The sequence below is a fragment of the Manis pentadactyla genome, chromosome 5 (genome assembly GCF_030020395.1).
Source record: "Manis pentadactyla isolate mManPen7 chromosome 5, mManPen7.hap1, whole genome shotgun sequence".
Taxonomy (NCBI): domain Eukaryota; kingdom Metazoa; phylum Chordata; class Mammalia; order Pholidota; family Manidae; genus Manis; species Manis pentadactyla.
The window spans coordinates 141,025,572-141,572,725 of NC_080023.1; the positions used below are offsets into that span (position 1 = coordinate 141,025,572).

General features: G+C 41.0%; 5 protein-coding genes, 1 long non-coding RNA gene and 1 pseudogene across 9 annotated transcripts; 4 read left to right on the forward strand and 3 right to left on the reverse strand.

Moving 5' to 3' along the window:
- The first annotated feature begins 161,765 nt into the window (after nucleotides 1-161,765).
- Nucleotides 161,766-196,855, forward strand: JAG1 (jagged canonical Notch ligand 1). Its single transcript, XM_036876195.2, has 26 exons — nucleotides 161,766-162,310; nucleotides 162,700-163,005; nucleotides 171,617-171,668; nucleotides 176,848-177,102; nucleotides 178,820-178,880; nucleotides 182,748-182,878; nucleotides 183,129-183,248; nucleotides 183,687-183,800; nucleotides 185,037-185,150; nucleotides 185,744-185,857; nucleotides 186,260-186,306; nucleotides 186,641-186,814; nucleotides 187,205-187,355; nucleotides 188,199-188,363; nucleotides 188,832-188,945; nucleotides 189,473-189,586; nucleotides 189,674-189,787; nucleotides 189,929-190,045; nucleotides 190,530-190,557; nucleotides 191,005-191,090; nucleotides 192,205-192,318; nucleotides 192,956-193,065; nucleotides 193,158-193,391; nucleotides 193,594-193,725; nucleotides 193,912-194,062; nucleotides 194,893-196,855. The coding sequence occupies exons 1-26, from the start codon at nucleotides 162,230-162,232 to the stop codon at nucleotides 195,348-195,350; spliced, it is 3,657 nt and encodes a 1,218-aa protein (XP_036732090.2). The 5' UTR covers nucleotides 161,766-162,229; the 3' UTR covers nucleotides 195,351-196,855.
- A 14,954-nt stretch (nucleotides 196,856-211,809) lies between these two features.
- LOC130683984 (protein SLX4IP-like) lies at nucleotides 211,810-215,099 on the reverse strand (annotated as a pseudogene).
- On the reverse strand, nucleotides 212,009-432,854 carry SLX4IP (protein). Of its 3 annotated transcripts, none has more exons than XM_057502726.1 (8): nucleotides 431,744-432,854; nucleotides 410,076-410,130; nucleotides 301,717-301,806; nucleotides 296,724-296,844; nucleotides 237,336-237,413; nucleotides 234,404-234,492; nucleotides 232,134-232,200; nucleotides 212,009-215,118 (listed from the first exon to the last, which is right to left on the reverse strand). In XM_057502726.1, the coding sequence occupies exons 2-8, from the start codon at nucleotides 410,100-410,102 to the stop codon at nucleotides 215,114-215,116; spliced, it is 477 nt and encodes a 158-aa protein (XP_057358709.1). In that variant the 5' UTR covers nucleotides 410,103-410,130; nucleotides 431,744-432,854; the 3' UTR covers nucleotides 212,009-215,113. The 3 variants fall into 3 exon arrangements, with proteins under 3 accessions (XP_057358709.1, XP_057358707.1, XP_057358710.1); XM_057502724.1 differs by having other exon boundaries at nucleotides 232,131-232,200; XM_057502727.1 differs by lacking the exon at nucleotides 232,134-232,200.
- Nucleotides 432,855-433,005: 151 nt separating this feature from the next.
- On the forward strand, nucleotides 433,006-449,879 carry LOC130683857 (uncharacterized). 2 transcript variants are annotated; one of them, XM_057502729.1, is made up of 3 exons: nucleotides 433,006-433,101; nucleotides 439,657-439,715; nucleotides 449,475-449,879. In XM_057502729.1, exon 3 carries the CDS (start codon nucleotides 449,518-449,520, stop codon nucleotides 449,668-449,670), a length of 153 nt encoding a protein of 50 aa, XP_057358712.1. In that variant the 5' UTR covers nucleotides 433,006-433,101; nucleotides 439,657-439,715; nucleotides 449,475-449,517; the 3' UTR covers nucleotides 449,671-449,879. The 2 variants fall into 2 exon arrangements, with proteins under 2 accessions (XP_057358712.1, XP_057358713.1); XM_057502730.1 differs by lacking the exon at nucleotides 433,006-433,101 and adding an exon at nucleotides 444,313-444,411 and having other exon boundaries at nucleotides 439,668-439,715.
- LOC130683856 (uncharacterized) lies at nucleotides 444,202-444,411 on the forward strand. Its single transcript, XM_057502728.1, has one exon. The coding sequence runs from the start codon at nucleotides 444,202-444,204 to the stop codon at nucleotides 444,391-444,393; it is 192 nt and encodes a 63-aa protein (XP_057358711.1). The 3' UTR covers nucleotides 444,394-444,411.
- Nucleotides 449,872-455,929, forward strand: MKKS (MKKS centrosomal shuttling protein). Its single transcript, XM_036876190.2, has 4 exons — nucleotides 449,872-450,877; nucleotides 453,064-453,239; nucleotides 454,164-454,274; nucleotides 455,161-455,929. The coding sequence occupies exons 1-4, from the start codon at nucleotides 449,893-449,895 to the stop codon at nucleotides 455,599-455,601; spliced, it is 1,713 nt and encodes a 570-aa protein (XP_036732085.2). The 5' UTR covers nucleotides 449,872-449,892; the 3' UTR covers nucleotides 455,602-455,929.
- Nucleotides 455,930-515,228: 59,299 nt separating this feature from the next.
- On the reverse strand, nucleotides 515,229-526,326 carry LOC130683949 (uncharacterized). Its single transcript, XR_008998085.1, has 3 exons — nucleotides 526,179-526,326; nucleotides 525,622-525,680; nucleotides 515,229-515,373 (listed from the first exon to the last, which is right to left on the reverse strand). It is a non-coding gene; the product is annotated as an uncharacterized LOC130683949 (long non-coding RNA).
- Between the last annotated feature and the right edge of the window lie 20,828 nt (nucleotides 526,327-547,154).

The window sequence follows — 547,154 nt, forward strand, 5'->3', positions numbered from 1 at the left end:
CCTTAGATTTGACTTTGTGAGTAAGAGGAAATGCCGTTGGAGGATTCCAAGCAAGTAAGTTACATGGTTCGGCTAATGCTTTAAAAAGGATCGTTCTGGGTTCTTTGTGAAGAAAAGACTATGGGGGCACAAAGGCTGAAGCAGCATATCAGTCTTGTCAGATGGTAATGGATGTAGTGAAACGGTTGCATTCAAGGGATAATTTGAAGTTAGCTTCCATGGGGTTTTCTGATGAATTGGATGTGAGTTGCGAAAAAGAGAGGAGTTAATGACTGCTCCAAGTTTTTTATCTTGAGCACCTGAAAGGATCGAGTTGCCACAACTGAGATGGGGAAGCACAGGGGTTGAACAGGTTGTGAGAGTTAGATCTGAAGGACAGTTTCTGTCCTCTAAAGTTTGAGATGCCCATTAAATATCCATATAGAAACATTGAAAAGGCATTTGAATATATCAATTTGGAGTTTAAGTGAAAGATCTGGGCTAGTAAATTTCGACATCATAAAGATATAGATGCTATTTAATGCCATGAGACTTAAGACAATTAGCCAGAATGTGGGTGTAGATGGAGAAGAGGGTCAAGAACTGAACTGGTGGGGGAGGAGAGCCCAATATTTAGAAGATGAAGAAGTAAAGCAAAACCAGCAGAGGACATCAAGAAAGAAAGTCAATGAAATAGGAAGAGAATAAAGAGAGACTCATGCTGTGGATGCCAAATGAAAAGAAGTATTTTAAGAGAGGCCTGAGAGACTGCAAGAGACATGAGGACATACATCTACAAAAAAATTTCACTGTGGCTTTATTTATATACCCCTGAAATGGGAACAACCTAGATCTCCATCAGCAGGAGAACGGATAAAGAAATCATGGGGTAGTCACACAAGGGAACACTACTCAGCAGTGTAAAAGAAGGAGCTACTACTACCTGACACAGCATGAATGCATCTCCAGAGATAATGATGAGCAGGGTAAACCAGATGCAGAAGAGGACATACTCTCTGATTCCATTCATGTGAAGTTCAAGGGAACTCAAAACAACTGCACAGGGACAGACTGCAGAACAGCAATTCTCTCTGGCTTGAGAGGGGTAGGAATAGGGTTCAAGTGAACTTCCTGGAGGAATAGAAATGTTCTGTGTCTTGATCTAAGGAGTGGTTACATAGGTATATACACATGTAGACATTCATCAAGCACAGTCTTCAGATTTGTGTAATTTACTGCATCCAAATCATACCTCAATAATAAAACAGGGTGGAGAAGGAGGGCATGCTAATGGCATCGTATACTATAGGATGGAAAGACAAGAATACAATACATGGTCTTGAAGAGCTGATTTATCAGATCCAAAATAGATAATGCAAATCCTTCCTCTTCAGAACAAGAAGACTGCAGAGTTATGTGTTTTTACACTCCTTTCCACAGAACCACTGCTTCCTCTGCCTCCCATCAAACCCACTTCAGCCAACGGTCTCCACCTCTGCTAGGCAACTAGACTCCACAACTTTAGAAGAAATAGGAAAAAATGTTGAACAAGTTGCCTTGGCAAGCAGAGCCTTTATATGGCTGGCCCCTTGGCTCTGTGCTCGTCTGTGTCTCACCCTCCAAGTTACCACCACTCCTCCAGATGCTGTTTGCCTGAACCTTCCAGCACCTCTCTGCATGCCTTCCAGGGACAGGGCTGCCCCTCCCCACCAATTCTCTCTCTTCTTTTCAACTTCTGACCTACTTCTTATGGACTTGCATACTTGCTGGCATCTAACTTTTAGTAGGCTTCAGGGGTCCTAACCTATGGTCTGGCTTGAGCCTCAAATCCCTGCCACCTCATTGTTTCTCTGAAAGGACACCCCTGATAAGGTTCCTAAGAAAGTATCAAAAATTTTCTCATGAGTAGAGAATCCTTCCCCAACTCCAAAAATGAGATTTATCAGGCTGTTAATTGTTAAAGTCAAAACATTATAGTCAGGGCCTAGAATACCTTCCATCAGAAAACAGAGAAGAGAAAGGAGTTTCAACTATGAATAAGATCACAAATTGTACACATACTTACTTCCAGATGGAACCTTATGCTCCATGGTAAGGTAAGCTCTTTTTCTCTGGCAGGACTGTCTTAAACTGAACAGTCTGCTTTGGCTGCCAACTTTTTCAAAGACCCAAGAAGATGATAACTCTTAGGCAATTCTGAAAGAAGTCACTTCTGGGCAAAAATTAAAAATAACTTAGAAGCCAAAATGTAATCTCACAAATGGGACATAGCTCCCAGGCTGACCCATTCCCAACTCTGTCTACCAAACCATCCCATTTCCAGGTCCCTATGGTCATGGGCAGCAGATCACAACAGTCATGTGTTGGGCTGACTCAGGTTCTCCATAAGGAGAGTTAAAGGGGAACATGGCTCAGCATTAGATCAAGTACAGACTAAAGTTCAATAGCGAGAGGCAAAGGACAAGGAAAGTTGATGAGGTTTTGGCAATTAATATTACTGTTCTTGGATTGTTTCTAGGACCAGCATCGTGAGCATGTGACTCATGCAGTCATACAAGGCTCCATGTTAAGAAGAGCCCCACACCTGGCTTATGTTCCACTCTAGCCATCTTGAAACTGCGAATAATTTTTGAACAAAGACCCCACATTTTCATTTTGCACTAGGACCTGCAAATTACATGTCCAGCCCTGATTGCTTCAGCTCAGCTACCAGCAAACTAAACATCACTAGTTATTTTTTTAATTACTCCACTGTGAGCCTTCTCTGCAGTAGATTCAAGTCAATAAATTGAGAGGCACAGATCCACACACAAATATCTATGGAGACCACCTTTACACTGTGTAATTGAAGGAAGATATGTTGGTTGGATTTCCAGACTGGGACATTCTCCACTGAAAACTGGGAAAAAATAAGTAAGTCTCTATAAATTGAAGGTCAAGATCATGGATAAGAATGTGTTTAAGACTTCAAATAAAATTTTCATTTGTGGCTTGGAAAGAGCATTAAAACTATATTACTGCTATGAAAATATCCCATCAGTAATAATGCTGATGGTTGAAAAAACACATGAAACCTGAAAAATCTACAATCCATCACTTATCAGAGGTAACATGTGGTAACGTGGCTAATCTAAGTTACAAATTAACTTCTGCAGTGGCACAGTGAAGCAAAAAAACAGAACCTGGGTAACCCACTGAATAATAATTGCTTCTTTCCGTTTCCCCCAAAACTAAGGGATATGTTTCCAGAGAGGTCCATCTGATCCCTTACTATTCCTCCAACTTTCTCTGTGTTCTCATATCAAGCTCTTCTAAACACTCTCCTCCTCTATAAAGTCTTCCCTGGCTGTAAAAGCCATTCAGAGTTTTCCTCTTTACTATCTCCCCTCCTTTAAGTAAATCTGTGAGCAAGTAAAGGCTCTGTTGGCCCCTGTCAGCAACAAAGCCAAAGGGTGTGGGGCAGAGAAGGTGGACCTTGGTAGCTGGGCTCGGTGCCTGGCTACAACCCTTTTTATCACCCACAGTATAATCCCTGTTGTGGAATTCACCATCGTAGCCTTCCCATGGCCTTCATTCTCCTCCAGGTCTATTTCCTCCCCTGCCCCTTCACTCTCAAAGATGACCTCTCCACCTACTTCCCTGGGAAAATTGAGAACATCTGATGAGAACTCCCACGAGTTTCCTCCCAAGTTCCTTAAGTTTTCTTTGGACCATCACCCAAACTTTCTTCTTTCCCGCCCATCTGGGGAGAAACTTTCCCTGCCACATGGGCAGGTTAACCCCTCACCTGCCTCCTGTCATGCCGGCGCCTCGTTCCCGGGACTGTGGTCTGTTTTTCCTCTCCATTGGCTACTTGTCCAATTGAGGAACCTCAAAACAGGCTCAGGTCTTCTCATCCAAAAAGAAATAGACACATGAACACTCCCTCTGGATCTACTCTTTACTCTCTAGCCTCCCATTTTCTACCAGTCTCCCTCTAATCTGCTTCCTCTTCTCTATTTTTCAATAAAAATATTTATATTTCACTGTAGTCGGATTACCATCAAGCATGAAATTTAGAAGGCACAAAATAAAGGAGAGGCCCTTTCCCCAGGCTCGTGCTTCCTGGCTCTTCCTCTCTTTTGCCTTTTGTATTTGTCTTCTCAAATGTCAAATAAAACCAAAGGCCTCGATTGCTGTCCATCCTGCTTGCAGTCCCAGAAGTACCCTCACCTCTCAAGGCGAACCCTTCTCTCCGATGGTTTCTGGGAGGTTGGTTTCCCTCCAACTTTGCCTCCTGCTCATTGGAAGTATCCTGAAGTGTTTTTTCCCTATTTGCCCAACACTTCATGGAGATTACTCCCCAAAATAGCAGCCTCAGCCTGTTCTTTGCTCACTGCACTCTTTATCCCATGATGATTCTCATTGGCTCCCATCTTCACTGTGTATTTCCCAAAGGTATATTCCTTATGATGCATTCCTAATTTCCAAGCCCACATTTCCAACACCTACTAAACACCCCCAGCCACCAGCCAGACATCCTTCTAAGTGTGGCCCACTGCCTCCTCAAGGTCTAGTTAGCCAAGCAGAATTGGTATGACACAAAGAACACTTTGCTTAACTTTCAGGAAACTTCTTATATGATTCTTGCTGGGGGCAGAACTAGTGTCAAATTGAGATTCAACAGGTCTGCAGGTGGAAGCAAACATGATTTTACCTGGCTGAAGTATGAGTGTGAGACAGGGGACAAGGCCAGATTCTGACTCAAAGCCACTAAGCTTGGCACTGAATGTTGCCTTTGGTCCTCCTAAAGTTTACACTGTGGAAGCCACCGATAACAGATGGAGACATCACCAGAAATTAGACAAATGTTCACACACCAAGAGATAGAAAATTAAGTACTTGTTTTGGCTGCAAGTCAAGGCACAATGGCATTGCATGAAGCAGGAAGTGATGGGGGAGTCTGGCATGGCTGCAGGGAATCAAGAAAAGCTGTGACCTCTTTTCCACTTATTGTTCATACTGTAAGTGCTTTACTTCCATCAATTAAAAGACCCATGTGGACTCTGTCCCTCCAATTATTTGTGGGTCTGTTAAGCATCTCCCTGTGATCAAGACTCACTTTTCCTCTAGGATAAACGTCTGGATCTGCTTTCCTAATCATGGCATCCCCAGATCCCAAGGAGCTCTGTGAGTGATACTCTCCGGGAAGATGCTGATACTAACATTTCCTTCCCTGAGTTAGGAAAGTTAAGAAGAGTTAATAAATTTTGGTCTGTGCATGTAACCTCCCTCCGACCAGAGGGTGAAAAAAAAAGTCTCTTTGTTGAACAAAGGAGAATTAAGAAAAGCTCCCTTCCTCCACCGGGAGCCTGGACTCCTCATCCAAAGCCTCACCCCAAAATCAGGGAGGCCTGGGCCCCTGGGATGCTTACCACCCCTCCGGGCATTATCTGCAGCATTCACAGCTTCCGAGTATCCTAATCGATTCCATATTCCAGGAGGCTCTCCGAGGGGAAAGGTAATCATTCGCACACAGTCACCACTCCATGCTTTCTTTCCCACTGACATCTGCCTGCAGTGGAGAGCAAGATGGGAATCGAGTTCTGCGCTCCCCCGTGACGTGTGGCTCCCTGGCCTTGCTGTGGCAGTGAGCCATGCACAGAGCCGTCTTCCCAGAAGAAAGCACAGAGCTATGGGATTGCCTTCTCCCAGCTTAAAAGCAGTATCTGATCGAAGCCACATCATGGCTGTTAAAGAAAGAAAAGGAAAAGGAAGGTTCAAACACCCTTCGTTATGAGCAGTTACAGGGAAGCCTTCATGAAGAGAAACATAATGGAATCATTCCATTACTGCCCCCTAACTACCATTTTGTATCGTTTTAATTCAGAACTGTGTCAGCTTTCATCCCATGAGGAAGCTGAAATGAAGAGTAGACAACCCAGCTGTGAAATGTTCAGGGCTTAAAGCAAGTACTGTTCCCACCACACTGAGCCATTTGCCTGACTACCAAGCTCTGCTTCACGCAGTGCAGACTGTTTAACTCTGCCACACCCAACTTAACAGAAAGTCCTGAGTCTACTTCTAGGGTATTTCCTAAACCCAGCCTCTCCTCATCATCTTTACCACTACCATTTTTAATTCAAGGCACTAACATTTCTTAGCTGGAATATTACAATCAGTGGCCAACCAGGCTTTCTGCCTCATACCACCCCCATAGTTCATTCTGCACTGCAACTGGAGGGAGTATTTGAATGCCTCAATTACCTTTCAAAGGCTTCCCATTGTCCTTTGAATGAAATCTAAGCTCCTTACCTAGGCTGCAAAATCTTCCTCCAGCTGCCCCTTCCTCCATCTATATCTTTATGCCTTAACACTCTCTCCCTTGCTCCTATGCTTCAGCCACACTGGCCTCCCTGCTGTCTTTCTATGACACCAGGCTCTTTCCCACTGTCTTAGGTTGGGTTTCCTAGTAGTAGAGCCTGTGACTGGAGATTCTTGTACATTTGGTTTATTGAACAAAGGATCTCAAGACAAAACTGCAGTGAGGGAAGCAGAACATGAAGTGGGAGGAAGTCAAGCATAGATTTGCTCCCCACTAGAGACCAGGTTCAGCCTGATGATCCGCTAGCATCATTTTAAGCAAGAGGCCAGCATCTTATACCACTCTTGTATCAGTCAGCCATTGGCTGTGGCCTACCCCCAAGGGAGGACATGATCTCAGCCATTCTCCTCTAGCTGAGGGCAATTGCATTTGGAAACAGATAGCAGCCAACACTCAAAGCAGCAGAGGGATGTGTTCCTGGGCCCAGGGAAGAAACATCAACAGTTCAGGCTGGGCACCAACAGTTTAGCTGGATTCCTCTTAAGAACTTGTTTTAGCGATTCCTTCTGCCTTGAACACTCTCTTGCCAGATCTTCATGTGTCTAGCTTCTTGTCCTTCGCATCTCGGCTCAGATGTCATCTTTTCTGATACAGCTGGCCATCTAGCTAAAATGGCCACACCATCCTCCCAGGTTAGTCTTATTATCATATCCTTTTTCACTATTTGAAATAATATTTCCTGTTTAATTTTTTGTTACATGTTTATTGTATGTCTCACCTATTAGAAGGTAAAGTCCATGAGATTAGGGACATGATCTTATTCACCTATCTACCTAGTGGTAAAGCCAGAAGATTCTGGAATCAGACATCCTGGTCCAAATTCTGACTCCACAATTTACTATGTACACTTGAGCAAGTTAACATATTATGTGCCAGATTAACAGGGTTATTAGGAGGATTAAATGAATTGAAGCAAGTAAAGTGCTTGGAATAGTGCCCAATACATCTTAATCACTTGATAAATGCTAGCCTAGAATTTCTTGGTGAACTAATCAATGAATGAATAAGTGAATGAACGAATGAAGTAACTCTTTGGCAATTCAAGCTGCCAAGTTGCTTTGCATATATGATAGGTTTCAAAGGCCACAGGCTTTACTTTAATTTAAGGGTATACAAATTGTTATGCTCTTTTTTACACATCAGAAGGCAGCCCAAATATCCAAATCATTTCTTTGTTTCTTGATGATGCCCAAAACCAGCTAAGACTCCCATCTTGACCACACTCACTGCAAATCTGTAGACTTGAAGATTCAGTTTCCTAGGCTGCAGCATGCTAAATATTGAAGGCAAGGCTTTCTTCTCCCCAACCATAAGCAGTCACTGTTCCAACAACCCTTGCTACCCTCAGGCCAACACGGCCATGTGATTAAATAAACTGGCTGCATCAAGAGGAAAGGAAGTTTTCAGTAAGCTTCAGCCACCAAATGAGCTGTGGTTTTGTCTGTGGCCTGGGTGAAATGGGCAAAGGAGCAATTAGTTCAACTCTTCCCTTGCAAGAGAGGTTTTATGGGAAGTAGGAAACAGGGGCAGTCATTAAACAAATATAAACTGACCACTTTCTGTGAGCAGGCACTGTAGGGAACATAAAGATGAGCCATGACAGAGGATGAAGTGAAGAATAAAAGACCCAGTTCATAAAGCAGTTGTAAGGAGGGGGAGATCATTTTATTCACCTAAATCCTTCTTAAGGAGGCTATTGTATATTTGTTCAGATGAAAAGGTCTGACATTCAAGATTTATGGAAAAATATCAAGACCGAATTTAAGCCACCAAACTGCTTTGGGGAAAGCAGGCAATGTGTTTGTCTCTAAGCAGGGGGAGGAGGAGAGCAATGACAAATAAAGGAGGATTAGGAGGCAGAAGAAAGCCGGGAAGTCATTAACAGCTGTCCACTCTGTCATTAGACAAGACGCCTAAATTCAACAATGCCTGGTGTGAGGGGAGGTTTTGTAGAAGGCAGTGAAGAGGGTCTGGGTTTCTGGATCAGCTGACTTGAAGTGACACGGAGACCAACACCCACTCTGTAGGACAGTGGAGATGGCGGCACTGACGGAATCTCAGGAGAGTGCTGGTCTTGGCCGCCCATGAGATGGGATGGGGTTTGTGCCAAGTTAACCCAAATCTCCAAGGGGTCAGGAGGGGACAGTAAACATCTGGGCTCAGCAGACATCTACATACCCTCAAGCGAAAGGTGCAGGGCAGATACCACGTCTCGATGCCAATCTCAGAGGCCTTGTTTTCAAGTATGTCCTTCATCATGTGCCCAAATCTAAGACAATGGGCCATTATCAGAGTGGCTGAAGGGTCTGAAGTAGCACAGGGGAGGGCAGGCCTGTGGAGATCGCTAGCCCCTCTTCTCCCTGGGTGGTCTCGCTCATTCTTCTCAGTTCCATCTGGAGTCTGAAGAATCCTCAGCCCAGATCCCTTGCAAGCTCTAGAGCTGCACTGGGGCATACAATAGCCACTAGCCGTATATGACTATTGAGTACCTGAAGCACAGCTGGTACAACTGAGCTACTCAATTTTTTAAGTTTATATTTAATTTATTTAGATTTTTAAGAAATGATACTCAGTTCCAATTTTGAATGTGATCTGTGTAAGGTTGGAGGCCCCAGAGGGAGGGGTGAGCATGTCAGACGAGCTCAGCCCTCACCAAATAAGGAAAGGGGGCAGCAAAGCCCCCAACCCCGGCCTAGTAAGGGAAAGAGACCAACAGATTCCCGCCTGATGACGTGCCAAAATCCCCAGGTGCTGCCCCCTCCCAACCTGGAAAAGGAGTAGTAACTTTCTAGTCCTTTGTCTACTGTAAAGGCCAATGACACGTGCCTTAGGCTAGCCAATCCTCGCACCACTGTAGACCTATGATCTCCCTCCCCCTAACGTCTTTATAAACTCACTGCCTGCCCTGCTGGGCGCGCCTTCTCTGAACATCGCGCAGGATTGCGCCCTATTAAACTTTTGGCTCCTTTGTTGCCTCCTCGCCTGGTCACTTCGGCTCGATTTTACCTTACAATCTACTTTTTCAACCATAAACTTTTCAACTACAAATGAAAATTTAGCACCCAAGTTGAGATGTGCTGTAAATGTTTTAAAAGATTTAGTATACCATATGCCCTATGCACTCCCTTAGGGCAAGGCCAATGACTGTCTAGGTCATGATTGCATCCATCCCCTGCAAAGCTCAGCAGGTGGCAGGCTCTCAATAAAGACTGGAAATGAAGGAAGGAGTAAATGAATAAGTGAATGACTCACCTCAGGCATGGCTGAGAGCTCATGGATTGAAGGTGGTATTGACTTTTCAGTATCAAGGTTAACTCAGATTTTTTCCAGTGTAGTCTGATGAGTGAAGTTGTTTAGGCAATTCTAGAGGAGAAAGGTGTTGGGGGTGGGCTGGCAACAAAAGGTAAGCACAGGTAAGCAGAGAAGAGACATTCCAATGTGCTCCCCTGGAGCTGCCAGCCTTGAGGAATAGAGGGAAGTCGGAGTCACACCTATAAGGCCATGGTGTGGAGACAGGAAAACGAGGTTCGTTCCTCCCTATGCAAAATGAGCTGGAGATAACCAAAATTCTATGGAGGATCTACCCTATGGATTAGGGAGGTTGGAGGTTTTATAGCCGCCTCATTGAACCACACCCTATTCAGCTTTGCGATGTGGCCTCTTTGCTGTGAAAAGCTCAAAGAACAATTACACAGAGCCAACCTAGGTCAACAGGAGCCATGGGTGGATTAAGCAGGGACTGAAGAGCCTCTCTGAGCATCAATTGAAGCAAAATAACAATCAGTTTACAGATGCAAGAGAAAAATGGACTGTAGAAAGTCAGGCTCTATCTAGAATTGAGGCAAGTGAATCTAACTTCTTCATGTGTAGCTTTTTCAACTATAAAAGGAAATTTATTATCCAAATTGAGATGTGCTGTAAATGTAAAATACCCACTGAATTTAGAAGATACAGGCCTAAATAGTACCTGCAACAATAGCCGTGGCAGTAGCTAATATTTACACAGATTTATACGGCACATACTATGTAACAGGAGCTACTTTAAGTATTCTCTCTCTTCTTTCTTGTTCTCTTTCCGTATATACATGTATACATGCAATTTACATGTATTAGTTTTCATCCTCATAGCAATCCTATAAAGACATAATTATTGTCCTACCCATTTCACAGATGAGGAACTGAGACATGGATTGGGATTCAAACCCAGGCTGTCAGTTGCACAATCTACGTTTTTTTTTTCACTGAATTGAGAGGTATTTATATTTTTAGTTTTTTAAGGAACCTCCATATTGCTTTCCACAGCAGTTGCTCCAATTTACATTCCCACCAACAGTGTAGGAGAGTTCACCTTTCTCTGCACCCTCACAAACATTTTTTATTTCTTGTTTTTTGGATAGTGGCCACTCTAATTGGTGTGAGATGATTTCTTGTGTGGTTTTGATTTGCATTTCCCTGACACAGTCTACATTTTTAACTAACATGCTATTTTATCAATCATAGGTCAGGGAAGGGGGGTACAGAATCCTTACTTCAGGCACACAAGGTCACACTTAGCGTTCATCTGCACAGTGTTCCATATCTGACAGTTTATCCAAGGAGCACTTGTGGGCAAGGGAAGAGGCAGGCCTTCTTCTCTTCCATAATTGTAACCATATTCATTCACCCCTGCATTGGATGTGTGGATTCATTAAGCTCTCTCTTACCTGTGCTTCTATTCATCTTAGTCTCTTTTTGAGAAAAAAACTCCTCTTCTCTTTGCTGCTATTGCAAAGTTAGAAACTATTAAGAGAAATTGGTATCTTTGGAGGGCATTGATTCTGAGTTAATTGAGGGTCAGAGTTGCGTCTTCCACTTCTGCCTCCCTCGGCCTTTAACTGAGACACGAATCTAGCCAAGCACAGATTGGTAAGGGAACATGGAAGAGGGCCCTCAGTTGGCAAGGTTTGAGGAAGGAGGGGAGTGGGAGTATGGGTGAGCTGATATAGCTGTAATCCTTAAAATCTTGCCCCAAATTAGACCGTAACAAGTAAACAAACAGACCTACTGCTCCCTTCCTCTGATCAAGTCCCTTTCAATTTGGGAGGGTATATTTTGCCAGTATCTTTTTCTTCCTATTACATAAGAAATATGATGCTTGCAGTAGTTTCGGAAAGAACTAAATTAACAAAATCAAAGGGAAGATACAAAATAAAACCTCTGGTAACTCCATGATCCCCAAATTAACATTTTGAGAAAGAGAGACATAGAAGGGACATGATGTCCATCTTCAAATATGTGAAGGAGGAGCATGTGGCTGAGAGACTTCCTCTGTTTTGCTCATTCCACAAGAACAGAATCAGAGGGATATCATTTAAGGAAAATTTCAAGTCAATAAAAAAGAACATTTTCTAGCCATTAGAGCCAGTCAAAAATTGAATCATCTCCTTGAATGGTTTTGGATTCTAGTTTAGAGAAGTAAAGCCCTCAACCAAAGATTCCTGATCAATCATACTAGATCCTGTTTGCAATTGATGACCTCTAAAATTTCTCCCAACTCTAAGATTCTATGATCTTTATATCACTATCATATTATTCTTGAGATACAATTTATATACCACAAAATTCAACACTATTAAGTGTACAGTTCATTTATTTCTAATATATTTGAAGAAATGTGCCACCCTTACCATTACCCAGTTCCAGAACATTTCCATCACCCTTGGAAGAAACTCCTTCCAAGTATGAGGGTTCCTACTTTCCCACATCTTAGCCAATGCATGTTATTGTCTGTCTTTTTTATTATAGCCAAGGAATATACCCAAGAGAAATGAAAACACGTTTAAACAAAAACCTGTACACAAATGTTTATAGCAGCATTATTTATAATAATCAAAAAATGGAACAACCCAAATGTTCATCAACAAATGAACAGATAGATAAACAATCCTAGTCAAGTGTGAAGTCATATCTCTTTGTGGTTTTGATTTGCATTTCCCTGATGACTAATGATGTTGAACATCTTTCTGTGTGTTTATTGGATATTGGATGTCTTCTTTGGAGAAATGTTTACTCAGATCCTTTGCTCATTTTTTAACTGGGTTGTCTTTTTTTTGTTACCTTGTAATAGCTCTTTATATATTCTGAAAGATCACTGGTATATCTGACTTTCACTATAAGTGAATTAATTTGAAGCCTGGAAAAATAAGCTAACTTCCTAAGAACAAAAACTAGCAAAGCTGAATCAATCTGTGACAGAAAAATCTCACATGAATTGCCAAGGAATAAATAAACTATGAATATTTATAAAGAGTTACATCCATATCTTCCTTAAGCCCCTCCCAACCCACCCTATCTAAAATCCCAAAAGGCACCAGGGTCAACTGGTTTCAAAGGTGAATTTTTCAAGAGTTTTGAAAACAGAAATATTTCTTTCCTGTACTATATAACATGTTTTAGACTCTAAAGAAAGAATATCACAAATTTTTTATGAAGAGAACATAAAACTGATACCAAAGTCTGAGAAAAAATATCCTAAGAAAAAAATTATAGAACTTATTTATAATATTGATATGTAAAACCCATAAATTAATACTAATACATGTAATTTTGCATTGCATTAAACAAATAACAAATCATGACTTACTGGAATCATAAGATTATTCAATTATGAGAAGTCACAACATAATTTAAAATGAAAATAGCTAAAAAATTTAATATATCAGTAAAAGCATTGAATAGAAACAACATTTATTTCCATTTCTAAAGAAGTCCTTAGGACCTCTAAGTTGAACAACATAGTACCACCCCACATCCCTATACAAGCTAAGATCTGCAACTATAAAAAAGATTGCTTGTAGGAAAATAGAACTTTCATGTACTTCTGGTGGAAGTTAAAACTGGCCAAATCACTTTGGAGAGTAATTTGGCAGCACCTAGTAAAACTGAAAACTTATGCACTATCACTGAGAAGTTCTACTCCTGGACACATATTCTAAAGAAATTCTTGCATATGTTTGTAAACAGATATTCCCAATTATTTCCATTACAAAGCTCTTTAAAATAGGAGAATAAGCTCTAAATTACATCAATGGAAAATGAATAACTAACATTTGGTATATTCATACAGTAGAATACTATGCAACTGTTAAGATAATATAACTCTCTATATACAGTCATATAGAGGTCCACACAAAATGTTGATTAGAAAAAAAGCAAGTTTCAGATGATATACACCTTGATATCTATGTCCAATTTCCAAACACAAGAATGAATATTATATATTATTCATTGAGACCTACATATGTATATGCATGCATTAAAGTGGAACGTAAAAGATACCTGCTCAGTTCACATTTTCCTCTGAGTTTGTAATACTTAATTTTTCTCATTTAAATTAGGATGAAGCAAATGGAGCAAAATATTTCTGATCTTCAGTTCAAACTGTTGGGCATATGAATATGTGCCCTCATTCATTGTTCTTTTGACTATTTTTCTCATTTCTCAGAACAAAAAATCCTATTATAAATTAAGTACAAGAAGAAAGTCCCTTAATATAATACAAATACATATATTTCATATCAAAAATCAGCACTATTGTTAATGGTGAAACACCGAAAGTGTCTCCATCAAAATAATTTTTTAAATAAGGATACATAACTATTAATTAATGTGGGCCTAGAGGTTTCAGCTATTATATTATTTAATTACTTAACCAAAATAAAAAGTATGTGTGTATAGGTTGTATGACTGTATATACATGTGAATGTGTATATGCATGTGTGTATATGTGTATGAATATGTACATATGGTGTGTGGGGGTATATGCATTTGAGTATATATGCATGTGTATGTGCATACATGTGTGAGAGAATAAGTATATCTGTGTGAGGGTATGTGTGAGTGGGTGTATATATCTGTATGTGTGTATGCAGGTATCTATAAATGTATGAACGGATATATCTATGTATAAGTGTATGTGTATGTTTGTGTATATGTATATATGTGCATTTGTATGAGTATGTGTATATATGTATTGTGTGAATGTATGAATATGTGTGTATACATATATAATGTAGCATGTGTGTGCATGTATGGGTATGTGTATATGTACATATGCACACACACACACATCAAATAGGAGGAAATACATATCAGGTGTCCCATATGTTCTTGTTCTGTCTTTTCAAATAGATTTTATGCCTTTTAAGGTCTAAAGCTGTAACTTGTATTTCTTTTGGAGTTTGCATATATGAGTTCTCAACCATGCTTGTAGAATTGAATTTGGCACCAGTACCTCTCAATTTCCATGGACCGGTAAGAATTCACAGACCAAACTTAAGGGCTGTTTTTTGCTTGGTATAAGACAGCTTGTAGTCAGAATAAAATGCAGAGAATAAAACCCTAGAGATGAGTTTATTTTAAAATTTATATAAATGTAGAAATATTTATTCCATTTTCTAGAATCCATAGCAAATATCAGGTACCAAGAGTCTATAACTACCTGTATGAATTTCACAATTTTTCAAAATCCACTTAAATTAGTTAAGGAAAAAGAAAAGAAGCTTTCTTGTACATGACCCACTTTATTAGCCAGAAAAACAGAAGACAATCTATTAGGTGGACCTTGCCTCCACTCTGAGCCAGTGGGTAACTCACTCACTTAGGTGAAGGTGGCACCATGAGGCCAGTGAAGAGGAATTCCCTTCATGGACCTTTTATAGCAGGAGAGGGAGATGGTGCTGGCAGTGAAGGACAAGACCTTCTGGTCTTCTGTGGGAAAGCTGTCAACTCACAGGTTCAGCCCACAGGATAAGAGGGTGGGGTCTGCAGAGGATTGTTATAGCCCAGGCCTGAGCAGACATGCTTAGCGATGCAGCCCACTAACAAGGAGACAACAGCGATGGCTTTTGTTCTGTAGGCCAGCAAAGGCAGCCAGAGCAGGAGAGACTTCCAAAATCAAGAGAGACCATTTCCTCACAAAAGGAGAGGTTAGTCTCTTATTTTCTTTTCCCCTGGAGGCTGAGTCAGGCAGGAAAGCAACACCCTGAGGTCAGCTCTAAGTTGAAGAGGTGAGAGCTTCATTTAGGTTCAATTCAACAGGCTGCAAGACATGCACAGCCCAGATGGGTAATAAACCAGAAGATCCGCAGCAGCAAAAGGAATGCTTTATTCCCAAACTTCACTTGGAGACCAAGAACAGTCTCTTGCATTTCAGCTCAGACTCCCCACCCAGCAAACCAAGCTGTGTTCTTTCTGGGTGGCTGGCTTAAAGAATAGTACATTACAGTGGAAACTCCCATTTACTTCATTTACTGCCATTTATAATATTTTCCACTATTTGGAGATAATGAATTCATCCTTTTCTTTTTTCCTTTTTTTTTCCTTGTACCAAACATTATGCAGGCCACTACAAGAGCCAAATGTTCCAGAACCCTTCTCAAATGTGTTACCCTTCATTTTCTATGATAGTGGTTTCTTTGGAAAGGTCCCAACATCAACCAAATTAACAATGCTGAGAATAAACTCAACTGTCACCTTCATTCCCTTTGAACAGCCGCGAGGGAAAACGCCATCTTCAAGAGCCTTTCCAGTGTGCAGGCTTAAGGAAGACAGGTTAATTAAAGCTGCTCCCAGAAAAACAACCACTCACCACAGACAGTTTTCCCCCAACCCAGCCAAACTCTGCATCACAGTTATAGACAATCTCCAGTTTATCTCAAATTCATTTCACATGCAGGACCGAAACCATGAATTTTGTCAATGAAATTATATCCCTGCAAATTGCCCAGCTGAGGGACTTTTTGGAAGGATGTTAAGCAGGAGTCTTAGCAGGAGGTCGGAGAGAGAAAGGAAAATTCCAGGCCTCATTTTCCTTCACAGAGGCCTGGTGGTTTTCTTAATGCAGGAAAGGCTGGGCATGCACTGCCTATGCATATGCGCTGCATGTGTAGAAAAAAACTCCTCACTCAGAAGCTTAATTCTTACTAAATAACAGCCTCACAGCAAAGCATGATGAACAAAGACACAATCACATCTCTTTCATTTCTACACCCTGCAATCCACCAGCAAAACTGGAGCAATAAATATTTCTACATCTCTTTCCTCTTTCTTATATTCTGTCATCATTTGCTTTGGCAGCAGCTACTGACTTGGGGCCAGCAGGAAAAGAGGACATACTGAAACAGGAAAAAAGATGGCAGCCAACTAAATCCATCACCAAACCCTAACTGGTAAAGGAAATTGGTACCCAAGTTATGTGATTGCTACTGCTCATAGTCCAGACGCTGGGTGAGGCTGGAAGAGGTGGCAGAAAATCACCATTTCTGCACCACTAAACATGTCTATGGACAATTCTTCACCAATGAGAGAGGGAAAGACATTGACTGTTTTCTGAACTTGATGGATCTTTGGGAAAATGTTTGCAGCATCCAGCAGCACTCAGCCCTTCCCTACTCCAAGGAGGAGCCATTTTTCTTATGTCTCCTTCTCTGTTAAGTCTTTGGACATCTGTGCAGGTAGCCTACATACTTCCTGCTTCAAGCAAGGCAGAGGTCCCCATAGTAGATGCTTCAGTGCTTTCTAGGGTATGTCTTTTTCTATTCTATTACTTTTAACCTCTTTATGTCTTTATATCAAAAACATACCCCTTATAAATAAAACATAGGTGTTCATTTGTTCACCTGACAATCTCTGCCTTTTAATCTGAGTGTGTAGTCCATTAATATTTAATGAAATCATTGATATGGTTGGGTTTAACTATATACTCCTGCTATTTGTTTTCTATTTGCTATGCTTTTCTTTGTTACTTCTTTCCTATTTTAATTTGGATTGGTCAAGTATCTTTTAGTATTCTGTTTCAGCTATTCTACTATATTTTTAACCACCATGAATTAATGTTAGACCATGTCACATCTAATATATGAATCTTACAACAGTACTCCTTTTACTTCCCTTCCATTTTCATGAGACTGCTATCACATATGTTGTCAATATCAGAATATATTGCTCATTTTGCTTGAAATAGTAATGATCTTTTTAAAAAGAAAATAGGGGAAGAAAACAAACTAACATATTCACTGTTTCTAAGTCTTCGTTCTTTCCTGGAGAACACTGAACTTCTACTTCCCTTCAGTTGTTCTGAACTTTTCTTCTTTGAAAATAAACCTAAAGCTATATGTGATAGAAAGCTAATGCAAATTGGTACCTGCATGAAGAACTAGCTCTGGCTATGATCAGTAGTGATGTGCAACAGCCTCTTGTGATCATGAATACACATACTGCATGAATGACTTCCAGCACGGATTTTTAGGGTCTATTTATTCTAGAAGAAAGAAAATCCAGGGGTGATGGAGTAAGCCTCAAAAGGCTGTCAAGAGTGAAATAATTTATTCTGAAAGTTAGAACTAGGATCAAAGGGTTTAAGAAATCAGCTTAGAAGCTGATTTACACTCAAGCTAAAGAACTGAGATTATTCAACATGAAACAAAATATGTTAAAAACCACTGATTCCCCATGACAGGGCTACTCAGGCTGCAGAGGTAGCATGGCACAGAGGTTAAGAGTGTGGGACTCTGATCTCTTGAGTTCGACCCCTACCTCACTACTTACTGGCAATGCAAACTTGGGCAAGTTAATTAACTTGTCCTTATCTGTGAAATGGGCATGATGATAAATCCACTTCAGATGATTGTTGTAGAGGGAGCAACTATAAAACACTTAGAACAATGCCTGCCATAGCCCCAGTATTCAATAAATATTAGCTCTTACTATCTTGTCACTTGGTGACCCTTCATGTTGTTCAACTCTAAGATCCAGTTTTGTTTTGGTTTTTCTCTCTTTTATTATGCTTGGAGTCCAAAATAATAATCAAACATTTGCTTTCATATCACTGCTTTCCTCTTTCATCTAACCTCAATACAAACTTATGAAACACGCTATAATTTTTGCTTAAATTCCTCATCTGCAAATCTGAAAGGAGTTATTTGTTTCATTGAAATATTCTACCAAGACAAGAACTATAGCAAACAAATATTTCATATCACATTCCCAGGTCAGTGAGAAATCAAATACCATACACAAACACAAACTCCTTGATGTGTACTCTTGAAAAGTGGTCAGACATGAAAGAGACAAGACTTGGTCTTACAATGACCAGACAAAGAGAAATGAGAGAACCAATTTATGGTGGTGACCTATACAGTCCACTAAACATTGGAAAGAACTTTAAAGTTCTAAACCATATTCATGATAGGACCCACTAATCTCATTTTACAGATGTCATAACTGAAGTTAGAGAAGTCTGTCACTTACCCAACTTCACACAGATGGGGCTCACATAGCCATAATCCTTCCACCACAGCAAATGCTTTATCATGTTCATGGGCAGCAGGAGAGTAGAGACACAGAATATCCCAGGACCTGGATAACAGAAACAAGCTTGAATAGGCTCATTTAATGGATATCAGGCATGCAGGCAACCAAAAAAGGGAATTGAGTGACATCAGGAATAAACCAGTCATAGTGTGGGTTCCCCCAAAAGTAGACATAGTCAGGGACTAATGTCAGATAATTGATCTGGGAAGTACAGGGACCAGCAAGAGAGTGGAGAAATCAGACAGGGAAGGGAAGGAAAGAAGGCAATGAAGTTTGCAATATCAAGCAAGTTACTACTATGGGGAACTGGAGCTTAAGTCCATTGGTGAACACTGGGAGTCAGAGGAGAGCCAGGAACCTCCAAGTTATCCCACCCAGGGAAAGGGAGATGGGGTGTTTACAGACCAATTCAATCTATTTCTTATGTCAGGTAATGATTGAGGGCCACTACCAAGGGTGTTAATTTCATGGCACTCCAACCTGCATGAGAATAAGCAGAGTGGCTTTGATGGCAGGAGAATGCTCTCAAATGAAAGGAAGCACCAGTGCTGGCAGTTGAGAGTTGGGCCTGTATACATTAAAATAGTAAAAACCAAAGTCAGGAATTCACCTTGATAAATATCAGAAATGGTAGCTTGATATTCTAAATTTTGCAAACAGTTAAAGCTAAGAACAGAAATCATCGATTCAGCTTTACAGAAACCATACAGATCGTCTTGATCAGCATCTTCATTTTTATACTGTGGTCACCAAGGTTCAAAAATAAAATTGCCCTTGATGCTCAGTGCACTAATGGCAAATTAATATCCCATGCACTTGAACTCTAGTATTCTCACCCATTGCACCATGTGGAGAACTGTGATATACTTTATTCCAAAACAGATCTAATCCAGATAAGTGCAACAAAAGGCAAAAAAATCAATCTGAGGAAATGGATGGAAGTCTGGGATTGCAACTTAATATAAGGAAGAGGCAGAGAGAGAAACAGAAATAAAGACTCATGAAAGGAACTCTTATACACAGTTGGTAGCAATGCAAATCGGTGCAGCTACTTTGGAAGACAATTTGGGTGTTTTTTAAAAGGTTGATTTAGGTTCCAGTATCCCACTAAGGAGATGGAATACTAAAATATATACTTAACATACAATCCAGCAATTCCACTCGTAAGGATTTATCCAAAAGAAATGACAACTTACATTCACACAACAACCTATATGCCAATATTTATAGTGGCTTTTTAATAGCTATCCAAAACTGGATACAAACTGCCAAATGTCCATCAACACCAGAATAAACACAGTGTCATACATCCATACAATGGAATACTACTCAGAAACAAAAAGGAATAAAGTACTAAAACACACAACATATGTGAATTTCAAATGCATCATGCTAACTGAAAGATGCCAGACTCAAAAGACTATACTGTATGATTCCATTCATATGACATTCTAGAAAAGGCCAGACATATGGGGAAGGACTGACTAGAAAAGGGTAGCACATGGGAATTTTGCAGGTGATGGACACAACTGAATTCTGTTGGTGGTCACATGACTATGTACATTTGTCAAAATTCACAAAATTATACACCAAAAAAAGAGAATCTGGCTGTATTTTTTTCAGATGAACCAATTTGTTTTTTAAAGAAAAAAAGAGGCAATGGTAGGTTCTGACAGGGGCAAGGAACCTCAAAGTTGAAAACCAAGCCGAGGGAACTGGGGCTGAAAGTTCTGCACTCTTGTGCTTCAGCCATTGGCAGAAACATCCCAGGCCTTTTGTAACTGAGACGTTCCATGATGAAAGCAAAAATATTTGCAGACTAACAGATTCTTTGAACCTCCATGAGACTACACCTCCAACTCTATGACAGAGCCAAATCATGTGAATTGATTGCAGTCCAGTACCACAAAAATGATAATCACTCAATGAGATAAATAACAAAATTTTTTAAAGCAGAATATCAGACTTTTTTTTAAAGGATGGAAACATAACATCCACCATGGAGACTACGAGTCACGTGGATGGTGAAACTGTCTTCGACTGCCCATGAAGCATGTAGGGTAGAGGAAGAAACACGGACTGTGGAACCAGACAAAACTGTATATGAATTGCAGGTCTGACCCTGGCTCCCCACATGATGATGCAGACTGAATTTGAGGCCTCAATTCTTCACCCTCCTCTGAACTATCCTTCACCTCATAACTCCATAGTTCTCCCCCTTCCACTATGGGCATGGGTGCATCCCTCACCCTTGACTTCAAGGTTAGTGAGGAGACATGCTTTGGCCAATGAAGTATGGATGAAAGTGACAACATGACAGCTCTAAGGACCCACCCTAAGAACTCGTAAGTTTCTGCTTGCCCTCTTATGCTTTTACATCTCCATGAAGAGAGCTTCTCCTGTGTCCTTGGATGAATTTACATGACACAGGCCATCCCAACCAATCTCCGGACCTATGAGCAAGAATAAATGAATTTTGTTTTGAGTCACTGAGTTCTGGGGTGATTTGTTATGCAGCATTACTATGGCAATAGCTAACTGATACAAGGATCTCAAGTTAGTACCTTTATCCTTTATACTCAAGTGAGCATACAATTTATCCATTCATTCAACCAAAAACAGTTACTTACTGAACACATATAACGTGCTAAGAATAAGAGTAGCTGCTGACATGCTGCAGGGCAATGAGCCTAATTACCTCTTTTAAGTGTGATCCAAAGATCACTGTTGTGTGAGTCCAAATGAGGTCACTAATGCAGCTCTAAACCTCCTCCTCCTTATACAAGAAGTCCAGCACATAAGATGATTCCTATCAGGCTCTGAAATGATTTGGGCTATAATCACTCTAACATCTGCCCACTCCATGCTCTGTTGCACTTTACCCCCACCGATTCCCACAAATCTAACTTAGCTTTACTGAGCTATGTTTAAATATGTTAGAATATGTTAAAATTCAGTACCACAGCACTGTAGGTACTGAAGCATTGAGCTCTGGCAAGCACTAGACACATGTGCCCATTTAATCAAAATTCAGTCCTTCAAGTGGTCAATAGCCCCATGAAGCCAGTGAGTACACATATAGAACAGCTGTATCATCACAGAAAGTTCTACTAGACAGTGTCCACTAGAGCTCCAGTTTTCAGATATAACCCTTTTATTTCCAATGGCTCATATGTGCTGCCAGTGTTATGTGCCCACATCCCTGCTAAACCCAGGATCAGCATCAATGCAGTCTCTAGTGCAGAATCTGCCTCTTCATGCTGTTTCCTTCTACTGGAATGATACTCACTGGGGTCTCCAGAGTCCCTCCCTGAAGCTTGGGTTCTGGGTAACCCTTCCCCCTGCCAAGTTCATTCCAATTCAAAAGTTATTTTTCTTCTGCAGGAAACTTCTAGACTCTCCTGAAAATCAGTTAATATATATATATAGCAACCTAGAGGAAGAAAGGTGACCCAACTTCTCCTGTCTGATGTATTTGCACCTCAGATCCAGCTAGGTAGGACTGAACTTACATGGAAATTATAATGTTCAGGTGTTGAGATGAGCAAGAAATACAATAATGTGTATAACATGTCCAGTGTAGGACTAGTAGCATAGTAGAGATCAAAAATAATGCTGCTCCCTCTACCATATCAACTGTATTGGAACTGGGCATAATTTCCTGATGCTAGACACTGGCTGATCCCATTATGGTTCACAATTAATGCTCACCCAGACCAGTTCACGGGTGATGGAAATGACAGCACAATCAAAACTCTCAACTAGGACTCACAATTGTTTCCCTTCATCTGTACCAAGCTCTTATCTTCTTGCCACTGGAAGAGAAGAAAGAGAGATTCCTGACTGAAGGTTCCCAACTCCAGCTGGATGGCCACTAAATGATTTCACATGACTGTAAAGGAATATCCCCAGTCATTCTCCTGGCTCCCTGGGAGGTGCCTTCAGAAATATAACAATGCGGCCATGAACAACATCTCAGCATATCAACCACCTCTATACTGATTTCATTTATTAACCTGTGGGGTTTCTTAAAAATATTACAATAGAAGGAGGTGGAATTGGGAAGAGAATGAGCCGCCCTGGAGAAGGAACAGTTAACTCAGGACAAAGCTTCAGGAGGGTTTCTGCTGTGTCTCTTCTAAGCTCTTCGGAATTTTTGGTCTTGGACAGATCAGCACAGCACACTGTTCCCAAGTTTCCAACCCCAAAACATTTTTCTTAATTTTAAATCTTTTAAGGAGAAATGCAGTATTTGCTTCATGATTTTTTACTATTGAATATGATGGGAAGAGAATGCTAGTTCCTGACTCCTGTCCCTCAAAAAGAAGTAAGGCCAATGGTAAAAGCTGAGACTTTGCTTTTTTCTACCCATTTATTGAGATTTTCTAAGTATACTGCTCAGAAAATATCCCTATTTGAAAAGAACTTCACCTCTGGTACTTCGGCTTTGATGGCTAGATCTGAAAAAAACACATATAATTCTAAAGTAAGGAAACCCTCCATCCTTCCTAGATTCCAGAACCTGACTATCCCCAGACACTTCCTCTTGGAGGAACAGGAAGAGTACATTTGCATTTGCCACTCCCTGCAAATGCTGATCACCAGACCGAACTCCTTTGAACAGGGCCTTTCAAACTCCAAAGCATCTCATAATAACATACATTAAATTTTCCACCCAATGGGACTAAACTTTTGTTTACTCCATCTTCTTTTGAATTTAAATTTTTCTCCATTTTATTTTCTCATTGTGACATGTTTCTTTTCTTTCTTTTTCTCCCTATACCTTTCTTTTCACTTGCTTCCCTTTCTGTGATACACAAGAGCCCGGCCTCTCCCTTGGTCTTTCCAAGGATCTAAGTAAACATCTGCCCAGAGGCTCAAGTCATAAACGTAGGATAAATCTTTAATTCTTGCTTTCTTTCATGGCCAACATCCAATCTGTCGATATGGCCTGCCAAATTTACCTCCAAAACATTACCCAAATCCATTTATATCTATTTTCTCTATTGTACTACCTTGCTCCAAGACAACATTATCTTTTTTGTGACCTACTGATTGGTCTCTCTACTTCTATTTCTATTCTACAAATCATTCTTCACAAAGCAGTTGGGACAATCTTTTAAAATATATACAAATTCATTTCATTTCCCTGTATACACTTACCAATGGTGTCCCTTGAGACATAATAAAATCAACATTTCTTAGAACACCTCACCTTAGCTCTGAAGAATCCAGCCTGCATCTACCTTCCTGTCTTATCTTCTGAACTCGTTTCCTATCATTGTCCCCTTGCTACACTCCAGCCCACTGGCCCTTCCTCTATGCTTTGAATTTACCAACTTCCTTCTTATCTTAGGACATTTGTGTTAACTGCTCTCTCTGCCTGAAAGTCTTCTCCCTTAACTCTGAATGACCAGCTCCTTCTTGACCTTCAAGTCAGTGCCATTTCAGAGAGGACCTCCCTGACCCACTCAATCTAATGCAGCTCTCCAGTCATGTTGGATTCCATCCCCCAACATATATTTTTATAGTGCTTATTACTAATATTTGCTAGTTTTATTTCTTTGCTTATTGTCTGTTCCTCTACAGCAGAATGTGAGGCCCATTAGAGCAAGTATCTTATCTGTCCTATTTGTAATGACATCCCGGCACCTAGAACTGTGACTAGCACACAACAGGTGTTAAATAATTATTTTCAAATAAAAAAGTGAGTAATCTTCCCAGAGTATTTTCTACTTCTAATCTGAAGCTGGAGGGTGAGGGTGGAGCAGGGGTGGAACAAGGAATAGGCTGATTGCTTTGAGAAGATATCCTTTTACCTCAACCAGAGAAATGAAGTCACTCTTTAAATAGGAAAGGAAGGGAAATGAAGTTAACATTAATTTAGTGCTTACTCTGTGCCTGGCATTGTGCTCAATCCTCTAGATGCATTTTATCATTTAATCCTTACAATACCCCTTTGAGTGGGCACTAGTTTTATTTAAAAAATAAAAAGCTGAAAGTGACTACAGGAGGAGTTGCATTGTCCTGCCCAGATCCCATTTAGACGTGGATACTGCAAATAGCAGCTGCTAATGCTCAGAGCTGCCCCCTTCTCCTGAAAACTGCCCTCTTATGACAGAATCACCTCATAAGGAGATTGAACCCCTCTATGGCAGCCCCTAGACAAAAACTGACTAACACAGGGTGACAAAAAGTGACCCCTTGAGACCAAGTCTCCGGTACGATTTGTACTTCAGAGCTCCCTGTGGGACCATGCCAAACCTAGATTCCAGTTAAGCTAGATTCTACATTCTTGCTCAGCATCTTCCCCTTTCCTCTCCTGCTACCATCATTCTATTTCAAATTTCTCCTGAGAGTGCTCCCTTAATAAATCAGTGGCACAAAAGTCCCCACCTCAGGCTCTGCTTCTAAGGAATTTGATCTGAGACACTTAGAGAGAAGAAAGCACATAGTCAAGGTCAGAGAGTAAACAAGTGGTCCAGCCAGAATTCAACCGCAAGCCTGCAGGAGCCTCTGGGCTCACCACGCACTGCACTGACCCTTGGAAGTTCCCCTTCGTGCCTTTTGGAAAGACTGCCATGGACCATTCTGGTGTGAGAGTCTAAAATATGCCTAAAGGCAAAAAAAAAAAACCAAAAAAAACCACAAGACTGTAACAGTGGTTAGTGCCCCTTCTTGTCCCAAAATCCATACAGCCTGCAGCATAAAGGGGGGAAAAAAAGAGACATAAAGGAAAAGAGAGCAATGGGGTACTTAAAGGACTGGCTCTGTGACTTTCTTATATTCAAGAAGCCAACTCTCTATTCTGTGACCTTGAACACACAACTGAGCTCTCCTTCTGAGTTTCTTCATCTGTAAAATGAAGATAATATCTATGCTGCACAGTCATGTTACACTGTCTGGTAGGTAGTAGTTGTTCAATTAATGGAGCTATGTTCCAAAATGTAAGTGTTACTTCCCAACTCCTAGGTTTTCCTGAGATTCAAGTCCTAGGTGTCCAAAGATATTCCCCACACCTCCCATTTCTCATCTTCTTTTCATGGAGGTTGATTTTTGGTGCACAAATAATAAGTTGGTTAAATCAGTTAAGCAAAGGCTGGGGGCTACCAAGGAGCTGGGCACTGAGGGGAAGTCACCTTCCTGGCTTTAGTCTGAGGCATCTAGCCCTACATGAACATGTTATAGGGAAAGAGTGCTGGTATTCACCTCTCTCAAATGATGATACAAGAATTAAGACAATGGTCCAACTGTACAGAAAGTTACAGATGTATCTTCTTGGCAGATATCTTGCCCCTTTGACATAGGAAAAGGAACTGAGCACACCTCAAACTCATTTAATGCCTTTTAAATGGCTGGTTGAGTCACAGAAAATACCATCTTCATTATCATAGTTATTATCCCCAATGCCAAGTACTTTATCATTATTCTGTTTAATTCTTACTACAGGCCGGTATTGTTTACCACATCTGCCCATTTCCAGAGAAAACAGAGGCTTAGAGCAATGGTCTTCAAATTTTGGCAAGCACTAGAATCACCTGGAGAACTTTAAAAAATATAGATCATTGGGCCCCATCATCAGTCTCTCATTCAGTATAAGTTTGAAGAGGGGGACCCAAGAATTTTCATCCACTGCACTTTGAAAACCACTGATATGGAAGAATTACAAAACATTTCTAGGACTCCAACCCCTCAAAGAGTCTGTTTACATTTTGAAGCCTCTGCTCTTAACCATGGAAGGAAAATTCTTGCCTTTTTTAAAGAAAAACTTTCTTCGGTTTTTCTTTAAAAAAGAAAGTTATCAATTTATATGCAAAATTATGTATGCAAAATTACTCTCCTGGAAGTCATGGTGGGACAACCCAGCCCGACTGTGGACACCTGGGAGGGCAAGCCTCTGTGAAGTCCTCTCATAAATCCTATGCCTTCATTTACATTTCTAACAATATTTTTGAGCCCCTCCTCTCTGCCAGGCACTAGATTAGGTAAAAGGGAAAAGATAGTCATAGGTTCTGGCCTTGTAAAACAGATAGTCTTTCAGATGGACTTGAGGAAGAACAATTCCAAATTTTAACATGGAAGGAAATCTAAAAGAAAACTTTATCTGGGAATTCTGGTTAGGGCTCATATTTTTTTTTTTGTAGATAATTATTTTTTATTGAAGGGTAGTTGACACACAGTATTACATTAGTTTCAGGTGTACAACACAGTGATTCAACATTTATATACATGATAATTCTAGCTACCAGCTATCACCATACAAAGTTGTTACAATATTTTGACTATATTCCTTATGCTATACATTACATCCCAGTTACTTATTTATTTTACAATTGGAAGTGTGTACTATTTTTTTTTTGAGAGGGCATCTCTCATATTTATTGATCAAATGGTTGTTAACAACAATAAAATTCTGTATAAGGGACTCAATGCTCAATGCACAATCATTAATCCACCCCAAGCCTAATTTTTGTCAGTCTCCAATCTTCTGAAGCATAACGAACAAGTTCTTACATGGAGAACAAATTCTTACATAGTGAATAAGTTACATGGTGAGCAGCAGTACAAGGGCAGTCATCACAGAAACTTTCAGTTTTGCTCATGCATTATGAACTATAAACAATCAGTTCAAATATAAATATTCATTTGATTTTTATACTTGATTTATATGTGGATACCACATTTCTCTCCTTATTTTTATTATTTTTAATAAAATGCTAAAGTGGTAGGTAGATACAAGATAAAGGTAGAAAACATAGTTTAGTGTTGTAAGAGAGCAAATGTAGATGATCAGGTGTGTGCCTGTAGACTATGTGTTAATCTAAGCTAGACAAGGGCAATAAAACATCCACGGATGCAGAAGATTTCTCTCAGAACAGGGGGGGTGAGGTTCTAAGCCTCACCTCTGTCGGCCCCCTTTTTCTCACCTGATGGCCCCCCTGCGACTGTGCCTGTCTTAGGTTGTTCCTCCCTTGAGGAATCTTACCCGTCTCTGGCTAACCAGTCATCTTCCGGGGCCATACAGGGAAATGTTAAGTTGGTAAGTAAGAGAAAAGCCTTATTGTTTGAAAAGGTTAGCTTTTTACTTCTTTGCAGATTTATGCCCTGTGGCTTCTATGTAGGGCTCATATTTTTAATGCTTAATATATTTATATACATGGCATAAAATTCTAAGGGTACATAAGGATATACAGCAAAATATGTCTCTGATCCACTTCTGTGTCCCAATAACCCAGTTACCCAATTCTGCAAGAAAATGTTATTTCCATTTTGTGTATGTGTGTATCCAAAGATATTGTATGCACAAAGAAATACATATTTTTCTGTTTTACAAAAAAAGTACAATTTGTATTGTACATTATCACAATACAAATTTTTCTGCATCCTGCAATTTTTTTTACAAGATATCTTGGATATTATTCCATAGCAGTACATAAAGAAAGATCTATCTCGGAATGGGATTAAAGATGGCAGCGTGAGAGGAGAGACAGAGGCTTCCTCCTAAAATTGGATACAATCAGAAAATTTAATTGGCGCAACTAATCCTGAGAGAGCAACAGGAAAGAGGACGGCATCAGACTGCACACACCTGGGGAAAAGAACAGACCTCAGCAAACGGGGTAACGTACCAGAGCTGTGGCTCTGCAGGACCCGAGCCCCTCCCCCACCCCAGCTCACCGGCGGGAGGAAGACAAATGGAACACGGAAGGAGTGGAAGGCTTGGGACTGCTGAATACCTAGCTCCGGAGATCTGCTCTGGGAGCACAAACCTACATTCATGGTGCTTTCATGAGACTCTCATGACTACCAGGTTGTAAAGTTAATACAGGCAGAGTTCCTGGGGAGATTGGGATTCTGGCTGCTTGTGGAGAGCAGGGATCCATATCTGGCTGCTCTGGGACAAAAACTTACACCTGTGTGACTGGCCCACTGGCTCAGGCAGTGGAGACAGACACAGCAGCCAGGAGGCGGGTAACAGCTCTTTCCTCCCCCCAGGCAACAGTACCGCTCCCCTGCAACCCCCGACATTGCTTCACGGGCTCAGCAGCTCCAGAATAGAGCTTCTGGACACTAGAGGGCACCATATACAAACATGAAAAGCCAAAGGAACCTTGTCCAGAGAAAAATTGTTAATACAACTCCCGAGAACTATTTAAATGATATGGACCTCATGACTCTTCCTGAAAGGGAGTTCAAAATAAAAATCATCAACATCCTAATGGAGGTATGGAAAGACATCCAAGAACTCAGGAATGAATTCAGGTCAGAGATCCAATCATTAAAGAACACAATGGAGGGTATTAAAAGCAGGTTGGATATGGAGAAGGAGACAATAAATGAAATAGAAACTAGAGAAGAGGAATACAAAGAAGCTGAGGCACAGAGAGAAAAAAGGATCTCTAAGAATGAAAGAATATTGAGAGAACTGTGTGACCAATCCAAGTGGAACAATATTCTCATCATAGGGATACCAGAAGAAGAAGAGAGAGAGAAAGGGATAGAAAGTGTCTTTGAGGAGGTAGTTGCTGAAAACTTCCCCAATCTGGGGAAGGACATAGTCTGTCAGGCCATGGAGATCCACAGATTCCCCAACACAAGGGACCCAAGGAAGACCACAGCAAGACACATAGTAAATAAAATGGGAAAGATCAAGGATAAGGAAAGACTGTTAAAAGCAGCCAGAGGCAGAAATAAGATCACATACAAAGGAAAGCCCATCAGGCTAACATCAGACTTCTCAGCAGAAACCTTACAGGCCAGAAGGGAGTGGCATGATGTATTTAATGCCATGAAGCAGAAGGGCCTGGAACCAAGATTACTTTATCCGGCAAGATTATCATTTAAATTTGAAGGAGGGATTAAACAATTTCCAGATAAGCAAAAGCTGAGAGAGTTTACCTCCCACAAACCATCTCTGCAGTCTATTTTAGAGGGACTACTATAGATGGAAGTGTTCCTAGAGTTGGATAGCTGTCACCAGAGGTAGTAAAATCATGATAGGGAGGGTGGAGCAGCTGATTGCGAGGAAAATGAAAAATTAAATTGACTATATCCCCAAAGCCAATCAAGGGATAGACAAAAAGTACAGAATTTTATACCTAATATATAAAGAATGAAGGAGGAAGAAAAAGGAGGAGAAATAGAAAAGAACCTTTAGATTGTGTTTGTAACAGCATACTAAGTGAGTTAAGTTAGACTCTTAGATAGTAAGGAAAGTAACCTGGAACCTTTGGTAACCACGAATCTAAAGCCTGAAATGGCAATAAGTACATACCTATCGATAATCACCCTAAATGTAAATGGACTGAATGCACCAATCAAAAGACACAGAGTCACTGAATGGATAAAAAAACAAGACCAATCTATAAGCTGCTTACAAGAGACTCACCTCAAACCCAAAGACATGCACAGACTAAAAGTCAAGGGATGGAAAAAGATATTTCATGCAAATAATAGGGAGAAAAAAGCAGGTGTTGCAGTACTAGTATCAGACAAAATAGACTTCAAAACAAAGAAAGTAACAAGAGATGAAGAAGGGCAGTACATAATGATAAAGGGCGCAGTCCAACAAGAGGATATAACCATTCTAAATATATATGCACCCAACACAGGAGCACCAGCATATGTGAAACAAATACTAACAGAACTTAAGGAGAAAATAGACTGCAATGCATTCATTTTAGGAGACTTCAACACACCATTCACTCCAAAGGACAGATCCACCAGACAAAAAATAAGTAACGACACAGAGGCACTGAACAACACACTAGAACAGATGGACCTAATAGACATCTATAGAACTCTACACCCAAAAGCAACAGGATACACACTCTTCTCAAGTGCACATGGAACATTCTCCAGAATAGAACACATACTAGGCTACAAAAAGAGCCTCAGTAAATTCCAAAAGATTGAAATCCTACCAACCAACTTTTCAGACCACAAAGGTATAAAACTAGAAATAAATTGTACCAAGAAAGCAAAAAGGCTCACACACACATGGAGGCTTAATAACACGCTTCTAAATAGTCAATGGATCAACGACCAAATTAAAATGGAGATCCAGCAATATATGGAAATAAATGATAACAACAACACAAAGCCCCAACTTCTGTGGGACGCAGCAAAAGCAGTCTTAAGAGGAAAGTATATAGCAATCCAGGCATACTCAAAGAAGGAAGAACAAACCCAAATGAATAGTTTAATGTCACAATTATCAAAATTGGAAAAAGAAGAACAAATGAGGCCTAAAGTCAGCAGAAGGAGGGATATAATAAAGATCAGAGAAGAAATAAACAAAATTGAGAAGAATAAAACAATAGAAAAAAATCAATGAAACCAAGAGCTGGTTCTTTGAGAAAATAAACAAAATAGATAAGCCTCTAGCCAGACTTATTAAGAGAAAAAGAGAATCAACACACATCAACAGAATCAGAAATGAGAAAGGAAACATCATGATAGACCCAACAGAAATACAAAGAATTATTAGAGACTACTATGAAAACCTATATGCTAAGAAACTGGAAAACCTAGAAAAAATGGACAACTTCCTAGAAAAATACAACCTTCCAAAACTGACCAAGGAAGAAACACAAAATCTAAACAAACCAATTACCAGCAAAGAAATTGAAGCGGTAATCAAAAAACTACCCAAGAAAAAAACACCCGGGCCAGATGGATTTACCTAGGAATTTTATCAGACATACAGAGAAAATATAATACCCATTCTCCTTAAAGTTTTCCAAAAAATAGGAGAGGAGGGAACACTGCCAAACTCATTCTATGAAGCCAACATCACCCTAATAACAAAACCAGGCAAAGACCCCACCAAAAAGGAAAATTACAGACCAATATCCCTGATGAATGTAGATGTAAAAATACTCAATAAAATATTAGCAAGCCGAATTCAAAAATATATCAAAAGGATCATACACCACGACCAAGTGGGATTCATCCCAGGGATGCAAGGATGGTACAACATTCAAAAATCCATCAACATCATCCACCACATCAACAAAAAGAAAGACAAAAACCACATGATCATCTCCATAGATGCTGAAAAACCATTCGACAAAATTCAACATCCATTCATGATAAAAACTCTCAGCAAAATGGGTATAGAGGGCAAGTACCTCAACATAATAAAGGCCATATACGATAAACCCACAGCCAACATCATACTGAACAGTGAGAAGCTGAAAGCTTTTCCTCTGAGATCGGGAACAAGACAGGGATGCCCACTCTCCCCACTGTTATTTAACATAGTACTGGAGGTCCTAGCCACGGCAATTAGACAAAACAGAGAAATACAAGGAATACAGATTGGTAAAGAAGAAGTTAAACTGTCACTATTTGCAGATGACATGATATTGTACATAAAAAACCCTAAAGACTCCACTCCAAAACTACTAGAACTGATATCGGAATACAGTAAAGTTGCAGGATACAAAATTAACACACAGAAATCTGTAGCTTTCCTATACACTAACAATGAGCCAATAGAAAGAGAAATCAGGAAAACAATTCCATTCACAATTGCATCAAAAAGAATAAAATACCTAGGAATAAACCTAACCAAGAAGTGAAAGATCTATAAGACACTCTTAAGAGAAATTAAAGAGAACACTAACAAATGGAAACTCATCCCATGCTCTTGGCTAGGAAGAATTAATATTGTCAAAATGGCCATCCTGCCCAAAGCAATATACAGATTTGATGCAATCCCTATCAAATTACAACATTCTTCAATGAAGAAGAACAAATAGTTCAAAAATTCATATGGAAACACCAAAGACTCTGAATAGCCAAAGCAATCCTGAGAAAGAAGAATAAAGTGGCGGGGATCTCACTCCCCAACTTCAAGCTCAACTACAAAGCCATAGTGATCAAGACAATTTGGTACTGGCACAAGAACAGAGCCACAGACCATGGAACAGATTAGAGACTCCAGACATTAACTCAAACATATATGGTCAATTAATATTCAATAAAGGAGCCATGGACATACAATGGGGAAATGACAGTCTCTTCAACAGATGGTGCTGGCAAAACTGGACAGCTACATGTAAGAGAATGAAACTGGATCACTGTCTAACCCCATACACAAAAGTAAATTCAAAATGGATCAAAGACCTGAATGTAAGTCATGAAACCATAAAACTCTCAGAAAAAAAATAGGCAAAAATCTCTTGGACATAAACATGAGTGACTTCTTCATGAAAATATCTCCCGGGCAAGGAAAACAAAAGCAAAAATGAACAAGTGGGACTATATTAAGCTGAAAAGCTTCTGTACAGCAAAGGACACCATCAATAGAACAAAAAGGTACCCTACAGTATGGGAGAATATATTCATAAATGACAGATCCAATAAAGGCTTGACATCCAAAATATATTAAGAGCTCACGCAACTCAAGAAACAAAAAGCAAATAATCCAATTAAAAAATGGGCAGAGGAGCTGAACAGGCAGTTCTCCAAAGAAGAAATTCAGATGGCCAACAGACACATGAAAAGATGCTCCACATCACTAGTTATCAGAGAAATGCAAATTAAAACCACAATGAGATATCACCTCACACCAGTAAGGATGGCTACCATCCAAAAGACAAACAACAACAAATGTTGGCGAGGTTGTGGAGAAAGGGGAACCCTCCTACACTGCTGGTGGGAATGTAAATTAGTTCAACCATTGTGGAAAGTAATATGGAGGTTCCTCAAAATGCTCAAAATAGACTTACCGTTTGACCCAGGAATTCCACTTCTACGAATTTACCCTAAGGATACAGCACTCCAGTTTGAAAAAGACAGATGCACCCCTATGTTTATCGCAGCACTATTTACAATAGCCAAGAAATGGAAGAACCTAAGTGTCCATCAGTAGATGAATGGATAAAGAAGATGTGGTACATATACACAATGGAATATTATTCAGCCATAAGAAGAAAACAAATCCTACCATTTGCAACAACATGGATGGAGCTAGAGGGTATTATGCTCAGTGAAATAAGCCAAGCAGAGAAAGACAAATGCCAAATGATTTCACTCATCTGTGGAGTATAAGAACAAAAGAAAAACTGAAGGAACAAAACTGCAGCAGAATCACAGAACCCAAGAAAGGACTAAGAGTTACCAAAGGGAAAGAGACTGGGGAGAATGGGAGGATAGGGAGGGATAAGGGCAGGGAAGAAGAAAGGGGATATTATGATTAGCATGTATAATGTGGGGGGTGGAGGAAAGGGGAGGGTTTTGCAACACAGAGAAGACACGTAGTGATTCTACAACATCTTACTATGCTGATGACAGTGACTGTAATGGGGTCTGTGGGGGGGACTTGGGGTAGGGGAGAGCCTAGTAAACATAATGTTCTTCATGTACTTATAGATGAATGAAAACAAAAAATAAAGATCTATCTCATTCTTTTTAACCACTGCATTATATTTTCATAATATTGTGTGCCATAATATATTTATTTAGTCTTCTATTGATAGGCATTTAGAATTGTTTCCAACCTTTTGTAGTTACAGTGACAGAATGAATAACTTTGTGCCTTCATTATTTCACTTGTGGGTATTTCTGTAGGATAAATTCTAAGAACTAGAATTCTAGGTCAAAGGACATTTGCTGTTGTAGTAGCTAGTACTAAATTGTCCTCCCCAGTGTTTGTAGCAACTCACCTGGCCACTAATCATGTATGAGCATTCCAGTTTTTTCACTTCTTTTCAACCAAGTATAGGATTAAACATTTACATGTTTGCTAATGTGGAAAGTGAAAATTATCTTATTATAGTTTTAATATGCATGGACAAGGTTAAGTGGCTTTTTATATATGCAAGATAAATTTGTTTCATTAATTTGCTGTTTAGTGAACTATCTTACTAGATCATTTGTTCATTTTTCTTTGCTTTGGTCTATTCTTATTGATATGTAAGCACTCTTTATATATTACAGAAATATCTGCTTTATCTGATATGAATTGCATTTTTTTCCAAATGTCTTTTATAAACCGACAAAAAAAATACAGTTAATAAAAGGAACTTTCTCCAATAGCCCATGAACTACCCCCTCTACTGAAATAAATTTGAAATGAGTAAAGGACTTTGGATCTAGAAGCAGATAATATTAAAAGTATATGAACAGACAGTTTTTCAAAGAAGAAACACAGATGGCCAATAGGCATATGAAAAGATGCTCCACATCACTAATCATCAGGGAAATGCAAATCAAAACCACAATGAGATATCACCTAACACTGGTTAGAATGACCACTATCCAAAGGTCAACAAATAACAAATGTTGGTGAGGATGTGGAGAAAAGGAAACCCTCTTACACTGTTGGTGGGAATTCAATTTGGTGCAGCCACTGTGGAAAGCAGTTTGGAGGTTCCTCAAAAAACTAAAAATAAAAATACCATATAACCCACTAATTCTACTTCTAGGAATTTACCCCAAAGAAAACATCTCCGATTCAAAAAGATACATACACCTTTATGTTTATTGCCACATTAGTTACTATAGCCAAGACATGGAAGCAACTGTAGTGTCTAGCAATAGATGAATGAATAAAGAAAATGTGGTACATACACACAGTGGAATATTATTCAGCCATTAAAAAAGAAATCCTGCCATTTGCAACAACATGGATAGACCTAGAGGGTATTATGCTAAGTGAAATTAGCCAGGCAGAGAAAGACAAATACCATACAATTTCACTTATAAACAAAACAAAACAAAATAAACAAAATAGCAATAGACTCATAGACACTGAGAAGTAACTGGTGGTTACCATGGGGCAAGGGTTGGGGTGAGTATGTGGAGTACATGAGGGGAATAAACAGGCACAAAAATCTCAATCACAGTAAAAAGCGGTCACAGGGATGGTGGTACAGCACTGAGAATATAGTCAATGAATCTGTAACATCTTCTATGTTAATAGATAGTAACTGTACTAGTTGGGGTGAGGATTTAATAATCTGTATAACTGTTGAATCACTGTGTTTTATACTTGACACCAGTATATATTGTATATCATACTTCAATTTTAAAAAAACAGTTTAAAAAAGGAGTATATAACTCCATTCAAATAACAGTTCTCTAAAATTGTGTCACAAGGCAAAAGCTCCAACTAGAGCACTTGACGATAATGTATGGAATTTCATTCAATCCCCGAACTAACAGAAAAGAATCTCAGTGTGGCAGACATGAGAAGTGACAGAGAGGGGCCACTTAGGGCCACTGTCTCAGCAGGTGTCAGAGTGGATTACAGGATGGTCTTGGGAAACTTTCTCCCTTGTTTACTTTCAAATGCCTTTGAAAGCCTTGGGAAAAGCGTAGATAAGAGCAAACAGGGCTAGAGAGGGTGACTCCACCAGCCATGGGGGCTCATGTGGGTCTTTAAGAAGACTTCCTGCTTCCATTCCCCTACCGTTTAGTCCCAAATACATTTGCAAACTGGAAAAGAAAACAGTATGAGTTACCTCCACACATGTCCCTGGACTTCCGGGCTTCATTTTGATGGCAGCTTTCTTTTTCAATTCAACAAATATGTCTCACAAACAAGCAACTTTCTGCTTCAGCACAGGTTTGCCAGCTCTGACTAATGCCAGAGCTGTCTGGACTTTCCCTTACTCCAAATTAAGGTTTTCTTAAGCACTGCTTTCAGGAGGTGGAGGTTGCTCCTGTTTATTTCTGATGACCAAATTTAACAAAGTCTACTGGCTAAGAAAACACCACATAAGCCTCTAAACAGCAAGGAGGCTTAGGAGAAGCCTTGAAAGAAGATAAAGCTCTCAACAGGCACCAGTGTCCTGGGGTTCAGATCTTCAGCTCAACCTAGAATCCACACTATGGGGGCTGAAAAATTGAACTCCTCAGTCTCTTTGAAAAGTGATCATGACAGTTTCTTCTGAAAAAACTGGGAACCAAGCCCCTAGTGGCTATGGAGATCATCTAAAAGTGTACTCACTGATCTGCAGTTTCATGGCTCCCCTGCACCCTGCCATAGAGCGACATCCCCAGCAATGCAGAGGAAAACGAATCATAGGCAGAGCTTATGTTATGCAAAAGCCAAGATGTAACTTGAGAAGTTTGGTGCCCCAAAAGCAAAAAGATGAGGTAAGTGTTGCTGGCTTCTGTTTCTTCTCCCATGGTTCCCCCCATAGAGCTCAGCACACAGTAGGAGTTCAATGGGCAAGAATGACCAAGTAGGTCCTTCCACAAAATGCCCCAGATGTTTCCAGGAACATTTTCCTCTCCCCTGTGTTCCCATGTCATGCCCATTCCTTAAGGACCATTGATCTGTTAGCTTATCTCCCATAAAGTCTTCCTGGCTGTTGATTTTAGTTCTTGTTGATCTCTGTGCTCTTCCTACTTACTGCACAAGAGTCTGAACAAATCCAGCCGCTAATATAGTTCACTTTGTGTAATAATAGACTTCTTTGCGCATGAATCTTAACATCATAGCTACAGGAGAAGCTCCTTAAGCAAAGGAATATTTATATTTGTATATCCCTGACAGCATATTGGAAAAAAATGCATTTTGCTCTCTATGGTCCAGGTTTCTCATGCTATTCCCTCTGCCCAAATACCTCCTTCCTTCATCTTTCTTTTAGGCCTCAGTTTAACATCTTCCATTAGGAAGTCTCCTCTGAGGCCCTGTAATTTCTAAGATTATTGCTGCCATGTGAACTGGACTATTTCTGTATCAGTGAGTGATTGCTACACCCAAATCCCCCCTAAAACTCAGTGGCTTCAGACATGAGTCCTTGGGCTGTGCCCAGGTGTGCTTGCTCATGCACCAGGGGCACCTGTGTGGGCACTAGCTGGTCTAGGATGGTCTCACCTGGGCTAACCTGGCTCTGGTCCGTGTGTGTGTGCGTGCGTGTGTGTGTGTGTGTGTGTGTGTGTGTGTGTGTGTGTGTGTGGTCTCTATCTTCCAGCAGGCTAGCTTGAGCTTGTTCACAAAGCAGATAGGCCAGGTTATGAGAAAGAAAAAGGGGGCAAGGGAGCGACCTGCATAAGGCCTCTTGAGGTCCAGGCTGAAAACTGCCACAAGGTCACTTTTGCCACATTCTATCGGTCAAATAAATTCACAAGGCCAGTCTCTATTTAAGAGTGAGGAGATGGACTCCTCTTGATAAGAGCTGCTGCAAGATCACATGACAAAGTGGTATAATACAGACAGGGGTGAAGACTGGGGCCACATTTACATTTAAACTATAATAGTCCCCTTACCCGACTACAGACTCTTGAGGGCAGATGCATGGCTCCATTCACTGCTTCAGTTCCAGCCCCTAGGACAAGACCGGCACAGTGCACTCTTAGCTGTCAGATGAATATATGAATTAACCAACTGAAAAGAAAGGAGGGATGAAAACTCATGACTGAGCACCTATGAATAGTGAATGTTTTACTTAATCCTCCCAGTTTATTTCATTGGTTCCAAGAGCAGAGATTCAGGACTATTCTGCCATGGGTATTGTCTACTTTTAACTATGGCTTTCTATATACCAGGCACTATTCTAAGTATTTATTATGAATCAATCAATAAATTGTTATACAAATACTTTAAGTTAGATATTGTTGTTATTATCTCCCAATTAACAGATGAGGAGACTAAGGCACAGAGAAATGAGGTAACCACAACCTCACAGCTCAAAAAAGCACAGCTGGGATTTGAACCCATCCCATCTGAGGCCAGTCAACTCTCTCAAGCTCTACACTACATTGTGTCTCAAGATGTGTGGTTCATACCACCTTTCCCCAGCTCAGGTAACCAGACGAGTTCCCTACATCACTGGAGTCGCCCAGTATGGTGGCCACTAGCCGCATGAGGCTATATAGATTTAAATTAATTAAAATTTAATAGAATTTAAGGTTTAGTCCCTTTGTCATCCTAACCACATTTCAAGTGGTCAATAGTCCTGGGGGCTATGGCCAAAACAATGCAGGGAACATCTCCATCATCACAGAAAGTTCTACAGTACAGCATTGCTCTAGAGTATTCTCCCCTCAGAGAATCTCCCTGAGATCATAAGGAGAAATAAACCTGAAGAGGGCACATTAAGATCAACATAAGATGTGCTGTCATATGCCACTTACCAGCTATGTAGGAAATTGGTATCCTGAGTCCTGGAGGTCTTGAAAGTAAATAAGAGCATGTAGGGGCCACTGAAATATCACAAGTTGTCACACTAATGAATATCACTTGGGTTTGCTATTTTGTTAAAGTGCAGAACTCATGCAAATGCAAAAAGCAACCAGTTTTCCTGAACCTATATAATTTGATGTCTTAAGAGCTCTATGCCCTGGACCCCTATTCTCAATTTACTCAAATGTAAACCTATATACACCCAAAATAGACAGGCACTTATTTTCTGAATAGGGTAAAGTGCTAACAATGGGGGTGAGGGGAAGGCAGAACACAGCAAAGACCAGGGAGAAACTTCTCGGGGTGAGGAGTGGGAAGAGCTAAAGGGCAGGATCGAAAGGGACTTGGAGAACCTGACTCACAGAACCACAGACCTGGCCAACCCTTCTTGTCTCCCTGAATTTCACTTTGAATTTGATGTTTAAATAGTTCCAAATGGCTGAGGAAATTTCAGCTACACTATATAAATACTGCTGTTTGTTCTTCACTCACTCCTTTATTTAAATCTCATGGTGGGCTCTGAAAATTTGTTTAGGTTTTCCTGAAAGCCTACTTGGCATTGAAAGTTAATAACAACAGTTGAAACTTAGAATATTGCATTTCTTTGTGCTTTTATTTGCAACTTCCCACCAATATTCTAAGAGCAAGCACCGCCAAGCCAATAGATGACTCTTCTTTCTGCATCTGGGCATTTCCATGTCTCCTAAACTCCTGAGGAATTACAGTGAGCCCTTGAGGTCTTCCTTGAAGAGGATCCTTCTGGTGTGTCAAAAATCTATCCTTCATGTTTTGAAAAATAAAGAAAAACCAGTATAAAGGACATGCCATAGTATATGGATTGACTTCAGTATCACCCTTTTTTATTACAAAGTCTGCTAAAAAGTGCCCTACTTTTATGGTTTGCAAAACATGATGAGTTTCCAAAAACTAAACCTCAACCCACTAATGGTTTATAATAGTTTAATAATCTGATCTATTCCTTTACTGCAATTCAGCCCCTTGCCTTTCCTCTTCTTCTTAGAATATAATTAGACCTGAACTCAGATGGCAAGAATGTAAAATCTCTTTAAAAAAAAGAATAGAATCTGTGGAGGAAAATGTACTACTAATTTTAGGATGCTCAAGTTGACTTGAACAAGTTTAGAAAGTCTTTGTGGTTAAAACCCCACCTTTCCCACTCAGATGGTCATTTAATGCCTGCCATATTTCTCTTAATACTATAAGCCCCATACACCCAGACACAACCACAATCTCAGCTTTATCAGAAAAGCTTGAAAGGAATATGATCAGTGGCAAAGATTAAGGGAGCTTTGCAAACAGTGGAAGGCATGTTCCATGTTAATTGCCAATCACTTTCAGCCAATACGCATAGTGACGAGACAGCGGGCCTTATCTAACAAGAAGGGGATCGTCCCACTTTTCTGGGGTAAAATATATCTAAACAGAAGAATTACCTACCAATCCTAGGTGACTAATTTCTCTATAAATATATTATTGACATAATAGAGGCCTTTTTAATGGGATTATAACTACCCAGACAGCTGCTCAGCTAGTTGCGGAGAACATGGTTGACAAAAAGATTTAAAAGAAAGAATAGAGGAAAATAGCAAACCTCCAGTCAGGCACACTTAAATGACCTCATTGCTTCAAAATAATAGGATCACATTGCAGATATGAAAGGAAAAGCCAGTATGCTTAAAGCAATCGCTTTTTGCATGCTCTTCACCCTTTCTCTCCAACGGCTCCACTGAGAAGCCCCTCCATCCCTGTGCCAGAAGCAGCCCTGCAAAAGCCAAGACTCCATTGTCTCTTACAGTGTTCCTTAAAGGAATTATGTTTGGATTTAAAAGGTCTCTGAAGTGGATATGTTCTTTGCTTCCACGGCCAGGCATACTTTTATAATTTAGTTGAAATTCTTTCCAAGTTCTACTGAAAAAAAAAAAAAATGCAACTCTCTGAGATGCCTACTCTTCTAGGAAAAAAAAATAAACACATACAGAACAGACCAAGGAAAAGAAAAATAGCCTTAGCATATCTCTTTATTGTTGCCATTAAGAAAAACAATGTAATTATATAAAAATATATGATATATTCTTTTAAGATTCATAAAGAATATCTTTAAATAAGACTTCAGAAAACACAGAGCCAAATTCATGACTTTATTTCCTAATATTTATCCACAGTGTCTGATGACTTACACATATGAGGCACTTATCACATTCAATCATTGGATAACTAGAAATCCTATGGAGAATGAAACAAAGTACATTCCTGCCCTCAGGAGCTTCCATTCTGTTGGGGTAAATGCCTTAGATTGGGACTCAAGGGAGCGGAGTCTGAGATGGGGATTCTTGTGTGTGTAATTCACAAGGGAGGACTCTCAGGTGAAACATGGAAGACAGTGAGGGACACAGCAAAGGGCAGGAGAAGGGAGCTAAGCAGGGATGTGGGTTCCGCTGACTGCACAGAGAACTCCGGATGTGAGAGGAGCCACCCCACCAAACTACCAGTCCTCCTGTTCCTCCCAAGTTAGCAGAGGTGATGAAGCAAGCAAACTTTAAAATCTCAAAGGCATAAAAAAACAGCAGATCTGTTTGTTTTTCTTGCTCATGGAATTGTTCAAAGGAGATTTTTCTTGATCTGGTAGCTCTTCTTCCAGACCTGATCCAGGAGTGAGACTCCTTCCATCTGCGTGCTTCTCCAACCTCAAATACACAGCTTCCATGGTGTAAAGAACAGATGTGGAAACCCCACAGAGGATGCCCCTGGGAGCATTTGAGAGCTAGGAAAGAGCACATATTGCTTCCACCTACATCCTACTGGCCAGAATTTAGTCAATGGCCAAATTTAATTGCAAGCCTAGAAAATATAGATCAGTTATGTTCCAGGAAGAAGTAAAAGCACATTTGAGGAACATCTAGGCAGTCTCTGCCTCTCCTCTCTAACTCTGTGTTCAAAGAAGGCCACAAAAATGGACACACAAGTGCCAAGAGAGAGACAACCTTGTCTGGGCTATCTTGACCACTCAGAGGCCTCTCGCCTTGCCTAGTGTGAGGGATAAGGCAGAAGAAAGGTCCATTGTACCTGCACAGGGCAGGCCCTGTTATTTCAAGTTCTTTCAGCTCAGACAATACATCTTCCAGGCCTTTGGGCAATTTCCTAGTGTTAACTAGGCTATGAACCTGAGCCATGGTAGCCTGACTTTGGGGAACTACAAGATTTTGCATATGGCTTGGTAACTCACTTTTCCACTTTAAGCTTCAATTTCCTGATCTGCCAAGTGGGGCAAAGACCCAGTGTTATCTACCCTACACTGGACTTCTTTAGAGAGCAAATAAGGAAACAAAGTCTCAGAGAATTTAAGAGTTAGGGCCAAAGTCACAAAAACTAATTAGGGATGTAAGTAAACTACAACTCAGATTTTTCAAGTCCTAATTTGGGACCCTTCATCAACTGTGAATGCTTGTGGGAGATTATAAATCACTGCCTACATGTAAGGTAGAATTCTTCCTATTGCACACATCTAGGTTATTATCACTATCCAGAAGGAAATTAGGGGATGCACAAAGGAAGATTCCCCAATCAGCGTGTGACAAACTAGTGATATTATGAGGCACCACCAGCTCTCAGAACATTACTTTAAAGCCATTAGCTTATTCATCAGACATGCCTGTTTCCTACTGAGAAAACGAACATTCCTTCCAAAAGGAATGTTTGCAGGCTAGAGCAATCAAGTGACAAGAAGTAAAATCACAGCAAAAATCAAATGAACTAGAAATCTTGCATAGAAGCCCTGAGACAGGCTGGCCCAGTGGTTCTCACCAGAGCTGCACATTAACATCACATGGGGAACTTTTTAAAAATTACTGATGCCTGAGCCTCACTCCAGATGAAGTAAATAGGCTCTGGGGTAGGGCCCACATATCAATTTTTTTTTTAACATTTCCTAAGCAATTCTATTGCACAATCGAGAACCTCTGGTTCTCACATTTGCATCTTCATAATAGCTTTTTTGGAGAGCAGGAGCCCCTTGGAAGGACACAGGGACCTGAGTTGGCAAACAAAGAGGTTTGAGATAGGAGAAGAGAGGCTGAATGATGGAACAGATACATGAAACCCCCACAAAAAGCAGGACAAGGCTCTGCCTCCATGCTCTTCCTCCTGCTGTGTCCCACCTGCTGGAATCATTCCTAGAACCATCCCCAGCCTACAAATTGTTTCTGACCTGACATCACCAGCATGAGTAAGGTTCTTCAGGACAGGAAGCCAGTGCTCAAGGACACTATTGATGACAGTGAATAGGAGATAGCTTTTCAAGGTAAGATAAGATGAACCCCCATTTAGTGAGCACTTACTACCTCCTAAGTATTAGGCAAAGGGCTTCACATGCATTACCTCATTTAACCCCATGACAACACTGTGAAGTAGTACTAGTGACACTCATTTCACAGAAGGGAAAGCTGAGACTATCAACAATTAGATAACCTCCCTCAAGTCATCCAACTAACAAATAGTAGAGAGCCTGGCTTCAAGTCTAGACTGCCCACTTTCAAAGTCTTTGCAGTTAACCAAAAATGGCAGCTCAGTATAGAGCCTTACTCAATGCCTCAACCCCAGTCATCCATCAGAGTTGGAATAACATAAAGGACAGAGAGCAAAAAGGTTGACATTTGATTTAAATAGAACTTCCTGAGATTGTAAAGGCTAGATACAGCAAAAAACCATTAACATCAGAAAACCAAAAGTAAAATTATAAAAGTCCTTGAAAAGCCAACTGCAATACTTCGGCTGCTCCATTCATACCCAAAGCAATCAGCCTTTTAAAAACCTATATCAGATATGGAAGAAGGATATAGTATAGTGCCCACCCTAGGAATTTTGCTGAGTTTCTTTTTTCTTTCAAGAAGACAGTGGAAACCATAGGCTCAGAGCTGACCTTGGAAAATGAAGACATACATAGCTTCCAGCTTTGGAAATTTAAACTCCATAAAGGAAGGTAGGACATTCTAAGTCCAAGAGGTATTTTTCTTTTTTACATTAAAAAAAATAGACTGAAAATATTGGGTTCTTTTTATGGAGAAAAGGAAAAATCCAATGTGTTTGGAGGAGAGCTAACTTGATCAAGGCTCATCTGTGGAAAGCTTTATTATTCAAGGATCTCAGGACTAAATGGTCTACATTCCAACAAACCAAACCAATTATATGAATATTTGTTTTAATGAACTATATGTAAGCCAACCAAGTGTGGTAGACAGGTTTCAAAAATGGCTTCAAGTCTTCACCTCTCCCTGGATCTCTGCCTTTGGGTGTATAATAGTTCAGTGCCTGCCTCTTGTCCCTGGACTCAACCATGTGATTTTTTTGGTCAATTAAATACCAGCAGAGGTGACGTGAGTAGAGGCTTAAGACTTGCATGTTTCCACTTAGTCTCTTCATCCTCTGTTTTACATGCAAGCATGCCCTGGCTAGATTGCTCAGGGGACAGACTCTTGTGAAGCAAACTCCCCTCGTCCCAAAGCCTCAGACATGTGAGGGAATCCAACCAACATCAGCAAAGCTGCCCAGCCAAATGGAAACTGGTAACAGGCATAGGAATGAGCCCCACCAAGCCCAGCTCAGATGAGCAGAACCAGCCAGCCATGCCACAGGTTTGTGACACAAATGTTCATTGTCATATGCATCTCAGGCCTTGTGGCTACTTGTTATGCTACATTACTGTGTCAGTAGATAATCAGTAAGTCAAGTAATAAAAGTTATATTTGGGAACTCCCACCTGAGGGTTTCAGCCCTGGGCAAGTTCACTCTGGATTTGGTGAGACCAAAAAATGACAAAGGAATGTTCTTGGGGTAAAAGGGTTTATACCCCGCTTTATTCTCATGGTGGCAGGTCAAGCACTAGAACCCCGTCTGCCTCAGGGCAAGTCTGCATGCAGCAAGCTGGTCTCTGCCTCTACCCCTGCAGCCCCAGAGCACTTGGCAGAACTCTTTATATACAGTCAACAATATTTCATTGCCCACACATATGCAGGCTTGCACCTGACAGCACTGCACATGCACAGTGGGCAAGGAGACCAGGGTCAGGTGAGAATCCTGGCCAGGGAACTTCCATCTTCTCTACAGTGACCATTTGTAGATTACAAATTCAACCATTGTTATAAATCTTCACTAAAAGGTATTTCCCCAACACACACACTATTTCCCTTAGGCCTGATTTTCTACTACCTTTTGGGCTATTTTGAGAGTCAAAAACTTTCCTGTGTCTTCTGTCAATTCAGCTATCATCACAGCCAGACCCACATACCATGTCCTGGATTCCAGAGCTTTAATCTGTTCTCTCTTCTCTACACACCTGGAAGCTGAACTTGTTCACAGTACCAGCTACAGAGCAGGCACTCAGTAAATATTACTTGAATAAATGAAACCAGAAGTAAGACTGTCCTTAAATGGGGTGTCTATTGATATCTGAAGTATCTGTTGGTCTCTTTTGGTTGTTAGTGACAGAAACCCCAGGTCAGACTAGCTTCAGCAAAAACAGTTGTTTAACTGGTTAATGTAACTGAAAAATTCCATGAGTGACTTAAACTAGTACTCAAATAATGCCATCCCATTAGCACCTGTTTCTCCTTAGATCTTGGACCTCCTTTCCACTTTGTTTCTCTCTTGAGCTCTGAGTGGTACCCCAGAAGCTACAGTTTTAACATCCTTCCAGCAGAAAAGAGAGCAGATATCTTTCCCCAACAGTCCTAGAAAAGCCTTGATTGGGTCTCCTTGACTTGACTGTATGACATGCACATCCCTATACCAGTCACTTTGGTTGAGGCAATGCAGTGTTCCAATTGGTCAGGGAAGAGAAACAAATGGAGCATAAGTCCCCTGAAAGGAAATGAGGGTGGGTTCAAAAAGAAAAAAATCCTGATTAGAGTACGTGGATGCTGCATCTACTCCAGTGTCAAATCAACTAAACTAAGAAAGGAAAAGCATATATGAAATTAATAAACACATACACACACACACTGTATTTGACCCCTCTTGTGCCTTACCTACAGTTTCTCCACCTTTCCATTACAGCATTGCTTCAGCAAACAGATACATGTGACATAACCTGACACCTCACCTCACCTGCATTGCACACCTCTCACTTTTTTGTCCTGGGGCTTTCTCTGCTATAGCCAAAGCAGTGACACCAGGAACCCAACCAGCCGTTCTTATATACACAAGCCTAGAAGCATGAGGGAACTAACAACCCACGGGACATCCTTGACAAAGAGGGATGGGAAACAGTTGACAAATACTCTCGCCTTCTCAGAAGACAATCCTACATGGCTTCTGGCAGGTCTGGCCTGAGACCTAGGTGCACACAGCAAGAACCAGCTCAATAACCCTGGTACTGGCTTTCCTTCTCTCGTAGTTTCACTCTCCCTACTCTCTTATTCCTGCTTTCTGGGCTTATCTCCCAAAATAACTTACCTGAACACAAATCCTTGCCTCAGGCTCTGCTTTTCCATAGAATCTCTAGGCTAACCCATGAGCATACACACACACACACACACACACCCTTAACTATCTGAAGGAAGCTAAGGAAACAATAACCTATTCCTTTTACTCTTCTTTCAGCTTAGAATCCCTTCATCCCATCCACATTCTTTTCTGCCCATCTTCAATTGGACCTCAATAGCTTTATGAGGTGGTTCTATAAGAACACATAATTTGCTTGAAAATTCCCCCCAAAAAATTATCTTCTGCATCCTGAGAAGGGTTCAAGTGTTACAAAACAGGAAATAACAATAGAAGAAGACCAGGAAATGAGAAAGAAGGAAGAGAAGGCTTGGGCCTTAAGGGGTAAACAGGATTCCCATATGCAAAGAAGTGATGTGTGGACTACCTGAGCTACACCTGAAGCGTGGAAGGCACCACTTCCATTAAAGCTGGAAAGCAATCTGTCTCCCTAGAAAATAGAGATAATGTCATCTCATGACATCACGTCTGCTCTTCCAGAATGCCTGAGTTACCACAAAATAGGTGGAAATGGTATCTATATCACCTAACCCACAAGGCAAGCAAAATATGACTCTTCCAAAAACTGCAGAAAAAGCAAAGATCAAGACATATTTAGCATCTATGACACATATAATACAAATCAATTTTTTTAAAGCACAAAGATCCAATAGCTAAGTAAGCAAAAGATGAGAATAGATGCATCATCTGAGAAGAGAGAATTAGGTAAAAAAGGGGGGAGTAAACCTCGTTAGTCAAAGATATGCAGGTTATCCAACCTTCATGCAAACACACATGAAGAGATAATGTTGGGTTGATTTGATGATAGCTGGTCCCTCTACTCCATGGGGATGGGTAGAAATAGACTCTAAGACAAGAATCAAGTCATGGGTCAGGGAATCACAGACAATAAATACTCATAAATGTACAGTCGAACAGGTCTTTCCCAACTTCTGAATTGTGGATGGTCCAAGGAATTGGGAGACTCATGCCTGATTACTCTCCAAAAATTTAGAAGCACAGGCTTTTGGACTATCAGAATTACTACACTAACAGGACCCTCAAGAAGCAAAACCAAAGGAGAGAAGTCCCAGTGCATAAAAATGCCTTCATGGGCATACATACATGCGTTCTCAGATAATGGTGTCAAATGGATTTGGCCATGGACAGGACATGACCATCTCAGAAGGTGCCCAGCTTCCTACTTTTGGACCCAACTGAATAGTGAGTAGTAGTTAGTTTCAACTTCTGGATAACAAAGTTTAGGCTCCAGACTCCGAAGTGAAGGGCTTAGAGGAAAGGAGGAGCTTGGTTAAGCCAGACTGCCGTTCAATTTACTGAAAGCTTCAAAATATTACCAACTCTCTGTTTGAAATGCGTCAGCAACGGTTCATTTTTTTTTCCTTTTATCAAAACACATTTAGACTGTGGTGAATGACAGCATAAATCTTAAATAGAAAAGATACAGGAAAAAAGACCACCCGGGTAGAACATAACTGTAAATGTGTCCATAAAACTATATTTGAATTCTGATCTTATACACAGAAATGCATTTAACCTTCTCAGCAAGACGCTTTCACCAACTTCCAAAGAAAGTGTTACCAATTAAGCTAAAGAAACTTTAAGAGTCAATTTTAATTACACCAAGAGATGCTCCAATCACTTCCCAGCTCCAGTTGAAGTTTTTACTAGAGATGGCTGGAACCAATTTATGTGCTTTTATGTTGCGTCTAGACTTTAATAAGTGGTTTAAGCATGAAGCAAGCCGATGCCAGCATCAAGCAGGCTGCAGTGGGTCTTGCACATAGAAATACAATAGTCCTCAGGTTCCTTCCTGGCCCTTCTTGCTGCTGAGAACGTCTCTGCCATGTGGTTTCAAAAGTAAAAGGACCCAGCCTCTGTGATGAGTCACCACCTTTTCCTTTAACCTAGTTCAAGTTTTCCTCTGCCTCGTCAATACCAAGTGCCTCATCAGATCATTCACTCCAGCTTTTCTCTCATTCTTAATAAATGGGGGAAATGGAGATAAATGATTTGGAGACAGGTGTGCTCACCAGAGCAAGCACCTGGAGGGCATAGTCCAGGTTCTGTTATCTGCTAGGAAATGAACTTTAGGAAGCCAGGTTCCCCCCACCCCACCCCCAGAGCCTCCATTCACACATCTGTAAAATGGGATTCCTACATTGAAGGTTTCAAGTGGATGAAGCACAATACTCTCTGCCATTGGTCAGGTTCCATGAGACCAGCTGAGACCAGGATTCATGTACCTGTGATCATTTTAAGTGCTTTCAGGAGATACCAGTTTGGGGGGCACTGGGCAGGAAAGGGAAGAAGCTGAGCAAGGGTTGAAATTTCCTGCAAATATCCAGCCTTTGGCTAATCTACAGCATAAATTATACTTCAGAGCCTGTCCTGCTTTCATAGCCCCCCACTCTCAGTCAATCCTTGGCTACAGAGGGCCAAGTTGGGATGAGCAAAGAACATGCACTCCCAGGCCCTCATGGCTCTCAGGACAGGAAAGGCAGCTCCAAGTGCCCAGAGGTAACCTTCTAAAGGTCACAGATTCCAGCTGTTGGCAGAAGCTGGCACAGGTGCATGCAGCAGGTAAAAGGGATCTGGGCATGGCCCGATGTGCACCCCCACTTTGCAAAATGTGTTGGGGAAGTTTCATACCAATAGCAACTACTACTAACATTTTTTAATATTAGGTATCTCTCAAGAAGCACTTTACATCCCTTAGCTAAAAAATTACAAAGTATGTTTAGTTACCATCCCCATCATACAGATGAGAAAACTGAGGCTAAAAAGGACAAAGCGAATTGCTTGCACATACTCTCAGAGGTAGGAAAGCTGGGTGAGAACCCTGTTCCTGTAACTCCAGAGGCCAAGTTTCCACTATTATTTATTGCCATCTCTGGAACCTCTACATATAGAACCAAAGGGCAACCATCTTCACTGGGACTGAGCATATAAAGGGAATGCACACAACTGGCAGATTTTAAACAACTGAATAAAACAAATTTCAAACAAAACCCTTTAGCAAGGCTTATATAGCCCAAAGGCAGAGAGTCTGCGACTTCTGAATCCTGCTCATATCAGTCTTATTTTTCTCATTCGTATCAGAGACTCCATAGAGATTGTGGCCAAAATCCACTTAGGTTAAATGTTTAAATCTTTAGGGCCCCTATTTCCAATATTTACTGCCACAATAGGAAGGTAATCTGTAGGAGGAAGATGATCTCCTGGTTCCACGACCATCATGCATATTAACTGGAATGTGGAAGGGGCCCCTGGAGTTGTTCAGTGTGTCTGCTCTGCCTGGATCTCACCATCTTTGAGAAGAATGAGACAGATGGCTGAGTTCAATGGATTTATGGAGTTGCCTCCTTTTGATCTGACACTGACCTATTGACTACAGGTTATCTTTGGTCATTACTGTATATCACATCATTGCTCTCAGACAAAAGCAACCTTTTAACTACTAAAATCAACCATGTGTAGACTTAAATTTTCAGAGATTTCTATACCAGTGTGCAAAGGTACACAGTAAGTGACAAGTTTAGATCAAACCATATGAATTTGCCATTTCTGTAGTTTAAAGACAGTTGAATATCTACAGGTTCACATGGTTCAACCTCAGAGGTCACTGAGAGAAAAAGAAAAAAAGATACCTCTTCAGTAAATCTGAGTTATGGAAGAGGCATCTTTTGTAATGCCATGGTCCTTTAAATAGCTGAACCATGTGCAACATGAGTAAGTGGGTACAGTTCTGTGTTAAAGCCACTGCTGTCTTTCACGAGAGTGGTGGACAAATGACAACGAGTAACTCAAACTGGGAGCAAACAATCTACAAACTTTGGACCAAACATTTTAGCCAAACAAGGAGGAAAAGAGATTGATTTGAGTTTCCTCTAATTCACCGTATGAAGGTGCTAGTAATTGGTAAATAAACAGACCAAAGGAAGGTGGCAAAAGAAAGAACAAGAAATAAGTCATAAGCCTAGAAAATTTTCAGATTGTATGAACGTACATTTAAGCATCCAACCCCCTTTTCTCTCACATCTGCTGCTGCAGCTTATTATAAATTACAGTAGTTCCCCTTATCCACAGGGGATAGTTGCAAGACCCCAGTGGATGCCTGAAGTCATGGATTGTAATGATCCTTCATATGTATGATTCTACCTATACATACATACCTATGATAGTTTAATTTAAAAATTAGGCACAGAAAGAGATTAACAACAATAACTAGTAATAAAACAGAACATTTGTAACCATAAACTCTAATAAAAGTTCTGTGAATGTGGCCTCTCTCTCAGTATATCATATTGTATTTTGTACTCTACTTACCCTTCTTCTTGTGATGATGTGAGATGATAAAATGCCTAATGTAATGAGATGAAGTCAGGCGAATGACGCAGGCATTGTGACATAGTGTTAGGCTACTACTGACCTGATGAAATATCAGATGGAGGATCACCTGCTTCCAGATGATGCTCGACTGTGGAAACAAAACTGCATGTAAGTGGGGACTACTGTACACATATCATTTTAAAAAGGCTATATTGCAGCTAACCGGTGTAGTTATGAACCCTGAAAACACTTAAAAGCAAAATCAGAACTGTCCTGCTCTATCACTAACAAGAGTTATAATCACTAAACCTTAGGTCTGAGAGTTACAGAGCTTCCACTTCAGGGCATGGCAAATGGATTTCAAGGGAGAGCCTGCCTAGAGCACTGAGTGAGGGAATCTGAGGTCTTGTTTGGGCTGCATGGAAAGCTTGCTTGTCTATCAAGAACATGGGAGGCTCAGTGGTCTTACACGTACCACATATTTGTCAATGCTGAACCTTCTAGGCCTCAGTTTACTTAACAATACAGGAAGATTCTTGAACTACATGATATCTGAGAATTACTCCATGTTTAACACTTTGGGGGTTTTTTTATAGTTAGTGTAAATGCAATCTCTTTTCTGATAGTCTGATATTCCTAAAATTCTATTATTATCATGAGATTCTCAGGTGCCCAGAACTTTTACTGCAAAAGGACTACACGAGCAATCCAACAACAGCTACCCCACAACTTATTTCTTCATATTTCATTACCATTTGTGCCCTCCTTGTGCCTCAGTTCAGACCCATCCTATTATGTTGTGTTAATAATGACTAATAACAACAGGAGCCCCCCCATCACACCCTTAAATAATACCCCACAAGGCCTTGTTACATTCCCATCTAAATTCCTGCAGAAAATTCAGTGTTGTGCCACTGGTGAGTATATTAACATCATCCCCATTACCTTGGAAGTGTCCCCATTTAGGTTATTGAAGAAACTAGATGGGACATGTGTCTCCTGACCACATCATATTGATTAGCTTCTTCCACACAAATATGGCAAAAGCAATAATGACAGGAGCTTGAAATTATGGAGTCCCATGTGCTGTAGGCCCTCAGGAACATAAACCCATTTAATTCTTGCAACATCCCTGAAGTTGAGTGTTTGTTCTAGACAGCATGGGGTATACTTAGATCCACTATTCCTGCAATCCCTGTACCAGCCAATGTTCCATCAAACAAGACCTGGCCCACTCCAGAGGTTCATTGAAGGAAGTTGAATGAAGGGATATTCACAAACCATGGTCAGAGTTAAAGGCACCAACTGGGGATGCAGAAGCGCCCAGGATCCAGCAAAAGTGGGAAGCCATTAGCCTTCCCTGGAGAAGGTAGGCTTGGAGAAGAGGACTGTTACTAAAATGATAGAGCGAGTTGTAGCCATGGGAGAGGGGCTAATGCACGGTGCTGGGCACTGACAAAACCAGAGCCAGATGAGGAGGTGGGAATTAAGAAAAAATATCCCAACTTCTCTCTCCTCCATCATTTGATCCCCTTCCAGTGCTCCCCATTAGCTAAATCTCATAGGAAATAAGAGCAATGAAGAACAGGCAATATAGTTTATGGAGATCAGCCCCCAGGGCATATAGCAGGGCAAAGAATGGAGAATGGATTTGGAGGAGCAAATGGAGATTATCAAGCACAGTCCCCTACTGAACAAAGTAACCATGTTTGACATCATGTCACTGTGTTGGCCTGCCTATTGCAGACAGTTCCAGGAATTGGATCCTGAGTCAAAGGGAACAATCCATAGGCAGAGCTAGCTCTGAGGAAGCCCTCCATGGGCACTCTGACCAATAGGGGGCTCTTTACTGGGCAATAACCTGATTCGGTGGGATCCTCTCTGTTGATGAGGTTTGAATCCGAAACAAGGACAGAGAGAGAGAGAGCAGTTAACAGAGTGGAAGACAGGAAAACACCATGAAGGCAGAATGGAGACAGGCATATGGAGAGATGAGGAGATGAGAAACCATGCCACGAATATGGCAGGGCCTCCTATTAAGGGACTGCTCTATCCTGCATGGTGAACACTGGCCATGCTTCCTTAAGTACCTGTGTCTCTTATAGTAATCCCTGATCTCCAGGGTAACCTGAGCCTGCCTTTGATCCTTACAACCTAAATGGTTTCAACCAGCGAAATGCAATTACCCCGATTTTTACAGTTGAGCTAACTGAGCAAGAAGAATTAAGAATATACCTGAGGTGACACAGAAAATAGGTACCTACAAAGGAATTCAAAACCTAGTTCCATCTGTCCCAGGAGCTCTCCGCTAAGCCACATTGCCAATTGCAACCCAAGACAGGGCTGTCCCAATAACAGAATTAAAGGACAGTTTTCTGATTATCCCAAGAAAACGCTCCAATGATTGTAGAATTTCTACCACTACCATTTGATAAATGTCCACACTATTTTTTTTGGTCTGGAGTTCATAACCTTTTAAGAGCCATTCATAATGGTTTGTGTAACTCAAGGATAATAATAACACCATCTCAGTGATGTTGAGTCCTGGCTAAAAGTCTTTCTGGAATGTAAGGGAAAGATAGTTCACGCTAGTTTCCATTTCCTTTCCTAGATCTCTTGAGACCTGGATGTGACCAAGACATGCTTAGAGCAGTGTGCGACACTTCTTCCACAACAAACAACACTTGAACTTCGGAAGGACAGAGCTATTTCCATTATATGTGTAATAAAAAATCTCACCTTCCATGGCTTCAGCTGGTAGAAGTAATGGAACCATACTTACATAGTGATGTAAGTAATATAAGCACAATAGAACAATCAGAAGACAGCTGGGCAGCTGAGGACTGGGAAATGTGTGGGAAAAACGTCAAGATCTGCAATAGCTTCTAGACCTCCTGTCTCATGGAGGTTTCCAATCTAAGACAGTGTAAGTAAGAGTCCCATAATTCCCAAATGGTCCTCTTTATGGTCCTGTCATGAATATGAAGGGAAAGTTCATTTCCACAGGTCAAGCTCTGAAATGAATGTTGAGAACCCAGTTCAGCAGTGGAAAAAGCTCTAGAATATTTTTCCTCATTCAAACCAGGGCTTCCTTATCAAGTTCATCAAAGCATTTTTTTTAAAAATACAAATGTCTTACCAATTTGCCCAGGAAGAATAAATCTTCACAGCCACCTCAAAGGCTTGACAACTTTGATTTTCATTGTGTAGAGCTGGGTGGGTCCCCCTGAACTGGGCTTCCTAAAGAGACCCAGCCCTCCACACAGTCTCAGGCCTGCCACTCCAGCAAGTGTGATCAAAGGGGGAGGAAAGCCGAGCCACTGAGCCTCAAGGAATAAAGCTAAAACAACAGATTTGTTTCTTGGATTCTATCTTAAATAAGTTCAGAGTGTTTAAAGCCCTGTAAGGAAATGCTCTGGGGCCCTGGATGTGAGACAGGCACATCTAAACCCTTTCCCAAGAGGAAATCTCTCACCTCGGTGGGGTAAATTAGCTCATTAAGAGCAGCCAGAAGCAGGCAGGAAACTTGGGAAGCAGGAGCTTTAATTCAAAGCACAGAAAATTATAGATTTCTTTACACATTAAAAAAGCATTTATCTTGGCTAAAAATGAAACGACTTTTCAATGATCAACACATGGTTTAAATCTGCTTTGCTAATTTATATCTATCCACCAGTCTGTCTCGTCATTCTGCTACCAGGAAGTTCAATTACAGTCAACAAATCTTTGTTGAACACCTACTATGTGCCTGCAGCACATCTGTGAGTTGCATAAACACTATGAACAAAAAAAAATAGAAAGTAGGTGTCTACCTTCTTGTTCAGGAGGCAAAACTCATTTATATAAAACTGGAAAACATTTGCATTTCACTTCTCAACAGAGAGTACTTTTGATATACCAGCCATTGAGCTCAGATGGGAATAATGCAAAATGGCATGTTAAAAAGTGCTTCATTCAGTGGAACCACGTGCTAAGATGTATAGAGGGAGTAATGGGTCAAAGGGAGGCAGGAAATAGAACAAGAGAAGGTAAAGTTTCTCTGCAAGGTTTCCTAGAACAAACAAGATCTAAACTGACCTAAAGAAGGTCAGTGTGAAATAGCAGCAAGAGTGGCCTCCAAGATCTGGCTTTAGTCTCTGCTCTGCTCTTGGGCCTTCAGACTATTTCATTTCTCTGGGATTTGATTTCCCCCTTTAAAATAAACACATTGCACTTGAAATCCTTTATTCACTCATTCATTCACTATTTATTCAGGCCCAGCTATCCATACCAGACTGCCTTAACTTTTTAGGTTGAAGGCTTGCTTTGACTCAATGCATGAAAGAAAGGAAAGATTTAGATTCGCATGGTGCCCTGACAACCCCTGTGGTTGTCTCCTTGTCATTCACCAAGCCATCAAGGCTGGCTCTGGAGGAGCACAACACAGGACAGGTAGAGCCTGTTGGGAAAAGGGGTCAAGAAGAGTGTAAAATACAAGGAGTTGCAGGAGAAATGCTATGACACCAATCATTTGGCATCTAATGGGTTTAGGTGTAATGAGATGGGGTGAGAATAAACTTAAATGGGTGGCGATGAGACTCACAGGCAGTGGAGGGACTCAGAGGAGAGCTGCCACTTTGCTGAGTAGAAAGACGTGACCGTCCACTTGAGACTGGCACAAGTGCCCTAAACAGTGTGGCCAACTGACAAGAGGCCAGGAACAAGAATTGGGAAACTCAGGACTTGGACCCAGTACTGTTCCTGGATGACTTCATCTACACTACTTGGCTCTGCTGAACTTCAGGTTCTACATTAGTAGAATTGGGAGGTTAAAACACATGTAAATATTTCCCCTCACATCTCAAAAAGATTTTGGAAAAATGAGTAATAATGATTATATCCACTACACTTGATATACTGATTTTATACCAGTTTTCACGTATTAGCTCTGGGCAGAGTCAAGTCTGGCTAATTTTGTTTGAACATAGTACCAGCCTCTTTGAAAATGGTTACCATGTGCAATTAGGAGTTTAAAAGTATCTTGTTTGATGACATTTGAGAAATTCCACAGCAACCTTTGGGTGTGAGACCTGTACGTCTAATGCTGTGTATGAGAGCACAATAGAATGGGCACATTTGAATGGGACATACTTCGCTCAAAGGATTTAAACCATAATTGAAAATCTCACAGTCTGCCATGCTTTTGATTAAACAAAATGAAGAGTGACTATCTGTGCAGCTTTAGGCATGTGCCCCTCCCATTTGACACGTCTATACACTCTGTTAATGCCATTGCCGGATATGAAAGGAGTTCTCATCAAAGGCATGCCCATTCCAGTCGGAGGCAAACATCATGGTGGTTTATAGAAAACTTCCTTTCTGCGGTGACCCACAACCTACACAAAAGGTCAAAATCACTTAAGTTGCTTCAAAACGGACAGTGGTGATACAAGCCAGCAATGTGGTGTGGATGGAAGCCCATGCAATTCCTTTGTAAGGGGCAGAGCTAAGTAAACACTGCGAACGCCTGCTATTGTTTACTCTGATACCATAGTCAACACTTTGGAATCATTAGCACTAGGCTCTTGGGCAAAGCTGTTTTTTATAAACTCTCTTTTTCACATTCAAGGTCGACTCCTTCTATAGCAAGCAGATCCATAACCCCAAAGGCCACAACCTCCCCTCAGATACACATGTTCAGCTCTCACAGGCATCAACAGGAGGGTCTCCTGAGACCCTGAGGCAGGATGGAGGTTACCTCCTTCTCTCTTCTTCTACCAGAAGATTACATGCTAAGGAATCTGTTTGGGTTTATCAAATACAAAAGGCCCAAAGCAAGAAGTAATACATTTGAATTGAACCACAGATGATTCCCAAATTTCTTGACCACAGAAATGTTATTAATGTCAAACAGCATAACTAATTGGAGGCAGGTTAAATTATCTTCTTACCATGCCACACAACTTATGATACAAAACCTTCTGCTTCAAGTGTCACCCATGTACAAAGAATGTAGTGGTCACATATTATCAATGGGACTTAATAAACCAATCACTGCAACACAGAACCATCCCGGCTTCCATATTTCTGCAAAGATTATATATATATATATATATATAAATGCTGTTGGTCTAGAAGGCAGGAGTCACCCACCGTAGCCATCTAACCAGTGACCCCAATTAGTGGGGTGACTGTGAATCGGTGAAGCTCTCTGACATGTGTTTTCATTTCTTTTATTTAAAAAATGACCAAAAGGAAGCACTCCATGCTCTAAATTCTGTGATGTCTAAGACTCAAATGAAAGAATGTAACTGCACCAGACAATAAGCATTGCTAGAGGGAACTATAAACTCAAAGTAAAATAAAACCTCTGGGATGGTATGATTATCTTCAATTATGAAGGACAGGACATTAATCATTAACAGTGCACCACTGGCAAAGGGAGATGAATTAAATAAGTACTAAGGTGACTTTCTGGGCTGTGCTTAAAGTTCAGCCCTAAGTACAACACCCACCCGAAGAATTAGCTGGATGCGTGAGCATGGCCAGCCGAATCTCAGCTGCCTGGGATTAGGGAAGGCAGTGAGCACAGATGCACAGCATGTCTAGGAAATTCTCCAAGGCCAAGACTTGCATCCCAGGCCCTGCGATAAGACAAAGAATCCCTTGGCCCCATTCATGTCATCCCTTCTTTTTTTCAATAGGGAGCTTCATTTGCAAGTCATACAGGAGCTATATTCTGCACAAAGGACGGATGCCCTAGTCAGCCTCAGAAGACCCCTCAACAAAGAGACCCCCCTGAAGTACAGAACTGAGAATTGCTTCAGTGAGGCCTAAGATTATATGTAAAAATGCTTCCAATGAAAAATACCTCCCAATTACTAGGAAGAAAACAGTGCATTTCACCCACGACACATACACACTAACTAGGCAGTTTCTGTCATCCTCAAATGCTTGTTCAAAATGGGGGAGGTAAAAGTTTACCTACCATGAATAAAAGTAGTATCCCAAGGATCCTGGTGGCAATGATCCTTTCCATGGGAATCCAAATTCTATGGACTGGATCATCTGCCCAACTATGACAGTCATCGACTGATGGATCAGTCTCAAAAACCGTGTGTTAGGAAAGGAAGTCAAGACACAAAAGAATATATACTGTATGATTCCAATTGTATGAAATTCTTAAACAAACAAAATGAATCTGCAGTGACAGAAATCAAAATAGGTGGTATTGGCAAGAGGAGAAGGACTGTCTGATGAGGAGCCCGAAGGAATTTTCTGGAATAACAGAATTGTTCTGTGGGTTATAGTGGGTATGAATTTTGTCAAAAATGATTGAACTCACATTGAGTATCTATGCATTTCGCTCTAAGTAATTTATACGTCAATTAAACTGCTAAAAAAAAAAAGACCACCTTGGGGCAGGAAATGAAAATTTATAGATGAAAATGACAATATTCTAATCCTCAAGAACTTTCCAATAATGAGGGAGACACCACCTATCTGACAAGGTCAAAGAATGTGGGAGGAAAGGATGGAGTTGCTGAACATATTTTATAGCATATATGTGGCCTCCTTTTTTTAAGCTCTGAGAACTAAAAAGTACTTTTTTTAATCAGTTGAATGGGTAATCCTCAGTCTAAATAAACTCTTGGGATTGAGGCGGGGGGGGTGGCAGTATGGGGGCAAATGTGGCTGTCACCAGACAATGAACATCAAGATGATAAACCCTGATGTCACTATTTTGGTGTGGGCCACTTTACAGGTCACTTCCCAAGAGCTTTAAGTTTTAAGATTATCCGTTGCACTCAGGTCATGAAGGCCCACAAATCTCTGTAAAGCACAGTTTTCATGGGACCTGAGGACCATGAAAATGTCTCTCCCACTGCTCTGGCCCTATATCCAAAATGCCTGCCTCACAGGCTCTTCTGGGTTAAAATACACCTGGGATACTTAGGGACTCAGCACACCATACCTTACCCACAACCCACCTCTCTCCCTTGACGTTTAGAAACTTAGTCTTCCCTTTGTCGAGATACAGCCTCAAAAGACACCCTTCTTATCCTCTCATGCACTTTCCAGCTTTATTTCCTCCATCCTTAAAGACACATCTCAGCTGATAAATTCAAGTTTCTTCCCAGAGTCTGAATCTCCAATATAAGTTGACTTAAATTCCTAGAGCCTGAGAGGCAGGCCGGAGCACCGTAAAATGTGGGGATCAGGCAGGTGCAACCAAAGGGCTAATGAAGAGATGGGAGCCACGCTAACTCCTAATCTTTCAGATGACTCCTCTGCAGCCACTGTCTGTTGGCCATGAAGACCTCATGGAGGCACCATGCTGGAGCTGCTCAGTCACTGAGCGCCCAGGCGAGCCACCCCCACAGGTCACCCTGTCTCACGCGTACACAGCAACAAGTCAGCCTGACCAGCACAATCAAACCCACCTCAGCCCAACAGAAGATCTGAAAACTTTCCAAAAATGAGAAATCACAAGCGCGGAGAGGCAGAGTTGTGTATTTACCCTTTTCATGGAAACAGAGAAAGAAAAAAATTCAATCGTGAGAATAAATCCACCTGTGAGTTCCTATCTCTACTGAGGTCACCAAAAATCCCTCCTCTTTATTTGCAAACAGTTTAGAAGCTACTGAAGGAAGTCAGCCAATAAACGCTTTTCAAACCAAGATGAATGGCTGATTTGTCATCTGGGGAGGGAAAGGGGAGCCTGCATACCCCATGCCTCCACTAAGGAAGCAAACCAGAGGAGGTGGGGCGGCTGATTTATGGCGCTGTGAGGAGGCTAATTAGAGCCTCATGGAGGGAGATAAGAGGGACCAAAGGCATTGGGAAAAGCAGAATGAAAGGTTGGGACACAGCACAGGACACAGGGCGAACAATGAGCTGGAGAGGAGAGGGGGCTGCAGAAATCAGCTCCAGAAGAAAAGACTACATGCGGCGTCCAAGAAAATCGCACGTGTGGCAAGCTCCTGGAAGCCATAAAGGCCCGTGTTCCTGCAACTCAGATAAGGTCTGAAAACAAAGTCCTTGTGGCTTAATTTAGAAAAGCTGCTTCGCTTTCCCCCGCCAGTGATTGCCCGCAACTGGCCAGCATGGCCAGGGTCACCCAGCACACCCTCCATTTCCTTCCTTTCCCAGTGACCCTATCGAACAGTTTGCTCTTTGGTTCATAGATTGGTGTGCTGAGCAGAAAAAGTCATCCAAGGCAATTTCTTGGGTTTTCGCTTGGGAGGTGTGCCCTTGCACCAGGCATGTTTGTTTGTGTCTCTTAGACGTCCTGAAGCGGGGAGGAGCCATCAGAGACACAGTGGGGCTGCACGCAGGCCTGAGAAGAGCCAGAGCAAGGAGCGAAGGCCCTCCAAGCCGCATGCTCCTGAGGGAAGCCAGGGCAGGCAGTGCTGGCGCGGCCCCTCAGAGGTCAGGCCCCGCGTGAGGATAGGACCCCAGGAGGTCAGGGCCACGGGAGTGTGTCTGGAGAGGAGGGGGTGGGGAGAAGGAGAGGGCGACCTGCCTTACTATCCCGAGCAGAGTTTCCTCTTTCCGGGAAGGCTGTGCGCCACTGGCAGCGCGCATGCGTGTGCGTGTATGAAGTGCGCGTGCGTGCACACGCGCACTTCAGCAAGTATTCCATCTCCTCTCATCACTTTGAAAGGATAAACCTAGGGATCGGCTACCTTTATTGGGGTGTTGTGTTTAGGTGCAGGAAACATAGCCAGATTCCCTCAAGCCGTCTGCCTAAAACACAGCAGTCTTCTTCTCTGTGTCATATTAAAAATGAGAAGAAAGAAGGCAGAGGAAGAGAAAGGCGAGGAGGGAGGGAGAAGCAGAGAAGAGAGAAGGAAAAAGGAGAGGAAGGAAGGGGGAGGGCAGAAGGGAGAAGAGAAATAGAGAAAGAGAGAAAATGAAAGAAAGCAGGCAGGCAGCTGGTGCAAGAAATAAGCAAGGGTCTTTTCTCCCATTTTCCTGTCTTTTAATAAATCACTGTAGCGGCCTGTGACAGCTCTCTGTTATCCCTAAATGCTCAAGCAAACAGCTTTTCTTTGAGACTATTCAAGTGGCTGCCAGGGCGGCTGGAGCTGGGCAAGTGCTGCAGCCCGCAGACTGCCCCCCCGGTAATTCAGCGAGAAAAGCAAGCATGAAGCCAATATTCATGGCTCAGGGTAAGAATCGCCACTGCACAATGAAACGGTAATGAGCCCGCTCACAAAGGAGCCAAGCCGGATAATCAGTCTTTAAGGAGGTGGTGGGCACACGAGGCTGCCAGGGCCGGAGCGGGCGGCCCAGGCATATGGCCCCCACCCGAGGACCTGCCCTCAGCCCCCACCATCTGCGGGCATCAGTAAGAGGCCGGCTGGAAACCAAGGGAATCTCGCCAGGCCCTTTTCTCCCTCTTCTCAACCACTCCTTTCCGTTTTGTCATTTTGAGGCCTCAAGAAGCCTAAAATATGAGGACAAAAAGCCATTTATAGCCACGGCCCGTATGCTGGCTTTTGGATGAGTTAGGGCAGAGGCCGGCAGATGGGGAGATAGAAGATGCAGCAGCTGTGGTGGGCATCCAGCTCGATGCACGCAGAGGTCGGGTACCGACTACGTGAGGACACCTGAGCAGAAAGTCGCCAAAATAACAAGGATTGAGGGGTAGAATCAGACACTGGGCATTTGTAAACGTCAGTAGTTTCACATATACAAAGGAATTTGTTTGACAAGATTTCATTTACTACACTTTTCTTAGTCAGAATTTTTAATATCCTCAATAAAGTTTGACTCAAAGAAGGGTCCAAGTTAGGTGAAGCCATTAGAGGAATAGCCCCATGGGAGCTGCATTTAGATGGCTATGGCCACAGACTTGTTCTAAGGTGACTGATGTCCCTGGATTTGAAGAGGATTTTTTCTTCAAAACCTCTAATCTAATCCCATCCTGGGTTTTCTACCTGTGTCTGTTTTGAGATTGGCCCATACATAGGCAGCTGTCCATAGAGTTTCTGATTATTCTAGATAGATCTGCTGTCATCATCAACATCATCATTAACATTTGAACTCTAGTGACTGCAAACTTAATTTAACTGATCTACAATTTCAGATAAGGGGTGAAGGGAAAATAAGGGCAAGCAATGAACTGAAGTCCAAAGCCCTGAATCCTTGCAGAGCTGAGCTACACCTTGGTTTTTGGTTCTCTAATAAGCCGTTCAGAGAGGCAAACACAATCCTTTAAGTCAGTCAATCTCAACCCAACCCCACACATTCTGATACGTGGCCTGGGGGTGGAGAAGCCCAGGCATCTGCATTTTTTGAAGCTCCCCTGTGAGATAAAAATGAACCAGTTGCTCTGGAGATAATCATTCATGATGTTCGTAAGGACATTGTATTGTTTGGGGAAAAAACTCTCAGCAACCCCTTTACATTGAAAGGAATAAAGATCATTATATTAAGATATGAATACAGCACATGGAAACACACAGGAGATTGAGGAGGAGGATAGGGCTCTCGAGGGAAAAGAGACAGCGTGAGCAAAGAAGCATACAGCAACTCATGGACTAGTAGTTGGCAAGAATACAGTGATGTGTGGAGGAAATTCAGCATGTTGATAAAGGGCTGGGAAGAGGGTTGTGGAATCTTGAATTCCCTGCTCAAGGCATGAGGTTAAGAGCACAAGGGCTCCAACCACCTCAGTTTAAATCCTAGCTCCCCTACTTTCTAGCACATGAAAACTTGGTCATATTGCTAACCTTCCTTGAGCCTCAGTTTCCCCATCCATAAAATGGAGGCAAGAAAAGTACCTATCTTGTAGAAGTAAGTGGGACATTCTGTGTAAGAGTTGAACATAGCATCTGGCACATGAGCTACTATTATTATTATCATTGTTATTACTGTACTATTTTCTATTGTCATGGCAACAAGGGAATACAATTCTGTTCACAGAATGCTTTGTAGATGCACTGGTCTCTTCACATATTATCTTATTTAATTTTGTAACAACCCAGTTGAATAGGCATTATTATTGTTATTCCCAATAAACCAATTGCCTCTCAGCATAGTTGAGTACCATGTCCAGGTTCATACAGCAAGAAAGTGGCCAAACTGAGATTCAGACCCTGAAACTATAAAATATTCTAATGGTAAACTGAGGCCAATTTACAACAAAGTGAAAAAAGCAGAAGTTTTAAGAACACCCAGCCTGACTTGCCCAGGTGCTTTCAGAGCACTGAATCTAATTTTGCATTCACACTTTTGTATTCTTTTTCTTAAAGAGGGCTCCTAAATTTGTATAAGTTTAGGATCCACCTCGATGATAAAATAGGAATGGCATTGTATGATCAGAACTGTGTTCTATAAAATGAACAAGGGTGACCAAGGATAAAGTGATAAGAGGAAAGCCAGGAGAAAACGTGTTTTGTAGGTAGAGATAAAGAGTTAAACATTAACCACAATGTATTTGACAAGACCACAGACCAACCAGGTAGAGATGTCGCAGATAGTTGTAAATATAGGTCAGGAGAGCAGGTAGTACAAGAGATTCAGACCAAGAGTAATAGGGTAGGTAGTGATTGACACTAAGAAAAATTATTACCCATAAAGACTGTTTCAGAGCTGTGCTGTCTAAAATGGCAGCCACCAGCCACATGTGGCTATTTTAATTTAAATTAAATTGTATGTAAACTATGGCATAGGGAATACAGCCAATAATGTTGTAAAAGTTTTGTATAGTAACAGATGGTAGCTACACTTACCATGGTGAGCATTTCATAATATTTATAAATGTTGAATCACTATGTTGTACACCTGAAACTAAGATAATATTGTGTGTCAACTATACTTTAATTTTTAAATAAATAAATAAATATAAAATTCAGTTACTCAGACCCACAAGCCATATGTCAAGTGCTCTGTGAGCAGCTATGGTATCGGGCAGTATTCCACCATTGCAGAAAGTTCTATGGGACAGTGTTGGTCCAGAAAGTCAAAGATGGGTAAGGACAGGCTTATGGGGAAATAGGCTCACAAACAAATGGAGGGAGAGGACAGTGAATAAAAAAGGGAAAGCAGCCTGAAGAATCAGGAGGAGAACCAGGACACAGAGATGCCAGCAAGGAGAATTTCAAAGGAAGAGTTTATTCACCAGCTTAGCAGTTAGCAGGAGACAACCTCCCAGCCCAGAACTGACGCACATCCACACTAGCTGCTTCCAGCCCCGCTGTCTTACACTGTTGGGGCTGCTATAACCAAACACCACAGACGGGGTGGCTATGAACAACAGAGATTCATTGCCCACAGGTTCTGAAAGCTAGAAGTCCAAGACCAGGGCCCCATCATGGTCGGGTGGGGGCCGTCTTCCAGATCACAGGTTTCTTGTTGTATCCTCATGTGGTGGGAGGAGCTAGAGGGCTCTGTGGGGCCTCTTTAATAACAGCACTCTCAAGGGCTCCACCCTCAGGAACTAATCACCTCCTAAAGGACCCCCTTCTAACACCATCCCACTGGGTGTGAGACCCCAAACATGTAAATTTCAGGGGGACGCAGACTTGCAGACGTAGCCCTCCTGCCTTAGGGCTGCCACAAAGACCTTGGAAAGGCACTGTTTTCTTACAGCCACAAACCTGCCCTGAACTTGGCCCTGCCCAGAAAGAAACCTTGAGAAGGACAAACGATAGCTGTGGTTAAAGAAGCAGATGCCCAGAGGCCTGCTTCTCCCCCCTTCCCTCAGCAGAAGCCTTTAAAATTGTACTCAAATGGACCAGGCACACGCCTGCCCGTGCCAACACACACCTCTCCAACAGGTGGCTGCCTGCATACCTATGCAACTTCCTGTTTGCTTGTGCAATTACCTACAATTCACATAAGAATGCATGTTCTAAGCACAGCCTTTTCAGGCCCGTACATGTATGTGCATATTTTGAAGGTGCAAATGAGGCAGTGAGCGTAGTTTTTGAATGTAGCCCTAAGGGGTACATTATTCTGATCAGCACTAACATAGCCGTCCTACAGTAAGGCATCAACTTTAGGCCCCACTACAGGCAACAATGTTAAACAAGCAAACAAACTCACTTTCCCCATGTGGCTCAAAGCGTTTACTTTGCCTTCACTTCTGTCTCCTCCTATTAAAGTTCCACTGACTTCAAAGGGCTCACCTCATCCTAGCTCTCCAAATCCTTTGCCAGACTCCTGCCTCATATCCCAGGTATTTACATAAGTATCTGGGCCTGTCTCCCCTTCCTGATTATGACCTTGTCTTTCTAAACTGTGTCCAGCCCACAGAGTTGTGCATCAACAAATTGAAATGCATTCCAATTAACCTTCTCCTGGAATGCGTTCCTCTGTCACAGAGTCTGTAACTGTAGCAGAGTCCAGCTAATTGTTCAACAGACCATTTTCTTTTTTCCTCCTAATACAGCTGAACCACATTTCCCAGCCTCCCTTGTTGTCCTATTCAGACATGTGACAAAGTTGTGTCCATTGAAAAGGGGGAAGAAGTGATATGTAAACACCCCCTCCCCCTGCCACAAGTTGAGATGATTAGGAGATGTTCCCTCTACATATTTGCTCTTCCCTCATCTACTGGCTAGAAACAGAAGACTCAGGGGAAGATTCTATGGCCTTGAATGACACACCGACTAGATAGAAGGAGCCTACCTTCCTGAATGGGCAGAGCAGAGCCCCTCCCCTGCTCCCCCACCCACTCTTATTGGACTGTGATAAAAACAAAAACCAAACCTTATTTGTGCTAAAATCCTGATATTTAAGGTTTGTTTACTATAGCAATCAGCCTACTCTGATGTAGTAAATGAACTGCAAAATTTCTCCCAACTATTTCTTTGCCATCCAATGTGATTGAGTAGCTTCTTTCATCAAATGTTGGAATCTGTTTTCCATCCCTTGATCCGAAGATTGGCCTTGCTTTGGCAAATGAAACACAGCAGAAATGACCGTGTGCCATTTTCAAGCCTAGCCCTCATCACATGCTCTGGCACGGATATAACAAATGATTGGTAATTAGCTTATTGAACCCTGCCAATGAAAGGATGCTTCTCGAATCTTCAAAGTTGCTTTTAAAAGTGTGTTCTCTTCAGAAATTTAGCCATTTCTCCCAACAAAATGTATTTAGCTGGGATTTGTTATGTAAATGATTCCTTCAATGGTGTTTTCAGAAGGATAAAAATGAAAAACCAACTTTAACTCCTATTCTTTAAAAATATTTCAGAGTTCATGGTAATAAAGGCTGGGAATGTTTGAGAACTAAGACTGACAATCACCTCTGTGTGTGCAAAGACAAGGAGGAAATTTGGTGGCTTGAAGCCTCCTATTTCACATATGGTCTGAAGACACTCAGTGGGAATCATAGCTGCCTTTGGACAAGTCTGGTGTTTTTCTCTGCAATGATAACCATTATACCTAATAGCAATATATCTTTATCCTTTGTGGAATGATGTAAGACATAACTATAAATAACATCTTCTCATACATTCACACCTAAAAAAAGCAGAAGCAAGTTTGTCCTAAAAGCTACATGTTTGGTTTAACATTGTTTCAATATTAGCTCACAACAACACTAAGCATTACGCCATTCTATTGATTATTTGAATTACATTCAGTTTTTCCACTTGTTTGCAAGGTCTCCTTGAGCCACCTATTTTTGGCTGAGAGTTTTTGCAGTGGTTCCACTCAAGGAAGTACCCACTTGCTTTGAGTAGCACTTCTTGTCTGCAACAGTGATTCTCAAGCTGTAACATGCATACATAGCAAGATCGGAGATCTTGTTAAAACCTAGATTCCAGTGCAGTAGGTCTGGGGTCAACTCTGAGATTCTGCATTTCTAACAAGCCCCCAAGGGATGTGGATGATGTTGGTCTGGACTGCACAAGAGTCTAGAGTGGATGTTTGCTATAGTGTATTTTCCAACACTTAAAATTTTACCCAATGGAATGTGAGGATAAAGCACATGGGGATCAGGCCAGGAAATAGGCAGTGTTTTGCATAACACCAATAGTTCACTCTGATGACCAGCCTGTAGTCAGTCCTGTGCAGTGCCAAAGGTGTCACCTCCTAGTCATTTGCTGAATTAAACCAAGATGTTTATTTGTGGTGACACAGGAACAGTGTTCTGAGAACATCTTCACATTCTAAATTCACATCTAAATCCTTTACATTCTAAAGAGGCTGAATTCTCTCACTCCTTTCTGCAATTCCATTTCCTTGCCTTGCCTATTCCAACTACCAACCTGCCATCTTGAATACATATCAACCAAGGCTAAGTAACACAGGTCTTATCTACTGATTCAGGCACTCATGGTAAGATATATATACAAGGGGCTCTCTTGTCCCCTCCTGGCATGAGCCAGGAGCTCTATCCTCTCACTGTCTCTCTAAATAAAAGCCTCTCCCTGGCTCTCCTACCTTGGGTGTTTGCTAAGTTCATTCTTCAACTCTGCAAACAAGAACACTGGCATCATCTTTGGGGACTCGTCTGGGATCACTTCGGAGATGGGAGCATCCTCTTCAAGTTTAAATCCAGACATGCCTCTGGCCTGTATTCTAAAGAACTGGGAGCAATTTGATCCCCAGACTCACAGACTTATCTTCTGTACATAAGCCTGGCCTCAATACAAACTCTCTGATGGAGAAGCTTGGCCCCTGAGAGAAGTATACAATATAATAAGGTTATGCAGCTAAATATATTTTGATGCAAAGAAGGAAAATAGTCAAAAGTCCCATGGACTACTACAATATAGAACTAGTTTTATAAATTTTTTGGTAAAAAATCTACTCTACTTATTGGGTTCATCATTATCTTCAAAAATTGGGAGGTTTTTAAACTAGACTACCTGAAACAGAAGAAATTTATCCTCTGCAATACAGCCTGGCTTTAAATGACTGGTTCTAGAACTGTACTTGCATTTCATTACCAGCCCCCTAGACACACACAGTTCCTATCAGTTCAGAGCCTTCATCAACCCTGTCATTCGGGGGCTGTCTAAACCTTAACCCAGTTATAGTTAGCCCACTCTGCTCTCCCTTAGAGTGTATTCTTGAAAACTGAGATACTTTTAATCAAATAAGCTAAAAAGAAAGAAGGCAAATGGATATCAGTAACTTAAATCTTTTTATTAGTTTATCTGTCTATGTATATGTTCTTTTACAATAAGTATTGCTAACTGTAGTCATTACATCTCAATCTTTATGTTTGTTTGTGTATCCAAGTGTGTAAATGAAAAATATTTTTCTACCTCCAGATGGTATTAATGAGTTAATTAATTTAAAGACAAGAACTTGTAAAAATTGGGCATTCTACCACTTCCAGAAAATGCTAATAAAAGATATTAAGCATTAATGTTAATTTAAGTTGAACTGAAATGGACATGTCCTTATGGTTATCAGCTGCCTGAGTTTACCTAAAGTCATTTCAGTTGATGTTATCTGTTAAATCTTTCAAGAAAAAATGCTTAAAGACTTGACTTTGTCTAATGTTTGGTAAAAGTTTTGTGAGCATGGTTGTTAGGAATGAGTAAACTAAGTGTAGCAAGTAAACATCTTAGTAATAGTGTGTTAAAGGATATTACAGTTTGTATACCTACAAACAGCCTGAGAATCTTTGTGGTAACCTTAAAGTTTTGCCAAGTTAAGTAAACATATTTTCTGCTTAGTGAGAGATTGTGCTGTAAAGCACATGGTTCCAAAAATTATAAAATGTGTTCATAAATTTGTTAATCTAAAGAATGCTAGAGTAATGGTTTACAATGGCCTACTTCTCAGTGTTCACTGAAAATGAAAGTTCCCAAGAGTTTTAAGTTCTAATTAAAACTACTTAATAAGGAGAACATTTCTGCATGCCAAAGAATGTGTCTTTTGATAAAAGAAGGTAACTTTATTCTAAAGTATAGCTGTTATAAAAAGAAAGAACTCTGAATGTAAAAAGAAAGTTGTAGAAAGTTTATGAAAGAATTATTGATATGGTCATGCTATGTGAAATTAAAGCAAATGAGTCTTGATATCAAAAAAAAAGATATATATGCAAGTTGGATTTTTTTTTACCCAGCTGTTTGGTCCACCTTCCCACTTGATCACAGTCCCTGCACATGGGATCGGGAGTACTATTGGGAGGCACATAGAACCAACCCAACAGGAGACTATTTCAAAGGAGCTGTAACCTCTGACATTTGGTATAAGCCCTTAAATGAGAATGTCTCTCTGTTTCATGATCACAGTGTTTGGATCAAGTGGGATTTTTTAGCCAATTCCTCTACCATCTCAGAAGGCTTATTCCTTAGTGCTTGCTACAAAAAATGTGGTCATGGATTAGTAGAAAGATCATCAATTGAGTGATAGGAAACTGGATTCTGGTTCCAATTCTGCTCCCTAATTAGCTAGGTGAGTTTATGTAAAACATGTTGTTTCCCTAAGCTTCACTGCTACTAATTATAAAAGTAACTTTCCAGCTCTAACTTTCCTTCCAGCTCAGACATCCCTTGACCTGAAATGCCTCCAGACCAGAGGCTGCTCACAGCAAGAGACCCCACAGCATGAAGAGCCCTTGCAGCCTTACTCACTTCTTTACATAGATCCTTGGCCACTGCACTTCAGGCAGGAAGAAATGCCCCGAACATCTTATGCCAGCTTTTTCACTTTGCACCAGAGGAAAACAAGGTCCTAGGAACAAGGTAACTCTTCCAAGGTCACATGGCTTGTCAAGGGCAGAGCAGGAACTTGAACACAAGTCTCCTATCTCTCAGTCCAGCAGTCTGCATGACAACCCCTGAACTCAAGAAGCTGGTCTTTGATCAGTCCCATCAGGATTAAAAGGTTCCCCTCTGTGCTGGCTACCAAAGCCCCTTAAAAGAGAGAAGTGTTCACATACTGGCAAATCTGCCGAAAGCACCACACACTCAATCTTCTCCACATTTCTCTGCAGTACTGACACACAGGGAAGGCTCTAAACATCTGTTGAATGAGAGAATGAGGGGCTCTTTTGCCTAATAATTGTCTCTTATTCCAGGGACATATTGGTAGGGTGTTAGAGTCTCAGTGTGTATGGCAGGGACTTTGGTGCGACTTCCCAAATTCCCTCAGCATTTTTCTCTAATCCCAAAGGCTGCTTATAAGCAAATAGGATGGCTCTCCTGGGGGCTTCTTTTACTGGCCACAAGATCATGATCAGCCCAAGTGCAGGTCATCCCAGAAGTGCTGGAAAGTGAGTATCCCTAGAGTGACCTCAATCAGTGACACATAATGAGTAGGTGGATCAATATCCCAGCTTCCCCACCCCTTGGGTGGGACAACTCTGAGGCATGTTCTGCAGTGCCCCAGAGTGCCATGGCAGGATTGGGGTCCAGCTGCCCACTGCGGTAACTGGCTTGCCATTTCTTTCATTTCTTCCATCCCTCCCCTACCAGCACTTCCTGGAATCACTTCCCAAATAAATTATTTGTGACAAAACCCTTATCTTGGGATTTGCTTCTGGGGAATCTAAACCAGGGCATGGGGATATCAACTTGGTGAAAATAGGGGTCCCTTAAATTCTTTTTGACATGATGACTTTTTAATATGGTTTCCCCAAAAACAGACGCTGAGAAAAGAACTTGGTTGCAGGTAGTTGATTTGGAAAATGTCCCAGAAAGTAGAAGTGTGTGTGTGTTGGGGGGTGTGGGGGAGGTGGTGGGAGACAAAGAAGGGAAAGAGGGAAAGAAAGTCAGTACAAAGAGTGTCCATGTTGGGTTGCTATGGGAAACTGTGGGTGCAGCCTCACCAGGGGTCCCCTGAAAAGCTGTGTGGAACACACCTCAGAATTGTGCACTGGGGGACAAGAAGCTGGGTGCTAATTCACTAACACCCCTCCTGGGGGCATTAGTCCCAAGTTCCCTAGGATGCCCTGCAAGCAGGCCAGGCACACCTCTGTGGTCACAGAACACCCTCACACAGACACTAGAAGCTCTCACTGTGTAGCGGAAGTGACTGCAAGGGACCTTCAGGGAAGCAATAGTGTCTGACAAGAGACTCTGCTTGCAGGATATTTACTACATCAAAATCCTGTTCTTCTCAGAAATGGTCATATTCGTGTCCCCAGAGGCAACTTTGAGTCTCCCTAGGTCAGGGCTTGCCTTGTTTTGGCTTCCCTGAAAGGTGCCCCTGAATGCTATCAGGGCCTAATGCAAGCTCCCAGCTAAACTGAAAAACAAGTGAGATGAGAAATGGACCCAGTAGAAGAAAAATGAGCCTGAAAACTGACATGCTCATGTGACAAGCTAAGCTAAAAATGCTCAGCCGCCACCAGTTCCATGCCTGCCGTGTCTTCAACACACTCTCCCAGGGGCCAGGCGGCTGTCAGGCTCGCAAGACTCAGGACTGCACAGGCCCTTTCTTTGATGCCTCCCTGTTCAGTGTCACTGAGACCGCCAGATCAGAGGGCCCCGGGGTCAAGGCACTATCAGGAGTAGGGTTTCTTAAGTGCCATGTGTGAGACACCATCTGACACTGTTTATAGATCGATTTAGCTCCTTTTTGACCACAGGACAGAAGTTAAAAGCATTGATCTTGGAACTCAAATGTGTTAACTTCTGAAGTGATGTTTGAATTAGGGTTAAGAAGGGCCCAAAGTTTTGATCTGCTGATTGGAGAGGGAAAAAAAAAAAGAAAGGGAAGGGACTGAAAACATTTTTTTTTCAGGAAGGAAATCAGGATATTTTGACTAAAACCAAAAGACCGGCTTGTAATGAATCTATCAGCTTTGGGGTTGACAAGACATTGCTGCAGAGGTGTGTGAAGTCTGAAGCTGCCAAAATGTGGATGGTCTACTAAAATGCAAGTACTGGTTCTCAAAGCCTCTCACTGAAAGAAGTAGCTTCCCTCTTCAATAAGTCAAGGCCAGAGCACCCACTGGATTCAGATCCAAAGAAATCACATAAAAGTCAAATAAAGCAACATCTCATGCCTAAAAGTTGACCATCAGTGATAGAATCGTTGCACAGTAAAAAGATGCAAACAGTGTACAACTCATGTTGTTGGAATTTGGCACTCAGCCCCTGAAATGTCTTTGGAATCATAACACAAAAGATTAGCAAATAAATTTCCCACACTTTAGTACACCATGTGAAAAAATGCCTGTAATCTGTGTGTTACGTAGTACGATTGACAGCTTTAACTGATGTATTTCTTATCTACTTATGTGGCATAATAGGAAGCAGTGGCAATTAAGATAATTAGATATGAATAGGAAACAGCTCTTCTGATTAGAACCAAAGCCTGAGCACGCTGGATATCGAGCACATGGGAATCAACGGGTGTGGCATGTTATGAGCCGGCACAGCCACACTTCTGCAAGGCAACGATGACTATTGCATCAGGAATGAGTATGGGGGATGACAAGGTGCTGGGTCCCTTTTGTATCATTCAGAAAGAAGCAAATGATGTTCAATAGAGTTTGAAAAGTTTGATCAACTATTGTGTTCTAATTCCTTTAAATTTAACAAAGTGAGTTAAATATGGGCTAAGCTGTATATCCAATAAGCCAAAAGCTCACAAGAGAGGAGTTTGTTGTGCAAATAGCCAGCCCAGTAATAAGTGGACCAGAACCCCAGGAAAATTAATGAAATGATGTTTGTGTGTAAAATATCCAGAAGGAAAAGTATTGTGTTAATACGAACTAAGAAGTAGTTATAAGCAACAGGTGTTTTAAAACCATTTTGGACTCTATTTATTAAGATATTAAGAAGTAATAAAAACCTAACACTTCTCATAGGCTCTGAATTAAATGTAATGTGGGCACCCATATTTCACAGGATCGAGATGTTTGCTAGAGATAGCTTTGTACAGTCTTTGTGTCTCTTATAAATTATGTCATATAAAACTTTTACTTCATTTTGAGCTCTGGATATAAAAATGGAAACTTTGCTCATTCATGTAATTGTTCGATAAATATTTGTTAGATATCAACAATGGTGTCTTACCAAGATACACATCTGGAGAAGTCCAAATGGCCTGAATCTACCTAGATGGCAGGGACACTTTCCAAATGACCAGGTAAGGAACATGCCCAGATGGTCTAACCATGTTGAAGGACATGTGTGTGTGTGTAGCAGGGAAAGGAAGGAGGTAGCCTGTATATGTGTATGTGTATATCACAATAGAAGGGCTTAGAATTGATCGTCTTTCAAGTCTTAGAACAATCATTGTGGTTCAGCAGGATGAAAATTTAGAATGTAGACTTTGATAGCTACTAGAACTACATTCTCTGAGAACCACTGAAAAGCTATTCATTGGCCAATTGTTTAGTGATTATGAAGTACTTATTAAGTACCAGGAACTATTCTAAGTGCTAGAATTACATAAAAGAACAAAGACAAGATTCCTGCTCCCTGGTGTTACAATCAAAGTAAGTCTGAAAACTTTTTAGAAACAAGTACAGTTTCTCACTCATGTTTTCCATACAAAGACTTGATATAAGTAAAATGCTTACATGGCAATCCCATCTGAACAAGGCTGAATTCTCTTCCTGGGAAAATGATGTGGGTTGAGAATTACAGAAAGTGAACTATCTCACACATAATAAGAAAAAATCATCCATGTGAGTGAGGTAACTCTTTGATAACTCTTCTCTGGACCTTTAAATGATCTACTCCAAAAAACAAAGTTGAGGTTGCTTTTGTTAAGAGTTCAGAGTCAGCATTTTGAGGTCAGCTGTCAGGCATGGGACAAAATTATGTGTACCAGGAGTAGTTGTTGAACATGCCAGCCAAACAGGAGCTGACTGTTCTTGAATTTCAAGCCCACTTCTGGCCTATTAAATCACTCTGCCTGCACTCTCTTCTCTCCTAGAAGGAAGGCATCTTAATTCTTTCATATTTCAAAAGGCCTATTCGTACAAAAGGTAAAGACCCTACAGGTGTACAGAGCCTCCTTGGGAAGGCAAACACAGAGAGATAAAATTAGAATGTTGGACTAAGTGAGATTTAAAGATTCTGTATTGGTATACAAAAATCTGCTCCATGTAATTATCAATCACCTATTTTTAGCAAGCTCTAGACATTGCGGCCATTTACACAGATATATAAGACTCTGACTTCAACAGCCTCATATAGAAATCTAGAAACATAAGATGATGCATGAAAGGTAAAAAAAAAAAAAAGCATGTAAAATCAGAATGCTATAAAAGAAAGGGGAAGGGGAAGGGAAAAAAATAAGTTGCTATGTGAGTATATAAAAAAGTATATGTAATTATATAGAAGAAGTTAAATAGTCCCATCATACCAGGAAAACAAGTAGTTTATTCACACCATACTCTACCATTTATTTACTCCCTGTGTGTAGATTTACTTCTTTGAGTCACTGGGTTTGGCAGATGAGGTTCCTTCAGCCCACCTGAGTTCACCTGCACTGCAGTGGACAACTTTCATTCAGGCTGGCATCTCTCCACTTGTGTGTGTAATTACTTAAAGACAAAAATACGGTGCCCTGTATGTACACAGGCAGTCATGGTAGTGAGCAGAGAAAGCCAGACAAGGTTTCACTCTTTAAGGAAGAACAAGATTGTCACAGAGTGGCTGGATATCTTCCTGCCCCATGAGTGGAGCATCAGTAGCAATGGTTGGAATGTTTTTAAGGGAAGAAGGTTTTCAAAATGTGCATGTGTACACAGCAAAGCCTGCTGATCCTCTAGTGGTGGGTGACAGACATTGACAAAAAACTTGAGTCATTGAATATTTTGTGTTTGCCAGTTCCATATAATTCTCTTTAGCTCATGGGTTTCATCTGGATAGTTTGATGTAAACCAAAAGCTACAAATACTTTAATAAGAATAAAATACAAGCCCCCAGACTACAGTTCTCCCACTCAAATATCACTTTCATCTTCTCTCTACAAATACAAATGGCTTTACCTTAAGGGAAATGAACCTTCCCAATTCATTGCATGCATGGCACCATACACCTGTCATTATCCAATTCTCAGTTTATGAATAAGCCACAGAACGTTTTACAAGTGTAGGGCAAGCCATTTTGCTGATGGGAACATTAAATTGCTTCTCCTTGTTTATTTTCAAGAATGGGGTGTCTCCATAAACAAGATTGGCTGGGAACTCATACAAATTTCCAATCAACACTGGTCTTTGAAAATTCGCAGTATCTCTTGTGAACAGTTCAATTTACAGAGTGTCAGCTTCCCACTTGCCTTTTTTAATGTCTAGTAATTAGTCACAAAGACAGTCCATCAGGACTCTGACCACTGTGTAGTGGAGGAAGCACCAGATGCAGGTAACTCTTAACCTTGCTCTTAAAGGCCACTGAGAATACTTCCATTACACCCTTTGAAACATCTCTGGGATAATGGCGGGTCTACTGAAAAACAGAAATCCTTTTTCTTTTCCCATTCTGTTTTAGAACTATAATAAAAGAGGTTTTCCTGGTGTCATGACTATTGCCAAAAAATAATGATAATCCTTATGTAATATAATGGCACCCATATCTATATAACACCTCTGCCTTCCAAAAGCTCAAAGCACTTACATGAAGCACTAACTCTATGTATCACTTCCATCCTCACCAAGGTAAATATAAGCATATATGCAATCCTCAAGTATGGGACAGGAAAACGGGGACAGTCAGAGGTTAAGTCAACCCTCTGAGGTTGCACAGTCTGATTAAGGGTGAAGAGGAACTCTATGCCTTCATTCAGTGGGCTGCTTTCTCTTCTCCTACTAAGATTCCAAAATACATAAATAAAATTAATCTGACACTTCTGTGAAATGAGGAATAGTAATCGTTACTTATGGCATAAAAAGTATTTCAAACTCTCTTACCATCTCATAACAATGCACACTGTTTAAGAGCTTTTAAAAATGTCAACTCCTTATTTCTAGATGAAAAGCAAGTCTAACTTGGAGACTCAGCACCAACAGGTACGTAGGCTAGGGGTTAAGAGAACAGGTAGAGATCCAGGTGTCAAGAGTGTTCGACCAGCTTCCAGGGGCAAACTCCAGACAGGCTCACAAAGGAGATAGTCTGCTCTGCCTAGAAGTCCTTAGAAAAGAATCTGCCTCCACTTGTGAGTAAGGCAGAATGACCTGTCCCAGATAAGCGACCTTAAGTGCATACATTAAGTTGAATTGAGAAATTGCTGATATTCACCTGCTTTCAACCTACAAAAATGGATACTTCATATGATTCAAACTATTACACTGGGGATCCCTGAAATGTACTTAGGAAAAACATCTCAAAAGCATTAATACTAAGAGTCAAGACAGACTCTGCCTTTGAAACACAGCCCAGGGCTTTAGATGAAAGGGACAAACTGGATGGAGAATTGCAATTGAAAAAATGCACCAGCTCATAAGAAGCTTAGTGAGAAAGGGTGTATTCCCACCACTGGAGCAGAAACTTCCTTTCCCAAGCCCTTCTAGGATTTTGCCTTTCCTATTCATCCTTTCCTATCAAATTCATCCTTTAGGTAAACACAGGAGGGATTAAAGACCTTTAACTGGCTTTGAGAAAGAAATGGTAATCTGAGATGCCTGGGGAGGAACTATCTTGTGTCTTGTGGGAGAGAAGCAGGGAGAGAAAGTGGAAAAGAAAGAACTGTAGGTTGACAGGCTGTTCCCAGCCAAAAAGGAGAGCATTCCGGGGCAGGCATGATTGTTAGACCATTCACCCAAGTACGGCTGTGAGCTATAAGCAAGCCGTCTTGGATTTCTTCGTCCACCCCAGCCTTCCTGTGTGGAGTAGGGAAGTTCAATGGCATCCGAGAGTCTAGATCAGTGTTTTCACACTTCAGCATGCAACACTATCACCTGGGGTCTTGAGTGGTAGGTAGGGGGATCCCACCCAGAGATTTTGATTGATCCGGTTGCAGTGGACCCTCACAAGATCCCAAGTGAGCTGATACTGCTGGTCCAAAAAGCACACTTTGAAAACCACTAGCCTAACTTCCAGTTAGATGCAATTGCATTACATCTTCCTGCCATGCAATGCAATAACCTGGCCATCTGCACATCCAGAAGCCACCCATGACACCAGAAGGATGAGCCAAAGAGAGAACAGTGCCCATAGGATTGTGACAACAGGTGCTGAAACTCTGGCTTTGGTGCAGCCAAGTTGCAACAAAACTGACTCTATGCAACTTGTATTAATAATAATAGCTAATAGTTATTGACTAAGTTAGGCAGTATGTCAAATCTCTGCCCATATTATCTTTGCAATAAGTGTACTGTTATTACCTCTGTTTTATAAATGTAGACTCTGGGCCTTATTGGGTTAAGCCCATTGTCACTCACCTGGAGAATGGGGGAACTGGGTATAGAAGCCATGACACTCTGAATTAACCACTGTACCCTGTACTTCCTGAACCCCAGAAACCGTAGATCAGGAAAAGAGATATCCACCTCCAGTGTTCACTGATAAAGGAATAAATATGAATGAATTGGAGGCCACAGCTCTTTCTTTGCTCTACTCTCTTTTGTCTTCTCTGAGTAATGCAAACATTCTTTTCTGGCCCCATTTTCTCCTTGATCTTACTTGTTAACACGTGGGAAAATGCTTCATGTGTTAAAGTGTGGGAGATTGTAGAAGGGGTGACCCACTCCCAGAGGAGGTGTCTTAGATTTACTTATCTTTCCCTCTTGAAACCAATACCTAATTCAAATTCCTTATAGGAACATCACCTGGTGTTTGGTGACTCCCGCCCCAGAAATGTTATACTTTGGGGCACCAAAGGGAATTGATTGCAAGGGGTAGGACACCTTGAACAGAAAAGCTTCTTGACTTTATGACACCCAACTCTTGCATTGTCTGCCCCATCTCTTTGATGTTGGAAGACAGAAGGTGGGAGAATGGAGTTGCAGAGATCCCAGGCTCTTATCTGAGTGGAGAATTGCTTTCATTGTCACTACTTTGGCTTTGATATGCTACTTAACTGGTTTCATAACTTGCTCCTTCACCCTGAATTTCCTGCTTTATAGTTAAATCTGGAACATGGCTCCCAGAGCTACTTGCCTGGGACTCTAAATGTCTAGGGTAGGAGTTGATGGAGCCTCCCTCTCAGTGGGACAATGCTGAGCTTTTCCCAGGAGTTGGGCTTCTGGCTTACAAAGTTCAGGTGCAACTCATGGATGCAACTGGGGAAAAATCTTCAGGAACCTTTGTCATACAGTTGCCTTGGGATCACTTGTTCCAGAAAAGTGATGCTCTATTGTACTTCTACTGGATTCAGTCCTTTGCTTCCTGGACTAAAGTACACAGACGAATGATTACCCATCTGCTTCCAGGGACACATATCCTATTCTCCTTAGTAATACATTGTGCTCAAACCAATCGGCCTTCATACTGACCATTTTCGAACTTGTTCAAATATGTCCACATTTAAATGTCATACACCCAGTCACCTAGCATTTCTAGATGTTTATTCTATAGCTGTACTTGTGTATGTGCAAAATGAGGTATAAAAATTGCTTTAATACCAAAATAGCAGGAACGTCTAATCCATCTGATCTAACAGTAAGGAACCAGCTAAATGAACTACAGGTAATCCATGCTGTGGAATAAAATGTGGTTAAGGTGAATGAGGCAATCAACCTGTACTGATATGGAACAATCACCACAATGCACTGTGAAAGGAAAATATAGAATTTTATATATAATATGGCACCACTTGGGGAGGGGGGGATGTACATATGTATACCTATATATGTATGTGTATATAAACATGTATAAGATGGAAATAGAATATGTTTCCAGCATATCTCTGGAAGCAACCACAAGAAACTGGTAATGTTGCTAGTTGCTTCAGGATAGATATTAGATGATATGACGTAGCGTGGCTAGCATTTAGTCATCCTTCCTGAGAGAACTTAAAATGGATTTTGGACATCATTTCGTGTGATCCAAAGTAGATTCAGCATGGAAAGGTAACAATATGGAACTCGTCTTATGATTATCCTTGCCTCTGCCCAGCCACAACTGGAAGACACCCCCCAACCCCAGAGGCCATGCTTGCTGGAAACAACCCTGGTAAACACACCATCCACTTCAGTTTCTGTCAAGCCCCCTCTTCAGTATTCTACAGCAGAACTTTCCTATGGAAACTGCTGGCTTTTAAAAAGAGAAGAAAAGAGATGTAGATGCATCAAGGCAAAAATGCCAAATCCCAGAGGGCTTTGGGAGGTGCCCACAAAGGGAAGCAATACCTTTGTGTGAATGCAGTTGGAGGGACTGAAGATTCAAGGGCCACATTTACTAAAATGGAGAGCTGCTGGAGACCTTGAACTTCTGTGAAGAAACTCTTTTGCAAAAAAATGGCAAACCTATGGTAGTTACTCTAAATATAGGAACATTTCTCAAAATGTGTTTCTTAAACTGCAGGCACTCTACAGATTTTCACTGTACCTGTATTCAGTTCCAGCCCTCTGGTATGTTCCTTCATTTTTTTTTTTCCTATTTGCCTCTTGAGTGCATAAATACAGCACCATTTACTGGTACCCTATTCTGAATTTGGCAAGCACCAAAATCACAACTCTTTTAGAAGCAGAGGGGAAATGACAGATTGCGACTCAGGAAGGAAAGGGGGTTTGTCCAGAGTCCTGTAAGAGCATCGTTAGAGGCAGAGTCTTTGAATCTTTCTCTCCTAAAACTTCTAGTCTCTCTCTGCTGGCTCTTTTATTCTGGCATATAAGTAAATTCATATTTCCCTCCTACCCTTCCCCCTTCTATAACCCATGCACACTTTTCAGTTACTGACTTCCATATCTTCTCTCCAACAACAGCCTGGATTGTTCCACCTACACCCCATCTCCTCTTCCTCTGCTAGTCTCCTTACCCCTGCTGTTAAGCTACCCCACCAACCCACAGAAAGTTCTCTCTCAAAGGGTACCTGTGACCTGTGACTGGCAAACTTTACAGTAAAGCCATTTTTTTCCTTATCATAAGAATATCTCTGTGTATGTGACACCCTTAGCACTTGCTCCTTCACCGCCCTCCATGAGTGCCCTCTCTCCTTACTGCTCCCTCTCAGTCTCTCCTTGGCAGAATCTCCTTCCTCATTCCGCTCTTGAAGTGCTTATTCTCTGTCTCCTTGACTCCTCTACACATTTTCCTTGGCTCATTTATTCCTATTCATTTTATTTCCACTGATGTACCAGTGGCTTCCAAATGTCTTATCTTCAACTTCAGTTCTTTCAACAATCTGGAATCCAACCTCCAATTTCTTATGGAATATCATAAAAGGAATATCATTCCTCAGGCACATCGAACTCCACATGTGCAAATATCTGGACACACCATCTTTCTTCTCCCCCAAACCAACTGGTAGATTCCCTATTTAAGTGAACAGCGACAACAGCTCCTAGACACCAAAGACTGAAATTTGAGTCATCCTCAGCTGGTGCTTCTTCATAAACTCACATTCCATCCCTAGTCACCAAATCTTCATGCCACTGTCTCTGAAATGCCCTTCTAATCTGTGCCATTTTCTCCATTCCCAGGGCCATTATCTTAGTTTACATCATTATCCCTGCTCATTATTCTATCACAACAGTACCCTAACTGTTGTGTTGCCTGCCCCCAATCTCTGTCCTTTCCAACACCTGCCATTCAGCAACTCAGCCTTTCATGTCCAAGCCCCTTGGATGACTCAGCATAAACTTGAGATAATATTCAAGCTTCTAACATGGTCTACAAGGTTCTCATCATCTTCCCTCTCTTACTTTTCAAGCTTCGTCTGCTTCTCGCCTACCTCTACCTATATTGAATAACCTACAATTCCCCAAAGTTCCAGCCTGCAGCCTGTCATCATGTGCTATTGCTCCTGCCTGTAATGCTCTCACCTGCTCATACACCTGCCTAACTTTTACTGTTCTGTGAATTAGCTCGATTATAATGTCCTCTGGGGGCTCTCACCACAGTCTTCCTCATATCAATTCCAGCTGAATTAGCTATTGTCCATCTCCAACTCCATGATCCTCTGTGCTTCCTTCTATTTTTAATGCTTCACACTGCACTAAAAATTAGGATGCACTAAAATTATTAAATGCACTAAAAAACGTTCCTTTCCATTTTATCCTTTCTTCTCCTAGAGTTGTAGCTCCATGAGTAGAGGGACTGTTTTTCACTTCTCTTCCTATCCCTACGGGCTATGTATCATCTACCACACAATTAATACCCAGTTCCTGAGAAATTATTAAAGATTAGGATGTCATTCTTCCAATTTATAGAACAGTATTCTTTACACTACACCTAAAATAACAATTGACTGATTAAGAGGAAAGTATATCAACAATCAACAGTGATCTGTAAAACATGAGATTGTCACATTATTCAAAAATGTACCTGAACAAATCTTCCATGATTCCAAAGACCCAATAACTGGAACTGTGTTCCCAGAACTGATTTAATTCTTATTTCATATTGTGTCCTAAAAACTAAGTTATTCATTCAAGTATTTATATAGATTGACTTCTTATTACTGATTAAAGCTGGGGATGCCCCTTCTGCCTAGATGAAATCACTGGGGTTAATTTCAAGGATGACATCTTTAACCATTCTCAGGTACAACTACAATTTGTAACAATAAGAGTCTGATGCCTAAGGTTCTCATCAGCAGAATTTCTCAGCTAACTGGCAGGTTATTCCAGTCCTTGGGAACACCCTCATTTGTCTGTCAAGACACAAATGAAACACTTTGAGTAGTTCTCTCATTCCACACCGTCTCCTCTTCTTCCACCCTCCTACATTTGCCATGAAATGTGGGGTTCAGCAAGCCTGATAAATCATGCTTAGATTTAATGGAAGTTTGCAATATTCCCTTTGCAGATTTCATTCCGTAGGACCAACTTATAGGGGAGTCTGCATTAGCATAAGGATATTTGGGGGCCTAAATAATGAAACCCATCTAAGTAGAGATCAAGATGGAATCATATTATAGCAAATTTAATCATTAAACAAACAGAAACCACCTGCAAACAGCCCACTAATGTCCAGAAATTAATTTGTGAATAGATTTATTTAGAAATAAAATTTATTTTCCCAAAGAAGCTAAGCTATACATCAGGAATCCCTTCCTACCATTTAACTCTGATAGAATTGAAAAATCCAGCTGCCATATCCAACACCAGGTATATGAGCAACAACATAATAGGTCCAACTTCCAATGAGCAAAGTATCTGATTTTCCAACAACCCTTGCAGAGGGAGAAACCATATTTGGGGGGGATAGGGAGGAAACCCCCAAGATAGGGCAAAGGGGAGTTTGCATGAGCTCTAGACTGCTGGGCTGGAAAAGCTGTTTCCTGCAGCCAGTCACATCCCAACTGGGCATTTGCACTTCAGGAGGCGGTGCGTAAAGCTAAAAGGAAATTCCACAGCATCAGACAGACCCAAATTGAGGGACATTCCACAAAATAACTGGCCAGTATTCATCAAAAATATCATGAAAGACAAAGAGGGACTGAGGAACTCTTCCAGATTAAAAAATACTGAAGACATGTTAACTGAATGCAACATGTGATCCAGGATTTTCTTTTGCTATAAAGAACATTATTGGGACAATTAGGAGAGTGAATGAGGTCCGCAAACCAGAAAATAGTACTATGTCAATGTTCATTCCTGATTTTGATAATGGTACTACGATTACACAAGAGTGCCCTTGTTGTTAGGAAATATGCTGTGAAATATTTAAGGGTAAAGAGGTATCCTGTTTGCAACTTTTTCTTGAACAGTTCTGGAGGTAATAGCTAGCTAGCTAGCTGTCTATCCATCTATCATCTATATGAGAAAAACAGAGAGTGGGTGGGTGGGAAGGAGGGAGGACTAGAAGAATACTGAATATGAATGTGAAGGGTATACAAAGAATACAAAGGTATTCTTTGTGCCATTTTGCAACTTCTCTGTGAGTCTGAAGTTGTTTTTAAAAAAATATTTTAAGGAGACTCCACCATGTTCTTATAATTCTTAATCATATGGCATAGTTGTCAGTCATCTGGTCTTGGGAGCTAACATACTTTGTAAATTTTTTTCACCTGAGTAACAATTGAGTGATGCTTACAGGCCCTCTAAGATGTGAGGCCACCCTTTTGAAAGTGTGTTTGCCTCTGGTTTTTTGCTGAGCTGTCTCCTAGTGGGAAGGTAGAACCAGCCTGCCACTTGTAGCTATCTCCAAAGGACTCATTGGTGTGAGTGTTCTGAACTGAGCTTCCCATTTGAAGGTGTAAGCAACATTCAACATTTCCACCCAAAGCTTGGTTGAGCCTGTTTAATTTGGCTATCCCTTAGTTTTATTCTGCTATGCTTGGATAACTATGTGGATCTATTTACAGCTTTCTCTATTGTCTAAGAATGTGGCTTTGGGACAGTGTCATAAAGGCTTATTTCCAACATGGGCACTAATGATTTATTTATGATACCTAGATGATCCACCCCAGCCTCTCCCCTGCTCTTCTCCTGCAGGATCATCAGTGCCATGGGCCTTGGGCTGGCCTCTTCATTCCAAGCAGCTCACTCAGACCACCTCTGTTGGGCCTTCCTTCCAGCAGCTATCATGGTGAAATGCTTGACACAGCCCTGCTCAGGCTTGTCCACCTGCCAAGATCAACATGCAATATGTACTTCTGGGTTTTTTAGAGCTGACCCCAAAAATATCTATTTACCCAGACGTTGACATTCTCATGAGTAACGGACAAAGCTCCAAGGACACACTGTTGGTGACAGAGAGGAATTCCGAATCCCACTCAGAATTTCAGTTGGACAGGGACCTAGAGATTGTCAATTCCAAACACCTCATTTTAGGATAAAGAAAATGGGGCTGCAAGCAGTGAATACCTTGCCAGTCAAAATCAGCATTAGAGCCCAGGTACTCTGTCTCCTGGATCGGTTCCTTTTGACTCTACCTGAGGAGTGAACGCACTTGGGTGAAATGGCCCATGGAGGCTGAGTTATTAGGTGGGTAATGGTGAAGGCAGCCTCCCAAATGCATACTTTGGGATTAGAGGCAATATTTCCAAATCCTTTTTCGGAGTCCTGCATGAAGAAACCTCAAGCCCAGGATTCCAGCCAAAAACAATGATTTTCAAGTCCCTATGAAATCCTGGATGGATGTTTAATGGGCAACGTACTAGCTGACTCCCGTGGCAGATGTGGGTCTCAACAGAGCTCCAGAGCTAACGCTTCAAAGACAGTGGGTGTGTGGGTGTGAATCTGGACCACACCACACACAGTGGGCCATTTGCTCTTATCAACAGGATGCGTGAGGGCAAGGGGACATGAGGGGAACTTGTGAAAGGTAATACAGAATGATGTGCCCGCTATTAACTTGATTTACACATTTCTCACAGCTTCTAGAGAAGCTTACTTGGAAATTTTACAGAGAAACTTCCCCAAAAACATACTGCAAAGGGATATTTCATACTCTCCAAATAGTACTAAACACAACGAATAAACTGATTAAGTAATTCATTCATTCATTCATTCAATCATTCAATCATTAATTATTCATTCACATAACAAATAATTATTGACTTCTACCTTGTAATAGGGGTCAAGATGGATTACAGTGAGGTCCACACCCTCAAGAAGCTCACAGTTCTAATCTCCTTAACATATAAAGAGTTGATGTAAACTATAAGGAAGAAAAGCAAACAAACTGAATTATGACCAGGCATCAGGGAAATCAAATTCAAGCAGTGAGATACCTTTTCTACTTATCAGCTCAGCTAAGATTGAAAATACTGATATTTTCCAGCATCTAACAACTGTGGAGAGAGGCTTTTTCAATCACTGTTGGTGCTGGGAATATAAAATGAAACCCAATTTCGAGAGAGCAATTTGGCAGTATCTATCAAAAATTTTTAATGCACAGACCCTTTCACCTGGTATTTCAACTTGCAAAAATCCATCTTGACTCCTTCTCATGCCATGAAGCTTTTTTGCCTCCTTCTAGGAACAGGAGCAAGGATAACTCTGGGGAATCATTCCCCTTCTCCATCTCTAGCTCATGTGTCAAGGGGGCATAGGGCCATGTCTGACTAACAAAAGCATTACATTCCTCTAGCCATAATCACTGGTCCAGAGATGGGCATGTGAATCAATGTGGCACAATCTGGGCACATTTCCTGTAGCTACTGAAGAAAATCTGCCCTCTTTTTCAATGGTTCTGGAGCTCTGGGAACCAAACCCTAGAGCTATTAGCAGTGTTTTGCCACTGAGAAGGAAGGCCTTGAGAATGGAGCACCATAGAGAACACAGAGGTGGGAAAGGGGGACAGGTCCCTGTAACACATCTTGAGCCCCTGACAACTGATTCTAAAGTCAGATTTAATCTCAGCCAATAAATTGCTTTTTGTTTAAATTAGTTTGGGTTGGGCTTTCTATTGCTTAAAACTAAAGAAGCGCAAGAAGACACACTCATCTGCAGGATGACTAACACATGTGTACAAAGATAATGTTCACAGATAGTCACTGCAGAATCCTTTGGTCACAGCATTAAAAATGTCAGCATCTGAAGTATTCATCAATATGAGAAATGTTTCAATGACTATATATAGTAAATCCAAACTATACTGTGGAATATAATGGTATCATATTATTGGAGGAAAAAAATAAATCATAGGACAATACATATAATGTGATTTCATTCATTCAAAAAGGTCCATGTAGGTATGTGTTCGCATGCATTTATCATTACATACATATTTTGGTGAATGCATTTACTTTTGGGAAGGGAGACCATTACAGACCATAAGGCAGAAAGATAGCTGATAAAGGAGAGTTTAATATTTTATTCTTTTTTCTCCTATAGCATTTAAAATGTTTATCAAAAAAAAAATGAAAGAGGAATCCAGACACAAATCATGGCATATTCAAAGGCAAGACATTGCTGAAAGAGAGCACTGAAATGTCCTGCATTGGGTTCCTCCAAAAGCCAACCCCAAGGTAAGGACTCCAGTGCAAGTAATTTATTTGGGAGGCAATTCTAGAAAATGCTGGTAGGGAAGTGGGGAAGTGAGATAGAAAAGAAAGGAAGCAAATAAAGGAGGCATCAAGTCCAAGTTACCACCAACAGTAATAGGAGCTTACTTTCTAGGGAACTCCATGAAGGAATATGAAGCATGTGCCTCAAACTCAAAGTTGTCCCACCGAAAGGAGGAGGAGCTGAGATATTTATACACCCATTATTGAAAACATTAGTGAGAGATGTTTCTGGAGGCTATTAACTCCCTCTCACTTCAAGTCATGCAGGAGCAGGTAGTTACAGAGGCCTTGGGCAGGGAGGGCCAGGTGCTGGCATTTGGAGTTTGGATCAGTGTACATATAAATGTTAAGTGTCAAGGAAATGTGCATTAAGCACAGAGATTGTCTGCATGGAGTACATATTCCACGACTGATAAAGAGCTTGGTGTATAGGGAACAGCTCATGTTGGAAGAGGCGGAGAAAGAGAGCTGTGAGATTAGGGTGAGGATGGGGGCTTGTGTCAGTGAAGAAATCTTTTCCACCATATTGGCATCTTTTAGACAATGGGAAGTTACCAGCAGGTGTAAGTAGCAGAGTGTTAAGATCAAACTCACAGAAATTCATTTTAAAGCTGCAGGTCTAAATGTGGAGGCCTTGTATTTGAAACATTGATGTGTAAAGTTCTACTATTGTGTGTGTGTGTGTGTGTGTGTGTGTGTGTCACAAGTGACACTCGCCCTTTCAACAAATATCTATGGAGCACCCACTAGGAATATCTACTAGGCCCCAGGAATATGTTTTCAATAATTTTTTAAGGAGAGTTTGCAAATGATTTTTACTAATGAAATACAGATCATTCCAGAATCATCTGTGATACAAGTTCTATGTGCAGTTTCACATGTCATCTTGGGTGGGAGCCCACAGCCATAGGGTGTCATGCTAGCCATGAGTGCCCCCCAAGAATGTATCCTACACACGAGCATCAGCTGCCAGCATTAAAATTGTTAAGAAATGTTGATTTTTAAAACTAAATTAGGTCACAAACTGGGGACAATTAGGACAATCGGGAAGATTTTATTCCAGTCCTCCAAGAAAGAGATAACAGTCTTGAGCTGAGGCTGAATTTTCAAGCACCGAAGGGAGAAGATGAATCTGCCATTTCTGACCTGACTGGGTCCCTTTTGCTCCCGACTCAGCCCCTTCTGTGTCTCAGAAGCCTGACCCCTGTGGCCTCAAGCTCTCAACTCCTTCGCCCTCTGATTTTTGGTGGATCTTGGCCAGCGGGAAGCCGGCCCCAGTAGGAGATTAGAGGATGGAAGGAGGGAGGGTGTCTGGGCCGTCACTTCCCCGGCTGCCCTCCTGCCCCAGCACAGCTCCCACCAGGTCGCTCTTCTTCCACGGTTCCAGTATCACACAGGAGGTGCTTCCCAGAACACCGCTGCCGCGCTTCTCCCTGATTTCCTAGGATGTTAACGGCATCCCAGAGTGGTCCCTGGGCCTTTATTCCTTCTTTAGCTTCCTCATCCCTATTCTGTAAGCGGGTTCTTCCTTAAACTCTCTGCCATTCAGCTCTTTGAATGTTCCCTGCAGGAACTGTGATTTCTACAGGGAATAAGATTGTTCCCAAGGTTACTTGGTTAGACTTCATGATCAATGGGATGTGTATCTGGGAAGTTGGGGAAGAGGACAAAAAATAAAGACTCCCCAGGTTCTGGCTAGAACAGTGAGGCAGATAGAGGGAGGTGTCAGGGAGGAACCCAGGGAGTCACAAAGGAGCCAGCAGGTTGAGAGGCAGCAGGAGGAAGGAGGGGACAGGGCCAGGCACAGGTGGTTAGCATTGTGGATATGTTGACTTGAGTCTCCAGGAAGAGATGCTGCCATTGGAAGACAGGCACTAGAGCTGGGACTGAGGCTGCAAACAGACATGGAAGAATGCAAAACTATTAAGAAAACCTCAAGCCAAATTTGCCACTCAACATCTCCATCCTTTTTTGTCTGCTTTTGTTTCTCCATCAGCCCCACTTCAGCCCTCCCCCTCCAACCCGGATTCCCCATATTCACCCAAGGTTAATATGCATATTTTCAAGCCTCCCTCCCGCTTTTCCATCACCAAAGATTTTCTAGTTTCCAATCTGGGGAAAAGTCCAGGCCACAGGATGAACATAGTCCATTATCCTGGGGTGTCAGTTTTACTCAAAGATTTGAAGGTGGGTGACAATTTTAAATTGAATAAAATACAAATATATTATGAAAAGGATGCAAAATTCCTAGCAATTTTTAGTATATAACAAACCTCCAAAGCATGCCCCACCAAAAGGTTCAGTACTTAGTGGGAAAGTTGATCTAAATCAGTGCTTTTCTGAGCACTATGACAATGATGGGAATTTCTGGACATTGGAGGGCAAATATTTGAAAGGCAGCAAGACTTATGATACCACCATAAATCATGTCTCTTTGGCCCACCCAGACTCCATATTACCACAAGCCTGTGCGTTAAATGACATTTCCCTGTTTAGTTGCCTTCCCTAACTTTGGAACTTGGTGCATAAATTACATTTCAGACGATGTAAGTCCATCCAAGACAAGCCTTTCTTAGGTTTTTCTGTCATACACTATTTTAAGTGTAACATATTTGCTCTCTTCCTGTGCAGAACATACCTCAGTTCCAGAAAATATTCCAAAGGAGAGGGGAAAAAATTGCATGCACTAAACATTTGGCACCTGCTACACTCACCAATAAATCTAAACTGGACAACTTGACATTTCCTCAAATAAGACCCCACCTCTCAAAGAACATTTGTCCTAACATGAAAAACAATAAAAGCTGATAGAATGCAAAACATTTTCCCTTGTCTAACTGGAGAAGCAAAAACAGAAGTAATTGCTTGCTCAGGCAGCACTTTGAATCATTCCACAGTCCCTGTACATTACAATCCTATTCAAATGGCATCAGCAATACTTTTTAATCATGTTCAAATTGGGAGAATTTATATGCTCTCCCACACTCAATTTTTGAAACTTACCTGCCCAAAGAAAACTGCACTCTGATCTACTTAAGCATTGTATATGCCCAAGTGAAGGCTGTGGAACTCACTGCATCCTTTTTTTACTTTGTAAAAACACACTTGTCAGTTCCGGCCTTAGAAACAATTCAACTTATAAACAATTTAATGGAGGTTTCCTGTCTCCTCCTTTCCCCTCTAACATGGAGCCTTCCTCCGTTGTTTCCAAAGGAGACCTCAGCTTCCCCACCGAGCCCCCACTCCCACAGCACCCCGCCCCCACACCTCACTGCACAAGGGCTGCCAAGTTCTCCCAAAAGGAGGAGGACAGGATATGGCAGAGCCTCTCCATTAAATTGTCTCACAAAGGCTGAGAAGTTTGGGCCTCAGCTGCCTCTGAAGCATTTTCATTCCAGCCCAGCCACCTGGGGTATCCAATAGGTTTTTATGATGGCTTGGGTAGATAACTGTCCCTTGGAACATTGTTCTATAACAAAAATGCATCCAAAGTTCCAAGGAGCTCTTGGAACAGAACATTCTCGCATGACAGGACTTCTGTGGCCTACGTAACATGTTGGAGACTTACATATGGTTTCCATGGACCCACAAGATTTCCTGGGAGTTCCCTAGCAATGTCACCAAAAATTAATCTAGAGGCTTTGAGGAAGGGCTGGGAAGATCATCCACTTGCTTAAAGCAGTAGCAAAGGAAGAGGGAAAATGTTCATTCTTTGGATTTGATTTTTGTTATTTTGTAAAGTATCTGAAATAGCCATATGGGGGAAAATTTGAACTCTTGGACTTCCTTCGTTTACTTCATGGCTTAATATGTTATTTTGAATTCTATCTGGGAAAACCAAGCTTAAAATCTTTTAACCATCTTAAATAGGCTTCAGGGATGGAGGGGGAAAAAATCAATATTTGCACAAATACCAGCCTTGGCTTCTGCACTAACTGATTAATATTTGGGAGTCCATTTTCTCATGAGCTGGGTTTGCCTAAGGTTTCCTAGTTTAACATTCCATGGTGTCATTTCTCTCCCATCTTCATGCATGGCTCTTCAATGAGACCTTCCTGCCCTAGATGAATCTTTGCCAAGATTCCTCCTGGTTTAGCCATAAACACAGCTGTGCCTCTTGGATCCATGCATTGACATCCCCAGAACCTAATGAAGCAGCAGATAACACAGAGAACCTCAGCAAATACTATCTACAAACCTCAGTAGACAAACTCTGAAAACCTCTCTGTAACCACTCACGATCTAATGTCAACATTCACAATATTCGAAGTTAGACAACCACTGAATTCCATCTACCAGAGGCCAAACAGTTGGCAAAACTCTCCTGAATCATCACAGTGCGATAAAGTCTAATGTTGATATTATTTTAATTCCTTCTATTTTGGAAAACAGGTAGCATGATGTCTTAGGTTTGGAAAATGGAAAGGTCAATATCTGTCAGTTGGTATAAGAGAAAACATTTAGTTTCTGTTTTGCTTGTCCTTTGTGCCTCTTCTCTCTCTCTCTCTCTCTCTCTCTCTCTCTCTCTCTCTCTCTCTCTCTCTCTCTCACACACACACATACACACACACACACACACACACACACACACACACACACACACACACACACACACACACACACACACAGAGTCCCTCCACTGTGCCAGAGTTTTCAACAGTCAAAGCCTGCTGAGCATTAAGCCAAGACTTGCTTGGCAGGGAGGTTTTGATTCCAAGGAACTTCAGATAAAACAACCTGCTAAACCAAAACAGCTTGCCTGGGCTTTGGAATCAGATAAAATATGGGTCAGTAATCTGTGGCCTATGGGCCAAAACTGGTGCACCACCTGTTTGTGCACACCTGCAAGCTAAAAATGTTTTTGCCTTTTTTTAAAGTTGAGAACATTTTTTAAAGTGTAATAGTTTGAGACACATGAAAATGTTATGAAATTCAAATTTCAGTGTCCATAAACAAAGTGTTTTTGGAATAAACCTGCTTGCTTATATATTGTCTATGACTGCCTTCTCATGACAACAGAAGAGTTGAGCAGTTACAACAAGGACTGTACGGCCCACACCTGAAATATTTACTGTCTGGCCCTTTATTGAGAAAGTTTACTGATCCATGAGCTAGACCTACATTTTGGTTCTGCCACTTAGTATGTCCATGGCATTAAGCAAGTTTCTTGACCTCTGTGACCTCAGTTTTCCTTTCTAAATTAACTGTAATGACATGTAACTGGTAGGTATCTAAAGTGATGCCTGGAATCACAGATATGGTTTCTTTGCCTCATCTCCTTTCCCATGCCTTTCTCTGTGGAGCTGTCAGAGGCATCAGGCCAACAGACGTTGGCAAAGTTCTAATTTACAAAGAAGGCAGAGCACACCATATCTTGGTTGCAAGGACCAGAGCAGGGCTTCTGGGCCTGTTTTAGTAAAAGTTATTTTTGGCCAGTACCTGGACTTTTTATTATTTTCCTTTCAGCGGAGGTTAAAGCAGATGTTAACGAATTTGCATCTACTACTTTTTCTATTACAGTCCTGGGAAACTCTTGACCAAGAGGGAAGTGTTGTTTTAGTTGTTAAACTGATAAACCATATAAAATAAGTCAATAAGTATTAAAATTTGGAGGATGCAGACATCCCACTCCATGGAAATTGGAATTATTTAGTTAATATGCAATTACTGCAAAGCATAACAACTCCCACAGTGAGAGCCCCAAATCACAAGGTCCTCTGAGACTTCCCTGCTGTTCTTCAGATCCCTCTGCCCACTTCATTCAAAAATTATTTTACCGCTAAGTCAACTCAACAAGGAAAAAACTCTGAAACCAACCGAGCAGATGATTTCTACCTCAGAAGAAAACCGCTATGTTTGGAGAAATTATAGTTCAACTTGGGTAGTTTTCTACCTAATTGGGAGGCAATGTGCTCTTGTGGAATGAACTTTGGAAGTAAGTAAGCCTGGATTCAAATATCAGTGTGTGTCTCTGACTGCTCTGTGTCATCGCCCACCTGACTTTCTGAGCTTTACTCACCTTATCTGGACAATAGGGGAATCATTTTTAACCCACAGGGTTGGTAAGAGATAAAATAAGATAACTTATACAGCAACTTATGAACTTAAGAGCAATGCTTGGCACATAACTGTTGTTCAGCTATTGTTTGTTCTTCCCTTCCTTCCCTGATTCTAAATTGAATCCGGGGCTCAGGATTGTCTCTGTCTAGAATGCCTGCCAGTGAATGCCAGAAACTGTGGCCATATGCGAGATCTCATTACTCCTTGCAATAGCCCTACATGGGTGATATTTCTAGTCTCACCTTTTAGATGAAGATATTGACTGTACCGTCCTGAAATAGTTATGTGAAAGTACTCTATTCAGTTTGAAGAGTATAAATTTAAGAACTGGAGGCTCAGCTGACCAGCGTTGTTACACAAAAACTGCCAATGATATCTAGGGCAGTGAAGGTGGACAAAATAATAATCTTGCCAACCTTCAAAAACCTTTGACTGAAATATAATAAGCTAAAAATACACTTCAGGATACAGTTCAGTGGATTTTCACAAGCTAAATACATCCTTGTAACCAGCACCAAGGCTAAGACTGGAGGAACTGGACAGTTTCCTTCTGAAGCAGAAATCATCTGCTCCATTGGGCTCATAGTACCATTTTCCTTGTTGAGTTAACTTAGCAGCAAAATTATTTTTGAACGAAGTGGGCAGAAGGATCCAGAAGACAGCAGGGCGGTCTCAAAGGACCAAGACAAAGAAAAAGAATGGGACCTGCACCCAAGGAGCTGTGGTCAAGCTTTCTGCTGCTCACTCATCTTCCAGGAGTCACCCACCACCATCCTGACTTCTAACAGCACAGATCAGCAGCTCCTGTTGCTGTACTTTATGTAACTAAAATCATAGTGTTTTCTCTCCCATGTCTGGCTTCTTTTGTTCAACACTTATATTAAATAAGATTTACCTATGTTGAAGGGTGTGATTTAAGATTACGCCATTTCCTCTCTATACTGTAGAGGACTCATTTTGTGAACATGCTACCTTTATTTATCCATTCAATTGCTAATGGGCATTTGAGAAATTTCAACTTGAGGTATGTCAGCACTCTAGTACATGTCTTTTGGAGACTGATTTAGGCATGTTTATTGAGTAGACACCCAACAGTTGATGTGCTGAGCCCTGGGGTAGCTTACCTTCAGCTTTCATAGGCACTACCAAGCATTCTCCCAAGGGGATGTCTCAATTTATACTCCCACTAACAGTGTCCTATATCCTTGCCAACTGTCAGAATCTTCCATGATTTTCATTTTCACCATTCTGATTACATCTCCCATTTTCACTTCTGTCCCATACATATAAAATATTCAATGACAGGATGAAAGATAAGAAGTGGATACGAGGAGAATGAACTAAGGGAACATCACCAAGACTCCATGAAAAACAGGAAGACCAGGGACATGTGATTAACTCAGGACAGCAGCAGCATTTTCAGTTGCTCATGGAACTCACTTGAGTGCTCAGTGACTCAGCCCCTCCTCTATGGTGCATTCAAATTACATTTTTGTAATGGGATCCTATTTTTCCATCATCCCACATTTTAACATCAGAATTGCATTTTCTTTCCCCCACTGCTTGGGTCTCCCAGGATAGCCTTTAATGAAATTTGGGATATTGGCAAAGAACAAGTAGGAGAAATAGGAGAAGACTGGGCTCCAGATTCAGTAACAGTCAATAAATGTAAGTACATGCTGCAAAATGGGAAGGAGCGGAGAGGAGGAGCATGGGTTTTGCCCAATCTGTCCCATCTATGGAGGCCACTTTGTTGATACATAGTAATAGGAACACCTTGCATTTGTACAGCCTTTCTCAATTTATAAAATGTTCTGGAACTCTATGGAACACCTGGAAAGAAACATCCTGTGAAAGTAACAAGCAGAAAGGCTACACCTAGCTGGCTTCACCTCAGAACCTTTCTGCAGTAGTCAGATAGAGGCCATCCTAAATAAATGTGAACTTAGGATAAAAACAGGAGCAGACACAAACTCTTTCTCTCTCCCAGTCCCCATGTTCTGTCATGCCAGCTGACCTTGGGGAAAGCTGAAAATGGATTTCCTTCTTGCCCCCCATGACATTTCCTGTGCCTCTTACATCCCTACCCCCGACAGCAACCCAAGGCGGTTGCAGTTTTGCCACTGAATGCCCTTTAGCACATGACCCGTGCTCCATAGCTGATAAAGACAGCCAATACTTGCTGAGTGCCCAGTACCTGCCAGGAGTGTGCTAAACACATTACATGCATTATTTATTTTGATTTGACTTAATCCCCACAAAGTTCAGAGTCCATGCAGCACATAATTCACAAGGTCTGGTGTGAATCCGGGTCTGCTCCTCCAATGTCCAGTGGCCTTCCTTTTGGGCCATGTGATCCGTGGAAGGCCATTCTTCTCCCCTCTCCAAAACACACTCCTGCCTACTGATGCTTAAGGCTCCATAACTCTAACTTCTTCTCTGTGTCAGAAAGGTGTTCGTGCTTGTTTGATGCATTAATGTTTAATGAGTGCATTATCAAACATTTACCCCTTAAGGGGAAATGTGTTGAGAAAGAAAATCACCCTTTGTAACCTGGGGGCCTAAATAATGGGCTTCTGAGAGGTCAAGGAACATAAATTGCTGAACAATTTTCCCTGCTCTTTAGACCCTCTAAGTACAATAATATTTTTTGTAGATTCCCTTTGTGGTAACTCTCTAAGACTCTGAGGCAAAAACTAATTCAGCAGGTAGGAATAAGGTTTTGGATAAGACCCCAAACCATTCCCCCAAACCCAGCACACTAGAACACATGAGCTTCTTTGCATTGTTTACTTGGAGCTAAGTTTAATTATCTTATCCAACAATGTATGAACCCCCAAGTGAGTACAGTTTAAAGACAAAATAGACATTTGAAAGGGTCTTGAAAATCAGTGGTTGACAGAGGCCCAAGGGGCCACACAGCCCACGGGGGTACCATGGGAATATATGCTGACGGCTGGTACCAGGGGAAGCACAGATTCCTCGGCCACCCAGCCCTGGCATGACTGAGGCGGTTAGAACACCTCTTGCTCTTGGTGTTAGATCCCCAACTCCTACCACCACCAGCAATGACCTCAGGAGTCTGGCTTCTGTCTACTTCGTGTGACCCATCTGCCACCTGTCTACGTGCCAGTCATATCAACACCCCCAAGCATTGACAACACTCATCCATATTCAGGCCTTCCCCTGCCTGCCCTTCTGCCAGGAAACATTCTCCAGCCCCTTCTTAGCTGATCAACTTCCTCTCACTCCCTAGACCTCAGTTGAGATTTCTACCAGAAACCTTTGTCAAGTCACCACATGTGAGTAAGATCCCAGTTCTCCCAGTGAGCTCCCTCGCATTAACCATGTCCATCCTTCAGCTGACTATAATTGCCTATTCATGGATCTATACCTTTGCCTATTTTCTTCACCAGGTGTCCACATCCTAGAATGAGGCCTCACCCACAGTCAGCACTAAAACACCTTTCCACGTTGAATTAACTGAATAATTTGTTCGTTAAACTAAGATCATTTCCTCTGAGCAAACAACAGTAGATCCCCAAGCGGCCTCCAACCACTTAAAACAAGCTTGCCATTCTTGCAGGGTAGAAGGGAGAAGAGAAACTTAATGGAGAGGAGAAAGCCTATGCTCTGCAAGACCAGATAAATTAACTTTCCTTAGCCAACAAGTAAATACAGGATTAGCAGTCATCAGGCTTCCAAAACTCCCCTTCGTTGGCTTGTGCAAAATGCATGGCAGTTCTGAAATGTCTTCTATTTTCCCAGACTGCTTTTGTTGCTTAATTGTTCAGCAAAAAAAAAAAAGAAGGAAATTTGGGCACTCCCAAGTCTCCCTCCCACGGAAACCTGTTTTACTAGATGCATTTTATACCGCTGCAGAAGGCCCCACAAGGAACTTGTGGAAAAGGGGCTAACAGCCCTGCATGCTTGCAGCTCCAGAACACACAGCCAGGGCTCTAAGAGACTCCTGTTTGGGTGTTTTCCTTGTGTTCCTCATAGAGCTGCTGTGTCATTAACTGAACTTGTAGTTTGGTGCTTGTATAAAGCATTCCCTTTGTGGTTCACTCCCAGTCTTAAACTTTGCATGTGACCACATGTAAATGTGTATTTTCATGGTCCTATAATCTCAGGACTTTTAAATCTCTGTTGCTTAAAGGCATACAGTGAGCTGGAGCGGAAAACTCGGGAGGTTCCTAATCAGAGCAGTTTATGTGCTGGTTCTAAGTGGCTTCACAGCTTTGGTTCTTGCAGGGACAGAGGCACAGCAAAGATATGGTCCTGGCACTTAATTAACTCTTCAGGGCTAAACAAAAATTAAAAAATCATTGCAAAACATGCAAAATTTTTCTATTTAAACACCCTACTTGCAGGTACCTGTATCTGCTTTCTCACTGGAAGGCCTCCTTCTTAAGAGTCACTCCTCTTCAGGCCACCTTTAGAACTGATTTTTTTCCCCAAGCTTGCAGGTCTCCTTGGAGAATCTTAATGAAAAATGGGGTATTAACAAAGAAATAAACCGGGAAAGAATTGGACTCTGGATCCAGGCAATGTGCTCTCTTCATGTTCTTCAGAAAACCTTTCTTATATCCTCTTTGAGCACACATTTTTTTACTCATTTCTCATTCTTCATTATTGTAGTTGAATATTTGTGGATCTAGGACAAGAGCAAAAAGGTAGGCGAAATGCAAAACCAAAATCTTTTTTGATTTGGATTCTGTTTTTGTCAAAATTAGGCATCATTTCTTTGGCAATGACCACAGAGTATTATGAATCAAAAGAGTATTTGCAAGTACTAATTTGATGAAAAAGATTGCATCTACCTATTTAAGTTTCCTATACTCAAAACTCTTAAGACATTTTCCAACTGCAAGTGTAATTTCCATATGCACAAACTATCTGTTCATTAGGCCAAATGGGATAGTTCCTTTTTTCTACAATCCCCTTTAGTATTTATTTCTCTTCCCCTTTTTTCTATTTGTTTTTTGGTGTTCCTTTATTTTTAAAAATCCATTCATTCCCAGAAGATGATTATAAGGAAAAAACAGGCAACAGGTTTTGAAGCTCAGAATAAAGTCATATTTAAGATATAGTCACACAATTCTACTGAACTAGAAAACAACTGCCCGATAGATTTGCTCAAGAATTCAGAAGCTGATGCACCAGACCACTATGCCCTGGGCTCAAGGACCCCCAACATTTTGCTCAAGGTCTTCATTTCCAGGTTTCTAGATTCTGCATTCAAGAACTCCAGAGATAAGGAATTACATTTCTAGCCATCACATTTCTAGCATAGGTTTATTTGCAGTGAAAATTTCCCAACCAAGGTTTGGTTTGTTTTTTTATTTGGGTTTTGTCCATTTGTTTCCTCCTTGATCTCTATTTATACTGGGCAGATCATTTCTGATCCAAGTGAACCATCTCACAAATAGCCCTGTTAATTTCAGCTTGGTAGATTTAGCCCAGACTGGCCTGTCATGACCTTTCGATTTTAAGTCAATCTTAGAGTTAACTTAAGTCCATCACCTAGAAATCGTGTTCTCTTTCAGCACTGTGTCCACCACACATTTCATAACCATGCTCTCAAATCTTTGTCTGAAGCTCTTATACCAGTGTTGGTAAGGGCAGGTCAAGAAACAAGCTTTGGTGCCCACTATTATGGCTGGATTTTAAAAGACTGGGTTTTTATTGATGCAGGTCCTCAGATGGATATTAGGGAGGAATTTTGACAGTAAAAGCTGGTGAGGGATGATAGAGGAGTTGTCTTTCCAGCACTTGAATGGAAAGGCTTACAAGCAGGGATGGCTCCTGATGAAATGAAATAAAACTGATTAAAAACGATTTATGAAATAATTTTGTTTTGGATAAGAAAAGTGATCCCTCCTGTTCTGACATTTCTATTTTGTATATCCATACTTGTAAAGGAATAGGCACTGAGAAAAAAATCAGCCTTGTAGGGAGCTGATTCTCATCCATACTTTGGGGGATTGCCTGACAGTGGGGTCTTTCACCAGCTGAGCCCATGCAGTCCAAGAACAAGTAGGCTAGACCCTTCTCTCTTTGGTGGGGGCCAAGTTATATTCCAGAGTCTTGTAGCCCTTCCAAAGTACTGGGGGAAATTCTGAGGCACTTTTATTTATCTGCTTACTGACAGATAAGTAGACTTGCACTACAGAAACTAATTGAAGAGGATGGCCAGATGTTAATACAAGAAATTACTGGATCATAATCCTCCCTCTTTCTCCTTGAGGCTCCAGCTCACTTTGATGGGTGTTAGAGTACAGCAATGAAGCTTTTGTTTTTGACACTTGTGTAACATGGAAGGAGTCTATCAATACTGTATGTATTCATTAGGTGCCTGTGGCCTTGAAGCCATAAACGAGTATGCTTCTGTACTCATGGGATGTGATCAAGTCACATTCATGCACAGAAGAATCCATGTTGCACTTTTCTCTGTGTTTTTAAATACTTGAGCTTCAATAAGGACCTTTAGGAATGACCACGCCTGTCTTTCAAGCACATTAACATTGTATACACATTTGTAACTGTCACATTCTCATGGCATTTATAAGTTTGAGTAAATAGCAAAAGAAAGGAATCCAGGGAGGCAGTGAATGAATAATTAGGAAAAAAATCTAAATCTCAAGAAATGGAAATCTTGGATTTCCTGATAAATATTGAATCTTCTCTAGAATGAACCTGCTTCTTTTTCATACAAACCCGATAGTTGTTTTAAGCAAGAATCATCAATTAAAATAAGTGGGTGAAAGTATGAGAAACAGGATTTTGTCGTGGTCTCAAAATATCTTCCTACAGAATACTTAGTAATTACAATAAGAAAATGTGTAACTTAAGAGCAGAGAAGCCTAACAGACACCATCTGAACCAAGTGATCCAAGTTAACAACATCAGTAATGAGATATAAGCATCGTGGGCCTCCTGATATGGGGCATTGAGAAAGATACGTATCATTTCTGTGGTTTTCCTCCTAAAAGTGCATAACCTGAAAAGAATCACAAGGAAACATCATACAAACCCAAAGTGAGGAACCTTTTACAAAATAACTGGCCAAGCCTTTTTAAGGTTCAAGGTCACAAAAGACAAAGAAAGACTTAAGGAAATGTTTCTGATTAGAAGAGAGTAAGAGGTGATAAAAACTAAATGTGACATGCAATCCTAGATTGGGTTCTAGACCAGAAAAAGGATATTAGTGGTATCACTGGTAAAAATTTAAACTAGGTCTGCAGTTTAGACAATAGAGTAGTATCAATGTTAATTTACTAATTTGACCATTGTACTGTGGTTATAAAAAATATTAACATTTGAGGAGTTTGGATGAGGCTATACTAAAATTAATTTCATTATATTTGTACCTTTTTTATAAGTGAAATTATTTCAAAATGGAAAGTTAAAATGTAATAAAAGTCATGAAAGAAAATACATTTGCATGTATCTCACATCTGATAAATTGCTAAAGAAAAAAGAAGATAATGGTTGAAAAATCTAAAAGTTTGAGAATTACTGAATTAGATAATACATAATAAGATCTCTTCCCATGCCATGGTTCTACAATTCTACAATGAAATTTAGAAAATTAGAGTATGTCAGGATCACTGCTTTAAAGAAAGCTGCCTCCAACTGAACCACAAGAGAGGGAATTTGTTTGAATTTCTTATGTCTTTATGTTCATGCTGGTGTTGTAGGATCAGCTGACACGTTCATGTGAAACATTTGTTGCTTGAAATAAATGTGCTTCTTGTCTTGTCCACTGGTGCGGACATAAACACATATGTGTATCACTAATGGTTCTCATTCTAGATAATACATGAAATTGATAATCCAAATTACCCATATTCATTCCAATCTAGAATTGGACTGACACCCAGCTTCCGGATGTTGGAGTTGGAATATTCACAGACTAAATTTTTCATTTCAATTGTCCTCAAATACTCAGGAGATAAAATTGCTGCTAGGGATGCAGAAAGTAACATATAATGTATTTGTGGGACTATTTAAATATAAACCACATCGTTGTGCCTCTGTTACTTATTTAAAATAACAACATGTACTTAACTTGGCCTATTCATGCTCTTAATGAAGGTAGAAAAGTATATGTGAATTTGAAAACAAATTCTCTGGCTAAAATTAGTCTCAGAAATTGCTTATCATCCCTGATCCCTGTGCTTAAAAATATTGTTTTAAGGAAGCATTCCATATTCTTTTGACCAAGGGCACTCTCTTCTCCTGCAGGCTCCTGTACTGATGGGGACAGACTGGAACAGCATCGTGGCTTTCTGGCCTTTTCTCTGCCACTCACCAAATTGCCTGTTTCCTCAGCTGCAGATAAAGGAGATTGAGTGAGGAAAGTTCTTAAACCTTGTATTAGGGACCCCTTGAGCATTTTGATGAATTCTATCACCTCTTCTCAAAATAGTATTTTTAAATGGATAAAAGAAAATACATGTAATTACAAAAAAAAAGAATTGCATAAAATGCTCAAAATCATTTTAAATATGATATAACAATATATGTACTGTCCTTCATAACACATTCAATAATATCTAGCCATAGATCTAATACCATAATTTCAAGAAAGTGATAAGCATAAATAATGTCTTGAAATAATCTGCAACATTGTAATGTGATGTGAAGACATCTGTGATTTCTACTGTGTTAAGATCACAGACACAGGTGATGTCCCTGTGGTTTGCTGCCCACATTTGATATGAAAAAAAATAGTACGCTTCAGTAAGAGGTTAATAAGAACAAAAATGTATTTTCCCATCCAAGTTCACAGATACCCTGGATTTTCTCCAAGGATCCCCTGGTTATGAACCTCTGGACCAGATGACCTCCAGGTTCTCCTCTAGCCCTAAGAGTCTGTCATTTCTGTAATCCTCACTAGCCAGGCACCTTGCGGCGGACCCTAGTCAACCATGTATGTGTGTGTGTGCCTCTCTCTGGGGACTCAAGTTTAACGAGATATCAAAATATTTCGCTTGCAAGTCTTGGCTGCTGTACAGCACTTAGCAAAGCAGAGCCAGCTTTCCAAGTTGGTCAACATCAGGTTCATTTGTCTAGCATTTCACAAAATATTTTCCCACATTTGTACAACTGCAATCTGTAGGCTGTAACTGACAATATAAATGTGCCCTAAGGTGGGAAGTCCAACCCCATTTCCCTGAGTGATCTCCAGGGCTGGCCATTACCATGCAGATGCCCAGTGTCAAGGGATCTCCACAGATCTGCTAATTATTCCCCAGACTTTTCCACCAGCAATAAAAATCCCATTTGTTGCAGCTTGTTTGCAGAACAGCCCGCATTTCCACAGCAGTGGCATTAATTAGCAAAAACCTGTGAAAATGACCAGAGTTTATAAGTTTTAAGGGGCGAGAGAGAAAAGACCCTGAGTCATTTCTAAATATTCTTATAAATTCCCCCACAGCAAGCAGGAGCTAAGAGCCCACTTGTCTTAGAGGCTGTGATTTTTTTGTGTTTGTAGCCCTAAGTGGGAATTACCCTTGGTGGGAATTAATCAAGGCCAGGTTCCTGGTTAGACTACCTAGCAACTTGGGCAAGTCCTGAATGCAGGAAGAGAGTGAATTTCTCAGATAATCAATCTCCATTTCCTGATGGCTCAGTGGCACCTCACACAGGGGCAGAAGGATCCTGATCGTTCCATCCTTGAGGGGACAACCCCTGCCCAGTGGGGTGCTCTAGAAACAGCCCCTCTCCCCAAGGTCCGCGGAGACATTCCAGATGATGCTGGGGTTTGGGGATTAGAGTGGTGAGAGGTGTCCCTGCCCTCCGGCTGGAGAGATACACAGTCTCTAACCTCAGAGACATCTGATACACCCACACACAGACTGAGGCCCACTGAGAAGGAAAAAAGCTGGAAACGCTTTCATCAATGATGTTTATCAACCCTTGATTTTGCGGCAGTTAGGGTTCTGTTTGTTTTTATTTTTCAGTTCAGGAGCCCTGTTTTCTGCTTAACAGTTTATCCACAAGGAGAAAATGGTCTGTCCTACTCTTAACAGATACAGGACTTAATCACTTTCTAAGCAAGTGTGACTCTAGCTTTACTTCTGAAGGGTTAAACAGATGGATAGAGTAATAAATCTTCCCTCTTCACTTTCAGTGAGTTTCAGAATGTTCCCCTCCCTAATTCCTACCCTGAGCCAACAATCACTGCTGACTTTAGCTAAGAATTCTGTTTTTTAATTTTTTTATAGCTGCAATGTAAGTTTCCCATGCAGTTTTTATTAACTCTGTTTCATTGCAAGGTCTTGCAAGAAAAAATGAACCTTATTTTTATTTGGAGAAATCTATTTCAGTGACAATCTAGCCTCAGGGCAGCTATATGTCAATCTCCTTGCTTTTTTTTTTTTCCTGTTGAAACAAGCATGGGAAAGTTACAAGACAAATGCCGCATAAGGCAAGGCTGAGGGAAGCAGCACATCAACCCTCATCTTTGGCCAGCTCAAGACCAAAAAGCAAAAGGAAAGTGAAAGAAGGGGAAAGCCAACAGTATAAGGTGGAAGAAAATTCCTGTATGTCTACCAGTTTTTATTCCCAACAGATGGAAGGACTTAAGTTCTCACCACTTATCAACTTTTCCCAGAGATGACATTATTTGGGATTACGCTGGGAGGCTGGAGTATAATATTTACAGTAAGAAGCATGTCTACTTAAAAAGGCAATGGGAGCAAAGCGCCTGATGTTTCTAGGCTGCCACCTCAACGCAGACTGAACTCTTTCTTTGCTGTGATAGAGCAATTGGGATATGGCCAGCTCCTTCAGAGATAGGCACCTGGAAGTCTACGGGAGGGATTATTGGAGATTAAACCCCAGCAACACTGCGAAATGGTGGTAAGGCAGCTGGGGCACTCTGCAGGTGTGAACATCCTGAGGCTCTATTCCCCAGACACATACAAGTTGTCATCCAAGCTGCAGTCACTTGACTGACAATAGTATTTGAAACTCCAACCCTTAAAACTTAATTCTGAAAATAATAGGAAAACATTGTAATGGGGCATAGGAGGTATGAATGACTTTGGATGAGCCTGGCATTGTCCCAGATCTCTACATCTTTAGATTATTTCACTTAATCTTCCCATCAATGCTACCAAGTAGGCTTTATTTTCACCATTTTACATATGAAAATGGGGTTGGCAAGAGAATTAGTAACCAAATAAAAAGTAACTTATTATGTGCTCTCTTTATCTGGCAAAATTAGAGAAAGTTGGAAAGAACCCTAGGGACCATCTGGTCTTACATCTCATTTTTCAGCTGGTGGGTAATAGAAGACTGACAAATTTGGCCCAAAATATGTTTTTGTAAATAAAGTTTTATTGGAACGTGGCCAAACTTGTTCATTTACATATTGTCCATGTTTTATATTCCAAAGGCAGAACTGAATCACTGCAGTTAAGATCACATGGCCCACAAAATCTAAACTATGTACAATCTGGCCTTTTACAAAATATGTTTGCCAACCCTCACTAGAGATCACATTGGGAAGAATTGATATCTTAATAATATTGAATTTTCCAACCAGTGAAGTATATGTTTCTCCATTTATTTAGGTCGTCTCCTCATGCGATGTTTTGTATATTTTAGTATACAAGTCTTGCCCATTTTTTGTTAGAAACAAATTTAAGCATATTATGCTTTTTGATGCTATTATAAATGGTGTTTTTTATTTTATTTTTCAATTGTTTTTTATTTTATTTTTAATTGTTTGTTGTTGGATATATAAATGCAATTGTTTTTGTATATCAATCTTGAGTACTAAAAACTTGCTGAACTTACCTATTAGTTCTAGCAGCTTTTTTGTAGATTTCCTAGAATTGTCTACATAGATTAAAATGCCATCTGTGAATAGAGTTGTAGTCTTCCTTTCTGTCTGCCCATTTTTCTTTTTCTTGCCTTATTGCACTGGTGTGACCTCCAGTACAATGTCAGTGGAAGTGGACATCCTTGTTTTTTTCATGATCTTTAAGAGGAAAACATTCACCATTAAGTATGATGTTAGCTGGGGATTTTTTTCTCTTTGAATTTTAAAAACCTTCATCCTTTCCTTTCTATGTACCCTTTGACGGAATGACATCTTGACCTAATAAATAAGTGAATGTAAAGCTGGAATAGTCTGAGAAAGAAATGAGTCCTGCCCCACTTTCAGATTGGCTATTGGCCTAACAGGGAAAGAAGAAGATAGGGGACAGAGAGAAATTAATACAGAGATTCCCCCTCCAGAACAGAGAGAGAAAATCTTGAGTAAGAGTGTAAAATGGCACCAACTGCTTTGGAAAACTGCTTGGTGGTTTCTTATGAAGTGAAAAATACACTTGTTCTCTGACCCAACAATTCCCCTGTGCATCTATACAGAGAAATAAGTGCATATGCCAACAAAAAACTCATACATGAACTTTCATATCAGCTTTATTTATAATGCCCAAAATTAAAGACAACCTAAATGTCCATCAGCAAGAACGGGCTTTAGAAGTCCTGGTATATTCATATAATGGAATACTACCCAGTAATGAAATATGTGTATCCTGGTACACAATGTGGATAAACTTCAAGATCATTACCCAAAGTGAAAGAGTCCATAATCAAAAGACTACATACTGTTTGGTTCCACTTATATGAAGTCCTAGAATAGGTAAAACTAATCTATAGTGATAAAAATCAGAACAGTCGCTACCTGAGGTGGGCAGAGGGGCAGAGATTTACTAGAAAGAGGCAGAAAGGGACTTTTTGGAGTAGTGGAAATGTTCTAACTCTGGATTGTGGTGGTGGCCCCATGGAAGTGTATATCTTTCAAAACTCAAACTGTATACTTAAGATCTGTGAATTTCGCTGAATGTAAATTAATCCTCAAGAAAAAATAAATTTAGAAAAAGTAAGCCTGTAGGGAAGAGGCACAGGACTAATAATTGAGTCTTCAATTACACAGTTTCAGACACTTGGCCTGATGGCATAAAAAATATCTGTTGGATGCCAAGTGACAGCACCAAGGAACAGCTTTGTGAGTGGGGGTCTGACCCCACAATCTCTACAAAAGACATACCCCAACCAAAACATCAACAAACTAAGCAAAAATTGTGTGTGTGCCAAGCAAACAAAGCTTCAAGACAAGTTCCATACACCTTTTCCAAATGAATTGCAGGTCCCTGGCCCTCCTAAGCAGAAACTCAGGGGTCACCAGTGTGAACTTTGAATCACAAAGGCAGCAATCCATCCAGATGTAAGTCCCCTTCCCCACCCATTTGCAAAAACCCTTGTCCATCCTTTCAGCTTCTTAGACACACTTACATGTCCTGCAAACTGCTCTATATCATTGGACTAATTGACTAGATGAATAAATCCAGTCCAAGTAACACACTTACCCTAGGACCAGGGATATAGCAAATGTGTAGGAAATGCAAGATATCTAAATCTGCCTGTCCACTATATCCTGACGGACTTTTGGGAAATAGGGTCATGGGTATGTTTTCTAGAATTTTCTATAATTTCTGAATGAACTGTAGGCACCTCCCCAAGAGATAAGAGATCAAAGAGAAGAGTTCTTCTCAGTGAGGGACTAAATCTTCACCCAGGTTCACCATGCCCTAGAATTTCAGAGGGTTCTTAAACGCCAATATTTTATACTTAAACACATCAAGGCCCAAACAGTAAAATCGGTTTGGCCAAGCTCCTCAGTCCGTCAGAACCAGATAGGACTTTGCACTTTGCTGTAGTTGCCCCCTAAGACTTACATGCAGCCATTGTACCCAGTAGGCATTCAACAAATGCTTTTATGATATGTGTACGGGGGTAGGAGGAATGGCTCCTTTTCAGGGTAGTGAGAAAGTCAGAATACTCTGTAATAAATCTGTTCACCTATAGACAATAAAGTTTGTTGACTCATGAAGATTTTCTTTGATTTTTTACAACTAGATTTTTTTCACCAGATAACAATACACTGTTTTTCTGGGTTACACAGGGGAATTTACCCAACTGAATTGAAATATCTGCTCTAATTTCTAGCCCAGGAAAGGCAGTATAACAGTGTAACCAAAGGGAAAGAGCAGATTTGGGGGCCAACTCCCTCTGGATTCTGAGCTAGAACTTGTTACTTAAAACCACTCCATACCTGTGGATCATAAATGCCTACCTTGCAAGTTTAGTGTGGGACAGTCTGAGACTGCACCTAGCATAATAGTTGGCACATAGTAGTATCTCAGCAGATGAATATGCTTTCATAACAACAGAGTTTCCTCTTTCTATTGGCACATCATCCCCAACCTATTACCTCCACCCATTCTAAACCTATCCCTGGGTCAGTCAGAGGTTCAGAAGTAAAGTAGATCATGAGAGCTGTCTTGAGCCAAAGCAGCGAAGTCACCTTCTGGTCCAGCTTTAACTCAGGCCATTAGGGAATTGGAGAAGAATGACACTTCACGTATCAAGAGCAAGCAAACAAAAGAGGAGACAAGCAGCCTAAGCTCCAAAATTCAAATCTAGACCCAGAAATGATTCGAAAACAGCCTCAAACTAGGGCACAGTAAAACATTATGTAACCAGAAGGCTCCTCTGTTTATTCCATTGGCAAACATTTCCGGCTTGGTTTTGTATAAACACGGGTGCAGAATTTCCTAGCAGCCGTATCTTCTGTGGGGCCAGCTACCATTACCCTGGTTTGGTTTGGAAGGTTGACCTCATTATTTTAGAAGTTCTCTTCTCTCCCCTACACCAGACACTTTGGTGAATGGGCTCCATTTAGGAATCGGGGTTTGGGTCAAATGCTTCTGGATTAACAACACAAGGTCGGGTTGTCCAAAGTAGCATCAGCAACATGAAAGAAACCCTTTGCCCAAGAACTTGAAGCTCAGGTAATTCCTTAGCTTTTCTGAGAGGTAGAGAGAATACAAAGATACAGAAGGGCTTCATCCAGGTGGGGCTCTGCCTCGGTAAGATCATGTGTGCATGAGAAAACTCAGTATGTTCCAGGAGCTATTCTAACAACTTTACAAATATTAAATCATCTCATGAACATAAACAATCCTATAAAAGATATACTACTTCATTCTCATTTTATAAGTGAGGAAACTGAGGCATGGGAGAACAAAACAACAAAGTTAACAAATGGCAGAGTCCATATTCACATCCAGGCAAGTGAGCTCTAGACTGTGCAGCCTTATGCACCATGCCACACTACCAAAATACAGCCCCTATGGAAGATGAACTGGAACAGATTCGAACTGTATTTCCTGTGCCATCCCAGACCTCTGCCTCACCAAAATACTCCTTGCACAAAAAAAAACAAACTACCATGTATTGAGAACCACCGTGTCCTGGGCTATGTCCTAGGAATTCAGAGCTAAATATGACATGATCGTTTTCCCTGGATCAATACATTCACCAGTAGCCACATGTAATTAATCAAAATTAAATAAAATTTAGTATTTATTTCCTTGGCTGTTCTAGCTACATTTCAAATGCTGAGGATGGCCACATATGGCTAGGGGCTAGTGTGTTAGACAGTATAGGTATAGGATATTTCTATCATGGCAGAAAGTTCTATTAGAAAGGAATGTACTAGGCCTTTGCTACTCAGAGAGGCTTCCCTGGACCAGCAGCATCAACATCTCTTAGGAGCTTACTAGAGATGCAGCACCTGAGATCCTGCCTCAGACCTACTGGATCAGAATCTTCATTTAAATAAGATTCCCAGAAAATTTTTGTGTACCTTAAAGATTAAGAAGCACCTCAACCTAGGACTTTCTGACCATGAATTGTTCTTATCTGATAATGCCTAGCTCTTTTTACTCCACATGCATGCAAGTGCACACACACACACACACACACACACACCCCTAAATACCCACATACCTCATTATTCTCATTCCCTGCTATTCATTGATAATTAAGGTGGTTACAATCAAGTAGAATGCTACCTCTCTCGCTGGTGCATTTGCCTTATAACAAGAGACTTACAGAATCAAACCTTTCCAAATTAAATGAACAAAAAAAGTAATACTGGAATGACAGGCAGTGGGTTTCTGTCTGATATTCTCTCAAACTCCTAAGTTATAAGGAGTTTCTGGGCAGAAAATCTGAGACAGAATGGAGCAGTGGATAGACCTGAGCCTGATGGTCAGGCTATGGGTGCAGACTAGGGTTCTCTTCTAAGTAACTGGAGAGACTTAGGCAAATCACTAAAATCTTCACCTGTAAAAGTCTAGGTTCCTCGCCTGTAAATTGAAGGAGACCATGATGGTCCTTTCCAAATCTAAAACTCTGTATTCCTATGGAGCTGATGGATAAAGAAAACAAAAGGAAAAAGAACTGATCTTTTGAGGTGGGGTGTCAGCCCCGGATAATGATGAGGGACAGATTATTTCACTGGTGTATAAAGGAATCTCACTATAAGATTCTTCTTTCTAAACAGAATTCAGCATGGAATAGAGTCATCATGGACACTGTACCTAATGGGGTCAACTGAGGCCTATTATAAAGTGTATCCCAGTGCTAAAGTGATTTAATTAATAACCTCCACCCCTATCTATATCCATGCTCACTACCATATGACTTTGGAGCTTCTCCCATCAAGAGGTGTGGTCTTTTTCCCCCACCCCTTTTAGTTCTACCATGAAACTTGGTAGAGTACTTCTCAGACTCTAGGAAGGGCCGTATAACTTGTTTTAGCTAATAGAAAGAAGTGAAATAATGGTGTACCAATTCTAAGCCTAAACCTCAAGATATTTTGAATGTCTCCACAAGCCCTCTTGTGCCTCTGCTGTCACCCAACAAGCCCAAGCTGGCCTGCTGGAGCATGAGAGATACATGGAGCAGAGCAGAGTGTTCACAGATAACCCAGCAAAGGTCATCCTAGTTAGCCAACAGCCAGCTGACATCCAGGTATGTGTGTAAGTCCAGCCAAGATCGGGAGAGGTGGCTGGCTTACCTGCAGCTCACCCTACATGCATGAATCATAAACCTTTAGTTTTGTATGCCAGAGAAGTTTCTGCTGTTGTCACACTGCATCACTGCAGTAATAGATAACATACACACTCCTCTAGGGTACCTCCCTAAATACAGAACACAGATTTGTGAATGAAATCATCATCAGAGGCAGCTAAACTCTTTTTATCCATTCCTGATTTAATGTTCACAACTATCCTATCAAGTGGCCTCTTACAAATGAGGAAATTGAGACTCACAGAGATTAAGTCTCTTGCCCATAATCACAAGGTTTGTAAGTGTTTGAGCCAGGATTTGAACCAGATTATCCAACTCAAACTCTGACCCAGATTTTTAAATCCCAGTGCTATCTAAACACTGCATGATGGCATAGAAACCCACTGGCCTAAGAGTCTGGGTTCTACCCCAGTTCCTGTCACTAATGAGTTAAATGAGCTTGAACAGGTCATGATTCTCTATGCTTCCATTGCCTCAACTGTAACAGGAGGAAGAAAAACATGCTGACTTGCATTTTTCTTCTATTCTAACAGTCCATTATTCTGTAAGACTATGAGCCCAGTTCTCTAAATGTCAGACTCCTCTACCTGGAATGACAGAGGCATATCTTAGAGGTTTCATGGTGTCATTCCTAAAGGACTCTGGACAGAGATCCAAGTCTAATGGACACTGGGTTCTGCTATGATCTCCTCCATACCCTGCTTGAAGTTAGATGAGCTGAGTTGTAAACTTAAGAGAGAAAGCAGGAGCTAGAGTGTTCTCAAGGCCTCAAAGTCAAAGAACCTGATGGCCTTGCCACCATCATAACACTCTCTTAAAACTTATGTCAAGCAAGGGGGAGGGGGGGGAATAGGCCATTTGGTGGCAATAGAGATGGGAAAGAAGTGGGCTTGGATATCAAAACTGTACATAAATATCAATGATAGCTAGCAATAATAATAATAACCAACAGTTATTAAGTGTGTACAATAAGTTACGTTCTTGCGGTTAACATGGAGATGTGCCATGCAGATTTCTCTTCAGAAAGGGCTTGTTGTCACTCTGCACACAGCATCCAGCTTCCAGCTCCCCCAGGATCTGCTTCAGCTGCAGAGTCCCCAAGCCCAAGCTATGGCCTCTCTTGGGACAGCCCACATCAAATGACTGATCTATGCAAAAATGTAAAAGATTGGTCATCTTGGCCCAACTCAGGAGAGCTCTAGAAGGCTCTTCTAGCTCCAGAGTTCATGCCTGATGGAAGGCTTCATCAGAATTTAACTTTTTTCTTTTTCCAATTATACTTCTTATTCCCTCCTTTCATAGGTGTTAATCCTTAAAAAACACCTTTCATCCTAAATTCACAGTGTCTGCTTCCAACATTCCAAGACAAATTCACCATAAGACTCGATGGCTTTAGTAAATACTGAGACCAATCCATTCACCTGCTGAATGTCCCATTTATTTTTAAAAATAAGAAATGAAAGAAAAGATATAGGAGAGAGGGAAGAAAGGAAAGAAGAAGGAAGGAAGGAAGGAAGGAAGGAAGGAAGGAAGGAAGGAAGGAAGGAAGGAAGGAAGGAAGGAAGGAAGGAAGGAAGGAAGGAAGGAAGGAAGGAAGGAAGGAAGGAAGGAAGGAAGGAAGAAAGGAAGGAAGGAAGGAAGGAAGGAAGGAAGGAAGGAAGGAAGGAAGAGGAAGGGAGGGAGGAAGGAAATTAATGGAATTTATGCACTTCCCAAGATTTACAACTCACTACCAAGGACCCTGAGAAAATAGAATTTGTGACACTTTTTGGACAACTATGGAAATAGCAGTCACTGGTCTAGTGAACACCAGCCTAGATGAGAAAAAAATAAACATAAACTTCTGTTTTCACACTGCTAACAGTCTTGGGTTCTACAATGGGAGCAGAAGAAGTAGGGCAACAAAGAAGAGACTCAGAACAAGTTGGATCATGAGTCTCAGTAAGGTCTGGCTGAGTTTCTAGAAGACCTTTGTCCTTTGCTCTCTTTATATTTATGGCCCCTTTTTATAAGAAATAATAATAAGGAATGCATATTGATCTTTTATTCTGTGACAAGCAAATGTGCTAAGAGCTATGTGTGTATTATATCAGTTATCATTCACAAAAACCCTAGGATAGTGAGGTAGATATTTCTAGTGAACAGCTACTCACCCTGCCTTCTTCTTTCTATAGGAAAAATATAATGACCCACTTCTTCCATGTTAAACTTGGCCATATGACTTATTTGACCAATGAAAGGCGAATGCATATAAGCAGAGGCTCTGAGTGGGATTGTTGAATGGTTTGGCCTGTTCTGTTGTGCTCCTGATATTCCCCTTAGAGAACCACTTCTCTTTTAGCCTGGTACCTGTGGAGTAGATCTGAACCCAACTTGCAGCCTAGAATAGAGCTGCACAGTTGACCTACAGACCCTTGAGAGAGAAAAAATATATATTTATGGTGAAAGCCACTGAGATTTGGGGGTGGGGGGTATGTCACACAGCATTACTATAGTAAAAGCTGATGAACATGGGCATGTTCTGTACTTATTCCCATTTTCAGATGAGGAAATTCAAGCAGAGAAGTGACTTGACTGAGTTCCTACAGGTAAATTACTGAACAAGCTGAAATGTAAACCGAGCAATAAAAATCGAAAACTGTGTCTTTAAACCCTGCTTATATTTCATATTCAGTGTTTCCTATATGATATTGAAGCACATACAGTTAAGTCAAATGATTTATGGAAAACACCCCCATTTTTTTAGACTGCAAGAAATTCTGGAGTCTTCCTGGGGAATTTCAAGACCCCAGCAGAATATCCATGCGCACCCTTCCTCAGGACCCCTCCATCCATCATCCCCTGCTGCTGGGGCTGCTTTCACAGCCTTCGGAGAAGATAAACTTGTGACCCAAGCTGGGAAGTTGGGACTGACTCATGCTGAGAAGTTGAGCGGTATAAAGGGCATCTGGTACTTTAATTTATTCCTTCAGACTTCTCATTGCCCTTACCAAAAGCTTATTGCCACAATCCTCTGGGATCTTTCAACTCAAACCACTTATACACCTCACTGGAGATGCATAACTATAAAAGTTCCAAACCATTAGTTTAGATTCTTTCCAGATCCCTTTAGAAGGTCTGCCCTAAAGACAGTGACATGCCGTAAATGACCTCAAAGGGAGCATGCCACAAAATACTTACTGGAAAGATGACTTAGGATGGAAGAGGTATAACAAAGAAAGGCATTTGGAGATTCTGCCTTTAATTGCCTAAAATGCATTTTACTTGCTTTGGCCTCTGAATGCCATGAACAAAATAGCCATTCTAATTTTCTTCCCCTTACCTCTGTGATGGATGAACAAAGTGTCCTTTTGTGGCTCTCCAGAAGGAGACACCTCTGTCAGCAGCTCCCAAAAGGCATCTGAAAAGGTAAGAGTACATATTTCAGCTACAAAGCAAAATGAAATGCCTGCCAGTTTCATATACTCAGTACAAGGCCTGCTGTAAGCCCAGCCCTGCCATATGCACCATGGGAAATGAACAATAATGATGAAGTCTTCATCCCTACCTTCAAGATGCTCACAAAGCCAGTGTTCATTCAGCAATAATTGTGAGCAACAAGCTAAGGTGGCCCTGGCCCTAAGAAAGAATATGAGGGAAAATCAATCAATTATACTGATTTCCAAAATTTCATAGTCTGTGAGGGTAGAGAAAACTGACACCAAGTAATTACAATGCAAAACAGAAAGGGATGCATGTCTGACAGACACGCAGATAACGGACAATGAGGGGTTCAGGAGAAAGGACATTACTTAGAAGGAAAAGGGAATGGAGTGAGCAGAGAACTCTCCATTGAGGAAGATTTTGTGGTGGATCTCAAGAGACAGAATTTGGACTGACACAGATGAAGGGAGGGTGCTCGAAACAGAGGAGAATTCTATTCAAATGAGCAAAAGACACAAAGTGGGGAAGCAGAGGGAAGGTATGGGAACAACAGTTTTCTTTGCCTCAGCTGCAGAGGACATAATTGACACTAATGGGAAAGATGACGAAAAAGAAGTTAAGTCGGGGGGAAATTTTGGAGGGCTGTGTCTATAAGGCTTAGGAAGTTGGCATTTACTCAGAATCTCCTCTGCTGAGTTCTGGGTATTGTGAAGACAGAATGGGCAATGATCCAGGATACTCTCCTGGTGTGAGCAGAACAGTCTGCTTTTATCTAGTTGACATACTGGAGTTTCTGGACAAGATTCTGTTCAAGGGGCCCCATATGAAATCACTGCTGTCAGCAAACTGAAGCTGTGCAAGGGTTTTAGGAGGGTTGGGTGAGTCAGAAGATCAGATGTCAAAAGATGAATCTGGTAGTAGCCGTGTGTAAGATGGATTAGAGGGAGGAGAGAGCAATTTTGAGAAGAGGAATTAAGAGGCTATTGCAACATCTACGTGTAGAGGTACTGGGGGCCTGAACTCAAGCACAATGGTGCAGGAGCAGGGGCTGGGTGCTGCTAGGTAAGAGGGGGTTAACCTTCTGAGCCTTGGAGTAAGTGGAATACACAGGAAGTTAAGAGTTTTGAGCACGGAAGATGAGGTCCTGTCCCTAGAAACAGAGGACACAGAAGGCTAGACAAGTTTGGCAATTCAGAAGCCAAGTTCAGTTTGGGTATTGAGTTCAAGGTTCTGACAAGTTTTCCAGAGGACAAATAGCTTGGTGGGAATGTTTTGCAGGTAGTTGGGGGGAAAAAATCATTGGGTAAACACACACGCACACAAACACACACACACACACACACACACACACACGCACACACACACGCACACACATGAGATGAGCACATTAAACAGTTAATCATATACAGGAGGGTATTTCTTAATAAAGTGTGAAAACTCTTTACATTTCAAACTCCACTTAACTAGGCACTTCCTTAATTTACTTTCCTGACCCCCAAACATGTCAGGTATACATGATTTGGTCTTAAGCCCTCAGTTCTTCTTGCTCCTTATTCTTCTAGTAAGAGATCTCATTTACTACCAACTTCAAAAATCCACACTGTGCATCTTTACCTCCAACCCCACAGCTCCAACTAACTGCTAGAGATGGCCACCTGCCTCGGACATAACAACCCAATCTAGGCAATAATGAATATTCTTCTGTGCCTCTCCTTCATAAGTGGAGCCTCCTCCAAATGTCCCCATTGCTTTCAATAGGGACTTTGAGCTGTGGTGTCTCATACTCACCCTCACTTACAACACGGTTATCCGAGAGCAGAACTCCTCCAGCGTGTTGTTTCCCTACTCAAAAGGCTTGGAGTGCTCTTCAATGTGAGCAGAAAAGCCAACGTTCTCAACCTAGGTTTTAAGACCATCCAGGGACCCACCCCAAATTACCTCTCCAACCACAGTTCCCACTTCCTCTCTGCCGGAGCCTGCTCTAAGGACACCGTCCTGCACCTGACCGTCAAGCATGCCCACCCTGATACCTTCCCACTTTTGCAAGAGTATTGGCAGTCTATCCTTCTCATTCTTCTCTGCTGCCAAAGCTCATCCAGCCCTGCCTCCCTTCATCTGACCTAGACCCATCCTCCAAGCCTTGGCTAAAGACTGAAGCCCTTCCTCTTTCCTTGTCCACTCCAAGCCAAAGGTGGTGCTTCCTCTACACTTTTTAAACAAACTAGATGGTGTTTGCCTACCTGTCTTCTCCCATGTGATATGGAGTTATAACAGTACTTATACCATAGGATTGTTTTGAATAAGTGCTCAATAAGTAATTATTATTATCAGTATTATGATATGTTAGACATTGGGTTTGGCATTTAGGGATATATGTTAAAATATATACACCTCGAGGAGCTCAAAATCCAGTGGGAAGAAAATGGATTAAGGAAGGGAGATGTAAGTAATAGGACAATTCCTTACATGCTTGTTTATCTTTTCTAAGATGTAAGGCATGGCTCTACTACTGGATTGGAAGCCTTGGATGAAGTGAGTTCAATATTTTCTTGAATAAATCTTTGAAAAGTTTATTATTAATAGCCCAATATTTAACATCTTCAACTGATAGCCCCTCATCCTTATATGCTTGCACATCACAAACATGTGCACACATGCACACACACACACACACACACACACACACACACTCATCCCTCTCTGGTGAAAAAAAAAGCAGTGAATCTAGAGCCAAACATAAAAAAAAGAAGAAAGGAAATTGTAGTCTTAGCTCTAGAAGAAAAATTGTGTACATTAGTCATCCTTGCCAAGCCTCAGTCTCCTCGTCTGTAAAATGTGTACACTAGATTGTGGCGCCCAGTCCTGGCTGATCATCTAGGGAGATTTGTTAAAAATTTATGTTCCTATACTCTAGTCCGGACCTGCTGAATCAAAACTTCCAGGGGAGGAACCTGAACATCAGTGCCTTAAAAAAAGCATTCCTGGTGATCATGATAATCAGCCAAATCTGGGGATCCCTTTCTCAATTGATCTTCCTCTCCAAGGAGCATCCTGCAACCTGGAGCCCAAGAGGTGAGGCAAAATGCGCCAAGTTCTGAGGAAGAAGCTCGTACGGTGGGCAGTCTCTGCCCTCCCAACTTCATGCTAGGAAACACACTTTCTTTTCACTTCCTGACTGCAGTTTCTGATCAACCTAAACGTTTCAGCCATCTATGATTCTTTCACAAGACAGCTAAGAGCAAAGAAACCACTTTGATTATTTTGATACCCCTTAAGGACTTAAAGCCAGCTTTGAACATGTGACACAAAATCTCCCTCATCACATAATATTTTTGCAGTTGCTGAATTCGATTTGAATCAGATACATATCTTCAACTGTTTCACTTACTCAGCTGTGTTATTTTTAAATCTCATTGAGTCCTCCCTGTTTACATAAAGATACATTTAAGGAATTATACTCCACTTTACTGGCTTTGATCAAGCTTCTTCTATAAAATGCCACTTTGCTGGGGCTTTCACTCAGTCTGCTTAAGAGGAAACTTCTTCCCACTTCCCAGGGGAGCTCCAGGGCTCTTCTTTGCAAATCCAAAGTATATGATTTTCTAGAAGAGCAAAAACACGATAAGAGTTTCATTGGCAAAAAATTTCCAGACTCTGAGCTAATTCCCGAGAAACGTATATGCTCATTAAATAAGACCATGTACTCATATACGAAACAAACAAAATCTCCCAAATTATCTACTTCTAAGAAAAGAGATGTGCTGGCAAGGGACGATGGCATGGGAAACCTGCTCCCACAGAGCCTCATTTTCTGGTGAAGGGCTCTCGGCCTGTGGCATCTGGCTGCCAGGCTCCATCTTTTCTAGCTATGTGAAGTTAAGGCAAGCTACTCATGCTATTTATACCTCAGTGTCCCCAGATAAAAAAAATAAGAATAATTGTTCCTCCCTGAAAAGGTCTCTGTGAAGTTTAAATTAGATATTATATGAAAGGATAAACATAAATCCTGCCACATAGTAAATACCCATGAGTGCTAGCTATTATTTCTTCTTGCACAGTTTTAGCATTTGAGGCAAAATAAGTAAAAAGAGTCCCTATGCCCCATCTGTCCCACCAATCTCAGTTGGTTAGCTGTCTCTTTGAAAGGTTTGGTTTGGTCTATACTAAAAGGCCCGTTCAACAAGGTGAACAACTGCCCTGGTCAGTAGACACTTCCATTTTCTTCCTCAAAGAAAGACTTGAAAGAGTCCCCCATTCTTGGATGACCATCACTCTTAATCAAAGAGCATAACTTTGTTTACTCTCTTTCCTATAGCCAAAGGAAATCCACTAGCCAGGTCCCAAAGTGCTCCATTCCAACTTGTCATTGTGAAGTCATTGCTAATAACTCCTGCCCACCAACAAAGTCAGAGTATTATTGCTTCAGACTGTAGCATGGTACTCTGAAAAGTTATCATCGATCTAAGGTTGTCTTTCAAAAGGGCAAGGGAGGTGGAGAGGCAGGAGGAGAGGGTTGTGGTTATGGATATTTTGTCATGAAAACCAGGACCTGTTACGTCCCTTAGAAGGGAGGACATGACTATGAAGTGGTAGGCATCTAAACAGAATTCCACTGGTTTTAGGCCTAGATTCAAGTTTCTGTTTGACATAGATGAAAAAGCACAGAACCTTAAACAATTCCCAAGGGAATGATGGAAAAACTACCCAAGACTCTAGATGAATTATTTGACAAGGGAGATTGACAACTCAAATGATCTGGCACATTTAAACAGTCAGGGGGGCCCTGCAGCAGAGAGGGTTAACATCATTGGCCACAGGTAGTTGCAACCTCATTTCCTACTGTGCAAGATGGTTGTGCATTCAACAAGGGTGATGGAAAACCAAATCATGCAGATTCAATTTGCTGTCAAAGCTCCAGAAGGGAAGAAATTTATCACTAAGGTGACAAAATTTTAAGTTTTCTTGATTTTAAAATTTGGGGTGTGGAGAGGCAGACAATTTTTACTAAAACATGACTTGGAAAGAGTGATCTTGATTTACTTCAGAGTCACACATAATTAAGCTAAGATTGTAAGATCCTTCCCCTCCAGCATTGAAAAACAGAAAATCACTATTAGTGAAACATAATGTTTGAAGTACATGGCAAAGAGTTGGCTCTTCTGTGGAGTTTTTATTACATCCTGTTCATTGGGACACTAAAAACTCAGGCTGTTCCCAAATGTAATATCAGAGTCAGAATTCAGATATTTGGAAGAAATGTAATGAACCTTTAATATTTAGTTCATATCTTGGAGAAGGTGGAGAATGAACAGTTTTACCCAGAAAAAATTATATGAATTATCCAGAAGCAAATTCTCCATAACAGCTTAATCTTCTCTTTTTCCACATATTTGAAACTGATAGAGCCTCAAGAAGTAAAGAAGTTACACCCATCCAGTTTTAGCTGAAAAGACCCAGGGCATTCTGGGAGTAGTCTCTTCTTATCAATGTTACTTTTGGGGAACGCATGAGCTCCTGGTAACTACATTGGGAGATTAACCAAATTGCTAATTCTCTACTCCAAGACAGTATTTTAACTAACATTCCAAATTCTCCAATATAATGTATTCTAAGGACATTTTTTAAAAAAAGGATGGCTTTTAAATTTCATAATATCCCAATTAGAACTTTTTTTACTATTGATATATGAATCAAATTACATTTGTGCAGAATTTGCTTATTGATTGTCTACTGACTTTTTCATCTGACTTTGTTCTAGACAGAAACAAAGTTTCATGTGCCTGATGCCTTTTTCTATTCTCTTTGCATGTGTTGCTCGCAGCCATCCCTGCCACAGGGCTGGGCCACCACAGGAAACCATGTTATGTTCTTGGCCTGAATAAATGAGGCACAGTCGGCACACTGACAAAGGAGGAAATGTTAGAAACATGAGCAGAAGCAGCACAAATTTTGCATATAAAAAAATGAGTCACAGATATCTAAAGGATATACTACTTAGAGAAGACAGAAAGTAAACTAGAGGTGTGGGGAAGAGAAATAGTTAAAGCAACCAAGCTTAGCTCCTCCGGGCAGTTGAATAATATATGGAGTGTCACTAGATCACAGTTCTCTATCTCCAAGGAGAAAACAACCCAAAATTGGCTTTAAGTCAGTCCAGAAGATGGCAGCTTAGCTTTTAGGATAATCTTTGCTGTATAAGTTGATCTGTATCATATTAGGTTACAGAGAGAAGTCTTAGAATCTCCCTTGCAGAAGTATGGCACACGAAAAGCCCAGAAATGTGCATGACCATTTCAGGCAGCGGACTCACCCAGAGCCAGAGGAACACAGCAGAAGACTGCCTGGGGTCCTTGCAGACTCAGGATTTTCTAATAATTCAACATGAGGCTGTAGAAGTGACTGTTGCTCCATATTCAGCAACTTTGGCAAATCCAAAATACTTTTTCTTCATACAAATGGGGTTAACAGCAAGAACAGATTTTACAAGAACATTTTACAACCAATCAGCACCTCACAGAATGGGATAAATACCTGCTTTTTCCTTAATATGGTACATGGCTGGACACAGTATAAAACAGAACCAGAGCTCAGTGCAATTAAAAGAAAGAATTGGTAGAAAAAAGCACCGTGTACAGGGCAACCACCTAGATAGTCAGGATTCAGTGGACCTAATGTTCACAGGTGAGTTTCACTGGATTCTTTAACCAAAGTTAATCTGCCACATTGAGGAAATGCAGGGTCAGCCTTAATGCTTTTGGTCCCAAGGGAAAGTTGTCCAATTGCCAGAATATGAAGGAGAAAGAGAAGGAAGATCACCTCCTTTTCTGTCTCTGCTATGAACACTGACTGAGAAGAAAGAAATCCTATGCAAAGGCCTGGAAGGAGAAGCCTTCTGCTCCCTTCTCACACTCTGTTACTCCTGCCATGCTAGGAAGGCATGGAGAATTAGAAATTATCCAATTAAAGAAGAAAAAATATATACAAAAATCTCAAAACACCCCACCAGCTAAAGAAGACCAACAGCCCCACAAATCATTTTTCTTCTTTCACAAGAAAATCACAGTCCAGGCAAGAAAACCAGTGGGCGTGTAGCCCCGTCTCAAAAACTCAAGAAGCTGCCCCAGTTGGGCCTGCACTCAGATAAAACCTCCTATTCCATCTCAGGTCGGCCACTTCCCAAAGGGACACCAGCATCTTGCTGTTCAGCAAGAGGCCTCGATAATCTGCCTTAATTGCTGGGCTTCCAAACAGTTTTGGACTCTACCACAATTAGGTCTTAAAAATCCCACACCCATTTTGTGTTTAAGCCATGGAATTTTTTAAGATGGTTACATCAGAAACCTTGGGCCCACATTTCTCTGCCAAATAAGTCATGTACATGGAAAATGAACTCCCTTCTAGAAAGCCCAACTGTGTGCCTGACTATACAACTACTTTATTTTCTTTCTATTAAAAAAAAAAATCTCTTTCTTCTGTTCTTTCCCTTCTTTTTCTGGTACTAAATGAAAGAGCGGAGAGTTTTGCAATCCCCAACTTGAATGGAGAGCCCCCTATAAAAGAATTCATATCATGTGAAGAAAACAGCCATTGAAATAAAAATGGAAACTTTTTTAACTGTTACTAAGCAAAGATAACAAAGGTGTCCCCTTTCAGAGTTGATAAGAGATCATGAGGTTGAAATTCTGCACAGCAGTTTGAAAACTAGAAGCCTTAGTCTCAGGGCTGCATTTTTCTTCTTTTAAAGCAAGTAGCTTTGAAAGCTTGCTGGATCCAAAATGGGCTCCATCCTACACTATGTTTTTGATCTGTGACACCCTGAAACAATTACTGCTATAATCAAATACACATTGATTATTTATAGACCTCTGTGCCATTTATACTTAAGGAAAATAATTCTTAAAACATATCAATATTAGGACAAAACAAAATAGCCTTGAAAATGAACCACTCCTGCACAAAAGTTTTTTTAACAACAAATAAAAAGGGGGAGCAAATATTTTTGTTTGAAAGCTCACAAAATTGGAAACAAGAAAAGTCAATAAAATTTCTTCCAAACCACCTTTCCCTACCCCTGGAAAGCATTTTATGAGATAATGAAAACTTCTAACATTGAGTGATGGGATTAAGTAATAAAAGGCTGCATTTTCCTTCCTATGTGACCCCACGGGGTGTTTCCTAGTGCACAACAAAAGTCTGTATAGAGAGGAAACTGTGCATTGGTGTAACACCCGATTACAGGTGTCTGTTAAAGGAGAGCCTGCTGAGATTTCTCTCTAGACTGGTTAAACAACAGCTTTATTCTCTCTCCCTCTAATGGGCTGGTAAGCAAATCCTATATTTCCTAGAAGGCTCTGTGCACAGCGTACATGGGTGCATTACTTCAGCCTAAGTCTGCAAGAAAAGCCAGCTTGCGCATTTGAAATCCTGTGAGTCACCAAGTGAATACTGTCTGGGTAACAGAGCCTAACATGAAGAACCAACTATCCCTCGTGTGCCTCACAACAGAAACCAGGGCTCAATCACTGCAGACATGTTAGTCCACTAAGAGAAGATGCGTGGCCAACCAACAACCCCAGGAAGGCTACACTTAAAGGACAGCGACTGTGCCCCTCCCCCAGTTTAATCCCATACCTTCCCTCCGGAGGGGCTGTGCAGGGCATGCAGGCTTGAGCCACACTGCTGCTCTGTAAGTTCCCAGTAACAAGCAAGTTAAGCCTGCCAATAAATCAGCTCTGAAACCAGGGCTTCATCACCCTACACCCTGGGCTCCCGGAGCTTTGCAGACATCTGAAATTTCTTTAATGGGATTACCCTGATGGATACAGAATACCTGGAGTCTGTCATTGTAAAAGGACTGCTTCCAACAATATTGATGAGAAGATGGTTTCATGGCTCATCCAAATAGTTTTCTCCTGATTTTCAGACTTCCTGTATTCTAAGTTCTCCCATAAAACCTTTTCACCAAGGGGTTACATAGGAAGGAAAATGCAGCCTTTTATTACTTAATCACATAGATAGATGTGTATGTGTGTGTGTTGGTAAGGTGGGCTTTCTTTTTCAAAGCTTTTTATTTTGAATTGATTTCAGATTTAGAGAAAAGTTGCAAATCCTAAATACCCTAACATGGATTCATCACATTTTAATATTTTGCCATGTTTGCTTAATACTCCTTTCTCTCTTTCTATATGTGTGCATGTATCCACACATATATACAAACATATCTGAATCCATTTTTATTCTAATGGTTATGTGTTTTCTGTTTTCTTAAAGTAACACTGCAGAAATTTAATCCACTGAACACGACCCCAAGGGTTAGACTGCATTAGCTCACACCTTACCAGGTCTTCATTTGCAGGGTATTGATATAGAAAGGACGAAAGCAGGAAATACATACACCACAAATGGGTGAGGTTTGCCACAGCATGCTTCCCTGTTATCCTAGTTCCCCAAAAGAGCCCTGTCCCCAGAGGTGAGAGTCCAAGTCTGAAATCACACCATCTTCCATTCCTTTGATTCAATATCAAGCACTTTTCATTATGATCACATGCAGTCACCAGTCCAGGGCATTTCCTCCCTTTTGTTTAAATTGCTTGTAGAATAAACATCTCAAAACTTAGGATGGCAGCCAACGGAAGATAATCTCTCAGGGGAAAACGCTGGAATCCTCACAACTTACATCAGTAAGAAGCAGAGGAAAATGACAAGTTGCCATTCATTTCCAAAGAAATTACACTCCCCAGGAAAGCTTCTCACCTTTAATTCCAGGGCATGGAAGTTAGTCTTTCAAAATGTTAAATTTTTCATGTGGCAAATAAATCATATTGTGACATTTCACGTGGAACCAGAAACACATATACATTACACACACACACACACACACACACATGCACTCATGCACACTTTTCCTTGTAAGAGGAGCTCTGGGGATCTCAGAAACCTGATACATTAATTATCAAGAGAATACTTCACATGAAATGAAAGGAAGTGGAACCTGCTAGTTAGGGGACTCTATCACTTATCCCCTCTAGAGTTTATCTTGTTCACTAAAAATAAACATATTTCCCTGAGCACAGATGCAAAATGTGAGGTGACAATTCATTCTCCAAGAAAGCATGTTACTTCCCAAGAGGTAAATTCTCACATCAAGGTGTGGAATATCCACGTGCAAGGAAAAATCCTCTCCGTCTGTAGGCAAGAAAGCCTACTAAAATGAGGATTATTCTAATAAAACTTGAGTTTCAAAATAAAAAATAATGAAGACAAAGTGACCAGGTCCAACATAGATGCTGATATGACCTGTCATGCATCTATCATTACTAATCATAATGTGGGCAACATGAGTTACATCTTGTCATCTAAGGAAGATTTGTCTTTCTTGCATTGGCACATATCTTGTAAAGTTACTGTATTCAAATGCCCCACAGGCCAGCCAAGTAAAAAGGTCTATGTATCTACAAACAGAGGGAAAGTATATGTACTGTATTATATGGTGTCCTATCATATTAGGTATTATTGCATTTTAGAGCTGGAAGCAACTTAAATATGATTTTACAGTCCCCTGGTTAATAGTGAATGCAACAAAGACACATTTAAATATATGTGTATTTAATAAATATTCAAATAAAAATAATTAATCTTATTTAAATATTTATTTGTACAGAGAATCTTTATCAAGCCCTTACTTTGTGCCAGGAATAAGGGTAGGCCTTGAATACTTGATGGGGAACAAGATAAACGTAATCCCTACCCTCACAAATGTTGCAACCTACTTGTCCAGAATTTACTGCTGATAAAAACACCAATAAGGCAGGGCAGGCATTACTACCCACATTGTATATAAAAAAACCAAAACAGATTTAGAGATGATAAGATGACTCATCTGAGGCTTTAGGGACTCCACGGGGTGCAATAGAATCAAAATTACCAAGACTTCAAACCCAATTGCTTTCCCCTGTATCTTGCTGCATTAAAAATGAGTGTGAGGAGTCTGTAGACAGCACTTTGTTAGGCCACAGAGAATCTTAAATGCCAGATTAGCAAATTTGGACTTAAGCCAACCCAGAGGTGGCACATAGGTGATCTAGGGCCTAAATTGAGCCACAAATGTGTTCTATTGGCAAGGTTCAATTATTTTTTTAATCTGAATTTGAGTACTTCTCAGTGAAACATGTACCCCACCACCCCCTATTACTCACTATCATCCAGCTTCACTCGCTGTTCTTTTCCCTGCCCCTGACACTTTTGAATTTGACAACCTAATGAGACAACTGGTGCTATTAGGGGTTTTCAAGTAAAAGAGGAGAGTGACCTGACACTGCCCTCAGATGACTAAACTGCTCCTCTATGCAGGCCAAATTGGTACCAGTAAAGACTGGAACCAAGGAGAATAATTTAACCAGAGTACTAGCCTTTTTTAAAGCTCTTTTTGCTTCTTTAAGATTGACTCCCTTCAAGTTCTCATTGAAATATCTTTTTGATCCCAAATGAATCTTCCAGAATGTCTTAAATTTTCAGTCAATGGCTCCTGGTGAAATAACACACACACACACACACACACACACACTTGGTCTCTACCTGAGGGGCACTGGATGACTCCTACCGAAGTCTTCTGAGTTGAAGATAAAGATATGGATTTAAAAACTGTAAAGACATCTTTTTTTCCTTACCTACCTGCCTGCTAGGAGGCACTGGACAAAACCTATAACTTTCATATATCTGTGTCTTTTTCTTGTCAAGTAAAAATTCATGATTTTTTCATCTTTGCTACACCACACGTTTCTGGAAAGGATGACATAATGGTAGGTTTCTCACTCTTTCTATGAAAGAAACTATAGGAATGTTGACTTGGATATTATTGGTGAGGAAAGGAAAATGTCCCAATTTTGAGATGCATCAGTTTTTCAGGGCCCTTTGCAGGTTCAAAATCAAAAGAGCAAAAGCAATCATTCAAAATGATTTTACCAGCATGAGTTTGTTGATTAGTCTTATGTAACTAGAACATGGTGTATTATCATAATTTGGGAAAAGGCAGGAATCTGCTTAAGGCAATTCACTAGAAAAGTCCAACTCTTTTTGGTAATTCATTTCAGAATCAGTTTTCTGTGTCTGAAAAAAATATTCTCTTACTTGAGTCTTCACGTTTCACTGGTTGTGTTGAGTAGGAGAATAATGCAGAGATTCTCAAAAGCGCATTTAAGAGTTACAAGGTGAGGGTGAGCTGGACTAATTAACACACAGATTTCTGGAACCCAGCCCCAGAAATACTAATTCAGTAGGTTTAGGGCACCTCAAGTCCTATACTGAATCTGTTGCAGGAGGCACCACTACACCACACTTGGATAAATACAACTCTAGCAATTGGCCATAGGTCATGAGCCTTTCACCTGGAGCAGAGACCACTGGCCTTATTGAAGATTACTTCCCAGTGAAGATGACACAGATTGGCTGCACTGATGGCTGAGGGTAAAGGCCTCCCTGTATCCACACTCTCTACAATATGACTCTGCCTCTCCTCCCATCAAGAAGAAGTCTATTCCTCTACCTTCTGAATCTGGGCTGACCTTGTGACTTGCTGTAACTTTGCAGGGGAAGTGTCCATGTGGCCTTGATAAGTCTTGCATGCTTTTCTGTCTCAGATCCTTATCACCACCATGTGAACAAGCCGAAACAAGTCTGCTGGAGGATGAGTGACCACGTGGAGGGGATCCCAACTGTCTCACTGAGCATGATCTTGAACCAGCCTGTAGTCAGCCTAGAAAAGCAGCTCTCCCTACCTGGCCCACAACTAGCTGGCCAGAGATGCATGGTGAGGCTGGCCAAGAACGGAACTGTCCAGCTAACCCAAGAGCAATAAATCTTACTATTTTAGTCCACAGCGTTTGGAGTAGCTTGTTATGCAATAGCTTACAGGAGCATAGGCAAAGTCCTTAACATCGCTCCTCTTTTCAGGAGAATCTGAATGAGACAGTAATTCCTGTACAGGAGAAAAACACATCTGCTTTTTTGACCAAAATAAATAAATAATAAATCCATGACCAGACTTTTATCATTTGATTTCACTGGATTTTATCATGGCCCCATAGCCCTCCTAACATTTGTAGAACAAGGAGACAGCATAAAATGAAGTGAAAGCCAGCCCAAATAATGTAATAGTTAACAGTGAAAATATCAAGTAACATTATTTAAAAGCATTGCCAGATTAAAGACACAGCCATAATAAAGGATTCTTTTGTAAGTGCTCCATTAGGGTCTTACTGTCCATTCACCATAAAAGGTTATAAAAGGTCCAGAATTTGTTCATATGTATAAGAAAGGAGGTACATTTAATCTGTTATTTTTCATATTTCCTATAAAATCCATCTAATCTATGTGAATTCCTCAAAAGCATTGAAATCAGGCCTTTTAGAGCTCCCCAAATGCAAAACCAAAATTAAGACTTCTTTGATAATTCAAATACAGCTTTGCTGAATCTCACTGCTGCTGAGTTATTACAAGTTGTCTCATGTATCTGGAGCCAGAATGGTAGAAAGTTTAGGCCTCATAAGAGAAGTACATCTTTGGGCTCCTAGAATATTGTTTCGGCACCAGTTGCTTTACCCTCCACTTGTAAAGCAATGTCTGTGGTGTAGGAAACCCTCCAGGGCAGTGGGTCACAGAACACACCATATGCTCAGCAGTTCACGAGCACAATGGCGTTAAGTCAAGGGTGACACTGTGACTAAGAATCTCTTTACAAAGTAGGCTTTACATGAATGTAATAGGTACATTACATTCAAAGGCCAAATGAGTTACTTCTTTTGTTTGACAGATAATTATTTCACCCCACATAGAAGAATGAACAAAGCCTGTCAAAATCATAGTTTCCTCGTCGCTGACCATCTGCAAACACACTAAAATGGAGACAAGACTAAAAAAGCCTGTTTGCCCATTAGAGCAAATATTAGCCCCACTGGCCCCATCAAGTTTCCATAACCTTCTAAAGATTGGCTCCTTATAATAAACTGACAGAAAAAAAAGTCATCGCAACAGCCACAAACTAAGAAACCACATCATGTATTATTTCATAAAATGATGTATACCAGAAGTGAAAACGGGGGTAGAAAGCCATAACATAGATTCCAAGACAATTCCCCATACCTTTCAATAAATCTTCTTCCAGGTGTAAGTCCTAAATTTTAATTGATAATCCAAAAAGAAGGAAAAGCCTGTGATTGCACAGCCCTAATACTTGGAAGCAAAATTCTTTAAGTCCAAATATCCCTAGATAGATATTTGAAGATTTCCTCCCCATCATAGATTAAACCTACAGTGGATTCGGCTTTCTGATTGTACAGATCCTGACATTTGGCTGTTTTAATAGAAGCTGAGTGGCTTCCAGTTCAAGTTTGCCAGCACTTTAGGAGTGCCCTCTTAGAGTGAGTGGTCAGAGATGATTAACTGAAAAATATTTCCAAGTTAAACATTGATTTGCCTCTGCCTCCATTTGTTCCTATCTTGAACGACCTTTCCAACTCTTTTTTTTTAAACAAAAGAAAGCAGGCACCAGTGGCTTTGCATTTCTCAGTAAAAAGCAAAAGCAGAATTCTGTGTTTGTTAGTTCTTGTGGTTTTATCTTTTAAAGAAATGAGCAAGGAATTGGGGCAATCCAAGAAAGACTATTTACTTTCCTTTGTACATACAGACAGAGATGCACACATACTCCCACATCACACTCATGACTTGAATGAGATCCTTTCTGTTTTGTTTCATTTAAGTTACTATTTTACTTCAGTATTTAGTCCACTGGAAATTCAGATGGCATGAAGCTAACTTAGTTAATGGGTTAGCTTGAGCCTTCTCCTCCTCATTTTCTTCCTACCTTTTAGGAAAAGGGCTGCCCACATTTAAGACATCTATCCTCCAGATCTCAATCTATTTCAATCCATCCCCAAATCCTGCTGCATCTTCCTTTCAAGTGTCTCATATGACATTCACACACACACACACACACACACACACACACACACACACACACACACACACACAAAACACACACACACACAGCCCTCCCCTCTTAGCTCAGGCCTCACCACTGGCCAATACGCTAAGCCTTAATTTTCTGGAATAGTACAGCAGGCTCCTATCAGTCTCACTTCTCCACCCTACCTGCAAGATTAAGATTAGTTTTATAAAACAGACTGTCTGTTCCTTTCCCTGCTCAAAAACCCGCAGTGACTTCCTATCACCTAATATCAAGGTCAAATTCCTCTTCCTAGGTCAAAATCCTTTCCATAATCTTGTCCCATTTTATCCACCCAATCTAATTTCTTGCCATTCTTTGCTGCATAACCTTTATCCAATTAGCTGGTTTTTTCCAGGCCACTCCCCTCCCTGAGGAGTATTACAACTCTTTTCTAATACATTTCAAACTTCCAGACACTCATGAAGTTAGGTGTAGCCAGGTGACCTCCTCCGGCCAATGAATTTTAAGCAGACAGAAGCAACACATTCAACCTCTAGATGGAAGCATTTAAGAGCCAGTGCATTAGTCCAATCTCCTGCCCCCTTTGCCACAAGAATTTATAATCTTCCAATGGTAGCAACTCCATTGCCCTGGATCCCTAAGTGAAGATGAGTTACAACAGAGGCCTCCTCCTGATGTGGGATGAACATCAGCATGAATAAAACATATATCCCATTGCTTTATGTCACTGAGATTTGGGAGATGATTATTACTGTAACATAACCTAGCCCATCCTAAATGCTAGTTACACCCACTATGCTGGTTCCAGCCTCCAAGGCTTTTTTATTATACTTATACCCCCTCTCTACTTCCCACATTTTGGAGTTCTGCTCAGCCTTCCAAACCTAGCACAAGTTTTCTTTCTCCAGAAAGCCTTCCCCATTTATCCCATGTCAATATGATCTCTTCTCTATACACATACATACCATTGTTCATTTTAACCCTTGATTCAGTAGTGACCAGATTTATTGAACTCCTTGTGTTGAAAACTGGTTGGGCTACAGAAGCAGATGAGACATAATTCCTGTCATCAAGAAGGTAAGGTATATTCACAAGACAGACACTCAGAAAAATCATATGGAAATAGAAGATAAGACAAAAATTGTCAGAATGCAAAACATGGTTCACTGCTAAGCCAGTAGCTTGAATACTCAGTGTCAGTAATGGGACTAAAGGCATCTGGGAAGAATTTTGGGAAGTTAAGGGCTCCCTTGAGTAAGATGTGGCCAGGAGGAAAAGTATTTTAGGTAGGGCCTTAAAGCCCAAGTAAAAGCATGAAAGAGGAATGGTTTAAAGCTGAATCTGTTTATAAAAATATTCAGAAAAATATTTGTGTAGGAAAATACTAGAAGAAAATAACAGAAGAGTTGACATTGGATTTTGCTGAGCCAATACCTAATGAGAAGAATTTGAGTTTTCTTCCTGAGGGAATAAAGAGCTACAAAGTTGTCCAGGCAAAAACATTTTATCGGGGTGATCAGTCTGGTATCAACAAGGTAGATGGATTGAACGAGGGTAAGAGAATGGAGGCATTATCTAATATATCATTCTCCACAAATTTAATAACTGTTAACATTGCCTCTCCAATTATAATGTATCAGTTAGCTATTGCTATGTAACAAGTCACCCCAAACTCAGTGGCTAAAAACAATAAGTATATATTACTGTTCACAAGTGTATGGGTCAGCTGGGTTGTTCTGGGTTTGGTGGGACTCACATATGTATCTGTGGTCAGCTGTGGGTTGGGTAGGTAACTCTGTTAATGTTAGCTGTGTTTTCTTACACGTTTTTAAGGTGTTCAAGATTACAGACTGATCTATGCTCCACTGAGACAGCTGGGCTCCCCGGGTGATTTCTCACCCCTTAACAGTATAGCCCAGGCTTGTTATGTGGTAAAGGCAGGGGTCTAAGAGAACAGGCAGAAGCATATAAGTCCTCTCCAGGACTGGCCTGGAACATGGCACATCACCTCTGTGGCATTCTAATTGCCAAAACAAGTCACAAGTCCAGCTTAGATTCAAGACATAAGGAAGTAGACTCCACCTCTTTAAGGGAGAAAATACAGTCACACTGTACAAGGTGGGGCCTCAGCAAGGCCATTTGTTGGGAAGGAAACATACAAGGAATTAATTAGGTATCCACTCCCACATGTTACTCATGTTCACTTTGTTCTTCCCTGAGCCTAGGAGGTACATGATTATGCTCACCATTTTACAGATGAGGAAACTGGGCTTCCAAGTGGTTAATAACTTACCTACGGTCATATGTAATTGAGTAGTGTGGCCAGTACTTAATCTCAGACTAACTCTAAAACCCATGGAATTTTATTTTTCACTAGAGATCATTATATTGAGAAAGAGAGAGTAAAAATCAAGAGTGAAGGAAAATGAACACTATACTGAGGTCAAAAGCATTAAATTCAAGTACCAGCTATGTTTGTTTATCTCTAACATATCCAGCTGTTTTCCAGAGGCTAACAAAAATCAAAACATCTATGCACATAAAAGTATTTTGAAAACTACAAAATTCCATGCAAATGTATCCTTATTCTAATTTTTAATATCCATATAGAATCTGGAATAAGTCTGTACAGCAAGAGAAACAACCTCCTGAGAAAAGGACATTTATTATCTAAATCTGCCATACCAAAAAAATACATCCAAAAGTTAGGCCAGATACTTTTACATCTTCTTGATTTTGAGAAATTTCATTGAGTATTCGCAGATAATAGGAAAATTATTGTTAATATTTTAAAGGCATGATAATGCCGTTGCAGTTTATGCCTTTCTAAAGAGATAGCATTGGATGCAATTATATGAAGTCAGAGATTTGTCCAGAAAGGTTAGAGGGTATAGTTAAAGATTTGCTATGATTAATTATTGAAGCTGAGTGATGGGCACTTTTGTATCTGTTTGAAACAATATTTATATGAAAAAGATTTTTCTGTTTATTTAACATCTCCTAAATATGACTAGACTTCCTTCCTTTAACGTAAAACCTTTTGGCATTTGACATTTCAGAAGTATTCCCAGAGCAATAGGCATGATATCTAGAATCTGTATATTGTTTCTTTCATCATTAAAACCAATTACCATCTTTTCTTGATAACCATAGTGAGAGTCTCCTATGTTATTTCTCTGACTTAATTCTTGCTCTCATTTTAACTTCAGGTTTCAACTTCTACACATTAACCACTGCAAACTTACCCCACCCTCGCTATCTTTTCTTAGTAATCACCAATTCACCCTTGTCTGAGCCACTGTCTCACAATATGTTTTTCTGGGTAGCAGAACATGGAACAAGGCTTGTGTTGATTTTGTGCAGCCCACATTCCTGGAATGTTAGTGCTAAGCACAGAATTTGACCTGTAGCACAGTGAAGAAAGAGTTCAAATGCAAACTCTAAAGATATCCATCCCGTGGAATAAATGCCAATAAGCAATTTCCTTTTCCCAGCCTACCAGAGATTTTCATCAGATAGACCCATAACAGACAGAACCCGTGCCAATATTTTATAACCCATAAAATTTCTTCAAGCAATTGTACAGATTTCCAGCCATCCTTTGATCAGTCTTTGTAACAGTGACTCCAGGCCTTTGCCTAAAAATGATTCCTAGATCTCGATATATATATATTCAATGGAAAAGATCTGGCCTTCAGAGAGTCTCTCATTAAAACACTAATCTGTTCCACCACATTCTTCCGAGACACAGCCATCAGCATTCTAGCCGGCCTCAATGGCCAGCCCTAATAAGACTAATAGGAACAGCTTAAGTAATTGGATTGCCATACGGGATTGAATGTCTGACAACAAAAGATAGCTATCTCTATTCGACCACCATATCTTTGTTCCACCATATCTTTGTTCCAGCATTGAATTCATTTACCGATGCACTTAGAGGCTCCTGGGCCCAGGGAGAAATGACAGACTAGGGACACAAAAGCTGAGCCAGCTGATGAGCCCAGAGACAGAGGCTGCGCAGTTCCAAAAAGTTAATTACGGTGGACCCAGGCAGCAGACAATGACTTGTTGAATCATTACTGTAATCACATTACTGCATTGGTCTCAGGTTCCCAGCTGAGGGTGGCACTGGCTCCTCATTCTTACCGTGTACTTTGTATTCATTTACCACCTGCAATCTACTGTACACGGCTTCTTGGCTGATACGCTCCTAACTAGTCCAGCTTGTTTGTGTGTCTCAGATATTTTTTAAATTTTAATATTTGTTTCTATCAAAAGAAATGGATAGTATAGCGGTGTTCAAGTACTTAGTGTAGAAGTTGTGGGTGCTAAAATTATCTCATTTTTGTATCCAGATTTGTGACTTGGGAAAGCACTAAAATATAATTGAATGTCAAAATCATATATTCACGTGTAACTTCCAACAGGTCTACACAGGGTTAACATAATATAAATCAACATGTTGATTTGTAATTTCAGGTAGGTCTAAAGAGAGTTAATGTAAATAAGGATATTGATATCTAAAGCTGATCCTGGAGTGAAAAACAGCAAGTAATATCACACTCAGTGAGTCTGAAGCAACATTGCCAGTTAATATTTTCCTAGAAGCTTTGACATATTTATTTCTTGACCACTGGGTATTTTGTTTCTTCAGCAGTATGACATAACTTATTTTCACCTTTAACTTCTCTGGGACAGATTTGGTATGTCTGGACAGAATACCAGATGGCAAGTGAGAACGGCATTTCATTTTACAATAAACAGAGACATTGGTACAATAACCTTGGCCAAAAAATGTAATCTACAGCAGCAATAATAGCAGAAATATCATTATTAAACCATAATTACTTTAGGCATGCCAGCCTAGAGAAAAGATTCTAAATACTTCTAAGTGAAGCTTTGATTTCTCCAGAAGACATTCTATAAGAGGATTCAGGGATCATCCATTCTACATTAAAATGGAAAGAAATTTCAAAGCCAGGATGCCTCTGCTTTTGAACAGTGGCATCAAAGGAGCCCAAATACAAACGTCTTGACATCCAGTCCAGCACTGCCGGTCTTTAAAGAGCATCTTTCAGCCAAGATTCCCTGCCCACTTTGGCAAAGAGATAGAACCATCTTCAGAGTCCAAATTGTGACTTTGGACCATAACTGAAAATACATAATCACATGTTATCCAAAGTTGGCATGTTCTTCCCTTCTCAACTTATCATACTGCCAAATGGAGAACTAGTCTCAAGTGATATAACCAAGAAAAAGATTGAAATACTTCTAACCTGAAGAACATATATTTCACTTTAATATAAATCATGCCCAGACCCAAAGTAAGATTTTTACTCAAACCTTCTAAGCAGAGACTCCTGGGAGCTTTGCTGATCTTTTGTAGAGGAATTTTTCACAGGAAAGGACATTACTAAGTTTCCAAGGTCACTTCTTTGGCAGGGAGCAATGGTTCCCTCATCAACACAGCCTACAGACCACTCCATACGTGTGACCATCACATCTTGCAAAGGTGAAGTTACTGTGATAAAATAGGGCTCGAATTCAACAAAACATTTCAAATAACTGCCTAAAAGGCCTTCATTGCTTTCTGTTTTCTCAAAGAGACTGAAGTCACAATTAGTCTGTATGTAAGACAATCAAGGGCAATAATTTTTGCTGTACCTTTTAAGCACAGTCACTGAGGAGAACAGGATGTGGGTCCGACATCCTACAGGAAGTTCCTGCACACCATCCCAGCCCATCCGGACCTCATCTCCCCTCCCATCTAGGCCTTAGACCCCTTCCATTTTCACTATTTGATTCTCACTTAACATGTCTTGATCATTTTGCTTTTTTTTAGGACTATGTATTTCTTCCCACCTTCCCTATATCAGAAAACTGTCCAGGATAGACGGAGTGGTGTATAATCTACCCATTTTCACAGTGCCAAGCACTGACCGACATTCCATAAATATGTAATTGACTAATTAGGCCGGAGGTTAAAAAAAAAAAAAAAAAAAAGCAGACAGAATTGTGGTTGTTCTTATCTACAATGTAAATATGCATCCATGGCTTACCTTTGCGGTAATAACTAATTTACCAAGAAAATGAGAGAATTATAGGCTTCTAGTTCCAGTTTACAGTCTTTCTAAATCACCTAAAGTATGACTAGGACACAGCCACAGCTTTGTATAGACCCAAAGCCTGACAGCCACTCACAGGGTTACAGGAAATGCATGTCTACACAGACAGGGCCTTTGTCTCGGAGCGGTAAATACCTACTGTGTCTGTGACTAACGGTGAAATCAGTTCTTCCTGAGACCACACCCTGGCTCCTCTCCCAGCTGCCCTGGGGTGACGCCGGTTGAAGACAGGTAGACAGACATCCCCTGTCCCACAACCGATTCACATTTCCCTCCTTTCCTACCCACAGTTCTCAGCCTCTCCATCCATTCCTGCGTGGCAGTGGAAGGCCGTTTCTTCTTTGAAAGGGCTCTGGAAATCTCTGATCAAAGGGCCTTTCTCCACCTCCATCTATCTTCTCCTTGTCCGTAGGATGAAGACCTACCAAGAGCCCAGGCTGATTTCTATCCTTCACCCTGATGCCTGGAGAATTCCCAGGCCTGGTTGTCACCTGATTATCTAATTGTCTAGGCCTTTTCCATTTACGCAACATTGGGTCTACAAATCAGTTTTATTTAAGTTTTATACTCTTGTTCTTTTTTATATAAATTCATCACCAATATTTTCAAGTCAAGAGATTTTTATATATCAGTTGAGATATCTAACTGCTCTCTAGAAATTAGAAGGTTCAGCCACCCCTGGTCTGCCTTCATACCTGGCATCATCCACTGAAGTTGAGTAACGGCTGCCCTTTTGAACAGAGAAGCAACACTCCCCTTATCTGTTGTCCCCATAACTCTCCATTGACATACACCCAGACCCTTGAACTTAGGTATGTACCTGCCATGGCAGAAACTGATAATTCACACATGAATCTTCTTGTTCCTGAACACACAAGACTCTGGCTCCCATCTTCCCTTACAGTTATGTGTGGTCATGTGACTGTGTTCTGGCTGATGGAATATGAGTGACCACTTCACAGTGAAGGTCATAAAGTCCCTCACATGTGATCATCTGTGCTCTCTTCTCTTCCACTTGATACAATCAAGATACATGCTGAAAATGGCAGAGCCATTATTTAGAGGATCTTAGGTTGGAGATTCACCTGTAAGAAATTAAACTGTTTGAGTAATTATGCATTTTGAGTGTGTTACAGCAGCTAATATAACCTTCACACCTGCCTTTGAACTTCACAGAAGTCGGTGAATTTAAGCCTCCAGTTCTCACCTTACATTGATCCACCCATGACTAATCCCTCTGAAAGGCACCATTTTTTATAGAAGTCTACCCACCATGAACATCAAAAGATATACTTCCTTCCTGGACCTCTCTAATGATTAGCTTTGTCTAACAACATTGATTTATGCAGCTATGATTGTCTGAATTTGCTGGCCCCTAACTTAAATATTCATCTTATATCCTATAAAGTTCTAGCTCTGGTCTACATGAACTTCTCCTTGGAAAAGTAGTGGACACTTATAAACAATAGAATTAAAAAAATAATAATCCCAGTCCTTTGAAGTTGAAGAAATCCATTGAGATAGCCTGATCCAACAGCAGAATTTTTTTTCTCAAAGTAACCAAGGTCTAGAAAAGAAAAATGACTGACCTAAAGTCACACAGCCAGAAGATAGTACAGAGAAGTCCCAAACTCTCCTTTTTATTTCCAAATGCACCTGACAACATTATCCTTCATCTCTTATTGCAACCCTTGGTGTTACCTTTTTCCACCACACACACACACACACACGCACACACACACATTGCCAGAAATTTAATGAACATTTATAATGTGCCAAGTACTATTCTGAGTCTTTCTACAAGGATTTTTTAAAATTTAATTTTGAATAAATATGTGAGATTGTATTATTACCTCCATTTCTAAGGTGTGCAAAGCAAAGCACAAGAGGTTAATGAAAGTTTTCAAGATCATACATCTAGACGTAGAAGGTAGGGTTTATCTCAAAAGCCAGTGCTCCTAAATACCATGTTGTGTTGTCCATTGTAATTTTATCCTTCTCCCTAAAGGCAGTAATTTGGTGTCAGCTTTCTGAGGTACAAACCACTTTAAAATATGGTGGCTTAAAGCAACAACCAATTATTTATTTATCCCCTGATACAATGGGGTGGCAATCTGGGCTGGGCTTAGCAGGGCAGTTCTTCTGTGGGTCTTGCCTGGGCTCATCCATGTGTGAGATCAGTTGTCAGTTAGCTTATGGCCAGATTAGCCAGATGACCTCATTCTCATATCTGGGACCTTTGCTGGGACAGCCAGGATGACTGACATGGCTCATCTACATACAGTCTCTCATCAAGGCTTGTGATGGTTGATGGTTGCAGAGCATCAAGAAAGGCAAATACCAAAGCACAAATACTTCACAATTCTCTGCTTATGTCATATTTGCTACTACTCCAAGGGCCAAAGCAAGTCATACAGCTAACTCCAGTTGCATAAATGGGGAAAGAGACTACTTCTTGATGGGCAGACCTTCAAAATATATCGCAAGGGGCACACAGAATCTGGTGGGAAGAATTTATGCTTATTTTCAATATTTCAAGTAATTTGTTTTCTTCTAGTGTTTGCCTCCATATTTCTAAATAAGATGTGGATATGGCAACCACTTAAGCAATCAATTCTAAATATTACTTATTGGTTTATTTTGACAATCAAAAATTAGCTTTTTTAATACCTTTCCTCCCTACAAAAAAAATCATATTCCTGTCACTCAAATTCCCTAAATGTTAACATTTAACAGAACTACATTATACACACACACACACACACACACACACATATATAATGTGAGAATCATTTGAGAATAAGTTACATACAGGATGTCTCTTTACCTTTAAATATTTTGGTGTATATTTCCAAAAACAAAGCTTATATAACCAAACATATGATTATTTAAAAATCAGGAAATTTATTTAACAATACTATTTATCTAGTCTATCTAGCACAGTCCAATATGGTAGCCACTAGCCACAGGTGAATATATATATATATTTAAACTAATTAAAATTAAACATTCAGGTCTTTGGTCACACCAGCCACATTTAAACTGCTCAGTAGCCACATATGGCTAGAGACTATTAGATTGCATAACGCAGAGAACATTTCCATCACCATGGAAAGCTCCATTGGACGGTGCTTGTCTGTATCTTTCAGGCCCTATTAGGATATAATTACAGATTTATAGAAATGAAATTTGTACATGTTACAAGATTATAGGCACAAGGTAGTAATTATCACCTCCAGTTTTTTAGATAGGGAGACAAAATTAGACAAGCAAACCAAGTCCATGGCTATACAATATATCAATTTCATAAGCAGGGATTTGAATCCAAGATCCATCACTTGAAAGCCTTTTTTGCACCACGACACCATTTTCCAATCCCAGGAAATATCAGTCCATGGGTTGGGGTTCTCCAGAAGCAGAGCCTGAGACAAGAACTCATATGCATGACTTTATTAAGCAATTCCTTTATTCAGGAAGAGCTTCTGGGAGAAAGAGTAAAGGAATGAGGGAATCAGGACTGGGGAAATGTAGCCCAGGGAGGTAGAAATTTTAGGCAAAGTCCAACCTTTAGCCTGAGACTGCAGGTCCCTCTGGAGCATGAAATACACCACAGGATTTGTCCCACCTGGAGGCAAAGGCTGTCATACAGCCACACCCATCAGTCTTGGCTAGAGGTTGTGCCAAGGGGCATAAACTTCTTGTTTATGTTGTATGGGCAAAGCAGTGCCAGGAACCCAAAGGCCATCTTCTGAAGAAGGCCAGTAGTTCCCACTGCTAGAATCAAAGCACACAGCCACTGAGACATGAGCACCCTGAACCAGTGAAAGGGTCCAAGGGCCCTGGGAGCAGTCCTGATAGAAAACATGACAGAGTAGTCTACCTTACGACTACCATACTGTTCTTTGTAAAATGTGTTCATTAAATATCTACCCACATAGTGTTTTGTATAAATAAAACTTGAAAACCTACCTGGTTCAGAATAAATGCTCTCTTACTTACTCTGGCCTATTTCCATGAGATATTTGCTTGAGCTCACGATATCAGTTGAGGAATAACTGGTGGGGTGGGTGGGGCCACACTTGATAAGGAGCATAAAACCAAAGGGCAGGAACTATGGAAAACAGATCTAGGGACTTCCAAGTACAAACAAGCCTGCTTGGTGTAGGGGAATCCCTATATTGGAAAATGGTCTTCCCCTGCCCACATCCACCCAGACCACAGAAATTCACACAAACTAGCTTAAGTAAAGGCAGGATTGTGGTAAACCAAGATGTAACAGTGCCTCACACACCTCAAGATAACAAAATGTAGTGAAGCATTGAGAAGTTGTAAAACCATCAGAAGCAAACCATCTCCTCTTGCCCTTTTTCTTCTTTTCTTTCTCTGCATACTCTTGGATCTCTGCTTCTCTATGCAGGTGGACCAAAAGCATGTGCACCAGCCCTGGAGTCCATGAATCACAGTGACTCCACAAGTGCATCCAGAAGTATGGAGAGCCCGTTATTCCCTGTGTTACCTAAAATCTCAGCCAGGATGGAATCTGATTAGCTTAGTTCCCAGGTCAGGTATGTCCCTCTGGTCGAATATCAGAAACCAAGGAAAATAGGCTTGCCTTGTAGAAAGATGGTATCAGGAGCTTGGGCCAGGGTACAGATTAAGTTAAATGGTATGGCAGTGCTGTTTTTCCAAAAATGGCCACAGCCGTATCTTTATTCCCCTACCCCATTCAGAACTTTGCCACTCCACTTGAAGTAGGGTCTGTGTTCCCTTCCTGTGAATCTGGGCTGGAGCTTTTGACTTGCTCAGACTAGCAGAAGACTATGGCAGAAGTGGTGCTATGAGGCTCCGAAGGCTGCTGGGTCATTAGGAAAATACAGCTTCTGCCTGGTGCTCATATATCTCTGTGTCTCTGTCTGTCTCTCTCCCTACTCACCCTTGGACACCCAGCCACCAAGCTATAAAGGAACACATGCCCCAATGAAAGATCAGGTGTCCCATGTTCCCTCTGACGGTCCTGGCCAAGGTCTCACTGCATCAACCACCAGACACAGGAACAAGGAGCCATCAGCGGATTTCTGGCTCCAGACTTCAAACTGCTCCGTATGACCCTGGTGAGCTATCCCCACCAAACCCTCCCAAATTACAGATTCATAGGCTATAAGTAAATAAATGACAAATGAATGAATATCACAGCTGTTGTTGATTTTAGCCAGTTGGTTCTGGGTGATGTGTGCTGCCATAGGTAACTTGTGTCAGTAAGTTTTGGCATTCCGTTCTTCTGGTCCCTTGTTGAAGTTGTCATGACCTCTTGATTTCTGATGCCCCCAATGCTCTGCTTGCCTCCTCTGGTCTCCTCACCTCACAACTGCCCAAGCCAAGCATGACACTAAGGACAGGTGGGAAATCAGTCTCTTGTGCATGACACTGTTTCGATTCTGCAAGGCTGATGTAGGATACTCACTTCCCTTCCAGAACATTCAGAGCAAGAAAAAAAGGCCACCACGTACACTTCAAGCAAAAAGGATGCAGAACAACCAAAGAAGAAGCTATCCAACCTAGCCAGGTGGAGGCTTCTGAATTTTTATTTCACTTGTGGGTATGACAAAATATGCATGAGGCAAATCTGAACACACACTCCCGAAAAACCATCCTAAATGTAAAGATTCATTCAAATGCACTTACTGTCTACAACCACTTGGCTTAGTTCCTCCTTGAATCACTTTTCATTCAAGAACTGTGGATTCCTAAAGTGCCAGGAGCACCTCTGTGTTGGTTCAAAACCTCAGGAGCTCCTTGGGGGAAATCAGGAAACAACCCTGTCCAAGGAGGGCAGGGAGAGATGGAAGAAAGTGGCAGGCCAGTCTTTAAAAAGCAAGGGAACTTACTTACAAGGCTCGTCTTGGGTGCCGCAAAGGTAGGTAGATCTCCACACCCATCTGCCAGTATCTTAACAGTTTATACAGAGGCCTGAATGGGGTTCAGGCACTATTCTGTCCCGATGGTCTCATTAAGGTCTCAGTAAGGCCAGCACCTTACTGTCCAGGCTATGTTCCTGAAAATGGCACCACTGTGCGAACAGTAGGCTGACGTACATTCCAAGGATGCAGCAGGTCGGAAGGAGCCTCTGATTGCCTGGATCCAGCATCTGGGTCAACACGGGTCATGCCCTCCAGGTGACCTCCTCCACCTGTGACTCTAGCACACCTTCTGGAGGGAAACCTCATCATCACTACTGGAAAGTTGGCAATATGCACTGCTTTTTTTACTACATTGCAAAGTGGTACTGCTTGGACCTCAGCCTACTTTATTTTTAAAACATCCTTAGTTGATAGGGCTTATTTGGGGCTGCCATTTCCTAGGAGGCTTACAGTAGTCTTGGGACAAACATCCTTTGAGGGCAGGCTGCATGGTCTAACTTTGTCTAGTATGATGGTTCTCCAGGTGTGGTCCCTGGACTAGCAGCACCAGAATCCCCTGAGAACTTCTCAGAAATGCAAATTCTTGTGCCCATCCACACTTACAGGATCAGATACTTGAGATGGGCCAGAAATCTGTGTTTCAACAAGCCCTCCAAGGGCTTCTGATCCACATTAGAGTTTGAGAACCACTGGACTAGTCAGGTCTAGTCAGGTGTCAGAAGTCACACCAATGACTGAAGAGAGGGAATAAAGAGAATTGCTAACTAAGTATAAAGTTCTAACTAGGTAACAGAAAAACAAAAAAGAGACCCCAAGGTGTCAAGGAGATAGCAGTTGGAGGCAGCAGCTGACATTCCTCTGGGAACCAAGGAAAGGGACTGGAGTTGTGACTACATAGACGCTAAGAGGAGAGGAGGGGTCCTGCGGGACCGAGAAGGAGCTGCACTTCGGCTGGTGCTGTTCTCAGGACTTAGTCCCTGGGTGGGGAGCTGGAGTCCAGCTTCTAAGGAACAGGTCCTTGGGGCTGGTGCCACAGTATCCGAGAGTAAGATGACACTGGTTCTGTGAGATGAATCAACCGCAAACTACAACCAAGTACTGCAGCTGCAGAGAACTGGCCAGGTGATGCTCATCGAGACTGGAAGCCACCTCCCCTTCCTCCAGCTTTACCATCTCAATCTAGCATCCCCTACTGGCAGCAGGTGGCAGAGCTCAATCGGGGTAACAGGATCTCAGCCCCAGAATCACAGAGTAGAGAGGAAGGTTTTTGACTTGAGAGACAGTAGCTTAATAGCTAGCAAGGTCATTTGGACCTATTATTTCCAAGGAGTTTTCTGTGGCCCCAGAACAAATGTCCCTTTGGGGGCAGGCTGTCCTTTGCCTAGAAATCTGCTATGCACAGCACAGGAGCTGGTGGGCAGTGAATCCCTGATATGGTATGGGAGGAGGGAGTGGAGTCCTTCAGAATAACAGGGGGCACTTTTGTTGGCCTTTTCTCTAGTGAAATGGCCAGGGATTCTTTTCCCCCCTGCAGGAGATGAAAGCTGGAAAAGAAAGAATAAGCAGGAATTCTGGGTGAAGGGAAGGAATAGAAGGCTACTGGGAGCTCCGGGTCTTCCATTGCTTCCCAAAATGAAATATACAGCAGATTTGCCTGCTTCTGTCTTCCTGGAACATCAACATTTCCAAGAAGGAGGAACTCTGTGGATTTCCAAGGAGCTTGGCTGGACCTCGCAAGCATGCCCCATGCACTTTCAGAAAGCTATGTCCTGAGCTTTAAAAAGAGGAAAACCACATGTCCTTGAGACCTCCTCTGACAGCTGGTAGCAACACCCGCAGCTTGTGGTGTCAGAAGCTGTCTCGGGCCCTGGCATTTGCCCCCAGCGCCTCTGAGGCAGCACTGCTGGTGGGGCTGGGATATGTCTCTCTACCATGCTTTGGTTCTTTTGGGAAACAGAATTCATGATGCTTAAAGGAGAAAAGAACATGTATAACTTTCAATGAAATTGAAAATAAATATTAAGGATAAGAAATAGAATTGCTTGGTCAGTGGAGAAGAACGAGGTCTTTTCCATTAGGGCGATGGACACCCAGAGATACCTCTGTGGTTCTCAGTCAGCTCTAGGCTATACCTCTGCCATGTCTCAGGAAACCGCGAGAAGAATACATTAGAAAAATCCTGGTAATAAAACACTTTTTACAGAAAGAAAATGAAAGTAAAAAGGATATACTGTGTAAGGACCTTGGGCCACCATTCTCTGGCAGTTCTTTGAACTCCAGCTTTTCTTAATATTTGAGATTGGTGCCAACTCTAAAATTTGCCTTTAATGTATTTGATATCAGGTAGAACAACTGCTTTGTCTCAGTTCCCACTCAGCTCTGAACCAAAATGAACTTAAGAGATTTATCACAAGGCGAGCCTACTTCTCCTGCCCAGCTTGCCTCTTTGTAGAAAAGGAATAGTCACACAATTACAGTTCAACATATCATGCAACTCTGGAAGGCTCCCTATGGAGTAAAAGATAAAGTCTGAACTCTCTATCCTGGCATTCAAGGCCATCCAGAGTATGGCCACAATCATCTCTCTCACTATCCCCAACCCCCTGTCCCTAAACATGTGTTTATGTTCACAGGCTTAAGTTTATATTCATAGACTTTCTTACAACTTATACATTTCATCTCTTTCTCAAAATGCTTCTCAGCCTCCAGCCCCTCTTCTTTTATGAGGCCTTCTCCAAATAAACCACTTCACCTATGGCCTCTTCCCTCTTCCATACCTCTTAGCCTCAGCTAAATCTTAACATCGACAGTGATTGGCACTTTGTCTGTCTTTGCTCCTCACTGAGAATGTGAGATACAAAGGCAGGAAGTGTGTTTTATACAATCCTCTGAGCACTGAACACATCTTAAACTCAGAGCAGAAACATAAAGTCATAATCAGAGTTCTTGGTTGCAAACTGACAGCAACAAAAAATATAAGGTATCTAAGAATCTAAAAGATACACAAGTATTTTATAGACAAATTCTTTATTAAAGGCCATTAGCAAATAGCTTTAATAAACAAAGCAATACACCATGTTCATAGGTAGAAAGACAAAACCATAAAAACATCAATCTCAAATTAAAATACAATTTTAATGTAACTCCAATGAAAATGTTTGCATAGTTTTTTGTGGACGTTGACAATCAGATCATAAAAACTATATGGAAGAGCAAAGGCCCAAGAACAGGCAAATTAATATTGAAAGAGAAGAATGAGGATGAAGGAGCAACTTATTTACCAAATATCTAGCATTTTTATGTATAGTGATAGCGATGAACTCAGTGTGGTATTGGCACAAGGATAAGCAAAGGTCAATAGAATAGAGACCCTTGAAATAGTCCCCTTTATATGTGAAATTGTGACATGTAACAGAAGAGGCACTATAGATTATGGAGGCAACAATGCACTGTGTGTTAATGGTGCTGGTGAGACAGCTCATTACATATGAAATTAGATTCTGGCTCTACAACATACACAAAAATCCATTCCAGGTGATCTATAGGCCTAAGGGTGACAACATAGGAGAATCTGCTTATGATTCAAGGGCAAGGAAGATTTTCCTAACATACAAAAACAAAAAATCACAAAAATGGGGATCAATAAATTCAGCTGCACTAAAATTTAACATTTTTGTGTATCAAAAGACACCATTAAAAAAATGGAAAAGTCAGGCCACAGAATGGAAGAGATATTTTCAGTGCAAGAAAAAGACAAGTCACAAGGAAAAAGAAATGGGCAAAGGATGTGATTCACTGAAGCAGAAATCCATACATCCAATAATCATCTAAAAGGTAATCAGGTAAGTGCAAATTGAAACAAAATACCGTTTCCCATCCATGAAAACCTCAAATAACAAAAATTTGGTATGGTAATAGCATTAGAGAAAATATGAAACAATAGGATGAAGAATTATTACATAGTGGTGGGAATGTAAATTGATGCAACCACTGGCGACAGCAATTTGGCAATGGCTAATCTATTTGAAGATAAATGTATGCAGTGACCCAAAATTCCACTCCTAGGAATATACCCAGGTAATGCTCCTAGGTGATACCAAAGATGCTTTGAGGGGTAAGTTACTAAAAATCACTTAAAATTACAGTCAACTCCCCTTTCCAGAGGTAGTATTCAACTAGTGAACTAGAAGTTCAACTCAGTGGGCACTTAACACCTCAAGGTCTTTAAAGAGGACTCTAACACCACCAAGTATTCATTCCAATACTTCTCCAAAAGTATAAGGCACTTAACATTGACAGTAATCTTGATTTTCAAATAGTGAGTAATAGCATCCAATAGCACTCCATGTCTTCAGCGGCAAGTCAGCACCTTGCTATCAGAACACAGATAGGATTGAAATGAGCTAATTCCCAAGGATAAAATGTCCTAAGAATGGTTGTGTACCTTGCTAATAACTGATCCAACTGAGAGTTTAACCCAAGTGAACTTTAACACCAGGGAAGAGGACAGCCTCTGAATGAAAGTCACCATGTCCACAATTTTAAATCTGTACCTCACTTGAGAACACTTTTCAATAGAACTAGGTTTGCAAGAGTGAAAAAGGCTCAGTTTTTGACGTGGAATGCTCAGAGTTCATGGTAATTCAGGTTCTACATTCATGGCCAGAATGGATGAATTATTCTGTCCACTTTCTACCAAAAGAAAGTCGAAGGTGACCGCAGAAGGTAAACTAGGCAAGATTTCCAACAAGAGGCCTATCTTTTGTCCATTGCTTTTAGTGGCTTCCAATCTGACCTATTAAAGGTACACCCTCGGCTCCAAAAAAGGGGAAAGAAACTATAGCTTTGTATTCCCAGCTCGCGTATCTTTGCTTGCAATCTTGCATTCAGTTTCAGTGTAATATGAAGAGGCCTATTCTTTTACAAAAAGTTCCCTCTTCCCACCAGGCTTGTTTGTTATTTTATGTGTTTCTGCATCATTTGTAGACTCTGCTTTGATCTGCATTCCTCCTGGATGTGGGGTTTCCTTTTCAGCTACCAGAAGGAAAGCTGGTTTGTTTGAAAATCTGTTTATTTGGATTTTTTGCTAGCCTAAAGTCCCTATCTTTATCAGGATGCTCAGAGCTCCATGTCTGCCAGTCTTGGACATCACTCATTTTCCCTAAGGAAAAGGCAACTTGGAAATAATACAACGTGCCCGTTTGTATTTGGAATATTCTGGGAAAGGGGTTTTAGAGGTTTCAGTTTAAAGCTTAAGAGGAATGATTCTTTACCAGATATATTTAATCAGCAGTGGATCTTTCATGTTTTGACTGAGAAAAAAGAATTTCCTCTCTCATTATTTCTCAATTAGGAATTTTCTCAGCAAGCATGAGCTTGCTCATATACATAACCAACTGCATTTATATTTACTGGTAAAAACTCCACAGGGCAGAGCAAACTCGGACTGTGTGTCACTACTCTCCCTGTCTAAACCAGCATGGTCATGTGGAGCTAGGAAGAAAGTCAAAATCACACAAAAGAGACAATATCAGAATTGTCTTCCAGAATATTTTCCTTTTAAAAGAAAAGTCAGTGATTGACTCAGGGATGGACACTAGGTTGCAACTAGCTTCCCAGCTCTGATTAATGAGCATTGGCTGTGTGAATAACACTGGCCAGACCAGGGATCCTTGGGAAGAGGGATATGGTCATGTGATTAGAGATGATTTCCATGGCGTGGAAGGATGGGGCTTAAATAGGACATCAGCTGAAAGCGTGTAAAAACTCATTGTGAGTATCAGATCATTGTCTTTGATGTGTAGGTCTGGTGGATGGGGGCAAGGGATTACTTGTTGGTGGGCATGGGTCCCCCCTAATCCCATAGTTTACCACTTATTACCTATAAGTGATCTTGGCTCTTGACCAACATTTCTTCTTAGGAACAGTTCTTAGGAAGACCAAAGCAGTCAATAGACAAAACATAGGGAGGAAATAAAGGCTTTCTGAATGGGGAAGTCAGGAGACATTCTCCTACATCCTCCAAATACCTCTTTGACAGAGAAACAGGATGTGTTCCCCAAGGAGCTTATGAGACAGTCACCTCATGGGACGGCAGTGCCCGGGACCCTCTCTTTGGAGGGTTAGCCAGCAGGATTCAATCTGGGAATCCAAACAAACTTAGGAAAACAATAGGCAGGACCAGGAAGGAATGGGAATTATTTGCCTGTTTTTAATAGAATCCTGCCTTTAAATTGCAGCTTTGCCTAGGAAAAAAAAAAATCACAGTTTTCTTTAAAGTTACACATGAACAGTTTCTGGCTTCAAAAGACAGAGATCAAAATAAACTCCAGTTGTTGCCACAGAACCACCTCTTTTTGCAGGGACAGCAGACCTCACTCAATTTAGGCTGCCTTGGGACAGGTGGTGAAGTCTACAAAATAAGACTGGCTAGGTAAAATGACTCCACGCTGAGATTTCTCAGCATTCAAGCAGTTACAAACCCCAAATAGGAATTAAGATGGACTTGTTTACACCATACTCTGGGCTCTTCTGATTTCTTGGCTTGGCCATCCATAAGACTTTGAGTCTCTGAGAACCAGCAGACCTTGACTCCCCCTTTGGTTACCAAACCTCAGAAGTCCACATGTTTGAAGAAACCAGGACTATTTGTTAAACCAGAGGGCTTTGTTTTGGCAGAACATTTAGATCAGACTTTGTTGCTAAAAAAAGACATCTATTTGTGATATAAGCATCATTTATGAGGTCCACAGAGAGAGTGAGGTGGGACCAAACTGAACTGAAGATTTCATCCTGGCAGATCAAGGAGACACAGAGGATCCTTTGTGGAAAGCTTTGATTATGAGATGCAAACTACTACTAAGGAAGTTCAGCAGAGTGGACAAGATTGTCAAAAAGATCGTTAAGAGGAGGAGAATGTCTTTCTTCTCAACAATTCCCCAGGTACAAAAGAATATGAGGATCATTGGCATACAGACTAAATTTACAAAATTTTATAATACATCCACCCTCATCTTACACCTTGATATCTCACATGTTTAAATGGGACACAGTAAGAAATGGTGGTTTTCCTTGGAAAAGCTTTGACATCACACACTATGTTTTCCACAAAATCTCCTCCAAAAGGACCAACATTTGAGTCCTATCAATAAATATCCACTGAGAAGCCCCATTAGAGGCCAGAATCCCAGTTAACAGCCCGCAGAGGATTTACTGAAGTTTAATCCCTTCCCCTAAGAGATAAGGAAAGGCACATGCTCAAGGATTCTGTGTGGAGCTTGGATGGAGCCCTCCAAGTGTGGACCTCAGACCACCAGCAGAAGCATCTGGAAGCTTGTTAAAAAGCAGATTCTTAGTCCCCACCCCAGACTTGCTGAACCAGAATTGTTGGGGGGTGGGGGAGCAGATCTGTTTAACAATTTTTGAAATTGATTCTTACATATGTTTAACTGTGAGAAGCACTGGGCTGTCTGCAGAGAACTTAGGGAACTGCCTAGCAGCTGGCCGAGAAGTCAGCCCCACAAAAGGCTTTCTAAATGCAGGGAGGACATTGAAGGAGGGAAGAGAGTGGGTGCCCAGGACCCTAGAGTGAAAAGGGAGTTTAGTAATCACCACCCATGCCTTAGTCTGAGGTCATCAAACCAACAGAGACACATTAGCTTTGCTCTCTGGTGGGACACTAGACCCTTCCTGCCACCCTGCTCCTTCTTCCTGTGGCACTGCAAAGGAAGAGCAGGTTCAAGGGCCAGAAACCTAAACAAAGCCTCCCAAATAAGAGCAGGCTCTTCTCTAGCCTCCTCAATTTGCACTCCATCCTGACTTCACCTTTCAGCTCCCCATTCTGTTCTATTGCTTGGGATCTACCAACGACTTCCCAAACAAGCACACCAAGAATCCACTTTATCCTTGTGCCTCTCGCACCTCTGTCCTCATGCACTCACTCCAGCCTGGGACACACTCAGTTACTGATTCTGGCCTCGCCCCCGACCCACTCTGCCATTTGCTCATGGAGAGTCAAGTTCCACCCAAACGTGGGTGTACCTATGGTGCCAGCTGCTTCCATTTCAACTCCAATCAAAACAGCAGGTTTTTAGTTGAATGGTATAACCTACTAGTAGCCTCACCCTCCACCTATATTCTACCTCTCTTCCCCTGAAGAAGCCATACAGAAACAGACTTCTTTGGATATAAATGCAGCTTCTCAAAGTTCACATGTACCAATCATGATGACTTTTTTTAAGCACTCCTTCAGCCTTAGTTTCTGGAATGTTTTAGTTCCTATTTGTTAATTCAGAAAAAAACTTCACTCATTTCTCATTCCCTTATATCCCTTGATTGAGGCTGATTTTAGGTGCCTACCCACAGCCCATGCACAGAAGACTGTGTTGATGGGAATGGAGGTGGCAGTTAAACATGTGGGGAGTTACCCATGTGCCGGGCGTTGAGCTAAGCATTTTACATACTTCATTTAATCTTCCCAACCACCCTGTGAGGAATGAACTATTATTATTTCCATTCTACAGATGGGAAAACAGGTTTAGAGGGGTTAAGAAACTTGCCCAAGATTACAGGGCTAATCAATAGCAGAGCTGGGATTCTTTTACTTTTTGTGCTTTATTGCCACTATAGGCATGAGAAAAAGGACACGGGAAAGCAATTTTACCCTGCAAGCACTATCCACAAGAAACACATTCTTCTAGAGACTCTCTCTGATTCCTCCCTTATTCAATCCCATTCAAGGAAAAAGGGTCAATGTGGCATTTTCTCAATTTCCCTTTCACCATAACTGCAAATCCCAGTACTGTTATGTGTCCTCAAGCTTCCTTTCACCTAACTTTCCTGTCCTAGGGCAGCCAGGAGACATATATCTGATGGGGCCCCTGTGAAAGAGAAGGCTCTGGTAATGTCATTCCTTGATTTATCTGCTTAGGACACGACTTGTGAAGCCAGAGCCACATTTCAACCTTGGATACACACTGGAAGATTTAAACAGTCTCAGTGCCCAGGCTGCAGACTAGAACTATCAACTATTTACTGTAACTATTAACTATACTATTATTTCTGGGGTGAGGTCCAGGCAGAAATCCTTTATAAATTTCCCCAGGTGATTCCGACGTACAATGAAAATTGTGAACCCTGACCACGTTTAATCTTCCTGCCACTGTCCTAATATTCCTTCATGTACCTGATGATTACAAAGCCCTCCAGGATGGCCCTTATATCTGTGTTTCTCTGGTAGGCCTCCTGGACCATCCTACATTCAGTGGAAGTTTAATAAATGCTGCCTGCCAGGAGACTAAGATTTTCATTGGGAGGGGTCTTCTAGTAATTTTCCTTATAAGGAAGTCACCCTTAGCCACCTGGGCTCACTCATTCTCCAAATCCTGCTTGGGTCCTGGTACAAGACTGAAAGACTTTATTCTTTGAAGGACAGATGAAATTCCTAGGTTCTTTTGCTTTCTTTGTAATTGTATGAACTGTGGAACTCTTAGGAGAAGTCTTCTCCCAGCCTGGAAAGACCTGAGAAGTATCAGTGCATTTGGGAATAAAAAGAGTAGGTTTGGTGCTTGTTCTGAATATATGGTATATTGTGACCAAACTTAAAATTAAAGAACTTGGCTAAGATTTCATACTTCTTGGTGTCAAGGGACAGACCCAAGATGTGTGGCTGTGATTGGCAGTAAGGTAAAATGGGCCTTAGAGTTTTCTTTAGCCGTGTCTAGGATAAAGTGTAAAATTTGGGGGAGATCCTTAAACTGAATGATCCATAGGTCAAAGGCTACTCCAACCCCCTCAAACCATTTCTACTTAGCCTCTGTTCTTTTGCTATCTTTTCTGAAGTGAATGCATGGTTAAAAGAAAATCCAAATGTTACTTTTCCTTGAAGACCTTATTTTAACCACTCTCAAACAGAGGGGTTATGAGTGGAAACTTCTGGATTAGGGAAGAGTCAGCGTCCTATGCTTCCTGTGTAGGAATGTCAAATCATGTGACACCTTTCATCTACTTTTCAGCATATGAATTAAGCCCAGGTTTACCTCCAGCCGCCCGCACCTCAGTGAGAGAGAGCGAAGAGGATTTTCGGCAGGATTAAATGATATGAATAGCTTTCAGGTTTTCACTGGGGGCAGAGCCAGGGGGCGTGTGTGTGGCAGCAGCTGCTCCGGGGAGAGAATAAAGGATTTGCTGGAGCTTTGTGACTCGGTGTATCTGCTGAGGATTGATCAGAGAGCCTTTCTTAGCCTCCTTTTGAGGGGAGGGGATGGGCTCCTTTTCAAAGTCACATTATCTGGCAACAAAGCCTGACCCAGAAGGGTGGTGTTTTGGGAACTGCATACTTGCTGGAGAGAGAGGTGGGCTCAAAGCCTCCTTCAAGGAAGAGGCATGCCAGCTTCAACAGATGGATCGAGAGGCTGGGAGGGGCTGGAGGAGGTAACCCCAGCCTCCCTGACTGTCCCCAAACCTCTGACTTCAGCTTCTCCCAGGTGGCTGCTGCTCCTGGCAGCTACCTCCCTGAAATCTGAAGTGAAGGCTGTCTATACTGTGTGTATCTGGGGGCTGGGGTTGGGTGTGTGGCATGCAGCTCAGAAAGATCGCTCAGCTATTGCTTGGAGCAGTGCAAAATGGTGCAGACACTCTGGGAAAGCACTGATTTCTTACTAAAACAAAACAAAACTTATCATATGACCCAGCAATCCCACTCCTAGATATTGACCTAAGAGAAATGAAAACTAGTGTTCACTCAAAAACTTGTACACAAATGTTTATAGCAGCTGTCTCTATTCATAATTGCCAAGAACTGAAACAACACAAAGTTCTCTCAGCTGGGGATGGAGTACATTCCACCAATGGAATATTACTTGGCAGTAAAAAAGAATCAACCTGTTGGCACAGAGAACAGCATGGCTGAACCCCAAATGCATTATGTTGGGTGAAAGAAGCCAGACTAAAAAGGTTGCATACTGTATAACTCCATCTCTAGAACATTCTAGAAAAGGCAAGGCTCAAAAGCATAGGGGAGGGGTTGAGTACAAAGGGGCAGCTTGTGGGGATTTGGGAGCTGATGGAATATTTGTATCTTGATTTTTTTGGTGGTGATTACATGACTGTATGTATTTGTCAAAACTCATAGAACTATACACTAGAAAGAGTGAATTTCACCATATGGAAATAAAATATATCAGTAGCAGTTGCATCATGAAAGGTTTGAAGATAGGCTTTAAAACTCCTAGCTCTTGTATTCGCTTTCCCTATAATTCCACACTCTTTTCCTAACGGTAACCAGGAGGGCAGGGTGGACAGTTCTAGATTCTCATCATGTTCCTGCAGTTGGTGAAGAGCTGACTGTATGCTCTGGTTGCTTCCCAGAGGAAATCGTGGTAGGCCACAAGCCGTGGGTTTTCTTCCCCTGTGCCCAGTTTCGTCCTCTCAGCTCTTAATTTCTCTCAAAAATATACGGCCCTGGATTCCTCCCTGCACTTGTTCTTTCAGTACAGATTCTCCTTTTGTTCCCTCTTCAAATTCCCCATCGACAGAATAAAAGGCAAATTGTATTGTGCGTATGTCATGAAGAAGGAGCATTCAGACCTCCATTTCCTGCCACAGGACATCGAAGCTCTGCACCAGTGCCAGTAGGGTTGAGAGACTTGCTCCTCTAAGCATGTTCCAGGACCAGCAGCATCAAGATCACCTAGAAGCTTAGGAGAAATGCAAAATCCCAGGCCTGCCCAAAGACAGAATAAGGACCTGCCTTTTAACAAGATGCTCAGGGATTCACATGCATGTTAAAGTCCAAAGAAGCCCTGCTTTAGATTCAAGTGTGCATCTTCATGACATGATAATTTAGAAAGAAGAGGGCCTTTGGTCTCAGCCAGCCCTGACTCTTAGCTCCAGTACTTTCTAGCTGTGTGTCCCATCTCAGTGAGTAGTTATAGAAGTATATAATCTTCTTGAACCTCAGTTTTCTCATCTCTAAAATGGAGATATTAATGTCAACTGTATAGTGTGACTGCAGAGGTTAAATTATGTAATATAAGAAGGCAACACTACTGTGCCTGGCACATCATGTAAGTTTACTTATCTCAGATGTCCTGCTCCATTCCTCAACCCATCTGGTCAACTTAATATTTCTTGCCAGAACATTGAAGTTAAATCCCAAATCAGATGAAGCATTCGAAGGAATTAAAAGGGCTTGGGGTAAACAGGGAAGGGGAGAGGCAGATGACAATTACCTTTTTCCAAGGCATGCCAGTTGTAATCATCCAAGTTTGGTCTCTGGATAGCCTTAGAGCTTATTAAAAATTCAGTTTCTAGGGTCCTCCCTCAGAATTGCTTAATGGAAACTCTGTGGTAGACCCCAGAAATCTGTGGTTTAACAAGCCCTCCAGGTGATTATCATAATATGCTAGTGAGACCTTATAAAGTAACACCAAAATACTGACAATTTTGGCCTTTGTCAAAGGCCTGGTATAAAGAGGTTTGCTGGAAAACTGAATGATTCTTTTGACTTCTAGATTATTGGTTTTTAAATTCAGTATTAAAACACACTGGTGTGTGAAGACATGTGTAGTCTGGCTGTGATGTACATTGCCAGCAATTTGCTAAGTAATTCATTCAACAAATTCATTCAGCAACTTGTTAAGAGTGTTCCTGTTACGTGTCAGGCAGTGATCGGGGCTCCACTAACAGAACAAAATCTAAAATGATGTCATCCTGATCAGAAATTGGTTGGTTAATAAAAACTACTGATTAAAGATGGAATCAGAAAACATGACACACACAATGTTTCACTTTACTATAAAACAAATCATTATTTGCCCATCTTTTGATCCAAGTCAAAGCATTTCAAGTTGCCAAGGTTGCATCCTATCTCATCCATAACATACCATTTATAATTTTCAGTTTTGGGCTCTTTAAATTGGAATAAAAGTTAAAAGCTACATGGGAAAGAAACAATCTTACTGCAGAATCTGTCCAGATTCTTCAGATCATTTTCTCTATTCTTTTAAAGCTCTCTTGCTCATAGTCATGCAACTAGAATTTATTTTTAGTTACTCACATTTTTTCTCAACAAATTATATCCAACTAAGTTTGCATAGAAGTGATATCTTTCTTTTAGCCCTCATATTTCATCAGTTTATGCAATCGTGAATTAAATGACAATATTACAGCAACAAGTGGCATATACAGATTTGGGAATCCATCCACATTGACTACTAGAAAGTATAACCCACTACTCCTTTGTGTAGTGGTTTATAGTAATCTATTAGCTGCAAAAGTTTTCCATGCTGTGGGTGGCAGTCACAGTTTATTAAGGAAGGGATGGAGAACATGGGCCAATCCAAAACTGGATTAAGTAAAAAATGGTTACAAGAGTCTTTATCATGATTGTCTTAGGAGAATCTGCAAATAACTTGTTTTTTAAGATAGTTTGAAAAGACTCAAGATTATCCTATAAAAATGCCACTTTAACTCACATTTCAGCATGCTTTCTCAAGTGGAGGCTGTTAAGGTTGGTCACCCCACCCTATGTTTAGCTCACTGAAGTTTACTAGTGGAGATTATCACTCATTGCATGCTTGCAAGCAATTTCTGTGGTTCTCTTTTCTTTAAAATGTCACCCATAAAGGCCATACCAGTTATCTATTCCCATAGTAGTGCTGCATAACAAACCAGCTGCAAGCATACTTAAAAGAACCAGTTGTTATTTCTCACAATTCTATGAGTTGGCTGATGTCATCTTGGCTCCTGATGTGTCCGCAGTCAACTCGAGAGTCAGATGTAGGCTGACTGGTCAAGGAAGATCTCGGCTGGGACCACTCAGTTCTCCTCCACATAATCTCTCATCCTCTGGCACATAAGCCCTGCTTGTCTCTTGTTAATGATGGAGTCTTGAAGCAAGAGAAATGCCAATATCTCTGGAGGCCTAGGCCTCAAATGAGCACACTGCCACTTCTGCTCCCTTCTGTTAGCCAAGGCAAGTTATGAGGCTAGCACAGATGTAAGGGGTGGGGAAACAGGGTGAACTTCTTGGTGGGAGGAGCTGCAAACTCAGATCCCAAAGGGGTGTGGAGGTGAAGAGATGGGGTGATTTTTGCAATTAATCGATCATAAGCACATTTGGAATTATGAGGGCAGGAACAGATAAATGAAGAAAGCTCAAGAAGTAAACTCCCTGAATCTAATCTCATAAACTTAGTACTATTATCTGTGGAGTGGAGGTTTGGAAGAAATCAAGACATTTAAAAAACTTGAAGTCTGGTATCTTTGGATATTGGATAAGCTGTATTATCATTTCTCTTATAAAACTTATATTTTAGAGAAAGCTACATAAATGACTTATTTCACTATGTATGTGCCTATAAAAGACTTTTTGTAAGTATCCTACCTCACAAAAAAGGGGCTTATATCCCATTAATTTTACTTTCTAGAAAATGTTTACTGAGTTTCATCAAAATCTGCACATTTACATGAAAGATCAACTGAGAAAGATGTTTTTCAACTGAAGAAGAAGAACGAAAGGAAAAAAGAGGGAAGGAGGAGGCAGGAAGGAAAGAAGAAAAAAGGAAGAAAAGAAAGAGAAAGAAATTTGCTGTGCTACTGACTTAGGTAATCATCACCATGTAAACTGCAAGATTAGTGAGCTCAGAAAAGCTAGGGTATTAGAGCCTATATTAGGCCAATGGCCAGGCAATTTGTGAATGTTTTTTGAACAATTAAATTGCCATGAATTACATTTATGAATTGTAAGGAATCATTTCCTACAGTGATTCAATAAATAGTTGCTGAGCAACTATTAAAACACAAGTAAAAAAGCCACTGCACTAGATAGTTAGGGATCATCTTGGGTTAAGCAAAACCATCAAAAAGAAGAGTACTTGGGACCACACCATCTTTCCTGTCTTCATCCTCACCCTGAACAGAGTTGCCCTCACCAGTTCTGGGCAGTGTTCTGGTGTCATGCCCTCAGTCTGCAGTGTGCACCATTCTAAGAAACAGCTGCATTTTCTCAGCCTTCAATATATGTAAGACCCAAGACCCCCACTCAATATTTATGATCATTAGCCACACATATGTGGTTATCTTTCGTAATAAAATGCCAGGAAAAGCTTTGCTTCATCTGAGGATCTAGCTTATTGACTTTGCCTGGGTAAAGTGACTATGGTAGCTGACTGTTTTCTTGGTCACTTCAGCTATTGGCAAACTTAGCCAATTCTCAACTCAGTTCAAGTAGTTGTGCTCTACCTGCCAGTCTCCATTTGGTATTTTTCCTCCCTGGTCTTGGTCTTCTACCTTCAGTTCTAATTTTCTTGGTCCTTAGATATTTTACCTGAAGTCACCTGAAATCTCTTTTTTTTCTTTTAGAATATATTAGCATATAAATGTCCACGTGAATAAATCACTGTAAGCAATTACCATTATGACACTGAGCTTGTGATGGGACAACCACAATACATATTTGACTAACCAGTACTTCTACCCAATGATACAGCATTGCAACCATGCGGTGGAAAGAACACTCAATAGCTCCCGCTGTTACTATAGACTTTTTCTGTGCTTAGTGTGGGTTAGACCTTAATGTGCATACAAATTGCCAGGGGCATCTCAAACCTTAATATGCATACAAATCACCTGCAGATTTTGTGAAATTGCAGTTCTGATTTGGAGGGTCTGGGGCAGGGGCCTGAGAGTCAAAATTTCTATGAGGCTCCCAAGTGGTGCCAGTGCAGCTGGTCCTCAGACCACATTCAGTAGAGCAGGGAGTAGGGCTTGATAATGACCCAAGGCTCTGATGACCAGCTTAAAGTGGACTTATTTGCTGCAGCCATTCAATAGCCATATGTGTGATTAATCCTTCAGAAGTCAGTTCAGAAAGCAGTTGGTCCATGCCATTCTCACCCCTGTACACCAAGATCTTCTAAACCTCAGCTAGTGGCATCAACATCATATTTGTCTAAAACTGGGTCCTAGATTCTCTTTGTGGGTGTAGACCTGAATTCCCACCCTACCCATTTATTTTGTCATGGCCTCGGAGAGATGGGGTTCCTAGGAAATAATGTAGTTCAATCTCCCATCCAAGATGGGCAATCTCCTTCTCTCCTGCTGTTGACAAATGGTCCTAGCAGCTTCTGTTTACCCTCAATGACCAGGATTCACTATCTCCAAGGCAGCCTGTTACATTAAGAAATAGCTCTTATGAAAACAAGGTTTGTCTTTCTGTTGAGACAAAACCAACTTCCTCATAACCTCCATCCACTGAGCCAAGTCTGCCCCCTCTTAGTCAAGTCAGTCTTGTCAATAGTGCAGCCACCTGCTATGCCCCTTTCCCCTCTTCTCCAATTAGACCTTCCAAGTCCTTCAATTGCTCTGCTTAAAGGTCTGCTTTTTGAGACCTTTCACTACCTTATTCTGGGCTTGACCCAGTTAGTTAGTGTGCCTCCTAACAATGGTGCCCAGCACATACCCAAAAGAACTGAAAGCAGGGCCTTGAAGAGATATTTATACACCCATGTTCATGGCAGTATTATTCACAATAGCCAAACGGTGGAAACAGCCCAAGTGTCCAACCCCAGCTAAATGGTAACCAAAATGTGGTGTATACATACAATGGAATATTATTCAGCCTTACAGAGGAAAGAAATTCTGACACATGCTAGAACATGGATGAACCCTGAGGATGTTATGCTAAATGAAAGAACAGTCACAACAACACAAATGTTGTATGACTCCAATTATATGAGGTCTCTAGAGTAGTCAAATGCATAGATAGAAAGCAGAATGGCTATTGCCAGGCAGTGGGGGAGGGGAATAAATGGTGAGTTGTTTAATGGGAATGGAGTTTCAGTTTAGAAGATGAAGAAGCTTCGGATATTAGTTTCACAACAACGTGAATGTACGTAATACCATTGAACTGTACACTTAAAAATGGTTATGATCGCACATTTTCTGTTATATGTATTGTACCACAGTTTTTAAAAAATGGTGCCCAGAGCTGGTCAGAGCATTTCAGTTGTGTTAAGACTAGTGTAGAATATGCTGGACCTACAATATTACCCTGATTACTAATGCCTTACGTTTCTAGTAATGCAGCCTTAATAGGTGCATTGCACTATTAAGGCACATTATACATGTGGTCTATTAAAACCCCCAGCTCCTTTTCATGTGGATTATTGCCAAACTATCCTAAAATAATGTAACTGACTTCTCTAGTTTTTACCTGCTTTTGAAAAAACATTATCACTTCCACAGATGCAATAGCCATCTTCTGGAAATTAAACTTCCTCTTTATAATCATTCTAAAGTTTCTATGCCTTAGTTTTATTTCCAAAAGAAAAAAAATCTCTGATATGTTCTGAAATCATTTCTGAATTATGCTTTTAAAAATATGTGTATCAGTAAACATATGTTATGACTAATATCTAAGGATCTAGAAATTTATAGGTGGTACTTGTACCAATATTTCTGTGCTTAAGCTAGTGTTTCTTTAGTCATCCTTGGCATAAAAACAATAATAAAAACAACTATCTTCTAAATGAAAAATTAAACTTAAGCATTGCAATCATCCACTTTTTTATGTTCTTAAAAACTCTAATTTACAGAAAGCTATCAGTAAAGAAACCATTGGCTTGAGAACAAAAGTGTCAAACACAGATAGGGTCTTGTAATTTATTGAGAACCATTAACTCAAACGTGAAATAACTGATTGGAAGCCCTCTGGCTTTCGTGCCATTGACAGGTGTAATTGCCTTTCTTTGACTCGCATATTTATGTATGTTTTGAAATTTTCTCAGATAACTGAACATATTTAGCTCTCCTGTTCTCAAGTTCTAACAGCTACTTTGATTTTTTTTTAGATCTGGAGGCAGATTTGGGGTTGAAAAAGCCGAGTACAAAAGAGATGAAAAGGTGCTCACAGAGCGAACTGTATTGCGGTAGTTTCCAAATGCTACCTGCTTCTGGAAGTATAATTTCCAGCCTCTCAGGAGATGAAAAGGTTTGTAAGAGCTCGGTCACACTTTTCAACTATAGAAAATTATTAGTTGCATTTAGATCAGTCAACTGTACAAATGGACCAATTTGGTTTTAAAAATACTATCCCAGAATAGCTATGGGCCAAGCCAGTCAGGTGTCATCCATAGAACAGAAAACTCACTACTCATCACCACAAAACGGAGGGTGAGTGAATCATTTACAGCTGTTTTGAGAATGTCATTTTACCAGCAATTTACACTCAAGATTTTTGTTTTTTCGAAGAAGACTTTCAACCACTAGCAAAGAGTGTTGTATAAGTGAAACTCTTTTCCCCAGTAAATTATGAAACTATAAAACTATATAAAACTATGAAAGGTCATAAAGAATCTTTAGTTTTAATTCAAGGAGTAAAATGAGGAAATTAGTCCCATGGTTCCTAGATTTTTGCATCTTGGGGTTTTTTTTTACTTTCTGTGATTGGCTTCTTAAAGGGGACGTGGACACATAACTCCATTTCCACATAATGACTGTGAGACAGGATTGGGGCAGACCAGGCAAATTATAAATACTTGAGCTCAAAGCAAAATCAAAACAAATGTTTTAAACAAAGTTCATACCTATCACTGTCGATATGCAAGAAATTCATAGTTTTGGTTTCCAGAAAAAATTAACTCAGATCTCTTGTGTATGTAAAATGAAGCTTTGAGCTTATGCTTGAATATATAAACTTGTGGCTTGATGATGGCTGCCATGGGAGCTATAACTTTATCTAGATATTTTAATGTCTACTTTTTAGCCCATAGGTTGTTTTCCTTCGAAACTCCTTGTGGTGTGGAAGAATAAGAATAGTCCACAGAGTTAGCTGTATATTCATTCAGATGCTGTGCCTCCTTGGGAGCTGGCTGGGCAAGCTTTACAAGGGCTTGTATTTTCCGAAACAGTAATGTGGTGGAACAAGAGAAGAGCTGGTAGGACAGGTAAGCATCCTTTGGTTCTGCTGGAAAGAGACAAAGATATCGCATGTGTTTTTCTGGAAAAGAGGACTCATGAACTTGCCTTAACTTCTCTGCAGTGCTGAAACAATGAAAAAGGAAATATTAAAGGAGTTTGGTTTACATGTCCTTTATTTATGGACCTTTCTCTCTCATTGGAAAGAAGAAAGGAATTAGGGAGAACATGGAGGAAAGGAATGACCTTCCTTTGGTTCCCCAGTGCAATTTACACTATCATCATCCCTTACAAGAAGGACTCCAGTTCTGTAGTGCTGAAGTCCAACATCTGGGTGAGGTCCTCCATATTCTTGGTACCCCTACACAATACCGGGCACATCAATAACTTTTTCTCAACATGATATATGTGTGAAAATTTTCAAACATATAGAAATTTGAAAAAATATTACATGAACACCAGTAGGCCCACAATCCCTCAATCCCTCTAATTTTTTATGCACTTTCAAGTTGCAAATATTATCTCACTTCCCTCTATTAATACTTCAGCACTTATAATTCATTGACTATAACAATTTTTTTCTTTTGAACATGTAATGCACCAATCTTAAGTGTACTACTTAATAAATTTTGACAAATGAATACACCTGAGTAAACCAAAACCTTATCAAGATACAGAACATTATCCCTCCTCAGAAGTGACCTCAAGCCTATCCCAGTTAATCTCCATCTTCCCATCTCCCCAAGCACTGTTTTAACATCTTTTTTTTACCCATAGATGAGTTTTCTCTGTTCCAGAACTTCACCTAAATGGATTCCTACACTATGTATTCTTTTGCATCTGGTTTCTTTCACTCAGCATGTTTTTTTTTAGATCATCTATGTTGCAACATATAATGTAGTTCTCAAAAAATATTGATTTGCTGGTTTCTATCACAGCGTTAATTAACCAGGGATTTAAGTTGACTAAATGCATTTAAATACAGCTAAGATAGCTTAAACGTCTCTTATTAAGCCTTTGGAGTGTTCAGGACTGCTGTTTGTTGATGACTTAGTAATGCTAGGACAGGTTTTAGAGGTAAAAAAGGAAAAGGAGGCATCATCTTTTTCTAATTAAAAGAAGATTAATTTGAACAAGATACCCAGAGACAGTTAGGATTTGAGCACGTGAGACAGGCAATAGTAATTGAGCACAAGCCTCGCCCCTTCTCACAGGTGTAGGTGAGATGGCTAAAAGTGGCATTTATCACAGGAAAGATTTTCTGGAATGTTCACTTAGTACATCCCAAAGGCAGGATGTGACCTGGCTAAGGAGGAATCTGCGTATTTGAGTTCTTTCTGCAGTAGTTCCCCATTCTTCAGCAAGGGAAGCTGAGAACTGGTTGTAAGGAAGTAGAGGACAGAACTTCCATTTGATGTTGGTTGCAGCAAACGTGACCGGCTTTTTGGGGGAGTACCAGTTAGTTGGAAGAGTCCCAGCTGCAAATTTTCAAAAGAATCCCCTCTAGCCGACAACTGCTTTCTCTAAAAGTGGGTTCCCAAGCTCAGGAAGGGTGAGGGACACGGTGCAGTTTGGCATGAGAATTTTGTGTTTATTAGTCAGTTGACATAGAGTTAATTGCATGGTTTTGACCCCTCACAAATCTGTTATTAGTCAAGGGCCGCTCCCCCCCCACACACACATGCACATACACACACACTTTACAAGCAGCCCAGATGGCTACTTGGAGGCACCTGCAATCTCAGGTAGCCCTCTCTGGTTAAGCCAGATAGCTGAATGTAAACTCCTCCACTAAGGGTCTGGCTCCATAGTTTCCTTCCTAAAGGGTGTGAGGTGGACAGGCCAGACAGCAGAGAATTAAAACACATTCAGACATGGGGAATGCCAAGGAGTTTTAAGCATTTGAAAACCTTATTGGCCTTTGTGAATCTCTTTCCCCCAGCCCCAGCATTTTGCTTTTAAATCATTACTTGGCACCCCAGCTAGGGGAAATTTGGGGGTAGAGGTGAGGAAAGAGTGCATAACAGGTGAAGGGATTCGTTTATATGTAAACTTTAGTGAGAACAGTCTAGATGAGATTATATGTGACAACTGAATGCCTTGCATTTAGGATAACTGGGGTGAGCAAGGTCTGAGGCATCTTAGGACAGAATGCCCAAGTTGCTACTACTCATACCAGCTGCAAGTGCTTGCTCTTGGCTATTCCCTTCCAAAATACTGATTCTCTCACCAATAATCAGCAAGGTGGGACACAGTACCATTAAGAAGGTGCCTTTCTTGGGAGCATTTCTTGGGCTATTAAAATGCCAAGACTCCTAAACCACATTTGGTGACTTTGAACCAATGTAAAGAGGTCGGTTATTTGATTCTCTTTTCATGATGAGATCTGGCACTGAAAATACTGTCTATATTGAACCACCCATTAAGTGAAGTAAATAACCACAAATTACCCACCCTTTTATGTTCTCATAACTCAGCATATTGAAAACTATTTTCCCTTGACCCATTGCCTGCCCCCACCCCGCCATCATGCCCCACCGGTTCGGAGGGCTCGAGCCATGATCCAGCCCCTAAAGGGTCACACTTTTCTGCAGGACATACCCAGTACAAGGGCCAAAACTGTCCACCCTTCAGTGAAAATCAATTTTTTCCCTAAAAGGGGGGCCCTCAAACGTAGCGGGTGGTCTCTGGGAATGGGGTTGGCAGAGGCTTTGGCCAGCCTGCAGGTTTCCTTTGACCTTGGTTATGACAGAGTGTCGTTATTAATTGCAAGGCTCGCCTCAAGGTGAAAACTAGCATCTGTTTCCACTGCCACCCGCGGAAGCCAAGTTCTGTTGCTGGACGATGGCGGAGAGACGATCCCTTCCACGCTCGTCTCTTGCCACCCAGAGAGCAGCTCGGAGGCCGCCTACAGGTGCAATCCCGTCACTGCGGCCTAGGCAGCGGGATCCGGAGGGTGAAAGCCCAAGCCCTGGGCATCTCTGCCTGCCCCTCCCAAAGCCTGAGCAGGACGCCAAAGAGCCCGCCGCCCTCTCCCCCTATTTTCTCTCGCCTCTGCCCTGCGCGGTTTGGAAAGGAAGCTGGGAGCCCTCCGAGGCTTCGGGAGGGGGTGGGGCACGGCCAAGGCTTCCCCTCGAATCTGCGGCAAGCCTGGCTCAGGGAAAGTTTTTCAAAGTTCCCAGCAGCGCCTCCCCAGGTCGCCTCCTCCCGGCGAGCAGACGACGGCAAGCACGCCAGCCTCCCCGCCGCCGCCTCTGCCTCTATTGCCACCAGCAGCGCGCTCTGCGCGGCTCGCTAGCTCGCGGAAAGCGGGCCGGGCTCCCGGCGGGCAGGTCCTCCTCCTGGGACGAAAGCCGCAGCTGACGCAGGCGGCTCGGCAGGCGGAAGCTGCTCCGCTCCGACCGCTCGGGCAGCGCCGCGGCGCCCACACCTGGGGCCTCGACGAGTAGGCACAGGCGCCCGGCTCGAGGCGTTCGAGGGGCACCCCGGGCATCTACATGACTCCTCGCGGCTCTGAGCAACGGACCCTTCCGAGTTCCTCGCAGCACCCCGCCCCCCTTCCCGTCTGGCTCCCAGCTCCCGAGGGCGGGATTCTGCGTTGCGCCCCCCGAAGTCTACGCGCCCCAGAGCCCCCAGCCCCTTCCAAGATCCTCCCAGGACTTCCCCTCAGCGACCAGGAGGAAAGGGGCGTGTCGTGTCTAGACACGCCCCTCATGAATATTAATAAGCACGCATGCGCCTGCTCGGCGCGCTGGGTAGAGGTGGCCAGCTCGGGCCGCAGCTCCCAGACGGGCTCTCAGAGTCCTTCTCGGAGAGCTGGGCGGGCACGCGTCATTGTGTTACCTGCGGCCGGCCGGCCGGCGAGCTGGGCTCGGGCTTTTTTTTTTCTTCCCTCCCTCCTTTTTAAGCAGCTGATCTGAAAGGAATAAAAGGCTGCGCATAATCGTAATAATAAAAGAAGGGGAGCGCGAGAGAAGGAAAGAAAGCCGGGAGGTGGAAGAGGAGGGGGAGCGCCTCAAAGAAGCGATCAGAATAATAAAAGGAGGCCGGGCTCTTTGCCTTCTGGAACTGGCCGCTCTTGAAAGGGCTTTTGAAAAGTGGTGTTGTTTTCCAGTCGTGCATGCTCCAATCGGCGGAGTATATTAGAGCCGGGACGCGGCGGCCGCAGGGGCAGCGGCGACGGGAGCACCAGCGCGAGCAGCAGCAGCGGCGGCGCCGTCCCGAGTGCCCGCGGCGCGCGGCGCAGCGATGCGGTCCCCACGGACGCGCGGCCGGCCCGGGCGCCCCTTGAGTCTCCTGCTCGCTCTGCTGTGCGCCCTGCAAGCCAAGGTAGGAGCCCTGCGAGCCTCCCTCCCAGCTCGCTCCTTTCCCTCCCGGCGCCCTGGGCGACGCAGTTGAACGTCTGGAGCGGGTTCGGCAGCCCTCGGGCGCCCGAGAGGCTGCACCTGGGCTGGGGGAGTTCCCGGCCCCTAAATGGGCCCCCCAGGCTGGGCAGGGGCCGTGTTCGTTCCGCTGTCGCTCACCGGGGGCAGCCCCGCACTCGTGCGTTTTTTGCCCGGGAATCACGTTGAGTCCTTGCACCTAGTTGTGCAAAATTATTTTCACTTGGCGCTGAGGCTCGTCGGTGCGGGCGGGAAGGGAGTCACCACTTACACCCTCGAAGAAAACAACCTTACCTACCCTGCGCTGACCTCCCTCGGTCCCTCCCTCGCTGGCAGGTGTGTGGGGCCTCCGGCCAGTTCGAGTTGGAGATCCTGTCCATGCAGAACGTGAACGGGGAGCTGCAGAATGGGAACTGCTGCGGCGGCGCCCGGAGCCCGGGGGACCGCAAGTGCTCCCACGACGAGTGTGACACGTACTTCAAAGTGTGCCTCAAGGAGTATCAGTCCCGCGTCACGGCTGGGGGGCCCTGCAGCTTCGGCTCGGGGTCCACTCCTGTCATCGGAGGCAACACCTTCAATCTCAAGGCCAGTCGTGGCAACGAACGTAACCGCATCGTGCTGCCTTTCAGTTTCGCCTGGCCGGTGAGTGACCCGCGCCGGGAGGGAGGCCCGGCCGAAGTCCGCACCCGCGCCAGCCGAGACCTGCATAAAAGAGTGGGATTGAAAAGGCCTTGGCTTGAAATTCGGCTTTTTCTGGAGAAGTCTTCTGGGTTGGGGGATGAGTGGAATGGTCTCTGAGACTCCATAGTTAAACCATGGCAGACCCCCTCCCTCCCGCTTTTTGCTAAAGGCACAAAAGTGGGACCCCAGAAGGAATTTGGGGCAAAGCTCCCACAAAGGCCGGTTTAAACTTGCAAATAGGATCCCCCCAAATAACCCTCTGGAGCCAGTAGGTCATTATAGGTAATCTTTGCTAAACTAACTAAACCTGATGCGCCGTGGAAGGCGCCTCGGCGCAGTTCTGGCCTTCCAACGCGGTCCAAATTGGCACCCTCCCCTTTCCCGTGAGCGGCTGGGAGGGCGGGTGTGTCCTTCCTGGAGGGTGTGGGGGAGCCCGTTTTCCGCTGTTCTCCGGGAGATTTGGGGGCGTGTGGGACGCCCTCCAGGCTTGGTTGTAAGGGTACCCGGGCGGCCACAGCAGGGGCTGGGGGATCTCTGGGCCTTCGCGGGAGCTTTGGGTGCCGGAGTCTCCGCCCCCTGCCGGCCCCTTCCTGCCCTCGCCCCCGCGCAGAGTAGCCCTTATGGCCTCATTTCCAGCGGTTCCAGGGCTCTGGAACAGCTGTGTTTGCAAACTTCCCCGGGAAGGGCGGGGGTGCGCCCTTGTCCGGCGGGCCTACGGCCCCCACCAGCCTCCGGGGGCGTGCCAAGGCCTGGAAGGGGCGGCCTGCTAGAACAGTCCCGGCGGGAGCAAGTGCATGAACCGCCGCCCCCCGGAGCCGCTTGAGGCCCGGCCCCGCCGGCAGACCCTGCCACCAGGCTCTTGCAACATCCCGACATGGGTGGAAGGAAGAGGAGTACGATTGCAGAAAGCGGGGAAAGGGGAAAATGCCGGTGCTCTGTCCTGTGCTTGCTGTCCAGGAGGCGTGACTCATTGCCAGCAGCACCCGGGCTGGCCCAGCCTGTGCTGGGAGGGTGGGTGGCGCAAGGGGGAGCTCGGTGCCCCGGGGAATACTCTCCACCACGTGCTTCGCAGGGGTGCACTCTGCTGCCTCCTACCCGCGGGCTCTCTCTGTGGTTCCCAACTCCGGGAGGGGAGAAGAGAGTGTCTGCCTTGGCGTGTGTGTGTAAATCTTGGGGTGGCTGCACAGCCCACATTACCTGGAGCTGACATTATAAAGTGCCCTTTGCCCTGGGTGAGATAGGACAGTTATCAGAAACATGCCATTAAAACGGGTTTATAACTCCCGTGGTCTGTGGAGTTCCCTGAGAATAGAGGGCTGCCCCTGTTGTGGGATTTCATTTTTACAAAGAGTGTTTATCTGTTTGCTAATCCCCTATTAGGGAGAACTTTAAGCTGAAGAGGTTGGCTCTTTTTAATCTGGCTGGGCCCTAGTTGACTGAATGCTGACTGGACTTGAACATGTTTGGAGTTTAGGGGGGAAAAGGCCTGCAGGTGGTTCCACCCGCTGGAGGATCAGTCCAGAGCCCCTCGCTTTTCACAAGACCATAAAAGGAGTCTTAGTAGTGATGTGGAAAAGCTGCAGGCCTGGCTGGGGTTTATTTTGGAGAGGAGGGTCAGAGGGCAGCTTGGATGAAAACAGGGAGTCTTGCTGCCCTGGCTGGCTGGGGAAAAGCATCCTAGAAGGTGTGTCTGTCCCTTCTTGACACTTGGCAGAGTCCTGGATGGGGAGTGAGCAGAAGCAGCATGTATGGACGGTGGGGGGAGGATTGATTTGCTGGTGCTCGTCTGTGGTTTCAGGGCCCACGGGTCACCAACCATGAAATAGACTCTTGGCTTTTCTAGAATGGGGGAGACTGCTGGCGCTACCCTGTTGGGTCAAATGTGTGTATTGCTCAAAAATAAGTCTCCACCCTGCTGCCCCAGAAAGGTCTGTGGTGGAACATAAGCTTTACTTCCCAAGAGAAACTGGAGTTTAGGTATTGTTTTCATTTATTTTCCCAAGTGTGGTTGGAGAAACACCACACTCTGTAACTTTCAAGAATGATTCCAGGGTGAGTGTTAAATGAAAGCTCTTAAGTGGCCTAGTGAGTATTGAACTTGATAGCACAAATCCATTCAGTTTGGCAGTTAAACATTAATAAGCATGTCTATTTAAAACTGACTTTCTTGAATAAGTAATAACTGAGCTTGGAAGAGAATTCAAGATGTAACAAGAAAGATAGATGGTTTTAAAAAAAGTCAAAACGTCTCGGACTTCCAGCCACCTGAGCTCCCAATCCCCAAGCAGCCACGATTACAGTTCACGTGGGTCTTCCCAAATCTGCTGAAAGTAGAACAGCTGTGGTTCAGGGTGCACAGTGGAAGGTCAGTTTAGAAGGTGGAGTAATTCGGCTTTTATTTGGAATTATGACCCCAATCAAACAACTGTTCATGTTCTAGGGAGGAAAGGAGGAAGTGATTCAGGCAGATGTGAAATACAGTCCACATTCCAGTGTTCACATGGGAAGCTCTGGAGAGGTGGGCCTGCCTGCTGGGTAGTATCTAATTATGTCCTTTGCCCCAGCCCCAGTCTTCTGGTAGTTTTCTTCAGTGGTTTCTAATCCTAATTCCAGTGCAGCTCAGAGGGGCTTGACTTGAGGAAACCAGCTTGCTTCATGATCCTCCACTGGGGGACCCAGGGATAAGAACATACATTGTGGGGTGAATTGGGCTCAATAGAAAGTGATTTGGGAATATCACTTATAAATCACTGAAATGGTTAAGTTGTACCTCCCAGAATTAGTGCTAAATCCCAGTAATGCCTGTTTATTAAAAATACATTAGTGTACTTATTACCCAGCCCCAGAAACTTTTTAGGAACTCCAGAACCCCAGTTAGCTGTAATGATGCATTGCTGGCCTTAAAAATGACAATCTAGAGAAAATTTAGGGGAAGCAGTTGAGGTATCTGGTCTCTCAGCATCATATTTAAGTGCCATTGACATTGAAGAAAGGTTTGCTGAGGTCAACTTAATTTTTTAGGAAAAGTCGATTAAGTGTGATTCTTGCATACCAGAGGGATGCTGGCTTTGGCCTCTTTCACATTTAAGGCCTGAATGAGCAACTTCCAGGGGTTTGGGTCAATCAGATGCCCCAAGGTTAATCACAGAACATAATTGTCAGGTCCTTGCCTTTATGCCTCTGTTTCCTGGTTCCTGAGCCTTCATAGATGCTGTGTGGACATACAGAGATTGGGAGGGATGGCATTCTCATTTAAACTGGGTTCTTTCCAGAGCCAGTATGTGTGCCACCTGTGGTCAGCCTGCATGCAAACAGTGCATGTGTGTATATGCTAAGAGCAAAGGAGCGTGTGGAGTGAACACCCTTTGCCCTCAGACACCTACGTCAAAGCAGTGAAATGACATGCCTGCATTGTAAAGCCAGGCTTGAGGGAAAGAATAGGTGTGCTCACTTAAGTGTCTGCAGAATGGCTGCTTCCCAGAGGGAATCTCTATTCGAGGTACTTGGTTTCTAATGTTTTTTTTTCTCTTCTAGGTATACACTTATCTGTGTTTTCTTCCTTCAGGTAGTCTTGTTTCTTAGCAACTTATTCATATCTCCAGTACATGAGTTTGCAACCCACCAGCTCCACACCCATAATTCTACAGGCACTTCAAATATTTTTAGAAAATGGCAAAGCTTTTGACATCAAGGCTATTTAGGGGAGTTAGATGGGTAAGGAGGGAAAGGCAAAGCCACTTAGACATGTAGCCTCCCTGAAAACCAGCAATCTGAATACTGCTTAAAATCTTTACCGCAAACAGTAGTAAGGGATCCTCTGAGAGAAGGCATGTGGAAATTCTAGCGTGGAGGAAAAATGTTATCACAAAAAAGTGAAACCAAGTCAGCAAGAAGTCTTTGCTTTCCTGACCTGAAAACCAGAATGCAAACACAGGCCTGGACTGGATCCATAGCAGTTACTGGCCCATTGTAAAAGGGCAGAACCTGGTTCTAATGTCAGGCTTGCAAGATGAGTTATAGTGGAAGAATGCATAATCTCTGAATATTCGTACAATTAGCATGGTAACCCACAAAGAAAAATATTCCTGCGGATTTCCCTGTGGGAAACTTCTAGAGGCGCGTTCCTGCTCCCCATCAACAGCCTGGGTGAGGTTCTAAGCTGCTAAGAGAGTGACACTTCACCTCTTAAGTAAATTTGAAGAATAAGAATAAACTTATTTTTCAATTTTAGGAGATGTTTTAGGATACAGGGGAAGTGATAACTCTTGTGTTTCCTAGAATGATGGTAGAGGGCGGGGTAGAACTCTGGATTCAGAAATATCCTACCTTTATCTTGGCTCCTGGGGCTGAGAGGCTGTGTTGTGACTTCTTGCTGGTTTTTGATCACTGCGTAGACTGCCCTACCCTGTGGCCCTTGTTTTTACGGCACCAGTGACATTTGTCACTGGTGCAGTGGTGCGCAGGGAGGAAATTCCTCAACGTGGCTCCCAGTGGTTAAAAGTGGTACATAAATAGTCAAACATTCAGAGCCTTCTACCAGCTCAGCCCAGTTTTTATGCGCTTTTGGTAAATAAGTAGAAAGGCTTCTTGTTCAGGCTTGCTCTATGTGAACTGGATGGCTGTGCTTGGCTGGCTCCTCGGTATTCTATCTATTAACCTCGCCACCCTTTTGTAACTGGTGCATTTAATTATCAGTGGGATGCTTTTCAAACAGGTGAGGGTAATGATGGGAAAGGGGGTGGGGGTATCTCGCTAAGAGTCTCAAATCTGGATATGAGCTCTGGGGCCTACTTGGTGAGTCTTTGAGGTGGTCTTTCATGAGAAAATCACCCTTTGTAACCAGATCAGACTCTATTGAAATGTCAAGCCCTGCAGTCTAAATTGCTTTGTATGAGTGACATCGTCTGAGCTTGGATGCTGCAGGGTAGCTGTCCTTTCTTCGTGCCCCACATTACCAAAGCCCTGTGATAGGTGAGTCGTGCCAGTGTGTGTGCTCACACATGAAATCTCCGAAGCCCTTATTTAATATGATTGTGACTGGAATATTTTATACCCTGGCCACCCAGACGCGGGCAGGACAATAGTGTGGCCCAATTGACTGAAATGAGGATTACAGAGAATAATGCGGCCTCTCCAAAAATACTGCTAATACAGGGCCAGCAACAGGAAGCAACAGTTGAGTCAGCAGAGTACAGGGTCCCAGACAAGCTCAGGTCCAGCTGACTCTGTGCCGTGGCCCCGTGGGCACATCGGTATTCCCAGGGGGTACAGCCACCCGTCTGTCGCAGTGGCCTGGGGTTTTGGACGCTGCACACGTGCCGTTTGGATGGTGGTTTGTTTGTGTCCATCAGCTTGGCAGGAGTGGAAGCAGCCTCTTCTCAGGGCTTGGTTTGGCCGCCACTGTTGCCAGGAAAAGGAAGCTCCCAGCTGCCAACACAATTACCTTTGTTTCTTACATCCCCCTTTCTTAATGTGGCAATTAAGTGCTTACCACTCTGCCTGGTGCCAAGGTAACCACTGTGGAGTGGGGTGGGCAGAGAGCACCGCCCTTCCACAGCCAAAGCGTCGAGTGCTGGGATGCCTTGTGTTTTGATGCCAAGACCCTCCTGTAGGTAAAATTCCGTGGAAGACTTCCCCAGAGGTCATTCTGAAAGCTGACCCTTCCTCTTTCTGCTGCAGGAGAATCAGAGCCAGCTGCCACGAAGCCAGATTTCTCTGGGCCTGGAGCTGGAAGGGAAGGGACAGGGATTCACTCTGTAAACCCAGGCTGGAGGTCTATTAGCTCCCCTCCCTCCTGCTTTGCCCTCGGGCTGTTCTGGGGAAATTTAAGGGAAAAAAAAAAGATGAAAGCTAGGTGACTCATTAAGAGTCTTAGTTCTGTAGTTTGAAACCAAGAAAAATCTAGGTATATGCCATTTCTGTTTTGTAGGTGGGGTTTTTTGGTATGAACTTAAGTTGGAATGCTCACTGGTCTTCTGCCTGGCACCCCTCTCCAAGCCCTCAGGAGGGTGGGGGACTCAGCCTCTGCTGGGGGTCAGATTTGCCATGGCTAACTGGGTGTGATGTGATCATAGCAGATGGCTGATTTTCTCCCTGGTACCCTGCTTTGATGGCGTGAGGTGTGCGTGGTCTGGCTCTCAGAATCTGGATGTATATTTTGGGATGTACAGAGGTCAGGCATGGGTGGGCCTGGGAAAAATTAAAGTTCCTAACAGCTAATAATCATTGCCAAATTATCTTGACTGTTGATCTATAGTGTGGGACGGAGTGGGAGGTTGAGTGCCTCCTAATAGGAGCTTTGGGGGGAGTCCTCTTCTCTGAAGGGTGGGTGGGAAGAATCTTCCTGCCCCGGGAGGGGAGCCCTAGACCCATAATTTCTTTTCTGCAGCAAGGGAGAAAGACACTACCAGGACTTTTTATTTTTTGGCAAGGCCTTTATTTTTTTTTTATTAAGGTATGATTGATATACACTCTTATGAAGGTTTCACATGAAAAAACAATGTGGTTACTAAATTTACCCATATTATCAAGTCCACACCCATACCCCAATGCAGTCACTGTCTATCAGTGTAGTAAGATGCCACAGACCCACTGTGTCAAGGCCTTTGTTTTTTGGCAACGCTGCAGCCCACAGCCCTCACCCCATCTCCACCTCTGTGCAGGCAGTTCATGGAAAATCATGATGTGTGGTGTCTGCATTTCTGTGCCTCCTTTCCCTCAAGGTGGGGCGGTGTTGTCAGCAATTTCTGAGGTCTTCTTAGTTCTGGTGAGGAAAAGCCTGGTAGACAGCTTAGTCTTCCAAGTTCTTGTGCAAGACCAAAGGATGCCTCCTTCCCTGAGCAGTAAGCAGAGTTAATACTGTTACACCAATCCAGGGACACCTGCCCTTTCCTTGGGGTTTGTGGAAATTATGTGTTTAGTGCTTGTGCAAGTCTGTCAATCTGTCAAAACTCTGGTATCAGTGCATTGAATCAGGATTAATTACAACAATATGTAGAAGTGAAGAACCTGGGTCTCAACTTGACCAGCAAATGAAGGGCTTTAATTGTACAGAATCAGCCTCAGATCTGGCCTCATTTGGACTTGACTCTCATCTCAAATCAATAGAGAAATGTAATTTCTTGCTGCTCTCAGGGAAGAGTTCTGTAATAGGTAGGAAGTCCTTGGAAACTTAATAGGCTGTAAATAAGGTGTAACTTTCACTAATAAAATATTAACGATGACAACACTAAGTTTGGACCTATGGCCACTAACAGGAGAGGGCTGGGTATGTGTCCTGGCTTGCCCGGTTTTGCTTGCTTTTCTGAGCATTTTCCCACAGTTATCAGTGAACGAAATGGAATCCTACTCTGCTTTGAGTATGAAACATATTTCGGCTGAAATCCAAGGCAGTGTCTATATCAAGATATTTCTATATTCAGAAACAACCTGGATATACTGCTGTGTCTCTCTGTAAGCAATAAGCCTGCCTTGAGTTACGAATGAAGCTTTTTTCCTCCCTCCATTTTTGCCTTCACCTCATGGTTGCCTTCTCTTGGTGATAGTGTGTTTCTGGTGGCACGGTCTTATGTGATCAATATATACTCCTATTTCCGACGTATTAGTGTCTGACAGAGATGGAGCAAAGACAAGAAAGGGTTTGGGCACTTTTTCTTCCCACCCTGCCAGATATATTTCTCCAGCACCAAGACAGGTTTATTTAAACCCTGGTGTTTTGTGAGATTGACCTAATTCTAAATTGCAAAAGTGGGAATTTGCTAATGGCTTGGATTTGGGGGAGAGGTGGAATTCTGAGATAAGCCTTAAAGATAAAAGGTGCCTTCAGAAGCATAGCTGGAATCCTGCCAATGTCCTGGGATTTTTGTTTAGTTAGTAGGCTCTGATTATTCCTGGAATGTTAGATCTTATTGACAGATAACTCCATCAATAAATATAACCCATGGGGGTTCAGTTATTTCTCCCTTTTGTACTTTCGTCCCTAGAGCCTGCCCCCCCCACGCACTTGCAAGTTGGGTCGCTGCTTTTGTTTTAGGATCCTCTTTGCACCTAACCCACCTCTTGCTTCCTAGAGTCACCTGATACTTGTGGGAGCTGAGATGGTCTCACACAGACAGGGCTTTCAAAGTGGTTCTGAAAAGGAAAAGGGGACCTCCCTGGGGACTGCCCCACCAGAGCCCAAATGTAACCTTAGCAATACCAGTCCTCCTCTGGAGTTGGGGGGGGGGTGGCGCCTTTCACTGGTACATGGACCTGGTGAGGTTAGCATAGAATAAATTCTTTGTGTGATTTTTCTCATGCATTGGAGTGTTAGGGTCTGGAAAATTTTGGAAAACTGTGTTCACCTAGAGGGAGGTGGCATCTCCTGATCGCAACTTTGGGCTGCCTGCATGAGACCCTGCCTAGGCAAAAGGAGTCAGTGCTGGGTGGGTGCTGGGTAGGGGAGTTTGGATGACCTCAGTTTGATAGCAAAGAGTTTTCATTTTGGTCTTAATGGTTTCATTTGATATAGGGTTTTGTGTGAGGCCAAGAGAACTGATCAGTGTTTCTGACTAAGCTATCCTTTGTGTTGCAGAGGTCCTACACTTTGCTTGTGGAGGCGTGGGATTCCAGTAATGACACTGTCCGTAAGTATTGCAGCAGTGGACTTGTCATGCATGTTTCTGCAAGCTCAGGGCTTGGCATATGACACCTAACAGAGCTGGATCTGCTTCCTGGGTGCTTCAGAGAACTTCTATGCACTGCCACCTGCCCCCCACTCCCCAAAATGAGCCTGTCAGTGGGATCTTTTCTGTAACTTCCCCTAGAATTTTCTCTTGGAATATTAAGTGGCCAGGACAGAGTCCCAGTTAACTCAGTCCCTGAACATGGAACCTAGATTATCTCTGGGATAGAGATCTTAATGGTTTTACAACTTTAAAACCTTGTAGACTGCTAAAGGATCATAGTAGTGACTTTTAAAAAGTCCATTTAAGCTTTAAGTGAGCATTTAATCTCTCATCAGAAAGATAAAGCCCACAAAGGTGGCACTGGGCTCTTGAAGACCAACCTTGAATTTCACTTGGCAAGCAGGTGAGCTTGCAGCCAGCAGGGTTTCCCACACTGCAGGACAGACCTTTCATTGAAGTGGAATTCCACGGCCTCAGAGCCATGACACTTGCCTTGTCCCCTTCTGAAAGGTGACTGTTTTCAGGGAGGGTTGCTTTTCAGAGCTCCTAGGGTTGGGTGTTGGAGGGCCGGCCACAGAGGATGTGTGTGGGAATGGCAGCAGCCTGGCTCGTAAGGTTGTCTTTATCTTTCATTGTAACTTAAAAATGTTTTCCCTTATTTGCTGAAAACTGTGTGTCCCCTTTTTGCCAGTAGGATCTGGGTGGTTGTCATCAGAAAACTTGATTTACGCTGAAATCTTAGTCTGTACAGGAGGAAAGGTTAATCCTGCTTTTTGTCCTTGCCCTCCATTCTCTGAATGTCTCATCCCTTTCGTTTCTCTCCCTCCCTGGCCTTCTCTTTGTTTTTGCTGCCAGTAGCATTTCCCTCCCTATTACTCATCGTGCTTTTTCTTTTCCGAATCTGAGAACAGTGAATGAGGAATGCCTGGGGCACACAGGGAAGGCTTGGTATAAACTAGGTGGGCTGCATCTGGTTCACTGGGTCACCTGGGGCTGCATTGCTGTGCCCTGGTATATGCCAAAGGCTGCAGATGGCCTGGGTCACTCCTTTGACACCTGAAGTCCAGGTCTGGGGCACTCCGGTCGCACTGTGTGTGTGGTGGAGGCAGGTGGCCAGCCTGGGTTGCAACGATGCCAGTCAGGGTCATACGTACCTGTTTGTTCTCTCCTCCCTCCCCAACACAAACGTTGGGGATTATTTGAGCGTCATGTCACTGTGACCTGCTTACAATGGTAACTAAGCATTGGGGGGTGGGGGTGGGGAAGGGGAGAAGTAAGCTGCTCAGATATTCTGCTGAAGACATGGTGTTCTCCTTCTGCTCCCTTTTAGACATTAAAACAATCTGGAATGAACATCCTTGAGGCTGATCCTGGCCCTTGATAAGAGCTGGGTCAGGGCACCTGTTAGGGTGGGCAAGGGATCGCTGTCATATGCAAGGCCCTTCTTGGGCCTCCCATTGCCCCACAGGTCAGGTGTCTGTGTCCCTGGGACACTGGTGCCCATCCAGAGCTGCCTATGGTTGTCTGCATTTCAGGGTGACTCCATTTTGGGGTTCTAGGGCATCTCATCCCTTGCTTGTGGATGGGTAACCAAATCACTGGATGGTCATGTGAGGTAAGGATACGGGCCTTTTCAGACCTCATGCTTGAAGAGTAGGGGTATCACTGTCATGGAATGCCCAATGTAGGTCACTGAAGCTCATTTTGTGAAACCCAAAGAGGAATGGTGATGGGAGTGGTTTGTCTACTTGCTTATTCAGCCTCTCTCCTGTGACACTTCTAAGGTGTCTTGAATTCAGTACATTCAAAACCAAATTGACATCTTCTCTCTCCAAAAGCAGATCCAGTCTGGGGCCCTTTGTGAAATGGCTGGCACCAGCATTTGCACACCCAGCATCATAAGCCGGAAGTCTGGAAGGCACCCTATGTATCTCCCTTTCTCTTAGTACTCTGAGAATGCTCATCTCCCTCATGCTCTGGAAATCTCATCTCGAGCACTTCACTAGAATCCTGCCACCTTCTGCCATCTCCCCTGCCACTCCCCTGGTCCAAGACACCATCTGCTTATCCCTGACGCTCAGAGCAGCCACTGAATTAGTCAACCCATATCTACTCTAGTCCACCTCCAGGACTTTCTCCATTCTGCGATCCTGGTCTTCTCAGAGCATTACTTTTTTTATTGAAGTTTTATAATTGACATAAATCCTATTAGTTTCAGGTGTCAGATTTGACTCATCTTTACTAAGAACCACTTTTCAGCTTTCTGTTCTTGTGTGGCCCAGAAGGCTTTGCCCAACCTTGTTTCCCTGCCAGCCCATCTTGCATGCCACATTGTCCATCATATCTGTATTCTAGTGATACCCCATCTGTCATTTTTCTGTCCCAAATGTGTCACATTCCCACCTGCCTCTGGGCCTTCGCACTTGCTGTGTGCTCTGCCTGGAATGGGTTTTTTTTTTCACTGTCTTCACACTCTGTCCCTCCCAAGGGACTGTACTCTGTGAGGGCAGAAGCTGAGGGTGTGTAGCAACACAAATGGAGTTGACTGCTGTTTGCGGCCCAGTAGACTGCAGAAATCCTGGGTTTGGATTAGAGGCAGAGCCCTGAGTTTTAGAACAGGATTCCTTCTCACCTCAGCTCTGCAGTGAACCCTCACAAGCAGAGCCTGGTGCAAACAAAGCCTTGGTGCCCTTCCTTTGTTAGGAGCTATTCTCTAAGGCTGGCCTTCTGTCATTAGTCCCCCAAGATCATTTCTATTCTATTTCAAGAGTGCAGTATATATACAAAGCTTTCTCCCCCACAGCAAATGGTTTCAGTTTATTGTACTGATCAGTAGATATGTAAATATAAATAGATACACACTTCAGGATGGGTTTTCCTTATAGGTTGGCTTTCTAGGCCAAGGCTCCTGTCAAGGTTCGTGGTAGGCATGGTCCTCAGGTTATACTCGGATTGCCTCTCATGCCCACCTGTATGGCCTGCAAGCTGTTATGGGTGCTTCGTGCTCCCCCTGCATGCGGTTGATGATTGCAGGAAAGCCCAGGAATGTCCTTGTCCACTCATAAAGCTGGCCTGCCAAGTGAACTACTGCAGTTGTACATATAATGCCCCATACTGATAGGAAGTGTGATTCGGGAGGCTACAGCTTAGAAGAAGCAGGCAATAAAGTTGCTCTGTGTAACCCAAATGCCAGAGAGTATGTCACCAACATACCGGACTCCCTGCCCCTCAGCTGTTAGGAAAAACCTATCACACAGGTGCCAAGTTATATAGATCTCTTAGCCCCGTCGAGGATTCTCAAATGATTGCCTTCACATTTCCTGAAAATAAGGAGAAAGCATACTAGGCCCCTGAAAATGACATGTCAGCCTTGGCCTTTAGGATTGCCCAGGATTCCTGTCTGAATTGTTCGTTGATCCCTTCCCTAGAGTAGCTGGAAGCCTTTGAGCCATGGCTAGTGTTTAAATAATTCCTTTATTAAGATCTCATAATCACTTGGTAATAGCTCACTACACTTCTTAATTGAAGCAGCAGAGCAAACACACAGTTAATGGAGGGACATTTTTGTCATTCTTTGGCTGTGTTTATTTGCAAAACTTAGTAAGGTTACCTGCAAGTGGCTGTGTGTGTGCTGGGGTGTAAGTCCACAGGTATGTGGGCTTGTCTTGCCCACACGACAGTTAAACCCAGAGGGTGACCTCTGGAGAGGGGTCAGGAGTAGAGCTGGATGAAGCCACCCTAGGAGTCCTTCTCTTTTGGCCACCTGTAGGGTTAGCCTGGTTGTGAATGAGCACAGGCCCTGAGCCTAGGAAAATGAGTGTGGGTGGGTAAGAATCACAAAGGCATTGCTAGCAGGTCCTAAGTAGTCTCTCCAAGGTGGCCTTGAATTTGACAAGGTGATAAAGGGTTGGTGCCGGCAGGTTTAAGAAAGCAAACACAAGACCAGGTTGGGGTGCTGACTCAGTGCCTTGCTTCCTTTTCACATCCTTCCCCTGAACTCTGGCACCTGGTGTTGGGAGCTATTTTTTTTTGACATGTCTCTTCTCTCAAACTAGATTACAAATGACCTCAGGGCAGGGACCACTTCTTGCTCCTAAGAGTTGCTTGAGCTGTAGGTGTGTTTATTTTCTTCAGTAGCTCTTTAAGGAGCATGACTTGGCTCAAAAAAAACCCTCAATCTACCTGTCTCTAAACCTGGTTGAATTATTTCTAATCTGCCTTCCAGGCAAAGGTGAAAGGTGAAATGCATCAGGTTCATGGTATTGCTACATAAATCCCAGCTTAGAAGGTGGCAACGTTTATAACTTTTTTTAAAACATAACTCCTTGGCTTCCAGTGAAGAGTTTGGAAGTAGACAAAGCCTAAAGTAAGACCCAAAACTCTAAAACCAGAAGAGAAAGATTGCTAACCTTTACCTGGAATAATGAAATTTCCTCAGGAGCAGCATTCTGTTGGGTGCTACTTTCTATAATATGTAAAGAGTTTTTGCAAATCATTAACAATGCAACAGAAAATTTGGCAAAGCAGAGAAATAGGTAACAGTTCATGGGAACAGATACAAATTTGTCAATGTGTGCAGTGCTCATCATCACTTACATGCTAATTAAAACAAGAGATGCTTCTTTACCTATCAGGCAAAGATCAGGAAGTTTGATAACACAGTGTTGGCAATGCTATTAAGAGACAGTTTCCTGTGCTGGTGGACAGGATGAATTGACAGGGCTTCATCTATGGTAGTGTCTGGTTATCTGTGGGTGGAAATGGGTTGATTATACATGCCCTCTTGATTCAGCATTTCCATTTCTAGGATATTTCCTCCTTCAAGAAGCACACACATGGGCAGATATGCTCAAGGATGTTCATTGTGATTTTGCTTAATAGCAAAAGACCAAAACCTAAATGCACGTATGTCAGGAACTAAGTAAATTATTTCACTGTATGTCTAGATGATGAAATATTACACGTCCATTAAAAGGGCAACTATAGGATAATGGTGATTGCCTCTGGGGAGGGGCACAAACTTCATTTTCTGCCCTTTGGTACTGCTTGAATTTTGTATGACGTACATTTGTTGTCAAAAATAGCTAAAAAAGGATCAGGAAAGAAGGCTCTGATGTGAATTTTCTTTTCCCTCTAGAACCTGACAGCATTATTGAAAAGGCTTCTCACTCAGGCATGATAAACCCCAGCAGGCAGTGGCAGACACTGAAGCAGAACACAGGGGTTGCCCACTTTGAGTACCAGATCCGCGTGACCTGTGATGACTATTACTATGGCTTTGGCTGCAACAAGTTCTGCCGACCCAGAGATGACTTCTTCGGACACTATGCCTGTGACCAGAATGGCAACAAAACTTGTATGGAAGGCTGGATGGGCCCTGAATGTAACAAAGGTGTGTGGGCATGAGCAGGTGGTGGGTTCATCAGTTCTGAGCGGCTGTCACTTTTGGTGTCACTGTCTCACCTTGACACCCATCAGGTGGCTTTCTTAAATGCGGGGTGGGGGTGAGATTTTGGCTATTTTCTAGGCTTGAAGCATGAAAATGCTGGGTGTAGAAGATGCTGTTGGTGCCCCATCCCCCTGCTGCACTAAGTGTTGGCAGCTAACAGCTCACAACTGCTGCTTCTCTGGAGCATTGTTCCTGGCCAAACAGGAGCCATTCCATGTTTCCGTCCCTCCAATTCAGTCTGTGAGTGAGGGATGTGAGGGTACAGAAGCCAGCTCCTTTGTCCTTAATTCTGTGCTCCAGAGCTCCTTAGTTCCTGCTCCAGAGCTTCCCCTGGGATCCCAGACTCCAGCCAAGAACACACCTTTGCTCAGCATCTTTCCCTGCCCCATCTGCTGCCCTCAACTCTCTTCTCCTGTGCCAGAATCCCCTCCTCAAGCTCGGCTCCCAACGACCCTGATTTAAATAGATGCCAAAGGGGACTGACTCAGTAAGCCTGGTCAATGTCTGAATAGATGGTCCTGTAGGAAACGAAAGCTCCTGAGCTCAGGGTGGCCTTATGGCAAGCTTTTCTTGGGCATTTTGGGGGCTACGGCTTTGAAGGGGAGGGAGCCAGTGGTAAGCCTTAGCTTTCATGGTTGTGTAGGATTGGACCTATCCACAGTAGGATAAGCTTTTTAGATGTGCTGTCTGCTGTCCCAGCCCCTTCTACAAGAATTCAGTGACTTACATATTCACAAATGTTCACAGAATTAACTGTGGTCTTTACCTTTACAAAGCTTCTAATTCATAACAGATGGGCAATTCTAATTACCATATAGTGAGCCCCCATGGAAACAAGAATGTACTCGTATTTCACATAACTAGGTAAATTCTTTCAAGATAAACTCAGCGCTAATTTTTGAACTGTGAGGGGCAGGACAGAGAGGTATTTCAGGTGTCCTGGGCGTTTCTTAAATAACTAGAGGCAAGACTTTTAAAAGGATGGCATATCTGGGATCCAAATGAAAGAACTGATTACATACATCTTAAGTAGTTGGTGTTCTAAAAACGAGTAACAAAGCTATCTTTGGTATTTTTTAATGTCCAGTTATTATTACTATTTGTTTGTTTTAAAATAAAGGAAATGGAATTACTTAGTGAAGAAACTGCAAAAGTGTCTCCAGCTCTGGCTGCCAGATTAGGCTGCCGAATGAAGCCAGGCTGTTTGGCTTTGTTAGTCCCCTGGGATTTTTGAGACACCAGGCATTTGGTCTGGGGGGTTTTGAGGAGGCTGGGGGTCATTTGAATGAGTCCTCATGGGACAGGGTGGGGATAATGAAGACGGATTATACCTCCTCTTTTTTCTTTTGGCCAGAGTGGGAATTGACATGGAGCCAGGGTAACTATTGTTTAGACATTCGGAGCCCCTCTTCCCTCACCAGCTTACCTGCATTTTGTTCCCCAAAAGTATCATGTTTTGAGGCTCTGCTGGCATGGCCTTGAAGTTTAAGGCTGGAGTTGTTATTTGGGGACCTCCCATCTTCCCACTCCTTACAATGGACTTGATATAAGACCTCGTAAAATCATGGATCTAGTAGGCTTTCTGTATGAGGCCATTTTCATGGCAGTGGCCATGCAAGAAGCAGGCAGTGTTCTGACATCCTTCTCTGTTGTTTTACAGCTATTTGCCGACAAGGCTGTAGTCCCAAGCATGGGTCTTGCAAACTCCCAGGTGACTGCAGGTAAATGACTAAACTGTGTGTATTTTTTTTGTTCAGTGATTCCTCTAATGCAAGAGGGGGACTGACTTAATTGTGAATATTCCTCTTTAGGAGACAAGAAAGCTTTAAAAAAAATCAAATAGGCACATCCGAAGCTTATTAAATTATAGCAGCTGTCTGATGGAATGCACGCACTTCTCTGGGGAAAAAAAAAAACAAAAACACTTATGGGCCTGGGCAGTGACTTCGTGTATTAACTGTTCTGTAAAGTGATAACACGTTTTTGTAATCTTCCCCTTAAAGTGCTAATGGACTAGCTGTGGAGGGATGTGGGTTAGTTTCTTTGCGTCTCTCTCCTCCCCCAGCCCCGTTTTGTGTCGCCCAGCGCAGCCCTCCCCCACTTTTCCCATCAGTAGGGGAAAGTGGAGCATTCTTCAGAATGGGATTAGTGCAATCTCCTGGCCCCTTGGCAGGCGGGAGCCAGGTCAGTGCTGAGAGGTTAATGGCTGTGCTGGAATCTTGTCAGTTGAGCCTGATGAATGTAGACTTTTGCTGCTGGCCTTTGAAGTCTGTTCTTTTATGGTCCCAGACAATGCAGAAGCTAAACAGAGACCTGCCCCAACTGCTTCATGATTACAGTTTTTGGAGCTTCTTGAAATGTAGATTATGCCTATTTGGGAAGGGCTTATTTCAGGAAATATTACTGGTGTCTGTGACGTTTTGACACGCTCATACTTTACTCTTCCTCCTTCCAAATCTTAAGGATTAACATATTTAATGTGACACTAAATAGGTCCTTTGGGCCTGTCACTTTTGCCCCCAAAGCTGCCCTGGTTCGAACCAAGGGAAGCTTTCGAAACAGTCTAAACCGGACATTGTACTAACTGGGGCTCTTGTAGAGTGCGGGCGTTAAGTGCATAGGTCTGGGTTTGTTTAAAAACTTTACTGGTTTTGTTGTTCCCAAGTAGACTTAGATACCTTTTCCTGGGTGCACATTCTTCCAGCCCATCTCTTCTCCCTGCCTTGAAAGAAAATCAAAACAGAACCTTCTAGCGCAAGAAGTTCAGGTTGTGTCCTGCTCCAGGACTTCGGCAATAATGCCCCCAAACCTTGGTACCCAAAGTGTGACTCCCTGAATTAACCAGGGCACCATCCAGGTGCAGATTCCTGGGTACCATCCCCCACCCCCTGAATCCCAATGTCTGGGTTTGGCAGTCTATATTTTGGCACACCCACCCCGTGAGCTTCCTCCTCAGTATATTTTGAGGACAGGTACTTTACTGAGAATTACCTGTGCTCTTTACTTTTACAACTCACTCCTCCCATACAGCAGGAAGGGACCCTGAGCACTGAGGCTTAAGCTGAAGTGACAATCATGGCAGCTGGAAGTCACATAAAAACAAGTTAACCTGAAATAGTCGTTTCCTATGCTTCAGAGAGATGATGTCCTGGAGGGCTGAGGGTGTTCACATGCCAACCCCCAGTTGGTGGCAGCTCCTGAGTGTTTAACAACACAACTGTCAGCAGGACTCCACCTACCTCAACTCTTCCTAATTAAGGGTGTTCTGGAGAAGGTCAGGTGCACAGCACAGTTAGTGACTCTGGGCCTGCTCAGTGCTCAGATGACTATCAGCAGAGGCCGACCCCGATTTCTGCTGCTGTCATCAGAATAAACACACTGCTGCGCAGGGAGGGCCCTCCCAGCCAGAACAACAGGCTTTGTTTCCAGAATTTAGCCCTTTCTCTTCCGAAGTCTCCCTCCCTCTCCCTGCCCAGACATGCACCAGTGCCCTTATTTACTTAAGGGAGGACTTTCCCACATGTCATTTGCATAGTCTTCCAGCCCATCTCTTTCTCCCTGCCTTGAAACAAAATCAAAACAGAACCTTCTAGCATAGGAAGTTCAGGTTGTGTCCTGCTCCAGAAACAGTTGAATGGCAAGTTACCTGTAAGTTGCCTTTTGGATTATGTATTACAGAGGTGGTGGTAGTGGTTCTTGTTTTTTCTTTTTCCACATGAGAAAACTTTACTGGTTTTGTTGTTCCCAAGTAGACTTAGATCCCTTTTCCTGGGTGCACATGCTTGCTTTATTGCAAGCCTGCCAATAATATCAAACTTAATTATGAATCATCATATGAGGAAAGTCACTTCAATTTCTCATGAGAACCTTAATCATATATTATTAAACTGGGATAACTTTGTGGAGGCCTCCTTTAGGGTCAGTATTTTTATTTGTTTTCTTTTGAAGTCATCTGTGGCCTCTTGTTCCTTTTTTTTATACTTGGGGATCCAGCTCTCATTAATTAAAAGAGGTGAAGTTGGGTCCCCAGCTGCCTCCTCTTTTACTAGGCCAGTTGAGGTGTAGAGAGCCTTGATTTGGAAGGGAGTAAGACAGAATATTGGTATTTCCAAATCAGTTCACTCCTAATAACGTACAAGCTAAGAATATCCATCTTTTGCTGAATGGATATCTGCTCCCTCCCACTAACTTGAGAGTCTACCTTTTAAAACATTTCTACCAGATTTATTCTGTTTGTATTTCACTCCTTGAAATGGTCACTTGTCATTGGGACCGATGTTCCATCCTAACATAAACCAGAATCTCCTGATTAATTAATTGTAAGCCACACATTCTGGTGGCTCTTTGTATCGGGGTGTGGATGGCTTGCCTTTAGAAGTGAGGAAGTGGTCAGTCAGGATTCTCAAGGGTTAAGCTGATTGTCTGCCAGTGGGTGATCAGCGATCCCTGTAATTTTCCCGTGACTGGGATTTGCTAGCTTGCCTCCAGCCCTCTGGAAACAGAAAGCCTCTCCTTTTTGGGAATGCCTGCTTTCCAGAGCTGCAGCGGAGCAGGGGAGGCTGCTTCTGACCATGGCTGTTCCCAGGTCCCACTAGGGAAATACTTTCCTGTCCCCGTTCCTGGCTCACCCCACCTTCCCTCCATAAGTAGGCCTTCCCCCAGCCCCGCCTGCTGGTTAAAGCTGGATTTCTGAGAAGGCAGTTAAAGTTTCAGAGGGTTTGAAACTTGAGGGAGGGCAGTTGAGATGCTGCCCTCCATCCCACTCCAGGTAAAGGCTTGTGTTTGTGTTTTTGTTTTGGGATCAAAGGCACCAGTTGGCCTCCAAAGAGTCATTATAAGAAACCTGAATCCCTTCCCCAAAACTAGATAAACTGAGGTGACCTTTTTTTTTTTTGCAAAGTGAGAAATTAACTATAAAATAAATGGGCATGAGCCGCCTCGGTATGGGGTCATGAACTGTCTGTGCAACTGGTTCCAAGTGCCGCTGCTTGCCGCACCCCCTGCAGACACGGGTTCCCAGGTCTCACCCTGCCCTCGCTGAGCAGGGTGTCTGCTTTCCCTCCCCAGCTGGTCACACAAAGCCTCCTCGCAGGCAGTTTACTGCCACACTTGGGTGTCTTGTTGCATTTTTGTGCTCTAGGGTCATGACTTGCTGTTTAGACGAAGCACCCGGTGGGCTGCTATGTAGAAATTGCAGAGAGTGCCATTTTTTTGGAGACTTTCACATGGCTATTGTCACTGGAGAGTCCTTCCCTTCCCTCTCGGGCCCCCTGATGAGGCCCTGAGGCTGATTTATTCCACACCCCCTCCCCTGGTGCATCATGTAAGCCTGAGAAGACCGGCTTTGTGAAGGGCAGCCCCACGCTGGCCTCTCCCCAGACAGCCTGCTTTTGTCGGGAGTTGCCTGGGAGGGGACCTCGGCCCAATTGTGAAAATGTTTATTTAGAGGGAGACCCTCGACAAACCTTGAAAGTCTACCATCCTGCCACCAAAAACAGAAAGTGGCCTGGGCTCCTTAGCCTTGTTTCAATGGCCTGGATCTCCCTGAATGTTCTCCATACTGAAGGTGCTGTGCTGTCTGTCCCCAGGTGCCAGTACGGCTGGCAGGGCCTGTACTGTGACAAATGCATCCCACACCCAGGGTGCGTCCATGGCACCTGTAACGAGCCCTGGCAGTGCCTCTGTGAGACCAACTGGGGTGGCCAGCTCTGCGACAAAGGTACGCCCCTTGGGAACGAGAGCCGGTGGGGTGGAACCTCGGAAGGAGCTGTGGTCTTGAGAGTGGGACGGCTCTTTCTTTTTACTTGCAGGAGCTTTTTATTTTGAATCTGTTTGAATTTGCCTTTAACACTATGGTTTGGGGTTTCTTTTTTTGTGTTTTTTTTTAAGAATGGGTCTAGAAGGGTGGTGGGTTAGCAGCCTTTATAGCCTCCTCTGAGGGACTGACTTTTCTGGGGTGTCTTTGGCAGATCTCAACTACTGCGGGACTCACCAGCCCTGTCTCAATGGGGGAACTTGTAGCAACACAGGTCCTGACAAATACCAGTGTTCCTGCCCTGAGGGGTATTCAGGACCCAATTGTGAAATTGGTGAGTGGTCCAGGTGGAGCGAGAGCCCTTGGTTTGTTTTTTATACGCTCAGCTTTAAAAAAATAAGTGCACCTAAGGACTCATAAGAAGATGAAACATCCTTCAAAGGTAAGACTTGTTATCCCAGCAGTTCCCTGCATCTTTGAAACTTCAAGCAGCTCAAATTTTGAGGGTGATTAGCGTAGAAGGCAGCGTGTTTGCGATGCTGGGATCCCAGCTCGGAGATTCCTTAGAATGTGGCTGGAGGCAGCTTAGCAGGAAAGATGACTTCCTTTCTTCCCTAGACTCGGCAAGGTTATACCACAAGCTTGCTTTTGTTTATGTTTTTGAAATAAGCTTGACCTGGTGGCCATGTGTGGGATTTGGTTGGTGGGGAGAGGGCATACATAAGTAGTGAAAAGCAGGTGTCCCTTGCCAACTGCCATCCTGGTTTTGCAGCGGAGCACGCCTGCCTGTCTGATCCCTGCCACAACAGAGGCAGCTGCAAGGAAACCTCCTTGGGGTTTGAGTGTGAGTGTTCTCCCGGCTGGACTGGCCCCACGTGCTCCACAAGTAAGTCTGGGTTTGGGCCTGTGTCCTTTCTAGAGGATCTTTGTATGAAGATAGAGTTAGGGGCAGGTAACTGGGCTCGTGGTACGACGTCAGACCACAGGGATGGTCTGCCTTGTCAGGAGGGGGTGGATGAAGTCAGTGTTCTGGCGGGAGTGTGGCCTGAGCTTCCAGCCTTGGCACATGGGAGTCCCACTGGCACCCCTGTCCCACCTTGCTAAGTTAGCACGTGTCTGCTTCCAGAGGAAGCCTACCCCTGGATAGCTCCTGCCTTTGCATGTGTCCCTTGGAGCTATATCTCCTCCAGATCAAATCATAGTTATTCTCTTGCAGCCATGGAGAGGTTGCCTGCGGGAGAGGTTGTCACTGCTGAGTTTTGTCATGGGGGCAGGTGGCCCTGAAAGAGGGAACCAGGGTGTAGAGTCACCACGGCTGTGAGAGTTGGCTGCACATCAGAACCACCTGGGTGCTGGACGTACAGATCTCTGCATCCCATGGTTGCTCCTCAGAGTTGGGGAGTCACTATTGTTTAGCAAGCTCCTGATTTCTGAGGTGCAACAAGGCCTGAGAACCACTGTCATCAGCACCCCAAGAGCAGCATGTGGCTCGGTTAAGGTTCTGGGGTCGGATCACCTTGACTTGCACCGAGACCCTTGCCCAGCACTTGTGGCTCATTACCTCCCTGGGCCCTATCTAGACAGGGTGGTAGAAATTCCCATCTTCTAGGGTTGTGAGGACTTTATGAGCAAACCCACCGAGAGAGCCTGGCACCTCCTAAGTAGGCAGAGATGAATTGTTCAGGGGCCCCTGTAGTCCAGTGCAGAAAGTAAGGGGTGGGAACTCTGGGTATATAATTTTGGGAAAACTCTAGAAGCAAATAAGAATAAGGTTTTCCACTAGTAAAGAAGAGTTATTTTTCCTTCATCTCCTCTTAGCTCCCTCTGTGTCATGATGAAACTCCCCTTTACAAGTAGAGAAGGCAGAGAGAGATGCCTGTGCTACTGGATGTTCTGGGGGTGCCAGCTGGCTTGATCTGGCTCCCTGCATGTTGAGGTTGGGGATTAAAATGAACTGGGGCAGTGGGTCATTTAAGGCTAAATTCAGACCTGTTGTCATTGTAGTGGTCACTTTTGCTGGTGTCTGGCTCTTAAATGAAGGCCCCTCATTGAGGGTTGGTGTTAAGTTATCTAATGTCAAATGGATTGAGATTAAATTGCCAAGCCTCTTTTTGTTGGATAGACATTGACGACTGTTCTCCAAACAACTGTTCCCACGGAGGCACCTGTCAGGACTTGGTTAACGGATTTAAGTGTGTGTGCCCACCCCAGTGGACTGGCAAAACGTGCCAGTTAGGTAAGAAAATTCCTGCACCAAAGTTGTCTTTGATAATCAGAGCTGTTAAGGGAGATGAGCATGTGGCTGGCAGTGTGAGTTTGCACACCATCATACTAAGTAATTTATTACCAAGAGTCCGCAGGCCTGGGAGAAATAACTTGAATGCAAATGGACTGGCTCCTTTAGGCCCTGTGGGAAAGTCGTGGGATTCCTTGAACCATGTCAATCGTCTGTCCGAAGAGTGTTCAGCTGGGTTCCAAATGGGGATGATTTCATGAGGAATGAGCTGTCTGCATTCTTTTTGCCACATTTAAATCCCAGCAACTAGGCTGTGCTGGGTTTTGTGCAGAAATGCCTGGTGGCATTCTGCTGGTGGCCAGTTGTTAACCAGCAGCGGGAAAGTTATCAGTTAGCATTCCTTATTGGATAATGGCTAGGGAGAGGGATCAGATGTTCAAAATAGAGGGAAACTCCTATCTCTTATTTAGCTAGCTTATTAAAATATCTCACATCTCAGACAAACTATTGGTGTGGTGATTGGGGGGAAGGAAGGGGAGGGCAAGGGGAGGTTAAAACTCCCTTTCTCACTGCTCTTCCACATTTTCTTTCAGATGCAAATGAATGTGAGGCCAAACCTTGTGTAAATGCCAAATCCTGTAAGAATCTGATTGCAAGCTACTACTGCGATTGCCTCCCAGGCTGGATGGGTCAGAACTGTGAGATAAGTGAGTGATTTGGATTTTCATGAAGCTCGAGTGTTGAAAGCATTTGCCAATATGCATGCCGACTCCAGTTCAAGACTTGAGTGGTAATAGGAAAACCTTTATAGAGGGAGTATTTTTGAAGAGGGAGTGATCAGTGCAGAAATGAAAACACACTTTATCAGTCTCATTAGCTGGCAAAATGGCCGTATTCTGATAAGGCAGCTCAAACAATGATGTGAAGTTTCAGTAGCTCAGTCTGGAGGAATTAGGGAGGGTTCCCACCCAGTGTAATAACCTTATCTCGGAAGCCCACAGGAAATCTGATTGGAAGCTTTTATCTGTTCTGAGCTGAGAAGGCTTTTCAATTAAGCCCAATTTCAATGTAAATTGCCCCTCTAATATGATGACTTGTTTATTTTTTAGATATTAATGACTGCCGTGGCCAGTGTCAGAATGACGCCTCCTGTCGGGTATGTAAATCTTTGCTTAAATCAGAGCCTTAATGACTGACACACATCCTAAGATTTATGTGACCCTCGATGAGCTGTTTCTGGAACAGTTAAAAGTCTAGGTGAAAAGTGATTCCTTGCAAGTTTCACTCAGGCTCATGGTACCCCCAGCCTCCTGGGAGTCATCTTAAAGGCAAGAACATGGAAATTCCTCTCACACATTTTGAGAGGCTTGCATTTGGCTGTTGTAGTGAATCAGCTGAAGCACAACAGTCATGCTGACCTGCCGAAGCCCTGTGTGGAATACATAGAAAAAAAAGCATGTGTTTCTCTCTCCCTCCTTCTCCTCCTCCAGGATTTGGTTAATGGTTATCGCTGTATCTGTCCACCTGGCTATGCAGGCGATCACTGTGAGAGAGACATCGATGAATGCGCCAGCAACCCCTGTTTGAATGGGGGTCACTGTCAGAATGAAATCAACAGATTCCAGTGTCTGTGTCCCACTGGTTTCTCTGGAAACCTCTGTCAGGTGAGCAGTCCAAGAGCCTCCAGTGGCCAAGCTTTTATGAGGCGGGGTGTCTCCTCCCCCCTCCCGGGTTCCCCTCTTGACTCTGGAGTCTCCGGGAAATCTATTAACATCCCATTGACTAGGGATCTCTGCCTGACAAATGCTGGTAGAAGGAGATTGATGAGTGATTTTCTTAGAAGGGTCAGTGGCCTGTCGATTGGCTTCTGGGTCCGTTTTGTCCCCCTGGCTTGGCTCTCCCACCTGGACAGCCTCTGGGACGTAAGTGGATGGCATGCAGCGTGAGAAGCAGGTGAAGGGTCAGATTACAGCCTTGGCTGCCTCCGGAGGAGTTATAGTCACCCCTCTGTTTTACTGTTTCCTCTCCCCCGCCCCTGCCCTGGGCCCTTGCAGCTGGACATAGATTATTGCGAGCCCAATCCTTGCCAGAACGGTGCCCAGTGCTACAACCGTGCCAGCGACTATTTTTGCAAGTGTCCTGAGGACTATGAAGGCAAGAACTGCTCTCACCTTAAAGACCACTGCCGCACCACCCCCTGTGAAGGTACGTCCCTCCTCTCTGGCATCCTGGCTTGTCTCCAGGCTTGCTCCCCTCTCCCTACTCTTCACTGCCCTTCATACTCTCAAAAGTTGAGAGGTGAGGAGATTGAACCCCTCATCCTGATGGTTTAGGAAAACCAGAACATGTGGAAACAATCCATTCAGGCCTGCCAGTGGGAGAATGGGACTAAGTAGCCCAGGGGAGAGAGTATGAAATGGGTGTAGCATTCCAGTTCTGGGGTGGGCTAACGTGCAGGGCTGACAAATTCCTTAAGGCAGTGCCGTCAGGAAAACCTGCTGCAGCCGGGGGGAATGTGGGTGTTTTCGCTGTCAGGTATATAGCTGTGGGCCACATGCAGCGTAGAGCAGTTGGAGTGTGACTAGTCCAACCAGAAGTCTTATTGTACTTCACTTCAATTCATTTAAACAGCCACACATGGCTCGTGGCTGCTGTATTGGGTGGCAGGTTCTCTATATTTGTCCTTTAGCCTTTAGTATGGTTAAATTAGAAGGAAGTGAAGCTGGTCCATCTTTAGCAAGCTTCTATCAAATGGGTAAATGTCAAAAGTAGGATGAAGAGGGTCCACAAACTCCTAAGGTTCTTCGGCACAGAGCAGGAAGTTGCCTTTAAAAAAAAATCTCTCTACCTGGAATCTCAACTTGCCTGGCACAGTGCAACATGGCACAGTGCCCAAGTCTTGGTCCCCAAGGTGCCTCTTGATTTCTTAGCCTTGATAGCTAAAGGGTACCTGTTTCCCATAAAGCAAGCCTGGTGTGGGTCCTTGGTCTAGGAACGTTGTAACTTAAAGGTCAGTGTCCATGATCTGATCCTGAGTCTGTCTGCTAGTGATTGACAGCTGCACAGTGGCCATGGCTTCCAATGACACGCCGGAAGGGGTGCGGTATATATCCTCGAATGTCTGCGGTCCCCGTGGGAAGTGCAAGAGTCAGTCGGGAGGCAAATTCACCTGTGACTGTAACAAAGGCTTCACTGGAACCTACTGCCATGAAAGTAAGACCCCTCTTCGGGGCACAGTGCCCTCCACCCTGCTCTGCCCAGTTCAGGGAGCATTTTTAGTTTGACCCATTGAAGTGGAGGCTGGTGAAGGTTTACTGTTACCTCTAGGATCTAAGACTGAGTTGTGTTTAATTTATGAGATCACTGATCCCTCTGAGCCTTCAGCATGTTGATTTTAGAATGTTCTGGAGTCTGACTAGTTTGCATTGGTCCTGCATTCCATAGGAGTTTTTTCCTAGTCCCACCAAGTAGCTTAGCTGGAGAGGGCACAACATAAAGTGGGTGGGGCAGTCTCTGGAGGTCTGCTCAGTAAGCTGCCCAGTGAATTCAAGCGAGAGTTGTGATGGAGTTGAGAGTGTGGAGGGTCCAGGTGCATTTTCTGAGGAGGTGAGGTGGCCTGTAGAGGTGCCTGGCCCTGGCCTCTTGTCCTTTATTCACCCATTTTTCATTTTCCTTTCACAGATATTAATGACTGTGAGAGCAACCCCTGTAAAAATGGTGGCACTTGCATCGATGGCGTCAACTCCTACAAGTGTATCTGTAGTGATGGCTGGGAGGGGGCCTACTGTGAGACCAGTGAGTCTGTGGCCCTCTGGGGACAGGGATGCAGGGGGTTTGGGGGAGAGTCAACATGGGAGCCCTTTTTATTCATGGAAGTTTCTGCAAGTTAAGCCCCAGCAGTTCCTGCCCAGGAACAGCACCTCCTGGGTCCCATTGGCTTTCGTTAATGCTGGTCACAGCAGTCAGTGGGCAGGACTTCTGAGGAGCTATAGACTCAGACTGTGTAGTTAGGATGATAAATACCCCACTTGCAAAGAAAGTAATCATTTTGTTTTGATTGTACTTCTTGCCTGTCTTGATTTTAATTTCTGTGGGAGTGAAAGGCCCACGCCTAACTTGTGGCATTACAAGTAACCCAGCTGGGGGCTCCTTTATTCCTGGACAAGGGTGATTGTGTTGAGTCCTGGGATTGCTCACCTAGTCTTGGGACTTGGAGTGGCAAGGGCAGGGAGGATGGCCAGAGAAGAGTGCAACTCTTCTGTGTTGTGAAAGGCCTGGAAGCATCTTCATATCTTTAGCTGGCATCTCCTCTTTGATTCTAGACATTAACGACTGCAGCCAGAACCCCTGCCATAATGGTGGCTCATGTCGTGACCTGGTCAATGACTTTTACTGTGACTGCAAAAATGGGTGGAAAGGAAAGACCTGCCACTCACGTAAGTGGTAGCTGCCGGGCCTCCCTTCCTTTTGTCTTCTGTGAGGGGGACTGGCCAGGGGCTCACACTGAGATCTTGCTCCTCCAGGTGACAGCCAGTGTGACGAGGCCACATGCAACAATGGTGGCACCTGCTATGATGAAGGGGATGCTTTCAAGTGCATGTGTCCTGGAGGCTGGGAAGGAACAACCTGCAACATAGGTAGTGTCGTGCCCCACATGAGATGCACAGTGGGCATGGCCACCGGAGCACCTATGACTGTTTTTCTGGGTCTGGCTCTTGCCCCTGCAAACTGTCCCTGGATCCTCAGGGAGCATGGTCTTGTCTGCTCTTGTCTTGTAGGCCGAAACAGTAGCTGCCTGCCCAGTCCCTGCCATAATGGGGGCACCTGTGTGGTCAATGGCGAGTCCTTCACGTGTGTCTGCAAAGAAGGCTGGGAGGGGCCTATCTGTACTCAGAGTGAGTGTCCCCCACATCCCCTTGACCTCTCCAAGGGCTGCAGGAGCACATCCCGACACCCTCGGGGACTTGCAATGGAAACCAAAAGCAAGGCTGTTTGATGTCTGCTTCTGCATCACCTGGGTCTGTTCTAATGAACTTGATGGGATGCAGCCCTGACCTGGGCATGAGAAAGTCGCCAATGAGATAAGTGGAGACAGATGGTGTCTTGGTTCCCAGCTCTGGTCTGCCCAGAGCCTGCCTCCTTCCATTCTCACACCCCCTTCCATCCTGCCAGGGCCTCTTCCTGTGTACAAGTGTCCCACGGTGCATGGAACAAAGTGCAGGGCAGGCCTGGTTCCAATTGAGTGGAGGTCTTAAGCACATTTGCTGGTGTTAACTGCAGTTTATCATATGGGTGTTATGGAAATGGCATTTTTACTTAGGGCTCAGGCTGCTTTGCCTGATGAAGGTATCACGATGAAGCTGTCCTTTTGCTTTGCAGATACCAACGACTGCAGTCCTCACCCCTGGTAAGCATGACAGCCTTTTAAGCTGGTACTTGTTGGCCTCAGTGTGGGTGGGCACCACCCAGGGGTCTTGTTAAAAAATGTGGGTTCAAATCCAGGAGGTTTGGGGTGGGGCTGCAGACCCTGCCTTTCTAACAAGCTCCCAGATGAAGCCCATCCTGGTCACGGACCACACTTCAAATAGGCAGGTGCATGTTCATGCAGAGCAGTGATTCTCTACCTTGGCAACACACAAGAATCACCAAGGGAGCTTTTATAAGTCCCAATGCCTGGGCTGCAACTGAGACCTGTGCAATTAGCCTCTCTGGGGGTGGGACCCATGCATCAGTATTTTCAAAGCTCCCCCAGGCTATGGCGAGTGTGGCCAGGGGTGAGAGCCACTGATCACAGCTGGCAGGTGGAGTTGTGGATGGGGAGGTTGATAACAGGCTGTCTTTGTTTTCTTCTCAGTTACAACAGTGGCACATGTGTGGATGGAGACAACTGGTACCGGTGCGAGTGCGCTCCTGGCTTTGCAGGGCCTGATTGCAGAATAAGTAAGGACTGCCCCAGCTGGTTGTCCCAGGGGCCTTGCTCTCCACTCCACCCCTCAACTTGAAAATTTTCAACTTTAAAAAGCAATTAAGGCCACAGTTCCTTTAAGTAGACCTGACAGGCAAGTCATGTCTTGCCTCCAGCTGGGATTAAGGTGCCCCCAGCTGGATCCTCCCAGGTAGCTGCTGGCCCTTCCTTGGCTGGCACAGCTGTCTTGTAGGTGAGAGTGCCAGCCACAGAATTTAATGATTCCTCTACTGAGATCCTAAGGAAAGAGTGTGCTTTTCCCCATAATGAACCTGAAAGTGTGCACACGCTGATGTTAACCACAGGTACACTGGTGTAGGATGAAGCTAACAGCAATGGAAGGAACTAGAGCTATGGGTTCCAAAGGCTGGATCAGGCCCCAGTTAAATGATTAAAATGGGGGCATGCAGTGTAATTTTTCAGGAAGTTTAAAGTTCATTCTTGATTTCAAGTCTTTTCCTACCTTTTTACATGTTTTGTTCTTCTGGAATACAAAAACATGATAGAATAGTTTTTTGTTGTTCCTACCCAAATTGTTTGAATTTATTAGTGCTTGAGGTTCCCCATGTCTGGGACTGAGTGGACTTTGACACTAGATATGGGTGCGTTGTATCTCTTTCATGTTTCTGAATCGTGTTGGCAAAGTACAGACTGGGGGCCAAATCTGGCCTGCTGCCTATTTTTGTAAATAAAGTTTTATTGGCACACAGCCAAATACATCTGTTCATGTACCATGTAGGGCTGCTTTCATGGCTTGGAAACAGTTGCGTAGCTGTGACAGAGGCCACATAGCCTGTAAAGCCTAAAATATTTGACCCTTTTTAAGAATTTTGCTGACCCTAGCTCTTATTTAATTAAAAATTTCCTGGAATTTTTTGATTCTCTGGAAATGATTCTCAGCTGTTGGAAATCAGGCTAGTGGTGATCTTTTGGGGGGCTTTTGGAGTACTGATGTTCTGACTACATGATGAAAATTCTTCAGGCTTATACTTAGGATTTATATGCTTTTTTGTCTATATGCTATGTCAATTAAAACAAAAACATTGTTGCCTCTTCTTGGAGCCTAAACTTGAACTCTGTTTCTCCTAGACATCAATGAATGCCAGTCTTCACCTTGTGCCTTCGGGGCGACCTGTGTGGATGAGATCAATGGCTACCAGTGCATCTGCCCCCCAGGGCACAGTGGTGCCAAGTGCCAGGAAGGTATGTGGTCCAGGCTCCAGCTGCCCCTGTGTCCTATGGGATGAGCAGGCACTACAGTCACCACGGTCACCATTTTGGCTGTTTGTGAATGGGCACTGTGCTCAGGGAGAGACACGGGGACAACAGTGGGGACCACAGGCAAGGGAAAACTTGTAGGATCCTCTGAGAACAGGGTAGCTGTTAGTCAGCTGTTGGCACAATTAAGCTGTGTAACAAATCATCCCCAAACTTGGAGGCTAACAGCGAGCAAGTGTTTATATTGCTTGTGGACATGCAAGGCGGGCAGAGTGATAGGTGCTGTGAATTGGGCTTAGTTCTGTTCTGTGCCTCCTCACCCTCCTGGACCAGCAGCTATATCTGGGGCATGTTCTCCTCTTGGCAAGTGGCAGGCTTGCCAGAGGCCAAGCTCACCTGAGAGCTTCTGCACATCCCATCCCCTACCTCTGTTAGCCAAAGCAGGTTCCATGGCCACAAGCAATGCGGGGAACTGTGGGGAGGGATATATACCCTTGCTGTCATGGGAGGAATATGGTTGTCACGTGGGTGAGGGCATGGGTATAATCATTTCTCAACAGGGATCAAGAGAAACATCTACAGAAAAGGAAACTCATTGCATTCATGTGTCTCCACCTTGCAGTTTCAGGGAGACCTTGCATCACCATGGGGAGTGTGATACCAGACGGGGCCAAGTGGGACAAAGACTGCAATGCCTGCCAGTGCCTGAATGGAAGGATTGCCTGCTCAAAGGTAGGTGCAAGGGCTGTCACAGGTCACTTGTGCTGGGAATTGCTGCTGAGGGTCTTTCTCCTGAGCTGCCCCTCCCACCTCTCTGTCTCCAGGTCTGGTGCGGCCCTCGACCCTGCTTGCTCCACAAAGGGCACAGTGAGTGTCCCAGTGGGCAGAGCTGCATCCCGATCCTGGACGACCAGTGTTTTGTGCGCCCCTGCACTGGTGTGGGGGAGTGTCGGTCTTCTGGTCTCCCGCCGGTGAAGACTAAATGCACCTCAGACCCCTATTACCAGGATAACTGTGCAAACATCACGTTCACTTTCAACAAAGAGATGATGTCGCCGGTATGGAATGACTCTTTTCGCTTGGGAATGGTGATGTGTGTCTACATGTTCTGAAGTGGGGGTGTTAGAGCTTGGGATTTTGTTCTCCTTAACTCCCTGTCTTAGAGCTAAAGCTCAGCTTGAAACAGCCCAACTTCCAAGGAAACAGCCTTTTTTTCCCTTCCAGTATCTTACACATGTGTGCATTTTTTAAATATTGTAGGGGCTTACCACAGAGCACATTTGCAGTGAATTGAGGAATTTGAATATTCTGAAGAATGTTTCTGCTGAGTATTCAATCTACATAGCTTGTGAGCCTTCCCCTTCTGCAAACAATGAGATCCATGTGGCCATTGTAAGTATTAAGCCTTATTCACACTTCATTATTTGATGGCAAGGCAGTTAACCAATGTCAGTTAATCAGTATTCAAATGGAGCAAATACACTAAAAGAGAGCTTAACGTGTGTTGCCAAGTAGTTTTGAAGAAAGGCTACTGCTGAGTGTCTCCTGACCCACTGGTGTGATGATTTCTTTTTCCAGTCTGCTGAAGACATACGGGATGATGGAAACCCTATCAAGGAAATCACGGACAAAATTATAGATCTTGTTAGTAAACGTGACGGGAACAGCTCGCTGATCGCCGCTGTTGCAGAAGTGAGGGTTCAGAGACGTCCTTTGAAGAACAGAACAGGTAGGTTTTAAGTGGGAATGGTTTCTTTCTGTGGTGACTGTCAAATCAATCTTGTCACGCCATCCAGTAAAACTACCAGGTGGGGAGTGACCTGAAGGCTCCCTCCCCCAGGAGCCCCATTTGATGAGAAAACTGGCAGTTGACATGATCAAGGTCATACAGACATGGGCAGAGATCCCTGACTTTGCCCTTACTAACAAGCTGGGCTCCTGCAAGGAGGTGCCCTCACAGAACATCCATTGTTTCTAGAGCCACAAAGCCCTTGGCAGAGTGTCTCTGTGCCTTGAGCTCGTGTCCATGCAAAGCCCACCTTGGTGTTCTGGGTTCTGGGACAGCCCATCCCATGTGCTGTGAGACACTGGTGTGATAGACAGCTTGATGAACTTGCAGGGCATCCAGACTCCCCTCCTGACCATCACTGTTCTAGTGAGATGAGAAATGGGCACATGAGTTGGGGGAAGGGGGCATTTGAGCTATTCACGCGCAGATAGGGTTTCTGATAATTCTGAAAAACAGATCCTATAATGAGCTGCCTGCATAGGCAGACTCCCCTTGACTGAACCAGACGCCGCCCTGCACACACAGCTGGAGCCTGTAAGAACTGCTGCTGCACCTGGTCTCTCTCGGGACACATGCCAGGGTCTCCAGGGGCCCTGGTCCCAGCACTTACCCAGCTGTGAAGTGACAGTATGCAGTTGTGGAAAGGGTCTTGTCCCCATGGCACCCCTTTTAGGGACTAAGAACAGGAGAACCACTATTGGTATTTCTTGGTGGGTTGGCTCTTTTTTTTTTTTTTTGGAGAGTTGATTGGTTTTGTGCCTGCCTTGCAGATTTCCTAGTTCCTCTGCTGAGCTCTGTCTTAACTGTGGCATGGATCTGTTGCTTGGTGACGGCCTTCTACTGGTGCGTGCGGAAACGGCGGAAGCCCAGCAGCCACGCGCGCGCAGCCTCCGAGGACAATACCACCAATAACGTGAGGGAGCAGCTGAACCAGATCAAAAACCCCATTGAGAAGCATGGGGCCAACACTGTCCCCATCAAGGATTATGAGAACAAAAACTCGAAAATGTCCAAAATAAGGACACACAACTCCGAAGTGGAAGAGGACGACATGGATAAGCACCAGCAGAAAGCCCGGTTTGCCAAGCAGCCGGCATACACGCTGGTAGACAGAGAGGAGAAGCCCCCCAACGGCACGCCGGCGAAACATCCAAACTGGACAGACAAACAGGACAACAGGGACTTGGAAAGCGCCCAGAGCCTAAACCGGATGGAGTACATCGTATAGCAGACGCAGGCACTTGGCGCCGCTAGGTAGAGTCTGAGGGCACTCGGGGCTAGTAGTTCGTTAAACTGTCGTGTCCTATTCCAGCCTGAGGCTGTCGTTGACTTGGAATCCCTGTGTTAATTTAAGTTTTGACAAGCTGGCTTACACTGGCGGTGGTAGTTTCTGTGGTTGGCTGGGAAATCGAGCTGCATCTCACAGCTATGCAAAAACCAGTCCACAGTGCTCTGGGGCACAGGCAGCCGACACATCTCCGATCAGGCTCCCGGGAGAAAGCAAAGCCCGGCCGTCGGCCTTGAGCTTCCACTTCTGCCAGATGTCCCGATGGGGATGCAGTCTTAGGAGCATAGTTTTTATTTATATTTATTGACTCTTGAGTTGTTTTTGTATATTGGTTTTATGATGACGTACAAGTAGTTCTGTATTTGGAAGTGCCTTTGCAGCTCAGAACCACAGCAACTATCACAAATGAGTTTATTATTTATTTTTTTTATTGTATTTTGTTGGGGAGGGGGGGGACTTTGATGTCAGCAGTTGCTGGTAAAATGAAGAATTTAAAGAGAAAAAATGTGTCAAAAGTAGAATTTTGTATAGTTATGTAAATATTTTTTTTTTATTAATCACTGTGTATATTTGATTTATTAACTTAATAATCAAGAGCCTTAAAACATCATTCCTTTTTATTTATACGTATGTTTAGAATTGAAGGTTTTTGATAGCATTGTAAGCATATGGCTTTTTTTTTTTTGAACTTATTTTCTTAATTATGTGTTGCCTTTAAGCCAAAATTAAGGTGTTTGAAAATAGTTTAAGACAATAGGATGGCCTTCCGTGCCTGGAATACTGGTGGAGTTTTTTTTGTTTTTTGTACAACATCAGATATTTAAAACACCTTCTATAGTACCACTTTAAAACACGTTTTAAGGACTGACTGAGGCAGTTTGAGAATTAGTCTAGAACAGGGTTTTTTTTCTGCTTTAGACTTGAAAAGATACAGGTGATCTGCTACACAGCAGTTGAAGGAAACAGGCTGAGCTCTGATTTAACGCAGGCAAAATGTTGAGTGGTTGAATCTCATTAAAAATGTTAAAGTAATTGTGTGAAGTTGGAAGCACAGCAATCTTATTTTGTAAATTTTGATTTCTTTCACCATTCGTATGTAATACTGAACCACTTGTAGATTTAATTTTTTTTTTCTACTGCATTTAGGGAGTATTCTAATAAGCTAGTTGAATACTTGAACCATAAGAGGTCCAATAAGATCACTGTTTAGATTTGCCATAGAGTACACTGCCTGCCTTAAGTGAGGAAATCAAAATGCTATTACGAAGTTTAAAATCAAAAGGCTTATAAAAAGTAATTTTTGGTTCACCATTGAGACCATGAAGATACTTTGTATTGTCCTATTAGTGTTATATGAACATAAAAATGCATCTTTGATGTATTGTTCCTGGCAATAAATTTTGAGAAGTAATATTTATTAAATTTTTTGTATGAAAAAAATGGAAGTGTGGCCTCTTGTGAGCTTATGTAGTTCTGCTTAGCTCTGCCATGTGCCTTTGCCACCCTGCCAAGTCTGTGCTGGTGACTGAGGTCTGATAAATAGCTTTGCTTGATAGGGGCACGGACGAATAACTGAAAGCCTTTTCAGCCACAAAAATTCATCTTAAGTTCTCCACCGCAGAGCTGCTGTGAGAGCCCATCTTGGGGGCCTTGATTCCCTTGTTATTCAACAGCAAGTGTGAATACTGCTTGAATAAACACCACTGGATTAATGGCCTGTAGTGTGGAGGTGAATTGTTTGTGAGCACTCACAGGAAAGCCACCACCCTAAAAGGGTCTTAAATTTCTGGGAATTGGTGTTGGGGGATGAAGAGGGAGACTGGATGCTTTTTCTTGGCTACTTGGATTATTATTAGTGCCCAGCCATCACGATAAACCATCTCGTGGCTTTTGTGCCCACATTTGCCTCTGGGTGGCTTCCTCCCTGCACAGGTGGTACTTACAAGTTTCTGGGGTTCAGGCCCATTTCAGCACCTTGTCCCCAGGGAGTGTTCGGATGGCCTTGCCATGCAGCCTTGGGGTGCCAGGAGTTGGGGCTTCCCTGCTTTTCCAGGGTCAAGCTGTCCCCCCACCTGTTAAGGGAAGGAGAACTGGTTCTCACTGGTCGCTGCTGGGACCAGAAGTCACTACAGCCTGCCGTCTTATCGGGGGTACAGTAAGCTTTGCCTCTGGCCCCTCTGCAGTCAGGGCCAAGCTCAGTAATGGGCACCTGGACAGCTTCCAGCAGCTGCGCGGAGCTGCTAGGAGTTCCTGCTGCTGATTAGGAAATGAGAGCTTACCCGTCCTCAGAGCTGCGACATTCGGGCCTCCCACCACCTCCAGTTTTCATAGTGTTACTCCAGCTGGAACAACGAACTGAATGGATGACGAACAGATGGAAATGTTTTCCTTCTTTCATTCTTGAGAAAGCTTTTTTTCTCTACCAGGCTAGGAGTTAGGTTCTCTGATGGGCATCTTGTTTACCGATGGATGATGGGCTCTCCATGTCACTGGCTCCTTGTGCTGGAGCAGACCCCAAGGGAGTCGGAGTTAACAGTGCGGCTGGCTTGTTGGAGAGGCAGCCTGAAGGACCTGGACAGCGATGAGTCTGGCTTCCCATGACCTCTCCCTGCCCTAGTGGAGCAATGCTTTCTCTAATCTCTGCTGGTAGACAGGTGGTTTCTGCAAGGTGAGGTCAGAGGGAGGGGTCAGTTCTGTCCTGGTACAGACCCAGTAAGCCAGGACACAGCCTGGTTTACCAGCGGTGAATGCACACATTATCCTGAAGCAATATTTTGCTCTGGTGGTTTGTAAACTTGGATTCTTCAGGACCCCAGAATTCCTTAGGTAGTTGCCAAATGCTTTTGTGCCAAGAAAAAAATCTTAATGAGCCTCTGCAATTCTTTATTCCAGGAGGGAAGTGATTGTGCGATTGACACATGGTATTTGCAGAAATTTCTGCCCAGGACTCTGCCGGCAGTGGGAAGGTACAGCTTGGGCTTAACTGGGCACAGCCCAGACCTGGGACCTTAACTGCAAAGGGCAGCTTTCCCTTTTCTCCAGGTAGAAGGAATCAGCAAGGAAGCCCTGGTTATGCTGGGGCCAGAGAAGTGGCCCAGGAAAAGAAGGGACTCAGTGCCTTTCCTCTTTCCCAGGAACATTCTGGGCCCTCTTTAAGCAGGCCCTGGAAGAGAAAGAATTTTTAGCCCACAAACTTGGCTAGACCTCCAGCGTTAGACTATACCGTGCCTCCAGGAAGGAATTTAGATGAAGTTGCTTACTTTAGAATGGGAAGCTGTCCTGAGAGTCTAGTCTTACACATTGTACTTATGACTGGGTTTCTCCTAAGTGCAGATTCTCAGGCCTAGCCCAAGATGAGCCGGAAGTGGGGCCAGGGGAATCTGTATTTTCAATAAGCTTTCCCCTCCTCCTCCTTCCTCCCCGGCTTAGGTACAGTAAAATTTGAGAACAACTCTACTAAAATGCTAAAGTACCAGCTCTTCATTAATTACAATGTTTTTCCTCCTTGTTAAACTGAACTAAGTAGCCTGGAAGCCAGTTTGTTGCTAAATTGCCACCTGACATCATTTTTAAGTAAAATAATTACACTGCCCCTTGAGCAAGTTGTGGTCTAAATACTTCATGTATATTGGCTGACCTGAGGGGTCAGTGAGTCAAAGTTAACTTATTGGCTACCATTTCTCAGGTAGTGAAAAGCCAAAGGAAGCAGAGCACGAGGCTTCCCACCTTTCTAAACAGTGTATCCCTGTCCATCCAGAAGTGAGCAAGTGTGTGCCTAAAAACCAGTTGCCTTTGAAGACAAAAAAAAGTCCTGCAGACCTACAGAGGTTTTCAAGTTGGGCTGAGCTATGTTCCATCATTTCCGCTTCAACTGTGGCTCTTTCTTGCCTCTACTGGGAGTGAGAAACAGGAGTTCAGAGGTTCCCGGTCTGGGAGGACACAAGCACTGGGTTATGGGAAGCCTCCTCCTGCTAATGTGTATTTATACTTGGTAAGCTCTGATTCATCCAAGCATTGGAACAGAAATCTGCTTCCTGAGGTTCTGTTTTTAAATAGATAGTTTGCAAAAACAACAATTATTTTTCTTAACATTTTTTTTTCCACCCCACAAGCAGCTAAACATCCTGGCTTGGGCTATGTCAGTCTGCAACAATGCCAACAGACAGCTTGGTTATCAAAGGCAGAAGGGTGCCCCAGGGCACTTGGGTAGGGTTCTGGCCCCAGAAATCTTAAAAACAGTTTAGAAACTACTAGGGCTCTCTTGTTGCTTCACTTCAAATCCACTAGATATTTCTTAGTTTATTAAAAACAACAAATTTCCCTTTGTGAACAATTGCCTTTCGATGGTTGTTAAAAGTAAAAGCAAACTGGGGGGGTTTCTTAGAGGGCTTCAGGGATGGCTGCCTGGCACGGTACCCTCTGAGATTGTGGGTGCTGCTCCCTTGCCTTGGACATAAAATTCTACCTGTATTACTTGCTCTTGCATGCCGGGCACAATCTTCCTGGCTTACAGTGTGTTTCTTTCAAGTCCTGGGCAGTTTTACAAGTTTAAATTATGTATCATTATTCACGGTCTGGTGTTAACCTGTGATATGTAAGTTGAGAAAATTAACTTGGAGAGTGAAGGCCCTTATATCCACCAAGAAGCTCGAATGGAAGACTGCTCACTGCTTATCCCCCATTTACCACTCCCCCTGCAAATATCCACAGCAGGGCACCCAAGAGTTGAATTATCCAGAGAGTAAAAGCAGATGCCAGCAACAGGAAAGTGACAGCTTTGTTTTAAAGAGAAGCTCTCCTGGCAGGGCCAGTGGGGCTTCTGCATGAGCCCTGAGGGGAATACAGGTTTGCAGCTGGCTTCCTACTGAGTACTCAGGCAACGGAATGGCTGGCCCCCTCTCTGCACCTGAAGAGTAAAGCTACTTTACTTCATCTGTGCTGAGAAACGTGCAGTGGAAGAGATTTTATCTTAAGACTCACTGGATGTTAACCCAACTGGAAACCTCGCCCATCAAAGGATGCAACCTCCTTACTTTCCCAGGTGGGGAAACTGAGACTTAGAGAGGTTCCAGGCCTTGTCCAAGGTCACACAGAGAGTTAGCAACAGCCGAAACTACAACCTGGGGCTCCGGATTCCTGGACTGCTGTGATGTCTGGGAATTTGTCAGGTGTATGCCTGGATCCTGCCTTGAGTGTGATTTTCAAAGATAAAGAATTGGAACATCAGTGATTAACAAGAAGGGGCTGCAAAGCCTCAGAAAGGTGGCAGGAAGCTGCTGCATACACAGTGTACTGATCTGAGCTGTATTTCTGGGTTTTGCCTAGAAAGCGACAGCTTTATAAATCTGAGAATGATAGGTGTTTTCCAAACCAAAAATTAAGCCCGGTCCCTTTGTAGGTGGTTCTTTGTTCTTCAACTTGATTTCCTTTTTAGTCTGTTTCATAGAATTAATAAAACGAATTGCAAGAAAAGAGGTTCAGAAGGAAAACCCACAGCCCCACTACAGCCTAGTCCTTTGCACATGCACACATGTGCATGCCCTGGAGAACGTGCACACTTCACAGTTTTCAGGACAACAGCGCTGCTTTTCCTGTGAGAAGAGGCAGGTGGGAGGAGCCTGGCCAGTGTCAGGTGATTGCAATTATAATTAGGCCTCATCCCACCTTCCCTAACCACTCCTGCTGCCTTGGCAGCTTCTTCCAGGTTACTGCAGAAAAATCACCTGAGCATTTAAGAATACTGAAGTCTAAATAGCTTGAAGGTGATGAAGGTCGCCACATCCGGTGTGTGGCTGGGCCGGTGCAGACAGATCTGGGAGTTCCTGAGGCTGCCTGCGGGCAAGCTCTGCTTCCTCCGCCCCTCACCCCAAAAGCCTACTCACCCATACTCTCCCCACCCTCCGCTGAGGGATTAGGGACGCATCCCGCAAGTCATTCTTAACCTGTTCGTTGTGTCAGTATGGGCCAGAATTACATATCATGCAAGAGTTTCGTACCCACGCAGACGCACTTGGGAAAGCTCCATGCTGGAGACAGAAATGTAAAACCTCCAAGTTCAGGACATAAACAATCAGATATCCTCAGAGGGCTCTCTCTGGCTTTGCAGGGACAGTTTTTGGAAGCGTTTTTTAAAAGCTATCAAGGCGCGAAACAGGAAGAGCACAAATGTGAAACAGCTATAGGTTTGCACAAAAACTAAGGGAAAAGTGTGTGAGGGAAAGAATGGGAGGGGGAAGGGGTCTAGAGGGGGTGGGCAAGGCCTCACCATGACCCCCAGCTTTCCCCACACCAGCCCTGTCATTGCTGTGCTTCCTGTTTGTTCTAGGTCTAGTGCTCTGCAGACGAGGCCCCGACATTCCTCCAGCACGTTCTGCCTCTGCCGGGCCTGGGTGGCTGCTTTCCCCTTCCCAGCGTGCAGAGCTGGGCTGCAGGCCGAGTGTCAAAGGCACCGCTCGAGGCAGACTTCCTGGCTCTTCCTTCCCAATTCCTGGCATGGTAAGTTCTGCAGCGTTAGGCTCATGCAAGCACTGCCCAGCGGCAGGGTTTCTGGGCTCTTGTGCTGGGTGGACTTGGATTCTAGGCTCCACTACTTACAAACCTGGGAAAGGTTCTGAAATTGTTTGAATCTCAGCTTCTTCATCTGTAAAATTGTGATCATAAATGTGTACCACTGTTTAGTGTTCATGAAAACAGCTGGCAGGAAGAACGAAAGCTGCCCTCGGTATTACCAGAAGCATCCTGTGATACAATATAGCATCCATTAGAAGATTAAAGAAGCCAGCTAGATTCCAATGACAGCTTCCTCTCTCACCACTAAACAGGGTCTCTGTTCAGAGAGGGACTAAGAGGTGTTGGCTCTGCTGGTAGATGGAATGCCAAGATGGCCCCAAGATTCCTGGCCCCTGGTTTCATCAGACACTAATCCAAGTATTGCTGTGATGAGATTTGGGACGAGAAGTCCCAAATCAGCTGGCCTTAAAATACAGAAATTATGCAAGCGGGGCTGACTAATCACAGGAGCTCTTTAAGAGCAGAGTTTTCTCTGGCTGGTTATGGAAGAAGTCAGGGAGATTCAAGATGTGAACGAGTTTCAGCACAAGGGAGGTTTCTCCCCTCCTGTGATGGAGGGGGCCATGCGGCAGGGACCTGACAACAGCCTCTAGGAGCTGAACAATGTTCCCACCCAACCACCAGCAAGCCGGACGATGGGGCCCTTAGTCTCAATTGCTAAGAACTGAATTCTGCCAACAGCTGAGGGAGCCTGAAGTGATCTTTCCCTAGTTGAGTCTCCAGATGAGGATACAGCCTGGCTGATACCCTGATTCCAGCCATATGAGACTCAGAGTTGAGGATCCAGCTCAAAGTTGTCAGATTTTCTGAGATAATCAATTTTTGTTGTTTTAAGCTGCTGAATTTGTGGTAATTTGTTACAAAGCCACAGCGAATGAATACAGGCCTCTTCTGGAGAGAGGGGTACCAGGCTGCCCCATGTGCAGGCGCTGTATTTGGCTTTGACTATGCAAATTGTCTGCTTTTCCTCTGGTCAATTCAGTACCTGCTACCAGTGTAGCAGAAATAAAAGTTCATTCAAGACAAGAATGAACTTCAGGACCGCAAAAAGACTTGGTGCCCAACTAAATTCTACAACAGTGTGTGGGTGTGTGAGCATAGACAGCTCTCTATCACCTCTAAATAATAATTAACAGAATACATAGCTGACTCTTGAACCAATGGGGGTCACGAGCTCTGATTCCTTGTGCAGTCAAAATTCCACATACAACTTTTGACTCCCCTAAAATGTAACTACTGATAGCAGTAGTTTAACACATATTTTGTATGTTATATGTACAAGTTTTCCCTACAATAAATATGAAGAAAGTATTGAGAAAATTATAAGAGAAAATACATGTACAGTTCTGTACTGTACTTATTGTACCATAAGTTTATCATCTGTTTACAAGATGAATATTTCTGTCAGCACTATATGAATAATGTGTTATATGATACAAAACACTGTAAATGTTATATGGATTAGTGAGGCTGGACATCATAAATGAAAACATAGTGTGAAAGAGAAATTCATATTTATTTATAGATATGATTAATGCATTGATAACAAAGCAGCAGCAATACGATTGCTTTATGGTAGCCTAGTATAACTGATAACCAATTGCTTCCCGATAGCCTAGCCTATACACTAATGAATGAATCATTACAAAATTTTTGTGGTGTATAGTATTATAGTCATATTTGTAATACAGTCTGAGAAACATTACACTAAAATAGAACCCACTTACTGTGATGATAGGCTGATATGCAGCTTCTCCTATTATGAGAAGCAAGGCTGTAATGAAGTTCTATGAAAGCAAAGTAACTAAAAAATAAGAAAACTGACACATTATTTTCTATTAAATATCACTCACCTTATGTCTATGTAAGAATAGGCTGTCCACTTGCATACATGCCTCACACAAGATGTACTACATGATGAATACTTAGGTGATGATGATAATGACACAAAAAGGTAACAAGGTTCGTACTGTACAATTACTACATTTTCACATGAAGACACACACATACACATAAGTTGATTACCTGTATGGCATGGTGGTTATTTACTTTTCATTAGGTGGAAGTGGATCATCGTAAAAGAAAGGCTTTCATCTCGTGTTCATGTTGAGCAGGCTGAGGCAGCAGCGGGGGTGGTCTTGCTGTTTCAGGGGAGAAGGCAGGAGAGGGAGGCACACCTAGGGTAACTTTTATGGAAATACATGGTAATTTCTGTCTGACTTGTTTTTTTCATTTCTCCAAAAATGTTACAATACGGTACCAATCCTCCCTCCACTGTTTGCTTTAGTCTCAGTGCCCATATCATAGAGGGTCCATGTCATAAAAGAAGTCCGGGGCAGTCTTGAATAATCAGGACCCTCCTGCCAAACTGTCTAATGTCAATTTGTTTTCTGGCACAGCTGCTTCTAGGTCTTCCTCATTGACTGGCGCCGGTATGAAAGTGCTCATCCTCATCTAGTTGTCTTCTGTTAATTCCTCCAGTGTGGTGTCTGTTAGCTCTTGAATTTCTCCAAGATTTGTATCTTGAAACCCTTCACCATCACTTTTTTTTTTTGTCATATCCACACTCTTATGATTTCCTTGATTGGCCTTATCTTAAATCCTGTGAAATCATGCACAGTATCTGGATGTGTTTTTTTCCATCAGGAATGTATTGTTTCAGGCTTGATGGCTTCCACAGCTTTTTCTATAACAATGATGGCATAGACTTTCACAATGTCCTATCAGGTTCTCTTCCACAGCACTGACAATCCTTTCCATAGACTATCATATGAAATAAGCCTTAAAGGTCTTTAGAACCCAGTCAGAGGCTGAATTAGAGACATTGTGTTTGGGGCAAGTAGACCACTTCAACACCTTTGGTGTTGAATTAAAGGGGTTCTCGGTGGCCAGGGGCATGGTCCAATATCAAAAAACTTTAAAAGGCTGTCCCTTACTGGCAAGGTGCTTCCTGAACTTCAGGGACAAAGCATCAATGGAACCATTCCAGAAAAAGTGTTCTCATCTGGACCTTCTTATACAATAAAAGACTGGGCAGCTGGTATTTATCTTCTACCTTCAAGGCTCAGGGATTAGCAGCTCTGTATGTAAGGGTAGTCCCTGATCATGAACCTGATTGTATTTGTACAAAACAGTAGAGTTAGTCTATCCCTTCTTGCCTTAAATCTTGGTGCTTGCATCTCTTTCTCACTAATAAATGTCCTTTGTAATATTTATGTCCAGAACAGGGCACTTTCATCTGCATTAAACACTTATTCGAGCAGATATCCTTTCCCCTCAATGATTTTCTTAATGTATCTGCTGTTTCTTGGTTGGCAGAAGCTGTTCCTCCTATTGTCTTGACATTTTTAAGCCAAATCTCCTCCTAAAATAATCAAACCATCCTTTGCTGGCATGAAATTCTCCAGCATTAGACCCTTCACCTTCCTTTAAGGTGTCACAGTGACTTAACTTTTTCTGGAACCTCCTAAGACTTTATAGGCATACTTTTCTTATAGAGATCCTGTCCCCACATAAAAGCTGCATTTTTGATACAAGAAAAAGGTATTTTGCAAAAAGTGCAAACACCTCCATGCAAATACCTCCATGCCTGCTGGCCTCACTGTAGTGAGGGCTGAATAAATTTTTCTTCTTTAAAAATTGTTCTTATGCTGGACTTATTTATCTTGAAATGGGAGGCAACCACAGCTACAGATCTCAATCTATGGTACATATCAAGCAACTCAATTTTTTCTTGTAATGTCATGACTCTTCTCTGCTTCTTGGGAGTGCTTCCAGTTCACTAGTGGCACTATATGTGTGCCCTGTGGTTTTTGTTATGTAAGGCTTACAGTATTATACTAAATGCAGTGATAAATAAGACAGAACCATGGGAGACCACTTTTTACTTGACAAACTGCTTCTGTGGCAACAGTTAGTATCACATGGCATTTTAAGTGCATGCTCACAACACTTGAGCTCACTGCAATATGTACAGGAGGTGGTTATGAAATTAGTACAGTATTATGTACAACAGTTAATTTTATGCGGTTATGGCTTAATATTGCATCTTTACATTTGCTTACATTTCTCTCAACTGAATGGCGCCAATGAAGAGTAAGCATGTGTGTAAGTTTTCATAAATTTCAACTTAAAAAAAAATAATTTATTTATTTATTTTAATTTTTTTGAAGAACATTATGTTTACTAGGCTCTCCCCTACCCCAAGTCCCCCCAACAAACACCATTACAGTCACTGTCCATCAGCATAGTAAGATGTTGTAGAATCACTACTTGTCTTCTCTGTGTTGCAAAGCCCTCCCCTTTCCCCCACCCCCCACATTATACATGCTAATCATAACACCTCCTTTCTTCTTCCCCACCCTTATCCCTCCCTACCCTCCCATTCTCCCTAGTCTTTGGTAACTGTTAGTCCATTCTTGGGTTCTGTGATTCTGCTGCTGTTTTGTTCCTTCAGTTTTTCTTTTGTTCTTATACTCCACAGATGAGTGAAATCATTTGGTATTAGTTTTTCTCCGAAATTTCAACTTTTTATAATCAATATATATATACTTTATATATAATATATATATTAGTAGTAAATGATAAAATTAGACTAGTACCTGCATATTTTCATGCATTCATGATATTTCTCTTACTTTTCTCAATATTTCTAGGCTATGCAGTTCATCTGAGAGTTTTTTCAGATTGTTGCAAAGCTCAAAAAAATTTCCCAGTATATCTATTGAAAAAAATCCATGTACAAGTGGACTTGTGCAGTTCAACTCCATGTTGTTCAAGAGACAACTGTGGTCTTTCTTCTATATCCATCCTCCCCACCACTTTATAAATTAGGGCCATGCCCAGGTAAGATAAGCTTAGCTGAGTAAGCTCAGGTTCCTGGTCTGGGACAACTCCAGGACACATAGTCTCGGGCCAGTTTCTCTCCTTATGAAATCTGATAATGGTTGCCTTGTTTTCTGGATGAGCTTTTTGGTGGATTGGACCTCTCAGAAATATTTTGTAATGGCCCCTCCCCCGAAGCAGTCTTTCCCTACAAGGACCGTCCCTCTAGGTTGTCCTCACTGCACAACGGCCATTTCCTCTGAACTGAGAAGGAACTAAGTATCAAACCCAACTTTCTCTCACACCATATTCTCTTTCTAAGTTTGCCTTCATATGTGGGGCAGCTGGCCTAGATGAACATGCACAGCCTGGGGCAGAAAGTTCAGGTTTTTCTCAAGTTCAGTGAGCTTATCTAAAATATTACCAGGACCTGACAGCAGACCTTATGAACCTGAAAGATAACAGCCCAAATCATTTCCACAACCAGGACCTAGAACAATGCAATTTGATAAACCAGTATGAGAAATACTATCTTCAAGAGAAAGCAAGGCTGATATGATATAGAAAGTCCACAGATGAATGGACAGTCTGCCTATCTCTGAGCCTGTATAGAGATTTTAGGGGAGATCCAGAAAGTTCTTCCAGCGAGAGAGTCTTATTAGCATCAGAACAAGAACCCCAACAGCAAATGCCCTGCAGCTCGGACGCCAAGAGCTCTTCTGAGGTGCTTTCCGATCAGTGGGCACTTTTCATGGAGAGCACCCACTGGCACTTCTCCAGATGCCCCTTCTGCCCAGGCAGCCTACATTCTGCTCTGGAGGGTCACCAGGCTGAGCGGAAGGCACTGGGAAAAGGCTCATCAGGAAAGCCTTATAAGGGGAATATACCCAGCAGGGCAGGGCTGTCTTTTCACAAGCCCTGTTTGACTCTGGCATCACACAATGGGACCTTCCAGGCTCCTCCTACTGGAACCCATCCTAAACGCCTAGTCGGCCACATCAAGGCTGGAAGTTGCCCTGACTGACCGTTCCACCTTCTCCCTCTGACATCAGGAATGGATGGGCTGGTATTAATCATCCCAGGCACCCAGAGTGGGTTTGGGAAAGAACTCTCTGCATGCTTCTCACTAGCTGAGCATGTTAAGCAGGAACAGAAAAGGCCTTGAAGAGCCACTGGGTCTAGAACAATCCCCCGTCAACCCATCACCTGCCTCCTCCGGAGCAGGGTCTGTAAGTCCACAGTCCCAGGGGCAGGTGGAGAGCAAGGTGAAAGGCAGTGAGTGGAAGTAAGTGCATCTGTGTGAGTGTGTCCCTGTGAGCATGTGTGTAAGCACAGAGACAGGACTAGTAATAGAAGAGCTGGTGAGAGGGCGTGGGAGACTGGGAACTTATTTATAAAATCTCTTCTGCCCTAAAGCAAGTCAAACTCCCTGCTGAGGCCTTGCTTTTTCTTCCTCCCTTTTGAGTCTTGTGTGCGGAACTGACCTCTCCCCCGGCAGAGGTCAGTGCTCTGCTCACCCTGTGCACTCGGCCTTCTGGGGCTTGATCGCCTTAGAAGCCTGAAGAGGAGAGAATTCTTCAGCTCTAGTTTCTGCAAGAAAAGCTGTAGTAAATCTCATGAAGAAGCTGGTCTTTTTCTTTTTTTTTTTAAGAAGCATGGATATGTTATGATCTTTTGGGAACTGTGGAAAAAACAAAACACAGACATGAAAACCGTATACCACCTCCCACAGCCTACTTTACCCCCAACATAAATCAGGCTGGGTAATGAATGAGGTTTTAAAAGAAATGTAACTGAACTAAATACAAGGTCAGCATCTCATCCTAGGTAATCCTTTGGAGACAAGAAATTCTCCTGATTTTCCCACAGGGTCATTTCAGATGCACTTACTGAGCCAAGCTATTTTAAAAGCCTTCATTCTTCCACTGCCCTGCCAAACAGGGACTCGAGATTCACACGCACTTCTTGAGAGATTATTAATGATATTAATGATCATGGATCAAAGGCAAACCCTAGACAATTATTTAGGTGCTTTAAAAACTCCTATTCTGTATGAGGGTAGCAATTGCTCAGTGCTGACAGAGATTGGAGCTGTGTTCTGATGTGTCCGGTGTAAAGCAACATTACGAGCATAGAGTGACGTGAAGGAGAAAGCAAAACTCATCTCTTTGAATGATTAAAATGTATGCACGCTGACACTTTGTCACCAAAGCCTTTCCCATTCATTTAAAAGTAGTAAACTTCTGATCTGCAGAAAGCCTCTCTCCTGAGGAGTCTCAGCTCTTAGCATACCCTGCCTCTTTTGACATCCAGTATTTCACACACACACGCGCCCTATGATTTTTAAACAATCATTCTTAACTATGGCTTCTTATGAGAGTCTTTATTTGAGGAGCTTTTAAAACTTCCAAGACTCAGGCCAAATCTCAAGGATTCTGATTTAACTAGAAGCTACCCAGGTAATTCCAGTGTGCATCCAGTGTCAAGAACCTGTTTTTAAATGGATAGAAGAATTAATGCATGGGAGTGGTGTATTCACCTCAGGGTTCTACAGGACTTAAAATAAGAGAGATAATTTTACTTTACAAACAAAGAAACTGAGGCCTGGGAGATTAAGTGACTTGTCTTGAAACACACACACACACACACACACACACACACACACACACACGCCAATTAGTGGCAAAGCAGCAGCCTAAACCCAGGGTTTGCAGCTTGTGGCCCCATCCATCAAGCCGTCCCTGGATCCCCAGTCCAGGCCACAGCCAGGCAGGACAGCTCTTCTGCTGGCAAGGCTGCTTGGCGTGCTGCCATGGCCAAAACATGAAGAAATGGGTTTTGCTCACAGATTGCAGTGGTTCTCAGCATTTCATACACAGCTATTCAAATGTATTCTTCTACCCTGATATTGAAAGGCTCCTGAAAAATCACGTACAGGACCCAAAGAGAAATATATTTACAAGCAAGCAGAGAGGTCTGGGATCTTCTCATAAAAGGCAGTGTAGAGAGAATCGGCCCAGGACGTCATTCAGTGATGAACAAGGACTAGATCCACTTAGAAAATGGAAACAAACCACTTGGGAAATGTCAAGATTCTCTGGAAAGGAGTCAAGGTCACATACTTTAACCCTCACAAGAGGGGTCTATCTTAGCTCACAATTGAGAGAAGAGGTAAGAACATATCTGTAATGGAAAGACAGCCCCAAAATCTTAGGGGCCGAGTGAATCACAACCTCCTACACACTTTTTTCCAAACGTAAAATCTTTAGGACCAACAGTTCAAACACAGAGCTCCTCTGATGGTTTTAACAGTGTTCAAAACCTCAGAATTGCTTCACGGAGGAAAAAATGCCTCTAACAAATAAATATGATTTTAAATAGCATGTTCAGTGGAGGCATTTTGGCTGTATATCATTGGGGTTAATTCACTTGTTTTGAAGAACAGTGATTATACACTGGTTTAATATTTTAAAACAATTTTTATTTTTATATACAAAACAGGTTCATTTCTGCTATATACTCCTTTCATCCATGTACTTTCAGGTATGTATAACTATTTAAACTATTTAAACAGTTTAAAGAAAACAAATGAGAGGATAAGGCTAATGGGAAAAAAAGAGCTTCCCTGGTGATGACTAAAGTCACTGGCTTCTTAACTTGACTGAACAAAGTTATTCTGGGCAGCTGTCAAACCCACACCTCTAGTTGTCTGATCAGAGGCTTTGGGGCCAAATGTATGGTTTTACTGATTTTTGTTTAGTTAAAGAATCAAGCCTTTTAGTAAGTAATTACAATTAACACATGGCAATATTATGCTGCATAATGAAGCTTATTTGAATGTGGTGATGAAATTCAAGCCCAGAACTGAGTAGTTCTCAACAATTAAGGCAATAATTTCACCCCCTCATGTCCCCTCTGCTAAGATACACACTGACATATATTTGTTCTTTGTCTTGTTAAATAAAGAGAGAAACCAAATTAGAGCAGTTCTGCAGATTTCTGAGAATTTAATGAAATCATTAAATTGTAATACCAATGATATATATAGTTAGACTCCTATCCTGAGTAATTATCTGAATTAACTTCATCTTACAATGCTTAATTTACTTTGTATTAAGGAAGGGCTTTAAACTATTTAACAGAAATCAGCTTAATTTTTAATTTTTTACGTGCTCCAACGTGTTTCAATTAATTAGTGTTTCAATAATAAGGAATGAACTCTCTCATTTAAAGCATGGAAATTTCCTCTAAGAAAGGGAAGAAATTAAAATGATCTACATAAGTCATAGCATGTTGAACAGAGAATTTTTGACTCTTAGACATTTGTTACCTCAAAAGGAAGGCTGCTCACGAGAATTTTGTGGAAAAAATATAGTGGGGTCTGCCAAGAAGGAACTGAGGAAACTGGGACTGGCGATGCTGCTATCCCAGGCCATTGTCAAACCTTTGCGCACAGAGGTGTCTTCCCCCTGGTGCTCTGCCCTCACCAAGCGCTTTCTGAAATCAAAGACCATGAGATGCACAACAATTCAGGCTACAATCCAAACCTAACACCAAAAGCAAACAATAAGCTGTGTTCCCATTGTTGTCCCCAAGCTACATTTTGAGATACCACATTCAGACACAAGCTAGATTCTCTAGAAATCATACAGAGGCTTTTTAGGACCTTTGCTTTACATAAAATGAAATGTATTTCCTCCTTCTTCAACATTAAAAAACTGAGCAAAAATGTGCAACACTCACTCCTCTCCCCCAAGTGCTCACTCCTTTACATTTAACAAATGCATATATGGATGACAGTTAACGTCCTGGGGCAAAGAAAAAAATGCTAGAAAAATAACACTGACTTTTCTCAGACATTAAAAAAAAAAACCCACATCAATCTATTTAAAAAATCACTTGAAAGCACATGGATGTGACTTAGAAGCCATGACACTGAGAAAATTATGGAGTTTAAGTTACAACATTAATCAAATTGGATTCACATTTCTTCCAAGCATCAGAGTTCCAGGACATGAATATAAATTTTATTTGGTTATTAAGTGGTTGAAGAACTTTTTCTTTTTGACTAAGAATACTGATGGGGTCTCAGGTTTTCAGATGCTGAATTATTAAGATTATTAAGAATATCAGAACACATTATCACTCCCAGCAGCAGAGAACTCTTCATTTCCCATCTAAATAAGTGACAATAAAACCTGGCAGCCATTTTCCACTTTGTACTTTCAAATATCCAAGGAAACATACAACCACTCAAGTAAAGAGATCCAGGGGTGTTTCATACACATGGAAGGAAATGCTTAACGGCAAAATTCCTCGAACACGTGCCATAGTACAGAAGTGGAGCCCTGTTCCCCCGTCAATCTGGTTAAAACCCCATGTACATGGTGGCCATGAGCAAGGCCATGTCAATCTGCAACCACAGGGGTCATTTTCCTTCTGTGGTCACAGTAATTGCTATTTTCACAAATATACTGAACCTCAAAGCCAAGACTTTTCTTGAAAGAAATCATTACAAGTATTGGTTTAATCACAGGGCCCAGGTTAATGAAAAGAAGTTAATTTCATTAGAAAAATTTGCTCTGGTGCCTCTAGTGCAACCATCTCCTTGCAGCTCTGGCATAGGCAGCAGCCACTGTTCCTGAATGGTTGTCCTTTTTATTCCAGACTCTTCCAGGGAGCTTGCTGTTTCTCAGTTTATCACTTGGGTTACTATTTGTGTCCTGTTTAAACTGTTCTAATAGCTGTTTCTGTTTAAGAAGATTAGATGACACACTGTGGTCCGTCGTCAGTGAAGAGCCCACCTAGAAAACCAGCCACCCTAAGAGAAGGGTCCCCCAATGGACCATGGAAGTCAAAGTTCCAGCATTTTCTCAGGAGGTTTCCATCCTGTGCAGTCTACCTCTACTGGATGAGCAGAATCTGCCTTACTGTGATTATCATTCTGTTGGGCTCCCTTTTCTCCTAAAGAACCCTTTAAATGGAGTCAGCTAGAGGGCAGGGAAAAAACCTAAGAGGGAAAAGGAAAGGTCAACAGTGGGCAGGGCCACGTTCCTGGTGGGGCTGGTGAGGCTGGACCACAGGAAGCGGACGGTTTTCCAGAAAGGGTCTGGAGCATCAAAGGAACAGCATCTACATCCATGGCCAGTCACGGCAATCAAGGCTAAACTTCATGATCCAAAATGGTGCTGTGAAACTTGGTTGCTTCTTAATGAGTCTTACTCTACAATACAAGTGGGGAAAGGCAGAATGAGCTGGGAGAGACCACTAATTATAGTCTTGAGCAAGGACCTACACTGTGTCTGTTTTCATGTTTTTTTATTTCACTGGGATTTTTCTGGGTCATTTTTCTGCTAACTCCAACACTTCTGGGAAATACTTGATTTTCCTTGTTACTAGGGAGTTATTACTTCTAAGGACCACCCAAAGTTGAGCAGAAAAAGATACATTCAATGGGTAGTCTTTGAGTATGGTCTTTTCCTTATTTTAGAATGAAATTGGGTTAAAAAAACCTTTAGTAGGTGTTCATCCAAAATTAAGTCATGGCCATGATTCACTATGTGACATTTCAGCAAGCACACTGGAAACAAGAGAGGGAGATGCTACAAATGGAAGGTTCCTGTTTTGAAATCTAAACTGCCTGTGAGGCCTTGCAAATGGGAAACTGGAAACTATGACCACTGTATTCCCCTTGGGGTCTAGTCCTTGCTGAGCCTAACCAAAATCTTGGAGGTGGGGGCAAGGGCAGGGACAGGGAAGCCTTTCCCATGTCTTCCCTAACCTTGGGCTGAGTTACCTGTACTCAATTCTTAATTCTCAATTGCCAGCAATTCTTAGGGTAAGTAACAGCATCCTGGGGCTGTGGACACCAAGCTGTAGAGCCTGGGAACAGAGCAACTCCTACACTGAAGCCAGGTATTTTACAAGTTTGAGGGAGCAGGTGCGCATGTCCTCACGTGGGCTCCAGCTGACTGACTGGATGCCATGCTAGCCAGGTTGGAGGAAATAAACACTACAGAGTCTCCAATTAGTCCAGTGGTTCTCAAACTTGAACATGTTTCAGGATCACCCAGAGTTCCTCAGTCAGTAGGCCTGGGTGGGGTCCATGAGCTGCATTTCTAACACATTCCAGGTGCTGGTCCAAGGAGCAGATGTGGAAAACCACTAGCCTGTCCCCTCACTGCCACCCTGCTCGGGCTGAGGAAAGGGAGGATCAACTGCCCCAGAACTGAACTGCAGACCGTGCCTGGCCTTACAGGGCCCGCCACATGGTTGGCAGTGACGTGCCACAGAGACAGCTGATTGGCTTCTTCACGCGGCTCTTTGACAAGCGGTGTTGTCCCTGACAAGGCGAATGGCTGTTTAACTTTCTGAAGACAGGTGTAAGTATGACGAGAGAGTGGCAGTGCTGTGAGAAAAAGCACATGGCCTCCTGGAGGTGACCGCTTAGAAAGCTAGCCCTAACACAAATACCTATTTTCTGTTTAAAACAATCCTGCTAATCCCTCGACGATCACAGCGTCTATACACACTGCTGCCCTCCCCTCCAAAGGCGAGGCCACCATACTCTCACCCACGACACTGCCATCCTCTCCAGTCAGTGGCCTCTTTTGTGCTTCTTTCTTTCCTTGGTTGGGCTGTCCTGGATTGTGGGTAACTTCCAGTGTTCATGACTGAGCCAGTTTGCTGTGCCTTCCCTGGCTCAGTTTTCACAAGATGTTTGGGGGACAGAGTTTGCAAAACATCCAACTCTTCATTAGACTAGGTTTGTGCCAAGTCTCGTTTCAAAAGTAACTCGGGATCTAACAGCTCTCAAGTTGGGAGAACCCTGGCAGCTCTGCCATCTCCCACTGCCGTCTCTCTCGGGACCAATCGATTGCTTCCAAGAGAAATGCTCTTGGGGCGGTCGACGTCTTCTGCAGACCTGCGGTTCCTGCATTTCTGTTGTGTGTTCCGGCCCCTCGTGGACTTTAATTTGGACCTGGTGATGTTGACTCACAGCGACAGACAGGGCTCCCGCTTCGAAGCCCCGTCTCTAACAGCTCCCCAGGATGAGGTTTTTGCTGGCTGCTGATGTCTTCTGGCTGCGCCTGACGAACATTTCTCAGCTTTTGAACAGGAAGTCCCCAGTGGCTCTCAGCTGCCTTTATGTAATCCCTTGCTTGCCTGGTGGACTCCCGACAGGGGCCTGGATGAAGCCTGGCTGTCACCCCTCCTTGCTATCTCTGCAGTCACTGAGTCACTAGCTGTTGCCACAATGTCCCTGCTGCTCCGTGATTTGCTCATGACGCTTTTCGTTTCAGTTCTTTTCACACTAAAAAAAGAAAGATTTTGTTTATAAAGTTGTGAAGGCACAGTTTCCTCAAAATTCCCCCTGCCACATTTTCTACACCTGGAAAAGGAGGCAAGTGCTACCCTTCTTCCTTGCTTACTTCCCTGGCAAATCTAGAAAAATCCTCAAGTGCATGTTTAAATGCAGAATCAATCAATCAGTAGTCCTCATGTTTTCCATTACACTAGGATACATCAGGTACACCAGGAGTCACTTTGTTTATTCATCACTGGGTTATCAATGAAGTTGTAATGGAGTTCATATTTTAATTAAGGCAGCAGATAGGTATTTATTTCAGATGTTAAGGATCAGTATTGCCTAAATTTGATGTATTGATTTTTTCCTATAAGTAAATGCTCAAATACATCCAAAGCACAGGCTGTGTATGCTTTTACACAAACACATACACCTTTTCTACAACACACACAATAGACAATGTAAACTTCACTTGGATTATAAAATTCACGTTGAAGGGCAGGACAGAAGCTGCACAGAATTTAGACACTAGAGACTTTGACTTCAACATCTATTTGTAGGCTTGTGAATGGCAAGAAATTTCTTAAACCACCAGACTCAAAACACTGAAGCTGAAATATTTATTTTGGCCAAGCTTTAGTCTGGACACACACACACACACACACACACACACACACACACACACACACACACACAATGTTCTTACTGTTGCTATCAGGGACATGAGGATTATCATAATTATATTAGATTCAGAACAAGCATCTCATAAAAGGAATGTATTTTTTTTAGATCTGTCTGCAGTTACTCTGAAAGTTATATGAAACACACTACCAACAGGTGCTTTTCATCTTCAAAGCACTTGAATTAGTCACTCCTTGCAACACACCTGTGAAGCAAGGACTTGATCCCATTGTCCAAAAAGCAAGAGAAAGAGAGTCAGGAAGGTGGAAGAGCAAGTATGTGACGCAGAGAAGGGTCGGTGCTAGAGGGGGCTTTGTGACTAGGTTGCAGGTTGAATTCTAGTTGTTGAATTCTAGATTTCAGGTTATGGATCCATACATAGAGACAGTCAAAAAGAAGAAAAAGGAAACATGCTGGACCTATGTTCTTTTAAAACATGTCTCTTGAGCTTTGAACCAGGAGGAAATGGACTTTCTGTGCACTCAGCAAAATAATGAGACACACCACAGAGAGCTCTGTCTACTCTAAAAGATAACAAAGGTTCATCCAGAAATCGACTAGCTGAACATGAGAAAAAACAGTTATACTCTGAATGTCCCAGTGAACAGATTTATTTTCATGAAGACTAAATACAACTGCTTAGTGTAGGGTATTTCAATTTTTTAAAATCTAGAACTTTTGGGTAAACTGCCACTTCTTTTGGACTCCTAGCCACACAGTTCATACACTAATATTACATACAAGACTGAAATGGGAAGGACATTGATTCCAAACCACCTGGGAACTCTTGGCCCATATCTGATGTCTGTGCCCCCAAATATGATGAAGCCGTGTCATGGGGCCAGGCAGTGGCATGTTTGTGAGCTTTGATCTTCCAGAAAAAACTCGTGGTTCAGTGGTCTGTACCCTGATTATCCTAAGAATTCCCCATATTTTCTCTGCCTCCAAAAATATAGAGTATGGCCTTTGCAATACTCAAGACTGGGTAAAGAATTAATCATTTTAATACTGGTACTTCGAAAACTGTAATTTATTGTTCTTAGCTACTAAAAAACTGGGAGTTTTGTCTTCTTCTTCTTCTTAAACAGAAGAAGATACCATGGTTTTACAGAATTCTATAGATTATTTGTCTATGTATCCTTACATGTTTCCATGGAACTTCAAAAGAGAGCAATTAGAAAACATAAAAACCTCCTCACCTCTGCCAGCACTGACCCATTTCACACTTCATAATTGTTTCCCTTTTCTTGGTAGGGAGCTAACCCAGACAAGGTGCTAACATATCTCATTTCACAGGACACTAAGTACCCTTTTCTCCATCAAATTCCACAGCAAAATGTTGCTGCCATGAGGAAGAATTTTGGTAAACTACCAAGTAGGTCTGTGGTTTAGAACGATATTGGAATTGCTAACAACAGCTCTAGAGAGCCTGGTGGGCGGCAGGCGTACACGCCTGGGTGTCCCCGGGGGTAGATGTTGTTAGCTTTGTCCAATCACTGCTCTGAACCACTGGGTACCAGCCTTTAGCTCTCGTTCACCCTGCCTATGCATTCAGCCACAGACCAACATTGCTCAAAGTCATATCCAGTTAACCCAAGTCAGTTTTAAGAGTTAGTGAACAGAATATTATAGGTTTTCTTGGATTATATTACATTTTGATGCTTCTCCCCGTTTCCCACCCCGAGACTTACTAGTTGACCAAATATAGCTACAGTCTAAAAGTTAAATCAGAGAGACTGAGATTTATGTGTGAAACACTTCTAAACATGCCCTATAAGTACAGTAGATTTTCCCCTTACAACCACACCCTGTAAGTGCTGTATTTTCAGAGCTGAACAATTAACATAAGGAGCATGAGTCAGGCTTTGAACAACTCTGTGGGAACCAGAAAGCCTTTTGCTATTAGGAATGATGTAAATTCCCCAAGGCTGGAAGAAGTCCACAATGGAAGGCAGACAGGGTCATAAATAACAACAATAGATACTGCGTAGACCACTTGAAGTATGATGCCACGATAGTGACGCTCTTCAAATCTCATATTAGATTCAATCACTGCTTTTATTATTTTTTTAAAACTTAAAAAGCAGCATGTATTTCCTATGCAAACTTCAAAAACTTCTTTAAGCTACAGGACAATCAACCCTCATCCTAAATTCCTCTGAGAACAAAAAATGGGGGACAATGTCCTTGAAAGAAAGAAGGACAACAGAAAAAGTAACAGAGTGACAGAAGGAGATGTCCAGTTCAAAAGGTGCAAAACCTGCGACTTCATTTTCAAAGAAAAAGAAAAGAATAAGAAGAAAAAGAAAAGCAAGGCAGGGTCTCCCCCTTTCAAACTAAAACCACATTTGGAAATTTGTTGAAGGAGGCTACATTTACATTTGTATAAAGACTGGGTGGGCAGGAAAAAAAGATTAGCCTCCTTTTTCAATCCTTGAACTGTCAGATCTCATTAGAAATCTCTCATTCTTATTTTTCTAGGGGGCACTTCATTCCCCTTTGCCACTAAATCACAGCCCCTAGGGTCCCCCAAACAAGTCTTCCAAAGGAGGCAGCTATCACCTGGGAACAGGATTTCCTGAGGGAGTTGTCTTGATTACTAATGGCTTCACATCTGGCCCCAAAATGCAATCCGTGGCTTATCCAGAGCAAAACTCTTACGGTGCAGACTGTGTGCTGAGAAGTTTTTAATAACTCTTAGGCTTACCTAGATGATACTACTTCCATTAAGATTATGCCCTGAATAATGAATGGCCCTGACACCGTCTGCAAAGAACACAGACAAACCCAAAACATTCAAAAAGGCTTCCAGTTGGCCATCCAAAGTCCAGAATGAGTGCCCCATGGGGACTCAGGTATTTTAAGAAATTGGTCAACCAAGAGGATTCCTTTGGACCTTCATCAAACAGTCTTCACAACCGGAAGCTAGCTCTGAGTCTAGCCAAGGAATAAAATTTTGCAAATACATTCCCTGGTCAACTGACCCCCTCACCTTCCCCTCAATTTATATTATTATTTTGGGGACTACTTTGAGGATTTTAGTTTTAAAACTGCAAAAAGTTCCATGACAAAACCAAGCAGAAGTAGGGCAAGGCCTCCAGCCCCAGAGGAAGTCTCATCTAGGGAGACAGCCCACTAGGCAGAGAAGCAGCCCAGGCAGTCTCCCAGGGCAAGGGGTCAGTCCTTGTCTCCATCCCTGGGGATGCTGTGGAGACCAGTGATGAGCCCTTGGGTTGAGAGCAGCTGGGACACATGTGCCCCAGGACAGGTACAAGGGGAATGTTGAATGAGTGAGTATATAAGCGTAATGATGGCTGACATTACTCCAGTGCTGCTGGTCTGCGCTGGTAAACGCATTTGAAATTGCTGGAGAGAAAGGACTGCAAAGAGAGCCCCCACCAGAATGAGTCAGGCAACTAAGACACGCTTCCAGCCTCTAATCAGAGAATGGGCTGAACTGGAATGTAGTACAAGTCCTGGCTGATGTCCAAGTGACAAACGTAAGCTGAAATTGTGGACAAACACGGTCTCACTCCACAGAGACTTACTGGATACTACTTTTGAACAGAACACTGTTCTGTTGGATTAGTGAGGGTTGGGGAGCGAAGTTGGCCCAAAAAAGATGTAAGAAACACCTGCTCTTGACTTTATAACCTCCTTGGAGTCCATAAAACACAGCTGGGGCTCCCAGAGTCTAGTGGGAAGACTGGCACCAAGGGAGTTTTGAAAATATAGATTCCCAAGATCCATCCCTGGAAGTTCTGATTCACAGGATCTGAGGTAGGGCTAGGACATCTATATTTAGCTTCCCAGGTGAGTCAGGAACTGCTGATATACATGTAACCACACTCAACAGAGCTGAGTGGCATTTAAACCAAGGTAAACTGGTACACCAGGGCAGTGCTTGGCAAAGTGTGGTCTGCTTGACCCAAGCATCAAAATCATCAGGACGGCTTGCTCCAAAATGCTCAAGATTCTACCCCAGAATCCTCAGCATTTGGAACTCTAGGGGGTGAGGTCAAGGCACAGGCATTTTAGGCAAGTTTCCAAGTGTCCTGATACCTAAGAGTTCCTGAACTTCTGCCCTGAAGGGGCACATAATTGATAACTGAGCAGAATCTAGCTGAAACACCCAGTCAGGCAACACTGACCTCTGTACTGAGCCTTGTTTGAGGCCCTCGTGGGAAAAGACATGGAACCCCAGGTAATTCTTGCTCTCAGAAGGCCTCCACCCCACAGCGAAGACAAGAAACAAACAAGCAGATGAGGTGTCAGGTGGTGACAGAGTTATGAGGAGAAATAGACCCCTAGAGGGTCCTGGGGGTGATGTTTCAGGTATGGTGACCAGGGAAGGCTGCTGTAGGTAAGAAAGGGAGCTTTACCCTGAGACCTGGATGGAGGACAAGCCACAGGAGCATTCGGGGAAGTGCACCGCAGGCAGAGAGATGCGTGAACCCCCAGGACTCTGAGCACGGAAAGGAACAGGAAAGCAAACTAGGGGAAGGGTTCAGGGAGCAGGTAAGAGGGGCGCTGTGTGTGTGTGTGTCTGTGTGGTGAGAGTCAGGAGGGGGCAAATCATGTGTGGTGGCTTTTATAAGGATGGCACATTTTATTCCAGGAAGATTCCAAACAGAAAAGTGACTTGGCATTTTAAAAGGATCACCATGGATGCAGTGGGGGGTAAGGTAGAAGCAGGGGGACCTGTGAGGAGGCTGCTACAGACTGTGCTCAGAGATGATGGGTCTCAGAAGCGGCTGCTGGTGGCGAGAAGTCATTGGATGCAAAATTTAATTGCAAGGGAGACCCAACAGAATGTGCCAATTGATTGGATGTAGTTAGTGAGAGGAAAAGAGGCGTCAAGGATGACACTTAGATGTGTGGTTTAATAACTGGATGAAAGAAGTTATTCTTTACAAATCTAGGATGTATGGCAGAGGGGTGGACTTGGGGAAGTGGAACCAAGAAAGCAGTTTTAGGGAGGCAAACCTGAAGAGTCCTCCTGGGTATATACATGGAGGGGCTGAGCAGGCAATTAACACACAGGTTCCCAGGAGAGAGAGGTCTGGGCTGCAGACACAGAGCTGGGAAGTTCCCAGAGATGGTATTTAAAGTCAGGATGGAGTCCACCATGGAGAGTGTCTGGATGAGAAAAGAGATGATGAGAAGATGAGGATTCAGGGAAGGAGACTGAGGGAATCCTCCATCAGCGAGCAAAGAGAAAAGTCAGGATAACATGATGTCCCTGGAGGCAAGAGAACAAAGTGCTGCACTGGACAACCATGTCAGACGCTGCTGAGCAGTTAGCAGTGAAAATGGACCAGCAGAAGGTCACCTGACAGAGCTGTTCCTGGTGATGTGCTTGGACCCACACCTCTGTGGGATGGGTTCTAGAGGGAAGTGGACACCAGGTCTCTCCAGTAGAAACAGAACATGCACTGTACATGACTTTAAATTTCCTATGGACCCACTAAAAAAGTAAAAGGACAATGGGGAAATAAAGTTTCAATAATACACATTATTGAACCCAAATATATCATTACAATATGTAACCAATATAAGAATGAGATATTTTATATTTTTATGTTAAGTCTTTGAAATCTAGACTTGCCACCTTTTAAATACCCAATAGCCAAATGTCAGGGTAGCTAACAGTATTGGCTGGCACAGAGCAGGACAACACTAGTGAAGGGTTTTTAAGTAAGGGGGAGCAGAGAAATGGGGTGGTATCTGACTGGGGGAGGTGGCTAATGGACAGTAAGTAAGCAAGGACTCTGGAACAGGCGTATTTGGAGGGATGCAATCAGCTGCCGTATGCCAAGCTCTGACTGGGTGTCAGGCACTGTTTCTGAAGCTTTGCCTGTATTCATCAATGTCACCCTCCAGACAGCTTGGTGAGGCAGTTGATACCATTATTGGCACACTCCAGGGACCTTATTCAACATGGAAAACAGCATGGATGGCAACACCACTACTCAACTGGACGCTCCTGACTTAATGTTGGGAAAATCTTACTGTCAGCTCTCAAGTACCTGGCTGCAGGCCCTGGGTGTCAGTAGCAATCCAGGTTGTAACTGAAGTGGGGAGATCCTTGGGGCCATGAAACCAGCTGCTGGTCAAAGAGCCCTGTGGGTGCACCCCAGTCACAGATCGCCCCAACCACACTGCCAGCCCCGGTGTGGTGCTCCCAGCACCCCTCACGGCCACAGATGGAAGGGTATGACAAGAACTATCCAACCCAACTCTTGCTCCAGGACTGCAGAATATCCTGCCTCATATGATGGCAGTAAAAGGAGAAGGGAGAAAAAAAAAGTCTTCAGTGCACTAAGAGTTTTCTCATGGTAATACTTACCTGTTGTAATGTGGTCCTCTCGGTCTTTATGAGAACTGGATCTATTCTCTCATGGTTATGTACATGAGTTTCTTCTGATTCGGTTCTATTCATTCCCAAAAGAAAATGATTAATAACCTAATCAGAGTATTTTTAAAGTGGGGAATTCATAGTAAAATATTAGATTACGCCTTCTTAGGTCACATTCAAAATGTTACTGTTTCTGAATTCCTTGTGATCACATCTGCTGGGAATGATACGCCCAGAGTTGATCAAATCAAGCTAACATTCCTGAGATGAGAGGTGGGGCACCGAGGCAAGGGGCAGGAGGCCAAGCTCTGGTACTCAGTTGCTTAACCCACAGCCTGTTTCTCAATCCCCTGATGGTTGGTTTATCACCTACCTTTCAGGATTGTTTGGGAAATTTAAATGCAGCAAGGTGTATGGAACACACGTTGGAAACTGGAAAGCACTCAACACATTTTCTTGACATTACTGTAAAAGAAAACCTGGTGCCTACACAAACTACAGTTTTTTTCAGAAGGAAAGGATGCTTTACATTTGTAGAGAGCTTACATGACTAATGTCCCTTTCGCCACATCTCATCAGAGCCTCACTGAGCATCTGACAGGCAGGTATTGTCCCTGTTGGACAGGTGAGAAGAATGAGACCCAAGAGACTGAGGATCTGAGGCCACACATTTAGCTGGGGGCAGAATGGAGTCAAGCAGGCCTGGCCCCCATGTGCTGCTCTCTCTTGCTGTGCCCAGCATGCCACTGCCATCATGGTCAGAGATGCAGCTGGACAAAGGGTACAGGATGCTGAGTCTGATGTCCCTGGGTCTTGCTCCTGCTCATCACCACCTCCCTGTGAGATCTGGACACCCTTCCACTTCTCTGAACATCAGAGAAAAGGGACGATAATAAAATCTCCACAGTGGACACTCATTCATTCCCTGGGATTTTCATCTGAAGAATCATGTCCCCAGTCCCCACCCAATGTCCATGCATTTCAGGAGGCTTTGTCTCCAAGCCTGAACCCAGAAGTGGGCCATGACTCAGTCTAGGTCAATCAGAGCATTGAATTCATGAGCCTGAAGAGAAACACGGGCTTTGGGTGGTCTGGGAAGAGGCCTGCTCTCTTTCCCCAAAGAACTGCAGCTGCCAGGGCCAACCTCTGCGCAGAGGCTGAGAACGAAGCCAACACAGGAAGGCAGAGCCAAAAGAGAATGAGAAGCAGTTCTGATAACTCTTTGTGCCTCTGATCAACAAGCCATACCTTAAGTCTGGACTTTTTGGGCACATGAGCCAAAAACCTTCCCTTTTTGCTGAGCCATTTTGAGTTGGCCTTCCTGTCCCCAGAAAACTAAAAGGTTCAATACTGATACAATCTCTTCTCAAGTTGTTGCACTAAGTTATTGTATGTGACAGCGCTCTGTGAACAATAAACGCCTTTTGAAAACAATGAAAGCAGAGTAAAAGCAATATATTATCAGCTTATTGTGGGGGAGGCAAGTAATGATATGAAAGTATAAACATAGGACCACTTTAGATTTTTTTATGGCTTTATAATAAGTAAAAAAGAAAAGCTGTTCTTGAACTTTAGTGTGAAGCCTCACGATTTTTCAAGAGCATCAGTACTTTCAAATGTGATATGACATGAAAGGCTGAGTTACTTATAGAAAAGCAGCCAAAGCAGAGCATGAAATAGGACAACAGCCACAATCTCAGCCCATGATGCAATGTGGCCATGTAGAAACCACATGTCATAAAACGAGGAAGAAGTTTTTCTTTCTCCCCAAATTTCATTTCTAGTATTTTCTTATATTATTTAATAACTGATAAGTTAAGGAAGTGAAAAGGGTAAAAGAGGGGAGATGGAGTTGTATTGAGCCATTAAAAGAATACATAGAACCTTACATGTGCATTGACTCAAGCTAGCTGAAGCAAACAGAGGCAAACGGAAGGGAAAGCAGCCTTTCATGAATTCCACTGTGAAGTCACGTTCTCTAGAGATCATAATGGTGGAAGACATTTGTACTGAGATGCCACACCAGGCACTTGCAGGGACTGGCGTCTGATAAATGAGTCCCCAGAAGACGCCACGAGGTGAACATGACCTTTCGCATTTCAGAGGTGAAGCTAAGTCACAGGGATGGCAAAGTTTTCGCTTCACTCGGGCTCTCTGTCCCTGAGCCCCTCTTCCAAGCACTGTTTCTCTGCCTCCCATGAAGGTGGAGCACAGGCTCCCTATGACACTGTGCATGGTAGGCAGGGAACACTCTAGGTTTTTAAAATATTATTATTTCAAAGTTTTCTTCTCTTCTGAATTGATGACTGTGAAACTGTCTTGTGCAGATCTAGGGAAGTACCAATAGTTGCAAAGCATCTTAACCTGAAAATGAAATCAGTGAAAAAAATCAAGGAAGTTATCTTGCAGGAAGTACACATTTCACAGGGATTTTCCAGTTTACATTCACCTAACCCTTGAGAACCTAAAAATAGGCCCTGAACAACCCTGGGCCCCACCATAAAGTCTCTGGGGCCTTACACATGTGAAGAAATTTGTATGCTTTAAAGGATTGGTAGGTTTGGGATCAGCGTTTCTTAAAGTTGGGGTGATGGGGTGGCGGATCCATTGGCCACTCAGAGTTGAATGAAATCTTTTAACTTTGACCAGAAAAACAAAAATACATACAATTTTTTTTAATTTTAAGGAATTCATGAATCATAGGTTAATAATGCCCAGTTTTAAAGTACAAGGGAAATAACTTTAAAAAATAGAGAGAAACTTAATGGGAATTACCCCAGACAGAGCTAGCTCACATTTGGGGGTCTCTATAAAAAATACCTCGCCCCACAGAGGCCTGTGGTTGAAGACCACTAACACCTGGAGGAAGGGTGCCAGACCTTCATTCAGGTGATGATCTCTTTTTAACCCCTCCGTGGCTGAGGGAGCAGCCCTGGACAGGACAGGAAGGAGAGAGGCGGGTAAGTAAGTTGGCAGTAGGTAGTAGGGCTGCCCAGAAGGGGGCCCTCCATAGCCCTGGTCACCATGGGAGAGAGACAGAAGAGCCAGAGAGAAGACCTCATAGACAACTGTCTTATTTCAAAATTCTGCTCAGAGCTGGCCCTTTGCCCAGGGAGGCAGACCAAATAGTTCTCCCCATTCCCCTTGAACACAGACAGCAAGACCCCCTTTCCAAGACTCCTATCTCATGCTAGTCACAGTTTCTGTGGAGCCTCATCCATTTATGACATTGTTTCCCTGGGAAAACAAGTATCGAATTCTAAATCATGTTTACTAAATGAACTTCCAAACATAATCCACTTGCACATGGAATTCTGTGCTCTTGCTGTGGGCATTGTGATGTGTGTGTGAACTCTTAGGGACTCACAGTGCCAACCCTTCTGTGCCTCACAGCAGTGACTGGGCCCTTCCTCCAAAACCGTCTCTCACTGTGGATCTACCGGCAGCTGCTGGCGAGAAAGGCTTTCCACCGGGGTGGTTCCTGTTTTCGTTCCTCCTGCTCTGGCCGTTGATTAAAGGAGCTCCCATTGAAGGTGACAAGTTTATGCTCTTATTGAATCCCCCTTTTCATCTCTGACTTGCTGGCCAAATGGGGGTTTATCACTTTACTTCTTGGTACTTAAGCTTTTATAGCTGCAAAGTGAAGCCAGGCTGGCAAGTGGAGACAAACAAAAAATGAGGGTGCTGGAGCTTCTAGGGAAAATAATATGTGCCAATGGATAGTACCAGGTATTCTTCTCACTTCTAGGAGGGAGGGTAAGATGTATAGCAATGTGCTAGTCTGGTTAATGGAATTTAAATGAACTGCTCTTTAGGGAAGAATGGAAATGATAATAATTAAAGTTGCCTAAGCACTTGAGAGTTTACAAGGCATTTTTATATTCATTATCTCACTTGATCTCAGGAAAACTTGGGGAGGCTTGTATGGCAGGCATCACTCTCCCTCTGCTCAACAAGTCAAGGGACTTGTTAACAAGAAGTCAAATGACTTGTGCCAGGCCATCCAGATCTTCTAACTGATTGCTTTTTCCTTATTCTTTTCTTCATCATGTTTTTCCTAATTCAAAACCATCTTACTCATCTAAGTGGGTATCAAAGGGAGATTATAGGTCTGTGCACTAGGAAAGGCACATTATGGGGAGAAAGCACAAAAGATTGGAGGGCCCAGATACATACGATTCTAACTTAGCCTATCTATCTATTCTAATTCAGATATGTCCTATTCCAACTTACTCACTCTGTCCTATTCTAACTTAGCAAAAGGCAGGCTCCTCTGGGGGGGCTGGAGCAGGAGAAGCATGAACCATCTCATTCACAAATACTGCTAGCTAGTCATTTGGGAGAATTTCATTATTAGGAAAGGAGAGCATAACCCCAGGTTACTGTAACATACAGGCAAAGGACAGTTAATCCTTGAAAAAATGGTTTCACATGAGAAAAATCTTTAATCTTCTTTGTCATAGTCTATAAAAACTATTCTAGACACAACAAACCAACCGAGAAGATTCTCATCCCCACCACCATTTTCATTAGGATCAACCACTTGCCAGTCCATTTAAGGGCAGGTGTGTGATGGTGGCTGCTAGAGTTTCCATCTCTGTCCAAGGAAAACGGCCCATCTGTAGGCCTCTTTAGGGCATGGCCCTAATCTGTTCCTCACCTATCTGTCGACCATGTCCTGACACTGACACTGGCTACAGCTGACTGGCAGTCAGCCCAGGGAGGCAGTAGGTAACTGGGACCTCAGTGAGTTCCTGCTGCTTCAGGGACAAAGAGGGAGGCTGGTCCCTAGAGAAGCCTCTGATATGTGCCCTGACAGTGAGGCCCCACTAAACATGGGGCAGATGGGGCATGTTTATCCCTTAAACCCAAAAGCCATAATTAGCACAATACTAATCAATAAACAGAATAAAAACTACCTCTCATTACAAACTAAATTCTATAACAATACCAGGAAAAAAATAAGTAAATATCTAACTTTGAAAACCTTAACATCAAGATAATCAAAGGCAGAAAGCATTATGGAAACCATAAAACTGAGGACCTAGAAAACTCCCACACAGCAATGCCACATAATTGAAAGGTAAGTGATAAACTCACTGAAAGTTACTTTCCTTACTATGTAAGGACTTTTTATATAGTAAGGAGTTTGTAAAATACAAAAATACCAACATAAAAATGGACACAAGCACACAATTCACAAATGAATGGGCCCTAGTTAAATATACACTGACTTCCGTTATCAAGTAGGAAATATGGAAGAGTACAGACGATCATTAACAAAGGCTAGCTTGGGTTGGGAGTTGTTGATAATTTTTACTTTCTTTTTATAAACTTGGATTCTAAAATTTTTCAAAAAGTGCACATTTACAGTTTGGAAAGCAGTTATTAAATAAAAATCTAAGTTCACAACACTATGGGCAATGTCTGGAGATGACCTCTTTCCACTTGAGGAACCAACCGTTCCTAGTGCTACAGGACTCTCTTGTTAATGGTGTCAATGCAATTTACCACTAGCACTATCTAGGAAGTACAATAAGATGAGAAGAATGGATCCTTAAAAAGTCTATGATACGTAATGAAAAACCTGGAAAAACCCACTATTTATTTAACCTTTATATATATATAAAAGAGTTCTTTTCCTGAATGATCTGATTTATACTTATGCAAAAGTTCCCTTATGAAAGTTAATTCTGTCACCAGGGCACAAAAGTTAATGCATAGTCAATTTGCTAAGTAACTTATTTCTTCTATTCTAAAAACACAGCCCTAAACTAGCTTCTTATGATTTATGTTTATCTTCCCCAAGATAAAATTTAACTCTACCCCAAATCTTTCTATCACAATTTTTAAATCTACAAGCAAAGTTCTCCTTTGTGCAAATTTTTTAATGGTTTTATTTAGTTACATTTTATCGGCTTCCTCTGATTGAACTTCGGTGTGAGAAAGGATTTTTGAGATCATTTCACACCCACTCCCTTGACTGAGAGAAGGCTAAGGCCCACAGAGGTTCAATTATTACAGCCAAACTAAAAATAACCAGGATAGGGTAGTTTATTGCTTCTTTAGATGCAGTCTCATTTCAGGTTTATACTTATAGACTAAGAGGAGAAATCTTTAACATTAAACAGCAGTTTGTCTTCAGAGAAGTGTTCAATTTAGAGCTTAAATATTATCTCTTATCAGGACATGCCAGTAATCCTTCCCCTGAGATGATGCTCCAGCGAGGGCCCAGCACTGTGTGGCTGTGGTATGTCTGCAGAATGCTGATGGCTATTTTCACAGCTTGGCCACAACTCAAAGGAAGCATGAGACAGAGAACCCAAACATCTAATGTACATGTCCATTTTTTGGCAGCACCAGTATACTAAATGTCATTTTTCACTTTCCAAAAGAGTCACAGAACTTTACAGCTGAGATTTAAAAGTAAGAAAGTATCAGAATTTGGGACTTGCCTTCTGAAGAGTAGAGAAGATTCAACTGAACCATTAAGAGGCAGAATGGATACATTTTTTTTTTATGGAGGCCCTATTTGAATTACTGGCAACTTGTTTTTATTGTATTTTGCTTTATTGTGCTTTGCACATATTGCATTTTTTACAAATTGAAGGTTTGTGGCACCCTTGTGTCGAGCAGGTCTATCAGAGCCATTTTTCCAACAGCATTGGCTCACTTCCTGTCTCTGTGTCAAACTTTGGTAATTCTAACAATATTTCACTTTTTCATTATTGATATGTTTGTTACTATGATCTGTGATAGGCAGTCTTTGATGTTACTCTTATAATTGTTTTGGGGCAACGTGAACTGTACCTCTATGACAGCAAACTTAGTCAATACATGTTGTGTGTGTTCTGACTGCTCCACCAACCAGCTGAAAGCAGAGATAGGCTGAAAACTAGGCCTCTTGAACTAAACAGCCAAATTGTGAATGCAAAGGTAAAAATTCTTGGAGGAAATTAAAAGTGCTTCTCCAGTGAACACACAAATTATAAGCAAAACAGCCTTATTGCTGATACAGAGAAAGTTTTATTGGTCTGGACAGATGACCAAACCAGCCACAATATTCCCTTAACCCAGAGTCTAATCCAGAGTCTAACCCAGAACAAGGCCCTGACTCTCTTCAGTTCTAGAAAGGCTGAAAGGGGCAAGGAAGCTGCAGAAGAAAAGCTGGAAGCCAGCAGAGGCTGGTTCATGAGGTTTACAGAAATATGCCATCTCCATGACACCCAAGTGCAAATGCTGATGGAAAAGCTGCAGCAAGTTATCCGGAAGATCTAGCTAAGATAATCAAAGCAGGTGGCTACTCTAAATAATAGCAGATATTCAATGTAGATGAAACAGCCTTTTCTTGGAACAAGACGCCATCCAAGATGGACACAGCCAGAGAGGAGGTCAAGCCTAGGTTCAGAGCTTCAAAGGACAGCCTGTCTCTCTTGTTAGGGGTTAACACAGCTGGTGATGTTAAGGTCAGTGCTCATTTCACATTCCAAAAATCCTAGGGCCTTTCAGAATCATGCTAAATCTATTCTGCTTGTGCTCTGCAAATAGAACAACAAAGCATGGATGGGAGCCCATCTGTTTACAGCATGTTTTACTGAATATTTTAAGCCCACTATTGAAACCTACTACTCAGAAAAAAAGATTCCTTTCAAAATATTACCGGTTGCTAACAGCACACCTGGTCCCCCAAGAGCTCTGGTGGAGATGTACGATGAGGTGACCGTGGTTCTCATGCCTCCTGACACAGCATCCACTCTGCAGCCCATTGATCAAGAAGTCATTTCAACTTTCAAGTCTTATTCTTTAAGAAATACATTTTCTAAGGCTATAGGCTACCAGAGATAGTGATTCCTCTGATGGATTTGGGCAAAGTTAATAGAAAACTTTCTGGAAAGATTCACCATTCTAGATGCCATTAAGAATACTCATGATTTATGGGAAAAGGTCAAAATATCAACATTCACAAAAGCTTAGGAGAAGTTGATTCCAACTCTCACAGATGACTTTGAGGGATTTAAGACTTCTGTGGAGGAAGTACCTGCAAATGTGTTGGAAAGAGGAAGAGAACTAGAATGAGAAGTGGAACCTGAAGATGTGACTGAATGGCTGCCATCTCATGATGAAACTTGAATGTATGAGGAGTTGCTTCTGAGGTATGAACAAAGAAAACAGTTTCTTGAGATGAAATCTATTCTGGTGGAGATGTTGTGAAGATGCTGAAATGCCACCAAAGGATTTTGAAAAGTACATAAACTAAGTTGATAAAGCAACAGTAGGATTTGGGAGGACTGACACCAGGATTTTAAGGAAGTTTATGCTGGGTAAAATGCTGCCAAAAAGCATCACATGTACAGAGAAATCATTCGTGAAAGGAAAAGGCAGCTGACGTGGCAAACCTCACTGTTGTCTTATTTCAAGAAATGGCCACAGCCACTCCAACCTTCAGTATAATCATCACCCTCATCAGTCGGAAGCCATTAACACAGAAGCAAGCCCCTCCACCAGCAAAAGGATTATGACTTATTGAAAGCTCAGGTGATGGTTAGCATATTTTAGCACACAGTACTTTTAAATTAAGGTGTGTACATTGTTTTTTCAGACATAATGCTATTGTGCACACATAACAAACTACATTAGGTATAAACATAACTTTTATATGCCAAAAGTTTCATTTGAAACCAAAAAATTCATGACTCATTTGACTGCAGTGGTCTGGTACTGCAGCCACAGTATCTCCAAGGTGTGCCTATGTTACATTTGTAGGTCACCAGAGTAACTCTCAGTGCCGCTGATCTCTCAGACTGTGAGCTCTTTGAAGGCAAGGCACTTTCTTATTTTTCTTTGTTTCCCCAGTGCCTACCAGAGCTCCTTGCATACAGCCAGCACTCTCCAAATTATGTTGAAATGTGATGGTAAGTACAGATGGGAAGGGTCTCCAGAGAGTACGAGTGGCTGTTAACACCAATGCGGTATGACATAATAGCTTTGGGTAACCCTGAAATGTCCCAGATATATACAGAGTTCTCTGGTAATTTACACAATTAAAATTGTTACTTTATAAGGTAATTACTTTGGTGGTTATTGGTAATTTAATTTAATGAAGAAATAATAAAAATAATAAATTATTTTGAATTTCCCTAAAGTCACAGGGCTCTATGTCTGAGGAAGAAAACAATGTCTATTCAGGGACTTGGGTTTGTAAATATGAAAGAAAATATTGTTGGAATGGAATATAATGGAATGCAGTAAAATTTTAATTTATGTTCTTTGTATTTCTAAGGAAAAAGAAAGTGAGTGGAGAAGAAAACCAACAAAACTAAAGGTAAAAACTCTCAAAAAGACTTCCCAGCTTCATTTTGAGCAATAGGTCAAAAACTGAGACTACAAGAGCTTTGAGATTTCTTATGAGAAACTGTTGTAAGAAAAATACAGTGACTCATCTCATAATAATGCCCTTTCTTCCCAAAGTACACATCACAATTCCCACAGCCCTGGCACGTGGGTCCTTGGTGCACAGCAACTGCAACACGGGGCACCTCCCTGTGTCAGCGTCCCCAGCTGGACGAGAGAAATGCCGAGAGTGGGGTAAGAGACCTCCCTGGTGCTGGGGGGTAGGGGGCGGCATGGCCGCACTAGCTCTGCCCTCCAAGGGAGGGCGATTACTCCCTTTGTCCTACTTGATCTGGAACAGCAGTTCTTTTGTGCAGCCACCTTTAAGAACTGGGAGCTAAGTGCAGCTGGCTTCCTTGTGTACAGACTGAAAGAATCCCCTGGCAGAGCAGTTCTGAATAGGCACTCCCAGATTTCTTGCCAATTATTAGTTAATCGGAGGATCCAAAAAGAACAACAAAAAGATAAAGGAAAAGGAATCTGCTACTCAAGCTCCCACACAAGCAAGGTGCCTGGGCTTGTTGTGCTCAGGGCATTGACCCCTCTGTCACTTCTGGGGCCTTGGGAGAGTGAAGAAAATAACGCTTACTACCAAGAACGTGTCTCCAATACAGTTCCTCATGAAACCAATTTCCCAGGCCATGCCCAGTCAGATGTTCCTGGAGAATAACTACAAGAAATGACATGGATCCTGCCCTTTGGTGACCGTCAGTATAAACTGATAGGAGAATTCAAAGCTTTAAGGAAGTTCAAGGAATCTTCACGTGAGAGCCAGTCATCCCTGGCTTTGGGCATCTGGAGTGTTGAAGGGGGAGTAAGAATACCTTCTCGCAGGCAGAAAGTAATTCTGGGAGGGAAGGTCGGTTTATTGATTCTTAAATAGCCGAGCCAGGCAGGCTCTGCAGGGGTCAAACATCACTGAAGAAAAAGCTCCAAAGCGCTTCTGGTGCACACTGCAGGCCTGACAGGCAATTGTGGGGAAGAGCCCTTTGCCTGACCTGGATATGTTATTGCTCCTGGGGACAACAGGGGAAATGAGGAGGTGATGGACTGGAGGCCTGGGGGAGGGAAGGCGCACAGGTGAGCCGTTCAGTGGTGTTGGGGGCTAGGAGACTCTGGTGCGCGTGCCTGGGAAAGTGTATGTGAAGATCAGCTCAAGAGACAGAGACTGGCAAATCAAAACAATGAATGATCCTCATGATGTAACTGGCATTTTTCTTGTAAGCTAATTTGGCTAACTGTGACTCTGACAGCGTTATCACTAGATGTCAGAACATTCTGCAGATAAGAAAAATGAACTGGCAGATGTAAAAGGTTCAGGCTAGTGAACTTTTCAGAATGAAAATTCTTAACGTTTAGAATGTCCTCCAGAATTACAGGATTTATATGACAACAGCTATAGAAAACTTAGATCTGTATAAATACCAGGGTCCCTAAGGAGGATAATATTTCATTTACATTGAGATGTTTTAATTCACCCTTAATAATTTAAGATGTTAAGTATTAATATTACATATCATACATAAAAGACCTAGTTTCTTCTATACTCCATCTGAAAGCAATAATTATTTCTGGTACAGTTAATTGTTATTTTCTTAAATCATAGATCAATTTCTTCATTGCTCTGACAATCAGTTAAGTATATTACAGTTGTCTGCCAACACCATTACTACTTTTATATTTATTAATTTACTAAGATAACTCAAAATTCTAGAAATATTACAAAGAATAAACTTCTAATACTTTTCACCAGATTTGCTTCATTTATTTCATTTACTATGTATACTTAGAGTTTTATTGATTGATGAAGAAATAAGGGTCACACTGGCTTCTCTGAAGGGCTCATCTGATCCAAAAGATGGCATCTAAATATGAGTTCTCTGCTTTTTACTTTTCCTGGGTCTCTATTCATCCTTCTCATCTCTAAAACACTTTTCCTGTGTATTTATTTAAGATGAGATAAGAAGCTGATGTTAGACCATGTGGTCCAGATTTCAAGTCTCATGGACTAAAAAATAATAAACATAATGGGTAATCTAATATTCCCATAAATTACTTTTAGAAGCATAATAATCATGTCATACTTCATGTCCAGGTTTAATGTCTGCTCCATTTTTTACCCTCTACATGGAAGTTTCAAGTCATATGTCGAAATACATGAAAAATGTTTGTACAGAGGTAAATTCAGATAGATTGGACTATGGCTGCAGCAAGACATACACACCCACATGCACACCAAGGAGACTCAAGTATGTCCGTTAAGCTTAAAAGACAAAGCTGTATGCTGCAACCTCATGAATCTGTTTTCTGTATCTGTTTGTCTAAACAGAGAACTCAAATGAAACAGAAACAGGACCCAATGGTGGTCAAGACTTTGCATGAGAAAGAGAAAAAATAAGCCCTATCAGCTAAGAAATAACACACTGGGGAAAAGTGCTGGTTCTCATGAAAATGCCAGTGATTCACCATGGAATAAAATTCAAAAGCCACTGACCCCAGTGAAAGCTTCCAGTGGAAACATGTGGATTTTGCTTCATTTCATTTAAAGACTTTGCTTTATTTCATTTAAATACTGTCATAAAGCACCATCACAGTTTTTGTGATGTTCTGTTTTCTTACTCAAAATTCATATGGAAAAGATAGTGTTGGTGAAACTAAATTTTCAAGGGGGTCTTCAGAAAACAAATGGAGAAACACATCAACTAATCAATATTATCATGTAAAATAGGTAGGACAGGTTTGGTCCCTTAAAACATGCACTGAGTACCCAATAGTTTAATGATAAGACAATTCTTTTTCTATTTTTACAATAAGTCATCATTTAAGCAGATTTATTCGTTTATAGAATGTTTTTGTACATACCAGTTCTTCATTCCAACTTGTCACGAGATCACGACTGAATGAAAGCTGACTTACACAGACCACAAATCTTTCGGGGAATACACGAAGCTCTGTACAAAATGAAGAAAATAAAGTCACTAAAGGCTTCAAAAACTATGAAAACAAATGCTTGGTCCCAGATTTTTAAGGTACAGCAATAGGCATGTATGCATAATACTTGTGTCTCTCTCCCTGCTTCCCTCATTTCAGTGTTTGCATCAATAGGGCGGGGCGGGACAAAGCTCTAGGGAGAGCAGGCAAGGCTGCAAATTGGTCCACCTGCGCCCCTGGACCATTATATTGTATCACATGAAACCCCATGCAGGGTCTTCTCTGCCTTTCCTTTGTGTTAGTTTGCTGTTTTCTGTTCAGAACTCACATTTGGTAAAACAGAATCAATGTTTTCTAATGAGTGTGCAGACCCACATGGGAAGAGGAAGAGTGTGAGATAAAATCTGAAAATGAAAATTGTCAATGTTCTTACTACTTTACTTACCATCTCCTTGGTCAACTGATCTTAGGTCCCTAAACTGGAGGGCAAACTCTGATTCAGAGTCAGGCTATGAACACCGCAGCATCGTCAATTAGGAATTCATGATTGAAGTATTAAGCAAATGGTTAAATATGCAAACCTAAAGATGATATGGCTACACCACAGTCACAGTAATCTATTACAACACCTTCTTAGGGCAAAACCACTGACTTCCAGGTGGGGAAGGCTGAGTGAATCACAGACCTGGCCTTCTCAACATTCAATTAAAGGAATATAAAATGGTAGATGCCATCTGTATCTCTCATCTGTCTATCCATCTATCCATTCATTCCTTCACCTGTCTCTGGAGTGATGTTTAGTTGATGTTAACATTTTACATTCTGGGTGGGTGTGAAGGTCTCTACCTCCCTTCTTCATACTTGCTTGTAATGCTTGAATATTTTTATGACACACAGGTGTCATATTTATAACAGAAATAAAACCATTTTTCTTAAAGAAAGTGAGATCTGTACAAAATGAAAATCAAGTTACAAAATGCTTCAAAAAAATGAACACAGAAAAGCTTGGTCTCAGATTTTTATGTTACAACAATAAGCATATGTGCATAAGACATGTGTCTTTATCTCCTGCCCTTATTTCAGTGTTTGTATTAATAGGGAGGGTGTGATTATTTTTCTCTTAGATATGAACAATTTTCTCAAGATGGATATTATGAATCAGATAAATGGAGCCTTTTCTCTATGCTGCACATTTCCAACAACGAATGACGATGTGAGACACTAGCTGAGAGGATAACGACCCTCAACCTGATGCATTCCCAAGCTGAGCGTGAAGGTGTCAATTAGGCAGACACACAGCACCTTATACCACTTGGCTAGGTTAAATCACACCAAGCCTAATGAGTTCATGTTCGAGGAACTGCTCCCTCCCTGCCTCTTCCCTGGACCACTGCTGTCTCATTAGTGATCATGCTTTCCTATGTCAATTCATCCTACTCAGTGCAAGTAGGCTGCCAGTTCTGAAAGACCAGCTCCACCTTCCCTGCTTAAACCCTACTGCGGCTCTCAGAGCCCACCACAGGGCATGCACACCTTCAAAGCCCTCCAAGATGGGGCCTAACCTGTCACTCTGGTCCCCCTGCAATGAGTCCTCCTCATTAGAAACCCTCATTTCAGGCGACCTGAATAGATTTAAATTTTGACAACTCATGGATGTTATGTCTGGCTAGGTGACTAAGGATGGACTTTGAAAAGCCAGAAAAACAAACTAATCAAAGCACTTACTATTTATTCCTTAATTCTTAAAATTTCTGATAGAGGTAAGTGGTAAGTAGTCTGCTCTTCCTGCTTTATGGAAGGGGAAACTGAGCCAAAGAATTCTGTATTTATGTCCCCACCCCAAAAAAATCATAACATTAAAAAACAACTTGTTGATGGATCAAAATTATTGGTTAGAAAATCAGTTAGTTAGAATAAAAAATGATCAGTTCTATCAAATAATTCCTGCTTTTTCCTTCCATTTCTTCCTCTGAACAGTAAGAATGCTAGAATGGCAGATTTTGAACATTTTGGTGCCAACTACTGTATAAACAGAAGGCAACTTCTGTACCTTCAACTTCTTTACTCTGTTTAGGTCACAACTGAGATTTGTATTCTTCTAATATTTAAATAAAGATTTAGGAAACACATATCCCTGCTACAGAGGGCAAGAAGGCTGTACTTTAACAGATACAAGGTAAACCAGCTTTACTGAAAGAACTGAACAACGTGCAAGGCCCCATTAGTAGAATATTATATTTGAGTGACAATTTAAAAAGTACAGATGACTGAAAATTCCAAAAGCAAACCTCTGTATAGTTAATTTTTAAAGTCCCGGTTTCCTATCTTATATACTAAAAATCATCCAAGAAAGTTGAGCTAGGTTTTCTTTCCAATGCTCAGATCAATCTGGAGAGCTGTCATTAGCATCTAACTGTTATTGTTGGGTAGACATGTTTGACATAATTTCCTCAGTGGACATGCTGACTTGGGGAAGTGAAGGGGGAAGCTGGCCTCATCACACACCTAGGCAGGCTCTGGCAGCCCAGGGCTGGGAAAGCATTTTCTCATGCACACACTTGTTCCATATCCCAGGGCCTTGGTGCACACAGACAAGGACAAAGTGATTCATAATTTAACTGCCTGCTGAATTGTTCTGGAAGCCCAGTGAAAGTGCTGAGAAGCAGCAGACAAGTGAAGCTTAGTTCACTCTTCTCAGACTGGCAGTAAACAGTGAAAATTGAAAGAAAATCACAAATGTTTAGTAATAGTCTTAATTAGTACTTCAATTTCACAGTGGCAATGAAGCAAGTCAGAATCTTCGTTCCTCTAGAGCAAGCTAATTGTGCAAAATGCCTGATGACCCAAGAGATCAGTTTCTTACCAGCACTCTGTGAGCCCGCAAAGCAGCGAAGGTGTATCCCTCTCTTGAGGAAATAGGCTGTGATTTGAAAGCCATAACCTGCAAAGTGAGAGAGGATGTCATTAGAATAGGAGGTTGTTTGCCACTGAACTCAACAGGCCCAGCCCAGTGAATGCTATGCAGTATGCATTCAATAATTATTTAGCAAATGAAAGAGTAAAAGAATTAACAGAGGGCCTCACTTGAGAGGAAAGGTTGAAAATTACAATCAGCTCTCCTATGAGGCCTGGCTAGAGCACCTGGGATGGTCTCTAGTTCCTGAAGTGGCTCAGTTACTTTACCTGCAAAATAGAATAAATGAGGAGGTCTGGCTAACAGGCCTGAAAATCAGGTCCTTCAGATAGGATGATCAATTCAGGCTGACCTGGTACAAAGATCTTAACCACCTTTGGATGCTCATTACTTAACAGTGCACAAAAAAAATCATCTACTATCTAGTTGAAGCCAGGTATATTTTGCCTGTAAATAAGTTATTCTAAGTCAAGTACAGGAAAGCCTTTAAACAGAATAAGATGAAAAGAAATATGACATGAGCCAAGGGGGGGATTAAAAAAAAACACACATTTCCAATTCACCAGAATGGCCTAAATGAAAAAGACCAAGAACAACAAGTGTCGACAAGAATGTGGGCAAACTGGAATTCTCATGCACTGCTGGCAGAAGTGCAGATTGGTATAGCCACTTTCAAATCTGCTTGAGTACTGAAAGCTGAACTTCAGCATGAAGATACAGTATTCACAACAGCACTTCTCATAGCAGTACAAATCTGGAACCAACTCAAATATCCATCAAAAGAATATTTTTATTAAAAACATAGTGCTGGTAGTGGAGGGAGAGTTATGTTCAAGGTGGTGGCATACATAGCAAGATCCTGAATTCCCCCAATTCCCACAGACACAACAAATTTACAACTACATAGAGAGTAATTCCCTTTGAAAGGGGCCTGACAATCAAACGAACAGAGTCACCACAACAGTGGATAAAACAACAACACTGAGATGTGAAAGATAAGCAGAAATACATTATAGGAAGAACTCATACAACTCAACAACCAAAACAACCCCTAACAACTCAATTAAAAAAATGGGCAGAGGATCTGAATGGACTTTTCTCCCAAGATGACATAGAGATGGCCAACAGGCACATGAAAAAATGCTCAACATCACTAATTATTAGGAAAATGCAAATCAAAACCACAGTAAGATATGACCTAATTGCTGCTAGAATGGCTAAGATAAAAAAAATAGTAACAAATACTGATGAGGATGTGGAGAAAAGGGAACCCTTCCTTTTATACTGTTGGTGGGATTATAAATTGGTATACCCTTATAAACTGGTGAAGCCTCATAAAAACAGCATGGAGAGTCCTTAAAAAATTAAGAATAGAATTACCATATGACCTCAATACTCCACTTTGTGGCACTGATCCAAAGACTACAAAACACTAATTCAAAAAGACATATGCACCCCTATATTCACTGCAGTATTATTTACAACATCCAAGATATGGAAACAACCTAAATGTCTATGGATAAATGAATGGATAAAGAAGATACGACATAGATTCTCAAGATGGCAGTGTGAGTAGGGTGGCGAAATCTCCTCGCAAAACCATACATGTTTTGAAAATACAGCAAATACAACTATTCCTATAAGAGAGACCAGAAGATACAGTACAACAGCCAGGCTACATCAACATCTCCGAGAACTCAACATCTCATGGAAAAGTGTAAGATAGAAAGCCATGACCCGGTGAGACCCGAGCACTCCCCCCACCCAAGCTCACCGGTGGGAAGAAAAGAATCAGAGTAGGAGGGAGTGGAAGCACAGGACTGCTAAATAACCAGCCCTAGTAATCTTCACCGGGAGCACAGACACACATTGCATGGTGTATGGGATATTAGAGAAACGGAAAAGCATAATCCGAGACAAAGACTGCGAACAGGTCCCCACAGCCGGCTGTCCTGGGACAAAAGAAAAGCGGGTGCTTTAAAAGTCTTAAAGGGATGAGAGTTTAACAGGTGGACAAAATCGTCCTGGCACACTCAGCACAGCAGGATGGGAACTTTAAGGAACTCAGGCACCCTAACCCCTGGGTGGCAACGCAGCTCTGAAGCCCCTCATGGCGATAAGCAGCCTGCCGTTCATTCCCCTCTACCAGCACTGCAAGCAAACCAGCCGACCCACCACTGCTGTGAAGCAGCCAGGGAGCACCCCACCCACAGCAACCATACAGAGTCTTCGCCCAGCATGCAGCTAACTGGGTCAGACCTAGAGGCTGTTCACAGTGCGTGGCTTCCTGGCACAGACAGCAGAGACTGATGCAGAATGTGGAAGGCACAAAGGGGCTTTATTCTTGCAGTGAACATGCGCTGCTCACCTGTGAGCCCACCAGTGCCCTAGGCCATCCCAAGGGAAGCGCCACCCACAGCAGTTAAGGGGATTAACCCAGAGGCTGCTCACTGTGTGTGACTGACTGCAACAGGCACCAGAGATAGGCAAGGTGACTGGTAAGCAGGAAGGGACTTTGTTCTCCAAGCTGACACAAGTGCCACTTGCCGGCAATCAATTCTGTCGCCATGAAAAGGCAGAAGAACCTGGTTTAGTACAAAATCCCTCAAACACCATAGAAAGCACGTGGTGAGACTGAAATCACCAATCTTCCTGAAAAAGAATTCAAAATAAAAGTCATAAGCATGCTGATGGACCTGCAGAGAAATATGCAAGAGCTAAGGGATGAATTCCAGAGGGAGATAACAGAAATAAAACAAACAATGGGAGGATTTAAGAACAGACAGGATGAAGTGGAAGAGACTGTTAATGGAATAGAAATCAGAGAACAGGAATACAGAGGAGCTGAGGCAGAGAGAGATAAAGGGACCTCTAGGAATGAAACAATATTAAGAGAACTGTATGAACAATCCAAATGGAACAATATTCACATTATAGGGGTACCAGAAGAAGAAGAGAGAGAAAAAGGGATAAAAAGTGTCTTTGAAGAAGTAATTGTTGAAAACTTCCCCAAACTGGGGAAGGAAATATTCTCTTTGACCATGGAAGTCCACAGATCTCCCAACACAAGGGACCCAATGAGGTCAACACCAAGACATATAATAATTAAAATGGCAAAGATCAAAGACAAGGACAGAGTATTAAAAGCAGCCAGAGAGAGAAAAAAGATCACCTACAAAGGAAAACCCATCAGGCTATCATCAGACTTCTCAAAAGAAACCTTACAAGCCAGAAGAGAATGGCATGATATATTTAACGCAATGAAACAGAATGGCATCAAAACCAAGAATACTGTATCCAGCAAGATTACCATTTAAATTTGAAGGAGGGATTAAACAATTCCCAGATAAGCAAAAGTTGAGGGAACTTAGCTCCCACAAACCACATCTACAGTATATTTTAAAGAGACTGCTGTAAAGGGAAGGGAAACTAAAAAATGGATGTCAACAGAGAAAATAAAATCACAGCAAAGAAAGCAGACCAACCAAATACTAAGTAAATGCACAATAAAATCAGCTACCCACAAAATCAGTCAAGGGAAACACAAAAGAGTACAGAAAAAAACACCTAACAGATAAAGAGAGGAGGAGGAAGAAAAGGGAGAGAGAAAGAAAGAATCATCAGACTGTGTATATAATAGCATAATAAGTGAGTTAAGTTAGATGGTTAGATAGTAAAGAATCTACCCTTGAACCTTTGGTAACCATGAATCCAAAGCCTGCAATGGCAATAAGTAAATATCTATCGATAATCAACCTAAATGTAAACGGACTGAATGCACCAATCAAAAGACACAGAGTAATAGAATGGATAAAAAAGCAAGACCCATCTATATGCTGCTTAAAAGAGACTCACCTCAAACCCAAAGACATAGACAGACTAAAAGGGAAGGGATGGAAAAAGATACTTCATGCAAACAATAGGGAGAAAAAAGCAGATGTTGCAGTACTTTTATCAGACAGACTTCAAAATAAAGAAAGTAACAAGAGATAAAGAAGGACATTACATAATGATAAAGGGGTCAGTCCAATAAGAGGATATAACCATTATAAATATATATGCACTCAACATAGCAGCACCTACATATGTGAAACAAATACTAACAGAATTAAAGGAGGAAACAGAATGCAATGCATTCATTTTAGGAGACCTCAACACACCACTCCAAAGGACAGATCTACAAAACAGAAAATAAGTAAGGACCTAGAGGCACTGAACAACACACTAGAACAAATGGACCTAACAGACATCTACAGAATTCTACACCCAAAAGCAGCATTCTTCTCAAGTGCACATGGAACATTTTCCAGAATAGACCACATACTAGGCCCCAGAAAGAACCTCAGTAAATTTAAAAAGACTGAAATTCTACCAATCAATTTCTCAGATCACAAAGGGATAATACTAGAAATAAAACAAAAAGGTTCACAAACACATGGAGGCTTAACAACATGCTCCTAAGTAATCAAAGGATTAATGACCAAATTAAAACAGAGATCAAGCAATATATGGAGAAAAATGAAAACAACAGCACAATGTCCCAACTTCTGTGGGACACAGCAAAGGCAGTTCTAAGAGGAAAGTATATAGCAATCTAGGCCTATTTAAAGAAGGAAGAACAATCCCAAATGAATAGTCTAAATTCAAAATTATTGAAACTGGAAAAAAAGAACAAATGAGGCCAAAGTCAGCAGAAGGAAGGACATAATAAAGATAAGAGAAGAAATAAATAAAAGTGAGAAGAACAAAACAATAGAAAAAAATTAATGAAACCAAGAGCTGCTTCTTTGAAAAAATAAACCAAACAGATAAACCCCTAGCCAGACTTCTTAAGAGAAAAATAGAATATACAAAGACAGAATGAGAAATCAGAAAGGAAAAATCACAACAGACACCACAGAAATACAAAGAATTATTAGAGAATACCATGAAAATCTATAAGCTAACAAACTGGATAACCTGGAAGAAATGGACAACTTTCTAGAAAAATATAACCTTCCAAGACTGACGAAGGAAGAAACAGAAAATCTAAACAGACCAATTAACAGCAATGAAATTGAATCGGTAACCAAAAACTTAACCAAGAACAAAACCCCAGGCCAGTTGGATTCACCACAGACTTTTATCAGACATTTAGAGAAGACATAATACCCATTCTCTTAAAGTTTTTCAAAAAGTAGAAGAGGAGGTAATACTTCCAAACTCATTCTATGAAGCCAGCATCACTCTAATAATAAAACCAGACAAAGACACCACAAAAAATGAAAACTACAGAACAATGTCCCTGATAGACATAGATGCAAAAATACTGAACAAAATATTAGCAAATCGAATTTAAAAGTACATCAAGAGGATCATACACCAAGTGGGATTACGTCAGGGATGCAAGGATGGTACAACATTCAAAAATCCATCAAAACCATCCACCACATCAACAAAAAGAAGGACAAAAACCACATGAACATTTCCATTGATGCTGAAAAAGCATTAGACAAAATTCAACATCCATTCATGATAAAAACTCTCAACAAAATGGGTATAGAGGGCAAGTAACTCAACATAATAAAGGCCATATATGACAAACCCACAGCCAACATCATACTTAACAGCGAGAAGCTGAAAGCTATTCCCCTAAGATCAGGAACAAGACAAGGATGCCCACTCTCCCCACTTTTATTCAACATAGTACTGGAGGTCCTAGCCATGGGAGTCTGACAAAACAAACAAATAAAAGGCATCCAGATTGGTAAGGAAGAAGTCAATCTCTTACTGTTTGCAGATAACATGATATTGTACATAAAAAAACCCTAAATAGATAGGTAGAGCCAAGATGGCAGCATGAGTAGAGCAACGGAAATCTCCTCCCAAAACCACATATATTTATGAAAATATATGAAAATATAACAAACACAACACTTCCTAGAATAGAGACCAGAGGACACAGGACAACATCCAGACCACATCCACACTTGTGAGAACCCAGCACCTTCTGAAGGGGGTAAGATACAAGCCCAGGCCCAGTGGGACCCGAGCACCCCTCCCCCCAGCTCCCGGCGGGAGGAGAGGAGTCGGAGCGGGAGGGAGAGGGAGCCCAGGACTGCTGAACACCCAGCCCCAGCCATCCACACCAGAGCGCAGACACAGTGCATGGATGGGGTCCTGGATACTAGGGAAACAGGGCAGCAAGACTGGTGAGCGGGTCCCTGAGGCCGGCGCCATAGGACAAAGAAAAGCGAGTGGCATTTTTTTTTTTTGGCGAGTGCTTTTTGGAAGTCTTAAAGGGACGGGGCCCTCAAAACTGGATGGAAGCGTCCCGGGACACTTAGTCCAGAGGTAGGGAATCCCGGGATCTCTGGGCACTCTAACCCCCTGGGCAGCAGGGAGCACAGAGGCCTCTCACGGAGATAAATAGCCTCCCGGCCGCTCCCCCTCCAACGCGACTCCACCACTTTGGAGCAGCTGCCTGAGCCAGGCCACTCCCTCAGCAACAGCGGAGATAAACTCCATAGCAGCTGGACAGGAATCAGAAGCCTGTCTGTGTGCAGCTTCCCAGCACAAGCCACTAGAGGTTGCTGTTCTCCCAGGAGAGGAAGGCCAAAAACCAACAAGAAGGGAAGTTCTTCCAGCCATCATTCGTCCCAGCTCTGCAAACTATTTCTATCACCATGAAAAGGCAAAATTACGGCAAACCAAGATCACAGAGACAACACCAGAGAAGGAGACAGACGTAACCAGTCTTCCTGAAAAAGAATTCAAAATAAAAATCATAAAAATAGTGATGGAGATGCAGAGAAATACGCAAGAGCTAAGGAATGAAGTCCGGAGGGAGATCACAGATGCCAGGAAGGAGATTACAGAAGAAAAACAAACTCTGGAAGGATTTATAAACAGAATGGATAGGATGCAAGAGGCCATTGATGGAACTGACACCAGAGAACAGGAACGCATAGAAGCTGACATAGAGAGAGATAAAAGGATCTCCAGGAATGAAACAATAATAAGAGAACTGTGTGACAAATCCAAAAGGAACGATATCCATATTCTAGGGGTCCCAGAAGAAGAAGAGAGAGAAAAAGGGATAGAAAGTGTCTTTGAAGAAATAATTGCTGAAAACTTCCCCAAACTGGGTGAGGAAATAATTGAACAGACCACGGAAATACACAGAACTCCCAAGAGAAAGGACCCAAGGAGGACAACACCAAGACACATAATAATTAAAATGGTAAAGATCAAAGACAAGGAAAGAGTTTTAAAGGCAGCTAGAGAGAAAAAGGTCACCTATAAAGGAAAATCCATCAGGCTATCATCAGACTTCTCGACAGAAACCTTACAGGCCAGAAGAGAATGGCATGATATATTTAATGCAATGAAACAGAAGGGCCTTGAACCAAGGATACTGTATCCAGCACGATTATCATTTAAATATGATGGAGGGATTAAACAATTCCCAGACAAGGAAAAGTTGAGGGAATTTGCCTCCCACAAACCACCTCTACAGGGCATCTTACAGGGACTGCTATAGATGGGAGTACTCCTAAAAAGAGCACAGAACAAAACACCCAACATATGAAAAAGGGAGGAGGAATAAGAAGGGAGAGAAGAAAAGAATCTTCAGACAGTGTATATAACAGCTCAATAAGCGAGCTAAGTTAGGCAGTAAGATGCTAAAGAGGCTGACCTTGAACCTTTGGTAAGCAAGAATTTAAAGCCTGCAATGGCAAAAAGTACATATCTTTCAATAGTCACCCTAAATGTAAATGGACTTAATGCACCAATCAAAAGACACAGAGTAATAGAATGGATAAAAAAGCAAGACCCATCTATATGCTGCTTACAAGAAACTCACCTCAAACCCAAAGACATGCACAGACTAAAAGTTAAGGGATGGAAAAACATATTTCAGGCAAACAACAGAGAGAAGAAAGCAGGGGTTGCAGTACTAATATCAGACAAAATAGACTTCAGAACAAAGAAAGTAAGAAAAGATAAAGAAGGACACTACATAATGATAAAGGGCTCAGTTCAACAAGAGGATATAACCATTCTAAATATATATGCATGCAACACAGGAGCACCAGCATATGTGAAACAAATACTAACAAAACTAAAGGGGGAAATAGACTGCAATACATTCATTTTAGGAGACTTCAACACGCCACTCACCCCTAAGGATAGATCCACCGGGCAGAAAATAAGTAAGGACATGGAGGCACTGAACAACACAGTAGAACAGATGGACCTAATAGACATCTATAGAAATCTACATCCAAAAGCAACAGGATATACATTCTTCTCAAGTGCACATGGAATATTCTCCAAAATAGACCACATACTAGGCCACAAAAAGAGCCTTAGTAAATTCCAAAATATTGAAATTCTACTAACCAACTTTTCAGACCACAAAGGTATAAAACTAGAAATGTATTCTACAAAGAAAACAAAAAGGCTCACAAACACATGGAGGCTTAACAACATGCTCCTAAATAATCAATGGATCAACGAACAAATTAAAATAGAGATCAAGGAATATATGGAAACAAATGAAAACAACAACACAAGCCCCAACTCCTGTGGGATGCAGCAAAAGCAGTCTTAAGAGGAAAGTATATAGCGATCCAGGCACACTTGAAGAAGGAATAACAATCCCAAATGAATAGTATAACATCACAATTATCAAAACTAGAAAAAGAAGAACAAATGAGGCCTAAAGTCAGCAGAAGGAGGGACATAATAAAGATCAGAGAAGAAATAAACAAAATTGAGAAGAATAAAACAATAGCAAAAATCAATGAAACCAAGAGCTGGTTCTTTGAGAAAATAAACAAAATAGATAAGCCTCTAGCCAAACTTATTAAGAGAAAAAGAATCAACACAAATCAACAGAATCAGAAATGAGAATGGAAAAATCACGACAGACCCCACAGAAATACAAAGAATTATTAAAGACTACTATGAAAACCTATATGCCAACAAGCTGGAAAACCTAGAAGAAATGGACAACTTCCTAGAAAAATACAACCTTCCAAGACTGACAAAGGAAGAAACACAAAAGTTAAACAAACCAATGAGGAGCAAAGAAATTGAAACGGTAATCAAAAAACTACCCAAGAACAAAACCCCCGGGCCGGACAGACTTACCTCGGAATTTTATCAGACACACAGAGAAGACATAATACCCATTCTTCTTAAAGTTTTCCAAAAAATAGAAGAGGAGGGAATACTCCCAAACTCATTCTATGAAGCCAAAATCACCCTAATACCAAAACCAGGCAAAGACCCCACCAAAAAAGAAAATTACAGACCAATATCCCTGATGAATGTAGATGCAAAAATACTCAATAAAATATTAGCAAACCGAATTCAAAAATATATCAAAAGGATCATACACCATGACCAAGTGGGATTCATCCCAGGGATGCAAGGATGGTACAACATTCAAAAGTCCATCAACATCATCCACCACATCAACAAAAAGAAAGACAAAAACCACATGATCATCTCCATAGATGCTGAAAAAGCATTTGACAAAATTCAACATTCATTCATGATAAAAACTCTCAGCAAAATGGGAATAGAGGGCAAGTACCTCAACATAATAAAGGCCACATATGATAAACCCACAGCCAACATTATTACTGAACAGCGAGAGGCTGAAAGCTTTTCCTCTGAGATCGGGAACAGGACAGGGATGCCCACTCTCCACACTATTATCTAACATAGTACTGGAGGTCCTAGCCATGGCAATCAGACAAAACAAAGAAATACAAGGAATTCAGATTGGTAAAGAAGAAGTTAAACTGTCACTATTTGCAGATAACATGATATTGTACATAAAAAACCCCAAAGACTCCACTCCAAAACTACTAGAACTGATACTGGAATACAGCAAAGTTGCAGGATACAAAATTAACACACAGAAATCTGTGGCTTTCCTATATACTAACAATGAACCAATAGAGAAATCATGAAAACAACTCCATTCACAATTGCATCAAAAAGAATAAAATACCTAGGAATAAACCTAACCAAAGAAGTGAAAGACCTATACCCTGAAAACTACAAATCAAACTTAAGATAAATTAAATGGAACACTAACAAATGGAAAGTAATCCCATGCTCGTGGCTAGGAAGAATTAATATCGTCAAAATGGCCATCCTACCTAAAGTAATATACAGATTTGATGCAATCCCTATCAAATTACCAGCAACATTCTTCAATGAACTGGAACAAATAGTTCAAAAATTCATATGGAAACACCAAAGACCCCGAATAGCCAAAGCAATCCTGAGAAAGAAGAATAAAGTAGGGGGGATCTCACTCCCCAACTTCAAGCTCTACTACAAAGCCATAGTAATCAAGACAATTTGGTACTGGCACAAGAACAGAGCCACAGACCAGTGGAACAGAATAGAGACTCCAGACATTAACCCAAACATATATGGTCAATTAATATTTGATAAAGGAGCCATGGACATACAATGGCGAAATGACAGTCTCTTCAACAGATGGTGCTGGCAAAACTGGACAGCTACATGTAGGAGAATGAAACTGGACCACTGTCTAACCCCATACACAAAAGTAAATTCAAAATGGATCAAAGACTGAAAGTAAGTCATGAAACCATAAAACTCTTAGAAAAAAACATAGGCAAAAACCTCTTAGACATAAACATGAGTGACCTCTTCTTGAACATATCTCCCCAGGCAAGGAAAACAACAGCAAAAATGAACAAGTGGGACTATATTAAGCTGTAAAGCTTCTGTACAGCCAAAGACACCAACAATAGAATAAAAAGGTACCCTACAGTATGGGAGAATATATTTGTAAATGACAGATCCGATAAAGGCTTGACGTCCAAAATATATAAAGAGCTCACACACCTCAACAAACAAAAAACAAATAATCCAATTAAAAAATGGGCAGAGGAACTGAACAGACAGTTCTCCAAAAAAGAAATACAGATGGCCAACAGACACATGAAAAGATACTCCACATCGCTAATTATCAGAGAAATGAAAATTAAAACCACAATGAGGTATCACCTCACACCAGTAAGGATGGCTACCATCCAAAAGACAAACAACAACAAATGTTGGTGAGGTTGTGGAGAAAGGGGAACCCTCCTACACTGCTGGTGGGAATGTAAATCAGTTCAACCATTGTGGAAAGCAGTATGGAGGTTCCTCAAAATGCTCAAAATATACTTACTATTTGACCCAGGAATTCCACTCCTAGGAATTTACCCTAAGAACACAGCACTCAAGTTTGAAAAAGACAGATGCACCCCTATGTTTATCGCAGCACTATTTACAATAGCCAAGAACTGGAAGCAACGTAAGTGTCCATCAGTAGATGAATGGATAAAGAAGATGTGGTACATATACACAATGGAATATTACTCAGCCATAAGAAGAAAACAAATCTTACCATTTGCGACAACATGGATGGAGCTAGAGGGTATTATGTTCAGCGAAATAAGCCAAGCGGAGAAAGAGAAATACCAAATGATTTCACTCATCTGTGGAATATAAGAACAAAGGAAAAACTGAAGGAACAAAACTGCAGCAGAATCACAGAACCCAACAATGGACTAACAGGTACCAAAGGGAAAGGGACTGCGGAGGATGGGTAGGTAGAGAGGGAGAAGGGGGGGGAAGAAGAAAGGAGGTATGATGACTAGCATGCATAATGGGGGTGGTGGGAGAAAGGGGAGGGTTGTACAACACAGAGAAGAGAAGTAGTGATTCTACAACATTTTGCTATGCTGATGGACAGTGACTGTAAAGGGGTTTGTGGGGGGGGGGCCTGGTATAGGGGAGAGCCTAGTAAACATAATATTCTTCATGTAATTGTAGATTAATGATAACAAAAAAAAAAAAGAAAAGGGGGATTACTCCCTGATAGGACAAAACTAACTGTAAATCAACAATTAATGCATTATTTAAATATCCTTAATTTTGATCATTTAAAGGGTGTCAGATGATCAGCTATGGAAGTACAGTTGTCTGATAATATTCCTTTCTCTTAAAAAAAAAAAAAAGCAGTTCCTGTGTGGTGATCTCCAATAAGTTCTTCACAATGATATAAAGGGCATATCAAAGTGTGGGCAAGGGGTTTGCTTGTGTTTATACAGAGGATCAAAGCCTAATTTGGCTACCCAGAAAATGAGTTAAGATACGATATGAAGAAGAACTTCCAACATCAACATTCTCTGGAAGAGTCATTCCAGAAGATGATCATCAAAAAACTTCAACAAAGATCCTGGCGCTGTTGCAGTTGTAGCTGCATTCATCCCACTGGTTCCTGGACTTGCCATTGGAATGAAGAAGGAGATATCTAAGCTGGCCTGTGCATACAGTAAAACAACAAATTTGACTGGATCTATAATGTCGGAACTCAACCAAGAATTAGGAGAAGTGCAAGTTGCAGCGCTTCAAAATCTTGAGACTACAGACCATCTACTGTTAAAAGAACATATGGGATGTGAACAATTCCCAGGAATGTGTTGTTTTAATTTGTCTGATTTTTCTCAAACTATTCAAATCCAGTTAGAGAATATCCATCATATCATTGATAAATTTTCACAAATGCCTAGGGTGCCTAACTGGTTTTCTTGGTTTCACTGGAGATGGCTGGTAATTGTAGGTCTGCTTTGGTTATGTAGCTGTATTTCTATTATGTTAATGTGTGTGTGCAATTTAATTAGTAGTTTAAAACCTATACATGCTTATGTTACTCTACAAGAAGTTATGTCAAAGAAATAATCAATCTTCCCATGTTTTCTTCCATCTGCTACTTCTATAGCTTTTCTTCTTCCTTCCTAATTACAACCCTTAGTAGAATTCGTGCCTCATAACAAAATTACCAAGTATCATAATTCTTCCAAGTTTTAAGATACCTCAAGACAAATGCTGGGCATAAAAGCCACAGGGCATAAATCTGCAAAGAAGTAAAAAGCTAACCTTTTCAAACAATATTGCTTCTCTCTCACTTACCAACTTTACTTTTCCCTGTATGGCCCCGGAAGATGACTGGTTAGCCACAGACGGGTAAGATTCCTCAAGGGAGGAACAACCTAAGACAGGCACAGTCGCAGGGGGGCCATCAGGTGAGAAATTGGGGATCAACAGAGGTGAGGCTTAGAACCTCTCCCCCCCATTTTGAGAGAAATCTTCTGCATCCGTGGATGTTTTATTGCCCTTGTCTAGCTTGGATTAATACTTAGTCTATAGGCACACACCTGATCATCTACATTTGCCCTCTTACAGCACTAAACTATGTTTTCTACCTTTATCTTGCATTTACCACTCCTTCAGCATTTTATTAAAAATAATAATAATAATAATAATAAGGGCGAAATGTGGGATTCACATATAAATCAAGTATAAAAATCAAAATAATATTCATATTTGACCTGATTGTTTATAGTTCATAATGCATGATCAAAACCGAAAGTTTCTGTGATGACTGTCCTTGCACTGTTCACCATGTAAGAACTTATTCACTATGTAAGAATTTGTTCACCATGTAAGAACTTGTTCGTTATGCTTCAGAAGATTGGAGACTGTTGAGAATTAGGCTTGGGGTTGATTAATGATTGTGCATTGAGTCCCCTATATGGAATTTTATTGTTGTTAACCATTTGATCAATAAATATGAGAGATGCCCTCTCAAAAAAAAAAAAAAAAGATATGTCTATAGGGATGTTTTATCTAATTTTAATGGTGAAACTTGGAAACATTCTAAAAATCAACAATAAAGGACTAATTAAATGAAAAAAATCACCCTAAATAATCCACTCCAAAACTATTAGAATATCTGAATTTCTGAATTCAGCAAATTTGCAGGACACAAAATTAATACACAGAAATCTGTTGCATTCCTATACACTAATGATGAACTAGCAGAAAGAGAAATGAGGAAAACAATTCCATTCACAATTGCATCAAAAAGAATAAAATACCTAGGAATAAACCTAACCAAGGAAGTCAAAGACCCTTTACCATGAAAACTACAAGACACTCTTAAGAGAAATTAAAGAGGACACTAACAAATGGAAACTCATCCCATGCTCTTGGCTAGGAAGAATTAATATTGTCAAAATGGCCACCCAGCCTAAAGAAATCTACAGATTCAATGCAATACCTATCAAAATACCAACAACATTCTTCAATGAACTGGAACAAATAGTTTTCAAATTCATATGGAACCACAAAAGACCCCGAATAGCCAAGGCAATCCTGAGAAGGAAGACTAAAGCAGGGGGCATCTTGCTTCCCAACTTCGAGCTTTACTACAAAGCCACAGTAATCAAGACAATTTGGTACTGGCACAAGAGTAGACCCATAGAACAGAGAGTCCAGATATTAACCCAGCATATATAGTCAATTAATATACAATAAAGGAGCCATGGATGTACAATGGGGAAATGACAGCCTCTTCAACAGCTGGTGTTGGGAAAACTGGACAGCTACATGTAAGAGAATGAAACTGGATTACTGTCTAACTCCATACACAAAAGTAAACTCAAAATGGATCAAAGACATGAATGTAAGTCATGAAAACACAAAACTCTTAGAAAAAAACATAGGCAAAAACCTCTTGCACATAAACATGAGCAAGTTCTTCATGAACATATCTCCCCAGGAAAGGGAAACAAAAGCGAAAATAAACAAGTGGGACTATATCAAACTAAGAAGCTTCTGTATAGCAAAGGACACCATCAATAGAACAAAAGGCACCCTACAGTATGGGAGAATATATTCATAAATGACGTATCCGATAAAGCATTGACATCCAAAATATATAAAGAGCTCACGCACCTCAACAAACAAAAAGCAAATAATCTAATTAAAAAATGGACAGAGGATCTGAACAGATTTCTTCTCCAAAGAAGAAATTCAGATGGCCGACAGGCACATGACAAGATGTTCCACATCGCTACTCATCAGAGAAATGCAAATTAAAACCACAATGAGGTATCACCTCACACCAGTTAGGATGGCCACCATTCAAAAGACAGACAACAACAAATGTTGGCGAGGATGTGGAGAAAGGGGAACCCTCCTACACTGATGGTGAGAATGTAAATTACTTTAACCATTGTGGAAAGCAGTATGGAGATTCCTCAAAAAACTAAAAATAGAAATATCATTTGACCCAGGAATTCCACTCCTAAGAATTTACCCTAAGAATGAAGGAGCCCAATTTGAAAAAGACATATGCACCCCTATGTTTATAGCAGCACTATTTACAATAGCCAAGAAATGGAAGCAACCTAAGTGTTCATCAGTAGATGAATGGATAAAGAAGATGTGGTACATATACACAATGGAATATTATTCAGCCATAAGAAGAAAACAAATCCTACCATTTGCAACAACATGGATGGAGCTTAAGGGTATTATGACCACTGAAATAATCCAGGTGGAGAAAGACAAGTATCAAATGATTTCACTCATCTGTTGAGTATAAGAACAAAGAAAAAAACTGAAGGAACAAAACAGCAGCAGACTCACAGAACCCAAGAATGGACTAACAGTTACCAAAGGGAAAGGAACTGGGGAGGATGGTTAGGAAGGGAGGGATAAGGGAGAAAAGGGGGTATTACTATTAGCCCACATGGTGTGTGTGGGGGCACGGGGAAGGCAGTATAACACAGAGAAGACAAGTAGTGATTCTATAGCATCTTACTATGCTGATGGACAGTGACTATAATGGGGTATGTGGTGGGGACTTGATAGTGGGGGAGTCTAGTAACCATTATGTTGTACATGTAATTGTATATTAATGATACCAAAATAAATAAATAAATACATAAATAAGAGGATATGGTTTGTTTATATAATGGAATGCTACTCAGACATAAAAAATAATGAAACCTTGCCATTTGCAACAACATGGATGAAACTTTGCTAAGTGAAATAAATCAGATGGACAAAGACAAATATGATATGGTTTCATTCACATGTGGAATCTAAAAAAAACAGCCAAACAAACAAAATAAAACAGAAACAAATTCATAGATACAGAGAACAGACTAGTGGTTACCAGAGGGAAAGGGAGTTAGAGGATGAGTGGAATGGATGAAGTGAGGTCAACTGTATGGTGCTGGATGGTAACTAGACTTATGGTGGTGGTCACTTTGTAGTGTATACAGATGTCAAATTATAAAGCTGAATACCTTAAATGTATATAATAAGGGTGTGTGTGGCAACAGTCACACAGTGAAATACTACACTACCTTAAAAATGAATAACAGAAATAAATCTCTCAAACATAATGTTAGGAGAAAGAAGTCTGGTCCTATAGAGTACATTCCATCCGTGAAAATGAAGATGTGAATCATTCATCTTATAGGATGGCAGTAGTATTTCATGTAATTACTGGCATAGTTCCTTTCTTCCTTCCCTTCCAATTCCCTCTTCAGGCATCAACCACTCCATTGATGACTTTCCAGAAAAGATTAGGTAAAAATGTTCCCATTAACAGAGCCAAGTAGTTGGTGGAAAAATCAGAAGTGAAAGGTCAAAAATGAGGAGTGAGGGTCCCCAGGTCTGCGACAACCTCAGAGATGGTATTTTATCCACAGAACGGAAGGCCCAGAGCTACAAGAGATTGCCTCCAGGACCATCAGACTGTCCAAAGTCCACGACTATGTTTGTTTTAAAATAAGTTGTATATAAACAACACAGTCAAAGAAGTTCCCACTTTTACGTTTAGTGCCCTCGGACACTCCTGTAGAAATATCCAGAACATCAGTGACCCAGACTTGACGTTCCGTCTATACAAGCTACAGCTGTGGCAGTGCCACTGCTTTGGTCACAGGGACTGAAAAATAACAATGACACTTTTATGTCAGGATAATCTCCAGATTTACTAAGATGAAATATATTTTTTCCTAATACATTTGAAAGGAATTACATTTTGGTCATGCGGTTTTCTTCTCCTTAAAATACCGAACAAAATACTCACACCATCGGCATTACTTTGAAACAGATAACTTCATCACTTAGGTCACAAAGAGATGGAAGTGACTTCTACCTCTATTTATTTGTCCTACTGCCAGGGTGGGGGAGGTGGGTGTAATGGAGGAGTCCTTAACAATTTGGGATTCACACACACAGAAAAATTTAAAAGGTATTTTCAAAGTACTGATTTATAATGTAATTTTTCTAAAGAACTGAACAAAAAAAGAAAAAATGCTGTATCTAAGTCTTTCTGCCTTTGCTGGTAGATCATCCTTAATGCTTAATAGCTCTGGATTCGTATGGCATGTTCGAATTTCAAAAGTCTTTTCCCTGTACAGAATCTCCAGCAATAAAATATTATTTTTAGGAAGGGGCTAAATCTGAAGTTGGCTATGAAAGCCACAGCTCTGAGTTCAGGAAGCCTGGTATCTGGAGATACCACTTGAGTGATAACTAAATCCTACTTGGTCAGCTAATCAATAAGGCCTCAATAGCACATCTTCCCCTAGAGAAAAATAAAGTAGTATAAAGCAAACTCTAAGTGATTTATTACTGATATTACTAGGAGAACTGAGTTTCTTGAAGCCTTCCCTCTGTTCTCCCCACCCCTCAGGATAGGATTATGATAATTATAATAAAGGGAATTATTTTTAAACTGGCCCCTTGCTAAGGTTTCAGTGGAAAACCCTGCCTAATGCATCTACAAGAAAAATGGCAAGTTTAACATGTAAAAAAGATCTGCAGGAGGTGGGGCGGAAGATGGCGGCGTGAGTAGAGCAGCGGAAATCTCCTCCCAAAACAACATATATCTATGAAAATATAACAAAGACAACCCTTCCTAGAATAAAGACCAGAGGACACAGGACAATATCCAGACCACATCCGGACCTGAGAGAACCCAGCGCCTCACGAAGGGGGTAAGATACAAGCCCCGGCCCCGCGGGAGCCGAGCGCCCCTCCCCCCAGCTCCCGGCGGGAGAAGAGCAGGCAGAGCGGGAGGGAGACGGAGCCCAGGACTGCCGAACACCCAGCCCCAGCCATCCGGGCCAGAGTGCAGGGCCCTCGATACTGGGAAAACAGGGCAGCAAGAACAGTGAGCAGGCACTGGAGGCTGGGCGACAGAGGACATAAGAAAAGCGCGCAACCATTTTTTTTTTTTTGCTTTTTTGCTGCTTTGTTTTGGCGAGCGCTTTTTGGAAGTCTTAAAGGGACAGGGACCCCAATATTAGGGAAACAGGGCAGAAAGACCGGTGAGCAGAGGCCTGAGGCTGGCACCGGAGAATAAAGAAAAACGAACGACCACCTTTTTTTTTTTTAATTAAAAATTTTTTTTTTTTTTTAATTAAAAAAATTTTTTTTTCTTGTTTTTTTTTGTGGTCGTTGTTTTGTTTTGGCGGGTGCTTTTTGGAAGTCTTAAAGGGGCAGGGCGGGCCACTTAATCCAGAGGTAGGGAATCCGGGATCTCTGGGCACCCTAACCCCTGGGCTGCAGGGAGCAGGGAGGCCCCTTACAGAGATAAATAGCCTCCCAGCAGCTCCTGCTCCAACGCGACTCCACCATTTTGGAGTAGCTGCCCGAGCCAGGCCACGCCCACAGCAACAGCGGAGATTAACTCCATAGCAGCCGGGCAGGAAGCAGAAACCCTGTCTGCGCGCAGCTGCGCAGCACAAGCCACTAGAGGCCGCTGTTCTCCCAGGAGAGGAGGGCCACAAACCAACAAGAAAGGAAGTCCTTCCAGCCGTCACTCGTCCCAGTTCTGCAGACTATTCCTATCACCATGAAAAGGCAAAGCTACAGGCAGACAAAGATCACAGAGACAACACCAGAGAAGGAGACAGACCTAACCAGTCTTCCTGACAAAGAATTCAAAATAAGAATCATAAACATGCTGACAGAGATGCAGAGAAACACGCAAGAAAAATGGGATGAAGTCCGGAAAGAGATCACAGATGCCAGAAAGGAGATCGCAGAAATGAAACAAACTCTGGAAGGGTTTATAAGCAGAATGGATAGAATGCAAGAGGCCATTGATGGAATTGAAATCAGAGAACAGGAACGCATAGAAGCTGACATAGAGAGAGACAAAAGGATCTCCAGGAATGAAACAATATTAAGAGAACTGTGTGACCAATCTAAAAGGAGCAATATCCGTATTATAGGGGTCCCAGAAGAAGAAGAGAGAGGCAAAGAGATGGAAAGTATCTTAGAAGAAATAATTGCTGAAAACTTCCCCACACTGGGGGAGGAAGTAATCAAACAGACCACGGAAATACACAGAACCCCCAACAGAAAGGATCCAAGAAGGGCAACACCAAGACACATAATAATTAAAATGGCAAAGATCAACGACAAGGAAAGAGTGTTAAAGGCAGCTAGAGAGAAAAAGGTCACCTATAAAGGGAAACCCATCAGGCTAACGTCAGATTTCTCAACAGAAACCCTACAGGCCAGAAGAGAATGGCATGATATATTTAATACAATGAAACAGAAGGGCCTTGAACCAAGGATACTGTATCCAGCACGACTATCATTCAAATATGACGGTGGGATTAAACAATTCCCAGACAAACAAAAGCTGAGGGAATTTGCTTCCCACAAACCACCTCTACAGAACATCTTACAGGGACTGCTCTAGATGGGAGCACTCCTAGAAAGAGCACAGCACAAAACACCCAACATATGAAGAATCGAGGAGGAGGAACAAGAAGGGAGAGAAGAAAAGAATCTCCAGACAGTGTATATAACAGCTCAATAAGCGAGCTAAGTTAGGCAGTAAGATACTAAAGAGGCTAACCTTGAACCTTTGGTAACCACGAATTTAAAGCCTGCAATGGCAATAAGTACATATCTTTCAATAGTCACCCTAAATGTTAATGGGTTGAATGCACCAATCAAAAGACACAGAGTAACAGAATGGATAAAAAAGCAAGACCCATCTATATGCTGCTTACAAGAAACTCACCTCAAACCCAAAGACATGTACAGACTAAAAGTCAAGGGATGGAAAAACATATTTCAAGCAAACAACAGTGAGAAGAAAGCAGGGGTTGCAGTACTAATATCAGACAAAATAGACTTCAAAACAAAGAAAGTAACAAGAGATAAAGAAGGACACTACATAATGATAAAGGCATCAGTCAAACAAGAGGATATAACCATTCTAAATATATATGCACCCAACACAGGAGCACCAGCATATGTGAAACAAATACTAACAGAACTAAAGGGGGATATAGACTGCAATGCATTCATTCTAGGAGACTTCAACACACCACTCACCCCAAAGGATAGATCCACTGGGCAGAAAATAAGTAAGGACACGGAAGCACTGAACAACACAGCAGAGCAGATGGACCTAATAGACATCTATAGAACTCTACATCCAAAAGCACCGGGATATACATTCTTCTCAAGTGCACATGGAACATTCTAAAGAATAGACCACATACTAGGCCACAAAAAGAGCCTCAGAAAATTCCAAAAGATTGAAATCCTACCAACCAACTTTTCAGACCACAAAGGCATAAAACTAGAAATAAACTGTACAAAGAAAGCAAAGAGGCTCACGAACACATGGAGGCTTAACAACACGCTCCTAAATAATCAATGGATCAATGACCAAATCAAAATGGAGATCCAGCAATATATGGAAACAAATGACAACAACAACACTAAGCCCCAACTTCTGTGGGACACAGCAAAAGCAGTCTTAAGAGGAAAGTATATAGCAATCCAAGCATATTTAAAAAAGGAAGAGCAATCCCAAATGAATGGTCTAATGTCACAATTATCGAAATTGGAAAAAGAACAGATGAGGCCTAAGGTCAGCAGAAGGAGGGACATAATAAAGATCAGAGAAGAAATAAATAAAATTGAGAAGAATAAAACAATAGCAAAAATCAATGAAACCAAGAGCTGGTTCTTCGAGAAAATAAACAAAATAGATAAGCCTCTAGCCAGACTTATTAAGAAGAAAAGAGAGTCAACACAAATCAACAGTATCAGAAACGAGAAAGGAAAAATCACGACGGACCCCACGGAAATGCAAAGAATTATTGGAGAATACTATGAAAACCTATATGCTAACAAGCTGGGAAACCTAGGAGAAATGGACAACTTCCTAGAAAAATATAACCTTCCAAGATTGACCCAGGAAGAAACAGAAAATCTAAACAGACCAATTACCAGCAACGAAATTGAAGAGGTAATCAAAAAACTACGAAAGAACAAAACCCCCGGGCCAGATGGATTTACCTCGGAATTTTATCAGACATACAGGGAAGACATAATACCCATTCTCCTTAAAGTTTTCCAAAAAATAGAGGAGGAGGGGATACTCCCAAACTCATTCTATGAAGCTAACATCACCCTAATACCAAAACCAGGCAAAGACCCCACCAAAAAAGAAAACTACAGACCAATATCCCTGATGAACGTAGATGCAAAAATACTCAACAAAATATTAGCAAACCGAATTCAAAAATACATCAAAAGGATCATACACCATGACCAAGTGGGATTCATTCCAGGGATGCAAGGATGGTACAACATTCGAAAGTCCATCAACATCATCCACCACATCAACAAAAAGAAAGACAAAAACCACATGATCATCTCCATAGATGCTGAAAAAGCATTTGACAAAGTTCAACATCCATTCATGTTAAAAACTCTCAGCAAAATGGGAATAGAGGGCAAGTACCTCAACATAATAAAGGCCATCTATGATAAACCCACAGCCAACATTATATTGAACAGCGAGAAGCTGAAAGCATTTCCTCTGAGATCGGGAACTAGACAGGGATGCCCACTCTCTCCACTGTTATTTAACATAGTACTGGAGGTCCTAGCCACGGCAATCAGACAAAATAAAGAAATACAAGGAATCCAGATTGGTAAAGAAGAAGTTAAACTGTCACTATTTGCAGATGACATGATACTGTACATAAAAAACCCTAAAGACTCCACCCCAAAACTACTAGAACTGATATCGGAATACAGCAAAGTTGCAGGATACAAAATCAACACACAGAAATCTGTGGCTTTCCTATATACTAACAATGAACCAACAGAAAGAGAAATCAGGAAAACAACTCCATTCACAATTGCATCAAAAAAAATAAAATACCTAGGAATAAACCTAACCAAAGAAGTGAAAGACTTATACTCTGAAAACTACAAGTCACTCTTAAGAGAAATGAAAGGGGACACTAACAGATGGAAACTCATCCCATGCTCGTGGCTAGGAAGAATTAATATCGTTAAAATGGCCATCCTGCCCAAAGCAATATACAGATTTGATGCAATCCCTATGAAACTACCAGCAACATTCTTCAATGAACTGGAACAAATAATTCAAAAATTCATATGGAAACACCAAAGACCCCGAATAGCCAAAGCAATCCTGAGAAAAAAGAATAAAGTAGGGGGGATCTCACTCCCCAACTTCAAGCTCTACTATAAAGCCATAGTAATCAAGACAATTTGGTACTGGCACAAGAGCAGAGCCACAGACCAATGGAACAGACTAGAGAATCCAGACATTAACCCAGACATATATGGTCAATTAATATTTGATAAAGGAGCCATGGACATACAATGGCGAAATGACAGTCTCTTCAACAGGTGGTGCTGGCAAAACTGGACAGCTACATGTAGGAGAATGAAACTGGACCATTGTCTAACCCCATATACAAAAGTAAACTCAAAATGGATCAAAGACCTGAATGTAAGCCATGAAACCATTAAACTCTTGGAAGAAAACATAGGCGAAAACCTCTTAGACATAAACATGAGTGACCTCTTCTTGAACATATCTCCCCGGGCAAGGAAAACAACAGCAAAAATGAGTAAGTGGGACTATATTAAGCTGAAAAGCTTCTGTACAGCAAAAGACACCATCAATAGAACAAGAAGGATCCCTACAGTATGGGAGAATATATTTGAAAATGACACATCCGATAAAGGCTTGACGTCCAGAATATATAAGGAGCTCTCACGCCTCAACAAACAAAAAACAAATAACCCAATTAAAAAATGGGCAGAGGAACTGAACAGACAGTTCTCCAAAAAAGAAATACAGATGGCCAACAGACACATGAAAAGATGCTCCACATCACTAATTATCAGAGAAATGCAAATTAAAACTACAATGAGGTATCACCTCACACCAGTAAGGATGGCTGCCATCCAAAAGACAAACAACAACATATGTTGGCGAGGCTGTGGAGAAAGGGGAACCCTCCTACACTGCTGGTGGGAATGTAAGTTAGTTCAACCATTGTGGAAAGCAGTATGGAGGTACATCAAAATGCTCAAAACAGACTTACCATTTGACCCAGGAATTCCACTCCTAGGAATTTACCCTAAGAATGCAGCAATCAAGTTTGAGAAAGACAGATGCACCCCTATGTTTATTGCAGCACTATTTACAATAGCCAAGAATTGGAAGCAACCTAAATGTCCATCAATAGATGAATGGATAAAGAAGATGTGGTACATATACACAATGGAATACTACTCAGCTATAAGAAAAGGGCAAATCCAATCATTTGCAGCAACATGGATGGAGCTGGAGGGTATTATGCTCAGTGAAACAAGCCAAGCGGAGAAAGAGAAATACCAAATGATTTCACTTATCTGTGGAATATAAGAACAAAGGAAAAACTGAAGGAACAAAACAGCAGCAGAATCACAGAACTCAAGAATGGACTAACAGGTACCAAAGGGAAAGGGACTGGGGAGGATGGGTGGGTAGGGAGGGATAAGGGGGGGAGAAGTAGGGGGGTATTAAGATTAACATGCATGGGGGGTAGGAGAAAAGGGAGGGCTGTACAACACAGAGAAGGCAAGTAGTGATTCTACAACATTTTGCTATGCTGATGGACAGTGACTGTAAAGGGGTTTATAGGGGAGACCTGGTATAGGGGAGAGCCTAGTAAACATAATATTCGTCATGTAAGTGTAGATTAGTGATAGCAAAAAAAAAAAAAAAAAAAAGGGCAGTTCCTGTGTGGTAACCTCCAACGAGTTCTACACAAGGGTATAAAGGGCATATAAAAGTGTAGGCAAAGGGTCTGTTGTGTTTATACAGAGGATCAAAGCCTAATTGGGCTACCCCGAAAATGAACTAAGATACGATATGAAAAAGAACTTCCAACATCTGCACCCTCTGGAAGACTCATGCCAGAAGATGATCATCAAAAAACCCCAACAAAGATCCACGCACTGCTACAGCTGTAGATGCACTCATCCCACCAGTTCCTGGACCTGCCATGGGAATGAGGAAGGAGATATCTAAGCTGGCCTGTGCATACAGTAAAACAACAAAATTGGACTGGATCTATACTGTTGGAACTCAACCAAGAATTTGGAGAAGTGCAAATTGTAGCGCTCCAAAGTCTTACAACTACAAACTATTTATTGTTAAAAGAACATATGGCATGTGAACAGTCCCCAGGAATGGGTTGTTTTAATTTGTCTGATTTCTCTCAGACTGTTCAAGTTCATTTGGACAATATCCACCATATCATAGATAAGTTTTCACAAATGCCTAAGGTGCCTAACTGGTTTTCTTGGTTTCACTGCAGATGGCTGGTAATTACAGATATGCTTTGGTTATGTAACTATACTCCTATTATGTTAATGTGTGTGTGCAATTTAAGTAGTAGCTTAAAACCTATACATGCTGAAGTTACTCTACAAGAAGATATATCAAAGAAATAATCAATCTTCCCATGTTTTCTTCCGCCTGCTACTTCTATAGCTTTTCTTCTTCCTTCCTAATTACAACCCTTAAATAGAATTCGTGCCTCATATCAAATTTACCGAGTATCATAATTCTTCCAAGTGGTAAAGATACCTCAAGACAAATGCTGGGCATAGAAGCCACAGGGCATAAATATGCAAAGAAGTAAAAAGCTAACTTTTTCAAACAATAAGGCTTCTCTCTCACTTACCAACTTCACATTTCCCTGTATGGCCCCGGAAGATGACTGGTTAGCCAGAGACGGGTAAGATTCCTCAAGGGAGGAACAACCTAAGACAGGCACAGTCGCAGGGGGGCCATCAGGTGAGAAATTGTGGATCAACAGAGGTGAGGCTTAGAACCTCACCCCCCCGTTCTGAGAGAAATCTTCTGCATACGTGGATGTTTTATTGCCCTTGTCTAGCTTGGATTAACACATAGTCTACAGGCACACACCTGATCATCTACATGTGCTCTCTTACAACACTAAACTATGTTTTCTACCTTTATCTTGTATCTACCTACCACTTCAGCATTTTATTAAAAATAATAATAATAAAGAGAGAAATGTGGTATCCACATATAAATCAAGTATAAAAACCAAATGAGTATTCATATTTGAACTGACTGTTTATAGTTCATAATGCATGAGCAAAACCGAAAGTTTCTGTGATGACTGCCCTTGTACTGTTCACTATGTAACTTATTCATTATGTAAGAATTTGTTCTACATGTAAAAACTTGTTTGTTATGCCTCAGGAGATTGGAGACTGACAAAAATTAGGCTTGGGGTGGAATAATGATTGTGCATTGAGCATTGACTCCCCTATACAGAATTTTATTGTCGTTAACAACAATTTGATCAATAAATATGAGAGATGCCCTCACAAAAAAAAAAAAAAGGACAGACTTCCAATGGTAAAATAAATTAGTAACCGGGATGTAAGGTATAGCATAAGGAATATAGTCAAGATATTGTAACAGCCTGGTAGGGTGATAGCTGGAACCTAGAATTATGTATATAAATGTTCTACCACTGTGTTGTACACTTGAAACTCATGTAATGTAATACTGTGTGTCAACTACCCTTCAATAAAAAATAATTATTAAAAAAAAAAAAAAAAAAAAAAGATCTGCACCTGCTTTAGCCCACATTCCAATGGCTAAAGGAAACTCCTATTGTTCAAAGAGAAACTTGGAGAGATTCAACACAAAAGGTACTGGTATCAGTTCTTAGGGCAAGCTAATTTTGATATACAGACACAATCACTGCTGCTGAAATGTCCTGAGCAGACATGCTTAGGGAGACATATTTCATTTACCTGTAGGTAACAGGCAGTGATAAAGACCACATTCTCAACTTTGCTCTTTAATGTAACAGACTTCACAGAGTCCAGCAGGCCACTGAGATTCTGTACTTGGCCAGCGCTAGAGCAAAGCTCCACTATTTTCTCAAGCTGAAAAGCAACTGAGTAAAGAACCAGGAGGCCCTTGGCTTTTCCCTTCTTGGGGTGCCCACTCCCAGCTTGCTGTACTGGTGTTCTAAACACACAGAACAGGAGTCAGGCAGCAAAAGGAAATCATACAGTGAAAACCTTTTCACTGCAAAACCACCTGACAATGGTATTCCAAGATTCTGAGGCACTTGCCAAATGACATCTGGCACCAGCAAGAGGCCATCTTCTCCCCTGGCCAAAAGCAGCCCCAGTGTCCCCCAGTCACTCTGCTCCTGCATTCCGTACTCTGTAAGGAGCCGCTATGCTTCCCTGCACCTTTCTCCGCACAACCTGCAGTCCCTGAGGAGGCCCCAAAAGAGGCCTTGATGCCACATTTACTGTCTTCTGGCTCCCCTGGCTATTCACCAAAGAACATTAAGTCTCCAAAGGAAAAAAATGGGGGGAATGAGACTGGTAATATTAATGAAAGAAAGAAAGAGTGGTCCATGCTTTACAGACAAACCAGTGTTCTACTAGCACTTCATTTCATATTCTGTCTAGAATAAACTGCCCCAAAATGGCTTTAGTAGAAATTTAGAGATGTTGTGAATAGGAAGAGAAAAACAACAAAAACTAAATACGAGCCACACAAATTCCACCCTGGCTTAGCAAGGCAACACATTACTTTTAAGTAGGATCCTTATTTAATGAGTAAAACTTTTTAGGGCAGTTGTCATTTATTTGGGTTGTTCTATTTCATAATCTCAAGACACGGAGAGCAAATATCTAACATGGAGTTTTTAGTGTAAAACTCTCCAGCTTCACTCATAGCTAAGGTGACTCGAGCTTCGGGAGCCTGTGGTATGTGCACCATGGTGCAAAGCCCTTTCCTATGGTCCCAGGAGACCATTCTTGGGAGCCTGCTAGGCCATCGGGACTGCTTGGGGAAGCACCGCTCCACAGTGGGTTCTACCCACCACCGCGTGGCTCTCCTCCAGCAAAGCCTTCTCCCAAACCACAAGGCAGCCTCAGGAAGACCTCAGCACTTGTCTTCCTGAGATGATTTCTTCATTAGTAGTATCATTACTCAAAATTATGAAAAATGTCAAACATCCAGACAAGTAGGAAAACTGTGTCATGAACATCCCAAACCCCACCATCTAGATTCAATAATGGTTCATATTTTGTCATATTTCATGTACATATTTGGTAAACCATGTCAAAATAAATTGGACATCGTGACACTTAATCACTAAATATGTGAGCATGGACTCACTCATGGCAGTAAGGGTTTTCTCCTTCATCACCAAGATGCTGCACCTGATATTAGTGCTCAAATAACCAGTCCATATTCAAATTTTTCAAACTGTCCCTAAAATGCTTATCATTGATTTTCCTCCTGACCTAGGATCCTACCAGAAATCTTATGTTGCATTTGGTTATGTCCTTTGTATCTACTGTAGTCTAGAATAATCTACCTCTTCCTGTTTTTATAACTCTGACCTTTTAAAGAGATCAGACTAGTTATCTTGTAGCATGACCTCCAATCAGGATGTGAGCTTTTATTTTTTAAATCTCAGAGTCTGGAACAGAGATGGCTTGAAGATTTAGTCCTAAAGATAATTTCAAAGACATCTTAAACTTATGGATACTTGAATTTTCAGCAAAGGTAAGCTTACCTGAGCAGGTGGGATGGTGGTCTACTATTTGTTTTAAGAAAGGGCACTTTGTGGCAATCATATGACAATGCACTGACCTAGAAGCAGCTCCATCCTGTGTGCCAGTTCAGACTTGTGACTCTCCAGTCAGGTCAAGTTCTCATTCTTCATGTGAAGACTTGGTGAGATTTAATAAGAGGGTACAATGGAAGGGGCTGGTATCTACAGAGTAATGACAATATCCTGGATGCTAGACTAGACCAGGAACGTAGAAAGTATTTAAAAGATGGAGAATATGCAGGTTTTAAAGCTATTTTGTTCAGGAAAAATGAAGTTATAACTCATTGCTTCTGAAAATGTCCATTTGGAAAGCTGTACCTGTCCTTAACAGATGGCCAAGGGCAGAGACATCACACGTTTGATAGCCTCTCTTAGAACACAGAGAGAGGCTAGGTATGAGGCAGGGCCTTCGGAAAAGCCTTGCCCGGGGTCCTTGGAAACAGATTATGGGCCTAAATGTGACCTTCACCAATTCTGGGGATGGGTGGGGTTGGGGAAAGAGGTTATTCTGTGGGAACCAAAAAATAAGAATCCTGTCATAAGTTTAAGAATACACACAGGATCCTAGTCTAAGACCACAACTGGGAAACAATTTGGGTGGGTAAGTTTAATATTTGGTCCTGGGCTAAAAATTTCATTACCCAAGACATTTAGAGACTCCAGAAAGATTCCCTTGAGATAACATTTCAATCCTTAAATAAGAACAGTATTGGACTCTGAGTCACAATAAAGCTATGTCTATTTGATGCCAAAAGAAATGGGGCAAACTAGTTACTTTCATGAAAAAAAAAAGAAAACTGTGAACAAAATAATTACTTGAGCAAAATTTATTTAGAAAAAAACAATTTTTTACCTGTCATCTCACTGACTTTGTATGGAATACCACTGGCCCCATGGGCTGCCAATTTCATTTTGTTGTACAGGATCCATCAGAGATTATGAACATTGAATGACCAAAGTGTCTCAGATGGACAAAAATTAGAATAAAACAAATTGAGGAATTATCACTTTACATTTCTTCCCATACTGCTTTCCTACTTTTCTGTTTATAAAAATGTGCCATTAACATTAAAGATGAAAACTATGTTTAGATAATATGCAAACATGGATGAAACGATATTCAAAACAATAATACCCACAATCATATCTCTGCCAGACATGTATAAAGATGGTAATAGTATAACACTGTGCACTTATACAATTCAAAGTTCTCTACAAAACCTTCCATTCATCTTTAAATAACTATGTATAAAAGAAACAGATTTTTAATAAACCTTCTAATGAGGTTGTTTGAACTGTGCTGGCCATTCAAGTGGGCCTTATATACTTCTTGTGCCTGAGACGAACAAAGGATACCAGATGAAACACAGCCTCTGTGGCCTCCCTGTCTTACAGGGGGTCTGATTCCAATTCTTTGATTCTACAACTATGTGCAATGAGAAAACGTTCATGTGGGAAAAGAAACATCTTTGAGATGTCATCTAGTTCACTTCCTGTTTGTTAGCCACAACTGTATTTTAACCACATCTTAAAGAATACTGAAATGCCAAATGAAAAGATGCTCCACCTACCCACAGGCAGCTCACTTCTTCCTCTCCTGTTTGAATTGAGGCTGACAGTTTATATGCTTAAGACAGGTGACAGCACAGGGCTGGATTCTCACTGGGCAAAACTGGAGGCAGTATTGTCTGGTTTCAAGGGTATGTATGGCAGCCTCTGAAATCAGTACCGGCTGCCACTGGAAACTAGGGCCCAGGGGCACCAGGATTTAGGCCTTTTCAGAAAACATGGAAATCTGATTTTTATGTGAAATCTCCCACATTTTATATTAGCAATGAATTCAAATTTTTAGAATCCACTGTGCAGTCCAAAGAAAATGTTGCTGAGGGCGGCTTCAGCTTCACACTGCCTGTTTGCACTCTCTCATCTAAATTCCTCACACCTGAGCTGAAGTGCATAATCTTGTGTTCTGTTTTCTGTAGAGCTGAAAGCTGGCTACTAACAAAGGCATGAAGACAGGTAGTCAGTTTCAGTCTAGTCATTTATTCTAAGCTAAATAAACCTAGCTCCTTAACCTCACTACACAGGAGGTGTTTATCTGTGTTTAAATCACCTTTTTGACACTTCTAAATTCTGACGTTAAAGATACACAGTTAAGGTTTGACTCACTGTGGGGGAAAATGGAAAGGTTTTACAATTTTAGAAATCATTAATTGTATGATTGTGTGGGATCTGTACTTTAAACCTCACAAAACTTACATTCATTTAAAAAGGACTTGAACAGACTGAGTAACATGCTATGTACTTGGTTAGAAGGGTAGACTAACCATTATAAAGATGTGAACCATTTCCATCTTTACTTTTTTAACAAACATGTACTGTGTGCCTATCATGCACCAGACAATTCCCAACAAAATTACAGTGAAAATGTTACTTGTGTGTGTGTGTGTGAAGGGAAGAGGCAGTTTGGAAGTTGCCAAAAATAATTCTAAAATTAACCTAGAAGAATAAACAATTAAAGGGAAAAAATACAAAATGAAAAATGTTTTTCTCTAATTAATGGATACTTAACATGTTAAAAAAAAACACAACTAGACAAAAACAAAAAGGTATAAAGAGAAAGTTAAATCACCAGTAATCCAAACACCAAGAGACAGTTACTTTTGTCACCCTGAATTTGGGTGTCCTCTATATCTTTTCTCCAGATTATATTCTAATTTCTTTTTATAATAGTGTAATGACATGATAAATGCTGCTTTATAACCTGACTTTTCTTTTTAAAAAATGCTATGTACTTGACTTTGTGCATGCTATCAGTGAGGAACGCACTTTTATTATTTGCAAATGAATAACCAAGTGAATTTTCAATAGAAGAGAGGTCTCTATTCATCTGTAATGCAGCTAGGTCATATATAGCCCTTTCAGTTTTTTTACTTCATTGACTTATACATACTATATTAACTACTGAGCTTTATTTATAATCAATCTTAATATCCTGCAGGGCAAGTCCCTCTCCTGATCCCCAGCCCTGTTTCTAGTCTTCGTCAGGAGTACTTGAACTTTTTCTCAGTCCTATATGCTCTCATTTAGTGTTTAGTATTAGCTTGTCAAGTTGCATGAAAAAAGTCTGTTGCGAGTTTGGTTAGAAAGGCCTTGAATGTGTAGATTAATCTGTAGAAAACTAACATTTTATGATAAGGAGACTTCCTATGCACTTAACATGGTAAATTTCCCAATTATTTTTAAAGACTATTTAAATGTCTTTCACTAGGGTTTACAATTTTCCTGTGTAATGTTCTTACCACGTAATAAAGTTTATTCTGAGGTACTTATTTTTTATCGTTGCCGTTACACATATTACCTCCTAAAAATTACAGTTTCAAATTGTCTGCTGTTGCAATTGATTCCTGTATGTGGACCTGAACTGAAAAACCTATTAAACCCTCTTACTAATTCTCTCCCCAATTTTCCTTAGGTTTATTCATTTGCTCTTTAACATCTAAAGTAGGATGCTTTAACACATTCACTTTTTTAGCCTTTCTTCTATTCTAATGTAAGGATTTCAAGGCCACAAATTACCCCATGTATGCATGCCTTACAAGCTCTGGAGAGTAGTCTTTCAAGTATTTTCTGATTTCAATGAGAAGTTTCCTTCTTTGACCCATGTATTATGTACAAATATGCTTTTTAATTTCTAGAAGTACCTCTTTGTTATTACTAACTTCTAAGTTAATTTTATTGAGGTCAGAGAATGTGATGTTTGTACAATCATATTCTTTGACATTTCTGAGGCTTGCTTAACATCCTATTGTGATCTAGTTTTATAAATGTTCTCTGTGTGTTTGAGAAAAATAGATGTCCTCTGGTTATTAAGTACAGTACTCAAAACATGTTCATTAGTCCATTAAATCTTCTATATCTCTTAATCTGCTTGATCAATCAATTAATGAAAATGGTGGGTTAAGATCTCCCTTTATGCTGACTGAATTATTAATTTCTTTTTAGTTCTGTCCATTTTGTATACCATTAGAAATCCAATCATATGCATACAAGTTTATAATTACTATATGCTCAATGAACTGAACCTTTCACCAATGTTCAGTGGTCTTCTTTACCTTCAGTCTTGCTATTTGCCTTAGAGGTTTTTGGTGGACACTAATGCTCCAGCTTGCTCTTCAGCAGTATTTGTCTGGTATACCCTTTATATCATTTTTACTTTGGATTTTCTGAGGTCTCATATTTTAGGAATATCTCTTATTAATTGCTCATGAATAAAATTTTTAACATCTAGTCTTATATATTTGGCTGTGATTATCAATAAATTTGGGTTGAAATCTAGTATTTATTTTATCATATGTTTCACTTTTTCTATGTTTTCTTTTTAAAAAGCTCTTTTATTGCCATTTTTGGGGTTGATTTATTTGTTTTTCTTTCATTCCATTTTCCCTTGTCTACTCTGAAATTTATATCATCTTTCTATTCTTGCAGTGCTTTACACTGTAATTTTTAACATGGCATAGTTAACAAGTCCAAAGTTAGTCTGCATTTTTGCCCCATTCCAAAAAAGTCAAGATCTAAGAATGCTTTAACTCCAACCACACATACCCTGCCCCCGCCACATATTTGCCAATACTTCCCAGGATTTTAGTTTTATCTAGATTTTTACAAATTCTATAAATTCATTGTTGTTGTTTAGTTGCCTCCACATGGTTATCATTTTCTTTGTTCACAACTGCCTGTCTCTCAGACCTCTTTCCTGGGATCATGCTGAACAACATCCATTGGAAGTCCTTTAATGAAGTTTTATGAGTAGCAAACTTTTTCAGCTGTCTATATATCTTGAAATGTCTTTATTTCACCTTCAATCTTGAAAAAAAATTTCAGAGCATATAAAATTCTGGGTTGACAATTACTTTTTCTCAGCCCTTTGAAGAAATCATTCCACTCTTTCGGCTTCTGCTTTTGCTGTTAATTAATTGATTGATTTTTTAAAGGTGACCTTTTGCTTCCAGTAGCTCTTAAGATTTCTTCTTAGTCAGCTGTTTTGGAGTTTCCTACAATGTGTTTAGGATATTTAAAACAATTTATCCTGCTGGGACCTGTTGGGCTTTCTTAAACCACAGAATATATATCCTTCACTGACTTTGGGAAGTTGTCAGTCTTTTGCACTCTGATTCTTGCCTCTAATGCCTTTTTCACTTCTCTGGAACTTTGATTTTTCTTATGCTGAATCTGTTTTCTCCTCTCTTAATTTGCCATTTGCCAGCATCTTCCTTACCATTTTCTTACACTATTTTTATCTTGTTTAAATCAAAGATTATAAACTAAACTAATGGCCTACACAGGTACACATGGTGGTGTAAAACTTTTTAAATTCATTGCAAACATTCTAAAGATTGAGAAAGTTTATATGGTGTTTTAGTTTCTCTGGAAAATTCAGAATATGTGAATATGTAACAAACACGCCTACATTTTTTATTTTAAATTGAAGGGTAGTTGACACATAGTATTACATTAGTTTCAGGTGTACAACACAGTGATTCAACATTTATATACATGATAATTCTAGGTACCAGCTATCACCATACCAAGTTGTTACCATATTTTGACTATATTCCTTATGCTATACATTACATCCTGGTTACTTATTTATTTTACAATTGGAAGTGTGTGTGTATATATATATATATTTTGTGTGTGTGTGTGTGTGTGAGGGCATCTCTCATATTTATTGATCAAATGGTTGTTGACAACAATAAAATTCTGTATAGGGGGGTCAATGCTCAATGCACAATCATTAATCCACCCCAAGCCTAATTTTCGTCAGTCTCCAATCTTTTGAAGCTTAATGAACAAGTTCTTACATGGAGTACAAATTCTTACATAGTGAATAAGTTACATGGTGAACATTACAGGGGCAGTCATCACAGAAGCTTTCGGTTTTGCTCATGCATTATGAACTATAAACAGTTCAAATATGAATATTCATTTGATTTTTATACTTGATTTATATGTGGATACCACATTTCTCTCTTTATTATTATTATTATTTTTTTATAAAATGCTGAAGTGGTAGGTAGATACAAGATAAAGGTAGAAAACATAGTTTAGTGTTGTAAGAGAGCAAATGTAGATGATCAGGTGTGTGCCTGTAGACTATGTGTTAATCCAAGCTAGACAAGGGCAATAAAACATCCACGTATGCAGAAGATTTCTCTCAGAACGGGGGGGTGAGGTTCTAAGCCTCACCTCTGTTGATCCCCAATTTCTCACCTGATGGCCCACCTGCGACTGTGCCTGTCTTAGGTTGTTCCTCCCTTGAGGAATCTTACCCGTCTCTGGCTAACCAGTCATCTTCCGGCATGCCTACATTTTTACAGTGGTACAAATGGCTGAAATCAGTAGAAGCTACTAAAAGCCAAGTGGGAGGTGAGCATCAGCAGTAGCCCAGGACTAAAAAGAAAGGGACACATTCAAAGGACACTTGAGAGAGAGACTCAGAGACAGGTTTTGTGGTCAACCACCAGTAGGTGCAGGGAGGTGAATTTCCATGATGGTTTTTCAAGCTTTGTTGACTAGGTGAAAGGTGCTTTGCTAAGGATCAGAGAGGGTAGAGAAAGTTGATAAGATAATGAACCAAGGTTCAGACAGAAGAACCTATGACATACCTGGTACAGCTGTCTGGAATGCAAATGGAAATAAGGTATGATGTTCAGAGGAGAAATACACTGAGACAACTTTGGCTAAGGGCACCATGTCCATGGTGGAGCATGTCAAGGGAGAAATGAAAAGGACTAGGCAGAACCAGTGCTTGCGAGTCAGCAGAGAAAGAGGATCAGTCAGACAAGAAGAGGGATACCAAGAGAGTGAGGCCTTGGAAGTTAAGGGAGAAGAGAGCTTAAAGATCAAATGCCAGGAAGCGTTATTAGTAAAGGCAGAAATAGAACAAAATACTAAGAGCTGGCAATTGGGAAGTGGTTGATGGCATTTCTGAGGTAGCTTCATGGTAGAAGATTGAATGAGGGTATCAAAGAGGACACAAAAAGGCAAATATCTGTCCCAGGAACTTTGCAAAGATGAGAAGCAGAGAACAGCCTGGGAGCTTCAGTAGAAGCTATAAAATTAAACGAATATCATCATGTATGTGTTCTTTCCACGTCACACTTTTCCAGTCTTGAGCTGGCTTTCTTAACAGGTGCTGCATTTACGGCTCTGTCCTTCATGACATGCAGTAACTGCTTTCTCCTTGGATGTTTAGGTAGTCTGTTTCCTGTCTGACATTTTCTATTCAGCATTTGTCTGTAACAAACTTCCCTCTCAGTACTGCTATGGTTATTGGGTTCTGTATTCTATTTTATAAGGTGCCAAGTCTTTTCCCCATTTTTGATTCATTCATTTATCTACAAAAACACTAAATAGTCCCAAAACATATCGTCAGTCCTACATCTTCCTTTAATTAAATAAACCACAATGAAGTCTGAGTAACCATCTGCCAGTCTAGAGTCTTTCCAATTCCCAGTCGTGAGTCCACTGTCCATATCTAAACTACTTGAGAAATTTGAATCTCCAAGACTGGGGTCTTTCGCAGCTGTACAGATTCCTGCATCCCCAGTACCCAGGAATTGTATATGGATCTGGGGTGTGTGCCAGATAATTGCATTCTTTCTGAAGAGTTCTAGGGGAATTCTGATGCACAGTTCAGGTCTGGAGGATACTGTTTTAAATCTTATTTTGTTGATTTACTGGTATGTTATAATGAAATTAATAGCAAGTCTTGTTAGAGTAATGGCAGTAGCTTACAGACTTCTTGGAAGACAAAAGCGAAATGCAAGTTCCATAAGTGAATGTAAGAGCAAAATTATCCTAGTTCCTTAAACACAAACAAATAGACCTTTAGCAGGAGTACTATAGCAACAGTGAGGAGGCATGCAGAGAAGGCTAATTTCTAAGGCACTCAAGGCCCAAACTACCAAGGCAATTTATGAGAAGCCAATGCACCTTAGCTCAATTATTATGACACCTCTGGAGGATTTCAAAGAATAGGTCTCATGCCTTCTTTGTTTTCTTTTGTCTCTCTCCTCCCACCCACCTTTCTTTTTTAACTGCCTGATGATCTACCCTTTCCCAGAAAAAAGAATCACATTATTTTTTATCTTCCACAAGTCCTTAGAGTTCACATAAAATGTACATGATTGATACGTAAAAATTAAAGTGACATATGTGCAATGACTTGTGATTTCATCAAGATGCTAAGTCAGAGCTAGAAACTAATGATGTATGTTATGACAGGTTTTATGATTTCCGAAGCATGACCTTAACACTCTCATATGAACTGCTAAACAAGGCAAAGTTGAGAATAAGTAAAGGGACCTTTTAAAATTTTGTTTTGCTTACACAGTATTTACTGCTCATATATGAAATGAGCAAATCTAAAACACCAACTAATAAGGAAAATCATAAAACAGAAACCCCATTTTCTTTGTCTTCACTGTTAACATAAACTTAGGAGAGATAAAACCAGATATCATGTGCTGCCCAATGAGATGTACCCAGAAATAATACACCCTTCTACCACAAAGTATTCTTGCATAAGAAACACCAACAAGGGACTTGACCTCATCAAGTCTGTGAATCTAACTATCAGTTTACAGGAAATTCAGGAGCTGGAAGAATATGTTAATATTACCATCTAGATGCAGCCAGCCAAACCCAAAATGTGGCAAATTCCAGAGAACACCTGACCCAGTTTCTTCAATGAGTAAACAGCAAGAAAACAAACTGGGAAGGGCGTTTCCAAAAGTTCAAAGGGATACTTTTCTAAGGTAAAGAGAATCAGCCAAATGCAATGACTGTGTGGACCAACCTCATTTGGACCCTGATTTGAACAGTCCAACTATAAAATAATCGAAGAGATACTCAGAGAAAACTGCAGACAGACTATATATCTGGTGACATCAAGATTTTTTTCCTTAATGGCATTTTGATCTTAGAAAAAAGTCTTCTTGACCATGTAGCACAGAGAAGACAAGTAGTGACTCTGTGGCATCTTACTATGCTAATGGACAGTGACTGCAATAGGGTGTGGGGGGGACTTGATAATATGGGTGACTGTAGTTAACACAATGTTTTTCATGTGAAACCTTTGTAAGAGTGTCTATCAATGATACCTTACTTAAAAAAATGCCTTCTTATTTAGAGCTGTATATATTGAATCATTTGTATGTAAAAGAACAGGATTTACTTTAAAATAATGGGGAGGGTGGAGCAGTAAAAAGCAAGTAAACATAAAAAGGAAATAACATAGGCCATATGTTAAAAATATGTATTTTTATTTGAAATGGTATGCATTTGAAATTTCTAGTGACTTTAAAAATGTAAGTGAAGAGTCTTGTGAGGAAAGACTTAAATTTTAAAAAGAAACACTAACTGGTGAAAATATTCAAGAACCTTAAAGATGATGCATTTTTTTTCTTTTACATACTTTGGTTAATATTATCCTTATGCCTAAGTCTGAGAACATAAATCATGATTAAAGCTTGCTTTTCTAGGTAATTTGCTAACTTTGAAAATAACATTTTATAGGGAATGCAAAAGTATTCTTCATTATGTTGTGAATTGTGACGATAATCTGTAATTTTTCTAACTAGATAACAAAAGGCAATCTAGACAAAAATGATTGAATCGGAGATTATAAGGCTCTCATCTCATCTCATCTTCCTTAAGCCTCATTAAACAGAAACATCACCTTGAGATTCTTTAACCACTAGGGGCCTAAGTTGACAATAACTGATTATAGATAGAGGTACAGGTATAGATACAGATATATACATTTGCAGCCTCAAGCCACATTACTAACTTGTCAGTGCGGAGTAAAAAATGCACTACCCTTTAAAAATATATAGCTTTGCCCAAAAAAAAGCTTATCTCTAAAAGCTGAGTCTGGGGAATCTAGCAGGCTGAGATAAAGGATACTTTCATAGCTGAGCTCAAAGGAAATGGAAATGTTAGTGAAATACCAGGAATGGAGAAGGAAAGAGTAGGAAACAAATGGGCTGATGCTGTAATGGCCTATGGAGAAGCAACTGATCAGACAAGGAGGCACACACAGAGGACTAAGTGGTACCCTGCCCGCAGCCTCAGTGTGGTGAGGGCGGGGGTGAAGGCAGATGCTGCTCTATCCCTCCCCAAACACCCACTCACTCCAGGAAAGCCTCATTCTCCCTCCATTTGTAAAATTTTCTTTTGTTGATTGCTGAAAATTCTACATCCCCTGAGGCTCCACAAAAGCATCTCAGAAAGTTTCATTTTCCCCAATCTCCTGGCTTCCTGGATATCCGTCCCACAGAACCACTTTTGTTCATGTTCTTTCTCAATTACCACTTTCCAAATGCAAACATTGTTAAGCCACCACTGAGCTCTCAGCCACTTGACTCAAGCTGAAGATGTTCCCAGTCACAGTTCTACATTCTTTTCATAGCAGTTTCTCTCTTATTTAACTGGCTTTATTAGAAGGTCCACATGATGAGGCCTTTGCACTTGGTACTGAAAACAGTGGGTCCTCTGCAGTGCTTTGCAGTCTCTGACAGGGCGTCCTGGAGACCACAGTGGGGTCCTGCAGCAGACGAGTTGCAAGCAGCACCACCTTGAATTGGCTGCAAGGCACTGTCCCCCCTTTCCCTCACTGGGGTGTGCTTCTGGTGGGGGGCTTACTATACTTGTCTGCACTGTTCCTCAGGGTCCCCACTGACTCACCCTGACCAAAGTTACACCAGAAGCTTCTATCGCTTCAGTTTTCCTCAATGCCAGCCCTGCCCCTCCCTCCCCCATTGTGCCTCCACCCTTCCACTCTGAGCAGTTACATATTAAAACTCCTTCTCATAGAAGGAGCAGGTCTCATTTTTTCTCAGCTCTCTTCTCCAAATACTACTTTCATAGGAAAAAATTTTCTGGACTGAGGAGAAATAAGATTCCTTTGAAATGGCAGTAAGGCCAGTGGCTGTTAAACAAGTTTGGGCTGCTCATCTTTGGGAATTATGTTAGTCATGTAACAAACACCATGTTAAATATGACACTGATGACAGGCTGTTACTGAGGAAGTAGGTTGGCAGCAAAATGCAGTACTGTTGACCCTTGAACTTGGGGGTGGGGGTGCTGACCTCCTGCACAGTTGAAAATCCACATAAAACTTCTGACTCCCCAAAAACATAACTACTAATAACCTACTGTTGACTAGAAGCCTTATGACTAACAGTCAATGAACATGCATTTTGTATGTTATATGGATTATATACTGAATTCTTACAATAAACTAAGTCAGCGAAAAGAAAATGTTTTTTAAAATTGTTGTAAGTCTCCAAAAAAATTATCAATATACTTACTGAAAAAAATCTGCACATAAGATTAGCAGCACAACTCGAACCCATGTTGTTCAAGGGTCAACTATACTTCCATATAAGTGAGGCCCTCTACTAGATGGGGAATTTACTCTTTCTTACCCTGAAAATGATCTTAGTTGAAGAGTAATAGCAACAAGTATGGATAGGAAATGGTTACATTTCTTTTCATTCCATCAAAGGCCAGGTGTTCCTCTACTAGTAATGATCAAACCAGAGTCATCCAACTCACAGTACTTGGGCACCTACTATACACAAGCACTATGAGAAGCCCTGGGAGTGCCAAGAAAACCACTCTGCCCCTGAGGGACTCAACCAAGGTCTGAAGGAGAGCCAGAGGAGTTAAAGGATGGTGGCTGCAATATAAGTGCTACCACGAAGACATTCATCAGCCACTGTGGATGCCAAGAAAGGGTATGTCTAATGAAACAAGGATGAGTAACAAACTGAACTGGGAGGAAGGAGATCCCCAAGGAAGAGAAACATCCACACAGTCTGGAAGCATCAGGAGGATTCTGCTGGGAGGATTGAGAATGGGAGGGCATGGCAGTCACATCTGTGTAATATCATGAGCAACTCCTGTGGGCTCCTGGGAACCCCGAGAGGTAGACGAGGCTTAGAGTTCAGAATGCACAGGGTAAGCAGGACTGGGATGTTAGGCAAAAGAGGTAGGACTTTAACTAGTACTCTACTCTATAACCTAACTAAAAGATTTCAATGGTAGTTCTTGAAACCCATTAGCATTACCAGTCACAATTTATAAATACTGATGACTCACTGTGGCTTTTTTATTAATATGAATTGAATTGTCTATAATGAGGATCACTATTGTCTTCACTGACTTGGTTTAAATGAAATAATGAGAGTTGATAAATTTGTGAAAGAGTTTAATGTAACCTAATTTCCTAGAAAAAGCAATCTCTGGCATAATGAAATCATTAAAAATCAAGTATTTATACAATTTAAAATGATGGTTATACTGACCAGGTTAAGAGAGACTGTTGAAAATGATTAGTAAATATCAACTTTAACCCTCCCTGCAGGGAGAAAAACAAATTTTTCTACAAAGCTACAGTAACTAAAATAGTGTGGCACTAACAGAAGGACAGAAATGTGGAAACAGAATTGAGTCCAGAAATAAATCTGCACATTTATTGTCAACTGATTTTCAACAAGGGTGTCAACACAATTAAATGGGGATAAGTTGGTCTTTCAACAAATGGCACTGGGACAACTTGATGCCACATGAAAAAGAATGAAACTGGACCCCCACCTCACATTATTACAGAATTAATGCAAATGGATCGAAGACATAAATGTAAAAGCTAAAGCTATGAAAAATCTTAGAAAAAAAAATCTAAGATACATAAAGAACTCCTACAACTAAACAATAAAGAAAACTCAATTAAAATAGGCAAAGGATTTGAACAGATATTTCTCCAAAGAAAATGTACAAATGGCCAATCAGTACCTGAATAGATGTAATCAGTAGCCATCAGAGAAATGGAAGTCAAAACCACAATGAGATACCACTCTACACCTAAGATGCTAATAAAAATATCAGATAATAACAAGCATTGACAAGGATGTGGAGAAAATGGAATCCTTTTGGTGGGACTATAAAATGGTACAGTCACTTTGGAAAACAGTCATGGAAGTTCACCAACATGTTAAACATAGAGGTACAAAATTACCCATAAATTCCACTCTTAGGTATATACTCATGGGAAATTAAAACATACACCGAACTCGAAAACCTGTACAAATTGCTCATGGTAGCATTATTTATAATAGCCAAATAGTGGAAACAATCCAAATGTCCAACAATTGATGAATGGATAAACAAAATGTGATATAGCCATATAATGGAATATTATTTGGCAACAGAAATGAAGTATTACCTTGGAAACATGCTAAAGTAAAAGAAGCCAGTTACAAAGAACAACATATTGTATGACTCCATATCCAGAACAGGGAAATCAATAGAGACAGGACATAAATTGATGGCTGCCTAGGGCTGGGGGTGTTGGGGGGAGAGGGGGAAGACTGACATTGGGAACAGGGTTTCTTTATAGAGTGATGAAATATTCTAAAATGGACTGTAGTGAAGGTTGCACAACTTTGTTTAATGAATCACTGAACTACATATTTTAATGAGTGATTGCATGGGTTTGTAAAAATAAAGCTATTATTAAAAAAAAAAGAATGAGATGAAATGCTCTTCAGTTAAATGGACAGGAACTGTCAGCATTCCTCATTCTTAAATCCCTGAATCAAATAGGAAAAGTGATGCTTTCCTCTAACTCAGATACCTGCAACTTTTAAAATGAGATATATGACAGTTGATCACACTGACAAATTCTAAGAGGCTATGCAGAAAGGATGTTTCCCATCAGTTTACTAGATTCAGCAAATGCATCTATCTACAAGCATTTGATGTGTAAATTCTATAATTTTCCAATAATTAGTCCCACAGTTATCCTAATTAATTTCACTGGTGTCTTTTAGCCCATCAGAATACCATGCAGAATGTACTACTACAAGTCCCCCAAGTTTATTTAACCTAATTTTTACTTTTCTAAAATGCTAAAAGATTGTGTGCAGCTAGTTTTGCTTTTGCTTAATATAGACATGGGTAATTTTCTCAAGACATTTCACAAAATAGATTAAGCCAAGTTTACCATTAAGTTACATGGTGCATGATCAAATAGTTGAAATACATTTGAATCTGACTGGAGTTTAGGTTCTAAGTAATACCAGCACTGTGATAGAAAAACAAGAAAAGATTTTATAAGCTAGAAGTGGAAAAAAAAAAACGTATGAAACAGCCTCTTCAAAAGAGGACTATTTATAAACTCTGCACACTTTTGTTTTTAAAAAGTTAGTATTTTATTAAAATAAGGATAAACTTATACAATGCAAAAATATTACAGTCTTCCAAAAGTTCACATTACCTTGAAAGGAAACCAAGAAGCTGTTTTATTTTCAAATATATCTTATGAAGAAAGATTTGCTAAGCATTTCAAAAACGTTTTCTATTCAAGAGAAACCTTTACAAGTCATTCTTGTAAATAATGAGAATTTCTTTTCCCCCAGGGGAATAATTTCTACTTCAGTGTTTCTAAGAATATACAGGGTTAAAACCATGTAAAATAGATTTTCTCACAGTTGGGAGAGAGCAAAACACCGCAAATAGGAAACCAGACAGCTCGGGGGTCAAAACACTACACTTCCAGGTCAGACTTCTGGTTGCAATTAAGTAAAATTCCTGCAAATATTTGTAAGGAAATCATATTTTTGGTGTCTCCTTTCAGGCCTTGTAACTTTTTATTTTCTTTAGCGGCAACTTATATTTGTGGGTATATACATATCTATATTATTCATTAAAGGCACACAGAAACACAAAACACACACACTTACATACACATACACACTAATCTATGACCCCAGACCCAGAACTGCAATTTGATCTTGGCCTCAAAGTTAAAACCAGCATCTCTTCAAGGCATTCATTTTTCATGTTTGAGATTGTGTGCAGCTAGTTTTGCTTTTGCTTAATATAGACATGGGTAATTTTCTCAAGACATTTCACAAAATAGATTAAGCCAAGTTTACCATTAAGTTACATGGTGCATGATCAAATAGTTGAAATACATTTGAATCTGACTGGAGTTTAGGTTCTAAGTAATACCAGCACTGTGATAGAAAAACAAATATAAACAAGCCCCACAATTAAGTGTACCTGAGCAATTATTAAATATGCCTCTACTCAACTCTCTGGGAATAGCCCAGGGGTTTACAATGCTCCACAAATAACCACCTCAGTCAGAAATCTGTGGCGAATTCATTTAGAGACATATAGTTGTTTATTATACCAAAGGGTGCAGATACTCCCTGACCATTTATAGAAGTTACTACAGTATATGTAAAATTATTTTGATTATAAACAACTGAAGTTGTACCCTGATAATAGTAACCAAAATTAAAAAATACAATTTTAGATTCTCCATTTTTATACTACATAATTAGAAATAATTAGGGGACCATGTTAGGGAATTTGAAAATGAAAGCTCTCTGGTTTTTAATCAGTTGAGTTGTAGTCCCCAAATTCCCAGGATATTCAGTTAGCAAATCTCAGCCCCAAGGCATGAAGCCACAGCAAATTATCCTACACTAGGCCCTCTTCTCTCATCCTCTGTATCCTTCAAAAATCAAAGGGTTCTTACAGATATTCAATCTGTTAGATGATGGCTATCTATTTTCTCTTGCAAGCTTCCTGATAGCTATTAACATTAACGATGCGAAACTCAATTACGACAAATATTAAAACCTTGGCATTGTGATTGGAAAACCTGGCCAAAGGAAAAGAATTTAAAGGGAAGGGACAAGATGGTAAATGCAACAGGCACTTCCCAGCCCTTGAAAGGCTACTGCTATAGTGTAACAGACACAAAACTCCCCAGAAAATGAACGGTACATTCCAAGGTAAACAGTTTCTCCTATACCTTGTCATCCCACACATTAAAAAATTATATGCAACCCTATGAAAAAAGTCCACTGCTTTATGGGGGGCAGGGGGAGCCTTTCTCATTAATATCTGTCAAACACAGGAGACGTTGCACTTTTGAGGACGTTATCTGGGACATGCCAGAGGAAAGCCTTACAGGGGTCTCATCTCTCTCTCCTTGTGCCTTGCATCCCTCCCCTCAACACACACACACTCCTATGCTATGTGGCAGCCAATCCATTTGGCCAATATAAAGCCAGTGCCCCAGGGGGCATATTCCCAGCATGCTGAATTAACCACAATTTTCACTGGGTGAACCTGGAGAACAACAGGCTTCTCATCAGTAGTCACCATTAGAAATATTGTGAAAAAGCAAATAGATCACCAGAAGAAAGGCTTTTAACTCACCACTATTATCGACTAAAAGGCAGGTGACTTTCTCTGCCTTTACCTCTCCTCCCACTCCCAGAAGGGCAGGAGTGCCAACCAGGTCTACCTGACCACTAAAAAGGATTTGCTTTGGAATATCTGGTAATAAATCATCCGTCTTCACAGAGCTATAAATGGGCAGGGCTTTTGGCCAACTGCGAACTCCTTTAAAACAGTCTGGCAATCACTGTTTGATGACAGAGATCTTCCTAGAATCCAAGAGTTCCAGGAGGTTTGGTAAAGCTGTTTTAAACTCCCTAGTTCCAGAATATGCAGACATTTGGGAGCAGAAAGTTCGGATGTAAATGGGAACAAGCCCACTCAAAAGTAACCCTGAGTTGCATCACCATAAAAGTTCTAACAGAACTGGCATTATAATTTGAAACGAAGCAATGGCAATATATACAGACTTTATGGGGAAAACTCATTGTCTTTCTGATGAGTAGGGTAGGAGATTAGGGCAGGAGGGCAGGGTGGGAAAGGAAGCTCACAGGCCAGAAGGATGGATCTCACAAGTCTGTACAAACATTGGAAAAGTCTGCTAGGTGGTTCAAATCAAAGTTCAACAACCTCTTGGTGCGGTGAAAAGAATCTGAATCTTTTCTCCGGCTTCATACATCAGGTTTTCCCGTGTTTTAATTTCTTGTAAAATTAAAAAGTGGACAAAAGTTCAGTCACTGAAGCCCGGGCAAAGTCCTTAGCAGGTGAGACGGTAACAAGTAGAAGCACTACCCTTGAAAGGTTGAGGTGTTTTATTTTCTTTCCACTTATTGCAATAAATGGTTAGAAACATCACCCCAGTTTTTGAGAATGGAAAGCACCTTGTATTGTCATTCCTGCTTTGGCACACTTTTGGTAGAACAATATAAAACTCTTAAGTTTTACAAATTGCACATTCCTGGAAAAACAATCTTTGCTGAAACTGGGGCACATTCACCAAAGGTCTTACGGGCACTTGCTGTCATTACTGTGCTTTAAGCTTTTCATGTGTGGATGAAAGCCTAGAAAAGGTTTTGATTGAGTACATTATGGGAAGAAATGTAAATAATAACCAAAGGTCTTTAAACACATGTGTAAAAAGAAAACACATGTTTCCACTGTGCCCTAGGGCAGATCTAGGGAAATCCATTTCTATTTGTATGAGGCTGTCAGTAGAATGCCTCTGTATTAAGAATATTTACCAGAACAGCAGATAATTGAAAATGTGCTGTGCTGCGTTACTGTTTATAAAACCACAGGAGGGCCCAGTTCTTCCTCCCAGCAGTCTACCTCTGACTGTGAAAGCCAGAGGCCTCCCTCCATCACCCCGCCTGGGACTGAACTACAGTCCATTCCTGCGCCTGGCGTGCAGATCGCTAGTCCATGGGCATAGCTGATACGTGTCCTTAGAGACCTGTGAAGTTAGAGTATCTGTCAAGGACCTGTGATTTTTCAGGGCTCACAGTTGCTGGATGCACAGCAATTTTTATCGTTGTTTTCACGTAAGAAAAGGTTGTTAATGTTAATGTGTAAAAATGGTTGCTTCAGAGGAAGTTTTCACTGTCCTCTCTGAAAAGGCCTGATGGTTTATGTGGAGGAAAGGCTGGGCTCAAAAGGAAAAGTGTTTCACTTCCAAAATTTATTTTAAATAGGAAGAGGCTTTGTTTTCAGTGGGCTGGGAAAATAAATACAAACCAACACAAATAGCACATAAACGAATCCGCACTTGTGGGGCCTCCAGGGAGAAGGTTCACATCGGGCCTGTGTCTGGAGAGCAGAGAGAAAGCTCTCTTTGGCAGGCGGCACGCATGGGGTGCTGGGGAAAGGGCTGGGACGGCTCTCAGACACAGGGAAGAATAGGAAGAACTTGCTTGTTTTGGCGATTCTCGTCGTCTTCTCCTCCCTTTGGGCGAACACCCACCGATTTCCTAACAGGGTGGTGACGCGCCACACCGCAGACCGCTGTGCGGGTGTCAGGGAAGGGAGAGGAAGCCTGGTAATTCAGCCCTGAGCGCTCACGCAAGATACCTCGGGTGCCACAGGAGAACGAGCAGACAGCAACACACTTTGGCTGAAGATTTATGCTAAGAAGTTAGAAGCGTGTTCAGCTTAGAAGAAAAGCCAAAAAGAAAAGGCACTGCAGACAGAAACCACAATACCCAGGAAAATTTAATTTATTTTATGGCATTTTCCAAAGGACTGAGTTTCTTAGATGTTAACTACAAGAAAAAGGTTATACGGAATGGAATAATAGGCAGTAAAAAAAAAAATTTACTTCTCCACAAGCACAAAAATGTAGTGAACCCCTAATATTTAGTCAGGGCATTGAGGTAAGATCTGGGAGCTGGAAGATGAGCTCTGTTTTGGAGTCTATTTTTCCCTTTCCATCTTGCAATCAGAGAAGAGGGGATATAAAACCTAAAGCAAAGATACCCACAAGGTAGTTCAAGCAGTACACCGCTCCTGGCTTCCACGTGGTTAACTTAAAATCCAGCTTTGTTTTCATGATTAGAGGAAAATTTTAGGAGAAAACACACACACACACATGCATGCCATCCTTCTTAACAGGGACACTGAAGCAGTGAAGATAAGCAAGACGTCGGACAGCCTCATTTTCATGCTCCTCTGCCACTTACTAGGTACGTGAACTCAGGCAAGTGGCCTAAACTGGGAGTTTGGTTCTCCTCTTCAGGACCAGGGCTAAGAATGCTACCTAGCAAGGGCTACCCCAAGGACCTGCTGTGAGTAGGTGGGAAAGCCAGCACAGGGCTGGTACCTAGCAGGCTGAAGCTCAGAAAGAGGTGATCTGTGGGGCAGTACCACTAAAGGACACGGGGTGGGGTGGGGCTGGGGAAGGCAAGCATCACACCTCATCTTACCCTGGGGTAGGATGTGGTCTTAACTTTCTGAGAACCAAATGAGAGAAACTATTTAATAATTTGTAGCTCACAGACCACTTTCACCTCTGCCTTTTGTTGAAGGAACAAGGGATGTTACAGTGGAAGCATGCCACAAAGCCTTGGCACATAAGCATGTGACCAGTGAATAGAAACTACAATTCACTGTATTCCTTCCAATGCTTGTGTTCCTCCTGAGTGGCAGGATTCGCACTGGGTGCTGAACAGGACATGACCCCTGCCTTCAATGAAATGGAAGTCTCTCCTGAAGGCAGGGAAGCAACTGGAACAACAAGGGAAACTACTGTTAAGAGAGGACCAGGTACAAGGAAAGGGACAGGCAGCTTCTTGGGAGACAAGAAGCACAAAATCAGGTAAGGCTCCTTAGGAGAAGCAACACTTAAGCATAGGCCTGGAGGGTGATGGGAAGCTGGCCCCACAGAGTGGAAAGAGAAGAGAGTTTCAGGGAGAAGAAAACAGCATGTGCAAAAGCCCAGAAGCACGGAGGCATGATAATCTGAGGCCTGTCAGTCAGGGAGACTACAGTGACAAGCTGAAAAATGACCAGAGGAACTCTCTCAGGATTGTGTGACCAAAGCCATCGGGATCAATGACTCCCTCTTGGGGAGAGGGGCTCCTCTTGAACTTGGCTTCCCACAGGTCCAGCTGCAGGGCTGCAGAAGTCTTCAGGTATTGGGCTATTGGCTTGCCCAGCATTCTCCTGAACAGCCAGACTGCTCTCTATATCTCAACCTGGGACTGAAATGTTTGCCACCCTCATTCCCACAAGTTTTCATGTTTGCTCAATAAAGGCTGATCAGTGGGAGAACTAGGCCCCTCTGCTGGAAACCAGCTACAAGGTACACTGAGCTGTATCCCAGCCAAGCATGCCTAGCTCAGGATGCCAAGAGAGCAGAGGACCTGCATGCACGCTGCTCTGTGTGAGAATGCCAGCCTGTGCCAAGTGATTGCCCTGTGTCCCTCCAGAATCCTCTGCACAGTGGTGCAGGATGCGGGGAGGACACTGCTAGCAGTGCAGTCCCTGAGTGGGCAGCCACCTTGAGGGTGAGGGACAACCCTCAGGAAAGGGGAGCTCATTGCTGAGAGGGCTAATGACCAGGACTGGCATGGTGTCCGCAGACCACCAAAGCCTGAGTGGGTCAGCCACCTGGTGACTGGGTGGCCTGAAATTTGCCATCAACTAAGGCTGATGGCTGGGCAGATCGCTTGGTCACCAGAGGGCCATGGCTCAGTGGTGACCTTGGTAGGAACTCTGCCAGCGGCCTGACCCACAGATCTCTCTGGCTTTGTGGTTAACTGATATGCTCATAACTCCAAATAAATGCAGAGTATATGTAGGTCCTGCTTAACTAATTGTTATGGGCCTTAGTGTGCCTCTCCAAAACTTATTTTGAAGTTCTAACCCCCAGAACCTCAGAATATTGAGTGTATTTGGATATAGGATCTTTACATAGGTATTAAAATGGGGTCATTAGGGTGCACCCTAATCCAATATGACCGGTGTCCTTGTAAGAGGAAATCAGGACACAGATACACACAGAGGGAGGACCGTGTGAACACAGGGAGAAGACGACTGACCACGAGCCAAGAAGAGGCCTCAGGTGGAACCAGCCCTGCTGACACCTGGGTCTCGAACTTCCGGCCTCCTGAACTGTGAGAAAATTAATTTCTGTTGTTTAAGCCACCCAGTGTGTGTTGTTTTGTTATGAGAGCCCTAGGAAACCATATGCTGTATATCAGAAAAACATAATCTAGGTGTGGTGAACAGGGGCCTGACTGAGGACACCCTGAAGAAGAGCCATGGCCTCTCATCCAGTCCCTCAGACCCGTAGCTCCTTGAACAGAAACCCAGGCATCCCTCAAGTAAATGCTCTTCAGTAATATTATGATTATATTCTATAAATTTTCCACTTGGGGCCTGTAACGGTATCCACACAATGAGAAAAGGGAAATACCTAGAGCTTCAGAGGATGACTGGACATTGACTGAGGTAATGCTGATTCCTGCAGCTCCTGGTCACCACTGTGACCCACCTGAGGGTGGCAGAAAAGTGGCTTCAGTTTATCTCACAAAGAGCCCAGAATTCTGTAGAGAAACTCTGTCGGTATCTTCTCACTTGTTGAGCATATAATTGGGGTAGATTTACTCTGCAACCAGAGAATCCACACTTAAGACTCCATGGCTCCTCGAGTGGGTGCTCTCATAGTAATGAAGGGCCAGGAGGACGTCTCTGGGGCTCCCCCTCCCACCGTAAACCGAAAGCAATATTGATACCCAGGAAATCAAAGAGACTATGCCACTATCAAGAACTTGAAATATCTAAATGTATTTTTTTCATATAATTCTCTTAATTAACTCACTTCCTTGGTCTAACTAGAAGACAAATAGGTCTTGGAGAACGACAGTGAATGAATGTAGGTTTAATTAATCAGGGATTCTTCTGGAAGTGGTCTATCAACTACAGCACTACAGCACCTGGCATCAGCAACACAGAGCTATTAAGATCTGGTGTTTCCATCCCAGAGAAGGGAACACAGAGGTAGGTTTCTATCTACAGTGGGGTCAGCTACACAGCTTCACTGTTCCACCTCATGACTCTGTCCACATTCTGCTTCAGCGACACTATTAGTCCACAGGGACCTTATTATCTCAGTACCTTGCAGGATATTATTCTGGTCTACACTGAAGGCATTATGGTGGGACTTATAGAGCAGAAAATCACATGTATCTAGACACAGGCATGTCAGATATGCCACATGGAACCTATGAAAATACAATTTCTGAGCATCCAGTGTATGTGAAAGAGTTCATTAAAAGAAAGTGAAGTTTTTGCACCCTGTACCCCTTACTACTAAGAAATAAGCACAAGCACTGGTGGGGATGCTTGTGCGTTTCTCTGACCTATATAAATGACTTGAAAGGGTGACAGCTTAAGTGACCAGTTTACTAGCAGATGAAAATGTGTGCCTGGTTAACCAATGGCTCTGCCCAATAAGATGGCATAAGCCAGAAGTGAATGAATACAATGACATACCTCACTCAGCATGGAGGAGGAACATCTGTTCACAGAACAGAAAGTTGAGTAATGTATTTTGGGTCTACCTGGCCTATAAGGACAGACAGCCTGAGATATGAATATATAGAGACAGACAGATTCATTGGCAAGAACTCAGGACAGTGACAAAGACATTTGGAGAAAAGTTACATAGAGCATTAGAATATTTATATCTTACTTGTATCTTACTGTGAAAGTTTTCCGAAAGGCCCCATTAAGGAGAAGTTCTTACAATGAGCTAGACAAGATGACCTGTCCTATGGATGCCAGCCAGCCTCTTTCCCCAATTGCCAGAGTACCTGTTCAAAGAGTATGCATGAGCAATGTGGCCGTGGCGGCAAGGAGGAACGTCACACTTGTGCTCAACAACATGGACTCAGCTGCTCCAAGGCTGAGGGTGCCAAGTGCCCAGTAAACCCAAGGCTCCCCAGCAACTGTCCTATCATGGGGAGATGGCCAGCGGTAGTGGGTGGATTGTATTAGACCTCTTTCATCACAGAGGATGCAATAACTTATCTTTACTGGAATGGATCCTTATCTAGGATTTGCATGTAGGACTTACTGAAGGCCTCATTCACCAATGCCACAGTGCTTCTGACCAAGAGACTCATTTTACAAAACAAAGCAGTGGGCTCATAAAATTGAGTGATCCTTCCAAGCATTTCCGCAAGTCTTAAATGCAGCTGGCCTTGTATCAGGGTGGAAAGGCCTCCCAAAAATTCAGTTATGATACAAACTGCACTGTAAGGCAGGACCTGTGGAACTGGAATAAAGTTGTAAAATACATATAGTGTCTTCTGACCACCAGTAATATATTCCCTTGGCCAGAATACATGGTTCCTGGAATCAGAGAGTAGAAGTGGAAAGTAGCCACCTTAGCATAAGTTTGCTTTCTGTCCCCATGACTCTGCTTTAGTTCTCAAACCAAAACTGGAACACAGGATCCCAATGAACCAGACAGAAAGTTCCGGGGACCACACAACTATTTCAAGTTCTTTATGTACCAGGCAAACCACCAAAAGGAGAGCAGACGTGGTGGCTCATGATGACATAATAGGGGCAAAGAGGCATACAGATAAAACACAAGGAATATAATGGTGCTCAATTAGTGGAGCATGTCCAGTTCCAAAAGCTAATGAAAACTGTGGTAACCTCATAAAGGCAGGAACAATGGCGGTGCAAATCCTTGAAGGTATGGATCACCTTACCAGGTAAAGATTCCCGATAATCTGAGTTACTGGTCAAAGACAAAGGGAATATGAAATAAATATTAGAGGAGGGAAAATATAAACATCAACTATTTATTCCACGTAACTGGTCATGTAAAAGCTAGGATGGCCACATCTTCAGTTGTCTTCCTTGTTGCATTGCATATATTCATGCATTAACTAAGTTTCTTGGCTTTCTGTTTCCTTACTGTATTACCCAAGGGATGCTGACAATAGTAAGCTTCATAATTTAGTCAGTAAGTTAACAAAAATGGGCTGTGGATGAACTGGTGGAGGAATCAACGTAACTCAGAAATCTGGGCTTGTGGCTAGGACATGAGGCTTTGGCTTCTCTCCTGGAGGGAATGTGGAACATATTTCCTCTGTTGGTGGGAGAGCTGTTGTTAGGCAAAAGCTTGTTATTGTCCAGAAGTTTACAGAAGAAGCCCTGAGGAACACCTGAGTGGATATTTGTAACTTGTGACCACCTACCCAAAAGTTCTGACCATCCTCCCTGTGTTTGGTTAACTCCCTACATTTTGTAAGTCCCACTTTTCCAGGGCAAAAGCCAAATATTTTGTACTCCCTGGCTCACCTGCAGGTACAGTACAGCCATGGCATCTACTTCTGCCTTGCAGTGGGCCCAGAGGGAGTAGCACAGGGCTTCTGCTGGCAGAGCACCCAGTCCTCAGCACTGCAGACAGCAGCTGAAATGGCGCATGTACCAAAGCTGTCCCCATCTGTGGCTGAGGCTGTGCTGTCTGTGTAGCTTCAGAACCAGGCTATGCGGCCCTCCCACAGGTAGATCCTGTGAGCTGTTGAATATGTCTCACCAACTTCTCTGCTAAAGAGCCAGACCTATTCTGGCTAGTCTCAAGCAACCGTGAAATTACATGAAGGATATTAGGCAATAAAGGTTCCTGACCACAGAAGGTCTGAAGCTGGAGACTACTACTTTTTTGTTTAAAAAGGCCACTCTGGAAGCAAAGGTGCGGATAAGTTGGGGGGGAAATCAAGAGGCTGTGGCAGTAATTCAAGAGCTGACTGAGAAGGCCTTGACCAAGGGAGTAACAATAGGAAAACAGAAAAACTGAAGAAGAAAAAGACAAACAAGCTAATACAAAGGTGAGCAATGGCTGCAGATATGTAGTTCAGCTGACAAATACGTAAAAACAGAAAGATAAAAATCAAAGAGCACAGTATATCCTTTTTTAATTTTGGCCTGTTAAACTGGCAAAAATTGAAAACACTGGTAACACCCGATATTGGCAAGACTAAGGGCAAAACTACTACTAAGACAGAATTGACAAAAACTGACAGCTAAGTCTTTAAAACAAACTTTCTTACAATATGAATTTTTTATTCAAACTACTGAAAAAACATTTCAGGTGACTTAAAAAGGCTGAGGCTATTGGCAAATGTCTGCTACGCTGTCGTGGACTGAGTTTGTGAATACTCTGTGTATTCCTTTATAATATGATTAAGGAAATGGCCTTTGAGCCATTTATGCTATTTTTTAATAAAGAAAAAGCAGAGCACAAAAAATTTCCTTTTATTAGAGTAATCAGCAAAGTTAACAGCCTTGACATTTCAGCTCACCCAGCACTATGCTTAGTCATATACCGTCACACTGCACACTCCTGCTATGTGAATGTGCAGATGCATAAAGGAAAGAAACTCATGCAAGTGAGAGAAGATACTCACTTCACGCAAGAGCAAAACTGCTGACATTCATCCAAATAACCAATATGGTTAATGATGACTATATTTCCAGGAAACATGAGAGATGAACTGAACAGTGAGGAAATTGGCCAGGTATAGGGTTAGTGGCTTTGAAATTGCTTTTGAAAAAGGCATTTAAATAAGATTATGAGAGCAGGTGAGAACAGGCACTTAGATAAATGTAGAGAGGAGTCTTTGGCTCTCAGGAAAGAGTAAAAGCCTGTATTCTGTTTCTATTTTTAGTGATGCTGTTAATGAACAAGATAAGGTGGTGGCATATGATTGCATGTGTCCATTTCATCCCTGTGGGTATCTGTAGCCTAGAACATGCTAAGCCATCATGTGTGGGGAGCAACTTTGTGGAAGAGATGGATGCACAATGCTCTCACCTTCTGGGAATTAGTGGGTTAGTGGGAGGTTAAGTGCTTATAACCAGAAGCAGCTATCTGTTTATGCTCTAGAGTTAAATAGTGAGGAAATTTGGAGGAGACTTTGCTCTAGGGGTGGCAAAGAACCAATCTTTGCCACTAAGGGGTGGGAGGAAGGCAGGTAAATTGATGATGACACAATTATACTGCAATGTGACAACTGTTATAAAGGTGTTAAGTGCCAGAAGCAGAAGAGGGGAAACTGAGGAAGACTTTGAAGAAGTAATATTTGAGCTGGGTCTTAAAAGTTAAATAGGAGTTTTCCAGACAAATGAGAAACTGTACATGCAAATGCACAGAGGAGGAAACAAGGAAGGAGAGGTGAACTACTGCCTTGACCTTCCTAGGGAGATGAAACATGTGACCATGTGTGTGATCTATCACCTGTACATTTATTAAGTACCTACTGCCAGCCAGGAAATATACTCCATGCTAGAGATGCAGTAGATAATAAGAGAGGCAGAACCTGTTTTCCACTGGTTCACACATTTGTAGGAAGACACTAATCAAATGGTATGAATGAAAGGATGTAGCCAATTCATCATGGATGCTCATGGGCCTGTAACAAGGGGACCTGTCCACAGGTCGAGCTTCCCTAAGGAGTAGACTTTGAGCAGAGAGCTGAAAGTAGGAAGAAAAAATAGAGCTTTGGAAGGAAGGAATTAAGTCAGACGTGGCTGGAGCAAGAAAGAAGGAAGAAGTAGCACAAGATGAGGCTGGAGAGGAAGCTACGCCAGGGGCCTTGGCCTTTACCCTGGGAGCCTTGGGGAAATCCTGAGGAGCTTCATGTAGAGGCACACAAGATCAGACCTGTGATTGTAAGGGACTGCACCAACTGAAGTGCTGGCAGCAGGAGGGGACACGGGTCAGGGCAGATGCAGGGAAACCAGCGAGAGGCTGCTGCACTTGCCTGGGTATCCAGGTGAGGCAAGAGCATGGACTGGCAGGTGCCAGCAGAGAAAGGGACTGGCTAAGGTGTGAACATCAAAAGACATGCTCCACTAACTGTTACCAGAAGTAGAAAGGAGAGGGAAGATGGTACTTTCACACAAAGTTTTACTTTCAAAGAGGGACACTTAGCACAGCGTTTTCCTAAAAAGAGAACAACATAATGCTGCACTGGCATCAGCCTGCCTCTCTCTGAAAATCAACTAAACTATTTATCTCACTATGAGGAAGCCTGGCATTCATCTCACAAATGGTCACTGAAGGCTTCATGAGGAAAACAGAGGCTTCTCCTTGTCGGTAGTTGTACAGTTAAATAAACCAACGCAAAGGCAAATGACAAACTGAGATAAACCATTTGCAACATATGTAACATACAAAACATTAACAGCCTTAAGGAATGCTTACAAACTAATACAAATATGAACCTTAAGCCAGAAATATTATAAAGAAATTGAAGTATGCAAATATATTTTTCAAGATGTTTGTTCCACCTGTGTTTACAATAGTGAAAATATTAGATGCAAACTAAAAATGTCCCACCAATAAATTAAGAGTATATGGACTTATAATGGAATACTATGTGGTCATTAAAAATGGTGATGTGCACCCCAAATAGCCAAATCAATTTTGAAAAACAGTAACAAAGTTGAAACACTCACATTTCCTAATTTCAAAACTTACTACAAAGCAAAACTGGACCACTGTCTTACATCTTACACAAAATAAATCCAAAATGGATTAAAGACCTAAATATCAGAACTGAAACCATAAACCCCTAGGAAAAAAATAGGCAGTAAACTGTTAAACACTGGCATTAGTTTTTCTGGATATGTCTCCCCCAGGAAAGGGGAACAGAAGCAAAAATAAACCAGTGGGACTGCATCAAACTAAAAAGCTTCTGCACAGCAAAGGAAACTATCAACAAAATGAAAAGGCAATCTATTGAATGGAAGAATATATTTGCAAATGATATATCTGATAAGAGGTTATTATTCAAAATTTATAAAGAACTTACATAACAGTAACAAAAAATAACAAATAATCCAATTAACAAATGGATAGAGGACCTGAACATACATTTTTCCTAAGAAAACATACAGATGGCCAACAGACACATGAAAAGATGGTCAACATCACTAATTATTAGGGAAATATCACTTCACACAAATATGAATAGTTAATAAAGGAAAAAAAACAAGAAATAACAAATGTTGGCAGGGATGTGGAGAAGAGGAAAACTTAATGCACTGTTGGTGGGAATGTAAACTGGTAGAGCCACTAAGGAAAGTACTATGGCATTTTCTCAAAAAACTAAAAATAGAAATACCACATGACCCAGCAATGCCACTTCTGGCAATTTACCTGAAGAAAACAAAATCACTAGTTCAAAAGATATTCATCCCTATTGTTTACTGCAGCATTATTTACAATAGCAAAGATATAGAAACAACTTCAACATACACACACACACACACATATACATACAGTGCAATATTACTCAGCCATAAAAAAGAATGAAATGTTGCCATTTGTGACAACATGGATGGATCTAGAGAGTAGTATGCTAAGTGAAAGAAGTCAGACAGAAAAAGACAAATACCATATGATTTCACTTATGTGTGGAAACCAAAATATGAAACAAAAGAACCAACAAAACAAAAATAGACTCATAAACACAGAGAATGGACTGGTGGTTAACAGTCAGAGTGGGTTGGGGAAATGGGTAAAATAAGCAAAGGGGATAAGGAGGTACAAACTTCAAATTATAAAATAAATTGGTCACAGGGGTGGAAGTACAGCATAGGGAATACAGCCAATAATATTGTAATTTCTTTGTATGTTAACTACACTTACTCAGATAAGCCTTTATTAATGTACAGAATTGTTGAATTACTATGTTATACTTCTGAAGTCAATATTGTATATCAACTATATTTCAATTAAAAAAAACTTACCACAAGCTATTGCAATCAAAATAGTATGGTACTGGCATAAAGAGATATACATAGAACAATGGAATGGAATAGAATAGAGAATGCAAAAACAAACCCTTATATTTATGGTCAAATGATTTTCAGTAAGGGTGCCAAGACCATTCAGTGGGAGGAATGACAGGTTTTTCAACAAATGGTGTTCGGACAACTGGGTAGCCATATGCAAAAGAATGAATTTGAGTCCTTATCTAAATTACATATAAAAATTAACTCAAAATGGATCAAGGACCTAAATGTAGAAGCTAAATATATAAAACTCTTAGAAAAAAAAACAAGAGAAAGTTTCATGACCTTGGATTCAGCAATGATTTCTTGTATATAACATTGAAAGCACAGGCAGCAAAAGTAGAAATCAATATTATTTGCATATCAGAAAACATTATTGAAAGAGTGAAAAGGCAACCAGAACGGGATAAAATATAAGCAAATAACATACCTGATAAGGGATCAATATCCAGAATACATAAAGAACTCCTACAACTCAACAACAAAAGGCAAACAACCCAATTTAAAAAGTGGGCAAAGGATGAAGACATTTCTCCAAAGAAGATATACAGATAGCCAATAAGCACGTAAGATGGTCAGCACCTCTACTCATTAGGGAAATGCAAATCAAAACCACAATAAGATACCCATCCTATCTATTAGGATTGTTATTATCAAAATAACAGAAAATAATTATTGGCAAGGTTGATCCTTGTGCATTGTTGGAGAGAATGTGAAATGGAGCAGTTGCTGTCGAAAACAGTATGGCAGGTCCTCAAAAAAAAAAAAATTTAAACATAATTACCATATGATCCAGCAATTCTACTTCTGGAATATACCCAAAGAATTGAAAGCAGGGGCTTGAACAGATATCTTTATACAAATGTTCATAATAGCATTATTCACAATAGCCAAAAGATGGAAATAACCCAACTATCCATTAACACATAAACAGATAAACAAAATGCGGTATGTGTGAATATTATTCATCCTTAAAAATGAATAAAATTCTGACATCTACTACAACATGGGTGAACTTGGAAAAAATTACGCTAAGTGAAATAAGCCAGACACAAAAGGATAAATACTACATGATTCCATTCTATAAGGTACCTAGAGTAATAAATTCACTGAGTCAGAAAGTAAAATTGTGGTTATGAGGGCCTGGGGGAGGGAGTAAATGGGAGTTTTTGTTTAATGGGAGAAAACTTTCAGTTTGGGATGATAAAAAGTTCTGGAGATGAAAAGAGGGGATGGCTGCACAACAATGTGGATATATTTAATGCCACTAAATTGTACACTTGAAAATGTTCAAAATGGTAAATTTTATGTTATGTATAATTTACCACAATATTAAAAAATGGTGACATAAGTGTTTTATGTTGTTAGGTGGAAAAAAACAGGTTATAAAATTCTATGTACAGTAAGATCACTTTCCTGTTTAAAAACAAACTTCTTGCCCATGTAAACTCAAGAAGGGCTTCGATATTCATCTTGTGACCAGAACAACACACACTCCCTACCGGAGAGAGAGGCTGGGAGACTCAGTATTTAGCTTTCCCCACTCAGTAGTAGAGGAAGGCAGGGGAAGAGCTAGTTGGTTGATAACTGGCACCAACCAAGCCACCTCCACACCAGGTATGGATGTCTTTGAACCTCTGTTCCTTTTCCTTTTGAACCAGTTAGAAAGTGCGACTAGCCAGATCTGCCAGGGTACAAAGGATGCAGGCTCCTATGGCTCTTCTTAAGATTTATACTACTACTAAAAGAAATACCAGAAAATGTCATCTAGTAAATACTATTTAAACTGAAAATTCCATTTGTTTGAGGCTTTCAGTTTGAGCAAAATTAATCTGCCTGCCTACTTATCAGCTGTGCCCAGGTGAACACTGCAGAATAAGTATGCCTTCCAAATGGGGCACTTGACACAATTCTTTACTTAAAGAGGAGCTGCATTAGTATCATAGAGTTTGCAGCAGTCCAGCACTGTCCTCTGAGGATGAACACAAGCTTGACTATTTGCCCCACAAAGAGTGCTACGATGTTAACTGAAACTATACATATTAAAAACACAACAGTGACAGAGTGGAAAGAACAGTGGTCTGGGAGTCAGAAGAGCTGGGTCTGGGGTCAGGTTCTGCCCCTTGCCACCACGGGACTCTTTCATTCAACATATAGTAAATCTGTGTATCAGGCCTGGGCTAAGGAGGGGGAGGATGCAGGGGAAGATGCCCAAAAGATGAGATCATTTCTGTCCTCAAGAAGATGATCTTTTTTTTGTGCAAGCCCCTTACTCCTGCAGACGCTCACCTTTTTCACCTATAACTCAAAGATATTACCATTCTCAAAGTGTTACTCAAAATGAAACCTCAGTGCCCTTAATATTTTGGGCCAGATAATACTTTGTCACGAGGGGCTGTCTTGTGTATTGTAAGATATTTAGAGCAACCTTGGTCTCCCCTCACTTGATGCCAGTAGCTCCCTGCCACCCCTCCTGCCCCAGTATGACAACCAAAACAGAGGACATTACCAAGTGTCCCCTGGGGCAAAATAATCCCAAATTGAGAACCTATAAAACAGGGTAAAATATATGAAAGCATTGTAGAAAAACCGAAATCAAGTCAGTGTTAAAATAAATCCATTTGTAAAACTATTTGTCAAGAAAAAAATCCTTTAAAGTCCTTACAGATTTCATAGGAATGCTTTATTTTCTATTTTTATACATTTTGCCTACAATTCAAAGCTCTTTGGTTAATTTTTCTTTACCCAAAACAAAGCATCTTCATTAGAACATAGTTTTTAAGTGTATCACCGTATTAACATGACAGTCAGAGTCAAACATAATTGCCATCTCTACAAAGCAGAAATTTTATCCAAAATAAAATTACTCTGTACCTACCTTTTAAGGACAAGGGACTGGATCTTGTGAATTCTGCATTTGACAGTCTGTGCTGTTTACGAACTTCCAAGTACTCTTTAACTCTTGAATCAATAGTTTCTCTTAACAATAAACAGACTTCCTAAAGTAAATTTAAAAATCAGACATAATTTTCTAATTTAATGCAATGCAAAAAAAGTTAACGTCATGCATACTAAGAAGTCAACATCGACCATTTTGTTTTGCTTGCTTTTTTATTTAGCCATCAATTCTGAAAGGAATGCTATATGTGCTTGTGGGTAATGCTGCAGATTTAAACGTGCTAGTGAAGTTGTTTGTTTCCAACTATGAGGTTGACTCACTCTGTGATTTGCAATATTCAATTCCCTCTCCCTCAGTTTCACTTTTCTAAAAGGAACATAAAAACACTTATTTTAATGTAAAAATGAGGATGGCAAGGTAAAGCCATCAGTAAGATAAATATTGTTTTCTTACAAATCAATTAGTTGTATTGTGACAGACAGAAGAGAGACACCAAAGAGAACCAATGCTGCCTGGTGGAAAGGGTCCCAGTGAAATGCCACTGTGACCATGCAAGGGAGAGTAGACTAGGGAAGTAGACAGGAGCCAGAGCATATTCAGGGGGAACCCTGGCCCCAGTTCAGTCAACAGGGGCAACCCCCCATGGTTTCAGTGGACTGTTGTCACATGGGGATACAAGGCAGTGTCATTAGCTCTTCTGATTTGTTCAAGAGGAGCCAGACACAGTAATTTTTATGCAGAAATTTCCCATTTTTCAAACTTGGTTCAAAACCCTTTGTTAAACTAAAAATCATCATTCATTAGTTTCTGACATCATTCATTAATATCTCTAAGCCTATTTGTAAACAGGTTTACAAATCTACTGAACAAGAAACAGCACTGAGTCGTATGCCTAAGAGAGAACTGGAAATCAGTCATACGATTTTCTTCCAGGCTCTTGTTGATGATATCGTATATGCCCATTTGCTTTTGTGAAAACTGCACGATATTCACCTACTAATGGTGAAAATAACTGAACTTCTCATATTTCTCTAAAGTCGATTAATATTTATTAGGTCACAGAAACACATGGTTTTAATTCGATGTCAACATACCATACCATACCTCTAGCAAATTTCTGGAGGTATTGTTTTATATGTAGGTTAATTATAAAAGGAAAAACAAACCTTTTAAAGTCTAACCACACAATGGGAAGACACTGCCCATTTCAACTACACTACCAGAAAAACGTAGCCTAATGTAGGGAAAAGCAAAAATTGCACACAAATCTACATTTCTTAAATTGAGGTTAAGAACCCATGTGTAAGGACCGATAATTCTGGTTCAATTCCCTGACTCTGCAGAAGGCTCAGAGTTGCTGAGGTCAAAACCTGTTTCACTGGTTTCTTGCAATGCCATCTGATGTTGATCTCTTAGAATCTTCCTAAGGTGAACCCAGAACAAAGTTTTAAGCCGTTTTAAAGGGCAATAATCACAAAACTTGTTTCCTTGCAAATGCACGTATTTCTCAAACAGTATAGAAAACCCTTGGTTTGATTCACAAATGTCAGTTCCAAGATAAAATACAAACACTGGCCTCCTGCTCTCACTTTGCAGCCCAAAGATGCAGTACCTTGTGCCATACAGAGATATCCGTTTACAGCTGAGTGTTTTGGCATTGTTCACACAAGAGAAAGGCAGCCTTGCCTCGTACTGTTGTTTTAACAATTAAAGAATTTTGCTTCACATGCAGGGTTCAACTATGACTGAGCTAGAAAGTATGTGAAAGACATACATGGAAACAAGGACTGTTAAATTTTGGCCATAAATGCCCTATAAGGCAAGAACTAAAAATAGTAAGACAAAAATAAAGCTATACCCATACACATAACTTTATTCTTATAGTTACAGGGCTTTCCTTCGATGAGCCAGGTTTGACAAATGGAAGGTGGACCATGCGCAGTGTGGTCAAGATACCCTAGTAACTGACCACACTCAGCGAAGCACTTCTTCAGGAGCAGTGCGAGAAAAGACAAACTCTGGGTAAGCTGCAGGGGCAGGTTTGAGGACCAAGTCAAAGTCAGTGAGCAAGGAGAGAGAGACACATATGGTTTCTCTAAGCTAACGGGCTCATGTTTGCTTTCTCCAGTTTACAAATGTAACAGTTTAATTTTGACTGGGTACAAAGACTACTCGTGCTGGACTCAAAATAAAGAGACGTGTAATACATGTAATTAGTTCCTTTTTCTGAGAGGAATTGGATATTCTTAAGACTTTCACTATATAAAGTGACTGCTAAAAGGCAATCAAAGAGATTGCTCATGAAATCCCAACCATGAGATGATCTAATAATTAAAAAGCATTGAGGCACTGAATAGAGGCTAAAGTCTTTTCCTTCCTTCCACTACCTTTTCTCTCTCTCTCTCTCTCTCTCTCTCTCTCTCTCTCTCTCTCTCTCACACACACACACACACACACACACAATTTTAATGTCAGTGAACATATTTTCAAGGAATAACTTAAGGAAAGTATGAGCAGCAAACCACCGACTTTGCTCTGAGAGGAAGGCTCAGCTTGCTGGCACCACCGCCCCTTGTGCAGCCGCCGCTGTGGCCGGGCTCTGCAGGCCTGATCGTGCACTCCATCCCTGCTGAGTCATGCCTGCGGCCCGGGTGCAGGTACTAGGTGGAGCAGCGCAGCTGCACCGGGCACCCTGGAAACATCTAGCCTCACGCTTTGGTGAGGAGGTGATTCATATACTCGCAGCTTTATTTTAAAGCCTTCCAAATCAACTGACTCTTGGCAAAACTGACTAAATATCAACATGAAAGGCAGAAGCTGAAGTGGTAAAGCTCAGAGAGGAGACAGAAAAACCTGAGTCTAGAACAGTGGATTCTAGAATGCTGTTGATGGAAGTTTAGTCAGAAGCCTTTGGATGAGGTCCCCTTAAGTGAAATTAATCACTTTGGGGAAATAAATGAACTGCCTTGAATCATGGTGATGCCAGGGTTCTTGTTCACGAAGCCGAAGAATGAGCTTCACAAACACTCAAGGTAGGAGAGCAAGGAACAGGCTTTTATTTAGAAATAAAGTGAAAGGACAGAGCTCCTGGCTCATGCCAGGAGGGAACAAGAGAGTTCGTAGTGGTGCATTGTCTAGGGGGTTTTATAGGCAGTTGAGGATTTTTCAAGAACATGAAAAAAAGCTTAGGGGTGTGGACTTATTAATTGGTCCTAGGATATTTACAATTAATTTGGTACAAGTAACCTCCTGCTCTGTTGAGTTCTCCCGGAGATACCAGCATCTTGGTCTGGGGGCATATGAAACAAGGCCGCCTGCTCAGCCTGACCACAAGGTAGGCTGAGGCATTGTTTGCTAAAGAGTAAGTGTAATCTTATCTTTAAGGTGGATCCTTCTTGCCTTTTACTGTTATGGCTGGGCTTGCATGCTAGATTAGTTTGCCCAGTTTGCAAAATCACCTCATTAGATCTCAAGGAGGAAAGACAGCACATAGGCCTGGGCCTTTAGCATGTTAAAGTGAATCTTATACATGATTATAAGTAATTAGCATAAAATAAACATGTGCTACTCTACTTTATCTGGGGTACACCAACTGATCTCACTGAAGAATGACTCTAGAGCTGAAGATTTAACACTGAGTTTTAGTAGGGAGGGTTCCTTGCATGGAGTTACATTGCTCTGATTGCAAGTATCTTGCCTTGCTTTTTCCAGAGGCCCTCACCCTACTCTGACTACACCCATGGTCCCTGTCTCAATGGGGACCTGTGTTGATAAGCCAAAGCTTGGAATTACATGGAAGTTGAATTGTAGTAGGAAATGCCAGCCTACTAAATATTAAGACCTGAAGAGGGCAGTCCGTGGCTCTAAGCCTGAAGGACAAATCCCATCATATCAAATCTTATGTTGTCCTTCTCCCAGGTTCAGGACACCAGCTATCCTTCGCAAAATTATGATAGCAAAGTCCTGATAAGATTATTCTCTTTAAACTGAAAATGTATTACTTACACATTTTCTTCTGGGGAGATGTTTTTTCTAATAATCTTCAAAAGCTGATCGAAACCAGTTATCACAGGAAAGGGTTTTTTTTATTGTTGTTATTGTTGCCACCATCACTGGTTTCTTCTGCTTTTAATAAAACTTATTTTCATTTCTGGCTCTAAAAAGCTGTGTGACAAATATCATGGAGGACACAAGTGTTCTAATGTTTTGAGACTTATGTGCAAACCACTGCCTCATGATCCCTCCTCCAAATCTATCCCCAGGGGTCTAGGGAAGGAAGTAGAGCACATCCCAAGAGCTAGGGTGCATCTCCTCACCCTTTGCCCCAGCAGTACTTGAGTAGGAGCATGGAAACCAAGAGCGACTCAGCCAGCCCCTGGCTGAACCCCTTCATCTGCAGGTAAGGAGGCCTAGGGGGGCCAAACCTTATGCTCCCAGTTATACAACCATTCATCGCCTTCACTGACTGACCTCCATGAGTGAAGGAGCAGAGTCAAACATCTCTATGCTTACTGTCAGAGGCCTGTGCTATAAAAGGATGGTGGGAGACGAAAGTGTAGAAGATGAGAACTTAGGATAGGTGTGAAAGATCAGCTTTGTGTTAACTCCACACCTGCTCCAGGTGCTCCACCCTTCCTTCACAGCCAGTCAGATTAAATCCCTGCTTACCTGGAATAGTCACTTCAATGTCTCCTTTTTCAAACATAGAGAGCCCCTTCCCCAAAAACAAAGAGGTGGGACATTTCTGGTTTAAGTAATAGAATGATATAGGAAATATAAGGATGTGTCTGTTTCTGCAAGTTAAAAGAAAACAAGTAGGCAGATGTCCGTCATTGGAAATGTAACAACTATCCCGCAAGGGTTAGACACCGTTCAATGTTTTTGCCCACTAAAGAAAATGGAAGCTGGCAAGAGTTAACACTTCTTCTAGCAACAGCTACTCACATTTAAATAGTGAAAAATTTTGTGGTACCTGTTTCTTCTGTTCAGAAAACCAGCCGGTATCTTTGTTGGAACCTTGCGGCAATATATGAAGATCCACCAGAACAGCAAAATTCCCACACTGAAAGGCATTAATGGTACAGTTAGCTCATGCCCAGCAAACAATAAGAGAGAATCTCACAAATTCCTATGTGCTTGCTGATGATAATGGCAAGACAGTTCATTATTGGACAGAAATGTTAATATGGGACAGGGATATAAGCCATAATCTTCTGCTTTTTTGCAAGTTTAATATTTATGGTAGAAATGCTAAGAAGAAATGTAATTTTAATCAAAATAGAAAGGACAAAATATCTGTCTCTGGGCCACACCTTGAAGGGGGATGCTCAGGCCCCTAGTGGCACTTGGAAGACTATCACACATGGAGAGAAGTTAAATAGGTCGCTCTAAGATAGGCTTCTTAGAAGAACGACTCCACGGACAGCCAGGGAAATTTTCTCTTCTAGGTGGAAGCACAGATGAATGAAAAAGAACCAAGGAAAGGAAGGTAGATGCTGAATGAGGATGATGGTTACCAAAACGAACTAAGTTTCACTAAAATATACTATGAAACTGGACAAAGCCTGCTGCCTTTCCCTGTTCAGCAGGGTAACATAGAGCCATATGTGACTACTGAGCACTTGAAACGTGGCTCTTATGAGTAAGAAGCTAAGTTTTAAATTTTATTTCATTTTAATTTAATTTAAACAGCCACATGTGGCTAGCAACTCTGTGGCACAGATTCAGACTCTGTAAAAAGTTGTAGCCTTATAAATCCTGGTACTTTCTGAGTAAAGTAATTTCTGAGACTCTCAAGGTAATTGTGGATGAACTAGCTTAGAAAGGAACAGAAGACCAAGACTGGAGGTAGGGGATGGTCTCAGAGGCCCAAAGGGTCAGTATATGGTCCACAGGAAATAGTCACTTTTGCACCTCTTTGGCTAAGCAGGTTTTATTTCTTTTAAAATTTTATGTTATAATTCAAGGAAATAACACTCGACACCTACCTCACACCATAACCAAAATTTAATTTGAGATGGATCATAGACCTAAACATAAAAACTGAATCTATCTTCCCAATCTAGGGGTAGGAAAAGACTTCTCAGGACCCAGGAAATACTAAATACAGGAGAAAAAATATGTTAAATTGGATTTGGCCAAAATTTAAAGTTTTTACTTACCAAAAGACACAATTAACAAAGTAAGTATGTATGTCACAGACTGGGAGAAAATATCCATAAATACTTGTATCTGACATAAAGGACCAGCATCCAAAACATGTAAAGAACTACAAGTGGATATTAAAAAAACAAATAACCCAACTTGAACAGACACTTCCCAAATAAAATAAAAAACAACACATGAAAAAAGTATTAACCATCGGCCACCGAGCAAATACAAGTTAAAACCTCTAAGAGACACTACTACCTGCCTACCAGAATGACTAGAATTAAGAGCACTGACACACCAAATGTCGCTCAGGATGTGGAGTGACCCAAACTCTCATTGCTAGTGGTACAACCACTTCGGTAAAAAACTGCTCACTTTCCTAGTAAATACAGTTATTTACTAACTGAGCTAGCAATTCCACCTTAGGCATTTACCGAGAGAGGGATAAAACCTATGTGCCCAGAAATATGTGTGTGCAAATGTTTGTGGAAGTTTTAGTCATAGTAGCCAAAACAGAAGACAACCCAAGTCTATCAACAGGAAACTAAATCAACTATGATATATTCCCCTTCAGTAGAAGGCTCCTCACCAACTACTGTTAACACTCAACAAGGACTAATCTCAACATTATGTTGAGCAAAAGAAGCTAGGCTAAAAGAATACATACTGTAGGATCCCACTTACATAAATTTCTAGGACAAAAAAACTAAATCTACGGTCAAAGCAATCAGAATAGTGATTGCCTAGTAAGGAAATGACTGTGAATAGGCAACAGAAGAACCTTGTGTGGTAACAGCAATGTTCTGTATCTTGATGGGGTATTAGCCTAAGATCAGTTCATCTCACTATATAAAAGTTATATACCAATAAGAAACATTTTTTTAAATGCTGGGTAAAAATACATTCATATTTGTGGACAGTTATTTAAAATATAAGTATTACATCCCTGAAGATGTGTGGGGATTTTGGGGGAGACTAAAGTGAAATTCACTGGGTGATAAATCATGAAGTATGATGCAAGGGTTCCTATGATGTCAAACAGTGCAGTGGGACCCACTGAACTGCAGTTTAATACACTGCAGCCAGCATTTTAACTAAATGAGAAAAAACTGAATATTGGAATGGAATAATAATGGTATTATTATTATTATATTATCAGATACCATCTGTCACATGGTAAGGTCAAATACTGTTTTGTGAAAATAATTGTCTAAGTATACTGAGTTAAGATGTAAACTGATTTCTTACAGTGGGTTGTGGTAAAAAATGTTTAAAAACCATATTTAAGTATACTGTTATTTTAAGTTGCTTCACAATTGTTGATTATAGATTTAACCTTTAAGGAGTATGCTGCCACCAGGTGGAGGTTGTATGCCACAACTACACAATGTTAGCCAGAGGATATTAACCTTTCATGTGCCATGGCCCTCTTTGGCCAGCTGTGAAGCTGATGATACCTGTTCAGAACAATGCTTTTAAAAGCATGAAATGCAATGCATAGGGCTGAAAAAAAAATGTACTTAAGTATGGTTATCTAAATTTTTAAAAATTTATATATAGTACTTCATGTATTTGTTTATTATGGCATTTGCTATTGTCACACACAAGTGGATCTAATAATTACTACAAATCCAAAGTAGTGATAAGCAGAAATGATGTTATCACTTATATGCCACAAATATAATATAATCTGAAGTGTGCTATGATTTCCAGTGGTGAAATATATTGCTAACACTACTGTATTTTGAATACTTCATTCATAATAAAAAACAAATTTATTAGTATTTGGTCAAAAAAAAGATGCAACTTTCTTCCCCATCAAGTTCACCAATCCTCTGGATTCCATCACGGGCCTGTTGAGGCTCCATGGATGGCAGAATCAGACCCCTCCTAAAGCAGTGAATGTGTGTCACACGTATTTACTGGGTTTCCTGCAGGTGTTCAACTCTAACTCCACAGTCAAATGAAGTTCTCTGCTACCCCTTCTTCATTAGCAAAAGTACTTTTTAAAATAGTAAAAACAAACAAATAAAAATGCTTGACCAATTTGATACTATGTAATAATTACTTGCTAAAGAATTAAATAGCAAGGTCCAATTTGGTATTTTCTCATTTTGTAACTTTTATCATAAATAGTCTAGTGTAAGTTTGATTATAAACAGACTGATTAAATGACTTTTTTTTTTTAATAAGTCACTGAATCTTACTCTGGTGCTCAAATTTTCCCAGGATTTCTGCCAGACTCGACGGTTTGGCGGATGGGGGGAAGGCTGCAGTGCCCTCCCCCAGTGGGGTTCTCCCTCTGCAGCCAGTGCTGCTGAGTTCTCCAGTAAGAGCGCTCTCAGACTCCCACACTAATCAGAGGTATTTTGCTTTCTAAAGTTCCCTGCTCTCAAAAGCTTTGCTGCTTTTCTCCCATGAGTACACATGGAAAAAAAGAAAAAGGTGCCTCTTACTGCTGCCAGCAGCCCAGCCTCCACTTCTTAATTAGAGGAAGGTTATTTTGGCTCTCAGCAGATAAACTCTCCAGCTCTTCTGAGGGGAGCAACACAGCCTTACTTCTTTCTCAGGCCAGAGCTGCTCATTTTACACAGGCCGTTACCTCTTGGTAAAAGGCTACTAGGAAAACTTCACATCCCAGTTCCTGGGTTGTGAATCAACAAGGCCAGGGTCTGGTCCAGCTTCCAGCCCCCTCCACCCAGAAATTTCAGCCAAAAACCAGGGAGTCAACCCTAACTCCTCCTTTCCCTAACCCCTGCAATCCATCTTGTCTTTCACTTCTTAAAGAGCAGAACACAGCTGTCCTCTCTTGTTCCTCTGATCACATCATCTCCCACTTGAAATACTAGGGGTACTTCTCTTGTGCCCAGATGACCTCCCAATGCCCTGCTAGAGCGATCACCAACATAAAGGCGAGCAGTGCGCTCCTGCTGGGGCTCTGAGAGCGCACGAGCCCTGCTCTCCACTGTCTCGCTGCTCCTGGGCAAGGCTGTTTCTGCCCTCTGCTTCCAGTGCACCTCAGTGCTCCTCTGCTTAGTGAACTCCTATGTATCCTTGAACCCTAGCCTGAGCGTGGACATCTCTGTGGAGCTTTTCTGAACAGTGTGTCACTCCCTCCTTTGGATCAGGCACATGCTTCACGTGCTTATTTATTTCTGCACTAAATGGCAGGTCCATGGAGGGGCCTCCCCTGCTAGACTGTTAGCTCCCTGGTGCAGACAGGGTGGGTACCTCAGTTGGTTCCCTAACCCCAGGGATTAGCATAGTACCAGCTCACAGAAAGTGCCTAACCTTTCATGAAAGGAAGAAAGGAATGACAAACGACAGGACCAGTGAGCTGAGTATGAGGCAAACCCACAGCCCTCTCTCTGCAAAGGGAGACAAGACCATCCCAGGGCAGCCTAGGACACTGAGGCATCATAGACAACCTCCTCCTATTCTGCAGGGGGGAAAACTATGTCATCGCCAATGGCAACCTGTCTTTTTCCATATTGTGCAAAAAGGGAATACAAAGATTCTAGGAATACCTCAGCCTAAACACACTGTCAGCTGAGCATGCTGATGATTTTTCCCACCTCTTCCTAAGAAATTCCAAAGCTGCAACTTAACCTCAACTACAAGTCTTCAGGGATGGCACATCTTGTCTTCTAAGTTTACATTAAGTATAAAATAAAGGTGAAAATGCTAACATTTCTCACACATGCTGACATCTCAGCAGCAGGTTCAGAACCCTGAGATACTCTCTCCCTCATTCATTCATTGAGCACCCGCTGAGCCTCATGGGGCACCGGCCGGATCCTGAGAGGGAGAAGGAGCAACAGAACACTGAAGAAGCGTGACCACAGGGCCTGCACAAGGACCAGAGGAGGCCAAGAGACAACCCTGCCTGAGCTGTGGCATCTCAGCTAAGTCCTGAGGAACAGAGCGAGAAGGGGAGAAAGTCCATACAGGGAAAGAGGCCCAAATGTCCCCTTGCTCTGGGGACAGAGAAGAGTCTGATAATGGGCAAACACCAATGTCAGCACATGAGGCCGACATGGCAAGAGGGTGCAGAGCAGCGGAGACCTGGACCAGCCAAGGGAGCCAAGGGGACCTGCAGGCTGCAGAGCTCCCTCCGGTAGGTGTGTGGAGCAGGAGCTGGTGGACAGGAGTCACCAGGGCCAAGTGGACAGGCTCAGTGCCACCATAAGCACCCAATGAAAGACAAGGTGATGATGGGTGAAGAGGAAGGGGAAGATTCCAGAGATACTCAGAAGACAGAATTAAGAATACGTGGTTGGATGTGGGAGGGAGAGCAAGGGTGATGCCCAAGGCATGTGAGTAGTTTCAGCCATGTCCATGAGGCTGTCCCACTTGGCCTTAAGGATTAACAAGGCAAAGATTAAAAATGGAGGAAATAGGTAAAAAAACAGGGGTAAAAACATTTTAAAAAGCCAATGTTAGGTCTGTGCAAAATCCCTACCATAGACCTAAGTCTGCAACATTTGGCTCTAAGTTTGGTAGTTACCAATATAAAAAAGAAAGGCCAATTCAGAGTCCATAGATGAGAATGAATCAGTGCTGAGGATAACTCAATCCCTCCCAATACCCACTTGGGAGACACACCTCCTGAATATCTTCATGGAAAAGCATGGCAATTATCATTTCCTAAAACCTACTAAAAGGTTTTAGGAAAAATATTAAGTATTTTCATATGAAAACAAACTACATATATGTTACAGCATGAAGTCAAAAAGCCACATGGTTTTTAAAGCAAAAGCCTATCACAGAGCACCTATGTTCGAGGCACTGTGCTGAGGTTTACCTATAGTATTCAACTGAATCCCTGCCACTAGCCTGTGAAGGGGCACAATTATTACTCCCATTTTACAGATAGGGAAGTACAATCAGATAAGGTAAAGGCGAGTCCAGTATAATACAGGCAGACCCAGGAATCAAATCCAGACCTTAGACTCCAAAGCCTACTGCTACTACCCTCCCTGTGGAGGGCCACTCAGGACGCATGTCCAGACCCCACATGGGGGAATATTTAAGGCTGCCTAGCCTGGAACTTCCTCCATGATAGTTGGGAACTGGCCCCCTAATCCCTCCCTCTAGGACAACCGATGGCAGCTGTGTCTGCCCCATGAGTACCAGGTGACTGAACCAAGGATTCTGACCAGGGTCACCCAGCCCCTGCCCTGGGCTCCCCTTGCCTTGACTCCACACTTGAAGGGAGGCACGGGGAGTCCAGGCATTGATGCTGACACTGTTTGGCGCTCTGCTGAGACAAGAGTGCAGTGCAGGGGCAGAAGCCCCACCTCAGAAGGACGAGGGACAGGAGAGCTGGTCAGAGAGAGGGAACAAGAAGAGGGGGGAGGAAGAGAATGCAGCAGAGGACTATGGCAATAAATCACACTGAAGGTGGGGTGGGCGTGGGGGCAGGAAGAGGGGTCTCCTGACATTAGCAATCCTATTGGGAGAGTTAAAGCTAAAGAAGTCAACACAAATATTTTGTCAATTGAACCCCCTTGGCCCGTTCCTCATTAAAATACTTGCCCAAGAAATCCAAGCTTGGAGTTCCATGCAAGAAAAGAAAACTCTTATAATGGCATACACCCTTAAGCAGCAACTGGGTCGGGGGGTACACAGTCATTCTACTGGAATACACTATAACCTTAATCTAATTGTAAAAACTTACTAAGGGTGAACAAGTTGGCAATAACAACAGTTAAGATTCAGTGAGCACTGACTGTGTACCAGGTACTATGTCAAGCCCTTTCAGTACACTATTGCACTGAATTCTCAGGACAACCCAGGGAGTCATAAACTGTGACCACACAGTGTTCTGGAAACACTGAGAAACTTCAGTGCGCTCTTTCTCTTGTAGATCCCTGGTTATCATGGCTGGGTTTTGTTTGGTGTGGTGTCTTGCCAACCTGGCAGTACTTGTCGGGCTAGGTACAAGGAATACTCTATAGTCTTAGTGACAGAATTAGCCAGACTGAATTTGAGATGGCAGCTCACAGAGAAGGCCTGGAGAAGCCCTCTGATGACAAACGGAGAATGGCCAGGCATAGGACGTCTGGAATCTCTCTAGCGACACCCCAGTTAATGAGGGCTACACTTCCTCCCCTGTCTGGGCGTCAGTTTCCCTCTGCGCAAAATGAGTGGACACAACTAGATCCTCTTTAAGAGGCCTTCTACTTTAAGATCCCATCTCCTGGTTGTGTTTTGGTTTGCAACCATTTGCTTGGATCCTATTTGCTCACATAATGTTTGCTCTCCTGTAAAGGTTACAAAAGAGCCACACTGAGTCTGGCACCTCATACTGTCCAGCAGTTCAGTGTGGGCTACCCTGGCACAGTGGTTAAAATCCACTGTGGCTCTGGAGTAGAGAACAGGAGAGCACATTTCCTGCTAGTCATAGATGTCACCGTATGAGCCAAGAGGCATGGAGACACCCAGTGCAGCTGCCTGAGGCAAATGTCTTAGTGACCAGTGAGCTCTTCCCCAAAGCACTCTGACCCCTTTAGGCAGGTCTCAGCTCCTCTCTGCCACTATAGCACTTTCCTCATGATTCTTCCATGGAATTCAACCCAGGCTGTGAACACAAGGCTGCAATAAGTCCACTGTCCCCAGGTTGCCCGTGGGAGGAGCTGCCTTCTTGCTACCTTTGGGTTGTCAGTGCATAGTACTGAGCCTGGCACATAAATGGCAGTGAAGAGTGTTTGTTAAATGAATAAAAGAAATACATTAATGATGAAAATTACTTGATGTCTGTCTTGCTCTTTATAGGGGGAATTACCACCCCCTCACTTGCACCCCTGTTCTCGGAATAAGAAACACCCCAGAATCAGTGGTTTACAACCAAGGGTGCCTCATGTAGGCACAGAACATGGGTAGTAATGCCCACAAATCCATGCCAAATGCTTATTCTCTCACCTTCCAGTCAGCAGGACAAGCTGTACTACTATGGTTGCCTATGTGAATCCAGACCCAGTTGAGAGAAAGTGTGTGGAATTTCCTTGGTTGTAAATGGAATGATTAGTCCTTTGAACTCAAGTTTTCCCAGTTGAAAGGGATGCAGGGGAGGGTGTGACTTGCCTGAAGCGAAAAGGAATTGATGGGGAGGGACTTCCTCTCTCCTATTTAGTGTCTGTTCTGGGATCTCTGTCAGGGATGTACACCTTTCCAGTTGCTTCTTTGTTTTTCTTAACAGATTTATTGCTATGGGTGGGAAAAGATTCTACAACAGGAAGGAGCAAATCACAATGGAATGAGAAAGAAAGATAATGGAAAAGCAGAGCTAATGGGTTTGATGAAAACTCCCACAAGGAGGAAAAAAATAGAGGGAGAGGCTGATGTCCTTCAACAAGTGGTCTCTAGTCTCCTACTTAAGAAGTTTTGGGTTTTTGGCCTAGAGTGCTCATACAGTAGTTCCCAGTGTTTCTGTAAAAGATTTGGGAAGGGAAGCAAGGTGCTTCTGGGAATAAAGCAGAAGCCAACCAGAATGGAATTATGAAGCAATGCTTATTTTTAACATACACCACTGGATCCTTTAAGTAGTGTGCAAGGCTGAATCACAGACTAAAACCCATCATTGCATGAAGAGTACAGGTATGAACAGGCCAGGCCCTCCATCACTCCCTTCAAAAAGAGAAAAACTGACTTCATTTCTTTAGACACTTTCCCTAATGGTTTCCGAGAAACTATTCATTTCAAGCTGAGCTATAGGCTGCCATTCCTCCAGAGGCTGGCCTGTGGCCTGTGCAGAGCAGATGCAGGAGTGAGGAGCACAAGGACTCAGGGCCACAGCACAGATCTGACATCAAAGCCCTGCCCTGCACCTCAATGCATGCAGACTCTGGGTAAGTTTCTGCAATGTCAATGGGGACAATCATAAAAAGCACTTCATGGAGCTGCTCTGAGGATGGGTTAAAAGAGAGAATGTAGGCCCAAGACTTCAACATAGTGCCAGCCATGCAAAAGGCTCAAGAAAGAAATATGGGTTGGTTTATTTTCCTCCAAATGTAGAATTTGCCTCAAATTCCAGGGCATTTTACATGAACTCTAAATTGTCAGTTTCATAAGATTTACAAACAGGTAGAGCACAAGTTTCCACCTATTCCTAGTAAGAGCTAATAAATGCCTCGTAATTCCTTTGCACAATTTTACTCTGGCCCCACACTGCTTCTTAAAAGAAGAACAGATGGCTTGTAATTACACCAGATTACAAGGCAAAAATATGAATTCTCCTTTCACATATTTCTGCAACAGAAAACATGAAATGAAAAGATAACCTGATGGAAATTATTATGTTCTTGTCCATAGGGAACATGCCTTAAGAGGGTCTTAAGTGGCTAGAAAGACAAGCAACATTCATACTTAGCAGCATTTAGGGTGGTCAGGAGCATGCTCAGGACCAATTATGACCAACCATTGAGTATTCTGAAAATGGAATTTGATAAACAACAGGAGAGTTTAGGCCCCACAAATTCTGCTCACAATTTTATCCTGCATGTGTTACCAAGAAGCTCTTGAATGTGGGTTTGAATTTAAATTCTAAAAGTTAACATGTTAGAAAATACTCTTTTATATCCCTAAAGAATCTTGATGTTCTTCAACGTCAAGAAGAAGAAAAATAGTGAAGCCTGTGAGTTACAGAAATGTATGACAAATTATAACATATGAATCAGAATGGAAAAAGAAAAATCTCTGTAAATATTCCTCCAGTGAGCAATGCCTAGAATTGTTCTAAAGGGTGGATTGCTCTAAAGGTGGTAGGTCTCGGAGAAAATGTCTTGAGAGGGAAGGGAGATAAAAGATCGGTGCCATGGTTTTCTAACCTCTCTGGGGATGTGGGGGGGGGGGTGTGTGTGCAAAGATTCTTTGATGAATACTTTGGGGAATCTCAATGACTTTGAGGAATTCTGTTTATTTGGTGAAGCGTGAAGTAATTTAGAGAATCCCCCATATCAGTATTTCTTTTCTGGAATCATCTCCTCTATTTTCAAATGTAACAAAAGACTTGTCAGATAAAGCTGTGACAGGAACTCTGTTCAATCTGGCTGTCATTTCATTTTTTCCTGGAGTATTAATATTGTGCAAGTACTACTGATAAGGGGAGCAACATTTACTCCTCCAAACTGGGGAAGGGCAGTGCTCTCCAAGCCAACTTTGAAAGGCCAAAAATAAGGCTACATGCCACTTTTTACAGAAGGGCTAACAATCCAAGTATATCGCTTCAAGTCAAAACACAACTTGTGAGTGAGGACTTTGTAAGGCCTGTTACACATGAAAATATCTACCTCTGCAAGGCTCAGGGTTATCAGAGCCTCGGAGAGGACCCACCAAGTAAGTGCCTGCCTCATCTCTGCCCTTGGTCATGCTTATTCTCCTGGTTCTGCCAATTCACATGAGCTCTGTGTGCAACCATAAGGATATTTACCCACTAGAACACAGAGCCCCAGCTCTCAAAGCACCAGAGCTTCAGCATCTCCTGGAGCTTGTTTGCTATGCAAATTCACACCTACCCAGTCAGAAATTTCAGGGGTGGGGCCCAGTATCCTGTGTTTTAACAAGCACTCCAGGTGATTCTGGTGCATGCTCAAGTTTAAGAACCAGTGCTGTAGGCCACTAGGTCTCCTTGAGGAACACTAATGGCATTCATGGTACACAGGAACCTACTTCCAACAGAAGGTAGGAAAAAAAAATCTGATGAGGTCTCACTATGTAATACAATGCACAGTGACAGCTCACCAGATTTGTGAATATAATTCTGAAAGTCATATAAATGTCACAATTTTATTGCAGTAAGAAACTAATTCCCTTAGAATTATAGGAAACCCAAATTACGATTTCTCTTAAAAAGGAAAAACAAAAAAACCCTCTAGAGGAGAATGTGATATGCAGTCAGGGTTGAGAACCACAGATATAATAATGCTTCACTAAGCATCTTAAAAACTCCCCTCTGGATTAGTATGATAAAGATGGTGATGGGACTCCAAAGGGAAAAAGATCTATTGCCAGATCAAGAGAGAACCTTAGGACGAAGAAAGGAAAGGACATCAATGGAAAGGAAGGAGGTTATAAATTCAAAACAGGCAGGAAGTTATACAACTGCACTTAAGTCCTTCAAATGAGTTCAGATGATTGGGCTCCAAGGAACCCACCCCAGGGCATGGACACGGCTCAGCCACAGGGATAATGAGGAGCACTGGAGTTGCAATGAGATCCTAGAAAGGGGCAAATGACATTGTGTGTTTCAAAAAGGAAAAGATTTTGCATCTATAAACTTAATCTCTAATGTATTATTAGAGGGGATCCAGAAGAAAGCCCAAATTATGAGAAGATAACCTCATTTTCTTCTTTGACAAGGTTTCTAGACTGTCATGACTGATTGAAACGTGGTTGGCAAAGCAGACATGAACCTCAGCCATCAATCAGAGAAAGTTTCCCACTGTATCCTTTTGTCTGAACCACTCCACCAAAACAGCTTTGTCAAGGTTACAATGACCCTCATGTAGCCAAATCAAACGGTCGGTTCTTGGTTCTCATGTTACTTGACCTCTCAGTGCCATCTACCAAAGTGGGTCTTTCACTTGTACCATGAATCCCTCACTTCTGGGACACCATGCTGGTTCTCCTCCCTCCTCACAGGCCATTCCTTCTCAGTGTCCTCTCCTGGCTCATCCCCATTGCACGGATGTTTAAGATGACCAGGGCTCAGTCCTTTGACCTCTCCTGTCTCCACCTATGCTCTCATCAGTCTCATGGTTTCAGATACTGGGCAGTTCACAAGCTGAAGACACCTATAGTCCCTGCTCCAGCCTGGACCTCTCCCCCAGCTCCAGAGAGACATAGCCAATTGCCTGCTCTATATCTACACTTGGATGTCAAATAGGCATCTACTATTTAACAAGTTTAAAACCAAACTATTAATGTTTTGCCTTCAAACCTGCTCCCACCAGGCTTAGCTAAGCTGGCTTGGTAAGTGACAACTCTATTCTTCTAGTTGTTCAGGTCAAAAACTTGGGGTCATCTCTGATGCCTCTCCTTCTCTCATAGTCTCCATCTAATCTATTAGCAAAACCTTCAAAAGGTCCCACCTGGCACAAAGTAGGAGCTCAATAAATATTAACTGAATAAATCTATGAATAAACAAATGAGCCCTGGTGAATAAACAGCAGAAAAATTGGGGTTGGTGAAATGATAATTAGGTGAACTCATAACTAGTTCAACAGCCATAACCACAGGAGCTGTGAATAAACAATACATGGAGGGACATGGTGAAGAGCTTTTTCCTTGCCCCTGGTCTCAGTCCACAGTCTCAGCAGTGACATGGATGAAGATACAGTGGACATGCCCACTAAATACATGGATGGTGCTGCACATGAGGCAACAGTTACTATCCAGGGTAGTACAAACGATCTAGCAAAAAACAAAATACAAAAAATGGATCTCTGTGACTCAGAGACACCTAAAATCAGGTTAGGAGGATCAGTTGAACACAGTAATTAGAATTAATCTCATTAGATGGAATTTAACAAGGATAGATGTAAGGGCCAACAATCAGCTCCAGAAAGCCCGAGCAAAGAGGTACTCTTAGTGAAGAGCAGACTCTAAGTGGGCCACGTAATGCTGTGGAGTCAATAATGGTAGTGTCATGCTAGGCTACTCTAACAGTAGCCAACAGAACAAGCATCAGGAAGGCTATGCTCTATGCATTTAATGTTCAAATTAAGACAAACTGTCATGTATTAAAATAAATAAGAGTGACAGGATAGAAGCAACACTTAAAATCATATTATGAGGATCAGTTAAAGAAAGTATAATGATTTACCTAAAAAAGAAGAGAACAACCAAGATGAAATAATACTAACAGGACTTCTAAAGCTAGGCAAACAATCCTGTTTGGTTCTTTAGGGCCCTTCAGGCACAGGGAATGGGTGAGAACAGAGAAACCACAAGATGACAGGTACAGGCTTCACATAAGGGAGACTTCCTGTCCAACACACTTCCCAAGGGGGCAGTGATCTGCTGTGGGCAGTGGTATGCTCTCCACCCAACCCAGATCAAACTGTACTGACATAAGGCACATGAAAATGGACAACTGCATGAGTATTGCTTTGTTATCATGGGGCACTGGTCTAGGTGTGAGGAGTGATGCGAACCATTTTATCAGCCACTTCAGCCTTCCAATGCACCATTAGTTACTGGCTTTCTTTTTTTTACTGTACCCCTGAAGTGTGGGCTTTCTGACCTCAAGAATCAGAGAACCTCTCTTCTAAGAGACATTTAACAAAGAAAGCATGGGCTTTAGAATTAGGCAGATGCATGTCCAAACACTATCTGCACCTTTTACTGGCCATATGGCCTGGGCAAGTTTCTCAGCCTCTCTGAGTCTCAATCCCCTTGTATGTACAATGGGAGTAATTATGCCTGCTCCCACACAGAGACTGTTAGGATTAAATTCAAAGAGAAAAAACAGAGTACAGTGGTAGTGAACAAATGTAGTTAACTAATAAATTGGGAATAGTTAACAAATTGTGACATCATTCTCAGTCCCAGTAGCCCAACTATTGAGGGTAGCAAAATTGACCAGCACTGTCCATTAACTATCTTTGGTGATAGAAATGTTCTGTATCAGCACTGTCCAGTACGTTAGCCACACACAACATGTGGCTACTGAGCACTTAAAATGAGGCTGGGGCAAATTTTGAATTTTATTTCATTCTAATTCATCAAATTGGTTTATTAGCAATGAATTTATTAATTAATTTAAATAGCTACATGTGGCTAGTGACTACCATGCTGGGAAGCAAAGAGACTTCCCTAAAGTGAGTCCTGATTCAGAAATCCTGGTTCTACTATTTTAGTGAGAGACTAAAACCAAAAGAGCAAGCAACAGTGGGCACCCCATAAAAGGAAGTGCTGGCAATGTGAAGGGGATTCCCATCCCATAGGGAATTCCAGAAGGCTCCTCAGGACTGCTTGTGAGGGAAGGAGAGGGACTAACCTGGGAAATTTCTATGAACTTTACCAAGGATGGTGCGGATCCAATCGGACTGTTTTATTCAAAGGTGTTTTCCTTGTAAATAGAAAATGAAGCAATAAAAGTGGTTACTGCCAATTACAGGATTAAGAAGTTTAAGTTTCCCTTCACCTTTCACCCCTTACACCGTGACCCTTCTTTATCAAATCAGAAAGGAAAATTTGAGAAGTCTCAAAATTATTATTGCAGCCACTGTAATCGCTTCTAATCCCTTGGCTTTCACCGAGAATGAACTTTCGATGGTGCTGAACTTCCCTGACTACTCTGCCCTGCTTCTCAGGGCTCAGGACACAATCCTGTAATGACTTTCATCACTGCTTCATCAAGTTTCTACAAAATGAGCAAGAGTTCAAAGGGAATTTTACCAATTCATGCCCAAGGCAGGAAACTGAAAATACCAAGTGGGAGAGAAGAACGTTAGACAAACCCAGGCAAGGTCTGCTGGTGAGAGCTCGAGTTTTTCTTCCCCTGACCCATTTTTGAAAAACTACAAAGAGGAATAAAGGGAGGTAGTTAATTGGTCACAGGACTTGTTTAGAGCCATCTTTACTTTCCTTTTCTAATTGACTGCTGGGAATAACACCTCTTCAAGGACGGCTCAAAGGGGAAACGTGCTGGGACAGGAGACCACTGATGAAATAGCTTCAGAGGCTGATGATCATTAACTAAGAATATTGAGAGTGAGGCTGAAAGCTTAGCTGAACCGAGTGGGAGGGACAACTCAGTATCAGCTGCGACCTACACATTAGCAATTAAGCCTCGTGAAGGCTCTCAGTGGAAAGTTACAGGTCCCAGGCACTCCCCCTCGGATGATGCAGTCTCCGGAGGGACTGAACTGAGGACAGTAGCACTGACTCTAGAGGAGTACTGCCAGCATCCTCGCTTATGTGCCCGCAGTTCTCAGGATTCAGTGTCTTCCCAGCACCACTACCCACTACCTAAAATAGTGTTTCTCCACCTTGAGTGTGCACCAGCTTCACTGGCAGGGCATGTCACAGATGGGGCCTGGCGGGGCAAAGGACGCACCTTAACAGACCCGCAGGTAATGACGCTGTTGATCACCTGAAGACCACACTCTGAGAATCACTGGCCTAGAAATAGAGGTTTGCAACCCTGGCAGCACCTTAGCACAAAGTACCTGGGCAATTTTTAAAGACTATGTCCAAAGTCTACTCAAGACCAATTAAATTAGACCCTCTTGGGATGGGGCCTGGACATCAATATATTTTGAAAGCTCCCTGTCTGAAACTATAATATGCCTGCTGGGCTGAGAACTACTACAGAAAAGATCAACTTCAAACTACTTGAATTTGGAGATTACATATAATCTTACAAACTAGAGATAGAGAGGCAGTTCCTCAAATCTGCTTGATTCCACCTAACCTTGATATTTCACTGGATTTTTTTCCCCACAAACCAAAATGAAATTAACCTCTTTGTACCAGCAAACCACACATTCTCTCTCTCTCTAAGAATTCTCTGAAGATTTACTCATTAGTGCAAGTAAAGATCTATGAACACTAATAAATCTGTTAATCCCTTGAAGACATGGTAGGTAATGAGTAATAACTTTTGAAATGAGAATCTTATAGCAAGATGAGCAGCACGTAATGATTTTTAAAACATTCAAAATCACCTAACATCCTTCTTCCCTTAATCTCTGTTCTGTGCTCCTTGAATTCCTTTCCTTTTTTCCAAATCAGATTCCACATTTCCTCATCTCTACACATCTATCATTTGCCAGCCTCTATTCTTCCCTCATTATGTCTGCCTTAATATGACAAGTATGAAGTTTACAGTTAGTTATTCCTATGAACTCAAGTTTTATGATGTCTGTTCCTAATTTAACAAATAGGGGAACTAAATATTTTTCTTGGTGAGAAGAAAGAAGCTAAATTAAATTATTTTTGGTATGTACCTCCTGATTAACTCTGCCTTGGGCATTAGCCCTTAACAGGAAACCAATTCCCCACCCTAAATTCCTCAAATTAAGGAATCTTCAGACTAAAATATACTGTGTACTACAAATCGGCACCTATTGATGAAGTGTGACAGTGCAGTTTACTTCCAAGTAATAAGGCTAAAGAAGGAATACAGTGTCATAACCTAGAACTGTGGTTCTGAGGCAAAATCACCCCCATCTCCCCCCACCCCCCCGATGTGCAATGTCTGGAAATGTGTAGGGCTGGCATGACTAGCATCTGGTGGAGTAGAGTTCAGGAAAGCTGCTAAACATTCTACAGCACATAGGATACCCACACCTAAGAATCACCTGGTCCATTAGTGCTCAAGTGGAGAAACCCTACTCTAGAAATCGCTATATTAAGTCAGCAGACTTTTCTGGCATTAGAGAACTTTCAGAGATCTAAGGCCAGACGCCAGGAGGAAGACAAAGAGGGGTAAATGGTTCAGAGTCAAAGTACTAAAAAACACTCAGCCAGAAAAGAGAGCTGAGGCTGCTGCTCACCTTCCCAACTGCCCAGAACAACACAGGGCAGAGTCGGTCTAGCCTTGACCTTGCCAGATATTGTCATTGAGGGTTTTTTTTAATGGGGTAAAAGGTTTAATTTCCTGACAGAATCGATTCTATTGCATGATTCATCACCTGGCCAACTGACTGACTAGCCCCACTCCATTAGGCATTCTTTGTCACAATCAGTTAGCTTTCCACAAGGCCTAAACCGATGAAGGAATGAGTGAAAAAAATAAATGCAGGAATTCTGAAAGATAACATTTTAGAAATCAGTGATATCATTACTTCTGTAAAAAATAAATGCTACTACTGCTCATTCTCTCAAGAGACAGTTATCTAACCACTTTTATTTTGGGCAATTTGCACAGGCGTCTTTGCATGGGGAAGTGGGGTAGTACTTAAGGAGTTTTCTCATGGATCATTAATATCATAATGAGGTCACAACTATTAGGTGTATATCCTATGACTATTAAATTCATAGAAAAATTACATTGATAAATATCAAACTGATCCAGCTTAAAAAGATCAAACATTATGTGTTTAGATCTTTAACCAAAACAAGGATGGTAGCTAGCTTTTATTTGCGATACTCTTCCGGTTTTAAATTCGGGTGGCTACTTAATGGGTCATTTAAAATCTAAATTTTAAATGGGGTTATAATAAGGAAGTGTATATGTGCCTCACAGAATAGTATTTCCAATCTGGGTACTTGCTACAGAGTTCCCTTACACAGCAAAGCCCGCTTAGTTCTCCTGTGTGTTCATTTTCTTGCCAGTTGAGGGAAGGAAAGGTTGCCGATCAGAAACAAACTAGCACTAGTAGGACAAAAGACTGTCCTTTAGCTAAAGCATGAAGCACCATTAACACCATATTCCCCATGCCTCTTCCCCATGGAGTTAGTAATTTTAATGTATTCTTAAGTTTTACCATGTAACATAAATTCGTCTCTAAATTATAAACTGTTAGATATGTCACCAACAAATGCTAAAATGCCCCCTATTGAATATGAATTGTTTATGCCAGGCCTATAATGTTCTGTGCCCTAATGCTTCAGAGATATTAGATACTAAAATTTTATTAAAACCATATTCCTTGCATTGCTGCCATTATTGATGATGTAAATTCACACATGTGTTAGCTAATGAAGCAGCCAGACAGGGTTTCATAGGCAGAGAAAAGGCTGAAAGAAATCTTTTTTCGCCAAATAGAAAGTGGCCCAACTATGGAAAAATGATATGGATATCTAAGGTAGTCCCCACAAGCCAAAACTGTAAATAAGGTTATACCCTCACGTGGTTCCATGGTCTGAGTATACATTACTCCATTTAAGCCAAACACTCATTTCATTATTGGAATTTATGCCAGCTGGCAAAGCTTAGTTGCCCAAAAGCAAAAAACAAGCTTGAGTTTTCCTTCCTTGTAACACAGTATATTTGCAGCATTCAGCCCTTACCAGAAGAGGGCAACGGTGCCCCAGCTGGCACCGTGTGGAGCCGCGGCAGTTACCTACCTGCAGTCAAGGTAATACCTGCCAAGGAAGTCAGACCTCAGGAAGCAGCCTGCAGAGCAGCTGGCTTCTAAATATTAAGTGTGCAAAGACACAGGGCTCTTTACCTTTCCTTTTTCCGGGATGAACTAACAGGCAGCTGCGAGACAAAACCCATACCACTCATTGCAGCCCAACCAACACATTTTAAAGTTTCCATCTCCCCCTGGTTATACCAGCCATAAAGCTCTTCACATTCCAAAAACAAGACGGCACTTTAGAGATCTCTGAATGAAGAAGAACATTATGTGAATAGCACATAAGAAGTCTGCAAATTACAGATACAGAAGACACCATTCTAAATTCAGATTCAAGTTCACTTGTAGTACCCCGGCTTTTCAGATCTCTCTGGCAAAGTGTCTCAGTTCTGCTCCCTTTTCTCCCTCACGAGTGCTTCCAAGTTCATTCTGCCCAACAGCACTTTTCCGGCTCAGGGATGGAAGCGTCTAGCTTTTCTAAACATTCTCCAACCTCCTGTCCCTAAGCATTCACTCTGCTGTGCAGGCTTACTCAGTATTTGCTTTTCAAACACATTGATCTCTAATGCAAGAAAGGCTATGATTTTGGTTAATACAATGTCAGGCAAAAGTGAATCATGAACAGGTGGGAGGGGCTGGGGATAGTGCTATTAGGGGAGGGACATGAGGGTCACCTCATTCTCTCCTACTTTGGGAATTCATGAGCCTAAGGATGAAGCCTCTTAAGTTAATACCTTGACTTCTCAAGCTGTCCCAAACTACACATTTTCCCCAGACCTGCTCCTTCTCCCTGTTCTGGATCAGCTAGAGGTACAAACACCTGCCAGGCTCTGAGACTCTGACACTTTCCTTTCCTCAGGGGCCACATGCCACATCACCACATCCTGTGCTCTAACTCTTTGCCAGCCAAGCCTCCAGGCCAAACCATCACCTTCTCCTGCCTGGCCCTTAACTGCAACAGTCTCCCCATGACCTTCTAAGTCAACTTACCTTCAATCTGTTACTAGCCTGTTGCTGGGATGATGAGGTCTTGCCCTGCCTCCACGCCTCCCACCCAAGCTGAAAACCTCTGGAAGGGCCTTCTACTGCTCTCAGAAAAAAAGACTAAATTCCTCATGCTGGCATGGAAGAGGTTGACCATACATCCTACTTTGCCCACGTCAGTCTCATTTTATGTCCTACTATCCAAACATAATTAACAGTACCCCTCTTTGCTATAAAAACTGTCCCAGTTTTCATGATAACCCAGATGGTCTTTAGCACATGTCTCTGTGAGGTCTGGCCCTACCATCTTCTACAGCCCCATGTCAATCCACTATCCCATATACTCTCTGCTGGCCTCCATTCATTCATCTTTATTTATTAAACATACACCAAATACCAGCCCTGCGCCAGAAGCTGAACATAGAGCAGAGAACAAAACAGACAGAACCTGAACTCTACTGGATGGTACTCCCGGACCCTGCCTGCACCCACTTCCCCCTAGGCTCACACTGGGGCTTCTGTCAGCCTTGGCTCAATGCCTCTTCCTTATGGAAAGAGGGCTCCAGACCAGGATGTTCCACCCTTTACTTTGACGGAAGCATCACATGCCTCTCTTTGAAACAATAGTTCGAGGTTGGAATTTTTCCTGCTTCTGTGTAATTGATTTGCCTGCCAGATTTTTCCAAGAGATGATGAGGTCTGCATCTATTTTTGCTAGCTATTGAAGCCCTGAGGCTTAGCAGTTCCTGGTCCACAGAAGATGTTCAATAAGTGCATTGCAGGAAGGAAGGAGACAGGGAGTGTACACTGGCTCCTCAACTCTTGGCCAGCTCTCCTTCCTGGGTCCCAGTGCGGCTCTGCTGACGCCGAGAGTCTTATAAATCCTCTTGTGACCTTGGCTTCTGGCCCTGCTGACCTCACCCCCTAGGCTCAAGCCTGGGGTCTGACAGGTGGAACACCTCCCCACCCCTCCACCCTCAGCTGAGATGCACTCCGTACAAAGATTCTCATTCCCAGGAATGAGGGACAGGAAGGTCTACCTGGATAACTGTAGCCAAAAAGGAGGGTAAGGTGACAATCAGGTGAACTAGAATTAAAGGCAAGAATCATTAAAAGAGATTTAGATGTTTCACAGAAAAGGATCAAACATCGAGAAGACAGGTCACAAAGCTTCATGCACTGAACAAACTTTTCCCCACCAGAGTGACTTTTCTGATTCTCTCCACCTCAAAGTGAGTCTCTGCTTTATCAGCACAAATACAAGGCTCATCTGAGCAGTTTCCCCAAAGAGGTGCGAAATACTGAAGCTTCCCTCACTTAATAGAACTATAAGGCCATGGCTTATAAAAGTCCTTTTTTTTCTTCTTCAGCTTTTATCCATTATGAATTCAAATCTCTGAGTACAAATTTCAGCTTGGGTATACCCACCCACCTTGGGGTCACACTAAAAGGGTATGAACCCCTATTCAAGACCCCGGTTATTTGCACCACAATATGCCACCAAGCTGGGTGGGGAGAGGTGGGGCCTGGAGACCGTTAATGTATTATCAAATAACCACACTGACAATACCCTGAGGCATGTGGTGCACCATGTCCCACCCCTGAGAGCAAGCCAGCAGGGGAGGACAGCACAGTCACAGCCTCCACAAAGGTTGCCTCCCCTCATGTCACCTTCCCAAAAGACCTTCAGATCCACTTGCCTAGTGAGGGTGCTGACAGCGATCTGTTCCTTTGACTTTTATTAAATCAAACTAAATACAGATAAAAGTTCTAATATTTTATCCACAGTACAGTGGAGTACTTAACTGCCCCCCTCACCTTGGCACATACACACATCACTGGAGATACCACAGTCAATAAGAGAAACATCTGGATGTCCCAGCGGAGACCAGGCGTTAAGTAAAGGTGCCTTAAAACAAACAATGTCAAGGATACAAGGTCAGAAACTGTCAAATGGCAGCAATGGGAATTAAATGAGACCAAAGGAGGGCATTTAGAGTGACAAAGGATAAAAAATATGAAGAAAGTAAAACCATCCTGAGAACCTAATGTAACAGACAGCATTTTGATGCAGACAGAAAGAACTGCAACCTGCTCCTCTAAGAGCCATGTTTGTTTCCATCTCAAAGCCCTTGCCTGCTATTCCCTCTGCTCAAGCTCACTGCTACCAGATTCCTGGCCAGGCACCTCCCACATTTTACTGGAGCTTAACTTGAAGTCTGTGCTGTCAGAGATACTCTCTGATCATTGTATTTAAACTGGAACCACCACTAGTCACAGGCCATCAAATTGCCATCTTTTATTTTCTTCATTATACTCTTAGTGTCTGAAATCATCTTGTCTTTCTTGGCGCATTATCTGTCTTTCCTTGATAAAAATATCACCTCCATGAAACTGGAAACCTATCCCCACAGCTGAGAGCAGGTTATTCCTGGTCTATGGGAAGCAAGAAATATTTATGGAATAAAATGTTTAAAAACAAGAGAAACACAAGAGTCACAGAAGATGGAATCTACTTCTTCCAGCCCACAGCAGATTGAGGAGGCAAAAATAAGACCGTAGAGGTCACATAATTCAGAATGTTGATCTGCAAGATACATATCAAAAACCCTATATACAATGAAAACAGGGAGAACACCATCTTTTCAAGCATTCATGGAACAGTTTCTGCACTGCTGGTCTGAATTTCCAATTGCCCAAATGAATCTGAGCTTCACTGAAAAGGCAGAGCAGGAAGGATGGCCAGGTGAGGGTCCAGTAGCAAGATATGGCAATAAGAGGTGGGGTGGTCTGATCCCAGAAAACGGGTCAACACCTCAAGTTGGGCTACTGCCTACTATCTGCTTACTAGGACCTCTACCTTCATTTCACACTGCTAACTAAACAAGATGATATGCTATAACCTAGATAGCCAGGATTAAACCTAAATATGTTTTAAAGCTCAGGACTCTACACATTTATGCTCCTTAAGCCAGTGATGTACTCCTCTGTATCTAATTATCTAATATGATAAACTGTGTTAACAGGGTTCTGCCATTCACACTTTTATGTAGGATCCAGCTGTAACACTGATACTTTTGAAAAGTATTGAGAATTGTTCCTGATTTTCCACCCAAGAGTCACTTTAGGATCAAAACCCCTCTTTTAAAAACCTGTTTCAATATCAAAATTAATTATTTTCTCCTTATAATAAAATCAGTTTTTGAAGCAAGATGGAAAAAGGTTTACAGCCTTCTATACCAAACCCTTATGCTCATGCCATAAATAATTTATAGCAAGATGGTTGCTTCTCAGCAGCAGGCTCAAATTCCCACTTTAATCAAAACTGATTTTGAAATCTATTTCTCAGTTTACATGTGGTCAGGGAGCTTCTCACCAAGTGAGCTCTCAGACTACATGGAAATGGGCACTTATCCCAAACTCCTAAAACTCCAGGATGTTATTAACCACTGGTAATCATTTTCTTATACCCTCTGATGCTCTTAATTTCATCAAAGGTTAACATCACGGCGGCAGCTTCAGAGGAAAATCAAAAGCACAAAGCCACAAAACACCAATGGTACTATGTTCCCCAATATTTCCAAATGTGTAAACAGACCTCAGAAAAGAAAAAGCTCAAAGATTTGCTGAATCATCTAAACACACAAACTCATACTAGAACATAAAGCCTAAACAATAAATCAGAATACTAACCAGTGTAGTACTGTGTTTTAAATCTGCTAAGCCCGAGCTCAGGGATTGCTTTGCATATTCTAGGGCAGGTACCATAAGAAAGCCTTTTTTACACTATTTTTATTCCCAAAACAGTCTTTATTCCTCCCAATGCAAAGCTTTTAACATCTTTCTGTTTGTCTTTACGAAGTGGCTTCCCTTAAATTAAATATTAAGTAGACAAAGTGTCAGCCAGTCCGTAACTGGCTCCCCCATATGGATTCCCAAAACTTCTGATACATTCCAGGCTCTGTGGAGTGAGTACTTGCTGAGCAGCGAAAACTAGAACAGAAAGAACTGGCATCTTCATCCTGCCCACTCTGCTGTTTGACTCCAACTCCTGATCTGTAGGTAGAAGCTCGGTAGATTGCACATGGTCTTGGACTTCTCCATTAGTGGAGAAATGAAACAATTGGCAAAATGAGTCTCTTCTGAGGGTAGAGAATCAAAAGGCTTCCTGGACTCATGAAATACTCAGCATCAAGAAAATTGCTAATTTGGGCTTACATTAGTTTATATTCTGGTGGGCTAGAGCTGAAAAGAACAGTTTACATGATAGCAATTATGGGAAAGGTCCTTGAATTGTCAGTAATTTTAGTGCTCCTTTTTTTTTTTAGTGACATGGAATTCTAACAAAACTAGGATTAAAAAAGAAAGGGTGTTTGTGATCGGGATCACTTTTAACAATCCATTTATTTTATCTTCTTTTACCATAAGGCTGAAGAACAAAACACAAGCTCGAATAAGAAAGATTAAATATCTCTTATTAGCATCACAGGAAAATTACATCCATCTATTCATAAAACTGGACTTTAAATAAAGTTAAGGCAGTGAACAAAATCTGAATCTACTTTTTGTTAGACACCATCCTAAACTTATTATTACAAAGCAAACAGACTCAGAAATCCATCTGAACAAGTCACTGATGTATCACCACATATTTTCCTTACACAGATCAAAATGAAATAATGAATGGCATCACATTATAAGTCACATGTGTAAAGGAAGGCTCCAGGAAACTCTGACCCCCTCAACTCTGAGCTAGGCTGCATTTGTTCACACAGTTTGAGGGTGTCTGAGATGTCTGCATCTATGTTTTGAAGAAAGTTGCAAAAACATCCACCATATTAAACACACTGGCCCAGGGCAACACAACGTGCAAGGGCAGATCCCGCCCAGCCACTCCAGCTGCGCATGGGTCTTCATGCACATGCAGAGGTTTTCTCTTCTGGGTCTTCACACTGGGGCGGACAAGGCAAGGACCCTTCCACCTCGCCCTGGTACATAAGGAGGCAGGTCCAGGGGCTCACTTCAAAGACCAGTCTGAACAAAAACATACCTTCCCAGGAGTGTATACAAGTAAAAGAAAAAAAGAAAGGAAAAAGGAAAGCCCACAAATATAGCAAGACCAATGAAACTTACATCCACAGGCCTCTTACCCCTCCCAGATAAGCTAAGTAAAATTATTTTCTACTTCATAAATATTAGTTGGTGCTTTTGTTTTTACTCATGAATACCAGACAAAGGAGAGGCAAAAAGCGGGGCAAGAGGGTGAATGACTGTGGAAAGTACAAATCTCACCTGAATGATTCAATCTCACCATGAAAATTAATTACATTTCAAAACTGATATTTATCAAACTAATGTCATGTTCCCATGAAGGATCTAGTTCTTGCAATAAGCACAAAGCTTTTAAAAATTGCTTTGATGAGTTTTTACTGTTATAATTTCAAACTTCAGAAAAATTGTGAGAATAGTACAAAGTTGGAGAATTTCTTAATAATATGTTTTGAATTATCTTCTAAGAACTTAAAACTATTTTTTAATTAGCTTCAAAAGTTACAAATAAAATCAATTGTACTCTTACCTGATAAATAGTTGTACAACCCCCCCTAATGATCAATTATTTGGGCAAGGTAGAACCACCAAGTTTGTCAACTTTTCTTTTTCTTTTTACACTGGAACATGCAAAGACAGAGGATGACATCTGTCACCCACTCCCAGGAGTGCGTGGATGAGACAAGCTGGGGGCTATGTGCAATTACAGAAGCACCAGCTGTCCCTCAACTCTTTTCTTCCCCAAATGAAAATGTAAGATGGGATACAAATGAAAAGGAGTAATTTTATTAATGGATAACCTTAAATGTATGCCAATCTTTTTTTCCCCCAGTAAAGAAATCACTGACAAATTTAGGTCCTTTATTCACAACAACTTGTCTAAGACACACTGCACTGTAAGGAAACTTTGGATTAGGACCTCTAATAGAGGTAATAATTTTGGTTTGTAAGTTATCCTTCCTTATTACCTAAGTCTGAGAAAGCCTTACAAGCATATCCCAAAGAAACAGTATTGAATGCAACCAAGTACCCTAAAACAAATGAAAGCAATAAAGCATTTCCAAAAGCTGACGAGTGAGTACCTTCCACTTGCTTTGCACCTTATAAAGACATCTTCCTTGGGGACAGAATAAATTTTTTAGGGCAAGAAATAAAGTAACAGGATTTTGTAGAGTTCAAATATCTGGCTTTACCAAAGAGTCTGTGAATCATAAAACCACTGACAGGATTCAGGAGAATAAACTGACAGGATTCTGTAGAGCTCAACATCTGGCTTTACCAAAGAGTCTGTGTATCATAAAACCACTTCACACACTAAAAGTCTGCGCAAAACACCTCTGGTCAGTAAAGTATGAAAGTAGTCCCTTGGACTAGTCCTTCTTGCACCTTGCACATGTGTCTAATATACTTGCCAGAGTTTCTCTTTCTAACTCTCTTTCTATGGTTACTCAAAACTGTAGTCAAATAATTGATTAGGGTCCTCATGGGAAAGCTGGACTTTCTGGCCACACTCAGGGCTCTTCAGGGGCAGGATTTCATCTGTGTTGGCTGTTATAAAGCCAGCACCTAGCACAGGACCTGATTCATGGTATGTTTATCTGTCAAGTGAATGAATGAACCAGCAAAAATGACTGATAGGTCATCACCTTGACCAGAGAACAACCTATCGTTGGATTATCACCAGAGATCACATATCTCAATAGGCACCTTGCTTTAGAGTCTATAGTGGGTTGAATGGTGACTCCGATGTGCATGTCCTAATTGTCAAAACCTATGAATGTTACCTTATCTAGACAAAGGGTCTTTGCACAGGTTATTAAGTTAAGGATCTTGAGATGAAAAGATCATCCTGGGTAATTGGGAGGAACCCTAATCCAATCGTAAGTGTCCTTATAAAAGACTGCACCGAGGAAAAGACAGACCCACAGATAAGTGATGTAAAGACAAAGTTAGAGGGGTTTGGCCACAAGACAAGGAAGCCAGAAACTGGAAGAGGCAAAGAACAGATATCCCCTAGAGCTCCCAGGAGCAGCATGGCCCCGCCAACTTCAGACTTGATTTCAGACTCGCTTCCTGAATTGTGAGGGAATGTGCTTCTGTTGTTTTAAGTTAACTAGTTTGTAGTAATTGTAACGGCAACCTAGGAAACTAATACAAAGGCCTACTAAAAATATCTCAGAAGACCAAAAATAATTCGATGGAAACAAACACCTAAACAGGCAGTCTTGAGGATATATTTCAGACAATCAAGCTTTTGTTAGGCTGCATACCAATTTCTAATGCCATCTGCTATGACAAAATTGCCTTCTTTAAGGAGACATATTATTCATGGTATTTAAGAATTATACCCTAGGCTCTTTCCAAAAAGGATAGAGACAATTGACAAATCCAAGCCCAACAAGCACCATAGGCTGCTGGAAAACTATCATTTTGGGCTTTGCTAAGTCAAAGTAGAAATAATGTTCTTTCTCAACTACAGTTTTATCACCTAAATCACCATCTAGTTTGATGACTAGAATTTTACCCAAGAGAAAACTGGCGAAGAGCTCTCCAGTCCAAGGGAATAGCATGAGCAAATGCAGAGGTGTGGAAGCACATGGTGATGTAGAAAGATGCAGGGGTATGGTGGGAAGACGAGGCTCTACATGTAGGTGAGAACAAACAGGACTGGCCAGCAGGCCCAGCAAGGAGTGGGAAGGAGGACTCCAGAGGACGGTGACACCTTTTGATGCTCAGCTCCAGGGATGCTGGCAGCGAGCATTTGCCACAAAACCCCTAGGCCCTTACCCCTTACACCCACATTCCTTTCTCAAGAAGTTACTGGAAGTGTGTTCCACCAAACAAAAGAATAAACCAAGAAAGTGGAAAGAGTCGTGTAGGAAAGAGGCTCTAACAGGAAAAGAGAAATCAGGAATGAGGTCTGTGCACTGAGCCTGAAAGGCAGCTGGGACAGAAAGCAGCAGGGTGGCATCTCAGGAAGAGACAAAGAACGCCCCCATACATGTCCCCATAGGGTTGACTGTGGCAAAATGCTCTTTGAAAGGACTTTATAGTTCATTTGGATAATTTTGGAAGAATTAGGAATAAAGAAAACTATAACAAACAAACAGAAGATGCCACTCTAAATTCCAGGAAACACAAAACATTGTAACAATAAGAAAATACTCATGGTATACAGTTTGGCACAGTGGTGAAAATACTTGTACAGTTACAGTATGAACATTTTTTAACCAAACATTGTGATACAAATATGGAGGACACAAAGAGGGGAAGTTCCCATGTGGGTAAGTGTGAAACAAGGGGTATAAAAGTGCTAATTCCCACCTACAGAAGTGCATAGATAATGTCAAAATATGGCAAATCAAGAAATTACTATATAAACAGATAAAAAGTAGTATCGTCTGGGGTACAGGACTTCGGGATAGGGAGAAGTGAGCCAGGGGCCTGACACTTTCATTAAAATCCTTGCAGTACTGCTATCATGAAACTCTATACATACATAAAATGATAGAAAATATCAACTACAAAGAAACCACATTTAGAAAAAGGTAAATTGAACAAAACTGTAGAGACTTTGTTTTACTGCTTTTTATTTTCAATAAAGCACTAAGGACTTCTTATCATACAGGAAAAATGCACTTATATACACATACACATGTGCAGAAGTAAATAACAGCGACCAGCCTGGCTCCAACGGGGCAGAGGGAGGAAACTCACTAGGTGGTTCTACGGGGCCTGGCAGCAGCAGATGCCAGCCTGAACCAAGACAATGGCAGGAGAAAAGAAGAGAGGGAGACATGTCCAGGAACAAGCAGGTGTGTCAAGGCAGGAGAGAAGATTTCGGGATCCCCTGGGCTCAGGATGTTGAATGGAGAGGTTCACCTGAGTACTAAATGTACTTGTGTGAGGTCATCAGGGCACAGGGAGTGACAGAAGCGAGGAGAGTACCACCACCCAGGACAGTACACACAATGAGAGAAGGTGAGGCTTTGGAACAAAATATTGCCTAATCTTCACCAGAATTTTAAAATACGAGCAAGCACAAATCATTATACCCATTTTGAGAGCTGTAAACGGAGGATCAGAAAAGATAAATAAGATCAAGTGGTGAATAACTGGTGGATCCCGAGTTCTCCTCCCCGACTTGGTGTTTGGTTGTTTCTGAACATGACCTATCTTGCCTAATAGGTCTGTATCTCATCGGGCACTCCCACAGGTAGGTCAAATAAAAACTTGAAAGCAAGCCACAAAATAAATATTAATTATTTTAAACATCAAAGATATTTTTATGTGTATGGTAAGCCAAATTTCCAATTAAATATCTTCCCTATGACTGTCTTCTCACCAGCACTGAGTTAGGCCCCTGGGAGCCCTGTGTGTTTCTGACTTCATCCCCAGGCCTGGCCAGAGCTGATGGAGTGATCATTTCATGTTTCTCAGCAACTAGAGTAAGGCTGGTGGCCAAGAGTGTCTCTTTCTGTGGCCATGCCTATAACATGCAAACCTGGGGACTCCTGTGGCTGCACCTGGGCCTGAGAAGAACCAAGCTGATGCCCGAAGAGGAGCACGAGACACACTGCAGAGGGTCCCCCACCCTGGAATTCCGTGAGCCATCATGGAACGTGTAATAAATGCCAAATGGATACAGCAGTTCCATTTTACCAACAACTGAGGCCTCCAGCTTTTTTCTGTACACAGCCCCAGGCCTGCTGCCGCCGAACCTTTCTGCCTTCTCCAAGCCTTCCAACTTGGCCTTCAGGCCATGGGCCTGCAGGTCCCCAGCCACCCCTGCAGGCTCTGTGTTAGACCAGCCAGCCCAGCTCTCCCAAGCCAGGGCCAGAGAGGAACAAAAACCAGCCACTGACCATCGCTGCCTCTTTCTACTGATTCATTTTTTAAAAAATAGGTCATCTGCTGCTCACATCATTCAAAAAAAATGGATTTAATATATTCAAATAAGACTTCAGTTGTAGCTAAATGATAATGTGAGTTTTTGCTTTTGTAATGAGGTGACCCTTACAAAGATTTCTTAATCTGCTCACGATTTTAAAGCTTAGCATGAGCTTCTCACATAATATATCCTCCAGCAAACATCTCCAACATATTCTCTCCCACAATAAATTCTTCATCCATTCAATAGGGCAGCCCTGGGTGCTTTGGTGCCAGGCATGGTGCCAGGTGCCAGGAGAGTGATGGAAACGAGCAGCTGTGGCCCATCTTCCACGGTGCTAGTCTCCTCTGAGAACTGGTTGTTAGAGTTTAACAGAACATTTAAAAAGGGGAAGGGGCTATTACTTTACGCTATAATGAATTTATGTCTCTCCATGTAATCGTGCCTCCATAGAGATGGAGAAATTAATATAAAAGCATTTCACTACATCCACATACAGAGGTCAGCTGAAAGGGGGGAGGGGAGAAGACAAATTTAGCCAATATAACAATTATCATGAAAACCATTTAAATATGATTTGAATGAATTCAACTCCCCTTCCCTCCACAAACTGGCTTAGTACCATCACTAGAAACAAATTTAATGCAAACTTCTACCAGGAAGAGAAAGCGATCAGCTGCTTCCCCCTCTCGGTGACCATCACAGTATCTGTAGCAGAGTGCCCCTTCCAGGGGGTTCAGGCTTAAGCTCTGCATGGCCAGGGAGGCAGTGAAATGTCACCTTCTCCATACACTGTACCCACTGACCCATCCCATGCCAAGAGGTCTGATGAAGGAAAGACCAGCCCTCTGCACTTGGGGTCCAAACACACACACACACAGAAAGGTCTAGCAAACCAGGGAAAGACAGTGGGCTAGAGACTCAAGAGGTAAAAGGTAAGGAGAAACTGCAGGGTGATGAAGCTCAGCTTGGGGTGGAAGGAAAAGGGGTTGTGCACCCAGGCTGGTGGCTGGGACCTGCCATCCTACTCTGTATTCACAGTAAGGACTACAACCCTGCAATGGGACCCCTTCCCACAAGTGGGGCATGCCATGGGGCAGGGCAGATGTTCCCTTCCTATCCTGCAACTGGGCTATTGTGGCACAGGTGGACTAGCTTCAGTGGCTGGGAAGAACATGAGGGTGCTCTGGGGGGAAGATCAGTAGCAGCCACCTGGTTGATATGTGAGTACCTGTGAGACAAAGGCCCTTCCCCAGGAGCACACAGCCCTGAATGGGGGTGAGGGTGAGGACCAACAGGGCAGCCCACCTTAAGTTTCAGTTCCTGTGCTGTCACTGGAACCCACAGGCCAGGAGGCCAGGACTCCCCTTGCTCCCTGCTGAGCAGCCTCGGTGGGCTCAAGAGGAGGACAGGTTCCCACCAACAGGACAGCTCTACTTTATGGGGAGCAAAGGGCAGAGGCTCTAAAAAAACCTCATTTGTGTATCACTGAGCTGGGGGGAGGCCTTAATAAGTCTTTACAAAAAGCTCTAAGGTCCCAAGAAAAAGGCAACAATAAGGGAGAACTAATAATCCCTTCACATTAACTGCAACACAACCTAAACTTTCTATTGACAGCAGATGATCAGAACACACATCTTCCAGTTTTACCCCACTAATAATTATCTCCAGTGCTTGCGTGTTGAGGCATTTAATCCAAATGCTTCACTGCCTCTCTGCACTGTGCCTGCCTCTGCTGGGCCTCCAGCTGCTACTCAGTCTATCGTGGTGATACTATCACCTGCCACAGCGGCTGCTCCTTAATGGAAGCCCTACTTGGTTTCAGTTACTGTGCAAGGACTTAATCAGCTCCCAGAATGAAGTTGTCCCTTCTTGAAGTCTGAGAGATGGCAGTGCAGGCTAGATTCTGGTTGAGCTTCAGTCCTGTATTAACTCAAAAAATCTTGATCTCAGTCTCTTTCTCTGGATAATCTGAATCTTGATAGGAACATCAGACAATCTGAATCAAAATGGACCATCCTGACCACGGCTGAAACCACTTCCAGATTCTTTCTTCTACGAAGTGGTCAGACCTGAAGACAGCACCCCAAAATACACATTCAGTATATTTTTATTTCAACATGTTTGCAAAACCCTGTTTTTAGAATCTTGATATGCTCTAATAATAGACTTCCTGGTTAACTAAAGCAATGTTACCATAAGACATAGGGAGTGGGGGAGGGAGAGAGGGAAAGAGAGAGAACACAGAAGATTTTTTAAAATATCATTAATACACTGATGTAAACATAAATGTATGTACACTTTCTTTGTTTACTTATTGAACACAAACAGTTTCAGTGATAAAAATGATATCTATAAGGACAGATAAAGAGGATTAAGTTAAGTCCAGGAACCAGTAGGTACTCTGTAGTCATAAGGATTTAAGGCAATAATTCTTTTATTTATAATGTTGACAATTGGATTATTCTACATAAAATAAAATTATTTTCCAGATAATTAAACTTGCTTCTTTAAATGCTTGGCATCCATAAAGAGCAGCAGGCACAATGCTTAGGGCAAAGGAGTTATTTAATAAATATCTCAGGAAGGAGGGAAAGCAGGGAGGAAGGCAGGTAATAAGGGGTGCCATACTGCAGTGACACCTCTATGTGATCCTGATGCATACAGGATTTTCTGTAGTTATATTAAATGGTGTATACTTCAGGTCTTTACTAATTAAATACTGATTTTTAAAATAATTCCCCGTCTGTTCCCTTAGCTAACTGGCACTTGTTACTGCTCACAACATGCCTACCTCTAGCATTCTCTCTGCTCCTAATTTTAAAATGTTCAATTTATTATCTGTTGTTCCCTTAAAAGCCAAGCACTTTAGAATTATATGTAAAGGAGGAGCAGACTTGAATGAAGACAGATGTGGCAAGTAAAGTGTTCGAGGCTTAGTGGCCATATTTGGGGATGGAACACCACTTCTTGTCTTTTCCTGGTAACTTCTTGGTTACTAGAGTTACAGTCCTGGTGAATAAGACTGCCGCTGTGGGTATGTGAGCTGTTCTTGACTCAGGTTTTAAACTGATTTTAATTCATTTTCAGTAGACATGAGCAGGTAAAAAAAAAAACAAATCTAATTAGCTCAAGGATTTTATGTAAAGTTCCTCAATTATATATAAAGGATCTCTGACAGAAACATTCATGCTGAGCTAGCAAGCAGGGGATCCAAGGTAAAGGAGAAGTGAAGGGAACCCTTAAAAGAAGAGCAACAGGAAGTGGCTGGTAGACAGCAATCCTGCCCGGAGAGCAACCAGCCTGGGATGAATGAAGCAAGAGAGGAACCCAGGAGCGATGACTCCCAGAAGAGAGAAACAGAGAGACAAATGGGGAAACACAGAACTGAAAGATTATTGTCAGGTCTGATGGGGAGAACTGGAATGATAAACACTTTAAAGAGCTGCTGGAGGGTGAAGACACATCAGCCTGTTGAAGAGAACAAGGGAATGAAAACAAGGCATGGGGGGGACAGCAATTAATGCAAAGGAAAACAGAACTGATACAGGAAAAGAAATATAATCAGAGTATAGTACTTGGCTCAGCAGTAAATATTATAATCATGAAACATTATGAATTTATATAAAAATGTGTCTAAAATATACTGAGTTTTATCATAATATTCAAGAAATTGCAATATAAGCATGCCATATAAGTAAAACACAGAAGAAACTGCTAGAAGCATTTAGAGTGATCATTTCTGTGAAGAATAGAAGGTGGAGAGGAGTGGGCCAGCAAACTATTGTTTTTCTTTCAAAGTCTGTAATGTGATGCCAAGACAATTAAATGGAGGAAAGAAATAAAAAAGGAAAGAAGAGAAAACATATGTTCGTACAGATGGTATTGGGACAATTGGATATCCACATGCAAAAGAATGAGTTGGACCCATTCCTCAAACCATATACAAAAATTAACTCAACGTGGATCATAGATCTAAATGTAGGAGCTAAAACTATGAAACTCTTCGAAGAAAACATAGGCATAAACCTTCATGACCTTGGTTAGACAATGACTCTTAGAAATAATGCCAAAAACACAAGCGACAAAGAAAACAGATAAATTGGACTTTGTCATAATTAAAAACCTCTGTGCTTTGAAGCAGACCATCAAGCAAGTGAAGAGACAATCCACACAATGGGAGATAATATTCGCAAATCATATATCTGATTAGAATATGTAAGAAATTCTTATGACTCAATAAAAAGACAAATGACTCAATTTAAAAATGGGCAGAAGATCTCAATAGACATTTCTACAAGAAAGACAAACAAATGGGCAATAAGTACATGAACGATGTTCAACAGCATTAGCCAGTCAGGAAATGCAAATTAAAATCACAGTGAGATACCACTTCACACCATTAGGATGGCTATCATCAAGAACAAGACAGCAATAAATCTGCCAAGGATGTGGAAGAAATTGGAAGCCTCTTACATTGGTGGTGGGAATGTAAGATGGTGTAGCCACTTCAGAAAACAGTTTGGCAATTCCTCAAAAAATTAAATATACAGTTACCACATGATCTACCAATTCCACTCCTAGGAATATACCCAAGAGAAATGAAAACATACAAGTGTACACAAAAGCTTTTTTTTACACAAATATTCATAGTGGCATTATTCATCATATCCAAAAAGTAGAAACAACCAAATGTCCATTAACTAATGAGTGGACAAATAAAAAGTATTACCCACACAATGAAATATTAACCAGTCATAAAAAGGAATGTAGTACTTACATATACCACAATGTGGATGAACCTTGAAAACAATTTGCTAAGCAAAAGGAACCAGTCACAAAAGAGAACATACTATACAGATCTATTTATATGAAAAGTTCAAAAGAGGCAATTTTATAAAGAAGGTAGATTGATGGGACCAGGCTAGAAGTGAGGGTGGGAGAACAGAGAGGAATGGAGAGTGACTAATGGTTATGGGGTTTCTTTGATGGATCATGAAAATGCTCTAAAATCACATTACATTAATGGCTGCACAATTCTGTGAACATACTAAAAACCACTGAATTATATATGTATTTTCCATAGGAGAATTTTATAATATGTAAATTATAGCTCAATAAAGCTGTTTTTAAAAGTCTGTAAGGCAGTGATTATTACACAGATGTAAACCTTTGTCAGCTCATTCAACTGTACACTTAAATGGGTGCATTTGATTGTATGTAAATTATACCTCAATAAAGTAGGCCTTTAAAAAATGTTTCTAATGTAATAAGTAAATTTATTACAGTGCATCTGGATAAATATTACTTTCAGAACACCAAGCAGAAAAAAAAAAATTCCTTGCTTCCTTTCCATGACCAGTGCTAATCATCTGTGTTAGGCAGACATCCTCTGTCTTCATTAAAAAGGCCTCTAGTATCTGTCAGAGAATGGTCACCTGTCAGGACGAAACTCAATTTCCAGCAGGAAAGTAAGAATGTCAGTTTAATCAACATACTACTAAAGTTAATAAGTGTGCCTTCTAGAAGACCATCTATTTTTCTAAATAATTTAGAACTATTAATTAAAGTACTACTCATTCTCAGTTTGCTCTTGGGAAAAACACAATTTCATCTTAAAAATATAAAATTCTCATTCTGGAAGGGACTTGGAGACCAAATCCTTTATTTTACAGACATGGAAATTGATTGAGGCTTAAAGAGATGAAAAGATTTGCTCAGGATCACACTCATGATATATCAACAAAGCTGCAACCAGACTCCTTGGGAATAAGCACCCTCACAGGTCACTTAGCACCCCCAGAGACAGCGGCCCCATGGTCAGCACCTAGTGGGTGCTTCCTAAAGGCCACGCACTGCACTAGTACTTGAAATGCTCTCCTCCCTTATTCCTCATATCAGCTCTATGAAGCAGAGACCATTACCTACCTCCACCTTCCAAATTAACTGAGAAATTAGGCACCAAGCAGTTAGCAAGCAACCTGCAGTCAAGAACGTGGTGACAAAGGAGCCAGGAGTCCCACTTCTCTAAAGCAAACACCTTATGCTTCCATTTCTTTAATAAATGTTAGCATTTTACATTTCTAATATATGGGAAGACACTTACTGACAGAACATGTCTGTTAGAACACCCTCTTTATCCCCAGCTTGCATGATTTTCTGGCCTATCTCTAGCTTTTGTCTCAAGTCTTGTTCTTCCTCTCCTCTTCTCCCTCTGAATTTCTCTTTGTCAAGCCAGACTGAGGGGCCTGGCCTTTCTTACTATAAAACCTGGTACAGCATTGGCCACAGGAGGGCAGATATTAAAGAAGCAGTCTTCTTTTGTGTGGTATATATGAAAACAAAGACATAATGGCATGGAGCTGGGAGAAAAGACTGGTTTAAGCAGTACCACAAAGGCCTATGAATACTTTCTCAAATGCAATGGCTTGACAATTTAAAGTGATCAGAGTGGACAAACATAGCTCCTCCCTCGTTCATTCTCAGCTATTATTTTATTAAGCACATTGGTCTATCAGGTTTTAAACTGCACATTGACCTAAAATATATTCTTGACCACAAAATAAATCTATTAAATATTGTATAGATTGAAGAAAAAGAAAAGGAGACCTCTCTGAGAAGCAACACCATATTTGGTCCCAGAAATCCACTGGGATGTAAAACATAGACAAAATTATGGGGCACTTTAGAACAAAGCTGTAACTGCCCAAACATTTTTCATTCTGTTAAAGCGAAAGATGAATAAAAGCCAACCAGGACAACCTAAGCCACTTTGGGATTCTCTTTGCTAATGCCAGCAAATTCCTTCTCAAAAACAAGGCAGCAAACTTATTGCTTGATGTTTGCCTCCTGGCTGTCTTCAACAGGGAGTTTTGCATTTCTTCTTGTTAGAGCCATCCTGATGGAGATGGGCCATTAAGCAAGAATCTGACTTGCTATAAAACATTCCCACTGACACATGCAAACAAACACACATCTTATAAGGCCTAATGTTCATTCCTGAAGGCTGCTATTACGCCGGAGTTTCGGAGTTTCTCTTTCAGAATAGCCCCCAGAGTCAGTTTATAAGCCTCACATTCATACCTAAGCTTTGCTCAATCACTTTAACTACTTATCTATCTACTACAGTCAATAGTCTGTTATAGTCTCTGAAGTGAAAAATAAAATCTCCCCTCAAAGATTAAACTTGCCAGAAACTGCGTTTTGTGTGTGTGCATGTGTGTGTGTGTACACCTAGCCATGGCAAAGACGGCACTACTGGGCCACGTATTGTGGTGTAGATAAAAATAACCTCAAGAAGCAAGAGAGAGATGTCAAATGACTACACGGCAATATCAGAGGAAAGATTCTATTGTTCCCAAAATAGCAGCTTTAAAAAATGAACTAATCAATATTCTGATTTCAACCATACAAGCAGAGCTAAGTGATGTTAATATACACAAATATCTTGACATTTTCAACTAAGCATCAAGGTTTGCAAATTAAGGGAAAAAGTACCATGCAAGCATAGTGTTCAGGCTAGCAAACTGATGAGCAATGCTAATGTCATGAATTTTATTCAGAGGACATCATTTCCTTCCAAATACTGAAGAAATACCAGTTTCCTGTCCTTAATTCATGCACATTATAATTGTAAGTGTTGGACTGATTTCATTTGGAGTAGGAGCGAAGACTGTTTTAAATAAGACAAAACAAAGTAAAACTGGTAATTACATTATTGGTCTTTGTTCTTGTACTAACCAGTTCTTCCTGAGCTTCTGAAAGCACCCGCATCATTTCAAATGCACACCTGTTCCACCAGAGAACAATTTCTTAAAAAATGTTTCAATGCAGGAATAAATGTGAATTAAATTTAGTACAATACACATCAGCCTTTGATTTTTCCTTCCAATGGTGCTGTATTTTTAAAAAAATACTTCAAGAGGGGCCAAATACAAACAGTCCACATTGCCAATCAAAGAGCAAGGTCTCGGGGCCAAAAAGACTTGTGTTCCCATGCTGGCCGTGCTGCCAGCCCACTCATAATCACTTACCTTGACATACAGCGAACACACCATAGTGGGGGAATTTTTCCCCCCCTACCTAAAAAGTATTAAACAGCAGAGAAATGCACAAAGCACAAGGTCAACACTCACTCTATGTCTATTGTCTCTTTTTACATCATTATTACTTTCAGAGTATGCTAGTCATTTCTAGGCTTATAAACTTCCAAACCCTCCAAGCTGCTTCAAAGAACTTCTCTTGATTTGACGCAAGTTAACTTGACAATAAAGAAATAACATTTTTTACCACATTAAGGCTCCCATGAGGCCCATTAAGTGTTCAGAATTATTAGTACAGTTATTAAATGTTTAATGCATTGTACAGAGGGTGATCGTTCCATGCTATGAGAACTTTAACTTACTGGTATGTTCCAACTAGAATGCTCAAACATGAAAGCTAACTGTTCACAGATTTTTCACTCAGGCCCTAACATCAGTTAAAATGTGGAATACGAGAGAAAGAACTTAGCCAAGAGCTTAGCAGAACAGAGAAGGAGGTTGGGGCAAGAGTCAGGCAAACAGGAAACATCATCTCATTTGTCCTGATGCCAAAATGAACTTAGACAATTGTCCTGGGGCAACATTCGAAGTCTGGGAAAATACACCAACTATAATACACCTCGAAGAGTACATGTTAAAATCAGGGGTCAGGAGGCATACCTACTGGTTTCCTGCTCTCACCTCCCACCCCTGGGAGTTTTGTAACCAAACCTACTGGCATCCTTCTCTGCACTTTTCTCTAAGTGTATAGTTTGCAGAAACTCCAAGTGACTGTCTTCATTGTGGTTAGGGTCACTGCTTTGGAAACTACAAAAAATACCACCCAGAAATAATAAGAGTTGATGGGAATTATTTTTAAAGATTTCCTTTTGGCACAGGTTTATCTAAAGAAGGCAACTCCCTTTGAAAGTCACATACAACTTGGTGTTCTCTTTAAATCACTGAGCTAGAAATACAGGGGTCTAACCTGTAAGAGTCCAAAGGCTAGTGTGGGCCACACTCTCTCAACTGCCCCAGCTAGAAGGCACAGGTGTCCCAAGGAAGTGCGTGTCTTAATGCCCAGGCAAGTGCTGTGCTGAACACTGACTGCTCCACTTGCTGCACAGGGTAATGACCAGCGAGAAGCAAAGCCTGGACTCCCCTGCCCTTCTTACCCTTAGCCCAGAGAGACAAAGCCTTGAGTTGGCCAAAGGCAGCTCCAGTGCAGGAAGCAGCCTCAAGCCCTCCTCAAGCCCTATCTCCCTTAAAGTCCAAGGATGCCCTTCACACCTCTGGCATCGTGTGGCCTCAAGTCCCTCCAAAGCTTCTTCCTAACAAAAGGCCTAAAGATTCTGTAATTCCATTACTTCTGCCTAAACGTCCTACCTAATGTATGCTGACTTCCTTGATGCTGACACCTAATACAGGTAAGGTGGAAGGTAATGTCTGCCACCTCTTCTATAGAAAACAGTGTGGTTCCACCTGCTTGTAGGTGTCCTGCTTGCACTTGAGTGATTTATTGGATTTAATTATTTCATACTTGGGTCAGCCTCAGAGCTTGGGTTCTAGGGTCAGACAAGCCAGGTTTGAATCCAAATCCAACCACTAACTCTGTGACCATAGGCAATTTAATAACATTCTGTGCTTCAGTTTCATCATCTATAATATGGGGGTAAGAATCATACTCAACTCATGGGATTTGGGTTTGTTTTCTGAGATGGTCCATATAAGCCCTGTACATTGCCAAGCACACAGGCAGTACTTCAGAAAGGTGAGCTTTGGATAGTCCTTGGAGGGGGGCGTCTCTGTTTTCTTTTCCTCTTCCCTCCCTTCTGGTGCTTCTCTCCACTGCCATGCCTTCTTCCTGGAGTGGAACAGGGTAAGGATCTATGGTAAGGTCACCTGATGCAAAAAGGTCAAGGTCCTGACTGCTCTAACACAAAACAAGTGATTGAAGGACAGAAACCAGCATTTCTATTTCATCTTAGTCTCATTAGTAATCTTAAAGTGACATAATACTAGGGTGGCAAAATATTAATTTATTGACAAAGACCCTTTTGAAACTGAAAGGGGGTATTATTACTAATTATGTCAAAATCACTAGGACTGCCCTGCTTAACACCTGCTTGTAAAAACTTTCTCACCATCAAGGAAAACCCCATTAAAAGCAAACTATGGGAGACTATGGAGGGGCGGAAGATGGCGGCGTGAGTAGAGCAGCGGAAATCCCCTCCCAAAACAACATATATCTATGAAAATATAACAAAGACAACCCTTCCTAGAATAAAGACCAGAGGACACAGGACAATATCCAGACCACATCCGCACCTGAGAGAACCCAGCGCCTCGCGAAGGGGGTAAGATACAAGCCCCGGCCCCGCGGGAGCCGAGCGCCCCTCCCCCCAGCTCCCAGCGGGAGAAGAGCAGGCAGAGCGGGAGGGAGACGGAGCCCAGGACTGCCGAACACCCAGCCCCAGCCATCCGGGCCAGAGTGCAGGGCCCTCGATACTGGGAAAACAGGGCAGCAAGAACAGTGAGCGGGCACTGGAGGCTGGGCCACAGAGGACATACGAAAAGCGCGCGACCATTTTTTTTTTTTTGCTTTTTTGCTGCTTTGTTTTGGCGAGCGCTTTTTGGAAGTCTTAAAGGGACAGGGACCCCAATATTAGGGAAACAGGGCAGAAAGACCGGTGAGCAGAGGCCTGAGGCTGGCACCGGAGAATAAAGAAAAACGAACGACCACCTTTTTTTTTTAATTAAAAAAATTTTTTTTCTTGTTTTTTTTTGTGGTCGTTGTTTTGTTTTGGCGGGTGCTTTTTGGAAGTCTTAAAGGGGCAGGGCGGGTCACTTAATCCAGAGGTAGGGAATACGGGATCTCTGGGCACCCTAACCCCTGGGCTGCAGGGAGCAGGGAGGCCCCTTACGAAGATAAATAGCCTCCCAGCAGCTCCTGCTCCAACGCGACTCCACCATTTTGGAGTAGCTGCCAGAGCCAGGCCACGCCCACAGCAACAGCGGAGATTAACTCCATAGCAGCCGGGCAGGAAGCAGAAGCCCTGTCTGCGCGCAGCTGCGCAGCACAAGCCACTAGAGGCCGCTGTTCTCCCAGGAGAGGAGGGCCACAAACCAACAAGAAAGGAAGTCCTTCCAGCCGTCACTTGTCCCAGTTCTGCAGACTGTTCCTATCACCATGAAAAGGCAAAGCTACAGGCAGACAAAGATCACAGAGACAACACCAGAGAAGGAGACAGACCTAACCAGTCTTCCTGACAAAGAATTCAAAATAAGAATCATAAACATGCTGACAGAGATGCAGAGAAATACGCAAGAAAAATGGGATGAAGTCCGGAAAGAGATCACAGATGCCAGAAAGGAGATCGCAGAAATGAAACAAACTCTGGAAGGGTTTATAAGCAGAATGGATAGAATGCAAGAGGCCATTGATGGAATTGAAATCAGAGAACAGGAACGCATAGAAGCTGACATAGAGAGAGACAAAAGGATCTCCAGGAATGAAACAATATTAAGAGAACTGTGTGACCAATCCAAAAGGAACAATATCCGTATTATAGGGGTCCCAGAAGAAGAAGAGAGAGGCAAAGAGATGGAAAGTATCTTAGAAGAAATAATTGCTGAAAACTTCCCCACACTGGGGGAGGAAGTAATCAAACAGACCACGGAAATACACAGAACCCCCAACAGAAAGGATCCAAGAAGGGCAACACCAAGACACATAATAATTAAAATGGCAAAGATCAAGGACAAGGAAAGAGTGTTAAAGGCAGCTAGAGAGAAAAAGGTCACCTATAAAGGGAAACCCATCAGGCTAACGTCAGACTTCTCAACAGAAACCCTACAGGCCAGAAGAGAATGGCATGATATATTTAATACAATGAAACAGAAGGGCCTTGAACCAAGGATACTGTATCCAGCACGACTATCATTCAAATATGACGGTGGGATTAAACAATTCCCAGACAAACAAAAGCTGAGGGAATTTGCTTTCCACAAACCACCTCTACAGAACATCTTACAGGGACTGCTCTAGATGGGAGCACTCCTAGAAGGAGCACAGCACAAAACACCCAACATATGAAGAATTGAGGAGGAGGAACAAGAAGGGAGAGAAGAAAAGAATCTCCAGACAGTGTATATAACAGTTCAATAAGCGAGCTAAGTTAGGCAGTAAGATACTAAAGAGGCTAACCTTGAACCTTTGGTAACCACGAATTTAAAGCCTGCAATGGCAATAAGTACATATCTTTCAGTAGTCACCCTAAATGTTAATGGGTTGAATGCACCAATCAAAAGACACAGAGTAACAGAATGGATAAAAAAGCAAGACCCATCTATATGCTGCTTACAAGAAACTCACCTCAAACCCAAAGACATGTACAGACTAAAAGTCAAGGGATGGAAAAACATATTTCAAGCAAACAACAGTGAGAAGAAAGCAGGGGTTGCAGTACTAATATCAGACAAAATAGACTTCAAAACAAAGAAAGTAACAAGAGATAAAGAAGGACACTACATAATGATAAAGGGCTCAGTCAAACAAGAGGATATAACCATTCTAAATATATATGCACCCAACACAGGAGCACCAGCATATGTGAAACAAATACTAACAGAACTAAAGGGGGATATAGACTGCAATGCATTCATTCTAGGAGACTTCAACACACCACTCACCCCAAAGGATAGATCCACTGGGCAGAAAATAAGTAAGGACACGGAAGCACTGAACAACACAGTAGAGCAGATGGACCTAATAGACATCTATAGAACTCTACATCCAAAAGCAACAGGATATACATTCTTCTCAAGTGCACATGGAACATTCTCCAGAATAGACCACATACTAGGCCACAAAAAGAGCCTCAGAAAATTCCAAAAGACTGAAATCCTACCAACCAACTTTTCAGACCACAAAGGCATAAAACTAGAAATAAACTGTACAAAGAAAGCAAAGAGGCTCACAAACACATGGAGGCTTAACAACACGCTCCTAAATAATCAATGGATCAATGACCAAATCAAAATGGAGATCCAGCAATATCTGGAAACAAATGACAACAACAACACTAAGCCCCAACTTCTGTGGGACACAGCAAAAGCAGTCTTAAGAGGAAAGTATATAGCAATCCAAGCATATTTAAAAAAGGAAGAGCAATCCCAAATGAATGGTCTAATGTCACAATTATCGAAATTGGAAAAAGAAGAACAGATGAGGCCTAAGGTCAGCAGAAGGAGGGACATAATAAAGATCAGAGAAGAAATAAATAAAATTGAGAAGAATAAAACAATAGCAAAAATCAATGAAACCAAGAGCTGGTTCTTTGAGAAAATAAACAAAATAGATAAGCCTCTAGCCAGACTTATTAAGAAGAAAAGAGAGTCAACACAAATCAACAGTATCAGAAACGAGAAAGGAAAAATCACGACGGACCCCACGGAAATGCAAAGAATTATTGGAGAATACTATGAAAACCTATATGCTAACAAGCTGGGAAACCTAGGAGAAATGGACAACTTCCTAGAAAAATATAACCTTCCAAGATTGACCCAGGAAGAAACAGAAAATCTAAACAGACCAATTACCAGCAACGAAATTGAAGCGCTAATCAAAAAACTACCAAAGAACAAAACCCCCGGGCCAGATGGATTTACCTCGGAATTTTATCAGACATACAGGGAAGACATAATACCCATTCTCCTTAAAGTTTTCCAAAAAATAGAGGAGGAGGGGATACTCCCAAACTCATTCTATGAAGCTAACATCACCCTAATACCAAAACCAGGCAAAGACCCCACCAAAAAAGAAAACTACAGACCAATATCCCTGATGAACGTAGATGCAAAAATACTCAACAAAATATTAGCAAACCGAATTCAAAAATACATCAAAAGGATCATACACCATGACCAAGTGGGATTCATACCAGGGATGCAAGGATGGTACAACATTCGAAAGTCCATCAACATCATCCACCACATCAACAAAAAGAAAGACAAAAACCACATGATCATCTCCATAGATGCTGAAAAAGCATTTGACAAAGTTCAACATCCATTCATGTTAAAAACTCTCAGCAAAATGGGAATAGAGGGCAAGTACCTCAACATAATAAAGGCCATCTATGATAAACCCACAGCCAACATTATATTGAACAGCGAGAAGCTGAAAGCATTTCCTCTGAGATCGGGAACTAGACAGGGATGCCCACTCTCTCCACTGTTATTTAACATAGTACTGGAGGTCCTAGCCACGGCAATCAGACAAAATAAAGAAATACAAGGAATCCAGATTGGTAAAGAAGAAGTTAAACTGTCACTATTTGCAGATGACATGATACTGTACATAAAAAACCCTAAAGACTCCACCCCAAAACTACTAGAACTGATATTGGAATACAGCAAAGTTGCAGGATACAAAATCAACACACAGAAATCTGTGGCTTTCCTATATACTAATAATGAACCAACAGAAAGAGAAATCAGGAAAACAACTCCATTCACAATTGCATCAAAAAAAATAAAATACCTAGGAATAAACCTAACCAAAGAAGTGAAAGACTTATACTCTGAAAACTACAAGTCACTCTTAAGAGAAATTAAAGGGGACACTAACAGATGGAAACTCATCCCATGCTCGTGGCTAGGAAGAATTAATATCGTCAAAATGGCCATCCTGCCCAAAGCAATATACAGATTTGATGCAATCCCTATGAAACTACCAGCAACATTCTTCAATGAACTTGAACGAATAATTCAAAAATTCATATGGAAACACAAAAGACCCCGAATAGCCAAAGCAATCCTGAGAAAGAAGAATAAAGTAGGGGGGATCTCACTCCCCAACTTCAAGCTCTACTATAAAGCCATAGTAATCAAGACAATTTGGTACTGGCACAAGAGCAGAGCCACAGACCAATGGAACAGACTAGAGAATCCAGATATTAACCCAGACATATATGGTCAATTAATATTTGATAAAGGAGCCATGGACATACAATGGCGAAATGACAGTCTCTTCAACAGAGGGTGCTGGCAAAACTGGACAGCTACATGTAGGAGAATGAAACTGGACCATTGTCTAACCCCATTTACAAAAGTAAACTCAAAATGGATCAAAGACCTGAATGTAAGCCATGAAACCATTAAACTCTTGGAAGAAAACATAGGCACAAACCTCTTAGACATAAACATGAGTGACCTCTTCTTGAACATATCTCCCCGGGCAAGGAAAACAACAGCAAAAATGAGTAAGTGGGACTATATTAAGCTGAAAAGCTTCTGTACAGCAAAAGACACCATCAATAGAACAAGAAGGATCCCTACAGTATGGGAGAATATATTTGAAAATGACACATCCGATAAAGGCTTGACGTCCAGAATATACAAGGAGCTCTCACGCCTCAACAAACAAAAAACAAATAACCCAATTAAAAAATGGGCAGAGGAACTGAACAGACAGTTCTCCAAAAAAGAAATACAGATGGCCAACAGACACATGAAAAGATGCTCCACATCGCTAATTATCAGAGAAATGCAAATTAAAACTACAATGAGGTATCACCTCACACCAGTAAGGATGGCTGCCATCCAAAAGACAAACAACAACAAATGTTGGCGAGGCTGTGGAGAAAGGGGAACCCTCCTACACTGCTGGTGGGAATGTAAGTCAGTTCAACCATTGTGGAAAGCAGTATGGAGGTACATCAAAATGCTCAAAACAGACTTACCATTTGACCCAGGAATTCCACTCCTAGGAATTTACCCTAAGAACGCAGCAATCAAGTTTGAGAAAGACAGATGCACCCCTATGTTTATTGCAGCACTATTTACAATAGCCAAGAATTGGAAGCAACCTAAATGTCCATCAATAGATGAATGGATAAAGAAGATGTGGTACATATACACAATGGAATACTACTCAGCTATAAGAAAAGGGCAAATCCAATCATTTGCAGCAACATGGATGGAGCTGGAGGGTATTATGCTCAGTGAAACAAGCCAAGCGGAGAAAGAGAAATACCAAATGATTTCACTTATCTGTGGAATATAAGAACAAAGGAAAAACTGAAGGAACAAAACAGCAGCAGAATCACAGAACTCAAGAATGGACTAACAGGTACCAAAGGGAAAGGGACTGGGGAGGATGGGTGGGTAGGGAGGGATAAGGGGGGGAGAAGTAGGGGGGTATTAAGATTAACATGCATGGGGGGGTAGGAGAAAAGGGAGGGCTGTACAACACAGAGAAGGCAAGTAGTGATTCTACAACATTTTGCTATGCTGATGGACAGTGACTGTAAAGGGGTTTATAGGGGAGACCTGGTATAGGGGAGAGCCTAGTAAACATAATATTCGTCATGTAAGTGTAGATTAGTGATAGCAAAAAAAAAAAAAAAAGGGCAGTTCCTGTGTGGTAACCTCCAACGAATTCTACACAAGGGTATAAAGGGCATATAAAAGTGTAGGCAAAGGGTCTGTTTGTGTTTATACAGAGGATCAAAGCCTAATTGTGCTACCCCGAAAATGAACTAAGATACGATATGAAAAAGAACTTCCAACATCTGCACTCTCTGGAAGACTCATGCCAGAAGATGATCATCAAAAAACCCCAACAAAGATCCACGCACTGCTACAGCTGTAGATGCACTCATCCCACCAGTTCCTGGACTTGCCATGGGAATGAGGAAGGAGATATCTAAGCTGGCCTGTGCATACAGTAAAACAACAAATTTGACTGGATCTATACTGTTGGAACTCAACCAAGAATTTGGAGAAGTGCAAATTGTAGCGCTCCAAACTCTTACAACTACTGACTATTTACTGTTAAAAGAACATATGGCATGTGAACAGTCCCCAGGAATGGGTTGTTTTAATTTGTCTGATTTCTCTCAGACTGTTCAAGTTCATTTGGACAATATCCACCATATCATAGATAAGTTTTCACAAATGCCTAAGGTGCCTAACTGGTTTTCTTGGTTTCACTGCAGATGGCTGGTAATTACAGATATGCTTTGGTTATGTAACTATACTCCTATTATGTTAATGTGTGTGCGCAATTTAAGTAGTAGCTTAAAACCTATATATGCTGAAGTTACTCTACAAGAAGATATGTCAAAGAAATAATCAATCTTCCCATGTTTTCTTCCGCCTGCTACTTCTATAGCTTTTCTTCTTCCTTCCTAATTACAACCCTTAAATAGAATTCGTGCCTCATATCAAATTTACCGAGTATCATAATTCTTCCAAGTGGTAAAGATACCTCAAGACAAATGCTGGGCATAGAAGCCACAGGGCATAAATATGCAAAGAAGTAAAAAGCTAACTTTTTCAAACAATAAGGCTTCTCTCTCACTTACCAACTTCACATTTCCCTGTATGGCCCCGGAAGATGACTGGTTAGCCAGAGACGGGTAAGATTCCTCAAGGGAGGAACAACCTAAGACAGGCACAGTCGCAGGGGGGACATCAGGTGAGAAATTGGGGATCAACAGAGGTGAGGCTTAGAACCTCACCCCCCCGTTCTGAGAGAAATCTTCTGCATACGTGGATGTTTTATTGCCCTGGTCTAGCTTGGATTAACACATAGTCTACAGGCACACACCTGATCATCTACATGTGCTCTCTTACAACACTAAACTATGTTTTCTACCTTTATCTTGTATCTACCTACCACTTCAGCATTTTATTAAAAATAATAATAATAAAGAGAGAAATGTGGTATCCACATATAAATCAAGTATAAAAACCAAATGAGTATTCATATTTGAACTGACTGTTTATAGTTCATAATGCATGAGCAAAACCGAAAGTTTCTGTGATGACTGCCCTTGTACTGTTCACTATGTAACTTATTCATTATGTAGAATTTGTTCTACATGTAAAAACTTGTTTGTTATGCCTCAGAAGATTGGAGACTGACAAAAATTAGGCTTGGGGTGGAATAATGATTGTGCATGATTGTGCATTGAGCATTGACTCCCCTATACAGAATTTTATTGTCGTTAACAACAATTTGATCAATAAATATGAGAGATGCCCTCACAAAAAAAAAAAAAAAAAAAGAAGGACAGACTTCCAATGGTAAAATAAATTAGTAACCGGGATGTAATGTATAGCATAAGGAATATAGTCAAGATATTGTAACAGCCTGGTAGGGTGATAGCTGGAACCTAGAATTATGTATATAAATGTTCTACCACTGTGTTGTACACTTGAAACTCATGTAATGTAATACTGTGTGTCAACTACCCTTCAATAAAAAATAATTATTTAAAAAAAAAAAAAAAAAGCAAACTATGATCCAGGGTCCAAAGCCAGCTGTTTGTTTTTATAAATAAAGTTTTATAAATTGTCTGTGTCTGCTTTCCTCTCAAGGGTGGAGTTAAGCTGATGCAACAGAGACTACAGTATTCCTTGGCGATACTGTCGGTTTGGCTCAGATCACCAGAATAAAGCAAATATTGCAATAAAGCCAGTCATATGAGTATCTTGGTTTCCCAGCACATATAAATAAGTTATGTCTACACCATAAGGTAGTCTAAGTGTGCAAAAGCATTATGTATGAGAAAACAAATGTACATATACCTTAATTTAAAAGTACTTTATTTTAAAAAGTGCTAGCCATTATCTGACCTTTCAGCGAGTCATAGTATTTTTCGCTGGTGGCGAGTCTTGTCTCAAAGTTGATGGCTGCTGACTGATGAGGATGGCAGTTGCTGAAGGTTGGGTGGTTGTGGCAACTTCTTAAAATAAGATAATAATGAAGTTTGCCATATCGACGACGCTTCCTTCATGAATGATTTCACTATAGCATGTGGTCATTGTTTGATAGCACTTTACCTACAGCAGAAATTATTTCAAAATTGGAGTCAATCCCCTCAAACTCTGCTGCTGTTTTATCAACTGCTTATGTAATATTCTAAATCCTTTGTTGTTATTTCAAAAATCTTAATGGTACCTTCACCAGGAAGATTCCGTCTCAAGAAACCATTTTCTTTGCTCATCCTTAAGAAATAACATCCATTCAAGTTTCATCATGAGATGACAGCAATTCAATCACATCTTCAGGCTCCACTTCTAATTCTAGTTCTCTTGCTATTTCCAAAACATATGCAGGTACTTCCTCCATGAAGTCTTAAACCCCTCAAAGTCATCTGTGAGAGTTGGAATCAACTTCGCCCAAACTCCTGTAAATGTTGATATTTTGATCTCCTCCCATAAATCATGAATATTCTTAATGGCATCTAGAATGGTGAATCCTTTCCAGAAGGTTATTAGTTTACTTTGCCAGATCCATAAGAGGAATCACCAGCTATAGCCTTATGAAATATATTTCTTTAATAATAAGATTTGAAAGTCAAAATTACTCCTTGATCCATGAGACACAGAATGGATGTTGTGTTAGTAGGCATGAGAATAACATTCACCTCTTTGTCCATTTCCATCAGAGCTCTTGGGTGACTGAGTGCTTTGTCAAAGAGCAGTGTTATTTTTAAAGGAATCTATTTTTCTGAGCAATAGGTCTCAACACTGGGCTTAAAATATTCAGTAAATCATGTTATAAACAGATATGCTGTCATCCAAGGTTTGTTGTTCCATTCACAGAGCACAGGCAGAGTAGATTTAGCATAAATCTGAAGGGTCCTAGTATTTTCATAATGGTCAACGAGCACTGGCTTCACCTTAAAGTTACCAGCTCTACTAGCTCTCTGACAAGAGAGTCAGCCTGTCCTTTGAAGCTTTGAACCCAGGCATTGACTTCTCCTCTCTAGCTATGAAAGTCCTGAATGGCATCTCCCAATAGAAAGCTCCTCATCTACATTGAAAAGCTGCTGTTTGGTGTAGCCACCTGCATTGATTATCTTAGCTAGACCTTCTGAATAACTTGCTGCAACTTCTAAATCAGCACTTGCTGCTTACCTTGCACTTGGATGTTATGGAGATGGCTTCTTTCCTTAAACCTCATGAACCAACCTCTTCTAGTTTCAGACTTTTCTTCTGCAGTTTCCTCACCTTTCTCAGCCTTCACAGAACTGAAGAGAGCACCTTGGATTATACTTTGGATTAAGGGAATGTTGTGGCTGGTTTGATCTTCTATCCAGACCACTAAAACTTTCTCCATATCAGGAATAAGTTGTTTTGCTTTCTGATTGATTGTGTGTTCACTGGAGAAGCACTTTTAATTTCTTTCAAGAATTTTTCCTGCATTCATAACTTGGCTAACTGGTGCAAAAGGACTAGCTTTTGGTCTGTCATGGCTTCTGACATGCCTTCCTCACTGTTCTTAATCATTTCTAGTTTTTAATTTAAATGAGAGATGTGTAAACTCTTCCTTGCACTTGAACACTCAGAGGTCATTGTAGGGTTATTAACTGGCTTAATTTCAACATTGCTGTGTGTCAGGGAATAGGGAGGTCCAAGGAGAGGGAAAGAGATAGAGAATGGCCAGAACATGCACAACATATATCAAATAAATTCGCCGTCACATGGACAGGTTTTTGGTGCCCCAAGACAACTATAAGGCTACATTAAACATCACTGATCACAGATCACTGTAATGAACATATCAATAAGGAAAATGTTTAGAATATTGTGAGAATTATCAAAATGTGACACAGAGACATGAAGTGAGTCAATGCTGTTGGAAAAATGGCTCTGATAGGCTTGCTCAACACAGGGTTGCCACAAACCTTCAATTTATAAAAAAAAAGCAGTATCTGCAAAGCACAATAAAGCAAAGCACAATAAAAGGAAGGATGCCTGAATATGTTCTGCAAAGCCTTAAAATTTTTAGTCCCTGGCTCTTTAAAGAGAAAGTTCACCAACCCGTTCTAGATTCAATTCAGTGACACTGTCTCCCAAGCACACAGTCACACTTGTGTGCTATTCTTTGATAAGAAGCAAAAGGCAAATTACTTCTCTTATGATGAGCATGGATTTTTATTATGTAACAATTCCATATTTAAAACACTAAAATTTAACAAAATACTCCTTCTTCATGGGCACCTAATTTTCAGAGGAGTCCATCAAATTGGAAAGGACCCAAAGGAGGAATACTCGAGTTTCGCGTCTAGGATAGTATTACACGTGGAATGGTCAGAGGAACTCAACTATTTAATATGGAAGGAAAACAAAAGATTTAGTATTGGCAGGACAGGACTGTGGTTTTGGCGCATGGGCAGAGCGGGAGCCGGCAGGAGGGGGTAACGCAGGGCTCTGCTAGTGAGTGAGGCCGCCTAATGGGGTAGGGTCCTCACCGTCTCTGAGCTTCATCTGTGAGACTGGGGCAGGAACAGTCCCTTCCGCTCAGGCCAGTGGTGAGCATCTGGTGACATGGAAAGACCTCAATGGCAATCACTGCTTTTATTAAGTTGGTCATTTGCATTATTGTGATTATTGTTGAAGAGCTGGTACACATACTCTGTTGACACTAGTAAAGCAACCAGGGGTTTCAGATTGGCAGATTTCAGCTCAACATAAGGGAGAGTCTCATCACCTTGTTGCCTGTCTGGTAGTCAGAGGAACAGATGCGGTCATAGTTCAAAAGCCCTGACACTGGCCCCAGAGGCAGCATGACCCTACAGCAGAGGGATGTGGAGGGACTGCAGAAGTGTGATCACTTGTACTGAAAGACTTCAATGTTTTTTTTCTCAGTGACTATGTTCACGAAAATTTTACGTGTGTCTGAAGGATGAGTGCATAACATCTTCTTGATAGGGAATATCACATACCAGAGATTAAATAGATGTCAGCAGATTATGGGGACAATGTACTGCAAGCTTCTTAAGTTTTAAAGGAACACAAGCAACTCAAACTAAGAAAACAAGCTGGTTCCATTCATGAGAAAGGTGGAGCAAGAACATGGAACCAACGGATGCCATGACACTCATGGATTAACCCTGGAAGTGGCCAGACAACAGACCCAGTGGTTTTGGCTGGCAAGAGCCTACAGAGGCACATGGTGCCCAATTCCTGCTGGGTCCATTCAGTCTGGGCCCATGATGATTATCCAGGTGCCTGAGGCTAGGCCCAGACTCCCACTTACCACAGCCTGTCTTATCTTTAGCGGAGCTGGACAAGTTCTGACAGGAGGGCTCCTTGCTGATCATGGCAGGTGGAAGACAGCCAAATGAATCATGGGCCTGCAGCCCCAGCTGCCTTTTATCCAGGATGAAAGATAAGTGAGGCAATGAAGAATACAGACTCCTGCATTCCTTAGTGCCCTAAGAGATTGAGGGTTATTAATTCATGATCTGAATACAAATCAAGAGGTTAAAAAAAAAATGGAGAAACAGGAGGAGGCGAAAGCATGGGCTTGCTCTAGAAAAATCACAGTTGAAACACTGAGAATAAGGCCACTGCGGCTACGGGTGGATAAATGGATAAACAGAAGTGTACTACTGGAACACACACACTCCATGCTTTCTTCCTGCATTATCAGTATGAATTGCCTCTTTATAAGCTATTGAATCTTCCATGCCTCCCCATTTCAAGTCCTCTCCCCAAGGATGGATAGGCATTAAAATGCATAACAACTGCTACTTGTTTTTGAGGTACTTTACAGTCTATAAAGCATAACCGAATACAGAAACTAGAAGTTCTGCTCCCATTCTTGCAGATGAGGAAACCGGCTCAAAAAAGACCAATGACTTGGCCAATGTCCCATTGCTAAAAGGGCCACTGTCTGCCAATCCAATGCCCTTTTTATCAAATGGACAGCTTTTCTGAGCGAGAATTCTCAAACAGGGTGGAAGGAAAATGAAATGGGGATAAAGGGAAGGAGTGATGGGCCCTCTTGGACATGACCTCCTCATGCCATCCCCGCACCAACCCTGCCGTATGTGTATGATTTTCCTCAGTGTGACAAAGTGTACCCTGAGGGGCCAAGTCTGAGATCACACCAGGGCTGACAGCACTAAATTCAGGCTGTTTGTCACACCCCACAGCTTCCTGGAAAGCAGGCATGGAGGTATCAAAGCAGAAGAAACAGTGGGGACAGCTGTAGAGGTATCTCTGCAGGATGGGATGCTCACAAGCTTTGGGGAACAGGTTGCAAGATTCCAGGTAGGAGCAGGGGCAGGGGGCACAGTGAGAACTGACCAGGAGCCAATGAGTAGTGAGGCAGAAGGAAAGGCAGGAAGGGAGGAGGAGAGTGGGGGGATGAGATGGTCAGTAGGACCTGGCATCGCATCTCTTAGTAGGTGACCTTGGACACCTGCTTTTCCACCATGGCAGGTGGAGTCAGGGCTGTAGAAATCCAATCTGAAAGCAGTCACAAGAAATATACTCATCAGTAGTTTGCAGTTCAGACTTTGATTTGATGGAAAGAGGAAGAAATTCAACGATAAAAAGCAAAAGCAACTTAGTTTCTGGAGAAATTCCTGCCTCCTCTCCATCTCCACGCCTATCACCCACCCATGCTCTCACTACCACCTGAGAGAACTCTCCTGACCCCCTCAGGGACCTTTTCTTTTGTGCTTCTCAGCAATTTCTAGAAAGCTGGCAGGAGTCAAAGACCAGGGTTCAAATCTCTGTTGGAGCTTTTTGGAGCCCATTTCCAAGCCAGCCTTTCCAGGTGGACAACATAGGCAGTAAGGCCGGTAGGATGGGACTACAGTGAACCATGCAGTTCGCCTACTACCTTGCTGCCAGGCAGCCCGGGAACAAATGGCCACCTTGTCACAATACTTGGCCAAGGTCTCTCCCTTGATTTTCCTGGAATGTTAGCTGCCTGAAGGTGCTACAGGAGGCAGAAGAATGATCTTGGCTTTGACCTATATTCCAACTCTACTAAAGTGCTAGCTGAATCTTAGTTGTCTTATCTCAAAAAGGAATAATGAATGATTCTTATCTCAAAAAGCTGCAGTGAAGATTCAACAAGATTCCATCTACTAGCATCTGGTATTTCTCATCTAGTATATAATTGCTAGTGAATAAACATTACCTTCTCCCTCTTCACCCAAGGCTGGGGAGGTAGGCTGGCCTGGCATGATGGAGGCACATGAGGTAACAACCCTATCCCTGCTCTCCAACCCTCTACTCCTGTTCTCCTTCCACCTCAGGCTTCATTTCAGAGCCTGGTAAATGCAACACATGAAGGCAAAGACTACACTGCAAGGCCTCATAGGCTCACACAGGCAAACCAATGAGAACACCACTTGCTGGCTAGGTACATTGAGTAGAATCAGATCTTATATGGTAACTGGGTTCTAAATTCACCAAAAAAAAATGACATATTGAAAATTACTCCCAAAAATATTTTACACAAAAATACCTTACACAAAAATAAATAAAACATGTTTTACTACTGTCTATACATAAATCAATCCAATGTAGCCATATTTTCTTTTTTCCCTCGAGTGTTGGAATAAATCACTGTTTCTCTGGGTAAGAACCAGATGATATGGCTGGCCTACATTTAGGGGCCACATCATAAGCAAAGGCCATCCTGTGTAGCTGATGGGTGCCACCACAATGGGCATGGCGGGGGGGGTGCCATTAGTGCGGACCACGCAGCTTCCCCCAACTGTGTCCAGTGGCCAGGCAGCTGAAAGAGGGCTTCTCACATTGTCTTCCGAACCAGAGTTGTTTCTGTCCCCACCCTCTGCCTCTAAAGAATATTTTTTAATTTATAAAAATAATCGATGGGCATCCTAGATATTTTGTAAAGTACAGAAAGGATGTAATAAAAAGAAAGCCTTTCACAAAGAAAGACGATCCCATTTGGAATATTTCCTCTCTAGTCTTTTTTTCTCTAAGCTTTTTATACAGATAGTTAAGATCATACTGTATACAATTCTTAAACTGTTTTTCTTACTTCTTAATTATGCCTGTTTGACTTAAGAACATGAGGCTCAAAACAACCAGTGACTCTGTTGATTCTCTTGTTATTAACAGCTCTGTACATGGAATTTTAATGGGTGCATAATGTCCAATTATGTAGCTATTTCAAAATGTATTCATTAGCTCAATGCTGGACAAGCCATCCCCAATTTTTCACTACTGTAAATAATTCTGCAATGAACATCTTTCTGGATAAACTTTGTCCACATAGTGAATGGGTTCCAAAAGAGTTTTTTTGACCAGTAGAGAATCAGATCTGCCATGAGGTGATACCCCACCAAGCCTGGCACAGAAGAGAGACCATAGATTTCCACTGAGGCCAAGGCAGTCCCATTCATTGACCAGCCACCATGCTCAGATACACCAGAGCAAACAGCACTACACCTCCGACCACAGCGCCAGACTATTCCACCGTGGAAACAACTGCCCGCCCATCAACAGCTGTCAACTAGGTGATCAGGGTCAAGTCATTTTTTATTTGAGACTTTGGTCTCTTCAGCTGATTAACTCAATTTCCCCACTACCTTTGTAACTGAACGATTTAGAAAAAAAGAATAAGCTCTATGTGACTTTCCTCAGTTGTGTGTAGGATTTCTCTAGAGCTAAATTACAACCTGAAGCCAGCCACTACAGCAGTTCTGGGAAGCCCGGTGCCCCAAGCTCCTGGTCAGATGCAGTGCGAAGAGCCTCCAGGAAGCAGAAGAGGAGCCCTGCCTAGGCCAGGAAGGGGAGCAAGCGCAGCAGGCCCACCAAGCCTCAGAGGACAGCACCCCTCTTCCTGTTGGCCTCTGGAAGACACCAGGTGTCCAACGTGTTTGCTGACCTGCGTCAGTGTGACAGGCGGGGGAGCCTGACAGACACCCTGAGTGAGGCCCTGAGGCCCACAGAGAACCCTCATGGAGGGCCACTCGCTGGAAGTCTTCTTTGGCCTTACCCGGAACTCACTTAATTTGACTGTCCCCTTCCCCAGGCCAAAGCAGACAGGAACTGCTAAGTACAGAGTGAGCAATGGGACTGAGGGAGGCTTAGAGGCAGGCTGGCTGGCAACAGCAAGGAGAGCTGGTGGCTGAGGAGCGGGAGGACTGCCTAAGTTAGCAAAGCAGGCAGAGTTTTAGCAAAGCAGTGTTGGGGTCATTACAACAGTGGAAAACCATCCATGGCCCTGGGAGCATTAATGTGTAGAACTACTGGTGTTCTAAAGAATGATCCTGATGAATTCACACTAAAGGTTAACAGAACTCATCTGAGAAGATAAGGAAATCTACATCTATGAGACATTTTAGGATAATTTTCATCAAAAGTGTTTCAAATAAAAAAGGGATAAACTTTGGTTATCTAGGAGAGTGGCCCTGTTGAGCACCTCATCTGCTGAAGATATCAGAACCCAGGCCAGACCAATTCAGGACAAACCATGTTAAAGGCAGCCAGTGGACAGGGAGGGATTTCCAAGGATGGGCTGTTGCAGGCTCTGCGGACACTGGCATCAAGCCACGTGCTGAGCAGCACTGTGGTGAGCCAAGTGCTATAAATTCTGGGTAGCTGGTATATAAGGGCTATTATATTATTCTTGAAATTTTGTGTGTGTTTTTTCCAAATATCTCAAAAAACAAAAGACAATGGGCTTCTGTCCCCCAGGAGGTAGATCACTAAGTCATTTGTCTATGTATCTCTCAATTCAAATACTCCCTGCTTTGCTGTGCCTTCTCTGCCAGGTGCCTAACGAGCTGCTAGGACACCAGGGTGAAGGAGCCCCTCAGGTCTCGGACATCCCAAAGCTTTCGGTCCTTACATGGGGTGTATGCTGAGTTCTTCTATTCTCTGAAATCTCAGAAAGCTAAGTTCTTAGAAGGGAGCATCTCATCTCATTCTACCCCTTGTTTCACTCAGAGTGAAACCCAAACCCCTGGCCCTGGGCCACATGACCTTACCTGAGCCATCTCCTCCCTCCTCATCCACCCATCTCACCATCTTTCTTTGGGGTACTGCAGTGGCCTCTTCTCTCCTGTCAGGCCCATCATCCTTGCCATTCCAGTGCCTGGAACACTGCTGCCTAACTCTTCACAGGACGAGCTCTTCAAATCCTTCAGGTTTGAATTCAAATTTCAGAGCTTCATCCAGGGGCCTTCCCTGGCCTTCCCTGGCATCCTATGTCTAAAATAGCAATCCCCGTCACTCTGTTACACCACCTGACATGCTTCATACTTACATCTTTACTATGGGTTGACGACCTCTCCTCTCCTTTCCTGGCTTACTCCAGCCCAGCCACTTGCCTCCTTGCTGTTCCCAAACACACAGGTCTCCCACAGGCCTAGAACATTCTGCCCCCAGACACCACTGTTCAAACTGCCAAACCGCCTCCCCTCTTCAAGCCTCAGTGAGGCTTTCCTGGATCACTGATTTCAAACTGCAGCCTGTCCACGCCCCATCTACCTCCCCAGATACCTTTTATCTCATTTTACTTTTTCTTGTTGGAGAGTACTTATCACCCCCAAAATGCTATGCAATTCATGTGTTTACTCTGGTCATTGCTTACTGCCCATCTCCTGCACTGGAATGCTAGACCCATAAGAGAAGAAATTTTTGTTCTGTTTTGTCCACTGTCATATCCTAAGTCTCAACAGTGCTCTCAGTAAACTTCCAATGGAGAACAAACCTACTTCAAAGCAATCACAAATATCACCTTTCTTGTTTACCTGATTATTTATTTTTCGTTTCCCCCAACAGAGTCAGAGAACCAGAGCACGCCCCATGAGGAAACAGCCTGTCTGTCTTGTTTAATCTGCACACTCAGCACATAGAAGAGAATCTGACATATTTAAGATGTTCAGTAAATATCTGAAACAAAAGAAGACACTGTGAGGCTGGGTCCAAATGACATTTTTCTATAAAAGGACTTCTTGGATATTCAGTGACCCCATTTTCCTCTGATTCCCTGAAAGATTCTTAGCCATCTGAAAAGGAACCATTATTTTAACTAGCATAAGCATGATACAAAAATAATTATTTCACTTATTCTGTATCCCGAGATTAGAAGTCAACTTCAGGCTATAATTGCTGACTAAATCCCAGTAGTATACAAGCCAGCTTCACATTTTATGTTACCATGAGGCACTCCAGGTTGGCTCTTTCCAGCCAAAGAAATGTTGACACAGTTGCACACCAAGTTTCAACATGCTGATCATGTTAAAATAGTGCACAAGAAATATTTTTCCACTTTATAAAAAGCCAGACTGTTTACATGCTTAAGTGGCCAGAGACTTTGCTATCTGTGTGTGGTCCTGAAGTTTCAATATCATAACCATGAATACGAAGTGGAGCAGCATGCAACAAACCAGTTGATGGAGTTCCACAGCCAAACTGGAAATCAAGATGTTACCGTCCAAGAACTCACTCCCAAATGGACAGGTTAAAGGGGAAGGGAGGCTAAAAATACAATTTTAATATATTTTTAAGGAAAAGAATAATCTGACCTAACTGATATAATGTGATATAATGCACATCTATAATACAGAAAAACATATATATTAGAGAAAGAAAGAAAAAGAGTGGCAATAGAGAAAAGACAGAAAGAGCTCATACAAACATGCTGAGCACAGTGTTGACTACAAACCCAGAGTCAAGAGGTAGAAAGATCTATGAAAGGGTTCCCAAGCACAGACCTTCATATGAACATTTAAGAAATGAGAGGCATTACTTAGGCTTGGCCCAATCCCTTAACCCAGGCCTTGCACAACTTCCAAGGAGCACCCACCAGAGGAGGGACTCCGGGTTCACGGCCAGGCCAAACCCGAAGACGTGCCCTACCTCCTTTGTCTTTCCCATTTTCCAATTTGGTCTATAATAATTCAGTCTTTCTTCATGCTAGAAATAGAGTTTAAGCAGGGGTCCGCCCTGTCCAGACAAGATATAAGTGAAAGAAGACCTCACAGAAAGAAAAATTATCTACATTTAATTGAAGACATGCACTCATTCCCAGAGTCTGGAGTTTAAATGCTCAGGACGGTTTCTGGATTCTGGGCTCTTTGCCTTTATCATTCCTCTAAGTCCCCAAATGTTTCAGGTTAGTGAGGACTGCCGGTTCTCACATTTTTAATGGTTCTCCACTTAAAGAAGGTTCTCAGTACACTGTGTCTAAACAAAATTAAGTCACTAAGTGTAAGCAGGTTCATGTTGCAACACAAAATGCTGTTTCCCATTTAATTGCCAAATGCATAAATTGTTATTCTCAGTTGCATGAATAAGTGAAAGAATGGTACTTCTTTACAATTTTTTTTCTTGGCGTTATTTTCTTTTCCTTCTACTGGTTCATTTACAGACTCTTCCATAGCTATAGGTCAGAAAAGTTTTCCTGTTACTATGACAATGGTATAAATAAGTCAACTTTATAATTCACTTTGGGGGTATGGAGCTGCCATGTTTCCGGCTACCTAAGCCCTGCTGGGTGTGTGTTACATACTCCTCCTTACAGACAGTGGATCACAGCCAGTTAGCAGGCCTCCCTCCACTGCAGTCACCATCTCTCTGGCCAGGAAAGTCCCACAAGCCTCTTGGAGGCCCTTCTCTAACTGCTAGGACTCCTACACAGAGATCCAGTCATGGTCTCCTGTGCTGTAAAGACAGGAATGTTAAGTCCCACATTACACTTACTAAACACACAACTGTGAGTAGAAGAGCACGGTGGATTTATGCCTCTCAACTCCACCAAGCATCTATGATGCCTCCTACTTGGCCACACAGCAATGGCATACAGCAATGATTAGAATAAGAAACCCTAAGGACACCATTGGAGGGGCAGGATAGGTCTGGGAGAGTCCCTACGAAGGGCTCTTTACATGCTAAAGGCTCTGAGCACCTTTCTACCACTTACACTATCTGACCACAGCCTTCGAGACCTACCTCCCTAGATGCCCAAGAGCTCCCGAAAGGGAGCAGCCTATACCTGCAGCAGGGTGGTTCTTCCTGTATTTTCATGGAATTCTCCATCTCCATTAATCTGTCCTTTTTTCCAGGGCTCCTGAGCCCCAGAGCGAGAAAGGTGTATGACTCACTTATCTGAATCACACCCTGGGGTCTGAAGAAGAAAGATCCCAGTCCTAGGATAAGCCAATCAATAAGGACAAAAATATTTAGCTGTCAAGAAGAGGTCACCTTTGCTCTCCACCCATACACAATTTCTAGGCTTTCTTCCTGGTTTCTCCTTCTCCCTCATAAAGAGTATTGTCATTGAATTATGTCCCCCCAAAAAGATATGTTGAAATCCTAATTCCCTGTACTTGTGAATGTGACCTTATTTGGAAATAGGTGTTTGAGAGGTGATAAAATTCTGATGAAGTTAGTAGAGCAGATCCTTAATCCAGTATGACTGGTGTCCTTATAAGAAGAGAAGATAGAGAAACACGGGCTGTGTGATGGTGGAGACAAAGATCACAGTGAGGTATCTAAAAGCCAAAGAATGCCAAGGACTGCCAGCGAACATTAGAAACCAGGAGAGGCAAAGAGGATCCTCCCATACAGCCTTCAAAGAGAAAGCATGGCCCTGCCAACACTTTGATTTTGGACTTACAGCCTCCAGAACTGTGAGGCAAGCCACTTCATTTATGGTACGGCAGCCCCAGTATAAAGAGCAATTGCTGTCTTGAGCTGAAAAGAGAAATTATGGCTTTTGTGAATGGAGCCATCTTCAGATAAAAACAAAGCTGTTGTGAAAGCCCGGAGCACAGGCATCAGAGCCTCCTGTAGCACAGTGGCTGTGGGCTGCCTAAAGAACACTTTCACAGAAAACAGCACGTGAGGCTACTTCTCAGCAGTGCAGCTCAGTACCTGGCTAAGTCTGGCTCCACACTTGCTGGGCTGTTTCAATGCTTCACCCAACCCAGCCCTGCTTCTACACCACCTACACTTAAAATCAGCTCATCAACATTGTTTTTCATGTGAAACCTTCATAAGAGTGAATATCAATGACATCTTAATAAAAATAAATAAACAAATGAGTAAAATAAACAGCTCATCAGTCACCTGCAAGCTCTTAAGGAGACTTGGTAGTTACTTTACCCCTGTGGAGCTCTGGAGGACAGCAGGCCTGTAAACCTAGAAGCTCCCAGGAGGATGGCAAGATATACATCCTTGGTCCCACCTACGCCCTGCCAAACAGAAGGGAACCCTGCTAAGGAGATGTGGAGGGCCAGGTGGCAGGTAAGCCATACTGTGCTGGCCCATGGTCGTATCAGTGCAGGAGCAGTGTCTATCCAAGGCAGCCCAGGCATTAGAACCGGAAGGAGAATCAGACTCAGTCACCAGTGCCAAGGTCAAACAGCAAGAAACTTTAAGATTTTGAAGAGCTACTATTTGACCAATTCACCAAATATTTACTGAGCACCTACTAAGCAGCAGGCATATTTTGAGCATTAAGGATACAGTGAACAAACCAGGTAAAAATCCCTACCTTAAGTTTTCATTATAAAGGACATAGACAAAAAAAAGGGTAAAATACAGCATTAGATGATTTGAGTAGTAGAGAAGGATAAAGCAAAGAAGAGGACAAGAAATGCTGGGAATGAGAGTGGTTATCAGATTAAACAGGTGATCAAGAAAGGCCTCAAAGAGGTGATGCTCAAGGAGAGTACTGCGCTCTGCAGGTATCTGGGAAAAGAGCATTCTAGGCAGCAGGACTAGCAAAAGCAAAGGACATGAAACGTGGGCTGAAGCCTTCCAAGAATAACAAGAAGACCCAGGAGGGTCGAAGCCACGTGACATATGGGTGTGCATACACACACACACACAGAGAACATCGGACCACAGAGGGCTTGGAGGACGTGGGCTCCGAGTCTGTGGAAGTGACATCATCTGACAAGTAGTTTAACAAGATCACTCTGGCTGTTACATGGCGGGAAGACTGAATGAGGGTGAAGGCAAAGGCAGGGAGACCAGGCAGAGCCCCTTATCTTTGTTAGCAATGAGGATTATAAACCTCGGCCAGTGTGGTACAGTTAGCTAACTCCCCTTCTGAGTAACGATCCCAAAGAAAAAATAAGAAACCACTACTTCAGCTCCACCTAATGAAAAATCTGCCCATTCTCTGCTTACTGGAATTACATGCAGATCAAAGATTCCACGCACACGTATTCATGGAGAAATGGTCTGTCTGAATTCTGTAACCACTGAGCCTGTTACATTTTTATATAAGTAGTGAAAACATTCGAAAGCAGAAGTGCATTTCCTAAAAGCTCTTGTAACACAACGTTATTAAAATTTTTATAAGTTCTCTATGTCTCAAAAGAAAATGAGAACAAATTAACACATTAGAAAATAAACTTTCCTTGATGTTGACAAATCTCATTTCACCATCAGACCCGTTTAAGTCTGTCTGCTAGGGTTAAGGAGAAGCAAGTGTAACGTGCCATCTGGCATGACCAGCATCTCTTTGTGGCCATGCAATGGTCTTGAGCTCTTCGACAGGTGAAGGTCTTTGGTAGCCTTGCCTGCCAAGCTCAAGAAACAAGGGGAGTGGAAAGAGTGGAGAGGAGGGAGAACGAGGAGCCTTCTATGCAGAGACGAGTATTTACCATTAGCAGTTACGCCCTGGAGTAAGAATATCTGCTGTGGCATGTTTGAGCTCTTTGTCTCTAGGACCAGAGGGGGGTCCGCCAGCTCTTTGGCAACTGCAGTCAACCTGCAACTCTTCAGAGAAGGCAGACTCAGTGCGTGGATGGGGACAGCTCCTTTTTCTAGCTCAAGTTCCTTCTACTGACCAGTATCTTTTTTGAGAGGATAGACATGAGGAAAGGGTAGAGTAAATACAATTAGATTTAAATGGAATTATTAGTGTATGGTGGAAATTTTTCTATATTGGTTACAAGCATAGTTTCTGGAGTTAGATAATGTGGGATGGCATGGAAGTTGCCTCTCAATGTATTAGTCAGGATTCTTTAGAGAAACAAAACCAACAGGTTGTCTGCATACACATAGAGAGAGAGTTGTTTTAAGAAACTGGCTCACAAGATCGTGGGGGTTGGCAAATTCAAAATAAGAAGGGCATGAAAGCAGTCTGGAAGCCCAGGAAGGAGTTAGTATGGAAAGCTTGATTCTGGAAGGCAGCCTGGAGGTAGGATTCCTTCTTCCTCAGAAGACTTCAGTCTTTTCTTTTAAGGCCTTCTTTCAAGGACTAGAGGCAGCCCACCTAGTGGGCTTTACTTTATGGAGGGTAATCTGCTTTACTCAACATCTACTGATTTAAATGTTAATTTCATCTAAAAATATATTCATAGCAATAGCTAGACTGGTGTTTGACCAGAAACTGGGTACTATGGCCTAACCAAGTGGACATACAAAATTGACCATGACACCCAGATTCTCACCTGAAAAAGGGGTGAAAAGTCACAAGATGGCTGTGGTCGTGGCTCTTGAGCTACTCCAGGAAAATGCTTGTTAGCTCACTAACACATGCATATGACAGGGCTCATATATACACATGCTAGCCACCACTATCATTATCACTGCCACCACCACCACTACTACTGCAATAGTTCTACCATCAATACAAGTACATATGGCTAAACTAGTACTTCACAGAGAGCTATCATGATTTATTTTAAGATATGATTCATATAAACAAAAAACACCAACTGATCTCATCAAACTCATCAGGCCACTGGGAAGAGAAGCCCAGAACAAGTGAACTCATGAAAAGACTGCTGGTTCTAGAGCTCTCCAATGCACTGTCCCTCCACAGAAGCAGCCTTAATCTGTGCTTATGTCGTACATTCTGCATCTGATGCCTGGATTTGGAAGCATCTTGACTGAGAATGTTGCCCCATAAAACAAAGCTAGTTACAAAACAGGATCTCAAAATGAGTGTCTTGGGTATGGGAAGGGGCAAAGGATATAATGGCAAACCCTTAGAAACATTCCTCTTTTCCCACACATTAAAAACCATGTAGAAACTTGACACAGAACATCATAAATGCAAGGCCTTCTCCTCCTATCCCCAGAGTTCAGACAATAATGTCTAGTAAAGGGGAGGGATTTTTAAATAATCTCCTGGTCTCCTAACAAAAGACTATATATCTTAAAGTAATCATCTGAGAATTCTACCATAACCATGTTTTAACTAGAGCTTTTCTTTTCTCACTGACATGTGCCATTTCCTTGAACTCAGTTAATGAGTTTATTCGTATCTTTGAGAGCACTCGTTATCTCAGTTTTCTATAGTTACTTTTAGATCCAGTTAAACTCAGGTTATAGTTTATGATGGAAGTACAGCATGTAATTGTCATTTATCATTTTGAGTTTCAATGATTTTTTTTTTAATTTTGATCTTTTATCCCATTCTATGCTACCCGCTGTGAAAAGGGGGGAATCAGAAATAAAGCCTTTGTTCTTATGTATAATCACACCTAGCATTTTCTGGGAGACGAGGAAATTTCTCATTTGTAGGTAATACTTTTTAGTATGTTTGAATATTTCCTGTGTCAGTAGTACAAGTGAAGATGAAGCACTTTCATCTTTAACTTTCAAAGAAATTATCATACGCACAGTAAAAACTGTTTTCCGAACAGTCACACATTACTGGGTCCTGAAATAAGCTTACTGGTATATAATCAATATTTTGTTTAACTGACTGTAATGAATAATCTAGAACTGAATAAATCAAAGTATGTTACATGTCAAGAAATTTTTTTTAACATTACAAGAGCTAATTATTGTTTTATGACAGTTTCATTTCAGTTATAAATGTAAGTTCTTTTTCCTACTTAAAAGAAAAGAAGCCAATAAGAACTGTCACTAATATACTCTATACAGGGTAGAATGATATGATCACAAAACAAATTTGTCCTAAATGATTTTTAGAAGAATATTAATACAGACATTTAAAAATCTGAATCCTAGGAATAAGGGACGCAATTGTAATTGGTGCAAGGTATGACCCAACTGAGAATTCTGTCAAAAAAAACCTACCAAGTACCAAAGAACCTCCCATCAAGACTGCTCAGTAAGTTCCCATTTTGTAGCATTACTGCGGCAATGACAGATCTTTTTAAACCATCCAAACAACCACAAAATAGATAAAGCCAAGTTCAAAACTTGGATAACTATTCCATGAGCCAGAAACAGATGGGAAGTACATGAGGGGAAGTACGTAGGAGCCAAGGAAGCAGTGTGAACCTGCTACAGAAGCAGTGGGAAGTTTCACTCCTGAAGAGTAATGGAAGAGAGAACTTTTAAAGCTGGAACGAGTAGGCAGGGGAGAGACTACCCAGAAAACAAATCCTAACAGACGACCCAAGGCACTCGCATGAAAGGAGGCTGCCATCACAAGGAGGCAGGAGAACACACAAAGCCTTCACAGTTGAAAAGCACTGCCCGCTGGCTTAGATAAAAGATCAACAACATATGTTTCACTGCAGGACAGATGATCTGAAATTATACTACCTATTTCATCAAATCTAAGATGCCATCAACTGTAAGGGATAATATTATTTTACATAACACTAAAAAAAAATATTGCCAAGTAAACCATCATTCACCATGAATTATACCTGCATCTGAAATCTGAAAGATTTTAAAAGATGAAAACAGTATGAGCTTTGGAACTAATGAATTATAGTCTAGGACTTGGTTCTACCCCCCATGCTGGAGGACCCAAAAGAAGAGAACACTGGTCCTTACGGAGATGAGGCAACATTTTAGAAAATGCAAGATTAGGGGTAAAGGTTCCATATAAAGGACAACAGAGAAAAATTAAACAGCCAAGAGGAAGATGAAGAAGAATCAGCCATGGACCCCACCTACTCAAAATGAACCTACCAACCAAAATCCCAAAATATATAAAGATTTCTGTTAAGAAATGTGAGCAGAAAATCAGTAAGAAAAATAATTGACTTTCTGCAAAAGTCTAGTAGATTTAGAGATACAGCTGACTCTTAAACAATGCTGGGACACCAACCCTCCCCCCACAGTCAAAACTACATGTATAACTTTTGACTCCATTAAAACTTAACTACTAATAGCCTGCTGATCAGAAGCCTTATCAAAAAGTCAATTACCACATGTATTTGTATGTTTACATGTATTATATACTGCATTCTTACAACAAACTAAGCTAAATAAAATATTTTTCAAATTGTCAAAAATCTCCAAAAAATTTTCCATTATTTACCAAAAAAAAATCGACATAGAAGTGGACCCATGCAGTTCAAACCCATGTTCAAGGAACAATTGTAAGTCTGAGAGGTTTAAAGAGATACATGACCACAAAAAGAGCCTCAGTAAATTCCAAAAGATTGAAATCCTACCAACTAACTTTTCAGACCACAAAGGTATAAAACTAGAAATAAATTGTACAAAGAAAGCAAAAAGGCTCACAAACACATGGAGGTTTAACAACATGCTCCTAAATAATCAATGGATCAACGACCAAATTAAAATGGAGATCCAGCAATATATGGAAACAAATGACAATGACACAAAGCCCCAACTTCTGTGGGATGCAGCAAAAACAGTCTTAAGAGGAAAGTATATAGCAATCCAGGCATATTTAAAGAAGGAAGAACAATCCCAAATGAATAGGCTAATGTCACAATTATCGAAATTGGAAAAAGAAGAACAAATGAGGCCTAAGGTCAGCAGAAGGAGGGACATAATAAAGATCAGAGAAGAAATAAATAAAATTGAGAAGAATAAAACAATAGAAAAAATCAATGAAACCAAGAGCTGGTTCTTCGAGAAAATAAACAAAATAGATAAGCCTCTAGCCAGACTTATTAAGAGAAAAAGATAGTCAACACAAATCAACAGAATCAGAAACGAGAAAGGAAAAATCACAACGGACCCCACAGAAATACAAAGAATTATTAGAGAATACTATGAAAACCTATATGCTAACAAGCTGGAAAACCTAGGAGAAATGGACAACTTCCTAGAAAAATACAACCTTCCAAGACTGACCCAGAATGAAACAGAAAATCTAAACAGACCAATTACCAGGAACGAAATTGAATCAGTAATCAAAAAACTACCCAAGAACAAAACCCCCGGGCCAGATGGATTTACCTCGGAATTTTATCAGACATACAGAGAAGACATAATACCCATTCTCCTTAAAGTTTTCCAAAAAATAGAAGAGGAGGTAATACTTCCAAACTCATTCTATGAAGCCAACATCACCCTAATACCAAAACCAGGCAAAGACCCCACCAAAAAAGAAAACTACAGACCAATATTCCTGATGAATGTAGATGCAAAAATACTCCACAAAATATTAGCAAACTGAATTCAAAAATACATCAAGAGGATCATACACCATGACCAAGTGGGATTCATACCAGGGATGCAAGGATGGTACAACATTCGAAAGTCCATCAACATCATCCACCACATCAACAAAAAGAAAGACAAAAACCACATGATCATCTCCATAGATGCTGAAAAAGCATTTGACAAAATTCAACATCCATTCATGATAAAAACTCTCAACAAAATGGGCATAGAGGGCAAGTACCTCAACATAATAAAGGCCATATATGATAAACCCACAGCTAACATCATACTGAACAGCGAGAGGCTGAAAGCTTTTCCTCTGAGATCGGGAACAAGACAGGGATGCCCACTCTCCCCACTGTTATTTAACATAGTACTGGAGGTCCTAGCCACGGCAATCAGACAAAACAAAGAAATACAAGGAATCCAGATTGGTAAAGAAGAAGTCAAACTGTCACTATTTGTAGATGACATGATATTATACATAAAAAACCCTAAAGACTCCACTCCAAAACTACTAGAACTAATATCGGAATTCAGCAAAGTTGCAGGATACAAAATTAACACATAGAAATCTGTAGCTTTCCTATACACTAACAATGAACTAATAGAAAGAGAAATCAGGAAAACAATTCCATTCACAATAGCATCAAAAAGAATAAAATACCTAGGAATAAACCTAATCAAGGAAGTGAAAGACCTATACCCTGAAAACTACAAGGCACTCTTAAGAGAAATTAAAGAGGTTACTAACAAATGGAAACTCATCCCATGCTCCTGGCTAGGAAGAATTAATATGTCAAAATGGTCATCCTGCCCAAAGCAATATACAGATTTGATGCAATCCCTATCAAATTACCAACAGCACTCTTCAATGAACTGGAAGAAATAGTTCAAAAATTCATATGGAACCGCCAAAGACCCCGAATAGCCAAAGCAATCCTGAGAAGGAAGAATAAAGTGGGGGGGATCACGCTCCCCAACTTCAAGCTCCACTACAAAGCCACAGTAATCAAGACAATTTGGTACTGGCACAAGAACAGAGCCACAGACCAGTGGAACAGAATAGAGACTCCAGACATTATCCCAAACATATATGGCCAATTAATATACTATAAAGGAGCCATGGACATACAATGGGGAAATGACAGCCTCTTCAACAGATGGTGCTGGCAAAACTGGACAGCTACATGTAAGAGAATGAAACTGGATCACTGTCTAACCCCATACACAAAAGTAAATTCAAAATGGATCAAAGACCTGAATGTAAGTCATGAAACCATAAAACTCTTAGAAAAAAACATAGGCAAAAATCTCATGGACATAAACATGAGTGACTTCTTCATGAACATATCTCCCCAGGCAAGGGAAACAAAGGTAAAAATGAACAAGTGGGACTATATCAAGCTAAAAAGCTTCTGTACAGCAAAGGACACTATCAATAGAACAAAAAGGTATCCTACAGTATGGGAGAATATATTCATAAATGACAGATCTGATAAAGGATTGACATCCAAAATATATAAAGAGCTCACACACCTCAACAAACAAAAAGCAAATAATCCAATTAAAAAATGGGCAGAGGAGCTGAATAGACAGTTCTCTAAAGAAGAAATCCAGATGGCCAACAGGCACATGAAAAGATGCTCCACGTTGCTAATCATCAGAGAATGCAAATTAAAACCACAATGAGGTATCACCTCACACCAGTAAGGATCGCCATCATTGAAAAGACAAACAACAACAAATGTTGGCGAGGTTGTGGAGAAAGGGGGTGGGAATGTAAATTAGTTCAACCATTGTGGAAAGCAGTATGGAGGTTCCTCAGAATGCTGAAAATAGAAATACCATTTGACCCAGGAATTCCACTTCTGGGAATTGACCCTAAGAATGCAGCACTCCAGTTTGAAAAAGACAGATGCACCCCTATGTTTATTGCTGCATTATTTACAATAGCCAAGACATGGAAGCAACCTAAATGTCCATCAGTAGATGAATGGATAAAGAAGAAGTGGTACATATACACAATGGAGTATTACTCAGCCATAAGAAAAAAACAGATCCCACCATTCACAACAACATGGATAGAGCTAGAGGGTATTATGCTCAGTGAAATAAGCCAGGCGGAGAAAGACAAGTACCAAATGATTTCACTCATATGTGGAGTATAAGAACAAAGGAAAACTGAAGGAACAAAACAGCAGCAGAATCACAGAACCCAAGAATGGACTAACAGTTACCAAAGGGAAAGGGACCTGGGAGGATGGGTGGGAAGGGAGGGATAAGGGCAGGGAAAAAGAAGAAGGGCATTATGATTAGTATGTATAGTGCGTGGGGGGCACGGGGAGGGCTGTGAAACAAGGAGAAGACAAGTAGTGATTTTACAGCATCTTACCACACAGATGGATGGTGACTGTGAAGGGGTATGTGGGGGGGGACTTGGTGAAGGTGGGAGCCTAGTAAACATAATGTTCTTCATGTAATCGTAATGATACCAAAATTTAAAAAAATAAAAATAAAAATAAATCAATAAGACAAAGAAAAAAAAAAAAAGAGTATGCTGTACAGAAAAAAACTAACATGAACCAGGAACCTGAGGTACCTGGCACTTTAAGGGAGAAAAACAGTAAAGTGGAGAAGGTAACTGACAAATTACTTGAAAACCATCGAGCATAACATTATCATTACAATTTTGTCAAAAGATTTAGTTCAATTACATTTTTCAGAACGCTTTTGTCAAGATGGCCCTACTCATATCAGTATTTGGACCTCCCAGAAAGGAATGCTAATGCCCTCACTAGTCAGTGTGCCAGCATCTTGGGTCTTTAGAATTCATCTTGTGGCCTTTTGCAATTTTTGCATACTAACCTTAGGAAATCAGGAAACACAAGGCCCTCAAGAGAATATGAACGTCAGGAGTAAGAACCATTGTGTATTTATAGCTATGGTAGGGGGAAGACTCTTTTTGGAAAAATAAAGTAATTTTGAACTAAAAATAAAAAATAAAAAAATAAAAGAGATACATGAAAGCACAGTTTTTACCAAAAATATTAAGAAATTAAAATACACAGAGACAAAAAAGAAAACAACATGAAAAATACCAAAAGAAGAAATTAGAAATCATGGAAAATATATTGAAGAATCTTTAGACAGCATAAAGTCTAAAAAAAAAAAATTAGTGAGCTGGTAGATAACTACTGGGGAACTTCCCCATAGCATAGCAGAGAGAAAGATAAACAGAAATACAAATGAGAAAACATATGTCATAGAAGATAAATTGAAGGACTGAAGAAAGGCTGAAAATTCACAAACACTTAATTTCTAGTTGAAAAAAATAAGTATGGGCTTATTGTGCTAGATGAAAAGATTTATAATGTTACAGTAATCCAAACAGTTGGCACTGAAGGTGGTCAAAAGGTACAAACTTCAGTCATAAAATAAGTAAGTCCTGGGGATGTAATGTACTGCATGGTGACTCTAGTTAATAATATCATATTATATATATAAAAGTTGCTAAGTGAGTACACCTTAAAAGTTCTTAATACAGGAAAAAGAATTTTTTAACTATGTATGGTGATGAATGCTAACTAGACTTATATTAACTTACTCATTTCGCAATATATACATATATCAAATCATGTTGCACATCTGAAAATATGTTATACATCAATTGTATCTCAATTAAAAACATATTGGCATAGGAAAAGACAAAGATAATATATAAATAAAAAATACACATATGTATATCTGGAATCATATGACAGACAAGCATTATAGATCAAGTCAGGAAAGGTTAAGTTGTTGTGGGACAACTGTTTTTCCATTTGGAATTAAATAAAAGTAGATACCTACCTGATATCATATACACACTAAATATCAGCTGTGACACTAAAAACCAAAACTAAAAATTTTAAAGAATATATGGGACACATTTTGGTTGAAAAGATAGATATTTTTTTAAACCAGGCCTAAAAAGCACAAACCACAAAAACCAAAAACTATATTAGAATTTAAAACTTCAGCTCAACAGAAGATAAGTCACAGATTAATATCTGTAACACACACAAGTGACAAAAGATGAGTATATAGGATAAAGATTTTATCAGAAGATAAATACAAATAATCCTGCAGAAAAATTAGTAAAGGATATGAACTGGCTACCTACAAAAGAAATTAATACAAACTGTAAGATATGATTTCATACCCACAAGAATGATAAAGTAAAAAACTTCTGGCAATACAAAGAATTCCCAAGGATGAGAAGTGGAAATTCTTGCACATGGCTGGTGGGACGGGGAACTGACCCTTGGGCATGGAGAACAATCTGCAATGTCTAGAAAAGGATGAGCAATCCTCTACAGGCCACCAATTCAATTCCTGGGTACATTTCCTAGAGCAACCAGCACATGTGTACAGCTCCTCTCTCCAGAAAAATGTTCATTGCAAACTGTTAGGAATAGCACAAAATTAGGAACAACTTCAACATTCAACAGAGAACTGGGTAAATGGCATACAGTTATGAAAGAGGAAGTTACACAGCGGATACATCACTAGAGCTACATGTTCCAATGTGACTGTATCACCAACATAACAAGTGAGAAAAACAAACTGGATGACACCCTTTATATGAAGTTTGAAAACATGCAAATCAATATTATATATTCTTTATAGATGCATACCACTTGCAGAAAAGGCATAAAAATATACATAGAAATAAGAAATACAAATTCAGGAAAATTATTATTTCTGGAGTATGTGAAGAGTTACACATTGAGAAGAGGCACACAGGGTGATTCAAATGTATCTATAATTTTTGTTTAACCCAGTGTTACTGGCACTGAACTAGGTGTTATGCTTCATAAATTTTTGTTGAACTGGTGCTTCATAGTTCATATATACATAATATATATTCTTGTGTATATATCAAATTATTACATAATACAAAAGTTTAAAGATTCAGTGGAAGAAACCACCCCTGAAATTAAGAAAGAAATCTTCACATCTAAAAGATTCATCATGTTTTGGGGAAAACTGTACAGCATAATTGTTTGAAAGGTATTTAGGCTATAGAATGAGGCATTCTTCAGCCATACACACAGAAAAATCCAGTCCGGTGGGGAAGGATCTTAATGCTTTTCCATACTGGTTAACAAGGAAGATAAAGGGATTAAGTCCAAAAGCTCTGAAGGAAAGAAAGTCAGACCCATGAACATTACAGCTCCCCAAACTGCTGGTTGAGAAAACACACAGCAGGAAGGCATATATCACAATGAAAAATCAAAAGCCCACAGGGAAGATGGTATCCAGAAGCCACACTGGAAGATTCTTCTGCATGAATAACTCCAGTCCCGTGCAAGGTAAATGGAGAAGGTGTGGTAACGGTGAAGGGACTAGTGGCAAGCATGAAACCCATTTACACAAAGAACTAAGATCAAACAATGCCAGAAATATGATTATAAGGAATAAACATTAAGAACCTTTACTACATAAAATAATAATATAAAAAATAGGGAAGTTGAAAGAGAATGTAAAAGTATTAATTCCTTCACTTTCCTAAAGAGAAGTTGCCAGAGACTGCCTATATTTGGCAAAATGTTATGAAATGTTCAAATTAGAGAATGAGTACAAAGGTGTTCCTTATGTCATTATCCATCTTATTAAATATTTCAAATACAAATAAACTGTTTTTAAGAATCAACTGAATCTACAAATGACTAAACCAAGACAATAATCAAGTGCCAAAATTTGTAATGATTTGCTTTCTTTAGAAATAGGAGCCAACAGACAACAATGTGACACCACCATTCTCTTCACTGGCTTCCCACTGTACTATCCTGAATGGGAAAGAAAGGGGTGGAATTACAAGTAGCTTGCTTGGAATCCTGCATAACCCAGGTACACCCCTGCGAGTGTGTGAGGCATGTGAAAGCCATCTGTGTTGCAGCAGAAAACAAGTTAAGAGACACTGAATTAGACCATTCAAATCCAATAATGAATGCAAACTGCACTCTTACCATGAGAAGCTGTGTTCACAGGGAGAAGGAAAATGGACACAGACATTCTCAAATAGGCAACCAATGAAAAAAACAATCTAAGTCACTATTTGGTCAATGGTTTTAAACAGCAGAAATTTTCCGACCTCTATTAACTAATAGCAACACTAACAGGTTGGGTTTCTGGTCCTTCAGTTCTGGTCCTTTGGGAGCAGCACAAAGGAAGAAATAAAATGCCGACTCACTCTGTCTCAAGAAAAAAGGCTCTGGAATCAAAGAGTTGATAGAATTCACTAAATGACTGGCCAATCCCAGCAATGTGATGTCAGTAGAATCTATGAGACTATGAAGCTTAATCAGATTTTTAATCCACATCTGACACTGCTAAGGAGAAAAATGTTACAGGAAACCACACAGACAAATGAGCTGAACATTTCCTGTGTCGTCACTGCCCTGCTAAAGCCAGTCAGAGGCCCAGAACCAGCAGGATAAAAGGCCTAGGCACAGATCTAAAACTGGGATATTTTAACTATTATATTCAGAAACAAAGTGATATCATAAATAGTCATAAACAATTGATGCAAAGACTTATACAAAGAAAGTTTTAATCTTAAGAAAAAAAGAGATTTTCACCACTTCAAAGACTAAAAATATCTCTTCAAACACAGCATGTGTTTAGTAGGTTTGCATGGTAGAGATTGCCTCTTAAGGCATCTGATAGTATTTTTCCAAGGTGTGTTATTCCTTAGAATCCATTCAGGTGATTCATCGGAGCCACTTTAGAATACATATTAACACTAAGGATAATTTTTTGGCCCTTCCCTGTGTTTTAACCTATGTAAGAAAAACGGGTATAGTAAAATTAAGTAAAGAAAATTTCAATAAGACTGGATTTCCAAGAATGAGATATCGTGCATGAAACACCACATGTGTTCAAACACCTTCAGAAGATGGCACAGTAATTCTTGAAGGACCATATATGCTTCTGTGAATAAAATCATTACCTTTAATTTGACTGGAAAAGTGGAAACCATCCTCAAGTTAACCATTCTCTGTTTCTCTCACTAAGTACAAATACAAAGGGCCATTAAGGCCCACCCAGGTACATGCTATCATGGCTACCCACATTTACTTTTTAAATTCCCTCCCTAGGCCTAACTTGATCTCTTGGTACTTTCGTCCTAGCAGATTGAGAAGAGACAATAGTCTTGTGGATTAAATTGTAATATTTCCAGAATATCTCACCTGGCTTTAGTGCATCTGAATCCTCAGGGGTAGAGAGAAGTATGGCTTTAGTGCATATGCATATCAATAGACATTCCTCAGGGGTGGAGATTAGTTCATCTCCATATCAGTGATTAATTACCTGGGCAAAGGAGGGCTTATCTGAACCTGAGAGGTGAGGGGAGGGCTGGCTTTACTTCTGCCTGAGCAGGAAAGAGACATGGCCCCAGATTGAAGTTTATAAGCAATAAATGGATTTTAAACTTTTGTTTCTCCCTTTGACTGATTTTGGTTTTAGAGGTATTTTGCCCCAGGACTTTCTCTCCCTGGACTTATAGTCAAATACAGGAAGAAGGTATAAAAAAATTCTGAGGAAAATAGGAAGAATATGAAAGAGAGATAAGAGGGCAAGTGGTATCAAACATTTATCTTGCTTTAAAAGGTTTCATTTCCGTACTTTCAATCAACTACATAATAGTTTGGTTATTTTTAGAAAGGGAAGATAGTTTTATATTACTTACCTTTCCTTAAACTTTTTAAGGTACATTTTTAAAAACTATCCACTGTAATATAAAAACTAAAAAATATAGGGAAAAGAGAAAAAAAAGAAGTACAGAGAAGATCCAAAGGTAGCTTGATTTGAAACATATCATGCAAGTTTCCGCTGCTGGTTTTGTAAAGAAAGACACTGGTGAAGAGGCAGAAGATTGTTTCCTAACTGCATTCCTCTAGGACAGCCCCAGTTACACATGCTGACTTTACTGCAGCCGTGGAGCCAACCAGAACTACTGACAAGTCAAGAAAGACCTACTCCACCCACAACCCTTTGACTTCGGTTGAAGTTTGGCATGAAGAACACAGCAGTGTGCCGGGAGTTGCTCTGCTACTGTTTCCTCAGTTGAGGCATCTAGCAAAGACCTCAGTGGCCTATCTCTGTGTGGCAGGTTCTTTTGGGAAACACTAGCATAAGCCTATGGACATCTAAAAGAAATCATCTTGTATTACAAATCTAGGGAAGAAAAATTAATGAAATGACATCCAACGTATGATAACCCCCAACCAGTAGAATACAGCTGTATGTTTTTAAATATGTTCTCTGATCATGTATTATATATGGACTAGACATGCTGTCAGTGTTCAGTGTGTCAACTTGGAAGGGACAGCCTTGCTCAATATTTTAGCTTAAGAGAAGTATCACCAGTGACTACTGAATGAAAAGAACAAAATTGGGAACTGAAAAAAATGTATTCTTTCTGTATTTTAGCTATATGAAGAAATGTAACAACAATTACTTTGCTGGAAATTGACTGCACTTTTTGAAGTATTAATCATCATATATGTCAGAGCAGGAAGGTCCTGACATCATCTACTCCACGGCTGCTACTTTACAAATGAGGAAGCAGAAGTCCAAGAAGAGCTGGACAGGCGCCCTCAAGGTTTTGTGGCTTTGAGGGGATCTGGGCTGCATTTGTTTTCTGGGGTGGCCATAACAAAGTACCAAAAAGTGGATGGCTTAAAACAACATAAATTTATTGTCTCATGGTTCCTGAGGCTAGAAGTCTGAAATGAAGGTGTCAGAGGAGTGGGTTCCTTCTGTGAGCTGTGAGGGAGGACCTGTGCCATGCTCACTTCTGCCTTCTCGTAGATGCGAGCATTCCCTGGCTTGTAGATGGTGGTCTCCAGGGTCTTCACACAGTCCTTCCTCTGTGCCCAAATTTCTGCTTTTTAAAGGACACCAGTCATATAAGATTAGGACTGACCCTCATGACATCATTTGAACTTGATAAGCTCTCTATAGTCCCTATTTCCAAATAAGGTCACATTCTGAGATCCTGTGGCTAAGAATTTCAACACATCTTTTGGGAGGGAGAAACAATTTAATCCATAACAAGGTAACTCTGCTTGGGACCCGAGGAGAACCCAGGTCTCTCAATTCCATGTCATCAGCCTATCTTATTCATAAGATTCTCTCCACTACTGGCACATACTGCACACTATGAGGTCCAGAGATGATGGGCCCTACTTACAAAGTCAGACATGACTTCTCCCACTCACAGCAAGTTGGTATTTCGTAAAAGCCAATGAAACATTAAAAAACCAGCAAAGGGAAAACATTATTCTATTTGGTCAGTAAATGTTCACCAATGTATTTTAACTTCCTCCCTTATGAAAATGTCTAAAATATTTCTGCAATAGGCTGGCCCTCAGCTCTATAATGTCTAATGTTCAGAAGAGGAGATTATGTGGAAACACAGCTGTGGAAGAAGTACAAATTAAATCTACCCTCCCTCTCATTTTGTCAAAGACTGCTCCTCTCACCCATCTTAGCCTGCAGAGAAAAGGCAACACGTGTGGCATCGCCTCCTTTGGTGAGAAGAAACTTTGTGGCCCTTGGATTTCCTACAGACCTCAGCTTCCTTCTGCCATGCAGTTTTATGGCTAACCAAGCAGGGTCAGGGAAATGAGGCCCAGGCCCAGTGCTCAGTTTAGTGCTTCATCCTGGCAGTGGCATTTCACAGCAGCCTCTGTTCTAACTAGTCAATCATCACCCACCCTGGTGCCTAGTATTCTTAAGTCGGAAGATAATTGTCATATTGTCTCACTATTTTCCATTATAAATTAATGACATCTGTAATACTGAGTCATAAAAAGTCTATCCAAAGAACTGTATTAAGAATTACATGGAACTGATTTCTCTAAGTGGCCTCTTGACAAACACATACCCACCCTTTTTCCATTAATGCCTTTAGAATCCTAATCTACAGCTGGCCTTGGAAAATTGGGAATTATGTTTTACTGCACAAGATCTAACAAGTTGTTACTGTTCCAAAAAATGTCAAGTAAATAAGAGTGGGGCAGGATTAGACTGGATGCCGGGTTTTTGATGAGGTTGTTTTTGTTTTAACCCTCAGAGAGCCACTGACTTAAGGAATACTTTTTTATAGTACAAGACAGTGTTCAGAGCTGGAAAGGAATGGGGGCTGCTCTATTCTAAACCTCTTTTTAAGGAGTAGGACACTAAGGCTCACATCAAAGTGGCTCAAAATCAAATGATCAAGTGAACTAAATCAATACTTAATTGTACCATTCATTTGATTATTCAAAAGACACAAAATAAGTTTGAATGTAGAGTTTCAGGTATTACTCTATTCCAACATAATTCCCAATTTTCCAAGGCCAGCTGTAGATCAGGATTCTAAATGTAGAGTTTCAGCTATTACTATATTCCAACAGATGAGTATTTTTCAGAAGAGTATCCTTTCAAAGGGCAATTTTTAAACATTCTGAGAAATGCTAGGGTTGAATGTTTAGTGTAACTAACTTAATTCTAAGCAATTATCTAAAGGACTATTAATGTTTATAACATTTTTTAAACAAAGACATTGAGCTGCCCTGGTTATATGCCCTGCCTCATCATTTATCCCAGAAAAATGTAACGATACTGAGTTATTTAATAGGACCCAACTGCCTTTCCTACCAACCTTTTATCAGCAAATTCACTCAACCCTGTAACTGAAATGCTCATGTCCACACACATTAGGCACCTAAGCTTCATCTTTCCTTGGTATATGGGGATTAAAATTTTTTCCTGGGATGTTTCAGCCTCAAAAAAAAACAAAAAAAACATACAGGGAAGTGCCTGATGCACACATCACATCTCTCAGGTTCCAGTTCCTAAGCAGAAGGCCACACCCTCCTTCTCAATTTCAGCAACAGCTTTTCTAATCACCTAGCCACCCTGTGTGTGGTAGCTCTTAGTCTCTCAACTCCCACACAGCACTTGTGTCCTACAAATAACGCATCCTTAAATAATTTCTGCCTGAATGTTTCAGATAAAATGTCTTTGTTCTTATTTGCAAGACTATGTTAGAATCTATGTAATAAAGCAACAAAATAAAAGTGTTGATAAATATTTTGCTTAAGGTGCCAGAAAAAAAGAAAACGTAACAGCCAAATATACAAACCTGCTTAAATATATGGGGATTAAAATTTAAATTTTATTTAAATTTTATTTAATTAAAATTGCATAAGACATGCAAAAAACAGCCAAATTATCCAATGGCCAATCAATAACTTCAACAGTGAGTCTGTACAACTTAATCTAATCACATCTTGGTTCAAGAACCCACTGACTCCCTATAATGCCCAATAAAACAAACCCAATCTCTTCTTTTGGGTTTTAAAGTCCTGGGCAGTCTGTAGCTCCTCTTTCCATCTCCCTTTATTTCCCAGGTCTTCCCTCTGCAATCAGTCAGTCCTGTTTCTGCAAGGGCCCCACAAAAGCCACCTTCATTTCTACCTTGGAGCTTGTGTGGGTAGCATTCCCAAGTATCATCTCTGTGCTTTGTCAGAGATTCAGGTGTACCATTTGAGTACCACTAACTCTACAGGCTTTTCTGAGCAGTCCTAGCCACCATCTTCCTCTTCCTCAGGCACTACATGGACAACAGGAACACCTGGGATTTATATGGGGCCTCCTATAATCAGCTTTTTCATTTCTGCATGGCTTAGTTTCATAACTAGAATATACTTCTCTAGAGGATAAACAGTACATCTTATTCTTTCATTCACTTATCCATTAAATATTGACAGAATACCTGTAATATACAAGGATCAGAGAGATAAAAAGAAATTCATAAGACACAGCCCTTCCCTTATGGACCTCACAATTTAGTATGACCCATATATCAAATGTCACATGCCTCACACAGTGACAAGTACACAGAAGTCTTTACTCATTTGTTTACTACAAGGCTGACTAATAGGAAGCTTGTCATATTTCTTTCTGTATCTTCCTAACTCATCACCAGAATAATGAACCCCTCAGGTAAGTGAACGAAGCTCCTGCAAAAAGAAGTGGAGGCTATTATGGCATAGCTAGAAATCAACAGCAGACATTTCTGAATGAGACCTAAGGTCTCTTCACACAACTCATGGGGGTAATTACAGGATTAAGGATTGAGATGGGAGGTAGATGACATGGCCTAAAAGATTGGTAGCAGAGAAAAGATAAACAGAAGGGTAACCTATTTACAATTACAAATTATAACTTATATCATTTGTCAAATCATTTACCAAAGATCAGGACAGCAAAACAGGGCAGGAGAGGCACTGGGCAAACATGCCTGGTCACATCACAGTGGCTCCAATGAGGACCAAGGCCAGTGGCTAGAAACCAGAAGGAAGAGCACCTTGATCAAAGAAGATCATGAAGACCAACACACAGCCAGCCCTCCCTGTGCCAGGAGGCCTTGTTCGATTCTCCCTGTACCCAGGCAGCATCCTGGGGAGGAGAAAGGGCAAGGGAGATTCCTCAAGAAGTAGGCTACCTTGTGATTTATGACCCACAAACAGCTATGAAAAGAGACTAAGATGTTTTAATCTAGAAGACCAAATGTTTCCTGATAAAAATGTGAATGTGTGCTTGAGAGCAAGATGTAATCCATTATGGGAAAATTCATGCTCTGTATTTCATACATCTAAGTTGCAGTATCTTTACACTGACCTGATTACAAAAAACAATAAAATTTATGAATACAGAAATGTATGTCCCTTATAAAATGCCAAGCAAAATTTAAATGGTCCATTTGAAGTAATCATTTAGAAATTTTAAGATCAATTTTATAGTATTTCCTTTCATATCTGTTAAAATACTTGTGTAATTGATAAAAACAAAAGAATATAAACAAAACAGTATGTGTATTTGCTTAAGGAAATAGTATCTATAAACAAAACAATACATGTATTTGCTTAAGGAAATAGTATCAATGTAAAGTAATTTAGAGATGAATATAGATTTGGGAGTAAAAGTCATGCATCCAGATAAGAAATTTCTTCTCAAGTCATTATAATGCCTAGACAGATTGTAGCATTCTTGCATCTACTCATTTTACGAATATCTAATGTCTAGCTTGAAGGAAAAAGTAAAGTACGCAAGTATCAAGATTTAGTCTTGCCTGAAGCAAACAAATTAACTAAATGACTTCTCAATTTTCCTTCGAAGTCCTATGATTTAATAAGGTTGTGCAAAACATGACTAAACACAAAATGTGGGGAAGCACTGTCAACACTGAGTGTTTTTCTTTGGAGGCGTGGTTTCAGAGCCTTGATTGTAAAGAAGCGTGACTTTTGCTGAGGGACTGACAGTCATCACATGTACTCATGAACTATTTACCAAAACCCACTAAAGCAAATGCTGAGTCCTTTTTGTTGTGAGGTCAGAAAAACAAGACAGAAAATGGTTTGGAGTATTTTCTAGGACCAGCTTAAAGAGGGGACCCAGGAATGGATATACCAAAATAAATGACTAATAGGTCTGTGTCAGTCACAGTCTGATCAAGAGACAGAATCCATAATAGCTCTCTTAACAGGGAGGATTTAATACACAGAACTAAGTCAGTATAAAGAATTGTTAACTATATTAACAGAAAAGGCAAAACAAAACCAAATGCACTGAGACATGACAGAGGTAGTGCCTGCAGGAAATGGCTACCATACCCCACAGCTGAGAAGCTATTCCGGCAGAGGGGTTCCCGGGAGCTGAAAAGCAGACTTTTCAGGAGGGGACACTAATTGGTGGGTGATGGTGTCTCAGAAGCTGGTTATGCAAATGTTACATTAATTCCAAAATGCAGTAATTACTGCTTCTCCAAAGAATTGCTGCTGTAGGGGTGAAGAAGTAAGACAGGGGAAAAAGAGGATATGTTATTAAAGGATACAGACTTGCAACTAGTAGATAAATAAGGCCTGGACAGCTAATACCCAGCCATGATTATATGCGGCAATGCTGTATTGTACACTTCTAAGTTCTAAGAGACTAGATCTTAACTGTTCCCACCACAAATGAGAAATAATGTAAAGATGGTGGTGTGAGAGGTGAGACAGACGCTTCCTTTTAAAACTGCATGTAATACAAAAATATAATTAATACAACTAATCCTGAAAGAGCAACAGGAAAGAGGACTGCTCCAGACTGCATACACCTGGAGAAAAGAGCAGACCTCATGGAACAGGGTAACATAACAAAGCCATGGCCTGGCAGGACCCAGGACCTTCTCCCACCCCAGCTCACCAGTGGGAGGAAGAGAAATGGAGCAGGGAGGGAGTGGAGGCCTGGGACTGCTGAATACCTAACTCCGGAGATCTGCTCTGGGAGCAAAACCTACATTTCATGGTGCTTGCATGGTACTCTTGTGATTAGGGGGTTGGAAAACTAAGACAGGCAGAATTCCTGGAGGGACTGAGATTCCAGCCACTTGTGGAAAGCAGGGATCCATATCCAGCTGCTCTGGGACAAAAGAAAGGCAGGCAGTCTGAGAGACTTCCTAACAGCAAGAGAGCTCCTAAAGGGGCAAGGATTACAGAGCTTACTGCTCAGGAAAAGGACAGGTAGACAAAACTGTCTAGGTACACTCTGCCCAACAAGTTGGGAGCTTTCATGAACTTCAGGTGTTCCAGCTCCCTGGCTGGCTACACAGCTCCAAGGACCTCCTCTGTGATACGCAGCCTACTGCACCTTTCTCCCGGCGAGCCCCACCTGGCTCGCAAACCGACAAACCCTACCATTGCATTAGGCCAGCCAGAGGAAAGACCTGTCTACAACAACTACAAATGCAAGGCATAGAGGCTAATACCTATGTGCTCAGCATACCGGTTCAGGAAGTGGAGACAGGCATAGCAGCCGGGAAGCAGGAAACAGCTCTTTCCTCCTGCCAGGCCCCCATACGACTGTCCTGCGACTCACAACATTGCTTCAGGGGCTGAGCAGCTCCAGAGAGAAGAGCTTCTGGGCACTAGAGGGTGCCATACACAAATATGAAATGCCAAAGGAACCTGGTTCAATATACAATTATTAATGCAACTCCTGAGAAAGATTTAAATGACATTAACCTCATGAATTTTCTTGAAAGGGAGTTCAAAATAAAAATCACTAACATGCTCATGGAGGTACAGAAAGATATTTAAGAACTCAGGAAAGAATTCCGGTCAGAGATCCAATTGTTGAAGAGCACAATGGAGGGTATTAAAAGCAGATTGGATACAGTGGAGGAGATGTTAAATAAAATAGAAACTAGAGAAGAGGAGTACAAAGAAGCTAAGCCACAGAGAGAAAAAAGGATCTCTAAGAATGAAAGAATATTGAAAGAACTCTGTGACCAATCCAAATGAAACAATATTTGCATTATAGGGGTACCAGAAGAAGAAGAGACAAAAAAAGGGATAGAAAGTGTCTTTGAGGAGGTAATTGTTGAAAACTTCCCCAATCTTGGGAAGGAGATAGTCTCTCAGGCCATGGAGATCCACAGATCACCCAACACAAGGGACCCAAGGAAGACAACAACAAGACATATAGTAATTAAAATGGCAAAGATCAAGGATAAGGACAGACTATTAAAAGCAGACAGAGAGAGAAATAAGATCACATACAAAGGAAAGCCCATCAGGCTATCATCAGCCTTCTCAGCAGAAACCTTACAGGCCAGAAGGGAGTGGCATGATATAGTTAATGCAATGAAGCAGAAAGGCCTTGAACCAAGATTACTTTATCCAGCAAGATATAATTTAAATTTGAAGGAGTGATTAAACAATTTCCAGATAAGCAAAAGCTGAGAGAATTTACCTCCCACAAACCATCTCTACAGTGTATTTTGGAGGGACTGCTATAGATGGAAGTGTTCCTAAGGTTTAATAGCTGTCACCAGAGGTAATAAAACTACAGTAAAGAAAGTAAGACAGCTAATTACTAAGCAAACACAAAATTAAATTAACTATCCCCAAAGTCAATCAAGGGATAGACAAAGAGTACAGAATATATTACCTAACATATAAAGAATGCAAGAGAAAGAAAAAGGAGGAGAAAAAAACAGAACCTTTAGATTGTATTTGTACTAGCATATTAAGTGAGTTAAGTTAGACTCTTAGATACTAAGGAGGCTAAACTTGAACACAAATCTAAAGCCTGCAATGGCAATAAGTACATACCTATCGATAATCACCCTAAATGTAAATGGACTGAATGCACCAATCAAAAGACATAGAGTCACTGAAAGGATAAAAAAACAAGAACCATCTATATGCTGCCTAAAAGACAGTCACTTTAAATCCAAAGACATACACAGACTAAAAGTGAAGGGGTGGAAAAAGATATTTCATGCAACTAATAGAGAGACAAAAGCAGGAGTTGCAGTACTTGTGTCAGACAAAATAGACTTCAAAACAAAGAAAGTCACAAGAGACAAAGAAGGACATTACATAATGATAAAGGAGTCAATACAACAAGCAGCTATAACCAATATAAATACCTATGCACCCAACACAGGAGCACCTACATATGTGAAACAAATACTAACAGAATTAAAAGGGGAAATAGAATGCAACGCATTCATTCTAGGAGACTTCAACACTCCACTCACTCTGAAGGACAGATCAACCAGACAGAAAATAAGAGACAGAGGCACTGAACAGATGGACCTAACAGACATCTACAGAACTCTACACCCAAAAGCAGCAGAAAATACATTCTTCTCAAGTGCACAAGGAACATTTTCAAGAATAGATCATATACTAGGACACAAAAAGAGCCTCAATAAATTAAAAAAGATTGAAATTGTACCAACAAGTTTCTCAGACCACAAAGGTATGAAACTAGAAATAAATGATGCAAAGAAAATGAAAAATACCACAAACACATGTAGACTTCACAACATGCTCCTACATAACCGATAGGTCAATGACCAAATAAAAACAAAGATCAAGCAATATATGGAGACAAATGACAACAATAATTCAACACCACAAAATCTGTGGGATGCAGCAAAGGCCGTGCTAAGAAAGAAGTATACTGCAATACAGGCCTACCTCAGGAAAGAAGAAAAATCCCACATGAGCAGTCTGAACTCACAATTAACGAAACTAGAAAAAGAAGAACAAATGAGGCCCAAGGAAAAAAGTCAGTAGAAGGAGGGACATAATAAGGACTAGAGCAGAAATAAATAAAATCGAGAAGAATAAAACAATAGAAAGAATCAATGAAAGCAAGAGCTGTTTCTTTGAGAAAATAAACAAAATAGATAAACCCCTAGCCAGGCTTATCAAGAAAAAAAGAGAGTCTGCACACATAAACAGAATCAGAAATGAGAAAGGAAAAATCACTGCGGACACCACAGAAATACAAATAATTATTAGAGAATACTATAAAAAATTATATGCTAACAAACTGGATAACCTAGAAGAAATGGAAAACTTCCTAGAAAAATCCAACCTTCCAAGGCTGACCAAGAAAGAAACAGAAAATCTGAACAGACCAATTACCAGCAATGAAATCAAACCGGTAATCAAAATCCTACTTAAGAACAAAACCCCTTAACCAGATGGCTTCACCACTGAATTATATCAAACATTTAGTGAAGACCTAATACCCATCCTCTTTGAAGTCTCCCAAAGAGTAGAAGAGGGAATACTTCCAAACTCATTCTATGAGGGCAGCATCACTCTAATAACAAAACCAGGCAAAGACACCACAAAAAAGAAAATCACAGACCAATATTCCTGATGAACATAGATGCAAAACTACTCAACAAAATATTAGCAAACCAAATTCAAAAATACATCAAAAAGATCATCCATCATGACCAAGTAGGATTTATTCCAGGGATCCAAGTATGGTACAATATTCGAAAATTCATCAACATCATCCACCACATCAACAAAAAAGAAGGACCAAAACCACATGATCACCCCCATAGATGCTGAAAAAACATTTGACAAAATTCAACATCCATTCAGGATAAAAACTCTAAACAAAATGGGCATAGAGGGCAAGTACCTCAACATAATAAAGGCCATATATGACAAACCCACAGCCAATATTATACTTAACAGCAAGAAGTTGAAATCTTTTCCTTTAAGATCGGGAACAAGGATGGCCACTCTCCCCACTTCTATTCATCATAGTACTGGAGGCCCTAGCCATGCCAATCAGACAACACAAAGAAATAAAAGGCATCCAAATTGGCAAGGAAGAAGTCAAACTGTCCCTGTTTGCAGATGATATAATATTGTACATAAAAAACCCTAAAGAATCCACTCCAAAATTACTAGATCTAATATCTGAATTCAGCAAAGTTACAGGATACAAAATTAATATGCAGAAATCTGTGTCATTCCTATACACTAACAATGAACTAGCAGAAAGAGAAATCTGGAAAACAATTCCATTCACCACTGCATCACAAAGAATAAAATATCTAGGAATAAACCTAACCAAGGAAGTGAAAGACCTATACTCTGAAAACTACAAGATACTCATGAGAGAAATTAAAGAAGATACCAATAAATGGAAACACATCCCGTGCTCATGGACAGGAAAAAGTAATATTGTCAAAATGACCATCCTGCCTAAAGCAATCTACAGATTCAATGCAATTCCTATCAAAATACCAACAGCATTCTTCAATGAACTAGAGAAAATCATTCTAAAATTCATATGGAACCACAAAAGACCCTGAATAGCCAAAGCAATCCTGAGAAGGAAAAATAAAGCTTGGGGGGATTATGCTCCCCAACTTCAAGCTCTACTACAAAGCCACAGTAATCAAGACAATTTGGTACTGGCACAAGAACAGACCCATAAACCAATGGAACAGACTAGAGAACCCTGATATAAACCCAAGCATATATGGTCAATTAATATATGATAAAGGAGCCATGGACATACAATGGGAAAATGACAGCCTCTTCAACCGCTGGTGTTGGCAAAACTGGACAGCTACATGCAAGAGAACGAAACTGGATTACTGTTTAACCCCATACACAAAAGTAAACTTGAAATGGATTAAAGACCTGAATATAAGTCATGAAACCATAAAACTCTTAGAAGACAACATGGGCAAATATCCTGAATATAAGCATGAGCAACTTCTTCCTGAACGCATCTCTTCAAGCAAGGGAAACAAAAGCAAAAATGAACTCATGGGACTACGTCAAACTAAAGTTTCTGTACCGCAAAGGACATCATCAAAAGAACAAAAAGGCATCCTACAGTTGGGGGGATATATTTGTAAATGACATATACAACAATGGGTTAACATCCAAAATATATAAAGAACTTACCTCAACACCCAAAAAGCAAATAACACCATTAACAAATGGGCAGAGGATATGAAGAGACAGTTCTCCAAAGAAGAAATTCAGATGACCAACAGACACATGAAAAGATGCTCCACATCACTAATCATCAGGGAAATGCAAATAAAAACCACAATGAGATATCACCCCACACCAGTAAGGATGGCCAGCATCGAAAAGACTAAGAACAACAAATGTTGGTGAGGATGCGGAGAAAGGGAACCCTCCTACACTGTTGGTGGGAATGTAAGCTAGTTCAACCACTGTGGAAAGCAATAAGGAGGTTCCTCAGAAAACTAAAAATAGAAATACCATTTGACCCGGGAATCCCACTCCTTAGAATTTACCCAAAGAATACAACTGCTGAGATTCAAAAAGATATATGCACCCCTATGTTTATCACAGCACTTTTTACAATAGCCAAGATATGGAAGCAACCTAAGTGTCCATCAGTAGATGAATGGATAAAGAAGATGTGGTAGATATACACAGTGGAATACTATTCAGCCATAAGAAAGAAACAAATTCTACCATTTGCAACAACATGGATGGAGCTGGAGGATATTATGCTCAGTGAAATTATCCAGGAGGAGAAAGATTAGTGCCAAATGGTTTCCCTCATTTGCAGAGTATAACAACGAAGCAAAACTGAAGGAACAAAATAGCAGCAGACTCAGAGACTCCAAGAAGGAACTAGTGGTTACCAAAGGGGAGGGGTGTGGGAGGGCGGGTGGGGAGGGAGGGAGAAGGGGATTGAGGGATATTATGTTTAGTATACCTGGTGTGGGGATCATGGGGAAAACAGTATAGCACAGAGAAGGCAAATAGTGAATCTGTGGCATCTTACCACACTGATGGACAGTGACTGCATTGCGGAATGGGGGGGACTTGATAATATGGGTAAATGTAGTAACCACATTGTTTTTTCATGTGAAACCTGCATAAGGGTGTATATCAATAATACCTTGATAAAAATTTTTTTAAAAAAAGAATGATTATGTGATGTGATAGGGTGTTATCGTTAAGTCTTGCTGGTCATCATACTGTAATATATAAATGTATCAAATCAACACACTGTCCAACTTAAACTTACACATTGTTATGTCAATTACATCTCAACAAAAATACATCTATTGAAAAAAAAAAAAAAAAAGAAGTGGAGGCTATTTTTCAGTTCCCTTGGCCACAATGTATTTTTGTAATCTAAAGCCCACTGAGATTTGACTCTACTAGACTGCATGTTTTACTATTAGAGTGAAATAAATAAAAGGCTATCTCACCATATAAGGATTTTAGGAAAGCACTACTGTAAATTGTTTTCCTCTGTGCTACTTGTTTCTTCTACAGTTGGAAAGTAATTAAAATCTAATTTGCATTTTGTCAACATTTCGGTAGGACTCACTTCCATATCATCTGAACAATACCAGGAAAATAGCATGCTGTTTGCAAGCAAAGCTAAAGAGAACAAATTAACTCATTCCATATTAATTATAAAGCTATCTTTCTGTTGTTACTTATCCATGACAGTACCTGTCCACTAAATGAATAAGCATGAATGATGAATGGCTGAGGCTGCTGAGGTACCAGCATCCTGAAAATCATTAATACCTCTAATTCTGGAAGAAAGTACACTGAACAGATATCCTTTTTTAAAGCAGCTTTCTAAAGAGATTTAACTTGCATATTATAAAACTTAACCTGTTTTAAGTTTCCAGTTTTATGAGTTTTAGTAAATTTATATAGCTGTGCAACTGTCATCATAATTTAGTTTTAGAGTAAGTCCATCATCCCAAAATGTTCCCTCAGCCCATCTGCCTATTCCAGCAGACATGCTGTTCTTTCCTTACATGAAGCATCATGGACATTTGGGAGGTATTCTGGTGTTTAACGTCACCTCAATTCAGCTCTCTTCCACCAGAGGCCGTCCTTTACAGCTGCACCTAAGTGGACTAGCCAAAATACCCAGTCCTCAAACTGTAGCTTGAAGGGAAATCAAACTGGCCTCAGACACCGAAAGAAGAATACAAAAAAAGTCACTCACATGATATCAAAGCAAACAGAATGTGTGAACAAAGCCACAGGAGACCAAGGCCAAAATGAAATGGCTTTAACTGTGTTTCTATGAAAGGCGCAATATAGAAGTCGAACAAATGTGCAAAAGGCACATGTCCAATTTAAAGGAAACATAGTAAGAGAAACAGGAGTACTAATTGCTTCAGGTAAGAGAGCAACTCAGGGCTGGGAAAAACCTCATTAAATCATCGACCCAAAGACAGAAGATAAAACAGAAGAAAATGAAATGAGGGTATATGGCTGGCAGCATCTAAAATCCAGTGATCCTTGCCTCTTGGTTTTTGGACTCTTGCATAATTCCTTCCCCTTGAGTGTGGGTTGGGTTTAATGATTTGCTTCTAGCAAACAGAATGTGGCAGAGGTGATGATGGGATGTCACTTTGAGGTGAGGTTTGAAAAGACTATGGCTTCCATCTTGGGTACACTTTCCCTTTCTCTCAGCTTCCATGTTGTGAGCTGCCATGTGGAGAGTCCCAAGTGTTGAGAAATGGATGTTTCAGGCTGACTACCCAGTCACCTGACTACCTAGCTAGCTTCCAGCCAGTGAGCACCTGAGACCTCCTGCCAATATCACATGAGTGGCCTTGGAAGGAGGGCCTTCCGGAGAGGAGCCTTGAGAAGACTGATGGGCCAGCTGATAAGCTGATTGAAGCCTTGTAAGAAATCCTCAGCAAGATGCACCCAGCTAAGCTATGCCTGTATTCCTGATCCACAGAAACTGAGTCAGTAAACGTTTTGTTGCAAGCTGCTAAATTTTGGAGTAACTTGGTGAACAGGAATAACTAGTGTGGAGAAAATGAGGAAACAAATTAAGAATGAAAATATCATGAAGTTAATAAATAAGGGAAAACAAGACACGAGAAATCGAAAACCTTAAAAATTGATTTACTGACAGTGAAAAGATTTGGATAACTTTGGGGATACAGTTTGGATATCATGGTGATAAGGTTTGGATATTATTTTTCAGATTAAAAAATTAAACAAGGAAATTAAAATAATGAGAGAAAAGTAATAAATACAGAAGGTAAATGAAAATAATTTAATAGAAAGCCATATCCCCAAAGTAGATAACTTAAGAATTAGAAGAGACAATGAGTCTCAAGATACAAACAACAAAAGAATCTCTCTGGAAGGAAGAATGAAGAGAATTAGCAAACCAAAAAAGCACATGTTCCAGAAAAGAAGAAGGAAAGATGTAACAATACTCCATATGGAGAGACATTTATGAGATCTTTCAGGTATTCAGTAACAAAAACCAAGTCAGCTATATAATGGAGAAAACACTGGGATGGCTTTACATTTCTCCACAGCAACCAATATTCAGTGGCAGATGACACTGATGAAAGTTTTGTTACCAAATTCTGAGAGAAAGAAAGCCATTCATACTTTCTTGCAAAACCCAAGAGAAGAGACATCCTCAAACATGGAAGAATTCAGAATATGCAACACCAATAACCTATTCTTGTCCAATACCTGCACCATCCCACTAACCACCTGTGGCTACTGAGCACTTGCAATGTGGCTAGTGAGACTGAAGAACTAAATTCTGAATTCTATATAAATGTAAGCTTAAAATTAAATAACCACATGCAGCAAGCAGCTACCACACTGAAAGCACAGGACAAACATGAATAATGTTTTTGTAAAATACCAAAACGCAGTTCATGAAATACTGGAAAATGTGAAAATTGGCACACATAAAAATAACAACAAAAACCATGAGGTAAGAAGACAGGAGAAAGGAGACAGGGTGAGATGCAGCAAGGGGTCGATCCCTACTGTTCAAGACTGAAGTTTAATTTTTAAAATATGAGTTCAACCTCTTATTTATTTTATAAGCTATTTTAATCTTAGATAACTCTTTTAGGAAATAAAATATGCATGAGGAAAAGAAATTTGAGGTTCAACAATTCCTTACCTTTCAATTCAGCTTCTTTTTCTACTATCAAAGTATAATTATTTTGTTTTCAATTAAAAGAGCAGCTATAATTATAATTATCTGATATTTAACGAGTGTTTCTTCCTTTTGCTGTAATCATTCTATCTGTACATATGATATATATATATATCATATATATATGATATATATCCATAGCTCTATCTGGAATGCTGTTCACCTAATAATAGTAAGTGTTCTTCCAAAAGAGACTGAAAGTGATTTTTTTCACTTTTGAATTCTTCATAGTGAAAATGGATGTTTTATAAAACAAGTCTGCTTGCCTGTTTTTAAGTAAGAGCCTAGAAGCAAGATGTTAACAATAATAAGAATATGGGATTTGAGTGGTAGAAACATGGCCATTTTTCTTCTTTATGCATTTCAGATTTTTTTAAGTTTTGCAAAGGGGAAAAAATAAACAATCTAGAAGTTATATGACAATGATTTTTATTTTCATTTTCATTTTATTATTTTATTTATATTGAGTCACACTAGCTGACTACCCACATTGTCCTCAGCTTTGCTGGGCAACGGATTCAGTCATCTGGAAGTACCATTGTCACTGCTGGCCTCTCGATGGTGCTCAATGACCCTACCCCACTTCTCGATGTCTCCCTGACCTCTTCCCCAGGACTGGGTCAGGACCTCACAAAGGCCTTAGGTGGAGGAGGGTTTGCCAGCCTGTCCCTGGGATTCTAGTTCTTGGGTGGTTTTCTCTTGCTTCTGCCTGACTATGCAGGTAACATGCCTTTTTCTCTAGGACTGATACTCTTCCTTCTCTCTCTTTCTCTCTCTGCGCAGTCTTTCACCCCATGCTCTTGGGACAAAGGAGCTCAACAATCTACTCCCTGAAGGGCTTGGCAGAGGTGTCTGGGTTCATTAAGGTTCTACAAAGGCGATAGGGCCCCAAACTGACCTCTGATCAACACAGTCTTCAATGCATCTTTTCCCTCAAGGACTTTTTCTTTTGGGGGCGTGGGGTAATAAAAAACAAGAATTGGTGACTCCTTGTCCCCTCTTTAATAATTTCACCTGCTCTGCCTCCTTCCCAAGATACTATGTTTTTACATAGCTCATAAAAGTTAGTAATATAGTTAGTAAAACTAAAAATTATAAACCACTACAGTATAAGTAGTCATACTATTACCAGACAAGGGCCATTCTGAACTAATCTCTTTACAAGACTGCAGCTAGCAGTTTCAACCTTCTTCATCACAGCATACGACTTTCAGAACGAGATTCAGGCTTAAAACTTCTGTTCACGATTCTCTACTCCAACCTGAGCAAATTACTCAACTTCACCCCTCACATCCATGGCCAGTCCAGAGTAAGGTGTAGCTGGCAATACTGTGAGAATTAAACAGAATATGTGAAAAAACCCCAGCTTAGTAGGTAGTCAGAAAATGTCAGTTCCCTTTTTTTGCTGTCACAAAAGAGATCTTGTAACAAAAAACACTATAGCACCCTTGACCTTCACATCTTAAGCAGCTGAAATGACATACCTAAAGAGGATAAGAGGGAGCTTACATAATATTAAAACTGGTCTGCTTCCCAGCTGATATCTTTAGTTTATTTTTACTAATATCTAAGGCTCATTTAGTAAATGCTTATTAATTGCCAGGAACTGGGTGAGACACTTACTTAACAATGCTATGAAGGCTGACCCATTATTCCCCTGTTGGAGAAAAGGAACAGGATCCCACAGGTAGGAAAAGCAGTGTGGTCCCTCTATCTATTATGCAATACCAGCAAGAATTCCCTTCAAAGTAAAATCAGAAATCTAAGGAATATTGCCATCTTCAGAAACTAGGTAACCAAACCCCACAGTTTTGGTGGCAGTTTTTGTCATGAGTTTATCCACTTTAACTCCCTATAAGATCTCTTATTATACTTCTAATAATATTTATTAGTACTTAAACTGTAGACTAAAAGAAAGAGCTCTTTTGGTTTTGTGAAGGAAAATTACCAACAATGCTCAAATTTGGAAACTTCAGCTTAAACACATGAATGTGAATGTCACATGGTACCCCTTGCTTTTTTTAAACTGGCCTTTATCTTGAATATTACTTAATTTAAAATTGTCCACAAGTTGAAAATGGGTGATGGGTGTACTGGTGTTCATTATTCCCCCTCCCCTTTGACAGTTTTAAAATGTTTCCATAGAAAGTGTTTGAAGTCTATACACACACAGGCAAACCCCTCCCATGATCCCTGCAATGAGAGGCTGATTCATGTAAATTTTACAGAAGACACCCTTCTCTGGATAATTTTAACTTTTCCTAAAAATAAACATTCCAGTCACCAACCCAGCGAGAGGGCAGAAGCTCTCAGGAGTGCACTGTCATGGCAGATGGAGAATCAGTCATCGTGGGAAGTGAAACAGACTTGGGCGGCCCTGGACCTGGGGCAGCAACAGCTGAGCCCATCTGGCCATCCTTAAAAAGTAAGCATTTCATCAGCTGCTGGAAGACTGTGCACAGTGGCCAGCAGCACTACACGGTGACAGAAGTACGAAGGCTGCAGCAGTTTCTGTTCCGCCACACGGGGGAAGTGCTAGTGGAGTGCTCAAAGGCCACTATGCAGACTCATAGCTGCACACTGACTCTGGAATGCGCTCAGTGCTCCGGAGTTTACGATCTAATGCCAGGTTCATGTGATTGAAGGCTGGGTCTTCTAACTCACAATGTCACCTATGTAACACATTCAGAAATTGTAGTAAAATGACATCCTCTCTGATACTTTTCTTGATTGTTGCAATATTTTGATGTAATTACCGTAACATATACACACTGAGCAATGTGAACCACCTTAAAACACCTCAACAAGTACACCAACAATAAAGCAAGCTGCAAACTGTAAGTAAAGCAGTAATTTCGACTATCCTCATCCTCAGTAACCAAGAGAACCTCCTCAAGGGTCAGATTATTCCAGCTACCTCTTGGATGCCCCTGAAGCCTTTCTACAAGCTTTAAGTACTTATTATTATGTTCTGTAAAAAGGGCTGTCTATGGGATTACAAAGGAGAAACTTTATAGTAAAGCCTCTAACCCATAAAGTACTACTGCATAACTTCTGGGGCATTCTGTGCCCCTTTTCCTAACAACTATCATGCCCAAGGGTGGACATGGGCATGGACAGCCATTTATGTACTAAGTGACACTGCCCCTATGCCAGTCATTGGAGGGAAGGTGGACAGCCACCCAAACTCACCTCTAGAAGTTTGTTTATTGGGGCAGAAAGCACAGCAATCTTGTAAAACATGTCACCAGGGAGGGGAGGAGCCCTCATGTTCTACAGCGTGCACAGGGAGCAGGGAGAGGCCAGCAGAGAGAGAACAAGCAAGATGCAGAGACCAGGGCCCCACTTCTTAAAGAGAAACCCGTGGGGGAGCTGCCAGAGAGCAGGGCCATGGAGATCCTGAAGCTGTCTCCAGGCCTTCCCCTAGCCCAGTGCGAGGGTACAATCAGACCCTCCTGCTCCCTTACCACGAAGTACCCTTTTCAGTTCCAGTAGTTTACACTTTGGGCTTTGGCCTCTCGGTGGCCCTGCTGCCAGGCAGCTCCCCTGGTTTCCCTTGGAGAAGTGGGCCCTGGTCTCCACGTCTTCCTTGTTCTTTCTCTGCTGGCCCATCCCTGCTCCCCTGAGCACACCATAGACCAACAGGGCTCCTCCCCTCCCTAGTGACATGTTTTACAAGACTGCTGTCCTTTCTGCCCCGACAAGTAATTTTTCCTCCTAACAGCATTGACTAGCACCTGCCCAATACAGTCCTTATTCTCTAAATAAGATACTAAGTTCTCTTGGGCATCTTTTCAGATCCTCACCTGCTCCACAGGGATTCTGTTCTCCTCCTTGAAAGAGCTGGATTACATCAATGCTTTTCCTCCCAAACTAAATTCTATGCAGAACGTCAATACATCAAACTGATGGTAGCTGAGCCACATTGGCTGGAGCAGGGCAGGAATCTGGCTCAGGCCATCCATGGAATACAGTGCTTCCAGGGAACACTGCTGGAAACCCTCAGTGTGATGCTCTCTGGGGCCCCTGGCTCTGCCTGGGAATCCTCTCCTCTGAGGGAAAAGCAGCTTTATGTGAGTGGCTCCACACACTGGCCCAGAGAAGGCAAGAGACAACAGGATGAGGACCAACACTCAGGCAGGACCAAGAAGTGCAGGCAACACAAGCTGTCAATCACCAGCCATGACCGGGCACCCCCTTGGGCAAGGCAAACACTTCAAGCCCCGGAGGGAGGCTGGCGGCTCAGACAAAGGATGGCTGAAAGCTCAGTGGTCAGACAGTGACATCCACAGAGCACCCATGACTCTGAATCAACAGGCCCTAAAGACAAGTAACTGCTTTTCACTTTGGGATATGTGAACATTGTGGTCATGGGGAGAAAAGAGGAAGTGATCAAGCTGGTTTAGGCACAGAGGTTCTAGGGCCCCAATCCAGGCCCCCCACGGCCCAGCTGGCCTTCCTTTTGGGGTTAACCATAATCCTTATGTGACCACAAATGAAAGAAAAGAAAAAGAAAAAACTTCACATTGAGCCTCTTGTTTAAGAATACTAATATCTAAAATGGAGAAAGAAAAGGGTTCTAGAGAGAGAATGGCTCTTGAAAGCAAAGTCCAGAGCACAGATATCACCTGGGGACTCATTAGATGTCACTCGTGACTCCAACCAACATTAAAGCTTTGAACATATCTGCATGACTATGTTGTGTGGTCTCTCAACATCACTTTTCACTAAAGAGTATCTTCTTTGGAATTACGAGCTTTTCTAAAAAAGCAGACATTGCTACAAGTCTTCATTTGCTTGACAGCATGAAATATTGTTAAGCCAACAGACCATCTGCAAAATTTTAAAAAGGACTAATTAAGAATTCTGGTAGATTTAAGAACTATGTAACAAGCTGCTTCATGAAACATCCTGGAAAAAATATTAATCATGATGATTAATATTTATTCTGATGATGAGCATTTGCCCGATGTTTATTAAAATAGTTAACTTTGCTAAGCATCTTATATGCATCATTGATTTATCTCTCATGACACCATTATAAAAACACTGCAATTAGTGCAGGAGGTGCTGCTGGTCCAGGGAACACACTTTGAGAACCAGTGCTTTAGAGACTGCAGTCTCTCTTTTCTCTTACTCCCATTAGTCTGAGCTTCCAGACCCATTAAGCATGGTAGCAGAAGTGCACGACCCAGTCTCACAGATGGGTCCTGGTCCACAGACAAGGTACTACTGCAGTCCAAAACAGCCAGACTGGATGCTGGCCGCCACCCCTCAATGCCGGCTTTTTCTTTCTTCCAGACAAAAGATACTAGTAATGCCACATAAGTCCACTGTTCACAGACCAAAATGCATTTTCAAATTATCAGCATGCTTTCTAAACAGCAACGATGTTTTAGAGATAATTTATAACACAAAAATAGGTAAACAAACTGCAGTCTTGTTGAAACTCTTTGTCTCAGAAAAATACCCTAGTACCATGAAATGTGACTAAATGCCTGAACATCTTCATACTAGGATTAAACAAAAAGTATTGCAATTAATGTCTTCAACTACTGTTGGCTTTGAAAGGTCCCATACCAGGTATCAAAGAAGGGGAAGGGGAAGGACGCTATAACACTTTCTGAGTGATGACTTTGTGCTAAGATGGACAATCATCTCAGAAGGGACTGTATATTAACAGATGGATACAAAAGCTCAGAAAGACTAAATCACTTCCCAAAACACAGGTCAATGTTAAGGACCTGATTAAACCCAGGCCTCTCTGCTGCCAGAGCCCAAATTCTTTCCACTATGTCATACACAAAAAATTCCTCAAATAAAAAATGTACACAATTATAAAAACATAGGGCTAGATAGATCCTTAAAGATTTCCTAATTCAACACCTCATTTAACAGATAAGGGAACTATGGTAAACAATCACCACCAATAATTCCTCCCTCCTTTGTAAGTGCACACTGTTCCTTTCATCAAGAAGTAGAGCTTATTGCCTCTCCTCCTGAACTTGTGATTTGCCGACCAATAGAATATGGTGGAAGAAACAGTTTGCCATTTCCGGACACAGCCTTTAGGAAACTTAGCAGCTTCCACTGTCATATCCTCTGGTACAGCCAGCTGCCATGCTGAAAAGGGGCTCAAGCTAGACTCCTGAATGACAACACACCCTTTGAAAAGAGACAGAGGCACCACGGAGGAGGACCAAGCATGCGAATGTAGCCTTCCTGAGATTCCAGCCTAATCAGTGTCTACATGCATCCACGTGAGTGACCCCAGCCAATGCCATGTAAAGCAGGAAAAACTCCCCAGCAGGATTCTCTGACTCATGTAATTATGAAAAGTTAGAGGCTGGTTGGTTACACAGCCATAGATAACTGAAATGAAAGATGTTAACTGACCTGCCCATAATCAAGAATCAATAGCAAGGACTGATATCTAAGCCCCCTAACTTCTAGCCCTGGCCACTGACACTGTAACCCGCCATGTAAATTGATAGGCAAATACAGCACCCAACAGACTGACTGACCTAAGGCTTTGCCACAACACCCCATTCAGAAACAAGTAAGAACAAAATTACTGTACTCCTTTGTTCACAACTCAGCTATGCAGGGCACTCTGGCATCTTTGTGTTCTGCGAACCTACTGCTATTTGAATTTGACACATAAATTTCTCATTGCAAATCTCCCTGAGGAGAGGGACAGGCAATCATCAGCCCTGTGTCCCTAGTGCCTAACCTAAGGCCTGTCATACCAGGGATAAATGAAGATTTGCTAACTGACACCTCACAGATAAAAATAATTAGACTAGTCCTCACTCCAAGTAATTACAAGACAAGGAACAAACAGGACACTAAGGCCAAGTCTAGTACTATACAGAATGTCACTGTAAAAAAATTACTGAAAGCCCAGGATGTGTAAAAAATGTTTTTTCCCAAACATTTGTATAGCATTATGTCTTTTATTATTAATCGGATATCCAGAAGCTACCCTGTCAGACACATAATGCTAATCCCATTTTTGAGTTGAAGAAATGGACGCTCAGAGATGTAACAGGATTCACTCAAAGTCATCCAATTTTTCACAAGTGAATCCATGCCTTGAATTCAGGAAATGTAATAAAAAGTCTGATGCAAATTTCATCTTTCCTCAAAACCTGATGATCTAAATTTCAAGAGGCATTATAAAAGAACCCAGAGCATGACAGAAATTTAGAACTAAACATGATCTCAACCCTCATCTATAGGATATGGTGAATTTTTCAGTTAATAAGATCTGGTTGTTAGATGTGACACATGCCTTGCTAGAATCAATATAATACTATACCTTTGTGAGACGTCAGCATAACAATATTTCTCATCTCAGATGACACTTACAAAATACAGCACACATCTGTATGAGTGTGCAGGGTCACTATTAAAAACTCATTACTTGGTGTCTGTTAAAATCAGAATGTTATTGTCACATGCTACTCACATGCAACCAAGTGATACATACAGTGTTCTAGTTTCCTGTATTACGCAATCATGGGATTCCAAGAGGTTACTACCAGAGAAGCATTTAAAGGACAATAAGTGAACCCTGTGCATCTCTACATTATTTGACTAATGGCTGGACTGCCACACACATACGCTATTTCAGTAGAATGTTATTCCCATTTAATCCCAAGGATTTCAGAATGCAAGGACACTCTGTCAGTCCCTACACCACTGTCAATTCCTCAACCACGAAGCCCCCAAATTCGTAGTAATGATAACAATAAGGAAAGGTGGGTAGGAAGGGCAGTAAGTGTAATGACACTGACATCCAGGACTTCATCTCATTCTCCATTGAAAATCTGCAGCTTTTACTGCTAGGACCAGGGCTGGGCTGGGGTCCCAAAGCTTTCCAAAGACAAAAGGGACCCCCATTCTGTCCCGTCACTTCCAGTTTCTGAATCTGGAAGGGAAGCACACCAGAGCCAGTCTTCAGTCACTCATAATGCTTTCCCTGCGGCCACCCTGGGTAATTTGGGTTGCTGTGATTGTTTTCTAGTGCTGCAGTCAATGGGACTGTTTCCTGTAGGGGAACTGTTAAGACAGAGGAATCTAAATACCCACAGGCCTACCCACAGGGACTATGGCTGAGAGCATGCACACAACTCCCAGGCAAACAAACAGGCATTTGGATGTCATAATAATTCAGGAATGAGCCAGCAATTTTAAAAGCACTTTAGTTGCTGAGCTGCCCTGGATCAGTGTCCTGCAGACATGGTTCCTTTACAGATTGCAGAACAACAATGCCCTCTACAGCTCTCACAGAGAATCCAAGGAACTTACTGTGTTCTTACATCTGGTGAGAGATCCTGAGTCTACTTTTCTACTAAAAGACTCTTTTCACTAGAATAAGTGAAAAATATAGAAAGCACATGTTTTATATGTATGTTGGGAACAACTAAAGTATCAAGTTCTAACACTAAGGTGTTAATTAAAACAATATAAAAATGACCAAATAATTAACATTATTATATTAAAATAATTTCCTAACCTAAAGGACATTCAGAAGCAAATTCTACATCATCATTTTGTCTATGAACAGAGGCTGCTATCAAAAGAATTACTTAAAATATTTTCAAAGTGGAACTATAGACAACTAAAAGGAGAAATAGGTTGAGATGAAATTTTTTTAAGAAAAGAAAAATACCACAAGTAGAAGATTACAACATTTCCTGTCTGGAACTGAAAAAAGACCAGTGAGAAATAACTCTAAGCCTGAGTGACTTCCCCGTTCTCCATAAGCCATGAGGAAAGAAACTTCTCATCTTCGTAATAAGGAAAATGAGGGTTATGGGCACCTCAGAAATGCTCCAAATTATGCAAGGCCTCGATGCAAGAAGCAAGAACACATGTCCTTCTCAGGCACTGTAGCCAGGACAGTGTGATGTAAAAGCATGTGTTTACATATATAAACTGTTGGAGAATATATCTAAAGCATGACAACATAAGCTGGTCAAAGGAACAAAGTGAGGGGGTAATCAACGTTGGAAAAAACTTTGGACTATGTATCAAAGGAGAAACAACCATTGGTCAAGCCTGGAAACAGCTGAGCAATAGAGATGAAGGAATAAAAGGTACAGAAGAATAGGAAGAGAAAACCAAAGGCCAGATCCGTGCAAGAAATGCAAATGTATCAGATTCACAGGAATAGGTGGGCCATGTTCCCAAGTTCCCAGATAAAAACATGGGACAAAAGTGAAGAAAAAGGGAGAAGATTTATGAGTGCCTTAAATCTAGCTCCAGATTACATTAGATCTGATTAAACAAAAGGAATTACCCTGATCACTTAAGCAAGGAAGTAACATGATGAAAATGCTTTTAAGAAAACATTATCCTGGCACTTGTCTAAATTAACTGGAAGAGCAAGACAAGAAAAGCATAGAGATTATCCACAGATTAATGCAGAAATACAAGCAACAAGGATAGCAAAGAATGAATTTGTAAGAAAAGAGAGCAGCAAGTCCTAGACATTCTGCAGAAGGTAGATGCATTAAGAACGTTCCACCCAAAACAGCAGAATACACATTTTTCCAAGTGTACATGGAATGTTCTCCAGAATAGATAGCATACTAGACCACAAAAAGAGCCTCAGTAAATTCAAAAAGATTGAAATTGTATGAACAAACTTCTCAGACCACAAAGCTATGGAACTAGTAATAAATTACCCAAAGAAAACAAACAAACAAAAAACCCAACAAACACATGGAGGCGGAACAACATACTTCTAAATAAACAATGGATCAGTGAACAAATCAAAACAGAAATCAAGCAATACATGGAGACAAATGAAAACAAAATACAACAGTGCAAAATTTGTGGGTGCCGCAAAAGCAGTTTTAAGAGGGAAGTACTTAGCAATACCGACTTACCTAAAAAAACAAGAACAATCCCAAATAAATAGTCTAAACTCACAACTAAAGAAACTAGAAAAGGAAGAACAAATGAGACCCAAAGTTAGTAAGAGGGTCATAATAAGGATCAGAGCAGAAATCAGTAAAATAGAGAACAAAGAACAAAAAGAAAAAAAAGTCAATGAAACCAAGAGCTGGTCTCTTTGAGAAGATAAAATAGGCAAACCAAACCCCTAACCAGACTTATCAAAAAAAAAAAAGGGGGGGGGGAGGGCACAAATAAACTCAGAAACAAAAAGGAGTAGTCACAAATGACACAACAGGAATACAAAGAATTATTTGAGAATTCTATGAAAAATGATGTGCCAATAAATTGGGCAACTAGAAGAAACAGACAAATTCCTAGGACAATACAACTTTCTAAGACTAAGAAACAGAAAATCTGAACAGACCAATTACCAGTAACATAATTGAATTGATAATCAAAAAATTCCCAGCAAAAAAATGTTCCAGGACCAGATGGCTTCATAGCTGAATTCTACCAAATTTAAAGAAGAGATAATGCACATCCTTCTTAAAGTATTCCAGAAAGCAGAAAAGGAGGAAAGACTTCCAAACTCATGCTACAGGGCCAGCACCACTCTAAACCAAAACCAGACAAAGATAGGACAAAAAAAGAAAATTATAGGCCAATATGCCTGGATGAACACAGATGCAAAAATCCTCGACAAAATATTAGCAAACTGAATTCAAAAATACATCAAGAAGATTATCCATCACGACCAAGTGGGATCTATTCCAGGGATGCAAGAATAGTAGTGTTCATAAATCAATTAACATCATACATATAAACCAAAAAAAGAAAAAAAAGGATAAAAACCATATGATTATCTCAATAGATGCTGTAAAAGCATTCAATAAAATTCAACATCCATTCATGAGAAAATTCTCAACAAAATGGTATAGAGGGAATGTACCTCAACATAATAAAGGTCACATATGACAAATCCACAACTAACATTACTCAATGGTGAAAAGTTGAAAGCTTTTCCTCTAAGATAAGGCACAAGACAAAGGTGTCCAATCTTACCACTTCTATTCAACATAGTACTGGAGGGCCTAGCTATGGCACTCAGACAGAAAAGCCATCCAAATTGGTAAGGAAGAAGTAAAACTGTCACTATTTGCAGATGACATGATACTATAAGTAGAAAACTCTAAAAACCCCACAAAAAAAACTATTAGAACTAATAACTGGATTCAGCACAGTTGCAGGATACAAAATTAATACACAGAAATCTATTGCATTCCTTCCTATATATCAACAATGAACTAGTAGGAAAAAAATTAGAAAAACAATTCCATTTATAATTGCATCAAAAGGAATAAAAAAGCTAGGAATAAACCTAACCAAGGAGGTAAAAGACCTATACCCTGAAAATTGTAAGACACTCATGAGAGAAATTAAAGAAGACAAAGAAATAGAAATCTATCCTGTGCTATGGAATGGAAGAATATTATACAAATAGTCATCCTTCCCAATGCAATTTACAGATTCAATGCAGTCTCAAAATACCAACTGCATTTTTCAAGGAACTAGAGTAAATAATCCTAAAATTCTTATGGAACCACAAAAAGATCCCAAATAGCCAAAGCAATCCTGAGAAGGAAGAACAAAGCTGGGGGTATTACACTCTCTGCCTTCAAGCTATACTACAAAGCTACAGCAATTGAAACAGTATGATACTGGCACAAGAACAGACCTATAGATCAAAGGAACAGAATAGAGAGAGCAGATATAAACCCATACATATATGGTCAATTAACATATGACAAAGAAGCCATGAATATACAATGGGAAAAATACAGCCTCTTCAAATACTGGTGTTGGGACAACTGGACAGCTACATGCAAGAGAATGAAACTGGATTACTAACTCCATACATAAAAGTAAACTCAAAATGGATTAAAGACCTAAGTATAAGACATAAAACCATAAAACTCTTGAGCCAAGTATGAGCAATTTTTTCCTGGACATATCTCCTCAGGCAAGGGAAATAAAATAAAATGAGCAAGTGGGACTACATCAAATTAAAAAGCTTCTGTATAGCAAAGGAAACCCTCAACAGAACAAAAAGGCATCCTACAGTATGGGAGAATATATTTGTAAACAATTTATCCGATAAGAGGTTAGCATCCCAAAATATATAAAGAACACATATGCTATAACACCAAAAAAACAAATAACTCGATTAAAAATTGGGCAGAGGACCTGAACATTTTCCCAAAGAAGAAATACAGATGGCCAACAAGCACATGAAAAGATGCTTCACATTGCTAATCATCAGGAAAATGCAAATTAAAACCACAATGAGATACTACCTCACACCAGTCAGAATGGCCACTATCCAAAAGACAAGAAATAACAAGTGTTGATGCTGCTGTGGAGAAAAGAGAACCTTCCTACATTTTTGGTGGGAACATAAATTGTAGCCACTGTGCAAAGCATTATGGAAGTTCCTCAAAAAGCTAAAAATAGAAATACCATATGACCCAGTAGTTCCACTTCTAGGAATTTACCCAAAGAAAACAAAATCCTTGATTCAAAAAGATACATGCACCCCTATGCTTATTGCCCCATTATTTACAGTAGCCAAGATAATGGAAGCAAACAAAGTGTCCATAATAGATGAATGGATAAAAAAGTAGTACATACATGCAATGGAATATTATTTAGCCACAAAAAAGAAAGAAATCCTGCCATTTGCAACATGGATTGACTTAGAGGGTATCATGCTAAGTGAAATAAGCCAAGCAGAGAAATACCATATGATTTCCCTTATCTGTGGAATCTAAAAATAAAACAAAGGGAACAAAATAGCAGAAGACTCATAGACACTGAGAAGCGACTGGTGGTTACTGTGAGGGAAGGGTTGGGATGGGTGGGTAGGGAGGGCAAGGGGAATTAACAGGGCACAAAACTTCTCAATCATAATATACGCTGGCTACAGGGATGGTAGTACAGCATGGAAAACAGCCGGTGATTCTGTAACATCTTCCTATGTTGACAGATAGTAACTGCACAAGAGTGGGGTGAGAATTTAATAATAAGGGTAACTGTTGAACCACTGTGTTGTAAACTCAAAATCAATATAAGATTGCATATCAACTATATTTCAATTAAAGAAAAAGAAGGCAGATGCATTAAATAGATGGCTATGAATGAAGGACCAGGAGACATCATAATTTGGCAAGGCGAGGCTGTGTGAGGGCACTATCAGGGACATTCAAAGCAAAAGCCAGGTTACAAGAAAACTGTAATAAACTGAATTCTTAGTTTGAGGTTTCAGGGATCAATTTAGGAAGAGAATTCCTGGAGGCAGGTAGGAAGTTGAAACTGAAAAGAGGATGAGGAGCCAGGGCTGTCTTTAAATACTTTCTAATCATCCAAAAAAGAAAAGATGAGTTTATACATGTGAGAAAAGGTTGAGAAAATAAAACTGGATGTCTGGCCAGAAAGGCAGACAGTACACTTGGAAAAGGAAATTTCATTTTAAGTCCAACAAGAACTTTATTTCAGCTCCACTCAGAGCAAATGCCCTACTGAGAAGGCACCTACAAGCTTTAAGTCGGAGGCAGAATTTAATTGGGTGACTGTGAACTTTTGTGAATTTTATTTCAAGTCTATCAAGTAATTACACTTTTAGTTAACTACAGTTTCCAGCATGGGCAATGTGATAAAAGAGATAATTCATTCACAAGAGGGGAGAAACAGCAGCCTACATTAGTACGAGCATGTCATCCACTGTTAGGCAAACTCTTAACTGACCCTATATGCTTTTAAAAATTAAGGCTTTCCCAAGGAATAGACAGAATTAAGAAAGAACTGGAAAATGATAAGTTTAAGTACTGGGAGAAGAACCAAAGAGGTACTTTTTCACCTCGAAAAGTTCCACAGAGACAAGAATAAAAACATTCACCTTGAAAAGCTTCACAGAGACAAGAATGAAAACATTCTTAGGGATAAAGGTTGTATACTCCTCATTCAAATTTCTTTCTAGTAAAGAATACTAGAACCATTTTAAAATTTGCAGTTTATTTTGTTAGGCCACTTCAGTTTCATTCTCCTTAAAATTTAGTAGAAAGTCATTACCAAGAATTTGGCTGATATGAAAGTATCTGTATAAATCTCTTTTTCAATGTAATACACAAAAATCAATGCATTGATTTTCAAATGAGCACTAACCACATTTCTTTTTAGGCAGACTGAAAAACCTAGGGCACAGAATTGAAGTGATTCACTGAGGCAAACAAGCAAGACAAAAGCCCATGTGCTAGTCAACTGTCTCTCTTTCTCTGAAAGTTCAAGGCCTTGCTCTTCACTTTTACTTTTACTACAAAGAGGAAATTACTGTCACTTCTTGGGCATATTTCTCTTATTGTGGTTGTTCTAAGGAATTCAGAGACTAAGGTTAACTGAAATACAGAGCAGAACATAAAACTTTAATTGCTACAAAGGAGTAGAAAGAAAAACACAGACAGTAAAGATGCGGGGAGATTTAAAAAGAAAAAAAAAAAGTAGGCAAACTCTTAACTGACCCTATATGCTTTATTTCAGCTCCACTCAGAGCAAACATTAATAAATTGCATCCCACAACATTAATGACCTTCCTGCATATAAGAGGGCTTTTTTTAAAACATTATACAAAACATAACAAGTGTTGATGCTGCTGTGGAGAAAAGAGAACCTTCCTACATTTTTGGTGGGAACATAAATTGTAGCCACTGTGCAAAGCAGTATGGAAGTTCCTCAAAAAGCTAAAAATAGAAATACCTCCTCCTAACATTAATAAAATCTTAGACCTGTTAATTTAGACTTAGGACGTGACTCTGTCTTCCTGCCCCATAACTCCAGCTTCACTGTCTCTCTGGAATAAAAAGTGGACAAATATCAACAGCAGAGTAAAAGCTGAAAGTCTCCCAGAATGGGTGGGAAGGAGGAGGAGGGGTGTATTCCCTGTGGAAGGAGACAAAGCCCGATCTACATTCCAGGGAAATCTGACTAGTCCAAGTTTTTCCTTAAATACAGATTGGCCTGTCACTAAGCCAGGCTCTGTAATCTTCCCAGGCTGCCCCAGCTAGGCAAGCCAGGAATCCCTTGTAATTAATCAACAAGAATTTTCCCACCCACAATAAAGTAGACTGGGGGAGGGGAAGCAGCAGAGCAAGCTTTGTAGCCAAAAGAATCCTAGACTTTGGTGTAATACCTAACTAATCCAAGAAAACAGATGCAGAAAGCACAGGAAATGCCCTACAGTGACTGACAAAATGAGGTAGGAACCTTTTCATAGTACTGCTTTGCTGGAACCCAAGTTGAAAATTTTAAATCATTAAGAAGTAATTATCAAAAAAAGTGAGACCTGTTGACACTACACACTTTTTAAAATACCCTTAAAGATGGGGATGGACCCATAAACTCTTCAGAAGTAGACACCAGGCATATTGATTTGACACTTGAGACAATAACTTATTCTTCAAATGTAACTTCCTTTGATTAAAGCTCTGTGGTTTGAATGGATAAAAGAGCATGATTAATACATTACATATCCATGTCTACTTCTTGCTTTCACTTGCAAAGGAAATGGCCTTGCTTGTCCTTGTTCATTTACCCACCCTTGCAGCCAGTGTGACTGACTCAAGGTAACTTCACTGAAAACTTACTCTGACAAGGTGCAAGGAGTGAGGAGTATAGAAGGATTAGAACCAAGGCATCCAATACAGCTACTGCCAGCCATGTGTACCTAGTGAGCACTTGAAATGTAGCCAGTAGGAATTGAGATGTACTTAAGAAATATATTTACATACCTAAATAAGCATTTGTATGTCTATATATACAGGCATATAAATATTTCAGACTTTGTAGGCAGTGAAGTCTGTTTTAACTATTCACCTCTGCCACTGTGGCAACCAGAGACAATATGTAAACAATGGAAGTGGCTGTGTTCCAATAAAACTTTATTTACAAAAACGAGCAGCTGTGGGATGCAATTTGCTAACCCCGAACCCTAAAAAACTTATAATTTTGGAAATTCTAAAACACTGGGGTAGGTGCAGAGTGAAAACTAAGATCCCTATGGAGCCTTGGGGAGACATGTGTCTGCTGTCACCACTATCACCAGTACTTCCAACTAAGAAAGGAGTCACTTAAGTACAGGACAAATCTCCCTGCCACAAGCTGCAGTGGCCCAGAAGTCAAGAAATCCTGAAAGCTTGTGGTCCCAAGGACTCTCACATCTTATCCACTTTTGCCATTTCCTATAATTCAGGCCCAGGAATTATAAGAAAGAGTTCAAAACCAGGACTACAGCAGTTTTTTTTTTTTAAAAAAAAAGCCCTCTTATATGCAGGAAGGTCAGAAAATCTTTCTGCATTTGAAGAAGGATAAACTGCTTGCATGGATAATGAATACCATTCTAGGGAAAGTCTTAGAATCACACCTGAGATGCAAACAGCAAGCCTGCTGGTATTTATCTGATTTTCTGTTACTTTGGAAACTATGCTCTATCCAAGTATTTTTCAACCCAGATAGTAGAAAGCAGATGCATCTATATGAAAATGTGTGTAAGTTAATTCCTTTTTCAAGTTTAATTTTTTATCACAGGAATGCATATACACAGATTAAAATGACGTATCAAAAGCAGGCCTCTTCTGCCCCATCCTGCCACCACCTCCACTCCAGCTCCAACTCACCAGAAGCAACTAAGCTGAAAACTTTAGCTATTTCATCTGGTATTTACCATCCTTTTTCTAAATACTGTATTTATACCACAATTTCTTATTATTTGTTTTATATGCCTTCAACTGAACATGAGGACAATGCTTACAATCCACCCTCCCACACATCTCTTTCCCCAGCCTTCGAAATTTGGAGTTCACAATATATAAATTGCACCCTTTGTTTAAAGTTGAGCCATGTGGTATACTAAGCTTACTTTCCTGTCTCGCACAATTTTTTGCTTGCTTGGAGTGAAGGGTTGCTTCATTTTTCTTTTCTTTAGTTTCCCATATTCTTACCACTGAATTATTCCCACTCTCTCTGACAGACCTAAAAAAATCTCCTCCCAATACATTTAAATTCGTGAGGTATTCTATTCATTTTCCTACTGGGGACATCTTTTGCAGAGCCCTGTGTCCTATCTTAACAGGACTGGTTACTTCCTAGGCAGGATACACAGTTATCATCATGAGATTTACCCAGACTACCACTTATAGGATTCCCTATTTCCTTGATTCCATATCTCACTCTTTCTCTGTTTACCCCTTCATTTAGGAAAACCACATCCTTTCTAACGTAGGGTACATTAGAAAGAAACTTTTTAGATTTTTCATCTATGTCTCTAACTCTACTTTGCCATGTGATTGAAAGTTGGTCCTTGAACAAAGTTCTGGATTGGAAACCATTATCCTAAGAATACTGTGAGAATTTGTTCTATCACCCCCAGCTATTGCTCTTAAGAAGGCTGTTCTGAGTCTGATCCGCTGTATGCAGTCTGTTTTTCTTTTAGGATCTTCTCTGTATTCACATGATTCTGAAATTTTAGGATGATGTTACTTGGTACAATTCATTTTCATTGACTGTTTTAGGAATCCACCCATTGGAACTTTCAAATAGGAACTTTACGTCCTTCATTTCCAGTAAATTTTACTCTGTGGTTTCTTTCACAATTTTTCTCTCCACCATTTTCCTTGTTTTCCTTTCTAGAACTCCAATTTTTCATATCAAGACTGAACCTGTAATTTTCTTTTGATTTCTCCCCATTTTTATCTATAATCCTTTTACTCTACTTTGAGTGGTATCCCTCAATCTTCTTCCCTTCCCATATTTAATTGAATTATTTCCATTATGCACATTTTTAATTTCTAAAGCTTAATCCTATTCTCAGAAATTTCCCTTGTTTATAAAATTTTGCTCTTATATATGGCTATAATAGTTTCCTTTATTGCTTTGAAGATACTAATTACAGTGTTTTAAAAGTCTTCTTCTGCTTCCTAGATCCTCTCTGGCCCTCCAAGTTTGTTCATTCACTTTTTTCTCTCTTTCCCTATTCTCTAGTTCTCTGTTTCTCAAGTTCCTTAACTGTCTGGTGACACTCTTTTGTCCATTCATATTTAAGAATAGACAATGCAATGCTGATTAGAGATTTTGTGTACATGGTGGGACTTATTGACTGCTGGGGTTTGGGAATCCAAAGGGGCCTCAGAGATTTGGTTGGGGGACCTACATACATCCCCTACTAATATCAGACAAGCAGACTTTAAGTTAAGAAGTATTACTAGAGATAAGAAGAGACATTTCATAATGACTAAAGATTCAACAAAAAAACAATCATAAATGTTCTTTTACTGGTTCTCTATAGAGAACTCTTTTATAGTTCTCTAGTACCTATAACATAGACTCAGGATATACAAGGCAAATCTAAACAAAAGGACAAACAAATATACAAATCTAAAAATCATAGTTGGAGATTTTAATATACCTCTCTCAACTGACAGGACAAATGGACAAAAATATCAGTAATACATAGCTGATTTTTACAACATAATTAACAAACCTGACCTAAGTGACATACATATTTCAATGTACCTGACAACCATCACATTTTCAAGTGCTTACAGAATGTTTACCAAAATAGAAGAATTATACTAAACACCAATAATAAAATGATTATTAGAAATGTCCAAATACTTAAAAATTATATAATATACATTTTTAATGAGCATAGAATTAGTTTTCTTAGAAAGGATTAACTATTTTAAAGATGCCTGTAAGCACTACTTACTTTAACAGCAAATTTCTTTGAAGACATGGCTTATTGATTCCAGAGTATTACAGACCTTTAATAGAAAAAAAAAAGTGATTAGTACATATATCAAAATTTTTTTCTATATGGATATTATATAGGAGAAAAGTTGGCTGAATAATCAAAAATCAATAGGTATTTGTGAGATGAGTGTCCACATACAATGGGTCTTAAAAAATACATTATACTGAATTAGTAATTTTAAAGCCATCAACAAAGAGAAGGAAAGTCCAGATGTATTCTACCGAATGTTTAAATAATTAACACCAACTCTCCACGAACACTTAAAAAACAAAAGCATAGGAAAAAATCTTAAATGACTCTATGAGGCCAGTATTATCCTTATACCAAAGCCATAGACATCACAAGGAAGGAAAATTACACACCAATATCCCTTATTAATGAAGACACAAAAATACTCAACAAAATACTACAAACCAAACCTGGCAACATATAAAAAGGATTATATACCATGACCAAGTTGGATTTATCCCAGAAATCTAAAGTTGACCTAATATCTGGAATTAATCAACACAATACACTATATTAATAGAAAAAGGGAAAAAGCCCACATGATCATCTCCATAAAAAAAAATAATTTGGGCAGGAGAAAATGGCATTGTGAGAAATGAGGCAGAAACCTGTTCCCAAAATCACATAAAACAAGAAAATATAGCAAATACAACTAATCCTGAAAAAGCAACCCAAAGGCTGCATAACAGACTGAAGAACAGACTGCCTGCATCTGGGGGAAAAAAAAAGACCTCACACCACAGAAAAGGGTAAAGTACCAAAGCCACAATCCGGTGGGACCCAAGCCCTCCCTCCTCACCAGCCCACAAGTAGGAGGAAGAGAAATGGAGCCGGGAAGGAGTAGAAGCCCAGGACTGCTGAACACCCAGCCCTGGAGATCTGCTCTAGGAGCATGAACCCACGTTACATGGTGCTCTGGAAATTAGTGGGGTTGGAGAGCAAAGACAGGCAGAATACTCACAGAGACTGGGATTCCAGCCACTTGTAGAGAATAGGTATGCACTACTGGCACCCCTGGGACAAAAGAAAGGTGGGCACTCTAAGGGACTTCCCAGCAGTGAGGGGGTGCTAATGGGGCAAAGATTACACAGAACTCTCTGCGCAGGAGAAAGGTGTACAAAACAATCCTGGCACACTCAGCCCAGCAGGTTAGGAACTCTCAGGAGCTTCAGATGCTCCATGCGCCTGGTGGGCAAAACAGTCCAAAGGCCCCACACTGCAGTACACAACCTGCTGCTCCTTCCTCTCAACAGGAGCTGGTCCCACTCACCTGCTGCCCCCACCATCACATCAGGCCAGCCGGAGGGCAGCTACAGGGGCATAGCACAGAGGCTCCTTCCTGCATGCTCTGGCCACTGGACCTGGCAGTGGAGGCAAGCATTACAGCCACAGGCAGGGAACCCTCCTAGCCAAGCTCTTTCCCCCAGGTATGCACCGATTCTGCTCACCTGTGACCTCTTTCATTGCTCCTGGTACATGGCAGTGCCAGAGAATAGAGCTTCTGGGCACTAGAGGGCACAACCTACACAAAATTATCATTCCATAGGAAACACTGAAAAAATGAAACAGCAAAGGAATTTGGTCCAAACAAAATTACAAGAAAAAATGCCAAAAGAGGGCTTAGTGAAACTGAAATAACCAACCTTATTGATAAAGATTTCAAAATAAAAGTAATAAACATGCTCATGGAGCTACAGAAAAATATTCAGGATCTCAGGGAGGACTTCAAAAAAGAGAGAGAAATTTTGAAAAATACAGTATGTGAAATGAAACACACAATGGAGGGATTTAAAAGTAGATTAGAAGAGGTAGATGGTAAATGAAATAGAAATTGGAGAACAGGAAAACAAAGAAGCTGAGGCACAGAGAGAAAAAAGGATCTCTAGGAATGAAAGAATAATAAGAGAACTGTGCAACCAATCTAAATGGAACAATATTCACATTATAGGGGTTACAGAAGAATAAGAGAGACAAGGGGATACAAAGTCTATTTGAGGAAATAATTGTTGAAAACTTCCCAAATCTGGGGAAGGAAATAGTCACTTAAGTCATGGAAGTGCAGAGATCTCCTAACACAAGGAATACTAGGAAAACAACACCAAGACATGTAATAATTAAAATGGCAAAGATCAAGGACAAGGAGAGAGTATTGAAAGCAGCCAGAGAGGAAAAAAAAAAAATCACTTATAACAGAAATCCTATCAGGCTTTCAGCAGACTTCTCAGCAGAAACCTTACAGGCCAGAAGGGAGTGGCATGATATATTTAATGCAATGAAACAGAAGGGCCTCAAACCAAGAATAATCTACCGGCAAGACATCATTTATATTTGAAGCAGGGATTAAACAATTTCCAGGTAAGCAAAAGTTGAGAGAATTTACCTCCCACAAACTGTCTCTACAGTGTATCTAAAAGGGACTGCTTTAGATGGAAGTGCTCCTAAAGTTAAATAGCTGTCACAGGAGAAAAGAAAACCACAGTAAAGGAAGTAGACCTCTTAATTACTAAGCAAATACAAAATTAAATCAAATACTCACAAAGTCAGTCAAAGGATAAACAAGAATACAGAAAATGACACCTAATATATAAAGAGTAGCAGAGAAGAAGAAGAGGAGGGGGAAAAAAAGAACCTTTAGATTGTGTTTGAAATAGTGTAACAAGTGAGTTAAGATAGTCTGTTAGATAGAAAGGAAGCTGCCCTTGAACTTTGGTAACAACAAATTTAAAGCCTACAATGGCAATAAGGACATATCTATCAATAATCACTCTAAATGTAAATGGACTGAATGCACCAATCAAAAGACAAAGAGTTACAAAATGGATAAAAAGCAAGACCCATCTTTATGCTGCCTACATAAGACTCACTTCAAACCCAGACATACACAGAATAAAAGGGAAGGTATGGAAAAAATTATTTCATGCAAATGACAGTGAGAAAAAAGTAGGAGTAGCAGTACTTATATCAGACAAAATCGATTTCAAAACAAAGATAGTAACAAGAGACAAAGATGGACATTACATGATAAAGGGGTCAGTTCAACAAGAGGATATAACCATTATAAATATCTATGCACCCAATATAGGTGCACCTAAATATGTGAAACAAATACAGAATTAAAGGGGAAATAGAATTCAATGCAGTCATTTTAGGAGACTTCAACACACCACTCACATCAAAGAACAGATCAACCAGACAAAAAATAAGTATGGAGACAGAGGCACTGAGCAACACATTAGAATAGATGAACCTAACAGACATTTACAGAACACTCCCACCCAAAAGCAGCAGGATACACATTCTTCTTAAGTGTACATGGAACATTTTACAGAATAGATCACATACAAGGCTACAAAAAGAGCCTCAGTAAGTTCAAAAAGATTGAAATTGTGCCAACCAGCTTCTCAGACCACAAAGGTATGAAACTAGAAATTATGGAAAGAAAACAGAAAAACCCATAAACACATGGAGGCTTAACAGCATGCTCCCAAATAATCAATGGATCAATGACCAAATAAAAACAGAGATCAAGCAATACATGGGGACAAATGAAAACAACTCAACAGCCCAAAACCTGTGGGATACAGCAAAGGCAGTTCTAAGAGGGAAATACTGAATACAGGCCTAACTCAACAAAGAAGAACAATCCCAAAAAACAGTCTAAACTCACAATTAATAAACTAGAAAAAGAAGAACAAATGAGGCCCAATGTCAGTTGAAGGAGAAACATAATGAAGATCAGAGCAGAATTAAATAAAACAATAAAAAGAATAAAAAGAAGAATAAAACAACAGAAAGAAACAATGAAACCAGGAGCTGGTTCTTTGAGAAAATAAACAAAATAGATAAACCCCTACCCAGACTTACTGAGACAAAAAAGAGAGTCTACACACATAAACAGAATCAGAGATGAGAAAGGAAAAACCACTACAGACAGCATAGAAATACAAAAAATTACCAGAGAATACTATAAAAAATATGCCAACAAATTAGATAACCTAGAAGAAATGGACAACTTTCTAGAAAAATACAACACTCCAGGACTGACCCAGGAAGTAACAGAAAGTCTGAACAGACCAATAACCAGCAACAACATTGAACTGGTAAATCAAAAAACCACCTAAGAGCAAAACCCCTGGACTAGATGGCTTCATAGATGAATATTATCAAACACTTAAAGAAGACCTAATACCCATCTTTCTTAAAGTTTTCCAAAGAGTAATAGAGGAAAGAATATTTCCAAACTCATTCTATGAAGTCAGCATCACTCTAAAACCAGACAAAGGCAACACAAAAAAAGAAAATCACAGACCAGCATCCCTGATGAACACAGATGCAAAAATCCTCAAAAAATTATTAGCAAACCGAATTCAAAAATACATCAAAAGGACCATCCATCATGAACAAGATGGGTATATTCCAGAATGCAAGGATGGTACAATATTCGAAAATCAATCAATATCATACACCACATCAACAAAAAGAAGGACAAAAATCACAAGATCATCTCAATAGATACTGAAAGAGCATTTGACAAAATTCAACATCCATCCATGATAAAAACTCTCAACAAAATGGGTATAGAGGGTAAGTGCCTCAACATAATAAAGGCCATATATAACAAACCCACAGCCAGCATCATACTTAACAGCAAAAAGTAGAAAGCTTTTCCTCTAAGATTGGGAACAAGACAAGGATGCCCACTCTCCCCACTTCTAGTCAACATAGTACTGGAGGTCCTAGCCACAGCAATCAAACAATACAAAGAAATAAAAGGCATCCAGATTGGTAAGGAAGAAGTTCAACTGTCCCTGTTTGCAGATGACATGATATTGTACTTAGAAAACCCTAAAGAATCCACCAAAAAAGTACTAGAACAGTTACAGGATACAAAATTAATACACAGAAAACTGTTGCATTCCTATATACTAACAATGAATGAGCAGAAAGCAAAATCAGGAAAACAACTCCATTTATAATTGCATCAAAAGGAATAAAATACCTAGGAATAAACCTAACCAAGGAGGTGAAAGACTTATATCCTGAAAACTACAAGACACTCTTAAGAGATATTAAAGAAGACACCAATAAATGGAAATACATCCCATGCTCATGGATAGGAAGAATTCATATTGTCAAAAAGGCCATCCTGCCTAAAGCAATTTACAGATTCAATGCAATACCTATTAAAATACCAACAGCATTCTTCAACAAACTAGAATAAGTAGTTCTAAAATTCATATGGAAACACAAAATATTCAAGACATTCCTGAGAACAAAGAACAAACACTCCCTAATTTCAAGCTCTACTACAAAGCCACAATAATCAAAACAATTTGGTACTGGCACAAGAACAGACCACAGACCAATGGAACAGACTAGAGAGCCCAGATATAAACCCAACCATATATGGCCAATTAATATATGATAAAGGAGCCATGGATATACAATGGGGAAATGACAGCCTCTTAAACAAATGGTATTGGCCAAACTACATGTAAGAGAATGAAACTGGACTATTGTCTAACTCCAGACACAAAAGTAAACTCAAAATGGATCAAAGACCTGAATGTAAGTCATGAAACCATAAAACTCTTAGAAGAAAATATAGGCAAAAATCTCTTGAATATAAAACATGAGCAACTTTTTCCTGAGCACGTCTCCTTGAGCAAGAGAAACAAAATAAAACATGAACAAATGGGATTACATCAAACACTAAAAAAGCTTTTGTACAGCAAAGGACACCATCAGTAGAACAAAAAGGCATCCTAGAATATGGGATATTATATTCATAAATGATATCCAATAAGGGGTTATCCAATAAGGGGTTAACATCCAAAATATATGAAGAACTCACATGACTCAACACCCAAAATACAAATAACCCAATTAAAAAATGGGCAGAGGATCTGAACAGACACTTTTCCAAACAAGAAATGGAGAAGGCCAACAGGCACAGGAAAAGATACTCCACATCGTTAATTATCAGGGAAGTGCAAATTAAAACCACAATGAGGTATCACCTCACACCAGTTAGGATGGCCAACATCCAAAAGACAAGCAACAACAAATGATGGCAAGGATGTGGGGAAAGGGGAACCCTTCTACACTTATGGTGGAAATGTAAACTAGTTCAACCATTGTGGAAAGCAATATGAAGGTTCCTCAAAAAATTAAAAATAGAAATACCACTTGACCCAAAAATTCCACTTCTAGGAATTTACCCAAAGAAAACAAGATCTCTGATTCAAAAAGACATATGCACCCTTACGTTTATCACAGCACTATTTACAATAGCCAAGATATGGAAGCAACCTAACTGTTCATCAGTAGATGACTGGATAAAGAAAATGTGGTACATATACAAAATGGAATATTAATCAGCCATAAAAAGAAAACAAATCCTACCGTTTGCAACAACATGGATGGAGCTAGAGGGTATTATGCTCAGTGAAATAAGTCAGGTAGAGAAAGACAAGTACCAAATCATTCCACTCATTTGTGGAGTATAACAGCAAAGCAAATCTGAAGGAACAAAAACAACAGCAGACTCACAGACTCCAAGGGACTAGCAGTTACCAGAAGGAAAGGGTTGGGGACAGTGAGTGGGGAGGAAGGGAGAAAGGGATTAAGGGTACTATAATTAGCACTCACAATATAGGTAGGTCATGGAGAAGACAATACAGCATAGAGAAGACAAGTGATTACTCTATAGCATCTTACTATGCTGATAGACAGTGACTGCAATGGCTGGGGGTAAGTACTTAATGATATGGGTCAATGTTGAAACCACAATGTTGTTCATGTGAAACCTTCATAAGATTGTATCTCAGTGATACTTTAATAAAAATAATAATAATTTAACAAAACCCAAAACCCTTTTTTGATTAAAAAAAATCAACATACTAGGAATAGAAGAAAACATCCTCAACCTGGTAAGGAGTTCTATTAAAAACCCACAGGTAAAATGATGCTTAATCATGGAAGACTGAATGGTTTCTCCCCTAAGATGAGGAAAAGACAGTGATGTCTACTCTTGCCACTTCTATTCAACTTTGTATTAGTGGTGGTAGTCCAGGCAATTAAGCAAGAAAAAGAAAGAAAAGGCATCCAGATTGAGAAGGAAAGAATAACAGTAATTCCATTCACAAATGACACCTTCTTATATGTAGCAAATTCTGAAAAAAAAAAAAAAAAAAAGAACTATTGAATTAAACAAATTTGGCAAGGTTGTAAGATGTAAAATCAATATTAAAAAGCATCTATATTTCTATTTACTAGCAATGAATAATCCTTATGTGAAATTAAGAAAACAATTCCATTTTCAATACCATCAAAAAGTTTACCAAAAAATTAACAAAGGAACAAGATTTGCACACCAAAAACTGTGAAATGTTATTGAAAGAAATTAAAGACTTAAGTAAACAGACAGACATCCCAGTTCATGGATTGTACATATTGTTAGGATAGCAATACTTAAGAAACTGACTTACAGATTCAACAAAATCTCTATCAAAATCCCAGCTGACTTCTTTATAGACATTGACAAGCTCATCCTAAAATGCACATGAAAATGCAAGGGATGCTGGCGAGGATGCAGAGAAAGGGGAACCCTCCTACACTGCTGGTAGGAATGTAAACTAGTTCAACCATTGTGGAAAGCAATATGGAGGTTCCTCAAAAAACTAAAAATAGAAATACCATTTGACCCGGGAATCCCACTCCTTGGAATTTACCCAAAGAATACAACTTCTCAGATTCAAAAAGACATATGCACCCCTATGTATATCGCAGCACTTTTTACAATAGCCAAGATATGGAAGCAACCTAAGTGTCCATCAGTAGATGAATGGATAAAGAAGATGTGGTACATATACACAATGGAATACTATTTGGCCATAAGAAAAAAACAAATCCTACCATTTGCAACAACATGGATGGAGCTGGAGGACATTATGCTCAGTGAAATAAGCCAGGCGGAGAAAGACAAATGCCAGATGATTTCCCCCATTTGTGGAGTATAACAATGAAGCAAAACTGAAGGAACAAAATAGCAGCAGATTCAGAGACTCCAAGAATGAACTAGTGGTTCATTACCCAAAGGGGAGGAGTGTGGGAGGGTGGGTGGAGAGGGAGGGAGAAGGGGATTGAGGGGTATTATGTTTAGTACACATGGTGTGGGGGATCACAGAAAGAACAGTGTAGCACAGAGAAGGCAAATAGTGAGTGGATCTGTGGCATCTTGCTGCACTGATGGACAGTAACTGCATTGGGGTATGGGTGGGGACTTGATAATGTGGGTAAATGTAGTAACCACATTGTTTTTTCATGTGAAATCTTCATAAGAGTGTGTATCAATCATACCTTAATAAAAAATTTAACAACAACAAAAACTTTAAGTAACTTAAAAAAAAAAAAAATGCAAGGGATATGGAGTAGCCAAAACAGTCTTGAAAAGGAAGACAGTACTAGCATAAGGATAGACACAAAGATTAATGGAATAAAATTAAAAGTCCAGAAATAGGCCCTTACACTGTTGTTTTTTTAACAAACATGCCATGACAACTTAATGGGGAAAGAGCTTTTTCAACAAATAGTGCTGAGACAACTAGATATTCATATGCAAAAGAATAAAGTTGGACCCCTATATCACACTATATACAAAAATTAACTCAGAATGGATCAAAGATCTAAATGTAACAGCTAAAATCATAAAACGCTGGAAGAAAACAGGTATAAATTATAATTTATGACCTTGCTTTAAGCAGTAGTTTCTTAGATCTGATATCACAGGCACAAGTGAGAATACAAAAAAACTGGCAAATCAGGTGTCAGTAAAATTAAAAGCTTCTGTCCTTTAAAAGACAGTATCAAGAAAGTGAAAAGACAACCCACCAAATGGGAGAAAACATCTGTAAATTATATATCTGAAAAGGGATCCATGTCTAGAATTATAAAGAACTCTTACAACTCAGCAATAAAAAAACAAATAACCCAACTTAAAAATGGACAAAGAATTTGAGTAGACATTTCTCCAAAGATATACAAATGGTGAAGTATAGGAAATTATGCTCACCACCATTAGTCATCAAGGAAATACAAATCAAAGCCATAATGACATACTACTTTACACCCACTATTATGACAAAAATAAAAATCACAAGCAATAACAAGCATTGACAAAAATGTGGATAAATCAGAGACCATAAGAAGGGACTAGCGGTTACCAAAGGGGAGGGGAGGGGGAGGGCTGGGGAAGGAGGGAGAAGGGGATTGAGGGTATTATGATTGGCACACATGGTGTGGGGGGGATCATGGGGAAGACAGTGTAGCACAGAGAAGGCAAATAGTGACTCTGTGGCATCTTACTACACTGATGTGCAATGACTGCAATGGGGTATGGGAGGGACATGATAACAGGGTGAATGTAGTAACCACATTATTTTTTCATGTGAAACCTTCATAAGAGTGTAGATCAATAATACCTTAATAAAAATAAAAAATAAATAAAAATAAAACTGTGATAGCTGAAATAAAAAATATTAAATAGTTCAATAAGTCATTCAGTAACTTCAGAAAAAAAAAAGAAAAAGAAGAGAGAATAAATTAAACATTTAAAGGACCTAGGAAGACCAACACATGACAATTACAACAGAAACAGATTCATTCATTTTATGGTATATATCAGACACTGGTAACAAAAAGAATCTTTAAAAAGTGTGGGTGGGGGTGGGTAGGAGGGGTGTCTGAAGCTGTGGTTAAGATAATATTTGGCCCCAAATTGCCCAAAGTAAATCTGAAAACTAAAAGGCAATAGGGAAATATCTTCCAAATTTTGAAGAAAATTGCTTCCAATCTCCAGTTGCATTTAAACACGAGATGGGGGTGAGGGGGGGACATTTTTAGATATGCAAGGTCTTAAAAAATTTAAGTCTCATGCATCCTTTCTCAGGAAGCTATTAAAGATGTGCTACACCAAAATGAGGAAATTAACCAAGAAAGAGGAAGATACGGGAAACAGGAAGGCCGAGGCAGGCGAAAAGCAGAGGAAATCCCAGGATCCAGTGAAAGCAGGTCCCTGCATGAGACAGTGGGCTAGCTCAGGAGAGGACCATCAGGGAAAGCTACAGCTGCTTGCAAGGCTCCAGGAGATGCATCTTCAGAAGTGTCTGCATGTATGCAGATGAATTTTAGACAACTGATGGAGAATATGAGATCGAATTAGGACAGATGCATGAAAGCTAAGCAACTGAGTAACAAAGCAATTATTGATTCCAGGGTAAACAAAAATAGCACAGAAAATAAAAAATAAGTTTTAACAACTCAGTTACAACTAGCATTCATAGTCACAATAACAAACACTGAATCCTGGCTAAGTAGCATTATGTTTACAACATTACAAGGATGGGGAACATGAATGCATGTGTATTATCACATGTTAGGGGCACAGGGGTGAAGTCCAGCAAAAGCTCCCTTTGATGTTAATGGAATGCTTCAGGAGCAAAACCTAAACCAAGAGAAATAATAATAATAATAAGCACCACAACAGCAATAATAAAGCAGAAATACAGCAAGCAATTTAGTGACATGGACCCAATTCTTAAGTGCTAAACCCTCCTGCAAGTTGAAGAGCGTGGCTATGGAGGAAGGAACGGGGTGGAAAGGATGTTATAACTGGAGCCTTGTGCAGGGACCTATCTGCCCATTTAAATCATTTGCACAGTAACACTGTACAAAAGAAAAGGAATGCAAGCCACAAATGTATTTTTAAATTTTCTAGCAGCTGTGTTTCATATAAAGGTAAACATAAACAGGTGAAATTAATTTTAAGAATATTTTTCATTTAAACCAATAAATACAACATATTATCATTTCAACATGTAATCAATATATAATATTTACTTACATTCTTGGTGTTTGAAGTCTTTGAAGTTAGGTGTGTATTTTATATTTCCAGCACATCTCAATTTGGACTGGCCAGATGTCAAGTGTTCAATGACTGTAGTTAGTGGCTACAAAAATGGACAACACAGTTGAGAGCACTTGGTTTTATTATAAGAAAAGTGCTGACTTCTGTGTCCCAAATTCCTAATTTACAAAATAGGGATAGTAACACCTAACTTGATATGACTGAAAGAACTAAGTAAAATGACCTATAAAAACTCCCAATATAATCATTTATAGACACTAGGCACTCAATGAATGTTAACAATTACATTACTTAGTCAATGATGATTTTTAAGAATCAGATTAATTTAATTATTTTTTTAAATCTCATAACCTTTGATTCTCATTTTTTAAATAGACAAAAACATCTTTACCCAAACCCTAAATTATTTTAATTGTTTCTATCCTCTGAATGATGTAATGTTTATGATTTAGAAAAATTTGTAATGATTTTCATCTTAGCAAGCCCATTCAGACAAATGTGAAAATGGAAAAAATAAGTTCCTAGAAAACCAGGAACATGTGTTTGAAAACAATATGTATAAAGGTTGTCCTGAAAACTCTAAATAGATCTTCAGATTATATTATTTGAGCCTGATAAACATGAAGTCAGTCCCCTTATGTAAATTAAGTCAGGCTTGAATAACTTCTGCTAAAAATTTAGGGAATCCCTGACCAGGGGTACTCAGAGGAAGTTCACAAGTGGTTTAATTAATAGAAAAAAGGGGGAGACAGTTCTGTAAGAAAGTACCCAACCAAGCTGAAGGGTGTGTGATCTAATTATGTTTCAATTATATTCCTTTCCCGAAGGACAGGCAGACCACACAGAAGGCTACAGCAAGGCTTTCCAACCATATCTGCATTAGATAGCTTATGAGCCTCATCACAGTGAAGGTTACACTTTCAACTCACATTAAGGTTCCAGTACTCATTTTTTTTTCTTTTTTCTTTTATCAGGAAAGCAAGAGCAGCTGCATTTACTTTTTAAGGACTGGATTCTTCTAAAAGTATCATCAAAGCTCAACCTGAAAAATATGATCTGTAGGAATCTTGGTCTGCTACTGTAGAACAGGCTGCAAGGGAACACGAAACTTTGTAATGCATTTTGCATATTTTTAATCCATTTATTATTACCAGGTTACAGTATTTAACCTTTCAACGTATTTTATTTTTTCATGTGTTTCCACAATGTTTGAGGCCTCAAAAAGTCCACATTTTAGGGCTAAAAGAGACGGCCCTGATGTCTATTTCCTTAATGAGAACCTGGGGGACCAGATCAGGGTCTCTCACAGCTGAGGGCCAAGGGCAAGAGAAAAGTCATGTCTGCTCACTGAGGGCAAACAAGCACCATCTGTCACCTGCAGGACTGCCAAGGCCAGTAGCTAACTGGGCTGACCGGGTAGGCGGGCCGCCCTCAGCCTCCACCCCACTGCCAATCAAGTCCCCAACACAGAGAATGACTTCAAATAAAGTTATATGAGCAGTGGTTCTCTCCTGATAATCAAAGAAAGTGAAAGAGAGAGAGAGAGAGAGGAAGAGACAGAGACAGGAAGGAAAAAAGGAACTCTATAGCTATGGAAAATGTGGTTTGAATTAACTTAATTTACCATTATGCTATGAGATACGGCATACTTCTTCAAAAACAAAAATTAAAGTCTACCTAGATAAAGCCCATAATGCATCTGGACAGCCAACTGCATAGACCTTGAACCTGCATATTTGCTAAAATCATTTTAGACAAAAGAAGGCATATTTCCTTTGCTTCATTACAGCATTAGGCACAGGTGCAGGAAATGAACCAAACAGTGAACTTAAGTCTGAAATGAACTGAACCAACATGCTAATTCCTAAATACGGTAAGAGCACATTTACCCATCCCAGAAGGAGCAGATTCTCAAAGATGAATAGCCCTCAGAGCACTGCTTAACACTAGAGGGTACTCAAAAAATGTGTGTGAATAAAAAATATCCCAGATAATAGGGGCTGAGTCATTTATGCACACGGCCATCTTATTTTTGCTGTTTTTAGGGAGGTTTTCCAAAAAATATTAAAAATTTTTATGACTTTCATAAGAGATACTAGAGTGGAAATTCCTTTGATATTCCTGATGAAAATTATCACTTGTCATCACTCCAGGCAATATACATATTAATGTACCTCTGACTGATGCTGGGTCCTACACAAAGCTGCTCCACAGCAGAGCCAAGTGAGGTTTCTGCCAGCTTTCCCAGATTCCCCATGTGCTGTCAGAGCACCTATCTCCCAAGGCTCCCTCTCCCCTCAGTTCTTCAGCTTGGTAAGATTCACGTAGAAAGCTAAGGGACCAAGTCTGTCAAGTTAATAGGATGTTTTCCAAGCCTTTCATACATGGATTTGCATGGACTTCAGTGTGGGCTTAAGCCCTCTCTCTTAGGTAATAAAATAGCTGTTATCATTACTCCAGGCTTACAGTTCCTAAAATAATTACATCACTGAGTCATGATACAGTGGAACATGCCCTCTGGATTTGAGCCTCAGCACTTAATTCTCTCTGCCTCAGTAGGACAATGCTGTAGACAGGTGGACTCTAAAACCTCTTCCATTTCTTATTCTTTGTGATCCAAAAACAGTAGCAGTACAGCAGTACAGCCATACAAATAATACCAAATACACAAATTCTTCCAAAGAATAAATAAGAGGGGAAACTCCCCCACAATATATTTTATGAAGGCCTGATAGCAAAAGCAGACAAGGGCAGTGTAAGAAAGAAAAATCTATATTTTATCGAATCTATACATGAACATCCTAGACAAATAGAAGCAATCTGAATCTAGCAACACAGAAAAACCTCACCAGAACCGAGTAAGGTTCACTTGAGGAAGGCAAGGTTGGTTTAACACTAGAAGAATCATCATATTAAAAATCGAAGCAGAAAAAAAAGCATGTGATCATTTTAACAGAGGTAGAAAAAAATGTATAAACATTAGAATCTGAAAACAGAAATTTCTTTCAGAAAAAAGCACCTACTAAAAATGTAGTAATCATGCTTAATGATGAACCATTCAAAGCAATTTCTTTGAAATACATAGAAAGCATAGATTTTTAAATATTTAAGCTAGCATCTCACAAATATAAGATACCCAGGAATAAATTTAATAAAAAATGTGTGAGAATTTCTCAGATTGCTCTTCTAACTTAATATACATTTCTAACCACAGTCTTGTACAGGAAATCTAAGAAAAAGCAATAAGGACTATAATACTTGTAAAAGGAAAAGAAAAACAAAGGAGGGAATTGTCTTGCCAGATGGAGCAAAGCTATTACAATGTCACAACAAATATAATATGCAATGGCAAAGGGGTAAACAAACAGGCCAAAGGGACAGGCCACATAGACCAGAAACAAACCCACACATTTATGGAAATGGATGATAGAAGCAGCTCTGCAGATCAGCAGGAAATGAAGAGACTATTCATTCAATAAATTGTGGTTGAACAACTGCTTATCCACTTGGAAAAAAATGAAATTGGAGCACTATTTCACACAACACACAATAATCCATTACAGATGGGCTAAAATTTCAATGTGGGAAATAAGAATCTTTCAGAGAATATCTTTATGAACTCACAGTAAGGAAGGAGCTTTTTAACTAGACACAAAAAGTACAAACAATAAAGAAAAAGAATGGTAGATTTGGCCATATTAAAATTAAAACTTCTGTACAGACTTGAAAATACTTGCAGTCCACATATCCCACAGAAGTCTTATACCTAGAATATTTAAAGAACCCTCAAAACTTCACCATGAAAAAACAAACAAGGCAAAAAATGGGCAAAAGCCATGAACAGATACTGCATTAAAGATGATATACTGATAATAAATAAGCACATGAAAAGATATTCAACATCATTAGCCATCAGAAAAATGCAAAATAATACCCCAATGAGATATCACAACATAGATACTAGAATGGCAAATAAAATATGATAACACCAAATGTTGGGGAAGATTCAGAGAAAATGGACCTCACATACATTGCTGGTGGGATTGTAAAAACAGTACAGCCACACTGAAAAAGAGATTGGTCCTATAAAACTAAACAGGTACTTACCAGATGACCCAAAAATTTCATTCCTGGATATTTATCATAGAGAAATGAAAACCTAGGCTTGCATAAAAATCTGAACACAAATGTTCATAGCAACTTTATTCATAATAGCCCCAAAATGGAAACAACCCAGATATCCTTCAATGTTGAAAGGTTAAACAGACTGTGGTAGAACTACGCCATGGAATATTACTCAGCAATAAAAAGGAATGGACTAGCTACTTGGCTGGATAGCAAGAAAATTTTGCTTATTGAAAAAAAGGCAACTGAAATGGTTATATAATGTATGATTCCATTTTTATATAACATTCTTGAAGTAACGAAGTTACAGAAGTGAAGAACAAATTAGTAGTTGCCAAGGGTTAGGAATTGGGAAGGAGTATGTGGTTATAAAGAGGTAGCAGGAGGCAGCCTATATCAATTAAAATCCATGCCTTGATTGTGGCATTGGTTACACAGACACGTGATAATACATGCATGTAAAATAGGCTAAATCTGATGAGGTCTGTGGATTGTACCAATGTCAATTTTCTCGTTTTAGTAGTTGTATGATTTATGTAAGACGTTACTATTGCAGGAAACAGTGAAGGGTACCCGGGGCTTCCCTTTTTTGCCAACTTCCTGTAAATCTATAATCATTTCAAAATAAAAAGCTTTAAAAAATTAAAACTCTGTTCATCAAAATACACCATAAAGAAAAGTTGGAGGGCACAAACTGGGAGAAGATATTTATAAGATATATAACCAGCAAGGATGAGAATCCAAAATAAAACAGCCCAACAGAAAAACAAAGGCAGTGCGTGGAGCAGGCAGCCCTGGCTCCTGGCCAGTCTCCACCGGTCTGGCAAAGTGGCAGGGGTAGGAATGGGGCGAGGTTCCTGACCATTTCTATTATCTGTGCCTTCAGAGCTGTGCAATGTCCAATCATGAGTTTCCTACCTCCTTTGGGGAGCTGAAGGGCATATCCCACACTGCCCTTTTATAAAAGCTTAAAAGCATTAAGTCTAACTATAGAAAGATCATTTACCAGGGAATCTGGGAACAGCACACACTTGGTTCTCTTCTCTCACTGCAGGCACACAGCCTGTCATTTGGGACAGAACAGATGACAGTCAGAGACAGTCCCATCTGCCTCCCACAAGAAGGAAAACTAGTACTTGGTGATGCCAGGAGGTTTAAGACCCCCACAACTGGTTATCCTCTAAGTCCCCCACAACCACCATAGCTTCCTGAAGTACTCCTGTCTCCATCCCAAAACCATCACGAGTGGTACCTGAGCAGAAGTCCCTGCTCCAAACCCTTCAGTGGGCTCTCCCTGAGCACTGCAGGCCCTGTCAGCCCCTGCCTACACATCCATCTCAGGCTCAGGCAACCTCACAGCTTCAGCACCCCCACACAGCCAACTCCCTCAAGTGTCCCTGACCCTGCAGCTCCAGCTCCCCAACCTTCACAGGCATGCAATGCTACAGAATGTCCTCTCCCCAAGGTGAGTTATCCTCCAAGCCCTGACTCAGTCACCACTCGTTTCTTTGGAGTCCTCTATGAATCTCCAGAGTGATCACTCCCTGCTCCTGAGCCACACCTGCACCTCAACCACCTCTACTCTCTCACTTAGCTCCCTGATTTATACCTAACTCTGGTCCTCAATGTCCCTCCTCTACCTGACCAGAAGCATCCTGAGGACAAGGTCCATTCCTGTCCTCTCTGATAACTGGTGCATGGTCCAGGTATGCATCACAAGTCTGCTAACTTGAGTCTGTTTTGTTACTAAATAAGTGGCTTCAGACTGTGTTATTTTGTTTTTATATTTATACCTGTTATCTAATACATCATTTCTGCCCCGAATTCCATATTAAACCTCTTAAAAGGAAGCCAAAGCACTCTGGACCTATTTTAATACATAAATAACTTACACCTATCATGCAGCTTAAGTTGACAGGGTTGTAATGCATATAAACATATAAACAAAAGACCAAAGTGTTTCGTTTTGAAAATAATGGACAACAGATCAGAGATATGGTTGAAGTTTAGGCCATAAATTTGAGTTTTTCATTGCATATTTTTTTTGTTTCTAATATACAGTTCACCCTTCAACAGCAAGGGCTTGAACTGCATGGGTCTACTTATACAAGGATTTTTTTCCAACAAATATACAGAATTAGTAATTGGACACAAAGCAGCAGATTCTATAGGTGATGTGGTTCATAGAAATGGAAAGGAAAAATGTTGTATGTAGTGGTCCCAACGGGTACTACCCACATGGTGTTCTCAGCACCATGCTCTAATCAACTGAGCTAATGGGCTGCTGTCTGAATTAAGGAGAAATGGTGGATCTGAAAGGAGCAAACATGCTGAGGCCAGGAGGGGAATACGCAGAGGAAGTAGGCAGGAGATCTTTGCTCCTTCTAAGGGGGCCCTCCCAGTGGAACCTGACCCACCTACAGACAGGGGTCAACTCTGGCAGGGATCCTCCTATTTCTTTTCTAGTTTTCTACTCTTTGTTGCACCACAAGTTAATTGACCCATTTTAGTAGGCTATTAGTATTTAAGTGTTGGAGGAGTCAAAAGTTATAAGCAGATTTCAACTGGGAGGTGGGTATCACAGCCCCAAATCCCCAGCATTGTTCAAGGGTATGAATAGAAGAGTTATTACTAGACTCTCTATTAATTAAATTTTAAATTTTGGAACATCATGAGGTTTTTTTAAAGTTGTTTTACTGATCATTAAAAAGTAAATGTGTGCACAAACACACAAAACAAGTATATGTCTTGAAAAATTACTTTCCTAGGCTCTTAAGTTGCTTTTAGGAGGGAGCAGCAAGCTCAGAATCTGCAGTTAAACCATCAAAGTTAAAAAGTCTTGTCATCAGAACTGCCAGTTCAAATCTAAATTCGGTGGAATTTTTATTTTATTGTCTGTTTTTAAGAAGTTCAGGACAATCTCCAAAAAGATCAATTTTTTCAAATATCTTAAAACATAATTTACATAAGCATGCAAAAAAGTTAAAGTATATTATAAATCTTACAAAAACATCTCATCCTCTACTCTGCATTCTTGAGCCCACTTTCTCTGGCCTGAAAACAGGCATTCTTTCACAAAGAGGAGATTTTGAGTGTGTGACCCCACCAAAAATATGTGTGCTTAAGAGTCTTTACTGGAGAGGGAAAGAGCCAAAGATCCTTAAGAAAATTAATTTGGGGAGGGAATGGAAGTAGATTAAACAATATCATATAATTGTCCTGTCATTTAAATACAAAGCAGAGATAAACTCTAGCAAAGAAAGTCAGTGACCTTCTAGATTATCCTATGGGAAAATCCAAGGCACTCTGAAATTCACATTTGTCTTTCTTTTTAGCATTGCTGGCCTGTGTCAGAAGCTGAAGCAACTACTCCAGATCTAGACCAGAAACTGACTTGAGATTTCTTATCTCTGGATTTCAAATTTTATCAACAAAATTATTGTAGTTCCTTCCATCATCTTAAAATACTTTCATTAGCTATGGCAGCAAGAGCAGAAATAGAAAGCAACAAAGGCCCTAGAACTTCTGAAGGAACAACTTAAGTCAAAAATGAGAAATCATTTCGTTCCCATCCTCCCACTCCATCTAATTTTATCACCCAAAAAAAAAAAAAAAAAATACCCACAATACCAAGGAAGGAATCACAAACTGTAACAAATACCAAGGAAAAAATGACAAATGAGCAAAGATCTTGCTGGTGACAACTTAGAGCTTGAGAAGGCAACTTCAGTGTAAAAATGAATCAGCTTTTCCTATTATTCATACAGTAATTTTGAATGCCAAAGTTGAATTACAAAAAAGAAAAAACAAAACAAAACAAGCAGGGAAGATTAAAAATGAAAGGAGGTTAATGCAAGTGGAAAAAAAAATTAAGACTTTTATCTTTAAATGTAGGTCAAACACTGAAATCCTCTACCAAGATTTAATTCTGAGGACCAGTCCTACCTTTTAGTCATGCTACACCCTTAATCCAGTCAGCTGACCCATGATTGGGACCCCCCCTTTCTGTTGTGCCCACAGAAAATCCTGGCCTGGCCCTGCATGGGATGCTTCAGTAATAGGCAAGGTCTAACTTTTATTTAATACTTTGTCAGACATAGACACAGGCACCAACTCAATGGGTAATCATGACCTCAGGTTCTAGTAAAACAGACAGGTGTTCAAATTCTGCCTCTTCATGTGACCTCAGACAGGCTATGCAAGTGGTTGCCTGAAAGAGAGTGGCCAGGGGGATTACAAAATGGTAAAACAAAGTTTGGGAAGATGATGCAAATGTTATCCTGATCGTGGTGATGGGTTTCACTAGTATATACATGTAAAACACATCAAATTGTACCCTTTAAATATGTACACTTAACTGTATGGCAGTTACACGTCAATAAAGCTGTCTAAAAAAAAAAAACACACATCCTCCTGGCCTGTTATATTGTATATAGACTGCCCTGTTTTCTAAATGGGTGCATGTCCTGTAAAGTCATTGAACTGAAATAACTTTCCCTTTGTAATTTGCATGCACGAACAAAACCTTAATAAACCAAAAATGTAATTATAATGATAGTTAAATAATGTGTCACAGGCACTGTTTTAAGCACTTTCTTACATTAACATATCTAACTCTAACATCACACCTACTTTACAGATGAAAAACTGAAGCACAGAGGGTTAAGTAATCTGCTTAAGGGTACAGAGATGGCAAGTGGAGGAGCTAGAATTTGAACCCAGGGAATCTGGCTCTAGGTTTCACTTCCTTATCTAGCAGCTGTGTTCTGCTGGTGCACACAATAGAAGATGCAGTATGTGAAAATCAGAAGCAATAAATATTCACTTATAAAATACTTTCCTCATATTCACAGAATATAAGAATTCACTACATTTTGTAACATTTATGTGAGACTAAATAAAAAAACAACAGGACCTTTATTCTTCTTTTCCCAACAGATGAAGGAAGGAGAGAGAAAGGATGGACAACTTGCTTAGAACATTGAACAAATAAATAGCAAATTGATCAGTCACTGGGAAGCTGGTTTACCACATTCCCAGTTCAATTCTCTCCCTGCCTTCAAATTCCTACTTATTAAAAGTAAAACAGTAAGGGAGAGAAAAATCTAACACACAGCAACATGGAAAATGTAAAAGTCACTAGCTATTCTTTCAAATACCTTACTGCTCTTGATTTCCATCCAGAGTCTAAACCTCTGCTGATATTAGCCTGAAGTCTTTTTTTAAACACCTCCCCCAGGTGACTAGCCAAGGCTGAGAGCTCCTGAGATAAAAGAGATTTAGAGTTCTCATTAAAATAAAACAGAGGAAAGCAAGGTGCTACAAAAGCTTTAGTAAATCAGTAAATCATGGCCCAAAGTTTTCCAAGTCATTACTGAACTGTTGAACAAATGCAGGCTTCTGAGTTCAACTTTTAATAAACCAAATGTGAAATTGTGAAATGTGAAATGTGAAACTGAAGAGTATGTGAAAATGTGAAATGTGAAATTGAAGAGTATGCACCCAGGTATTGTCATAATAGAAATTACATTAACAATATATACCAGAGTAAAAGAATCTCTTCAACTTTTTAGAAAGCTAAACTAGCATCTTAACATTAAGTGGATGGCCTAACAAAGAAAAACATGACTTACGTCCACTGCATTTAAAACATGATATAAATGGACAATAAACTGTGAACTGCTTAAGAAGCACAGGTTGAAAACAGACTATGTTTAGAGTTCATACCCTAAATTAGCACTCCTTGAACTTTAAGGTGTAATTCCTAGGGAAGATTTTGATTTAATGAGTCTTGGGGATGGGGTCTGAGACTGTTTTCTAACAAGCTCTCAGGTGTTGATGCTGCAGGCGGGGAGACCCCACTTTGAGTAGCAAAGCCCTAAGTAAAATTAGACAATTCGCCTACAAATACGCTTATGTCTAGGACCCAAGAAGTAAATGTCAATGCTTTATTCCTACTCAAGGAAAGAAACAAGGACGGGGAAGAAGAGGAAGGAGCAAGTGAATACTCTTTGCTAGAGTCCAGCATTTCTAAGAACCATAGAATATTGTTACTTGCCCCAACCTAGTAGCTGTCAAGGTGATAGAATCTAAATTCCAAGAGGTACAGGTTTTTTAGTTTACTGCAGAATTCTTAAAGCCTAGCACATTAGGTACTCAGTAAATGCACTTAGTGAATGTATGAATGGCAAGAATGTACAAACAGCCTCTATTTCTGCCACAACCCAAAAATATCTGGGAAGGGGACTGTTTGTACATATGTTTGCGGACAACCATAAGTTTGATACAAATACCTTGGCCCACTCCTTGCACTCCATTTTGTCTTTTAAAAAACTTCCATACCAACACTTCCACTTAAAAACTCACGCTACCTGCACCCTTATGCTTTAACAACTTCTTAGCTTTTTGATAACAATTAAGAGATGGAAGGACAAGGGGAAAGATTCGAAAAGGCTCAAAAATCAGAGAAAACAAAAAAAGCCATAGAGGGAGAGATGGGCAAACAGTTCAGTTTAAGCGAAGGAGCGAGCATCTTAGGCTGTCAGGAGTTGCATGTTCTTACCTATGACGGTGGCGGGGTTTGGTTTCGGGCTTTTATTTGTTTTGTTACTGTCCAGGGTAGGGTCACTGGTGCAGTAGTACTTGGCTGTGGAAATTTCAGACTTAGAGAAGCAGCCGACTCTCAACCCACCTTCAAAATGTACGGGTATTCGCGCTTCGATCTTTTTTTCCCCTTCCCAGGGTCTCCCCGCGCGTAAGCAAAAACTGTCGTCACCCAAACGCAAGATGATCTGAGCAGCCTCACTGTTGGCTTGAAGCCACACCAGGATTTAAGATGGAGGCGAAATCACTAACCAAGGATATGGAAAGCTCGAGCAATCTGCCCAAAAGAAAAATGACCTCCACTCACGATATCGCCGCTTTCAAGGAGCGCCCAAAACAAAAATGGCGACAGAGGGTGAGTGTAATGCGGCTTCCAACAGTGAATATGATTGGCAGATAACGAATCAAGGTTCTCCACTGTGCTGGACCGCGGAGATGACAGAAAAAGAAAGCGTATTTGTGTGATGCAGAGTGCTTCCTGATACAGGAAAATAGCACAAAAATGGGAAGATTCTTCTGAATCTTCTATAGGGAAGATTATGGAAAAGACAGGTTGGAAAGAAAAAGTGGCTTTCACAATGCCGGATAAACTTTAGCCATAAACATAACTTCCTCCATAATTATTTTGAATGGTACAAAAGAGTAAAGGTTTGTCCTCGAACTAAAAAGCAGGATGGGGAGACAGCGTGGAAAATTCCTCATTTGTGCAGAACCGAAGTTAGAAGCCTTCCTGCCTCCCCGTAAGTTCCCGAAGGTTGAAGATAAACTTTGAGGCGACCAGCTCGTACTGCGCATGTCCGCTTCCCAGCCCGATCCAGAGACGTGATGTCTGGCAATGCCTGTTCTCCTCGTTTTCCAGGCAGCCGTAAAAAAAGGCGGGCATTGGCGACGGAACCGCAGAATCAGGAGCTTTTGTAATTGGTCAAGCCAGGCGGCGAGCTGCAGGGCACCACTGACTACTTTTTCATTCATTCAATAAGTGCCTCTTAAGCACGCGCCACAAGGCAGTTACTGTACCCTAACAAGTCCATTTGAGTTATTTAAAATATTCATCTTGAACAATTGGCGGAAAGTGGCGCTGAATAAACTCCGCCCCCTGTTCTTTATGGTCCGTGCCACAGCTTTCTTGGCTGAGATTTCACTAAAACCCGGAGGAGCGGATTACGAGCTGGGCGCGGGCCACCCGCGAAGCTGCGCATGCTCGGTCTCCCAGCGCCCGGCGCGGATTACGGAGACTTAGGTGACGGTTGCGGGAGTCTCGGCCTCTGGGCCCTGCTAGTGGCGCCGGCCCAAGGAGGCTCTGCGGCTGGTGGGCAGGTGAGAGCGCCGGAACCTCAGGTGGAAAAACCAGCTTTCTGCCCAGCCAGAGAGAAAAAGGGGCTTGTAGGTGCCCTCCTCCTCGCTCTCAGAAAGGTGACTTGTGTCCTCACAGAAGGGTATTTGGGGGCGGAGACGAGGAGGAGTCTGGCTCCTTATAAAGCTAAAGACCTATCTTTAAAATAGCTATAGGCCGTAAGTACTCTCTGGTGGAAGGAGTGTAGATCGCGAGGAGGTAGGTGTTCCAGCATTGTGGGTAGAGTTCCAGGTGTGGACCTTCCTCACTGTCCCACCTGCACGGCCGCACCGGGAACCGGATGGAAACGGCGTTAGAGTGGAAGCACCGACTGCACCTGCGCAGCCACCTTCCGGGTGGAATCTGGGCCCGGCCGCTCACTCCTAGACTGGGAGAGGTCACTGTATGCCTGTGTGTGTCTGGGAGGCGAGAGCCACCCTCTGACGTGGAACGGGACGTCAGAACTGTTGTACAGCACTGCGTTGCCAACGGTGGGAAAGCAGAAGCCGACTCACGGGTCCTTCGAGGTTATGGGGATGGAAATTCTTTTGAGGTGGAGGAGACCGCCTGAGGTCACGCTCATCAACCTCTCAAGTGGGACCATGCCCAAATCCTGTTACCATTTCAGAGGTTGTCAGTTCTGGCAGTTTCTTTCATTAATATCGACAATTTGTATTTATGTTCATATACATAGGTATATAGATAAGTGACAGTACTGAGTTAGCATATGTAGTAGCAACCAAAAGGCATGGTTCTTGACCACATGGAGCTTATATTCTAAGGATGGGAGAAGAAACAATAAGTACACTGAGAAATGTACAGTTTCCAAGTTGTGCTAGGTTGGTTTCCTGGAAAACAGACTCTGGGGAGATTTGTGGACAGGACATTAATTAGAAAAGACTTTTTAGATCTTACCAAGGAAGAAAGGAAACAGGATTGGGTGGATAGAAAAAGTTGAGTTGGAATGCAGTCCCAAAGAAGGGCTCCTCCACCAGTCCCTTGGGAACTCTGGTGCTGGGGTGGCCCTCCAAAGTTGTCCCAAGTTGGAGGGAAGGGCCAGGCCTTTATACTCCTGCAATAATCAGTCATTGGATGCCTGTTGCTCTGGAAAGGGCATCCCTCTTCACTAACAGCCAAGGGCTGTCTCAGCGCCCCCAGGAGCTGGGAAAATAAGTCTTTCTTAAGGGAGATAATCGCAGCATTCACCACAGAGGTAGCACTTTGAAGGTACTAGATGTGTAGAGAATAGTGGGGGTGGGAGAGGGAAGAAATTGGATTGGGTGCTCAGAGAAAGGCCCTATGAGTAGGTGACATCTGAACTAAATGCTGAAGCACTAGAATAAGCCACCCTACGTAGGACAAAGGGAGCAAGACTCTCCACTTTCTGCTAGGACTGAGAATATAGTGAAGTAAACAAATGGCTGCTACCTTCTGATATTGTGGGTGGCACTTACCAGTGTTTCTAGATATTGACCCCTGCTGTAACTAAAGATAGAGTAAGTGAAACTGGATTGAGACTAATTCAGAGGAAGACAGGAGAGATTGCCTAGTTCAGTTTTAGTCCACATGGCAAAAGCTTTTAATCTATACAGTATTTCTTTTACACTGATACAGCATTTAGTCATGTTTTATGAGGGTTGTACCTTTCTCTTCTCAAGCTTGTATTCTCTTTGAGGACCTTATTCATCCTGGTAATCCCACTCCACCCCTGACTCCCAGCCTAATGTCTTGCTGGCACCTAATAAACACTAAACATTTGAATAAAATTAATCTCACATATTTGGAGTGAAAATTGGTAAACCCTAAGTGATGTATAAGTACTGTAGCTATGACTGTATTGGGTTTGTCTTTACAATATTCTCCAGTTTTTTAAGTTATAACCAAATATTATATGAAATACTAGATGATAATATATAATTGCTTTGGTCAAACAAATCTCCAGAAATGCCTGTTTTTTTATGTGGTTTGTATTGAAAATAATGCACTAATGCACTTCCAATAATAATAATAACAGCTGCCATGTACTGAGCATTTCCCACATACTAAACACTTTACTAAACAATACATAGATATATATGTAGTAATCTTTGTAATGTAGCCCCATATTACAGATTATGAAATTAAGGCAAAAGATAAGTAATTTGCCCAAGATCATAACTAATTTGTGACGGTTGTTATAGTTTGATTCTCATTGTTACTGAAAGCCTTTGCTTTTAAGTTACCAACAACATTTCTGAAAATGTGTCCAAGTCTTGTCAAACTAGGAATCTCAAATTTAGTCACTTGGCAACTCTAACTTCATTAACTGTTGAGAAACAAATATGAAACTATTCACTCTGTCTTTGCAGCTTTGCTCTGTCCCTGAGTTTTCCTGGCTTTCACCGTAAGAGCTTGACTGTAACATCCTGGAATCTGATTACAGAGCCACCCTCTAATCAAAATAGCCTCATAGTCCTCAGAAACTCTTTCATTAGAATCTAGGTATTTATATTCACATCTAAAGTAACTGAAACTGCCCAGAGAAGCAGGCCTCCTTTATGAGGACCACTTCCCTTAGTCTAGGCAGCCATTCTAGACCTGTCCTGTTCTTGCTGTTGCAGGTTGACTCCAGTAATGTATTTTTCCTTTTGAAATCATCAAAATAAGTAAGCTATAATCAACAAGTCCAGACTAAGTGACAGATACTGTGCTAACTGCACAAAAACCTTGCAACATGGAAGTCGTCATTATTCTCATTTGATGGGTGATGGAACCAAGGTATAGTGGAATTAAGTGAAGTGCCTCATTCAAGGCCACACAGCCAGTTGTGAAGTTATAAAGGTGGGGATGGAAAGCCCAGGCAGTGGGATTCCACAGCTCTTCCCCTTAATCACTAGGTAACCTGGGTTCTCTCCCAAATGATTTACTGTGCTTTACCTTCTGAAAACTGGTGGTCTGGAATTAGATCCTGGTGGGCTTTTTACACTGTACTAAGAAATTTAGATTTCATCTTCCAGTCAACAGTATTAGTAAAGGCTGCTAGTACAGTAGAAACACTACCAGACTTATGTATTTTAGCAACATGGCTATATTAAGAATGTGGAGTAAATTTAGTAGGAAGTAAACTGAAACAGTGGTTCTCAAACTTTAGCTTCAGAATTACCTAGAGAATTGGTTGAAACACAGATTACTTTTTAGACCCCCACCCTAGAGTTTCAGATTCAATAGGTCAAGGGTGACCCAAGAACTTGCCCTTCTGTTAAGTTCCCAGTTGTCCTGATGCTGCTGGTGAGGGGACCACACATAGAGAACCACAGGATTGGAAGCAAGGAGGTCATGTGAAGTAAAGAGGGTCTAGACTGTGAGTGTGGGAGGGTTATATCTTAAGTGATGTCATGTCAAAATGGCAGGACTGGATGACTGACTGAAGGAGGAGGATAAGGAAATGGGCAGAGTCCACTACATCCAGAATTCTGAATTGAATGGCATAGTAGTTACATGGGGTTTTTTATTTTTAATTCTGAACAGGAAATAGAGGTGGAACAATTGGGGAGGGAAGGAGGATTTCATTTTTATATGAGATAAGATTGAGACTGTCCATGGGTACAGTTAGGTAAAGGTGAATAAGAGCGGTTTGATACATGGGTCTAAGGTGGAGATAAAGATGCAAGAGTCATTAGTGGGTGTATTATAATAGAAGCTTTGGATGTGACTGAGACCATCTAGGAAATGAACACAGGGAGAAGACAACCAACAGGTCTTGGATAAGGGTGAGTAAGGAGACTTTGAAAAAGGAAAGACTGGAGTCCCAAGTACTTAAAGGAGTTCCTGAAACACATCAGAATGTGTCAGAGAGCTCAAGCAAGGAGAGCGATGATTGATCTTTATAGTTAGAGCAGTTTCCATGGAGAACAGAACAAAAGCAGATTACTTGAGTTCACCTGTGCAAATGGGAAGTAACTAGAAGAAGATCGATTATTTGAAAGGAACCAGATTGTGTAGGAAGGGAGACTGGTGAAGGGCAGTTGCTTTAGGGAATTTGTTTTTCATTCTTTGGAGAAAAATGATCAGACTATGCAGAAAACAAAGACTCATTATTAGGTGGGAGGTGGGAGATAGAAGAGATGGATAGTGCAGTTAGAACCCTGAATACACAGTAGAAAGAGACAGCAGAGAAGGATGGTAAGATGAGACCTGAGATGGATAGGACTTTACATGTGGGGACAGGAGCTTGAAACTAATACCCAATAGCCACAGTTGACTCTGGCCTATAGGTTATCTTCAGAAACAAAGGTGAAAAGTAAATTGAAGTCTCAAAAATGATGAAAACAGAAATCAACCCCTTAGGGAGTCAAAGCTGACCAGGGTACATAAAGTCACAGCTGTACGGCCCAATTTCTGCACATTTAGTCTGGAACGTCTCACTATCTGCATTATACCCGTTCCTCTTCCCCACCAAGCTCAGCATAAAATGGCAGCCAGGTTTAAAAGCTGAGAGGTGATGAAAGATTCTCAGACAACTCTATGAACTTTATAAACTCTAAACAACACTACAACCTTTCTGATAAGCCTCAGCCTGCCAGGAAGCTGATTTGCTCTTGTTCAATAGCCCCTAATCACTCATTCACATTTTAAACTGCCAACAGTTAGTAAAACTCTAATATAAAACTTTTGATGCTTTTACTATATTATTTATTTATAAATATATTGAATTCATGACGGTTGGTGGGGAGGTGGGGGCAGGGGGAGCAGGTAACAAAGACCATAAAACACTTAGCACATAACTGTTGACAGTCACTGTACTCTGACTACTCAGGAACCACTCCTGACAAGGCTGTGCTGGATGTAGGTCAAGCTGACCTTGAATGATGGGGTGGGGATGGTAGGATTTTGCTTAGAATTTCATGTATGATTAGTTCATCAAGAAATGACAGTAGTGTTTTGGGTATGTGTGTTTTTACAAGATGAACAGCTCAGCAAAACTTACTTTTAGATGATGTCAGAAAAGAAGAAAAAAGGAAACTTTCTTTCTCACACCAATCAGTTGAATAGGCATGAAGATAATATGCAATCCGTTGTAATGTGTATACAAAAATGCCAAAATCTGAGTTGCTGTATTAAAAATTGAGGCTAAAAAGAACTATTTTCAGCATAGGAATTGGAATTTAGGCATGGAGAATTCAAATACCTAACACCAACATTGTCATTGTAAAAGAACAGCCAGTATACTTCATCAAAAACACAATCAGAAGACCTGTGTTAATTGTTTAACATTCTGTTTGATGTCCTCATGATTAAGTTACATTGGGTGGTAGTTTTTAAAAATTACTATTTTTTCAAATACTGTAAGTAGAACAGCAATGAAGACATATAAAAAAAAGTCTGTACTTTACACTGTGTCCAAAACACCAGCAGATGGCGCCCAGCAAGCCCAATAGCCAAAATGACACACTTTGCATAGAGTTTGTCTTGCATACAGGCTGTAAAAGGCCTAATTGAGAAACTTGGTGGTTTTAATTGATAAGATGCTTCGTAAAAAGAAGAAATAATCTGGTAGCTAGAGCCTGGCTCTTGAGGATTTTCTAGGAAGCTTAATTGCCTTTTTGCCCTTTCACCTTACTGTCCACTTCCATCACCAAGAAATCTTCATTTAGCTTGGAATGTAACAGGTTGTAGTAGGCCTGTCAGAGGCCTTAGTGGTAGAAATTGAAGAGATAATAAATTGGGCAGAGGGAAAGTTAGTTGTTCTAGACACAGTAATGCCTTAATGTTAAAGGGTGTTTGTGATCTGAATTATCTTTCTCAGTGTTTTCCTTTCTTGGCCTTTATATTTATATGTACTCCAGAAGACTACAACATTTTATTGAGGTGGAAAGATAGCAAGCTTCTCCCTGTTTTGCTTATTAATCTCTCACTATTCATTCTGTACTAAGAACTAAGCTGAAGAAAATGGACTAAAATTAGCCCAGCTAATCTCAACTATTAGTAGATCACAGATGTGTTCAGAGGATATAGACTCGTTCGTCCTCTGATTTTGGAAAAGTTGCGCAAGACCACTGTGAACCTCTCATGCGCTGAGATAAGTTGCACTTACTTCACTAGCATAGCTGACCTCAGTGACTCTCATGAGTGTGCGCTGTGCACTCGGAGTGTTCTTCTCATCCATCATCATGCACTGAAAATTCTGATGGACTATTGACAAAGCTGGGTCACTGATTCTTGACTTTTGAGAATTGCTAACTGGAACACCAATATTTTTAGGCTCTAGAATCTAAGCTGAGTGCCACAATTAACTGACAATAGTCCTGGAATCAATCACGTAGTGTTTCCTTATAAAGTAGTCTCACAAAATTGCTATGAAAACAAAACAAGAAGAAAATATGAAACCTTTTGAATAATGTAAGGTATATATTTTGAAAGGAGAGTATCCCAAAACATAATGTATGTTAAGATTGCCTTTAAATGTTTCTAAAACTTAACAAAAGGCATTTTAGTGACTAAATAAATACGATTTGACCTGAACTACAATTTACTAATTTCTTTTCCTTCCATCTTTCTAGGAGTCTCATACCTTCTGTTCTGTCTGTTTAGGAGTGTGTTTAAAGAAGATTCACAAAAGGTAAGAAAAAGGCAGTGACAGGTACATTAACAGGGGAGTGAGGAGGGGGGAAAATCATCCTACTGTCATTTCTGTTGTTTTACTCTAAGTAAACTTGAAAAGTTCAATGAATGAAAAAAAAGCACTAATATTTCAGTGACAAGCCTGTTATTGCTCATAAAATCAGGTCATTTTAAGCACATTTGTGTTTCAGACTCTGGAATCTCTGGTGTCCATGAAATAGTTACACCACTTGGGATGACTTGCCAAGTGTTTTTGAAGGAATGACCTTCACAAAAGACATTGTGTTTCCAAATTGGATCTCCCAGTATCCCTGCTGCTCAGCACCATAACTTTCATAAAAGTCAAGGTTTTAAAAACCTTGTAAGTTCATTTGAAAAATTTAGGTGTTAAAAAATCTAGTAATTCTTTATGTTACCCTGGGAAACAGCATTTAGAAGCTAAGAGTAGAGGCTCTGGAGTATTTACAAGAATATTTATTGTCAGGATATTTAGCAATAAAGCACTGAAAAAAATCTCATCTCTATCAGGGATCTGTCAAATTAGGATATCTTCATATAATCAAAAACTATACAGCTATTTAAAATATGGAGATATATGTTCTTGGGGAGAGAAAAGACTATAAAACAGCATGCACATTGTCAAGTTTTTGTTAAAACCAAAAAGATGACATTTTTACCTTTTCCTTATTTTACATATTCTAACTTTAAAAATTAAGCCTATATTTATATTAGAAATGAGCAGTGTTTTGAGTTTTCATTTTGAAAAATTCCCACAGAACAATTGAGAAGAAAAAAAGTATCAAATCAAAATTGTATCCCCAAAATACATTTGATTTGATTGTACTTAAAAGCTCCTCAGGAGTATATGAATAAAATAAGGAACACATTACCTCACTAACTACCACATCAAAAGTCAAATTTTAAATCTGTGTTGTCTTTTTCTTTAAATTAGCAATGAGCCTTATTTAGTGAAACCTAGCATGTCTGGGAAGTTGGTTATTTAGGCAATAGAATACATGTAATGTGCTGGAAAGCCATTAAGTGAAAGAAGCATTATGCTGTTTTAAAAGAGTACCAATTCCACCTTGCTTGGTGGGGATGGACTCATATATGGGGTGATACTCTGTGTTTTTATACAGGTTTAAGTGTGAAGACTCTAAATTTACTTTGTAAAGTAAAAGGCCCTATCATCCTGACCGTAGTCATTTTCCAGTACTCTCAAAAGACAACAGAGGTGCCACTGTGAACAGTTACCTGCCTCTCACCCCCATTAGCCAAACTGGTATATGAGATAAAGAGAACTTGAGGAAATAGGGTTCTGTAGCATTAAAGCAATTAATCATGAAGTCAGTCCTCAGCATTTACTAATCAGGAAGTGCTGTTACTGGGCCTCAGTGATATTTTGGCAAACAATGAGTGTTAAGTCAAAGTAGATAACTAATTTTCAGGTTTAACTAGACTTAAATCTAGAAAAAGATGCATAGACCCTTCAGTTATCTGAATGGAAAAGAATAATAAATACACTAAAAATAAAATGGAGTGCCCAAAGACAAATGGAGTTCTACCTTGCTTGGTGGGGATGGACTCATATATGGGGTGATACTCAGTGTTTTTATACAGATTAAGTGTGGAGACTCTAAATTTACTTTGTAAAGTAAAAGGCCCTATCATCCAGACCCTAGTCATTTTCCAGTCCTCTCAAAAGGACCTTAATCCATAGATAGCCCAAAGATTCATTAAGTGTAGGTAACTGATTTGATGCAAATCTGAGATTCCTCGAAGAAGGGTCACAGAACATCACACTACATGCTATGTCTACGTGGAGAGAATATTCTCTACAACACCTTCCCAAGCATTGCTGTTACAGATTATAGTTTAATATATTCTAAATTCTAGTTAGTGAGTTACTTATCCCAACTTGATTTTTGTATCCTTTATCCTAATGATTCTATAAGCTGTTTTCCTAAAAATTTATAATTCAGGAAAAAGCTGACAAATACTGAATTATGTTAGCGACGATGGAGAAGTAAACAGTGAATAGCAGAGATACCATGTATTAAAAGTAATGTGACTTGATTACCTCATGGTGAGAGTGACAGAGGTGATAAAGTCACCTTAACTTTGAGGAATAGACATGAGTAACAGTATCTCCTAAAGCTTTCATTGAAGACACTTTGTGGACAAAAATGCCCTGTTGTCCGTCAGTTACAAGCCAGCTGACTTTGGTGCAGCCTCTGTCCATCCTTCCCTCTATGTTCTTAACTATAGTTCTTCCTTCATTGCTCCAGATGACCTAGTGCCTCTCCCAAGTGTTTTATTACATCCTCAAATCTCAAATCTCCAAAGGCTTTGCACATTGGGCTTCACAATTAAAAGCAGTCATGATGCAGTTCTGTAATTGACTTTGTCCAAAGATAGAACATAAGCATGGTGACAAAGGTATGATCTCTGAAGGTAGCAGAACTGAATGGGATGCAAAAGCACTTTAGAAAAGGGAAAGGCCACAAAATGATTTCTGTTACCAGGTAGACCATGTTTTCTCCATTTAGTAGTTTAAGTTTAGCAACAGAGTCCTTATAAAATGTGAAGTTGGAGATTGGAGAGAAATGGTTTCTAATGCTGGGAACAATATATATATATATATAGGCATAATTCTTAAGTCTTCTGTTTAATAATATAGTGACAGTTCAGGTATTTCATTAGTACTGTATTTTAAACTTATAAAGGAAGGAATAAGTAAGAATTCTATTTAGATTTTTTTTCTTATGACATTCATACAAAATTAATGTGGGAATGTAAACTGGTACAGCCATTATGGAAAACACTGAAGTTTCCTCAAAAAATTGAAAATAGAACTATCATACAGTCCACCAATTCCACTTCTGAGTATTTACCTGAAGAAAATAAAAACACAAATTTGAAAAGATAAATGCACCCCTATGTTTTATTGCAGCATTATGTACAATAGCCAAGATGTAGAAGCAACCTAAGCGTCCATCAATACATGGATAAAGGATAAGTGTTACATATATACAATGGACTATTACTCAGCCATAAGAAAAGAACTTGTGACAACATAGATGGGCCTATACGCTGTTAGGCTAAGTGAAGTAAATTAGAGGCAGATACCAAGTGATTTCACTTGGATGTGGAACCTAAAAAAACAAAACAAATGAACAAATAAACAAACCAGAAACAGACACATAAATAACAGAGAACAAACTGGTGATTGCCAGAAGGGTAAGGGTGGAAGGACAGGCAAAATAGGTGAAAGGGATTAAGAGGTATAAGCTTCCAGTTATAAAATAAATAACAGAAGGATGAAAGGTACAGGAGAGGGAATACAGTCAGTAATAGTGTAATAATTTGTTGGGGTGACAGGTGGTAACTACACTTAATGGTGAGCATTTTGTAAACATATAAATGTCAAATCACTGTGTTCTATACTTGAAACTATTATGTACAACTAAAAAAAATGTAAGAGATTTCATGATACTGAAACTCATACATATGCAGTTGAACCTAATTCTTAGCGTGTCCCTTAGATGATAGAGCAGTCCTTATTGTCTGTGCTCAGAAAGGAATTTGGAAAGTGGGTCCATTCGTATCATCACAAGTCTGTAAACTAATCACTAAAACTTAATAGTGTCTCTTAAGTAAAAAAGTATAAGGAGTTTTTAGAGGTTGTACAGACTCAAGTTCCCAAACCAACAGATCATCAGAAACAGAGGCCCACTTTCCAAATCAAAGATAGAGGGGGGGAAAAATCTATTTTTAATACTAATTAGCTTTGTCACTCTGGCAAATTACTCACCACAGTTTCTTCATGTAAACTGGGTTGACAGTAACCCCTGTGGGTAGAGTTATTAGTGATAAGGATAAATACTCCAAAATGTAGTGGTTCCAAACAAATGTGCAAATGGCAATAATTCATCCTAATTCGTAGATTCCAAGCCATAATTTGTTTGCTACAATTGGAATACATGTATGACTGTCCCAATCTCTGTTGAAACAGTATCACATCTGTCAGAATGCAAAATCTAAATTCTTACCACATATTTAAGGATTCACACTTGATTCTTCTGTTAAGATTGTTACTAAATGTAATTTTTTTTAAATCTTAACTTCACTGGGGCTCAGAGAAATTATAATTCATTATGTAAAGAAAACTATATCCATGCATGAGTATTTCCAAAGATTTGTAGCTTTCCTAGCAGGAAATGTTGTTCCTTTATAATTTTTGACTAAAAGTTTATATTGCTTTATAAGTTTCCCAAGCCTGATTTACTGCTATCTCTTTGAGCCTACAACATGCCTCCTTTTGTGAGTCAACATTGCAATATATTGTAACTAAAAATGTTTAACAGTCAGCTTTTATTAGAGTACATATATGTTCTCTTTGTGGTGGTTTATAGATGTCGTTTGAGGGAGTTTTTGTTTCTTAACCACTGACCTTCTCTTAGGTGCTCTGACAGTGAAGTACTATGAGCTTTCAGACCTTCTGGAGAGACTACAAAGTTCTGGTTGTTATGGTACCTTTAGTTGGGCTCATACATTTGGGATGGCACAGAATCAAAAGCAGCCCTGTTTTCCAGATACCTAATAAGGATGATGGTTCTGAGCCAGATAGTCTGGCACCTGCAAGTCCTCAGAAGAAACACATTCAAGGGAAATAGCAGGCTTGCAGTCTTTAGGTAAGTTTGATTTAATCTGGTCAACCAATTGCTGTGTTCCAACAATGAGAAATGTGATCTTTAAAAATAAGGAGCAAGAAAAAGCCTAAGTTTGCAAGTTCCTTATTGTTTTCATTATGGCCCACTAGCAAAGTACTGTTCTACAGGTGCTTCTGGGAAAGTTGGTTCCACAGAGAGCTTTGCCTCTTGTCTGACAGAGTTACTTGGATGGAAAGAGGAAGGGCAGTTAGTCCACTACTTGTCCTGTCCTTTCTCCTGGCATGTCACCAGGAGCCTGAATGTGTCTGACCGAGCAGTTGTCTCCCTGCTATTCTGGAACATACGAAAATCTGTAACCTGCAAAAGGTTCTTTTCTTTATTATTCTCTGTTTTTTCCAAGACAAATAAAACTCTGTAATCATTCCTGAGTATCTAGTATTTTAGCTTCAAAATAATTTGTTACTTTTGAGAATCTCTGAAATAATATAGTTACATAGTTCAGGTCTGTTAGTCCCTTACCTGTAATTCCAAAATCCAAGAAGTTTTAAAATCCAAAAGGTGTTGTCATAACTCCTTTGGTAACAAAACTTGATCTTCGCTGACATGAGGTAGTTTGCGGTTTTTATTCCACTTAATATGAATATTTCACTTCACTGCAGAAGTACTGTGTTTGATTATAAGTATCAGACTATGCTATAATTGTGTTAATTATGGGTATTAAACACTACATTTGATTATGGATGTTATAATGTATATTTTATTTTTAAAATCCAAGAATTCATAATTATGAATTATGAAACTCATCTGGCCTCAGAAAACTGTAGCCCTATAAGTTGTGAAGCATTTTCTGTCTTAATATACTTTTTTGACCTTCTAGTGAGTAATAAATGTGCTTTTAATTTTGGCATAAGGTAGGTCAATTTAGGGTTCTGCCCCTTGTAAAAGGAAGACTTCAGTAAGATTTTCTGCATTTTTAAGAGGACTGTGATTTTGACTAGTGATAAAATTTATTTTAAGTCTAGATTTTATTTTTAAATCTTCATAAGGAGACAGGGAGGAGCATGATTTAAAGTATTAGATAATTTTTAATATAAAAAGCCAGACAATAAAATATTAGAAGCTTAACAGCTTAAAAATAACCTTAAGATACTGTGTGTAACATTTCTATTTATAGGGGGAGTTTTAGTGGACATGAGCAGGGGGTTTAAGAGTTTGTTGGTTGGTTTTTATATTTGAGCTCTTTCAGACTGTAATGAGGTCACTGTGTGTGTGTGTGTGTGTGTGTGTGTGTGTGTGTGTGTGTGTGTGTGTAGTACTTATGACATTTTTTCCTTTAATTCTTGTTTGTCATAAGGATCTGGAGGCCTGGTGTAGCCAAACTTTGGAGAAAAAATAGTAGTTTTCTCCTTGTGCAAAAAGAAATAAAAAGAAAATTAAGGTATTCCTAGAGGAAACTTAATTGAGAAAAAAAACGTATCTCCTCTAAAACTTAAGTTACATATAGTAAGAGATTTTAGATGCCAGTGCTATTAAAGTTAGAATTTTTAGAGGCCAGTACTGCCAGTCAGGCAAGCAGAAACAGGTATTAAAACAGACTTTGAGCAAATGTTAAAACCAGATTTAGAGTGAGTTAAACTGATTCCTGACAGTTGAAGTACATCAAAAGAATGTGTTGTATTTCTCCTTTATTTAAAATTTTTATTTTTATTATGGAAAACTGCAAACACACCCCAAAATGGAGAGAGGGTACTATATTCAGCTCTCTAATATCCATCACCCAACTTTAACATGGACCAACATTTTGCCAATCTTCTTTTATCTATCCTTCCTTCCTCCCCTTCTTTTAAAATTGCTGGAATATTTTAAAGTGAATCTCAAGCTTTAGTATGTGTCTTTAACAATATTGGTAAACACACACAACGAACATGCATTATCACACTGCAAAATTAATGGTAACTCCATACTACCATTGGATACCCAGAGCCATGTTCGTATTTCCAGATTTGTCTTAAAAAAAATGAATCTCCTTTTATAGGTACTTTATTGGAACTGGGATCCAAACAAGGCCCACTAATTGTGTTTGGTAGATACGTCTTTTCAACTATTACATTTCCCCTCTCAGACTGCTTTTTTTTAATTTCCCACATTCTGAATTTTGTTGATTTGAGTCCTCATTTTTTCATTTAATAAATTTCTTTCTCTCCCATATTTCCTGCAATCTGGTGGTTAGATCTGTAGGCTTGCTTTGATTTGGTTCCCTTTTTTTGAACAAGAATACTTCACATATGATGCTGTGGTGTACATCCTGGGGAATCACACTGTTTCCCATGTAATGTCGGATCTGCTTTCTGTATTGCTGATTATAGTGAGTTATCAGTCTGATCTCTTCATTATAAAATCTACTGATGATCATTGCTCTAATGTAGGAATTGGCAAACTGTTTCTGTTAATGACCAGATAGGCTTTGCAGACCATACAGTCTCTATTCCAGCCACTTCACTTTCTGTTGCAGCACAGAAGTATTCACACACAAAATGTGAGTGCAAGCCAATAAAACTTTATTTTACAGTAATAAGCAGTGGACTGGGTATAATATAGCCCATGGACTGTAATTTGCCAACCCCTGTGACAGTCTAATCCATTATTCATTAGGGGCTGCAAAATGATGATGCTCAAATACTTTGTATCATTCCTTCTCCATTTATTAGCTGGAACAACTTTCCCTCACAAACTATTCACTCACCCTCAAAATGCATTTTTGAAGGAAGAGCAAGATGCTCTTATTTCCCTGTCAGCAATGAGGGTTTTTGTTTTTAATGACTATAGGAATTCATGGGTTTGTATATATTTTAATGATCTCAATCTTACTGGCAATATTATTTTTAAGGTTCAAACTGTCCCTTTTGGCTTGACTAGTGTGTGACTTTTTTCCTGTGCCCTTTAATATGTCCCAAGTAGTCTTTGATAACATTATGTATGACTTTTTGGCAGAAAAAGTGCCCAGCTCATCTTGTATATTTCTTGCCTCAGACCTAGAATCATCCATTTCCAAGGAATCCTGATTCCTTTTAGAAAATTTTATTAATTTATATTTCTTTAAATTATATTTTACAGTGTATATCTGAATTTAGAATACAGTCATGTAAGTTTAATTATTATTTAATTAAGTTATCCATCACTGCAAAAAGCCCATATGTCAGGCCAGTGTATCTAGAAATAGTCAAGACCATTCATGTGATGGTAGCTTTTGGATCTATGGATCACATTGTTAGGAAGAAGAAAGAGTCTTAACAGAGCTGAACTGACATTTCTGAACCTATTCTATAAGCCAGCCCAGTGTATTGCTTCATTGCTCTTCTTTCAGTTATACCTTATTTTGTCTGGATCTAAACTTCTGACCACAAGTCAGCAAATTTTGACATCCTAAAAATGATTTGAGGGTGACCAACACTGTCAATGATTTCTTCCTTTCCCATTTTATGGAGATGTTAACCAAAAGCTGTTGTTACTGGTCTTACTACCACAAGACCAAGGTTTCAACTTGGCAGTCCACTTTTGAAAAGTTGCATGTCCCTAGTATGTATTGAAAAATTACTTTTAATTAGAAAAATCATTTTATTGATCACAGTTTCTGTTGTGATTTATGGTTTGTGTTGTGTTTTTGTAACTTGCAAATTAACATCCAGACATCACTTCACTAAGAATTCATCTAAATGTATTTCACACATGTAAAATATGCCACAGAATCTAAAATAACCATTAAAATAACATTTAGGTATATTGAATATTCATGGCATAAATAAACAGAATGTTTCCCTCCTCATGCTATTAAAAAAAGGTGACTAGCTTTATCAGTCACAGGAAGAAAGCTGGCTGTCATTGCCTCCACTTTATTTGGGCCCTGTTGCCATGGTTACCACCATTTAACTCAATTGGCAGGAGTGGTAACCAAAATCCCATTTCAAGTAACATTCCTTCATTCTCTTCACCTCCTCTTAGCATATCTTCACATCACCTTTTCTGTCTGAATCAGACTGTGCCATAGTCTACTTCAGGTCATACTTTCATTGGGGTAGTCTAATTAGTGTTGTTTAAGCCAAATGATGTCTAAGTGGTTAGCATAGTTAGCATATTCCTGAAAATAACTAATAATTGGCTGAACCTTCACCTTCACTGTGCCAAGCCTCAGCAAATAAGGTCCATGACCTGAGATTTTTATTCTCTCCACACATTATTAAAGTGTCAGATTTTATGCCTCAAGGCACACTGTTTACAACCTTGTTAAGGAAACTCGTACAATTGCTAGTACACTGAGTGCACGATAACATTTTATGGTATTTAGGCTCTTTGAGATTGAATTGCAGTTCAGATCCTATTTTTCTCTCTGTCATCCAGCACATTCCCTGTGTTTTATATTTTTTATTATTCATCCAAAGATTAGTTGCAAGATCATCAGAACTGAAAATCATTGATAGATAGGGTACAACTACAGAAAATTAGCTTGGACTGTAACCAAACACTTCAAAAGTGTGGTTTATTCCTTGGTACAATGTGTTGTGCAGATTTACACAGCTTTAGACTGTACATTAGAGAGTGTCTGCAGTAGGAATACAGTTATCTTGTTTTCATAATTATTTACAAGCAGGATTTGATGTAAATGCATTCAGACCTAAGGTTTCCAAGCAAGCCAAAGTTATGGAAAAAACAGAATTGAATCTTGATGTAAGAGAATAAAAACATTTGGCCTTTTTTTTTAAGATTCAGAGACCATCTTCTATGACTTTTATAATGTAGTACTTCTCTTCCATATCATATTCAAATAACTGTACCACAGACTTTCCAGCTGCATTGCTGTGTATTCCACAATCATTGAAATAGCAGCACTTTTTCTTGTAGGGCTTCACTGAAGAATAAAGGAATAAATGTTTAGTCTAAGTTGATTTGCATTTCTCATTTGGTGAAGGCTTGTGCCAGTTGGTAGCTGCTTTTTCTCACAAAGGTTCAAAGCATGAAAATATTAAACTACAATCTATAAAATGTCTTGAAATTAGTTCTCTAAAATGTTTTATTTTTATTTCTTACAGAAAGAAGCATCTTTGAATCTGAGCTTGCTAATTGAAAGAAAAGATGAAAAACACCAGCTGGATTAGAAAGAACTGGCTTCTTGTAGCTGGGATTTCCTTCATAGGGGTCCACCTTGGAACATACTTCATGCAGAGGGCTGCAAAACAATCTGTAAAATCTCAATCTAGAAACAAACAAGAGAATATTGAAGAATGAAGTAAAATAAGTATTTGGAATTACTAATGTAACATCAAATCACTACATGCTGATTTAGTTTCATAAACATGGAACCATTTAATTTTATAGTAATAGTACCACATATCCCGATTTTCATTCCTTCAGAATAATTTTTTTAATGTCAAAACCCATGACATTGCAAAAAACAGAAAAATATGGTTAACAAAATAAAAGCTGTCTTCAGTTACCATCTGAACTAAGATGTCTCGTTTAGAAGCTAAGAAGCCATCGTTGTGTAAAAGTGAACCACTAACAAGTGAGCAAGTCAGGGCCACACTTCCTGTCCTGAAAGGACTCTTGATGTCATGCTACGGCCCTTCAGGGAGGCTGAAACAGCTGCACAACGGCCTTGGCGGCTCTGTATGCACAACCTCACAGTCGGCAGCCCTGCTGGCTAACCTTCCTGTCACCCACCCCATTCTGAAGATCCTGACAACTTCCGTGAGGAATCACGTATCATGCTTCAGCGACTGTGGCTTATTCACAGCCATTCTTTGCTGCACCCTGATTGAAAATGAGCAGAGAGTGGGCCTGACACCTACCACTGTTATTAAATTAAATAAGCATCTTTTGAGCCTCTGTACCAGTTACCTCAAGTCCGAGGTCTGTGGTTGTCGGATTCCAGTGGACTTTAGTAGGACGCAGATCCTCCATTGTTTGGTGCATAGCATAGTAAGAAGTAAACCTGCCTGTATGCTCACCAGAAAGGAAATAGACCACATCAGTGCTTTGATTCTGAGAGCCTTTTTGCTTACAATTCCCGAAAACACCAAAGAGCACCTCATTTTAGGAAAGAGTTTAATTGTGCCTTTAAAAGGGCAGAGTGTTACAGACTCTACTGTATTACCTGGAATACTTATTGAAATGTCAGGTGTTCAGTTGATGAAGATACTACCTATCACAAAGCCAGATGCCCTCAAGGTGGCACTCTTCTGTACATCGTTATCTGGAGATCTGTCTGATACTGGAGAAGGAAGTGTTTTGGTCAGTCCTGGGGTTTCTCTTGAAAATGCAGCCCTGGATCAGTTGCTTAACCTAGGAAGGCAGCTAGTTAGTGATAATGTAGATCTCATCTTGTGCCAAAAAGTTATTCACCCATCTTTGAAACAGTTTCTCAGTGTGCATCGTGTTATTGCCATAGACAGAGTTGGGGCAGCTCTGATGGAACCCCTGAGTAAAATGACAGGTAAAAAGCATTTTCAAGTTTTTTCCCCTTACAGTCAATAAATCACACTTTTTTTGAGCAGAGATATTCTTGGTGTGTGTCACGTGTTAACATCCTGAAAAATTTTAGAAGCTGCCAGCCTCACAACATGTATCATCTGGCAGCAAGGGTGGTTTCTGAAAAAGATATCCTATTATTCACTTATTAAAATTTGAGTGATTATAGCTATTTCTTTGTATTTCCAGCCCCAACATGTACTGGAGAGTCTTATACTCTAAAACTATTAACCACCCCCCGGAAATACCTTACAGACTGTTGAGAAGTCTGCCTCATAATCATAGAAGGTCTATCATATTTTACATAAAATTCTTCTACATGAGTTTTACAAAGCCCTTTAATCACATTATATTCAGAAGGTAGTTTTGTATTCCCTTCACTTTTGTAACTCCAGCAAACTACTGTACTATGCATAAATAGTGGGTTCCTAATTAGGGGTGTATGTGTATGTACTGGGCTTATCTTTTATTTGTAATGCTGACAGTAGGCCTCGTCTGCAGTAGGTGTTCTAAAATGTTTGGTGAATTGACCAATATATTTAGTAACATGCAGAATTATAGTAGGCAAGAAATTCACTGTATTTCACAAACTAAGCAAATTAAGACTAGATATAAGGTTGATATTCACCTATTAGAGCCAAAGTAAAATGGCAAGCTGAAGAGTCCCTCATCTGAGCCACTTGTCAATATCCCTTTAACTGCATTGACAACCTATCAGTCATTTCATTCTGACTGATTGCAATGTTTAAGTTAAAGTTCACTATTTTTGGTCTTATTATAAATCATCAAAAGTAGTAGTATGTATGCCAGTGTTGAATACCTAATATCTTTGGGTTATTGCCCTACCTCTCTAAGCTAGTGAGTGTCAAAGTGGAAATTATTAAGAAATAATGGAAATTGTTCTCTGGAATTTGATATTGACATTGTGGGTCAGACCCAGTCCTTAACTATTTACTGGCTTTTATGAAATCAGATTATTTCAGTTGTGAATATTGGATATTACAGATTATTTAATTGATTTTTAAAATATGAAGCATTTTGCTGTAGACACAGTATTATAAGTGGGCACTGGATTTCCACACCAGCCACATTGGTTTATTTAATTGGTTTTTAAAATACGAAGCAGTTTGCAGTAGACACAATATTAAAAGTGGGCACTCAGTTTCCACACCAGCCACATTGGTTTTTATCCCATATGTGTGTAACGAGAACATATTAATTGCCAGAGCTTTAATCCTGGGGTCTTGGGAGCAGAGACCTTTTGAGATAGAAGGGAAGGGGGAAAAAACTATACCAAGCCCATGGCTTTGGTAAAGTAAGAGTAGGCAAAGTACGTTTGGGCCTAATCCACCTTCCCTGGGATATCTAGGGTTAACATTACGTCCTTTCTTCCCCTTTGAACAAAATTCCTCTTTATTGATAACCTGGGTTAAGTAGTAGGACTGCATGGGAGCTGATGTGTGTGAAACTTGTCATGGCTCACAGAGCATTTTTAACATTTTATTGTGAAGAGGACATTATGATCCCCATTTTACTCTCTCAAGGGGGAAGCCCACCCAGAAAGCTAAATAACATGAGTGACTGGCTCCACGTCCAGTGGCTGATAAACAGTAAAGCCAGATCCTCTCACCACATCCTCTGTTGCATCTACCATGCGAAATTATACAAGATGTAGGCTTTTTCCCCCTTAAATTGTTTTTTAGTTCATATTTTACATAAAATTCTTCTACATGAGTTTTACAAAGCCCTTAAATCACATTATATTCAGAAGGTAGTTTTGTATTCCCTATTCTTTGAGGCTTCAGAAGTAGAGAGGAAAGGATATTTGGATAAGTGAAATTGTTCAGTGATTATTTTCTGGATTCTAAAAAATTTTTTGAGCTCCCGGAAAATATATACAAACTTTTGTGTGCCTTTTCCAGAGAGTTTAAAGAAGTCTGTAAACCCAAGACCCAGTGCTTTATTTGTATATAATTTTAATAACAGAGTTCTACTTTTTTAGAAGATGCACTCATTATCATTTTATCCCATATTTCATGTTTAAAATTACATGCTTATAGGACTTTTATATTGGCTGGAAATAAATATAATTTTAAATGATTGCGCCATCTTTACTCATACATTTTGTGTTTTCTAAACTTTAAAAAATAGGAACACAACCTATTGGTTCTCTAGCCTCAATCTCTCCTAGTAGTTACGGAAGTGTGAAAGATTTGTGCATGGCAAAGTTTGGCTTGAAGCACTTTTTCCATCTCATTCCTAATGAAATGACTGTCTGCAGCTTGCTCCTCTGCAGCAGAAATGACACTGCCTGGAAGGAGCTGAAGGTAGGTAATGAACTTTTTTAATTCCCTGTCTAGAAGCTGAGACAAGGATTAGTCATTCAGACAGTTACTATAATGTTTTTCACATTGGTAAGCTATGTTTCCCCTCCCGTGACTTCCCTAGGTGTATTAGATAGCAAAAACAACAAAAATGAGAGAGTCACCAGCTGATTTAATTGCCTGTGGCATTCCAGTAGACTTGGAATGTGTTACCATTTATTATTTCTAGTATTTACAATCTAAAGGTCCTTGACATAAACTTTTCTTAAGAAATTAACTTGAATCACATACTCTTTGATACTAATGTATATGAATAATACACTTAGAAAATGAGTTCCCCAGTCATCCCCATCATCCATTTCTTAATAGAGGTTTTTGTTATGTACAAACAACACATGCAACTTTTATATAAGGAAAGTGATAAACCATGGTATTGGTCACAAGCGTGAAGATTCACATGTACTCAAGGATACAGCCTTGGTAAATGTTAAAGGTCTCTTTTTTTTGTGGTTGGGTTGTAGCTGTGTTACCATTTCCAAAGCAACTTGAAATAAATGCTGTAGCGTTTGTACAACTTACTTATTTAGACTGAACTACTTTCTTTAGTAGAAGTACTAGAAAACGTTGCTGACCCAGCTATTTTTGAGGCCATTTGTAAATATCAACTTAAAGAGTAAGTGTGTATGAAAAAAGATACTAATCTGGCCCATGAAAGGAAGCATCTGGCTAAAGTATTTTTCTTTAATCTCTAATCTTTATTACTCCAAAATGTATTCATCACATTATAACCTTGGCAATACAAGTCCTGTTCTTTTGCAATTAAAATCAGGCTCCTTGAGTCTTATCTAAGTTGCCTTGAGAACATAGTTATATTTCTTTGTATAGCTGACATCAATGTCTCATTCTGATAATTTGTTCCTTTTTTAGCTTGTATGTCAAACAGCACTGCACGTTTTGCAGTTAACAGTCAAGGAACCATGTGTTTTGTTGGGAGGTGGCTGTACTGAAACTCATTTGGCAGCATATATCAGACACAAGGTAGGCTAGATAGTCCTTCAGATGATCTGAATTCTCAGGAGTATTCACTGTATGAGATGGTAAGCTAAATCATAATACCATGGAGCCTTTAATGCTTCATTTCTCAGTAGTCCAAATCAGATACTGTGTTGTAAAACACTTGAAATATAAAGTAATATCTTTATCACATGACATTATTAATCCAACATTTTACCAAATGATCACTGTTGTATTGTCTGAACATTGCATATTGAAGTAAGCCCTCTGTTCATGGGAGTTGTCATATTAGAGGTCTCAACTGCTGTACAACAGTAATAACTGATATGCACAATGAAAGTGTTGAGGTTCTGCAAATATTTCAGTACCTCTGGATCTTCAAGAAAAGACTTGATTTTGAATTCATTTATTAAAGTATTCTAAGTATTATATTCTAATTTTAAAATTGGTATCCACTTTTGATATGTAGTCTGTCAAATAGAATATTTTTGACTAATCTAGGACACTCCATTTCCTGATAATTGATAAATTTAGTGTAAGTTCACCTGTTTGAAGTTAAAATTTAATGTAAATTTTGGGTTAAATTAACCTGTAACATATTATGCCTTGTACTTCATATGTTGAGGCACAACTGGGCAGTCATTCAGACAGAATCTGATGATGGGGTTTATTCTGATTCATTCATTCTAATGACATGATTGGTTGCATACATTTTTACTGTAACCTATCAGGTTAAGAGATTATATAATGGTAAGCTGACCCATATATAGCCAGTAGCATCTTGCCAAATCCCTAACTAAATTGAAAGTAAGTAATAACTCTATGAGTGGAGTTTAACCAAGTATTGTTTTTCAAAAGCATTTTTATAATACTAATTGCTCTGTGTTTCAATGGTTTTATTACTCTTTAGACTTGTAACGAACCACAAAGCATTCTCAAAGATGATGGATGTACTCAAACAGAACTTAAGCTAATTACTGAAGCCTTCTGCAGTGCGCTAGAATCTCTCGCTGGCTCTTTAGAACATGATGGAGGTGAAGTTGTCACTGACATGAAGTATGGACACCTTTGGTCAATTCAGGCAGATTCTCCCTGTGTTGCTAACTGGACAGATTTGTTTTCAAGATGTGGCTGTGGACTATACAATAGCCAGGAAGAACTCAGCTGGTCCTTCTTAAGGAGTACTCGGCATCCTTTTGCACCACAACCCTGCCTTCCACAGGAAGCTGCAAACTCAGCCAGTAACCTGAGCTTGGACTGCTTTACTGCTAAGCTTAGTGGCCTACAGGTGGCTGTGGAGACAGCCAATTTGATTTTGGATCTTTCATATGTCGTTGAAGATAAAAACTGATGTATGATAAGTTTAACTGATGCAAGATATGTTTATATTACAAAAATAAAACTAGTAAGGTGTCAATTAGGAGAAATATTGAGTGTATTTGTTCTCTCCCGAAGGCCTGTTCTGCATATTTGGATAGATGATTCATAAAATTATAGGTTTACTCATATAAGGAAAGAAAGGTATGATTCTCGAATAGAAATACCACAGAGTAATAACTATGAAACATTATTATTAAAGACATTATAGTTATCTAGGGATTCCACATAATATACCACTGTATATTCTAAATTTTTGTTGTTATTTTGACAGCATTCTAAGAAATAAAAAATTCTAATTATGCTCTGCTTTGGATATATTGATTATACATATTTTTAGTTAGTAATTATGTATCTTTAAAGTATAAAATTAGATTCCAAAATATCACAAAGCATACAGTGCATATTGCTCAATCAAAAGAAATACTGGAACTGTACACGTGGTAACATCTCAGCATTGTTTATCTGAGGCTGTATCAGGTAGTGGGTAGTGATTGATGTAGAAACTAGTCTACCTGTAGTTGCTAGTTTGAATCACAGTTCTTCATTTGTGTACTTTGAGGAAATGTGTAATTAGGAAAAATTAGATTGAGGTAGTAACTAAGCACAGAGAAAAGAAGTGGAAAAGGTATTTCTCTATTTGAGTCAATAATGCAAAAAAGAAACTAGAACAATGCTCCTATTCAGAATGGAGACACTGATGTTTCACCAAGGAATGTAATTTCAATTTTATGCAAATAAAACCTGCAGTGATAAATTGAAGAAGAAATACAGGCTATAGCCATAGGAATACGTATGGCACTGTAACAGGTATTATATTAAATTTTAGGAAAACATCTTGAAAACTTTTGGAAAATTAAATAACTTAAAAGTTAATGATCAGATCCATAGCCATGACAGAGGGAGATAGAATTTTTAAGCAATTTCTCCAATATTCTCATAGTCTAAAAGAATTTTTACCCTGAGCCAAAGAAACAATTGCCATACAAACTCACAGGATCACAACATATACTGGAAAATCAGCTACGCTCATGCCCATAAAATACTTCTCTAAAACTTTACTTCTTTTGTTACTCGAATCGAATACAAGGGCAGTGTGGTAGGCAGGGAGCCTCTAAGGTGGCCGAGTGCCCCCCACCTCCTGGCTTTCAGGCCATGCATAGCCCCTTCCCTTGAGTGTGGGCTGGATGTAGTGACTCCCCTGAGTCTCCATTTCCTCCCCGCCCCCTTTGTGAGCAGGAATGTCTTCCTGTGGTTATTGGGATTATCCTGTGTCTGATCCATCACTGGATGTTGGGAGAGGAAGGCAAATAACAGATGGAGAGGAAGCATCCACCAAGAGCTGTCCTTAAAGAACTTCACCTGAGGAGACTCACCCGCCTGACCTGGTGTCAGTGATGAGATTCTAGACTTTGCACTCATGTTGTAATGCAGTGAAACTGGAGAATTGGGGGAGGGTGTGAATGTACTTTGCATGTGATGGGCAGCCTCTAACATGGCTTCCAATGTCTCCCCTGACCCCCGCAGTAGCCCTCCCTTTTGTTGTGAATGGAACCTGCTGAATAGCTTCTAGTAGTAGAATACAGCATAAGTGAGAAATGTCACTTCTGATACCAGGCTGTAAGAAGAGCTGTTCTCTTGATGTCTCATTTATTCCCTGTGATGGAGGCCAGCTGCCAGCTTGGAAACTGCCCTATGGAGAGGCCCACATAGCAAGGGACGGAGGGAGGCTTCCAGCCAACAGTCCATCCTACCAACAACCACTAGAGTGATTTTGGAAGAAGATCCTCCTAGTAGAGCCTTAGGGTAGCCCCTGCCACTGCAGACATAGAGACCCTGAAGCAGAGAATCTAGCTAAGTCACACCTGGGTTGATTGCTGACCCACAAAATCAGAGATAAAAAATTTTGTTGTAAGTCAAGTTTTGTGTGTAATTTGTTACGCAGCAATAGGCATCTCATAAAGGCATAGGTAAAAGCTTATTTATAATTGCATACTGAAAACTTGGTCACACAGTGGGGAAAAAAAGCATTCTTGATTTCCTTCACACCAAAAAGTAAAGGTAATGTTCTCTCACCTGTTTGCAGTGGGGTTTCTACATTCACTTAAAGTGTGTCACACAGGAATATGGGAATTGTCCTGGGTCTCCTTGGCCCTCTACTGCATTTCCAAGTTGCTCCAAGAGGGATGCCACAGTGAATCCCTCCAAATGAACTTAGAGGTTAATTTAGGTCTCCATCTCTCAAAATAGCCATTTTTAGCTTTGCCATAAAATCGTGTTCCCTGAAGTTGTAGACAATCCTTACTAGAAAATACTGTAAATAATTAAAAACAGAACAGAATTCCTTAACAGCTCAAGAAAATCATCATTCAAACTCAGTAAAATATGAGATGAAAAGTTCTTGATGAAAATCATTTTAGAGGAGCTCCTTTTGACAGAAATAAATGACAAGACGACAACGACCAGCAGGAAGCCTCAGGTACTATTGTGTGACTTAAAGTAAGACTGAGGTCTGAACATTGCATTATGAGATTTCTCAGGAGACAGAACAGGAAACCCTGATAGCTGTAGAAAAGGAAAGGGAGAATAATGCAGAATAATGAGGTCAGTGACAGCTGCTCAGTACTTGGTGGCACTCACAGGACATGGAGCATCAAAGTTGATAGAACCATAGGAGTCCAACAGCATTAGCATTTTATCTATCAAAAGAGGTTACAATTTTGGCAACAAGGAAAGAGAAAACTAACACAAATTTAAGGAGTCTTTCAAGTCAAAATACGTATTTGGCCTAATAAATACCCCACTCCTTAATTCTTCTATTTGTATAGATTAGAGAATCTTTATATTAGACATTTTAAATCAATTGGTAAAATTTTCTACAAGATAAATGAAATTACATATTATTAGTATATTTTATGATCTATTATTTATTATCCTATTATCACAGGTAGTCCATGAGCTTATTTAGCTGGTATTATTAAAGCTATTTAGGCATTCGAGTCACATGATAGAAGAAAAAACTTGAGTGCCTCTATAAAATCTCTCATACTCTGAATTGTTGCACTGTTGAATAGTTCTTTGGGTAACTTTAAGACAATATTTTTGCAGTCACAGAAATTATGCAGGTTATTATTTAAGACTATCATGTACAAAAATCACTCTCATAATCAACAGGCCTTGTCAAAACATCCAATTAGTTAGGTTATTCCTTTCTGATGGTCTTTGGGAAGTAGTCAAGGAGACTAAACATCTCTTACAAAGCCCTGTTTCAGCTGTCTAAATAAATCTATCTCTTAATCTGAAGGAAAAGGCAAATTTGAACATCTGATATCTTTATAATGTTTTTCATATAGTTAAGTGTTTCTACTTAATAACTATGGTATCCCATAAACCTTGGAAGTTTTGGCCACTCATCAACAAATTCAAATAAAATTAGAATTTCAATGTATCTAAACCCCTACGTTAACCTGAAACGTTGGATTATAAGTAGATCTGTATGCTTCTTTATTAAGTGTATATATATATATATATATATATATATATATTAATATTCATAAAAGAGAATGTGAACCCTTAAAACTATCCCTGTATATAGATCAAGCCTTTTGTTGGAGAGAGAATTTGTAGATGAAGTTCACTGAAAGCAGTATAATACCATTACCTGTAATAAATTGTGACTTGACAGGGAAATAAAGCAACTTGACAACCTACTATTAAGAATTCCTATTAAGAATAAGGAAATATTTATAACATCCTATTTTATCAGAAATATTTATAGTGTCCTATTTTAGTCTGGTAGCTTTTGTTTGAATTATTGTGATTTCATTTTGAGGAAAGTTAATTGATCTCTTTTTGTTTGCCATACACAATAGTTAATGGTATTCAGGTAAAAAAAAAAAAAAAAAAAAAAACATTTGTTCATTGTCCCTGACATCTGACCTTTGAATGTGATCTTATTTGTAAATAGAGTCTTTCCCGATGAAATTGAGTTGTTGATTTTGGGTTGGGGACTTTCACAGGTATAGGGCATAAGACAGACATATCTTTTGTGAAGACATCATTCAACTTACTACAGATGGTAAAAAGGTGCAAATTGTAAATCTTCCCCCAACTTGGACAGAAGCACCAATGCCAGGTTTTTACCACCAACCATTCGTAATAATCCCTACACTTGTTGTTCTTTAGTTATAATCAAAGTGCAATCTCTTTCTCTCCCTTTCTTCCTTAAATAGCCCCTTACCTGACATTCTCCTCTACTTCCCATTTCTACCTGCATCATTTTCCTCTTACTCTCCTTCCAGGTATCTTATATCAAGTATCCATTGGGTGTGTTGAATACTTTCTATATGCTTATATAATTTATTTACAAATTTTTTACATTCCTTTTGTCAAAAATATTAAGACCATTTTATATAACTGTATGCTCTTTTCAGAAGTGTCTCCAAGTCAACTGAAGCAGAGCTAATTCATTCTGTTCATGATCACATAATGTGCCTGTATAGATTTTAGAGGATAATGTTGGGGTCCCCTTAGCTTATTTGGTGCACCCTTTCCTAAATGCTGTGAGTGTATTGGCTACTGATGGCTTACAGCTAAGCCCTTCTTGGAGAACTGCTCTAAAACCAGATGGAAGCCACCTTGCCAGAAAGATTATTACTCCTGCCTCAGTCCTGTGTGTGTGTACTGGGGGGGCAGGAGACATGGCAGTGAGGCAGACCTCAACCAGTGATTTTGTATTCATATTCTTACCTACTTACATTTTCATTTATAAATCTTAGATTCTAATGAGTAATGAATTAAGTAAAAAATGTGTGTACCCTTTAATATATATTGTCTTTAATAAATATTCCAAAGGCTGTAGCAATTCAAATTTTCATCAGCAATACATGAGAGTACCATTTCCCACAACCTCGTCTCCACCTAGTCTCTGCCAGGAATATGTATTATGTTTCTTTTTGTTTTTCCCAGTTGTTGTCTCCTGGTTGTTTTATTTTTAAATTTCTGATTAATAATGAATTTGAGCATTTAAAAAATATGACTTCCAGTTTCTCATCTGGCATATAAGGAGCTTAAAAGTCACCATTACAACCTAACAACAAGTAAAAACCTAACTGAAAGTCAACAACTGTTCTTAGATCTGTAAAAGACCAAATATGTCTTTATTATAAATCACAATTAAAGACCCCAGTCATAGGAGATGTCCCCACACTTGTGGGTTCTAACATGCCCCACCTCAAAGCTGTACTAGGTACTTACAGTGAATATTGAAGAAACAGCTTCTTGTGCTTCCAACAAGAAGAGGGGAAAAAGAACCATTTGGAAATACACCAGGACATTTTTATTCTTCTTAACAAGGTCTGACCTTAGGTAAACTACACCAAACCCTATTTTATGAAACCGCAGGGTTTATCAAAGCCTAACCTACCTGGAAGAAGGGAAACACCCTTCTTCAGCTCCTTCTAGACTTTAAGGTGCAGGAAGGGAAATATCCACCTCCGGTCTCCTCCAGCCATCCTGTCCCACCTAAGGTAGGGAGAGGGGAAGCCCCAAGAGGCACTAGTGAAGTAAACTGTGGGTTCAGGAGCACAAGCGCACTAAAAACCAATACCTAATCATAGGACTATAGAATGCTTCTCCTCTCCCTGCAACTTGAAACCACATCACTAAAGACCTATTTACTATGGTTCTTTTTACCCAGTACATTGTGTCCACCTTTCAACAAAAAATTATAACACCTACTAAAAGGCAAAATCACAGTTGGAAGAACTCAAGCAAACATCAGAACCACAGTGAGATATGACAGGAATGTTGGAATTATCTTACCAGGAATTTATAAAAAGTATGATTACTATGCTAGTAATAACAGACATACGGTGTAGGCAGACAGAGATCTTAAAGAAATCCTGTCTTACTACAATGATGGACAGTGTCTTCAATGGGGTATGGTGGGGGGACTTGATAATATGGATGAATGTAGTAACCACAATGTTTTTCATGTGAAAACTTCATAAGTGTGTTTATCAATGATACCTTAATTTAAAAAGTTAATGGAAAAAAAAATGCTAGAGATCAAAAACACTGTAACAAATGAAGAATGCCTTTCATAGACTCATTGATAGACTGGACCCAGCTGAGGAAAGAAACTCTGAGCTTCAGGATATGATAGTAGAAACTTCTAAACTGAAAAGCAAAATACAAAAAGGATGAAAAAGAGAAGAACAGAATACCTGAGAACTGTGCGACAACTACAAAAGGTGAAAAGTACACTTAATGGGAATACCAGGAGAAGAAAGAAAAGAACAAAAGAAATATTTGTAAAGACTGAAAATATTCCCCAAATTAATTTCATACACCAAACTATATATCCAGGATACTCAGAAAACACCAGGCACATACATGCCAAAAACTCAGACCCAGGCATATCCTATTCAAACTTCAGAAATCAAAGATAAAGTCTGGAAAGAACCCAGAGGGGAATATCCCTTACCTATAGAGGAGCAAAGATAAGAATTACATCCAACTTCTCACAAACCATGCAAGCAGGAATAGAGTAGGACAAAATATTTAAAATGTTGAGAGGAAAAAACCACCAACCTAGAATTCTGAGCCCTATCATGCTTCAAAAATGAGAGAGACACATGTCAAAAAAAAAAAAAGGATCTAGGCACTGACCTTATACCTTTTACAAAAATTAACTTAAAATGGATCACAGACCTAAGTGAAAAATGCAAAACTATAATACTCCCAAGAAATAATGTAAGAGAAAACCTAAATGACCTTGGGTGTGGTGATGATGTTAAATATAACACCAAAGGCACAATCCACAAAAAATAATAATAATAAGCTGGACTTCATTAAAATTAGAAACTTCTGTTCTGTGAAAGACAACATCAAGAGAATGAGAAGACAAGCCACAGTCTAGAGAAAATATTTGTAAAAGACACATCTTGTAAAGGACTGTTATCCAAAACATACAGAGAACTCTTAAAATTCAACAATAAGAAAATTAACAACAGATTTTAAAGTGGACAAAAGTCCTGAACAGACATCTTACCAAAGAAGATATACAGATGGCTAATAAGTGTATGAAAAGATGTTCAACATCATATGTCATTAGGGAAATGAAAATTTTAAAAATGAAGTACTGTGGGAAAAATGGAAGTTCCTATGGCCAGGATCCTCACCTGAAACTAAACTACTTGATGATGTAATTGGTCTGCTGCTAGGCTACTGCTTCCACACCCGTGGGCAATAAGGTATTATTGACCGAGTCACTATATAAAGAGCTCTGCCCAGTGCTCTAGACAGAGGCAGAGACAAGGAAGATGATAGACCTACAGACTGCTGGATGCAGATGTAATTCTAGTGCTCAACCTACTGCAGGAAGAACAAAGCTGGGTAATAAACCTTTTTACCCCAAGAATGTTCCATTGTCAGTTCTTAGTCTCACTGAATCCACAGTGAACTTGCCCAGGGCCGAAACCCATTGGCAAGACAGTTGGTGTAGTCAGCAGGATTGATTGTTCACTGAGGAACAGAACAGGCTGCCCTCATGGGAGGGATGCTTCAGTGGGCTGCCTATGAATGGGGAGATGGCTGAGTGTCCCCCAGTGGGCATGTGGTCTGAGGTGGCTTGCCTCCTAGAGGACTGGGTCCTGCCCTGGACTGGAGGCAGGTGGAGGTGACACCTGAAGCAGTAGAGGTGGTCCTTGGTATAATCAGGAGCTCCTCTGAGAAACAGAGTGCCCATGAGGTGGTGGCAACTGTGGGTTGGCTATTTCTCACATTATTAAATAAGCCTATAGATGAGAAAAATATGCTCCTGAAAGAGACACTAGAAATGACAGCAGAAGAACGCAAGCTGCAAACTGCTGTGGATTCATTGAAGACTAAAATAGCATTGATATGAGAGGAGGAAGCACAAGAATGCCTGCTGTGAGGTGCTATGGAGGAAGTAAAAGATTTGTTAAAAACTGAAATGGTGTTACTGCGAGGTACTGTGGAAGAGGTAAAGGCCATGAAGGAGAAGGCGTACCCCTGCAAAAAGCACAAGAAGAGACAGTGCAAGAACATGAGCTGTGAGGTGCAGTGGAGGAGGTTCTTTACAGAATGAGACAGCAGTGTTGCAAGCTGCTCTGAAGGAGGCAAAGGCTGTGGAGAAGAACATACTCCCGAGGGAAGCACAGGAAGAGGCAGCATGAGAACGCCAGCTGCAAGGCACTGAGGGAAAGGTGAGAGAGCTGCTGAAGACTGAGCTAGTGTTGTTGTAAGCCACTGTGTAAAATATAAAGGGTGTGGCAGAGGCTGCTTTTAGGGGAGTAGAGAGAAAGGTGCTCTCAGCCCTGGGCATGGAAGAACTGGAGAATGATGAAGGCGTGGTTCCAATGGAGAATGATGAAGGCGTGGACCCCTCATCTATTGAAAGCACACCCTGGGGTTATAAAGAAAATAAAGACACAGCAACCAAGGGTTGCTCTGGAAGAGATGCAGCCCCCTCCCCAGGTCGTGGAGCACTCTATGCTCTGGCCTTGTACTCAGGCTGAGCTGGTGGATTTGGGCTCCCGGTTTCGGCAAAAGCCCTCATAGTCAATATCAGCTTGGCTCCTGCATCTTTGGGATATGGACGGGTTGGGGATGGAATTGTTCTGTCTGGATCAGAGAGGGGAAAGCTGGCTTCCCTGACAGTTCATCCTGCCTTGAGGAAGTGATTACAAAATGCACATCAGACCCCAGGAAATCACTCCCTCCTCAATTGGCTTATGGATGCACTTCATGCTGTGTGGCTCAATCAGGGTGATTTACCATCCTTCCTTGCTAGATGGCAGACACATGCTGAGCTCCAACAGATGCTATGGGAGCTAGGCATGAAAAATGCCATCTATAGTCCAAAGAATTATAGCCCAGATCAGGAGCCATTTACTGCAGGATGAGAAACGTTGTGCTTCAAATGGCTAGTGGTCATTCTTGCCCCTCACTTAGGATAGTCCATCCATAAGTGAGGTTACCCATATGGTAGCAGACTTGGGAGAGGCTGAAGCAATGAAAGCACAGAAAGAAATAAGGTATGCTACTCAGAGGAAGAATTTAAAGTCCCCTGTGAAGGTTACAAGGACCCAAATGTAGGTTGATTTAATAGGGGCAGGAGCACGCAGAAGGAAATTTGTTGGGAAGTCAAATAGAATCTTACTGGAGCTGAGGCAACAACTAAAACTGGAGCAGCAGTTCTAGCCACTGAGAACCAGGAGGCAGAGGCCAGAGACAGAGCCACAAGTCTAGTCTGTGTGTAAGACTTCCTGCTGGAGGGTGAGCCAACCTCACCTGAAACCGCACAGGAAGATGACTGGGGGGACATGGTTTGATTGAGGGAAAGGTCAAGGTACCTGTCCTGAGGGACCTGAGCCCTTTCAATTCCCTGGTGTGACCAGTAAAAAAGCCAGATGGCTCCTGGTGTATGACCATGGATTACAGAAAATTAAATAAAGTCATACCCCCATGCGTGCTGCCATCCCTTTTATTGCAGACCTGATGGGTTCCCTCAGTCATGAACTAGGAACCTATTATCATGTTGTAGATCTTGCTAATGCCTTCTTTTCCATTGACATAGAGCAGAAGAGTCAGGAACAGTTTGTCTTCACATGGGAAGGATGGCAATGTACTTTTACTGTCCTACCGCAGGGATCCCTCCACAGCCCTACCATCTGTCATGGACTTGACAGCATGGGAGAAACCACCAACGGTGTGGCTGCACCAGTATATGTTGTTGTCATGCTCACGTCTGATTCTCTTGCAGATTTGAAGGGGCAGTTCCTAGACTGCGGCAACATCTACAGGAGAAAGGATGGGCTGTGAACAGCACCAAGGTTCAGGGTCCTTGTTTCTCTGTCAAATTCTTGGGGATCATCTGTTCGGGTAAAACCAAAGTTATACCAGAAGCAGTTACAAATAAAGTCCAGGCCTTTCCTACCCCTACAACTGTAGCATTGCTACAGAAGTTTCTGGGTCTTCTAGGCTACTGGAGAGTGTTTATCCTGCACTTGGCACAAATTCTGAAGCCCTTATACTGGTTGGTATGAAACGGCTTCAGGTGGGATTGAGATTGAGACATGTGCATCTGCCTTTACTACAGCAAAATGGGCAGTCAAGGCCGTGCAGGCCTTGAGTGTGATAGACCCATCAAGGCCCTGTGAGCTGCATGTTCATGTGACTGAAGACAGTTATGACTGGGGTCTCTGGCAGCAGCTTAAACAAACTTGCCAACCCGTTGGATTCTGGTCACAACTCTGGAAAGGGGCAGAGGTACGATACACTTTGATAGAAAAACAACTGGCTGCCGTGTATCACGCCTTGCTGGCTACAGAACCCGTCACTGGAATGGCCCCAGTAAAGGTAATAACCACCTATCCCATCTTGGGGTGGGTACGAGACTGGACTCAAAAGCCAAGGAGTGGTGTGGCACAAACACCCACACTAGCCAAGTGGGTTGCTTACCTACAGCAGCATAACACACTGTCCACTAGCCCCTTGAGTGAAGAACTCCAATGCTTATTGGGGCTGGTAACATAAACTAGTGAAAGTAGGAAGAACTTGCTTTTAAACTATTAGTGGCAGAGAGTCCCTATAGGGAAGAGGCCCTATACCTGAAGATACATGGTACACAGATGGCTCTACCTGTGGTCAGCCCCCAAAATGGAGAGCCATAGCTTTCCATCCTAAGACTGAGACAATATGGATGGAAGATGGTGAGGGGCAAAGCAGCCAATGGACAGAGTTGCAGGCTGTGTGGCTTCTGATCAGCCATGAGTCCTCCCCTATAGTTGTCTGCACTCACAGCTGGGTTGTCTATTGGGGCTTGACCCTGTGGCTACCAACCTGGTAACATACCAATGGCTGGTTGGTCACTGACCCCTTTGGGGCAAGAACTGTGGCAAGACTAAAATAATTACAGTATACCATGTGACAGGTCACTTGCCACTGGCATCCCCAGGAAATGATGAAGCAGATAAATTGGCCCAGATATGTTGGTTAGAAGGAAAGCCTGCCTCTGATGTAGCCCGATGGTTACATCAGCGTTTGTTGCATGTGGGGCAAAAAACAATGTGGGCTTGTAGCCCTTCAGTGGGGCTTGCCTTTGACCTTAGAAGAAGTTAGTAGAGCCTGGCAGGAATGCGTTGTGTGCTCCAAAAGGGACTTACACCAAGTTCCACAGCAACATGGGACAATAGCTAAGGGGCAGATAGACTATATTGGGCCTCTACCTGTGTCAGAAGGATATTGGTATGCTATAACTTGGGTGGACACAGCTACTGAACTTATGGTTGCTTTTTCTACCCATTGTGCATACCAGCAGATGACCAAAAGAGGCCTGGAGTGTCTCTTTGCTGCCTATGGCTGACCACAGTAATTGAGAGTGATCAGGGCACCCATTTTACTGGACATACACTGCAAGAATGGGTGTGACAGTTAGGAATCAAATGGAAATTTCATGTGCCATACAGTCCTACCGCAGCAGGCATGATAGAGAGGCACGATGGCTTGTTAAAATCTGGACTAAAGTCAGATACCAGTAGTCTGTGACGACGGTCGGTCCACTTATGGACTGTGCTACAGCATTTGAATGAGAGACCCTGAAAGGGAGCCTTGAACCCTGTAGACATGTTAGCACATATAGCTGCCTCCCCTATACAATTGCAAGTACAAACCAAGGAAGAATCACTGAAGCCAAGGTTCAACCACCAGAATAGCATCTTGCTGCCAGCACCAACTGCACTGAACCCCAGAGACTACATTGAGTGAACGTGGCCTTGGACCTTTTGACACGTGGATCAATGATGGCTGGCTCTCCTGGCACCTTGGGGACAAGGCCTGGAAGCTGGCCCACTGTGTATTCCTGAAATAACAGCAGAATGGCTGCCAAAGGTCACAGTAGTATATCCTGAACAGCCAGAAGGTAGGAGCATCTTACCAGGAAGTTTTGTTTTATCATTATGGCCAGTGCATGCACCTCCAGTAGCACTATTTATAGACCCATCAGTAACCCCCATGGGGAAAGGAGTAAAAGTATGGTATACTAGACCTGGAAGGGACCTCCTTCCTGCTACTGTCCTATCACAGGACCACTCTCTTGCATGCATCTTATCTGATGGACAAGATCTGCCTATGTTGGTGTCATTAAAACATGTGTCTTATCACCCCTAAAGTCTTTGTGGATTGGGAATTTCCTCTGACTTGAGGATGATTATAATTTTTGTTACCTGTATCAAAATCTTACTGTACCTTAATTTTTATTATCTCTAAGTTGTTGTTATCCTCTGTTGCTATTTTGGAATCTGGTTACAGTGCTCCAGCCTTATCGCACAGGGACCATTGCAGAAGATTGAAAGCATGTAGAGTGTAAGGCAAGAATCCTGGAGGGGTGGAGTGTGGGGAAGTTGGGGTTCCTATTGCCAGGATCCTCACTGAACTTAAACCACCTGATGATGTAACTGGCCTGTTGCTAGGCTACTGCTTCCACACCTTTAGGCAATAAGCTATTATTGTGCTATATAGAGAGCTCGGCCCAGTGCTCTGGGCGGAGGCAGAGACGCTAGTGCTCCACCTACCGCCAGGAGAACAAGCCGGGTAATAAACCCTTTCATCCCAAAGAACATTTTGCTGTCGATTTCTTTGGTCACATTGAATCCATAGTGAACTTGCCCAGGGCTGAAACCCACTGGCAAGACAGTCAGGACTGCTGGTACAATTTGAATAGTAAGAGGATAGTTAGAACTTTTTATTTCTTATGTGATGTTCCAAGTTTTACAAATTTTTACCCTTTCCTGGTCAATAAGAAACATTTTGGGGGATATAGAACCAAGGAATATATATCATTCAATAATGTCCCCAAATGCTTGAATTAACATTGAAAAATGAGTACTGTATAAAATAATTTAATTTATAGGCTTCTCACCATTATTATAAAATTTATAAAACATGAAGCTTTACTGTTTAAATGGATTTTCCAAGAAACTGTTGATGTAACATGGGTCTGACGATTCCCAGCAAGAAAGACATTTTTGGCTTTCCTGTTTGAGATCTACATCCTAAAATACATCAAGAAAGCTTAGAAAATAGCAGGGATAACCAATCTAAATTGGAGTATATGTCTGAAAGGCTACAAAAATGCAGTTAATGATGACCCTGTAGCAAGTGTGAATAGCATTTTGCTTCCTGTTAATAACAGCTAACAGCTTGCCATCTAAATAGAATGTAAAGTACAATCAGCACTGCTCTTAAAATAAATATTACTTTTATTTTTAGTAAAGTGGAAACCACTGCCTTTGTCTTTCTTTTACATTTCTGATTCTTACAAAAGTAAATCTGCCTAAAGGTACATCAAACGGCCATTGTACAGCTCTGAATTCAGGATATACCCAACCCAAGATTGTCAACCAAATCGCACATCTAACACCAACAATGAATAAAACTATGATGATATTGGCATGCCCACTCCATTGACAAAGACAAATTTTTACTTTTGGAAAAATATACTTTGTAAAGAGGAAAACATTTAAACTAAATTCTCACTTACCAACATGTTCTCAGTTAAAATATTGTCTTACCTGAGGATTTTAGCCCAAGGGAAGTCATTATGGATTCAGTGAGACCAAGAAATGACAACAGAACTTTCTTGGGGTAAAAGGGTTTATACCTGGCTTTGTTCTCCTGGTGATAGGTTGAGCACCAGAATTATGTCTGCAATCCACTTCCATCTCTGCCTCCTTCCATGAGCCCTGGGCAGAGCTCTTTATATAATGACTCAGTCAATAATAGCTCATTGCTAACAGGTGTGGAAGCATTAGCCTAGCAGTAGACGAATTACATCAAGTAGTTTAGGTTCAGGTGAGGATCCTGGCCATAGGAACTTCCATTTTCTTACAAATGTATATTGATTTTCAAGTTACAAAATGATTGAGACTGTTCTCTGACCTCAGTGAAACCACAGAACATAAGAAATATTGATCATGATTCTCTCTGGGTAATGGAATTATGATGGCTCTATCTGTCAAGTTTTCTGTGTTTTCCAGATCATTTACAATGAGCACATATTACTATATTACATATATACTCAAATAAAAAACGAGTATTTTTTAGAAGTTGATTCAAGGCAATAAGAAGTATATTTACTAGAGTAAAGCTTCCCAAGGGTAGGAGTTTTACATGTTACTGAGCTAAAAAATAAATCTTGTGCTCAAATCTTGTATTCCTTAGGTCTCTGCCCTCCACATGCCCCTGATCCCCTTGGGGTGATTTGACTACCAGGAAACAGGAAACAGGAGGAATAACTCCCCAAGTGGAATCTTTAATCATTTCCAAAGTGGTTTCCCATTTTATGACTGCATGATTATCATCAGACCATGCTGCCTCCCTGGGCTTGTTCATCTTTCTCTGCACCACCACCTGTACTCCACCTCCCCATCCCTTATCCCTCCCCTCCCCTCCACACACAGACTCACCTCTGTGTGATGGAGTCTAGGCCCATTGCATGAGTGCTGAAGCAGACTCACTGTATTTGCTCCCTTCTTTCAGAAGTCATTTCCACCTGCTGTGTGCTAGACAAGGGGTGAAGATGATGAAAGAACAAACAAGATAGTGACAGCCCTCAAAAGCCACCATCAGAATGGGGGCAGGAAGGTCAGGTACTTCAATATCTGGTCCAGCTTCCTCTGTGATAAGTGCTTTGGTGAAGGTGTGGGGCATGTGGGTGTTCAAGCTGCCAGGAGAAATGAAATGAGGTCCTAACTGATTGTGTGTGGGAAAGAGAGCAGTCAGCCTGGGTGTCTTGCGAATGGGTTTCAGCCCCGGGCAAGTTCGCTATGGATTCAATGTGACCAAAGAAATCGACAGCAAAACGTTCTTTGGGGTGAAAGGGTTTATTACCCGGCTTGTTCTCCCAGCGGTAGGTCGAGCACTAGCGTCTCCACCTCCTCCCAGAGCTCTAGGCTGAGCTGTCTATATAGTGCAATAATAGCTTATTACCTAAAGGTGTGGAAGCAGTAGCCTAGCAACAGGCCAGTTACATCATCAGGTGGTTTAAGTTCAGTGAGGATCCTGGCCATAGGAATCGCAACATCCCCACACCGGGTCACCCAGGAAATGCATTTGGGCTGAGCCTTCAAGGAGAGTGGGTAACTGTCATGCCAAATTTAGACAAAACATTTGAAAGGATGGTGCATCCATTACACTGAGTGTGGACTTCTCAGAGCCCAGGAGTTCTAAATTAATGCAATAGCTGCACAGAGCTTATGTAGAGATGGGAAAAGGAAGAGAATGGAAAAATACATAAGAAGAATCATAAATGAAAAGAAGAAATAGGGGTAGTCCCCAAGAAAGAGAAATAGAGGAGCATTTATTTTTATTACTTTCTCTGGTCATAAAATCTAAACACATAACCCAAAATTACAACTCTCTCTTTAAATTGGCCCCAAAGTAGCAGGTAGAAGAATCAAGCAGCCAACATGCTCCCAACCGGGTACGAGCTTAGGCAGTGGTTCCCAAGCTTTGGCTGGCATGATTTAACCTGGAGCCCTTGTTTCTGGTTCCCTGGCCTCATCTCCAAAAATATAGAAGGTCTGGGTGGGGCCTGAGAGTCTGCATTTATCCCGCTGTGTTCTGCCCAGGCCACACTTTGAGAAATAATGGTATGAAGAGACAAGTGGAAAAACATGGAAGGGAAGTAGGTCTGGACACTAACATCTCCTAATACTAGGGATATTTTCTAAAAACTTAAGCTTATAGAAAAATGCTGTTGTTAACAGCATGAATTTGATGTTAAACAAATTGATTACAATCCCAGTTCTCCCAAATCAGTTAGTGATATTACTTAAAAATACCTCTCTATGCCTCTTTTCCCTTGCCTATAAAAATAGGAATAATCATAGCTACCTCATTAAGTGCAGTGAGGATTGAAATGCATGTAATGTGCTTAGCACACTGTCTAGCATAGTAAGCACTCAATAAATGATAGAGCTACTTATTAAGAGAAGAGCAATGTAATTCCATTTCATAGTGGACTTCTGGTGGGATATAGACATTAATAAAAATATTAGTTTCTTACTTCTACAAAGAAACTACATTTGAATAAAAGTAAATGTGAATCCAAACAGGATTATAGTACCAAAGTCAACTTGTTAAATTTGGGTTTTACAGCCTGTTCCTTTAACAAATAGTGGCAGGGGGGAAACCTAGATGGGTAAAGAGCGTATTGCTTAAAAGAAGTGTAAAAAATACAGTAATTGAATGTGATGTATGGACGACTGGATCCTGAATCAAAAACTAACTGAAAATAACCCCCATAAAACAATGAGGAAAATTAGAATCCTAGCTTACTACTTGATATTAAATAATTTTTGTCAATTTATTTTAGTAATGATAGTATCATGGTCTTTAGGTCTTTCAAAGGTGTGTGTGTGTGTGTGTGTGTGTGTGTGTGTGTGTGTCAAAAACTTTACAGATAAATATGATGCCTGGGATTTACTTTAAAATCATCTTGTAAGAGGAATGAGGGAGTAGGCGGGGTATAAATAAAACAAGATCAACCATATGTTGATAAATGTTGAAACTGTGATGAGAACATGAAGGTTCATTATATCATATCCTCTATTTTTGTATATGTTTGAAAAGTGTAAAATACTTTGCTATCACAAGAGAACAGTAACAATTTATGGCTTAATTCAATATTAGCAAAGCTTTTTTTCTCTTAAATTACCAAATGACATATTAATTTTCTTACATTTCTGATAATATCTTTGACATGAAAATATTTATAGTGCCTACATTTAAATTTCTGCCTCCAAGTGCTTTTGTCATTTATGAAGTTCAAAACAAAATCTCTGGCCACCTTCTCTCAATGAAGGTGGAAATAAACATTGAAAAGTAGGGTCATGATTGAAAAATCTTGAAAAGGTCTTAAAATGATTGGGCTCCCAAGCAAACAGAAATTCGTTTTACTTTACACCTATTGATTGGAGAACTAAAATATGAAAAGGGATTTTAGAAAAGGTTCTCTCTGAGAACATCTGAACTCTGAAATATCATCTAAAATAAATAGTCATTTATCAAGGGATTTGCCTCAGCTTTCCTTTAGATAGCTGCTCTCATTCGAGCAGTTGAAATAAATAACCCAAATTTGATTAACTCTGTCTTTTTTAAGAACACACCCATTAGATAGAATAACTGCAATTATGTTCTAAGCTGGAATCTTCCAAAAGATTGGATAGTATTTTTGTTGTTTTCTTTTACACTTTATTGAACTATAACATACATAAAGAAAAGTATACATAAACATATACACAATATGCATAAATATAAAAACATAAAGAAAAGTATACATAAATATATACACAAATATACAACTGTCTACACAATATACATAAATATAAATACAAAAGTATACATAAATATATACACAAATATACAAAAGTATACATAAAAGTATACACAAATATACAACTGATGAATATTCACAAGCTGAATATACATATGTAACCAATGCCCAGATCAAGAAAAAGGACATTTTTCCTTTGTGTCCCCTTCCAGTCACTATTTCCTCCTAAGAGAAACCACTATCCTGACTTTTAACACATATGTTAATTGTGCCTGTTTCTGGTACTTTATATAAATGGAATCGTACTGTCAGTAAGTACTCTTTATGTCGCTCATCATTATGGTTATGTTGTTTTGTGAAGCTGTAGATATTTCATGCACATTGCTCTTTTTATATTGTCTTAATAGACTATGATTTATTTATTTATCCATTCTTCTGTTGATGGGTATTTAAATTGTTTCCAGTTTTTGGTTATTATGAATAGTGCTGCTAAGTAAATTCTTGTACCTGTCCTTTTGTGAACATATGTGTGTATTTATTCATGTGTATGAGTAGGAGGGAACTCGTGGAGCATGTAGCTTGTAGTCTGTGTAACAGAGAAAGCCATGATGAATCACAACTAACAGTGTCAAAGTTCCAGTTGCTTCACAGCCAACATTTCAGCCATTCTGGGGAATTTTAATTCCTGTGGGGTTTTAATTTGAGTGTCTTTCATGACTAATAAAGTTGAGCACCTTTTCAAATATTTATTGGCCATTTAGATATTCTCTTTCATAAGGTGTCTGTTCAAGTCTTAAGCCTATTTCTACCAACTGCCATCTTTTCTTCTTGTTGATTTTCAGAAGTTCTTTATATATTCCTAATAAAAGTCTTGTTGAATATATGAATTGCAAATGTTCTTTCTATGGGTTGTGTTTTAACTCGCCTTATGGGTGCCTTTTGATGAATAGATATTTGTAATTTTAATTGTAATATAGCCCAATTTAATCAATTATTTCCATTACTTGTTTTGTATTCCATTAAAAAAAAATCTTTCCCTACACAAAGTCATAAAGATATTCTTCTATTTTTAAAAGCTGTATTATTTTACTTTTCATACTTAGATATACAATCCATTTTAAATTGATTTTTGTGTAAGGTGTGTAGGGGCCAAATTACATATATATATGCAATTTGCATAATGATAGCCATTTGGCCAAGCATCACTTATGGAGAAGACCATTCTTTCCCCACTCCCCTGTGAAGCCACCTAGATCAAAGATCATGTAATCTTGTGTGATGGGTGAGATTGAATACTTTTGTAAAAATTAATGTGGGATATGTCTGATGGGGGAGAGGGAGAAGGGAAGGTGTTGATGCTCACACACTTAGAAATGTGTTTAAAATGCCCATTTCTTCCCACCTGGATCCTCTTGTTATTACTATCTACCATCAGTGCTCCTGAACAAGATGACAGATGGATTTGAGAACTTTCATTGCTCTCAGTGTGAATCCTCCTTTTCCTGCATTGGAAAATTATCTTACCATAGAAAAACAACATACATAAACTTGAGTTAAAAACACATCAACAACATGCAAAGTTAAGCAGAAGCCATAAGATATCCAATATTTATGAGAGAAATAGAAGAAAAATGTCCATTTTATTAACAACTAACATACAACACTTTTCTATAATAGAACAAAAATTCTCCTGCCTCTGTCTTCATTATTTGTTTCTCTTGCTTTAAAGCCTTCCCAGATGAAAATTATGAAAGTTGTATCAACTACCATCAGCTGTCATGAAAACGATCAGCTCAGGAAGGATTGGAGGAGCATGAGCTGAAAAGTGCAGAAATTTATTTAACTTCACCCAGAGCTGACTTAAATCATCCTCAGGCTCAGAAAGGTAGAGGGAAAATCGTCAGTGACAGGTAATTGTCTAAAGTGGATCATTTAAAAGAGGACTGACAACACTTTCTGAAAAAAAAACTGCTTCCTGATCAGTTTAGAATATTTCAAACCAATTTGCTCAAATCTTAGCTTTGAGCCTAATTATTGAGAATGTACTCTTTCTTCATTAAAATGAATGATGAAGATTTATCACCCTGTGAACTTAGACCTTCTTTGTCTTTAACTGCAGTATGAAATGTCAAAATCAACCCATCTTTCATTGTTATCTGTTGTGGAAGAAGTATAACTAACTATGGAAGTTTAACATGTAAGAAAGGAGAAGCCAGGACACTTGGCTGGACAGAGCCCTCCAGGGATCTAAATCAGCCCCATCATTTAACAGAGGAGAAACCGGAGGCCAAAATGATGCCAGGACTTGTACAAGGTCCTGCAGGGAGCTAAGGAGAGAGCTAATGGAGAGAATTCTACTAGGAATGGAGTACAGGCATGTGAATCTCCAACATGTTCCTTTTGTTAGATGCATTTAGCCAATTTTATTCCAAGCTAGAGAGCCAATGATACAATTGCTGGCATCAGGCAGCAAACTTTCATTCATGGGAAATTCCTGCATATCAGTTGCCTATTGCTGAGTCCTCTTGAAGTCATCCCCACTCACATGTGTAGTGATGGATGCGGCTGTCCACTGGGAACTCAGCGGGACCTGTCAGCTAGAACACCTGTGTATGCTTCTCCCTGTAGCTGGGGCTTCCCCACAGCATGGTGTGTGGGGTTCCAGAGAAAGTGTCCCAAGAAAAACCATGGAAAAGTGGCATTGCCTTTTATGACCCCTTCAGAAGTTCCTTAGCATCATTGTGCTATAGTCACAAGCACACTCAGACTTAAAGGGAGGGAACACAGTTCCCATGTCTCCTTGGGAGGAGAGTAAGAAAAGCATGTGGGATGGGAGATAGGATGGCAGCCATTTTGAAAAATACAATCAGCCACCCTATAGTATAATAGAGAATACCTCATCTTTGTCCCAAGATCCTGACACAGAGCCTAAAAGACCCTTGGAATTTCCAATAATAAGAATGCATTTGTTATGCTAATGAGGTTACTCTTAGTGGGACCCTGGTTAGCTTCAAGATGGGGCTGGTCACTGGAAAGACCAAACACATGATTTGATGGTTGGAACTCTGGGCCAGCCTGACCTCCTGGGAGGGGAGGGGAGCTGGAGATTGACTTCAATCACATGCCAACAATTTAATCAATCATGCCTTTGTAATGAGACTCCAATAAAAACTGTGTCTACTGACTGAATTAGTCCAGGCCTTCTAGAGAAACTGAACCAATAGGAGATACATATACACATATGTATGTACGTATATACATATATATATATATAAAGAGAGACAGAGAGATCTCCTGTTTCTCTAGATAGATAGAGAGATGATAGGTTTTCTATAAGAAATTGGCTCATGTTATTATAGAGGCTGAGAGGTCCAAGATCTGCAGTTGACAAGCTAGAGAGCCAATGATACAGTTCCAGTCCAAATTCTAGCCCAAGGGCAGGAGAAGACCAATGTCCCAGTTCAAAGAGAGTCAGACAGAGAGAAGGAATTCTTTCTTACTCAGGCTTTTATTCTATTCAGGCCTTCAATGGATTGGATGAGGCCCACCCACATTGGTGGGGGGCAATCTGCTTTTCTCAGTCTAATGATTCAAATATTAATTTCATCCAGAAATATCTCATGCATGCACCCAGAAATAATGTTTAACCAAATACCTGGACACCTCGTGACTCAATCAAGTTGACTCATAAAATTAACTGTTGCACAGAAGCTCAGTGGGACTTCCTAGTTGGTGACTACACTGATGCTGGGAGGGTGACATGCCTGGATTCCATGAGCAGATAGCACAGAAGCTATACTTTATTGCCCAACCTTGTCCTATGCCTCTTTGCACTTGCCAGATCTGTATTTTTTATAATATCACTGTAACTATAAATACAGCACTTTCCTGAATTCTGCAAATTATTCTAGCAAACTATAAAACCTAAGGGGGACCATAGGACCCCTGCATTTGTAAATAACTGTTTAGAAGTGCAGGTGTCCTGGGGACTCCATTTATGGTTAGCATTTGAAGTGGGGTCAGGCTTGTCATTGGGTTTGCACTTATTCTGCATAGTTAGTGTCAGAACTGAATTGTTGGACACCCAGCAGTGTCACAGAATTCGTGTCAGACAATGACACCTTGTGACTTTGGCTCTACTTCAGTTACCAAAATGTTTTTATGTTCATATTCTCTTTTATCTTAAAGGGGAATTTTATATATGCAATGCCCCCTCACTCCACTGTGCTGTGGACAGCTTACAGGTATTACAAAATTCTCAGAGAGCTGTCTGTTTTTATCTCCAAAGCTCTCTACTTTCCATTTTCTTCTTGATGCCTAAGATACCTAGTGAACATTTGTAATTTCCACTCCAGAGGATTTCCTACCGTGTCTTAAGTTTTAAGGATAATGAAAGCTTGGGCATCACTTCTTTCTGACAGATCAGAGTGTTCTGCTCTGATGGAGATAATTATAGCAACATCTCCAGGGCTTAGTTAGTCCTTAGATCATTTTTCTTTTTTACCTACATTCTTTCCTTGGTTGGTTTCATCCAGTATCATGGCTTCAAATACCACCTCTATACTTCAAATGGGACATCTCTCCTCTCAACTCCAGACTCTTACATTCAATTGCCCAGCCAATATCTCCACTTACACGTCTAATATTCCTCTCAAACTTGACATATAAAAAACTGTTCATAATAATGGTTCTCCCATGCCTTCCCAATCTCAGTTAATGGCAGCTTCATCCTTCTAGTTGCCCAGGTGTGATTCTTGACTCCCTTTCTTTCATATCCCACATCTGATGCATCAGCAAATCCTAATGGCTCTCTTTCTAAATACACTCCAAATCCATCCACATTTCTCTACCTCACTATCCCAACTGGGTCTTAGCCATCATTAAGTCATTGCAATGTCCTCCAACTGGTCTCCTTGCATCTACCCTTGCCCCTATCTGCACAGTCTATTCTGAGCACAGAGGGCAAAGAGATTCTGTTAGAAATAAATGACAAGAAAATAAATGTCAGATCATGTCACTTCTCAGCTCAAACCCTCCAATGGCACCCCATCCTGTTCAAAGTAAAATTAAAACCTACAGGCCCTCTATCACCTGGTTTCATTGCTTCTTTGACTTAATTTCCCAACTTCACCTGCTTTTCACTCCATAGGCACACTTCCAACTCAGGGCTATTGTACTAACTATTCTCTTTGCTTGGAATGCCACTCCCCAAATATCCACATGGCTCACCCCTCACCTAATGCAGGTCACTACTCAAACTTCTGCCTTTGAGTAAGCTTTCACCAACTACCTTATTTAAAAGTCTTCCCTCTTCTTCCCCAGATATTCATATTCCCCCATCCTGCTTAATTTTTCTCCTTAGCTGGTGTAACTATATACCATACTATATATATCTACTTATCCAATACTCAATTTAAATACTTTAAAGCAACCTAGGAGTTTGGGAAAGGGAAAGAGTTGTAATAGCCAGGAAAAACTTCATAAAACAGGAGGGTTTGAACTGACTTTTGAAGAAATGGGTGCAGTTTGAATAGTAAGTGAGGAGAAAGGAGAATATTCCATGTGAAAAAAGACATGAGCTATTTTCCAGAGATTTGAGATGCAAAAAGTCTGATCTCCTACTAATTAGGACATTGTAGTACTTCATCCAGTGGATCAAAAGACCAAGTTAGTTTTGATCCACACAGGAAAGAACCTTTTTAAAAATATCACATGAACATTTTTATTGTGGTAAAACACACAGAACATTAAATTTGCCATCTTAACTATTTTTAAGTGTCCAGTTCAGTAGTGTTAAAGATATTCACTTGCTGTGCAACAGAGCTCCAGAACTTTTACATTCTCTAACACTACAACTCTATGTGCCCTAAATACTAATTATGTCACCTCACTCTCCCAGCTCTTACGATAACACCTTTCTACTTTTTGTCTCTATGAATTTGACTATTTTAGATACTTCATGTGAGTGGAATCATACAGTATTTGTCCTAAGAAGACTATATGAAACTTTAACCTCCCTTTATGTCACTTTGACAGGAGTATTCATTGGGAAACATTCTATCTATCTTGGAAGCTAAAGTTCCCTGTTATACAATTCAAAACTAGATGGATAAACAAGAGCTGATTGTTAATTTCTTGGTCTGTGTTAATTTATGTGTATTCAGTATAGAAAATGACCATTATTCTCATATATATGAGGCAAGTCAAAATACTATATTTTATCAAATCTAAAACACTCATTTAACTCCCACATTTTAATATTTCTGAAATAAGGATATGTCTTATAATCAATGATGTTTTCACACTGGGGCACAGTTTAACTGGCCACATTTTTTCTCTCCTGTTAGCATTTTTTATTGGTGTAGTTTATGAGCATTGCTGTCCTAGAGCTATGATATACGATAAATGATTAGTTCAAAATCTCTTACCCAAGTCCATGGTACACCTGGACTGGAACTAAGGTTTTCTCAGTTTGGGCTTTGTTTTTGTTTTTTGCTTTTTGACTTGGAAGGTTTCCTCAGTTTTAAAGTAATGCTTTAATGGCTAGGTAACATTTACACTAAAAATGGATCCCTTCCCAAATTGCTTATGAAATTAAGGGAACTATCATTTGCCTCTAGATGCCTCCCATTGGATTTTAAAAGGGAAGATATAAAGAGTTTCAGAGAAACTCTTAGGACAAGTTTCTTGCAGCTGGGGCCTCACTTAATGTTGCCAGAGAGAGCAACTATACAGGAATATCTCACATATTGCACAGGGCATCCTTACACTAAAAAAAAAAAAATTGTTCATCTGAAATTCAAATTTAACTGATCATCCTGTATCTAATCTGGCAATTCTAATCTCAATTAGTCCTTGGAAAAAAGGAGATCAGTGGGCTGGTTCTGAATTTCTACAAGATTAAGTGCAAGCTAGGTGAGCTGGGCAGGGAGGTATGAGATGCTCCAAGTAACTTGGAGCAGAAACCCTCTGGACAGTGTCTAACCCAGGATCTTGGAAGCTGCTTTGATTCTGCTTTTAACATTCATGTTGGAAGTGTATCAGGTAATCATTTATGGCTGAATGCCAAATGGCCTAGTATGAAGATAAATACTGGGCTGAAGCCAAATACCAACAATTTAGGATGAACTTCCAAGGCAGGTTGTTTTCTTTAAAAACTCACAACCTGAATGCAGTTAAATAGCAAAATAAAAATATAGTTTTTGAAGATTATTTATTTAATGTCATGAATGATATTAACCTAGTAATTCTTCAATGACTATAAATATTATCTCTATTTTTACATATTATCTCTATCATTCTGCCTTCCATTTTTATTTAAAATTGTACAAACATTTGTTAGCTCATAAAAGGGTTGTGCGTTCCTGCTAAAGTTATTTATTAAATATTCTTGCTTAATATTCCTGTTAGTTACTCATCTATTTCCTTATTGATTTAACTATTTGATGCTTTTGAGCATTGATTGATATTGCACATAAAATTAACAGCTTTCACAATCACTAATTATTATAGGATTTTACTCTTATAGTAATAAATATATATTTATATTTCAACTGACTGATAGGATTTTTTAAATCTTTTTTTTTATTACGGTATCATTGCTATACAATCTTATGCTCAGGGTTCACATGAGCAACTGTGGTTACTACATTCCCCCTATTATCAAGTCCCCACCACATACCCCATAACAGTCACTGTCCATCAGCATAGTAAGATACTATGGAGTCACTACTTGTCTTCTCTGTGCTTTACTTCCTTCCCCTTCCCCCTGTTATATTATGTGTGCTAATCATAATGCCCTTTAATCCCTTTATCCCTCCCTTCCCACCCACCATCCCCAGTCCCTTTCCCTTTGGCAACTGTTAGTCCATTCTTGGGTTCTGTGAGTCTGCTGCTGTTTTGTTCTTTCAGTTTTTGCTTTGTTCTTACACTCCACAGAAGAGTGAAATCATTTGGTACTTGTCTTTCTCTGTCTGGCCTATTTCACTGAGCATAATATCCTCTAGCTCCATCCATGTTGTTGCAAATGGTAGGATTTGTTTTCTTCTTATGGCTGAATAATATTCCATTGTGTATATGTACCACATCTTCTTTATCCATTCATCTACCTATAGACACTTAGGTTGCTTCCATATCTTGGCTGTTGTAAATAGTGCTGCAATAAACATAGGGGTGATCTTGTTTTCTTAGGGTAAATTCCTAGGAGTGGAATTCCTGGGTCAAATGGTATTTCTATTTTTAGTTTTTTGAGGAACCTCCATATTGCTTTCCACAATGGTTTATGGCTAATTTACATTCCCACCAGCAGTGTAGGAGGGTTCCCCTTCTGACTGATAGGATTTTAACATATAAAACTCACAAGAAGATTTTCATCCCACATTATATAAAGATGCTTACACCTATTTGAAAATGCATGTTCAGATGTTAACAATAAATTCAAAACAATAACATGTCTGTTTCATGTAACTGATTTTTCTTTTTAAACTCAAAAATGTGGTGCTGGGCCACTAGCACCAACTGAGGAGGAAGACAGGATTTCAGGCCCACCTAGACCTATGGAATCAGACTCCAGGGTGAGAGAGACTTTCAGCAGCTCTCCAGGTTATTCAAATGCTCACTGAAGTTTGAAAGACTCTGGTCTTGAGAAGGAATCTCCTGAGCATTGACTAAAAATGCAAGATCTTTGGCTCATCCCAGACCTAGGGAATTAGAATCTGAATCTTAACAAGATTCCTAGGTGATTTGTGCACACATTCAAGTCTTAGATACCAAAACTGAATGTTGTGTTTCATCATAACTATCTCTTATCAGCTGATGCTCATGAAGGACCAGGGATTTCCAGTGGTCCCTGTGTCTCAGACTGACAACTGGACCTGATTTAGGACTCTTTTCTAATCAATGAAAATATGGGGATTATTTCAACCAATGGTGAGCAGATGTCAACTTCTTTCCATTCTTCTATTCTGTCCACAATGCTCCTTTTTGATCCCTAATTAACATAAAAAACAAACAAACCCTGCCTTCTGTCCAGCTCTTACCCCAGATTTTGTTACATAGCAATAACTAACTGATAGAATGTCCCTTACTATAGCTTCATCGAAGTCATCAGAAAGGCTTATCCAAAAATTATCTTGGGAGATGATATAAAGGTCTTCCAATTTGTTAAAGGCTTCTTCTATAGAATGATTCCCAACCCTGGCGGCATATTTGAAATACTAGTTAGATTTAAAAATTTTGATGTCTAAATTTCCTTTCAGAATATTAAATCTGAATTTCTGAGGGTGGGATGCAGGCATTAATCTTTTACTAAAAGCCGCCTAAGGGGTGATTCCAATGTGCAGCCAAGGTAGAGAACCAGTGACCTGATGTTTGCTTTAATTACCACATCTATTCTATGCAGCATGACCCATGCAGCTAAACTTGATGTTCATGTCTTTGAAGCTCAAGTGAATGAAACACAAAGGCTTCTTAGTTGGGGAAGTCTCATAATCTCTATTGTCACACCAAGGAGCTTTTTAAGTGAGAAACAAATGGGCTTTTCCAAGACCATCACTCTAAAATACCCTATCAATTGTGAAATCCACACTAAATCCTCTTCAGGAACTGAGTTCTTATCATCCACTTTAGACACATCAAAGGTGGCACATGTAAAGCTTATCATAATACTCATGATTAATTTTCTTTTCTTCCTAATCTGGTGACTTGCCCCAAATGTGCTGAGTTGTAGTCCACATCCACCCTCTTACCCTATCAGTAGGAAAAAAGATAGTATATGTGAGAGTTAGGGACCTGGAGGCAGTTTGGGATTGATTTTAAGTTTGGACTCCAGGTTAAATATTGGTTCTGATCTCTTAACTAAGCACAGCTGGCCATAAGACAGTTGCTTATATTTGATCCAAATCCCTCTAGGAGTGGAACAAGTTCGTCTCTACTCCTGAAAAGGAATTCTTGATTACATCTCCACAATCCAAGATGTGCTTCAGAATTTGAAATTTTCGGAATGCAGAAACGTAACGCAGTGCATGGATGGCAAACTGTATTACATCTCCAGGGAGGTCTAAAACAGCATCCTGTAATAAACACATTTAAATCTCTGCAATGAAACATAAAAATTCATGGTAAGATGACTAGACATCATAAACAGTCTCCTGTGAATTATGGTTTTGTCATCATGTTTAAAAGAAACTTAGTTTTCAGAGCTTTTTCTACTTGGGCATTATGGATAAAAGATTGTAAACATTGCTGTAAAAAAATAAAAAGAGTGAACTTTGATTGGGACAAGAAGCTGAAGGGAAACAAATATTCCACAGCAGTGGGGTATACTGAAAACACTCATTTAACAGATTTCTTCCCACACACAAGCTGAACTTGGAATGAAAATTGTTTGGTTCCTCAGGGGCTAGGCTCAGAGTCCCTACCAGAAGACCTTGCAATAAAAAAAAAAACTGATTTGGCTTGGGAGATGGGTTTTAGGGAGAGATGGAATGAGGAAATAATAAAAAGCCTTAGGAGTGCCTAGAAATGGCATCTTGTATACTGGCTAATTATTTTCTGTGGTGATTCATCCCCAAGCCGTTCACATCTGGCTTCCTTTTATTTCTCCTTTTAAAAAAATTCATCTGCATCAATGTGGTTAGTGGTGGGTGGTTCAGGATGTCTTGGCCCACCCTCAGACAGACCCATTGTTCGTGTAGCTTCTTAGGATATCGTGGCCTCCTTTCAGGTCTTCTGATTTTGCATCCAGAATCCACAGGTCTTCTCTGCTTCTTGACTGCTTTTCTTGGCAGAGAGAAGGAAGGGATCCCTTGGGTCTCCTCTGATTATTTAATTGACTTTTGCTCAAGCTGCATAACAGGTTAGTGAAAAGAAATGGACATTGGAAAGCTGTAGCCTTCTTTTAAGAAACATATGTTGCTTTTTTTTCTCAGCATATTCCTGAAGACTTTCCCCTTGGCATTGTCTTTTAAGGAAAGGACCTATTGCCCTTTGCTACAGCATAGGTGGACCTTGAAAGCAAAGCTAAGCAAAATAAGTCAGATGAGAAAGACAAATACTGTATAATTTCACTCATATATGGAATTGTGGGTAAAATTGTAACATTTCCAGAATATCTCACCTGGCTTTAGTACATCTGCATATCAATAGGCATTCCGAGGTGAAAAGAAGTACAGCTTCAGTTCATTTGCATCATTCCTCAGGAGTGGAGAGAAGTTCATCTCCTTATCAATGGGTAATTACCTAGGCAAGGAGGGCTGATCTGTACCCGAGAGGGGAGGGGAGGGCCGGATTTTCTTCTGCTGGAGCAGGAAAGAGAGAAGCCCCTGTACTGCAGTTTGTAAGCAATGAATGGGTTTTAAACTTTATTTCTCCCTTTGACTGATTTCAGTTTTTAGAGGTATTTTGGCCCAGGATTTCCTCTCCCTGGACTTTTAGAATCTTAAAAAAAAAAAGAACAAATAAAATAAAACCAAACTTATAGATACAGAGAATAGAATAGAGAATAGACTATAGAATAGTAGTTACTGAAAGGGAAGAGGGCTGGAGGGATGGATGAAATCGATGAAAGGGCTCAACTGTATGGTGACAGATGGTAACTAGACTTGGCTGGTGATCACTTTGTAGTGTATACAGATGTAGAATTATAAAGCTGAACACCTGAAACTTATACATATCTATAAAAAGAATGGATCTTAGATGAGATGTGACAGATCAATGATAGGTTAAAGAAAAAAAAGAAAATCATTTCTTTCTGTTATATACTTTACTGAATAGGATGACCGAGCACTTGAGGAGTGTAAGTCACTTTTAAAACCACCTCAGGGTTTTTGGTAATGTACATTTTGTCAATGCATAGTGTACCTACAGAAAAGTGCACAGATCATTAGTGAAGAGATAGATGACTTATCACAAAGTTTACTCGCTTGGTAGCTAGTGCCCTTGATAAAGCAAAAATTCTTAAATATCCTAAATTAAGTGACATAAAGACCAGAGAATGAGGGAGAGAGAGAAGGAAAGGTCATCAGTCAATAGCCACAGGTTGTAGCTAACCAGAAACTCCATCTTCCTGGATAGTCATTTCAACAGTCATCTAGAAGGTCCCTAAGACCACTGCATCCCCCTTGCACACAATCAGTGTCTGACCATCATCGACAGCCAATCCACGTGCCTTCTTTATGGACTAACCACCTATCCTGGGGCTTCCCCCACTTTGGGTTAGCCCACCTTCTTTATCTGTAGCCAGTGTAAATTTAAAGAACTTTCTTTCCGTGAGGCCCTTCATAAATGTGCTCTCTTTCTTGAGTCTAGTGGACAAGTTGTTTCTGTTCACTGGCCTTGCTGCTGGTGAATCAGAAACTGCCTGTCATGGAACTCAGTCCTTTTTCTGGCTGCATCTGTAAATGCTCAATAAACCCTTTTATTTCAGAGATCTCTGGGTCTCTAGAGTTTTTGATTTGTCACACTGACCAAGAAATAGGACATGATCAGCAATACAGAAGCTCTTTCAATGGTCCCCACCCCAAGGATGACCTATGACCACAGACTTCTATGACCACAAGTTAATTTTGTTAATTTCACCTTTTTATTTTTTTTATTTCTTTCGTTTAACATCCTATTTTTTAGAGTCATCCACATTGTTTGCATAGTTGTGACGCCAATGTTTGCATTGCTATATAGTACTCTACTGTATAACATGCCACTGAAAAATGCTACCATTACCAGCCCTTGGGCTTGTGACCACTCTGACCTTCTATGAGTGCAGCTTTAAGCATTCTTGTACATGTCCCATGGTGAACATACACATTCTTGTTGAATACCTAGAAGTGGGTGTTGGGGTAGAAAATTTTTCTTCTACCCTTCAAAGTTCTTCAGCCGGTCTAAGAACCAAATTGATCTAAGGCAGATTAACAGGAAGAAATAAAATTTAATTACATACATACAGGGAATCCACACAGACATGAGATTCCAAAGACAGGCAAAATGAAGTGTATCTATCATCCTGAATAAAGGAGAAGGGGGTAGGGGTCTGGGATTTAAAAGGGAAAGAAGGCAATTCAAAGGAATATAAAAGAGTAAATGTTTGGTAAACAAGTGTTTGCTGGACCTCACTGAAAGAACTGGACACAGAGAGGAATTATAACAAACAGACTTTGCTAAATTCCTCCCAGGCTACAATAGCTAGGTCATATTATAATGTGAATTATCTATGGTGAGAGCTCTCTTCCCCGAGCAGGTCCACTATCTAAATTCTTTTAGGCAGTTAAAGCAAAAGTCAGTTTCCTTCTGAGTCTTTTGGGTTTTGATTGTTTTCAGCTCAGCATAGTCTGTATGCCCAAGTGGCACATCTTGGGGTGGCCTGCCCTTGGCCCCTACATGGGATTCCATAGGTGGGTCATAGAGCATATGTATGTTCAGTTTAGTCCACACTACCAGTTTTCCACAGTGGGTGTGCCAAGTCGCATGCCCAGAAGTAGTGCTTGGAACTTCCAGGGGACTTTTAAAAAGATATCCATGCACAACTAATTTTCTTAAGTTCAAGTATTTGAAGTTGTCCCTTGGACTTATATCTATATAAGGATCCTCATATTTAAACTACAAACCTCTACTTCTAAAATAATCTCATGTTTTAAAGTAAGCTCCAGTTTCAAAAGAAAAATGCCTGGCTCATTGTTTTATGAGCTTCGTGGCATGCTGTGGCCTTCCTATCCTTCCATAACTGATCTGGAGTACTGATTTGAACATTTCTGGGCTTTCAGAGAGCAGTTGAAGAGATTTAGGATTTGGGGAGCAGGATTCAGTATTAAAATTTAATTCATGAGTCATTGGAGAGTTAGCTAAGAAAGTGTTCTCAGTTCTAGAAAAATCTAACACTGACCCTAACTTGAGATGGCAAAGTTACCAGGGTGGTTTTCATATGTGGTTTCTATGGCTCATTACTTTGTACTCACATTTATGGATCTTTATAAGGCAAAGAATATATACAGTCTATATGTAACTTATAGAAGATTTCACATCACATTTCCTCTAATGTGGCCTTATTTTATGCACAGGTGTATAAGCTAATAAATAAAACACATATTTCTTAACTGCTGACTATGTATCAAGCAGTGCAATCTAGACTTTAGACTCTCACTACTCCAAGTGTGGTCAGGGATCAGCAATATGGAATTCACCTGGCAGCTTGCTGGAAAATGCAGAGTCTCAGGTCGCACCCAGGCCTGATGCTCAGAACCTCCATTTTAACAAGATTCCCTGGGGATTCTGATACACGTTAAAGTTTGAGAAATGCTGTTTTGGACACGTTATCAGGATTCGTCTGCTTTAGACCATGTAAGGTCTTCCTTCCCTTCCTTTCTTTCCCTTCCTTTCTTTGTTTCTTTCCTCTTTCTTCCCCTCTTTTGCTCCAGCTTTATTGAGATGTAATTGATGTATGGCATTATATGAATTTAGGGGATACAACATGTTGATTTTAATATACCTGTATATGATGATATTTGATATACACAAAATGATCTCCACCATAGTGTTACTAAGATGTGCATCATAGTATCTATTTACCATTTGTTCTTTGTGGTGAGAACATTTAAGATCTACTCTATTAGCAACTTTCACATACATCTATGTTCAGACCCTCTGCCCATTTTTAATTGGATTGTTTGTTGGGTTTTTTTTTGCTATTGAGTTGTATGAGTTCTTCATATACTAGGTTTTAACCCCTTAACAGATGTATCATTTTCAAATATTTCTCCCATTGTGTAGGTTGTGTTTTCATTTTGTTGATGGTTTCCTTTGCTGTGCAGAAGCTCTGTTGTTTGATGTAGTCCCTACTTGCTTACTTTTGCTTTTGGTGTCAAATTTTAAAAAATCATCATTGATTGATGTTAAGGAGCTTACTGTATACGTTTTCTTCTAAGAGTTTTATGGTTTCAGGTCTTACATTGGAAACTTTAATCCATTTTGAGTTAATTTCTGTCTATGGTATAAGACAGAGGTCTGGTTTCATTCTTTTTCATGTGGCTGTTCATTTTTCCCAGGAATATTTATTGAAGAGATTGTCCTTCCCTATTGTTATTCTTGGCTCCTTTGTCACCTGAGCTCTTTTTTCTGTATCATGAATTTATGTGTCTGTTTCCATGTCTGTCCTTTCATCCTTTTCATAGACACTTACATTGTTTCCATACCTTGGCTTTTGTAAACACTGCTGCAGTGAACAAGGTAGGGCAGATAGTTCTTCGAGATCCTGTTTTCATTTCCTTTGGATATATACCCAGAAGTAGGATTGCTGAATCATATGGAGTTTTATTTTTTAGTTTTTTAGGAACCTCCTGTAAGTCTGGGGAAAGGAAATCCTGGGGCAAAATACCTTTAAAAACCAAAATCAGTCAAGGGGAGAAATAAAGTTTAAAACCCGTTTATTGCTTACAAACTGCAGTCCAGGGCCACCTCTCTCCTCTGCTCTGGAGGAAGCAAGCCAGCCCCTTCCCTTAAACTCTCAGATTCAGACACGCCCTCCGCTGCCCAGATAATTACCCACTGACATGGAGATGAACTTCTCTCCACCCCTCAGGATATGCAAATGAACCAGAGCCAGGCAAGATATTCTGGAAATGTTACAATTTTACCCACACCTCCATACTGGTTTCCATAGTGGCTGCTCCAGTTGATGTTCCCAGCAATATCCCCATTTTAGAGATGAGGCAGCAGAGGCACAGGAGTGTTGTGGGTTGAGTTTGTTCTCCTCAGTTCTTGTCCCAGCTGAAACAAAGAATCTTAAGGCAGAGACAAAATAGCAAAGCAGAGCAAAAATTTATCTGAATACACTCCAAGGGAGGAGTGGGCTAGAGTCAAGGGGCCCAGATCCTTTAAGCAGGAGGCCTTTTTATTACCTTCTGGCTAGGAAGAGCCTCTTTGATTGACAAGGTGAGGTCATCTGATTGACAGGTCCATTTATATAGCCATCCCTCTCAGTGTGCATGTCCTTTCCCAGAATGCACCCAAAAATCCCATGGAGATAGGAGGGGAAAAACTGTAATTTTATGTTAATGAGATTATGCTGAGGTGTGGTTTGGGTGGGTCCTAGTTTTGCTCCATTGTACCTATGTTGGGGTCTGGTTGGGATGGATTTGGCTTGTTCCTGAAGGGCAAGGAAGTTATCTCTTTCAAAACTTTTGTTGTCTTTTTGTGGGAACTCCTAGCTGAGTGTTTTTTTTCCCTGAACCTTATCTTCCCAGGCTGCTCATGTCTATCTAACAGAAAGTCAAAAAAAAGAAAATGCACATCTAGAGAAAGACTGACAGTAGAGCTCAGGTTTATAATCATTATGCTGTCCAACCTATTTTATAAGCATTTGATTTATGTGTAAATTTTTAGGACTTTCCTTGGCATGAATAAATGATAACAAGTCCACCAAGCGAATAAGTTTTATAATGAGTTGCCATCTGGTCTTTTAAGTATTGACTTTTGAGAATGCTGCTATTTTACTGGTAAATGATCCAACAAGGAAGAATGTGACAATAGAGAACTGGTTTTGTTCTCAGGAAAGGTGAACAGTTTATTGTGGGTGGGTAAGCGGACGAAAAAATGTTGAGCTAACAATGTTGAACTTTACCTGAGGCCTGGGCTTCCAGATAGCAGCATAGTTAAGATAGCCTCCCAACCTTGTGTTTTCTGAAATCCCATCACCGTTTTGTGCTTTAGGAAATGACTTATTGCAAAGAACCACCCTCCCACAAGTGACTTAGATAAGACTCACTGTCCATTCTTTCTCAGACTCTCATCAGATTTACAAATGACCTTTAGGCCAAAAAAGGACCTGTCCAGGATGGTTGTATAGCTCTCTAGGGATTACGTGTGCTTTGGAATTAAAGTATGTTATTCTTCATTAATGCTAATTTCTCCAAACCTTTTTGATTCTCCAAATTTCTAAGAAAAGTTCTGTGGTTCTATTTCATGTTGACCACAGGAATTTACATTTTTGTAAAATGGGAGCATAAAAAAACTATATAAACTACATGTAGTTTATACAAACCCTTATGCTGCACTTTACAATGAAATAAATTTCACTAATTTAGAGTCCAAAACAAAGACCTTTCCAATGTTGGAGAGGAAGATATTTCCTCTACCCCTTGAGGTTCTTCTAGCTGGTCTAAGAATCAAATTAACATGAGACAGATTAACAGGACTAAAAAAAAACAAAGTTTAATTAAGTTACCTATGGGGAAGCCATAGAAATGGGTTCCTGAGAGTCGAGGAGAATGAGGTATATATGTCATCCTGGGTCTGAGACTTAGAAGGAAAAGGGAAGTAAGAAGTAATTCACAGGAATATGAAAAATGTAAATGTTTGATAAATGAAATACTTGATAGGCCACATAGAAACAATGAAGGGGCACCAAGAAGAATTTTAGCAGACTTAGCCTCATTCCTCACAGTCCACCACGCCTAGCTGACATTATAACATAGCTCTCTCTGGTGCTAGCTCTCCTCCTGCAGTCATTCCTCTATCTAAATTCTTTTTATGCAGTTGGTGGGTGGGAGGTCAAAGTCTCTCTCTGAGACTTTTGGGCCTTTACTGTTCTCAACTCTAAAATAATCTGCATGCCACAATGGCCCATGTTGGGGTGGCCTGCCCTTAGTCCTTATATGAACAGATAGTAAATAGATCATTTCTAGTATTGTGAAATAAATGTAAATGAATTAAGTGAAAATTTGAAGGAAATAAAAGAGGATCAAATATTTAGGATGACTAGTGTATTACCAAGATAGAGGATTTTCCTCCCTAATACTCCTGCTATTTATTATGAGATATTTCTGGGTATGGTGACAGGGGACAGTAACTCAGGGGAGATTGTGATGTATTTTGTATAATTTTAGCAATATCTGAAGGAGATAAGCATTATTTTCCTCATTTTCCTGAAGATGAAACTAAGGTTCAGTGTCCCATCTGTTGTCACATGGCTGGAAGCGGTAAAGACAAGATTCAAAAATGTAAATCTTCCATTTAAATTGTTATTAACACTTTTTTTCTATACCAGAGCTGCCTCCATTGGAATGGCACTCATCTACAGAAGACAATATAATTTATGACAACATACCTTGTATCGGCTTTGTTTTTTAAAATAAATTCCTAAAATGTTGTAAAATTTGATTCTTCACAAAGCAATTTCATACTCTGTATCCCTGTACACAATCTCTGCCCATAAAAATTGTTATTGTTGATTCAGGCTTCCCATTGCCTGGGGAGAAGAGTTATGTTTTATTAAATTAGAAGTGAAAAATGAACTACTGATCAAACACAGCAAAATGAAGCATTACTTGAGGGAGTGGAAAGTATACTGGACTTCTGGAGAGATGATTGGGGCCTCTTTGTTCAAGGTCTAAACATACCGAATGCAGAAAACAGACTCAGAAAATGTGTCGTGGAAAGTATTCATGGACTAGACAGGAAAGTATTAACTCATAAAAAGCTCACAGCTTTGCTCTTGTAGTCAGAGCGTCCATGTGGTTTCGTTTTTAGGAGAGATACTACTATTAAAATTGTTTAATCTTTTTGGAGCTCAGTTTTCTCATCTGTAAAATAGGAACAATAAAGCCTGTTCTCCTTTCTTGGGGTTGTTAAGGTCAAATGAAATGGCAGTTATTAATATTGACTTTTATGTTGTTCCCAGTTCCCTGTCTAGGCAAGCTTAGTCTTGAATGAGAGTATGGGGCACAGGCTGCTGCAGCTGCTAAGGGCCTACAATTCTTCATGCAGTTCCAATAGGTGGGTGTTTTCCCCACACCAACAACCCAGGTGTCCTATAATTCAACTCAATTCTGACACTATCTACCTGGAAATAACAGTAGATTCCACAGGTTAAAGGCTCAGGTCCACAAGACTGACCTCCACTTCAGATGTCAATAGCAAGTTCAGGTTGTCACCTGTGTGTCTAATAAATCAACTAAAAATCAGAGTTCCCTATGACCCCCTCTTTGGGTTTGATTAATTTTACAAATAGGTTCAATTTAACCCCTTTATAAATAGCTTAAGAGTGTTTTTCTCTCAACCTTCTCCTTTGTAACCTAAACCCCAAGGTGAAGTTACAGAAGACACTGCCAACTCCACCTCTAATTACTATTGAATTAATTTGATATGTTTTTTCCCATTAGCAGATAGAATAGGGCAGGTCCTCACTAAGGCAGCTCCAAGTGGGTATGTGTTCAGGTATGCGGGATATTCTAAATGTGTTATTGGCTCAATCCCATAAATAATTCACACTTTTCTCCTCATTTTTACTTCTCCGCCAAGTCTTGGTGACCTGAATACATTCCCCTGAATTTAGTGACTTCATACATTCCATTTCTACAACTGACCTCAATATCTTTCCCTCTTTTGATATTATAAATTCCCCAACAGATTACACAGGCTCCTCATAGAGAAAAGTCCATGAATAAACATGAGTCCTTTTACAAACCAGATATTGCTGTTGTTAGATTTGTGTTGCTCCTTTCAAACATCAGCAAAGGTGAACTAATTGTCTGGACATTAGTTAGGACTACATTTAGTCTTGTCTCCAGGTTTTTGTCCCTCCTCCTCTGCCCCTTTCAATGTCCTCCCCTCTTCCAAAAAGGTTTAAATTCTACCAACCTATTGAAACTGGCCTGTAAACACTTCCCTAACCTCTTAAATCTGGAGTCATTATTCATTGGCATTGACTGTTCGTGGAATACATTCATTAATTTGCTTTTCCATATTGCTTTGCTTACTCTCTTTACCATGTGTTTGTCTTTTAGACTACTTAGTTCATTTTAATGTTCTTTCTCCCCACCTAGAACTTTAACTCTTTAAGAGAAAAAAACTGTTGATTGTACCTCTAGATAATCCCACCATACTCTGTCCAATGCCTTCATTTAGGATGCCCTCCAGGAATGATCACTTGTATTTTTTGTTTTAAATATGTTGTCCTACAGTTTGACGGAGGAAATTAAATTGAACTGCTACTTCTTTAACCATTCCAACACCTTTACTCTGAATATATATATGTATATGTATATATACATATACATATATATGTATATATACATATTTCATTTTAGATTTACATTTTTAATTGGAAAGTTAAAAGAGCAGAATTGTTATGGGGGTGGGTAGTGACAGTGGTACACAGCACAGTTTCCACAAGTTGGAATTATTATTGAAATGTTTGGTGAGTGCTTGCTATGTATCATGTTATAGTGTAACTAACTAAAAAAGATATATTCGGTCTTTGTCCTGGCACAGAGCTTCAAAAACCCATGGGATGTTCTCAGTAATAGGAGTCTTTTATACTATTCATAATGACCTTCTTTCTACCATACTTGAGTTTATGATAAAGAGATGACTTAAAACAGGACCCTTAGATAGCTTAAGAATTGGGGGCTGATGGCCAGAAAAACCAACCATGTGATTAGAGAGTTGGAACCTTAAGGCCCATCCCCCAACAACTTAGAAGAGGCAAGCTGGAGACTGAGTTCAATCATGTGGTTAAAGTTTTAATCAATCATACCTGTTCAATGAATCCTAAGTAAGAACTCTGAACACCAAGTCTTGGGAAACTTCCTGGTTGTTAGTGGTAGAGTGGTGGATCCTGACCCAATGGTAACAGAAGCTCCTATGCTCAGGACCTTTCCAGACTTTGCATCCTATGTGTCTTTTCATCTTTCTGTTCATTTATATCCTTTCTAATAAAATGGTAATGTAAGCATAGTGTTTTCCTGAGTTCTGTGAATTATCAAATTGGAGAGAATGTAAAGTCCCACATTTGCAGCTTGTCAGGCACAAGTGGGGGTAACTTCAGGACACCCAGGACTTGAAACTTGTGTCTAAAGTGGGGTGGGGCAGTCCCACAAACTGAGCCATTAACCTGTGGAGTCTGTGCTGATCCCATATAGTTAATGTCATAATTGAATTGAATTGTTGGATATCCAGCTGGTATAAGAAAGTTGGTGTCAGAAGGTGCATGCCAATGAGGGGAGAAATGGATGGCAGAGTAGGAAGACAAGGTGGAAACCTCCTCTCGTGCACACAACAAGGAAGCAACTATAGCAAATACAACTAACCCTGAAAATGACCTGAAGACTGCAGAACAGACCACCTACACCTGGGGAAGAAGAGAAGACCACACAGAGAAAGGTAAAGTGGCAGAGCCATGATAGATGGGGACCCAAGGCCTTCCTCCATCCTAGCCCACAAATGAGAGGGAGAGGAAAGGATTAGGGAGGGGACAGGCACTCAGGAACTTTGCACACCTGGCCCTGGAGATCCGCTCTGGGAACATGAGTCCATGTTGCCTTGTGCTTTGGTGATTAATGAGGGCTGGACACCAAGGAGAGGTGGAGCACTCTGGGAGGCTGAGACTCCTGCTGCTTGTGGAGGATGAGCACACTCTATTGCTCCTGCTGAGAGTCAACACAGAGGTAGCAGTTTGAAAGATTTACCAGCAGTGGGAAGGGTGCCAGAGAGGTAAGGGTTGGATGGACCTCTCTCCACAGGTGAAAGGACAGGTGGACATCTCCCCAGCCTTCCTGCAGCCTAACTGGTCAGGGGCTCTCAGGAGCCCCAAATGCAATACACCCTCACTGGCAGCTCAGCCTGAGGCACTTACGTGCACACATACACACTAGCCTATCCTGCTCAGCCCAGTAGCATTAGACTTTGTGGCCTGGCAGACAGAGGGAGGCTTTCTCAGCTCACTCTGCTCTCTCAGCCCAATTAGGGAGGTGCCTGTGTATGGCAGTGGCCAGTGCTCCTTCCTCCTCAAGGCCCAGCCCCAAGTGATGCTCCCTTGTGCACCCACCTCATCCATCCCATCAGGCCAGCAGCACTGCCTTTGCCTTTGCTGCAGGGCAAGCAGAGGGTAGCCCGGACCAAAATGATCCCAGAACAAGCAAAGCTTCTTGGCTCACAAAAGGCTGGATGACACAAGCTGCTACCCTCTGCTGACATAGATCAGCCACTGCTGGCAGACAAACAGAAAGGCAGCCCTGTCCACAGCCCACAGCAACTGGGGCTCCACCACAAAGGAGAACCAGACACTGGTGAGCAAAGACTCGTGAGCTTCTGGGCACCATAGGACACCTTATTCACAAAGCTGTTACTCTCTAGACCAGAAGGAAGGGCAGATCTATCTAATACAAACTAAGAAACACAGAAGCCCTGGCAAAAGGAGGCAGAGGAATATGTTCCAAACAAAAGTACAGGAAAAGACACTAGAAAGAAGGTGAAATGAAATGGAGATCACCAATCTTATTGATAAGGACTTCAAAGTAACAGTTATAAATATGCTCACTGATCTGCAGAAAAGTATTAATGCTCTCAGGGAGAACTTCATGAAGAGATAGAGGAATTGAAGAAGAGCCACTCAGAGCTGAAGAATACAGTATCTGAAATGAAAAATACAATAGAGGGTATAAATAATAGATTGCTGCAAGTAGGAGACAGTCAATAAAATGGAAATTAGAGAATAAGAAAACAATGAAGCTGAGAAATAGAAACAGGAATCTCTAGAAATGAGAGGATGCTAAGAGAGCTGTGTAACAACTCCAAATGAAACAATATTCACATAATAGGGACCCCAGAAGGAGAAGAGAGGGATAAGGAGTAGAAAGACTCTTTGAAGAACTAATTGCTAAAAAATTCCCCACTCTAGGAAAGGAAATAAACACCCATGTCCTAGAAGTTCAGAGAACCCCTAACAAAAGGAACCCCAGGAAGACAACAGTAAGGCAAATAATAATTAAAATGACAAAGATTAAGGATAAAGAGAGGGTATTGAAAGCAGTTAGAGAGTGGCAAAAAAATTACATATAAGGGAAACCCCATCAGGCTATCAGCAGACTTCACAGCAAGAACTTGAAAGGCCATAAAGGAGTGGCCTTTATTTAATGAAATATATAATGAATTGGGACAAAAAGACTGTCACCTAAGAATCCTCTACCCAGCAATGTTTCCATTCAAGATCGAAGGGGAGGTTAAAAGTTCCCCAGTTAAATGAAAGCTGAAGAAATTCTCCACCATTAAACTGCTCTCACAGGATATGCCAAAGACTTCTGTAGATGGAAATGTTCTTAAGCCTAAATGTTTTTCCCTAGTGATAATAAACCCACAGTAAAGGTAGTAGACCAGTTACTTAACAAGCAAGTATGAAGTTAAACAAAACAAAACAAAAGTAGTAAGACCAACTAAACACAAAATCAGTCAAGGGGTACACAAAAAATGCAAATTAAGACAACTAATACATAAAATGTGGAGGAGGAAGAAGAAGATAAAAGAAATTATTTTAGATTGTGTTTGAAATAGAGTGACCATCTGGGAACGTAAGTTAGTTCAACCATTGTGGAAAGCAATATGGAGGTTCCTCAAAAAACTAAAATAGAAATACCATTTGACCCAGGAATTCCACTCCTAGGAATTTTCCCAAAGAATACAAGTTCTCAGATTCAAAAAGACATATGCACCCCTATGTATATTACAGCACTATTTACAGTAGCCAAGATATGGAAGCGACCTAAGTGTCCATCAGTAGATGAATGGATAAAGAATAGGTGGTACATATACACAATGCAATATTATTCAGCCATAAGAAAGAAACAAATCCTACCATTTGCAACAACATGGATGGAGCTGGAGGATATTAGGCTCAGTGAAATAAGCCAGGCAGAGAAGGACAAGTACCAAATGATTTCCCTCATTTGTGGAGTATAACAGCGAAGCAAATCTGAAGGGAAAAAACAGCAGCAGACTCGCAGACTCCAAGAAGGGACTAGCGGTTACCAAAGAGGAGGGATGAGGTAGGGCTGGTCGGGAGTGAGTGAGAAGGGGAATTGAGGGATATTATGATTGGCATACATGGTGTGGGGGTGATCAGGAGGAAGACAGTGTAGCTCAGAGAAGGCAAAGAGTGACTGTGTGGCATCTTACTACACTGATGGACAGTGACTGCAATGGGGTATGGAGAGGGACTCGATAATAGGGGTGAATGTAGTAACCACATTGTTTTTCATGTGAAACGTTCATAAGAGTATATATCAATAATACCTTAATAAATAAATAAATAAAAATAAAAACATGTTCCCTCCAAAAAAAAAAAGAAATAGAGTGACCATCAACTTAATATAGATTGTTATATGTTTAGGAAGGTATCCATGAACCTTATGGTAACCACAAATATAAAACCTATAATAAATACAGAAAAAGTTAAAAAGAGAGATTCAATCACAGTACTAAAGAAACCATCAAATAACATGAGAAGAGTATGAAAGAGGAAGAGAGGAACAGAGAGAAACTACAAAAACAACCAGAAAACAATTAATAAAATGGCAATAAGACATATCTAAAAAACTACCTTAAATGTAAATGGACTGAATGTGTCAATCAAAAGACATAGGATGGCAGAATGGATAGAAAAAGAGATGCATCTATATGCTGCCCACAGGAGACTGATTTCAGACCTAAAGACATGCATAGACTGAAAGTGAAGGTGTGGAAAAAGATATTTCATGCAAATAATAGGAAGAAAAAAGCAGGAGTAGCAGTACTTATATCAGACAAAATAGACTTCAAAACAAAGAAAGTAACAAGAGACAAAGAAGGACATTACATAATGATAAAGGGATCAGTCCAACAACAGGATATAACAATTGTAAATCTATGCACCCAACATAGGAGCACCTAAATATGTAAAACAAATACTAACAGAACTAAAGGGAAAAATATACTGCAACTCAATCATATTTGAGGAACTTAGTACACCACTTACATCAATGGAAAGATCATTCAGACAGAAAAGAAAAAAGAAATCAAAGGCACTAAACAACATATTAGTTCAGATGGATTTAACAAATACATAGAGAACATTCCACCCAACAACAGCAGGATACACATTTTTCTCAAGTGCACATGCAACATTCTCAAGAATAGATCACAAACTAGGCCACATAAAGAGCCTCAACAAATTAAAAAATATTGAAATTGTATCAAGCAACTTCTCAGACCACAATGGAATGAAACTAGAAATAAATTACATGAAGAAAACAAAAACTATAAACACATGGAGGCTAAACAACATGTTTCTAAATAATCAATAGGTCAATAAACAAATCAAAGTAGAAATCAAGCAATAATGGAGACCAATGAAAACAAAAATACAAAAGTTCAAAATTTGTGGGATGCAGCAAAAGTGGTTCCAAGAAGGTACATAGACAATACAGGCCTACCTCAAGAAACAAGAACAATCCCAAATAAACAGTCTAAACTCACAACTAAAGAAAGTAGAAAAAGAAGAACAAATGAAACCAAATGAGTAGAAGGAGGGACCTAATAAAAATCATAGTAGAGAGAGGAATAAAACAATAGAAAAAATCAATGAAATCAAGAGCAAGTTCTTTGAGAAGATAAATAAAATAGACAAGCTCCTAGCTAGACTTATCAAGAAAAAGAGGTCAAGAATTAACAAAATCAGAAATGGAAAAGGAATAGTCACAACTAACACCACAGAAATTCAAAAAATTACTAGAAAATTCTAAAAAATTATATGCCAATAAATTGAACAACCTAGAAGAAATGAATAAATTCCTAGAAAAGTACAAACTTTCAAAACTGACTCAGGAAGAAACAGAAAATCTGAACAGAGCAATTACCAGTAATGAAATTGAACTAGTAATCAAAAAACTCCCAACAAACAAAATCCCAGCACCAGATGGCTTCACAGCTGAATCTACCAAACATTTAAAGAAGAGCTAATCCCCATCCTTCTCAAAGTATTCCAAAATCTTGAAAAGGAGGGAATACTTCCAAACTCATTCTATGAGGCCAACGTCATTCCCACACCAAAACTAGACAAAGACACTGCAAAAGAAGAAAATTATAGACCAATAACCCTGATGAACATAGATGCAAAAGTACTTAGCAAAATATTATCAAACTGAATTTAAAAAACATCAAAAGGATTATCTATCACGACCAAGTGGGACTTATCCCAGGGATCCTAGGATGGTACAATATTTGTAAATCAATCAATGTGATACACCACATTAACAAAAAAGGGAAAAAAACCATATGAGCATCTCAATAGATACTTAACAGGCATTTGACAAAATTCAATATACATTCATGGTAAAAACTCTCAACAAAATGGGTAGAGAGGGAATGTACTTCAACACAATAAAGGCCATATATGACAAATCCACAGCTAACATCATACTGAATGGTGAAAAGCTGAAAACTTGTCCTCTAAGATCAGGAGCAAGACGAAGATGTGCACTCTCACCACTTTTATTTAACATAGTACTGGAGCGCTGAGCTTTGACAATCAGACAAGACAAAGAAATAGAAGGCATCCAAATTGGTAGGGAAGAAGTTAAACTGTCACTATTTGCAGAAGACCTGATGCTAAATATAGAAAACCCTAACGACCCCACCAAAAAAACTATTAGAACTAATAACTGATTCAGCAAAGTTGCTGGATACCAAATTATTACACAGGGTTTTTGCTTCTTCAGAAGAGATGAGAGAGGCGGCCCTGGACTGCAGTTTGTAAGTAATAAACAGGTTTTAAATTTAAAAAAAAATTAACTACACAGAAATCAGTTGCATTTTATATACCAAAAATGAACTAGCAGAAAGAGAAATCAGAAAAACAATTCCATTAACAATTGCATCACAAAGAATAAAATACCTAAGCATAAACCTGACCAAGGAGGTGGAAGACCTGTACTCTGAAAACTGTAAGACACTCATGAGAGAAATTAAAGAAGACACAAATAAATGAAATCTATTCCATGCTCATGGATAAGAAGAATTAATATTGTCAAAATGGCCATCCTGACCAAAGCAACCTACAGATTTAATGCAATCCTATCAAAATATCAACTGCATTTTTCAATGAACTAGAGTAAATAATCCTAAAATTCATATGGAACCACAGAAGACCCTGAATAGCCAAAGCAATCTCAAGAAAGAAGAACAAAGCTGGGGGTATTTCAAGCTATACTACAAAGTTATGGTAATCAAAACAGTATAGTACTGGCACAAGAACAGACCCTAGATCAGTGTAACACAATAGAGAGCCCAGATATAAACTCAATTAATGGTCAATTAATATATGATAAAGGAGCCATGAATATACAGTGGGAAAAATATAGCCTCTTCGATAACTGATATCGGGACAACTGGATAGCTACATGCAAGAGAATGAAACTGGATTAATGTCTAACTCCATACACAAAAGTAAACTCAAAATGGATTAAAGACATAAATATAAGACATGAAACCATAAAACTCTTAGAAAAAAATATAGGCAAAAATTTCTTAAACATAGGCATGAGCAATTTTTTCCTGGACACATCTCCTCAGGGAAGGGAAACAAAATAAAAAATAAACAAATAAACAAGTGGGACTACATCAAACTAAAAAGCTGTACAGCAAAGGAAACCCTCAACAGAACAAAAAGGCAACTTATAGTATGGGAGAATATATTCATAAACAATTTATCTGATAAGGGGTTAACATCCACAATATATAAAGAACTCATGACTCAACACCAAGAAAAGAAATAACCCAGTTAAAAAATGGGTGGAGGACCCAAACAGACATTTTTCCCAAGAAGAAATACAAATGTTCAACAGGCATATCAAAAGATGCTTCACATCATTAATCATCAGGGAAATGCAAATTAAAACCACAATGACATATTACCTCATACCAGTTAGAATGGCCATTATTCAGCAGACAAGAAATAACAAGTGTTGTTGTGGAGAAAAGGGAACCTTCCTAAACTATTGGTGGGAATATAAATTGGTGCAGCCACTGTGGAAAGCAGTATAGAGTTTCCTTAAAAAACTAGAAATAGAAATACAGTGCAACCCAGTAGTTTCACTTCTAGGAATTTACCCAAAGAAAACAAAATCCCTGATTTGAAAATATATATGCCATCCTATGTCTATTGTCACATTATGTACAATAGGCAGGATATGGAGGCAACCAAAGTGTCCATCAATAGACGAATGGGTATAAAGAAGTGGTACATATACATAATGGAATATTATTCAAGCATAAAAAAGAAAGAAATTCTGCCATTTACAACATCATGCTAAATGAAATAAGCCAAGCAGAGAAAAACAAACACTATATGATTTCACTTATCTGTGAAATATAAAAACAAAACAAAACAAAGGGAACAAAATAGCAGAAGACTCATAGATACTGAGAAGTGACTGGTGGTTACCATGGGGGAGGGGTTGGGATGGGTGTGAAGGTAGGGTGAGGAGGATGAAGGGGCATAAAAATTCTAATTGTAATATAAGTTGGCCACAGAGATGGTAGCACAGCATGGATAATGATTCTGTAACATCTTCCTATGTTAACAGATAGTAAGTACATTCGTTGAGGTGAAGATTTAATAATATGGGTAACTGTTGAGCCACTTTGTTGTATACTTGGAACCAGTGTAAGATTGTATAACAACTATACTTCAGTAAAAAAAGAAGGAGAGTGCAAAAGAAAAGTGAAAGATACATATATATATATATACATACATACATACATACACACAATGGAGTATTATTTAGCCATAAAAAATGAGAAAATCCTACCATTTGCAACAACACGGACCTCAAAGACATTTGTCTACATGAAATAAGTCAGAGAAAGACAAATACCATATGATCTCACTTACACGGAGAATCTAAAAATATAAAACAAAACATGGAAAAAGAGATCAGACTTGTGGTTGCTAGAAGTAGAGTGTGGAGTGAAGGGAATTGAAGGAAGGTGGTCAAAAGGTACAAATTTCTGCTTATAACTAAGTACTCCAGGGATGCAATGTAGAAACTGATGACTATGGTTAACATTGCTGTATGAGATATAGGAAAGCTGTTAAGACAATAAATGCTCAAATTTCTCATCAAAAAAAAAAAAAGATACAGCACATGCCATGGGCTAAGCCCTTTCTGTATAGTATCACATCTCATCCTCAGTAAAATGATGAGGTAAGTGTGGTTATCATTATCCTTTAATTAAAATTAGGATGTTGAAGCACAGAGAGTGATGTCTTCAAGATCAGAGGCCTGGTTTCTTGATGTCAAAGCCAGTGGTGGTGATGGGACTCATGTTACACTGCCTCCAAGTCTGCCAAGTCTCACAAGCTAAAGATAAATCACTTGGCAGTGGGGAAGGAACAGTGTATTACTGGACACCGTTTACTCATCTATTCATCATTGGTTCCTCGTCTTACTCCATCTACAGCCATAGTGACAGGCTCAGGACATGCTTTGACCAGCTTTGGGAAGGGGGATACATCTCATTTAGATCAGCCAAGTCCCTTTTGTGCAAATACCCTTGGGAGCTGCTCAGCATTTTACACAGTGCACCTAGATGATTGGGGGAGTGGACCCTCGGCCGATGGCAATTGGAAGCCAATGGGTAGGTAAATATTTCCCTCTTTTGTTCTTGAAATATGTTTCATAAGACTCCAAAAAATGTTACAGGTTCAAACATCCGTTGCCAGAAAGTGGTGGCTTACCCAGCAATATATCCCTGTATTGTTTCTCTCCCTTGTCCTGATTTCTTCCTCCTACCACACACAACTACTCCGTGGGATAATTTCCCAAATAAACTACCTACATTTTTGCAAGCTTGCTTTCTGAGGAAACCAGGTGAAGACAAAATACTGTTAAGTTCAGCCAAAATACTGTTATGTTGATGACACCTTAATGACAAAATGACACAGACGTAAATGGACTCTCCCTGAACTTAACACTCCTGCATAACTGATTTGTGGTGAAACAGAATATGTTGAAACTAATTAAAAGTGTTTCACATCATGGACCTTCTTGAAAGGGACGACCTTGAACTAATAACATCTGAAATGATGAATAGTAGAGCAAAGGAAAACAAATGTCAGTGAAGAGTGTTCATGAGAATTTATGCAAAAATGAACACGAAGAGATTTCAGAGTAGACAAGATATTCTTTTACGTGAGTTTAAAGTGTATTCTATTTTAAATAGAATTTCAATTTTATTTCACTCTAAATCTGGGTTATTATCTGGCTAAAGGCCAATGACCATATTATACTGATGTTTGCGTTTTCGCCATTTGGCCCTGGCATGTAATAGATATTTAATAAATGTGTGTTGAATGAACAGAATCTTAAAATTGATGATCAGAGGTTGTAGTGGGTTGAATGGTGGCCACCAAAAACATATGTTCATGTTCTAACCCTGGATACCTGAGCATGTGATCTTATTTGAAAAAAGGGTCTTTGTAGATTTATAATTAAGTAAAGGAACTCAAAATGAGATAATCTTGGATTGACAGGGTGGACCCTAAGTCCAGTGATAAAAATCTCTATAAGAAGAGAAGCAACAGACACAGGAAGGAAGGAGGCCATGTGAACACGGAGACAGAGATTGAAGTTATGCTGCCACAAACCACGGATGACTTGGAGCTGTCAGAAGCTGGAAGAGGCAAGGAGGAATTTCCCCCTGGAGCCTTGAGAGGGAGTGTGGTCCTGCCAAAACCTTGATTTCAGACTTCTGGCCTCTAGAGCTAAGAAAAAATACATTTCTGTTGTCTTAAGCCAGCAAATTTGTGCTAATCTATGATGGCAGCCCTAGGAAACAAACACAGAAGTATACAAATTAAATAAAACATGATAAAAGCAAATGGAATATACAATATGGTTTCAACTATAAAACCATTCAACAAATATTTACTGAGCATCTGTGTGCCAGGCATTTTTCTGGGAAATTTTCTGTTTAGCTCACTAAACAGATCGAGGCCCCTGCACTCATGATGCTTATATTCTAGCAATATTCTGTTTAGGGAAGGCAGTTAATTTTAAACTCTTTAACCTTTACCAAGAAGGGTTCATGTCTATAACTATATTAGAAACGATTATTAAACACAGCTGGGGTAAAGACATCACTCAGAGACCAAAGATTATATAATATTTTGGGAAGAACTTATTCTCCATGGAGAATGCAAGCTCTAGATTTCCAGATAGGGGATACTGTTTTTTAATGTGGATAGCTGAAGAATGACATTCAGGATTTTATAACCTTCAGATTTTATTCAGCTAATGAAATAGATTGAAATTGTCCACTCAGCTGCAGTGGAAAATTGACCTTCTATAAACAAACACAAGGAATTCTGCTAAAATGGGAACAGCATTCCAGTTTGGAAAAAATAAGTAAATAAAGGAAATTTTTCTTACATTTGTTTTTCTACAATACTTTTTAAAATAAAATGTTTCTTAAACTTTTGACATGTGCCATTGATTATCTGCCAGGGAGAACTAGCTGGCAACCAGACAAATAAGCATATAACAAACCAACATTAAAGGACAGGTTTGGTTCAAAAGTTTGTGTGTGTGTGTTTGGATTTGTATACTTGTGGTTGTCTTTTTTACTGTATAAGTTTAGTTAAATCTAATGATCTGACTCAATATAAACTTAAAATAACCAAAAATATAATTTTGTGTTAAGGCATTGTTTATATGATTGGAATAAAACATGCTGGTATTTCACCATATTCAGTAGAAAGCACTTTGGTTTCTAAGTGCTCTAATACTAGAACAATCTGATTCCTGCTGTGCTAGCACTGATCAGCAAGCAGAGCTCTGAAATGCTAGAAAGACAAAGTGTACAGTGAGAAATCAAATCCTATAAAACAAATAATTTGGTGTCTACAGATGAATCAGAAAACTTCTTCACATTTCAACAATTCAGGCTTAAACATAAATATATTTCATATACAAATTCAACTTGGCAAAACAAACACACTCTTCTAAATTGGTACCTGCCATTCTACTAATTGGAAGTAAGCCTCATCATCAGTGTGAGATGGTAATCTTTGTTCACTCAGCTTCCTAAGTCTCTGAATCTGTGTGTGTGTGTGTGTGTGTGTGTGTGTGTGTATTTCTATATAGCTCAGATGAATATTATTCCTGTGTTTAAAGTTACTTAATTTTTCTTATAACATGTCCCCTGATTCCAAGTCAAATACTGTTACTGGCCTTCATCCAGACCTTTAACTTTGTTAAACTTCTTATAAGGAATACAGACTTTAGGAGTAATTTGATGGGTTTTTCAGAAGTAATTTTGTCTTATTAGAATCTAAACTCAAAAAGAAAAACAGAGAAAATATATTAAACATTATAAATCTAAACTCAAAAAAAGAAAAAAACAGAGAGAAAAACTATTGAACATTATATTAACAAAGCCAAGAATATGAAAAAGGAGGACTACAGTCCTAGCCAACAGAATGACTCCAATCTCATGAGGGGTCCTGAGCTGGAACCACAAGCCAAGCTACTTCTGGAGAAATTCTGAGATAATAAGGGTATTATTGTTGTTTTAAGCTGTTAAAATTTGAGGTAATTTGTTATGCAGCAATAGATAACTGTATGTAAAAACGGTTATAAACAATGTGAGAAATGCTATATTGGGGCAGTTTTCTATTGAGCCAAATAATATTAAGGAGCAAAATTGGGACTTCCCATTCTAGATCATTAAAGGACTACATATACTCTACTAGACAATTATCTGTCCCAAACAAACAAGTTCCCTTCTGTAAGTGCAAAGCAATGAAAGGAAGATGTGGAAGAAGAGAGGAAGGGCCAGGCAGCACAAAGGAGGGCCACTGACTTGCACTGATTACCTACTTTGTCCTGTGTACTTTATATACATGATCTTATCCAGTCTTCACACTGATTGCATGAAGTAGGTATGGTTTTCTTTATATAGATGGACACCTGAAGCTCAGTAAGTGGTAGGGTTAGGATTTGAACACATAGGCTGGTGGCTCCAAAAGCTTATTTTTGTTCTATTGCACTAGATGGCTCTTCTCCTCAAATTCTTATGCTGCTCACTGGAATATCAAAGCATGGAAACCCTTTCCTTTTGGAATATTCTATAGCATTTGACAAAGTTAATCACTAAAACTGTGCTCAAAGTCAGACTCTGACCTGTAGAAGACAGTGACTTGAATTTCCTTTCCACTGGAATTGCCACTGGATTTTCATAGAGTTTGGGCAAATATTTCAGGAAGAAGGAGGAAAAGAGGAATTAAGCAGTAAGTAAAAGTAACCTAACCAACAGGTTGTCTTCTCAATGTGACAAAATAGACAAGTAACATTTTCCAATCTTATTTAACTTTCCTGAAGTACTCCAAATAGAAATCCTCACCAACTGTCACCTTTACCTTAAGAGTTTCAATTACATCCAATTTTTGAAATGCTTTGAATAATTAAGAATAAGCACAAAACATTTCTCTTCCAAAATAAAATTGATAGGTGAAATTTCTTTGAGAACATAATCATCAGCATCACTCTTTTAGCTAATGATCTATAACTGTGAAATCAGACTTTTAAAACTGAACTGAAAGGAAGATGGTGTTACCAGGTGAGGAATGGTTAGCAGTTGGCCCAGATAATTGTATAACTAGAGTAGGCAGGCATCTAGCTTTGTATCTTGAGAGGGGCTGAGAAGGTTACTCGGCCTTTTATTCTCTCATTGTTTTGTTAAACACCTACAGTTCCCGTGATTGGAGTCACTTCTTTGGTGTTTCTGCAAGACTTAATTCTCAGTGTGCATGGGGTAAGGGTTTTACGGGATCAGAAGGTAAACAATAAAATTAAAAAAAATAGATCCAGGGACTTAAAGTATAAACAAGCCTGTATAAAGAAGCCTATCTTCTTCAGTTCCCAACAGCCATACCAAATCTTCAGGGAGGATGAAAAAGCACCTCTCTATGGATTCCATCTATATGAGAGTAAAAGACAAATATGATCCACAGACTGTAAAATAAATAAAGTGACAGAGAAAACTTTGGAAAGGAAAAAGCAAGAGATTAGTGAAAGGGATTAGAGAAAATACACTTGCCAATGTGATGGGCTCACCCTGAAGTGACTACAGACAACACAGAAATGTTATAATTTAACAAAATGGAGTGAACATGGTAGTTAGAATAGATATGCTTATTGTCTCATCTGTAATAACTCTGATTTAAATGATATCATGAAAAGCTATGTCAAGTAATAGACATATCTACATTTTTAATAGTACAAATGAAAGGAAAGGAGTGACACACAGCAGCAATTCACCGGAGAATTCCGCTTTGTTAGGGAAAGGTGCTGGGTTATATAGGAAGGGGCATGGGGTGATTGTGGTGTCACTTCTACGGGGCTGGTGGCTATTGGCTAGGTGCTGGGATTAGGGGGGCGAGGGGTGATTGGGCTTCAGGTGGCGCCGGCGGGAACCGAGGACCCAGAAGAGAAGCAGGAGGTTCGCCATCTTATGGGTGGGGACCCTTCATTCCCCCCTTTCTCCTCTATGGCGTTGTGGACGTTGCTTTCTCTCTGACTGCTTCCTGCTGAACGGGGGCGGAGAAGGGAGTGAGGGCTTGAGGACTGGGAGGAAAGGGTTGATAGGACTCCCCACAGTAAGGACGAGTAGATGTGGACTTCTTCAGGTTGGAAATCAATGAAGGTTCCCTGTAACCATAAGTCGAGGACTTGTTGATTCCAATGGTGCCAAGAGGATACGGGTGCCAGAAGCCAGGCGTCTGCAGCCATTGTTTCCAGGAACAGTTTCCAGCGGAGAGAGGGGTCCGTCTCAGTGTGTGGTGAGGAGGTCACGTGAGGGTGAGGGATCTTCTGTGGCTAAAAGCTGGTAGTTCCTGAGTAAAAGCTGGTTGAAAGTTTGATTAGAGATTTTACCGACTTGGGATTTGATAAACTTTATTATGCAAGGCAAGAAGAGACAGGCGAGGAGAATGATTATTATGGGGCCTGCAATGGGCCACAGCCAGGTGAGGAAGGGGTTTGTTAGTATTGAAGAGAATGGGTTGGAATTGGAAGCAGAGTGGAGGCTGGAGGCAAGGTCAGTGAGTTTGGTAATGTCAGTTTCTACAATGCCGGATTCGTTGATGTAATAGCAGCACTCTTCCCAAAGGAAGACGCAGGTGCTGCCCTTCTCGGCTGTAAGCAGATCTAAGGCCCGCCGGTTTTGAAGGGTGACCTTAGCTAGCGAAGTGACCTGTCTTTGGAGAGAGACCAGGGAATCGGCAGTGGATGTCAGGGCTCCCTCAAGCTTGGCGTTGAGATCTTTAATTGCCCAGAGAGAGTGACCCAAGGCTCCTCCCGAAAACCCTGCCCCAATGGCTGAGGTGGTCAAAGAGATACCGACCACGATGGGAAGGGAAGCAGCCCTTTTTGTGTGCGAGGGCAAGGGAGGTTGGACCTCAAGAAATTCTGCCATGCTGTAAAGTGTAAGCTGTGGGATTAGGGTGACGAGAATGCAGGGTATATTGGAGTTGGGAGGCAGTGAGTTAAAAAGACTGCCATTGCACCAAAAAAAGTGACCTGGTTGCGTAAAAGTCTTAGAGCTGGAGGTATGGGTGTAGATAGAGAGACAGTGAAGTGCGCTGGAGGGGGAAGAGGTTGGGCCTACACAGTAGTGGATGGTGAGATCATCTGCGTATTCTGATTCCCATAGGGGTATGTCTGCCAGGGGGTGGAGGGGTTGTCCTTCTGCATGGAAGGAGTAGTTGGAAATATTAAGGGGCACGGCGGCCAGCAGTGGGCGCTGTAGTGATGCGCACAGGAAACAATTGGCGGTGTTGAGGGTGTGGTTGAGAAAGATGGTGGTGTCTCGGATGAGCTGTAACCAAGAGTAGGAGCGGGGGTAAGAAGATGAAGAGGTGCCGTCAAGAGTTTGGACAATAACTTTTTTGGAATGTCCGATGTCAGATGCAACTTGAGAGATCTGGGAATGAGAGAGAACGTACTCTCGAGAGATATGAAGGGTACTGTGGGGGGTTGAGGACCCCCCATAGTAAACTGAGGCTGTGACTCCAATGGCCCATCGAGAGTTCCAGGGATCTGGGATTAATAAGGAGAATGAGCTGTTGGGATATTTTATGAAACGGTTGGAGGAGTAATACTGTGGGTACCAGGAGTTACCCATGTAGTGAATGATGCAAGACCTGTAGGGACATCCCCCATAGGTGTCTGGCCATCGCCTGCAATAGGCTTGTTTTTGGTCATAGAGGAAGCAGAGGTAGGGAGAATAAAGGTAGCTGCTAGTGAACACTTCGGGGGAGGGAGGAAAGTGGAGGTATAAAGGCTCGGAGCAGCCTTTCAGAGGGCAGTCTGATGTGGCAATGAGGGTAGTAACTTTTGTTTGATGCTGTGTGTAAGTCTGTCTGACTTTGAATCGCCATACAAAGGAGGCTGGGGTGGCAGGGAAGAGAATAGGAATGAGGAAAAAAAGCGAGAGAGAGCGAGGGAGCAGTAAAGGAGGAAAAAGTCATGATTCGGGTATGGATGGCAAAGGGGGTGAAAGGGAGATGTGGAGTTTCAAGGGATCAGAGGGATGAGGCGTGGTAGAGTAGACAGCGTCTTGGGCTGTATCCGAAGGACTCTGGATTGTGACTGATGGGTCTTGAGTGTCCAGAGAAGGTGGGTCCTGGGTGTTTGGTTTCAACCTGGCGATATGAATCCAAGGGGTGACAGACTTATGAGGCAGTAAGAGCTTGGTGGCCAAGGAGGTGCAGAGAATAACTGGGTGTGGACCTTCCCATTTTGGGGTGAGAGAGGGCCGATCCTCTGGCGGCTTATAAAACACTAGTTGGCCGGGCTGTAAGACAGGAGGATTTTGGGAGGCAGATGGATCAGGAAAGAGCCAATCTTGGTATTTCCACAATTCGGTGCGGAGGAGAGAGAGTAGCGGAAGGGCCATATTGGGAGGAATCTGTCCTTTGTGGGAAGGGAGCCCTGGGGGTAGAATTGGGCGGCCGTACATGATCTCAAAGGGTGACAAGAAGGAAGGCTTCTTTGGGAGGGCCCGAATGCGGAGTAGAGCTAAGGGAAGTAGGCGAACCCAGTCAAGGTGTAGTTCTAGGCAGAGTTTGGTCAGGATGTCTTTTAGAGTCCTATTGGCTCTTTCTACTTTTCCCGAAGCCTGTGGTTGATAAGGACAGTGTAGATGCCAGGGGAGTGAGAGCGACTTGGAGAGGTTCTGAATAATTTGGGCAGTGAACTCAGGGCTGTTATCTGATTGGAGGGAAGTGGGCATCCCGAACCTAGGAAAGGTCTGGGTGAGGAGGATAGAGGCAACTGCAGATGCTCGTTTGTTAGTGGTGGGGAAAGCCTCGACCCATCCTGAAAATGTATCTACTAACACGAGTAGGTATCTGGCATGCCGTATGGGGGGCATGTTAGTGAAGTCTATTTGCCAATCTGCGGTGGGGACGTTACCCCGTGCTTGATGAGCCGGGAAGGGTCGGGCCTTGAGGGGGGTATTAGGGTTAGTGCGTTGGCAAATGGTGCACCTGCAGGTGATTTGGTCAGTAGGGTTTTGTCTTCAGGAGAGAGAGAAAAAAAGGATTGAAAAAAATGGATTAAGGATTGGGGGCTAGGATGGAACAGATCGTGTAAGAGGCGGAAGAGAGACTCTCTGTCCTGGGAACAGAGGGTGTCTTGTGATAAGGCTAAAACTGTAGGGGTAGACGGATCGCTGTCTGGTGCTTCTTCTGATAGGGCAATCGACCGGGCTACTCTGTCAGCTTTATTGTTACCTCTTGTAATGGGGGAGTCATCCTTTTGATGTGATTTGCAGTGGACTATGCCCAGTTGGTGTGGGAGTTGTGAAGCCTCTAGAAGTTTAGTAATTAAGGCTGAATTAGTGATGGAATTCCCTTTTGTGGTGAGGAGGCCTCGTTCTTTCCATACTGCCGCGTGAGACAAGAGAATGTGGAATACGTATTTGGAGTCAGTGTACAGTGTGAGAGACGTGTCCCGGGCCAGAGTGCAAGCTCTGGTGGCCGCAATGAGTTCGGCCTGTTGATTGGTTGTACCGGGGGGTAGGGCTCGTGTCTCGATGACGTCTTCGAGGGAAACTACTGCGTATCCTGCGTAATGGGTGCCCTCATGTTTAAAGGAGGACCCATCAGTAAACCAGATGAGGTCGTAGTGTGAGAGGGCTCCTTCGGAGATCGTGGAGTGGCATGGAAGGAAGTTGTGAAGGGCTTCCAGGAAATCATACGAGGGAGTATGAGGAGAGTAGGGTAGAGGAAGAAGAGTGGTCAGATTCAGGGGCGGGCAGGGGAGGAAAGAGATGTCTGGATTTTGGAGGAAAGAGGACAGTAAGGTCAGGAGTCTGGAGGGAGGGAGAGTCTGTAAACTTTTGTAGGTTAAGAGATCTTTTAGGTGATATGGGGACAGAATGGTAAGAGGCACCCCGAATGTCAGTTTATGAGCTTCCTTCTGCAAGAGCTGTCCAGCGGCTAATGCCCGTAGGCAGGGGGCTCATCCCTGAACTGTGGTGTCTAATTGCTTGGAAAGATAAGCTACTGGGGCAAAGGATGGGCCATAATATTGGCCTAGGACTCCTAGAGCTTGACTGGACCTTTCATGAATGTATAATGAGAAGGGCTTCGACAAATCAGGAATATGGAGAGCTGGGGCTTCCACAAGGGCTCGACGGAGCTTAATGAAGGAGTGTCGGGGTGAGGAGGATAATGGTTCCTCAGGGGGGCCCTTGCTGAGGTCGTATAGGGGTCTTGCCAACAAGGAGAAGTTAGGGATCCACGCTCTAAAATACCCAGCCAGGCCTAGAAAGGAAAGGATTTCTGTCTTGGTTTTGGGAATGGGCAGGTCAGAGAGGAGCCGTTTTCTTTCTAAGGTAATGGACTTTCTTTGTTGAGATAGAAGAAATCCGAGGTAAGTGACAGAAGGGGAAGAGATTTGAGCTTTGACAGGGGATACTCGGTAACCTCTGGAAGCTAGAAGGTTAAGTAGGGAGGCAGTGTCAAGCTGAGACTGTTCCCACGAGGGACTGCAGAGTAGAAGATCGTCCACATATTGTAATAAGGTGGACTCAGAGTGATCATGATGAAACTGTTTTAGGTCTTGAGCTAGGACCTGTCCAAAAATATGGGGACTATCTCAGAAGCCTTGTGGCAAAACTGTCCAAGTGAGTTGTTCAGAATGTCTTGTGTATGGGTCCATCCAGGTAAAGGTGAAAAAATCTTGGGAGGAGGCGTCCAGAGGGATAGAAAAAAATGCGTCCTTGAGATCTAGGACTGAGAAGTGGGAGGCCGAGGCAGGGATCTGCAATAAAAGGGTGTATGGATTTGGGACTAAGGGATGGATAGGGATGATGGCCATGTTAATGAGGCGAAGGTCTTGGACAAGGCGGAAAGATCCGTTGGTTTTTTTAACAGCTAATATGGGGGTATTAAATGGGCAGTGAGTGGGTCTGAGGTACCTTTTGTTTAAAAGATCTTGAATGATGGGTTGGAGGCCTATGAGGGCCAAAGTGGTTAGGGGGTATTGGGCCTGACAGATATACTGAGAGGGGTCACGTAATTTGATAGAGGCAGGAGGACATAGAGCCACAGAGGGGCTTGTAATGTCCCAAACTTTGGGATTTACAGGGTGTATGAGGGCAGAACTGGAACTTTCATTGGGTAGAGGGGGGTCGTCGGCTATGAGGGTCATTAGAAAGGGAGTACTGGGGGCTGTGGGAGTGGATATAGTTATGGAAACATGGAGGAGAGAAAGGATGTCTCATCCTAGTAAGGGGATGGGACACTGGGGTATAACCAGAAAGGAGTGGGAGAAAGGTATGGGATTGTCTTGGATTGTGCATAAAAGGGGGGAGTTTAATGGGAAAATCTGTTTACCTCCTACCCCGACTATAGGAGTAATGGCAGGCGTGGTAGGGCCCTGGTATTTCCGCAACACTGAGAAGGTGGCTCCTGTATCTAGGAGGAAGGAGATGGGGCGACCGTCTACTATTAAAGTAACCCTGGGCTCCTGTTTGGTGATGGAAATGGTCGGGCGAGAAGCCCCCGGGCCCCATCAATCTTCTTCTGCCAGCCCCACTACGGAGGGCTTAGGATGGGGGTTGTTCATCCAGCCTCCCCTTCGGGTGGCTGGGCAATCAGACCCCCAGTGGCATTTGTGGCATCTGGGGCATGGGGTGGTAGGAGTTCTGGGGGAGGGGCACACCCTTGACCAATGTCCTTCTTGTCCGCACTTGAAACAATCTCCTGGGGGGGCCTTGTTTGTAGAAGAGCACCCAGGTTGTGGCTTTATCAACTGGGCCAACATTTGGAAATTGGCCTGATCAGCCTTTTGTTTACGGCGTTCTTTCTCCTCCTCCCGGTTATGGAAGACTTTAAAGGCCACTGTTAGGATCTCAGTCTGTGGGGTAGCGGGGCCCTGTTCTAACTTTTTGAGTTTAGCTTTAATGTCGGGGTAGCTTTGAGCTAGGAAGTATGTCATAAGGACATGTCTCCCGTCAGGCGTTTCTGGGTCCAGGCTGGTAACTGTAATAGGGCTTGAGTGAGTCTGTCTAAGAACTCGGAGGGAGCTTCCTCACTCCTTTGAATTATGTCTTGGAGCTTTTGAAAATTGACTACTTTACGAGCTGCCTTTTTCAGACCTGCTATTAAGCAGGAGGCAAAAATATCTCGAGAGCGGAGACCCACGGCGGTGTTATAATCCCAGTGTGGGTCTTGTTCGGGGACAGCGGTGGGGCCAGGGGGGTAGGTGGGGTCAGTCCTGTGGGTTTCGGTGGCGTGCGTTTGGGCGAAGTCCCAAACTCGTCTGCGCTTTTCAGGAAGGAGGGTATTGGCCAGGAGCATGAAAATGTCATGATGTGTGAGGCTGTATGACTGGAGGGTCCATTGAAACTCTGATATATGTCGTGGGATCAGTGGAAAAGGAACCTAGGCGTTTCTCCAGTTGGGCTAAATCTCCTAAGGAGAAAGGGACGTGAACGCGCACGATGCCTTCGGATCCTGCTACTTCTCGGAGGGGGGCAATAATTTTGGGAGGCCCTCGGGACCGAGTCTGAGGAGGACTGAAGGGTTCTGGCTCAGTCTGTGGGGGAGAAACAGGTGATGGGGGCAAAGACAGAGGAGGCTCCTGGAAATTAGTTGGAGGGGGGCTGAAAGGCTCAGGCTTGAACTGCAAGGGAGGTGAGGTGGGGGAGGAGATGGTGGTGGAGGAAGGGGGAGGGGCTGTTGTAGGAGAGGAGGGGGAGGCGGCGGCTGCAGCAGAAGAGGGCGGAGGGGTTGTAGGAGGGGGAGAGGCTGAAGGGGGAAGCCTGTATGGCGGAGGTTCGTCGGCTGGGTCAAAGGTAATCGAGGAGGGACTGGGAGTGTGTGGAGGGGAGGGAGATGGCCTGCAAGCTAGGAGAACTTGGGGCGGGGAACAGGTGGTGCAGAGGCTCGGATTTTGAGCTAGGAGGTGAAAAGCTTCGATATAGGGAATCTCCTTCCATTTTTTCAGGCGCTGGCAGTAGTTAAAGAGATTGCAAGTGATGTCAGGATGAAGAGTTCCCCCTGCGGGCCATTGGTTGTGATTGTCTAGGGGGTGTGTCAGCCAATCTCGGGAGCAGTATTTACGGAGAAGTTTTGGTTTTATATCAGGTGTCAGGGAGAGGGTGGCTAGATACTTGAGCAGGCATTCAAGAGGTGAACTTTCAGGGAGGGATGAGGAGGCTCCCATGGCTAAAGGACAGAGAAGGAGACAAACAGGGGAAGACGAACGGAGATCCTCGGACTGGGAGCAGACGGCAAGGAGACAAAGGGCGTCCCCGATGATCCCTGGGGGTCTGCGGAAACTCATATACGAGTCGGTTTCTTAGGAAGTGTGGGTCGTCACCCAGACTCTCTAAGAAGGCAGAGTGCCGGAGTCCGAGGTACCTGTACTAGGAATTTTCGGTGGAAGGAATTTTCGGCAGAAGGAACGGAAGGAGGGGGGGTGGAAGGGAGCGTTCTCATCCGCAAAGGAGTCACCTCGTTTATGGCTGTTGGAGGAGGGGCCTGGGGGTCCACCGCAGCCGTGAAGGCCTGAGGCGGGGAGAGCTCCCTCCTCGTCCCCGAGCGTCAGGGCCTTGCCGGACGATCACGGTCAATGGCACTGCGATAGCTCGGGGAAGAGCGGCCCACCTCGGGGGAAAACTTACCCAAAGGCCAGAGAGGAGTGGTGAGTGTGAGGAGCCAGCGCCGGAAAAAGAGGATGAGGGCAAGCTGCTGCTGGTGTCGGGGGGAAGGGGGAAGACGGGGCCCAGTTGGGGTGTCCTGTCTCCTGGGTTTCGGCACCAATGAAAGGAAAGGAGCGACACACAGCAGCAATTCACTGGAGAATTCCACTTTATTAGGGAAAGGTGCTGGGTTATATAGGAAGGGGCATGGGGTGATTGTGGTGTCACTTCTACGGGGCTGGTGGCTATTGGCTAGGTATATTATGCTGGGATTGGGAAGGGGGCGAGGGGTGATTGGGCTTCAGGTGGTGCCGGCGGGAACCGAGGACCCAGAAGAGAAGCAGGAGGTTCGCCATCTTATGGGTGGGGACCCTTCAACAAAGATAATAGTAATAAAAGTAATATTGATTTAAATTAGTTGTTGGAAGAGAGAAAGGAAATGGGGAAGACAGAAGAAACACTGTTTTTATTATTTCTCATAGTAGAAGACTATTATACATTGACTAAATGCATTAATATGGGTGATCACCAGAACAGAACTGCAGAATTTCCTAAAACTCAGAGCTAGATACAGAAAACAAATCAGAGGAAACAGGATACACAGGGAACGTCTTCAAAATATGTAAAAACTATGACTGTGATATATGACAGAACCAAGACCAAATGTGCATGTCATCTCAGTAAATATAAATGGGTTTAACCTATAAGAATTTTAGATTAGATTGGATTATAAGGCAAATGCAAACCTTAAGTCATATATGAGGGACACACCAAAGTGATTCATAATGGTTGTGGGTAAAATTGTAATATTCCAGAAAATCTCACCTGGCTTTAGTGCATCTGCATATCAACAGGCATTTCTGCATATCAACAGGCATTTATCAGGGCTGGAGTGCAGTTCATCTCCAAATCAAGGGCTTATCTGAACCTGGGAGGTTAGGGGGAGGTCCTTGCTTACTTCGGCTGGAGCAGGAAAGAGAGTGGCTCCGGACTGCAGTTTGTAAGTAATAAACAGATTTTAAACTTTATTTCTCCCTTTGACTGATTTCAGTGTTAGAGGTATTTTGCCCTGGGATTTCCTCTCCCTGGAGTTACAATGGTCAAAAATAGAAAGACGGGCAAAAGTTTACTAGAAAAAGGCACATTGAAAAAAGCACACAGGAATTATGATCATATTAGCAGAAAAGCTGTAATTCAGATCAAAAAGCAGTGTGCACTTTGTAATTTATGTCATGTAAAAATATGTCAGGTATGGATATCTATGTATCAAATAACATAGCAACAACAATCATAAAGTATAAATATGGAAGATAAAAAGAGAAATAGAAACACTCTGATTGTAGGGGACTTCAAACACACTCTTTCAGTCTGCAATAGTTTGAATGAATGAAAAATAAGAAAAGCATATGGAAGATCTAAATAACATAATTTTAGCATAAAACTGACATATATCCAACTATAAACTGAAAATAGAGCATATGCACTCTTTTCATTAAATAGTCATGAAATTGACCACTTTGGAAAAAATAAGAGCACCCAAACCTCAATAAATTCAAAAAGTAGAAATATTTGGAAGTCTTGAATGAGTGAATGGATGTTTCTTGAACAACTATTAGGTTTTATTTGGGGTACTCCTAGAAAACAGATCTTGGGACAAGAATTTGAATGTAATTTGGAAGTTCAAGGTTTTGTGATTATTTAGGAGGTGAAGGAAGCAGGAGTTGGGGATTATGTAAATGAGACAGGGGAAGGGAAAGGAGTCAGTAATATGTGCCTTATCAAGCCAGCTACTGTCATGAATGACTGGAACCCAATTCTCCTGCAGAAATTCTGAAAGCTAGTGTAGAATATGTCAGGATTATTCTACTGAGGGTCAAAGGAAACAGATTACACCAAGTGGCAGAGAAAGATGCAGAGGGCAATGAAAGCCCTTAGGGAAGTAAATATAAAGGCTGGGTGATGCAAGTTGGGCCAGGGTACCCCGAACTATTAAGAGGAGTAAAGGAATCCAGGTAGGAAAGCTGTATCTGATCTTCAGTGTCAAAGTAGAACATTCAACAACTGTGAGGAGCTAAAATCAGAACGGATGAGTATTTCTGGGTATACTAGTTGGATTGAACAGAAGTATGAAATCAGGTTTTTTTGCAAATCTTTCTTATTTGCTTTTATTTTCTTTGTTCTTTCCCTGCAGTCTTTCCCTGTGGGAGCCCCCTCTGCCAATGGGTATACATATGCCCCCATTCTTTCCACGAGGGCAGGCTGTACAATTAATTCTTCAATTAATGTCTTGTCTCGATTATGCCTAGAGCCCTTTGTTAGAGTAGTTTGCACAATCTTTCCTTATACAGGTAGCACTGGGTACACAGTTAAGACTAATTCTGATTCTAGGCTTGTTCCTCCAGTTTTTACTTGTAATTTTCTTCCCTGTTTTTAAAGAGATTTGCATTGATTTTGTGATGTGGCTGGTGGGTGCTGAGAAGACCTGGAAGAGAACTGTAAACAATTTGGTACTGTGGGAACTGTAACACGAGGAGGGGTGGTGGTAAAATATAAAATATTTAGCACACAGCATGGTGAGGGCACCAGCCATTTGTCATGGACCCTTAACTACATGTTGGCTCTCCACTCTGGGCCACAGTTAACCCTGTGATAGTTAACTTATTCCAGGGTTTCAAGGGGGAGAGGCTGGTATGATTGGGGTAACCTAAGTGTACTGGCTGAAACTCAGCTCTGAATATAACCTAGATAAAACTTTGTCAATATTTACTTTTTCTGAATTGGGTTTAAGATGGCATTTTGCCTACACCTGCTTTGCAGATGGGGATCAGGGAGTCTGTAAAATCTTTCAAATGTCTGTAATTCACACTGACTGTGGTCTAGTGATTGTAGGAGGTCTGACCAATAAAGAGTCAACATGAACTGCATTAGTCTAGTCAGGTATCTTAAAACTCTTGCTCCAATACTATTCCCAAACAATAATCAATTGTGTAGCTTATTTATTTACTTCTGTATAGAAGGTTGTAAGGGTAAAGTCACAAACTACTATTTCTTGAAAGTGTGATCCCCTTTTGTGGGACACATATTGCAAATTTCTGAAGGAAAATACTTCTGAAGGGATATGGATGAGCTTAATACCAAAATCTGGGTTGATTTTTCTTTCATCAAAGGGAAGTGAGTAATTCGGAAAGCTAAGAACTTAAACGGGTCATGAGCTTTCTTCTTAGAAAGGAAGAACTTGGTATTTTTCTGCTTTCAATACATGTAAATGATTCTGAAGGAGATTCTGAAGATCTGTAATACTGTTGTGCTGAATTCATTGTATAGTGTGGCTATGCACGTGATTTTCAGTCATATATGCATGGTATTCAAATCACTCCTGATGTGCCTTTTCCCTGAAGACGTTTTTCTGATTTCATGTTCATGCCTTTTTATTAATATTGTTACAAAGGAAACACAGAAGTAAGGCAAAAAAAAAAAGAAAAAGAGGTTGTGTCACCTTTGTTTCCATTGTCAGACAATGCTCTTTTCCTAAATCAGAGGTTGGCAAGGTTTCAGCTTTTTTTTTGTTTTTTTTCTTCAGTAAAGGGCCAGATAGGAAATATTTTAGGCTATGCAGACTGACTAGTCTCTGTTCAACTTTGCAGCAAAAGCAGCCATCTACAGAGCATAAGCAAAGGGTTGTGGCAGTGTTCAATAAAACTTTATTTTTTCTGAAAACTGATGGTGAACTCAGTGAGCTTGTAGTTTGCTGACCTCTGCCCTACAGTCACGAGCTATGCACGTTTGATTTACCAATTACTGTTAACGCTCAGACAATTTACAACTCTGTAAAGTTGGATGCTCCTTTGTTGGGAACTGATAGGTTATAAATGATTTCTGCCTAATATTATGCAGATAATTTTTGACCAGGAGCAATGAAAATGATTTTTGCCTATAGGAAAATGATTTCTTTTATGTAGAAAAGTTAATCCCCAATGCTATGGCCTTATTGCTGGTAGGACAATAAGCACATTTGCATCTAATTTCGTTATTTACTGCAGCATCTCCCTTTCTTCCATGGAAGATACAATTAGCAGTTCCTTACATCCTTTTTTGAACCAACTTTGTCGTCCTGCTGCTTCTTTCATTAATGAATTTCCTAAAGCTTTGATTTCCGCTCCTTAGGATTTTATGAGAATTGCATAATGTTAAACATTTTAAAAGTCATATTTTGTATATCATGCTGTTTAGATATTTACCTAAATTAGACCCCATGTTCTTGTCCTTCAATTTTATGAACACAGAGGGAAAGGAAAAAGTGTACTTTTTGACTTAAAAAACCAACTCAAGACTCTAAAATAATTGAACCAAGAGCTGAAGTCAAGTAAAAACTACCTGAATGTGATAGAGAAGCTATGGGTGCCTTGGACAGAGCAGCCATGTAACTTAGATGCCAGGATGGGGCTTCAGGTCTGGTAATAGTAGAAAGTGTAGGAGGCCGGAATGTGACACCCCGAAATATGACTGTAGAAGACCAGAATGTGCCACCCAAAAATATGCCTCTTTGGCATAAGTATTTTAAGTAAAATAAAAATGATTATTTTAAGAAACAGCAGACACAGGAGAAGTTCTGAAAACAGAGTAGAAGCTACTCTTTTGTGGGAAATTTACATTTATAAAGCAAATCTCTGTTTTAAAGGTGTCTCTGTACATATATACCAGGAAGAGAAGGATGACTCTAATTCACAAGAGTCTCTTATCAGTAGAGAAGGCCCAGATTTAAATCAGCATAACAAACCTTCCACTTCTTTACTGTCCTGGTCACCTGCCCATAACCTACCTCCCCCACAGCCTTCTTCCTTTGTTTTAGCTGAAGATGGTATTTAGGCACAAGTTTAGTCACCTTTTTAGTTATTCATCCCCAAGTTTCTCCCATGTAGCTATGTGATATGTGTGTTTACAAACATCTGTTTATTTCTCTCTTGTTAATCTGTATGTTGTTTCAGGGGCCCCAGTGGGGAACCTAGAAGAATAAAAGGACATTTTTTTCCTCCCCTACAAAAGCATATGGTATTTGTTTCTGATTCTGATAGGAAAATGTGCACAGGAAAAAGCTCTTGCATCATTTTACATTTTCTGGTGACATTTTTCTCCAGATGGCAGGATTTTATACACTGGAAGTTGTCCGCATACTTCTATGATGTTACCTTCACTTTCATACATGAAAATGAAACCAATTAAAGTATCTTTCAGTGGAAGCTAAATCCATTCATTAAATAGATTTCCTCCAAAAAAACAACCCTCAGGGGAATTTGAGAATTTCAACTCCTGCTCCCCCTTCGGCTCACAGCAATGACTGTATCTGCTGTCAGGAGAGGCTGGACTTTTAAAGGATAGCTGAATTCATGCCAATCAGCAGGTAATATTAAAGTGAAGTGGATTTTCTTTCACTTTAGACTAGATGGTGTAGTGCCAAGCTGAAAATATGCTGTTTCATTTTGGATTCCTGGGCTTTCTTTCTTTCTACTCTATGATACTTGAAAGTCAAACTGAATGTCAGAGATAAAAATATAAAAATACCATGCAGATCATAACTCAGTTCCCCTGGGTTCACTGGAGATGCATGCAGTTGAGACTCTTCACTGAGGTGTAAAGAGGTCAATTCAGCCATGCTGTTGCCCAGCCATCCCCTGCTATTCCTCACTCCAAAAGAGTAATTCACTTGATTGTGTCCAGATGAAATGCAGGTAAGGCTGATATTCAGCTGGGCCCCTAGAAGCTTACAGACAGTTAATTTATGAAACTATTAAAGGATCGTGTTTTAGAAAAGATAAACTCAAGAATCTCACACACATATACAATGGGCATATGTCAAAGATTTTATTTAACCCATTAATGTATAAGGGAACTAGTAAGATTATACAACCAGCTTAAAGGAGAATGCAAAGAGAAAACATATTGTAGGCTAACAGGAATGTTATAATGAATTTGAATTTGCTTAATCGGTGCCAAAATGGCTTCTTCCACAGAAAGGGAAATTAATTGAAACTCCTCCAGATTCATTTGTAAATTTGTGGGACAAGACTTATTGGTATATCTTTCAGTTATCTACAATTTACGTATTTATTAAAAAAAACAGTATAATGAAAGGTGTAAACCCTGGAGAATCAGGTAATCTGGAGGGGTTAGCTAGACAATGCCTAGTTTTCCATTGAAAACATCTTGAAAGTTTTTGGGTGTATTTCAGTCCTTTGTAATTTTTCCCTACAAAGGAAAACCTGACTAACATTAAGTTTGTAAATCTAGGGTTATATAAAACAGAAAAGGCAATAGTGTTCTCCTGCAGCTGTTTGCCAAAAACAATCAAAAATAGGACAACAGATGGACTGAGTGGCAGATACTTGAAAGCTGGAGAAATCAAATTGAAAGAAAAGTAAACTTTCAAATACCCTTTGTGGAATCATTGTCTTATAGCATTATTACTTTGTGTTTCATGTTGTGGAGAATTTTAAAAGGAACATGCTAAGTGGATGAGCTATTTTTAAGCCACCCTGTTTTAATTTCACAATTTTTTCAACATTTTAGAACATCAGGAAAAGCACCATGAATTTTAGAGCTTTGAATCAAAAGCCATGAAGAATAATGTGGAAGTCTTACAACAATTTTACTTGGAAGAATGAGGCAACTCAGAATGTTTTCCTGATCACCCTCCTCACACACCTCCTTCCCCCACTCATTCTGAATTTTTCTCTTTTCCTTACTGTCCAGAAGTCTTCAGTTGTGCCAGCTCTTCTCCCTACTTCTCTATCTTTTCTGTTTTTGTTTTTATGAAAAGTATTTCATCTTCTTAACTTCAGGTCTTGTGCCACTCAGCACAGTACCCTGCTAAACAAACCAAGCAATTACTATGTTCTTTATCCTTTGAGGGGAAAAGAGAAGGCCACATACAAACTTTTAAGTTGACATATTGCTCAGTGCCAGGCTTTATTTTAAACTTAGAGAGTAAATATCTTTGCTATATACCTTGGAATATAAATAGCTGCCACATCACAATTTTAAGTAGGTACACTATAAAGAATCATTTTATTAGACATTTGTAAAAAAGGGCTCCTAAGCTTGTTTTAAATGTCAACCAGGTTCCTGCCAACACTTGCAAAATCCAGGCAGGCAAAAGGACTATATTAGTTTACTGTGGCTGCCAGAACAAAGTGCCCAACAGTGCTTTAACAGGAGAAATTGCTTTCCTCACACTTCTGGAGGCTGGAAGTCTAAGATCAAGGTGTTGACAGGGTTGGTTTTTCCTGAGGCCTCCCTCCCTGGCTTGTAGATGGCCTTCTCCTTGTGGCTTCACATGGACTTCCCTCTGTGCACGTTTGTGTCCTACTGCCCTCTTCTTATAAGGACACCAGTCACATTAGATTAATGCCTCCTTTAATGACCTCATTTTAATTTAATTATTTCTTTAAAGACCCTATCTCTAAATACAGTCATATTCAGAGGTACTGGGAGTTAACATTTCAGTATATGAATTTTTGGGGGGAACATAATTCATCCAATAACAACACTGTTCTTTTCATTGTAGTAACAAAAGAATGTCAGGTATTCCTGGTTTAAGTGATTTCTGAGCAATCCATCAAGGAACACAGCCAATACCTCTAATTGATAACTTGTACTATGGATTTCTTTAGGTCATTCTTAGAAGAAAGAGTTGCTAAAATGCAGAGGTTCTTGGAGTTTCAGAGTTGGCATAACAAAAGCTTGAAGAAAGCAAGGCTTTCATTTTTGTCTTGATTTAAAGATTTAAATGATAGACATATGCTAGACTTATATTCTTCAGGGTATCCAGGTTAGTTATTTCCATAGTCAGTATAAATATTCTTACAAAGCATCATAAGTATTTTTGTGTGTTTTTGATAACTTTATTTAGATGTAATTTGCATACTGTGAAGTCCATCAGTCTAAAGTGTACAATTATAAGTATTTATGTGTGTAATTATGTGAGAAACTATTCTGCACTCTTTTTATAGATTCATTATAATCTCTATGATAATGCTACAAGCTTGACATCATTGGCATTTATAGATGTGGACATGAGACTTAGAAGTGTAAATAACTTCCTCAAATTCACCCAGCTAATAAGTATAAGTGTGGGTCATTCAAAATGAGGTCTATGTGGCTATAAAACATAAATTCAGTTTTATAAGAAATATCACACTTCTATATTTTCTTGAAAAAAATTAAGTCTGTCTCTGACTTGCATCTTACCAGGTTGTCATGAGATTCTTACAAGTACTGGGGCTCCTGATCTTCCTTGGGGTTAAAGAGGAAAATGGGAGACTTAATGAACTTCTAGGGAAGTTGGGGGAGGCCTTTGATCGTTGACCCAGCATGGCAGCCTGGGAGGTCTTGCCACCACCTAAAGGTACTGGGAGGTTAAGTTCTCCAGCTCACTGGGTGTCCTCCCCTTTAAAGAACACTCCCCTTTATCCACCTGTCAATCTCTCTTTCCTGCAATTACTTCTCCCACTGAACAATCCCTTTTGCTCAAGTTTAAAAAAAACCCAAAAGCTATAAAGGAAATGTTTATAGTTAACAACTCCCTTTTGGAAAATGAGACAATAAAGTATTAACTATTGAAAAATTATTTTTCTATTTATTTACTGTGATTATAATTTACAAAATCAGGATTACATTTTACCTGCTGTTTTCATCTAATTTGACAATCTGTATTTTTAGATGGATTTTTCCCCCCTTATTGTTGAATTTAAAAGTTCTTTGTATATTTTGGATACAAGTCCCTTATCAGGTATGTGTTTTGCAATTATTTTCCCCCATTCTGTCTTTCATTTTCTTAACAGTGTCTTCTGCAGAGCAGAAATTTTAAATTAAAAAAAAATTCAACATAGCAAATTTTCCTTTCATAGACTGTGCTTTAGGTTTTGCATCTAAAACTTCTGTCAACCCAAGGTCATACAGATTTTTCTCCTGTATTTTTTTCCAGAAGTTTTGTAGTTTTGCATTTTACATTTAGGTCTATGATTCATTTTGAGTAAATTTTTATCAAAGAGGTAAAGGTCCGTATCTAGATTCCAGCATCATTTATTGAAATAACTGTCCTTCCTCCATTGAATTGCCTTTAAGCCTTTGTCAAAGATAAATTGACTCTTTGTGTGGGTCTATTTCTGGGTTCTCTATTCTGTTCTATTGATCTGTATCTATTTTTTTCACTGATCCCATGCTGTCTTGATTATTGTAGCTTTCTAGTAAGTCTTGAAATTAGGTAGTTTAACTCCAACTTTGTTCTTCTTTTTGGTATTATGTTAATTATTATAGGTCTTTTGCTTTTTGATATACACATTAGAATCAGTTTGTTGATATCTACAAAATAGTTTCTGGGACTTTGATCGGGATCGCTTTGAATCTATAGATGAAGTTGGGAAGAAGAAATGACATCTCTGGCTAGGTATGTTAACCAAAATGACCAATGGGAGTTGGTTGATAAAAGCCCAAGCTTTTGCAACCTTGCACAGAAAGATGGGATATTTCTGCGCATGGTGTACAGTGTCTCCCAGAGTCCCCAGGAGGATCAAATGCCAGCTGTCCACAGTGACAACATCTCATTAAGGCAACTAATTAACTGTCATCTTTCCTCTGCTCACTTCCTATTCCCCTACCAGAGTTACCTGCAATCACCTCCCAAATAATGTACTTTCCCTCATCTTAGGGTTTGTTTCTGGGGGATCCTAACTAAGACAGACCTGTGACAACAGCAGTACATGAAAATGTGGGCTCAGGCAGGACAAGTCCATTACTTAAATGGATCCAGCTTCCAAAGTGGTGCCAGGCCTACCCAACCGAGACTGAAAACTCAGTCAGCTACTTTAATACTACCCTGGGATCTCCAAGGTATTTTTTACTTCAGAGGTAGAAAGCAAGTGCTCCTCATGTCTGCTCTTTCTCCAGAAGGAAAAAAGGATACAAATGAAATGCATTTAATTGCCACAAGCACGCGTATATATGAAAATCTACCTCAAAAGAGTTAAAATGGTAAAAAATGTGTTGCTATTTTAAAGTCAGAAGACTTGGATTTGCCTCAGGCAGCTTTTAGCTTTTAAGGTTTTATGGCTCACTAGTTTTAGGTTGGAAAATTAGAATTGCAAAGGCATGCTATAGTTTCAGTCTCTGCCATTCTATCATCATTTTGTAGTACAAGGGCTTCCAGGGACAGAGATAGGGGTAGGAGTGGAAAGTTAGGGAGGAAGGAATGCAAGATACTAAGAGAACTGGTCTATTTGTCTTTGTTTTTAACAGCCTTCAAAGCAAGTCATGCATGCTGAGCACAGCAGAAGTAGCAGACATTTGTTGGGAGAAAAATTCCTCTGGGAATGCACTCCTTCAAGGGAGAAAATGGCTTCATAAAGAAATGATGTGAACACTGTACTCTATTTGCAATTGCAGAGTGAAAAATCCACCACACGAAAGCCTCAGTCAGCTGCGAAAACAACGTATTGTAATCTGATATTTATTTTTGCTGAAATGGAGTCTGCAGCCCTGCCATTTGAGATTCTGCAGCCTTGCAAAGCACCCAGAGAGCCTTCCCTGACCTTGAGGGAGTGCACAAGGCTAATGAAACATACTCACTTTTGCAGTTTAACTTTTCTTGAAGAACACAGGCCAGAGCTAGACGAGTTTCCATCCAGCTTGTGGAGGCAAAAACAAAAATATTAATTAAGCTTATCAGACAGCCTTTAAAAAATGTAGTATCAGGCCATTATCATGATAAAATATCAGCTAACATTTGCTTCAGTTTTCTGGGGAGGAACTGGATTAGAGAGGCTGATCATGGAAGAAATACTTCATTGTCTCAGCCCACACACTCGAGCAATTTAAATGTAGTCTCTCAGAGACCTGACATCATAAAGGGAAATTGAGTTCAGGTCTTCTAAACCATGAAAACATTACCTCAGCACCGCTTAACTCAGTCACTACCAGTTTCTCTCTTTCCCTGTATCACCAAACTTCATGGAAATAAATTATTGCACCACTCCTTTACTACCTGACAGTTCTTTAAGATCTGCTGCCACAGAACAGTTGAATGCTGCTGTTTTCTTGAAGATCACCAAGGTCCCCACCTTCTCCAATTCAATAAACATTTTTCAGTCCTGATGGCCAGCACCATTTAGATGCTGCCTACCCACCTCTCATTCCATTCCGAAGGCGTTTGTTTACATGGTGCTTCTCTCTTTCCTCTGCATGCTTCCAGTCATTCTCCTCGTGGTCATTCAAGGTTCTTTCTTCCATCTCCCATTCTTTACAATCATTCTCTCAACAAGCAACCTTTCCCATATTGTCAGCCACCACTTCCCTGATGGCCGGAGCTTCCGCAGCAAACTTGCCTGAATAAGTATCCTTGAGGATGAAATTCCCCAGGGCAGAATGCTGAAGTAGGACTTTAGAAAGAACTTGGCCCACTGATGACAATGTAACTACTCTGCCCTGCCTACCTCCTGATTTCTTCCACATGCTAGAATAAACTCTGTATGTTTAAGCCATTGTTATTTTGGATTTTCTGTTATATGCAGCAGAATCTAATTTAAGTAATAAAAATGGTTATAATAATGCCTTCTCATAAAGTCAGTGTAAGGTTTGCACAATATATCATATGCCAACTTATGTACCTAGTCAAGCACAGCCTATGTGGTCAAGTATTGTAAATATTATTATTATAACCTCTGTGCCTGTATTCCCAATTTCACGATGCACAGAACATCAAATGTATATAAAATAAACCCCTTCCAAAACCAACTCTTCCTCCTGACTACCTTTCTCTTTGGTTTATGACATGTTAATCAAGGTTTTGAGTCTCCTTATTCTTTTGCTCCTAATATTGAATCAATTGCTAAATCCTATTGATCTAGTCCTTCAAACGTCCTCTAATTATTTCTCTCATTTTTGTATTTTCCCTGCTAATTCCCTGGGTGAGTCTTTCATTATCACCTACCCAAACAAATGCAATCATGAGCTCAGTTGTTTCCCCACTTCCTGTGTATCTTCCTACTCCAAGTTATTCTATGGAAACGCTGAGATGAATCTTCCAAAATTCCTCCCCTAATTGTGTTACTCCTCTGATTAAAAACCTGAGTGGCTTGTCATTGCCCACTGAGTTAGATAACACACATGCTTTAGACCGCAACCTATCTTCTGATCCTCATCTCCATCTCCTTCCATGCTAATCAGTCTAGACTCTTCTCATGACCTTCTGCTTTCTCAATTCTGTTGCTTGCTTTCTGTTTTACTCCTTCAGAATGCGCTCTTACTACTCCACTCCTTACATTTCAATATCATAGCTAACTGTCAAAGCTTCATAGAAATACTGTCACTCCTGGAAGTTCTCCTACCAAAATAGATGTGAATTCCCCTTTACTGAAAGCACTTTTTATCTTTCTTATGGTGTTTGTGCTCTGTTGCCTTATAGCTGTGGTTCTCAAATTTTAGGGAGCATTGTAATCTGGAAGAATTGCAAAACCACAGATGGTTAGGCCCAGCTCCCAGAGATCTTGAAGGAGGAGGTCTGGGGTGGGGTCTGAGAATCTGCATTTCTAGCAAAGTCTCTGATGATACTGATGCTGCTGGTCTTCGATTTGCTCACTGAGAACTGTTTTCTAGATCTCTGGATCTCATTCTCCCTCTGCAGTGTAAACTTCTTGAGATTCGGCAATATGGTTTATTCTAATCTTTATATTTCCTGATGCTCCCAAAACACAGTAGATACTTAATAAGTATTGATTTAAAATGGATTGAATAGAACATAAGGCCAAATTTCTGGTTTCAGAGTTGGCACTGACACTTTGGCATCTTGTCCACCTGACAGTTTCCATCACCCAGAAAGCACACACCTAAGTGCTTTTGCTGAGAACATAGCCACATTTTTTGTGCTCCTTGCTGGTGTTCTTGTTTTGGGGAAGCGAGCTTACAAGCAGGTGCTTGGAGGAATGTTAGGTGTTGAAGGCAACGACATGACATGAATTCAGGAAAAGCATAGTTGAAGGGTTCCCCCAAAGGAATAAGATGACAGAAGTTCAACATTTGGGAAATTAACTATGAAGGTTGCCATGGTAAGGTAACAACAGATTTCAAATCTATAATTGCACTTGGAGAGAAAGCACGTTTGAGTCCCCTCTATATACTTTTGTTCCCTATTATTCTTTTAATGCTTTAGAAGCAAGTCACTTTGAATTCAAGTTGTGCTTCTAATTGCCTTTTTATTATTCTCAGAATGTTCTTTAGAACCAACATGATTTTTAGGAAAGAACACTAATTGCAGCTTTTCTTGGTTTAGAAATATGGGCAACAGGGTATTCTGGCAAATTCCTGTCCTGTTTTCCTCATATGTGTAGATAACAGACTGATATTCTCTTCCTGCCTGTCTATCCAGTTACCCAGTGAGGGCATTCTTCTCAGGGGAGTGAGAGGAAATTCTGCATATGGAAAACGTTTTTGAAATGACAAGAAAATAAAGAACAAGTCAGCCAAAGAAACAAAAACACCACAGTCATCCCCCAAAGACCTTTGTTCTTAGCTTTTAATCTTTCATGTCACACTTCTCATGAAATAAATCCTATAGAATTATGAAGGATAGATGGAGACCATTATAAGATAGGATGTATATCAAAAGTGGATTTTTTTTATTTTAAAGAAGCAATTCAACTACACCCAGATGGAACATTAAAAAAAGTCACATTTATGCATCATTTTTTCAGCAGCAGCACAGATGGTACCTTTTCATTTGCACCCTGTGCCAACAGAGGCAGTGTGTTCAGCTGTCTGCCCCACCCCCATATGATTCCAAGTGTACATGTAAGAGGACATGTTGGTTGAGTTAACTTAGAGACCCTTGGGAAACTGCCCTGCCTGAGGCCCTGACGTTACTGTTTTATAATATTTCCTTCTTCAAGGAAGCAGATGGGATTGCCAGACCGTGACTTTTATCTACTGCTCTTCAGTGAGGCGCCCTAAGGCTTCCTGCCCCTTCCCAGAGGTAGGCCACAGAGCTACAGTGATGGGGGAAGCAGGCAACAGCTGCAGACCTTCTGTTAAAGGCTCTTGTTTGCTTAAACATCCTGTTTCCTTGCTATTTGTGTTTCCAGAAATTAGGGAGATACTTATCCCTTCTTGTCCCAGTAAGGTTAAAAATTATGATTAATGTCATCAAGGGCCCACAATTCATGTCCTGAGTAGGAAAAAAAATCCAAAAAACCAGAGTGAAAATATATCACTAGAGTGACTCTAATGGGGTGTGTGGAGGGGACTTGATAATAGGGGGGGATGTAGTAACGATGATGTTGTTCATGTGAAACCTTCATAAGATTGTATAGCAAAGATACCTTAATGAATAAAAACACACACACACACACACATCACCCCTACCACCATCATCCCCATATGATCATTAAAATGCTAAAACATTTAGCATTAACATTAACATTTAACATGAACATTCTGCAACTATCTGGAGATAGTGGCAGGAATTGGGCTTCCACTGGAGGAATTACTATCTGCAACATACGAGCTCATGGGGGCCAGCAGGATTCCACTCAGAGAAGGCACAGGGTAACTAATAACTGGGAAGCACTTATAATTAAACTAAAGGGAGAATGAAATTGTTTGCCAGTCTATCTCATGCTGCCCTGCAATTTCTACTTCATTGTGATAAAACAAAACGGGCCAGAGAGCACAGAATCCCTAATTTTGGCATATCCTTGGGCCCTAAGGCAGTTCACAGTCTAGCATTTACTTATCACTTTAATTCTTGGCTTCCTGAGCTTACAGATTTCAGACTGTGTGATAGGCACTTATATGTTCAGCATTTCACAACTGCATCCCCCTGTGGCCTCCTGCCCCTAGCTGTTAATGTAGAGCTGCCAGGCCTTGGAAGAGCCCTGTCTTCCCAATTCTTAGCCCTTCCATGTGTCTGCCCTTTGCCTGTGGCTTTATGCTTCCCCCATCAAGAGGCTGAGCCAATTTTCCTGCCCTTTGATTCTAATTACATCCATGTGACTTGCTTTGGCCAATGACTTATTAGCAAATGTGACTCATGCAGAGGCTCATTTCCCTTGTGGTTTGTGTCTCTGCTGTCTCTGGGAGCACATGCCCAGGCTCTCCTGCTAGAGAATGAGAGACACATGGAGCAAAGCTGAGCTGTTCCATTTGTCCCAGGTGAAGAAGGTCTAGATCAACCAACAGCCAAGGGACTCCAATGCCAATCCTTTATCTTTCAATTCATTGTCCACTTCTGATTTTACCCTCAATGCAATTCTCAAGTTTGCTCACCTCTCCCTCTCCAAGGCTGCTGCCCTAGTCCAAACCATCTGTACCATATTTTGCCTGGACTTTGCAATGGCCTCTGCTTTCCCTCACGCTTCCCTACAAGCCTGTTTCCATTCATAAGCCAGGAGATCTTTTAGAAACTTAAATCAGATGGTGTTAGTCCCCTGGATAAACTCTTTGATGGGTTTTCCTTGCTCTTAGAATAAAATCAAGTATGTGAATACAGCTCTCTAGGTCCACATGCTGCGCTTCCTCCCCTGAGCTGGTGAAACACTGTCCATCCTCTTACCAGACTCCTACTCCACTGGTCTGCTCTTCTTTGTCTGCACATCAGCCCTGCCTCTTCCCAGCTTAGGGCCTTTGGCTATGCTGCCCCCTTGGCCTGGAGTCCCCTTTCTTCAGCAATGCTGGTCACCAGCACTATGTCCTCTGTTAACAGTTCTCTCTCCAAACAATCCATCTCCCAACAAGTTAAATGAGATGGTGTATGTCAGTGGTTTCAAATGTCAGTGCCCATAAATCATCCAGAGATTTGGTGAAAATATGGATTTCTGGGTCCTATCTGCTCAGTCAGCTGATCTAGGCTCAGGCTGAAGTTCTGCTTTCTAACTCAGGCCGGACTGATGCTACCAGTCCATGGACCACACCTCGGGCATGTGAAGTGCTCTGTAAACTCTAAAGCCCATACAACTCAAGAGAATGTAAACTGTAAGTCTTTATTAAGTCCCTACTTACACCTTTTGTGACAGGCATTATGGGGGAAAAAATGTAGGGTCTCATTGAGGAAGATTTAAGAATTTCATTGGTGAAAACAAACTATTTGTCATAAAACATAAATTTTCACTGAGAGGAAGGGTGAGATATGTGACAAAGGAATACTCTTTAAAAAACAGTTCTGGGGGAAAAAACCCTCTCTGCTAAGCACAGACCATTGGATTTTTTGGCAGCTACTACAGTTTTGTGGATAAAACTTTTTCCTGCATTGCAGAGAGAGCAGAGCATTCTCCCAGAATGCAGCAACTGCTTGCACCTCTGCTTAGCTTGCATCCCTCAGCTAGGACTGCCTAACAGCCTCATCGTCAGAAAGGGAGGCTGGCTTAGGTCAGGTTTCCTAGAGCAAATGCTGAGATGAGGATTCTTGTGCAAGTGCTTATTTTGGGAGAGCTTTCGGGAGGAACCTGAGACAGGGTGAGGGAAAAGCAGGGCAAGAGTGGGACAAGGATGGGGGTCTCATTTGCAGCTTCAGCTGCCTCCACAGGGAGCTCTGGAGCAGGAAAGGCACCAAGAGCTGTTGCACCTTGAGTAGGGGGCTGGGCTTTAGTACCTCGATATCAATCAATCATTGACGGTGAGTTGCCCTGGGGTGCTGTGACGTCAGTCCCCAGGTGAGGTGCCTCCCATCTGCACTGGCTCTCTCAGTAGGAATTTGAGGTTAAGAGGCCCCCACGGTAAGCTCACTGGACTCCTGCCTTTCCTCCATTTCCACCCTGACTCCTACACTCACTGTAAAAACTGGGTGTTCTTTTTTCACTTACTAAGTGTGTTATTGCCCACGTATTGTAGCCTCTCGGTATTTGTGTGGTCTTGTCAGGACCTTACCTTCTCTGTTTCAAAGCCCACAGTGATCTCATGTGGTGATGGAGTATGGCCTGGTTGCTGCAGAGGGAGCCCTGGCACTCTGTCCAGGCTGGCACACCTGTGATTTACCCAGTGTGAGACTGAATGGCCTGCCTCTAGTCCAGCCCTCTCCCGGCCCCCTCCACATTCTGGGGCAGTCTCCAGGAAAGGGGGAATCTCCATTTCACGCTCACATAAAATCTTCTAAGGATGCCTCACAGTAAAGTCTAAATTTCCTGTTCTGGTTTGAAAGAGATCCTTCATGCTCTGACATCTGCCCAGCTCATCTCTCACTGCTCCTTAAGCTCAAGAAATGCTGAAATGTCCACTCATCAGGATCTTTGCATGTCCATCTTAGGGTGCTGCAACACAATGAATAATGGGCACCCAGAAATGTGAGGACCTAATTCCTGGAAACCGTTACTCTTACTTTATAAGGAAAAAGGATCTTGGTAAATGTGACTGCTAAGAATGTTGAGATGGAGAGAGGACCATAGATTACCAGGTGGGCCTTAAGAACGATCTCAAGTGTGTTCATAAGACAGAGGCAGAGGGGAATTTGACACACAAAGACAAGGTGATGTGAAGACACTGGCAGAGATTGGAGTGATGTGGCCACAAACTGAGGAATGCCAGCAGCTCCCAGAAGCTGGAAGATGCAAGAACAGATTATCCTCTGGAGTCTCCATAGGGAGAATGGCTCTGCTAACACCTTGACTTCAGGCTTCTAACCTCCAGAACAGTGAGAATAAAATTCTGTTGTTTTAAGCCCCTTAGGTGCAATAATTTGTTAGAGCAGCCACAGGAAACTAATACAGTTGTGATATTACTTCTTTCTGGAATTACCTGGGCCCCTTACTCTCTCCCACAACACATATCCCAATAGGATGATTCCTGTCTGTGCAGCTCACATGCCACCTCCTCCAGGTGGCCTCCCAGATCTCTCCTCCCCCACCTCCACGCTCTGGTATGAGTAGACATCCCTTCTGTGTCTCCCATGGTTCCTTGAGAAATCCTCTTCATTGTTTTTGTTCCCTCCTTTTGTATGTCCCTAAGTCAGTTTCCCTGTGACATTCTAAATCTCCTGGGAGCTTATTCATTTTTATATTCCCTGGGTTTGGCACATTGCTGAGAGCAAAGAGGCTTCTTGGTATTTGTTTTGTGCCATGGAGAAGAAGTAGATGCTGTTTTTCAGTGGCTAAAAGGGATATTTGGGACCCAAAAGACCTCATAACACTGGCCAAAGCCCACTGCACATGGGTGGGTGGCAGCTTGCCTAGCTGACTACTACTGGGCAGTCTCCTCCCCGTGAACCTGCCCATGAGGCCCTCCCACTCAGCCCGCTCTGAGCTCCCTGATGCCTCAGCCTGGGGTGTTCCTTTCGGCTTTGTGTCTGCGGAGCTCGTGGTTATTTTCTGCTTGGCTCCTTTTATATTCTCCTCCTCTCTCTGCTCTCCTTCTCCAGGTTCCCAGCTCACAGACAACAGTGACTCACCACCTCAAACGCTGCTCCCTTTTTTCATTATTTTTAGGAGCCGCATGATTTCCCTCATTATCGCCTTTGGGCTAGAACAGAAATTGGCCTGCAATGTTTTATTTCTCAGGACCGAGCTGGGGAACGCAAAGCAAATGACAAGTTCAATAAACTGGGGGTCGCATTAGTGCTCTAGTAATCTAGTTGTTCTGAGGATGTAGCAGCTTAACATGGAATCTGAAAATTAGGGATTGGGCTTTGATCAAAAGGAGGATGTTAGAGTCTTTTTAATTCTTCCTCTATATATTTGCTTCACAGCTCAGACTTCCTGGACATTTGCAGACAAATTTAGCAGTCCCTCTTAAAACCTGAGAGTTTTTTTTTAATCTCCAAGGGAGGTAGATATTTATTTTGTCTTTTTAAAAAATACTAGGTAGAAGGATTCCAAGGTGGGGGGTGGTGTTTTATTTTCTCCCCTTTATGCTGTTTAGAAGCCACTGTAATGTAATTATGAAGCCTGGGCTTTGGAGAAGGATTTAATAATTTATTCACAAAGTGGTTAATTAGTTATCTATTGATTAGTTATCAAAACAAGCTGTTCCAAAATGTGGCACCTTAAAACAATAAGAATTTATTATCTCACAAACTTCTGAGACTCAGGATACAGGAGCAGCGTATTCTGGCTCAGAGTCTCTCATGGATATTGGTCAGGGCCAATAGTCTACAGAAGGGGTTGGAGTAAGTGCTTCCAAGAATACTTATTCATATGCCCATTGGCTGGAGACCTCTGTTCCTTATTCATGCACACCTCTCTATAGGGTTTCTTGAGTGTCCTTATAACACAGCAGCTGGCTTCTTGATCCAAGAGGAAGAAAGAAAAAGCCACAAGGCCCTTGATGACCAAGGCTCCGAAGTTACCCACTGTCACTTCTGCCTCATTCTATTCCTTAGAAGTGAGTCACTAAGCCCACCCTTAAGGGAAAGAGAATTAGGCTTTATCTGTTGGAAGGAGTGTCAAATAATTTTCAGGTATGTCTTAAACCATCAGAGTGATTTTCCTTCCAATATCTCCAGAGAAAGCAAACAAATCACTGTTACCCTGTGGATAAAATACCACCCAGTATTTGAATGTTCTGCTGAGAGGTCACAAGAAATGAGAATGTCTTACATTACAGTCATGGGAATAGTGAAAAAATAATGGCATATAAAAGCAAAAATGAATACTTATGAGGATGAGTGATGAGGTATTCTGCTTTCTTAGGTATGTATAGGTGGAAGGATTGGGGAAGAGTAGGGGTACCATTGGCTTCAATTTAGTACTTCTTTTTAATATACACAATATTAGGTAGCTATTTCATTGCGCTCTTTGGTTCAACAATTCAAAACCAGGTAGTGTAATGAATAAGACAAAATCCCTGCCTTCAAGGATGAGAGACAGATGGAGCAGAGTTTCCCAAATGAACTGCCCCAAATGAGCCCAACCCAGACAGAATCCCGTCTGACTAGAGTCCAACAGAGACCAGCATAACCACCCAACTCAGATCTGCTGAACCCTGCAGAAATGTGAGACATTAATATTTGTTGTTGTATGTCACTGAGCTTGTGTGATTGTTTTATAGGAATAGTAACTGATACTAGTTTGCAGTAGCACAAAAGAGGTAACACACAGGCAAGTTTTGCAATGCAGTATGATAAATATCATACCTGAAGATCGAATAAGGTGCTGAGAAGAATGAGATGGGAGTCCCTACATCTACCTCAGGGTGAACAAGGAAGTTGAAAACTTCAGCTGCTGCCTGAATGAAGTCCTAAAATTAGGCAGGTATCTGCCAGAGTTGGGTGGGAGATCAAAGGGGGAAGCACGTCCCTTTCAGATAACTGCAAACAGCGTAGTAAGCTAGGGAGCAACAATAATGGATGGGTCATGAATAGATTCATATGTCCTGCTGAAGAGTTTGCTCTGTGTGTTAAAGGTAACCACTGAAGGATTGAAGAGGCATAACACGATCAGATTGATGGCTTATTTAAGCTCACTCTGGGAGTGGTGTAGACCCAAGCAGGAACTGGGGAGGCTAGTCTTGAATTTGTGCTTTTCCAGATATGGCCATGGGAAGGAAGGGGGCAGAGGAGAGAGATTTTGGGAGGTGGTGCAGACAAGACTTGGCAATTGATTTAATAAGGGGGTGGTATCTGGCTTCAGTACCAAGGCAGAAAAGTTTGGAAGGGGGTGGTGGTAAGCATTACAGTGTGGATCATGATGAGTTTGAAGTGCCTGTGGGTGAGCTGGAAGGAGGTGTTTAGTAGGCAGGCAGAAATATGGTTTGGACCTCAGAAGAGGAGCCTGAAGCAGGCATCTAGTTTGGGGTGTCATCTGCATGGAGGCAGTAGCTAAAGCTATTATAGACAAAGCTGGGTTTATGCAGAGGGAGAAGCAAACCAAATTTAGTACCTCAGGGAAACATTGACACCTCAAAGATATGCAGAGGAAGAAAAACTGAAGGAGACTAAGAAAGAGAAGCCAGAAAGTATGAGAAGAGCCAGAGAAAAGTGATTTCACATAAAACAAGGAAGGGATTTTGAAGTTGGAGGTCAACCGTATCAAATATCCCAGAGAGGCTGGAGTGTGAAAGATTGAAAAGTTTGTTTTATATCTAGAAATTATGAGTTTCATGGTGGTCTAAACAAGAGTTGAATAAAAGGTCAAGAAGGGTGAGAGATACATTGCAAATAATAGACAAGAAAATGGAGACAACAAAGATTATTAACTATTTTTTGGTGGAAGAATGATCCCTGGTCTCTTGGCCTCAGCTCTGACTTCAGCCATGGATGGGTAGATAGTTTTGTGCAGGGTTTGGCTCACTTTAAGCAGGCAGCATCTTGCCTTTATGATGTACTTTGAATTTTCCCTTCTGCCCAGGGCTTCTCCAATGTCATGGGCAGCAGTGAGAGCTTGCTTAGCTCTGTACATGCAAGCTTAGAAGTATGGGGGAATTAACACCTCTGTGAAGGAATTAACAATCCTCCACTCATGGGGACATTAAAAATGCTCTGTCTTAGATTATTTGCAGTAGCCATGATATGGAAACAACCTAAGTATGCATCAAGAGATGAGTGAATAAAGAAAATGTGCTATATATACACAATGGAATATTATTCAGCCAAAGAAAGAAGGAAATTCTGTCATTTGTGACAACATGGATGGAACTTAAGGGCACTTTGTTAAGTAAACTTGATTAGACAGAGGAGACAAGTACTGTATGATCTCATTTGTGTATGGAATCTGAAATAAAGCTAAACTCATAGAAACGGAATAGAATGGTGGTTGCCAGGGGCTGGAAGGGGGAGATATTGGTCAAAGAGTACAATCTTTCAGTTTTAAATGAGTAATTTCTGGGGATCTAACATTCAGCACAGTAACTGTAGTTAACAATACTGTATTACACAGATTTAAAAGTTGTTAAAAAGTAAATTTTAAATGTTCTTACTACACACAAAAAATGGTAATTATGTGAGTAGATGGATGTGTTAACTAGCCTCATTATGGTAATTATTTTGCAATACAAACATGTAACAAGTCATCACCTTACACCCTTTAAACTCATACAATGTTATATGTTAATTATATCTCAGTAAAGCTGGAAAAAAGAAAAGAAAAAATGCTCCTGCCCCTCCTCTCTAGAGTGGACAATTCTGAGAAGCATTCTTTACTGTTCCAGAGGTCACATGGAATTGAGCCTCACTGCCCAGAGTGGTGATTTTGACAACATATGCTTACATTGGCTTTTCTTTCTTACCAGATTCCTCAGCCCTGCTCCCTGTAGTCACCTTCCAAATAAACTACTTGAATCCACATCCATATCTCAGGCTCTGTTTTGGGAGAATCTAAATTAAAAAGGAAGTATTTTAGCCTAGATATTTAAGCTGAATATATAGATACCAATAGATACTCACCAAGTGCACCCCTCTCCTTAAAACTCCTGCTGCTTAAGTGGCTGTTTTGAGTCACATGACCTAAACCACCAGCAATAGCTGATTGGATTAAGGATGAGCACGTGACTAAACACAGCCAATCCAAATGGAGGCTGGTTTGCAAACCTGTGAGGTTGCCTGCTGTGAATGGTAAAGGAGTCATCAGCGGGATTCCCTTATATGGAAATTTGACTAAGAAGTATCTAAAGAATGAGAAGTAAGTAATAAGAGCAAAAGTTGAAAGGTTGAGTTGGAGAAAGGTTTGAGAAAATATGGTTAGTCCCCTGTGTAACATTATGAGAGAACAAAGATAAAGAGGGAGACAGACTTTGGGCTTCCACGGGGCTCCCAACAAAAGGAAGAGAACAGCTCTGTGTTCTCCATGACTCCCTAATTCTAATTCCACTCCTGTGACTTCACCAGCTCACTCCTTCTGTCTGAAGTGCCTTTAGTGAGACTGTTTCTTGCAGCCATAACAGCCTCTGAAGTCAGAGTGGCCAATGGGAGATCCTGATACTGTGGCTCTCTTCTCCAAACCAACGCTCTCCCTTTCCCCATTGTGTTCGGGATCCTGGCAGGCAGACTTGTGTAGACTCCATCACCAGCTGCCTTGCCCTAATTCCTGGTGGGGTTCAGCACATGGTGATGCCAGGGTTCTTGTTCACAAAGCCGAAGAATGAGCTTCATGAACACTCAAGGTGGGAGAGCAAGGTACAGGCTTTTAGTTAGAGATAAAGTGAAAGGACAGAGCTCCTGGCTCACGCCAGGAGGGGACAAGAGAAGCTGGGGTGGTGCGCTGTCTAAGGGTTTTAGAGGCAGTTGAGGATTTTTGAGAACATGAAAAAAAGCTTAGGGTTGTGGACTTATTAAGTGGTCCCAGAATATTTAGAATTAACACAAGCAACTTCTTGCTCTGATGATTTCTCCCTGAGATACCAGCATCTTGATTGTATTCAAATGCAATCTTATTTTTAAGGTGGAATCCTTCTTGCCTTTTACTGTGTTGTTTATGGCTGGGCCTGCATGCTAAATTAGTTTGCCCAGTTTGCAAAATGACTTCATCAGAACTGAAGGAGGAAAGAAAGCACATAGACCTGGGCCTTTTAGCATGTTAAAGTGAATCTTACACATGATTATAAATTATTTGCATAATATAAACATGTGCTACTCTTCTTTATCTGGGGTATATTAACTGATCTTACTGAAGAATGACTCTAGAGCTGAATGTTTAACAGAGTTTTAGTAGGGGGTTTCCTTGCATGTAGTTACATTGCTCTGACTGCAAATATCCTGCCTTGCTTTTTCCGGAGGCCCTCACCCTACTCTGACTACACCCAGGTCCCTGTCTCAATGGGAACCATCAGAAAGGCAAGGAGGGAGACTGGTGTTTATTCCCAGCTTCCTCTCTGCCACATCACCATTAGGCTGGCTCCGCCTCTCCACAAAGGACCATAGCTCCGGCGATGCAGTCCTCTCCATGTAGTACAACTACTCTTTCCAGGTTCAAACTGGTCCTTTCCTTTGCCTCTTTGGAACTAATGATGGGAAGGACCTTCCCTACCCTCTGCAGTCCCTCCACTGTTGCTAGTCCCAGGGGACTGCATTCTCCCTCTTAGTGTCCTTAAACCTGTCCGCACCTCATAAACAGTCCCCATTAAAATTTCCTTACATTACCCAGTCTCTCCGGGAGCCTGACTGATGTAGGAAGGCAGTGCAACATGCAAATAAAGGGTCAGGAAATACAAGGAATGTGTGCCTGATAGTTAAGGATTGCTAAATTGCCCTACTCCAGGAGGCATTTTTCACATTGGGATTGAATTGTGTGAACTATGCTTCTGCTGACAACGTCGGTGTTTCCCTTAAAATAGGTTAAGTCAATGTAAGAGAGAGGGAAGGAAACGGGTGGGGCAGCAGGGGTTCTTTTGTATTTAAAAGATCCCTGCAGCTGAAGGGAGAGCCAGATGAAGTTGGGGACTGTATTTTGCTATTGTTTTTTTATAACTGTTTCAAAACTTCTTATGGAAACATAACATACATCCAGAAAAGTGCCCACATACCATTATATAGCTCAGTGATTTTTCACAAACTGAATATACCCATGTAACCAGCACTTATATTAAGAAATAGTACATTACCAATAACCCCAGAAACATCCTTCCTGCCCTGGTTAAGCTCTTTACCCCAAGGGTAACCACTATCCTAACTTCTAACACTATGGATTAATTTATCCTGTTTTTGAACATTACATTAGCCTTTGTGTTTGGCTACTTTCATTCTTCATTGAATTAGTAGGATTTCTGTGTGCTGCTTCAGCACATAGTTGTAGTTTGCTCACCTTTGTTGCTCTAAGTATTGTGTATGTGAACAATCATAAAGATTTCACTATTCTATTTTTGATGGACATCTGGGTAAATTCCAGTTTGGAACTATTATGAATATTTCTGCTATGAACATCCTATTACATGTCTTTTGGTGAGCAAAAGTACATTATTTCTGTTAGGCAGATACCTAGGAGTGGAATCTCTGGTATATGCACATACATAGTGTATGTACATGTCAACTTTCTTAGATACCGTCAAATAGTTTTCTTAAGTGTGGTTGCACCAGTTTACAGTGCCACCTGTTGGGCATGAGCCCTCTAGTGGGACCATACTTTTTATTGGCATCAGTCCAGGTATTTGCATGATTTTACCCTGTGTTCTCAAGGACCACAGGCACAAGGGAGTCAGACAGAGGATTGCATTGATCCAGAGTTTGAGGTTTGTAGTCCAGGGTCAAAGGGCATAAAATTGAAGATGTTGACACGAGAGTGGAAGATGTCATGCACTGGGGTCTCTTGGTGACATTGGGAAGATGGACTTATTAGAAAAGTTAGGAGAAGGAACTGCAAGTGTAGATGAGTTTGAAGGGCATGGACAGAGATGTAAGAACATGAGAGAATGGAGGTGTGAAATATTGTGATCAGAGAATGAGCTTGGATCAATGTTGGGTGACTTGGATGAATCAGGCTGAAGATGAGAGTAGCTCGGATGAAAGCAGCATCAAGGTGTAGAAGCTTGTAGTCAAGCCCACCTTGATGGTGACCATGAGACTGATGGCAGCGGGGGTGGTGGCAACAAGGAACTGAATTCATAATCAAGCCTCTGTCCTCCAATCCTTCAGGCACTATTTTTTTACTTAAAAGTTCAGTTTTGGATTTCTTTCTTGTTCCTTTTTATCTAGTTATGTCACTCTCTCCCAATCCCCACCTCATTGTCTTCTGTGTTATCGTTTTACCAGAACTGTTCAACCTGATATTCTCTGGCATCTCTTTTCATCTTCCTTCTCATTGTTGAACTTCCTGACCCCTTGCCTCTGGGTCTTCAGGATTCAAAACAAACACAGAAAAAAAGCCTTCCTTATTACTTTTGTGATGTCATCAGAAACCAATATTTAGAACTTTATTTTTCTCATCTGTTCTTCAGTTGGTCCTTTCTGTTTTGCTCTCCATGTTATTCTAGAAGAGTGTGGCTTTTAAGGCTCTTATTTTTTTTGTTGCTGTTTTTTGCATTTTCTTTTTTAGTAATGGAAATTCTTCCAAACAAAATCTCAGTTGAGACATGATATCTGGAGCAGAGAAATGTGGAGCTGCTGTTGTGACGTGCATGATACCCCATAGAGTTGAGCAGTATGTAACCTGCACAACTGTTTGCAGTGTGTAGCAGATGCTTCTTAAACATACCTTCAAATTCTCTTGTCCCTGTTTCTTATTGCAGCCACACCAGTGGCAACCAGTTTCATGCAGACTCCAACTAGCCTCACACAAATATAAACTGGCAGTGGCCACCTCAGCCTACCTCCCATTCCTGCCCTGGAACCTTCTTGGGTCCTCTAGTGCAGGACATTCTTGAAAAGGACCTCTTGACATTCATATGCATAACCTGGAAGCACAGGGGATTCAACATCCTGCCCTGTGGCTACCCTTGACCAAAAGGAGATGGAAGCATGTGAGTAAATCTCTTTTTCTTGCCCCAGGAAGATGATCCTGCTGTGAATTTCATAAGCTTCTCAACTGCCCCACGGGAATCAAGTACCCAAGTGCCTGTCCTATTGGCTAACCCCATAATGCATTCTTGCATCACTCCCACCTGTATTGCCATTTCCCTCTCCCATCCCTTGTTCCTGCTCCCTGGAATCACACTCGCAAACTACTTAGACTTATGCCTTAATCTCAGGCTCTGTGTTTTGAGTAACCAGCCTATGACATGCCTTAACTTGGCTCCCTGGGGGTTAGGCAAAACACATCCAAGACACTCCAAGAGTTTCTCCTCGGTTTTAAATTGTTGCTCTAGAATAAAATTACATTGAGATAGTTGGTAAGGATATCTTAACTGAAGAACTCATTATTCTCAGGTCTGAGCAGGCTATTTGACTTTAATGTGCATAAATGAAAGTTCAGCGGGCAGAAATTCAAATGGACCGTTGTTATGGCCAAATCGATAGTGTGGACAACAAAGTGGATTTTTAGTGGAGAGGTATAAAACTCCAGCCCCTTAGAGAATCTGTTTGGTCCAGTTTGGAGCTTTGCTTTTAATAACAGATGGAGAGTAGGGCTTAGGTCTCTAGTGTTTTCTATCTCTACAACCTATGAAAGTTTAAAAACACACCCCATTAGCAGTTGCTTCATCTTTCCTAAACTGGTGGTTGTCACAGTTCCTTTAAAGAAGCAAGACAGTACCTCAGAAGACAGCAGTCTCCTCCTACACCCTGACTCCCCCAGACACCCAGGATACATCTGGCGTATACTTAAGCTGTCTCTGACACACATAATTTCTTTTTCATCCCTGAGTAATCAGTCTTTTTTATCCTCTAAGCAAGGAGAACAGTGTATTTTTGTACAGAAAAAAATAGGAAATGAAAATAAAAGGGAGCCCCTCCCCTTTCCCCCCCTCCCTGCCAAGAAATTTCAGTGTAATTTCCCACAAAATAGCAACATATTAAAGATGACTGGGAAAAACGACATAAGTTTTTAGAATAAGGATATTTTTCAAGCACTGGTTGAGGATCCAGTTCTATTTTGAACATTTTGAAATGTTTTCTTTCAAGTTCTGTTGTTTAGGGGTTAATAATGATGCTTTGAATAGGAAGGATTAGTTTTGCTATTTCAGTATTAAGGTCAGCCTTACCAACAGGCTGCCACATCCTGTCAGCTGTCACCAGTCCTACAATCACTCTGCTCATGGTTCTCAGATCCTCCCTTGGGCTGCTGGCCTGCCGAGCTCTACAGTTTCTCTTTTGAATATTCCTAACAGGGTATAGAGTATTAGCAGGAGAGCACTCTAAGACACACTCTAAAGACACAGAGAAGAGAATTGCATAGCCTGTTTTGATTGTAAAGATAGCCATCTTATCACCCCTCTCTGTAGCCACACCCTGTGTAATATGACTGAAGCTATTCCCAATAAGAGCTGGAGTGTATTTCCCTATCTCTTGAATCTGAACTGGTCTCATCACTTGCTTTAGCCAGTAGGATGTGGTAGAAATGGTGAGCCTAGAAGAAATTTGCCATGCTTCCACTCTCTTTCTTGGACTTTTTCTGACTCTGCCATGAGAACAAATCCTGGCTGGCCAGCTGGAGAATGAGAGACCACAGAGAAGAGGTGAGAAGCCTCAGCCAGCAGCGAGCCAGCAACCAGAGGCTTAGCTGCCTAGCTGACCTGCGGTCGACTAGAATCACACAAGGAGCCCAGCCAGACCAGCAGAACCGCTAACCAAGACTGGTCCAAATACCAAATGGCAGAATTGTGAGCTAAATAAGTATATATTGTTTAAAGTCACTGTGTTTTGGGGTGGTTTGTTACATAGCAATAGCTAACTGTTACAGAAGGTTCACCGCTTCCACCATATTCCTTGGATCCTTTGCCTGGTTTGTCTTACTATCAATAGTGTTGACAGCAGTGGTAACCCTAGATAGTAGGATACAACTGCTTTGGTTCTCACAATAACATCTAGGGAATGATTTCTATTTTGGACATGAACAATGGCAAAAACTGTTAATGCTCTTGACTTTTATGAGCTTTGGGTAAAAGAGACTGATTGAGGTGGAAAACTTAGCACGCCAAGTGCTACAATTTGGAACATGGAGATACTTGGATAGTTTATTGGTAGATTTAACAAAGGTGGGAAACATCTGAGATGTTTCCTGGAACCTGTTCTCCAATAAACTACTTGCCCTGAAACCCTTGTCTCCGGGTCCACGTCTGGGAAGCCCTAGACTAGAATCATACAAGAAGCCCAGCCAGACCAGCAGAAAATTTGCTTGAACCTCATTGAAATTCAGTGTACATATATTCAATGAGGGGATTAAATGAGTCTAATTAAAAGTGGCAAAGGAAGCCTGTTTCTATCCTTGATGATGCTCATTGTGTTTCCTTTTATTTTGATCATCATCTTGGAGGCACATTTACAAGGCATTTTAATGAAAATTTTTATTAACATTAAAATATTAAACATCTTAATGATAATGGTATCTTGTGAAATAGGTTCAGCAAGCATCTTCATATCCATTTTGCTTAGACATACATAGACTGAGGCTCAGGGAAGTCTTAAGACTCCTGGATGAATTCTCTTATGTTAGCATCTCCATGCTACCCTGTAGTTTATAAATTTGTGGGAGGCAGCACATTGCCTTTTACTATAAACTCGTGCTCCTCCAACCCTTTGTTGGGGGAGGTGTGGGGATATGAGGGGCAGAAGCTGGATTTCACAAATGAAGGACAATGTGCTCAGGCAATAGCTGCTATTGCTTTCCATGCAGCCTTGCTCACCACTGAGAAATGCGTTTTAAATGCAGACAGTAGGAATTAACGGGTGTTCTGTTAAAGAAGAATAGGTCCAAAGAACGCTGGGAAGTAGGTGGAAGGGAGCACATTTCTCTACAGCAGCTTGACAGAGATATTCAGAAGCTGGCATGCATCTCATGAGAAGGTGTCACCTTAGGTAGGGCTTCCCCAGACTCGGACCCGGAGACAAGGGTTTCAGGGCAAGTAGTTTATTCGAGAATAGGTTCCAGGAAACACAGTAGTGAAGTGGTAAAGGACAGAGAAACAAAGACAGCCAATAAAGACAGTGATAATCACCAGGCAAGTTATCATGTGAGGAACTGGAGATTGGTTCTGCTGGGGAAACTCTGGGGAGAATGGAGAACACACACTTTAGAGCTACCCCAACCTGGGGCCAAGGAAATCAGCTATCTACTCATCTATCCCCATCCATCCTTGGTTGAGGACTGCTTCTGGGGCAGCACTTCTGGTGTTCCCTGCCCCAATGCAGAGAATTTCAGGTTTTTTAATGTGAACAGCATCTCCTTATACAGAGGGAAGTGTGTAGAGGATGTGAGCAGGGTACCAGCAGCATCCAGTAGAAGGATTATGGTCCATATTTTTCGGAGTTGCTTGTGGAACGAGGATCATGAACTTGACAATAAATCCTCTGAACAGAATGCTCTGAAAGCTGTGTTATGGCAAGAGGGTAGAGGAGCTAAAGATGGTGTCATAGTGGGTATGGGATATCAGCTGGTGGCACCTTGCTTGGGATTGGGACTCTAGAGCAGATAGATACCTGGATACTTTGGTTCCTCTTGGAAATAGCTGTGGGCCCTGTGGTTAAATGACTAGCTAGTGGTTTGCTTTTCCTTAGTTTCCTTGTTTCCCAAAGCACCCTACATTCTAGGAGATGGATTTCAGTTTCTAAAACCTAGATGACAAACCTGAGATATATGACTAACCTGCTTGCAGGCAAATTAGTAGGTTGGTGATTGTACCAAGACCACTTAGAGCAACAAAACCTTGGACCATGTAGTCATCAACACTTTCTACTCTTCTAAAGATATCTGACTTGATACTCATCCCTCACACACTATTTTATCCTCTGAACCTGCCCTGTTGCTCACTGGATCAAGGATTTTTGCAAGTTTCCTCTGGACAATGTAAGAAATACTTAAAACTAGTATTGATTGAGTTGCACAAGAAGTACTCCAGTATTACTACGTGAAAAGGTATAGGTAGTTTATACATTCATTCCATCACTCCCAGCCCTTGCCTCCAAATGGGTTTACTCTGGATGCACCATTTTAGTTACTCCAAACCTTGAAGAATTCTCTGCTTAAACTTCATGTTTCTGTGGTCTTCCCCAATCTTCTAGTTCAAAGTAACACCCTTTCTCCCACCCTCCATGCTCTTAGCCTCTATGCCTTTATTTTCTTTACCCCTTTACATACTTCTATGTTCTTTATAAAAATGTTGCCTACATTTTTGTGTGATGCTTAAACCATCTGACATACTTTGTATTTTACTTGTTGGTTTATCAACTCTCTCCAACTTGAGTATAAATTGAATGAATGGAGAGAATTTCCTGTTACTTCCCCTGCATGGCTGTATTCTCAATATTCGAAACAGGGCCTGGCATAGAAACTCAGTGTACTTCCTGAGTTGGTGCATTACCCAGAGCTTATTCATACGGAGAATCCGTCCTCTGTTAGCCAAAAAGAGCTGACTGTGTAAGAGCTGGGGCTGGACAGACTCAGTTATCACACAAATTATGCTTCAGAATAAATTTTATGTCAGGCCTTAGAGCAAAATGCCTGTACGTTACTTTTCATGTACTCAGTGTGGGGTTTTAATTACTCAAACAACGTGGAAACACACTCCCCTGAGAGCAGACAGAGTTTGGAACAGAATTTTCTAAGGTGGCCCATGCACTGACTTCAGCAGCTTTGATACACAGTATATGTATTCACCGTCTGTCTTCAGCATCCTCCCTATTAGCTTGACTTCAAAGAATAAATGTGCTGTTACAGTTGTCCCTTAGAACAACTTCCCTGAGCATCTGGGTGTCTCTAGAGCCTGTTCTGAGGCTTGGGTAGAGGCTAAAGAACTGCAAATGGTTATTGAGAATGATAAATTTGTCATCACTGTTTTTGCTCCTTAACTGCTCTCACCAAACCTCCAGAACTGCTTTCAAGGGCAAAATCATCAATCGAAGCAACCAGGATAAATTCATCTGTATTGCTATTATGGGGTAAGAAGGAGGGGCAGAGGAGGTGGTAGAGGTGAGAGAGGTAATGGTGATGGCAGTATTGGTGGAGGGGGCGGCTGGAAAGATGGCAGGAATCAGGGTGGAGGTGGTGCTGGGTTAGAGGTGGAGAGGTGGCCGAGGCAGTGGAAAGGTGGAGGTGATGGCAGTCGGGGCAGGGGTGGTACAGATGATGGGGGTGGAAGTGTTAGTGGTTTTGGGGGTGAAAGAAGCAATGATGGTGGTCAGAGGGGTGATGTCAAGAGAACTGAAAAACATGTCTGCAAAGAAATTTGTACACGGATATTCATAGCAGCATAATTCATAATAGCCAATAAGTGTAAACAAACCAAATGTCCATCAATGGATGAACAGATAATCTAAACGTGGGATCCATGCAGTGGATATTATTTGGCCATGAAAGGGAATGAAGCTGTCACATGCTACAACATGGATGAACCTTGAAAACGTTATGCTAAGTAAAAGAAGTCAGTCACAGAGCCATCACATACTGTGTAATTCCATTTATGTGAAATGTTCAGAATAGGCAAAACTACCAAGACAGAATATAAATTAGTGATTACTTAGAGCTGGGGGAAGTGGGATGGAGTGACTGCTAATAGGTATGAGCTTTCTTAAGATATTCTAAACTTAGATTCCACAACTCTGTGAATACACTAAAAACCACTGACTTATATACTCTGAGTGAATTGTATGGTATGCCAGTAAAGCCCTT

Bases quoted from the DNA above. Each gene is read 5' to 3' on its own strand.
- JAG1 (XM_036876195.2), top strand. From the start codon at position 162,230: ATGCGGTCCCCACGGACGCGCGGCCGGCCCGGGCGCCCCTTGAGTCTC. The intron at 188,364-188,831 runs GTAAGACCCCTC...TTCCTTTCACAG, and splicing joins TGGAACCTACTGCCATGAAA to ATATTAATGACTGTGAGAGC. The intron at 193,066-193,157 runs GTAGGTGCAAGG...CTCTGTCTCCAG, and splicing joins GAAGGATTGCCTGCTCAAAG to GTCTGGTGCGGCCCTCGACC.
- SLX4IP (XM_057502724.1), bottom strand. From the start codon at position 410,102: ATGTCTTCAAAGAAATTTGCTGTTAAA. The intron at 237,414-296,723 runs GTAGGTACAGAG...CTCACTTTGCAG, and splicing joins CAGTCCCTTGTCCTTAAAAG to GTTATGGCTTTCAAATCACA. The intron at 232,201-234,403 runs GTATGTACAAAA...GTTATTCTCCAG, and splicing joins CAAGTTGGAATGAAGAACTG to GAACATCTGACTGGGCATGG.
- LOC130683856 (XM_057502728.1), top strand. From the start codon at position 444,202: ATGAGCTTTCAGACCTTCTGGAGAGACTACAAAGTTCTGGTTGTTATG.
- LOC130683857 (XM_057502729.1), top strand. From the start codon at position 449,518: ATGAAAAACACCAGCTGGATTAGAAAGAACTGGCTTCTTGTAGCTGGG.
- MKKS (XM_036876190.2), top strand. From the start codon at position 449,893: ATGTCTCGTTTAGAAGCTAAGAAGCCATCGTTGTGTAAAAGTGAACCA. The intron at 450,878-453,063 runs GTAAAAAGCATT...TTTAAAAAATAG, and splicing joins ACCCCTGAGTAAAATGACAG to GAACACAACCTATTGGTTCT. The intron at 454,275-455,160 runs GTAGGCTAGATA...ATTACTCTTTAG, and splicing joins CAGCATATATCAGACACAAG to ACTTGTAACGAACCACAAAG.